Source organism: Dendropsophus ebraccatus, chromosome 7 (assembly GCF_027789765.1).
Source record: "Dendropsophus ebraccatus isolate aDenEbr1 chromosome 7, aDenEbr1.pat, whole genome shotgun sequence".
Lineage (NCBI taxonomy): Eukaryota > Metazoa > Chordata > Amphibia > Anura > Hylidae > Dendropsophus > Dendropsophus ebraccatus.
In genome coordinates this window covers 93,129,027-93,616,613 of record NC_091460.1, presented here as the reverse complement: position 1 = coordinate 93,616,613, position 487,587 = coordinate 93,129,027, and the positions used below count along the sequence as shown (strand labels likewise).

The 487,587-nt window shown below is 46.0% G+C and overlaps 1 protein-coding gene across 4 annotated transcripts; it reads left to right on the top strand.

Moving 5' to 3' along the window:
• Positions 1-477: 477 nt before the first annotated feature.
• On the top strand, positions 478-310,877 carry MKNK2 (MAPK interacting serine/threonine kinase 2). 4 transcript variants are annotated; one of them, XM_069977912.1, is made up of 14 exons: positions 480-743; positions 42,374-42,559; positions 124,345-124,429; positions 154,188-154,289; positions 193,625-193,722; positions 194,510-194,589; positions 194,681-194,754; positions 238,786-238,890; positions 260,453-260,508; positions 263,000-263,095; positions 295,353-295,547; positions 295,636-295,800; positions 308,580-308,623; positions 309,221-310,874. In XM_069977912.1, exons 2-14 carry the CDS (start codon positions 42,509-42,511, stop codon positions 309,489-309,491), a joined length of 1,422 nt encoding a protein of 473 aa, XP_069834013.1. In that variant the 5' UTR covers positions 480-743; positions 42,374-42,508; the 3' UTR covers positions 309,492-310,874. The 4 variants fall into 4 exon arrangements, with proteins under 4 accessions (XP_069834014.1, XP_069834013.1, XP_069834015.1 ...); XM_069977913.1 differs by lacking the exon at positions 238,786-238,890 and having other exon boundaries at positions 478-743; positions 309,221-310,875; XM_069977914.1 differs by lacking the exons at positions 480-743; positions 42,374-42,559 and adding an exon at positions 127,817-127,920 and having other exon boundaries at positions 124,343-124,429; positions 309,221-310,875.
• Positions 310,878-487,587: the final 176,710 nt, after the last annotated feature.

Genomic DNA, 487,587 nt, shown 5'->3' with positions numbered 1-487,587 from the left:
ATCGCTTTATAAGACCTGGACCTATTTTAATCGTTGCTCGTTCGCAAAACATTCGCAAATCGTTCGCATTGAATAAGACATTGTTCGGTCGTTTGCAATAGATACGAACGCAATAGCGAATAAATAGCAAAGAAAAAACTATCGCAATTACAATCATGAGTAACGATTATCGTTCCATGGAAATAAGTGAACGTTTTCAGGTCTTTCGCAATAGGGGTCGCTTGAGATTGTTAATCGGTAACGATTATGCGAACAATAATCGTGCGGTGGAATAGGCTCTAATGTAAACCTGTGGGTCCAGAAATCCGGACAGATTTTCCGGACGTGTGAAGGGGGCGGCTCCCTTCAGAGTGCAGACGGTCACATGGTTTGTTTTCCTGACTGGACATGCAGGTAGGCGCGTGTCCCAGGATCTGTTTGATGTAAATATTTTCATCTCTGAGAGGGAGGAGTCTGAAGCACTGGGGCGGTTGGAACTGGTCTGGGTGAAGCAAACAGCAGCTGCTGGGAAGAGATCTGTGAATTGCAGCACCTACAGAAAAGGACGGCAGAGGGCATTACGTGAGCGGCGGCTTCAGCCTATAGCCTTCTCGGGCATCCTCTGTCATGTGAGCACCAGCCACACGCCTCCTGGAGGTTATATAAAGGAGGCGAACCTACTTGCACGTCAGCCCTCTCATGTAAACTGCGGTGGAGAGCTCAGAGGCTGTGAGCGGTGTCGCCTCCACTGCAGAGCCCGGCAGGTAGGCTTCCCGGGCGGAGGGTTGTGCGCCCTTTGGTAGCTGGATTCGGTAACCGCTTTGTTTTCTTTGCGTCGCAGATGAGAAGTAAATAGCCCATTGGGTCTGGTGTCTGCCGCATGTACGCAGGCCTAGTGCGATTGCGGAGATGCGGCTTCAGATTGGGTAGTGCGCCCTGCGTGTCGCCATTATTCCCTCCTAGGCTTTTCGGGTCGCAAGCGCACGAGGCAATGGCCCCAAAGCTGCAGAGGTCTCGCAGTCCCTGTGACAACGGTCCTTGCTGAGTATCGCAGTCACCCCCCCCCCCCCCCCCCCAAACTATCAGAGCAGTGAGGAGAGATTGTATATTGAATAAATACTTCTGCATTAAAAGTTATTATATAGTCAGCAGGCTGTGGCCTCGGTCGTCTTATATAGTCACAAGGCTCTCTCCTCTGTTGTCTGGGTATGGATTTGTGGACTGGGTTTGAACCTGTAGCTCTGGTGTAATCTTGGAGAACCTGTTCCATGTGAAGGCATTAGGCCAAAGTGGGAGTTATTTTTTCCAATAAAGCCACTTATTACCTTTCCTTGTTTTGTCCTAATGGAGCATCAGAAACTGCAAATCTCCCAAAATAATCTATTGATGTTGCTTTTTTTCATCACTAAAATGTCACTGTCGTTTTGCCGGCAGCATCCAGTATTCAGAGTACGGTTGAGTTTATTCAAGCAACATACATGGTGGCAATGTTTCGACCTCTGGGGGTCTTTCTCAACTAAATATTACATGTGTACAAACAGAGTATATAGGGGGTATAGCGAATACCAGAAGCTATCAAGGTGCATAAGTGTTACCTTAGGGGCTAAATCGGTTAATGTAAAACTGGCACAGAGAGTGTTAAAGTGACTACCACCAGGCCCAGGCTGAAGCACTGGAGGCGGGCTGACCCACCCTTAGTGGGAGGAAACCCTAGCCCCTCTATGATAGGGTTTCATTGTTTCTAATGGAGTCACATCTTGGAGGGGCTGGGGTTTCTTCCCACTGGGGGTGCGTCGGCCCATCTTCAGTGCTTCAGCCTGGGCCTGGTGGTACAGTGACTTTAGAACGTGTATCAAATAGTGATCAATCCAAAGGGGCAAAGTGCAACTGAATCAGTATGTATATAATCTTTGCATCAAAACCAACAGGCCATGTTTAAAGTGACTGTACCACCAGGCCCAGGCTGAAGCACTGGAGGTGGGCCGACCCACCCCCAGTGGGAAGAAACCCCAGCCACTCCATGACATGAATCCATTAGAATCAATGGAACCCTATCATAGAGGGGCTAGGGTTTCCTCCCACTAAGGGTGGGTCGGCCCGCCTCTAGTGCTTCAGCCTGGGCCTGGTGGTAAAGTCACTTTAAGATGTAACAAAATGTCTATTAAATAAATAATACTAGTAACTTGGATTAAAGGGGTACTCTGGTGTTGATAAAAAAAAATAAAAAAATTAATCAATCATAAACATTTTCCCACTTACCATCCTTCCTGAGTCTCTCCGTTTAAATTTCCCGCTGTTTGCAGGTCTCTGAAGCTCCAATTGGTGTCTTAATTTTTGCTTTGCTTCTTGGATTGGGCTTTCCTTCTTGGATTGGGCTTTCCCATGATTCACTTTGTCTCCCGTGATGTCTGACTCTGTAAAACTGTTAGATGGCTGAGTCATTTGACAGAGGCTGGCCTAACAGGGCTTAGACCCGCCTCCTTTTATGTCATTGTCTCAAAATGGCTTCCACAGAGCAGCCTGGGGTCAACAGTCATTAGGTAAGAATAAGTTAAAGGGGTTATCCAGCGCAACAACAACATGGCCACTTTTCCCCTACTGTTGTCTCCAGTTTGGGTGGGGTTTTGAAACTCAGTTCCATTGAAGTAAATGGAGCTTAATTGCAAACTGCAGTAGGGGGAAAAGTGGCCATGTTTTTGTAGCGCTGGATAACCCCTTTAAAGGGACAGTGTCACATTTTTGGAAATTTTTTAATGAAAAGTAATAAGATCAAATACGTGTGTTGGATTTTTTTTTTTTTTTTTTAACTTAGTGTTAGATTATTTTTAATAAAATTTACTCCTGCACAGGGGGCTGCCATGTTTATAGTTTCTGCGTGTGACGTCATTTCACGGCACACACACAGACGCTATACGGCACCCCCAGATCATTAGAGTGAACCGACGGAGTCCGTCTGGTTCATTTACATTGAGGTTCCGTCGCTGTGTACTGCGCATGCGCATAGACATGTGCAGTACACAGCTGAAGTACATGGGGTGGGTGGAGGCGACATTTGAAGTCATGGCACGGGGACCAGGGAGCAGAGAGAGACAGGAGAACTGTGTGTGCAGTGCTATCTCTACAACCCGCTAACACCCCCCCCCCCCCCCCATAGTGGGAGAAACTGAATAAACTTTTGCTTTGGGTGCTGGGACACTGCTATCACCCAGGAATGTCCCGACACCAGTCACCGCAGCTCTCTCCTTTCCCCAGCAGCAGCTCAGCAGCGTTATGTGGGGGAACGGGCTTGAAGATGCTGCGGGGGGGGGGGGGGGAGATAGAGAGTCAGGCTGATTGCTGGGGGAGCAGGGCACAGCAGTGTCTGCTGCATGCTGTCCCCCCTGCGGCTGCCGGACCCGGGAGCGGCAGCATCACAATGGTGATGGGGTGACAGAAGAGGTGAGGAGATGAGGGGGTGGATTTAACATCGATGGTCTAATCGGTACAGAATACTCCTATTCAGACCTAAGAGGGATCCGGGCAGCTGTCAGAGAACCGGGCCGGCGAGGAGTCTGGGTGCGCACTCCGGGCTGTAACAGGAGTGGAATGCAGACTGGGAGATGGGGCAGCCCCGGCGTCCAGGGCCACCCGGTGGAAACAGCGTCGGCGGCGGCCGATGGATGCCGGGGCTGCCCCATCTTCCAGTTTGCATTCCACTCCTGTTAAAGCCCGGAGCGCGCACCCCGACTCCTCGCCGACCCGGTTCTCTGACAGCTGCCCGACCTCTCAGGTCTGAATAGGATTATTCTGCGCCGATTAGACCCACGATGCTAAATCCACCCCCTCATCTCCTCACCTTCTCTGTCAAACCCCCTCATCACCAGCTCTATCACCCCCATGATCCCCTCACCTCCTCTTATCACCCCCATGATCCCCTCACCTCCTCTGTCACCCCCATGATCCCCTCACCTCCTCTGTCACCCCCATGATCCCCTCACCTCCTCTGTCACCCCCATGATCCCCTCACCTCCTCTGTCACCCCCATGATCCCCTCGCCTCCCCTGTCACCCCCATGATCCCCTCACCTCCCCTGTCACCCCCATGATCTTCTCCTCTCTCCCCTTCACCTCCTCTCACCCCCACCACCTCCTGTAACTGTTCTGGGGGGAACCAGCCTGCCTCTACCGTGCCTTCTCCCTGTGCCCCCCACTTTTCCCAGGGCCCCCCAGTTGCTCCTTCTGCCATATCAGCCTCTCTGCCCCCCCAGCCTCTCTGCCCCCTGTCACCCCAGCCTCTCTGCCCCCTGACACATCTTTCCCCTCTTTGTTCTTTTGTGAAAAGAGGGGGGAGGTGATGATGTCACAGCAGCTGAGCAGGGACAGCCTTTTTTTTTTTTTTTTTTTCCCAGCATCCCTATTTCAGGCTGCTTTTACCTGCAGGTTCCTGCTGGAGCTCCCCCTGGTGGCCATTACTGGGAAATGTGAAAAATTAGATCGTTAATTTACATGTAAAAAAAATGAAAAACACATATAAATTAATAAAAAAATAACAAATTCAGTTTTAACACTTTCAATTTTTTTTTGTTACTTGGCGACACGTTCCCTTTAAGAGCTTTGGTTTAGAAGCTCCCTGTACTGGGTGGGAGGGTGAGTGGGGGAGGGGCAGGGTCTGCATAATGCTCCCTGCAGTCTCTGTCAGCCCTTGTGTATCCCATCCTCTCCATTCCTGCTATAATGTGCCTGCACTCCCACTCAGCTATACACACTACTGCTATATTGCGCCTGCATTCACACTCAGCTATACACACAGCTGATTGCTATATTCTACAGTAATTTATAATGACATATATTCAGCTGTTTTTAAATGTTTTTTTAATTTGTTTCACATGTTCATAATAAAAAAAAATCATTATTTTTGCGGGGAACCGATTTTTCTGCGTTTCAATGATTTATTATGGGAAATTTTGCTTTGATTTAAGAGAAATTTGGATTACAAGCACGGATCTGGAACGAATTATGCTCGTAATCCAAGGCACCACTGTATCTGACATTGTTACATTTTACACATGGCCTGTTGGTTTTGATGTACAGATTACACTGGTATCCATCAGTTTTGCTGACTACAAGATAACTTATGATCTTTATGTATTTTGGGGTGCTGAATCCAAAAATAACATCTGTTTTCTCCAGTCATGTCCAGTTTTTCCGCTAAATGTTGTTTACTAGTAAACTTTTGCAGTTATGACATTATATATTAATTATTTGGAAATGCTGAGTAAGAAAAAAAATAAGTGTGCAGAAAGATATTTAGTAGGTATAACTAAATGATAGAATATTGAATAACTGCTGACGTTGGCATTTCGTGGCTATATATATTTATGGAGCATAGATATCAGGGCAGATGGAACACAAACATGATGGCAGACTACTGCTGGTGTTTACAGTGTGACAACCCTGATCATAACTATTCCAGGGCATCCAAAAAAGAATTGCAGAGGGGAGATCCCTTCATCTTACCCAGCTGTGGCTCAGTGTCGCACTAATGCTTATTTCGGCTTGGCAATCTAGAGCTGGGCTGCAACAGCCCACAGTAATACGGCACTGATCTAATCAATCAGTACTGTTTTATGTATACAGCACTGATCTCTGAGAGATCAGTGCAGTTTTACTAGAAGTCTCCCCGGGGGAATTTAACCCTCTCCAGCCAGGAACAGAGATAACATGTCAGTTATACCATATGGTGTAAACTGAAAACGCCCCTTTTTTTCATTCAATTTTGTGCACAATTTCTTTTCTGATTTTACAGTATATTTTATGGAAAAATTTAGTTTGTCACTGTAAAGTATAATAGGTGTTGCAAAAAATAAGGGGTCATGTGGTTCTGGAGGTGAAAATATGGCCTTTTAAAGGCATAGGGTGACATTTATCATTTGCACCTTTTTTTGCGAATATTTTTAGCACTGTGCACTGGCTTATATGTTTGCAGCCTAGTAAGGTATTTATGAACATTCACATGTTGGTTCATAAATCACCTGCTATAGCTTCCCTGGCGCTGTGCATTTTACTGCAGGTATTCATGAATTGACCCTGGTTAAAAAAAGTTCCGCTACCCTGGGACTGGAGTACAGATGCGAACGAAAATGCGAAAATTTCAAAATTCTCACATGATAAATCCCGGCTGAGAATATTCTTACGGATAACCACGCCCACAAATGTCAAGAAGGCAAAAAACTGGAGTAAGCTGTCATATTCACACATACACCGAGCTACACTGTTTAGTAAATCTGAAGGGCTGTGCACATCACACTTACGCCAAAAAATACTAAGGAGCACAAGGTACACTGCTTGATACATGTCCCCCAAAGTGTTTTTTTTTCTTTCTGTTACATGTAATTATAAAAAATAAGTGGTTTGGTATTTTTTTTTTAAATAATTTTTTGCCTGTGGCATCAATGTTTTAAAACACTGATGCTTGCCACAGGGGGCTGCCATGTTGAATAGTGTCTGTGTATGATGTCTGTGCATGACTCCTACAGACACTGTACGGCACACACAGAGCATTAGAGTCAACGGGACGGTGTCCGTCCTGTTAACTTACATTGTGTTTCATGAGCTGTGTGCCACGCATGTGTAGTACACTGCTGGGGAAGGGTGATGACGCAATTTTAGAGGAGCCTACTCCTGGAAGTACTGTGAGGCTGAAAGTTACCTGAGCTGTTTTCGGCTTGCTTGCTGCTTCTTCTTGATTAGTCCTTGTGTCTATGTGCCGCTGCTGCCTCCCGTCTGTGTGCCGATGCTCCCTCAGTGGGAGTATTATATAGTACAACAAAATTGCTTTATCCATGGATACAGGGTACCTGTGTTATCACCTGAGCTCCTCATGCAGCTGTAGATTGTCAGATACCCAGTGCAGCTATCGCCTGATCAGAACACTCAGTTTGGCCCATGTTCCCTACTTGTACTCATCTTATGTGACTGTGACCCGACCATAACTGGGCAGGTAACTTTGCCAAGCTGAGTGTTCTGATCGGGCAGCTGCTGCACTTGGTCTCTGACAATCTACAGCTACGTGTGGAGCTCAGGTAATAAAACAGATCCCCTGTATCCATGGTAAAGCAATTTGTTGTAGTAATTAATTGTAACTCCTATCATTGGAGCTGATTATTTGTTTGGTGTATTCCCCTATAGCTATATAATCACTGTGAAGGATATTGCATGTGTGTGCTGGGAGTTATTGTCGGGTGCCAGCCAGATAAGCTGACAGTACATACACGCATTATCCTCCACAGTGATTATATAACCGTAGAGGAATACACTAATCAGCTCCAATGATAGCAGTTACTGTTATCCATAACTATTTGCAACGATTTGTTTCACTTTTGTTGCAATTGATACAGCTGTACAGGCAGCAAACATTGTAACCAATCACTGACTGCAGCAAAGGAGTTAGTTACTTATTACAGTCAGCAAATCTTGTCTCGCTGAGGTGGATCGATTTAGCAGAGCAAAGTCGTTTCTCCTACTCTTTTAATTGGTACAATTAGCCCTTATATACACGAGAGAGCAATAGCCTGTACTCTCCTTTAGGGTAAGTTCACACGTACAGACGTAAATCTCGCTGTGAGTCTGTCAGGTCCTTGTAGTTCACTGTCACTACATACTCGCAGCTGTCTGAACGACTGCTGCGAGTATGTAATTCTGCCGGCCCCTTAACCCCTTCTGCTGCCGCCCGGCTCCCGCTCTTTTTACATTACCTCTCCTCACGAACAATAGCCTGTACTCTCCTGTACATCTATCTATCTATCTATCTATCTATCTGTGTAATGTGTGACACTGAGGTGTATTATAAAGGGCTACGGACATGCTTGTTGTAGGTGTACTTCTGTGCAGACAACAACAAAATGGCGCTGCCGAGCAGTGCACATAATATCACCTTTCCCCTCTTTTTTTTTCCCTTTTGAAAAGAGGAGGGAGGTGATCAGTTGAGCAGAGACTACCTTTTTTCAGCAGCCGTATTTCAGGTTACTTTTTACTAGCAGCTTTCCTGCTGGAGCTCCATTTGTCATTTGTGAAAAATTTTACTTATTGCATATTTTTTGCCTTCAAATATGGAAGCACCTTTCATTGGGGTAAAATCAGCAAAAATATTAAAGTTAGTGGATTTTTTTTTTTTAAATGTAGACCAGTGTTATCTGTATACATACTGATCCAGTTGCGCTTTGCACCTTTTGATTGATCACTGTTTGATACATGTTTTGACACTTTCTGTGCCACAGTTTTACATTAACTAGTTTAGCACCTATGGTGACACCCACGGACCATGATAGGTTCTAGTATTAGCTATACCCCTTATATACCCTGTTTGTACACATGTAATATTGGCTTGAGAAAGACTCCTAGAGGTCAAAACGTTGCCACCGTATATGTTGCTTGAATAAACTCCACCGTTTTCTGAATACTAGATGCTGCCGGATCACTACTTTTATGGATATCACATAATCCCCTATTGGGATTGTAGACTCTCTGGGGTGCATCCTACATTTACTGTTGCAAAGACCGTTCTCACACATTTACACAGGTACTGTTGGACTTTTCTATTGATGTGATAAGAGCCCTGTCAAAAATTTTAAACTGTCTGGGTCTGAGTGATCAGACCCGTACTGATTGGGAGATAGAGCCGAGAGGAGAATGCGCTAAGCACGGTCCTCTCCCAGCTCTGTCATTTGATCAGTTGGGATTATAATGGAGCTCTATGGAGCCCAACTGATAATGCTGACACAGAGCGGGGAGAGGATGTGCTGCAGCACGATCAGTATGGTTCTGAACACAGGTACACTTTAAAGGGGTTGGCCACTTTATATTAAAATAGTTTAGTATACAGTATTAGAGTACTCACAGCACTGACTGCAGTGCCCTGTGTACCTCATAGAGCTAAAATCAAACTCCCCTGCTCTGCGGTGACTGTCCATAAGATGGCTGACATGGAGGAGCATGTGACCAGGCCCCCCCCCAGGTGTCCACCACGCCTCTATATGCCTATGGTGGACTGGGGGGCAGGACATGGTCTATGTCGGCCATTTTATGGACGGACACACCACAGAGCAGGACGGCACAGCCTGGAGGAGGGCAGTCTGATTTTAGCTCTGAGGTACACGGGGAGCTGCTAGCAGTAAGTGCAGTGAGTGTACACTTACTAATACTGTACACTGAACGATTTTACTACAAAGTGGCCAACCCCTTTAATCTATAATAGACATCTTGAATATTGTAAATGTCCCTTTGTTTCTGCTGATGATTTTGTTAGGTTTTCTAATATTTGTTGTACACTTTACCCATTTCTGCTCTTCTTGGGTGGTATGGTGTGGTAGCTCACTCATCCAGTTTAGTTTCGGTCCCCCAAGCAAATCGCCACTTACAAAGCCTTTTACATGCCTCGATCGTGCAGCAAGTGTTTATATATAGTTAGTGATCCCTGTGCAGCCCTTGCTGGTAGTCTGGCATATATAGAAAATAATTATTACTTGCCTTTACTTGGTGTCGTCCTGCCTTTTCTCCCCATACCGCAGCTGCTGCTGTCACTTCCTCAACCTGTTTCTGCAGTGACCACCCAATCACTGGCAGATGACAGTGCTGCAGCAAGTGATTGGCAGAGTAGGCTGTCTTTGCACAGGTGGCATTAGGAAGTGTCAGTGACTGCTGTGGGTAACGGGCAGGAGGACACCAGGGAGCCTGGAGAGGCTAGTAGAACTTTTTTTATTTTCTATCTACTTATTAGCGGCCGACCACGTATCACCTATTAAACATATTGATGAGCGGTCAGCGACCAATGATATTTGACCTCTTACACCACTTGGTGTAAGAGCATTTCTTTGGTTTAAGGGCTCCCTCTACTGGGTGGGAGGGCCAGTGGAAAAGGGGCATGGTCTGCATAGCGTCGTCTACAGCCCTGTACTCTGACCAAGGAAGTCTCCCTCACCTTACAAATTATAACAGATCTACTTCAGGCTGGGGCTTGCATCAGGAGACAGGACTATGGGGGTAATCTCCCCATAGCTGTAACCCCTCTCTCCCCAGACAAAGAGTGCTGCTATACTGTACTGTTATGCTCACATATGTCGTCCTCATCCCTTCATGCTCCCTGCACTCTGTCAGCCCTTGTTTCCCATCCTCTCCATTTCTGCTACACTGTGCCTGCACTCACACTCAGCTATTCACACTGCTGCTATAATGTGCCTGCACTCACACTCAGGTATACACACTGCTGTATAGAAAAAAAAATCAGTCTGTCCTGCACAGCTCTGAGATACTCACTTCCTGACTGGTCCATGCTGAACACACACCACTTCCCCTACTATATGTTATACTCCACATGCTGATTGCTATACTGTACAGTAACTTATCATATGACATATCCAGCTTTCTAAATGTTTGTTTTTTACCTAAACAGGTAAAACAAATGAAACAAAGATTATTTTTGGGTTGTTCCCATTGTCTGCATTTCAATGATTCCTTATGGTAAAATTTGCTTTGGCTTAAGGGTGCCTTCACACCTACCGGATCCACAGCGGATCTCACTTCTGCGAATTTGGAGCGAGATCCACTGCAGATCCGCTACCATTAACCCTAATGATAGCACATACCCGCAGCGGGATTGACATCCCGCTGTGAGTATGAGCTTTAACCCCCTAATGCCCGCAGCCCAGCCGCATCCCCACCTCCTGCAGCTCCACCGCTGCCCCCATCAGCCCCAGCGCCTGCATCTCCAATCGCCGCCCGCACGCATCCTCGACCAACGCCCGCATCCCCCTTCATCTCTGCAGCCCGTCCGCATTCCCGATCATCCCCGCAGCTGGCACGCATACCCGATCGCCGCCCGCAGCCCCCCCGCATCATCCCCGCAGCCCGCCGCCGCAGAGAGAATACGTTACCTGCTCCTCGGCGCAGCTGCTGGGATGCGTGATGGCTGCAGGGATGATGGGGGATGCGGGCGGCGATCGGGAATGCGTGATGGCTGCAGGGATGATGGGGGATGCAGGCGCCGGGGCTGATGGGGGCAGCGGTGGAGCTGCAGGAGGCGGGGATGCAGCAGGGCTGCGGCCATCGGGGTTAAAGCTCATACTCACAGCGGGATGTCAATCCCGCTGCGGGTATGTGCTATCATTAGGGTGAATGGTACCGGATCCGCAGTGGATCTCACTCCGAATTCGCAGAAGTGAGATCCGCTGTGGATCCGGTAGGTGTGAAGGCACCCTTAGAGTGATTTGGATTACAAGCTTGGTCCCAGAACAAATTTTGTCCATAATACAAGGCACTACTGTACATTGAATCCCACGAAGAATCCCTTAACCCTTTGAGGACCAGGCCCAAAATGACCCAGTGGACCGCGCAAATTTTGATCTTAGTGTTTTTTCGTTTTTCCCTCCTCCCCTTCTAAGAGCTCTAGCACTTTCAGTTTTCTATCTACAGGCCATGTAAGTGCTTGTTTCTTACAGGAATAGTTGTACTGTGTAATGGCGTCATTCATTTTACCATAACATGTATGATGGAATTCCAAATATATTATTTATGAAGATATAAATAGGTGAAATCGTAAAAAAGAATGCAATATGGTAACTTTTGGGGGGTTCCTGTGTCTACGTAATGCACTATATGGTAACAGCGACATGATACAATTATTCTATAGGTCAGTCCGAACACAACCATATGCAGGTTACACAGATTCTCTAATGTTATATATTTTTTTTTTATGAAATCCTTTTTTTTGGCAATTAAATATTAATAAAATGGGCCTATTGTGACACTCAATAACGGTTTTATTTTTTCACCTACGGGGCTGTATGGGGTGTCATTTTTTCCGCCATGATCTCTAGTTTTTATTAATACCATATTTGTGAAGATCGGACGTTTTGATCACTTTTTATTGATTTTTTTTTTTAAATATATAATGTAACATAAAATCGGTAATCTGCACACTTTTTCCCCTTCTCGTGTACGCCGTTCGCCATTCGCAATGACGCTTGTTATATTTTAATAGAGCGGACAATTATGCACGCTACGGTATATTATATGTTTATCTATTTATTTATTTTTATATGTTTTATTTATATTATGGGAAAGGGGGGTGATTTCAACTTTTATTGGTGGAGGGGTTTTGGGGTAGTGTAATAGTGTTTTGAACTTTTTTTTTTTTACACATTTGAAGTCGCTTTGGGGGACTTCTACATTCACTACTTGGATTTTAACACTGACCATTGCTATGCCATAGGCATAGCATTGATCAGTGTTATCGGCGATCTGCTCATTGAGCCTGACTGTGCAGGCTCAGTGTAGCAGATCGCCGATCGGACCGCACGGGGGCAGGTAAGAGACCTCCGGCGGTCTGTTTCAACGATCGGGACCCCCGCAGTCACTTGCACTTAAACGCTGCGGTCGCGCCGCGATCGCGGCGTTTAAGGGGTCAATGACACGCGGCAGCACGATCACTGCAGCGTGTCATTACCGGTGAGGTCCCGGCTGCTCACTGCAGCCGGCCCCCACCTCCTATGAAGCGCGCTCCGCTCCGGAGCGCGCTTCATAGCGGGAGAAACACCCAGGACGTAGGGTTACGTCCAGGGTCGTCTGGGGACAGACTTCCATGACGTAACCCTACGTCCAGGGTCGTCTAGGGGTTAAGTGTACAATGTAATCCCCTAGTGGGGGTATAAGTGAATGTAGTTAAAAAATATCTTTAATAATAAAAAGCCCCTTCCCATATTATATGTTTGAATCACCCACCTTTTCCCATTAAAAAAAAAAGTTTAGTATTGCCACGTGCATAATCGCCCAAACTATTAAACTATCACATTCCTGATCATGCACGGTAAATGGCGTAAGCGCAAGGAAATTACAAATGGCAAAATTGCAGATTTTTAGTCACATCAAATTCAGAAAATTTGTAATTAAAAGTGATCAAAAAGTGGCATATACACAAGCAAGGTAACTTTAGAAAGTACAGATAATGGCGCAAAATATGACATCTCACACAGCCCCATAGACCAAAAAAATAAAGGCTTTATAAGAATGGTAATTGAGCAATTTTAAGAAACCTTGTCTATTTTTGGGGTCTTTTCTTATTTAAGGTTTTTTTTTTTTATAGCTGTTATATCATGTCACGTAGGCCTTGGGGTGCCAAAATATTTTTGTAAGACAAGTTGATGTTTCCATCCATATCATTCTAGGGGACATGTGACACTCTGATCATAATTTATTCAATTTTTTATGAGGTGGTACGAATAAAACACAATTTAGCAGCTGTTTTTCATTTTTTATACCCTATTTACTATGTCACATATGACATGTTATCTTTATTCATCAGGTCGGTGCGATTACAGTAATATCCATTTTATATAGCTTTTGTTATAGTTTATGGCATTTATGCTATAAATACTTTGTGTCTTACATATAGTAAGACCTGTACTGTTTACACGAAGGGGAAGGGGGGCCAGGGGGAAAATCAGGCAGAGGAGGCAACGTGCCGCAGCCTACTCCCACCACCCGAACAGCAGGAGGCCACAAATCTCCCAATAGACGCTGCGGTCTCATCGACCACAGCGTCTATGGGGTTATTTGTCCAGGGGAGAGCACCACACTCCGGCAGTGGTGGCGGAGGAGGCAATGTGCGGAAGCCTCTTCCCACCGCCCGATCTCACCTAGGGACAGAGGGGGGAAGCAGGGAGAGCATGACGTCCAGTGATTTCATGATGCAGTCTGGCACTGCATTTCATGACGTCCTTAGAAGTCATATTGGGGGAAGGGGTTAATACAAACTAGAGATCATGGCAAAGAAAATGACACCCCAACCAGCCCTGTAGATGGAAAAATAAAAGCGCTATGGCTCTTAGAAGGCGGGGAAGAACATTGCATTAATTTAACCCGGACATCTATGCATCAATGGGCTTGATCTTGAAGGGGTTAAAGTGTCACTGTCATATCTTTAACCTCTTAAGGACGGAGCCAATTTTTGTTTATCTCCTTGTGTTTAAAAGGCCATAGCACTTGCATTTTTTCACCTAGAAACCCACATGAGCCCTTATTTTTTTTGCGTCACTAATTGTACTTTGCAATGGCCAACTTAATTTTTGCATAAAATATGCAGCGAAACCAGAAAAAAATTATATGCGTGGTGAAATTGAAAAAAAGCAATTCTTTTTTTGTTTTTTTTTTGCTTTTTGTTTTTACGCAGTTTGTCCTATGTAAAAACTGACATGTTATACATTTTCCTCAGGTTGGTACGATTAAAACGTTATGCAACTTGCATAACTTTTATAATATTTGATGGCTTTTAAAAAAATAACCTTCCTGAAACCTTAACCGTTCCTTTAAATTGCTCTATTCCCATGCTTATAACGCTATTATCCTTAGGTCTATGGGGCTGATTGAGGTGTCATTTTTTTTTGCACCATGATGTGTTCTTTCTATCTGTACCTTGATTGTGTTTATGCGACTTCTTGATCGCTTTTCATTACAGTGTTTCTGGATTTGATGCACAATTTTTGCACTTTAGCGGGTCTTTGCACGTTTGCGATATCAGGAATGTTATAAATTCATAGTTATAGTTCGCGCGATTAAGCACGCGGCGATACCAAACGTGTTTATTTTATTTTTTTTACTTATACATTGAGTAGAAGTTCCCCTGGGGGACCTCTAATACATTTACACTGATCTCCCATAGAGATCAGTGTAGCTGTATTATACAGCACCGATCCATGAGATCGGTGCTCTATTGCTTTCGTCTGCTGCAGACCATTGCAATAGGATACTGAGCCGGGATCAGCGCCATTCAGACGCTGAGGCCCGGCCTGGTAAGACCAAGGGATCCCCCTCCCCGATCGCATCGCGGGGAGATCCCGCCCCTAGTAACCAATCATTAGATTGCATTTACTGATCTATGCTATGCCATAGCATAGATTAGTGTTATCGGCGATCTATGTATAGAGCCTTCCTGAGAGCAGACTCTACGCATAGATCGACGATCTGACAGGACTGAGGTAAGGAGCTTACCCCCGCCTGTCGGCACGGCTGCGGGGGTCCCTATCACTCAGTAACAATGCTTGATCTGTTACTGAGCACATTAATCACCGCAATCACTGTAGGTCACGGTGTTTAAGGGGGTTAATGAGTCAGCTGCGGGATCGCAGCTGCCTCTCGTCCCCTCCTGCGCTGGACACAGATGAGAGCAGGATCACACTAGCTGCAGCGCTCCTGCTCTCATTACAAAGCACCCATCAGTACAGGAACGTATATATACATTCCTACTGCATGGGGTATGTGTAGTAGGAACGTATATGTACAAATTACTGACGCAAAGGGTTTAAGACAACCTTGCCTATATGTACAGAGGCATCTCTATCTAATGTGTTTGTAGCTCCCTTTATTTAATTGTTTTCTGTGTGTAATTTAATGCTATAATAAAGTTGTATTATTGGCCTCTAGGTGTAGCTGTTTTTGCTCCTGTGCCTTTACATGCCTCAATACATTCTTTGGCTCTTACATGGAGCCAAATCAGGCTAATTCAGCAGATTATCACTCCATTTAAAAAAGACAACAATCAGCCAAAGGGCTGATGACTGTTTAAATTTGTTTAGACATCGTCGGCTGTGCATGGCTATGCTACATCAGTGTAGGAAAATAAGTTTATACTCGCCTATTCGCCCATGTTGTCCTTCAGCCTTTTATCCGTGTTTCCCGCTCATGCTTCTGGCCCAGTCTCTTTAAGTGACAGGCCGCTCAGCCAATTACTGGCTGTGGCACTGTTCCGTCTCGACTAGTGATTGGCTGAGCAGCCTGTCACTGAAGAGACCAGGCCACAAGCATCAGCAGTGAGCCAGGAATGGGGGTTTTACCATAGCAACCTAGACGCTGCTTCATGCATCTGGGCTGCCATAGTATAAGACAATCAGGCACCTGCACTAAGGCAGGGACCTGATCATATGAATGAGCTGTCAGGTTATGACAGCTCATTCATTCTATAATACATTACAGCACTGATCATGTGCTGTAATGTGTTTATAGATCTATCTGTAAAAGTTAAAGCACACACAAATACAATAAAATAAGTAAATAAAATAAATGAATTAATTAAATATATAAATATACACATTCCCCATCCCTCTTTATAAATGATCCCCTATAAATAAGATACATATATTTGGTATCGTTGCGTCCGTAATGACTCCGTCTATTAACCCGTTACATTAATTATCCCGCCTGATTTATTTTCTTAATCCCACCCGCTAAAAAATATAGATAAAAGATATTATAACATCACATGTACCCAAAAGGTGTACCACTTAAAATGTCAGCTTATGCTGCAAAAAAAACCCTCACATAACTCCATTGGAAAAAAAATTCTAATGTATTACTGCCCTTACAATAGGCAAGACACAAACAGTTTTTATAGTATAAATGCCATAAATTATACCAAAAGCTATATAAAATGGATATCACTAGGTCCCATGACCCCGATTAAGGATAACCAATCTTTCACACTGGGTCTTTCCTCACCCTTTTTGGGGGTACCCAAAGACTCCCCTCTTAGCTTTCATAAAGTTCTTAAACAGGGCGCAGTATTGCTTTTATCCGCTCTCCTCAAAGTCCCCTTACACACAGCTAGGCACTCATTTGAATACATGCAGCTACAGCATTTTTTCACCTCTCTATCTCGCACCCACAAATTACATAAGAGCGTAACTGACTTTGAAAGGTTGTGTGGTGCCCACCTGCCCTCCGCATGCCATCTCTCTTTTACCACATCCTTTTATCTATTCGCTCCCAACCTCTGCCTTCCTTCTGCTCTGCATGGGAGGCAGAGCTGGGAAAATGCTTTTCCCAAAAACAATGGTTGAAAGCCACTCTCCACTTCTGTCTAAGGGTGGTATTACACGGGCCAAACAGGGCCGATAATACCTGTAAACGAGCGCTGATCTGCTAGATCGTCGCTCATTTACTGGGCCTATTACACAGCCCGATAATCCTTTAACAAGAGCTGCAAGGACATCGTTACCGATGTCCTTGCAGCCCTTGCTAAACTGGCATAAATTACCCATCCACGTTCCAGGGCTGCTCCTGCTGTCCGCTTCTCCCGGGGTCCCGCTCGCGCTCTAGCTTCACAGCGGCCTATCAGCTGACAGGCCGCTGTGAAGCTAGAGTGCGCGCGGGACCCCGGGAGAAGCTGACGACAGGAGCAGCCCTGGAACGTGGATGGGTAATGTATATCGTTAGTCGCCGCCCGTGCACCGCTATTACACACAGTGGTGCGCGGTCAGCGTCCGACAAAAACAGGTTCTAACCTATATCAACGATCAGCTGATCGTTGTCATCGGCTGTTCGTTGCATTTATTACACGGAGCGATAATCTGCCGAATCGGGCCAATTCGGCCTATTATCGTTCCGTGTGATAGTACCCTTAGTTCCTTAGAAGATCTCGCATACCCTCGTTGGGTCTTCTCTCTCATGTGTGTAGGTTGTGTTAGTCCTTTTCTTTCATGTCTAGTGTAGACTCCATTGTTATATAGGCATTTATCCATCTACTTATGGTTCATTTGACACCTCAGCTTGCTGCAGGTCTCATGTCTTGCTTTTTGTTATTGGTGTCCATCCTGACTTAATTTTATTACTTTCTACTTAGGGTGGGCTGCTCCCACCGCATCACCTATACGAAAACAATAAGGTGTAAGTGCACTATTACTGTTATTCCTCTGCCATACTTGACTTCTGTATTGCTTTGCCTTGGGACTTCACAAAGTCCGAGTTCTATTTTTCTTGTACTTGTATGTTCTTTCTTTCGAAAAATAAAAAATTCAAATTTCAAAAATGGATACCACTGTTATCGTATCGTCTTGACTAATAAAGATAACATGTCATATATAACTAATAGTAAACAGTGTGCAAAAAATGGTGAAAACCAGCTGCTAAATGTTTTTTTTTTCTTAATCATAAAAAAAACCTCATAAAAAATGTACTAAAAAAATTACTAGAATGTCACATGTCCCCCAGAATGGTACAGATGGAAACGTCGGCTTGTCTTACACATTTTGGCACCGCAAGGCCTCTGTGACATAGTATAATGGCTAAAAAAAACCCCCTGAAATAAAGGCCCCAAAATTCACCAGGTCTGTCATGTCTACAGCTTGTGGTTGAGTCAGGTGGTGCACTGCAGCCATGTATGGGGGATATCTTGAAACACTGAAATAAGGGGAATAAATAGTGAGTGGTATTTCTCAGTCAGTATTTGCTGTGTAAGAGGAAAAAATTTATTAAAATAAATTTTAAATTTCCCCTCCAACTTGCTTAAATTTCTGTGAAAGGTTTAATAAACTTATGAAATGTTACTTTGAATACTTTGAGGGGTGTAGTTTTTACAGTGGAGAGATTTTGGGGGTAACTAACATACTGGTCCCTAATCAGAGCTGAAATTTTCATGAAAATTTTTAAAATCGATGCAAAATTTCGAATTCCTCTAACAAGTAAAAAAACGTTCACCAAATGAAGTCAGTGTCGCCATAAATTAGACACGTTGTAGATGTTGCATTAATAATAAGTTCATGTGGCATGACTATCTATCTTAGGAAAAGAGTTTTGAATATAAAGAAATGTAAATTTTTAAAATTTTTGCGCAATTGTGTTTTTTTTTTTTTTAAAAATACCACAAACATAAAGAGGAATATGTCACAAAAAAACTATCTCAGAATAACCGCAATAGTTTAACCCCTTCACGTCAGCCATCTGTATATATACGTTCCTATTAGGGCTGGGCGGTATACCGCAAAAATACCGATACCGTCACTGGCGTCGGTTAACCGACCTCAACCTAGCCAGGACGGTATCTGCGGTAATTTTGTATTTTTAGCTCCCAGAATACCCTCTCCTGTGTCCTCAGAGCGCTCCTGCACACAAACTCGCGGCCCGGCGTGATCGCTGCACGTTATGTGCAGGGATGCCGGTATCAGAGCGGGAGGAGCAGCAGGGTCCCGGTGAGAATGCCCAGGTGCACAGCCCTCCCCCCGCACCCATTAAGTCCAAGCGCCCGCCCTCCCCCCGTCCCGCTGTACTTGTCCCGTCCGGCGTCCCTGCACACACAGGACAACATGTGCAGCGCTCGCCGGCCGGGGGGGGGGGAGCGCTGCACATGTTAATGTCCTGTGTGTGGAGGGACGCCGATGTGCGTGCGGGGGAAATGGATGAGCAGCAGGGTCCAGGGGAGAATATTCTTGAGGGCACAGCCTTCCTCCACACCCGTCCCGTCCGAGCGCCCGCCCTCCCTACCGTCTGGTCCGAGGCCCGTCCCGCCGCACCTGTCCTGTCCAGTGTTCCTGCACACACAGGACATTAACGTGCAACGCGAGCGCTGCACATGTTAATGTCCTGTGTGTGCAGGAAGGGGGCCATGTCACAGCTGAAAGAGGAGCAGCACGTGGGGGCGGCTGGCCTGTAGTCCCCACAGTACAGGACTGTAACATAGGAGGGATAATTGGCTGCAGCAGGCAGGATAATAATTGGCTCCTGCAGCCCATCCATTCCTCCTATGTTACAGTCCTGTACTGTTACTGAGGGAACTACAGGTCCCAGCATGCAGCTTTCTGTATAGTAATACACCCCTGCAGGCCCCCCTATATAGCAATACACCCCTGTCCGCCCCCCCCCCCCCCATATAGTCATACACCCGTCCACCCCCCTGTACACCCATACACCCCTGTCCGCCCCCCTGTACACCCATACACCCCTGTCGCCCCCCTGTACACCCATACACCCCTGTCCGCCCCCCCTGTAGTCATACACCACTATCCACCCCCCCTGTATACTCATACACCCCTGTCCGCCCCCCCTGTATACTCATACACCCCTGTCCGCCCCCCCTGTATACTCATACACCCCTGTCCGCCCCCCCTGTATACTCATACACCCCTCTCCGCCCCCCCTGTATACTCATACACCCCTCTCCGCCCTCCCTGTATATAGTCATACACCCCTCTCCGCCCTCCCTGTATATAGTCATACACCCCTGTCCGCCCCCCCTGTATACTCATACACCCCTGTCCGCTCCCGCTGTATACTCATACACCCATGTCCGCCCCCCCTGTATACTCATACACCCCTGTCTGCCCCCCCCCCTGTATACTCATACGCCCCTGTCCGCCCCCCCCCCCCCCCCGTATACTCATACACCCCTGTCTGCCTCCCCGTATAGTAGGGCAGAGAGAGATAGATAGATTGTACTGTACTGTCACCTGTATATACAATATACCCAGCATATTTTTATTCTGGGTACCTATAGTACATAGCTATATACTTGTATATACACGTCCTGTAGTGTGCACATAGCTGTATGCTGTATACCTGTATATACACGTCCTGTAGTGTGCACATAGCTGTGTGCTGTATACCTGTATATACAGGTCCTGTAGTGTGCACATAGCTGTATGCTGTATACCTGTATATACATGTCTTGTAGTGTGCACATAGCTATTTGCTGTATACCTATATATACACGTCCTGTAGTGTGCACATAGCTGTTTGCTGTATACCTATATATACACGTCCTGTAGTGTGTACATAGCTGTATGCTGTATACCTGTATATACACGTCCTGTAGTGTGCACATAGCTGTTTGCTGTATACCTATATATACACGTCCTGTAGTGTGCACATAGCTGTTTGCTGTATACCTATATATACACGTCCTGTAGTGTGTACATAGCTGTATGCTGTATACCTGTATATACACGTCCTGTAGTGTGCACATAGCTGTATGCTGTTTACCTGTATATACACGTCCTGTAGTGTGTACATAGTTTGGGTTGCTGCTCATTGAGTTACTGTACTTTTTTTTTACTTTGAAACAAACTATTCCCAGTTTGGCACGACCAAGTGGGTGTGGCTTGTAAAAGGGTGTGGCTTACAAAGGGGGCGTGTCATAGTTATCGTCCAATTATCGTTACCGCAGCTACATATGCGATAAACCGCGATATTAATTTAGGCCAATATCGCCCAGCCCTAGTTCCTATTGCACATGCCCCGTGCAGTAGGAATGTACATATACGTTCCTGACTGACAGGGGCTTTGTGATGAGAACGGGATCGCTGCAGGGACAGCGATCCCGCTCTCATCTGTGTACAGCACCGGAGATAATGAGGATCAGCTGCGATTCCGCAGCTGACCCCCATTAACCCCTTAGTGACCGCCGAAACGGCGGTCACTAATGGGCCGGTGCCGCCGCTGTATTTCATCGGTGGGGGGAGATGAAATAAGTAAAAATCAGACCCCAGATCAGCCCCCTAGTGTCCCAGTCACTAACCCCCCCCCCCCCCTCCCGCGGCGGCCATCGGATCCAAGATGGCCGCCGCGATCACTGTGAACAGACTAATGTCTGTTCACAGTGATCAAAAAAGAAAAATGAATGAAAGCCCCATGCTCTCCGCCACCGGAGGTAGCGGAGAGCATGGGGCAGTCATCGGGACCCCCCTGTGGGGTCCCGGTACAAGCGATCAGCGGTATATACTATATACCGCTGATCGCTTGTGCCATGTGCTCCAGGCACTTTTTATCCCCTGTCACCATGAATGATTGGTGACAGGGGATAAAAAGTGATGTCCCCCCACCCCCCCTGTCACCCCCGTCCCCCAGTCACCCTCCCTTCCCCATATACTCACCGGATCCACGGAGCTCCTTCCTCTTCGGTGTCCTGGCTGGTTATGAAGTGCGCATGCGCTCCATAACCAGCCAAGCTCTGAAAATTTAAAGTGACCGAGACCAATTTGGTCTCTGTCACTGAACTATGATTACTGTGATAATCATAGTAATACAGTGAAAATGAATGTATAAAGTACAAAAAGTGACAAACATACAAAAAAATAAAACACACACTTTTTATTATAGTAATAATTACAGTTTACTCCCAAATTACCCCTAACCCCCCCCCCCCCCCCAGATTACCCGTAACCACCGCAGGTTGCCCGTAACCACCGCACGTTGCCCGTAACCACCCCAGGTTCTCCGTAATCACGTCAGATTGCACGTAACCCCCCAGATTACCCGTAACCACCGCACGTTGCCCGTAACCACCGCACGTTGCCAGTGACCCCCTCCAGATTGTCCGTAATCACCCCAGATTGCCTGTAACCACCCCAAATTACATGTAACCACCCCAGATTAGCTATAAGCACTTCACTCTATCCGTAACAATTCTAGATTGTCTGTAACCCCTCCAGGTTGCCCCTAACCACCGCAGGTTGGGCATAACCACCACAGATTGCCCGTAATCATGCCAGATTACATGTAACCCCCCAGATTGCACGCAACCACCGCACGTCGCCTCTGACCACCGCACGTCGCCTCTGACCACCGCACGTCGCCTCTGACCACCGCACGTCGCCTCTGACCACCGCACGTCGCCTCTGACCACCGCACGTCGCCTCTGACCACCTCAGACTGCCCGTAACCACCCCAGACTGCCCGTAACCACCCCACATTAGCTGTAATCTAATTTTTTTTTTATTGTATTTTAGTAACTGCGCTATTCTAATAACTGTTACTAGCTGCGGTTTTGCTCCAGCAAATTGGCGCTCCTTCCCTTCTGAGCCCTGCTGTGTGCCCATACAGTGGTTTATGCCCACATATGGGGTACCGTTGTACTCAGGAGAACCTGAGTTACAGATTTTGGGGTACATTTTTTATCCTGTTCCTTGTGAAATTTAGAAATTTCAAACTAAACCAACATATTTTTGGAAAAATTCAAGTTTTTCATTTTTACTGGCCAATTTTGAATACTTTCCTCTAATACCTGTGGGGCCAAAATGCTCATACTACCCCAAGATGAATTCTTTGAGGGGTGTACTTTCCGAAATGGGGTGACTTTTGGGGGGATTCTATTCTGTAGACACTACAGGGGCACTACAAATGCACCTGGTGCTCAGAAACTTCTTCAGAAAAATCTGCAGAGAAAATGCTAATTGGCGCTCCTTCCCTTCTGAGCCCGGCTGTGTGCCCATACAGTGGTTTATGCCCACATATGGGGTACCGTTCTACTCAGGAGAGCCTGCGTTACAGATTTTGGGGTGAATTTTCTCTCCTGTTCCTCGTGAAATTGAGAAATTTCCAACTAAAGGAACATATTATTGGAAAAATTCGAGTTTTTCATTTTTACTGTCTACTTTTGAATACTTTCCTCTAACACCTGTGGGGTCAAATTGCTCATCCTACCCGAAGATGAATTCTTTGAGGGGTGTACTTTCCAAAATGGGGTGACTTATGGGTTTTTTCTCTCTGCTGACACTACAGGGGCTCTGCAAATGCACCTGGCGCTCGGAAACTTCTTCAGCAAAATCTGCAATGGAAAAGCTAATTGGCGCTCCTTCCCTTCTGAGCCCTGCTGTGTGCCCATGCAGTGGTTTACGCCCACATATGGGGTACCGTAGTACTCAAGAGAACATGTGTTACAAATTTTGGGGTGCTTTTTCTCTCATGTTCCTTTTGAAAATGAGAAACTTTAATCTAAATGTATATATTATTGGAAAATTTTAATTTTTCATTTTTTTACAGCCTAATGGTGAATACTTTCCTCCAGCCCCTGTAGGGTTAAAATGCTCATTATACCCCTAGATTAATTCTTTAAGGTGTCTAGTTTCCAAAATGGGGTCACTTATGGGGGTTTCCAGTATACAAACCTCCTAAATCAACTTAAAATAAGAACTGGTCCCTAAAAAAATCAGTTTTGGAAACTTTCACGAAAATGTGGTAATTTGCTGATACATTTCTAACCCCCGTAACACCCTAAAAAAGTAAAATGTTTATGAAATGAAGCCAGAATAAAGAGGACATATCGGTAATGTGACTTAGTAACTAATTTATGTAATACAACTTTCTTTTTTTAGAAGCAGAGAATTTCAAAGTTCATAAAATGCTAATTTTTTTCAATATTTCATGATATTTTGATGTTTTTCACAAAAAACACACAAAGTAGTGACCAAATTTTGCCACTAATATAAAGTGCCATATGTGACGAAAAAACAATCTCATAATCGCTAGCATACGTTAAAGCATCACTGAGCTATAAGCGCATAAAGTGAGACAGGTCAGATTTTGAAAAATGAGCCTGGTCTCTTAGGTGCAAATAGGCTTGGTCTTGAAGGGGTTAAAGTAGGGCTGGGCGATATGGCCAAAAAAATCTTTTTTTTTTTTTTTTTTTTAGAAATCTGGACTATTCTCGATTTAAATCTGTTTTTTTTTTTTTTGCTAAATAAACAACATTTTTCTCACAGCGTCAGATACTATTGTAATGATGATTGAGACAACAACTGTATTGCTTACCAGTGTAACAGTTCTTCCCTTGCGACTGACGGGGACTGACTGGGGATGTTTGACTGGGACTGGGGATGTTTGACTGGGACTGGGGATGTTTGACTGGGGGGGGACTGGGGCAGCTGGGGATGACTGACTTCGGGGGGGGACCGAGGGGGGGCTGCCCGCCCGCGTACCGCACCGCCCGCAATGATTTTTTGTGAAAATCGAATTTACGATTTTCACAAAAAATCTAATCGATTCAAACACTCTGGGCGAAATCAGATTAATTCTATTAATCGCCCAGCCCTAGTTTAAAGCACCGCAGAGTTATCACTAGGTCAGATCAGGTCAGACAGGTCAGATTTGAAAAATACGCCCTGGGCATTAAGGCCAAAACAGGCTAAGGGTATATTCACACGAACGGGCTCGCAGCGAGATTCTCGCTGCGAGCCCGGCAGGTCCTAGCAGTTCCCATACACTACATACTTGCTGCGGTCTAAACGACCGCAGCGAGTATGTAATTCTGCCGCCCTTAACCCCTTCTGCTCCCGCCCGGCTCCCCCGCTGTAAGCATAATTTACCTGTCCTTGCTGCACGGGGTCCCGGCGTCCTGCTCTCCCGTCCAGCCAATTAGTGTGTTGCCCAGCCGCAGCCACTGATTGGCCGGACGGGAGAGCAGGACGCCGGGACCCCGTGCAGCAAGGACAGGTAAAGTATGCTTACAGCAGGGGAGCCGGGCGGGAGCAGAAGGGGTTAAGGGCGGCAGAATTACATACTCGCTGCGGTCGTTTAGACCGCAGCAAGTATGTAGTGTATGGGAACTGCCAGGACCTGCCGGGCTCGCAGCGAGAATCTCGCTGCGAGCCCGTTCGTGTGAATATACCCTAAAGAGGCAAGGGATTAAAGAGTCACTGTCGTATTTTTTTTTTTGCAGAAATCAATAGTCCAGGCGATTTTAAGAAACTTTGTAATTGGGTTTATTAGCCAAATCTGCCATTATCTGCATGTAAGAAGCCTTTTCCCAGGTCCCCCCCTCCTTCCTCTTTTTCATCCACTCTGAAAAATCTGAAAATTGTGACTTGTTGCAGGAGACCTACCCTGTCTGTTCTAGGGAGAGGGGAGGGGGGAGGAGGAAGGAGGGAGTTAGCCGGCAGCAGAAAGCAGATAACAGAGGATTACAGGCACGGAGCTGGGTGACAGCTGTAATCCTAGCTCAGACAGGTCACTAGTGATGGTCAGAACAGATAACGGGTGAGGGATTTGTAGATTAACTCTTTGTTGTCCTGTTTTGGTCTTCTCTTTAGCTCTCTCCATAGGAGAACAATGAAGACAGGGGGGAGAGCTTCAAACTGCTTTTTCATGATAAAAATGCATTTTTCGGATAATAAACCCAATTACAAAGTTTCTTAAAATCGCCTGGACTATTGATTTCTGCAAAAAAAAATTTCACGACAGTGACACTTTAAAGGAGAAGTCTGGCGAAATTTTCAACTATGTATTGTATTACCCCGACATGTTATACAAATCGGGGTACACGTATTACGGGAAATGCTTATAAAGTGCTTTTTTCCCTGCACTTACTACCGCATCAAGGTTTCACTTCCTGGATAAAATGGTGATGTCACGACCCGACTCCCAGTGCTGTGCAGGCTGGGGCTGCTGGAGAGGATGATGGTAGAGGGACACTGATGTACACAGGGCACTGGAGGGACACTGAGCATGCCCCTGCCATCATCCTCTCTAGCAGCCACAGCCCGCACAGCTCTGAGAGTTGGGTCATGACATCACCATTTTATCCAGGTAGTGAAGCCTTGATGCAGTTTTAAGTGCAGGGAAAAAAGTACTTTATGTGCATTTTCCGTAATATGTGTATATTGGGGATTTGTATAATTTTTGGGGGTCAATACAACACTTTAAAACATTTTTTTGCTGGAGTTGTGCACAGCCCTTGCCGCACAATAATCGAGCCGTGTGATAAGCAGGTTGGCACTCACATGGGTGGCACAGAGGTAATATAATTAGAAATGGCAGTTGGAAGCCTTAGCAACCAATAGGATTACTACTTCATTACTCATTTTCATAGGGAGCTGGAATCTGAATGGTTGCTAGGGAAGCTGCCTCACAACAGCTCCACAGAAATAACTGGTAGACCCCCTACTCAATCTATACAGTACATGTATACAGGGCTCCCTACTCCATCTATACAGTACAGGTATACGGGGCAGTATTACCAGCTGCTGCTGCCCTAAGCACTAAACCTGAGGATGCCCCATCCTCACTCACCAATTAGCATAAGAATTGGTAGGTAATAGCTCCGCATGTCACGTTTAACACCGCCACACCAGGCCTGACCAATACCTCCATACTGTGGCTGGATAACACCGCCATACCAGACCTGACCAATACCGACACACTGTGACTGAATAACACTGCCATACCAGACCTGACCAATACCGCCATACTGTGACTGGATAACACCGCTATACCAGACCTGACCAAAACTGCCATACCCCCCCCCCCCTCGAAAAGACACCAGATTTTCTGGCAAGTCTGAACGGGAGGGTACTACCCTAGGCACCAGACCATGGATGCCTAATGGTAAATACGACCCTGCAGATATACAGGACACTACAGGTATACAGGACCCCAAAACTATACACTACAGGTGCACGGGATCTCCAGCAACTATATACTACAGGTATACAGGACCCCAAACTATACACTACAGGTATACAGGACCCCAAAACTATACACTACAGGTATACAAGAACTCCTCCAATTATATACTAAAGGTATATAGGACCCTAAACTATACACTACAGGTATACAGGAACTCCATCAACTATATACTACAGGTATACAGGACCCCAAACTATACACTGTAGGTATACAGGACCCCAAACTATACACTACAGGTATACAGGACCCAAAACTACACCAAGTATACAGGAACTCCACCAACTTTATACTACAGGACCCCAAACTATACACTACAGGTTTACAGGAACTCAAAACTATACAGTACAGGTATACAGCACCCCCACAAACTCTATACTACAGGTATACAGGACCCCAAACTATACACTACTGGTATACAGGACCTCCCTCAACTATAAACTACAGGTATACAGCCCCCCCAAACTACACACTACATGTATATAGGACCCCCCACAACTATACACTATAGGTATACAGCCCCCCCACCTCGAACTATGCACTACAGATATGCTAGACCCTTAAAAACTATACATTGTAGGTATACAGAACCCCTCCAACTATGCACTACAGGTATACACTAATTCCACTGATTAACTCAGATGAAACAATACCTTTAGATTGGCCTCCTGGGCACCTTAGAACAAATCTAATTAACACACTGATACTTTATACCCGGGCAGGGCCGGGTACATTTTCTAGTGGAACATAAAAAGGAGTTGGGAGTGTACTAAAAGGGAGTAAGTGGTGAGAGGACTATTTAAGGCTCTGCAATGCGGCAAGAGCGGACTTTAAAAAGAAGAGGTTGGAAATAAGATGGCACATTAAAGGGGTTCTGCCACCAATTGACTTTAATATACTTAACAGCATGGGTCTCAAACTCAATTTACCCGGGGGCCGCTTGAGGTAGACTCTGGGTGAGGCTGGGCCGCATCAGGTTTTTCACAAGAAGTGGACTGGGGGGTGACACATGGGACTGGGGGGAGGAGAGGGTGACACAGGGGACTGGGGGGAGCAGGGGGGTGACACAGGGGACTGGGGGTGACACAGGGGACTGGGGTCTCTGAGAGGGGACTGGGGTGACACAGGGGACTGGGGGGAGCAGGGGTGACAGAGGGGAGCTGGGGGGTGACACAGGGGACTGGGGGGAGCAGGGGGGTGACACGGGACTGGGGGGAGCAGGGGGTGACACGGGACTTGGGGTCTCTGAGGGGACTGGGGGTCTCAGGGGACTGGGGGGAGCAGGGGGGTGATAAAGGGGACTGGGGGTCTCTGAGAGGGGACTGGGGGGAGCAGGGGGTCTCTGAGAGGGGACTGGGGGGAGCAGGGGGTCTCTGAGAGGGGACTGGGGGGAGCAGGGGAGCAGGGGGTGACACAGGGGACTGGGGGTCTCTGAGGGGACTGGGGTGACAGGGGACTGGGGGTGACAAAGGGGACTGGGGGGAGCTGGGCACACACCCCTCCCCCTCCTCCAGCCCCAGGACTTGCAGCGACGCGATCACCTTGCAGTCCCCGCGGCCTTCTCCAGAGACCGGGGAGCTGCATGTGCGGCAGGGACGCTAGGGGGCTGCTAGGCGGCTGTAGGCCCCTGCACCGCCCACCTCCCACCACCGCCGCCGCCCACCTCTCTGTCATCTTCGGGAGAGCGGCCGAACAGCTGCAGCCTTCCCTGATGCCGGCCCCCCTCTGCTGCGTCATCAGCTGCTCAGCCGCGATTGGCTGAGCATAAAGTTAAGCTCAGCCAATCGCGGCTGAGTAGCTGATGAGGGCTGCACTTACAGGAAAGCTACCATTGAGGTGGGGGCTGCAAACTAGTGTCCCAAGGGCCGCAGTTGGCCCGCGAGTTTGAGACCCCTGTTTAACAGGAACCTAAACATGTTTGCAATGCACACTTCATTAAAATAATCACCCCCTATAAAGATAATTACCTTCCATAATATGAATGGCACCCTCTGCTGGTTCTAATGAAGGCTCCTCTGTCCGTCCATGTAACAGTTCGAGCATGCGTATATCTACCTCCCCTCTCTGCTTGTGCTGAGTTAAAATCCCTCCACCTGCCGGATTTACAATAATCCCCTGGGGGCCCCTGCCACAGTTACAATATTGAGTCAGGGCAGGAGCGCACTAGAAACTCCCTGCAGCATCTCAGAGTCAGCCTCTACAGCTAATTGCCACTAGCAGAGGCTCACAGAGACTGTGCTGCTGCTGTTTCAGCTCTGTGTGTGCTCCCCTCCCCCTTCCTCCAGCTCCTCTGTGCATATGGCCAGACCTAGTCTTCCTCTTCCTGCTGTGGCAGTCGGGAGGAAGCAGGCTGCTCAGTCAGGACACAGCAGGAGGGGAGAGGGGCCCCTGCAGTAGCCATGACAGGCTGCCTTTAACACAAAGCTTCCTGCTGTGTGATGTGTCTGCATGTGGAGCTCCCTAAAATCATTCCCCTCCCTCAGAGCAGACAGGCCTCCACCTACAGTATCCAGCTCCCTGGTCGGGACAGAGAGGGAGGGCTGCAGGAAATGTCTGCAGACACTGTGCAGCAACCTAATCCCTGCCACATACATCTCCTAGAGACCTGTCCCCCCTGCTCTTCATGAAGGGTGAGTGTGGTTATGTGTGTAAGTATACAAATATGTGTTATGTGAACTTTATGTAGGTATGACATGTATATGTGTAAGGTGTGTGTATATGGTATGTATATAATGGCATGAACACATGTGTGATGTGTGTCTATATATGTGTAGGGGGTGTATATGTGATGCACAAGGATGTGATGCACAAGGATACTGTACAGTGCAAACTACAGGAATGTGGTGTACATGGATAATACAGTACAAGAGTAATTACCATAATTACCATATAGGGGCCATGCTCACCATAATGTCACAGAAGTGAGAAATCACCCAGTGATGTCACAGGACAGAAATAATGCTAAAGCCTCAGTGACAGAATGATAGTTCTCCTGATCAATACACTCAGACCCGGACCGATCAAAATTTTGGAGATGTCTTTATGACATATAAAAAGTTTTTTAAAATGACAGTGACACTTCACAATGTGACCACGCTCAATCTTCCATAGCCCCTTCCATGTCCATCACTAACTGCCGATCACCTCTTTTGTAAAGTTGAATTCTCTAAATTGTGCACCTACTATGGTTGCTACCTTCATAGTTCTGCCATGTAAGCCGTCCCTATCAGGGTGGTGGCCAATCTGTCATTCAGAGGCAACTATAGAGAATGCACAGAATTTGTGACTGTAGCTTTAGCTCTCTACTCTCCTTATCTTACTTCCTGGTATTAAATACCGTTAGTTCACTAGATGTGCTTACAATAATATATATATATATATATATATATATATATATATATATATATATATATATATATATATATATATATATATATATATATATAGGCTCAATTCATACATCAGTAATCCTGTCCATAATCATTGTCAGTATACTGATGCCTGAACGGGGTCTTGGGGTGCCTTCACACGTACCGGATCCGCAGCGGATTTCACGCTGCGAAATCCAGTGTCATTCATTGCTATGAGAGCACATACTCGCAGCGAGATTGACATCTGGCTGTGAGTTAACCCCCTGCAGCCCACCTCTGAGAACATACATTACCTGCTTGGTGCCGCGGCTGCATGTAAGGCTCCCGGCTCCCTTCGGTCCTGCTCAGCCAATCAGTGCACGGCAGCAGTGATTGGCTGAGTGGAGTCTTGAGCCTCACATTCAGCCGCTGCGCTGAGCAGGTAACGTATGCTCTTGGGGGTGGGCTTCGGGGGGGGTTAACTCGCATACAGCGGGATGTCAATCCCGCTGCGAGTATGTGCTCTCAAAGGGATGAATGGCACTGGATCCGCAGCGGATATCGCTGCGAATCCGCAGCGTTAAATCCGCTACGGGCCCGGTGCGTTAGAGTGATTATGCTGCTGCACATGTATTAAAGGGGTATTCAGGAGAACAGAATTCTTAAATCTTGCTGGGGCCGCACTGGTAATAGAATTCCCCATACTTTCCAGGCCTTCTTTGGGCTCCTCCTACAATGTGGTCCCTCACTTAACGCTCTGGCTGCTACTACCAAGCAAGACTGGTCTCTGCAGTTACAGCCGCTCAGCCAATCACACTGAGGAGGGACAGCGCTACGGCTGGTAATTGGCTGTCCCTACCAAGACTATCTAGTCACTAAAGTAACAGCCAGAGTGAAGGCAAGTTTGGGGTATTTTTTTATTTTTTTTATCAGTGCATCTAAAGCAATATTTTATCTGGCATACTCCTTATAAATAAATCAGGATATGTATATAATACCAGCTGGGTATCAGGAAGTTTCACCCATGTGTGAGGCGCTATCCCAGCGGGTGTGCAGCAGTGTCCCTCCATGTCCACTGACAGATTGGGCAGAATAGAGAGCGAGTGCTGCATTACCCTTTGTTGCCATTATAATGATGATCCACTTATATGTGAGAAATCCTTATGATTAACTGGTGTAAGGCTGTGCTTAGACACAGCAGTAAGAGTCTATGGCTAGCACACACTGAAAATTGCAGCCAACATTTGGAGCAGCTTTAAAGGGGTACTCTGGAGACTTAAATATTTTTTGTAGGAACATATAGTTTTTATTTACATAGCCCTTCTGTTGAGTGTCAGCAGTAAGGGGCGACACCGGCCTCTCTGCTGCCCCCAGTGTTTGTGCTGAACGGTGCTATAGTGCCCCCCCCCCCCCCTATACTGCATATTCTTAGGTATAATACCTGGGGGGAAGCTCTCTCCTGCTATAGCACAGCAGCCTCTCCACAGTGAGAGGTGTACAGGGCTTGTGCTCTTGATATTTTGTAACTAACAATGCTCCTGTCAGGCTATGTTGTGATACAATATCTGAGCACTTGGGGCCCCACTTTTAAGTTTTGCTCAGGGCCACACTTGGCCTAAAACCGTCAGGTTCATAGAAGTTACTGCTTCACTTAAAGGGTTATTCTCCCATACTAACATGCAGCAAGCAACAATGAACTGAATTTCTGGAGAAGAGAAAACCCTTAAAAAAAAAAAAAAAAAATTCTAAACATTCTATGCTGTTTGCATATGGTGCCACAAAACAATTGCATATGTGACTGGCAGTGTCCGAGCATCGATCGTTACATATACAGCTTTATGCAAAGTCGCTGGTGAAAGGTTTAGCGCTGGTTATGTCTTTGTATGTAGGATGGGCCCCTAGAATCAGTTTCCTTGGTGGGCCCAGGGTACCCCAGTCCGACACTGTGTGTGTGTGTGTGTGTGTGTGTGTATATGTATATGTGTATATATTAGTGATGTCATGATACCAGAATTTTGAGTTCGATAAGGATACCAGCTTTTTTATTTCGATACTTGATACCAGTTCAATACCTTTTTTTTTTAAATGCTCAAAAATACAAATATGATGTCCCCCGCCCAGACTGCAGCTATGATGCACAAGGGGGTATGCTGGGAATTGTGTTGGGAGGTTGCTGCTGTAGAACTGCAACTCCCATCATACCTCTTTGTGTACTACAACTCCTAACATACTACCTTTTGCACTACAACTCCCAGCATACCTCCTTGTGCACTACAACTCCCTGCACAAGGAGGTATGCTGGGAGTTGTAGTGCAAAAGGTATGTTGGGAGTTTTTGTGTTGGGAGGCTACTGCGGCAGAACTGCAACTCCCAGCATATCTCCTTGTGCACAAGAATGTATGCTGGGAGTTGTTATATTGGAAAGATGCTGCTGCACAACTACAACTCCCAGCATACCTTGTTGTGCACTACAACTGCCAGCACACCTTCTTGCGCACAAGGAGGTATACTGATAGTTGCAGTTGTGGAACCCCCCCCCCCCCAAGTCCCAAACCAGATCCACTGCCACTGTACCAGCGGGTGATGGACTGCTGCACCAGTGGGTGGGGAGGGGGTTGCAATGCAGGACCGTGGCATGGGGGGAGAGCAGATGGAGGACATCAGCGGGTCCCGGGGGGGGGGCACTGGTTAGATGACTGCCGCCCGCTGGACCACTAGCAGTGGGGGCTGCTCCAGATGCAGCACACTCCTGATGTATTTGGAGTGGCTCGGGAGGGGTTAAATGCCGCTGTCAGTTATGACAGAGGTGTCAATCCTGTAAAATAGCCGGCACTAGCTATCGCTGTGTGCCGGCTATCTGAATTTGGCGCCGCAGGGAGTGGAGGGAGGGTGAGCTCAGGAGGTGACCGCAGGGGGCAGGGGGCAAGGAGCGGCACATAGAGGACATGGCTAGCGCTCAGATAGCCGCCGGCCGTGTTCTCTGCTCTATACTTTGTTAAGCTGCGTTATTATGCAGCTTAACATAAAGTATCGATACCAGAAAATCCTGGTACCTAACCGTATTTTTGCCCGAAATATCGATAGTAGTATCGCTATTTCTGTGCATCATGCATCCCTAGTGTATGTGTGTGTGTATATCTATCTATCTCTATGTGATACACTTTGAAGGAGATACAAAGTGGCTTAATGAGCTCAATCTATTCTTAGATAGGGTTTGATCACACACCAGCTCCTCCCACCCCAGCATCCCAGCATCAGTCCCCTCTCCTACACTAACAAAGACCTCACCTCCTGCTGGGAGCTCTCACCTCCAGATCAGTGAATGTAACAGTCAGTCATCTGACTCCAGGCTGATCTTCACAAGTGCCCAGGTGAGAAAGGAACTCAGAAAGATCGAGGTTGAAAAGACTGCAGGGCTAGATGGCATCAGTGCCCGGCTACTTAAGACTTATGGGGACCAGCTCTGTGGTATTATTACACATATGTTTCATATGAGCCTGAAGCTAGAAATGGTACTGTGGAAATCGTGTGGTACCAGTTCCAATGACACCACATCCAAGGAACCTGAACAACTATAGACCTGTAGCACTGACATCCCACTTGATGAAGGTCTTGGAGAGATTGGTTCTCACACATCTCCGCCCTCTAGATAGCCCAGCCATGGACCCTCTCCAGTTTGCTTTATGGCCGGGCATTGGTGTGGATGATACCATCATCCACCTTCTACACAGAGCCCTTTCTCACCTGGAGAAACCGGGGAACACTGAGAATATTGTTCTTCGGTTTCTCCAGTGCTTTTAACACCACACAGCCAAGGCTACTGAGAGAAAAGCTGGCCTGTGTTGGAGTGGATCTCCATCTCCCAAACTGGATCCTAGACTACATTTCAAATTGACCTCAGTATGTGAGAGCCAGGGACTGTGTGTCAGATACTGTCATCTGTAATACGGGGGCACCTCAGGGTACAGTTCTTGCTCCCTTCCTCTTCACACTGTACACTGCAGACTTCAGGTATAATTCACCTACCTGCTACTTAGGGTCCTATTCCACGGGCCGAGGAGGGCCCGATCAACGATGTAAACGAGCGGCGATCTGCTAGATCGCCGCTCGTTTACTGGGCCTATTCCACGGCCCGATGATCGTTGAGCGAGGGCTGCAAGGACATTGTTACCGATGTCCTTGCAGCAGCAGTAATACATTACCTGCAGGTCTTCTCCGCGCTGTCTTCATCCCAGGGTCCCGTACTCTCTATCTATAATGTATGCTGCTGTCAAATCGTCGGTCGCCCGCCACGCACCGCTATTCAACCGTAGCGATGCGCGGTGGGGGAACGATGATTTTAGGTCTGGCCCTAAATGAACGATCAGCTGATAACCGGATCATCGGCTGATCGTTCTCTCTATTTCACCAAACGATAATCGGCCAAATCGGGCCAAGTGGGGCCGATCGGCCGATTATCGTTACTGTGGAATAGGGCCCTTAGGGAGGGAAGGATTTTGTCAGTGGTCAGCTCCATACTGGAGAATGACTCCCATCCTATGCACGAGACCGTGATGGCACTGGGCAGTACTATCAGTGACCGTTTAATTCACCCAAAGAGCGAGAAGGAGCGATATATGAAGTCCTTCCTTCCTGCAGCGGTTAGGCTGTACAACCAACACCGACCTATGCAAAGATCACTCCACAAAAAGAACTAAAATAGTCTAATGTTTTTATTGTATCTTCCTTTTTTTTTTTTTTTCTTTTTTCTTCCCTTTGTCTACTTTAATCGTATTGCCTTTACCTTACCTTTTTAGCTTTTTTAGCTTTTTATGTGTAATATTTATGCTGCTGTAACACACTGAATTTCCCCATGGTGGGACTATTAACCCATTGCCTGTTTTGGCCTTAATCGGGGTTATTCTGGGATTGTTTTTTCTTGATATATTCCTCTATATGTTTGTGGTATACTTTGGTTGATACACTCAGTAGTTTTTTGTAAAAAACACATTTTCGCAAAAATGTGAAAAATTTACAATTCTTTTTATTCAAAATTCTCTTTTTCTGAGAGATAGTCATGCCACACAAACTAATTATTACTGCAACATCTACAGCATGGCTACTTTATGGTGGCGTAATTTGGTGAATGTCCTTTTTTACTTTTTAGGATATTAGAGGGCTTCAAATCCTGCAGCAATTTTTTACAATTTTTAGGAAAATTTCAAATTCAGACTTTTTTAGGGACCAGTTCAATTCTGAAGTGGATTTGTGGGGCCTGTATGTTAGTTACCCCCATAAATCCCTCCACTGTAAAAACTGCACCCCTCAAAGTATTCCAAGTAACATTTCATAAGTTTATTAACCCTTTAGGTAGGGCTTGGCGGTATACCGTGAAAATACCGATAGTCACTGGCGTCGGTTAACTTTGCCAGGACGGTATCTGCGGTATTTTTACTATCTTCCCGTCTGAGCCCTGAACAGGTTGGAGGAGGTCTCCTATGTGCTGTCTGTGCAGCGACGAGCAGACCGCACATAGGAGACTGGCACCGTGTACCTAAGAGCACCTGCCACACTCTATCCCCCGCCTGGCGTGTAAAAACAGTCCCCCCCCCCCCCCCCCACACACACACACACACACACACACACACTCGCCTGGTACGGTATCTCAGAGCGGCTCCCACCCGCCCCCGGCATCTCAGTGGCCCCCACCTACCCAGCGTCTCAAGCCGCCCACCTCCCATCCGGCCTGCCGTCTCAAAGCACCCGCCCCCCCCCCCCCCCCCAACGGTACAATATGGCGTCTCAGAACTGCCCCCCCACCCTCATCCCCCCGGCGTCTCAGAGCGGCCCCCCCACGGCACAATACGCAGTCTCAGGGCGCCCCCCAACCCGTCTGGCGCTGCGTCTGAAAGCATGTGCAGAGGGAAGATCAGTGGTCACTACAGCCAAGTGATTAGTGCCCCTGTATAGTGAGGATAGGGAGAGTGGGGGTCACATGACTGCATACTATGAGGCAGGGAATGGGATTACTGCAGCCATCTATGGCAACCTGTATAGTGGTGACTGATACCAGCCCCCTATAAAGTGCCACCATGTGTCCCCATAAGTGCCAGCTACAGCCCCCTATAATGTGCCATTCATAGTGTCCCCATAACAGTGCCTTTGTACTGTCACCTATATAGAATATACTATATACCCATCATATATACTGTGTCCCTGTAATGTCACCTGTCATATATACTTTGTGCCCGGTAGTACATAGCTGTATACCTGTATAGACATGTCCTGTAGTGTGTACATAGCTGTATACCTGTATATTCACGTCCTGTAGTGTGTACATAGCTGTATATCTATATATACACATCCTGTAGTGTGTACATAGCTGTATACCTGTATATTCATGTCCTGTAGTGTGTACATGGCTGTATACCTGTATATACATGTCCTGTAGTGTGTACATAGCCGTATACCTGTATATACATGTCCTGTAGTGTGTACATAGTATCTGTATATACATGTCCAGTAGTGTGTACATAGCCTGGGTCCCTGCACAGTGAGTTAACTTTTTTTTTAATTTACTTTATTTGAAACAAGATATCGCCAGTTTGGCACGGCCAGGTGGGTGTAAAAAGGGGCGTGTCATAAATATTGTTCAATTATCGTTACCGCGGCTACATGTACGATTAACCGTGATATTGGTTTAGGTCAATATCGCCCAGCCCTACCTTTAGGTGTTTTGCAGAAATGTAAGCACGTTGGAGAGGAAATTTAAAATAATAATAATAATAATAATAATTTGTATAGCGCCAACAGATTCCGCAGCGCTTATTTAAATTTATAAATACATTACAGGTTATATATTAAATTATACAATGAATAAATTAATAACAAATTAGAGACCTGCTCTCAAGAGCGTACAGACTAGGATCACTGGGAGTAACACGAGAGGCAACAAGTGCTTTATTTGTCAATCTTCCAGTCATTGTACATAGAATCTCTAAGTGCCTATAGAGGACTGGGCAAGCCAGTCACAAGCCATTTTCTGAGCTCAGATAACAAGGACAGTGTAACTAGCACAAAAGAAGTTATAGAGAGGATGGAAAAGGGATAGAGGGAGAAGAGATTACAAAATGTTATAACCACACCTGAAGAGATGGGTCTTCAGGGCACGCTTGAAACTGGAGATGTTGGAAATAAGTCTGAGGTCTTTGGGTAGGGAGTTCCAGAGAACTGGTGCTGCACGAGAGAAGTCTTTAAAGCGGGAATGAGAAGTTCTGATTTTAGAAGAGGTTAGTGTAAGGTCATTAGCAGAACGCAGAGCACGGAAAGGATAGTAGGTGGAGATAAGGGAGGAGATGTGTGGAGGGGCAGAGTTGTGGAGAGCTTTATGGGTGAGGGTGAGGAGTTTGAACTGTGTTCTATATTTAATGGGTAAGCAGTGCAGTGACTGGCACAGAGGGGAGACGTCAGTATAGCGGCTGGAGAGGAAGATTAGCCTGGCTGCTGCATTCAGGATAGACTGAAGAGGGGAGAGCTTAGAGAAAGGAAGACCGATTAGTATTTTGGCAGATATTACATTTTAATTCGTTTTTGTCCTCTAACACAGCAAATACTAACTGAGAAATGGAACCTGCCATTTATTCCCCTTATTCCAATGTTTCTAGAAATCCCCCATATATGGCCGCAGTGCGTCACCTGAATCAACCAAAGCCCGCAGACCGGAAAGAGACCTGGGGAATTTTGGGGCCTGTTTTTATTTCAGTTTTTTTTTTAGCCATTATGTCACAGAGGCCTTGTGCTGCCAAAATATTTGTTTAAGACGAGTTGACGTTTCCATCAATACCATTCTGGGGGACATGTGACACCCCGATAATTAATTTTTTTTTTTATGAAGCGGTACGAAGAAAAAACACAATTAAGCAGCTGTTTTTCATCATTTTATTTTATTTATTTTTTTGTACGCCCATTGCTATGTCACATATGGCATGTTCTCATTATTCGTTAGGTCTGTACGATTACAGCGATATCCATTTTATAAAGTTTTTTTTGCGGCTGACATTTTTAGTGGTACACCTTTTGGGTACATTTGACGTTATAGCTTTTTTTCTATATTTTTTTATGGGGCAGGACTAAAAAAAATTTTCATTTTGTTTCGTCTTTAATTTTTTGAATGCCATTAATAGGTCGGCATAATTAATGTAACAGGTTAATAGACGGGGTCATTACGGACGTGGTGATACCTAATATGTGTATCTTATTTATAGGGGATCATTTATAAAGGGGGATGGGGAATGTGTATATTTTCTTTATTGCGATTTTGCACTTTGGGATTTTTTTGCGCTTACGCCGTTTACCGTGCGAGATCAGGAATGTGATTTAATATTTCGGGCGATTACGCATGTGGCGATGTCAAATATGTTTGTTTATTTTATTAATTTATTTTTATTTATAAAATGGGAAAAGGGGAGTGATTTAAACTTTATTTGGGTAGGGTTTTTTATTAAAAAAACTTTTTTTTTTTTTTTCCACATACAGTAATATGAAGCCCACTGGGGGACTACTATATACACAGCACTGATATCCCATTGAGATCAAAGCTGTGTATGTAATAGAATACCGATCCATCAGATCGGTGCTCTATTATAATGGTCTGCTGCAGACCCTCTAAATACATTGCCAAGCCAGGATCAGCATCATTCCGATGCTGAGCCCCGGCCGGCTCAGTACAGCGGAACCCCCCCCCCCCCCCCCCCCCCCCCCCCCCACACACACACACACACACACACACACATGATCGCATCGCGGGGGGAGATCCAGACACAAGGGACAGGGGCATGCAGGACTGTTAGAGGCAGCTGTCATGTTTGACAACTGCATCTAACTGGCCTAATTAGCGGGCGTGGCCGATCGGCGCCACCCGCTAATAGCCGCGGTCCTGTGCTGCCGGTACGTCCTGCGGAGGGAGGGGGTTAATAAAATCTTTTTGCCGGATTTCTCCTTTAACAACTTTACTATATTCATCAGGCATACTTGACATCTTTACGCCTGTATCACATGGGCCGCATACCAGCTTTCAAGTGCCAATCTGAACCAGCTGATTTTTGGCACATGGTATGGGCATGCCCTACTATCTCTCCCTTTTCTTAGGAGGAGGTAACCCAGACCCTTTCCGCCATTCTCACTATCCAGATAAAATCCTATCCTTAAAATCCATCAATATGCCTTTTTGGGCTGCTTGATGAAGAGGCTTGGACGCACCACTCATAAATTTTCCTGAGAGACTCCGACTGAGAGATTCATTGCTCGGAAAACCATTGTGCTCAGATGGATGGATGGATCCATGTCCTCCTACCCTAATTAATTAATAACACTTTGTTTATAAAAAGCAACAGATACCTCCACTCCAAACCTTGGATAACATCGGGCAAGGTCCAAGATAAGTAATAAAAATTGTTATAAAAGTTTATTTATTAAAACACAACGCGTTTCTCAAGGACACTTAAGAAAGAAGTCGCCACAACTTCGAAACGCATTGTGTTTTAATAAATAAACTTTTATAACTATTTTTATTACTTATCTTGGACCTGCGCCCGATGTTATCCAAGGTTTGGAGTGGAGGTATTTGTTGCTTTGAGTAACCAATTTGGTCCCTGGGAGTGGCTGCGGTTCATTTACCTACATACTAATACTTATTGCTGAGAGTTGTGCCTTGCATTTGCACAACTCATTCAGGTGAGAGTCTCCAATTTCTCTCGCAGTAGTTGTAACTGTGGAAATCACACTATGGAGCGCTGTTCACATTTGTATTTACAGTGATCATTTTGTTTATAAGGGTCATAGGAGAATGTTTGGTAGGTAAGGACAGTGACATGTTCCCTATCCTTGGTTTGTGGCTATACACATGTTTTTCAATGAATTAAAAAAAGAGAATGTGACAAGGCAGTGGGGTCATTAACCCCTTCCCCCAATATGACGTCCAGGGACGTCATGAAAAGCAGTGCCATTCTGCAACATGACGTCCCTGGACGTCATGCCTTTTCTGCCTCCCCCCACTGTCCCTATATACGATCGGGAAGCAGGAGGAGGCTGTGTCACACAGCCACCTCCTGCTGCCACTGCACAGAGGGGAGCCGTGCTCCCCCCGGGCACTTAACCCCATAAACGCTGCCCCGTGTCAGCTCCCTCCGTGCTTCCCCCCCCCCCCTCGTGTTCCTCCCGTGCCTGCCCCGTGTCAACTCCCTCCGTGTTTCCCCGTGTTAGCTTCCTCCGTGCTCCCCCCCCCCCCCCCCCCGTGCTCCCCGTTCTCCTCTCCTCCCGATCCCGCTTCCTCTCCCTCCCTTGTCACCCCCCCCCCCCCGGATTCAATACACTCACCCTCCCTTTACTGCTGAACGATCCGGTCCCTGCACTGATCGTTTGAATCAGCTGCAGGGACCTGATCGTTTGAATGAGTGTCAGTGTGCAACACTGACACTCATTCACTCTATAATGCATTACAGCACAGCTTATGTGCTGTAATGCATTATATATGTACCTGCAAAAGTAAAAAAAAAAAACACACACACACACACACACACACACACACACACACACAGATAAATAAATAATTAAAATAAATATACACATTCCCTATCCCCCTTTATTAATGATCCCCTATAAATAAGATACACATATTTGGTATCGTTGTGTCTGTAATGACCCCGCCTATTAACCCGTTACATTAATTATACCACCCGATTAACGCCATTCAAAAAATAAATAAAAAACTAACCAAAATGACGATTTTTGTTAATCCCGCCCCCTATAAAAAATAGAAAAAAGCTATCAAAACATCACATGTACCCAAAAGGTGTACCACTAAGAACGTCTTACACTATGCAAGACACGAACAGTATTTATAGTATAAATGCCATAAACTATAACAAAAGCCATATAAAAAGGATATCGCTGTAATCGTACTGACCTGACGAATGAAGTTAACATGTCATAAGTAATGTATAGTAAAGGGCGTACAGAAAATGGTGAAAAACAGCTGCTAAATTGTTTTTTATTTGTACCACCTCATAAAAAATAAAATAATGATCAGGGTGTAACATGTCCCCCAGAATGGTACCGATGGAAACGTCAACTTGTCTTACACAAATATTTTGGCACCGCAAGGCCTCTGTGACATGATATAATGGCTAAAAAAAACCTGAAATAAAAAAAGGCCACAAAATTCACTAGGTCTTTGTCATGTCTGAGGCCTGTGGTTGAGTCAGGTGACGCACTGCAGCCACATATGGGGGATTTCTTGAAACATTGGAATAAGGGGAATAAATATTGAGTGATATTTCTCAGTTAGTATTTGCTGTGTTAGATGAAAAAATTATTTAAAATGTAATAGCTGCCAAAAAAATGAAAATTTAAAATTTCCCCTCCAACTTGCTTAAATTTCTGCAAAACACCTAAAGGGTTAATAAACTTATGAAATGTCACTTTGAATACTTTGAGGGGTGCAGTTTTTACAGTGGAGAGATTTATGGGGGTAACTAACATACAGGCCCCACAAATCCACTTCAGAACTGGACTGGTCTCTAAAAAAGTCTGAATTTGAAATTTTCCTAAAAATTAGAAAAATTGCTGCAGAATTTTGAAGTCCTCTAACATCCTAACAAGTAAAAAGACGTTTACCAAATTACATCACTATAAAGTAGACATGTCCTAGATGTTACAGTAATAATTAGTTCATGTGGCATGACTATCTTTCTCAGAAAAAGAGAATTTTGAATATAAAGGATTGTAAATTTTTCTAATTTTTGCACAAATGTTGTGATTTTTGCAAAAAACTACTCAGTGTATCAACCAAAGTATACCATAAACATAAAGAGGAATATGTCACGAAAAAACAATCTCAGAATAAACGCGATAGTTAAAAGCACCGCAGAGTTATAACCACGCAAAAAGACACAGGTGAGATTTGCAAAATAGGCCCTGGTCATTATAGGCTAAGGAGGCAAGGGGTTAAAATAATAATAAAAAAAAGCTGTTAAGGTAAAAGTTATCAATATGTCTTTCTATTTCAGTTAATACATTCTTTCTTATTTTCTTTTACAGGGTCTCTTTCCAGCCTTCTGAGGTCTTCAGTTCTTTTTCTGCCTTTACTCCAAACTTTCATCTACATATTCTGACAGTATTTAACTTCTTGAAGTTGTGAAAGATTTTTGTCCATAGATTCCATAAATTGCAAGTATGGTACAGAAGAAAAGTCCTGAAATGAAAGGCTTTCATCGTTCTTTTAAGGCGAGTTCACTTTAATTTTAAATTGCTTTTATTGTGACCCATTATTTTACATCTCATAGATCAAATATTAGATGGGTCCATTGTGCTATATATGCTGCATTGAGCTTTGACTCCATAGTACCTTGGATAGTGTATCTGGCACCTAATCATGTAGGGGTTGTAAAGTGGGACCTCCGTGGATTGCACTTGTACCAGCACATGCCACAAATGCAGGATTAGATTGTGGTGGTTGTGATGTTTAGGAAGAATGTGTGTATGAAAGCAATGTTCGTGAGTGTACAGGATTCAAGGTTTCTCTGAGGAGCATTGCTCATTGCATCATATTGTCTCCTTCGGCTTGCCTTCTTCAAAAACTGCATCCTGGTGCCATGCTTTCCCTTGGTAAGTGACACACAGGCTCAGTTACGATCCAGCTCTGATACTTGCATGTTCTATGTAGTTTCTGTGGGCAGTGGTCTTCAGAGGCTAAGCTACATAAGATGTGATGTTTGACTCCCTTAGCTGGGAGGAGACTGCACTACCGACTGGGGTGCCGCCTAAGGCATACTAAACAAGTAATCACATCCAAGAAAGAAAAATAGTAAGCCTCAAGCAAAACAGGCGCACACCCGAATATATAGAAAATGGGTATATCTTTATTGAACAAACATGATTAGTATTACAAACCAGAAATTGGACTAGAATCCCTATACATGATTAAAAACAATTAAAACCAAAAACAACATGGGAGAACCAGTCAATACAAGAAAAACCCCAGGGTCACAACCCAATTTTACATGTAAATCCTACCTTCCATAATCAATAAACAACTATGTATACAAAAGAAAAAGATCCATAATTATAGTGCTTGAAAAGCACTATATTGTAATCCGTATTCTTCTTCCTTCCTTCTTTCTTCTTCTATCTTCTTCCTTCTTCCCCGAACCGCTTTGCGCACAGACTCTGTTCAAACTGCGTTTAGAAGCCCTCGGCGGTGTGAGTTGTGCTATCAATTTTTCGTTTCGATCAGATTTGTCGTTTTTATGAAATTTACGTTTTAAAGACCCGAAATTTCCCATAGAAAATAATGGCCCATTGGAAATGATGACCGCACTCTAACCGCTGACAGCCAATCACAGCACATATGCAAATAGCTGAAATATAGCAGCCAATAGGAACTCTAAGGTCTTGTCAGGCAATGTATCACACCATCCAAAGTCACATGTCCACTATTGGCCAATAGAAGATGTAATACATGGAAGGTCCTTAACGATTTTGTCTCACTGACATGAGTAAGATTGTCATGGTAACCAAGCAATGATCGTTACCATTACAAGAAGCAGAGTTCAGTCAGTAAAATAGCAGAGCTGAGGCAGGCATGTAGCAGGGACGGTACCCAAGCCGCTCTTAAAGGGACGGTACCCAACTCGCTTTGTAAGGGGAATTACATAAGTCGCTCTTAAAGGGACCCAAGTCGCTCTAAATGGGTCCCTTTAAGAGCGACCTGGGTCCCCTTAAGAGCGAAGGGACCCAGATCGCTCTTAAAGGGACGGGAGCCAAGTTACTCTTAAAGGGATGGCACCCAGGATTAAAGTTTCTCTTAAAAGGAAGTCACTGGTAAAGGGGAGCTCTGGAAGTCACTGGTAAAGGGGCACTCTTTTCAAGCACTATGTATTTCCCTGGAAATGCAAATCTAGTTTAAAGTATAAAGTGCTGTGCCTCAAGGTGCAAAAGTATTTAGTCAATCAATATGATATATTGTGAAAAATAATTTTTAAATACAAAAAAATATGTTGAATAAAGAATTCATATCACCATGTGCACTGGATGGGAGGAGAAACTGGGGTGACCCATGATGCCCTACGCGTTACGTCCACCAGGAACTTTGTCAGAGGTTCGTCTGACGAAGTTCCTGGTGGACGTAACGCGCAGGGCATCATGGGTCATCCCAGTTTCTTCTCCCTTCCCGTGCACATGGTGATATGAATTTTTTATTCAACATATTTTTTTGTATTTATTTACTCTTTTTTTTTTTTTTTTTCACAATATATCATACTAGAAAATGTACCCGGCGCTGCCCAGGTATAAAGTGTCAGTGTGTTAATTAGATTTGTTCTAAGGTGCCCAGGAGGCCAATCTAAAGGTATTGTTTCCTCGGTGGAATTAAAGGGGTAGTGCGGCGTTAAAAAATTATTCACAGAATAACACACATTACAAAGTTATACAACTTTGTAATGTATGTTATGTCTGTGAATCGCCCCCTTCCCCGTGTCCCACCACCCCCACCCGTGTACCCGGCAGTGTTGGTGCATTATACATTACCTGATCCGTGTCGAGGGCCGTCCGCCATTTTGTGCCAAACGTTATCTTCGGATAGACTGCCGAGTCGCTGCCGCCCGTCCCCCCTCTGCCGCGTCACAACTGTGCTCAACCGCGATTGGCTGAGCACAGTTATGCTCAGCCAATCGCGGCTGAGCATCAGGTGACGCTGCATAGGGCGGCCGGCATTCGGAACAGACGGAGCTGTTTGCCGGCCGGCCGAAGAAGTCACTGAATAAAGATCGGAGACTGGTGTCTGCACGTGACAGGTTGTATAGCGCACCACACTTCCGGGTACACGGGTGGGGGTGGTGGGACACGGGGAAGGGGGCCATTCACAGACATAACATACATTACAAAGTTGTATTACTTTGTAATGTGTGTTATTCTGTGAATAATTCTTTACCGCCGCACTACCCCTTTAATGTATACCTGTAGTGCATAGTTGGAGGGGTTCTGTATACCTACAGTGTATAGTTTTTAGGGGTCCCGCATATCTGTAGTGCATAGTTGGGGGGTGGGGGGAGGTGTATACCTATAGTGTATAGTTGGGGGAGTCCTGTATACCTGTAGTGTGTATTTGGGGGGGGGGGTTGTATACCTGTAGTGTATAGTTGAGGGAGGTCCTGTATACCAGTAGTGTAAAGTTGGGGGGGCTGTATACCTGTACTGTATAGTTTGGGAAGTCCTGTATACCTGCAGTGTATAGTTGGTGAAGGTCCTGTATTGTATAGTTCGCGGGTCCTGTATACCTGTAGTAAATAGTTGGTGCTGTATACCTGTAATGTATAGTTGGTGGAGGTTTTGTATACCTGTAGTTTATAGTTTGAGGGTCCTGGATACCTGTAGTGTGTAGTTGGTAAAGGTCTTGTATACCTGTAGTATATAGTTCGGGGGTCCTGTATACCTGTAGTATATAGTTTGAGGGTCCTGTATACCTGTAGTATGTAGTTGGTGGAGGTCCTGCATACCTGTAGTGTAAAGTTTGGGGTCCTGTATACCTGTAGTATAGAGTTGGTAAAGGTGCTGTATACTTGTAGTATAGAGTTGGTGGAGGTCCTGTATACCTGTAGTGTATAGTTTTGGGGTCCTGTATACTTGTAGTGTATAGTTTGGGGTCCTGTATACCTGTAGTATATAGTTGGTGGAGGTCCCATGCACCTGTAGTGTATAGTTTTGGGTCCTGTATACCTGCAGGGTCGTATTTACCATTAGGCACCCATGGTCTGGTGCCTAGGGTAGCAACTTGCAGAGGGGCAGTACCCTCCCGTTCAGAAAATCTGGTGTTTTTTTCCAGTCACAGTATGGCGGTATTGGTCTGGTATGGCAGTGTTATTCAGTCACAGTGTGTCGGTATCTGTCAGGTATGGTATAGTGGTGTTATCCAGTCACAGTATGGCGGCATTGTTCAGGTCTGGTATGGCAGTGTTATCCAGTCACAGTATGGCGGTATTGGTCAGGTGTGGTGTGGCGGTGTTAAATGTGACGTCTGGAGTAGGGATGGTCTGAACCTGCCGAGGTTCGGGTTCGTATGAACCCGAACGCTCGGCAGCAGATTCCCGCTGTCTGACCGCTCCGTGGAGCGGGCGGATACAGCGGGAGGAACGCCTGGTAAACTGGGATGCAGCCTATGGCTATGGCTGTATCCCAGTTTTCCAGGCAGTCCTCCCGCTGGATCCGCCCGCTCCACGGAGTGATTAGACAGCGGGAATCATTACAGAGGGTTCGGGATCGTACGAACCCGAACCGAACTCTGTTCGGACCATCCCTAGTCTGGAGCTATTACCTACCTATCCTGATGCTAATTGGTGAGTGAGGAATGGGGCATCTTCAGGTTTAGTGCTTAGGTCAGCAGCAGCTAGTAATACTGCCCTGTATACCTTTATAGATGGAGTAGGAGGTCCTGTATACATGTACTGTATAGATGGAGTAGGGGGTCTACCAATTATTTCTGTGGATCTGTTGTGAGGCAGCTGGCCCTAGCAACCATTCACATTCCAGCTCCCCGTGAAAGTAGTAATCCTATTGGTTGCTAAGGCTCCCAACTGCTGGGCAGCTGCAGCTAATTATATCACCTGTGTGCAGTGTGGAGATTTTCATTTCATTCATTTCTATGGGGCGCCAATCTTTCCCCTTCCCCTTCTCTCCTGTACATCTGACGGGGACGGGACCTTCGCAATAACCTTCCCGGGCACCCAATGTATCTGTGTGCCAAATTTGGGGTCAAACGGTTCAGGTGTTTGGAAGTCTATTTGGGACAGACAGACAGACTTTCATTTTTAATATATAGATTGATTGACTAAATACTTTTGCACCTTGAGGCACAGCACTTTATACTTTAACCCCTTAAAGTGTCACTGTCGTGAAATTTTTTTTGCAGAAATCAATAGTCCAGGCGATTTTAAGAAACTTTGTAATTGGGTTTATTATCCGAAAAATGCATTTTTATCATGAAAAAGCAGTTTGAAGCTCTCCCCCCTGTCTTCATTGTTCTCCTATGGAGAGAGCTAAAGAAAAGACCAAAACAGGACAACAAAGAGTTAATCTACAAATCCCTCACGGGATATCTCCTGTGACAGTCACCAGTGACCTGTCTGAGCTCGGATTACAGCTGTCACCCAGCTCCGTGCCTGTAATCCTCTGTTATCTGCTTTCTGCTGCCGGCTAACTCCCTCCTTCCTCCTCCCCCCTCCCCTCTCCCTAGAACAGACAGGGTACGTCTCCTGCAACAAGTCACAATTTTCAGATTTTTCAGAGTGGATGAAAAAGAGGAAGGAGGGGGGGACCTGGGAAAAGGCTTTTTACATGCAGATAATGGCAGATTTGGCTAATAAACCCAATTACAAAGTTTCTTAAAATCGCCTGGACTATTGATTTCTGCAAAAAAAAAAAATACGACAGTGACTCTTTAAGGACCGGGCTTAAAATGGCCTTAAGGACCGAGGCATATTTTATGAATATGACCTGTGTCACTTTAGTCATTAATAACTTCGGGATTCTTTTAACTATGCGGCTGATTCTGAGATTGTTTTCTCGTGACATATGGTACTTTACATTTATGGTAAATTGGAGTGGATACGTCTAATGAATCTTTATGAAAAAATCCAAAATAACTTGAAAAATTGTGAAAAAATGCATTTTTCACCTTTGAAACTTTTCTGCTTATACAGAAAATGGTTATGCCACATAAATTATATATTAAATAGCATTAGCAACATGTCTACTTTATGGTGGCAGCTTTTATTAAACTATTTTTAATTTTTTTTAGACAATGGAAAGCTTAAAACATTAGCAGCAAATTTCCAAATTTTCAGTAAAATTTCAAAATCAGATATTTTTAGGGACCTGTTCAGGTTTAAAGTGTATTTGAGGGGACTGTGTGTTAGAAAGCCCCACAAAGCACCCCATTTCAGAAACTGCACCCCTTAAACTCTGCAAAAGCACATCCAGAAAGTTTTTTAACCCTTTAGGGAAGGCACAAAAATAAAAGCTAAGTGTGTAAGAAATTTGAAAATTTTAATTTTCTGTGCAGAGATTTTATTGTAATCCAATATTTTTCATAATGATAAACCTATTAGCAGAGAAATGCACCCCAATATTGATTGCTCCGTTTATGCAGTTTATAGAAATACCCCATATGTGGCCCTAATGCGCTATTTGACGCAACCACAAGCCTCAGATATATAGGAGCGCCTAGTGAATTTCAACGCCTGTGTTTTATTTGGTCATTTTTGACTGTACCACTTCAGGTTGGCAGAGGCTCTGGGGTGCCAAAACCTAAAAAACACCCCTAAAGGGACACCATTTAGAAAACTACACCCCTCATGGAATGTAACAAGCTGTGCGGTTAGCATTTGGACCCCACTGGTGCTTCACAGATTTTCAGAACAATGTGGCGTGAAAAAAGAAAAAATAATTTTTTACACTAAAACGTTGTTCTAGCCTTCAAATTTTCATTTTCTTAAAGGGATAAAAGAAAAAAAAAACACAAAGCGTGTAGTGCAGTTTCTTCCGAGTACGGAAATACCCCACATGTGGACATAAAGTGCCAAGCGGGCGCAGGACGAGCCTCCCAAGGAGATGGAGCGCCAATTGGCTTTTGGAAGCTGAATTTCACTGGAATGGATTTAAAGGGCCATGTTGCATTTACAGAGCCCTCGTGCTGCCAAAACACTGGAAATCCCCCACAAGTGACCCCATTCTGAAAAACTACACCCCTGAAGGAATCTAACAAGGGGTGCAGTGAGCATATGGACCCCACTGGTGACGGGCACAAATGTGGAACAATGTGACGTGAAAGGGAAAATTTTCATTTTTTCACTTTCACGGCACAAATATGCCAATCATCAAGGGGTCCATATCCTCATTGCACCCCTTGTTAGATTCCTTGAATGGGGTCACTTGTGGGGGGTTTCCAGTGCTTTGGCAGCACGAGGGCTCTGTAAATGCGACATGGCGTTCATAATCCATTCTAGCCAAATCCAGCCTCCAAGATACAAATGGCGCTCTTTACCTTCGGAGGCTTGCCCTGCGCCCACATGGCGCTTTATGTCCACATGTGGGGTATTTACGGACTTGGAGGAAATTGCTCTACACATTTTGTGTGTTTTTTTTCTCTTTTAACCCCTTGTGAAAATGAAAAATTCAAGGCTAAACCAACATTATAGTGTGAAAAATTTTACATTTTATTTTCACGCCACATTGTTCCACATTTGTGCCCGTCACCAGTGGGGTCCATATGCTCGCTACACCCCTTGTTACATTCCCTAAGGGGTGTAGTTTCCATAATGGGGTGACTTGTGGGGGGTTGCAACTGTCTTGGCAACACAGAGGCCTTTTAACCCCTTAGTGACCGCCATGCTGCCTTTTCACGGCGGCCACTAATGGGCTTTATTCCGATGCGTACGCCTTTTAACGGTGGGCGCATCGGAATAAATGACCGCCCGGCGGCGGCTGCAGGACGGGTGATCAGCGGTCAGTGTGACCGCTGACACCCTCCTGTAACTGCCCGGAGCGGAGGATTCTCCGCTCCGGGCAGTTTAACCCGGTAAATGCCGCTGTCAAACCATGACAGCGGCATCTAACGGGTCCCGGTGGATCCCAGACGGCGCCGTGGGTCACTTACATGATCGCGATGTCCCGCGGCGCCGTCCGGGGTCCCGATGTCTCCATGGTGATTCCGGGGTCCTAATGAAGGTCCCCGGGGTCTCCATGGAGATGCCTGATGCTGACAGGGGTGGCCGTGGCTCAGGATGAGGTATGATACAATACATTGCAGTACCTGATCAGTGATCAAAGTATTTTACACTAGTGTACAGTAATGTACACTAGTGTAAAAATAAAAAAAAGTGAAAAAAGTGTGCACCAAACACAACACAGACCCCCCAATAATAAAGATGCATTACATTCCCCATACACTATAAAACATTACATAAAAGTGATCAAAAACACAAATCCTATACATATTTGGTATCGTTACGTCCGTAACAACCCAATCTATAAAACTATATCAATAATTATATCGCACGACACACGCTGTAAAAAAAAAAAAAAAAACAGTACTAGAATAGCTGTATTTTATCAATCCACTTTAGAAAATACGTCATAAAAGAGACCAAAAAGTCATGTACATATAAAACTTGGTATCAATAGAAACTACAGATCTTCCCACAAAAAATAAGCCCAAAACCAGCTCTGTCGCGCAAAAGATGAGAACGCTATGGATCTTGCAATGTGGCTACAGTTTTTGTGGGTTTTGGCTAGGAAGATAGTTTCTATTGCGCCAAAGCGGTAATAGTTAAAAAAAACTCACACAAATGTGGTATCGCCGTAACCGTAGCGACCCAGAGAATACATGTATTATGTTATTAGTGACCGCCGATACGGATTTTTACGGCGATCACTAATGGGCTCCATTCTGCTGCCATCAGCTCTTTATGGCGATGGTGCAGAATAGTGCACCGGCGCCGGTAATGCCTGCAGCCCCCTCCTCTCAGCTACCGGAGGTAGCTGAGGGGTTGGGGGAGAGTGTGGGGTCAGTCCCGGCCAGTCCTCTCACCGGTGATCGCCGTTATTATCAGTATAAAGGCGGCTACCGGTAACGGGCATTGCCAGCGCAGCTGAACGCTTTCATCTCTTCTCACCGTGAATCCACAGTGAGAGGAGATGAAAACATGTCCCCCCATCCCCAGAATTAACCCTAGTGACCTGGCCACTGACCCTCCCCTCCCTGGGCGGCCCTCTGATCCAAGATGGCCGCCGTCATCACTGTGAACAGACTCTGTTCACAGTGATGGATTCCTAAAAATGATCCAAGCTTCATTCTCTTCACCACCGGAGGTGGCGGAGAGCATGGGGCAATGATCGGTGACCACCCGGTGTGGTCCTAGTACAAGTGATCAGCGGTATATACTATATACCACTGATCGCTTGTTCCAAATGGTGCCTGCACTTTTTTACGCCTGTCACCAAAGTCAAGTGCCTTGGATTACCCGTAACCACCCTGGATTACTTGTAACCACCCCAGATTACCCATCACCACCCCAGATTGCCCGTAACCACCCCAGATTGCCCGTAACCACCCCAGATTGCCCGTAACCACCCCAGATTGCCCGTAACCACCCCAGATTGCCCGTAACCACCCCAGATTGCCCGTAACCACCCCAGATTGCCCGTAACCACCCCAGATTGCCCGTAACCACCCCAGATTGCCCGTAACCTCCCCAGATTGCCCGTAACCTCCCCAGATTGCCCGTATCCACCCCAGATTGTCCGTATCCACCCCAGATTGTCCGTATCCACCCCAGATTGTCCGTATCCACCCCAGATTGTCCGTATCCACCCCAGATTGCCCGTATCCACCCCAGATTGCCCGTATCCCTCCCAGACAGCCCGTCGCCCTCCCAGACAGCCCGTCGCCCTCCCAGACAGCCCGTCGCCCCCCACATATTGCCTGTAACTAAAATGACACTCCTTCTCTTCTGAGCCCTGCTGTGTGCCCATACAGTGGTTTATGCCCACATATGGGGTACCATTGTACTCAGGAGAACCTCCGTTACAAGTTTTGGGGTGCTTTTTCTCCCTTGTTCCTAGTGAAATTGAGAAATTCAAACTAAACAAACATGTTGCTGAAAAAATTCAAATTTTTTCAATTTTACTGTCTATTTTTGAATACTTTTCTCCAATACCTGTGGGGTCAAAATGCTCACCACACCCCAAGATAAATTCCTTGAGGGGTGTACTTTCCAAAATGGGGTGATTTTGGGGGGGAGGGTTCTATTCTGTAGACATTATAGGGGCACTGCAAACGCACCTGGCGCTCAGAAACTTCTTCAGGAAAATCATGCACTGAAAATGCTTGGCGCTCCCTTCCTTCTGTGGCCCGCTGTGTGCCCACACAGTGGTTTATGCCCACATATGGGGTATCGTTCTACTCAGGAGTACCTGCGTTACATATATTGGGGTGAGTTTTCTCCCCTGTTTCTCGTGAAATTGAGAAATTTCAAACTAAACAAACATGTTATTGGAAAAATTCTATTTTTTCATTTTTACTGTCTTCTTTTGAATACTTTCCTCTAATACCTGTGGGGTCAAAATGGTCACCACACCCCAAGATGTATTCTTTGATGGGTGTACTTTCCAAAATGGGGTGACTTTTGGGGGGGGTTCTATTCTGCTGACACTACAGGGGCTCTGCAAACGCACCTGGCGCTCAGAAATTTCTTCAGCAAAATCTGAACTGGAAATGCTAATTGGCGCTCCTTCCCTTCTGAGCCCCGCTGTGTGCCCACACAGTGGTTTATGCCCACATATGGGGTATCGTTCTACTCAGGAGTACCTGCGTTACATATATTGGGGTGAGTTTTCTCCCCTGTTTCTCGTGAAATTGAGAAATTTCAAACTAAACAAACATGTTATTGGAAAAATTCTATTTTTTCATTTTTACGGTCTTCTTTTGAATACTTTCCTCTAATACCTGTGGGGTCAAAATGGTCACCACACCCCAAGATGTATTCTTTGATGGGTGTACTTTCCAAAATGGGGTGACTTTTGGGGGGGTTCTATTCTGCTGACACTACAGGGGCTCTGCAAACGCACCTGGCGCTCAGAAATTTCTTCAGCAAAATCTGAACTGGAAATGCTAATTGGCGCTCCTTCCCTTCTGAGCCCCGCTGTGTGCCCACACAGTGGTTTATGCCCACATATGGGGTATCGTTCTACTCAGGAGTACCTGCATTACATATATTGGGGTGAGTTTTCTCCCCTGTTCCTCGTGAAATTGATAAATTTCAAACTAAACAAACATATTATTGGAAAAATTCTATTTTTTCATTTTTACTGTCTTCTTTTGAATACTTTCCTCTAATACCTGTGGGGTCAAAATGGTCACCACACCCCAAGATGTATTCTTTGATGGGTGTAATTTCCAAAATGGGGTGACTTTTGGGGGGGTTCTATTCTGCTGACACTACAGGGGCTCTGCAAACGCACCTGGCGCTCAGAAATTTCTTCAGCAAAATCTGAACTGGAAATGCTAATAGGTGCTCCCTTCCTTCTGAGGCTTGCTGTGTGCCCATACAGTGGTTTACGCCCACATGTTGGGTACCGTTCTACTCAGGAGAACCTGCATTACAAAATTTGGGGTGCATTTTCTCTCATGTTTATTATGAAAATGAGATACTTTAATCTTAACAAATATATTGGAAAATTTCTATTTTCCATTTTTTTCCGGCCTAATTGTGAATACTTTCCTCCAGCCCCTGTAGGGTTAAAATGCTCATTATACCCCCTAGATTAATTCTTTAAGGTGTCTAGTTTCCAAAATGGGGTCACTTATGGGAGTTTCCAGTATACAAGCCTCCTAAATCAACTTAAAAAAAGAACTGGTCCCTAAAAAAATCAGTTTTGGAAATTTCATTAAAATTTGATAATTTGCTGATACATTTCTAAGCCCCGTAACACCCTAAAAAAGTGAAATATGTTTACGAAATGAAGCCAGAATAAAGAGGACATATTGATAATGTGACTTACTAACTAATTTTTGTCATGTGCCTTTTTTTTTTAGAAGCAAAGAATTTCAAAGTTCGTAAAGTGCAAAATTTTCAAATTTTTCATTATATTTTGATGTTTTTCACAAAAAACACACAAGACAGTGACCAAATTTTGCCACTAACATAAAGTACCGTATGTTACGAAAAAACAATCTCAGAATCGCTAGCATACGTTAAAGCATCACTGAGCTTTAAGCGCATAAAGTGAGACAGGTCAGATTTTGAAAAATGAGCCTGGTCATTAAGGCCCAAACAGGCTTGGTCCCTAAGGGGTTAAATGCAACATGGCCCTCAATCTATTCCAGCCAAATCCAGCCTCCAAAAACCAAATGGCGCTCCTTCCCTTTGGAGGCTTACCCTGCACCCACATGGCCCTTTATGTCCACATGTGGGGTATTTCCGTACTCAGGGGAAATTGCTCTACACGGTTTTTTTTTTTTTTTTATCTTTTAACCCCTTGTGAAAATGAAAAAATGAAGACAATATCAATGATTTAGTGTAAAAATGTAAAAAAAAATACACTAAATGTTGGTCTAGCCTTGATTTTTTCCATTTCCACAAGGGGTTAAAAAGAAAATTAATGCAAAACGTGTAGAGTAATTTCCCCTGAGTACGAAAATACCCCACGTGTGGACATAATGTGCCATATGGGCACAGGGCAAGCCACCAAGGGGACAGAGCGCCATTTAGAGGCTGGAATGGAGGATGGAGGCCATGTCGCAATTACAAAGCTCCTGTGCGGCCAGGACAGTAGAAACCCCATTCTGGAAACTACACCCCTCAAGAAATCTAACAAGAGGTTCAGTAAACATATGGACCCCACTGGTGATGGGCACATGTGTAGAACATGTGCTGTGAAAATAAAAAAATACTATTTTTTTTTTTTTATCATTTTCACGGTACAAATGTGTCCGTCACCAGGGGGCCATATCCCGGCTGCCCCCCTTGTTAGATTCCTTATGGGGTGTAGTTTCCAGAATGGGAATGGCGGCCATACTTATTTAGCTGGGGAAAAGGGACAATTCTAATTTTTGGGGGGATATTAGGCCAATTATTAGTTTATAAGGTTGAAAATGACAGGAGTCCATCAAATTCAACCTGTGTTGATCCAGAGGAAGGCAAAAAAAACCCTCGTGAGGCAGACTACAGTAGCTTCATCACTGGGAAAAAATTCCTTCCCGATTCCATAATGGCAATCAGAATAATCCCTGGATCAACGTGACCCCTGAAATAGGAATAAGGGACAGAATTTAGAAAATATAGAACTCCGATGACGTGTAGTACGCCTTGAAGCGATCCAGTATGCAGAAGCCGGGGTGATCAGGACAGGTGTCAGACTGGAAAATGGTGTCCTTCCTGATCCCCCTGTTACGCCACACTCTGCACTTCTTCTGGGGTCTCGTGTTTTCCAGTGTGGGGGGCGTCACCTGGAAAATGTTGTCCTGGTGCGATACGGTCCTTCATATCCAGAAGCGCTGGGGCCGCTCCATAGCTGCTAAATATTAGGGCTGGTATTACTGCTTCTGATATTTTTGGATTGTGCTGCAAGCTTCAGTAGCTCGGGCAGCGAGGGACCGGAAGAGGGGGTGCTGGTATAAAAGTTATCCCCGTACAGGTGGTAACCTTTATCCAGCAGTGGGAAGATCAGGTCCCAAACGATCTTCCTACTAACTCTGAGGATGTGGTGGTGGTGGGGGGGGGGTTCATCTGGGGGTGGATTTGGGTGTCCCCTCCTTCATACACTGTAATTGTACATGTACACTGCGGAATGGCGAAGGATAACCCTTTGTGCATTCCGCAGCTGGCACCCACCGGCGGACTGATGCGGGCGCGCGTGTCCGTCCGTGTCACACTCCATTCTATGCACAGGCGGATTCCGCCCTCTGTGCAAAGAATGAACGTGTTCATTCTTTGGACGGACGACGGAATCCGCCCATGCATAGGATGGAGTCTATGACACGGGCGGAGACGCATGCCTGCATCAGTCCGCCGGCGGGTGCCAGCTGCGGAATGCACTAAGGGTTATCCTTCGCCATTTCGCAGTGTGCACGTACCCTAAATCTGTAAGTGTACCCTGAGGTACTCTCAGAGTTTGTAGAATTTAACTCCATGCCGTCATCTCTTAATGGGACGGTACTGGCGGAAAAGACGTGTCTGGGGGGCAGCGTACGCTACACTACCCCCAGACACATCACTGGAGGATGAGGATGAATGGGGGGAAAAAAAGGATCCCCTCCCCATTCATCCTCACTAGCTGTTTCAGTGTCTGAGGCAATAATAACATATGCGTTGGGGATTGGTATATGGGGTATGTAAATGTGTAGTGTTGTAGTGTAAAACTTTATTCCGTGTAGTGTAATGGTGTTTTTTACATGTTTTTTTTTAACATTAAGTATAAAAAAAAACCTACGCCAAGAAAGGAGTTGCCAATAAATGCCACAGACCATGGCTGTCGGATATAGGAAAAAACACCCTACTCCAAAAAGGAGGAGTTGCTGATCGTGCGATGCTGATCAGCACTCAGTGGCGATAAGGTGCGGAAAATGTAAAAAAAAAAAAATTGGAAAAAAAAAAACTTTCTTCAACCCTATAGCTACTGATCTGTGTATTATATACACTTATCAGCCGCTAGGGGGCAGTAGAACGCAAATTCCGGAAAAAGCCAAAGTTTGACGATACTGGAGCCAATGATTGCCGATGGGGACCGCCGGAAAAAGACGAAGACGCCGACGAAGATCGGGACCCGGAGGACGCGATCGGGACGCTGGATCAGGTGTGTATGGGTCAATACCTGCTGTGGACACCTCAGCTACCTAGCTGAGGTGTCCACAGCAGGTATTTAACCCTTTCATGGGGTACTTATATCGCCGTGATCGGCCGGCCGATTACGGCGATCGGGACGTGGCACCGTGGCCACCATTAATTTTAACAGTAATGGCGGTCGGTGCTGTTCTCGGGTCACCGATGACCCGGAAAGCTGCAGATAGCCGCCATTGGCTGATCTGAATTGATCAGCCAATAGCGGCGATCGTCAGTGCGGGAGGGGTTAATCACCCCCCGTGCCGACAAGTAGGGTGGCCTGCTATACATGTAAATGTAAATGTTTGCGTTAAGACACGGGTTTTGGGGGCGTACACTTACGCCCGCGGTCATTAAGGGGTTAAATTATGGATTGTTTTCTTTTGCATACATAGTTGTTTATTGATTATGGAAGGTAGGATTTACATGTAAAATTGGGTTGTGACCCTGGGGTTTTCCTTGTATTGACTGGTTCTCCCATGTTGTTTTTGGTTTTAATTGTTTTTAATCATGTATAGGGATTCTAGTCCAATTGCTGGTTTGTAATACTAATCATGTTTGTTCAATAAAGATATACTTATTAATATATATTTTATATATATTTGGGTGTGCGCCTGTTTTGCTTTAGGCTTACTCTTTTTTTCTTTCTTGGTTGTGATGTGATGTTTGACTGTTCTCTACGTAGTAGTAGGTTTAGGGTTAGAAGTTTCTTGTAGTTGTGTGGACAGCTAATTCTTAGGGTCTTTTTACACATAAAGATATCTTACAGATCTTAGAAGCCAAAGTCAGGAACAGGTTTTAAACAGGTCATAAGCGAAAGACTGAGATTTCTCCTCTTTTCTAATCCATCCCTGGCTTTGGCTTTAAAAATCTTGCAGATATCTTTGTGTTAAAGGTCCCATAGAGACATTCCAGTTGCAATGTTTGTTCACCCTCCCAGCAATTGACTGCAGAATAATGGATTAATGCAGTTCATAAAGTACTGCATTGATCCCTAAAAGCAATCAGTGGTATCGCTCATAGAAGTTCCTTAGGGCTAAAATAAAAGTGTAAAAAAAATAAATAAACGAGGAATAAAATATGATCAAAAAGTGTGGCACAGATCATGGTGCAAAAAAAATGACTCCTCACACAGTCCCATAGATAAAAAAATAAAATAAAAAAAAGTATTTACAATTGCTTTATTTTAACCCTTATAACATTTAAAAAATTTTTTTATTATAATTATATATGTTTTGGAAAGTAGTAAAATAAGTTATATAAATTACCTAGCGTAATCTTACTGACAGAAAGGAAAAGTCCGGGCACAGACTTTTTCAAAACTGCTGTGGTGGGGGTGGCCGAACATAACATTCACTTACCTCCCTGGTTCCAGCACTGGGGTTTGCTCCCCCCCCCCCCCCCCCCCCAAACCTTTTCCTGGTACCCGGCTGCTTCTAGGTCTGAGTGGGGACCTGGGACGTGACTGCTCATCCAGCCAGCCACTGAGGCGGGACCCTGATTTGCTGAGCATTCTTGACATGTCATGTCCCAGGTCCACACTCAGACCAGGAACCGGAGTGGAGGACTGCAGATGCCATCGCTGGAGACGGGGTGGTAAGTGCAGGTTATGCAAACATGCATATTCAGCCACCTTCCCCTTGGCTGTTTTGAAAAATCTGTGCCCGGACTACATTCTTAAAAAGGCACTGTCCAAACATTTTTCTTAATAAATCCGTAGGAGATGTGATTTCAAGTAGATATGAGCAAATTTATACTAATAAGGAAATGATTCCAGTCCTTAGAAACTGGGAGACGTTTCCCAGGCCTTGATACAGCTTTTCCAGGCACCCCGGGAAGGAGCTGCAGTGAGTTATAAGGCAGTGTGCTGATAAGCAGATTGCAGAGATAAAGAAGCACTTTGCTTTATTATTGTAAATGCGCTCATAACTAATTACAATTAACTTTGTAATATACATGTTTAATTTTTTTTTACATTTTTCTTTGGTAAAATTAACCATTTCTGGTACTGCATTCCATCCTCTAACCGTGTCTTTTCTCTTTAACCCTTTGAGGACCAGGCCAATTTCAATTTTTCGTTTTCGTTCTTTCCTCCTTGTGCTTAAAAGGCCATAGCACTTGCATTTATTTCACCTAGAAACCCACACGAGCCCTTATTTTTTGCGCAACTAATTTTACTTTGCAATGACTGGCTGAATTTTTTCATAAAGTATACTGAAAAAGCAGGAAAAAATTCAATGTGTGGTGAAATTGTAAAAAAACTCCCCACATTTCTTTTATTTGGAGGGTATATTTTTTTACACCATTCGTCCTGGGGTAAAACTTACTTGTTATATATGTTCCTCAAGTCGTTACGATTACAACGATATGTAACATGTATCACTTATATTTGTTAACAATAGTTTGAATTTTTTACAAGCCATCAGATAATATAAGTTTACAGGGCTTCCACCTTGACAGCCCACATGAGAGATTGTCTTCTAGGATCTAATAGGAACAGGAACACAGAGAGGTTAAAAGCCCCTCCCCCCTGCACCTTCTCAGTGTTTTCCTGTTCCTACTAGGTCCAGGAGAGAGGTCTCACCTGGGGGCTGTTAGCTCCTAGTCTTTGTTTTACTATAGGGCCGGGACGTTTCTCTGTGGGGGCTCCTTCCTGAACAATGCTGCCCTTAATGTCGCAGGAGCTCTGCTCTCCTGCCTCTATGCTGAGCTGGTCGGCTGCGCTCCGGGGGGGTTAAATGTCGGCTCTGCTTGAGTCTCCGCCCGGAGAGCCTCACTCGCGTGCAGGTGAGCTTCTCACCCGTGCTCCATGCTGTCCCCGTTCCTCCTGCGGCACCACAAGTCCAGGTGAATAAGGAGGAGGACGGAGCGCTCGGGTTAGCGTACGGGAGCCGCGAGGGGCAGGAGTGACGTCATTGTGGCGCCAACATTCGAAAATTGCAGTTCAGCTGCAGCTACTTAAGGTAGGAAATGCAACCTTCTTTCTCCTTGTGGCGTTGCTGGTGTGTTGTGCTGGTGTATGCTGTATCATGGACCCTCAGGTTTCCTCCAGAGATGATTCTATGGAGCAGCCTGTTTCAGCAGCTGCTGTAAGTACATGGACCGCTGGGTCTCTATTTACTTACCTGTATATTTAAAGTGGCCTGACTAGTGATTCCTTCTTTGCCTGCAGGGAGATAAGGAATACGCTCAGAAAGCTAATGCTAAAAAGAAATGTCAAGTCTGCAATCAGAAACTTATAATCAGACTCTTATAAAAAGCTACTTTGCAGGTGCAAGAGGAAAAACCATCCTTATCTGACGAACTTAGAGCAATGATTCGCAAAGCGATAAAATCGTCTTTAGCTGGCTTAAATATTGCTGCTGGTGTTTCTGGGTCTGCTGAGACTCATGTCTCTCACACTCCAGCTGAGGTTACAGCTGCTATACCAGGAGGTTCTAATGATCCGCCTGCTAAAAGATCAAGGCTAATTGAAAGTTCAGACTCAGAAGCTGAAGATGGCGTGTGTATGTCTGATACTGAACAGCTGGTAGAGGAGGAATCTCCTCCTTCCACCTCACAAAATGTTTCCTCCAAATATTTCTTCTCTTCTGAAGACACAGATGTGCTTTTAAAAGCAGTCAGAAGTGTGATGGGCTTAGAAGAGGAGGAAGAGACTAAGTCTGTTCAAGACGCCATGTTTGGTGGTCTCAAGCCCTAACAGAAACGAGTATTCCCAATTCATGAAAATATAAAAAGCCTAATCTTAGATATGTGGAAAGAGCCAGAAAGAAAACTGGTAGTTCCTAAAGAAATTAAAAATAGACTGTGTTTTGATGAAAAAGAGACTGTCATATGGGATGAAATTCCTAAGGTGGATGTGCAAGTGGCGAAAGTTGTGAAAAAAACTTCTCTCCCATTTGTTGATGCATCTCAATTACAGGACTCTATGGACCGCAAAATGGATGGTCTGCTGAGGAAATCTTGGGAAGCATCTGCTGCACTGTTGAAACCTAACATTGCAGCTACATGTGTGGCAAGAGCATTATTTGTGTGGCTCTCTGAGTTGGAGACTCACATAGAAAATAAAGCCCCAAGAGAGCAGCTTCTATCTTCTCTCCCTATGTTAAAGTTAGCCTCAGGATTTTTAGCAGATGTCTCTGCTGAGAGTATTAAAGTGGCGGCTAGATTGGCAGTATTGTCAAATACCGCAAGAAGAGCTCTATGGCTAAAGTCCTGGCAGGGTGATACAACTTCCAAAACAAAACAAAATTATGTGCTTTTCCATTTACAGGAACATCGCTTTTTAGCCCTGTGCTGGATGAAACATTAGAAAAGGCTGCGGACAAAAAGAAGGGGTTTCCAGAAGAAAAAACTAAAAAACCCCAAAAGTTTTTTCGTCCCCAAGGAAGCAAGGGAAGCTTCAGGGGGAAAGGAAAAACCGGTAGGTGGAACTATGCAAAAGGGGGGAAAGGCAGAGATTTTTTCCTTAACCCCAACCAACCTGCCAAAAAGCAATGATACCATTCCGGTGGGAGGAAGACTTACATTTTTTGTTACCCAGTAGCAAAACATTACCTCCAATCCCTGGGTTCTAAGTACCTTATCTCAAGGCTATAGGATCGAATTTGCTTCTTTACCTCCACAAAGATTTTTTATTTCAAATCAACCTTCTCTTTTACAGGAAAGAATGTGGGAGGGAGTTTGCAATCTAGTCCAGTTGGGAGCAGTGGTCCAAGTTCCAGACAGCCAAAAAGAGCGAGGACATTACTCCTCCCTCTTTCTGGTACCAATGCCAAACTAAACATTCAGGGCAATAATAAATTTAAAGTTCCTCAACAAATACATTTTTTACAAGAGGTCAAAATGGAGTCAATAAAATCTGCCATCACCATGATAATTCTGAATGCCCAGATGATAACGATCGATCTCAAGGACGCATATTTTCACGTCCCAATACATCCGAATCATCAAAAATATCTACGATTTGCTGTATCTCACGAGGGTAACATACATCACTACCAATTCGTGGCACTCCCGTTTGGCATTTCTTCAGCTCCTAGGCTGTTCACAAAAATCATGGTGGAAGTGGTCCAACATCTAAGGCTCCAGGGGCTCATAGTAGTCCCTTACCTGGACGACCTGCTTCTAACAGCGGGCTCTCATCACCTGCTCTTACACCATCTATCCCAAACCATCAGCTGCCTGGAAAATTTGGGATGGATAATAAACTTCCAAAAATCTCACCTAATCCCCAGCCGTCAAAAAACCTTCCTGGGCATGCTGTTAGACTCAGCGGATCAAGAGAGGATTCCAGAGAAGGTAAAACTATTTCAAAAGAAGAAACGGGTTTCCATCAGGGAGGCCATGGCACTTCTAGGCACGATGACGTCCTGTATGCCAGCAATACAGTGGTGTCAGTTCCACTCAAGGACATTGCAAACAAAGACTCTGTCAGTCTGGGACAGATCCCAATTGTCCCTCGACAAAAAAATTTTTCTAACTCCCATGGTAAAAGATTCCCTAAACTGGTGGACAAAACAATTCAACCTAAACAAGGGAGTTCATTGGTTCCAGAGTCCGTTGTCAATAGTAACAACGGACGCCAGTGCATGGGGCTGGGGAGCGCATCTACAGAGCAAGTCCTTACAGGGTCAGTGGCCCCCTCATCTGAAAGAAATGTCATCCAATTACAAAGAGCTTCGGGCAGTCTGGGAAGCTCTTCAGGGATCCAGCGAGATAGTGACAAACACTTCAGAGTATACTCAGACAATGTCACAGCAGTAGCCTTCATAAAAAAGCAAGGAGGAACCAGACACAGAGCTCTGCAAGCCCTCTCTGCCAGGATCCTCAGGTGGTCAGAGGAAAACCTCCTGTCAATCTCAGCGGTTCACTTAAAAGGCTCAGAGAACCATCTAGCGGACTATCTAAGTCGCAAAGCGCTGGACCCAGGAGAATGGTGCCTAAACCCCCAAGTGTATCAGAAGATAACATCGGTTTGGGGGATGCCGGAAATCGACCTCTTTGCGACTCGGCTGAACGCAAAGACAAGTCGATTCTTCTCACTCAATCCAAGGAACATGCCGGAGGCAGTAGACGCACTGACACAGTCTTGGCGGTTTCAACTAGCTTACGCCTTCCCTCCACTGCCACTAATAACGAGGGCACTGTTAAAGCTAAGGGAAGAACAAACAAAGGTGATCTTCATAGCTCCAATGTAGCCAAAGAGAAGTTGGTTTTCTCTGCTAAAGTCTCTAGCAATAAAAGACCCTTGGCCTCTACCACATCTAGAGAACCTGCTGTACCAGGGACCAGTGGAACATCAGACTCTACAAAATCTCCTTTTTGCGGCCTGGATGTTGAAGAGTCCGTCATGAAGCAGAAAGGCCTTTGTGATAGGGTCATAGCTACCCTAAAAAGCAGTAGGAAAACTACTACTTCTAACATCTACTTAAAAATCTGGCGGAAGTTTTCTAACTGGTGTGGTGATGACAAGCCGAATCCAGAGGCTCTAAAGATCACACAAGTCCTTGATTTCTTACAGGAAGGACTGGAGAATGGTCTGTTGCAGAGTACCCTAAAGGTACAAGTGGCAGCTTTGGGGGCAGTATCAGACCAGGCTCTGGCAGAACACCGCTGGATCAGACGCTTCTTTAAGGCTGTCGCTAGAATTAAGCCAAAAAATCCAGTCAGGGCCCCTTTGTGGAACTTAAATTGGGTCCTAACAGGTCTCACTAAAAAGTCCTTTGAACCTATTGAGGAGGCGTCACTTAAACATCTCACATTAAAGACTGCCTTTTTAATAGCAATCACCTCTGCCCATAGGGTAGGTGAGATCCAGGGTCCGACTATGAGGGAACCATATATGACGATCACGGAAGATAGAGACCCTATGATTAGACCCTTCTTTTCTTCCGAAGGTGGTCACGGACTTCCACCGTTTTCATGAAGTCATCTTACCAGCTTTTTGCCATAACCCTCGTAATGAACAAGAAAGGCTCTACCACACCTTGGACGTTCGACGTTCCCTTCTCAAATACTTGGAAGCCACTAAGGACTGGAGAAAGGACTCAAATATCCTACTCCAATTTCAAGGTCCCAATAAGCTGGAAAAAAGCTTCAAAAAGCTCAATAGCAAGATGGCCAACTACGACTATTACAGAAGCCTACACTATCCAGGGTCATCCGGTTCCTACAGGTCTAAAAGCCCACTCCACGAGAGCACTTTCAACCTCGTGGGCAGAAAGATCAGCAGCTTCGTTGGATCAAATATGTCGGGCCGCCACTTGGTCGAGCCCGCATACTTTCTTCAAGCATTATAGATTGGATGTAATGGACAATAATGCTGTAGCTTTTGGTAGGAAAGTCCTACAGGCGGTGGTCCCTCCCTAATTTATGTTTATTTGGTATTGCTCTCATGTGGGCTGTCATGGTGGACACCCTGTAAAGGGTGAATTATGCTTACCAATAATTCGGGTTTCTGTAGTCGACCATGATAGCCCGATCAATACCCCACCCTTGTTTTCTGTTGGATTCTATTTTCCAATAAATGGTTTATGCATCTTTTCCTGGTGGCTAGTACTTATTGGTAAATCACTGGGAAGGTGCAGGTAGGAGGGGTTCCTATTAGATCCTAGGAGACAATCTCTCATGTGGGCTGTCAAGGTGGACTACAGAAAACCGAATTATCGGTAAGCATAATTCACCCTTTCCTAAAATCGTTCTATTTCCATGCTTATAGCGCTTTTATCCTTTGGTCTATGGGGCTGCAGGAGGTGTCATTTTTTTTTTGTGCCATGTGTTCTTTCTATCGGTACCTTGATTGCGCATAAGCGACTTTTTAAATGCTTTATATTACCATTCTTCTGGATTTGATGCGACAAAAAATGCACAATTTTGCACACTGAAATTTTTTTGCGCTTGCGCTGTTTACCGTGCAAGATCAGGAATGTGATTAATAATTCAGGCGATTACACACGCGTTTGTTTGTTTTTGTTTATTTTTATTCATAACATGGGAAAAGGGGGATTGATTCGAACTTTTATTAGGGGAGGGGGCTTTTTATTAATAATTACACTTTTTTTTTTTTTAACTTATACTAGACGCTCCCCTGGGGTACTTCTAGTATATGCACTCTGATCTCTCATTGAGATCTATGCTGTATAGATATACAGTATAAATCAATGAGATAGGCACTCGATTGCTTCCAGCTGCTGCAGTCAAAAGCAAACGAGTGCCAAACCGGGATTAGCGCCGTTACAACCCAGACCCTGCCCGAGCGATCCAACTACCCCTACTAGACACCAGGGAATGGCTGCATCAGGTAATCGGATGCAGCTGTCATCTTTGACAGCTGCATCTGATTACCTTATCAGCGAGCACAGCAATCGGACCGTGCCTGCTAATTGCCGTGGTCCCAGGCTACATGCGGCAGCCATTTTTTTCAGGCTACATGCGACAGCCAATTTCTTCATGGCGCCTCGTGAAGCTGAGGAGTTGGCAGCCAGACGTCAGGCCGAGGCCCGCGGACGTGAGGAGGATTGACGACTTGATCACCATGTACTGGTCCCAGTACGATGCCATATCGGGCGGTAACGCTTTGAGTTATTCTGTTTGACGTTCTTACCTTATGTTTCCTGATCGTACCTGCACTACACCTTTCTTTGTTATGGTGTTCCCTTCTGAAGTATCAGCACTGTTACAGGAGCCCTGCGGTCGCCTCCATGTGAGGGGATACACCGTGCTTAGCGCTGACCTTGAGGACACCTCTGCTCCCTACTTGGCATAACTAGGTTGGACAGACTCCTTTACTACTGTTGACCGGGACTTCGTAGTGCCCGGCAAGGTCATCTTTAGTACTGCTATGTTATTGGTCATCTGGACATTTTTTATTTTTTTAGACCCTTAGGTTAGCTTACAGCTGGGCTCAGGACCGGCGGGACTAGAAGCCTATGCACAAATACTCTTGGCATATGGGTTTATATCCACGGGATCCCCCCGTACATAGAAGTGCCACATGTTAGCTGTACAGCTTTTTGTTTGCTTTCATATGTTTGCTGCCGAGAGCAGCATTGTTTGTTGGTTTATTGTTTTTGTTATCAGTTCTATGCATCCAAGATTTCCTAAATGTTAATGCTGCCTGCCTGCCCGCCCTGTTTGTTCTCTTCTTTTAGGTGCCTTGATGTCCATTAAAATTATGTCGTGGAATGTGAGAGGCCTTGGCAGTCCACAGAAAAGGGCTATGGTGTTTGCCCAGATCCGCAAATGCAATCCACACCTGTTGTGCCTACAGGAGACACATATGGTCTCCGAGACAGCACGGTTCTTAAATAAGCCATGGGTGCAAGGTACTGTACACTCCTTCCACACCACACACTCCAGAGGGGTATCTTTGTTGGTACACAAGTCGGTCAAGTGGGAGATGGCGGCCTCCAGAGTGGACACTGAGGGCAGATACGTATTTGTACACGCTTACATTGATAGTCGCCCTTATGTCCTGCTGTGCATTTATAATCCTCCCCCCGGTTCACTACAGATTATACATCAAGCGGCGGTTTTCGCAGCCTCATATCCTGGTGCTGCCCTGCTCTGCATGGGCGATTTATAATATGGTTCTAGGCCTGACCCTAGACAAATTAGCCACTGCCCCCACCACACCCCCCTCCCCCACCCCTCTACACGGTCTGCTCACTGAGTTGGGCTGGACAGATGTCTTTAGACACTACCACCCCACGACCAAAGTATACTCCTGCCACTCTATTGGGCATTCCACCCTTTCACGGATTGATATGGTTGTAGGAAACTCCCTTTTGGTTTCCGCAGCCACCTCAATCACATATCTTCCTAGGTCCGTGTCGGACCACTCGGCTGTGTTGCTCACTCTTGGTCGGCCTCAGTCGGGGGGTTCGGTATGGAGACTCAATCCTTTCTGGCTCTCTCTCTTCGGCGAGACTGACCGTATACCGGATCAGCTCGAATATTTTTTCCACCTGAATTCTCCGCATGAAAATAAACTGTTCCTATGGGAGACCGCCAAGGCTTATTTGCTTGGCTGCCTTCAGTCCTCGATTACAATCATTTTCCAACTCTGTTTCCTCTCTGGCGCTCTCTCTCTCTTGATGTAAGTAAACACCTGGAACAGGCTTATATTCAGGACCCCTCAGACAGCAATCGGGAAGCCTGGTTGGGAACTGGGAGACAATATTTGCACCTCCTACAGGAGAAGGCCAGCCGACGTATTTTCTTTAATAAGCAATCAGCATTTGAACTGGGCAACCAGTCAAGTAAACTGTTAGCATACTTGATCCATCAAAACTCCCGATCGCCCTCTATATTTAAAATTAAAGACCCACAGGGTACGGTGCTGGACTCCAACCAGGCCATAGTAGATAGTTTTGTTCACTTTTACACAGAATTGTACTCCTCCCCACACCCTCCCTCAGTCTGATAGATGCTTATATGTCTGATATAACATTTCCTACCCTGTTGCCTGATAGTTGCACCATGCTGGAGGCCGCCATTACCCTTGAGGAGGTACAACAGGCTATCTCTGATCTGGCCAAAGGGAAGGCGTCAGGCCCAGATGGGCTTCCGATCGAGGTCTACGCAAAGTACCTGAATGAACTGTCTCCTGCTTTGGTGGAGGTCTTCCAGGCTGCTCTTTCGCAGGGTCAACTTCCAGAATCCTTCTATGATGCCACCATTATTGTGCTCTTGAAGCCGGATAAGGACCCGCTTGACTGCGGTTCATACCGCCCGATATCTCTGCTCAATGCAGATTATAAAATTCTAACCAAAGTACTGGCCAATAGGCTTAATAAGGTCATTCTGGAAGTGGTACACTGTGACCAATGTGGTTTCATGCCGGGCCGCTCTACTTCTAACAACATACATAGAGTCCAGGTATTGACACAAGTGGGCATGTCTGAGAGGAGGGACTGGGCCTTGGCCTCACTTGATGCGGCCAAGGCCTTTGACTCTATTGAGTGGACTTTTTCTCTTGTCTGCTCTGGGGCACTTTGGGTTTGGCCCTATTTTTATGAAATGGATGTCCCTACTTTACCACTCCCCTAGAGCCCGCATATCCGTAAATGGCAATCTGTCACCTTATTTTGGCTTGGCCAGGGGAACGCGGCAGGGCTGCCCTATCTCTCCCTTACTTTTTGCCTTAGCCATTGAGCCCTTGGCTCTGCGCCTTCGCCAGAGCCGGGACTACCGAGGTATCATAAATGGCATGAGGGAGGATAGGGTTGGCCTGTACGCTGACGACCTGGTTCTCTTCATGTCGGAGCCCAGGAGGACTCTACAAACCGCAATTCAGTTGATAGAGCAGTTTGGCGTCCACTCAGGCCTACGTATCAACTGGGGGAAATCATACTTTATGCCCTTTCAGCCATCCGGGTGGGGGGAAGAGGCATCTGGCCTCAAAGTCGTGGATAGCTTTAAGTACCTTGGCATAATTATTAACCGCACTTTCGCAAATGATTACCAGACTAATATTTTTCCCCTCTTAGCCTATGTTAGAGATAAACTTAGGGTGTGGGCAGCTCTCCCACTGGCGGTCCCAGGCCGCATCAACCTGCTTAAAATGGTTATACTTCCTAAATGCCTGTACCTATTAGAACACGCCTCCTCTCCAATCCCACTAACATTCTGCAAACAATTAAATAAAATGCTTCCTCCCTTTGTCTGGGGACAGAATAGATCCAAATTAAAACTATCCACGCTTCAGCGATTTAAATCACAGGGTGGTATGTCTCTTCCAGACTTCTATATTTACTATATGGCTGGACAACTGCGATACCTTATGGAGTGGACTCTAGCTGAAGTGTTGTCCAATAAGGAACATCACCTTGCATACTGTTTGGGCCTACAGCACCTCTGGCCGATCCTGGAAGGGAAAGTGGATGGTAGATGGCTTCCATTGCACAGACTGGCTGCTCAGGTGTGGAATGCTGCCAAGCGCCTCTCACAATACACAGACTGTATGTTGGACCGACCTTTATGGCACGACCCCACTCTAACTCACCTCTCTGAGGCCTTGGACCCCGCCTTCTGGTCTCGCCATGGAGTTAGTCGGTTGGGAGATGTTCTTGTTGCCCCACATTTTAGAACGTTTCAGCAACTGCAGGAGGCATATGATCTTCCTCGCCACTCCCACTATAGATACCTCCAGTTGCGCCACGCAGTAACGACACAGTTTGACGTCCCCCATAAAGTATACTCCAAATATCCCCTCATAGGTGTCTTTAAGTCGCAAGGCCCTAGGGGCATCATATCTGCAATTTACACACACCTTATGAACGCTAAAATTCAAGGGTCACCTTTCCCAGTCGAAGTCAAGTGGAAAGAACTAATCCCATCCATGACGGATGAGGACTGGGATGAGGCACTAGCTTCTCACACTTTGGTTTCCCCTGCAATTAATAATAAACTCACCCAACTGTTATCTTTCACCAATGTTATTTGACACCGGTCAGATTGCACAAAATGGGCAAATGCCCCACTACGGAGTGTCATAGATGTAAGCATCCAAGGTCTGATTTCATTTATATAATCTGGAGTTGTCCGCTGATTAACACTTTTTGGTTGCAGGTGTGGGAAGTAATGGATGGGCTCCTTCCAGGGCCTATTGATCGCTCCCCTAAATGTTGCCTATTGGGTATACTAGATGAGACTGCGTAGACTCACCACCAGATGATATTTATAAGGGAAACATTGTTTCTTGCTCGCAAGGCTATTGCACTCAGGTGGATGGACTCTAGATCCCCTTCGCTTGCCGAATGGATGACTCTAGTGAATACGGCCATTTCCTATGAGAACATTGTATTTAAGCATAGGGGCTGTGCTTCTAAATTTCGCAAAAGTTTGGAGTACATGGTGTGACTCACCGGATACTAATTATTCCCCGTCCCAATACTTGAGTCAGCGAGATGCCTTGGGCGCTTGAGGGGTCTAGAGGTGGGAGAGGACGATCTTCTGTGGATGTACAGGGTATAGGCAGCCAGGATTGCTTACTGTATTGGTTAGTTAGGATGCATAGACTGTTCTTTATGGTTGGGCAGGCCCTCGGTTAGGGCATGCACATATTCCCTGTTTTTCACTATGTTGTGCATACTGTTCATTTGTGTGAGAGATCTGCAACACTTTGTCCTTCTGTTCTCCTTTATTGTTATGCACTTGACAATCTTCTGTATGGTATATTATGTACAACCTTCAATAAACGTTAGTTTTAAAAAAAAAACACACTTGAGGACAGGTACGCTTTAAAGAACATCAATATAACTATCATATAACTGTCATAGTGAACGACGTAAAGACAAAAAAGGCCCCCTAAATGGAAGCGCTATGACCTTTTAAATACGAGGAGGAAAAAACTGTGCAAAAAAACAAAAATTCCCTCACTCCTTGGGTATGGGGAATTGGGTGGTTTACAGCATCCAGGGGAGAAGTCTCCATTTCTTTTATCAAAACTGGGAGTGTTATTCTCGGGGCGGAAACAAAAACAAGCTATCCGCATAAGCGGCAACTTTATGGCTAGTGTCTCTCACCCGGATCCCTCCAAGGTCTGCATTGGCCCAAACTTTACGCAGGAAGGGCTCCAATGTGAGCACAAATATCAGAGGAGAAATGGGACAACCCTGTCTGGTCCCATTGTGGATCTTCAAGCTCTCCGAGAGGATGCTATTCACCCAGACCCTGGCAGAAGGATTTGAATTCAAGGCCAGAACCCAGGACAGGAAATTCGGTCGAAGGCCTAGAGCCCTTTAACCTCTTAAGGACCCATGACGTACCGGCACGTCATGGATCACTGTCACTTAAGGACCCATGACGTACCGGTACGTCCGCCCTTTAAACGGGCGCCGCGGCCGGCCGGGTCCCGATCGGGGGAGATAGCCTGCTATAATACATAGCAGGCCATCTCTCCCTGTCGGCATGGAGGGTTGTTAACCCCCCCCATGCCGACGATCGCCGCTATTGGCTGATAAGCCCATAGCGGCGATCGGAACCTTTCCGGGCCATCGGTGGCCCGATGACCCGGAAAAAATGGCGGTCGGTGCTGTCCGAGGACGGCACCGACCGCCATTACTGTAAAAAGTAATGGTGGTCACGGTACCACCGTCCCGACCAGCCGGCCGGCCGTTCACGGCGATCAAAGTCCCCACAAGTAATAAATACCTGCTCCGGACCCCTCAGCTAGGTAGCTGAGGGGTCCAGAGCAGGTATTTGTACATTACTCACCTGTCCCGGGGTCCTGATCGGCGTCTTCCGGGTTCCCGGCGTCCTCTTCATCTTGTCGGGACTTCAGCTTCTTCCGTGAGTCCCGATCGGCTTGTTCCGGCTCCAGCGTCGTCTTTTTTCGTATTTTTCCGGCTCCAGCGTCGTCTATTTTCGGATCTTGCGCTCTGCTGCCCCCTAGCGGCTGATAAGTGTAATACACGTATCAGCCACTACAGGGATGTTCAGAATGTAGTAAAAAAATTTTTTTCCCAATTTTTTTTTTTTCTATTTTCCGCACCCTATCGCCGCTGAGTGTTGATCAGCATCGCACGAAAGTGCGCTGCTAATCAGCAACTCCTCCTTTTTGGCGTAGAGTGTTTTTTTTCTATATTCTACTGCCACGGTCTGCTGATAAGTGCCGAACATAAGTGCGGCATTTATCAGCAACACCATTTTTGGCGTAGGTTTTTTTTGTATACTTACTGTAAAAAACACGTAAAAAAACACTACATTACACCACACTACATTGAATAAAGTTTTACACTACACCACTACATACCCTATATACCAATCCCCATATAAAGATGGCCCCCAGGGTGTTTTCGCTATCGGACGCATACGTTATTATTGCCTCTGACACCGAAACAGCCAGTGAGGATGAATGGGGGGTCCTTTGTTCCTCCATTCACCCTCATCCTCCTCATCATCCAGTGACGTGTCTGGGAGTAGCGTAGCGTACGCTGCCCCCCAGACACGTCTTTTCTGCCAGTACCGTCCCAATAAGAGATCACGGTATGGTGTGAAATTCTACAAACTCTGTGAGAGTACCTCAGGGTGCACTTACAGATTTAGGGTACGTGCACACTGCGGAATGGCGAAGGATAACCCTTCGTGCATTCCGCAGCTGGCACCCGCCGGCAGACTGATGCAGGGGCGCGTCTCCGCCCGTGTCATAGACTCTATCCTATGCATGGGCGGATTCCATCATCCGTCATTCCATCAACACGTTGGACGGAGAGCGGAATCCGCCCGTGCATAGAATGGAGTCTACGACACGGACGGAGACGTGCGCCTGCATCAGTCCGCCGGCGGGTGCCAACTGCGGAATGCACAAAGGGTTATCCTTCGCCATTCCGCAGTGTGCACGTACCCTTGTGCACGTACACTCGAATCCAGCCCCCAGATGCCCACTCCCCCCCATCCTCGGAGTTAGTGGGGAGATCGTCCGGGAACTGATCTTCCCACTGCTGGATAAAGGTTACCACCTGTACGGGGATAACTTTTATACCAGCACCCCCTCTTCTGGTCCCTCGCTGCCCGAGCTACTGTAGCTTGCGGCACGATCCGAACATATCAGAAGTAGTAATAAAGCCCTAATATTTAGCAGCCATGGAGCGGACCCAGTGCTTCTGGATATGAAGGACCCCGTATCGCACCAGGACAACATTTTCCAGGTGACGTCCCCCACACTGGAGAAAGGGAGACCCCAGAAGAAGTGCAGAGTGTGGGGTAACAGGGGGATCAGGAAGGACCACATTTTCCAGTGTGACACCTGTCCTGATCCCCCCGGCCTCTGCATACTGGATCGCTCCAAGGCGTACCACACGTCACTGGGGTTCTACATTATCTAAATTCTGTCCCTTATTCCTATTTCAGGGGTCACGTTGATCCAGGGATTATTCTGATTGCCATTATGGAGTCGGGAAGGAATTTTTCTCCTGTGATGAGGCTACTGTCGTCTGCCTCACGAGGGGTTTTTGCCTTCCTCTGGATCAACACAGGTTGAATTTGATGGACACCTGTCATTTTCAACCTTATAAACTAATAATTGGCCTAATACCCCCAAATAAATTAGAATTGTCCCTTTTCCACAGCTAAGTAGGTATGGCCGCCATTCCCATTAGAGGATGCCATGATGCAATTACAAAGCCTCTGTGCGGCCAGGACAGTAGAAACCCCCCACAAGTGACCCCATTCTGGAAACTACACCCCATAAGGAATCTAACAAGTGGGGCAGCGGGTATATGGCCCCCTGGTGACGGCCACATTTGGGACGTGAAAATGAAAAAAATGGTATTTTTTATTTTCACGGCACATGTTCTACACATGTGCCCATCACTAGTGGGGTCCATATGCTCACTGCACCCCTTGTTAGATTCCTTATGGGGTGTAGTTTCCAGAATTGGGTCACTTGTGGGGGGTTTCTACTGTTCTGGCAGCACAGGAGCTTTGTAATTGCGACATGGCCTCCATCCCCCATTCCAGCCTCTAAATGGCGCTCTGTCCTTTTGGTGACTTGCCCTGTGCCCATATGGCAAATTATGTCCACATGTGGGGTATTTTCGTACTCGGGGGAAACTACCCTACACGTTTTGTGTTCATTTTCTTTTTTAACCCCTTGTGGAAATGGAAAAAAATCAAGGCTAGACCAACATTTAGTGTAATTTTTTTTAAATTTTTACTCTAAATCATTGATCTTGTCTTGATTTTTTCATTTTCACAAGGGGTTAAAAGATAAAAAAAAACCACAATGTGTAAAGCAATTTCCCCTGAGTACGGAAATACCCCACATGTGGACATAAAGCGCCATGCGGGTGCAGGGTAAGCCTCCAAAGGGAAGGTGCGCCATTTGGTTTTTGAAGGCTGGATTTGGATGGAATGGATTTCGAGGGGCCATGTTGCATTCAAAAGGCCCCTGTGTTGCCAAGACAGTTAAACCCCCCACAAGTGACCCTATTATGGAAACTACACCCCTCAAGGAATGTAACAAGGGGTGTAGTCAGCATATGGACCCCACTGGTGACGGGCACAAATGTGGAACAATGTGGCGTGAAAATGAAATATTAAATTTTTTACACTATAATGTTGGTCTAGCCTTGAATTTATCATTTTCACAAGGGGTTAAAAGAGATAAAAAAACACAATGTGTAGAGCAATTTCCCCCGAGTCCGTAAATACCCCACATGTGGACATAAAGCGCCATGTGGGCGCAGGGCAAGCCTCTGAAGGGAAGGAGCGCCATTTGGATTTTAGAGGTTGGATTTGGCTAGAATGGATGATGAACGCCATGTCGCATTTACAGAGCCCTTGTGCTGCCAAAACACTGTAAACCCCCCACAAGTGACCCCATTCTGGAAACTACACCCCTCAAGGAATCTAACAAGGGGTGCAGTGAGGATATGGACCCCTGGATGACGGGCACATTTGTGCCATGAAAGTGAAAAAATGAAAATTTTCACTTTCACGTCACATTTTTCCACATTTGTGCCCGTCACCAGTGGGGTCCATATGCTCACTGCACCCCTTGTTAGATTCCTTGAGGGGTGTAGTTTCCAGAATGGGGTCACTTGTGGGGGGTTTCCAGTGTCTTGGCAGCACGAGGGCTCTGTAAATGCGACATGGCCCTTGAAATCCATTCCAGTGAAATCCAGCTTCCAAAAGCCAATTGGCGCTCCTTCCCTTTGGAGGCTCGTCCTGCGCCCGCTTGGCACTTTATGTCCACATGTGGGGTATTTCCGTACTCTGGAGAAACTGCGCTACATGTTTTGTGTTTTCTTTTTCCTTTTATCCCTTTGTGAAAATGAAAAATTGAAGGCTAGAACAACATTTTAGTGTAAAAAATACTTTAGTCTTTTTTCAAGCCAAATCTGTGAAGCACCTGTGGGGTCCAGATGCTCACCGCACCCCTTGTTACATTCCTTGAGGGGTGTAGTTTTCTAAATGGTGTCCCTTTAGGGGTGTTTTTTAGGTTTTGGCACCCCAGAGCCTCTGCCAACCTGAAGTGGTACAGTCAAAAATGACCAAAAATAACGGAGCCATTGAAATTCACTAGGCGCTCCCTTATATCTGAGGCTTGTGGTTGCGTCAAATAGCGCAATAGGGCCACATATGGGGTATTTCTATAAACTGCAGAAACGGGGCAATCAATATTGGGGTGCATTTCTCTGGTAATAGGTTTATAATTATGAAAAATATTGGATTACAATAAAATCTCTGCACAGAAAATTAAAATTTTCAAATTTCTTACACACTTAGCTTTTATTTCTGTGACTCCCCTAAAGGGTTAAAAACTTTCTGGATGTGCTTTTGCAGAGTTTAGGGGGTGCAGTTTCTGAAATGGGGTGCTTCGTGGGGCTTTCTAACACACAGTCCCCTCAAATACACTTTAAACCTGAACAGTTCCCTAAAAATATCTGATTTTGAAATTTTACTGAAAATTTGGAAATTTGCTGCTAATGTTTTAAGCTTCCTATTGTCTAAAAAAAATGAAATATAGTTTAATAAATGCCGCCAACATAAAGTAGACATGTTGCTAATGCTATTTAATATATAATTTATGTGGTATAACCACTTTCTGTATAAGCAGAAAAGTTTTAAAGTTGGAAAAATGCATTTTTTCACAATTTTTCACGCTATTTTGGGTTTTTTCATAAAGATTCGTTATAAGTATCGACTCCAATTTACAAGAAATGTGAAGTACAATATGTCACGAGAAAACAATCTCAGAATCAGCCGGATAGGTAAAAGCATCCCGAAGTTATTAATGAATAAAGTGACACTGGTCAAATTCATAAAATTTGCTCCGGTCCTTAAGGCCATTTCAGGCCCGGTCCTTAAGGGGTTAACCCTTTAAGGACATGGCCCATTTTCGTTTTTACGTTTTCGGTTTTTCCTCCTTGTGTTTAAAAGGTCATAGCACTTGCATTTTTCCACCTAGAAACCCACATGACCCCTTATTTTTTGCATCACTAATTGTACTTTGCAATTACAGGCTGAATTTTTGCATAAAGTACACTGCGAAACCAGAAAAAAATTCGAAGTGTGGTGAAATTGAAAAAAAAAAACGCATTTCTTTTATTTGGGGGAAATGTGTTTTTACGCCATTCGCCCTATGGTAAAACTGACTTGTTATGCATGTTCCTCAAGTCGTTACGATTAAAACGATATATAACATGTATAACTTATATTGTATCTGATGGCCTGTAAAAAATTCAAACCGTTGTTAACCAATATACGTTCCTTAAAATCGCTCCATTCCCAGGCTTATAGCGCTTTTATCCTTTGGTCTATGGGGCTGTGCGAGGTGTCATTTTTTGCGCCATGATTTGATCTTTCTATCGGTACCTTGATTGCCCATATACGTCTTTTTGATCGCTTTTTATTAAATTTTTTCTGGATTTGATGCGACCAAAAATGCGCAATTTTGCACTTTGGGATTTTTTTGCGCTGACGCCGTTTACCGTACGAGATCAGGAATGTGATTAATAGATCGGGCGATTACGCACGCGGCGATAGCAAACATGTTTATTTATTTATTTATTTGTTTACTCTTATTTAAAACCTGGGAAAAGGGGGGTGATTCAGACTTTTATTAGGGGAGGGGGCTTTTTACTATTAACAACACTTTTTTTTTTTTTTTTTTACACATATACTAGAAGCCCCCCTGGGGGACTTCTAGTATATACACTGTGATCTCTCATTGAGATCTCTGCAGCATAGATATGCTGCAGAGATCCATGAGATCGGCACTCGTTTGCTTTCGGCTGCTGCAGCCGAAACGAACGAGTGCCGAGCCGAGGACGGCGCCATCTTGGACGCGTCCCCGGCCGGCATCAGTAACGGAGATCGCTCCTCCGGGACAAGGTCCCGGAGGAGCGATCTCCCCCACTAGACACCAGGGAAACGTTGCCTCCGGTAATCGGAGGCAGCTGTCAACTTTGACAGCTGCCTCCGATTAGCTAATTAGCGGGCACGGCGATCAGACCGTGCCCGCTAATAGCGGCGGTCCCGGGCTACACGCGGCACCCGGGATCGCGGCACTTCAAAGCGGGGCCGCCGCGCGGCCCCGCTTTGAAGTGCAAGTGAGGACATAGGACGTACCGGTACGTCCTATGTCCTTAAGAGGTTAAAGTGTCACTGTTTAAATTTTTTTTTTTTTTTTTTTTTTTTGCAGAATTCAATAGTACAGACAATTTTAAGAAACTTTGTAATTGGGTTTATTAGCCAAAAAATGCATTTTTATCATGAAAAAGCAGTTTGACTCTCTCCCCCTGTCTTCATGGTTGTCTATGGGTGGAGGGAGATGAGGCACCAAAACAGGACAGCAAAGAGTTAATTTACAGCTAACAGTTATTAGAAGCCCCCTGGGGGACTTCTATATACACAGCACTGATCTCCCATTGCTCTATTATAATGGTCTGCTGCAGACCACATACATGGAATGCAGAGCCGGGATCAGCGTCATACACATGTCTACCGATGACCGCGGGCTGAGGAGAGGGCTCACGCCGGGAGCCCTCTCTCATCACCCTTAACGACCTCATGACTGGTATAGCTGCCATACGTTAAGGGGTTAAAATCTCCTTTTACTATTGATTTCTGCAACAAAAAAAAAGACAGTGACACTTTAACTCCTAGACGACCTAGGATGTACCGGTACGTTCTGGAAGTCTGTGCCCAGACAACCCTGGAAGTACCGGTATGTCCCGATCGTTAAAACGGACCGCAGGTAGTCTCTCACCTGCCTCTGTGCGGTCCGATTGGCACTCTGGTCACTGAGCCTGCACAGGCAGGCTCAATCAGCAGAGCGCTGATAACACTGATCAATGCTGTGCCTATGGCATAGCAATGATCAGTGTAAAAATCAATGTAGTGGATGTATAAGTCCCCCAAAGGGACTTCAAATGTGTAAAAAAAAAAAAAAAAAAAAGTTAAAATCACTAATACACTACCCCAAAGCCCCTCCCCCAATAAAAGTTGAAATCGCCCCCCTTTCCCATTATATAAATGAAACAGATATAAAAATAAACATAGAATTTACCGTAGCGTGCGTAATTGTCCGATCTATTAAAATATAACAAGCGTCATTGCGAACAGCATACATGAAAAGAGGGGAAAAATGTGCGCGAATTACCGATTTTATGTTACATTATATATTTAAATCAATAAAAAATTTTAATCAATAAAAAGTGATCCAAACGTCCGATCTTCACAAATATGGTATTAACCCTTTAAGGACATGGCCCATTTTCGTTTTTTACGTTTTCGGTTTTTCCTCCTTGTGTTTAAAAGGTCATAGCACTTGCATTTTTCCACCTAGAAACCCACATGACCCCTTATTTTTTGCAGTCACTAATTGTACTTTGCAATTACAGGCTGAATTTTTGCATAAAGTACACTGCGAAACCAGAAAAAAATTCGAAGTGTGGTGAAATTGAAAAAAAAAAACGCATTTCTTTTATTTGGGGGAAATGTGTTTTTACGCCATTCACCCTAGGGTAAAACTGACTTGTTATGCATGTTCCTCAAGTCGTTACAATTAAAACGATATATAACATGTATAACTTATATTGTATCTGATGGCCTGTAAAAAATTCAAACCGTTGTTAACCAATATACGTTCCTTAAAATCGCTCCATTCCCAGGCTTATAGCGCTTTTATCCTTTGGTCTATGGGGCTGTGCGAGGGGTCATTTTTTGCGCCATGATGTGATCTTTCTATCGGTACCTTGATTGCGCATATACGTCTTTTTGATCGCTTTTTATTAAATTTTTTCTGGATTTGATGCGACCAAAAATGCGCAATTTTGCACTTTGGGATTTTTTTTGCGCTGACGCCGTTTACCGTACGAGATCAGGAATGTGATTAATAATAGTTCGGGCGATTACGCACGCGGCGATAGCAAACATGTTTATTTATTTATTTATTTGTTTACTCTTATTTAAAACCTGGGAAAAGGGGGGTGATTCAGACTTTTATTAGGGGAGGGGGCTTTTTACTATTAACAACACTTTTTTTTTTTTTTTTTACACATATACTAGAAGCCCCCCTGGGGGACTTCTAGTATATACACTTGGATCTCTCATTGAGATCTCTGCAGCATAGATATGCTGCAGAGATCCATGAGATCGGCACTCGTTTGCTTTCGGCTGCTGCAGCCGGAAGTAAACGAGTGCCGAGCCGAGGACGGCGCCATCTTGGACGCGTCCCCGGCCGGCATCAGTAACGGAGATCGCTCCTCCGGGACAAGGTCCCGGAGGAGCGATCTCCCCCACTAGACACCAGGGAAACGTTGCCTCCGGTAATCGGAGGCAGCTGTCAACTTTGACAGCTGCCTCCGATTAGCTAATTAGCGGGCACGGCGATCAGACCGTGCCCGCTAATAGCGGCGGTCCCGGGCTACACGCGGCACCCGGGATCGCGGCACTTCAAAGCGGGGCCGCCGCGCGGCCCCGCTTTGAAGTGCAAGTGAGGACATAGGACGTACCGGTACGTCCTATGTCCTTAAGAGGTTAATAAAAACTAGAGGTCATGCCAGAAAAGGACACCCCATACAGCCCCATAGGTGTAAAAATAAAAGCGCTATAAGCATCACAATAGGCCCATTTTATTAATAATGAATTGCCCCCCAAAAAAAGATTTCATTATAAAAAAATATATATAACATTAGAAAATCTGTGTAAACCTGCATATGGTTGTGTTCGTACTGACCTATAGAATAATGCTATCATGTTGCCTTTACCATATAGTGCATTACGTAGACACAGGAATCCCCCCCTCCCAAACGTTACCGTATTGCATTCTTTTTTACTATTTCACCAATTTATATCTTCATAAATAATAATTTTGGGGTTCCATCATACATGTTATGGTAAAATGAAAGACTTCATTACAAAGTCCAACTATTCCTGTAAAAAAAAGCCCTTACATGGCATTGTAGATAGAAAACTGAAAGTGCTAGAGCTCTTAGAAGGGGAGCAGGAAAAAATTAAAGCGCAAAGAACAAAATTTGCGTAGTCCCCTCGGTCATTTAGGGCCTGGTCCTCAAAGGGTTAAAGGGAACATGTCACCTCCTGTGCCGGGGTGAAGGCCACCCGACCCCCTGCTAGAGCCCCGGATACTTAACACTAGGGATGCACGATGCATCGAAAAATCTATACTACTATCGATTTTCGGGGCAAAAAAACGGTTCGATACCAGGATTTCCTGGTATCGATACTTTATTTTAAGCTACAAAATAGTGTAGTTTAACATATAGTGCCGAGAACATGACAGGCGGCTACCTGAGCGCCTGTCATGTTCTCTCTGTGCCACCCCTGCGGACACAGACCCGGGACCCTGCGCGCTCACTCGGGCCCAGATCTTCCACCTACCGTGCAGCTGCTGCCGGTAAATTTTACGTCGCCGCTCCTGCCTTTGACATCGCCAGCCCCGGGACACGTGTGTTTCACTGCGGGGTTGGCAGCTGCAGGTCGTATTGGCTAAGATGAGGACCTTCTCCCCCTCCACAGGCACCGAGCATGAGACACAGCTGGGCGGGTGAGTGTCTGACAAGGGCAGAGGGGCAGCACAGGGTCGGCGGCAGGAGAGGGAGGAGAGCGGCTGAGAGCTGCACGGTCCGGGAGAGGAGAAGGCTGGAGGTGGGGGAGGCGAGGAGGAGATCTGACAGGAGGTGGGTGGCTGTGAGGTGAGGGCGGCAGGCAGGACCGTCAGGACACTCCCGGGTTCGGCATCAGCAATGTGGGGGGTGAACAGAAGGTCGGCCTGGCTGCGACTGGGAAAGGGGAGGAGGGCTGTAGTCTGCACATAACTCTGCCGCCCAAATCCAGCTGGAATAGTGCAATTACAACCCCCATCATCCCTCTGACAGCTGAAGTGTATCACATGACTACAGTTCCCATCATCCCCCTGATAGCTGAAGTGTATTACATGACTACAGTTCCCATCATCCCCCTGACAGCTGAAGTGTATCACATGACTACAGTTCCCATCTTTCCCCCCTGATAGCTGAAGTGTATTGCATAACTATAGTTCCCATCATCCCCCTGATAGCTGAAGTGTGTGTTACATGACTACAGTTCCCATCATCCCCCTGATGGCTGAAGTGTATCACATGACTACAGTTCCCATCATCCCCCCTGATAGCTGAAGTGTTATTGTGCATATTTTAAGATTATCACCTTCCTGATGACGCAATGGCAATGACGTAAATGGTGCAAGCGGAGCAAATTCAGTACCACATAAAAACGTGCTACTAAATAAAACTACAGATTGCCCCATAGCCATGTTAGGAATCAGAATAGGGCTATTTTTTTTAAGAACATTTATTTTAAATAATGGAAACTTTATTTATAAAGTAATATGGTTCGTACAGACCTGACAGTCAGGGGTTCTCTATTCTTGTGTTTTTTTTTTTTAAATATAATTTATTAAGTATCGAATTGGTATCGAGCATTGAAAAAAAAAAAGTTGGTATTGGTATCGAACTTGAAATTCTGGTATCGTGACATCACTACTTAACACATCTCGCTAAGTCCCGTTCCTGGAGCCGTTCCCGGGACGGATATATCCTTGTCGGAAGCCCAGCACGTGCTGCAGAGATATGTCCGACACTCATAGAGAATGGCTGCTCCATTCATTCTCTATGGGCATCGGACTCATCTATGCAGCGGGCGCCGGGCTTCCGACAAGGATATATTCGTCCCGGGACTGGGAGTGGGACTTGGCGAGATGGGGTAAGTATCCGGGGTTCGGGCGGCTTTCACCCCGGCACAGGGGGTGACAGGTTCCCTTTAAGCAACGGTGATGAGGTTGTGCAACTGCTTAGGGCTAGACTTCCAAAATGGGGAGTAGAACAGACTTTGAGAACGATACAAATTCAATCTGTACTCAGGGGGGTAGATGTGTCATTCCACCGATATTGCAGCCCTCCCATCGGAGTAGCTATATAATAATTCTGTAGATTTGGCACACAATCCACCTGCCAATCTGTGTTTTACCATTATTTGCATGGCCAGCCTAGGCTCCCTACCTGACCAAATAAACCAGAACATCAACTTGCGAGCCAAAAGGTGCGTTTACACAGACAGATTTATCTGACAGATTTTGGAAGCCAAAGCCAGGAATGGATTTGAAAAGAGGATAGATCCCGGTCTTTCCTTTATGACCTGATCCCTGTTTATAGTCTGTTCCGGGTTTGGGCTTCAAAGATCTGTCAGATAAATCTGTCTGTGTAAACGCACCATTAGGGTCCTATTACACAGAGCGATTGTTAACAATTAACAACTAACGATTACAAATGAGATTGTTTATCGCTAACCTGAAATCTTTCACCATATTACACAGAACGATAATCGTTAGTTACGATCGTTACTATGATCGTTATTGCGATCGTTACTATGATCGTTTACTCCTTCTGATCCCAGCAAAACAATGAACAATGTGCAATTACACTGAACAATGAGTGAAAAAAAGCGGAACTTGAGCGATCGAATGTTCAATTACAGCGAACGATTAACGATAATTTTAGGTTCAGATCTAAATCAACGACATACGAACGATTTTTCAATCATTGCCTGCAATTACACAGAACGATTATTGTTTAAATACTAACGTTTTTTTGCACGATAATCGTCCCATGTAACAGGGCCCTTAGTGAAATAAGAAAATGGAAGAGCTATATTTAGAGTGAAGGTACAAGATTTGGGGAGAGAAAACATTTTAAAATCTGCAATTTCTACCTACCTACCCACAATATTTCCTGTTTGAAGAAACGTTCGCTTCAGTTTTTATGGTATAAAAGCTATTATAAATGGTATGTAGTTAGGCAAATAATTAAGATTAGAGGTTTAGGAGAGATTAATACATAAGGGGTATTCCCCCCCCTCCCTCCCAAGAGCTAAAAAATTAAATGCTCCCAAGCTGGTCTTACTCACCAAGCCCCCCTGAGTATTTGGAGCCATCTCCTGTCTTTCTAGCTGCTGCCATTCCTGAGAAAATGTTTTTTCTAAAAGACGTCTAAATCCAATATGACGCTGGCCAGGAAACTACATTTCCCAGCATGCAGTGCTTCTCGCTGCTTGCTGGGACCTGATATTTCAACAGAAGCTCTGTGACCTGATATTTTGTGATGTGGATGGATAGCGGCTTGCTGGGACATGTAGTTCTAAATCATGTCAGGTCACAGAATTTCTGTAGAGCTACAGGTCCCAGCAAGGTACTATCCGTCCAAATCAAACTGTGTGACCTGATATATTGTGATGTGGATGGTTAGCAGCTAGTTTGTACCTGTTTTACAGAAGTTCTGTGACCTGATGTATTGTGTAGAACTATAGGTCCCAGCAAGCTGCTATCCATCCACATCACAATATATCAGGTCGCAGATGTGGATGGATAGCAGGATACGGGAGGAGGCTGACATGGGAGTTGGGGGTGGTCTTGGTGCAGTGTGGGGCGAATTAATGTGGGCATTCGGGCGCGCAATAATCCCCCCACCCCTAAACCCCCCGGCCGCCTGCGCTGCTGCTGCTCTGCCGCATCTGTCCCCTGGCCCAGGACCGACGGCACAATCATCCGAACCACCATGTCCCAGGGTTGAGGGCACTACCGGATTTGGGGGGGGGGGGGGGCAACAGAGGGATATTGGCCAGCTGTGTGCCTCTCTTCAGGGGGAGACTGTCATCCCTTTCTTCAATGGGCAGGGTTATTATCACTCACCCTGCCCATTGAAGAGATGGAGGAAATGTGATGCCGACACAGGGTGGGAGCCAGGAGCAGGGAGCGGTGACGGACAGGACTGAAATTTGATGATTTTATGCAAACAGATGGAGTGAGTGCACCCAGAAAACAGCAAAACTGTGCATAATCTATACTAAATGTATATTGGAAAGATGAAAAGCTATGGCTGGGCAATTTATTCAAGCAAAAATGATTTTGGGGGGAATACCCCTTTAGGCTATGTTCACACTACGTAAGAGACCGGCCGTTCCGTGACCCTGGCCGGGTCACCGAACGGCCGGTCTCTGGCTGGATCATCTCGGACGGTACTTAAGTACCGGCCGGGTGATCCTTCCGGCCGCGGAGCTCTGATGCGGGAGCATCAGCGCGCGCCCGCATCAGAGCTTCCCATAGCCCACAGTGTGAACGGACAGGTATTTCTGCGTCCGGAATTCACTCAATTCCGGCCGCAGGAAACTGACATGTCAATTGTTTGCGGCGGCGTATGGGATCCCGGCCGGAGCGCACACAATGCTTGTACGCTCTGGCCGGGATCCCATAGAACAACAGGCATTGTTCCACCGCGGTAAAAGTATGGCCGTTGTTGCCATCGGCAACAACGGTCGTACTTTTACGTAGTGTGAACATAGCCTTAAAGTGTAACTGTCAATTTTTTAATTGTCCAGATTAAGTGTTTTTGAATGAAGTACTGTATTATTATACTTTATCACCCATTTTGTCATCTAACCCCATAATCTTGATTTTTATTCTCCCACTCCCCCTTGACGTGTACAATTTATGGCAGTTTTTTTTAGTAAAAGCCATCTTCACTTTCTCTGCCTTTGTGAAGACTGCTTTTCTGTCAGAGCCTGCCTGTGCGTCCCGACTGCCTATACATTAGTTGGCGTCAAACATAAATGACTTAGGGTGCTGGATATGCGTAACATACTGTAGAATGATTTTTTTATTACATTTAACGTATTTCCTATTTCAACTATTTCCCTGCTGTGTCTGATCTTAACTGCCTATCTTAATGTTTTCTATATTACTTAGTTAGAATGGGATGAGGTGTGTCGGAGCCTGCAGTCCTTTGATTGTTCTTCCTTCTATGCTTCCTCCTGGCTGATTTGTGGTGTATTGTGGGTAGTGAGTGAAGGCTGCGTAAGACAGAAAAGGCAGACATCCTCACAGTAGAGTCCTTCCCACCAGCCAAAAATACAGGATAGATAGTGAGGTGCTGGCTGCAACATGAACTGGGGGTGAAAAAGGTACAAAACGAAATGATTTCAAGTGAATTTATGGATGTATGATATAGTTTTTCATAACCTACTGTTCAGCCAGGATGTTTTTTTGGGGCCTGGAAATGGCAGTTACACTTTAAAAAAGCAGGGACAAAACATCCATAACATGCACGTGTTAAAATGTCAGCAGCATACAATGTAATAAGGTGGGATTCCCGACCTATTTGTATACTGGTAACATGCAGGTTTTCACAAAGCAAGTGGGTTAGTGGCTCACTAGACAGGATAAATATTAGTGGGGATAAAGGGCTGCCCTGCCGAGTTCAATCAGTTATCCCAAACTGATCCGATAACGCTCTGTTGATAAAAACCCTGGCAGATGGGGAAAGTATAAAGGGATGAGACAGCTGAGTATATATTACCTGAGAAACCCATCCTCCCAACACCGAGAAGGCATAATTAAAGGGGTATTCCCTGCAAGAGCTTAAAAAATAAAATGTTCCCAAACTGGTCTTACTCAACAAGTCCCCCTGAGTATTTTAAGCCGTCTCCCGTCTTTCTAACTGCTTCCCTTCCGTAGTTACAAGTTTTTTTAAAAAGCCAATCTATATCCAAAATTGCCCCGGCCAGAAAACTACTTTTCCCATCATGCAGTGCTTATGACTGACTGGTCCATGATGTAGCAGATAGTTGCGAGGGCTGGGGGGCGGCCGCGGGTGGGGTGTTTGGCCGACCGCAGGTGAGCTCAGGGGCAGGGGGCACAGAGGTGACCTGGGAAGAGGGAGACTCTAATCACCAGTGGGCAAGATTAAAAGCGATTACCCAGCCCATTGAAGAGACAGAGGACACGTGATCCCAACACGCAGGGTGGGGGCCAGGAGCAGGGAGAGTTTTGGAGTGGACTGAGATTTGATGATTCTATGCGTTTGGTGGGGGTGAATACATCTAGATGACAGCAAAACTGTGCAGAATCCATAATCTATTGATATTGGAAAGATGGAAGGCTATGGGTGGGCAACGTATTAATGCATAAATATTTTTTTTTTTGGGGGGGGGGGAATACCCCTTTAATGCGGCCAATTGCTTTCTTGGTATCTAGGGCAAAGGTCAACACATGAATGTTAAAATGCTTAATGTGGGGAAAAATATTTAACACGCCCCTGGAGTTGTCAAACTACTGTTTACCCTTTAAAAACCCAGGCAGTGATGCATCCGATGGGAATAACTCCCTGAACATGGATTATGACTGTTGAGCAGTGGCGATTACAACCACGATGACTGCCACTTTAAAGAAACTACAAGCAGAAGTCAAACAGCATGGCGGTCGACTAGATGACGCAGAAACCTGTATCATGCACCTAAAAGAAGGTATGGAATCTGTAGTCCTGACATCGAGTCCTGATGGAGAACAATCGCAAACTATGGTACAAGATCCAAAATCTCAACACCCGCTCCCAGTGGAACATCCTTTGGGTTATAAGGGTACCGGAAACTGTGGCCCAACTTTGTTACGCTGTGTGAATCCACCATTCCTTCTCTACTGGTTTTACCATATAAATTTAAAGTGGAACGGGCACACAGGCTAGGCCCTGACTAGGCTTTGCTACAACGTACGCGACAGTGTCCGTTACTTGGACTATTCCGATAAGACGGAAATGCTCAGGGCATTCCGCTAACAACGAGAAGCGATACAGTATGAAAACTCCAAGCTTCTTATCTTCGGATTATTATGCCGAAACCACTAGACAGCGCAAGCTGTTCTTCCCGGTGTGCTCTGCCTTATATAGGAGAAAGATTAGATTTGCCCTCCTGCACCCAGCTGTACTAAGCATCTTTCATCTAGATGGTTCCTTTTTCTACCTACCAATCCCCGGGAAAAGGCCAAAGTGGACTTGCAACTCTCTGATGACCTCCAGCCGGAGGAAAGAAATGGGTCTTTGAGATGTCGCAAATCACTCTTGCCTAGAAACCGCCATGATACTGGGGACCCTGCCTCTCCAGGAGAATCTGAGTGGTTCTGTGCACCTATAGAATATTGTTGCAGAGGATCTTCTCTACCACCCTGATTTACTGGTGACCCGGATGAGTGAAAGAAGCACATGAGCCGCTACTGATGGTGACTGTTTAGTTGTCTGGTTAATCTGTTTTATTCTCACTTTTTTTTTTTTTTTCCCTCTAGAGTTGGGTTATATATATTGTTATATCTGCTGGTGGGCATAGCGGCAGTAGCTGTTAGTTTGGGAGTAACATGAGTAATACAATGCCTTGCAGTGAGGAAAAAAGTGAAGTCCGCAGACTCTACTCTGGCCGATATGTGGGCAGTACAGCCGCCAGAGCAACTGGTGAGATGGTTATTGGTTTTTTTTTTTGTGTGTGTTTGTGTCCCTATATGTTTAAGATCTTTTTTTATCTTGCGACAATGCTACGCCTAATTTCTTGGCATGTGAAGGGGCTTGAATCACCCCAAAAACAAGTAATGATCCTTAGAGATTTTAAAAAATTAAAACCTGATTTGGTCGTACTGCATGAGACCTATTTAGGTAAGGAAGATTTCTTTCGTCTTAAAGTCTGGGTTAAAGATGTTTATGGATCACCTACAGTGGAATGCAAAGGAGGAGTATTAACCCTGATCAGTAGAGCTTTTTAAGGTGAAATTCTGGGCTCTGAGCATAATGCTGTGCGACGTGTTTGTTCTTTACATGTTAGATTATTATTATTATTATTATTATTATTATTATTATTATTATTATTATTATTAGATTCTAACCCACCACAAGACTCAGTGGAATTTACATCATAAGACTGCATCTACAAAATTCATTCAAAAATCCACGAGGTCCCGCGGGCAATAAGTTAGTCTGAGCATGCGCAAGATATCCACCCTATAAATCAGACGGCAAAACACTGCCGCAGGCGCCTGCTATACCACCAGAGCAATGCCGCACAGGAAACCTTTCCATCGGACCCGAACTGGCCTGAAACCAGTGAACGCCCAGAAGGGTGAGAGGTGCACATCGCACCAAACGCTATTTATTAGCAAACATTTTATGTTTTTACTTATAAACAGCGTTCTTTAAAAGTCAGTAAGCGCATTTCTTACTTAGCGCTACACCATCTATTACTAACAGACATTCAGCAAGACTCTATCCTGCATAAAAAGCATCTTATTTACAAAATTAAAGTACTCAGAGTGACATTGTGTTTTAAAAAACGGCACGCAGCTAAGCGCTAACCAGCACTGCTGTCCGCTCACATCACCTCGTTTATTAACTGCATAATTGCATGTGGCATAACTTGAATTGAGTAAAAAGTGTAAGACTGTCCAAATATTACATACGGCTAATGGTGCGTTTACACAGGCAGATTTATCTGACAGATTTTGGAACCCAAAGCCAGGAATGGATTTGAAAAGAGGAGAAATCTCAGTCTTTCCTTTATGATATGTTCCCTGTTTATAGTCTGTTCCTGGTTTTGGCTCCAAAGATCTGTCAGATCTGCCTGTGTAAACGCACCATAAGGGTAGCTTCACACATACCGACTCGCAGCGTTAATAACGCTGCTAGTCGGCTAGGTCCTGACAAATCACTTGAATTACATAAACGCAGCGGTCGTTCAGACCGCTGGGTGTATGTAATGAAAGTGATCTGCCAGGACCTAGCTGACTCGCAGCGTTATTAACGCTGCAAGTCGGTATGAGTGAAGCTACCCTTATAAAGATCAATCAGCGGCTCTTTACCTCCCACATACTAACTACTGGTGATCAATTACAGCTAATTGGATGATTGCAATCTTATGAACTGCTCCCGATCAGATGAATTACTTCTCCCCACCTACGGGAACTCATTGACTGTTTACATCTAATCACGATCTACCCGTAAATCGGGCAGCACCTTGTTAATTTTCTTTTCATTTTTCAGTCTTCATATTTTGACATTTTTATTTCCATTTTTTTATGTTTATGATTCCACGTCTTTCATTTTTTGTTTCCATTTTTTATGATTTTATTTTTCTTGATTTCATTAATCAGATTAGCCTCATATTTATGTATTTATTTTTTCTAATACTAGTCTCTGGTACCAGATTAATGTTTTTATGTTTATATGCTTTTAGCTTATGTATAATTAATAAATCTTTATATTTTTAACTGCTACATTACCGTGGCTATATCTATTTGTAAACATCTAATATCATTCTTATGTTACTGATTTAGAGGACCTTATTTGTTTTTTTCTTTTTGTACACGTTTCCACCCTTGGGGTATAGGGTATCGAGGTTAACCTCGACTGGTTACTGGCAGTAGAAATCACACTACTTTATTGCTTATTATTAGAAGATGTCATGATATACAACGTCTATGGACACACTCCCTTTTTCTCTCCCTCACTCACAACATGACTACTAGCTGATCCTTTACCTAATAAACAAGTAGCAGGAGATTTCAACTAGGTAATGTCTATTGCAGAAGACAGGCCACGAACACGCTTCAATCTAACATTGTTACCTCGGAGAACTTTTCCATTAGAGCTGGTGGTCCAGAACGTGGGACTGTCTTGACACGTGGAGACATCTGTACCCCGACTCGGAATTCACTCTTTACTCTGCCCATCATGATTCTTTGTCTAGAATTAACTATCTTTTCTTCCTAAATTACTATCCATTTCTATTGAGGATATGATCATTTCTGATCATTATCTGTGTTTATTTTCCTAGGGATTATATACATTGTATCTGGTTCACTTGGGACACACAAGTTTGCTGGGTGTTACACAGGTGGATGCTGAGGGGAGTGGTTGCTAATTAGGAGTTGATAAATTACATCTGTGTGAAGCCTCCCAGTCCCTTCCAACACAGGAGTTCTTTTATATTGATATCTGTGAGCGAGTTTTGGAGCGTGCGAGTTGTTGATCTAAAGTGTGTTTTTGTCTCAAGTGTGGGACTTGTTATTATTCAGGGACTTCAGATTCAGGGAGTTTAGAGAAGAACAAATAGTTTTTGTCTGTTTTTGAACAAATTGTTTGTTTGCTTTTGTTGTTTTATTTATATAAACTTTTATCCCCATAAAAATGAGCTCCATGTTTGACAATGCGGTCCAATGTACATCTTGTGCGATGTATGCAATCCTTGATGAACTGATAGAGTGTGCATACCATTGTGGGAGATGTGTGCATGTTGCGGATTTGGAAGCCCAGGTCCTGGATCTAAATGAGCAGCTGCAAAGACTGAGATGCATTGGCAAACTGTAAATGGGTCTGCTGCTCAGTGAGCAAGCGCTCAAAGGGGTAGATGGGGGAGAGGGTGATAGCATGGAGGTGCAGGAGGAAGAGGCAGCTAGTTGGGTCACAGTTAAAAACGGTGTAGAGGCAAGAGTGCAAGGTAGGCTAGTCCTGATCTAGCACACCCCAACAAGTTTGCCAAATTGGCGGATGAGGGGGATGTTGATTCAGGGGTGGCTTTGTTGAAGCAGGACACTGCCTTCGAAAGCCAGGGGGGGATGTCTGCTCCAGTAAGGTGGGAAATAGGAGTGCAGGCCAGGCAGGTACTGGTAGTTGGGGACTCAATTATTAGGGGGGGGGGACACAGTGCAATCTGTCACAAAGACCGGGATCGTCGAACAGTGTGTGTGTGTGTGTGTGTCGAGTTCGTCACATCGCGGATCGGGTTGATAGATTATTGGGAGGGGCTGGCGATGACCAAGCAGTCATGGTGCACATTGGCACCTATGGAAAAGTTAGAGGTAAGTGGAGGGTCCTTAAAAATGATTTCAGGAAGCTTAAGACTAGGACCTCAAAGGTGATATTTTCAGAAATATTACCTGTACCACGAGCCACACCTGAAAGACAGCAGGAAATTAGAGAGGTAAATAAGTGGGTCAAGATAGACCACAAGCTGGTGTCGGATAGAGGGGTTTGGGTTCCTGGAGAACTGGGCCGATTTCTGTCGGTTACAGGCTCTACGGTAGGGACGGGCTGCAGTTTTTGTTTTTTTTTTAAACCATATTTTATTGAAAATTTTCACAAAGAAAATACAGATGCGACAATGAAGTACAAGAAAGATGTTATACAATAAAAATGCTCAAAAGAGTCGCTACAAGTATAACAATACCCACATATGAATAATCATGCTGGTAATACAGTAATATACATTCCAGAGAAGAGACTGGCAGCCTATTCTGCGGGAGGATATGTGTGATGATAATGTGGAGTCTCTTTGGGTAGAATAAGGGGTGGGACGAATAATAATAAAATACTTATAGGAGGGAGTTCTAAATCGCCAAGTATAGTAGAAGAAGCAGAAAATCTCCTTATAAGACAAATAGATACGGCAGCGAAGCAGGGTGAAGTCATTATTATGGTGGACTTTAACTACCCAAATATAGACTGGAAAGCAGAAACCTGCAGCTCCAGCTAAGGAAGCGGGTTTTTGGAAATAGTAAAAAATAATTACCTTTTCCAACTAGTACAGGAACCAACAAGAGGGGGGGGGGGGGGCACTTCTGGACCTGATCTTAACCAATAGGCCAGACAGAATATCAAAAATAGAGGTGGGGGGGGGGGGGGTCACCTAGGTAAGTGACCACAACATAGTAAGTTTTCAATTATCCTTCAATAAAATGATTTGTAGGGGGCTACAAACACATAAAATTTCAGAAAGGCTAATTTCCAAAACCTAAGGGAGGACCTTTAGGACATAGACTGGGACAATGCCTTCAGAATATATAAGTACATAAGAGAAATGGGACATATTTAAGGGCATCCTGGGTAGATCGTGTGAACAACACATACCATATGGGAATAAAATTAGTAAAAAATAGGAGAAAACCAATGTGGTTAACTACAGCAGTTAAGAGTGCAATAAATGATAAGAAACAAGCATTCAGACTACTAAAACAAGAAGGTAGTGGGGAAGCATTGAGCAACAATAGACAGAAGAAAAGAATGTGTAAAAAAAACAAAACAAATAAAAGAAGCAAAAATTGCAACAGAAAGAAAGACTGCCACAGAAAGTAAAACGAATCCCAAAATGTTCTTCACCTATATAAATAACAAAAGACTTAAAGGGGTAGTGCGGCGCTCAGAAATTACAACATACAATACAATATACAACTTTGTAATGTATGTTATGTCTGTGAATTGCCCCGTTCCCAGTGTCCCACCACCCCCACCCGTGTACCCGGAAGTGTGGTGCATTATACATTACCTGATCCGTGTCGAGGGCCGTCCGCCATCTGGTGCCAAACGTCATCTTCGGACGGACGGCCGAGTCGCTGCCGCCCGTCCCCCTCCGCCGCGTCACAACTGTGTTTAGCCGCGATTGGCTGAGCACAGTTATGCTCAGCCAATCGCCGCTGATGACGCGGCCGCATCATCAGCTGCTCAGCCAATCGCGGCTGAGCATCGGATGACGCTGCCGAGGGAGGGCGGCCGGCATTCGGGACAGTCGGAGCTGTTCGCCGTCCGCCCGAAGACGACGTCACTCGCTGAAGATCGGAGACTGGTGTCGGCACGTGACAGGTGAGTATAGCGCACCACACTTCCGGGTACACGGGTGGGGGTGGTGGGACACGGGGAAGGGGGCCATTCACAGACATAACATACATTACAATGTTGTATAAATTTGTAATGTGTGTTAGTCTGTGAATAATTCTTTACCGCCGCACTACCCCTTTAAAACTGAAAATGTTGGTCCCCTCAAAATTCTGGGTGTAATGGTGGAGGGGGAAGAGAAAAAGGCCAATCTACTAAATACTTTCTTCTCTACTGTATTCACAGAGGAGAATTCCATAACAGATGACATGACTGGGGATAATACAAATCCTCCCATAAATCTCACCTGCCTAACACAACAAGAAGTGGGGTGACACCTTAAAAACATTAAAATACATAAATCACTGGGCACAGAAAGTATCCATCTTAGAGTTTTGCAAGAATTAAGTTCTTTGTTAGACAGACCCTTATTCCTAATATTTATAGATTCTATGATGATGGGGATTGTTCCACAGGACTGGCGCGTAGCTAATGTGGTACCAATATTCAAGAAGGAGTCAAAGAGTGATCCTGGAAACTATAGGCCCGTAAGTCTAACATCTATAGTGGGTAAAGTCTATAGTGGGTAAAGTCTTTGAAGGATTTGTAAGAGATGCTATACTGGAGTATCTTAATGAAAATAATCTGATAACACAGCACCAGCATGGATTTATGAGGGATCGATCCTGTCAGACTAATCTGATTGGCTTCTATGAAGAGGTCAGTAATAGACTGGACTTGGGGGAGGCTGTGGACGTTGTGTGTCTGGACTTTTCAAAGGCATTTGATACTGTGCCACATGAAAGGTTGGTCTATAAAATGAGGATGCTGGTACTAGGGGAAAACATATGCAAATGGGTAAGTAACTGGTTGTGTGATAGAAAACAGAGGGTGGTCATTAATGGAACATATTCAGATTGGGTTTGTTACTAGTGGGGTACCACAGGGGTCAGTGTTGGTTCCACTTCATTTTAATATATTTATTAATGACCTTGTAGAGGGGCTACAGAGTAGAATCTCCATTTTTGCAGATGATACTAAACAAGGTAAAGTAATCAGCAAAGTCAGGTAAAGTATGATATCATATTACAGAGGGATTTGGAGTAGCTAGAGGTTTGGGCGGTGAAATGGCAAATAAAGTTTAATGTGAATAAATGTAAAGTTATGCATTTGGGCTGTAGAAATAAGTTCAGTTATGTTGTAAATAATATAACATTGTGTAAAACTACTTACGAAAAGGGGTATTGGTGGACAGTAAACTCAACTTTTAGTGATCAGTGCCATCAGCGGCTGCCTAGGCTAATAAAATAATGGGATGCATCAAAAGAGCCATAGATGCTTAAGATGAGAACACAGTTATGCCTCTATATAAATCACTGGTCAGACCAAATATGGAATATTGTGTAGAGTTTTGGGCACCGGTATATAAGAAGGACACAGCTGAACTGGAGCGGGTGCAGAGGAGGGCAACAAAGGTCATTAAGTAAATGGGTGGGTTACAGTATCAAGACAGATTATCAAGCTTGGGGTTATTTACGCTAGAAAGAGGTTTTAGGGGTTGATCTGATCACAAATATATGAATGGACAGTACAGATGTCTTTTGTAGTGATCTTTTTACTCCTAGGTCTGTAACTATGACAAGGGGGCATCCTCTACGCCTAGAGGAAAGAAGATTTTACCATCAGCATCACCGCAGGTTCTTTACTGTACGAGTGGTAAGACTGTTAAACTCTCTGCCACATGAGGTTGTCATGGCTGATTCATTAAATAAGTTCAAGAGAGGCCTGGATGCTTTTCTTGAACAATATAATATTACTAGTTATGGGCATTAGATTTCCGGTGATACATTGATCCAGGGATTATTCTGATCGCCATTAGAGTCGGGAAGGAATTTTCTCCCTGTAATTGGGCAATTGTCATATACCTCTTAGAGGTTTTTGCCTTTCCCCCTAGATTAACAGAGTTTCCCTAGGTAACCTGATGGACTCTTGTCTTCTTTCAACCTTATTAACTGTGTTACTATGATCATGCTTGTTTGCTCTGCACTTTTACGACTGCTATTCCTAGGGGTAGGGACATATTATGGTGTACAAATAATCCCTCCAGAAAAATCTTACGAACAATATACAGAAATACAGCTCAGCGTATACCCATTTCCTGACAGATCCATTTGAGACTACAAAAAACGGACTATGAGCAGTGGTTGGAAAGAGGCACTTAACAGATCTTTGATGCTCTTCTTTTCAGACATTGAAATAAGGCGGGTCGTATTCTAGCCAGGTTTGCTAAAGGTTCTTTTCCTCCAAAACAGAAGACAGCACTGCTAGACACTGGAGGTATAGTACATAGTCACCCTGGTATAATAGTTCACATTCTTCAAGAATTTTGCTACGCCTACTTCTTTCCCTGACAGCACGGTATCCAGTTGGCTAGGACGAGACTTACCCTCTCTGTCAGAGGAACAAGTGACTTTTCTAAATTCCCCAGTCACTTTAGAGGAAATATCAGAAGTTTATAAAACATCTCAAATCCCACAAGGCCCCAGGCCCAGATGGGTTTTCTGGTAACTTCTATAAAATTCTAAATGAAGAAATATCTCCTACCCTATTACTCTTTTACAAAACTTATCTAGAAGGACCCCAATCCTAGGACCATTTAACACAACATATATCAAGGTTATATTAAAGCCCCGAAATGATGCCAAGTTGCCAGGATCCTACCGCCCTATAGCTTTGCTGAATCTTTACTTATTTCCAAGATTATGGCGGATAGGTTATCCTTGGTAATGCCGGATCTTATCTCCCCAGCCCAAGTGGGTTTTATTAAGGGTAGGGCGGCAGTCATGAACATACTGTATGGTAAGTATTAGCCGTCCTCGACGATGTCAGATTTAGACCCCAGGCTCAGCCATCCCCAGCTCTCCTATCCATTGATGCTGAAAAAGCTTTTGAAAGAGTGAGCTGGGGATGGATGTTGGAGGTGATGGGGCAAATGGGCTTCACTGGTTCTTTTTTATCTTCTATTAAATGTCTGTATTCCAACCTCCTAGCTAGGATTCACATCCCAGGTGTTCTATCTCCATCTTTTCCTCTTTTTCGGGGGATAAACCAGGGGTGCCCATTGTCCCTTTTACTTTTTAACTTTGCTATCGAACTGTTGTCACGGAAATTGCAATTGGCACCAGACATAGCAGGAGTAAAGATAGGTAGAGGGGAAATACGTTGCTGGCGATTTACTTGTTGTCTTAAATGATTAAATGGTGTTGGAATACTTAGAACAATTTGGCCGCCACTCTGGCTTTAACCCCTTGCCGCAAAATGACGTTTGGGAAACGTCCTGTAAAGCAGGTAGTTCCCGTAACATGACGTTCCCTAAACGTCATATTTTCCCTGCCTCCCCCCGCTGTCCCTAATGACGATTGGGCAGCGGGAGGAAGCTGCGTCACACAGCCTCCTCCTGCTGCCACTGCCCGTGGTCGATGCGACCGCAGCGTCTATGGTAAGATTTGTGCTTTCCCGCCAATCGGGCGGCGGGAGGAGGCTGTGGCACGTTGCTTCCTCCCGCCACCACTTACCATCGCCATCGCCGATATTACCGGTACTGGGCATTGTCGGCGCCGCTTTAGTCTTTCATCTCCCCTCACGGCGGTGGAAGATTAAAAACGTATCCCCCAGACCCCAGATCCGCCTCCCTAGTAGGGAATAACTAACCCTCCCCCAGGCGGCCAATATTTCCAAAATGGCCGCTCCCACCACTGTGGACAGACTTTGTCTGTTCACAGTGATGGAAAATAAAAAGTAATCAAAGCCCCATTCCCTCCACCAGGCGATCAGCGGTAAAGACTGTATACTGCTGATCGCCTGTTCCCAATGCAAAGAAGCATTTTTTATCCCCTGTCGCCATAAATCATTGGTGACAGGGGATAAAAAGTGAAATCGCCCCCCAATCGTCACCCCCCCTACCCCTTATACTCACCTGATCCAGGGAGGTCCTTCCTCCTCGACTTCCAGGCTGCTTCTGAAGTGTGCATGCGCTTTAGAAGCCGTCATCTCTGAAAATTTAATGTGACAGTGACCAATTTGGTCCCTGTTCCTGAACTATGATTACTGTGATAGAAATATCACAGTAATCATAGTAATATAGTGGGGGAAAAAGAAGTGGAAATTATAAAAAGTGAAAAACATACTTTTATAGTAATAATTGCGCTTCACTCCCAGATTACCCTTAACCCCCCCACATTACCAGTAACTGCCCCAGGTTGCCAGTAGTCATGCCAGATTGCCTGTAACCACCCCCAGATTGTCCGTAAGCCCCCCAGATTGCACGTAACCACTGCACATTGCCTCTAACCACCCCAAATTGCCAGTGACCCCCTCCCAGATTGTCCGTAACCACCGCACGTTGCCTCTAACCACCGTACGTTGCCTCTAACCACCACACGTTGCCAGTGATTCCCTCCAGATTCCCTATAAGCACTTCAGTTTATCCGTAACTACCCCAGATTGTCCGTAACCACCCCAGATTGTCCGTAACCACCCCACGTTGCTCGTAACCCCCCCACGTTGCCCATAACCACCGCAGATTGTCTGTAACCCCCCACGTTGCTCGTAATCATACCATATTACACGTAACTCCCCCCAAATTGCCCGTAACCTCAACACGTTGCCCGTAACCACCCCCAGATTACCATTATCATCTCAATTTTATATTGTATTTTAGTAAGTGCGCTATTCTAATAACTGTTACTAGCTGCAGTTTTGCTCCAGCAAACTTTTATGGTTTATGCCCACATATGGGGTACCGTTGTACTCCAGAAGAGGATAAGTTTTCTCTCCTGTTCCTCGTAAAATTGAAAAATTTTAAACTAAACGAACATATTAGGCTGGGTTCACACTGCGTTTTTGCAATCGTTTTTTTTAAATCCGTTTTTTGCAAAAAAACGGATGCATTTGTGTGCATCCGTTTTGGTCCGTTTTTCCATTGACTTCCATTGTAAAAAAAAAACGGATCAAAATGGATCCGTTTTTTTTGACGGACACAAAAACATAGCTGACACTACTTTTGTGTCAGTTAAAAAAAAAACATCCGTTTTGATGTTTTTTTTTTTTTTTTTTTACAATGGAAGTCAATGTAAAAACGGATCAAAACGGATGCACACAAATGCATCCGTTTTTTTTTTCCGTTTTTTGCAAAAAGCGGATAGAAAAAACGGATTGCAAAAACGCAGTGTGGCCAATTTTGAATACTTTTCTCTTATATCCGTGGGGTCAAAACGCTCACTGCACCCAAAGATGAATTATTTGAGGGATTTACTTTCCAAAATGGGGTGACTTTTTTTTTTTTTTTCTCCGCTGGCACTATAGGGGCACTGCAAACGCACCTGGCGCACAAACTTCTTCAGCAAAATCTGCACTGCAAATGCTAATTTGCGCTTCTTTCCTTCTGAGCCCTTCTGTGTGCCCATACAGTGGTTTATTACCACATATGAGGTAACGTTGTACTCAGGAGAACCTGCGTTACAAATTGTGGTGTGTATTTTTTCTCAGAAACTTTCTCAGAAACTTCTTCAGCAAAATCTGCATTAAAAAGCTCCTTCCCTTCTGAGCCCCACTGTGTGCCCTTACAGTGGTTTACGCCCACATATGGGGTACCATTGTAGGGTCAAAATGCTCATTATACCCCTAGATAAAAAAGGTGTGTAGTTTCCAAAATGGGGTTACTTCTGGGGGTTTCCAGTATACAAGCCTCCTAAATCCATTTAATAAAAAATTTTATGAATATGACCTGTGTCACTTTAGTCATTAATAACTTCGGGATGCTTTTACCTATCTGGCTGATTCTGAGATTGTTTTCTCGTGACATATTGTACTTTACATTTCTGGTAAATTGGAGTCGATACTCATAACAAATCTTTATGAAAAAAACCCAAATGTGGAAAAAATGCATTTTTCCAACTTTGAAACTTTTTTGCGTATACAGAAAGTGGTTATACCACATAAATTATATATTAAATAGCATTAGCAACATGTCTACTTTATGCTGGCGGCATTTATTAAACTATCTTTCATTTTTTTAGACAATAGGGAGCTTAAAACATTAGCAGCAAATTTCCAAATTTTCAGTAAAATTTTAAAATCAGATATTTTTAGGGACCTGTTCAGGTTTAAAGTGTATTTGAGGGGCCTGTATGTTAGAAAGCCCCACAAAGCACCCCATTTCAGAAACTGCACCCCCCAAACTCTGCAAAAGCATATCCAGAAAGTGTTTTAACCCTTTAAGGGAGTTACAGAAATAAAAGCTAAGTGTGTAAGGAATTTGAAAATTTTAATTTTCTGTGCAGAGATTTTATTGTAATCCAATATTTTTCATAATTATAAACCTATTACCAGAGAAATGCACCCCAATAATTATTGTCCCGTTTCTGCAGTTTATAGAAATAGCGCAATAGGGTCACATATGGGGTATTTGACGCAACCACAAGCCTCAGATATAATCGAGCGCCTAGTGAATTTCAACGCCTCCGTTAAATTTGGTCATTTTTGACTGTACCACTTCAGGTTGGCAGAAGCTCTGGGGTGCCAAAACCTAAAAAACACCCCTAAAGGGACACCATTTAGAAAACTACACCCCTCAAGGAATGTAACAAGGGGTGCGGTGAGCATCTGGACCCCATAGGTGCTTCACAGATTTTCCGAACAATATGGCGTGAAAAAAGAAAAATTTATTTTTTACACTAAAACGTTGTTCTAGTCTTCAATTTTTCATTTTCTTAAAGGGATAAGAGGCAAAAAAAGACACAAAATGTGTAGCGCAGTTTCTCCCGAGTACGGAAATACCCCACATGTGGCGATAAAGTGCCAAGGGGGCGCAGGACGAGCCTCCAAAGGGAAGGAGCGCCAATTGGCTTTTGGAAGCTGAATTTCACTGAAAAGGATTTCAAGCGCCATGTCGCATTTACAGAGCCCTCGTGCTGCCAAGACACTGGAAACCCCCCACAAGTGACCCCATTCTGGAAACTACACCCCTCAAGGAATCTAACAAGGGGGGCAGTGAGCATATGGACCCCACTGGTGACGGGCACAAATGTGGAACAATGTGACGTAAAAGTAAAAAATATTTCATTTTTTCACTTTCATGGCACAAATGTGCCCGTCATCAAGGGGTCCATATCCTCACTGCACCCCTTGTTAGATTCCCTGAGGGCTGCAGTTTCCAGAATGGGGTCACTTGTGGGGGGTTTCCAGTGTTTTGGCAGCACGAGGGCTCTGTAAATGCGACATCGCGTTCATCATCCATTCTAGCCAAATCCAACCTCCAAAATCCAAATGGCGCTCCTTCCCTTGGGAGGCTTGCCCTGCGCCCACATGGCGCTTTATGTCCACATGTGGGGTATTTACGGACTCGGGGGGGAAATTGCTCTACACATTTTGTTTTTTTCCCCTCTTTTAACCCCTTGTGAAAATGATAAATTCAAGGCTAAACCAACATTATAGTGTAAAAAATGTAATATTTCATTTTCACGCCACATTGTTCCACATTTGTGCCCGTCACCAGTGGGGTCCATATGCTCACTACACCCCTTGTTACATTCCCTGAGGGGTGCAGTTTCCATAATGGGGTCACTTGTGGGGGGTTTCAACTGTCTTGGCAACACAGGGGCCTTTTGAATGCAACATGGCCCCTCGAAATCCATTCCATCCAAATCCAGCCTTCAAAAACCAAATGGCGCTCCTTCCCTTCGGAGGCTTACCCTGCACCCGAATGGCGCTTTATGTCCACATGTGGGGTATTTCCGTACTCAGGGGAAATTGCGCTACACATTAAATGTTTTTTTTTTATCTTTTAACCCCTTGTGAAAATGAAAAAATCATGACAAGATTAATGATTTAGAGTAAAAATTTTACAAAAATTACACTGAGGCCCCATTCACACGTCCGTGTCAGTTTTTACTGTCAGGAAATCCTGATCAGGAGGCCTTAAATGTCATCAGGATAGTATCAGGATTTCCTGACAGTAATCCGTTTTTACCATCAGGAAACCATCAGGAAAAACCTTCAGGATTTCCTGATGAGAAAAAAAATAGGACATGTATTTCTGCAAACTGGATGGTCATAGCTTGCAGAATTACAACTCCCATCATGCTTGGCTGACAGGTCATGATGGAAGTTGTACTTCTGCAGTCTGTGGTCACCCAGGTTGCAGTACATGATGGGAGTTGTACCTCTGCAGCCTGTGGCCATCCAGGTTGCAGAAGTACAACTCCCATCATGACCTGTCAGCAGGGGCATGGTGGGAGTTGTACTTCTGCCACCTGGATGGCAACAGGCTGCAGAAGTACAACTCCCATCATGACTTGTCAGCAAGGCATGGTGGGAGTTGTACTTCTGCCACCTGGATGGCCACAGGCTGCAGAAGTACAACTCCCATCATGGCCTGTCAGCAGGCGCGGGGGTGCCGCGAGTGGCCGCTGGGGTGCCACGAGTGGCCGCGGGGGGTGCCGCGAGTGGCCGCTGGGGTGCCGCGAGTGGCCGCTGGGGTGCCGCGAGTGGCCGCGGGGGGTGTGTGGGTGCCGCGAGTGGCTGCCGGGGGTACCTGCGGATGAAGAGGCAGCGAAGAGGCAGCAGGAGCAGAGGCGGAAGGTGAGTGGAACTCCGGACGCTTTCCTGATGTGCATCAGGAAAGCGTCCGGGGCCCGGGCACTCCCATAGACTCCTATGGAGGCGTCCGGGCCGGATTTCCGGACAGAAATAGGACCGGTTCTAAAAAAATCCGGTCCTATTTTCCAGAACGGACAGCCCTCCGGAAAATTCCGGAAGGGTGTCCATCTCCAATGAAAGTCTATGCGTCCGGAAATCCCTGCGGATTTCCTGATAGGAAATCTGGGTGGTTTTTCCGGACGTGTGAAGGGGGCCTAAATGTTGGTCTAGCCTTGATTTTTTTTTTTCATTTCCACAAGGGGTTAAAAAAGAAAATGAACACAAAACGTGTAGGGTAGTTTCCCCTGAGTACGAAAATACCCCACATGTGGGCATAATGTGCCATATGGGCACAGGGCAAGTCACCAAATGGAGGATAGAGGCCATGTCGCAATTACAAAGCTCCTGTGCTGCCAGGACAGTAGAAACCCCCGACAAGTGACTCCATTCTGGGCACTACACCCCATAAGGAATCTAACAAGGGGTGCAGTGAGGATATGGACCCCACTGGTGACGGGCACTTACGTAGAACATGTGCCGAGAAAATAAAAAATACAATTTTTTTCATTTTCACGTCCCAAATGTGGCCGTCACCAGGGGGCCATATCCCCGCTGCCCCCCTTGTTAGATTCCTTATCGGGTGTTGTTTCCAGAATGGGGTCACTTGTGGGGGGTTTCTACTGTCCTGGCCGCACAGAGGCTTTGTAATTGCATCATGGCCTCCTCTAATGGGAATGGCGGCCATACCTATTTAGCTGGGGAAAAGGGACAATTCTAATTCATTTGGGGGTATTAGGCCAATTATTAGTTTATAAGGTTGAAAATGACAGGTGTCCATCAAACTCAACCTGTGTTGATCCAGAGGAAGGCAAAAACCCCTCGTGAGGCAGACGACAGTAGCCTCATCACAGGGGAAAAATTCCTTCCCGACTCCATAATGGCGATCAGAATAATCCCTGGATCAACGTGACCCCTGAAATAGGAATAAGGGACAGAATTTAGACAATGTAGAACCCCCCAATGACGTGTGGTGCGCCTTGAAGCGATCCAGTATGCAGAGGCCGGGGTGATCAGCACAGGTGTCACACTGGAAAATGGTGTCCTTCCTGATCCCCCTGTTACCCCACACTCTGCACTTCTTCTGGGGTCTCCTGTTTTCCAGTGTGGGGGACGTCACCTGGAGAATGTTGTCCTGGTGCAATACGGGGTCCCTCATATCCAGAAGCGCTGGGTCCGCTCCATGGCTGCTAAATATTAGGGCTCTATTACTGCTTCTGATATTTTCGGATCGTGCCGCAAGCTACAGGGCAGCGAGGGACCGGAAGAGGGGGTGCTGGTATAAAAGTTATCCCCGTACAGGTGGTGACCTTTATCCAGCAGTGGGAAGATCAGTTCCCGGACGATCTTCACACTTGTTCAGAGGATGGGGGGGGGGGGAGGGGGCATCTGAGGGCATCTGGGGCTGGATTCGGGTGTCCCTTCCTACATACACTCTAAGGGTACGTGCACACTGCGGAATCGCGACAGATAACCCTTCGTGCATTCCGCAGTTGGCACCCGCCGGCGGACTGATGCAGGCGCACGTCTCCGTCCTTGTCATAGACTCCATTCTATGCACGGGCGGATTCCGCTCTCCGTCCAACGCGTTCATTCTTTGGACGGAGGATGGAATCCGCCCATGGATAACATGGAGTCTATGACACGGGTGGAGACGTGCGCCCGCATCAGTCCGCCGGCGGGTGCCAGCTGCGGAATGCACTAAGGGTTATCCTTTGCCATTCCGCAGTGTGCACGTACCCTAAATCTGTAAGTGTACCCTGAGGTACGCTCACACAGTTTGTAGAATTTCACGCCATACCATGATCTCTTATTGGGACGGTACTGGCGGAAAAGACGTGTCTGGGGGGCAGCGTACGCTACGCTACCCCTAGACACATCACTGGATGATGAGGATGATGAGGATGAATGGAGGAAAGAAGGATCCCCCCCATTCATCCTTACTGGCTGTTTCGGTGTCGGAGGCAATAACGTATGCGTCAGACACCGAAAACACCCTGGGGGCCATCTTTATATGGGGACTAGTATATGGGGTATGTAGTGGTGTAGTGTCAAACTTTATTCAATGTAGTGTGGTGTAATGTAGTGTTTTTTACGTGTTTTTTTACAGTAAGTATAAAAAAAAAAACCTACGCCAACAAAGGAGTTACTGATAAATGCCGCACTTATGTGCTGCACTTATAAGCAGACTGTGGCGGTAGAATATAGAAAAAAAAACACCCTACGCCAAAAAGGAGTTGCTGATTAGCAGCGCACTTTCGTGCGATGCTGATCAACACTCAGCGGCGATAGGGTGCGGAAAATAGAAAAAAAAAAAATGTGAAAAAAAAAAAAAAAACTACATCCCTGTAGCTGCTAAGTGTATTACACATATCAGCCGCTAGAGGGCCGCAGAGCGCAAAATACGGAAAAAGCCGACGCTGGAGCCGAAAATAGCCGAGAGAAGCCGAACGTGACGTCGCGGAGGAAGCCGAAGACCCGAACGAACACGAGGACGCCGCGAACCCGGAAGACGCCGATCAGGAGCCCGGGACAGGTGAGTAATGTACAAATACCTGCTCTGGACCCCTCGGCTACCTAGCTGAGGGGTCCAGGGCAGGTATTTACTATTTTGTGGGACTCTGATCGCCGTGCCACCGTCCCGATCGCCGTAAACGGCCGGCCGTTCACGGCGATCGGGCCGGTGGCACGGTGACCACCATTACTTTTTACAGTAATGGCGGTCGGTGCCGTCCTCGGACTGCACCGACCGCCATCGGGGTGACCCGATGACCCGTAAAGGTTCCGATCGCCGCTATTGGCTGATCTGAATTGATCAGCCTATAGCGGCGATCGTAAGCACGGGGGGTGTTAACCACCCCCCGTGCCGTGAAGCTAAGATGGCCTGCTATGATTTATAGCAGGCCATCTTCCCCGACCGCTGTGTGTGAACACACAGCGATCGGGGAAACATTGGGCGTACCTATACGCCCGTTTGCGTTAAAGCCCACCCTGCGGGGGCGTATAGGTACGCCCGATGTCGTTAAGGGGTTAAAGCATCACTGAGCTATAAGCGCATAAAGTGAGACAGGTCAGATTTAGTAAAATGAGCCTGGTCATTAAGGCCAAAACAGGCTTTAGAGGCAAGGGGTTAAGGTCAATGTGGATAAAAGCTAACTGGCAAAGAACCGACAAACTCCACCTATGGATCTGTCAGTGAAATGCGCCTCTAATCTCCAAATAAGTTATGTGATTAACCCCTTTAAGACCAAGCCTATTTGCACCTAAAAGACCAGGCTCCTTTTTCAAAATCTGACCTGTCTCACTTTATGCTCTTATAGCTCAGTGATGCTTTAACGTATGCTAGCGATTCTGAGATTGTTTTTTCATCACATATGGCACTTTATATTAGTGGCAAAATTTGGTCACTACTTTGTGTGTTTTTTGTGAAAAACATCAAAATATCATGAAAAATTTGAAGAATTAGCATTTTATAAACTTTGAAATTCTCTGCTTCTAAAAAAAGAAAGTCGTATCACATAAATTAGTTACTAAGTCACATTACTGATCTTTTTATTCAGGCTTTATTTCATAAACATATTTTACTTTTTTAGGGTGTTACGGGGCTTAGAAATTTATCAGCAAATTACCACATTTTCGTTAAAAAGTTTCCAAAATTGATTTTTTTTTTTTAGGGACCACTTCTTTTTTAAGTTGATTTAGGAGGTTTGTATACTGGAAACCCCCATAAGTGACCCCATTTTGGAAACTAGACACCTTAAAGAATTAATATATAATAATATATATAATGAGCATTTTAACCCTACAGGGGCTTGAGGAAAGTATTCACCATTAGGCCGTAAAAAATGAAAAATTTTAAATTTTCCAATAATATATACGTTTAGATTAAAGTTTCTCATTTTCAAAAGGAACATGAGAGAAAAAACACCCCAAAATTTGTAACGCAGGTTCTCTTGAGTACTATGGTACCCCATATGTGGGCGTAAACCACTGTATGGGCACACAGCGGGGCTCAGAAGGAAGGGAGCGCCAAATAGCTTTTCCATTGCAGATTTTGCTGAATAAGTTTCCGAGCGCCAGGAGCATTTGCAGAGCTCCTGTAGTGTCAGCAGAGAGAAAAACCCCCATAAGTCACCCAATTTTGGAAAGTACACCCCTCAAAGAATGCATCTTGGGGTAGGATAAGCATTTTGGCCCCACAGGTATTAGAGGAAAGTATTCAAAATTGGCCAGGAAAAATGAAAAACTTGAATTTTTCCAATAATATGTTGGTTTAGTTTGAAACTTCTAAATTTCCCAAGGAACAGTAGATAAAATGTACCCCAAAATCTGTAACGAAGGTTCTCCTGAGTACAACGGTACTCCATATGTGGGCATAAATCACTGTATGGGACTCAGAAGGGAAGGAGCGCCAATTTGCTGGAGCAAAACCGCAGCTAGTAATAATTATTAGAATAGCGCAGTTACTAAAATAAAATAAAAAATTGAGATTACAGGTAACGTCGGGTGGTTACGGACAGTCTGGAGGTGGTTACGGGTAATCTGGGGTGGATACGGTCAACATGGGGTGGTCACGGGCAACCTGTTGTGGTTACGGCAACCTGGGGTGGTTACAGGCAACCTGGGGTGGTTAGAGGCAACGTGGGGTGGATACGGACAACCTGTTGTGGTTACAGACAATCTGGGGTGGTTACAGGCAACCTGCTGTGGTTACAGGCAACCTGCTGTTGTTACAGGCAACCTGCTGTGGTTACGGGCAACGTGGGGGGAATACGGACAACTTGCTTTGGTTACAGACAATCTAGGGTGGTTACAGGCAACCTGCTGTGGTTACGGGCAATCTGGGGTGGTTACAGGCAACCTGCTGTGGTTACGGGCAATGTGGGGTGAATACAGACAACCTGCTGTGGTTACAGACAATCTAGGGTGGTTACAGGCAACCTGCTGTGGTTACGGATAAACTGAAGTGCTAATAGGTAATCTGAGGTGGGTACCTGTAATCTGGCGTGGTTACGGGCAATCTGGAGGGGGTCACTGGCAATTTGGGGTGGTCAGAGGCAAGGTGCGGTGGTCAGACGCAACCTGCGGTGGTTGCGTGCAATCTGGGGGGTTACATGTAATCTGGCATGATTATGGGCAACCTGGGGTGGTTATGCGCAACCTGCGGTGGTTACGGGCAACCTGGAGGGGTTACAGACAATCTAGAATTGTTACGGATAGACTGAAGTGTTTATAGGTAATCTGGGGTGGGTACATGTAATTTAGGGTGGTTACAGGCAATCCGGGGTGATTACGGACAATCTGGAGGGGGTCACTGGCAACGTGCGGTGGTTACGGGCAACGTGCGGTAGTTACGGGTAATCTGTTGGTTACGTGCAATCTGACGTGATTACGGGCAACCTGCGGTGATTACGGGTAATCTGGGGGGGGGGGGGTTAGGGGTAATTTGTGTGTGTTTGTTTGTGTGTTTTATTTTTGTGTGTGTGTTTTATTGTTTTGTACGTTTGTCACTTTTTGTACTTTTATACATTCATTTTCACTATATTACTATGATTACTCTGATATTTTCTATCATAGTTTAGTGACAGAGACCAAATTGGTCTCTGTCACTTTAAATTTTCAGAGCTGGCTGGTTGTGGAGCGCATGCGCACTTCATAACTTGGGGGGTGGGGGCACATCACTTTTTATCCCCTGTCACCAATCATTTATGGTGACCGGGGATAAATATATAGTATATAGTGTGTATATATATAGTATATACCGCTGATCGCTTGTACCGGGACCCCACAGGGGGGTCCCCGATCACTGGCCCATGCTCTCCGCTACCTCCGGTTAACTGTTCACAGTGATGGCGGCGGCCATCTTAGATCTAATGGTCGCCGCGGGGAGGGGGGGGGGGGGTTAGTGATCGGGGCACTAGGGAGGCTGATCTGGGGTCTGATATTACTTATTTCATCTCCCCCCACCGGGGATTCACGGTTGGGGGAGATGAAATACAGCGGCGGCACCGGCCCATTAGTGACCGCCGTTTCGGCGGTCACTAAGGGGTTAATGGGGGTCAGCTGCGGGATCGCAGCTGATTCTCATTATCTCCGGTGCTGTACTCAGATGAGAGCGGGATCGCTAACCCTGCAGCGATTCCGCTCTCATCATAAACCCCGTCAGTAACAGGAACGTATATATACATTCCTACTGCACGGGGCATGTGCAATAGGAACGTATATATACAGATTGCTGACGTGAAGGGGTTAAAGTGACTCTATACCCACTATTTGACCCTACAAACCTCTTGTACCTTCAGGTAGCTGCTTTTAATCTAAGATTTGTCCTGGGGTCTGTTTGGCAAGTGATGCAGTTATTGTCCTAAAAAACAAAAAAGTTTAAACTGGCAGCCCTGTGTCAGAGGCTGTGACCTAGATTGTGTATGCATTAGATTGGCACAACCTCTCTGTCGCTCCTTCCCGCCCTCCTCATCATTAGGAATGTTCCAGGAAGACTTTCTGCTATTCATCACCTGTGTCAGCACGGCACATGGGCTGGATCGTTAAGGCACCACTGCAATGTTCAGACAGGAGACAGGGGCATTCCTAATGATGAAGAGGATGGGTAGGAGGGACGGAGGGGATGTGCAAATTTAGGGCACATATATTTTAGGCCACGACCGTTTGACACAGGGCTGTCAATTTAAAGGTTGTTTTTTTAGGACAATAACTGCATCACCTGCCGTATAGACCCCAGGACAGATCTTGGATTGAAAGCAGCTATCCGAAGGTACAAGTTGTTTGTGGGTACAGAGTCGCTTTAAGGTGGGTAAAAAACCCTAGTTCTCGGTAAACCATGAATTCCCTCCGATTAGGAACATCCATGGGGATCTCCAGAGATGGTGTAACCTGACACTTACCTTGCTAGCATGTGTTTCACTTGAAAATTGAAAATTATGGGTTTCACCAAACATTTTATCCCTGTTACAAACCGTCCCACTGCTTCTAAAACACATAAATGTTAACCTGCTCTGTAAGACATTTAGGGGGACATTTATCAAGGGTTTTGAAAAGTCACATAAACAGGCGCAGGCTTATGTCTGGTCAGTACCAGGTGAATAAAACTGCACATTTTTTATTCATATTTGCGCCTTTTTTTATTAGATACATTTACTATGGCAGTGCTACATGTTAATAAATCAGTCACAATATAGTGTAACAAAATACACACCAATCTCCATTAGAATTGTTGCACACATTAGACTCCTTAGTGAATGTCCCCCTTAGTGCTTTCATATGGGCCTCCAAACGACCACGTATATCAAAGAAAGTTTACTCCATACAAAGACAAGGGTGGTCTCAACTTTCTAGATGTATGCCTCTATAATCTGGCCTGTTTGCTTTGGCATGGGATAGATTGGGTAAGAAGATCTAGTTTTTACTCCAACTATGACCTGGAAACACAATTAGTTGCCCACTGGTCACTGAATAGTCTGCTACAAACTAGATATGGAGCCCTACCCGCTTTAGTTAAACAAAGCTTCCTGTTAAGGGATACAGTGAAGGCTTGGCATCATAGCTAAAAGTTGTTTTAGTTACTGCACATATGGCGACACCTAGAATTCACTCAGGGCATACAAAACTCTATGTTTAGAAACAAGAGATTGGGAGGGGTGAAGACAGCCTCAGACCTAATGAAGATTTCGTAACGCAGGTATCTGATGTTTGCGGAAGTGCTGGAGGCTTTTTTTCTCTTTTCCAGTAATTTTCTGGCCTTTCGGCAGATACATGGGTTCCTCTTCTCCGGGTTACAAAATTTACAGAAAGAATTGATATCTAACCCTATTTCCACCTGTATACAAACTTCTACGTCTACTCACGTCAACGCCAAGCTGCATTGAGAGGGATGGAATCATCCTTGTTTAAGTATTAGGGAGATAAACTACCCCTTTCTGAACTCTCAACACAGATTCTTAAAGGGTGGACCACGAAATTCCATTTCTGAATCATGCACCGTACCACATATTGCTTTACGTTCCCGAGAACCCTGGAACACCCAGAATGTATCGTGGCCTGCCCAACCTCCGGGGAAGCTAGAACTGACCTATATCATGGACTGTTTACTTGTCCCTTGGTCTCCATGTTTTGGGGCAATCTAGTCTCCTTACTGCAGGACAAATTAAATTTCACTGTTCCTCTAGATCCTCACCTGATATTATGCATCCCCCCTGGTGAGAATAAGGTGACTTTGTTAATTCATACTTTTATAATGGTGGCAAAAAGATGTCTATTGTGTCGGTGGTTTGCAAAATTTTTTCATTATTTAGCAAGGAGGTAGGGCAGGAGTTTTTGTGTTGGTTGGTGGATTTACCAGGCTTGGGCAAGGTAATATAAGCCTGGAAAATTTCTGCGGGGAGAGATCCAGTAGACACAATATATTCAAAGAAAGCTGGAAAAAGTGTTATAATGCATGTTAGAAAAGCCATGGGGTCCTGGTGCTTTTTCCGCTGGAAGGGCTTTAATAGCAGAATGAAATTTGTCCAACTTGATGTCCCAGTTCAAGTCCTGATCATCAGATAACCTAGGAAGAGAAATAGAATTGAAAAAATTATTTATAACTTTCTCCGTTACTAGAAACAAAATATAAGACAGCGCTCCATAGCGTAATTCAGACAGGGCTTAAGTGGTGAAAGTAAGCACATAGAACTCTCACTTGCGTAGGTTGTGCTGATGTAAGGCACAACTCTTACTGATAGCATGTGAATGAACCGCAGCCACTCCCACTCCTTGACCAAATAGGCCTTCATTATACCAGGATCCGCAGCGGATTTCGCTGCAAACTCGCATTGTGAAATCCGCTGCGGATCCGGTACGTGTGAAGGCACCTTTTTAGAGCTCCTCGCCTTCAACCAAGAAGCCAACAGTCTTCCAGCTTTGTCTGAAAAGAATATGTAGCTTTAAATTAATTTTTCATAAGAGAAAAGCATTGCCCCTCTTAGTTGCAACCAACAAAACACAGTAATCACTGAACTCAAGGAGAACAGTGAAAAAAATTCCAATGAAGTACTCAATCAAGAGTCTCCACTGATGCCCCCAAAAATTTAAATATGCAAAACAAGAGTCCGTGGAGCCTCAGTTACGAGTCTCAAAACACGGGATAGCCAGATATCTCTAGCCTGTTGCCAACGGGGTGCCTCCAGGATGGGGAGAGCACCACACCACCCTGATAAATAACCCCTTAAGTCCCACTCGGTTGCGAGTATTGGAACATAGACAGGGAAACAACAGGGTGGCCCCTTTTGTCAATGTCTAACTCAAGGTGCGAGTATTGCGATCATGACAAGGGCTTGCTAAGGCAGGCTTCCACCCACAGACAGACGTTTCGGGGTTTTTGCCCCTCGTCAGTGTGGGGTAGGATTCTGGCTAGTTGGGGCAATAAAAATCAACCAACAAAACACAGTAATCACTGAACTCAAGGAGAACAGTGAAAAAAATTCCAATGAAGTACTCAATCAAGAGTCTCCACTGATGCCCCCAAAAATGTAAATATGCAAAACAAGAGTCCGTGGAGCCTCAGTTACGAGTCTCAAAACACGGGATAGCCAGATATCTCTAGCCTGTTGCCAACGGGGTGCCTCCCTCTTAGTTGCAAGCAGAGTGCTCTTAATTCCTTAAACTGCTGTTCTGTGGTATTTTGCTTGTTCACTCATTTACAAATGTTGAATCTGTGCAAGCAAATGAGAAACATGCAAATTGGTCTGCTTTTTAACCCCTTCAAGACCAAGCCTATTTGCACCTAAAAGACCAGGCTCATTTTTCAAAATCTGACCTATCTCACTTTATGCGCTTATAGCTCAGTGATGCTTTAACGTATGCTAGCGATTCTGAGATTGTTTTTTCGTCACATATGGCACTTTATATTATTGGCAAAATTTGGTCACTACTTTGTGTGTTTTTTGTGAAAAACATCAAAATATCATGAAAAATTGAAAAAATTAGCATTTTATGAACTTTGAAATTTTCTGCTTCTAAAAAAAGAAAGTTGTATTACATAAATTAGTTACTAAGTCACATTACCAATATGTCCTCTTTATTCTGGCTTCATTTCATAAACATATTTTACTTTTTTAGGGTGTTACTGGGCTTAGAAATTTATCAGCAAATTACCACATTTTCGTGAAAGTTTCCAAAACTGATTATTTTAGGGACCAGTTCTTATTTTAAGTTGATTTAGGAGATTTGTATACTGGAAACCCCCATAAGTGACCCCATTTTGGAAACTAGACACCTTTAAAGAATTAATCTAGGGGTATAATGAACATTTTAACCCTACAGGGGCTGGAGGAAAGTATTCACCATTAGGCCGTAAAAAAATGAAAAATTAAAATTTTCCAATAATATATACATTTAGATTAAAGTTTCTCATTTTCAAAAGGAACATGAGAGAAAAAGCACCCCAAAATTTGTAACACTGGTTCTCTTGAGTACAACGGTACCCCATATGTGGGCGTAAACCACTGCTTGGGCACACAGCGGGGCTCAGAAGGGAAGGAGCGCCAATTAGCTTTTCCATTGCAGATTTTGCTGAAGAAGTTTCTGAGCGCCAGGTGCATTTGCAGAGCCCCTGTAGTGTCAGCAGAGAGAAAAAAAACCCATAAGTCACCCCATTTTGGAAAGTGCACCCCTCAAAGAATTCATTTTGGGGTGTGGTGAGCATTTTGACCCCACAGGTATTAGAGGAAAGTATTCAAAAGTAGACAGTAAAAATGAAAAACTCGAATTTTTCCAATAATATGTTCCTTTAGTTTGAAATTTCTCAATTTCACGAGGAACAAGAGAAAAAAAGTACCCCAAAAGTTGTAACGCAGGTTCTCCTGAGTAAAAAGGTACCTCCATATGTCGGTATAAACCACTGTATGGGCACACATCAGGGCTCAGAAGGGAAGGAGCGCCAATTAGCTTTTTCAATGCAGATTTTGCTGAAGAAGTTTCTGAGCGCCAGGTGGGTTTGCAGAGCCCCTGTAGTGCCAGCGGAGTAAAATCTCGCCATAAGTCACCCTATTTTGGAAAGTGCACCCCTCAAAGAATTCATCTTGGTGTGTGGTGAGCATTTTGACCCCACAGGTATTAGAGGAAAGTATTCAAAAGTAGACAGTAAAAATGAAAAACTCGAATTTTTCCAATAATATGTTCCTTTAGTTTGAAATTTCTCAATTTCACGAGGAACAGGAGAGAAAATTCACCCCAAAATCTGTAACGCAGGTTCTCCTGAGTAGAACGGTACCCCATATGTGGGCATAAACCACTGTATGGGCACACAGCGGGGCTCAGAAGGGAAGGAGCGGCAATTAGCATTTTCTCAGCAGATTTTTCTGAAGAAGTTTCTGAGCACCAGGTGCGTTTGCAGAGCCCCTGTAATGTCTACAGAATAGAATCCCCCCATAAGTCACCCCATTTTGGAAAGTACACCCCTCAAAGAATTCATCTTGGGGTAGGATGAGCATTTTGGCCCCACAGGTATTAGAGGAAAGTATTCAAAATTGGCCAGTAATTTATCATTCATGGTGACAGGGGATAAAAAGTGCCGGCGGCACATGGCACAAGCAATCAGCTGTATATAGTATATACCGCTGATCGCTTGTACCGGGACCCCATAGGGGGGGTCCCGATGACTGCCCCATGCTCTCCGGTGGCGGAGAGCATGGGGCTTTCATTCATTTTTCTTTTTTGATCACTGTGAACAGACATTAGTCTGTTCACAGTGATCGCGGCGGCCATCTTGGATCCGATGGCCGCCGCGGGAGGGGGGGGGTTAGTGACTGGGGCACTAGGGGGCTGATCTGGGGTCTGATTTTTACTTATTTCATCTCCCCCCACCGTGGATTCACGGTGGGGGAGATGAAATACAGCGGCGGCACCGGCCCATTAGTGACCGCCGTTTCGGCGGTCACTAAGGGGTTAATGGGGGTGAGCTGTGGAATCGCAGCTGATCCTCATTATCTCCGGTGCTGTACACAGATGAGAGCGGGATCGCTGTCCCTGCAGCGATCCCGTTCTCATCACAAAGCCCCTGTCAGTCAGGAACGTATATGTACATTCCTACTGCACGGGGCATGTGCAATAGGAACGTATATATACAGATGGCTGACGTGAAGGGGTTAAGAATAGACCCACAATTAAAGGGGCACTACGGTGAAAATCTTTTTTTCAAATCAGCTGGTTTCACAAAGTTTTTATAGATTTGTAATTTTACTTCTATTTAAAAATCCCAAGTCTTTTTATTTCTTATCAGCAGCTGTATGTCCTGCCTGTGTTTTCAGTCCAACAGTGCTCTCTCCTGACATCTCTGACAGAAACTGTCCAGAGCAGGCGAGGTTTTCCTGTCTTGAACATAGATGTCAGCAGAGAGCACTGTCAGACAGAAAAGAATGCACCACTTCCAGCAGGACATAAAGCAGCTGATAAATACTGGAAGACTTGATATTTTCAAATAGATGTAAATTACAAATATATATAACTTTCTGAAACCAGTTGATTTAAAAGAAACACCTTTTAATAAAAATGCCTCTAATTTAGGCTTTGTGGGAGTTCCCCAACATTGATGGATCTGCAACTGAATCCTTATTGAAAACTAAGAACTCTTGCAAGTCTACAGCTATACAAGATTTATGTTGTGGGGCATAATATAGGGTTTGGAACGCCAAATATTTTGGCTTAAAATAGTCCTATCCACCTTTAACCCCTTGCCTCCGCAGCCTGTTTTGTCCTTTAATGACCAGGCTCATTTTTCAAAATCTGACCTGTCTCACTTTATGCTCTTATAGCTCAGTGATGTTTTAATGTATGCTAGCGATTCTGAGATTGTTTTTTCGTCATATATGGCACTTTATATTAGTGGGGGGAGGCAACGTTCTGCAGCCGATTGGCGGGAGGACACGGAATCTCTCCATAGACGCTGCGGTCGCATTGTCCGCAGAGTTTATGGGGTTAACTGCCCGGGGGGAGCGCGGTTCCCCTCCGGGCAGAGGCAGCAGGGGGTGGCTGTGTCACACAGCCTTCTCTTGCTGCTCGTTCTTAGATAGAGACAGAGGGGGGAGGCAGGGAAACCATGACGTCCAGGGACGTCATGATGCGTTCTGCCACTGCTTTTCATGACGTCCCTGGATGTTATATTGGGGGAAGGGGTTAAAGTTTTGATAGTAGACTCCACTGCACATGTCAGAACAGCCTTATCCCCAGTAAATGTGTCATTGCGGGAATAGCATCCCTTGGAATCAGAAAAGAGTAATTGCCGCCAAACGTCGCATAGGTCTTCAGACCATAGTAAAGATCACAACGTTGGGGGCCGATGCCTCACCGTAGCAGAGAAGTCCACTTCAAAATTAGCAGTGATATTAAAGTCACCCGCTATGATAATTTTACCTTGTGCTTTAGATTTATCCTTGATAAATGCTTTACGAATGAATGTCAACAGATGTTTGTTAGGCGCATAAAGCGTCAAAAAGTATATGCGTTATTTATGCAACATACCACTATTAGGTCTCTACCATTGGGGTCAGCTATGTGTTCAATAAGCAAAAAAGCTAAAGATTGCTTAAAGGCTATAAATATGCCTTTTTCCTTAGTGCTATGAGTGGCATGTATAATATGGGGAAAGGTTTCATATTTAATTCTAAAAGTATCACCTTCCAGTAAGTGAGATTCCGGCTCACACAATATTACACAAGTCCTTCCTTCTAGGGCTGGGCGATATGAACGATATGCAAAAATATCGTCATCAATTCGGATGACGATATAGATTTTCGGCATATCGTCATATCGCGATACATGCCCACGGAGCGGTAGTGAATAAGCTTCTCACTTACCGCTCCGTGGTACCGCGCTGCAGGGCCTTCCGTTCACGCATCGTCAGCGCTCTAGCTGACGATGCGTGTGACGTCAGGTCTCTCCCAGTGCATGCTGGGAAGAAGATGCGGCACGTCTCGCCTCGTGGACTCCATCAGCCAGCCCTGCAGGAAAGGTAAGTAGCAGAGGGGTCGGGGGGTGTAGATGGCTATGGCATGGGGCTGATGATGGCCCTGGCTGGGGGGACATGATGTGGCAATGGCATGGGGCTTGGCTAGCACATAGGGAAAGCTGATGATTGCATAGGGGAGGGGGAGATCATTGGCACCAGGGGGGGGGGCTGATGACTGGCAACGGGGGGCTGATAACTGGCAAGAAGGGGGCTGATAACTGGCACAGGGGAGGACTGATAACTGGCACAGGGGAAGGCTGATGACTGGCAAGGGGGGGTGATGACTGGCAAGGGGGGCTGATGAGTGGCAAGGGGGGGGTGATAGCTGGCACAAGGGGGGGCTGATGGCACAGGGGAGGGCTGATGACTGGCACAGGGTGGGCTGATGGCACAGGGGAAGGCTGATAACTGGCACAAGGAGGGGCTGATAACTGGCACAAGGAGGGGCTGATGGCACAGGGAAAGGCTGATGACTGGCACAAGGGGGGCTGATAACTGGCACTTTCTTTTAAACAATTTTGTGTTTTACTAACACTTAAAGGACCCCCCCCCCCAAAAAAAAACACACACAGACACCATACTCACCATCCCTCCGGTGACGATCGTCACTCCATTCGCCCGCCGTCCGCCTCACCGTCACTGCCGTCCGCCGTCCAGCGATGTCTCTGATTTCCGGGTCCTGGGGATGGAAAAGGCTGCCAGTGCGCTTGCGCACCGGCAGCCTTTTCATTGGCTGGGGCGCATCACATGGCTTCCAGCAACCTCAGCCAATCAGGGCTGACGAAGCTGGAAGCCATGTGATGCGCTCCAGCCAATGAAAAGGCTGCTGGTGCGCATGTGCACCAGCAGCCTTTTCCGTCCCATTCACTCTCTATGAAGACGCCGAGGAGGAAGAAGACCCGGACTGCCCCCCGGCTCTGACGTCGTCGTCACCAGATGCCGCCCGGGAGAAGAGGATCGTACTAGGTAATGTATATATTCTTTAACTTCCGGGCGGGGGGGTCGGGGGTCCGAAAGTGGGGGAAGGGGGCCAGACCGGGTATTTAACCACATTACAAAGTTATATAACTTTGTAATGTGTGTTAAATAAGCTAAAAAAAAAATTCGTGGGAGTTGTCCTTTAATCTTTACATTGTTTGGAAAAAGATATGTTATACAATACACATCTTAAAAAATTCTTAAAGTGTTGTAATTTGTATACACACACAAAAAAATTTATATATCGTGATATATCGTTATATCGTGCATGCATCAAATTATATCGTGATATAAATTTTAGGCCATATCGCCCAGTCCTACTTCCTTCCACAGGTAATAGGGCTTGTTTGTGCTGTTAAGATCCTAAACGTTTTGATATAATGCGTTACAACTCCATCCAGTGTCCCGAATAAGGAAAAGTTAGAGATTCCAGCACATGTGTACAATGGCAACAAAAGAACACTCAACATAACTAGAGTAAAAAATAGTTACTAAGAAACCAACGCACAGCAGATGTGTGAACAGCAACTATGGTATGAATATATTGCCACAACATAAGGGTGGGAAAATAATTCAGACTGAAGCCTAACATAACACGAACAAACACCATCCTATGAGCCTGCAGACAGCAAATTCATCACTATAGAGGGTGTACAGCTACTAATGCCGCAGAACTGTTAAATTCCCTGGTAAAGGTGTCTCTGAAGAGAGTGATGTTTTTTTTTGCCTAGAAACTTTGTAGTAGCTTGTGGCCTTCCATGCTCTTTTCTATGTGCAGGACATTATATTTGCGTATGAGCAGGTGGACAGGAAATCCCCAGCGGTATAAAATTTTATTTCTGCGTAAAGCTGACGTTATCAGGGTAAGTTGTTTTAATTGCAAAGTCACTGCGGAGAGATCGGTATAAAGTGAAACTTTGTGATACGGAGCAGGGAAACCGCCTTGTTTGCACACCACCCCCATTAATTTCTCCTTCACCTTGTAAAAAATTGACTTCTAATTCCTGTTCTGTACAGTCGGGTAATACTGCTTTGATCAAATACTGCTTTGATCAAAGAGCGAACATACATGGGATTGTCAGCAGGGGTTACAGCTTCTGGCACATCACAAATCTGAACGTTATTGCACCTACCGCAATTCTCCATATTCGTCATCTTGTTTTTAAGCACTGTGACTTCCTACTCTATTTTGTAATGCAGATCAAAAAGATTGTTGCGCGAATTGGCAAAAGAGCCTTTTTTATCTTCCATGTGAGTCACCCCGTTGCCCAGCTCTTGTACAGTAGATCTAAATAAAGCAAACATCTTGGTGAAGTCAACCAGTAAGGAAAGCCGTAGAGCCAGTAACATGTCTTTACACATCATCCACATCAGATTGAGGATGTCACCTTTGACCTAACAGAGAATGGCGCGATGACGTCTCCTATGCAACTGGAAGTCAGTGGTCACTGCACGGTGCTTTGTCGACAAATTCAAACTCCTTAGCCTGCTGGTAAGCTTGTGTACTGCCCTGTACTAAATCGGTAGTGTGGAGAGCATGGTGGCGGCGCTTTGGTGCAAATTTGGAAACCTCCCAGCCTGCTTTGCTAACCGGAAGTTTTGGCGCCAAGTTCAAATCACAGCCAGTGCAGCACTCCTATTAAAGGCCGGTAAGATATTTCATGCTTTCTCGTCTACTACTGTGGATCCCGCCGGTGGTTCTGGAGAGGCTGCTGGCTCTGTAAGTTTGGTCCTTGGGGTTCACGTACTTTTATTTTATTCTGTGGAAGGCAATCTCTCTGTATGATTCTCTTCCTTATGTGACTTTGGGTTTCTTCTCTCTCCTAGAGAGAAAGAGAGACTCAAAAAATGTGGACACAATGTTTGGGGGCCTTAAGCCTGAGAAAAAAAAAGGGGTTCCCTATACACGAAAACATAAAAGATCTTATAATGGAGTGGAAGGAACCTGAAAAAAGGTTGGTTGTTTCCAAAGAGTTTATCATCAAAAAGCATTCTGGATTTAAAGACACTGAAGCATGGTCTGATGTTCCGTATGCGACTGGAGGCCGATAATCATTCCGTGTAATAGGGCTTTTATAATAAACCTTTTCCCATAAGGATATATATCAATCCGCTCAGCTCCTTCTGCTCTATAACATGCTGACAGTAGCTTGGGTAACATTGTCATGGTGACGGGTTCCCTTTAAGACTTGGATAGGAATATGCAGGGTTCCTTAACCCTGTGCCTGAAATGGCCTTAAGGACCGGGCCAATTGTTTTGCATTTTCGTTTTCCCATAACACTTTCATTTTTCCACCTACAGGGCCATGTGAGGTCTTGTTTTTTTCAGGAACAAGTGTACTTTGTAATGGCATCTTTCAATCTGCCATAAAAGGAATGACTGAACCCCCAAAATATCATTTATGGAGTGAATTTGGGTCAAAAAATGCAATTCCGCAAATTTTGGGGGACTTCTATGTTGATGTAATGTACTTTACGGTAAAACTGATGTTTTTTTTTTCTTTATAGGTCAGTATGAACACAGCGATATGCATGTTTACTAGGTTTTCTAACATTTAACTATTTTTATTAGCAGTTTTTTTTTTTTGCAAATAGGTATGTTTAAATCGCCCTATTGTCACTCTTATAGCGCGTTTATTTTTTTTACCTATGGGGACATATGGGACATCATTTTTTGCGCCATGATCTCTAGTTTTTATTAGTAACATATTTTTCTAGATCAAACCTATTGATCGATTTTTATTAAAAATATTTTATATATAAAATATTTGTTTACACAGTTCACCCTGCTGGAATAATAATTTTAATAGATCGGACGATTGCGCATGCTACAGTATATTATATGTTAATTAACTTTATTATATTTATGTAGGACGTACATTTACGTCCACCTGAGCCAAGGCCCAGGCTGCAAGGGCGTAAATGTATGTATTATGATAATAAGGAAGACCTATTTACCAATCCCTGTGCCTCCACAATGCAATGTGCTTCCAATCTTGTGATGAGAATGCTCACTAAAACAGCCAGTGGGAGAGGATGACAGAAAATCAGTTCATCCTAAACCTTTTGAACAGTGGGAATGTAATAGACTTCTCCAGCCTTCTTGTGTTACCCACTTCAATTCAAATCTCCTGATGAGTCATCTGAGGAAGGGAGTACAGGATCTTCTGGATTTAAATGACATAATCCCTATACCACAAGTGGAATTCTGTCTTAGTCACTACTCTACTCTTCCTCGTTTCTAAACCCAACAGAACTTACAGGACTATCATCAATCTCAAGTTCTTGAGTCAGTTCATCGGGTACTAAAAATTCAAAATGAAAATAACAAAGACAGCCATTAATCCATCAGGGTGCATACTTGGCAGCAATAGAGTTGAAGAATGCATATTTCCGCATACCATATTCCACATCCATCCAACCCACCAAATGTTCCTTTAGGTTAGCTGTGCAATTAGAACATGAGATTCTGCATTACCAGTTTAAAGCCCTGCCATTTGGGATATCATCAGCCCCATGGCTATTCACAAAAGTCATGTTAGAGTTGGGGGCGCATCTGAGGAAGCGGGGAATTACCATCATTCCATACTTGGACGACCTTCTCCTGGTAGCACCAGCTCTGTCTCTTCTATCTGACCATGTTCAATTAACCTTCTCTACCTTGCAGGAACTAGGTTTAATCGTGAACCTGGAAAAATTGAACCTGATTCCATCATTCAAGAAAACATTTCTGGGTATGATTCTGGATTCAGACACAACAGAAGACAGCCATGCCCCAAGACAAAGAGAATGCCCTAACTCTGAGTATTTCTTCTTTCAGGAAAAAGTCATCCACTACAATCAGGAAGGCCATGTATCTCTTAGGGTCTATGACCTTCTCCATTCCTGAGGCTCCATTTGTTTTGAAGGTCTTGGTTCTGTGTTTCCTGGTTAAAGGGGTATTCCCCCCAAGAGTTAAAAAAATGAAATGCCCCTACACCTAGCTGGTCTTACTCACCAAGTCCCCCTGATTATTTTGAGCAGTCTTCCGCCTTTCTAGCTGCTGCTGTTTCCGAGAGAGTTTTTTTTCTAAAAGCCGACTATATCCAATATAGCGCCGGCCAGGAAACTACATTTCCCAGCATGCAGTGCTTCTCATTGCTTGCTGGAACCTGTAACCACATCACTATATATCAGGTCACAGAACTTCTGTAGAACTACAGGCCCCAGCAAGCTGCTATCCGTCCAAATCAGAAACTCTGTGACCTGATATATTGTGATGTGGACAGATAGCAGCTTGCTGGGACCTGAAGTTCTACAGAAGTTCTGAGACCTGATATATTGTGTAGAACTACAGGTCCCAGCAAGCTGCTATCCATCCACATCACAATATATCAGGTTACAGATGTTGACGGATAGCGGCATCATGGGATTCGGCCGGGAAGAGGCAGCGGGGTTGGGGGGGGGGGTCTCAGTTGCGATCGATGGCAAAGTATATTTATGCCCCAGGGGTGGGGAACTGGTACGACGGCACAGGACCAGCTAGCAGGTGGCTGGGGGAGTGCAGTATATGTATGCCCTGGGACGCGGAACTAGTGCGGGTGAGCGGCAACGGCGTTGTACGTCACAGGAGCAGCCAAGACAGGGCTGACAGCGGGATTAGGGGGTGCAGGAGCGATCACCGGGAGTGAATTATTGGGTTGGGGATGGATGCATCGGGTGAGTTGCGGGGGGTCGTGAGGGGGTGAGCTGCGGGGGGGGGGGGGCCTCCTTTCAGAGAGGGAGACATTGAACAGCAGCAGCTGCTGTCATTGTCTGTGTCCTCCCTTACTTTAGTGTGCTGTGTTAGAAGCACTAACCCGACCCATTGAAGAGACGAGCGGACCGTTGGACTTTTGGTCTGACTGCATCGGTGCTCTCTCATCATGCCTTTGATCCCGGCCGCTTACTTGTGCTCCTGCGAATTTGCGGCCAGGATATTCCAGGGAATTCAATAGGGATTCCCTGGAATATCCTGGCCGCATATTCCTGTGAGCGCAAGAATGCGGCCGGGATCAAAGGCATGATGAGAGAGCGTACTGCTTTCGGACCAAAAGTCCGAGCAGTTGGCTCATCTCTAGAGGACACGTGATGCCAACATTGAGGGTGGGGGCCAGGAGCAGGGAGTGGTGTTGGGTTGGACTGAGGTTTGATGTTTCTATGCGTTTGGTGGGGGTGAAGGCAGCAAAACTGTGCAGAATTCATAATAACTTTATATTGGAAAGATGAAAAGCTATGGGTGGGTAACGTATTAATGCAAAAATAATTTTTGGGGGAATACCCCTTTAAGTGATTGCTCAGTACTATAATTCCTAGAATGTGTGTCTTTTCTCAGCTGTTCATCCTCGCCCTCCCTACTCTCCTCCCACCCTCCCTACTCTCCTCCCACAGCACTCCTAACAGTTCTCTGCACAAAACTGTTGCAGAAAATCTTTTTACTGCAGACTACTGCAAAATGAGGTTGCAGCACCTGCTGCATTAACTCCCTATGCTCTGTATCATAGTTCGCCACAAGGCAGCATGCTGTAAACACACCTTGGTCACATATAGTGATGCCTCAACAATATTAAGTTCTGGAAGGACCATTGTGTGTTGAAACTATTGTACCTTTAGGCCATAGCTCTATGGAAATCTAGTAATTGGTTCTGAAGCCCTCAGGATGTCAAACTGGATTGATTGATGGATGGATGCTGGAATAGTGTGGCAGAAAATGTTGTGAGGTCTGCTGACCTGTGCTGCTGCTGGGATATAATGTGTCTGTACAGCTATTACATGTGCTCCCAGCTTGCTTGTGAAAGCCACCAGCTTCCTGATTGTGACAGAAGTCAGTAATACTTTCCTGGGGTGGCTGTAGAGAGCAGTCTAATGTAGGGCTGGGAAATATATTGTTTAAATACGGACACCGTCCCTGGGGTAGGTTAACCGACCTAATCTTTGCCAGGACTGTATTTGCTGTATTTCTCCTCCCCTCACCTGGCGGCCGCATCCTCCACCCCTTCATCACAGCTCCCTTACATGGCCTCTGGTACCCTGCCTGGCCTGGGTTAAACTATTCTGCCCCCTGGGGGTTGAGAGTTGATCATCCTGATCACCCCCAGATCCCAGCCAAGGGCGCTTAGACTGGTGCAGGGGGTTGGGAGATCCCCTTCCTCCATAGTATGACAGCTCACAGTAGCACATCACCTCCCCCCATCCCGGACAGTCACTGCCCAGCCCCATATACCCTGCACTGAGCACACATGCTTTTCTCCCGACCGCTTACTCGTGGAGGTCCTCTGTCTGTGGAGGAGGCCGCAGGGATGATATTGGGGGTGCTGGAGCTGTATAGCAGGGTGTAGGATCTGCACTAAATCCTGTCATGGTGTCTGTACTTTCTGCGCACACCACTTCATAGCCACATATCAAAAATGGAATAAAAGTTTTTAGTTGCGTTTTTGTCCAAATTGGTGTCCGTACAATTGCTCTATGACCATGCTTATAACCATCAGGATTGGTAAGTAATTAATCTACTTATCCGTCCGTGACGCCCCCTGCAGGGCCCCATTGCCTGCTGTTGCGCTCTGCACTGTAACTATGAGAGCTTTTACTGAGCACTCATAGTTACACGCAGCAGCACTGACAGAGCGGATGCCATTGGCTTACTCAGTCAGTCACTCTTGTGGCAGCAGGCAGTGTTGTGCCTACGGACACAGGAGTCCGCTCTCTCCTTGCGGTCCCTGCGCTAGAGTCACGTCACCGAGTGCCGGGACTGCAAGGAGAGAGCGACGTCTTGTGACCACAGGCAACAAGGGTGGAGAAAAGAGGAGATGCACAGGACCTAGGTGATAATAAATTTTTTTTTGTTATATGCTATATACAAGTGTGGGAGCCTATATACAACTGGGGGCAGCACACTAGGGGTATATACTACTGGGGGCAGTACATAGCGGTCTATTCTACATTAGGGCTGCACAGAGGGGCCTGATACTTTATGGGGACTGCACAGAGGGGCATATATTATTTAGGGACCTTACTACTATACTGGGGCACAGAGCATACCTACATAAGTGGAGGCAAAGGGACACCTTAAAACTATGGGGGCACAGAGGGGTGTAACTGCTATATAGGTGTACAAGGGACCTAACTACTTTATGTGAAGGGAGCCTAAAATGTTTCTCTGGAAGATTCTGGAGAGAGGATTAAAGGGGTTGTCCAGCGAAAAACTTTTTTTTCAAATAAACTGGTATCAGAAAGTTATATACATTTGTAATTTACTTCTATTAGAAAGTCTTCCCATACTTATTAGCTGCTGTATGTCATGCAAGAAATGTTATTTTATTTTCAGTCTGACACATTGCTCTCTGCTGACATCTGTGGTTAAGATATGAACTGTCCAAAGCAGGAGAGGTTTTCTATGGGGATTTATAGAAAACCGAGACAGAGTTCCTGGCTCGGACAGAGATGTCCGCAGAGAGCACTGTGTTAGACTGAAAATAAAACATTTCCTGCATGACATATTGGAGCTAATAAGTATGGAAAGACTTGAGATTTTTTAATGGAAGTAAATTACAAATGTAAATAACTTTCTGATACCATTTGAATTGAAAGAAAAAGATTTTTGCTGGACAACCCCTTTAATACAATGTGTGGGCACTTTTACTATTTGTGGAGCTCCTATTCTGATGGTACTGTGGGGGGGGGGGGGCACTCTTGAGGGCTTTGCAACGGGCCCACCAGTGTATTGAAACAGCCCTGCAGGAATCTGCTTCTGATAAATATCCAGAAAAACTGATCACACACACAATGGACAGGACTAAGTGATCCATTATCCTGCTCTGCTTTTGTCACTAGAGGGGAGATTTATCAAAGGGTCTAAAATTTAGACTGGTGCAAACTGGCCACAGCAACCAATCAGAGCTCAGCCTCCAGCTCTGGTGAAAGAAAAGAGGACCTGTGATTAGAGATGAGCGAACCTCGAGCATGCTCGAGTCGATCCGAACCCGGACTTTCGGCATTTGATTAGCGGTGACTGCTGAACTTGGATAAAGCCCTAAGGCTATGTGGAAAACATGGATATAGTCATTGGCTGTATCCATGTTTTCCAGACAACCTTAGAACTTTATCCAAGTTCAGCAGCCACCACTAATCAAATGCCGAACGATCGGGTTCGGATCGATTCAAACCCGAACCCGGTTCGCTCATCTCTACCCGTGATTGGTTGCTGTGGCCAGTTTGCACCAGTCTAAATTTTACACCCTTTGATAAATCTTCTCCTAGGTCTTTTTAATCTGTGTTGAGATTACTAAAAATGTACTAATCATTCTTTACATTTATCATTGCTAACAGGATATTTAAATATTATGTATAGAATACATAGATGCTGTGTTTAATTTTTTCAGGAACCTAGTAAAGAAAATGGATGATGACTTATAGCTTTTCTGTCTATTTTAGGGTCAAAATCCATTTGAATTACATTATGAAGATGAGTCCAGGAATGTCGAATCTGTGTTCAACTTTGACTGCACCTCCCGCCCTGGTAAATAAGTTAATAGTGTAATCTGTCTGCCTTATACAGTCATGGCCGACAGCGTTAGCACCCCTGTTTTTTTCCCCAGAAAATGAAGTATTCCTCCCCGAAATTTTTTGTGATTACACATGTTTGGTTACGCACATGTTTATTTCCTTTGTGTGTGATGGAACAACACAATAAAAATTGAGGGGAAAAAGGCTAATTTGACATAATTTCACACACAACTCCAAATATGGTCCGGACAAAATAATTGGCTTATTGCCCACCCTTTTAAAAAAAATAATTGAAATCAATCGCTTCCTATAACCTTCAACAGAGTGGTGGGGTGTAGAGTCCCCACAGGTGGCAGCGATGGATATAGATGAAACCTTGACAGGCGCTGACCGACAGTAGATATAGGACTAAGTCCAAAGCAAGGAACTAGATGTGGACGGAGGAGAGAAATTGATAAAAGGTTGCAACGCAGGATAGTCCAGATTGTGGATAAGCAGCCCCAATCAAGTTCCAAAGAAATTCAAGCTGTCCTGCAGGCGCATCAGTGTCCGGTTGAACTATCCGTCGACATTTGAATGAAATGAAACGCTATGACAGGAGACTCAGGAGGACCCCACTGCTGACACAGACATAAAAAAAGCTTAACTGCAGTTTGCCAAAATGTATGTAAGCAAGCCACAATCCTTCTGGGAAAACATCCTGTATAATGGGGTCACTCAGCTTCCCTAGCATCCTGTATAATGGGGTCACTCCGCTTCCCTAGCGTCCTGTATAATGGTGTCACTCAGCTTTCCTGGCATCCTGTATAATGGAGTCCCTCAGCTTCCCTGGCATCCTGTTTAATGGGGTCACTCAGCTTCCCTGGCACCCGTGTAATGGGGGACACTCAGCTTTTCTGGCACCCGTGTAATGGGGGACACTCGGCTTCCCTGGGCTGCCCTGATTGTCAGTCTGTGGGCCGCCGGGCTGAAAATTTAATTTGGCACTATTAACAGTGTGTGACAGTTTAGTGTCCGGCAGCGGCCCGGACTCCAGCAGCGTCCCGAAGCAATGCTGCTGCTTAATAAGCTGCTTCAGGCCGTTGCCGGACACTAAACTGTCACACACTTATCATTGCACATTGTGCATTTATGCAGGAGGAGGAGAAACCTACTGTCAAGTGGGTGGCGCTGTGTGCTGGGCCTCCGTGTGGTGCTGTGCCTGCAGCCTCGCTCGGGGAATACACACAGGGCCCCCTGGGAGCTGTGCTGAGAGAGAAGTAGCTCCCGGCACAGGCTAGTGACGTCATGCACCGGCGTGTCTTTCAGCCGGAGGAGAGCCACAGCCTGGGAGCCATGTCCCCTCTCCATAGTTGTCAATAGCCCCGGGTATGTCCCGGTAAGCCCCGCCCCCTTCGTGACAAGCCCCACCCCCCACCGCAAGGTTAACTAACCAGCAAAGTACACAGGGCCAGCGGAGGAGAGAAACCATGGACAACTGGAGGGATGGTAAGTATATTGGGGTCAGTCAGCCTCCCTGGCATCCTGTATAATGGGGTCACCTAGCTTTCCCAACATCCTGTATAATGGGGTCACCCAGCTTTCCCAACATCCTGTATAATGGGGTCACCCAGCTTTCCCAACATCCTGTATAATGGGGTTACTCAGCTTCCCTGGCATCCGGTATAATGGGGTCACTCAGCTTCCCCGGCATCCTGTATAATGGGGTCACTCAGCATCGCTGTATCCTGTATAATGGGGTCACCCAGCTTTCCCAGCATCCTGTATAATGGGGTCACCCAGCTTTCCCAGGCATCCTGTATAATGGGGTCACTCAGCCTCCCCGGCATCCTGTATAATGGGGTCACTCAGCCTCCCTGGCATCCCGTATAATGGGGGTCACTCAGCCTCCCTGGCATCCTGTTTAATGGGGTCACTCAGCTTCCCTGGCATCCTGTTTAATGGGAGTCACTCAGCCTCCCTGGCATCCTGTATAATGGGGGTCACTCAGCTTCCCTGGCATCCTTTATAATGGGGTCACTCAGCTTCCCTGTATCCTGTATAATGGGGTCACCCAGCTTTCCCAGCATCCTGTATAATGGGGTCACCCAGCTTTCCCAGGCATCCTGTATAATGGGGTCACTCAGCCTCCCCGGCATCCTGTATAATGGGGTCACTTAGCCTCCCTGGCATCCTGTTTAATGGGGTCACTCAGCTTCCCTGGCATCCTGTTTAATGGGGGTCACTCAGCCTCCCTGGCATCCTGTATAATGGGGGTCACTCAGCTTCCCTGGCATCCTGTATAATGGGGTCACTCAGCTTCCCTGGCATCCTGTATAATGGGGTCACTCAGCCTCCCTGGCATCCTGTATAATGGGGTCTCTCAGCCTCCCTGGCATCCTGTGTAATGGGGTCACTCAGTTTCCTTGGCATCCTGTATAATGGGGGTCACTCCGCTTCCCTATCATCCTGTATAATGGGGTCACCCGGCTTCCCTGGCATCCTATATAATGGGGTCACTCAGCTTTCCCAGCCATCCTGTATAATGGGGTCACTCAGCTTCCCTGGCATCCTGTATAATGGGGTCACTCAGCTTTCCCAGGAATCTTGTATAATGGGGTCACTCAGCTTCCCTGGCATTCTGTATAATGGGGTCACTCAGCTTCCCTCGCATCCTGTATAATGGGGTCACTCAGCTTCCCTGGCATCCTGTATAATGGGGTCACTCAGCCTCCCTGGCATCCTGTATAATGGGGTCACTCAGCTTCTCTGGCATCCTGTATAATGTGGTCACTCAGCTTCCCTGGCATCCTGTATAATGGGGGTCATTCAGCTTTCCCAGCATCCTGTATAATGGGGTCTCTCAGCTTTCCCAGCATCCTGTATAATGGAAATATTATAAGAGTCCCAGTTGGAATTAAAGGAAAACTGCTTTAATTGAAGCTGCTGATAGCTCCTGGTAGCCCCTTACCTCCTCCATTAAAGGGAACCTGTCACCCCCCTAGCCGGGGTGACAGGCTCCCGACCCCCCGCTACAGCCCCCTATACTCACCTGATCCCGCCGAGTCCCGCCTCTGGATCCGGTCGGGTCACTGAGATCTCAGCCGCTGCAGCCCGACGTGCACGCTTAGAGAGTCCAACACTCATAGAGAATGACGGGCTGCAGCGGCTGAGATCTCCGTGACCCGACCGGATCCAGAGGCGGGACCCAGCGGGATCAGGTGAGTATAGGGGGCTGTAGCGGGGGGTCGGGAGCCTGTCACCCCGGCACGGGGGGTGACAGGTTCCCTTTAAGGTTGATTTAATACTGCATGGACTACAGAAGGGGGCGTTATGACCATTTGGGGCACTATGGATGGGCAGCTTGTATAGAGGTGGGCAGGTGGTGTTATGAACAGAGCCTAAGATGTGTGTCTGACAGATTCGGTGGAGATGAGTGGTGACCATAAGACATCATCATGACAGCCTGGGCCAAGTGGGGAAAATAACGAAAGAGGAAGACGCCAATCAGAGAAGATGTCACATGTGAGTCACTGAGTGTACTGTAACTGTGCTGTAATATGCTGACTGTACAGAGGTATAAATGGTCTGCACATAGTGTATTGTATACAGTATCATGGTATTAGTCATTAGGTGGTGGTAATATGTGGTCATAGTATGGCGGTGTTATTTGTTCCCCCCTATCCTTTATAGTGCATCACATCCTCAGGTAGGGAGTCGATGCACTATGAAGAATAGGGTTTAGAGGTGTTAAGCTGGGTAGTTATTGTGTTTGGGGTATGTTAACATGGTGGTCTGAATTTTCATGAGTATTAAGTTTTTACGGGTCTGGGGTCATTCCTTAGTGATCTGGGATAGAAGAGTTACTGGGATCAGAGAAGACGTCACCTGCGAGTCCCCGGCCGTCACTATCCGCTCTCCTGACATCTCTTATAGGGAATATCTGTGCCCCCCATGAGGTAACAATTCTGGAGAATCCTACATTAGAGCTTTGTGTTGTTCTCTCAGGCCAGGTCTACATGGAGAGTGACACAAGAATAGAACATTTTAGAACACTCTATGTATTCCAGGCCTGACTGACATCTGGTTGTTACCAATCCTCTGCTTAATAAGATGTGTCCCCACAGTCTGATACTGTCAGTGATGATTGGATGGGTCAGTGTATTAGGGACCAGGGGAACCATTTCCAGGAAGAATAACAGGGGAATTGCTCAATACAAAGGTAGGGAGGAAAGCGCCCCTAAATTATTTCAGTAGTGTAACTTTAGGCCATGTTCACGCATGGTATAACACCGGCCATTCTGTGATCTGGGCGGGTCACAGAACGGCAGGTGTTACTGATGATCTTCATTTCTTGTGAATTCAGACGCGGGGGCACCCATGTACGCCCAATTCACCGCTGCACACAATGGAGCGTACAGCCAGAGCCACATGCTCCATTATGTGAACTGACATGTTTGTGCGGCCACTATTCAATGTGTGTATACGCTCCAGCCGGCATTCCATTATTTCCAATACAACGTATGTTTTTGCATAAATCACGGCTGTGATTTATGCTAAACATACGTTGTGTGAACATGGCCATAAGATGAAACTCTCCTGGGGCTCTGCTTTTCCTAAAGAATAGTTTACAGGGCAGAATACGTTTACCTTTATTAGTATGAATCATGTGACAGATCACAGGAGAGCAAACAGATAGTCTATAATTGCTCAGTATTTTGTTTCTGATCACATCTGTATTCTCTTATATAGTCTGCAGGGTGATAATACTTTTCAGCACCTGCGTACACCTGGTATCTGATCATATCTGAAATTTTTTCTGCGTGGCACAGTTGGCGCAATAGGTGCAGGGAGACTTGAATGTGGGCTGGTGGGGTGTGTGTGGCAGGGCTGCTTTTCACTCCCAGTCCGGCCCTTGTCCTCCCCCTGTATCCACCCGCTGCACGGAGCGGCCAGACAGCGGGAATCTGATGCAGAGCGTTCGGGTTCATACGAACCCGAACCTCGACAGGTTTGGACCATCCTTACAACCAACCTCTGATCTCTAAATTGTTAGCAGCCGGCCCCATCACTATCAGACCTCGCTCCCAGTAGGCGAACACCCGAGGTGGGGCATGGGGGCAGAAATGAAGGAAAAGAGGAGACGCCGTTATAACACTAAGAATACAAACAACCCAAAAGAAAGTCCTGCCTAAACAACATACAGTGCAACAAAACCATATAGAAACCGAAAAAATTGCACAATTATTTATAAGTATAACAAAGTCCTTTATTTACATGTACAAAAAATTGATAAAAACTAGGGAATTTCATGGGAAAAGACACAGATAACAGAAGGCCAGAGGGGGAGAAAGATCTCAGTGTGGTAAATCAATATAAAATTAGAAATTATAAGTGCTGCAATATTATGTATACCAATTGCAACACTACCATCTAGTGGTCACTGAAATTATAGCAATGACAAGTGTTTAACCTGCAATGCAGTGACAGCATGGATGTAGTGTAGTATGATATAGTATAATGGAGGAGAGACTGTTTGTAACCCCTCAGCGGCCAGGCAGGTAATGAATAGAGCACCACAAGTAAGGCCCTACAGATTCCAATTCCTATGCGACCACACAAGTGAAAAACAAACCAACACTGAGATCTTACCCCCGTCCAGCCCACCAGCCCGACGCACGTTTCGCTCACTTCATCAGGAGCTAATGAGCGAAACGTGCGTCGGGCTGGTGGGCTGGACGGGGGTAAGATCTCAGTGTTGGTTTGTTTTTCACTTGTGTGGTCGCATAGGAATTGGAATCTGTAGGGCCTTACTTGTGGTGCTCTATTCATTACCTGGCTGGCCGCTGAGGGGTTACAAACAGTCTCTCCTCCATTATACTATATCATATTACACTACATCCATGCTGTCGCTGCATTGCAGGTTAAACACTTGTCATTGCATTGTCATTGTTTCAGTGACCACTAGATGGTAGTGTTGCAATTGGTATACATAATATTGCAGCACTTATAATTATAGTGCTTGAAAAGCACTATATTGTAATCCGTATTCTTCTTCTTCTTCCGTTTCTTCTTCCAGCCATTTTTCTGCGCGTAATACAGCCCGAACCGCTTTGCGCACAGACTCAGTTCAAACTGCGTTTCGAAGCCCTCGGCGGTGTGTGGTGTGCTATCTATTTTTCGTTTAGATCGGATTTGTCGTTTTTAAGAAATTTACGTTTAAAGACCCCAAATTTCCCATAGAAAATAATGGCCCATTGCAAATAATGGCCACACTCTAACCGCTGACAGCCAATCACAGCACATATGCAAATAGCTGAAATATAGCAGCCAATAGGAACTGTAAGGTCTCGTCATGCATTGTATCACACCATCCACAGTCACATGTCCACTATTGACCAATAGAAGATGTAATATATGGAAGGTCCTTAACCATTTTGTCTCCCTGACATGAGTAAGATTGTCATGGTAACCGAGCAATGGTCTTTACCATTATAAGTAGCAGAGATCAGTCAGTAAAATAGCAGAGCTGAGGCAGACAGGTAGCAGGTACGGGATCCAAGCTGCTCTTAAAGGGACGGTACCCACGCCGCTCTTAAAGGGACCCAAGCCGCTCTAAATGAGTCCCTTTAAGAGCGAACTAAGTACCTGTAAGAGCGACCCGGGTCCCTTTAAGAGCAACCTGGGTCCCTTGAGGGGGTAAATGGGTCCCTTTAAGAGCGACCTTGGTCCCTTTAAGAGCGAAATATGTCCCTTTAAGAGCAAAATGGGTCCCTTTAAGAGCGAAATGTGTCCCTTTAAGAGCGAAATGGGTCCCTTTAAGAGCGAAATGGGTCCCTTTAAGAGCGAAATGGGTCCCTTTAAGAGCGAAATATGTCCCTTTTAGAGCGAAATATGTCCCTTTTAGAGCGAAATATGTCCCTTTAAGGGCAAAATGGGTCCCTTTCTCCCGAGTACAGAAATACCCCACATGTGGACATAAAGTGCCAAGCGGGCGCAGGACGAGCCTCCAAAGGGAGGGAGCGCCAATTGGCTTTTGGAAGCTGGATTTCACTGGAATGGATTTCAAGGGCCATGTCGCATTTACAGAGCCCTCGTGCTGCCAAGACACTGGAAACCCCCCACAAGTGACCCCATTCTGGAAACTACACCCCTCAAGGAATCTAACAAGGGGTGCAGTGAGCATATGGACCCCACTGGTGACTGGCACAAATGTGGAAAAATGTGATGTGAAAGTGAAAATTTTCATTTTTTCACTTTCACGACACAAATGTGCCCGTCATCAAGGGGTCCATATCCTCTTTGCACCCCTTGTTAGATTCCTTGAGGGGTGCAGTTTACAGAATGGGGTCACTTGTGGGGGGTTTCCAGTGTTTTGGCAGCAGGAGGGCTCTGTAAATGCGACATGGCGTTCATCATCCATTCTAGCCAAATCCAACCTCCAAAATCCAAATGGCGCTCCTTCCCTTCGGAGGCTTGCCCTGCGCCCACATGGCGCTTTATGTCCACATGTGGGGTATTTACGGACTCGGGGGAAATTGCTCTACACATTTTGTTTTTTTTTCTCTTTTAACCCCTTGTGAAAATGATAAATTCAAGGCTAGACCAATATTATAGTGTAAAAAATGTAATATTTCATTTTCACGCCACATTGTTCCACATTTGTGCCCGTCACCAGTGGGGTCCATATGCTCACTACACCCCTTGTTACATTCCTTGAGGGGTGTAGTTTCCATAATAGGGTCACTTGTGGGGGGTTTTAACTGTCTTGGCAACACAGGGGCCTTTTGAATGCAACATGGCCCCTCGAAATCCATTCCATCCAAATCCAGCCTTCAAAAACCAAATGGCGCACCTTCCCTTTGGAGGCTTACCCTGCACCCGCATGGCGCTTTATGTCCACATGTGGGGTATTTCTGTACTCAGGGGAAATTGCTCTACACATTGTGTTTTTTTTTTTATCTTTTAGCCCCTTGTGAAAATGAAAAAATCAAGACAAGATCAATGATTTAGAGTAAAAATTAAAAAAAAATTACACTAAATATTGGTCTAGCCTTGATTTTTTTTTCCATTTCCACAAGGGGTTAAAAAAGAAAGTGAACACAAAACGTGTAGGGTAATTTCCCCTGAGTACGAAAATGGGCCATATGGGCACAGGGCAAGCCACCAAAGGGACAGAGCGCCATTTAGAGGCTGGAATGGAGGATGGAGGCCATGTCGCAATTACAAAGCTCCTGTGCTGCCAGGACAGTAGAAACCCCCACAAGTAACCCCATTCTAGAAACTACACCCCATAAGGAATCTAACAAGGGGTGCAGTGAGCATATGGACCCCACTGGTGATGGGCACATGTGTAGAACATGTGCCGTGAAAAAAAAAAAAACCATTTTCTTTAATTTTCACATCCCAAATGTGGCCGTCACTAGGGGGCCATATACCCGCTGCCCCACTTGTTAGATTCCTTATGGGGTGTAGTTTCCAGAATGGGGTCACTTGTGGGGGGTTTCTACTGTCCTGGCCGCACAGAGGCTTTGTAATTGCATCGTGGCATCCTCTAATTGGAATGGCGGCCATACCTATTTAGCTGGGGAAAAGTGACAATTCTAATTTATTTGGGGGTATTAGGCCAATTATTAGTTTATAAGGTTGAAAATAACAGGTGTCCATCAAACTCAACCTGTGTTGATCCAGAGAAAGGCAAAAAAAACCCTCGTAAGGCAGACGACAATAGCCTCATCACAGGGAAAAAAATTCCTTCCCTACTCCATAATGGTGATCAGAATAATCCCTGGATCAACGTGACCCCTGAAATAGAAATAAGGGACAGCATTTAGATAATGTAGAACCCCAATGACGTGTGGTACGCCTTGAAGCGATCCAGTATGCAGAGGCCGGGGTGATCAGGACAGGTGTCACACTGGAAAATGGTGTCCTTCCTGATCCCCCTGTTACGCCACACTCTGCACTTCTTCTGGGGTCTCCTGTTTTCCAGTGTGGGGAACGTCACCTGGAAAATGTTGCCCTGGTGCGATACGGGGTCCTTCATATCCAGAAGCGCTGGGTCCGCTCCATGGCTGCTAAATATTAGGGCTCTATTACTACTTCTGATATGTTCGGATCGTTCCGCAAGCTACAGTAGCTTAGGCAGCGAGGAACCGGAAGAGGGGGTGCTGGTATAAAAGTTATCCCCGTACAGGTGGTGACCTTTATCCAGCAGTGGGAAGATCAGTTCCCCAACGATCTCCCCACTAATTCCGAGGATGGGGGGGGGGGCATCTGGGGGCTTGATTTTGGTGTCCCTTCCATCATACACTCAAGGGTACGTGCACACTGCGGATAACCCTTCACGCATTCCGCAGCTGGCACCCGCCGGCGGACTGATGGAGGCGCGTCTCCATCCGTGTCATAGACTCCATTCTATGCACGGGCGGATTCCGCTCTCTGTCCAACGTGTTCATTCTTTGGACGGACGATGGAATCCGCCTGTGCATAACATGGAGTGTATGACACGGACGGAGACGCGCGCCTGCATCAGTCCGCCAGCGGGTGCCAGCTGCGGAATGCACGAAGGGTTATCCTTTGCCATTCCGCAGTGTGCACGTACCCTAAATCTGTAAGTGTACCCTGAGGTACTCTCACAGAGTTTGTAGAATTTCACGCCATACCGTCATCTCTTATTGGGACGGTACTGGCGGAAAAGACGTGTCTGGGGGGCAGCGTACGCTACGCTACCCCCAGACACGTCACTGGATGATGAGGATGAATGGAGGAACGAAGGATCCCCCCATTCATCCTCACTGGCTGTTTCAGTGTCAGAGGCAATAATAACGTATGCGTCCGACACCGAAAACACGCCGGGGGCCACTTTTATATAGGGATTGGTATATGGGGTATGTAGTGGTGTAGTGTAAAACTTTATTCAATGTAGTGTAGTGTGGTGTAATGTAGTGTTTTTTTACGTGTTTTTTTACAGTAAGTATAAAAAACCTATGCCAAAAATGGTGTTGCTGATAAATGCCGCACTTATGTGCGGCACTTATCAGCAGACCGTGGCAGTAGGATATAGAAAAAAAACCACCCTACGCCAAAAAGGAGGAGTTGCTGATTAGCAGCGCACTTTCGTGCGATGCTGATCAACACTCAGCGGCGATAGGGTGCAGAAAATAGAAAAAAAAAATTGGAAAAAAAAACTTTTACTACATTCTGAACATCCCTATAGTGGCTGATACGTGTATTACACTTATCAGCCGCTAGGGGGCAGCAGAGCGCAAGATCCGAAAAAAGACGACGCTGGAGCCGGAAAAATACGAAAAAAGACGATGCTGGAGCCGTAAAAAGCCGATCGGGATGTCACGGAAGAAGCCGAAGACCCAACAAGAAGAAGAGGACGCCGGGAACCCGGAAGACGCCGATCAGGACCCCGGGACAGGTGAGTAATGTACAAATACCTGCTCTGGACCCCTCAGCTACCTAGCTGAGGGGTCCGGAGCAGGTATTTATTACTTGTGGGGACTGTGATCGCCGTTCACGGCGATCGGGACGGTGGTACCGTGACCAGCATTACTTTTTACAGTAATGGCGGTCGGTGCCTTCCTCGGACAGCACCGACCGCCATTTTTTTCCCGGTCATCGGGCCACCGATGGCCCGGAAAGGTTCCGATCGCCGCTATGGGCTGATCAGCCAATAGCGGCGATCGTCGGCATGGGGGGGGTTAACAACCCTCCATGCCGACAGGGAGAGATGGCCTGCTATCTATTATAGCAGGCTATCTCCCCCGATCGGGACCCGGACGGCCGCGGCGCCCTCTTAAAGGACCCGCGTACCGGTACGTCATGGGTCCTTAAGTGACAGTGATCCATGACGTACCGGTACGACATGGGTCCTTAAGAGGTTAAGAGCGACCTTGGTCCCTTTAAGAGCGAAATATGTCCCTTTAAGAGCGAAATATGTCCCTTTAAGAGCGAAATATGTCCCTTTAAGAGCTAAATGTGTCCCTTTAAGAGCGAAATATGTCCCTTTAAGAGCAAAATGGGTTCATTTAGGAGTGACCTGGGCCCCTATAAGAGTTACCTGGGCCCCTTTAAGAGCGAAATATGTCCCTTTAAGAGCGACCTTGGTCCCTTTAAGAGCGAAATATGTCCCTTTAAGAGCTAAATGTGTCCCTTTAAGAGCAAAATGGGTCCCTTTAAGAGCGACCTGGGTCCCTTTAAGAGCGACCTGGGTCCCTTTAAGAGCGAAATATGTCCCTTTAAGAGCAAAATCGGTCCCTTTAAGAGCGACCTTGGTCCCTTTAAGAGCGAAATATGTCCCTTTAAGGGCAAAATGGGTCCCTTTAAGAGCGACCTGGGTCCCTTTAAGAGCGACCTGGGTCCCTTTAAGAGCGAAATATGTCCCTTTAAGGGCAAAATGGGTCCCTTTAAGAGCGACCTGGGTCCCTTTAAGAGCAAAATGGGTCCCTTTAAGAGCGAAATATGTCCCTTTTAGAGCAAAATATGTCCCTTTAAGAGCGACCTGGGTCCCTTTAAGAGCGAAATATGTCCCTTTAAGAGCAAAATATGTCCCTTTAAGAGCGACCTTGGTCCCTTTAAGAGCGAAATATGTCCCTTTTAGGGCAAAATGGGTCCCTTTAAGAGCGACCTGGGTCCCTTTAAGAGCGACCTGGGTCCCTTTAAGAGCGAAACATGTCCCTTTAAGAGCAAAATCGGTCCCTTTAAGAGCGAACTTGGTCCATTTGAGAGCGAAATAAGTCCCTTTATGGGCAAAATGGGTCCCTTTAAGAGCGACCAGGGTCCCTTTAAGAGCAAAATGGGTCCCTTTAAGAGCGAAATATGTCCCTTTTAGAGCAAAATATGTCCCTTTTAGAGCGACCTGGGTCCCTTTAAGAGCGAAATATGTCCCTTTAAGGGCAAAATGGGTCCCTTTAAGAGCGACCTGGGTCCCTTTAAGAGCAAAATGGGTCCCTTTAAGAACGAAATATGTACCTTTTAGAGCAAAATATGTCCCTTTAAGAGCGACCTGGGTCCCTTTAAGAGCGAAATATGTCCCTTTAAGAGCGACCTGGGTCCCTTTAAGAGCGAAATATGTCCCTTTAAGAGCAAAATGGGTCCCTTTAAGAGTGAAATATGTCCCTATTAGAGCCTCCATGCCGACAGGGAGAGATGGCCTGCTATCTATTATAGCAGGCTATCTCCCCCGATCGGGACCCGGCCGGCCGCGGCGCCCTCTTAAAGGACCCGCGTACCGCTACGTCATGGGTCCTTAAGTGACAGTGATCCATGACGTACCGGTACGACATGGGTCCTTAAGAGGTTAAGAGCGACCTTGGTCCCTTCAAGAGCGAAATATGTCCCTTTAAGATCTAAGTGTGTCCCTTTAAGAGCTAAATGTGTCCCTTTAAGAGCGAAATATGTCCCTTTAAGAGATAAATCGGTCGCTTTAAGAGCAACTTGGTCCCTTTAAGAGCGAAATATGTCCCTTTAAGAGCGAAATATGTCCCTTTAAGAGCAAAATGGCTCCCTTTTACAGTGACCTGGGCCCCTTTAAGAGCGAAATGGGTCCATTTAGGAGTGACCTGGGCCCCTATAAGAGTTACCTGGGCCCCTTTAAGAGCAAAATGGGTCCCTTTAAGAGTGAAATATGTCCCTTTTAGAGCGAAATATGTCCCTTTAAGAGCGAAATATGTTCCTTTAAGGGCGTAAAATGGGTCCCTTTAAGAGCGACCTGGGTCCCTTTAAGAGCGAAATATGTCCCTTTAAGAGCGAAATATGTCCCTTTAAGAGCAAAATCGGTCCCTTTAAGAGCGACCTTGGTCCCTTTAAGAGCGAAATATGTCCCTTTAAGGGCAAAATGGGTCCCTTTAAGAGCAACCTGGGTCCCTTTAAGAGCGACCTGGGTCCCTTTAAGAGCGACCTGGGTCACTTTAAGAGCGAAATATGTCCCTTTAAGAGCAAAATGGGTCCCTTTTAAGAGCAACGTGGGTCCCTTTAAGAGCAAAATATGTCCCTTTAAGAGTGACCTGGGTCCCTTTAAGAGCGAAATATGTCCCTTTAAGAGCAAAATGGGTCCCTTTAAGAGCAAAATGGGTCCCTTTAAGAGCGAAATATGTCCCTTTAAGAGCAAAATAGGTCCCTTTAAGAGCAAAATGGGTCCGTTTAAGAGCGAAATTTGTCCCTTTTAGAGCGAAATATGTCCCTTTAAGAGCAAAATCGGTCCCTTTAAGAGCGACCTTGGTCCCTTTAAGAGCGAACCTGGGTCCCTTTAAGAGCGAAATATGTACCTTTAAGAGCGACCTGGGTCCCTTTAAGAGCAAAATGGGTCCCTTTAAGTCAAAATGGGTCCCTTTAAGAGCAACCTGGGTCCCTTTAAGAGCGACCTTGGTCCCTTTAAGAGCAAAATATGTCCCTTTAAGAGCAACCTGGATCCCTTTAAGAGCAAAATGGGTCCCTTTAAGAGCGACCTGGGTCCATTTAAGAGCGAAATATGTCCCTTTAACAGCGAAATATGTCCCTTTAAGGGCAAAATGGGTCCCTTTAAGAGCAACCTGGGTCCCTTTAAGAGCGACCTTGGTCCCTTTAAGAGCGAAATATGTCCCTTTAAGAGCAAAATGGGTCCCTTTAAGAGCAAAATATGTCCCTTTAAGAGCAACCTGGATCCCTTTAAGAGCAGAATCGGTCCCTTTAAGAGCGACCTTGGTCCCTTTAAGAGCGAAATATGTCCTTTTAAGAGCAAAATGGGTCCCTTTAAGAGCGACCTGTGTCCCTTTAAGAGCGAACCTGGGTCCCTTTAAGAGCGAAATATGTCCCTTTAAGAGCGACCTGGGTCCCTTTAAGAGCAAAATGGGTCCCTTTAAGGGCAAAATGGGTCCCTTTAAGAGCAACCTTGGTCCCTTTAAGAGCGAAATATGTCCCTTTAAGAGCAAAATATGTCCCTTTAAAAGCAACCTGGATCCCTTTAAGAGCAAAATGGGTCCATTTAAGAGCGAAATATGTCCCTTTAAGAGCAGAATCGGTCCCTTTAAGAGCGACCTTGGTCCCTTTAAGAGCGAAATATGTCCCTTTAACAGCGAAATATGTCCCTTTAACAGCGAAATATGTCCCTTTAAGAGCAAAATGGGTGCCTTTAATAGCGACCTGGGCCCCTTTAAGAGCTAAATGGGCCCCTTTAAGAGCGAACTGGGTCCCTTTAAGAGCGAAATAGGTCCCTTTAAGAGCTAAATGGGTCCCTTTAAGAGCTAAATGGGTCCCTTTAATAGCGACCTGGGTCCCTTTAAGAGCGACTTGGGTCCCTTTATGAGCGAAATGATTCCCTTTAAAGAGCGACCTGGGTCCCTTTAAGAGCGACCTGGGTCCATTTAAGGGACCCAGGTCGCTCTTAAAGGGATCCAAGTCGCTCTTAAAGGGATCCATGTATCTCTTAAAGGGATCCATGTAGCTCTTAAAGGGACGGGACCCAAGTCACTCTTAAAGGGACCCAAGTCGCTCTTAAAGGTATGGGACCCAAGTCACTCTTATAGGGACGGGAGCCATGTCGCTCTTAAAGGAATGGGATCCAAGTTTCTCTTAAAGGGAAGTCACTGGTAAAGGGGCGCTCTTTTCAAGCACTATGTATTTTCCTGGAAATGGAAATCTAGTTTCTAATTTTATATTGATTTACCACACTGAGATCTTTCTCCCCCTCTGGCCTTGTGTTATCTGTGTCTTTTCCCATGAAATTCCCTAGTTTTTATCAATTTTTTGTACATGTAAATAAAGGACTTTGTTATACTTATAAATAATTGTGCAATTTTTTCCGTTTACTAATAATACAAGTAACAGTGATCGCACGCCTACAGATGTGGACGCGCCACAAGAGGACACAACAAAGACCAGACAAAGGAAAGAAAACAAGTACATGCACCTACTAATCATCTCCGTCTGAGGAAATTGTTGATATTTTTAAAGAATTTTGGTTGTCAAGTCCTCAGACAGTTATCTTCTTTCTGTTCTCCATGCTTAGGGTGTTATTACACAGGCCGATGGGGGCCCGATAATAACTGTAAACTAGCGCAGATCTGCTAGATCGGCGCTCGTTTACTGGGTTTATTACATGGCCCGATTATCGTTTAACAAGAGCTGCATGGACATTGTTACCAATGTCCTTGTCCTTGCAGCCCCTGCTCAACTTTATACATTACCTGTGTACAGGCTGCAGGGCTCCTCTTGCGGTCTTCTTCTTCTTCCGGGCCCCACGCGCTCCAGCTTCAGAGCAGCCTGTCTGAGCTGACAGGCCGCTCAGCCAATTACTGGCCGCGGCGGTCTCGCCCAGTGATTAGCTGAGCGGCCTGTCAGCTCAGATAGGCCGCTCTATTACACGTAGCACGTAGCGATGCGCAGTCTGAGCCTGACAATTATAGGTTCAAACCTATATCAACGATCAGCCGATTGTCGTTGTCATTGGCTGATCGTTGCATTTATTACACGGATCGATAATCGTTTTGACCCGATTCGGTTGATTATTATTCTGTGTAATAATACCCTTAGTGTGGCACACACACTCACAATGCAAAGATTGAGTCAACTTCTCAAGTTTTTATCTGGTTTCAGATGTGATTTTTAAATTGCCCACACCTGTTGCTTATCACAGGTGAGTTTGAGCAACACATGCTTGAAACAAAGTTCAGTAAAGAAAATGGTGGCTCCCAGCTCGTAAAAAATGTGTATAACTTTATTAGACGTGCATCTTAAAAAAAACAAACAAGCTAATAAAAACATCTGCGCCGACACGTTGCGAGGTTTCCCCTCTTAATCATGGCAGTTAAATCAATGTAATAATAACTTTTATAGGCAAGATGCAAATCTCCATATCTCGGACCGCCTCTCGGGCGTCACCTGTCCGAAATGAAGGTCACATGACTTACAGAGGTAAGAGGAAAAACATAAACTGGATCATGTCAAATCAATAAATTTAATATATATATATATAGTATAAATCAGATTTCAAATTTAAACCTTTAGGGTAACGAGTATCTAAGTACAAAATCCAGTAGGCCTCCCTTTTTCTTAAAATCTGCACCCAATCACCTCCTCGTGATGGTTTGTTAACCCTTTCCAGGGCACAGATAGAGGCCCGTTGTATCCCTGTATCTCTGTAACATTCACTAAAATGTCTGGACAGTCCTGAAACAGATTTGTTGGTGTTTGACGCACTGTGTGCACGAATGTCCGCTATGTGTTCACTAAAACGTGTCTTTAACATCCTCTTAGTTGACCCAACATATTGTAGCTTACACAGTGTGCATTCTGCCACATAGATGATGTAAGTGGTGGCACAATTGATAAAGGATTTTATGCTTAATGAATGTCCAGTACTATATGATGAAATTGAGAGTTGTTTTTTAGTTGTAAATTTGCAGAGGGGACATCTTTGTCCTCGGCATTTGTGGAATCTTATTGTTGTGAGCCAGTTCGTGTTATTTCTGGGAACATTAGTGATATTAAAGGGGTAGTGCGGCGGTAAAGAATTATTGACAGAATAACACACTTCACAAAGTTATACAACTTTGTAATGTATGTTATGTCTGTGAATGGCCCCCTTCCCCGTGTCCCACCCCCCCCACCCGTGTACCCGTAAGTGTGGTGCGCTATACATACCTGTCACGTGCCGACTCGTCTCCGATCTTCAGTCTGCGATGTCGTCTTCGGACGGCCCGGCCGAATCCCTCCGAGCTTCCTGAGTGCCGGCCGCCCTCTTCAGCGTCATCGGCTGCTCAGCCGCGATTGGATGAGCATAACTGTGCTCAGCCAATCGCGGCTGAGCATCTGATGACGCTGACTACCATTAGATAATCACATAAGGTTCTGTCATAATTGCTATATTTATATAAGTGATATTTAGGGGCCACTATAGCAATTTCATGTGGTATGCTCGGGTAAAGAGCGACCACATCACATGAAAGCCATGCCCCTCCCTCCACACGTAGTAGATGTTCAGTCGCTGCCAACAGGCTTTTACTATCTCTAATAAAACCTATGGTCCTTTTAGCTAGTGGTTGAAGGTATTCATCTGCCCATTTACAAAGGCGCTCTAAGAGAGATCCGAAGCCCGCCGCAATAGGGCGGAATGGAGGGGGGAAAACTTACAAACATAGAAAAACTGAGAAACTTACAAACATAGTGGATACAGCAGTTGAACTAAATATTCTAAATCCCAAACAGCAACGTTATCTCATCCCTCAGTACCCTGTCTTAGCCATTTTCCATGCACTTCCGAAGACGCACAAGGGGGTTTTCCCCCCTCCATTCCGCCCTATTGCGGCGGGCATCGGATCTCTCTTAGAGCACCTTTGTAAATGGGCAGATGAATTCCTTCAACCACTAGCTAAAAGGACCATAGGTTTTATTAGAGATAGTAAAAGCCTGTTGGTAGCAATTGAACATCTACCACGTATGGAGGGGCATGGCATTCATGTGATGTGGTCTATCTTTACCCGAGCATACCACATGAAATTGCTATAGTGGCCCTTAACCCCTTTGTGCTGCAGCTAGTTTGGACCTTAATGACCAGGCTAATCTTTCAAAATCTCACTTTATGCGCTTATAGCTCAGTGATGCTTTAATGTATGCTAGCGATTCTGAGATTGTTTTTTCGTCACATATGGTACTTTATGTAAGTGGCAAAATTTGGTCACTACTTCGTGCGTTTTTTTGTGAAAAACATCAAAATATCATGAAAAATTTAAAAAATTAGCATTTTATGAACTTTGAAATTCTCTGCTTCTAAATAAAGAAAGCCGTAGCACATAAATTAGTTACTAAGTCACATTACCAATATGTCTTCTTTAATCTGGCATAATTTGGTAAACATAGTTTACTTTTTTAGGGTGTTAGGGGGGTTAGAAATTTATCATCAAATTATCACATTTTCGTGAAAGTTTCCAAAACTGATTTTTTTTAGGGTCAAGTTCTTTTTTTTAAATGGATTTAGAAGTCTGGTATCCTGAAAACCCCCATAAGTGACCCCATTTTGGAAACTAGACACCTTAAAGAATTAATCTAGGGGTATAATGAGCATTTTGACCCTACAGGGGCTTGAGGAAAGTATTCACAATTAGGCCGTAAAAAATTGGAAAACTTAAATTTTCCAATAATATATACGTTTAGATTAAAGTTTCTCATTTTCAAAAGGAACATGAGAGAAAAAGCACCCCAAAATCTGTAACGCAGGTTCTCTTGAGTACTACGGTACCCCATATGAGTGCTTAAACCAATGTAAACCAATGGCTCAGAATGAAGGGAGCGCCAATTAGCTTTTTCAATGCAGATTTTGCTGAAGAAGTTTCTGAGCGCCAGGTGCATTTGCAGTGTCTCTGTAATGTCAGCAGAGAGAAAAAAACCCCATAAGTCACCCCATTTTGAAAAGTACACCCCTCAAAGAATTCATTTTGGTGTGTCGTGACCATTTTGACCCCACAGGTGTTAGAGGAAAGTATTCAATATTAGACAGTAAAAATGAAAAACTCAAATTCTTCCAATAATATGTTCTTTTAGCTTGAAATTTCTCAATTTCACGAGGAACAGGAGAGAAAGTTCACCCCTAAATCTTTAACGCAGGTTCTCCTGACTAGAACGGTACCCCATATGTTGGCATAATCCACTGTATGGGCACACAGTGGGGCTCAGAAGGGAAGGAGCGCCAATAAGCATTTTCAGAGCAGATTTTGCTGAAGAAGTTTCTGAGCGCCAGGTGCGTTTGCAGAGCCCCTGTAGTGTCAGCAGAATAGAATCCCCCCAAAAGTCACCCCATTTTGGAAAGTACGCCACTCAAAGAATTCATCTTGGGGTGTGGTGACCATTTTGACCCCACAGGTATTAGAGGAAAGTATTAAAAATTGGCCAGTAAAAGTGAAAAACTCGAATTTTTCCAATAATATGATGGTTTAGTTAAAAATTTCTCAATTTTACGAGGAATGGGAGAGAAAACGTACCCCAAAATCTGTAACACAGGTTCTCCTGAGTATATGTGGGCATAAACCACTGTATGGGCACACAGCAGGGCTCAGAAGGGAAGGAGTGCCAATTTACTGGAGCAAAACCGCAGCTAGTAATAACTATTAGAATAGCGCAGTTACTAAAATAAAATTTAAAAAATTAGATTACAGGTAATCTGGAGGTGGTTACGGACAGTCTGGGGGTGGTTACAGGTAATCTGGGTTGGATACGGACAACATGGGGTGGTTACGGGCAACCTGCTGTGGTTACGGGCAACATGGGGTTGTTACGGGCAATGTGGGGTGGTACGGATAAACTGAAGTGCTTATAGGTAATCTGGGGTGGGTACCTGTAATCTGGCGTGGTTACCGCAATCTGGAGGGGGTCATTGGCAATTTGCGGTGGTCAGAGGCGACGTGGCGTGGTCAGAGGCAACGTGGCGTGGTCAGAGGCAACGTGGCGTGGTTACGGGCAAACTGGGGGGCTTATGTGCAACCTGGGGGGGGGATACTGGCAATCTGGGATTGTTACAGATAAAATGAAGTGCTTTTAGGTAATCTGGGGTGGGTGCATGTAATTTGGGGTGGTTACGGGCAATCTGGGGTGATTATGGACAATCTGGAGGGGGTCACTGGCAATTTGGGGTGGTTATGGGCAACGTGCGGTGGTTACGGGCAACGTGCTTAGGTTACGGGTGATTTGGGAGTAAACTGCAATCATTACTATAACAAAAAGTGTGGACGGAGACTAACACTTTATCCCCTGTCACCAATCATTTATGGTGACAGGGGATAAAAAGTGCTGATCAGCACATGGCACAAGCGATCAGCGGTATATAGTATATACTGCTGATCGCTTGTACCGGGACCCCACAGGGGGGTCCCCGATCACTGCCCCATGCTCTCCGCTACCTCCGGTGGCGGAGAGCATGGGACTTTGATTCATTTTTATTTTCTAGACATAGTCTGTTCACAGCGATGGCGGCGGCCATCTTGGATCTGATCGGCCATCTTGGGTCTGATCTGGGGTCTGATGAAAGGCGGCGGCGGCACCGGTAAACCCCGTTACCGACCTATAACGTTAATAGCGGTGATCGTTGGTACCGGGGGGGGGGGGTTGGGAGGGGGGGTACCTCCGGTAGCTGGGGGGATGGGGCCGCTATCTTATTCTCTGCCATCGCCGTAAAAGCTGATGGCAGCAGAATAAGGCCCCTTAGTGACCGCCGTAAAAAGCCGTATCGGTGGTAACTAAGGGGTTAAATAACACTTATATAAATATAGCAATTATGACAAAACCTTATGTGATTATCTAATAATGGTAATTGAATTTTTGCATACCAATAATTTTTTTTCTTTTGGAGATTGCTTCTTTCTACAAACCAATGATTACCCGATGGGTGCATGCTTCTCGCCTTCACTAGCTAACATATTCATGGCTTATTGGGAGGAGGTCGTCCTGTTCAGTACCTGTAATCTGTACAGAGAATTTATTCTCTGTTACGGCAGGTTTATAGATGACCTCCTCCTGGTCCTGGTCCTGGTCTGGCGTGGGGGCGAGAAGCATGCTTTGGAATTTGTAAAATACATTAATGGTAACACTCTAAATTTTTAAAATTCACTCACCAATTTGATCCGGTGTCCATTGTATTTTTGGATCTTAAATTATGTCTGAACAATGGACAGATTACTACTTGCCTGTATAGGAAACCCTCATCGGGTAATGAATGGTGTATTACAGGCAAGCAGTAGTCACCCTAACCATGTCACTAGAAACCTGCCGGTGGGTGAGTTCATTAGAACTCGCAGAAACTGCTCCACAGATGCCTACTATGAGGAAGCGGCCAAGGAACTCACCGCCAGGCGTAAGGTGAGGGGTTATAGCACTCCAATCATTGAAAGAGCACGACGGGTGGCAGAGTCACATGATAGATCATACCATCTAGAAGATAGAGGGGCACGTAGGACTTATACAAATAATGACAACCAGAATGTGAGTGGTGTCCACAAGTCTAGGGATAACCAGCTAACATTCATAACAACATATAGTCCTCAATTTAGAGAAATAAGTAATATTGTAAAGAAATACATCCCCATGTTATTTCAGGATCATAAATGTAACTTGGTTTGCATTTCCAGGGAAATACATAGTGCTTGAAGAGAGCGCCCCTTTACCAGTGACTTCCAGAGCGCCTCTTTACCAGTGACTTCCTTTTAAGAGAAACTTTAATCCTGGGTGCCGTCTCTTTAAGAGCGACTTGGGTCGCATCCCTTTAAGAACGACATGGGTCCCTTTAAGTCCGACCTGTGTCCCTTCGCTTTTAAAGGGACCCAGGTCGCTCTTTAAGGGACTCAGGTCGCTCTTAAAGGGACCCAGGTCGCTCTTAAAGGGACCCAGGTCGCTCTTAAAGGGACCCAGGTCGCTCTTAAAGGGACCCAGGTCGCTCTTAAAAGGACCCAGGTCGCTCTTAAAGGGACCCAGGTCGCTCTTAAAGGGACCCAGGTCGCTCTTAAAATGTCCCAGGTCGCTCTTAAAGGGACCCATTTCGCTCTTAAAGGGACCCAGGTCGCTTAACCCCTTAACGACATCGGGCGTTAATTCACGCCCTCGCAGCCTGGTACTTAATGCACCAGGGCGTAAATTTACGCCCGATGTTTCCCCGCTCGCTGTGTGTTCGCACACAGCGATCGGGGAAGATGGCCTGCTATAATGTATAGCAAGCCATCTCTGCTCGTCGGCACGGGGGGTGATTAACACCCCCCCCCCCCCCCCCCCGGCCCATCATGGCGATCTAACAGTTAAATAGTGTCCGGCCGGGTTCTGCACCCCTCAGCTAGGTAGCTGAGGGGTGCAGAACAGGTGTGTGTGGTGCAGGTGTACCATGCTCACCTGATCCTGGCCTCCGGAACGAAGATTCGCGGTCCCGCGCGTCCTCTTCTCCTCGTTGCCGCCACTTCCGGGTTCGTTCGGTCTTCGTCGGGAATCTTCGGCTCTTCGGGCTTTTCCGTTGCCCCCATCTTCGGCCATCTCCGCCAGCTCCATTCTACTGCCCCCTAGCGGCTGATCAGTGTATATTATACACTGATCATTTGCTTTGGTGTAAAAAGTTTTTTTTTTTTTTCAAATTTTTTTCTTTTCTTTTTATTTGCCCTAACGCCGCTGAGTGCTGATCAGCATTGCACATAAGTGCGCCGCTGATCAGCAACTCCTCCTTTTTGGCGTAGGGGCGTTTTTCCCCCCTATATCATACCGCCACTGTCTGCTGATAAGTGCCGCACATAAGTGCGGCATTTATCAGCAGCTTCTTTTTTGTGTAGGTATATTATTTCTTACTGTCAAAAAAAAAACGTAAAAAAACACTACACTACACCACACTACACAAAATAAAGTTTTACACTACACCAGAACACATTTACATACCCCATATACCAATCCCTGTATAAAGATTGCCCCCAGGGTGTTTTCGGCGTCGGACGCATACGTTATTATTGCCTCCGACACCGAAACAGCCAGTGAGGATGAATGGGTGGATCCTTCTTTCCTCCATTCATCCTCATCCTCCTCATCATCCAGTGACGTGTCTGGGGGGTAGCGTAGCGTACGCTGCCCCCCAGACACGTCTTTTCCGCCAGTACCGTCCCAATAAGAGATGACGGTATGGCGTTAAATTCTACAGTACCTCAGGGTACACTTACAGATTTAGTGTACGTGCACACTGCGGAATGGCGAAGGATAACCCTTTGTGCATTCCACAGCTGTCACCCACCGGCGGACTGATGCAGGCGAGTGTCTCCACCCATGTCATAGACTTCATTCTATGCACTGGCGGATTCCATCGTCCATCCAAAGAATGAACACATTGGGCGGAGAGCGGAATCCGCCCGTGCATAGAATGAAGTCCATGGCACGGACGGAGACGCACGCCTGCATCAGTCTGCCAATGGGTGCCAGCTGCGGAATGCGTGAAGGGATATCTGTTGCGATTCCGCAGTGTGCACGTACCCTTAGAGTGTATGAAGGAAGGGACACCCGAATCCTGCATACCCCCCCCCCCATCCTCGGAGTTAGTGGGAAGATCGTTTGGGAACTGATCTTCCCACTGCTGGATAAAGGTTACCACCTGTACGGGGATAACTTTTATACCAGCACCCCCTCTTCTGGTCCCTCGCTGCCCGAGCTACTGTAGCTTGCCGCACAATCTGAAAATATCAGAGGCAGTAATAGAGCCCTAATATTTAGCAGCCATGGAGCGGACCCAGCGCTTCTGGATATGAAGGACCCCGTATCGCACCAGGAAAACATTTTCCAGGTGACGTCCCCCACACTGAAAAACAGCAGACCCCAGAAGAAGTGCAGAGTGTGGTGTAACAGGGGGATCAGGAAGGACACCATTTTCCAGTGTGACGCCTGTCCTGATCACCCCGGCCTCTGCATACTGGATCGCTTCAAGGCATACTACACGTCACTGGGGTTCACATTATCTAAATTCTGTCCCTTATTCCTATTTCAGGGGTCACGTTGATCCGGGAATTATTCTGATCGCCATTATTTTTTCCCAGTGATGAGGCTACTGTTGTCTACCTCACAAGGGTTTTTTGCCTTCCTCTGGATCAATACAGGTTGAATTTGATGGACACCTGTCGTTTTCAACCTTATAAACTAATAATTGGCCTAATACCCCCAAATAAATTAGAATTGTCCCTTTTCCCCAGCTAAATAGGTATGGCCGCCATTCCCATTAGAGGATGCTATGATGCAATTACAAAGCCTCTGTGCAGCCAGGACAGTAGAAACCCCCCACAAGTGACCCCATTCTGGAAACTACACCCCATAAGGAATCTAACAAGGGGGGCAGCAGGGATATGGGACATTTGGGACGTGAAAATGAAAAAAATATATATTTTTTATTTTCCTGGCACATGTTCGACAAATTTGCCCGTCACTAGTGGGGTCCATATGCTCACTGCACCCCTTTTTAGATTCCTTATGGGGTGTAGTTTCCATAATGGGGTCACTTGTGGGGGGTTTCTACTGTTCTGGCAGCACAGGTGCTTTGTAATTGCGACATGGCCTCCATCCTCCATTCCAGCCTCTAAATGGCGCTCTGTCCCTTTGGTGGCTTGCCCTGTGCCCATATGGCACATTATGCCCACATGTGGGGAATTTTCGTACTCAGAGGAAATTACTCTACACGTTTTGTGTTCATTTTCTTTTTTAACCTCTTGTGGAAATGGGAAAACTCAAGGGGCTAGACCAACATTTAGAGTAAAAAATGCTTAATTTTTACACTAAATCATTGATCTTGTCTTGATTTTTTCATTTTTACAAGGGGTTAAAAGATAAAAAAAAACACAAAATGTGTAGAGCAATTTCCCCTGAGTACGAAAATACCCCACATGTGGACATAAAGCGCCATGCGGGTGCAGGGTAAGCCTCCAAAGGGAAGGAGCACCATTTGGTTTTTGGAGGCTGGATTTGGAATGGAATGGATTTCGGGGGCCATGTTGCATTTAAATGGCCCCTGTGTTGCCAAGACCATTAAAACCCCCCACAAGTGACCCCATTATGGAAACTACACCCCTTAGGGAATGTAACAAGGGGTGTAGTGAGCATATGGACCCCACTGGTGACGGGCACAAATGTGGAACAATGTGGCGTGAAAATGAAATATTACATTTTTTATACTATAATGTTGGTTTAGCCTTGAATTTTTCATTTTCACAAGGGGTTAAAAGAGAAAAAAACACACAAAATGTGTAGAGCAATTTCCCCCGAGTCTGTAAATACCCTACATGTGGACATAAAGCGCCATGTGGGCGCAGGGCAAGCCCTGGATTTTGGAGGCTGGATTCGGCCAGAATGGATGATGAACGCCATGTCGCATTTACAGAGCCCTCGTGCTGCCAAAACAATGGAAACCCCCCACAAGTGACCCCATTCTGGAAACTACACCCCTCAAGGAATCTAACAAGCGTTGCAGTGAGGATATGGACCCCTTGATGACGGGCACATTTGTGCCGTGAAAGTGAAAAAATGAAAAATTTCCCTTTCACGTAACATTGTTCCACATTTGTGCCCGTCACGAGTGGGGTCCATATGCTCACTGCACCCCTTGTTAGATTCCTTAAGGGGTGTAGTTTCCAGAATGGGGTCACTTGTGGGGGGTTTCAAGTGTCTTGGCAGCACGAGGGCTCTGTAAATGCGACATGGCCCTTGAAATCCATTCCAGTAAAATCCAGCTTGCAAAGGCCAATTGGCGCTTCTTCCCTTTGGAGGCTCGTCCTGTGCCCGCTTGGCACTTTATGTCCACATGTGGGGTATTCCTGTACTCGGGAGAAACTGCGCTACACGCTTTGTGTTTTTTTTTTTCTTTTTATCCCATTGTGAAAATGAAAAATTGAAGGCTAGAACAACGTTATAGTGTAAAAAATAAATTTTTCTTTTTTCACGCCATATTGTTCGGAAAATCTGTGAAGCACCTGTGGGGTCCAGATGCTCACCGCACCCCTTGTTACATTCCTTGAGGGGTCTAGTTTTCTAAATGGTGTCCCTTTAGGGGTGTTTATGTTTTGGCACCCCAGAGCCTCTGCCAACCTTAAGTGGTACAGTCAGAAATGACCAAATATAACTGAGCCATTGAAATTCACTAGGCGCTCCTTTGTATCTGAGGCTTGTGGTTCCGTCAAACAATGCATTAGGGCCACATATGAGGTATTTCTATAAACTGCAGAAACGGGGCAATCGATATTGGGGTGAATTTCTCTGGTAATAAGTTTATAAATATGAAAAATATTGGATTACAATAAAATCTCTGCACAGAAAATTAAAATTTTCAAATTTCTTACACACTTAGCTTTTATTTCTGTGACTCTCCAAAAGGGTTAAAACACTTTCTGGATGTTCTTTTGCAGAGTTTGGGGGGTGCAGTTTCTGAAATGGGGTGCTTTGTGGGGCTTTCTAACATACAGGCCCCTCAAATACACTTTAACAGGTCCCTAAAAATATCTGATTTTGAAATTTTACTGAACATTTGGAAATTTGGAACATTTGGAAATTTTGCTCTTAAAGAGACCCAGGTCTCTTTTAAAGGGACATATTTCGCTCTTAAAGGGACCCAGGTCGCTCTTAAAGGGACCCAGGTCGCTCTTAAAAGGACCCATTTTGCTCTTAACAGGAACATATTTCGCTCTTAAAGGGACCCATTTTGCTCTTAAAGGGACCCAGGTCGCTTTTAAAGGGACATTTCACTCTTGAAGGGACATATTTCGCTCTTAAAGGGACCCAGGCCGCTCTTAAAGGGACCCAGGTCGCTCTTAAAGAGACCCAGGTCCCTCTAGCGACATGGGTCTCTTTAAGAGCGACATGGGTCCCATACCTTTTGGAGTGACTTGGGTCCCTTTAAGAGCAACATGCGTCCCGTCCCTTTAAGAGCGACTTGGATCCCTTTAAGAGCTACATGGGACCATTTAAGAGCGACTTGGGTCCCTTCCTTTTAAGAGCGACTTGGGTCCCTTCCTTTTAAGAGCGACTTGGGTCCCGCCCCTTTAAGAGCGACTTGGGTCCCTTTAAGAACGACTTGTGTCCCTTTTAAGAGTGATCTGGGTACTTATAATGGTAAAGTTCATTGCTCGGTTACCATGACAATCTTACTCATGTCAGTGAGACAAAATCGTTAAGGACCTTCCATATATTACATCTTCTATTGGCCAATAGTGGACATGTGACTGTGGATGTTGTGCTACATGCCTGACGAGACCTTAGAGTTCCTATTGGCTGCTATATTTCAGCTATTTGCATATGTGCTGTGATTGGCTGTTAGCGGTTAGAGTGTGGCCATTATTTGCAATGGGCCATTATTTTGTATGGGAAATTCGGGGTCTTTAAACGTAAATTTTTTTAAAAACGACAAATCCGATCGAAACGGAAAATAGATAGTACATAACACACCGCCGAGGGCTTTGAAACGCAGTTTGAACGGAGTGTCTGCGCAAAGCGGTTCGGTCTGTATTACGCGCAGAAAAATAGCTGGAAGAAGAAGAAACGGAAGAAGAATACGGATTACAATATAGTGCTTTTCAAGCACTATACAAAAATACTTTCATCAGGAGTGAGATGTGTTGCCAAAAGGGGGAAAACCCTAGGCAACATGTTGTCCCCAAGTAACCTTAATATCACTAATATTCCCAGAAATAACACGAACTGGCTCACAACAATAGGATTCCACAAATGCGGAGGACAAAGCTGTCCCCTCTGCAAATTTACAACTAAAAAAACAACTCAATTACATCATATAGTACTGGACATTCATTTAGCATAAAATCCTTTATCAATTGTGCCACCACTTACGTCATCTATGTGGCAGAATGCACACTGTGTAAGCTACAACTAAGAGGATGTTAAAGACAAGTTTTAGTGAACACATAGCGGACATTCGTGCACACAGTGCGTCAAACACCAACAAGTCTTTCAGGACTGTCCAGACATTTTAGTGAATGTCATGGAGGAGATACAACGGGCCTCTCTATCTGTGCCCTGGAAAGGGTTAACAAACGATCACGAGGAGGTGATTGGGTGCAGATTTTAAGAAAAAGGGAGGCCTACTGGATTTTGTACTTAGATACTCGTTACCCTAAAGGTTTAAATTTGAAATCTGATTTATACGATATATATTAAATGTATTGATTTGACATGATCCAGTTTATGTTTTTCCTCTTACCTCTGTAAGTAAGTCATGTGACAGGTGACGCCCGAGAGGCGTTCCGAGATATGGAGATTTGCATCTTACCTATTAGGCTGCGTTCACACTATGTATTTTTCAGTCAGTATATTTCAGTCAGTATTGCAACCAAAACCAGGAGTGGATTAAAAACACAGAAAGACTCTGTCCACACAATGTTGAAATTGAGTGGATGGCCGCCATATAACAGTAAATGACTGCCATTATTTCAATATAACAGCCGTTGTTCTAAAATAACAGCAAATATTTGCCATTAAATGGCAGCCATCCTCTCAATTTCATCATTGTTTGAACAGATCCTTTCTGTGTTTTTAATCCACTCCTCGTTTTGGTTGCAATATGAGGACCACAATACTGACTGAAATATATGTAGTGTGAACCCAGCCTTCAAGTGTATTACATTGATTTAACTGCCATGATTAAGAGGGGAAACCTCGCAACGCATCGGCGCTGATGTTTTTATTAGCTTGTTTGTTATTTTAAGATGCACATCTAATAAAGGTATACACATTTTTTACGGAGCTGGGAGCCACCATTTTCTTTACTGAAGTCTACATACGGGAAACGGCCCGCAATACTGCTCTACGTGCTCCAGGCCTGGGGAATTACAGCGGCACACATATACTGCATTTGGTGAGCTGACTCTCTTCTTTTGCTCATTTGAAACAAAGTTATTTACCCTAATTTTTGAAAAGGTGGCAATAATTTTTGCGTTTCGTGTGACATTATGTCAAATTTGCCTTTTTCCTCTTTTTTTTTTTTTGTGTTCCGATACACACAAAGGAAATACTAACTTACTAACTTCCTCCCAACTACCCCCCCCCCTCTCTGTATCACAATAAAGAAAGAAAATCAAAATATTGTCTACCCCCTGACCCCACTATTTTTCAGGGTATGGGTGCCTTTTACATATGATATGCTACTTTAAAGTGACTCTGTTACCATAATCTGACCCCCCCCCCCCCAAACTGCTCGTACCTTCAGATAGCTACTTTTAATCCAAGATCTGTCCTGGGGATCCGTTTGGCAGGTGATGCAGTTATTGTCCTAAAAAACAACTTTTGCACTTGCAGCCCTGAATCAAACGCCCGTGGCCTAGATCTTGTATGCATTAGGCTGGCACAACCTCTGTCCCTCCTCCCCGCCCTCCTCATCATTAGGAATGCTCCAGGCAGATTTTCTACTATTCATCACCTGTGTCAGCAGGGCACATGGGCTGTATCGTTAAGGCACCTGTGCAATGTTCAGACAGGAGAAAATTTTCTAGGGGTATTCCTAATGCTGAAGAGTGTGGGGAGTAGGGACGGATGGGATGTGCAAAATTAGGGCACAGATACTTCAAGCCACAGCCGTTTGACACAGGGCTGCCAGTTTAAAGGTTGTTTTTTAGGACAATAACTGCATCACCTGCCGAACGGACCCCAGGACAGATCTTGGATTAAAAGCAGCTATCTGAAGATACAAGTGGTTTGGCGGGGACAGATTGTGGGTACAGGGTCACTTTAAAGTCCTTCTGCATCAAGCCATGCCGCTGTATCGGATAAACTCCGCGGAATTCCATCTGCTGTTCGCGTGCAAGGCCGCGCGCCTTTCAGCCGGCTCCATAGACTCCATTCTATGGGCCGGCGTATTCCGCTATCCGCCGAAAGAAGTGAAATGAGTAGGAAGTAATCTGCCTGGAGCATTCCTAATGATGAGGAGGGTGGGGAGGAAGGATAGAGAGGGTGTGCCAGCCTAATGCATATACAAATGTAAGCCCCGGCCGTTAGACGCAGCGCTGAAGGATTAAAAGTTGTTTTTATGACAATAACTGCATCCCCTGCCGAACAGAAGGACAGATCTTGGATTAAAAGCAGCTATCTGAAGGTACAAGTGGTTTGGGGGGGGTCAGATTGTGGGTACAGAGTCGCTTTAACTATCATAGTCCTGAGAGGGGAACCCGGTGGAAGCAATTTCAATGGATGTGGATTTACGCCTGGTTGTTAAGGGGTTAATTGACTACTGGCTTTTTCTTCGCATGTTCACATTTTTTATTCAAAAGCATGATGGTTTAGATAGGGCAGCCTAACTTGTTTTATTTTTTCCCTTAAAGACATGCCTTCGAGTGCCCCCATTGATATACCGGATGCTAAGAAAAGAACAAAAAAGAAAAAACGTTGCAGGGCGACTGATAGCTTCACTGGAAGGTTTGAAGGTTTGTTTCTCATGTTTACCTTCCCCAGCGCTGTTGAAGGACTATTGAGTTCTGTCAAACACATAAATTTACCTTCAGCTGATATATATATAGCCCCTATATATTAAAATTCTGAGGATATATATCTAGACAAATTCACACATACATATTAAACTGCTAAATCATACAAAGTGATGGCTGTGTTCGCAAGACCTTACAATCTTACAGTGCTTATTTAAATGCCTTTACTGTGGGGTAATTGTTATAATAGCGGGAACTAGGGCACAGGGTCTCATCTCTCAACCTGACGAACTTTTGACACTACGCATATCTTAGTCCCGCAACTTGCTGGCAGCCTCAGAATGGAGGTTGCAGGAGCTGATGAGGCACATTTCCTATGTTCGGTTCTTAAACCCTATCTGCTCCTGTGCTGATAACCTCCGACCTCCATTCTGAGGCTGCTGGCAAGTTGTGGGACTCTGGTGTGTGTCCATGGTTTGTCAGTGCAGGAAGATAGTAAGGTAGAATGTTGTGTTCTGGTCTTTAAAGGGATACTCCGGCAAAAATCTTTTTCCCAGTGATTGAAACACATTACAGAGTTATATAACTTTGTAATATGCTTCAATCACCTATCTGCCCCCCTTCCCTATTTTCCCCCCTCAACCTCCTACCTGGAAGGGAAGTAAACTCATTTTTACCTAATGACTGTTGACCCCAGGTTTTTCTGTGGCAGCCATTTTGTGACAATGACATCATCAAGAGGGAAACTTGTTTAAGCCCTGTTAGGCCAGCCTCCCTTTGTTAAATTAGTCAGGTTGCTTAGCTCTAATTGGCTGAGCAAGCTGTAAGCCATCTAACAGTTCTACAGAGTCAGTTAGACATCACAGGAGGCTAAGTGCATCATGGGAAAGCCCAAACCAGGAAGTGAAGAAAAAAATGAAGTCACCAACTGAAGCTTCAGTTCAGTTGTTTTTTTTCTCTCCTCACCTTCACGACGGCACCACAGGAGTTAACTCTAGCCCTAGGGACAGGAAAAGCACAGCACGAGAGGTTAAAAGCCCCTCCCCTTCCCACTAACACCAGTGCTTTTCCTGTCCCTGTAAGGGCAGGCACGAAAGGTGGGGGATCCGCCGTGAAGGTGAGGAAGACCCACAAGCAAGAAGATTTTTCATACTCCCCAGTCTGGATCGATCGGAGTTCAGCACCCTTCCTCCCTCCCCGGTCGGCTGGTGGATCCTTGGAGGTCCTGGGGTGGAGGATGGCCTGGAGTCCATGCCATCCTCGGAGTGACCGGATGCGCAGGGGACCTGGTTCGGCCAGCTCCCGGGGCAGGCGCGCGTTCCGGAGGACCCTGGCAGGCTTGCGGCCTAGTATCGGGGCTGCAGGGCCAACCTCCGGCTTGATCCGGCATACCGGAAGTGATGCCGGGGTCCGCGTCAATGGCGTGCGTAGTGACGTAGAACGCCCTGACTTCACTCAACGGAAGGTGGGCCTTCCGACTCACAGCAGCTGCGGCGGCAGAATTGAAAAGGAGCCCGCGCTGCGGGTTGCCGTCTGATGTCTGCGTCTGAGAACCAGTATGGAGTCTGGTGCATCCTCTGCCTCCGCTGCCACAGTGAAGCCTCAAAATCCGGGGGTAAGTGTGCCGAGGTTATTACTTCCAGCCACACTAGGAGTAGCTATAATAAGCCACTTAGTACCATGATTCTGGGTAGCCTGACAGGTATCATGTTCATGTCTATTTTAGGGGAAGGAAGACCCACAAAAGGAGAAAGAGAAAGCTAAGGCTCCTCCTCCAGTCAGAAAATGTGGAAACTGTTCAGCGCGGCTCTCTTCCACGTGTAAAAAGAATATCTGCCTGGGGTGTATAGCCGAACTAATGAAGGATGAAAGATCATCTTTTATGACCGAAATCAGACAGATGATGCGAGATGAGATCAAAGCCACTCTGCTGCGGGCCGTGTCTCTGCACCTATAGTCCCTACTACAGAGGCTCCAGTCACCTCTTAAAGCCTCTGAGACAGCAGCTCCTATAGTAATCCCCAGCTTATACCTGTTACTGCTCCTCCACCGCCAGCTTCGGTCATTTCCACTGTACCTACTGTAGCAGATCCTCTACCAGATCTAAGAGACGTAGAACCATGTTATCAGGGTCTGAATATGAATCTGGCGAACTATCCGAGCCTATAGCCATAAGTTCAGACGAAGCTGAAGTAAAAGAGGAAATTAGGAAATAATTTTTTCAATCAGACCGTACCAATACATTGTTACACACAGTAAAGGCCCTATTCCACCAACAGAGAACAGGTCATAAAGGACAGACTGGATTTCTCCTCTTTTTTTCAAATCCACTCCTGAGTTTTGCTTCAAATATTTGGCAGAGAATCTTTCGTCAGATCTGTGGAATAGGGCCTTAAGACACACCTTAGGTGTAGAGGAAGTACAGGAAGAGGTGTCTGCTAAAGATAAATTGTTTGCTGGCTTAAAAACTAAAGATAAACTTGTGTTTCCTATCCATGAGACATAACAGGACCTTATACTAAAAGAATGGAAGGATCCTGAGAAAAGGCTTGTGATTTCTGGGGAGATCAGATGACGTCTACCCTTCAAGGAGGACGACATGGAATCATGGAATGAAATACCTATGATTAATGCCCATTTAGCAAAGGTAACAAAGAAAACTATTCTATCCTTTGAGGACTCTGCCCAGCTGAAAGATCCTATGGATCGTAAGGCGGAGGTGCTACTTAGAAAATCTTGGGAGACTGTGTCCTTTTCATTAAAAGACAATATAGCGGCTACATGTGTAGCCAGGGCTATGCATGTGTGGATTGAGCAGGTAGAAACCCACGTCAGAGAAAATACGTCCAGGGAAAAAAATCATAGACTCTCTCCCTATACTTAAAGATGCAGCAGCCTTCTTAGCAGATGCTTCTGTAGAGAATATTAAAGCTGCAGCAAAAGGAGGTGCATTGACAAATTTGGCCCGTATAGCCCTTTGGCTTAAAAATTGGACTGGCGACAATATGTCTAAGACTAAACTCTGTAGTATTCCCTTTGAGGGAAAATGTGTTTGGTGGGACCCTAGAGAAAATCTGCGAGAAATCTTCAGACAGAAAGAAAGCTATTCCAGAAGATAAGACCCCTAAAAAAGAGCCATAGAAAAGACCCTGGACTCAGGAACAACCCAGAGGCAAAGGGAAAGGGGGGCGTTGGAGTTGCCCCAAGGGAGGCCGTAGTAAGAATATTTTTTACAACGCCAAGGCCTCACAACATAAGCCATGACATAGTTCCGGTCGGGGGGAGACTGGCCGACCATCTAGAAGCTTGGGAGAATTTTACACAGATCTCCTGGTTCCTAAATATTATCAGAGAAGGATACAAGATAGAGTTTACCCAGCCTCCTCCCAGAAAATTTCATATCTCAGCTTCTTCAAACAAAACTAACAAAAAGTGTAAGAAAACTAATTTCTGCCTAAGTAGTGGCCCCTGTACCAGTGACAGAACTTGGGAAAGGACACTACTCAAATCTCTTTTTGGTGAAGAAACCAAACGGGTCCTTCAGATTGATAATAAATCTGAAACCCTTGAGCAGATTCATAAAGTACAGGCGTTTCAAGATGGAGTCTGTGAAGTCAACAACTCCACTTAAAAATAAAGACGCAATGATGGCATCAATTGACCGATGCATACTATCACGTACCGATCCATGCCTCATCCCAGAAGTTCCTGAGGTTCGCAATTCGATTGTGCAGTAAAGTTCAACATTTCCAATTTAGAGCACTTCCCTTTGGGATCTCATCTGCTCCCCGTGTTTTCTCATGTGTAATGGGAGAGGTAATATCCTTTCTCCACTTACAGGGAATTAGTATTGGGGCATATCTGGATGATCTTCTTTTGATTGCAGACACATCAGACAGACTCCTCCAGGACTTGGAGATGACTGCAAAGCTCCTTCAGTCTCTAGGATGATTAATCAACAGCCAGAAGTCGGACCTTACTCCAGACTTCCAGAAGGTATTTCTGGTATTTTTTATTGTTAAATTCAAACAGGCATATGTCTTTTCTTCCCACAGATAAGAGATCGGCTCTAATAGAAAAGATTAGACTCTTTCGGGAAAAGTAAACCTGTCGGATTCGTGAAGCAATGTCCATCCTGGGATCTATGACAGCTTGTATCCCGGCAGTACCTTGGAGCCAGGCCCGCTTGAGAATTTTACAATCTCAGATTCTCTCTACTTGGAATCATCAAGAATCAGGTTTGAACCAAAAAGTTAATTTATCTTCTCAGGTACAACAGTCACTGAACTGGTGGTTAGACGAGAAGAATCTGACGGAGGGTGTCGTTTGGAATCCTTCTCCCAAGATCATAACAACAGACGCAAGTCAGGTCGGTTGGGGAGCACAGCTGGACTCGACGCTAGTACAGGGCCGATGGAGTTCAGACATAGCAAGCAGATCATCCAACTACAGAGAACTGATGGAAGTATGGATGACTCTACAACACATGGAGGACCTCCTGAGCGGCAGTCATGTCCACATTCTATCCGACAATATTACCACGGTAGCCCATCTCCAACAGCAGGGAAGCTCAAAGTGGAAATCCTACCAGGGAATGTCTCAAAAGATATTTCTCTGGGCAGAGCAGAAGATTCTCTCTCTCACAGCCACCCACCTCAAGGGTTCCGAGAACACTCAGGCGGACTACCTCAGCAGGCACTCAGTACTCCCAGGAGAATGGTGTCTGAAGGACGAGGTCTTCAACATACTAACCCGTCGGTGGGGTTACCAGCAAGTAGACCTCTTCGCAACAAGGAAAAACAGGAAAGTAGATCTCTTTTTCTCCTTGAATCCAAAGGACAGTCCTCTGGGAGTGGATGCACTGGTACAACCATGGGAATACAATCTAGTGTATGCATTCCCTCCAATACCACTTATTCCCAGAACACTTCAGAAGATTCTCTCAGAAGAAGCAAAGGTTATCCTCCTGGTACCATATTGGCCAAGAAGAGGCTGGTTCGGTCTGCTAAAACACCTAGCATTAGAACCTCCAGTTCTTCTCCCATTAGATCAGGATCTGCTTCACCAGGGCCCTCTACACCATCCGGATCTCCTAAACCTGAAGTTGTCAGCCTGGATCCTGAGAGGACGATGCTCCGAAGCCGGGGCCTGTCAGAGAAGGTAATTTCCATCATACAAGGAAGCAGGAAGCCAGTTACCAACAAGATTTACCTGAAGGTCTGGAAGGTATTCTTGGCCTGGTGTCCTAATCCACCAGATTTTGTGAGTGAACCTAATATTGCTTCTATCTTGGATTTTCTTCAAGCTGGACTCGACAATGGTCTTAAACCCGCTACCCTAAAAGTACAGGTGGCAGCTCTATCAGCGATATACGACCACAATATTTCAGAACACAGATGGATCAGGAAGTTAATGAGAAGTGCGGCCAGACAAAAACCCACAATCAGGAATATTCATCCTCCTTGGGACCTCAACATTGTCCTAGAGGGTTTAACTTGCTCTCCCTTCGAACCCATTGCGGAGGCCGCTATCAAGTTCTTGTCCTTCAAAGCAGCATTTTTAGTTGCTATCGTTTCAGCTAGGAGAGTTGGGGAAATACAGAGAAATTCCACACCCTTGATGTCAGACGTACAATATTACAATATCTGGAAACTTGCGCTTCCTGGAGGAAAGATCAAGCTTTATTTATCCAATTCCAGGAGAAAAAGGGAAAAAAGTGTCTAAGAAAGTTCTAGCTGGATTAGAAACACTATCGAAGAGACTTACAGATTACAGAACTGACCTTCTCCTATCCAGTTAAAGGCTCATTCAACTAGAGCTATATCCACCACATGGGCGGAGAGAGCCAGCGCCTCAATTGAACAGATATGCCGAGCAGCAACTTGGTCTTCTCCGAAAACGTTCATGAGGCACTATCGACTGCAGCTGCAGAGGAACAAAGACCTAGCCTTCGGCAGGAAGGTTTTTCAGGCTGTAGTCCCACCCTAAGGTAAATAGTTGGTATTTCTCCTGTGGTGCTGTCGTGAAGGTGAGGAGAGAAAATGGTATTAGTCTTACCGGTAAGACTGTTTCTCCGAACCTTCACGACGGCACCAACACCCCACCCTATACTGTGTATGGAATATATATATATATTTATATAACACAACAATCACTGAACTCAGAGAGAACAGTGAAAAATTCCAATGGAGTACTCATTTATGAGTCTCCATTGATTGTCCCATACAAAATTTGAATATGCAAAAAAGGGGTCCGTGGAGCCTCAGTTACGAGTCTCAAAACACGGGAATAGCCAGATATCCCTCTCTCCAGAGAAGGAAGCCCATTGCCAAGGGGTGCCTCCTAGTGGGGAGAGCACCAAACCACCCTGATACGTAGTCTCTCAGGTCCTCACTCTGTAGCGAGCTTTGGGACCTAAATAGGGAAACACCATGGTGGCCCCTGTGAGTCAAAGTCTAACTCTGTGGCGAGTATAACGACATAAGACAAGGGTTACCAAGGCTAGGCATCCATCCACAGACTGCAGTTTCGGGGTATTTGCCCCTCGTCAGTGTGGAGCAGGATTCTGGCTACTGGGGCAATGATAAATAGACCAACAAAACACAACAATCACTGAACTCAGGGAGAACAGTGAAAAATTCCAATGGAATTTTTTTGCCTATTCAAATTTTGTATGGGACAATCAATGGAGACTCGTAAATGAGTACTCCATTGGAATTTTTCACTGTTCTCCCTGAGTTAGTGTTAGTGGGAAGGGGAGGGGCTTTTAACCTCTGGTGTTATGCTTTTCCTGTCCCTAGGGCTAGAGTTAACTCCTGTGGTGCCGTCGTGAAGGTTCGGAGAAACAGTCTTACCGGTAAGACTAATACCATTTTTTCTTATCAGCGCCGGCAGCAAGTGAAAATGTATCTACCTACAAGGGGACATGTACCTGACTATGGTAGAAAGGGGCATATAGCTTTAAGGGGACATGTATATGGCTACAAAGGGGAGGAGTATATAATTATAAATCATAATCATATTATTATCATCCACAGCACTTTACAATTCTGGGGTTACATACATAGACTTAAAGAAACATAACAGACACATGTAATTATCGAGCCATACATGAGGAGGGAGGGCCCTGCTCACAAGAGCTTAAAGACTATAAGAAGGGGCTTGAAGACAAAGGCAGAGGGCAAAAGTGCTTCTTAGTTACTATGGGTAGGCCATCTTTATAAATAGAACAGAGCAGGTAAGGGTCCCCAACCAATGCCTGCATGCTACAGGTCTAAGTGCTTTCCGTATGTGTATGTGGTGGGGTTAACAATCTAGGGAACCTAATAAGCCTGATGGAGTTTTGAGTGCACATTTGAAGCTTTTGGTATTGGTGGTGAGTCTGACCTCCTTACGCAAATGCGTTCCATAGAACTGGTGCAGCTCAGTTATAGTCCTGAAGACAGGAGTGAGAGGTGCTGATTAAGTAGGATGTTAGGTGAAGGTCATTAGAAGAGCCTAAATCATGGGTAGGATGGTAGACAGTTAAGAGGGAGGAGATATAGGGAAGTTTAGCATTGTGGAGAGCTTTGTGGGTAAGCAGGAGTAGTTTGAGTTGTATCCTTTGCTTAAAGGGTTTTCCGGGATATTGTAATAAACTTGTATTGCATTGACCTCTGTGGATGCTGTATATTCTACATACACTTCTATTTTTTATTTAGAGTATTTACTGTGTTCTCAGGCTCAGTCACATGACCACTCTGCCTGTGTTTTCTTTACTTCCTGTGATGTCACGTTCCCTTTCTGTTTCCTGTTCCTGCCAGTGAGGGAACAGTAAGTCATCAGGTGGGTGGAGTTATGCATCTGAGCCCAGAAGAAACTGCAGCAGTAAGGACAGCACGACAGACTACAATCTCTGTACAGCACTGCTGCATAGGTTGGAGCTATAAACAGTAAATAAAGGAACTATGGGGGTGATTTATTAAAACTTGTGCAGAGAAACAAGGAAGCAGTTGCCTATAGCAACCAGTCAGATTCTAGGTTTCATTTTTCAAGGCCTTTTTAAAAAAAATAAAAGAAGCAATGTGATTGGTTGCTATGGGTAACCACTCCCCTCTGCACAGGCTTTGCTAAATCTCCCCCTATATTGTTACTATTGTAGTGTAAAGCTGTAAAGTGTTAGGGCAGCACTGCTGCTGTCTGTAATATGGTGAGGAAAGAGGAGACATCACCTCATGTCAGTCACCATTCTATCTATTTCTTGCTGAGGTAAACATGTAACAGAATCCTGGCTCATAGAAATCCCACCCACCTGTAGGATGGCTACTGTAGTATATATGTAATCCAGGACTACAACTCCTAACATGTACATGTGTGCTGGGGTTTGTAGTCCTACAACAGATAAGAGTGAAAAAACTCGTTTATTTGATAACATAAGTAATTGGCGGACACTGAGCCACCATGCTCACAATCCCCTTGTAGTAATACAGACATTTCTCTGCCTATGGGTAGAGTGGGTGGAGCTAGATTCAAAGAGGGGGTGGAGCTATAGGCTTGCAGAGCTGTGATGTCACTGCTGACCCCTGTGACCTGGAAGTTCTGGAAGTAAACCAACACAATCCAAAAAGCAGCAACCGAGGAGGAGGCCCAAGAACACAGATGTGAAAAAAGGTTAGAGAAAACCTCTAAGGGAAAGGGACAGATTACTAATTCACATTTCCAGTAAGAAAAAAATGTTGGACAACCTCTTAAATAGGGAGCCAATGTAGTAGTGGGGGTGGGGGGGAGGCAGCATCAGTATAGCGGTTGGACAGGGAGATCAGCCTGGCTGCTGCATTAAGAGAAGACTGGAGTAATCTTTCGTATTATAAAATATTCTCCTTCCTTGTGATCATTTTTGTCAGCATTCAGTTCTATTTCTTCTGGTTCTTCCAAAGCCCTTCCGACCATGCTTCTCTATACACTGACGCAGAGAAGGCCTTTGACTGAGTCAGCTGGCCTTTCCTCTTTGCCACACTCCAGCATCTCGGCCTTGGTCCTAACATGCTGGCATGGATGCCTGTATTTATATCCCTTGGCACAGGTCTCTGTCAATGGTCTTCGTTGTCCTTCCCTATCTCAAACGGTACACCTCAGGGCTGTTTCCTTTCCCCTCTTATCTTCATCCTGACTCTCAAACCCTTCCTTCGCCACGTGAAACAGAACCAAGATATTTCTCCTCTGTTTTCTCACTCAGCTGTCTGTCTCCATTCCTTATCTCCTTTTTAAATTGTCAAAGTACCAAGTACTGTCCAATTATAAAATTAAGTTGGAAGCGCTCAACCCTTCTCTTCCTCTATACGTTGCCTCTATTCTGAATTAGTCTTTTCGCTGGTCACGCTCCTCCTTGACTTATCTAGGGGTTCAACTTAACCCTACCACCTCTGACTTATTTAGGGCAAACTTCCGCTCATGCTTAGGACTATTGAGGCTGACTTGCTCACATGCACCTTTACCTGGTTTGGTCGCTGTTCCATTTTTAAAATGAACATACTTCTGAGGCGACTGTATCTCTTCCGAACCCTCCTGGTCACTGTTTCTTGTACTATTTCCGGCAACTTTCCTCGCTTCTCACTAAGTTTATTTAGCGAAGTTGGTTTTATATTGTCCCAAGCTGCGTTAAGGTTTAGGCCTTCCCAATCTACACCACTACTATGCTGCCACTCACCTTTCCAGGAAGCTTGATTGGCATCGCCATGCAGCCACAAATTTGTTGGGTAGTTTGGAAATGGCGCTCTTTCCCCTCTCGCTACTCACAGCCCTGTTTCCTTGCCCCCAATCCCTTTCCTTTATTCCCTGTCCTTGGCAACCCTTCCTTTCCCGCTGGGAATGATGATCCAGTTTTCTGTGCCTGGTTTCTAGCAGGTTGCTTCTGGGTAAAAACCTTTCTCCGAGGTTCTGCATGGTTATCCCTCTCTGACCTCAAGGACCTCCCCGATCCTTCCCCTCTAGGGTTCTGGAGAGCTTTACAGCTCCACCATTTTCCTCTCTCTCTCTCTTCTTAGCTCTACCTCTTTCTCCCCATCACTCACTCAGTTTGAAACTTTGTTTCGGCTCTGGCACTCTCTGCCCCCCCTTCCTTGCCGATTAGGAGGAGGACCTTGATTCTCTCTACAGCACAATTGGAGCAGGAGTATTCCTACATGCATTCCTCCTCTATCTCTTCTCGTCTCTAGAAAGCAGGATACAAAGCTCTCTCTTGCCAGTACCAGGGCCCAACTCCACCGGATTTTCCCGCAGGTATCTACGCTGTGTTGAGGAAGTGCAGTGAAGAAGTTTCTCTTCATATGTTTTGGAGTTGTCCTAAACTGGTCCCCTTTTTGGAAGGTGTGGTTTATTGCATTGACCTCCCCCTATCATCAACTTCCCTTCTCTCCTGGACTCTTCCTTCTGTACATATTGGATATCACTCTCAGGAGTTACCGCCATTCTGTTCTCTGACATCTAATTAATGCTGCCCCAGCCTGTATTCCTGCTCTTAGGCGACAAACTGACCTGCCTAGTATTTCCATGTGGATTCCGAAAGTCGAGGATCTCAAACGTATGGAGGATCTCACGGTGCAATTACATGACCGCGCCTCCCGTTTCTTTCGGGCCTGGTTTTATTGGGATCAATTTGCCGACACGGATGAATATAAATCTAACTCGATAAGGAGCCCCGTCCCTCACTCCCCCTCTCTTCCCTCTGCTCCTTCCTTCCTCCCCCTTTTTTTTTTTTTTTTTCTTTCCTTCTTTCTCTTTCTCCTTTCTTCTTTCTCTCTCTTTCTCAGTCTTTGTTTTATTTTCTTCCTGGTTTAATGCTCTTTTGAGAGTTAACTAACCCCTTACTCTCATTGGCGCCACAACTACCATGATCTGGGAAATCATGAGTTGTTAACATTAGGTCCTTTCTACTGAGTTGTGATGTGATGAGGTTACTACATGTTCCTTTCTGTTAATTGATACTAGATGGCCAATGTATCACACCTACTTGGTACTTGTTGTAATGTCTTTTTTTATTTTTTGTATAATTTGTACAATGAATAAAATTTAATAAGGAATTGCAGTAGTCTAGACTGAAATGAATCAGAGCCACAATAAAAGTTTTAGCTAACTTAAAGGGAACCTGTCACCCCCCGTGGCAGCGGCTGAGATCTTCATCACCCGACCATCTCCAGAAGCGGGACCTGGCGGGATTAGGTGAGTATAGGGGGATCTAACGGGGGTCGGGAGCCTGTCACCCCGGCATGGGGGGTGACAGGTTCCCTTTAAAGCGACTCTGTACCCATAATCTGACCCCCTCCCCCCCCAAACCACTTGTACCTTCAGATAGCTGCTTTTAATCCAAGATCTGTCCTGGGGTCCATTCGGCAGGTGATAAAAAACAACTTTTAAACTTGTAGCCTTGTGCCCAACGGCCAGGGCTTAGAATATCTGTGCCCTAACTTTGTACCACCCCTCCGTTCCTCCTCCCCACCCTCTTCATTATTAGTAATGCCACTGGAACATTTTCTCCTGTCTGAACATTGCACAGGTGCCTTAACGATCCAGCCCATGTTCAGTATTCACACAGCTCACAGCTGATGAATAGGAGACAATTTGCCTGGAGCATTCCTAATGATGAGGTTGTGGCAGCCTAATGCATAGACATTCTAAGCCCTGGCTGTTGGGCACAGGGCTGCAAGTTTAAAAGTTGTTTTTTAGGACAATAACTGCATCACCTGCCGAACGGATCTCAGGAGAGATCTTAGATTAAAAGCAGCTATCCGAAGATACAAGTGGTTTGGGGGAGTCAGTTTGTGGGTACAAAGTCGCTTTAACCCCTTGCCTCTAAAGCCTGTTTTGGCCTTAATGACCAAGCTAATTTTTCAAAATCTGACCTGTCTCACTTTATGCACTTATAGCTCAGTGATGCTTTAACGTATGCTAGTGATTCTGAGATTGTTTTTTCGGAACATATGGCACTTTATGTTAGTGGCAAAATTTGGTCACTACTTTGTGTGTTTTTTTGTGAAAAACATCAAAATATCATGAAAAATTTGAAATTTTTTTTATGAACTTCTAAAAAAGGAAGTCGTAGCACATAAATTAGTTACTAAATTACATTATCAATATATCTTTTTTTCTGGCATAACTTGGTAAACACATTTTACTTTTTTAGGGTGTTATGGGGCTTAGAAATTTATAAGCAAATAATCACATTTTTGTGAAAGTTTCCAAAACTGATTTTTTTTATTTTTAGGGACCAGTTATTTTTTTTAAATGGATTTAGAAGGCTTGTATCCTGAAAACCCCCATAAGTGACCCCATTTTGGAAACTACACACCTTAAAGAATTAATCTAGAGGTATAATGAACATTTTGAGCCTACAGGGGCTTGAGGAAAGTATTCAAAATTAGACCGTAAAAAAATCGAAAATTAAAATTTTCCAATAATATATACGTTTAGATTAGAGTTTCTCATTTTCAAAAGGAACTTAAGAAAAATATCATGCCAAAATTTGTAACGCAGGTTCTCTTGAATACAACGGTACCCCATATGTGGGCATAAACCACTGTATGGGCACACAGCAGGGATCAGAAGGAAGGGAGCGCCAATTAGCTTTTTTTAATGCAGATTTTGCTGAAGAAGTTTCTGAGCGCCAGGTGCGTTTGCAGTGCCCCTGTAGTGCCAGCGGAATAGAACCTCCCCATAAGTCACCCCATTTTAGAAAGTACACCCCTCAAAGAATTTATCTTGGGGTAGGATGAGCATTTTGACCCCACAGGTATTAGAGGAAAGTATTCAAAATTAGACAGTAAAAATGAAAAACCTGAATTTTTCCAATAATATGTTCGTTTAGTTTGAAATTTCTCAATTTCACGAGGAACAAGAGAAAAAAAAGTACCCCAAAATTTGTAACGCAGGTTCTCCTGAATACAACGGTACCCCATATGTGGGCATAAACCACATATTTAAAAATTCTCAATTTCACGAGGAATGGGAGAGAAAACGTACCCCAAAATCCGTAACACAGCTTCTTCTGAGTAAAACGGTACCCCATATATGGGCATAAACCACTGTATGGGCACACAGCGGGGCTCAGAAGGAAAGGAGTGCCGTTTTGCTGGAGCAAAACCGCAGCTAGTAACAGTTATTAGAATAGCGCAGTTACTAAAATGCAATAAACAAAGGAGATTCCGGGTAATTTGAAGATGGATACGGGCAACCTGCAGTGCTTACAGACAATCTGGGGTGGTTACGGGCAACGTGGGGTGGTTATGGTCAACCTGCGGTGCTTACAGAGAATCTGGGGTGGTTACGGACAATCTGGGGTGGTTACGGACATCGTGGGGAGGTTACGGATAAACTAAAGTGCTTATAGGTAATCTGAAATAGGTACATGTAATTTGAGGTGGTTACAGCAATCTGGCGTGGTTACGGCCAATCTGGAGAGGGTCACTGGCAATTTGGGGTGGTGAGAGGCAGTGTGCAGTGGTGAGAGGCAACGCGCGGTGGTGAGAGGCAACACGCAGTGGTGAGAGGCAACGCGCGGTGGTTATGTGCAATCTGGAGGGGGTCACTGGCAATTTGGGGTGGTTATGGGCAACGTGCGGTGGTTACATGTAATCTGGCGTGATTACGGGCAACCTGCGGTGGTTACAGGTAATCTGGGAGTAAACCGCAATTATTACTATAATAAAAAGTGTGTTTTATTTTATTTGTATGTTCTTCACTTTTTCACATTTACACTTTTTCACTTGTGCTTTTACTCATTCATTTTCACTATATTACTATGATTACTGTGATATTTTCTATTACAGTAATCATAGTTTAGTGACAGAGACCAAATTGGTCTCTGTCACTTTAAATTTTCAGAGCTGACTGCTTCTGACGCGCATGCGCAAATCAGAAGCAGTCAGGACGTCGAGGAGGAAGGACCTCCCTGGATTAGGTAAAGTATATGGGGAAGCGGGGGTGACTGGGGGAGTGGGGGGCAACTAGGGGGGAGGGCACTTATTATCCTTTCACCGATCATTTATGGTGACGGGATAAAAACTGCTTCCCTGCACTGGGAACAGGCGATCAGCGGTATATAGTATATTGTCCCCGATCACTGCCCCATGCTCTCCGCTACCTCCGGTGGCAAAGAGCATGGGGCTTTGATCATTTTTTTATTTCAATCGCTGTGAACAGACATAGTCTGTTCACAGCGATGGGGGCGGCCATCTTGGATCTGATGGCCACCCGGGGAGGGGGGTTAGTGATCGGCCACTAGGGGGGCTCATGTGGGGTCTGATTGACACTTATATCATCTCCCCCCACCGTGGATTCACGGTGGGGGGAGATGAAAGGCAGCGGCGGCGCTGGTAATGGCCGGTACCGGCAGATTGGCGCTATAACGGTAATAGCGGCGATCGCTGGTACAGGAGGGGGTGACGGAACGGCCAGGGGGAGGATCAGCAATGGCGGCGCCACCATCCGAGCCACAAATCTCCCCATAGACACTGTGGTCGCATCGACCGCGGCGTCTATGGGGTTAACTGCCCGGAGGGAGAGCAGCTCCCCTCCGGGCAGAGGCAGCAGGAGGATGCTGTGTGACATAGCCTCCTCCTGCTGCCCGATCTTCGATAGGGACAGAGGGGGGGAGGCAGGGAAACCATGACATTTGGGAAACGTCATGTTGCAGGAACTACCTGCTTAACATGACGTTTCCCAAACGTCATTTTGCGGCAAGGGGTTAATAGTAAGTAAGGGGCGGATTTTAGTATGAAACATATCAAGTTTATTTATTTTCAGATCGCATCATACAAAGCCCAATAGCCTATATTCAGCCGGTAAAGAAGAGAAATACAAAAACATGGTATCAGAACGCAGTCTGACTGAACAAACAACTAATGTAATAGTAGTATATCTGCCCACACTATTGGTTGCAATTAGAACATCAATCCAATATACTATAATATTAATTGCACACCACAAAACAGTTATCTTGCTTTTTCTTGTTATTCTTGTTTTATTCAAATATGTATATACATAGTGAAAATGACTCCGAGATTAGGCACATGCATTTCTTTGTATCACAATTTATCCATACATCATATACCATAACGGACGCGGCTACTACATCTAAGATACATGGCATTTTCTTCTCTCTACCACCAACCAATGTATACCAGTTGAAAAAGGTCGTTTAGACCGAAACGTCCGTTATGGTATACGATGTATGGATAAATTGTGATACAAAGAATGCATGTGCTTAATCGTGGAGCCATTTTCACTATGTATATACACAGGGCCGTTTTAATACATTGGTGGGCCCAGTGCACAGCCCTCAAGAGTGGGCCCCCCCCTTCCCTTTCGGCACATTGTATAATGTACTGAATTTGCCCCCACACTGTATCAAGAGCCCCAATACATACAGTAGTTACCTTATAACACTCCTACCACCATACAGTGATTACATATTACATAAAAACTGCACTGAACAAAACAGAAAGATATCACCAATGATACCATTACATAATACCGCCACATCATGACCCCTAACACTACAACCCTATAACAGAGTGCAGTTACATCCAGTGACTCACCGGGGGCGTCTTCTCTGATCAGAGTCTGTCACCTTTTCTTTTTCTCTCCATCCAGCCTGGGCCACCTTGAAGTCTTCTCCTGGCTGTGAATCTTCTCTCCAGAATCTGCCAGACAAATATTTTAGGCTCCAACACATACAGTAGTTAGGTCCCTTGTACCCCTATACAGTAGTTACACCCCTCTGTACCCCTACATAGTTACACCCCTGTGCTCTCCCACAATAGTATATAGCCCCCCTGTGCTCTCCCACAATAGTATATAGCCCCCCTGTGCTCTCCCCCAATAGTATAAAGCCCCCCTGTGCTCTCCAATAGTATATAGACCCCTATGCTCTCCCACAATAGTATATAGCCCCCCTGTGCTCTCCCCCAATAGTATATAGCCCCCCTGTGCTCCCCCCAATAGTATATAGCCCCCTGTGCTCTCCCCAATAGTATATAGCCCCCCTGTGCTCTCCATAATATATAGCCCCCCTGTGCTCTCCCCCATAGTATATAGACCCCTGTGCTCTCCCACAATAGTATATAGCCCCCCTGTGCTCTCCCACAATAGTATATAGCCCCCCTGTGCTCTCCACCAATAGTATATAGCCCCCCTGTGCTCTCCAATAGTATATAGACCCCTATGCTCCCCCCAAATAGTATATAGCCCCCTGTGCTCTCCCCAATAGTATATAGCCCCCCTGTGCTCTCCATAATATATAGCCCCCCTGTGCTCTCCCCCATAGTATATAGACCCCTGTGCTCCTCAATAGTATATAGCTCCCTGTGCTCCCCAATAGTATATAGCTCCCCTGTGCTCCCCAATAGTATATAGCCCCCTGTGCTCCCCAATAGTATATAGCTCCCCTGTGCTCCCCCATAGTATATAGCCCCTGTGCTCCCCCATAGTATTTAGCCCCCTGTGCTCCCCCATAGTATATAGCCCCCTGTGCTCCCCAGTAGTATATAGCCCCCTGTGCTCCCCCATTGTATATAGCTCCCTGTGCTCCCCAGTAGTATATAGCTCCCCTGTGCTCCCCCATAGTATATAGCTCCCCTGTGCTCCCCCATAGTATATAGCCCCCTGTGCTTCCCCATAGTATATAGCTCCCTGTGCTCCACAGTAGTATATAGCTCCCTGTGCTCCCCAGTAATATATAGCCCCCTGTGCTCCCCCATAGTATATAGCCCCCTGTGCTCCCCCATAGTATATAGCCCCCTGTGCCCCCCCATAGTATATAGCTCCCTGTGCCCCCCATAGTATATAGCCCCCTGTGCTCCCCCATAGTATATAGCCCCCTGTGCTCCCCCATAGTATATAGCCCCCTGTGCTCCACAGTAGTATATAGCCCCCTGTGCTCCCCAGTAGTATATAGCCCCCTGTGCTCCCCCATAGTATATAGCCCCCTGTGCTCCCCCATAGTATATAGCCCCCTGTGCTCCCCCATAGTATATAGCTCCCCTGTGCTCCCCCATAGTATATAGCCCCCTGTTCTCCCCCATAGTATATAGCTCCCCTGTGCTCCCCCATAGTATATAGCCCCCTGTGCTCCCCCATAGTATATAGCCCCCTGTCCTCCCCCATAGTATATAGCCCCCTGTCCTCCCCCATAGTATATAGCCCCCTGTGCCCCCCCCCCCATAGTATATAGCTCCCCTGTGCTCCCCCATAGTATATAGCCCCCCCTCCCATATAACATTGAAAAAAACAAACACTGTTACTCACCTAGGTCCACGCGTTCCTCTTCTCTTCTCTCTTGTGGCCGCACTTCCTGCGGTCACAAGAGGCTGCACTCCCCTTACCCTCGCGCCGACGCTCCAGTGACGTCGGGCGCTAGAGGGAGAGTGCGGCCTCTTGTGACCGCAGGAAGTGCGGCCACAAGAGTGACTGACAGGGAGGGAGCCAATGGCTCTCTCTCTGTCAGTGTCGCTGCTGCTGCAGCGCTGAAGCGCCGCAGCAGCAGCGGGCGGGGCCAGCGGCGGACGGGGGGGGGCCCTGCAGGGGACGCCATGGAGGGGTAAGTAGATTACCCATCCATGGCGCTCCCCCCTGACAGGCTGGTGGCCGCAGCCCTGTGCGACCGCATTGGTCGCACATAGCAACGGCCGGCCTGCTCGGGGGGGCCCCTTTAACCAGTGGGCCCGGTGCACGTGCACCATGTGCCCTCTGGTTAAAGCGGCCCTGTATATACATATTTGAATAAAACAAGAATAACAAGAAAAAGCAAGATAACTGTTTTGTGGTGAGCAAACAACTAGGCTCCGTTCACACGGAGCAAAACAGGCAGAAGCCCGCCAGCCCACCATCATGACATGTCCATTCTTCAGCGCGGAGAGAGGAGGTGCGCAAACCTCCCATAGACAGTCGTTATGACAGGGAGGCTGGTGGGCTTCTCCGCCGCGGAATTCCGCCAGTTTTGCTCCAACGAATCCCTATAGTGCAGGGCTCCAGATGGCGACCAAAATGGTCGCCAATGCGACCGACATTTTGCAAATGGCGCCCAGATTTATTAATCTGGGCGCCATTTGCGACTGGCCCCGGCGGCGGCGCGCTGTCTCTTTAAGATGCGCGGCTGATGCGCGGCTGCCGGGGGTGTCCCATCCTATCCCCGGCAGCGCGGCGCATCAGTGAGCTGCCTGGGGCCCTGACTTCCGGCACAGGAAGCGCACGTCAGAGACGCTTCCTGTGTCAGAAGTCACAGCCCCGGCGTACAGAGAGCTCACTGACGCGCCGCGCTGCCGGGGATAGGACGGGACACCCCCGGCAGCCGCGCATCAGCCGGGGACAGCGTCCGAAGAAGAAGAGGATCGCCGGGGGAGCGGGTTGTCAGGTGAGTTTGTGTGTTTGTTTTTTTTTAAATATTGCTTAGCATAGAGGAAGGGGGGGGGGGGCATCTATAATGGGGGGAGAAGAGAGGGCATCTATAAGGGAAGGGGGGGAGAAGAGGGGGCATCTATAAGGGAAGGGGGGGAGAAGAGGGGGCATCTATAATGGGGGGGGAGAAGAGGGGGCATCTATAATGGGGGGGGAGAAGAGGGGGGCATCTATAATGGGGGGGAGAAGAGGGGGCATCTATAAGGGAAGGGGGGGAAAGGGGGCATCTATAATGGGGGGAGAAGAGGGGGCATCTATAAGGGAAGGGGGGGAGAAGAGGGGGCATCTATAATGGGGGGGAAAGGGGGCATCTATAATGGGGGGGAGAAGAGGGGGCATCTATAATGGGGGGGGGAGAAGAGGGGGCATCTATAATGGGGGGGGGAGAAGAGGGGGCATCTATAATGGGGGGGGAGAGGGGGCATCTATAATGGGGGGGAGAAGAGGGGGCATCTATAATGGGGGGGGGAGAAGAGGGGGCATCTATAATGGGGGGGGAGAGGGGGCATCTATAATGGGGGGGGGGAGGGGGCATCTATAATGGGGGGGAGAAGAGGGGGCATCTATAATGGGGGGGGGGAGGGGGCATCTATAATGGGGGGGGGAGGGGGCATCTATAATGGGGGGGAGGAGGGGGCATCTATAATTCGGGGGAGGAGGGGGCATCTATAATGGGGGGGGAGAGGGGGCATCTATAATGGGGGGGAGGAGGGGGCATCTATAATGGGGGGGGAGAGGGGGCATCTATAATGGGGGGGAGGAGGGGGCATCTATAATGGGGGTAGAGGGGGTCATCTATAAGGGGAGGGGGCCATCTATAAGTGTAGGGCAAACTGGCTGCAGACACTGGGAGATAGATATATGCACAATTATTATTATTATCAGGGCCCCTCAGGTGTCTGTATTGTAGGGGGTCACTTGCATTAGTCACTAGGTGAGAGATATATCTATCTATATACACATCTTGTGGGGGTCACTATGGCTGCAGTCATAAGTCTAGCTCAGTATGTATAGACTGTTGCAAGCTTTTAAAGGGAACCTGTCACCCCTGGTGACGGGGTGACAGGCTCCCAACCCCCCATTAGAACCCCCTATACTCACCTCATCGCGCCGGGTCCCGCTTCTGAAGATGGTCGGGTCACGGAGATCTCAGCCGCTGCAGCCCGGCGTGCGCTGAGAGATGAGTCCAACGCTCATAGAGAATGACGGGAGAGTCCAGCGCTCCGTCATTCTCTATGAGGGTTGGACTCATCTCTCAGTGTGCGCGTCAGGCTGCAGCGGCTGAGATCTCCGGGACCCGACCATCTTCAGAAGCGGGACCCGGCGCGATGAGGTGAGTATAGGGGGCTCTAATGGGGGGTTGGGAGCCTGTCACCCCGGCACGGGGGTCGACAGGTTCCCTTTAAGTTCAAGTTCAGAAGAGTAAGCCTCATTAATAGGCTAGCCAAGTGAAGCTGAAGTACTGAGTCAGACTGGATATGGTTGTCAGACTGGATATGGTTGTCAGACTGGATATGGTTGTCAAGTTGCAAGTTTCCATGTTGAACGTTTTCAAACTAAGAAAAGAGAGAATCTAAAGGAGGAGGAGGAGGAGGCTGCTGCGGCCTCTGCACACAGTAAGGGAGGAGGAGGCTGCCGCGGCCTCTGCACACAGTAAAGGAGGAGGAGGCTGCTGCCGCGGCCTCTGCACACAGTAAGTCCCATTTACCATAACATTAATTTTACATGGTTTCAAATGTTGGCGACCAAATATTCTATTTGGCGCCTAAATTTTTCAGGTTAGGAGCCAATGGCTCCTAGGTAAATTTTTTAGTCTGGAGCCCTGTAGTGCAAAATACCCAACAAAAATAAAAAACAAATTGACATATTAGGACGTAATGTAATAAGACAAGTCCTCTGCATGGGTGGAGTTATATCATGGAGACCAGACCTTTTCAAAGGTTGCTACTGTGTCTTCCCTCATGGCAGAGATCTTTTCAATAAGATACTATTAATGAAGGGACGGATTTTAGAGAGGTTTTTTCAGACCGTCCAGTCATGACAGCACCACCTGGAGATTGAATGCCATTAGCCCTAATAGGAACAGGAAGCACAGGAGTTCTTACCTCCTTCTGGTCCTGGGGCTGACGGCGGGATCAGTGTTGGATGTAGCAGTCAGGCAAGCGAGGGCATCTTGCAAAGTCTCCAGCTCTCCTCTGAGGCCTGCACCTGGTCGCGTGGAAGGTGCCTCCTGGTCCCACATTTCCCTGCTGCCGCGCTCCCGGAGTTGAAGCAGCGGGGAAGGAGCGCTGCGGCTCCAATAGCTAGGCCGCGGGACCACGTGTGTGCTCTCCCCTGGTCACTTCCGGTCCCGGAGTGCGTGTGGCGTCTGACGTCACACGCAGGAATGCGGAGCATTCTGGGACCTGAAGCTCCGCCCCCAAGATGGCGCCGGCCACCGGAAGATCGCTAGGCCGGCGTGGGGTTTCCGGAGGGCGTGTGTGCGCCGGTGGCGCCAATTATAAGCTGGTCTGAGCTCTGAAATCATATATAAGGTAAGACATATGCTCACTCGGTCTCTCGTGCCTCCGTGCTGCTATGGACACCCTACGCTCTGAATCTGTGGAGCAGGCCGCCTCTGCCAGCAGTGTGAGTAGCTGACCTCAAGGGGGGATTCACTTACTTTACTATGTACTTTTGGTAATGGCTTTCCTTTTCTCCTTAGGGAGACAAGGAGCCACATATGGGGAAATGCGTAATCTGCAAGGACAAGTTGTCTGAAGGATACAATAAGCCCCTTTGCTCAAGATGTACTGCTAATATTGTGAGACAGGAGTCTCCATCCCTGGTGGAGGAACTCCGGAAAGTAATTAATCAGGAGGTGAAAGCCACAGTCTCTGCTGCCCTGGCCAAAGACAGGTCTCTGCTGCCCTGGCCACCTTCTAAAAAACATAGACGTATTATTTCTGATTCCGATTCTGAGGAACAGCCTCTGTCCCCTGGTGACAAATCCGGTGAGGATCAAACCGAAGTTGTCCCTGAAGCATTAGAGGAGCCTAAAAGATACTACTTTTCGGCTGAGGATACGGATATCCTATTGAATGCTATCAGAAATACTATGGATATCAAGGAAATTCAGGAGTCCCTAAATAAACAAGACGAAATGTTTGCGGGCCTTAAGCCTAAGAAAAAACATGTTTTTCCTATTCATAGTAACATCATGAATAACATCAAGACATGATTCTAGATGAGTGGCGTGACCCCGAAAAAAGGTTACAGATTCGCAAGGAATTTAGAGCAAGATTCCCCTTTGGTGAATCGGATATCAACCTCTGGTCAGAATCCCCAAAGTTTGATATCCAGGTAGCCAAGGTGGTAAAGGAAACCTCCCTTCCTTTCGAGGACGCCTCGCAGCTCAAGGACCACATATATAGGAAAATGGATAGTTTGCTGCGCAAAGCATGCGATTCTGCCGCTGCAGCTCAAAATCCTAATATAGCCGCTACCAGCGCTGCACGGTCTCTCTTTGTATGGTTGGAGGAATTAGAGAATCATCTCCGTAATAAGTCCTCTAGAGAAGATTTGTTGTAATCTGTACCTATGCTAAAACTGGCCACAGCCTTTCTGGTGGACGTTTCAGCAGAGTCTGTCCGTTTCGCAGGTAATTCTGTAGCCCTTACCAACTCGGCTAGAAGGGCGCTCTGGTTAAAGAGCTGGGAGGGTGATAACCTCTCTAAGACTAAACTATGTGCTATTCCCTTTGAAGGGTCTTTAGTGTTTGGATCTGTACTTGATTCCATCCTGGAAAAGGCTGCGGACAGGAAGAAGGATTTTCCGAAAAAGAAAAATCATCTAAAAAGGTAAACAAAATTTTCGTCCCTATAGGCAGTACACCTCCACTTCATACAGAGGAAAAGGGAAATCGTGGCGATCCCGATCCCGGTAGGAGGGAGGCTCTCCCAATTTTTCCATCAGTGGGAGAATATAACATCAAATGCTTTTATACTGACAATTATAGAAAAGGGTTACAAGATAGTTCTCAGACCTTCCTCCTCCAAAATTTTGTACCACCAATCTCAACTCAGACTTACTAAACGACCGTCTGTGGCAAGGCATATCAGAACTTCTCTTGTTGGAGGCTGTTCCAGTTCCTCTCTCCCAACAGGGTCTAGGCCATTACTCTCGGTTGTTTCTGGTTCAGAAACCAAATGGAGCTTTCAGGATAATCATAAACCTCAAGCCTCTAAACCGAGTAATAGCCTACAAGAGGTTCAAAATGGAAACTAAAAACAGCGATTCCACTAATAACCAAGGGAGCATGGCTAGCCACAATAGACTTAAAAGATGCCTATTTTCATATTCCTATCGACGAAAGTCACCAGAAATACCTAAGATTTGCTCTGATACACAACAGTACCACTCATCACTTCCAGTTCAGGGCACTCCCATTCGGGATAGCCTCTGCACTTCGGATATTCACAAAGGTGATGGTAGAAGTGATAGCTTATCTCAGGTTAAAAGGTGTGACGATAGTCCCTTACTTACCTGCTTATTGTTGCACAATCCAAAGAGCAGCTGAATGTACACATTGCCTTGACCATTTCCTCTCTTCAGGACTTAGGCTGGATCGTGAACGCCAAAAAATCAGATCTAACACCATCCCACAAAAAGAAATTTCTAGGCATGATGTTAGACACAGAGAAACAGACGACCTTTCTTCCCCAGGACAAAGTCCAAACTCTCCTGGACAAATTCAAGAAGTTTTCCAGAAAGAAGACAACAACAATTTGGGAAGCAATGTCCGTCCTCGGTTCCATAACATCATGCATGCCGGCAGTGCCGTGGTGCCAGAGCCACTCACGCGTCCTACAAGCCCAAATCCTAAAGATCTGGGATCGCCGCCAATCTCATCTGGACGCAGAGATGTCAGTGTCAAAACAGATAAAGTTGTCAATGAAGTGGTGGGTAAGCGAAAGAAACCTTACAAAAGGTCTCCTCTGGTTTCCTCCACAGCTAGTAACCCTGACGACCGACGCCAGTCAATGGGGTTGGGGAGCACATATACAAGATCTATTTCTCCAGGGACAGTGGTCAGAAAGGACAAGCAGATGCTCCTCCAATCTAAGAGAACTGAAGGCGGTATACAAAGCGCTAAAAGGTGCAGAACATCTCCTACACAAAAAAGACGTCAAGGTATACTCAGACAATGCGACTACAGTGGCGTTCATAAATCACCAAGGCGGGACACGTCACTCACTTCTACAAAAAATGGCAGCAGAGATCTTCAGCTGGGCGGAAGTACATCTTCAGTCACTGTCATCAGTCCATGTAAAAGGGACAGACAACACAAAAGCAGACTACCTAAGCCGAGAAAAGATCTTACCAGGGGAATGGAGTCTAAACCAACAGGTATTCCAGAGTCTAACAGAAAAATGGGGAACTCCGGAGGTGGACCTATTTGCCGCAAAGAAAAACAGGAAAGTGGAAAGGTTCTACTCCTTAAACCTAAAGGACAATCCGGAGGCGGTGGACGCTCTTATTCAGCCGTGGAATTTCCAGCTAGCTTATGCGTTCCCTCCGTTTCCTCTGTTGGGAACAGCTCTGCAGAAAATCCTAGCTGCTCACACGCAGGTAATTTTCATAGCGCCAGTCTGGCCAAAAAGAAGTTGGTTTTGTCTCCTGAAAAAACTGGCAATAGAAGGTCCTCTCCTACTACCACAAAGGGAAGATCTTCTCGTCCAGGGTCCTCTAAATCATCAAGGGATTCAGCAACTTCACCTGGCGGCTTGGTTACTGAGAAGTCCGTCTTAGCTCGCAAGGGACTTTCACCAAGAGTTATTGACACCATGCTGGGTAGCAAAAAAGATGTTACCTCCACCATTTACTTAAAATACTGGAAAAAATTCTGCTCATGGTGTGGCGAGACTCCTCCTGACCCCTGTAAACCGGACATTCCACAAATATTTGATTTCCTGCAACAAGGACTAGACAAAGGGCTTTCCCTCAGCACACTCAAAGTCCAGGTGTCTGCTCTGGGTTGTTTCTTCGATTCACCAATTGCTGAGCATAGATGGATTAAAAGACTTTTCAGGGCAGTGTCGAGATTAAAACCTAAAATCTCAAACCTTACTCCTCCCTGGGACTTAAACCTAGTCCTTCAGGCCCTAACTCAAAAACCCTTTGAGCCTTTGCAGGAACTATCCACTAGATTTTTGACAGTAAAAAACGTTTTTTTTTAGTCTCCATAACATCTGCGAAAAAGAGTCTGTGAAATTCAAGCACTCTCCACAGAAGAACCGTTCCTTACAATCCTAGACGATAGAATTGTACTCAAACTAAACCAGTCTTTTCTTCCTAAGGTGGTCTCAAATTTTCACAGGTCACAAGATATCATCCTGCCTTCTTTCTGTGATCCTCCTAAAAACGACAAGGAAATTCGTTTTCATACCTTAGATGTTCGCAGGGCAGTTCTTGCGTATCTCCAAAATACCAAAGACTGGAGAACAGACGCTAATCTGTTTCTCCAATTCCAAGGCCCCAATAGAGGCAAGAAAGCTTCAAAGGCATCCATAGCAAGATGGATGAAGTCGGCAATCTCAGAGGCATATAAGGCCTCAAACAAAAGTACCAAAAGCTCTAAAAGCTCACTATACCCGAGCTATGTCTGTCTCCTGGGCAGAGAAATCTGCGGCCTCACTCGAGCAAGCGGCTACATGTTCATCCCCTCATACCTTCTACCGGCACTACAAGCTGAATGTGGCCACGTCCCAGGACCTAGCGTTCGGACGGAAAGTGCTACAGACTGTGGTCCCCCCCTAATTCTATTATCTGGTATGTCTCCAGGTGGTGCTGTCATGACTGGACGGTTTGAAAAGCTGGAATTATTACTCACCGATAATTCGTTTTTCATGAGTCCATCATGACAGCACCCGTTTATTACCCACCCTTGTTATGTTTAGTACGATACTTGTGTTTGAATATGCTATGCTGATAGTAATTGATAAACACTGAGGGTGAAGTGGGGAGGGGCCCTTTTTAACCTCTCGTGCTTCCTGTTCCTATTAGGGCTAATGGCATTTAATCTCCAGGTGGTGCTGTCATGATGGACTCATGAAAAACGAATTATCGGTGAGTAATAATTCCAGCTTTTAGATGCAGGTGACAAAAATGTGGAAGAGATTGAATATGGGGAGTAAAAGAGAGATCATAGTCTAACATGAGTGTATGGTTGCACCACAGACAGAGATAGAAATGTGAGGTGGGGGTCAATTAGCAGAGGGAGAAAATACAAGAAACTTAGTTTTAGTTAGATTAAGCTGAAGGAAGTGAAAATTATTATGTTAATTTGTTTTCCCTGAGACCCATTGGCATCACAACATATGGGGTATTATCGCCGCTGCGAGCCCCTGGGACGAAGGAATATTTTAATGAAATGATAAAAGTAAACTTTTATTCCCCTCCTCCAGGAAGTATAAATAAGCCCCACCTCCCCACACACCTCAGTCAATTATAACGAACATAAACAGGGAGGGTGACTTGTGATGCCAATGGGTCTCAGGGAAAACAAATTAACATAATAATTTTCGCTTCCCTATCGTCCCATTGGCATCACAACATATGGGGAATTAGCACGAATGCTCCTCATTGGGTGGGTTTTCAATTACAGCTGCAGATAGCACAGATCTTGCAAAAGCTGTTCTGGTTGACAGTATAGATTCCAATCTGTAATGCTTTACAAAGGTTGAAAGAGATGACCAGGTTGCCGCCTGGCATATGTCCTCTAATGGTACAGAGGCACGCTCGGCCCAACTGGAAGCTACGGCCCTAGTCGAATTGGCCTTAGTGAACTCCGGAGGAGTTAGGTCGGCAGAAGAATAACATACAGCGATGGTATCGCAGATCCATCGGCATATGGTTGGTTTGGAAGCCGCCTTCCCCAAGTTCTGACCTGAGAAGAGAACAAAAAAGTTTTCCTGCTTGCGGAAGGAGGCCACTCTGTTCAGATAAATTCTGATAGATCTTGACACGTCCAGGCGGGAAAGATCCAATTTGTTCCCTGGTCTGCTCCGGCAGGAGAAAAAACAGGTATTATGATAGGCTGATTAATGTTAGCAAAGGTTGCCACTTTTGGAAGGAACCCTGGAGGAAACCGTAAAATGACCCTATCTTGTGAAAAAATGACATAAGGGCGGGAGGATCCCAATGCCTGAAGCTTTCCCACCTTCTTGGCAGATGTAATTGATAACAAAAAAGCAACCTTCAAAGAACGGTATTTGTAATCTGTTTCTTCCAGAGGTTGAAACGGAGGGAGGCATAGGCGTCTCAACACCAAAGACAGGTCCCAAGTATCTACTTGTGTAACCAAGTTGGGTCTCAACCTGGTTACTGCTTTAACAAAATTCTTGATTTCTATAATCTGAAAAAGGCGCCAATTCAGGTGAGCCGAAAGGGCAGCTATCTGCACCTATTCCAGGTTTGAGACCTCTATCAAACCCTTCCTGAAGAAAATCCAGGATCTGTGGAGTAGACTGTTAAGATGGATTAATTTGGAGGAACCCCAAGCCTGAAAAATCTTCCATATTCTCAAATATGATTTATTTGTGGCAAAACTGCGTGCATGGGAAAGAGTTTGTAATACTTTCTCTGACAGTCCAGATTCTAATTTGGGCCTTCCAGTCTCCAAGCTGTCAGGCTGAGACTGGCTAAGTCCCTGCAAAGATGTTGGGCCTGGGATATTAGATCCACATCCTGAGGAAGCTTCCAAAGGTTCCCCCTGCTCATATTCATAAGCAGGGCAAACCATGACCTCTTGGGCCAGAATGGCGTTATCATGATTACTGAAGATTGATCCATCCGGATCTTCGTCAGAACTCTGGGAATCATGGCGATTGGTGGAAAAATGTAAGCTAGTTGAAAATTCCACTGAATGGTCATAGCGTCCACCACCGTCGGGTTGTCCTACGTATACAGGGAGCAAAACTGCTTCAGTTTGGCATTGCTTGCTGACGCCATGAGATCTATTTGAGGAAGTCCCCGCCTGTGTGTTATCTGAGTGAACACTCTCATTGAGAGTGACCATTCTCCCGGGACTGTAAGACCTCGACTCAATCGATCCGCCAAAGTGTTGTGTATATCTCTGATATGAATTGCAGATAACCTGGAAACCCTGGTTTCTGCCCATCTGAATATTTTCTCGACCTCCTTGAGAAGTAAAGGAGATCTGGTACCTCCCTGCTTGTTCAGGTAGGCTACACATGCTATATTGTCTGTCCTGATTCTCACCGCTCTGTGGATTACAACAGGGGTGAAATGTAGCTAGATATAGCTAGATATATTGCTCTGAGCTCTCGGAGATTTGTAGGAAGGAGAGATTCTTGTGGACTCCAAACTTCTGACACTGTATTGTCTAAAAGGTGAGCCCCCCATCCTGTACCTGAGGCGTCTGTCGTAATGGTCACCCATTGCGGTTCTGAGATTGATGTTCCATGATTTACTTGTCTCCACCACATTAGGGACTGTCTTGTTTGTGTGGACAGGACATGTGTCGCATGTAGATCTTCTAATCTCCGATTCCAGGCTGCCAAAACTTCCGTCTGGAGGAATCTCATGTGCCAGAGTGCCCATGGAACGGCTTCTGCTATTGAGTTAAGAAGGCCCAGGAATCTCATCAAAGTTCTTATTGTGTCCTGTCGAAGAGGAATAAGGAATTGTGCTCCTGCCTAGATACGTTCCACTCTGGGGGACGACAGAAACAGTTTCATTTGGGTGGAGTCTATGAGAAACCCTAGAAAAACCTTGGTCCTGGAAGGAACCAGGTCCGACTTCTCGTGGTTGATGAGCCATCCCAGCTGTTGAAGTATGTCCTGGACATAATTCAACTGCAAACTCAGAAGACTCTTGAGTCTGAGCCATAATCAACCAGTCGTCCAGGTACGGGATGATTTTTATTCCCTGTAAACGGAATAACACCATCATGGAAGACACTATCTTCGTGAAGATAAAGGGAGCAGAGGTTACTCCGAACGGGAGGACCTTGAATTGTAAGTGTCTTACTCTCCCTTGGAGGTGTATAGCGATCCTTAGGTATTTTCTGTGACCTTGTGGGATCGGAACATGGAGATATGCATCCTTCAAATCTATGGATGCCATGAAATCCTTCTCTTGAAGGACAGACCTTACCGATCTTATGTTCTCCATGCGAAACTTTGTCTTTATTATAAATCTGTTTAGATATCGCAGATCTATAATAAGTCTCCACTTTCCTGACTGCTTGGGCACGAGAAATACTGGAGAGTACACTCCCAGTCCAATTTCTGCCAGAGGAACATCCTCCAGTGCCTCTATGGATAGAAGGTGAAGAATTTCCCTTTCTAGAATGATTTGCTTTTCTGGTTTTAAACCTCTTGATAGAAGAAACCTTGGAGGAGGAAGAAGAGAAAAATGAAGCGCATAACCCTGGCGAATAATATTTACAATCCAGAGATCTTTTATTAGATTTTCCCAGGCTGGAAGAAACAGACTTAGTCTCCCCCCCACTGGGATACGTCTGGCGTCAAAAGTCAGTTTTTTTTGTATCCTTATTCTGCTTGCCGGATGTTCTTCTATTATAACCTCTTCCTTTCCCTCTATATTGGTATCTGCCTCTACCGCGCTGAGGTGATCTGGCCCTCCGAAAGGGCTCATGTGACTTATGTGAAAGTGGCAAGGATTTTCCTTTTTTGTCAGATAATTCTTCCATTAATTTGTCTAATTCCAGTCCGAACAGCCTCCCAGGTTGGAACTCCATATTGCATAACTGAAATTTTGAGTTTGCGTCCCCAAACCAAGGCTTCAGCCACAAAGCCCTTCTACCAGCGGTGGAAAGGGCCATAGTTTTGGACGCCAATCTAATTCCCTGGGATGCTGCATCACAAAGGAAATCAATTGCCATATTCACCTTCTTAAAGGAGCGAAGGACCTTGTCCCTGCTCACTCCAGATTCCAGATTTTCCTGGACTTTGGCCAGCCATCTTCGGAAACCTCGAATGAGGAGATCGAAACTGCCCCCTGGGCAGCGCCCGCAGTATATGCTCTTTTAAGGGCAACCTCGACTCTCCTGTCCATAGGGTCCTTAAGGTTTGACCCATCCTCAGCAGGTAAAACCGTGCGCTTGGACAACTTGACTATGGCCGTGTCCACTTTAGGAGGTTCTATCCAATCCTTACATTGTTCTTCATTAAGAACATATAAGGTCTTGAACCTCTTACTAAACACCGGAGCCTTCTCCGGTTTCTTCCATTCTGTATGCAACATTTCCATGGAAGTCTCTCCAACATAAAAAGCCCTAGGCTTTTTTTGCAGAGGAAGTACCCTCTTCTAAGTCCTCCGGATGAATCTCCGCTTGTACCGCTTTACGGAGTTTGTAAATCCTGTCCTGAGTGAAATATCCCTTAAATAACTCTTTTTCATCTTCCGAGGTGGAAGATGACTCAGAGGAGGATGATGAAGACTTTCTTCCACCGACTATCTTCAATTCCGACCCCTAGGGTTTAATATGAATAATAATACATCATCCACTGACTTATAGTGCATTCTCGACTATAAGAACTCTACTTACAGGCTGAGAAGTAGAAGGAGAAATACTCCGTTTACACTTTTTCTTGCTAATATGGCGGCTTTCCTTTTCAGCAAGGGTTTTTTGGACATAGTCCTTCACCCAAATCACTACGTTCTGTACGTCAGGCTCCTCGTTGGGTTTAGGGCGACATGAAACGCATCACACTGTAACACATATTTACACATAAATATGTAAAAAAAAAAGGAAAATTCAGTTATCTGATTCAGAAGCTCCACGTACGATATTCATATCTGGAAGAGGAGTCTCAGTGCAGGTGAAGTGTTTCCTCTTTGTAGACTTTTTGCTAGCAGGGCTAGTATCCATTTCAGACATTGAAATAAAATTTTCCATTAATCCAAATAGACCTAGTCTATAGGAATACAGTATGTTAATTCTGCCACTAGATGGCAGCAGAGTTCCACTTACTTTAGTAATGCTCAAACAGGTCTGTGCACAATACAGGATTTTCAGCTTAGCTAAACTAATGCTTTGCAGGATTCCACAGCTTAAACAGCAGGCAGCAATCAAAGATCTCACCAGATGGGAGACCTACATGCTGGCACCACAGCAGACACTTTATACTGCTGGAGGCAAGCGTGTGCCTAAACACCCCGCCGAAAACACAGAAGAACTCTGTGGAACGCAAACTGCGTTCCACAGCGCGTCACATCCGCCCAAAGGGCCGCGACCGGAAGTGTCGTCAAGCCTAGTGGAACGCATCTGTGTTCCACCTCCCGGCCGAGCCGGGATGCACTCTTTATAGCTAAATGGACGTGGAACAGCGCTCCATGTCCTGCAAGAACCTGAGGCACAAGGTAATGCCTCAGAATACTGGCCTGAAAAAGATTCAGCGTCCAACTCAGGCACCCATCTGCTACATAAGGAGGAGGGACAGGGTCCCATAGGGCTGCAACAGAAACAAAGAAACAAAAGACTGAGGTGTGTGGGGAGGTAGGGCTTATTTATACTTCCTGGAGGAGGGGAATAAAAGTTTACTTTTATTATTTCATTAAAATATTCCTTCGTCCCAGGGGCTCGCAGGAGCGATAATACCCCATATGTTGTGATGCCAATGGGACGATAGGGAATAGAAGAAATAATGTTAGAGATAGCAGTGTTTGTATGAACAGAAACTCTAGAAACAGAAACTCTAGAACAGAAAGTCTAGAATAGACCAGGTCCAGGGTGTTTCTGCCCTTATAGAGTGGGGGGGAATAAACTTGCTGCAAAGAGGGACATGTATCTGGCTAAAAGGGGAGTGGGAGGTATATGGATGCAAGGGGACATGTATTTGGCTACAAGGGGGAGGTAGATGGCGGCTAATAGACTTGTATCTGGCTAAAGGGGGCTCCTGTTGCTGAGGGCATATTTGACTTTAGGGGCATACCTGGCGAGGAACATATCTGGCTGCAGGAGGGAGCATATCTGTCTACATGGGGCATATGTGATTTGCAGGGAAATACCTGGCAATAAGAGGCACATCTGACTGCAGTATGCATACTTAGTTGCATGTGTCATACCTGGCTGCAAGGGGCATACCTGGCTGCAAGAACCATACCTAGCTACTGGAGGCATACCTAACTACATGGGGCCTTTCTGTCTAAAGGGAGTATATCTGGCTACAGGAAGCATTGCAGCTAGCTACAGGGTGGACATTATTACTAGCCCCATAGGCTGGTATTATTGGGAAGGGGGCATTATTACGGACTATAGGGGGAGCAATTATTTGTCATTACTTCATTATTATTACTACTACAGGTATTACTCATTACTGTCATTACTAACAATTACTCATAATTGCCATTACTACAGCATTATTAATACAGGTCAGTCATATTGTTATGGGGGAATCTGATCCTGGAATCAATTGCTGACAAAAACTTTATTCAGAGCCTATGGTGGAAGTGTAATCTCGACCTTATTAAAGGGACAGTGTCACTTTTTTTTTTATTTATTAACAAAATGTAATTATAAAAGTTAAGTGGTTTAGTTATTTTAGTTTTTTTATTTACATCTGTCATCAGTGTTTTAAAACACTGTGATGCTTGCACAGGGGGCTGCCATATTGAACAGCATCTGTGTATGACGTCATTTCACGACACTTACACAGATGCTGTACGGCACACACATAACATTGAAGTGAACGGACGGAGTCCGTCCCGTTCACTTACATTGTGTTTCAGAAGCTGTGTACTGACATGCGCAGTACACAGTTGTGGGAGGGAGGGGGCGCCATGTTACAGAAGTCCACTACTTACAGAAAGTCCTGTGTGTGCGGCCGGCCGTCCTGAAGTGCAGGGGAGGGGGACATCAGTGCCGGTGATCGTTATGTGCAGCCAGACAGCGGGAGCAGGCAGAAGGGGAGAGTGATGGACGGGCTCCCCCTCACAGTGTAAGGAGTGCTGGAGCCTCTTATCATAGGTGCCCCCTGCCCCGGGTCCCTGCTGCTGCTCTGCCTAACCTAACCTGTGTGTCAGTAGCCGGGCAGAGAGTCTCCTTCCTCTCTGGAGCCGGCCTCCTCTTCTCACATGGATCAGCTTGGGGGATGGGAGAGACCGGCAGGGACGGGAGTGTTGCTACGGAGCTCTGTGCAGCCTGGTAAGCAAAAGCTCCTGCCTGAGATCTGTGACCAGAGCTGCAGTGTTGTCTGTCAGGTCAGAAGGTGAAATAAACACACACACACAGGTCCTGGTTGTATATAACCCCCTGTCCTGGCTGTATATACCCCTCCCTGTCCTGGCTGTATATACCCCCCCCCCTGTCCTGGCTGTATATACCCCTGTCCTGTCCTGGCTGTATATACCCCCCCCCCTGTCCTGGCTGTATATACCCCTGTCCTGTCCTGGCTGTATATACCCCCCCCCCCTGTCCTGGCTGTATATACCCCCCCCCCCTGTCCTGGCTTTATATACCCCCCCCCCCCCTGTCCTGGCTGTATATACCCCCCCCTGTCCTGGCCGTATATACCCCCCCCCTGTCCTGGCCGTATATACCCCCCCCCCCCTGTCCTGGCCGTATATACCCCCCCCCCCCCCCCCCTGTCCTGGCTGTATATACCCCCCCCCCTGTCCTGGCTGTATATACCCCCCCCCTGTCCTGGCTGTATATACCCCCCCCTGTCCTGGCTGTATATACCCCCCCACCTGTCCTGGCTGTATATACCCCCCCCCCCCCGTCCTGGCTGTATATACCACCCCCCCCTGTCCTGGCTGTATATACCCCCCCCCTGTCCTGGCTGTATATACCCCTCCCCCTGTCCTGGCTGTATATACCCCCCCTGTCCTGGCTGTATATACTACCCCCCCCCTGTCCTGGCTGTATATACTACCCCCCCCCCTGTCCTGGCTGTATATACTACCCCCCCCCCTGTCCTGGTTGTATATAACACCCCCTGTCCTGGCTGTATATAACCCCCACTGTCCTGGCTGTATATAATAGCCTGTACATATATATATACACACAAACACACACACAGTATTTTCCGGCGTATGGTCGCCCCATACGGTGTGGGGCTCAAAAATTGCCCCATCCCCACTGTATGGGGCGACCACTATAAAAAAAAAAATAAAAAAAAATAAATTGACTCTCCTAGGGCCCGTTCTTTGCCTCCGGTACTGTTCCCGGCGCAGGCAGTGTGACGTACACTAGAGGCTCGGAGACGCTCAGCTGCCGGAAGAGCTTCGGGAGAATTAGAGAGGCATCGGAAGTTCCCGAAGCCTCTCTCATTCTTCCAAAGCTCTCCCGGCGGCTGAGCGTCTCGATGACGCTCGGCTGCCGGGGAGAGGTTCGACTATCTCAGTCTCCGGTGCAGGTAGTGTACGTCACACTGCCTGTGCCGGGAACGGGCCCTAGGTGAGTTAAATGTTTTGTTTTTCAATTTAGCTGCAGTTAACCCCTGCAGGGCTGCGGTCAGGCAGGGGTTAACATTTTCCGTCATATAAGGCGAACCCCTGACAATCTGCTTAAAAGTCAGGGGTCGTTTTATATGCCCAATCGCCTTAACGCCGGAAAATAGGGTATACCGCTCCGACCTGTGTAATGTGTGACACGGCTGACACCAGAGAGCAATAGCCTGTACTCTCCTGTATGTATGTATGTATGTATGTGTGTGTGTGTGTGTGTGTGTGTGTGTGTGTGTGTGTGTATATATATATATATATATATATATATATATATATATATATATATATATATATATATCCTACCTGTGTAATGTGTGACACTGCTGACACCAGAGAGCAATAGCCTATACTCTTGTGTGTATGTATGTGTGTATATATATATATATATATATATATATATATATATATATATATATATATATAGATATATATATAGTGATACTTTGGTATAAGAGTAACTTGGATTAAGAGTAGATTAGTTAGTAGTGGACTAATAGTGACTTGGTGTAAGAGCATTGCTTTGGTGTAAGAGCTCCCTGTATTGGGTGGGAGGGCGGGTGGAGGAGGGACATGGTCTGCATAGCGGGGTCTACAGCCCTGTACTCTGACTCAGGAAGTCTCCATCACCTTCCAAATCATAGCAGATCCACTTCAGGCTGGGGCTTACATCAGGGGACAGGACTGTGGAGGTAATCTCTCCATAGCTGTAACCCCTCTCTCCCCGGACAGAGAGTGCTGCATGTATGTGCCCACATCTGTCCTGCTCATTCCTTCATGCTCCCTGCAGTCTCTGTCAGCCATTGTGTTTCCCATCCTCTCTATTACTGTACAGTAACTTATAATATCACATATCCAGCTGCTGTTTCTGAATGTTTGTTTCATCTGTTTTACATGTTATTCAGAATAATAAATCACTATTTTTGGGGTGTCTGAATTGTCTGAATTTCTATGATTTCTTATGGGAAAATTTGCTTTGGTTTAATAGTGGATTTGGATTACAAGCGCCGTCCCGGAACGAATTATGCTCGTAATCCAAGGCACCACTGTGTATATATACATATATATCTTCCCTACCTGTGTAATGTGTGACACTGCTGACACCAGAGAGCAATACCCTGTACTCTCCTGTATTATGAGCAGTGAGGAAGGTGAGTGTGGGCAGGCGAACTGTATTTGGTTCTGCAGCAGGTTGAGCAGAGGTGTATTATGAGGTTCTGCAGCAGCTGAGGTGTATTATGAAAAGCTAGGGACACACTTGTACTTCTGTGCAGACAACAACAAAATGGTGCTGCCCAGCAGTACACATATCACCTTCCCCCTCTTTGTTCTCCTGTGAAAAGAGGAGGGAGGTGATGATGTCAGAGCAAATGAGCAGAGACAGCCTCTTTTTTCAGCACAGCCGTATATCAGGTTACTTTTACCAGCAGTTTTCCTCCTGGAGCTCCCCCTGGTGGCCATCACTGGGAAATATGGAAAATTAGATAGTTAATTTTTCATATTTCCTTACATGTAAAAAATAAAAAAATGCACATATAAATTAGCAAAAAAATAACACATTCAATTTTAAGACTTTCATGTTTTTTTTTAACTTTGTGACACATTCCCTTTAAGGCAATGTTTCTCATCAATCACATCAGTTGGGGTATTTGGCTGGAGCATCTCATCAAATGGGAGGTTTTAACTTGAAACGGTTAAGAAAAACTGGACTAAGGGTCCTACTACACGGAGCGATGCGCTTCAGAAGCAGTCAACTCTAAAAAATTTAAAGTGATACTGTCACTGAACTATGATAACTGTGATAGAAAATATCATAGTAATATAGTAAAAATGAATGTGTAAAATTACAAAAAGTGAAAAACATACAAAAAATAAAACACACTTTTTATTATAGTAGTAATTGCAGTTTACTCCCAGATTACCCCTAACCCCCCCAGATTACCCCTAACCACCGCAGGTTGCCCATAACCACGTCAGATTACACGTAACCACCGCACATTGCCTATAACCACCGCATGTTACCCATAACCACCCCAAATTGCCAGTGACCCCCTCCAGATTGTCTGTAATCACCCCAGATTGCCCATAACCACCCCAAATTACATGTACCCACCCTAGATTACCTATAAGCACTTCAGTTTATCCGTAACAATCCCAGATTGTCTGTAACCCCCCCAGGTTGCCCATAACCACCTCAGGTTGCCCATAATCACACCAGATTACATGTAATCCCCCCAGATTGCCCGTAACCACCACACTTTGCCTCTGACCACCGCACGTAGCCAATGACCCCCTCCAGATTGCCCGTAACCACGCCAGATTGCTGTACCCACCCCACATTACAGGTACCCACCCCACATTACAGGTACCCACCCCACATTACCTATAAGCACTTCAGTTTAACCGTGACCACCCCAGATTGTCCGTAACCTCCCCACATTGCCACTAACCTCCCCACATTGCCTGTAACATCCCCAAATTGCCGCAACCACAGCAGGTTGCCCGTAATTACGCCAGATTACACATAACCCCCAGATTGCACATAACCACCACATGTTGCCTGTAACCACCCTAAATTGCCAGTGACCCTCTCCAGATTGCCACTACCACCCCAAATTACATGTACCCATCCCAGATTACCTATAAGCACTTCAGTTTATCCGTAACCACCCCACATTACCTGTAATCTCAATTTTTTTTTAATTTTATCTTAATAACTGCGCTATTCTAATTATTACTAGCTGCAGTTTTGCTCCAGCAAATTGACGCTCCCTTCCTTTTTAGCCCTGCTCTGTGCTCAGAAGAACCTGCGTTACAGATTTTGGGGTACATTTTTTTTTTTCCTGTTCCTCATGAAATTTAGAAATTTAAAACTAAACTAACATATTATTGGAAAAATTCGGGTTTTTCATTTTTACTGGCCAACTTTAAATACTTTCCTCTAATACCTGTGGGGTCAAAATGCTCACCACACCCCAAGATGAATTCTTTGAAGGTTTTACTTTCTAAAATGGGGTGACTTGTGGGTTTTTTCTACTCTACTTGCGTTATAGGGGCGCTGCAAATGCACCTGGCGCTCAGAAATTTCTTCAGCAAAATCTACACTGAAAAAGCTAATTGGCGCTCCTTCCCTTCTGAGCCCTGCTGTGTGCCCAAACAGTGGTTTATGCCCACATATGGGGTACAGTCTTACTTAGGAGAACCTCAGTACAGATTTTGGGGTGAATTTTCTCTCCTGTTCCTCGTGAAATTGAGAAATTTTAAGCTAAATGAACATATTGGAAAAATTCGAGTTTTGAATTTTTACAAATTTTAAATACTTTCCTCTAATACCTGTGAGTACAAAATGCTCACCACACCCCAAGATGAATTCTTTAGGGGTTTACTTTCTAAAATGGAGTGACTTATGGGGAGGTTCTATTCTGCTGACACTACAGGGGCACTACAAACACACCTGGCGCTCAGAAACTTCTTCAGCAAAATCTGCACTGAAAATGCTAATTGGCGCTCCTTCCCTTCTGAGCCCTGCTGTGTGCCCATACAGTGGTTTATGCCCACATATGGGGTACCGTTGCATTCAGAAGAGCCTGCGTTACAAATTTTGGGGTACTTTTCTTCTCCTGTTCCTTGTGAAATGGAGAAATTTCAAACTAAACAAACATATTATTGGAAAAATTCAGTTTTTTTAATTGTTACTATCTAATTTTGAATACTTTCCTCTAATACCTATGGGGTCAAAATGCTCATCCTACCCCAAGATGAATTTTTTGTGGGGTGTTATTCTTTCGAAAATGGTGTGACTTATGGGGGGGATTTTACTCCGCTGGCACTATAGGGGCACTGCAAATGCACCTGGCGCTTAGAAACTTCTTCAGCAAAATCTTCATTATAAAAGCGAATCGGCGCTCCTTCCCTTCTGAGCCCTGCTGTGTGCCCATACAGTGGCTTATACCCACATATGGCTTACCATTGTACTCAGGAGAACCTGCGTTACTAATTTTGGGGTGCTTTTTTTCTCATGTTCCTTTTGAAAATGAGAAACTTTAATCTAAACGTATATATTATTGGAAAATTTAAATTTTCGATTTTTTTACGACCTAATTGTGAATACTTTCCTCAAGCCCCTGTAGGGTCAAAATGCTCATTATACCCCAAGATTAATTCATTAAGGTGTGTAGTTTCCAAAATGAGGGTTTCCAGTATACAAGCCTCCTAAATCCATTTAAAAAAGAACTGGTCCCTAAAAAAATCAGTTTTGGAAACTTTTACGAAAATGTGATAATTTGCTAATAAATTTCTAAGCCCCATAACACCCTAAAAAAAGTAAAATATGTTTACCAAATTATACCATAATAAAGAAGACATATTGGTAATGTGATTTAGTAACTAATTTATGTGATACAACTTCCTTTTTTTAGAAGCAGAGAATTTCAAAGTTCGTAAAATGCTAATTTTTCTTGATATTTTGATGTTTTCACAAAAACAAACAAAGTAGTTACCAAATTTTGCCACTAACATAAAGTGCCACATGTGACGAAAAAACATTCTCAGAATCTTTAGCATACATTAAAGCATCACTGAGCTATAAGCGCATAAAGTGAGACAGGTCAGATTTTAAAACATTAGCTTGGTCATTAAAGGGGTAGTGCGGCGGTAAAGAATTATTGACAGAATAACACACATTACAAAGTTATACAACTTTGTAATGTATGTTATGTCTGTGAATGGCCCCCTTCCCCGTGTCCCACCACCCCCACCCGTGTCCCCGGAAGTGTGGTGCGCTATACATACCTGTCACGTGCCGACTCGTCTGCGATGTAGTCTTCGGACGGCCGGGCCGAATCCCTCCGAGCGTCCTGAGTGCCGGCCGCCCTCTTCAGAGTCATCTCAGCTGAGGATTAGATACTTAGGCTAGGTTCACATTGCGTTTTTGCAATCCGTTTTTTTCATCAATTTTTTGCAAAAAACAGATGAAAAAAAGAATGCTTTTGTGTGCATCCATTTTGATCCGTTTTTCCATTGACTTCCATTATAATAATAAAAAAAAAATTTTTACGGACACAAAAGTAGTGTTGAGGTGTTTTTTTTTTTTATAATGGAAGTCAATGGAAAAACGGATCAAAACGGATGCACACAATTGCATCCGTTTTTTTTTTTCATGTGTTTTTTACAAAACGGCTGAAGAAAAACGGATTGCAAAAACGCAGTGTGAACCTAGCCTAACTATGATGCATGTGTATTATGGCATTAAGAGGAACAGTTTTTGTTCTAAAACTTTCAAAAGCTAAAATGTGAACATTTCCTTTAAAGTGCTGATAGATGAATATAGAAGCTGATCATTATGGTCTGAATGTCGTTTATGTGGTAATGATCACGTGCTTTCATTTCACTAAAGCATTTTGCCTAAAATGTATGAAATTTTTTTTTGTGTATAGACATGTATCAGCTTCAGGATGAGGTGCTTGGTGAGGGAGCGTATGCCAAGGTCCGAAGTTGCATTAACTTAATCACCAATAAAGAGTATGCAGTGAAGGTGAGTGCTTTGCATTTTTGAACCTTATTTTTCAGTGGTCTGACAACTATCTTGGCACTTCACCTATGCTATGAAGGCATCATTTGTATCCAACTAATTGGGCCGCAAAACAGAGTAGTGAACAAGCTCAGACCCTGAGGGATTGCGAGAATGAGCAGGAGACTACTGCACGGACCGCACCCCACTCTCTGTGAGAAAAGATGGCCTCAGACTTTCATTGAGCCTGCCTTATGTGACACAGCTGAGAGAGGACTGCAGACTTCCAATTCATTGTCAGGGTCTGAACGTTCAGATGGGGATCGATTAAAACTTTTGATATGTCTGTAACTTTAGCTTTTCTAAATGACAGTGACACTTTAAACAAAGTAAATAGAGTTTTTCTTAATGTTGAGTGCCAGTAGAAAGGGGCAACACTGCTGCCATCAATGGATTATATTAAGAACTGCAGGGCTACACAAGCCCTTGTTCCAGCACAATTGCATACAGATGCTGAGCCTCCCCTTATGCCTATTAGCATTAGAATAGGCTTTACACTTGGGAAAACTGTCCATGTCAGCGGCGCTGCGGCACAGTGTAACAGAGTGGCTGTCACTGACACAGCTTCCCTAAGTGTAACATCTACTGTTAACAGTCTAACAACTTAGTGGTGTCTGCAAGATTGGGAAGAAAAGCTTTTTATTAGTAGTTTTTAAAGCAGAACACTTGTTTTTTTCTTGATTACTTTGTTTTTTCTGTGTATAACATGAATTGTGGCTATAACCATCACTCACTGTTTCTCAATCTACAGATTATCGAGAAAAGACCTGGTCACAGTCGAAGTAGAGTGTTCAGAGAAGTAGAAATGTTATATCAATGTCAGGGCCATAGGTGAGTGTATCCATTGCAGCAGAAACTGTGAGATGACGATGTGTGGACTCTACTTTGTGTCATTAAAAGTTGTTGCTTTTGTGTGTCACAGTAACGTCCTGGAACTTATAGAGTTTTTTGAAGAGGATGAGAACTTTTACCTGGTATTTGAGAAGATGTGTGGTGGTGAGTAAATGTGATAGAGATGTTGGTTAAAGATTAATTTCATGTTATGCAAAAACAGAATCTGAAAGTTTTTGCTGCTGTATCTGAATGCAGCATAAACTAGTGACAGAAATGCTAAACAAACCAGTGTGTTATGTACCTTGTTCTGTTCAACTGTTCTCCTGATATGCAGGAGCAATCTGCTACATGCTGCACCACTTCCCCTACTGTGGGCAGAGGAAGCTAGTACTCATAAATATCTTGGACTACTGAGCATACACAAATGGAGAAGGACTAGTGTGTGCAATGCTAAGTCCTTGGTGCTCAGAAGTAGATATCTGAATCAGCTGTACAGAACAATGTAAGTAACACATCATTCTGTTCAGGTTCTGTCACTAGTTTGTTACTCTTAAGGGAGCATAAACCTGCTGGCAGTCTGTTATAAAGAGGACCTGTCACCCCCCGTGTCGGGGTGACAGGTTTCCGACCCCCCGTTACAGCCCCCTATACTCACCTGATCCTGCCGGGTCCTGCTTCCTGATCCAGTCGGGTCACGGAGATATGAGCGCCCGGAGCGCAAGCTCACAGGAGAGTCCGATGCCCATAGAGAATGACGGAGCATCGGACTCCCCATTCATTCTCTATGAGCAGCGGACTCTCCTGTGAGCGCGTGCGCCGGGCTTCGGGCGCTCATATCTCCGTGACCCGACCGGATCAGGAAGCGGGACCCGGCAGGATCAGGTGAGTATAGGGGGCTGTAACGGTGGGTCAGGAGCCTGTCACCCCGGCACGGGGGGTGAAAGGTCTCCTTTAAGCAAATGTAAAAATAACATTAATGAATATGTTGTGACAATTCTTTGCAATGGTGCATATTGGAACATATACGTAGCAATGTTGCAAAACTTAAATTTGAGTAGGCTGATAGTTGTTAGCTTTTCGACCTGACCAATTTTTTTTCATATTCTCCTGTTTTCTTTCTCCATATCTTCATAAGATTTTTTTATTTTTGCAAGATCAGTTGAAATCTGTGATACAGCATTATATTTAGAGTTCACTTTGAGAGAACTAGTGTGTATTGTGTATTTTTCAGGTCAGCGCGATTATGATGACCAGTTTGTCGCAACTGATTATCAAAATAACAAAATATATTTTTTTTAAAGAAATTGTTATATTCTGATATTCTGACATATTTAAAGGACAACTCCCACAAAATTTTTTTTAGCTTATTTAACACACATTACAAAGTTCTATAACTTTGTAATGTGGTTAAATACCCGGTCTGGCCCCCTTCCCCCACTTTCGGACCCCCGCCCGGAAGTTAAAGAATATATACATTACCTATTACGATCGTCACGGTCCTCTTCTCCCGGGCGGCATCTGGTGACGACGACGTCAGAGCCGGGGGGCGGTCCGGGTCTTCTTCCTCCTCGGCGTCTTCATAGAGAGTGAATGGGACGGAAAAGGCTGCTGGTGCACATGCGCACCAGCAGCCTTTTCATTGGCTGGTGCGCATCACATGGCTTCCAGCTTCGTCAGCCCTGATTGGCTGAGGTTGCTGGAAGCCATGTGATGCGCTCCAGCCAATGAAAAGGCTGCCGGTGCGCAAGCGCACTGGCAGCCTTTTCCATCCCCAGGACCCGGAAATCAGAGACATCGCTGGACGGCGGTGACGGTGAGGCGGACGGCGGGCGAATGGATTGGCGATCGTCACCGGAGGGATGGTGAGTATGGTGTCTGTGTGTGTCTGTGTTTTTTTTTTGGGGGGGTCCCGCGGGAGTTGTCCTTTAACTAATTTTATTGCCCCCTCCTTAATTCCACATGTGAAAAAAACAATTTTTTTTTACCTGTCACCCCCATTTTGCATTCTGACTTCTCTACACAGGTGTGATGGGTAAATTTAGCAGTTTTTATACCGTATTTTATATCATACGTCATGGTGCTTGTTCAAGTAAAAAGTGATCTTTCATCAACTGCAGATTGTGCTAAGTGGGCGCGGCTAAGTGGTGCTTTTGCCGTGAAGCCGTTGGCCCGCCCCTCCATGATGTCATAGGTACATAGGCCCCACCTCCTCGCCGACCATTGGAACAGGCTGGCCTAAAGGTCTAGGCCCTATCCCCTCTAGGTTGGCCCATACCAATGGGCGTTGAGGGGGCGGGGCCTATGTACCGATGATGTCACGAAGGGGCGGGCCAATAGTGGCACTGTGGGCAGGGCTAAGTGGTGCTAAGGTATGAAAACTGCTAAATTTACCTTTTACACCTGTGTAGAGAAGTCAGAATGCAAAAAGGCGGTGACAGTGTCACTTTAAGCCTTTACATGCTGCATCAGTGTTATTGAAGCATCTAAGGTCTCATCCACACAGCCATGGGCGAAACCTCAAAGCGACTCTGTACCCACAATCTGACCCCCCCTCCCAAACCACTTGTACCTTCAGATAGCTGCTTTTAATCCAAGATCTGTCCTGGGGTCCGTTCGGCAGGTGATGCAGTTATTGTCATAAAAATAACTTTTAGTCCAGCAGCGCTGTGTCTAACGGCCAGGGCTTACATTTGTATATGCATTAGGCTGGCAAACCCTCTCTGTCCTTCCTTTCCACCCTCCTCAACATTTACTGCTGTTTGAGCTTTGCACAGGTGTTTTAACGATCCAGCCCATGTTCATTATACAAACAGGTGGGGAATAGGGAGCAATCTGCCTGGAGCATTCCTAATGCTGAGGAGGGTGGGGAGGAGGGACAGAGAGGGTGTGCCAGCTTAATGCATATACAAATGTAAGCCCCGGCTGTTAGACACAGCGCTGCAGGATTAAAAGTTATTTTTATGACAAAAACTGCATCCCCTGCTGAACGGACTCCAGGACAGATCTTGGATTAAAAGCAGCTATCTGAAGAGACAAGTGGTTTGGGGGGGGGTCAGATTGTGGATACAAAGTCACTTTAATGCACGGTCTGTGGTTGTTAGTGGCACATCTGTGGGAAGCCTGCAATCAGACTGCACTTCTGAAGTGTATTAAAGTCTGTCACACAGATCCATTTTTAAAACTGATGTGTTGACAGTCTTAAGAAAATCAATGGGTCCTTTTTCTGTCCATATATCAGAATCCTGATTAACAAACAGAAAAAAAGACGTGTGGATGAGGCCCAACAGGTTGACAGAAAAAGAAATCACCCTCTAGTCTGCAGTCTACAGAAGTCAGGCAGGCTCTTACCTATAGGCATTATAATCTGCTATACCTGTCAGTAGGACTGGGTAGTTAATTGAATTAGATTTATTTACCTAGTCACTGACATATGATTGAAATTTTTCCCAAAATCCAATTTGGGGTATTCCGGAGAGACAGGTAAAAAAGTTTCAAAAGTGGCAGATACCTCTGTTCCTGCTTCATCCTCTTCATGACCTTCTCCTGTCCTGTTCTATTAACATCTTAGCGACCCATGACGTACCTGGTATGTCATAGTGCCGCGGGAGGTGTTCAGAGCTGGGTCCCGCCGGGACCCCGCTCTGAACGGCACCACTGCCGGCTGCAGCAGGGCAGTGCCTCTATTAGCCGGCGCGGGTCTTGTTGCCGCGCCGGCTAATTAAGCACTTCAATGCAGCTGTCAATCCTGACAGCTGCATTGAAGTGCTTTATGCACAACATCTCTGGTGTCTAGTGTGACGAATCTCCATCCCCCCCCCCCCATCCCGCGATGCGATCGTGGGGGGAGATCCTTTCTTCTGGCCGGCCCGGGCCTCAGCGTCTCACTGATGCTGATCCCAGCTCGGCAATAGATAGCTGTGGCCTGCAGAAGGCCATAGCAATCTATCACCGATATGATGGATCATTGCTGTGTATATACACAGCATTGATCTCTATGAGAGATCAGTGCTGTGTATATACAAGTCCCCCAGGGGGGCTTCTAGTTTATGTAAAAAAAAAGTGTTTTTATTAATAAAAAATCCCCTCCCCTAATAAAAGTCCAAATCACCCCCCTTTTCCCATTTTATAAATATAAATTAATAAATAAATAAATAAATAAACATATTAGGTATCGCCGCGCACGTAATCACCCGAACTATTAATTAATCACATTCCTGATCTCGTACGGGACACTGCGTCAGCGCCCAAAAATTCCAAAGTGCAAAATTGCGCATTTTTGGTCGCATCAAATCAATCAAAAAAATGTAATAAAAAGTGATCAAAAAGTCGTATATGTGCAATCAAGGTACCGATAGAAAGTAAACATCATGGCACAAAAAAATGACACCTGACACAGCCCCATAGACCAAAGGATAAAAGCATTATAAGCCTGGGAATAGAGCGATTTTAAGGAACATATATTTGTTAACAATGGTTTGAATTTTTTAAAAGTCATCACATAATATAAAAGTTATACATGTTACATATCATTGTAATCGTAACAACTTGAGGAACATGCATAACAAGTCAGTTTTACCATAGGGTGAACGTTTTTTTATTTTTCCAATTGACAGCGCAAATGGTTTCGCAGCATATTTTATGGAAACATAATGCCTGTCATTGCAAAGTACAATTTGTTTCGCAAAAAATAAGCGCTCAAATAAGTCTCTAGGTGAAAAAATGCAAGCGCTATGGACTTTTAAGCATAAAATGGAAAAAGCAAAAGCGCAATAACGAAAATTGGCTTTGACCTTTAGGGGTTAATAACAGTTCCTTAGTGAAGGGACAGCTCCTAAACTTCGCTCCTCACCATGCTCTGGGTTTAGCGAGGGGCACGCCATCCCTTCACTTAATCAGGCCCAAATCTGAGACTAAGGTCATGTGACCTCACCTGGGGTGGTGAGCAGTGTGAATGGAACCGAAAATGAATTGGAATGCTCTCCCAGCAATTATATATAATATATTAAAATTAGCGATGTCCATGCAGCCCTTGCTGTATATAGTAAATATATATACTACCTCATCACATTCCCCGGTGTCCTCATGCCTTGTCTGTTGGATTCCCTGGTCGCTGCAGCTCTCACTTCTGGTCCTGTCTCTAAAGTGATAAGCCACTCAGGCACTATCATGTGACAGCACCGCAGCCAGTGATTGGCTGAGAAGCCTGTCACTTCAGAGATTGGACCAGGAGTTAGCTAAAGCTGTGGAGACCAGGGAACGTGATCAGGTAAGTAATAGCTTTATTATTTTATACACACAATCATCAGCCAATGATTTTTAAACTTGGTTACAGGTAGAGAATACAGTGTGCTGTGTGGGTGGGACAACAATGAAATGATAAAGTACTGCAAATAATTCAGTAAAACAATGAAATTGAAATGTGTGAACACAGGCTAGATGTTCTGCAACAGCTTTGGGTGGGGAATGGGCAGGGTGGGGGACTGTGATAAACAGCTGAAGGAAAGCATTGCATTCTGGAACCTGTAGTACTGTGTACAACTTCTCAACCAGGAAGTGCAGAAACACAAAACATTACAACCCCCCCCCCCCAGCCCAAACAAATGGATTTTTGGTAGTTTCAAAACTGGAATAGATAGGTAAGTAACGCAATATGCTTCTGCAGAAGTTTCATTTTTTGTAACCTCTACCTGGAGTTCCCCTTTAAGGGTGCACACACGGGGACCACAGAGTCCTGCAGATGCTGTGTGATGCCATGGTAGTAGCAATTATCTGTAGCCAGGGCTCACTCCCAGATGCTTCAGGACGGTGCTAGTGCGCTCCTGCCCCTAACACTTTACTGTAACTGCTGTATTAAGCCCCCGGGTGATGGGGGGGGGGGGGGCCTGGGCAATTGCCCAGTTTGCCCCCCCCCCCCTCCCAAAGCCGGCCCTGGATGCCGCAAACTTTAATAAACAATTCCTTCTGAGTATGGCAGCTTACACATGTGGAAATGATTCATCAATCAAAGAACATAGCGTTAAGTGGACCCCAAAGCATGTTAATCAATTTCTAAGTACAAAAAATATGACATAGAGAGAATACTAATACTAGAACAAAAAATACTTTGTATGTGACCATGATTTGTGGTTTTTATACATAGACTGGCTCAGAAGGGAAGGCGCAACATTTTTATTGGTCAGATATGGCTGGAATGGCTTTCAGGATGCTATGTACGTTTGTAGTGCCTCTACAGTATGAATAGAAGCCCACGAGAAATGACCTGATTTGGGGGGAAGTTATCCATGGGTGAAGTGAGCATCTAAACCTTACAGACGTTTAAGTAAAGTGTTTTTCCCCTTTGACATGACCGCATCACAGAGAGGGACTCCGGACAGGAACAGGGACAGGAAACCTGAAGAAATAAAATGTTTCCTGTACCCGAAGGAAGGTTGGAGCAGAGCCCAGTGGATTCTATACATCTTGCAGGTTTAAGTCCCCCTAGTCCTAGCCTGCTGTGATATTAATGAGCCAGGGTGAACTCAGTTATCCATTGTTTTTTGGTCTAAGTCCGGCTCTCAGGTTCCTTGTCCCCCCCCCCCCCCCCTTTTTTACCTTAGATGCTGGGAGGATGAATTGAAGGCAGAAAGCTTGTGTGGCTCAAGTCTGTAGGTACAGATTGGAGAAGCCAGAGGGACATTGGCAGAAGGCTCATGTGGCTTAAGTCAGTAGTTACAGATTGGAGAAGCCAGAAGGATGTCAGCAGGAGGTGATTGCAGTGCAAGGTGTGCAAAGGTGACGTCACATGCCATGGTCTTGTTGAGCTGACAAGAATCCCGATATTTTTTTACTCTCCCTCTACTGGGAACTGGCAAGCATTCCTTATACAGGACTACCAGCCCTAACGTGAGTTCCAGTGCTGAACCCAGCAAGATGGAACCGATGGGACCTTCCGCTCCATACATAATACTTTAACTGATTAATTCTTCTCCCCTTCTCAGGGGTGGTGAGTTGCATGCTTTTTTTCTGCATATTGTTCTTGTTAACTAAGACCACTAGAAAAGCACCAACAAGATTTTTTGTCAAAAATCCTATCCTCCTGCATATTAGGAGAACGGCTAAACAGAATAATGTAAGCAATCCACCGATCTGTTCAGCATTTCTGTCACTAGTTTATACTGTCCTCACTTAAGGCAGCATAAATCTATTGACAGATTTCCTTAAAGAGTTTTTTGGTGCTTTTTTATTTCTTCCTTTTTTTTTTTTCTTTCTGTATTGTTATCTAGAAATCTTGCAGTTTTTAGACTCACAACTAGGTCTTGTAAATGGAGTTCCTGTTCTGTATGTAGTGATAAGAGGAGTAATCTGTTCCGTGACACCAGTAGATAGCTCCAGTGTAAGACAATAACAGCTCCCTGTAGAGTGCCATCTTTGACAGTGTCAGAGCCAGGTGATGTTTCACATTAGTCTTAGGGGTACAGATCCAATCTATGGTCTATCTCCATGGGACTTGCGGTAGAGCATGTCAATTAATGTTGTTAAAAATTGCTTAGGTAATATGGCAGCTCCCATGACAAGAGGAAAAAATAGTACCTTAGTTTTTAGTACCTAGCTCTAATCCATGCGTCTTCAAACTGCGGCCCTCCAGCTGTTGCAATACTACATTTCCATCATGCCTGGACAGCCAAACCAGAAGCTTTTACAAAATATAATGGTAGTGTGCCTAATCGCATTGTGTGATAATGGTCCTGGACCAAGCTGCTTTACTTGGATACCGTAACAAGAAAAAAAGAAAAAGTATGTCATAAAAGCATGGGTGGCACATCCAAAAATAAACAACTGTATTCTTACAAATAAATGCAATAATTCTTTATTGATTTATGATAACTTCAAGTGCAAGACAAACATATTAAAATCATTTAAAAACAAAAAAACTTAAGTTTTTTCTGTGTTTTTAAATGATTTCAATATGCTACCAAATTTCTTTCCTTCTTTTGCCTCTTTTCTGCATTTCTCTTTTTACCATTTGTCCGTATTGCAGATTTATGTTCATTAATTCTGATTCTTATCTTGTGTTGTCTGTCCTACATATGCCCTCCCAAACAGGCATTTTTTTTTTTGGTAAATCTAGTTTTATTGAAAGACCAGCATCATAAAAGGTCAAACAGATAGAACATCATCAGGATAGCCAGAAAAGCATGTCACACCATATCACGAAGATGACAATAATCACTTTAAAGAAATAGGAGACCTGAGTAAGCAACACAGAACCACTCTGTATGCTCAACAATATCACGGTAGATTAAGCAGCCTTTATAACAAGAGGCAGTAGTTAACAGAATTTAACATAAAGTTGGGCCACATCAAACTAGGAACATGAGGTAAAGAGGGGAAAGGGAAGGGGGGGGAGGGGGGGAGAGGACAAACAGTAGGAATAGGGGAAGGGAAGAACAGAGAAAAGAAAAAGGGGATGAAAAGAAAGAGGGAGCACTACCAAGCAACAGATAAAGTGGAGAGACCGTTTCTGAGAGAAATCGAACGCCAATGGTGCGAGATCCAGGTTACAACGTCACCTGAATCACTGAACACGTCCCAACAGAACCATGTCTTAGTAAAAAGGGTTTTATCACGTTCAGAATGGGCTGAAAGATCCTCCATACGCTTAATATCCAGGAGACAGTCTAAGAAATCCCCAGAGGTAGGGGGAACAGTTGATTTCCACTTACGTGGAATCGCCTGTCTGGCAGCATGCAGGAAGTGGCAGAGAAGGCCCTTTCGGAAGGACTTTATGGAGTCCACCAGGGAGGACAACAGGGCCAATCCCATAGAGGGGGAAACGGTATCAGAGCTTACCTTATTATATAGGGCAAAGACTGAGGTCCAGAAATTGGAAATCTCCGGGCAGGACCACCAAACATGTTCGAGGCTTCCCTCTCCGACACCACACCGCCAACACTCAGGAGCCACAGAGGGAAACAGTCTATGAAGTCTTTCAGGGTAATAATACCAGTGAGACAGAATCTTAAAATTCTTTTCCTGGGCATAACTGGAAAGGGATGACTTGTGAACCAGACTAAAAATCGAGTTCCATTCACCTTCTGTGAGCTGCTTCCCAAGTCCTCTTTCCCATTTGGCAACATACGCAGGCGTGTAAATACCATCTTTGACATCCAGAAGCAGAGCATACAGTAGAGATACTGCGTGCCCTGGATGAGCAGTTCCAGCACACAATTTCTCAAAACTGGTCAATTCACCCATGACACCCCAACTATCTTTAATGGTGAGAAACAATTCCCTTAACTGATCATAAGCCAACCATTCCGTGGGTTGCAGAACAGCCGCCTCAACCAGCTCAGCAAAGGGGCGCACCCCCCTGCTGGGGCACAGGTGGCGAAACTGTAAATCTAAAGCCTTTTCGCCCAGACGACGAAATCTGGTCTCTAAGTCAGGAGAAAGGGCACTGTACTCCAGCAAGGGGGTCAGGGGGCCCGGTCTAGACCACAACTTAAGTGTCTTAACCACATTATCGCCAAAGGACAACAGGACCCTAATAAGAGCCGGGAGGTTGCCTAGAGCAGGTCTAGTCCCGGGCTCCTTCCAGAGAAGAGCAAGAGGGGGGCATACAGACAAGTCCTCAAGCAAAGATACCCATTGTTTAGAGGCTTTAGAGTGGATCAGATCAAGTATGCATGAACCCAGCACAGCTTGATGATAAACTCTAAAGTCAGGCAGACCTGTGCCTCCTCTCAATTTGGGCCTGGCAAGCAATCTATAGGGTAGGCGGGCTCTTTTAGCACCCCAGATAAATTTGTTTAACAGCGATTTCAGCTTTCGTAGGAATGGGCCTATAGGCACCATCGGTAAGGTCTGAAAGAAATAAAGGACCCTGGGCAAAACATCCATTTTGACTGCTGCCAGGCGGCCAAACCAAGAGAGGTTAAGGCGCTGCCACTCCTCCTGATCCCTTTCCAGAGTTTTTAGTAACGGGGCAAAGTTCATCGCATATAGAGAGCCTATGTCTGGGGTTAGGTGTACCCCTAAGTACTTGAGGGAGGAGAGCTGCCATTTAAAAGGGAAATTTGATCTCAAGTGGGACACGGCGGGGCTAGACAAGGAAACATTAAGAATCTCAGACTTTGCGGTGTTAATTTTAAAGTTGCTGACTTCTCCATAGCGATGAATTTCATCCATGATGTTTGGGAGACTAGTCAGTGGCTGAGAAATATATAGGAGAACATCGCCCGCGTACATAGCAATTTTCTGGGACCAACCTCCCACCACGGGGCCTTTGATAGAGTCATTGTTCCTAATAGCTTCAGCCAGGAATTCCATAACTATTATATACAACAGGGGAGAAAGGGGACATCCCTGCCGTGTCCCATTCGAGATCGGGAAGGGGTCAGAAAGTATTCCATTAACCCTAACCTGGGCCGAGGGGCCCCTATACAAAGCCATAATGCCTCCTCGCATTGCTTGTCCCAGACCAATATGTTCTAGAGCAGCCTCTAAGAACCCCCAATGCACCCTGTCAAACGCTTTTTCTGCGTCGAGTGACAGGATGCACAGGGGGGCCCCCGCCACCCTGGCCCGTTCCATAAGAGTCAGTGTCCTGATAGTATTGTCCCTTGCTTCTCTCTGCTTCATGAAACCAACTTAGTCTTTATCTATGATGTGGTACAGGTGAGGACTCAATCTAGACGCCAAAATCTTTGAGTAGAACTTGATATCTAGATTGATTAAGGATATTGGCCTATATTTGCCACATAACTCCGAAGATTTCCCAGGCTTGGGGATCACAGATATGTGAGCCAGAAGTGCCGAAGAGGGAAAGGACCCACCTTGCCATACCTCATTAAAAGCAGAGAGAAGCACGGGAGAAAGTTCACCCTCAAGAAGTTTATAGAACCTCGCGGAATAACCGTCCGGTCCAGGGCATTTACCATGTTTTGCCTCTTTAATGACCGAAGCCAGTTCAACAGGGGAAATATCAGCCTCCAGAACATCTGTGATCTCTGCTGGGAAGCGAGGGATAGGAGATCTGGACATATAAGACCGAATCCGACGTTGCACCTCCTCAGGTGGCAAGTTTGCCAAGCGACCTTTCAGCGAGTACAGGGACGCATAAAAGTCGCGAAACTGTACTAGGATATCTTTAGTAGCATACGCCTTGCCTCCCTGGGGACGCGCAATTGAAGGAATAAAGGTATTATGTACTCTGGGATGCAGGGCTCTGGACAAGAGACGCCCACTCTTATGTCCGAATTCATAGTACCGGGCCCGTAGCTTGGCTCGGAGGCATGCGGAGCGCTGATCTAAGATCTCTCGTAATTTATTCCGTGCCAGTAACAACTCAGCATAAGTATCAGGGGCCAAGGAGTTTTTATGGGTCACCTCTAAAGAAGCAATGCGGTCTGCCAGTTTACGTACAGTGGCACCCCTCTCCTTCTTTAGCCGCGAGCCATGGGCAATGAGGACTCCCCTCAAGACCGCCTTTAAGGCCTCCCATTTCATAGGGGCAGCAGTTGCGTCCGTATCATGGGCCTCCTTAAAGGTGACAATAGCTTTCCGAAGGTCTGCCATGCACGCCACATCCTCCAGCAAATTTTCATTAAGGCGCCAGGAAAAGGGGCGTTTAGAGTGAGATTGTCAACAGAGGGAACCGTGGACCGGGGCATGGTCCGACCATAAGATCTTATCTACATGGGCCTTAGGGGAGGCATCCAGCAGACCATGAGAAATTAAAAGGACATCAATTCTACTGTAGGTGGAGTGAACCGGGGAATAGAAGCTATAATCTTTCTCATTCGGATGTAAGGTGCGCCATAAATCCACTAGGTGGAGACGTTGCAATAGGACCTGAACCTTGCGTGTTGCCAAACGGGAAAGAGCGGACTTACCAGAGGAGGAGTCCAGATGCGGATCTAAGATGCAGTTAAGGTCACCCCCTAGGATGATGGGGAGGGATTCAGCAAACCTTTCCAGCTTACCCAGGACCATTCGGGCAAACGAGTCTTGGCCCTGATTGGGGAAGTACACATTAGCCAACACATATTGGCGGTCCTGCCAGGAGATTCGAAGGAATAGAAATCTACCGTCAGTATCTATAAGAGAAGAAAGAACAGTGGGGTTGAAATATTTATGAAATTCTACAGAGACACCCTTAGACTTCCCCAGTGGATTAGAACTATGGTACCATGTCGGATAGAAAAACGAGGCACAGCTGGGAACATGTTCCGTTTTGAAATGCGTCTCCTGGAAAAAAGCTACAGACACCCGCTGCTTATGAAGTGAGTACGCAATTTGGCGTCTACGTTCAGGGACATTTAGGCCTTTCACGTTAAAAGTACAAAACTTAAACGTCTCCATCACTCAGAAAGGGAAGAGAAGTAGAAGCCCAAAGGGGCGTAGCGCTCCAAAGAAAGACAAGAGGGAAAGGAAAAAGAAACAGAGTGAAGTAGAGGAAAGGGAAGCTGGGAGAAGGAGAGGTAAGAGGGAAGGGGGAGGGGGGGGGGGGGGGGGGAGGGAAGGAAGGAACATGAGGAAGAGACAAACAGGCCCAAAACAACAAAAAAGGAACCAGTAGGTGAAACATATGGAAGACACATAGAACCAACAACCATACAGTCACGTGGCTAAATTTTGTACGGTGAAGAGCACCGCGCTCAACACCACACTCGTCAGAGTGACGAGTAAGCCCTTGGGTTTGTGGAAACCAAAACGGAAAGAAAACCAACAAAACTCCCCCAGGCCCTCCCACCAACTCCCCCCCACCCCCAATCTAAAACACCATATATATAATACCATAACATTACAATTGAACGGGTACTTAGGAAATGACTGGAAGAGAAGCAAAAGAATAAGGCCACTGATAAAAAAATAAAAAGGAAAAAGGGAAAAAACCACAGTGGGCTACATAAGTAAAGGACAAAAGAAACAAGTGTGACCAAGGCAAGAAAAATCTACAGGACCAGGAAATGGTCCGATATCCAACATGGCATGTCCAACAGTCACAGAGTCGGCACAAACTAGTGCCAACCTAGAGGGCACTGGAGACAGTCTCAGAGTTCCTCAAGTGTCACCGGAATCAGCTAGGGTTTCCATCCCTCTCTTCGGTCTCTTCCTAGTTGCTACTGGAGACCACTCCTGCGCCTCGTCGGAACTAGGATCCAGCAGCAATGGGGGTGTCGGCCAGTCCAGGAGACGAACCGTAGGGAGCTCAAAAGTCCCCAAGAACTTAGGGAGGTCGCCCAGCTGGCGAAAGATCCCAGTAACTCCATCCTTATGTGCTCGCAGGTGAAAGGGGAAACCCCAGCGATAGGAGATCCCATTAGTGCGGAGCAACTCCAGCAAAGGCTTTAGAGCACGGCGTAATTGTAAAGTGCGGCTAGAGAGATCTTGCAGCAGCATAACGGATGAGCCATCATAGTCTATTTCCCCTTTCTCTCTTGCCGCCGCCATGATAGCATCTTTAAAGGACAACTCCGGCGGGACCCCCCCAAAAAAAAAAAAACACAGACACACACAGACACCATACTCACCATCCCTCCGGTGACGATCGCCACTCCATTCGGTCGCCGTCCGCCTCACCGTCACCTGCGTCCGCCGTCCAGCGATGTCTCCTTCTTCTGGGTCCATGAGAGAGAAAAGGCTGCCAGCGCGCTTGCGCACCGGCAGCCTTTTCATTGGCTGGAGCGCATCACATGGCTTCCAGCAAGCTCAGCCAATCAGGGCTGAGCAAGCTGGAAGCCATGTGATGCGCTCCAGCCAATGAAAAGGCTGCTGGTGCGCATGTGCACCAGCAGCCTTTTCTCTCCCATTCACTCTCAATGAAGACGCCGAGGAGGAAGAAGACCCGGACCGCCCCCAGCTCTGACATCACCCGACACCAGAGAAGAGGACCGTGACGACCGTAATAGGTAATGTATATATTCTTTAACTTCCGGGGTGGGGGGTCGGGGGTCGGAAAGTGGGGGAAGGGGGCCAGACCGGGTATTTAACCACATTACAAAGTTATATAACTTTGTAATGTGTGTTAAATAAGCCAAAAAAATTTTTCGCCGGAGTTGTCCTTTAACTTTAAAGAAGTGCACCCGGCATATGATGTCGCGTGGTCTGCCATTTTGTGGCGGTTTAGGCCCTAAGGCCCTATGAATCCTGTCCTGCTCCACTGGGCCTGGATGGTCAGGCGGCAATAGTTGCGCAAAAATGGTTTGTGCTGCGGCCTCCAGGTCGGATACTGATTCCGCCAGGCCCCGTAGCCTAACATTATTTCTCCGGTTGCGGTTTTCCGCATCCTCCTGACGCACCAACAGTTCCTCTATTTTCATAGAATGGTATTGGATCACTGTGAGCTGAGCGGCCAAATGCGAGTGAAATCCCTCATGGATCTTGTCAATGTCGTCAAAGCGTATACCAATATCTTTTTTCAGAGTGCGTAACTCTTTTTTTATAAGTCTCCTCAATTCTATGCACACAATGCTCAAAGTCTTGCTTAGTTGGTAACGACTTAATGTACTTGCCCAAATCTCTCAGGCACCAGTCTTCATCTTCTGACTCTGGTAATGTTTCCCTGCTGTCAGCGTCTTTACTCAGTGCAGGAGAGATGGAGCGCTGGCTAGCTGTGGTGTGAGGAGAGGTAGCGCGTGTCGCTCTCGGCGCCATCTTGGATTCTCTCCGGGTGCTGGTTCCTTGCTGCGTAGCAGCGAAAAACTGCTGAATCCCGGGGGGATCAGTCTCGGGGGGCCCCCTGTTCTTGCCTTTCTTCCCCATGGTATGTTTAGTCGGCTTTAGTACCCGTTAGCTGCGGTCAGGGAGGGAGGAAGTGAAGTCGGGCCCAGGAGCTCAGCCGCCGTGCTGCTCACTCCGCCATAGGCAAGCCACGCCCCCCCTCCCAAACAGGCATTTTAACATGTACACAACATTGTTTGTCCTGCATGTGTACATTCCTTTTATCTTAATACTATTTTCATTTAGGGGATGGTTCACACTATCTCCTTTGATATTACAATTACAATTCTGACAGGAAAGACATGCAAATGTCCCTTTACGGCATGTTCTCAACTTTATTCGTCTGAATTTTGTGGGTCCTGCTATATCTGATTTAATTACCATATTTGCTATGGACTGGCCTTTTCTATATACAAATCTAGGATCTTTAAAAAGTTTACCATATTTATCATCATGTTTTAACATGGTCCAATATTTTAAGATCGTCCTACTTACCACCTGAGAGTGTCTGTCAAATTTAGATTGAAACATTATCTGTCCTTCTTTCTCACTTATATCTTTTTAATAGATTTTCTTTCGGGATTTGTTTCACATCTTCCCATGCTTTATTCACCTAATGTTTATTATAACATAACCTTTTGCACAGAACTTCCCAACCTTTTTTTTCACTTTGTACTTCACAGATTTCTTCATTTTTACATATGTGTTTTACTCACATCAATTGGCTTTTGGGAATTCCTTTAACCTCTTAAGGACGGAGCCAATTTTCATTTTTTGCGGTTTCGTTTTTTCCTCCTTGTGTTTAAAAAATCATAGCAATTGCATTTTTCACCTAGAAACCCACATGAGCCCTTTTTTTGTTACTAATTGTACTTTACAATGGCAGACTTAATTTTTGCGTAAAATATGCTGCGAAACCAGAAAAAAATTATATGCGCGATGAAATTAAAAAAAAAAAAAAACACACAAAAAACATACAATTCTTTTTCTTGTGGGGTTTTCGTTTTTACGCCGTTTGTTCCTCAGGTCAGTACGATTAAAACGATATGCAACTTGCATGTTATTTAATGGCTTTTAAAAAAATAAAGGCTTCTACAGCAAAAAAAAATTCCTATAATTGCTCTATTACAATGCTTATAGCGCTTTTATCCTTTGGTCTATAGGGCTGATTGAGGTGTCATTTTTTGCGCCATGATGTGTTCTTTCTATCGGTGCCTTGATTGCATATATGCAACTTTTTTATCGCTTTTCATTACAATGTTTATTGATTTGATGTGACCAAAAATGCAAAATTTTTGCTCTTTGGCGGGTCTGTGCGCTCACTCGGTTTACTGTGCGAGATCAGGAATGTTATAGGAATGTGATATCAGGATGTTTGCGTAATTATGCACGCGGCGATACCAAATATGTTTGTTTATTTATTTTTATTTATAAAATGGGAAAAGGGGGGTGATTCAGACTTTTATTAACCCTTTGAGGACCAGGCCCAAAATGACCCAGTGGACCGCGCAAATTTTGATCTTAGTGTTTCCATTTTTCCCTCCTCCCTCCTAGAGCTCTAGCACTTTCAGTTTTTTATCTACAAGCCATGTAAGTGCTTATTTGTTACAGGAATAGTTGTACTTTGTAATGGCGTCATTCATTTTACCATAACATGTGTGATGGAATTCCAAATATATTATTTATGAAGATATAAATTGGTGAAATCGCAAAAAAGAATGCAATATGGTAACGTTTGGGGGGTTCCTGTGTCTACATAATGCACTATATGGTAAAAGCGACATAATACAATTATTCTATAGGTCAGCCTGAACAGAACCATATGCAGGTTTACACAGATTCTCTAATGTTATATATTTTTTTTAAATGATATCCTTTTTTTTAGCAATTAATTATAAATAAAATGGGACTATTGTGACGCTTATAACGGTTTTATTTTTTCACCTACGGGGCTGTATGGGGTGTCATTTTTTCCGCCATGATCTCTTGTTTTTATGAATACCATATTTGTGAAGATCGGACGTTTTGATCACTTTTTATTAATTTTTTTTTATATATAATGTAACATAAAATCGGTAATCTGCGCACTTTTTTCCCTCTTTTTGTGTACGCGGTTTACCGTTCGCAATGACGCTTGTTATATTTTAATAGATCGGACAATTACGCACGCTACGGTATATTATATGTTTATTTGTTTATTTACTTTTATATGTTTTATTTATATGATAGGATAGGGGGGGGTGATTTCAACTTTTATTGGGGGAGGGGTTTTGGGGTTGTGTGTTAGTGTTTTTAACTTGTTTTTTTTTTACACATTTGAAGTCCCTTTGGGGGACTTGTACATACAGTACTTGAATTTTTACACTGATCATTGCTATGCCATAGGCACAGCATTGATCAGTGTTATCGGCGATCTACTCATTGAGCCTGCCTGTGCAGGCTCAGTGCAGCAGATCGCCGATCGGACCGCACGGAGGCAGGTGAGAGACCTCCGGCGGTCAGTTTCAACGATCGGGACCCCCGCAGTCACACTGCAGGGATCCTGATCGGTAAGTGACAGGGGACTCCCCCTGTCACTTACACTTAAACGCCGCGGTCGCGGCATTTAAGGAGTTAATGGCACGCGGCAGCGTGATTGCTGCAGCGTGTCATTACCGGTGAGGTCCCGGCTGCTGATTGCAGCCGGCCCTCACCTGCTATGAAGCGTAGCACGCTGCATAGCCGGAGAAACACCCAGGGCGTACAGTTACGCCCTAGGTCGTCTGGGGACAGACTTCCACGGCGTAATTATACGCCCTGGGTCGTCTAAGGGTTAAGGGGGTTTTGTATTTATAAAAACACTTTTTTTTTCTTTTCACTTTCACAGTAGTTTGAAGTCCCCCTGGGGGACTTTTAATACAGCCACACTAATCCCTCATAGAGGTTAGTGTAGTTGTATGACACAGCACCGATCCATGAGATCGGTGCTCTGTTGCTTTGATCTGCTGCAGACCATTGCAGTAGAATACCGAGCTAGGATTAGCGTCATTCCGACACTGAGGCCCGGCTCGGTAAGACCAAGGAATCCCCCCTCTGTAATCGCATCACAGGGGGGGATCCCGCCACTAGACACCAGGGATGGGCTGCAAATAACACAGTTAGATGCAGCTGTATCTAACGGTGTTAATTAGCAGGAGCAGCGATCAGACCGCTCCCGCTAATAGCAACGGTCCCGTGCTGCAGATAGCAGTCGGGATTGCGGCAGTTCAGAGCAGGGTCACAGCGCAGCCTGCCTCTGAACTCCTCTTGCGGGCATATGCCGTACGGGTACGGCATATACCCTAAGAGGTTAAACGTAGTAGGAGCATGGTGGCTTGTTCTGTGCAATAGGTTATTTCTGTCCATTTCATTAGAGAATGCAGGAAAGAGAGGAGAAAGAAGGAAAGAAATTTGGGGAAACATCGGTAGCAAGACATTTCCATGAATATGGTCATAAAGTACATGGCTTGCAGTGCTTACTGCTCCATGAAATCCATGGGAGTATTGAAAGTGAAATAAAAAGAAAACTGCTGCAGAAAGAAACTTTCTGGATTTATTTGCTAGAGTGTAGATCTGAAGGGGTTAAATGAAATGTGTAACTTCTTAGTGTTTTTGTGAAAGAAAGAGGACTATTAGCATTGTTTAAATTATATTTACAAATCGCCATCATGACAGCACTACCGGTTAAAAAGCCCCTCCCCCAGATCCACCTCAGTGTTTTCCTGTTCCCTTGCAGGATCAAAGCACAGAGTTCTCTCCGGTCCTTGCTGTCAGGGGGATCAGGTGAGTGTGAGAAATGTTTTACCTGACAGGCAGATGTGGTCCGGTTCTGCAGAGGTCCCCTCGAAGGTCTGCTGCTACTGCTGGTCGTTTCCTGCAGGATCACCTCCAGCGTGTTCGCCTTCCCTGCTGTGGTCCCAGTGGCTTGAGGCAGGGAAGGCTGGTGCAATCGGCACTGTTCCGGTCTATTTGCGGATCTTTGTTGAGAGGATCGGGGGATGCGGGGTTTTCCAGCTGGCGTCTGTGGCAGTATTCCTTCCGGGTGTCTGCATCCGACAGGGAGGCTCGGCGTCACATGGATCCAGCGTCCCTAGGACCACGGGCGTCTGCTGCATGTTACTGGGCACGCTTGCGCGTGAGTATCTGTTCCAGAGATGGGTCACTTACTTAGGCTTCATTATACCTCGGGATATGTTATTTGTTCTCTCTCTCGCTCCTTTTTCTTCAGGGAGAGAAAGTGCCTGCCCAGAAGGAGAAAGAAAGAGAAAAAGAAAAGGGGAAAAAAAGAGAGGTCACGTTCTAAAAAATTTGCTGTCTGCTTCAAATCACTGGCAGATTCGTGTAAGAAATTGCTGTGTGGTTCCTGCATCTCTAGGGTGCTGGATCAGGAAAAAGCTGAAGCTCCTGACAAATCAGACAAGTCTGCTAGCCTACCTCCTTCTCCCCCGCCGGCCCCTGCATCTGCTCCTGTTCCTGCTCCTCCACCTCCACCTGCTTCCCCCGATTGTGCAGGAAGAAATGCGGGCTATAATTAGGCAAGAAATTCAAGCAGCCATGTCCTCGCTTTCATCTAGCCCGTCCGTTTCCCGGGCTAAAAGACCTTGTATTACTATGTCTGAGTCCGGCTCGGAAGGAATCCCGGAGGAATTTGACTCTTTGGAGGAAGGAAAACTTTCGGCGGGTGAGCAGGAAGAAGAAAGAGATACTAGATTCTATTTCTCCAATGATCAGACGGATGCCATGTTAAGGCCAGTGCGTGGCACTATGGATATTGAGGACCCGGTGGAACCCAAAACCATTCAGGAAGAAATGTTCGGGGGATTAAAACGAAAGAAAAGGCGTTGCTTCCCAATCTATGAGAATATTAAGTCTCTAATTCTAGACGAATGGAAGTATCCTGAAAGACGACTTCAAGTGTCAAATTAATTTAGAGCAAGGCTTCCCTTTGAAGAAAAAGATTCTGCCCTTTGGGAAGAAATTCCCAAGGTGGATGTACAAGTGTCAAAGGTGGTCAAGAAGACTGCCTTACCGAAGATGCCTCTGAACTTAAAGAGCCAATGGACCGCAAGATGGACGGCCTATTGCGGAGGACCTGGGAAGCTTCGGCCTTTATTCTCAAACCAAATATTGCGGCTACCAGTGTGGCCCGGGTTATGTATGTTTGGCTGGACCAACTTGAAAAACATCTGGAATCTAATACCTCTTGGGAGAAGATTCTGGCATCAGTTCCTATGTTGAAGACATTGGCGGGATTTTTGGCAGATGCCTCTATAGAATCCGTCAGGATGGCGGCCAAGTCAGGTGCCTTATCCAAATCAGCCCGTAGAGCTCTTTGGTTGAGGCATTGGCAGGGCGATGCTGCCTCTAAAAGCAAGCTTTGCTCCATTCCTTTTGAAGGGAAACTGTTATTTGGTCCAGTATTGGATAAGATTCTTGAACATGCCTCTAGTAAAAAGAAAGGGTTTCCATAAGAAAAGGCCCAGAAAAAGAGAATTTTTTCGTCCCTCAAGTTCCAGAGGCAGGGGCTATAGAGGAAAAGGAAAAAGTGGAAGATGGAGCTACGCCAAAGGAGGTAAGGGAAAGGATTTTCTCCTCAACCCCAACTCCTCAGAACAAAAGCAGTGACTGCTTGCCCGTGGAAGGCAGGTTAGCCCATTTTTATCTTTCCTGGGCAAGTATAACCTCAAGTCAGTGGGTCCTAAAGATTGTAAAAAAAGGTTACAAAATCTAATTCTCCTCGCTGCCTCCCTGAATACTTCGTATCACAGACCCCCTTTCTCATTTCATTAAAAAATTCTGGATGGAATAAGCGAATTGCTACAATTAGGAGCAGTTTGTCTGGTTCCCCCTTCCGAGGAAGGAAGGGGTCATTATTCCACTCTGTTTTTGGTACCAAAGCCAAAGAGTACCTCAAGAATGATTATAAACTTGAAAGCTCTAAACCACTTTGTCACGTACAAACGCTTCAAAATGGAAACCCTGAAGACTACAATGACGTTAATCAGAAGGAACTATTTTCTAGCCACCATTGACCTGAAGGACGCCTGTTTTCACGTGCCAATACACAAGGACAGTCATAAACTCCTGAGGTTTGCGGTAGCGAAAGGGAAGAACATCCTTCATTTTCAGTTTTTTGCTCTTCCTTTCGGTCTGGCTTCAGCATCTCGGATATTCACAAAAATCATGGTGGAGATGGTGGCTTGGTTAAGAGTGTCCAAGATCCTTCTGGTGCCATACCTGGACGATCTTCCGATTATTGCAGAATCCAGAACTCTCTTACAGCAGCAAGTAAATATTGCTATTGAGAACTTGCAGAGGCTGGGATGGATCATAAATCTCCAAAAGTCCGACCTGTCTCCATCCCAGAAGAAAAAAATTCTTGGGAATGATTCTGGATTCCTCTTCTCTAATGACTTTTCTTCCTACAGAGAAACTATCATCAATCAGACTGAAAATGCTAAACTTCAAGAAGAAATCAGTCTGAACCATCCGAGAAGCTATGTCCATTGTGGGGACCATGACATCATGCATCCTGGCGGTTCCATGGAGCCATTTCCATTCAAGTCCTCTTCAGGACAAAGTGTTGGCGGTCTAGGACAAGAGCCCGCTACATCTGGACAAAAAGATGAATCTTCCTATCGAGGTGAAATCATCCCTAAAGTGGTGGTTGAACACAAAAAACCTCGCAAAAGGTTCCTCCTTGATCCTAGATCCTAGTTGTTGCCCTGTTTGGATACCAGTGCTTGTGGCTGGGGACCCGAGATCTTAGATCAGCATCTGCAAGGTCAATGGCCACTGTACCTGAGGTTCCATTAATCAAACTTCAAGGAACTTTGAGCAGTCTGGGAGGCTCTAAAGAGGTCTACGCCGCTAGTGAGGAACCATCACCTCAAAATCTACTCAGACAATGTAACCACGGTGGCATTCCTGAACCATCAAGGAGGCATGAAGCATGGGCCCCTTCAGGATCTGGCGAAGATTTTTTTTCCTGGGGAGAAAAATTGACCCTGTCAATCTCAGCAGTTCATCTCAAGGGAAAACTGAATACTGTAGCAGACTTCCTGAGTCGTCAGGAACTGGATCCAGGGGAATGGTCCTTGAACCAGCAAATCTTTCAATCCCTAGTGGAAAGGTGGAGCCAGCCTCTCATAGATCTTTTTTTCCTCAAGGAAAAACAAGAAAGTTTCTTCCTTTTGCTCCCTGAATCCAAATGACTGTCCGTTAGCAGTCGATGCTCTGTCCATTTAATGGAATTTCCATCTGGCTTATGAATTTCCTCCACTTCCTCTCATTTCGGGAGTACTGCAGACGATTCGCAGAGAAGGACAAAAGTAATTCTTGTTGCTCATTATTGGCCGAAGAGGAGCTGGTTCAGCCTTCTACATCTTCTAGCAGAGGAGGAACCGTATCTCCTTCCCATGAGGAAGGACCTGTTGTCTCAGGGGCCCATTCTGTATTCAGATCTAAAGACGCTTCATCTGGTAGCTTGGATGTTGAAAAGTCCAGACTTTGAGTCAGGGTTAGTGATGAGCGAGTACTAAAATGCTCAGGTGCTCGTTACTCGAAAACGAATATCTCCCGATACTCGAGTGCTCCTTTTAAGTAACGAACCCCATTGAAGTCAATGGGAGACTCGAGCATTTTTGCAGGGGACCCAAGTTCGGTAGAGGGAAGGTCGTGTGAAAACCTGTCAACCTCAGAAATTGATTGAAGCACAAAGGAAATGGACAGGAAACAGCAGGGGCAGCATGTATGCATGCCTCTGAGGCTGCCTAATGGCACCATTATGCCAAATTCTGTGCAACAGCCTGGTTAAAACAGAGGTAGGCATAGGGACCACCAAAAAACTCAGCCTGACACAGCATGGCAGTGTGAACACAGGGAACCATTAAAACAGAGGTAGCATATCATAAACCAGCCAAAAATTCAGCCTGACACAGCATAGCGGTGAGGACAGATTGAACAAGGTAGAAGCGGTAGCCAGTCAGCCTTCCAAAAATTATACCAGACCTGTACCAGACCAGCATGGCAGTGAGCACACAGAGAACCATTAAAAGTGAGTGAGGAAGAAAGTGAGCCTCCCTAAAATTAGGACAGACCCTGCATGGCATTGAGCACACAGAGAACTCCCGGGAGCAGCTGTAGCCAACATGGAGGCCAAGTGGGAGCAACAGTAACCAACATGGAGGCCAGGCAGGAGCAACAGTAACCATCATGGAGGCCAGGCAGGAGCAACAGTAGTTAACATGGAGGCCAGGCAGGATCAGCAGTAGCCAACATGGAGGCAAGGGCAGGCACACCAGTAGTCAGCAGTAGTCAACATGGATGCCAGTTAAGGCCCAGCAGTAGCCAACATGGAGGCAAGTGCAGGCACAGCAGTAGTCAACATGGATGCCAGTAAAGGCCCAGCAGTAGTCAACATGGATGACAGTTAAGGCCAAGCAGTAGCCAACATGGAGGCAAGGGCAGGCACACCAGTAGTCAGCAGTAGTCAACATGGATGCCAGTCAAGGCCCAGCAGTAGCCAACATGGAGGCAATGGCAGGCACAGCAGTAGTCAAAATGGATGCCAGTTAAGGCCAATCAGTTGTCCAACATGGAGGCAAGGGCAGGCACACCAGTAGTCAACATGGATGTCCATTACTGCTTTGGTCAATTCTGCCTTAAAAACTGCTACAACATCGAAAAAAGGTCGAAGGTAATGGTGAAAGAATGGCATAGGACACCCGTTAGATAAGATGACATCCACAGATATTATGGCTCGAAATGGACAAGACAAGGTAAATTGAATTTGACTATGAATTTGACTGTAGCAGTTGGGGCAACATTCCCTGCATCATGTGACTCCCCACTTCTCCCCCCACCGTTGTTTTGATTTTGAATTTGACTTTGAATTTGACTGTAGCAGTTGGGGTCAGTTTAACTGGTTGACTTGCGGAAATGTGCACAGATGCGGTGCACCTTGTTGAGCAAGGCAGCAACATTGGGGTAAGTTAACGAACCGCAGCAACATTAGGTTGAAGACGTGGGCCAAACATGGTACATGTGTGAGGCTGCCAAGTTGAAGAGCCGCCACCAGGTTCCTCCCCTTGTCACACGCAACCAAGCTCACTGCTAATTAAACACAAACCCGGGTACTGACAGCTAACTGGTTAGGCCAGCTGTCAGTCACCATCAGGGGTACACCTGATGCCTATTGACCAGGGGTAGTAAGGCCCCGGCCACGGCTAGACCCAAAAAAATAAAATAAAACAGCTGGCTGGTTGGCGAGGGCGTTATCGGCGGGCCCCCCGGCAACGAGTCCCGCTCCTCCGCAGACGTAGTGTGACGTGAGAGCATGGCAGTGAGGAGAAGTATTAAAAGTAAGTGAGGAAGCAAGTGAGCTTCCCAAAAATTAGGCCAGACACAGCATGGCATTGAGCACACAGAGAACCATTACAATTGAGTGAGGAAGCTAGTGAGCCTCCCAAAAATTAAGCCAGACATAGCATGGCAGTGAGCACACAGAGAACCATTAAAAGTGAATGAGGAAGCTAATGAGCCTCCCAAAAAATTGGAGTGAGGCCAGGGGCTGGGATTTATAGTGGACACGAACCTAGGTGCTGACAGCTAACTGGCTAGGTCAGCTGTCAGTCACCATCAAGGGCACACTTGATCCCTCTCGACCGGGGGTGGTGAGGCCACGGCTAGACCAAATAAATAAAATAAGACAGCTGGCTGGTTGGCAGGGACGCGATCGGGGGGCCCCCGGCAACCAGTCCTGCTCCTCCACAGACGTAGTGTGACGTCAGAGCATGGCAGTGAGGACACAGAGAACAATACAGTATTCTTAAGAGGCCACGGAATTTGAACGAATACACTTTCAATCCTTTAAAGAGTCTCTAAGAGAGGGCTAGTGCGGTAGCCTGTGTATTATAAAGACCTGGTCAATCCTTCCTTTAAAAAGGCTACAACATCCAAGGAAGGTAGACGGTACTGGTGAAAGGCCTGGTGAATCCTGCCTTCAAAAAGGCTACTACAACATCCAAGGGAGGAAAGAAGCTACTGGTAAAAGGCCTGGTCAATCCTGCCTTCAAAACGGCTAAAACATTCAAGGAAGGTAGTAGGTGCTGTTCAGCAGTTTGAGCACCGCCTGTTGGCGCTTACCCACGGCAGTTATGCTGCTCCTAAAACTAAAATAGCCGGATTATGGCTAGATTTAGCCTCACACCCTCATGCAGTTGTGCGTGAGAGGCATCTCTTTGGAGGTAGGGACGAAGAATAAAAATAGTCTTCTTAAGAGGCCCCGAGCTAAAAAAATGAAAGGACGGCAGAGAACACCCGCATGTTGACATCCACAGATTGTCTGTTACGAAATGGACAACACAAGAATGCTAAATTAGGATCCACCATTACCACTGTCTGTTCCTTTGAACAGTGGCGTGTATCTTGGAGATACAATAGATGACCAGACAGCCCTGCAAAATTGCACTTGAATTGAAGTCGATTTGATTTTAAAATTTAAATTGAAGGTTAGAAAATAAAAAAACATAAAGTGGCCATTATCGGCCTTTAGCTGAGGCAGGCGTGGAACCTCACAAAAATTAGGCCTGACACAGTAGAGTAAAAAAATAAAATAAAAATAAAACAGCTGTCTGGTTGGCGGGGGCGCGATCGGCGGGCCCCCGGCAACCAGTCCCCCTCCCCCACAGACGTAGTGTAACGTCAGAGCATGGCAGTGAGGAGACAGAGAACCATTAAAAGTGAGGTAGCAAGTGAGCCTCCCAAAAATCAGGTCTGACACAGCATGGTGGTGAAGAGACAGAGTTTCATTAAAGTAGAGTTAGCATTTGAACCAACCCAAAATTTAGCCTGACACAGCATGGCGGTGAGAACACATGGAACCATTGAAACATCGGTAGCATATGGACCACCCAAAAAAGCCTGACACCACAGACCCAAACCAAGATGGACAATACAATTATGGCTAGATTTAGCCTCACACCCACATGCAGTTGTGCGTGAGAGGCATATCTTTGGAGGTAAGGACGAAGAATAACAACACAGTCTTCTTAAGAGGCCCCGGAATTTGATTTGAACGAATGAATACACTTTCAATCCTTTAAAGAGTCTCTAAGAGAAGGCAAGTGTCTATTAAAAAGACCTGGTCAATCCTGCCTTCAAAATGGCTACAACATCGAAAAAAGGTAGAATGTACTGGTGAAAGGATGGCAGAGGTCACCCCTAAGATAAGATGACATCCACAGATAATATGGTTCAAAATGGACAAGACAAGGGAGGTAAATTGAATTTGACTATGAAATTGACTCTAGCAGTTGGGGTAACATTAACTGCATCATGTGACTCCCCACTTCTCCCCCCACCGTTGTTTTGAGTTTGAATTTGACTGTAGCAGTTGGGGTTAGTTTAACTGGTTGACTTGCGGAAATGCGCACAGATGCGGTGCACCTTGGTGAGCAAGTCAGCCACATTGGGGTAAGTTTTAAGGAACCACAGCAACACTAGGTTGAAGACGTGAGCCAGGCATGGTACATGTGTGAGGCTGCCGAGTTGCAGAGCCGCGACCAGGTTCCGCACCTTGTCACACGCAACCAAGCTCACTGCTAATTACACAAGAACCCGGGATGCCAGTTAAGGCCCAGCAGTAGCCAACATGGATGCAAGGGCAGGCACACCAGTAGTCAACATGCATGTCCATTACTGCTGTGGTCAATCCTGCCTTAAAAACGGCTATAACATTTAAAAAAGGTAGAAGTTACTGGTGAAAGAATGGCATAGGACACCCGTAAGATAAGATGACATCCACACAGGGCCGGAATAAGGTTGGTGGAGGCCCTGGGCAAAAATTTTGTTGGGGGCCCCCCCATTTTTTTTTCAAATATAACCCATACAGTGCTCTATTTAGGTGGCTTCTTACTGTAGCACCTACCCCTCCTCACTCCTGGCTGTATGGCTCAGCATCCTCCTCTGTTCTGCATATGATGGTCACTAGAGGCTGCAGTCCAGAGGAAGATGCCAGGCCCTAGAGACTGGACGGGGAGGGGTGTATTCCCACTCGGGGTGTGTTCCCACTTTGTGTTTATGTTAATAATGCATAATGCGAGAACACAGCACTTAAGTACTTTCTGTGCTCTCTTGCCCACTGTGTTAGCCCCCACAGCAGCATATGGAGTTGTGAATCACAGGCAGATCCTAGACTTGCAAGTCTAAGTCCCATCTTCAGTTCCCAACCATATACACTAGCTGAAGCAGTAAGGAGCACCCAGAAAGTATTTAAAGGCTGTGTAGAATATATAGCGGATATGTTACATGTGAACGTACCCTAAGGATTAAAATACACAGCTGTGTGCAGCCCATGATATGGAATATACAGTATAGCCTGTGTGCAGCATATGACATATATAGGCTATATATCATATGCAGCACACAGGCTATATCTCATACACTGCTCTCAGGCTATATATCATATGCTGCACACAGGCTCTATATCATACACTGCTCTCAGGCTATATATCATATGCTGCACACACGCTATATATCATACACTGCTCTCAGGCTATATATCATATGCTGCACACAGGCTATATCTCATACACTGCTCTCAGGCTATATATCATATACTGCACACAGGCTCTATCATACACTGCTCTCAGGCTATATATCATATGCTGCACACAGACTATATATCATACACTGCACACAGACTATATATCATACACTGCACACAGACTATATACAGTACATACCATATGCTGCACACAGACTATATACAGTACATACCATATGCTGGACACAGACTATATACAGTATATACCATATGCTGCACACAGGCTATATATCATACACTGCTCTCAGGCTATATCTCACACACTGCACACAGGCTATATACAGTACATACCATATGCTGCGCACAGACTATATACAATACATACCATATGCTGCACACAGGCTGTATACAATATATACCATATACTGCACACAGCCTATATATCATATGCTGCACACAGGCTATATACAGTATATACCATATGCTGCACACAGGCTATATACCATATGCTGCACACAGACTATATACAGTATATACCATATGCTGCACACAGGCTATATACAGTATATACCATATGCTGCACACAGACTATATACAGTACATACCATATGCTGCACACAGACTATATACAGTACATACCATATGCTGGACACAGACTATATACAGTATATACCATATGCTGCACACAGGCTATATATCATACACTGCTCTCAGGCTATATCTCACACACTGCACACAGGCTATATACAGTACATACCATATGCTGCGCACAGACTATATACAATACATACCATATGCTGCACACAGGCTGTATACAATATATACCATATGCTGCACACAGGCTATATACAGTATATACCATATGCTGCACACAGGCTATATATCATATGCTGCACACAGACTATATACAGTATATACCATATGCTGCACACAGGCTATATACAGTATATACCATATGCTGCACACAGGCTATATACAGTATATACCATATGCTACACACAGGCTATATACCATATGCTGCACACAGACTATATACAGTATATACCATAAGCGGCACACAGGCTATATGTCGGGCTATGTATCATATGCTGCACACAGGCTATATACCATATGCTGCACACAGACTATATACAGTATATACCATATGCTGCGCACAGACTATATACAGTACATACCATATGCTGCACACAGACCATATACAGTATATACCATATGCTGCACACAGACTATATACAGTATAAAGCATATGCGGCACACAGGCTATATACTGTATATACCTCTGCTGTAATGTCCCCCATAGTATTTACCCCTGCTGTAATGTCCCCCATAGTATATACCCCTGCTGTAATGTCCCCCATAGTATATACCCCTGCTGTAATGTCCCCCATAGTATATACCCCTGCTGTAATGTGCCCCCATAGTATATGCCCCTGCTGTAATGTCCCCCATAGTATATACCCCTGCTGTAATGTCCTCCATAGTACATATATCCCTGCTGTAATGTCCCCTATAGTATATATACCCCTGCTATAATGTCCCCCATAGTATATATACCCCTGCTGTAATGTCCCCCATAGTATATATACCCCTGCTGTAATGTCCCCTATAGTATATATACCCCTGCTGTAATGTCCCCTATAGTATATATACCCCTGCTGTAATGTCCCCCATAGTATATATACCCCTGCTGTTATGTCCCCCATAGTATATACCCCTGCTGTAATGTCCCCCATAGTATATACCCCTGCTGTAATTTCCCCCATAGTATATACCCCTGCTATAATGTCCCCCATAGTATATATACCCCTGCTGTAATGTCCCCCATAGTATATATACCCCTGCTGTAATGTCCCCCATAGTATATATACCCCTGCTGTAATGTCCCCCATAGTATATATACCCCTGCTGTAATGTCCCCCATAGTATATATACCCCTGCTGTAATGTCCCCCATAGTATATACCCCTGCTGTAATGTCCCCCATAGTATATACCCCTGCTGTAATGTCCCCCATAGTATATACCCCTGCTATAATGTCCCCCATAGTATATACCCCTGCTATAATGTCCCCCATAGTATATATACACCCCTGCTGTAATGTCCCCCATAGTATATATACCCCTGCTGTAATGTCCCCCATAGTATATATACCCCTGCTGTAATGTCCCCCATAGTATATACCCCTGCTGTAATATCCTCCATAGTATATACCCCTGTTGTAATGTCCTCCATAGTATATACTCCTGCTGTAATGTCCTCCATAGTATATACACCTGCTGTAATGTCCTCCATAGTATATACTCCTGCTGTTATGTCCTCCATAGTATATACTCCTGCTGTTATGTCCTCCATAGTATATACACCTGCTGTAATGTCTTCCATAGTATATACCCCTGCTGTAATGTCCTCCATAGTATATACCCCTGCTGTAATGTCCTCCATAGTATGTACCCTTGCTCTGATGTGCCCCAACACAAAACAAAACCTCCTACTCACCTGATCTGGGCGGGGGATGGCTCTTTTCTCTCCTGGCTCTTTTCTCTCCTGGCTCTTTTCTCTCCTGGCTCTTCTCTCTCCTGGCTCTGTACTGTATCTTCAGCCAGGCAGCTGCTGTGACAGATCCTCCAGCAGCCTCCATGATGTCACCACCTCCTGCTGCTGGAGATATCAGGTTTCACTGCACAGGTCCGTGCTGTCCTCTCCTCAGTGAGGCGGGGGAGGGGGAGCGAGGTCATCGGCAGGAGACAGACATCCTGACAGGAAGAATCCACTCAGGGCCTGCCAGGGGGGAGTCTGAGTTTGCCGGCAGAAGATATTTACACAAGATTAACCCTACACCTCCCTCCTTCCCTGGACAGCAGGTAGTTTGTCCAGTGCTGTGTCCAGGTACTGTTTTCACTCTCCAGGTACTGTTTTCACACACTTCCGGGTTCCTGCTGGTGGGGGCCCCCCTAGTAGAGGAGGCCCGTGGGCAGGTGCCCCTGTTGCCCCCTCTTTAATCCGGCCATGCATCCACAGATAATATGGTTTGAAATGGACTAGACAAGGAAGGTAAGGGCAGGTACAGCAGTACTCAACATGGATGCCAGTGAAGGCCCAGCAGTAGCCAACATGGAGGCAAGGTACAGTTGCTGCAGGGACAGTTGAACGCTGCACTTGGACACCTTGCTGGAGGGTGTGGAGCATAGTGGAGGTGAAGGGGTGCGTGTAGGGCGGGAGGCCCTCGTGCCTGGGGCCTGGGCGGGGGGACTGGCAGAGCCAGCCCATGACACAGGGGAAGGAGCAGGTGTGCGACTTGCAGTCACTGAACGGCCTTCGTTCCACTGAGTGGGGTGTTTAGCACTCATATGCCTGCGCATGCTATTAGTGGTTAGGCTGGTAGTGGTGGCTCCCCTGCTGATCCTGGCGTGGCACACGTTGCACACTACAGTTCGTCGGTCATCCGCAATTTCTTTATGAAACCTCCAGACTTGGGAACATCTAGCCCTGGCCACAGGAGTTTGACTCCGTGAAACAGTTGCTGATCTACTCGCTCTGCCCCTGCTTCTCCCTCTGTCCACCCCTCTTCCTCTTCCAACCGGTCCTGCGGTTGAACTTGCCTGCCCTCAGAAGCACGCTTTTCACTAGGCTTATCCACCCAGCTTGGGTCAGTCACCTTGTCCTCATCCACCAGCTCTTTCTCATTTCTCATTTCCTCACTCTCCTCCTCACTTTGAGTTACATCCATGACAACAACCTCACTGTCTGACAACCGGGTCTCATCGTCATCATCAGACACCTCTTTCAACCCCGCTTGCAAGTCCCCACTCTCATCACCCACTGACTGCGTGACCTGCATAGTTTGGGCATCGGGACAGATCGACTGCTCCAGTTGCTCTGACTCAGGGAAGGGTCCAGAAAAGAGTTCCTGGGAGCATGGTGGTAGTGGATCTGATTCCCTTGTTTCCCTGGAGGGGCTAGGCTGTGGGGAAGAAGGCTGAGCTAATGGAGAAAGGGTTTCACTCCCTTGGGTAGCGTGGGTGGACTGCGTGGAAGACTGAGTGGTGGATAAGTTACTGGACACATTATCCGCTATCCACGTGATCACCTGTTCACACTGCTGCGGTTTCAATATCTGTCTACCATGAGACCCCGTAAGTTGGTCAAAGAAGCTAGGGAGTGGACGTCTGCGGTGTGCCACTGCTACCTCCTCAACAGGTGCTGCTGTGTCACCCTGCCCTGAACCACGGCCTCCGGCAACGGCATCACTTGGAACCCCACGCCCTCGTCCTCTACCCTTACCCCTGGGGTTCACCATTTTATGGACACTGCACAGTATGGAACTTAGATAGGCCTTGCGTATGAAATACAGAAATCAGGAAAAATACTTGTGCTCCCACAAGTTTTGGGGGCCTGTACGGTACAATCTGGTACTGGCTGGACCTAGATACACGCTGTGATACCCCCTCACAATGAGCAGTGAAGTTCTATGCAGGATGTACTACAAATCCCAGCAATACAGTGTCGTCCCCACGAGTTTGGGGGGGCTGTATGGTACAATCTGTTATTGGCCGGAACTACACACACACACTCTTTGACACCCCCTTACAATGAGCAGTGAAGTTCTGTGCAGGATGTACTACAAATCCCAGCAATACAGTGTAGTACAGCAGGACCAGCAGCCCCCAAATAAAAAAAGAGTACACTGAGCACTTCTTAGGGGTCTGTATGCAACACCTAATCTCCCCTTTCTGCTAGCAGCCAATCACCACCGTGTGCTGGTGAAATTGTGGTAGCAGCACTGCAAGTCCCAGCCAGCAGTCTGTAATAATACTATTAAAAAACACTTTTAAGCCCTGAAAAGGGCTGTTTGTTTGTATTGCTAGTATTCCCTCACTACTGGAATGCTAAATCCTACACTGACGCTCTCCCTGACTACCAGCAGCTCTGTCTCTAATCTGTCCCTGATCTCTCCCAGCACACGTCTGAAGCGAGCACTACCGGCGCCAAGTTTTATATGGCAGGGTCATCTGATCTGGCCAACCAATCGCTGCTATCGACATGTATGGGTCCCACGTGATCGCAGGATACACCAGAGAGTCTGGAAACAGGAAACAGATGAAGATGATGACGAGTATTGCGAGATGCTCGTCCGAGTAACGAGTACTATTAAGTACCCGAATACTTGATCGAGTACCAAGCTTGGACAAGCATGCTCGCTCATCACTAGTCAGGGTTTATCAGACAGAGTGGTTCAGACTCTCCTGTCAAGCCGTAAAACTTCCACAGCGAAGATTTATCTCAAACAATGGAATACGTTTTTTACCTGGTGTGGCCCTTCAGAAGATCTCTCCTCCCGTAACTTTCCAAAAATTCTGGAATTTTTACAGAATGGATTGGATAAAGGTTTTTCTCCCAGTACTCTTAAGGTCCAGATGGCGGCCTTAGGTTGTATGTATGATTACCCGGTTGGTGATCATAAATGGATTAAAAGATTTTTTAAAGCTGTTGCCAGATTGAAACCAAAACTTACCAAGAGGGCTCCTCCTTGGAATCTCAACCTGTTTTTATTGGCTCTCACGCAACCCCCTTTTGAGCCGTTGGAGGAAGCACCTTTAAAGACACCTTGAAGACGGTATTTTTGATAGCTATCACCACAGCCCGTCGGGTCAGTGAACTCCAGGATTTTTCTATTGAGGAACCTTATTTTTCAGTACTAGAGGACAGAATAGTCCTCATGCTCAATCCTGAATTTCTTCCCAAAGTCGTTTCGGACTTCCACCGTTCTCAGGACATCATTCTACCTTCTTTTTGCCAAAATCCAGCCAGGGAGAAGGAAACATTATTACACACCTTGGACGTAAAGAGAACAGTCCTGCGTTATTTAGAAGTTTCCTCACATTTCCGGAAATCCAATTCTTTCTTTCTCCAATTTCAAGGTCCTAATAAAGTTTGTAAAGCCAGTGAAGCCTCCATCGCTCATTGGCTGAGATGTTCTATCCAGGAGTCTTACAAAGTAATGAAGGAAGAAGTTCCTACAGGGCTAAAGGCTCATTCAATTCGGGCTATGGCCTCCTCCTGGGCTGAAACTTCCATTGAGCAGATCTGCAGGGTGGCTACTTGGACTACCCCCCATACTTTCTTCAGACACTATAAGCTTGATTTATTGTCTTCTCAGGACCTGGCCTTTGGACATAGAGTGTTCCAGGCTGTTGTCCCTCCCTAATTTATAGCTGGTATGTCTCCGGTGTTGCTCTCATGATGGCGATTTTGTAAATTTAGAATTATGACTTACCAATAATTCGTTTTTCATGAGCCATCATGACGGCACCCTTAAATTTCCCTCCCTCTTTGGTGGTATACTTCTGTGGTCTATCTGTTTGATTGTTTGTAATCACTGAGGTGGATCTGGGGGAGGGGCTTTTTAACCTCTTTGTGTTCCTGTTCCCATGCAGGGTCAAGGGCAATCTCTCCGGTGGTGCTGTCATGATGACTGCAGCCGAAAACAAAGGAGTGCTGAGCCGGGGACGGCGCCATTTTGGAGCGGTCCCCGGACGGCAGCAGTAACTGAGATCGCTCCTCCGGGACAACGTCCTGTACGAGAGATCTCCGCCACTAGACACCAGGGAAGTGCTGCATCCGGTAATCGGATGCAGCTGTCATCTTTGACAGCTGCATCTGATTACCTTAGTAGTGGGCACGGCGATCGGACCGTGCCTGCTAATAGCTGCAGCCCCGGGCTACATGAGGCACCCGGGACCGCGGCTGTTCAGAGCGGGGTTGCCGTGCTGCTCCGCTCTGAACGTCCGCACCCGCGCGAGGACTTACAGTTACGTCCTCGTGCGGCAAAGGGTTAAGTCATACATTCTTTATAAAGGATGCTTACATCCATTCACCTGTTCAGGGTTTTTTTTTTTCAGCCTGTTCTGGCTCTGTAATAATCATGGAATCTAGCCTATGCCTTCCTGCCACTTAAAGGAGAAGTCTGATGAAAATTTTTATTAAAGTATTGTATTGCCCCCCAAAAGTTATAAAAGTCACCAATATACACTTATTACGGGAAATGCTTATAAAGTGCTTTTTCTCCTGCACTTACTACTGCATCAAGGCTTCACTTCCTGGATAACATGGTGATGTCACGACCCCACTCCCAGAGCTGTGCGGGCTGTGGCTGCTGGAGAGGATGATTGCCAGAGGGCACTGGAGGAACACTGAGCATCCCCCTGCCATAATACTCTCCAACAGCCACAGAGTCGGGTCGTGACATAACCATTTTATCCAGGAAGTGAAGCCTTGATGCAGTAGTAAGTGCAAGGAAAAAAGCACTTTATAAGCATTTCCCGTAACAAGTGTTTATTGGTTATTTGTATAACTTTTGGGAGGCAATACAATACTTTAATAAACATTTTCGCTGGACTTCTCCTTTAATCTAATGTCCTAAAGAAATAAGAATGAGGGTGATTATGACTCCCTTTCGGCCAGGTAGCAGGGTTCTCATGCTGCAGATCCCTGTCTCTAAACCGTGGGTTCTTCAATGGCTGCTGGACTTAACTTGCAGTCCAATCTTGCATTTGGGAGTCAAGCAGTTGCAGCTGACTGCCAGGCTTTTAAGTTTCCAAAGAGGAAGGGTTTCTCAAAAGCTGTCAAGAGACTTGATATATGCCTTCCCTTCCCCTGCTCTAATATCAAAGGTAGGGAAAAAGACAAGGCATGAGAAACATAGAAGATTGTCAGCAGTAAAAGAACCCCTGGTACATGCAGTCTGCCCTTTTAGTATTTCTTTATTATCTTAGAATACAAATGTTTATCCCAGGCATGTTTACATTCAGTTTTTGCAGATTTACCTATCACATCTGCTGAAAGTTTGCTCCAAGCAACTACTACTTTCAGTACAGAAACATTTTGTCATGTTGCTTTTGGTCTTTTTTCCAACTAACCTCTCACTGTGTCCTCTTGTTCTTGAGTTCAGTTTGTAATAAAAACACTTCTCCTAATAGCCCCATCAATGGCCTCAGAGTATAGTTCTCCTGCCTAAGGGCCATGGGTCCTCCTGGCTTCCTCAACTATAACAGTTGTACCTCACTGTCTGGCTCTTGAAAGGATAATCCTAAAAGGGAAAAGGCTTTCGAACACAGTCCTGTCAACCCTACAGAAAAGTCTAAAAAAGCCTATAACATCTAAAATTTACTTTAGGATCTGGTAAATTTACTTTAATTTTATAGGTCAGGCTTCTAATGATTTTTAAAAGCCCAATTAGTAAACTTTCTAAAGGGTTGAGAAAGGGTCTGAATTCAGCCACACTTTAGGTGCAGGTGTAATCTTTAGGGGCGCTTACAATCAGCCTTTAGCCTGACATCCTGGGTAGTTAGGTTCCTTATAGCAATGACAAGACTCTTCCTAGGATTTCCAACCCAGTTTCTCCTTGGAATTTCAATGTAGTGTTGAAGGCCTTAACTGGAGCCTATTTCTAAAACCTCTATTAGACTCCTATGTCTTAAAACAGCTTTATTGGTAAAAATTACTTCGGGTAGGAGAGTTAGGGTCCTATTCCCGATCAATAATGTAAACACTCGCTTACTGGGCCTATTACACGGCCTGATAATTGTTCAGCGAGGGCTGCAGGGACATAGTTACCGATGTCCTTGCAGCCCTTGTTTAAACACCATACTTTACCTAAGCATGTTGCAGGTCTTCTCCTGCCCTCCTTCTGTCTCCTGGTCCTGCGCGCAGCAGCAGCTTCGGCGCGGCCTGTCTGAGCTGAGAGACCGCTCAACCAATCACTGGCCGCGGCGGTCCTGGCCAGTGATTGGCTGAGAGGTCTGTCAGCTAAGAGAGGCTGCACCAAAGCTGCTGCTGTGCATGGGAACGGAAGGAAGAAGGAGCGAAGGAGAAGACCTGCAACATGCTTAGGTAAAGCATGGTGCTTCTGAAATTGTTGGTCGCCCACCACGCATCGCTATTTCACGCAGCGATGCGTGGTCGGTGCCCGATTTTAGGTTTGAGCCTAAATAGATGATTAGCAGCTTGATCGTTGTCTCTATTCCACGGAGCCGAATCGGGCCGATTTGGCCAATTAGTACTCCGTGGAATAGGACCCTCAGTCCAGTGCAGTAAAGATGGACTAAGATTTAGATTAAAACTAAGATCAAGACTATCCCTAAGATTCTGTCAGGATCATTTTCAAGCGAGATTAAACCCAGGATATCCAGGATATTGTACATCTTTCATTTTGTGAAAATCCTAGGAATGATAAAAGAAGAGTTCCGTTCACTGGAAGTTAAGAGGGCAATGCTGCAGTATTTTGAAGCTACTAGAGCTACCAGAAAATCTAGGACTATTTGTGGAATTTGCAAAGCCAAATAAAAGTAGCAGAATAGCTTAAGGTACAAGCCTGGAGGACAGAATAGCTTTAGGTATCTTAACCTGATGAATCATGCAGGCTACCTGTTTGTTACTCTACCTCTGGTCGGTCACCTTTAAAATCTCTTAGAGCCCACTCATCTCATGTTGTGGTGGACTTTTGGACCGACAGGTGTGATGCCTCTTTAGGCAAAATCTGTAAGGGCCTTATTACTTGGGATGATTATTGTGTGAAAAATTGTTATATCGTTTGAATTTAAACAATAATAGTTCTGTATAATTGCAGGCAACCGTAGAAAAATTGTTCGTATGTCGTTGATCGTTGATTTAGATCTGATCCTAAAATTATTAATATTAGTTTGCTCTAATTCCACATTCCTTCGCTCAAGTTCCGCATTTTTTCACTAATCGTTCAGTGTAATTGCACATTGTTCATTGTTTTGCTGAGATCAGAAGGAATAAACGATCATACTAACGATCGCAATAACGATCGTATCTAACTATTATCGTTCTGTGTAATATGGTGAACGATTTCAGGTTAACGATAAACAATCTCGTTTGTGATAGTTCATCTGTAGTCATTAATTATTAAGAATCACTCAGTGGAATAGGACCCTAGGGCTGCTGTCTGGTCTCTGCACATTTTATTCCATTACCCGTTGGATCTACCGCTTCTTGTAGTGTTTCCTTTGGCCGTAAAGTTCTTCAGGTTGTGGTCCCTCCCTTTTTCCATCGCTGGTATTCTCTCTGGTGGTGCTGTCATGTTGAAGGGGAAAACAGTAGTTGCTCACCGTTAATGGGGATTCCCAGAGCACATGACAGCACTATTACATTCCCACCCTTCTTATTTCTATTAATTGCATTGGTGGAGAGCACTTGGGTGTGCATATTAACCCCTTAACGACATCGGGCGTAAACTTACGCCCTCGCGCCCTGGTACTTGGCGCATCAGGGCTTAAATTTACGCCCGATGTTTCCCCGATCGCTGCGTGTTCGCACACAGCGATCGGGGAAGATGGCCTGCTATAAATCATAGCAGGCCATCTTAGCTTCTCGGCACGGGGGGTGGTTAACACCCCCCGTGCTTACGATCGCCGCTATAGGCTGATCAATTCAGATCAGCCAATAGCGGCGATCGGAACCTTTTCGGGTCATTGGTGACCCGATGACCCAGAAAAAATGGCGGTCGGTACTGTCCGAAGACGGCACCGACCGCCATTACTGTAAAAAGTAATGGTGGTCACCGTGCCACCGGCCCGATCGCCGTGAACGGCCGGCCATTCACGGCGATCGGGCCGGTGGCACGGCGATCAGAGTCCCACAAAATAATAAATACCTGCCCTGGACCCCTCAGCTAGGTAGCCGAGGGGTCCAGAGCAGGTATTTGTACATTACTCACCTGTCCCGGGGTCCTGATCGGCGTCTTCCGGGTTCGCGGCGTCCTCCGTCTTTCCGGCGCGTCTTCGGATCTTTCCGGCGGTCCCCGTTGTCTTCTTTCGGCTCCAGCCTTGTAATTTTCCCGATTTTGCGCTCTGCTGCCCTCTAGCGGCTGATATGTGTAATACACGTATCAGCCACTATAGGGATGTTCAGAATGTAGAAAAAGTTTTCGTTTTTTTTTTACCAAATTTTTTTTTTTTCTATTTTCCGCACCCTATCGCCGCTGAGTGTTGATCAGCATCGCACGAAAGTGCGCTGCTAATCAGCAACTCCTCCTTTTTGGCGTAGGGTGTTTTTTTTCTATATTCTACTGCCACGGTCTGCTGATAAGTGCCGCGCATAAGTGCGGCATTTATCAGCAACTCCTTTGTTGGCGTAGGTTTTTTTTTTTATACTTACTGTAAAAAAAACACGTAAAAAACACTACATTACACCACACTACATTGAATAAAGTTTGACACTACACCACTACGTACCCCATATACCAATCCCCGTATAAAGATGGCCCCCAGGGTGTTTGCGGCGTCAGAGGGATACGTTATTGCCTCCGACAACGAAACAGCCAGTAAGGATGAATGGGGGGGATCCTTCTTTCCCCCATTCATCCTCATCATCATCATCATCCTGTGACGTGTCTGGGGGTAGCGTAGCGTACGCTGCCCCCCAGACACGTCTTTTCCGCCAGTACCGTCCCAATAAGAGATCACGGTATGGTGTGAAATTCTCCAAACTCTGTGAGAGTACCTCAGGGTACACTTACAGATTTAGGGTACGTGCACACTGCGGAATGGCGAAGAATAACCCTTCGTGCATTCCGCAGCTGGCACCCGCCGGCGGACTGATGCGGGCGCATGTCTCTACCCATGTCATAGACTCCATTCTATGCACGGGCGGATTCCGTCGTCCATCCAAAGAATGAATGCGTTGGACGGAGAGCGGAATCCGCCCGTGCATGGAATGGAGTCTATGACACGGATGGAGACGTGCGCCTGCATCAGTCAGCCGGCGGGTGCCAACTGCGGAATGCTCGAAGGGTTATCTGTCGCGATTCCGCAGTGTGCACGTACCCTTAGAGTGTATGTAGGAAGGGACACCCGAATCCAGCCCCCAGATGCCCCCTCCCCCCCCCATCCTCGGAACAAGTGGAAAGATCGTTCGGGAACTGATCTTCCCACTGCTGGATAAAGGTTACCACCTGTACGGGGATAACTTTTATACCAGCACCCCCTCTTCCGGGCCCTCGCTGCCCGAGCTACTGTAGCTTGCGGCACGATCCGAAAATATCAGAAGTAGTAATAGAGCCCTAATATTTAGCAGCCATGGAGCGGACCCAGTGCTTCTGGATATGAAGGACCCCTATCGCACCAGGACAACATTTTCCAGGTGACGTCCCCCACACTGGAAAACAGGAGACCCCAGAAGAAGTGCAGAGTGTGGCGTAACAGGGGGATCAGGAAGGACACCATTTTCCAGTGTGACACCTGTCCTGATCGCGCCGGCCTCTGCATACTGGATCGCTTCAAGGCGTACCACACGTCATTGGGGTTCTACATTATCTAAATTCTGTCCCTTATTCCTATTTCAGGGATCACGTTGGTCCAGGGATTATTCTGATCGCCATTATGAAGTCGGGAAGGAATTTTTCCCCTGTGATGAGGCTACTGTCGTCTGCCTCACGAGGGTTTTTTGCCTTCCTCTGGATCAACACAGATTGAATTTGATGGACACCTGTCATTTCCAACTTTATAAACTAATAATTGGCCTAATACCCCCAAAATAAATTAGAATTGTCCCTTTTTCCCAGCTAAGTAGGTATGGCTGCCATTCCCATTAGAGGATGCCATGATGCAATTACAAAGCCTCTGTGTGGCCAGGACAGTAGAAACCCCCCACAAGTGACCCCATTCTGGAAACTACACCCCATAAGGAATCTAACAAGGGGGGCAGCGGGGATATGGCCCCCTGGTGACGGCCACATTTGGGACGTGAAAATGAAAAAAATTGTATTTTTTTATTTTCTCGGCACATGTTCTACGTAAGTGACTGTCACCAGTGGGGTCCATATCCTCACTGCACCCCTTGTTAGATTCCTTATGGGGTGTAGTTTCCAGAATGGGGTCACTTGTCGGGGGTTTCTACTGACCTGGCAGCACAGGAGCTTTGTAATTGCGACATGGCCTCCATCCTCCATTCCAGCCTCTAAATGGCGCTCTGTCCCTTTGGTGGCTTGCCCTGTGCCCATATGGCACATTATGCCCACATATTGGGTATTTTCGTACTCAGGGGAAACTACCCTACACGTTTTGTGTTCATTTTCTTTTTTAACCCCTTGTGGAAATGGAAAAAATCAAGGCTAGACCAACATTTAGTGTAAATCATTAATCTTGTCATGATTTTTTCATTTTCACAAGGGGCTAAAAGATAAAAAAAAACAATAAATGTGTAGAGCAATTTCCCCTGAGTACGGAAATACCCCACATGTGGACATAAAGCGCCATGCGGGTGCAGGGTAAGCCTCCGAAGGGAAGGAGCGCCATTTCGTTTTTGAAGGCTTGATTTGGATGGAATGGATTTCGGGGGGCCATGTTGCATTCAAAAGGCCTCTGTGTTGCCAAGACAGTTGAAACCCCCCACAAGTGACCCCATTATGGAAACTACACCCCTCAAGGAATGTAACAAGGGGTGTAGTGAGCATATGGACCCAACTGGTGACGGGCACAAATGTGGAACAATGTGGCGTGAAAATGAAATATTACATTTTTTACACTGTAATGTTGGTTTAGCCTTGAATTTATCATTTTCACAAGGGGTAAAAAGAGAAAAAAACACACAATATGTGTAGAGCAATTTCCCCCGAGTCCGTAAATACCCCACATGTGGACATAAAGCGCCATGTGGGCGCAGGGCAAGCCTCCAAAGGGAAGGAGCGCCATTTGGATTTTGGAGGTTGGATTTGGCTAGAATGGATGATGAACGCCATGTCGCATTTACAGAGCCCTCGTGCTGCCAAAACACTGGAAACCCCCCACAAGTGACCCCATTCTGGAAACTGCACCCCTCAAGGAATCTGACAAGGGGTGCAGTGAGGATATGGACCCCTTGATGACGGGCACATTTGTGCCATGAAAGTGAAAAAATGAAATTTTTTACTTTTACGTCACATTGTTCCACATTTGTGCCCGTCACCAGTGGGGTCCATATGCTCACTGTGCCCCTTGTTAGATTCCTTGAGGGGTGTAGTTTCCAGAATGGGGTCACTTGTGGGGGGTTTCCAGTGTCTTGGCAGCACGAGGGCTCTGTAAATGCGACATGGCCCTTGAAATCCTTTCCAGTGAAATTCAGCTTCCAAAAACCAATTGGCGCTCCTTCCCTTTGGAGGCTCGTCCTGCGCCCCCTTGGCACTTTATCGCCACATGTGGGGTATTTCCGTACTCGGGAGAAACTGCGCTACACATTTTGTGTCTTTTTTTTTCCTCTTATCCCTTTAAGAAAATGAAAAATTGAAGGCTAGAACAACGTTTTAGTGTAAAAAATAAATTTTTCTTTTTTCACGCCATATTGTTCGGAAAATCTGTGAAGCACCTGTGGGGTCCAAATGCTCACTGCACCCCTTGTTACATTCCTTGAGGGGTGTAGTTTTCTAAATGGTGTCCCTTTAGGGGTGTTTTTTAGGTTTTGGCACCCCAGAGCCTCTGCCAACCTGAAGTGGTACAGTCAGAAATGACCAAATATAACGGAGGCGTTGAAATTCACTAGGCGCTCCTTTGTATCTGAGGCTTGTGGTTGCGTCTAATAGCGCAATAGGGCCACATATGGGGTATTTCTATAAACTGCAGAAACGGGGCAATAATTATTGCGGTGCATTTCTCTGGTAATAGGTTTATAATTATGAAAAATATTGGATTACAATAAAATCTCTGCACAGAAAATTAAAATTTTCAAATTTCTTACACACTTAGCTTTTATTTCTGTGACTCCCCTAAAGGGTTAAAACACTTTCTGGATATGCTTTTGCAGAGTGTGGGGGGTGCAGTTTCTGAAATGGGGTGCTTTGTGGGGCTTTCTAACATACAGGCCCCTCAAATACACTTTAAACCTGAACAGGTCCCTAAAAATATCTGATTTTGAAATTTTACTGAAAATTTGGAAATTTGCTGCTAATGTTTTAAGCTTCCTATTGTCTAAAAAAAATGAAAGATCGTTTCATAAATGCCGCCAACATAAAGTAGACATGTTGCTAATGCTATTTAATATATAATTTATGTGGTATAGCCAATTTCTGTATACGCAAAAAAGTTTCAAAGTTGGAAAAAATTTTTCACATTATTTGGGGTTTTTTCATAAAGATTCGTTATGAGTATCGACTCCAATTTACCAGAAATGTAAAGTACAATATGTCACGAGAAAACAATCTCAGAATCAGCCGGATAGGTAAAAGCATCCCGAAGTTATTAATGAATAAAGTGACACTGGTCATATTCATAAAATGTGTCTCTGTCATTAAGGCCATTTCAGGCTCTGTCCTTAAGGGGTTAAAATAATAATGTGTTCTGTGTTCTTGATGGTATTTCTTTTCTGACTGTAAAACCCATGTTCTAATAAGGTGGGCCTAGGAGGGGGGCCTGCCCTTTTATTTCTCCAGGTTTCTTGCCCCTGGAAGTTGAGTCGCGCTTTCTGGTGGTGCTGTCATGTACTCAGGGAAACAGCATTACCAGTGAGTACCTACTGTTTTTTTGGCATAAGGCCGCAAAGTGATTTTTTTTTTTTCTTTTTAGATATTTACATTTTTAAAAGAAATTGGTTTATGCAGCTTAAAATTTGGTAAGCACCTTCTTACCTTACAATGTTTGGGCACACACGGTGTTGCTTATACAGTCCCTGAGGCACCAGTTACAGTGGTAACCCCTAACAGCAGGTGTCCCTTATTTTGTAATCTACACCCCTCAAGGAGTTTATTTAGGGGTATAATAAGCATTTTGACTCCACACCTGCTGATGTTTCTCAGATGTGCAGCTGCAATTTTTCCACAAATGCAATTGCAGTTCTTGGGGCAGTACTAGAGATGAGTGACTCCACAGTAGGAACTAAGCAAATCGATTAGTCCCGTTTGCTTTCTGCTTGTCAGGCTGCAGGCTTTGAAGTTTGCTCCGCTCCATGCTGCTCCTTCCTTCCTAGGTGCTGGGAAAAGTTGAATCCAGTCCTGGGAAACGTCTCCAATTTTCCTAGGACTGGATCCATCTTTTCCCAGCACCTGGGAAGGACTGCCACACAGTGGAGCAGACTTTAAAGTCTGACAGGCAGAATGCAGATAGGAACAAAGCAATTTGTTTTGTTTCTACTGTAGATTCGTTCATCTCTAGCTGCTTGGGCAAACTTGGAACTAAAATCATAGATCTTTGGCCGGATTTTTCCACCTTTGTTGGTCTTCTAGATGTGGTGTTTTTATTAGTTTTGTTTTATTATATTCGTTTGGCAACCATACCTTTTTTTTTTTGTTTTATTTTTACTTATGGGAGTTTCTGTTTTTTGGCATCATTCATTTAGCCATTTTAAGGAATTATCTGAACACTTCCCCTGTTTAGACATGAGATGCATGTGTTTAAACAGATTTTCAATGATAGTGATTTAACAAAGCGTATAAAAGATTCAATCAGCCGACAAACAAGCTAATGTTTTACACTGGCTGATTATCACGAATGTGCGGCTAATAACAATGCATTTAAATCGCCCAACAGATTGTTCTGTGTAAAGTCACTACTATCCTTTGCTCTAGTGGGTCTCTTGAAGGGAATCTGTGGATTGTGTTTCCATATATAATCAAATGCGAGAGAGCATGTATGTAGTGTACCTAAGCATTATGAATTTAGATTTCTCCCAGAAAGACATTTGTTTTGCTGTTGGTAAATAAAAAAGGGGAGATCACAAGGAACATAAAGCTATATAAACTTCTAATAAATGAAACTTCAATCGTCTTTATAGCAAGGGACAGTATTTTTTAGGAATCTGCAATGACAATTTTTTTTTTCCGTCCAAGGCCAAATGTAGATCCAGCAGGATGGGAACGTAGAAGTCTGTTCTTTTATCTTTATTTCTATTGTTATTGTTATATGGTGATTTATATTACAGCATCTGTTTTTTATTTCCTAGGCTCGATACTAAACCACATTCATCGGCGGAAGTATTTCAATGAGAGAGAAGCTAGTTTTGTAGTGAGGGATATTGCTGGTGCTCTAAACTACTTGCACAATAAAGGTGGGTAAATAAAATTAAAGGGAACCTGTCACCGTAGACGCGGACACAGAGCCCGCCCGACCCTCGGTGCAGCCCCTGGATACTTACCCTTTCCGGCGAGTCCCACTCCTGGAGCCGGAGCTGATCCCGCGACGAAGATATCAGTCCAATGCCCATAGAGAAGGACTGCTTCATTCATTCTCTATGGGCATCGAACTCATCTCAGGTAATTTGCATACAGCGCGCGCACGGCTTCGGGCGCTGATATCTTCGTCCCGGGACCGGCTCCAGGAGTGGGAATCGCCGGAAAGGGTAAATATCTGGGGGCTTTTCCGGGTGGTCGGGCGGGCTCTGTGCCCGCGTCCCCAGTGACAGGTTCCTTTTAAAGGAACATTGGAGCAGATCCTACAGTGTGTTTGTCTGTGTTTATAAAAAGTTAGGTTGCCTTTTCACTCTACTTTGTAAAGACCCTTTTACCGATTATCTGCACGGAGCTTTGGTAAAAATGCCCCTTCGGGCTGGTAATCGGCCCATGTAAAAGTGTCTGCAGTCTTACAGAGAGCGGCCTTTGTGCAGCTTCAAAATTTATTGCTGCTGGCCGCACATCTTGCTGTGCAAACAGGGTGTGTGCCGATAACACATTTAAATGGTTGCATGAACGTTAGTGATTATGCAGCCTGGCCGCATGATTTATCGTACCTTTTTAAAGGCACTGCACTTGAACAGCTACATATTTGTAAATACAGTGGTGCCTAGGATTACAAGCATAATTTGTTCCAAGACCATGCTTGTAATCCAAATCCACTCTTTAAAAATGAAGACAATTGGTTCCACACTCCAAAAATAATATATTTTTTTTATTCTGAATAAATGTAGAACAGATGATACAAACAATGAGAAACAGCTGAATATGTCATATTATAGGTTACTGTACAGAATAACAATCAGCGTGTGGAGTATAATGTATAGTAAGTGCATTAACCCGAAAAAACTGCAGTTTGTAAATACAGGCTAGGTGCAGATCCCCATAATACATTAGTGTAATAAAACAGGCTAGCATAGAGAAACAGGTCTTGTCAGAGGTCTGTGTGGTCAAATGACAGCAATGGGGAAGGGGTGTGTGTGTTCAGCATGGACCAATTAGGAATTAATAATCAAAGAGCTGTGCAGGAGAACAGTGACAGAAACTTTTCTATACAGCAGTGGGAAGGGCTGAGTGTAAGTGCAGGCACATTATAGCAGCAGTGTGTATATAGCGGAGTGTAAGTGCAGACACATTATAGCAGGAATAAAGAGGATAGGAAACACAAGGACTGACAAAAACTCCAGGGAGTATGTAGGAATAAGCAGTGCAGATGTGGGCACATACATGCAGCACACTCTGTCCGGGGAGAGAGGGATTACAGCTATTATGAGATTACCCTCACAGTCCTGTCCCCTGATGTAAGCCCCAGCCTGAGATTGATCTGTTATGATTTGGAAGGAAGACTTTCTGAGTAAGAATACAGTGCTGTAGACCATGCTATTCAGACCATGACTCTCACCCACTCCCCCTCCCACCCAGTACAAGGAGCTTTAAAACAAAGTTACAATTTTGAAAAACTGTAAGCTCTTCTTGCAAGTTGCTCTTAATCCAAGTTACTCTTAAACCAAGGTGCCACTGTACTTGTAAAAGGACCCAAAGTTTTTGACCATCTCTTGTATTGTAACCAAGATTACAGCAAACCAGAATGTGATTAGCCAAGTGTCCAAATAATTGCTAAAAGTATGCTAAAAGTTTCAATGTGACAGAGGCAGATGCCATTTGCCCTATCACAGGGAAAAAATATCCTTTCCAACTATGGCAATCAGGATGTTGGTCCAGGGATATATTCTATCACATGCAATCTAGTGTCAGTAATATTTATAGAGAAAAGCATGCCTTGTACTTATATAATGATTCAGCCATGACAGCATCATGTGGCGGAAAGAGTTCCATAGTCTGTGCTGGTGGTAAAACCTTCTTTCCTCTAGATGTAGCAGGTGCCCCCTTGTAATGGATACAGGCTTAGAGTAAGGAAAGATCTCTGTGCAGTCCATTCAAACATTGCTCATAAAATAGCGGGAACACTCAACACATCTTAGATCTGAATGAATGAAATATTCTCATTGAATACTCTGTTCTGTACAAAGTTGAATGTGTTGACAACAAAATCGCACAAAAATAATCAATGGAAATCAAATGTATTAACCAATGGAGGCTGATCCAATTTTGATGTAATGTCCTTAAACAGGATGTACCACCAGGTACGGCCTCTTTAACCTGACACAGGGATAGAATGGTGCCGTGATGGGGAAGCCGGTGCCGCGGTCTGTTTTTCGAACCCTGGCCCGGTTCCCCCGTACGGCGCCGTTCTTTCCACGGTTACCGGCCGGTGCTCAAGCACTGGAGGTAGGTTGGCCCGCCCCCATTGGGAGGGAATTTCCTTCCCTTCTGAGACGTGGCTCCGTTAGAATCAAAGGAGCCGCGTCATAGAGGGGAGGGAATTCCCTTCCATTGGGGGCGGGCCGGCCTACATCCAGTGCTTGAGCACCGGCCGGTAACCGTGGAAAGAATGGCGCCGTACTGGGGAACGGGCATCGGCTTCCCTGTCACGGCGCCGTTCTATCCCCGTGTCAGGTTAATGAGGACGTACCTGGTGGTACATCTTTAAAACAAGTCAAAATAAGGCTCCCTACAACGCCTGGGCATGCTCCTGATGAGGTGGCGTATGGTCTTCTGCGGGATCTCCTCCCAGACCTGGACTAAAGCATCCCCCAACACCTTGATAGTCTGTAATGTGTTGTGAGTCGATGGAGCGATGTTCTCAATCTGATTCGGGTCTGGGGAATGGGCACGGCCCTCCAAAGAAATGCCACCCCACGCCATTACTGACCCATTGCCAAACCAGTCATGTTGAAGGACGTTGCAGGTAGCAGATTGCTCTTCATGGCGCCTCCAGACTCTGTCATGTAAAACTGCTCTCATCTGTGAAGAACACAGGCGCCAATGTTGAATCTGCCAATCTTGGCAGACATATGGATTAGTTGCCTGCTGGACGTCATTTTAGAGGGCTCTGGCGCTTCTCCTCCTTGCACAAAGGAGGAGGTAGCAGTCTTCCCACAGCCCCCTTCATGTCTTCTGGTGTACTGGCCTGACTGACACTGTCAGCACAGTGTCCACAACATGGAGCAGACATAGCTAACCACTTTGCCACAGCTTGCATTGATCTACCATCCTGGATGAGCTGCACTACCTGAGCACCTTCTGTGGCTTGTAGACACCACCTCATGCTATCTCTATGGATGAGAGCAATGACAAAATGCAAAAGTGAACAAAAGAAAACAGCCAAAAGGAATGAGAACAGAGAAATGATCTGTGGTCACCACCTGCAGAATCACTCCTTTATAGGGGTTGTCCTGCTATTTGTTTGTCATTTCAACCTATTAATTGTTCCAGTTCCTGTTGCTTCATAACGGGACATGGTGATTTCATAAAGATGCGATTGACTTGGAGTTCATTTTGTTTAAAGTTTTTTGAGCAGTGTATGTTTGTACGTTGTGATCACCCCCTAAGGCTATATTTCTAAACTTTTTATTTTTCTTTCAAATCAACTGGTTTTTAAAAGTTATAGTTATTTTGTAATTTGCATCTATTTAAAAATTTCTAGTATTCTAGTACTTATCAGCTGCTGTATGTCCTGCAGGAAGTTTTGTACTCTTTCCAGTTTAAGGATGTGTGCACACTACGGAATGGCAACGGAAGACGTGTCACGGATTCCGCAGCTCGCACACACTCACGGACTGTTGCGGGCATGCGCGTCTCCCCACCTGTCATGGACTCTATTCTATGCACAGGCGGATTCCGTCGTCCGTCCAAAGAATGAACCTATGACACAGGCGGAGACGCACGCCCACCCACCAACGGATTTTCCGTCACTATTCCGTAGTGTGCACGCACCCTAAGACACTGCTCTCTGCTTCTATCGCAGTCTGAGACGGTCACTGTTCAGAGCAGCAGCAAATCTTACTTAATTTCCCCATGGTGGGACTAGTAAAGGATTATCTAAAACCTTTCCTTCTCTGGACAGTTCTTGTCTCGGACAGAGATGTCAGCAGAGAGCACTGTGTCAGATTGAGAAGAAAACACCACTTCCTGCTGGACATACAGCAGCTGATAAGTATGGGAAGATTTTTAAATAAAAGTATAAAAACACTATAACTTTCTGGAACTATTTGATTTAAAATTGCCAGAGTACCCCTTTAATGACCTACAGGTGCCTGTTAAGCTGTGGTGTTCTTATATACAGGTGCCTGGTGCTGTATACAGTAGGTACCATGTATGGTCTGACCAGTGACTTATAAAGAAGCAAAACTACGTTTTGATGCATCCCATGATTTTAGCCTTGGCAGCTGCTGCCTGGCACTGATCACTTTGAGTTTACTGTCTCCACCAATATCCCCAGGTTCTTTTCAGAAACCGTTTTCCTCAGTGTTTTATTAATCGCTGTCATATCAACAAACTTTGCATAAATCAGTATTACAAGTGAATTGAATCGGTACTTTGAAAAACACTTTTTCAAATCAAATTTGTAAATTACTACTTTTTAAAAATCTCCAGTCTTCCAGTACTTTATTAGCTGCTGTATGCCCTCAGGAATCTATAGATTGGCATTCCATTGTTTTTGAATGGTGGGTTGGCACGTGACCCTTGGCTTCATTCATTCTCTATGTAGCGTCTGCAGAAAACAGAGTATCGCACTCGGCTATCTCCATTGGCTCCATAGAGAGCCAATGGAGATCCAAAGAAGTGTAGAGGAGACTGCACATCCAAAAAAATCTTCACATTAATCGCACCAGTGCAACGTTTCGGCTATAGGAGTAGCCTTTTTCAACAGTTGAGAAAGGCTTCTCCTATAGCCGAAACGTTGCACTGGTGTGATTAAAGTGAAGATTTTTTTTTTTTATGTGCAGACTCCTCTACACTTCTTTGGATTTCTACATGGACTTAGGTCCGGTCCGGTGAGACACGCACCCAAGAGCATATATTGCCTAACTGGTGCTGCTTAGACTTTTTTCTTGGATTTTTTTTTTTTTTTTAATGGAGTGAAGATCCATACAAAGAAGCTGGGGCATCACTCTAGAGATCGCCGGGGGTCAGATGTCGGATCTGTGGATAAGTCAGTACTAGGACAAATAGTAACTAGATTTGCATTTCCAGGGAAATACATAGTGCTTGAAAAGAGCGCCCCTTTACCAGTGACTTCCATTTAACTTTAATCCTGGGTGCCGTCCCTTTAAGAGCGACTTGGGTCCCATCCCTTTAAGAGCAACTTGGCTCCCGTCCCTTTAAGAGCGGCGTGGGTCCCTTCGCTCTTGAAGGGACCCAGGTCACTCTTAACGGAACCCAGGTCGCTCTTAAAGGTACCTAGGTCACTCTTAAAGGGACCCAGGTCTCTCTTAATGGAACCCATTTCGCTCTTAAAGGGACCCAGATCACTCTTAAAGGGACCAATTTTTACTCTAAAAGGGCCCCAGGTCGCTCTTAAAGGGCCCCCGTTGCACTTAAAGGGACCCAAATGGCTTTTAAAGGGACCCAGGTTGCTCTTAAAGGGACCCATTTCGCTCTTAAAGGGACCCATTTCGCTCTTAACCCCTTAAGGACAGAGCCTGAAATGGCCTTAAGGACCGGAGCAAATTTTATGAATTTGACCAGTGTCACTTTATTCATTAATAACTTCGGGATGCTTTTACCTATCCGGCTGATTCTGAGATTGTTTTCTCGTGACATATTGTACTTCACATTTCTTGTAAATTGGAGTCGATACTTATAACGAATCTTTATGAAAAAACCCAAAATAGCGTGAAAAATTGTGAAAAAATGCATTTTTCCAACTTTAAAACTTTTCTGCTTATACAGAAAATGGTTATACCACATAAATTATATATTAAATAGCATTAGCAACATGTCTACTTTATGTTGGCGGCATTTATTAAACTATATTTCATTTTTTTTAGACAATAGGAAGCTTAAAACATTAGCAGCAAATTTCCAAATTTTCAGTAAAATTTCAAAATCAGATATTTTTAGGGAACTGTTCAGGTTTAAAGTGTATTTGAGGGGACTGTGTGTTAGAAAGCCTCACGAAGCACCCCATTTCAGAAACTGCACCCCCTAAACTCTGCAAAAGCACATCCAGAAAGTTTTTTTAACCCTTTAGGGGAGTCACAGAAATAAAAGCTAAGTGTGTAAGAAATTTGAAAATTTTAATTTTCTGTGCAGAGATTTTATTGTAATCCAATATTTTTCATAATTATAAACCTATTACCAGAGAAATGCACCCCAATATTGATTGCCCCATTTCTGCAGTTTATAGAAATACCCCATATGTGGCCCTATTGCGCTATTTGACGCAACCACAAGCCTCAGATATAAGGGAGCGCCTAGTGAATTTCAATGGCTCCGTTATTTTTGGTCATTTTTGACTGTACCACTTCAGGTTGGCAGAGGCTCTGGGGTGCCAAAACCTAAAAAACACCCCTAAAGGGACACCATTTAGAAAACTACACCCCTCAAGGAATGTAACAAGGGGTGCGGTGAGCATCTGGACCCCACAGGTGCTTCACAGATTTTCCAAACAATATGGCTTGAAAAAAGACTAAAGTATTTTTTACACTAAAATGTTGTTCTAGCCTTCAATTTTTCATTTTCACAAAGGGATAAAAGGAAAAAAAAAAACACAAAACATGTAGCACAGTTTCTCCCGAGTACGGAAATACCCCACATGTGGACATAAAGTGCCAAGCGGGCGCAGGACGAGCCTCCAAAGGGAAGGAGCGCCAATTGGCTTTTGGAAGCTGGATTTCACTGGAATGGATTTCAAGGGCCATGTCGCATTTACAGAGCCCTCGTGCTGCCAAGACACTGGAAACCCCCCACAAGTGACCCCATTCTGGAAACTACACCCCTCAAGGAATCTAACAAGGGGTGCAGTGAGCATATGGACCCCACTGGTGACGGGCACAAATGTGGAAAAATGTGACGTGAAAGTGAAAATTTTCATTTTTTCACTTTCATGGCACAAATGTGCCCGTCATCCAGGGGTCCATATCCTCACTGCACCCCTTGTTAGATTCCTTGAGGGGTGTAGTTTCCAGAATGGGGTCACTTGTGGGGGGTTTACAGTGTTTTGGCAGCACAAGGGCTCTGTAAATGCGACATGGCGTTCATCATCCATTCTAGCCAAATCCAACCTCTAAAATCCAAATGGCGCTCCTTCCCTTCGGAGGCTTGCCCTGCACCCACATGGCGCTTTATGTCCACATGTGGGGTATTTACGGACTCGGGGGAAATTGCTCTACACATTTTGTGTGTTTTTTTCTCTTTTAACCCCTTGTGAAAATGATAAATTCAAGGCTAGACCAACATTATAGTGTAAAAAATTTAATATTTCATTTTCACGCCACATTGTTCCACATTTGTGCCCGTCACCAGTGGGGTCCATATGCTGACTACACCCCTTGTTACATTCCTTGAGGGGTGTAGTTTCCATAATAGGGTCACTTGTGGGGGGTTTAACTGTCTTGGCAACACAGGGGCCTTTTGAATGCAACATGGCCCCTCGAAATCCATTCCATCCAAATCCAGCCTTCAAAAACCAAATGGCGCACCTTCCCTTTGGAGGCTTACCCTGCACCCGCATGGCGCTTTATGTCCACATGTGGGGTATTTCCGTACTCAGGGGAAATTGCTCTACACATTGTGTTTTTTTTTATCTTTTAACCCCTTGTGAAAATGAAAAAATCAAGACAAGATCAATGATTTAGAGTAAAAATTTTAAAAAAATTACACTAAATGTTGGTCTAGCCTTGATTTTTTTCCATTTCCACAAGGGGTTAAAAAAGAAAATGAACACAAAACGTGTAGGGTAGTTTCCCCTGAGTACGAAAATACCCCACATGTGGACATAATTTGCCATATGGGCACAGGGCAAGTCACCAAAAGGACAGAGCGCCATTTAGAGGCTGGAATGGGGGATGGAGGCCATGTCGCAATTACAAAGCTCCTGTGCTGCCAGAACAGTAGAAACCCCCGACAAGTGACCCCATTCTGGAAACTACACCCCATAAGGAATCTAACAAGGGGTGCAGTGAGCATATGGACCCCACTAGTGATGGGCACATGTGTAGGACATGTGCCGTGAAAATAAAAAATACCATTTTTTTCATTTTCACGTCCCAAATGTGGCCGTCACCAGGGGGCCATATACCCGCTGCCCCACTTGTTAGATTCCTTATGGGGTGTAGTTTCCAGAATGGGGTCACTTGTGGGGGGTTTCTACTGTCCTGGCCGCACAGAGGCTTTGTAATTGCATCATGGCCTCCTCTAATGGGAATGGCAGCCATACCTATTTAGCTGGGGAAAAGGGACAATTCTAATTTATTTGGGGGTATTAGGCCAATTATTAGTTTATAAGGTTGGAAAATGACAGGTGTCCATCAAATTCAACCTGTGTTGATCCAGAGGAAGGCAAAAACCCCTCGTGAGGCAGACGACAGTAGCCTCATCACAGGGGAAAAATTCCTTCCTGACTCCATAATGGCGATCAGAATAATCCCTGGATCAACGTGACCCCTGAAATAGGAATAAGGGACAGAATTTAGATAATGTAGAACACCAATGACGTGTGGTGCGCCTTGGAGCGATCCAGTATGCAGAGGTCGGGGCGATCAGGACAGGTGTCACACGGGAAAATGGTGTCCTTCCTGATCCCCCTGTTACACCACACTCTGCATTTCTTCTGGGGTCTCCCTTTCTCCAGTGTGGGGGACGTCACCTGGAAAATGTTCTCCTGGTGCGATACGGGGTCCTTCATATCCAGAAGCGCTGGGTCCGCTCCATGGCTGCTAAATATTAGGGCGCTATTACTACTTCTGATATGTTCGGATGGTGCCGCAAGCTACAGTAGCTCGGGCAGCGAGAGACCAGAGGAGGGGGCGCTGGTATAAAAGTTATCCCCGTACAGGTGGTGACCTTTATCCAGCAGTGGGAAGATCAGTTCCCGGACGATCTCCCCACTAACTCCGAGGATGGGGGGGGGGGCATCTGGCGGCTGGATTCGAGTGTCCCTTCCTTCATACACTCTAAGGGTACGTGCACACTGCGGAATCGCGAAGGATAACCCTTTGTGCATTCCGCAGTTGGCACCCGCCGGCGGACTGATGCAGGCGCACGTCTCCGTCCGTGTCGTAGACTCCATTCTATGCACGGGCGCATTCCGCTCTGCGTCCAACGTGTTGATGGAATGACGGATAATGGAATCCGCCCATGCATAGGATAGAGTCTATGACACAGGCGGAGACGCGCCCCTGCATCAGTCCGCCGGCGGGTGCCAGCTGCGGAATGCACGAAGGGTTATCCTTCGCCATTCCGCAGTGTGCACGTACCCTAAATCTGTAAGTGTACCCTGAGGTACGCTCACAGAGTTTGTAGAATTTCACGCCATACCGTCATCTCTTATTGGGACGGTACTGGCGGAAAAGACGTGTCTGGGGGGCAGCGTACGCTACGCTACTCCCAGACACATCACTGGATGATGAGGAGGATGAGGATGAATGGAGGAAAGAAGGATCCCCCCAATTCATCCTCACTGGCTGTTTCGGTGTCGGAGGCAATAATAATGTATGCGTCCGACACCGAAAACACCCTGGGGGCCATCTTTATATGGGGATTGGTATATGGGGTATGTAGTGGTGTAGTGTAAAACTTTATTCAATGTAGTGTGGTGTAATGTAGTGTTTTTTTACGTGTTTTTTACAGTAAGTATACAAAAAAAACCTACGCCAAAAATGGTGTTGCTGATGAATGCCGCACTTATGTTCGGCACTTATAAGCAGACCGTGGCAGTAGGATATAAAAAAAAAACACCCTACGCCAAAAAGGAGGAGTTGCTGATTAGCAGCGCACTTTCGTGCGATGCTGATCAACACTCAGCGGCGATAGGGTGCGGAAAATAGAAAAAAAAAAAATTGGGAAAAAAATTTTTTTTTTTTACTACATTCTGAACATCCCTGTAGTGGCTGATACGTGTATTACACTTATCAGCCGCTAGGGGGCAGCAGAGCGCAAGATCCGAAAATAGACGACGCTGGAGCCGGAAAAATACGAAAATAGACGACGCTGGAGCCGGAAAGAGACGATCGGGACTCACGGAAGAAGCCGAAGTCCCAACAAGAGGAAGTGGACGCCGGGAACCCGGAAGACGCCGATCAGGACCCCGGGACAGGTGAGTAATGTACAAATACCTGCTCCGGACCCCTCAGCTACCTAGCTGAGGGGTCCGGAGCAGGTATTTATTACTTGTGGGGACTTTGATCGCCGTGAACGGCCGGCCGGCTGGCCGGCCGTTCACGGCGATCGGGACGGTGGTACCGTGACCACCATTACTTTTTACAGTAATGGCGGTCGGTGCCGTCCTCGGACAGCACCGACCGCCATTTTTTTTCCGGGTCATCGGGCCACCGATGGCCCGGATAGGTTCCGATCGCCGCTATGGGCTTATCAGCCAATAGCGGCGATCGTCGGCATGGGGGGGGTTAACAACCCTCCATGCCGACAGGGAGAGATGGCCTGCTATGTATTATAGCAGGCTATCTCCCCCGATCGGGACCCGGCCGGCCGCGGCGCCCGTTTAAAGGGATGACGTACCGGCACGTCATGGGTCCTTAAGTGACAGTGATCCATGACGTGCCGGTACGTCATGGGTCCTTAAGAGGTTAAAGGGACCAAGATCGCTCTTAAAGGGACTAATTTCACGCTTAAAGGGACCTATTTCACTCTTAAAGGGACCCAGTTCGCTCTTAAAAGGACCCATTTTGCTCTTAAAGGGACATATTTCGCTCTAAAAGGGACATATTTCGCTCTTAAAGGGACCCAGGTCGTTCTCAAAAAGACCCATTTTGCTCTTAAAGCGACATATTTCGCTCTTAAAGGGACCCAGGTTGCTCTTAAAGGGACATATTTCGCTCTTAAAGGGAAATATTTCGCTCTTAAAGGGACCCAGGTCGCTCTTAAATGGACCAATTTCACTCTTAAAGGGACCAATTTTGCTCTTAAAGGGACCAATTTTGCTCTTAAAGGGACCCAGGTCGCTCTTAAATGGACCAATTTCACTCTTAAAGGGACCAATTTTGCTCTTAAAGGGACATATTTCGCTCTTAAAGGGACCCAGGTCGCTCTTAAAGGGACCAATTTCCCTCTTAAAGGGACCAATTTCACGCATAAAGGGACCAATTTCACGCTTAAAGGGACCAATTTCGCTCTTAAAGGGACCCAGGTCGCTCTTAAAGGGACCCATTTTGCTCTTAAAGGGACATATTTCGCTTTTAAAGGGACATATTTTGCTCTTAAAGGGACCCATTTCGCTCTTAAAGGGACCCATTTCGCTCTTAAAGGGACCCATTTCGCTCTTAAAGGGACCCAGATCGCTCTTAAAGGGACCCAGATCGCTCTTAAAGGGACCCAGATTGCTCTTAAAGGGACCCAGGTCGCTCTTAAAGTGACCAATTTCACTCTTAAAGGGACCAATTTCACGCTTAAAGGGACCAATTTCACTCTTAAAGGGACCCAGGTCGCTCTTAAATGGACCCATTTTGCTCTTAAAGGGACATATTTCCCTTTTAAAGGGACATATTTTGCTCTTAAAGGGACCCAGGTCGCTCTTAAAGGGACCCATTTCGCTCTTAAAGGGACCCATTTCGCTCTTAAAGGGACCCAGATTGCTCTTAAAGGGACCCAGGTCGCTCTTAAAGTGACCAATTTCACTCTTAAAGGGACCAATTTCACGCTTAAAGGGACCAATTTCACTCTTAAAGGGACCCAGGTCGCTCTTAAAGGGACCCATTTTGCTCTTAAAGGGACATATTTTGCTCTTAAAGGGACATATTTCGCTCTTAAAGGGACCCATTTCGCTCTTAAAGGGACCCATTTTGCTCTTAAAGGGACCCATTTCGCTCTTACAGGGACCCATTTTGCTCTTAAAGGGACCCAGATTGCTCTTAAAGGGACCCAGATTGCTCTTAAAGGGACCCAGATTGCTATTAAAGGGACCCAGATTGCTATTAAAGGGACCCAGGTCGCTCTTAAAGGGACCCAGGTCGCTCTTAATGGGACCCATTTTGTTCTTAAAGGGACATATTTCGCTCTTAAAGGGACATATTTTGCTCTTAAAGGGACATATTTTGCTCTTAAAGGGACATATTTTGCTCTTAAAGGGACCCAGGTCACTCTTAAAGGGACTCATCTTGCTCTTAAAGGGACCCATTTCGCTCTTAAAGGGACCCAGATCGCTCTTAAAGGGACCCAGATTGCTATTAAAGGGACCCAGGTCGCTCTTAAAGGGACCCAGGTCGCTCTTAAAGGGACCCATTTTGCTCTTAAAGTGACTCAGGTCGCTCTTAAAGGGACATATTTCGCTCTTAAAGGGACATATTTCGCTCTTAAAGGGACCCAGGTCGCTCTTAAAGGGACCCAGGTCGCTCTTAAAGGGACCCATTTCGCTCTTAAAGGGACCCATTTCGCTCTTAAAGGGACCCATTTCGCTCTTAAAGGGACCCATTTCGCGCTTAAAGGGACCCATTTCACTCTTAAAGGGACCAAGGTCGCTCTTAAAAGGACCCATTTTGCTCTTAAAAGGACATATTTCGCTCTTAAAGTGACCCAGGTCACTCTTAAAGGGACCCAGGTTGCTCTTAAAGGGACCAATTTCACGCTTAAAGGGACCAATTTTGCTCTTAAAGGGACCCAGGTCACTCTTAAAAGGACCCATTTTGCTCTTAAAGGGACATATTTTGCTCTTAAAGGGACATATTTTGCTCTTAAAGGGACATATTTCGCTCTTAAAGGGACATATTTTGCTCTTAAAGGGACCCAGGTCACTCTTAAAGGGACCCATTTTGCTCTTAAAGGGACCCATTTCGCTCTTAAAGGGACCCAGATCGCTCTTACAGGGACCCATTTTGCTCTTAAAGGGACCCATTTTGCTCTTAAAGGGACCCAGATTGCTCTTAAAGGGACCCAGAGTGCTCTTAAAGGGACCCAGATTGCTATTAAAGGGACCCAGGTCGCTCTTAAAGGGACCCAGGTCGCTCTTAAAGGGACCCATTTCGCTCTTAAAGGGACCCAGGTCGCTCTTAAAGGGACCCAGGTCGCTCTTAAAGGGACTCAGGTCGCTCTTAAAGGGACCCAGGTCGCTCTTAAAGGGACATATTTCACTTCCGGTTCCGGCGCCACCATGTGAGGACCTGTGAAGAGGGAGCTCCGCAGCATCACCCCGCAATCCGGCAGCATCTCCCCCTTCAACGACAATCCTCACAGGCACAAGCACCGGGACCATACCCTGAGCCGCAGGGGCAACCTTTTGGCACCTATATCGACGGTACCGAGCTCGGAGGTAGCCGTCAGAACACGCGCGGCCCTCCGGCGGTACCACGACGCCATCACTGGCCGCGGTGAGTTCCGGAAGACCCGCACGTTAGCCCCCGCACTACCCTCTCCGGTGAGATCACTGACCTGGGACGGGGCGAGACCGCGAGAACAGCAGGCCGTGGCGTGGAGGGGACGGATGAGGACAGGCCGGGAAGCCTCCGGGGGGGTCCGCCATCTTGGACACGAGCACTCGGAAGTTAGGCCGCGCCATCTTGTCGGGCTGGCTCCCTAAGTCACTCCGGTAGCCAGACTCCACGCCGGGACGCAAGTAGTATACTGCACGGACCTACCGGGAGGCATCACAGAGGCGGACATCTGCTCTGCAGGTACTGGGGGTGCAGGGGATTCCCCTCTCCAGCTGCCGCTCTGGGGAGGACAGAGGCTGCCTATAAACCCTGCTGACCCGATCTTCTGTAGGGGGAGAGAGCCACTGGCCATAATAGTCTGCCAGCTTTTCACACTCAGTGCACTACACCACCTTGCTGTACACCAGCCTACACTGCCACATCCCTGAACTGGTGCTGAGACGTCTCGCTGTGCAACAAATTGTATTGCCATATCTCTGAACTTACACTAAAACGTCTTGCTATGCAACAGCCTGCATTGCCATACCTCTGAACTCGCACTAGAACACCTTGTTGTGCAACAGCCTGCATTGCCATATCTCTGAACTTGCGCTGAGACGCCTTGCTGTGCAACAACCCGCATTGCCCTGGCTCCGAACTTACAACACCTGTTGTGCGGCAGCCTACATTGTCATATCTCTGCATTTGCACTAAAACAACTTGTTGTGCAACGGCCTGCATTGCCATATTTTTGAACTTGCACTACAGCACCTCGCTGAGCACCAGCCTGCATTGCCATATCTCTGAACTTGATGGACCAATACCTGGTCAAAATGGTCACTAAATCTAAAGGAAAGGTGACCAAGGCGTCCAAGCAGGCGCCTCCGCTACTTGACCCTACTCGGGATGACTCTGCCTCCAACTCTAGCCTCCATGAGACTCTGAGCACCGCACATCCTGTTGAGCCCCATACTGATGATGCCCTATCACAGGACTCTTCCTTGGATTACAAACGCCTGGCTGAGGAAGTGGCTAAGCGCCTGGCCCCCGATATTCAGGAAACCTTAGCCAATACGGTGGCACGCTCATTCCAACAGCTGCAAAATACAGTGGCACAGCACAGTGAGCATATAGCGGATTTGGATCAGAGATTGCTCTCCATAGAACATGACATGGATTCTTCCTTTGCGGGTCTCCAGGAGCTCCAGCAGGAAAACAAAAAATTGTGGGACAGAGTGGAGGACCTGGAGAACAGGTCTCGCAGGAATAACCTGCGCATAGTGGGGGTCCCGGAGGCTGTAGCCCAGAAAGACCTACGCGGTTTCTGTGAATCTGATATCCCAGCTCTATTGGGCATCATGGAATTGTGTAAAGCTGAAAGGGCCCACCGTGTTGGACCTGACCTGCGCCCGTCTGGTGAGGCTTCTCCCGCCCGCAATATTGCCACCCCTCGCCCACGTCAGGTGATAGTGAGATACTTGGATTATACGGATAAAGCTGCCATCCTAAGGGCCTTCAAGCAACTGAACCGACCCCTACAATATAGAGGACACAAGCTTCTAATCTTTGCAGACTATTCAGCTGAAGTCTCCAGGAAAAGAAAGACATTTTCCCCACTGTGCTCCCTGCTGCATGGCAAACAACTGAAATTTGCCCTAGTGTACCCGGCAACGTTGAAGGTCTTCCATCCGGATGGTATCACCATGACTTTTCAAGATCCTCAGGTGGCCGCGAGGACTTTAGGCTTTGGTCCTCCTTCTCCCGCTCGAGAGGGTGCGTCTTCTCCACATCGGGGAGATACGCGGCACGGAAGCCCGTCTCAGGGACAGCGGGACTCTTCCCCCCATGCAGATCCTCTATACACGGCTGATCCTACTGAGCAACCACGCAGAAAGCCGAGAGGGGTGGACTCGCCTGTTAAGCGGTCTACGGAGGCGGGATAGCGAGGCAACTCATTGCCATTAGCCACCGAGGGACCCGGGCTTTGATGCCTACCTGCAACTGCCTTCTTGGTGTGCTTGGTGACAGGGGCGGGAAGCCCTGAATGTTCCAGTCTATCTTTTTGGGGAGGCACTGAGATGCCCTACTACCATAGCTGCTTCGGCGGCCCCTGTCGCCATAGCACACCGGGAGGGACCTACTGGGGGATGACCCTATTTAAGCGCAACCCAATTGACTGACACTATGATATTGTGCTGCCGTAACCCTTTCTTACCTTGCAGTGAGACTCTTCATTGGGGTGCTGTATGTTGTTCCTCTTGCATTTCTTCCTTTTGTTCATCTTTTTTTTTCTTTTTTTTGGTTGGAGCATATCTGGGTCTGGCTGACCGGATGTGGCCTCTGGCATATATGTTGAGTTACCTTCATGGGCTCTATGTGGGATCTTTGCCCACCATGGTGGAAAAAAGGAAGTCACTTACAAAATGTTTGCTTTCAAGTTTGAGTTTAAGCTTGGGCTTGGGTTTGTTTTGTTGTGTTGGAATACAGTTAGAGGGGGGGTGGGAGGGCAGGGTGGGTATCCACAGATGCAGGAATTCGGATGAGCTAGAGAAATACTTAGCTTTATGCGTGTTACAACTTGGAATGTTAAGGGGTTGAAATCCCCGCAAAAACGCTTAATGATATTGAGACACCTGAAACGCCTAAATACTGACATTGCTTTATTGCAGGAAACGCATCTCGAGGAAGCAGACTTCATCCGCATGCAACGCCTATGGGTTGGCAAGGTGGTGGGCTCCCCGGCGCTCCGAGGTAAAGCTGGCACGCTCATACTCATTCATAGGCGCTTGGCCACACAGGTCGCTACCATTTCTCAGGATAATGGGGGTAGGTGGGTCCATATAACATTACGAGGCCAATCCTCCCCAATCAGTATTTATAGTGCCTATGCCCCAAATAGCGGACAAAAAGAATTTCTTGAAGAGTTGAGAGATATTATCCTGTCTGATACCGCCCCGTTAAAAATAGTGGGGGGAGACCTGAATGTAGTGGGGAACCCGGCTGAGGACAGGAGATCCCAGGCGGGTGCTCCTCCTCCCACAGGTGGGAGATCAACGCCTCTGCCTATCTTTTTGGCGGCGACGGGCCTCTCCGACCTGTGGAGGGACCGGCACCCGGAAGGTAGAGATTTCACCCACTTTTCCTGGGCTCACCAATCTTGGTCGCGGATAGATTTCCTTTTAGTGTCCCAGCCTCTGCTGTCTCGCATAACATCCGTTGACATCGGTGACTTGGTCATATCGGACCACGCGCCGGTGTTGATGGAGGTGAAAGATACCCAATTGAAGGGTTCGGACTTCCTCTGGCGCTTCCCAACACAGCTGGCATTAGATGAAACTTTCCAGGAACTCGTGAGAGGTTGGTGGCTTGAATATAGAGCCAACAATCAGGCACACGTAGACAATGCCCAGCTGTTTTGGAGTGCGGCGAAGGCGGTCCTTAGAGGCCAGATCATTTCCTACATGGCTAAAAAGAAAAGGGAAATCAACTCCCAATTGGAGACAAGGAGCCAGGCCTTGAGGCGGGCCTATACCACATTTCAAACCGTACCCTCAGCTGCACATAAACAGGAATGGCGGCAGGCCAAGACTGAATATGAGTTCTGGGTTGAGAGCCGAGAAAAACTTTTTTTGTCCAGACAAGAAGCAAGACTGTTTCGCTTCGGAAACAAGTCAGGCAAATTATTGGCGAATTTAGCGAAGGGGCAAAGGCCCATTACTACCATAACCCAACTCCGTGACCCCGCTGGGTCCCTGAAGTCCCATCCTGCCCAAATAAACAGCATCCTGTGTGACTTCTACGCACAACTATACGCTAAAAAGGATGATGAGCGGTCTGCCGAGCTGTTTCCCTGGCATTTGATTAGGCTTCCCCGCTTATCATCGGAAGACAGGTCACTGCTTAACTCCCCTTTCACTGAACAGGAAGTCGCTGCGGCCATAAAAAATTTGCCGAATGGGAAAGCCCCGGGCCCTGATGGCTACTCTGGCGAATTTTTTAAGCTGCTCAGAGAGAAAATCACTCCTCACCTAACAATATTGTTTAATGGATATCTAACGGGGGAGGGGGCAATCCCAACCGAGGCCAACACAGCTCATATCAAAGTACTTCCAAAGCAGGGGAAGGACCCAGCTTCACCAGCGGCATACCGTCCGATCTCCCTTATCAACGTCGACCTAAAACTGGTATCTAAGCTAATGGCGGACAGGCTATCTTCCTTCCTGCCCAAGCTCATAACTCCCCTCCAGGTTGGCTTTGTTCAGGGGAGATCGGCGGTGGCCAACATTAGGCGGGTGGTGGCGGTACTGGACGCTGTGAGGCGTCACCCGGGATCCCACCCATCCCCAGCCCTCCTCTCACTTGACGCAGAGAAAGCTTTTGACAGCGTGGGCTGGGGATGGTTGGGAGCGGTGCTAGACCACATGAAATTTGAGGGAGCCTTCAGGACGTTCTTGGCGGGGCTTTATGCTGAGCCACGAGCGCGGATTCATACCGCGGGGTTTCTATCGGCTCCCTTCCATCTCCGGAGAGGCACTAGACAAGGGTGCCCCTTATCACCCCTGTTGTTTAACATTGCGCTGGAGCCCTTCCTGAGATGGTTGCTGGGTAGTGCAATACGGGGAATAAAAGTGGGTCAGGGGAAACTAAAGGTAACGGCGTTTGCCGACGACATTATGCTGTTCTTGTCCTCCCCAAAACAGGACCTGCCGGTCATTTACCAGATGTTGGAGACGTTTGGCTCTATCTCTGGGTTTAAAATTAACCTGACTAAGAGTGAACTGATGGATCTGTCTGGCCCCCAATCCCTGCGTACCCAGCTGCCTCACGACACGCCGATCAAAGTCACCTCTAAACCAATAAAATATCTAGGGATTTTCATTGGGCGCACCCCGGAGTCGCTTTACCTCTTAAATTATCCCCCACTGTTCACGAAACTCATTAATGAGCTTAGGGCATGGGAGAGGCTCCCGCTCTCCTTTCTGGGAAAATGCCATTTAATCAGAATGCTCAGTTTCTCCAAACTTCTATACCACCTCCAAACGATACCCTTACTGCTACGTCACCAGGACGTTGTGAGGATTCAGTCTGCTTTCTCGAGATACATATGGTCAGGTAAGCGCCCCCGGATTGCTTTAGCTAAGTTACAGCTTCCAAGAGCGAGAGGGGGTATAAACTTCCCAGATCTACGGAAATATAACCTTGCCTGTCTGTTGCGACACTGTATAGATTGGTTGCAAGGTTCTAATTTTTACTCCAATGTACCCTTGGAAGCGGAGTTGGCTGCCCCCTGGTCTCTGGCGGCGCTGCTACACACTAAATACCCGGCTCTTCCACCAGATGTCAAACACTCTCTACTATTGAAGGATACAATAGCAACTTGGAAGATTGTGCGCAAACTATATGGTCTGCCGCAACTGTTATCTAGGTATCTTACACTATGGAGGCACCCCGAGTTTACCCAAGGAAGGATGAACCCAATGTTTGAGCTCTGGAGGAAAGCGGGTATTGTGTCGCTAAGCCAGATGTTTCATCTCCAGGTTAACAGATTTCTCACATTCCCCAAACTGTGTGCACGTTACTCATTGCCTCCATCCCACTTTTTGGCATACTCCCAGGTAATGGGGTTCCTAACCTCACGACTGAGGGATTTATCGTCTTTAACTAAACTCACGGAGATGGACGCAATGATTAACGATCCCCCCACTAATCCCTCTTTATCCTACTTGTATTATAAACTGGGATCTCGATCGAACGACTCCATTAACTCCTCACTGTTCTCTAAATGGGCCATCACAATCGGAGACGAAGATCTGCCCAAAAAAATACTAGACGGCTGGGCGGTAGTACGCAAGGCGGTCCCCAGCGAGCGATGGCGTGAAACACAGTTCAAGCTCATGCACAGGGCGATCTACGGCTTTAATATACCCCCTCATCCCCTGGCACCGGATCGCATATTGGCATGTCCAAAATGCCAACTGCCCTCCACTGATTTCCTGCATGGCATTTGGACACTGATTTCCTGCATGGCATTTGGACGTGCCAATACACCCAACGATTCTGGGCACGGGTTCTGGCGCTCCTCCAGACGAGATGGCAGGTGAGGCTGCCTTTATCGGCACAACTGCTCTTGTTCCACTCTGCTCCAGAGTCAGTGAAGGTGTCCTTGGCTTTGCATGCTTTCATTTTGGCTGCCAAGAGATGTATATTACAACAATGGCTGCAACCCTCCCTCCCTACGGTATCGGAAGTGGTGGCCCAGATGAAACACTTCCTATTCCTGGAGAGAATAGAATGCGAGAGGGTAAAAGAAACAAACGCCAAACGCTTTTTTAAGAAGTGGAAGACTTTCATTGTGAAATTTCTCTCTAACCAAGAGATCAGGGAGTTAATGCAGCCGTTCACCGGCACAAAATGGTACCTTACAGCCGAATTGGCTGGAACGTTGGGTCGGCTAAGGATTACAGGCAACCAGGTGTAACATGTACATTGTATTACATACCAGCGATTAGTTTCACTAGCTGCATCTGTGGAAGGGGTGGGGGAGGGTAAGGGGGGCTTTCTTACGTTGAACTTGTTTGGGAAATTGTACTACATGTCTGACTATGTTTGGAACGGTAGTTTGGGCACAAGATGTAAATGTGCCCGAACACCACTGTGTATCATTTTATTTGAAATAAAAAAAAAAAATAAAAAAAAAGGGACATATTTCGCTCTTAAAGGGACATATTTTGCTCTTAAAGGGACCCAGGTTGCTCTTGAAGGGACCCATTTCGCTCTTAAAGGGACCCATTTTGCTCTTAAAGCAACATATTTAGCTCTTAAAGGGACCCAGGTCGCTCTTAAAGGAACATATTTTGCTCTTAAAGGGACCCAGGTCGCTCTAGAAGGGACCCAGGTTGCTCTTAAAGGGATCAATTTCGCTCTTAAAGGGACCTTGGTCGCTCTTGAAGGGACATATTTCGCTCTTAAAAGGACCCAGGTCGCTCTTAAAAGGGACCCGGGCCGCTCTTAAAGGGACCCAAGTCGCTCTAGCGACATGGGTCTCTTTAAGAGCGACATGGGTCCCATAACTTTTGGAGTGTCCCGTCCGTTTAAGAGCAATTTGGGTCCCGTCCCTTTAAGAGCGACTTGGATCCCTTTAAGAGCTACATGGGACCCTTTAAGAGCGACTTGGGTCCCGTCCCTTTAAGAGCGACTTGGGTCCCGCCACTTTAAGAGCGACTTGGGTACCTTTAAGAATGACTTGGGTACCTTTAAGAACGACTTGGGTCCCTTTAAGAGCGACATGGCTCCCGTCCCTTTAAGAGCAACTTGGGTCCCTTTAAGAGCGACATGGCTCCCGTCCCTTTAAGAGAGACTTGGGTCCCTTTAAGAGCGACTTGCGTTCCTTTAAGGGTGACCTGGGTCCCTTTAAGAGCGATCTGAGTACTTATAATGGTAAAGATCATTGCTCGGTTACCATGACAATCTTACTCATGTCGGGAAGACAAAATCGTTAAGGACCTTCCATATATTACATCTTCTATTGGCCAATAGTGGACATGTGACTGTGGATGGTGTGATACATTGCATGACGAGACCTTAGAGTTCCTATTGGCTGCTATATTTGAGCTATTTGCATATGTGCTGTGATTGGCTGTCAGCGGTTAGAGTGTGGCCATTATTTGCAATGGGCCATTATTTTCTATGGGAAATTTGGGGTCGTTTAACGTAAATTTCTTAAAAACGACAAATCCGATCGAAACGAAAAATAGATAGCACACCACACACCGCCGAGGGCTTCGAAACCCAGTTTGAACAGAGTGTGTGCACAAAGCGGTTTGGGCTGTATTACGCGCAGAAAAATGGCTGGAAGAAGAAGAAGAAGAATACGGATTACAATATAGTGCTTTTCAAGCACTATAATTAAGCAGTAGTAAGAAAACCCTTTATGAATTAATTACATTGGCTGACAGTAAAAAGGTTAAATTAATAATAATTTTGCTAAGAATGAAATTATTCAATATTTCCACAGGTATAGCGCACCGGGATTTAAAGCCTGAAAACATCCTTTGTGAAAGTCCACATCAGGTAAGAAAATAGGAGAAATTGCATTTGCGAAAGTTAACAGTGATGAGTCCTCTATTTCAGTGTTTCTCAACCTTTTCAAGCCAAGTGCCCCCTTTGATGAGATGCTCCAGCCACTTACCCCTAAAGATTGGATTGATTGAACGTTGCCTTAATAAGGCTGATTTCACACTGCGGCCATAGGCTCTATATAAAGCTTCTGTCTGCAATTAATTCCCAGGTCAGATCCCTCCCATAACAATGTGACTGATCTGTAGGACCCAGTAATCATGCAAGTAGTAATGTCTAATATTGCCCCCCATAGTCTGTAATAATGCCCCCTTCCCCAATAATAAATCCTTTCAGCAGAATATGCCCTCTGCAGCCAGATTTGCTTCTTTCTGCTAGTTATGGCCCCTGCAGTCAGATATGTCTCTTGATAATAGGTACAGTATGGCCCCTTCGGCCAGCTATTCTGTTAGCAAAGTATGCCCCCTGCAACAGGATGTGCTAGTAGCCAGGTATGCCCTCTGCAGTTGAACATGCCCCTATCCAGGCTTTCTATCTATCTATATATATATAATATTATGCCCACACACATGACTGGCTCCAGGTCTTTTGTGGTCCCTTGGGCGACAGATCTTTAGCGGGCCCCTAATCTATGCACTATGCACAATCACTTGAGACACCACTAACATACACAAACACACATGATTGACACACATTGACTGACTGACTCTGACACACTCAGACACTGACACACGGCACTTACAGCACAGTCGTCTCCGTCTTCCTCTTTGTCAGCCTGCTCTCCACTCTGTAAGGCTGAGCTGGACATTACAGCACCAGACGCCTTTCCCTCTCTGGGCCCCTAGAGGCACTGTGGACCCTGGCACTTTGCCCAGGTAAGCCCTGTGCTGACGCCGGCCCTGTACATATACATAGTTGCCAACCTGTCCCGGATTTGACAGGCCAGTCCTGGCTAAGAAAGGTCTTTGGTTTGTCCTGGTAAGCTCCACCCCATGTGATGTCACGCCCTGCCCCCGTAACGGCCCCCAATGCATTGAAGCCTAAGCATAGGCTTTTTGGGTGGAGGCTGTATATTCTGCCTCCAGCCACCAGAGGCTGCTCTCTCCTCCCAGCTACAGGGCCCGCCAGTGAGGTCACTCACTCCTGCCTCTGGGATAGAAGAGCAAGATGTCCGTTTGCTGCAGGGAGCCAGGTAATAAGGTAACCACATGGGGGGATTATGCTGAAGGACTGGTATACAGTGTATACCAGTCACTGCTATACACTGTATACCAGTGACAGCTCTGATTTACCAGTCTTCCAGTATACTAGCCTCTCACACCAATGTATAGTTTATAGTTTACAGTGATATGGTATAGCACAGGAGGGGGATTATGCTGAAGGTAATAAATCTCCAGTCTGCCCCAGCCACCCCCCAGTCTTCCCCAACCACCCCCCAGTCTGCCCCAGCCACCCCTCAGTCTGCCCAAGTCACCCTCAGTCTGCCCCAGTCACCCTCAGACTAGATCAACCCAAAGACCAGGACTTAAAGTGTAACTATAAAATATTTTGACAATTTAGTTTTAGTTCGCTTAGCCAATAATAAGAATTTTTTCAATATAGAGTAATAATTTAAACTGAACAGCATTTAGCTCAAAAGCCCCTCGGCCCTGTCTCTTGCTTGCCCCGCCCACTGGAAATCTGTGCTTTGGCTGAGCTTGGTACAGATTCTCAGACAGTGAAGTAGCTAGTACAGTGTAGACAGACCAGGCAGACAACCTCCCCCCAGCAAAGTGTGGTCAGCCTCCATGCTACTAGCTAGGGCCCTCCTCCTCCCACTGACAACCTCTGCCACAGACACTGCATACAGAGCAGAGCAGCTCTGGATGCAGCCAGGGTTCATCCAACGCACCTCATGCCTGTGGGTTGGATACACCCTGGCCGCGTCGTGCCTTTCACAATCTGTATGTTTCCTATCCTGTTCCTATACCTGCACCAGCCATCTGAAGCCAAACTAAGGGGGCAAACCCTGCTCCCTTCTCCCCACCGCCCATCTGTGACCTGTACCCTCCCCACTGCCCGTACCCCCCTTGCCTGGTCTGGTGTAGACTAGGAGCAGGATTGGGTATTGGAGCCCCTCGGAACCAGGGGCTCCAACACTTTACCACTTTTAGTGCCACAGGCTGCCTGCAGGAGGTGGCCTGGTAGACAGAAAAGGAAGGGCTGTCTCATCAATCCTGCGAAATGGGAGAGAGCCTGCCACTTTTGCAGTTTTTCTTTAATTCCAGGTTTTAAAACTGAGCCTAACAGTGTACAGTGTAGGGTCCATCACTCCAAGGTCACCTTAACGGGATGGTACACACTATTTTGTCAAATGGTAAAGCTAAGCGCCTCTTTTGTCTTGGCATTTGCAGGAGCTGTTGCAGTGTGTTTGTATCTTAGCCATGCTGGCTGAACTCCTGTTCTTATACTTTTCATTAATTTAGTTCTGTCTGCGTTGTGTTAGGTGTCCCCGGTGAAGATCTGTGATTTCGACCTTGGCAGTGGGATCAAGTTGAATAGTGATTGTTCACCGATATCCACCCCTGAACTTTTAACACCGGTAACAGTATTTGTTTTAAAGATTAACTGTTAAATTATTTTGAATGAAAACTGTATGTACAGTATAACAGATTGGTCATGTCATATCTGTATTCATGTCTGTCTTTTTTGTTTTTGGTGGTGGGGGGTTGAGTCTTGTTCTATGGAAACCTTTCCTAAAATCTCTTCTACACAAGCATATTTACCAAGGCCGGACTGGCCATCTGGCAATTCTGGCAAATGCCAGAGGGGCTGGTCCCCTGCGTGGGCCTGTCCCGACTACTACCTCCTCCAACATGAGGACTGCACGGCCACTCAATTGGCTGTGCAGCACAATGAATAACTTAGCAGGCTTCCGCTCTGTATACTATGACCAGCACCATGAATAACTCAGTGGACCTTACACTCTGTATACCGGCCCACCTACTATTCAGGTGACGTGTAGCTGCTCTTTTCAGGTCACCCAGACCCGGGCATGTAGTATGTAGAGGGAGATAAAACACCTCTGCTCCACCTCTCTCTTTTCCCTGTTATTAGGAGGCAGCTTCTGCAGCTAGAGGCCGCTCTGTTATCTGGCCTCTCAGCTGCCACACTGAGGATGGATGACCTCTGACCCCCTATCCCTCTCCTGCCTGGTCATCAGTGTAAGTATATGCAGCACGCTATCACTGATTAAGTGGATGGTGGGGTACACTGGTGGCTGCTTAGACACAACTGCTGCCAACAGCATAAGGAGGTGGTTTAATCCTACAGGAGCTGTGATAATGTCTACAACTCCCATTCTGGTCTGGCTGCTGGTTGTCCTCCTCTCCCACCAAGAACTAAAGTTGAAGGGGACAAAGGCTGCATAGATAGACCACACTGGGAGTTGTAGTCTCACAGTCTATGTACAAAGTTAACTTGTGTTCAGCAACTGTAGGACTGATATATGATATGAATTGCCCCATATTACCGGATCCAATCATATAAAACATTGATTAAAAACAGACCAGTAACTTTCATCTACGCCAAAATGGTATTAGGAAAACTGGCATACAGTCACAGTATGGCAGTATTCAGGTCAGGTATGGCACTGTTACACAATCACAGTATGGTGATATCAGGTCAGGTATGAGTCTGTTATACAGTCGCAGTATGGCGGTATTGTTCTGGTCTGACGTGTTAAATATGCATTGTCTGAAGCTATTACCTACCAATCATGTGGGATTTGCCTTAGACAATATGCAGACTGCTCTAGTCATTGATTTAGTATGCAAATTTGTTTGTATTTTAAGCAGTTAAAAACCATGAAAAACTTTGATTCTGACAATGCTCCCCCATGTAGAGAAGGGCATGTGGCCAAAATCACACGTCCATTTTTTCACCAATATTTGTGTGATGTTGCCAGGATTGGCAGTGTGACTTTTGGTTATCACATGGGGTTTGGTTTCGTCTACATGTGGTGGCGCAAATGTAGGAACATGGCTTAAGGCCTTATTCCCCCGTTCTGCTGCACACCTGTGTATATGGTGGGTGCACAGAAGATTTAAACACTGTAAAGATTTTAACACTTTCGGCTCTCTCATCATAATAATGATGCCAGGAGTTCAGATCTGTTCTGTTGCACACCGTCCGTATATACGGTGGGTGCACGGAAAGTGGGAATAAAAAAACTCAAAACCATTTTTAAACAAATATATGCTCCTTAAAATCACTCTATTACAATGCTTATAGAGCTTTTATCCTTTGGTTTATGGGGCTGTAATTTTTTGTGCCATGTGTCCTTTCTAACGGTACCTTGATTGCGCATATGCGACTTTTTGATCGCTTTTTATTGAAATTTTTCTGGATTGATGTGACCAAAAATCTTCAACTTTGCACTTTGGCGGGTTTTTATGCTTACGCCATTTACTGTGCAAGATCAGGAATGTAATATTTTAATAGTTCAGGCAATTACGCACACGGCGATACCAAATACAGTGCTGCCTTGGATTACGAGCATAATTCATTCTGGGACCGTGCTTGTAATCCAAATGCACTCTTAAACCAAAGCAGATTTTCCCATAAGAAATCACTGATATGCAGACAATTGGTTCCACACCCCAAAAATAATGATTTATTATTCTGAATAACATGTAAAACAGACGAAACAAACATTCAGAAACAGCAGAATATGTGATATTATATTACTGTACAGTAATGGAGAGGATGGGAAACACAAGGACTGACAGACTGCAGGGAGCAGGAAGGAATGAGCAGGACATATGTGGGCACATACATGCAGCACTCTCTGTCCGGGGAGAGAGGGGTTACAGCTATGGAGAGATTACCTCCACAGTCATGTCCCCTGATGTAAGCCCCAGCCAGAAGTGGATCTGCAATGATTTGGAAGGTAAGGGAGACTTCCTGGGTCAGAGTACAGTGCTGTAGACCCCGCTATGCAGACCATGCCCCTTCCCCACTCGCGCTCCCACCTAGTACAGGGAGCTCTTAAACCAAAACAATGCTCTTAAACCAAGTCACAATTTTGAAGAAACTGTGAGCTCTTAAACCAAAACGCTCCTAAAGCAAGTTACTCTTAAACCAAGGTACCACTGTATGTATATTTGTTTATTTCATTTTTATTTATAAAATATGAAAAGGAGGGTGATTCAGACTTTTATTAGGGGAGGGGATTTCTTTTTTTTTTTGTTATTCAAATGCTTTATTAGAAAACATCATCGGGTACAAACCTAAGTGTACATTGGCAAGGCACGTAAACAGTACATATAGAACGACGTTATGCGGCTATGAATCAGGTAGTTACATAAATAACTCTGTGTTGAATAGTAGTACGGAGTCCCCAATATAGGGGTCATGATGCATAGGACCCAGCGGGTGAAACAGCGATAGTATCTTTTAGTACACAACGTCGTAAATCGACTAGCTATATACCCAATACAAAAGAACTAAAACACAGCAAAACTGAAGTTAGGTGTAAAGTACAGTAGAAAGAAGAAAAGGTAGGAGATACCAGCACAGTCCCCGGGAGGGGTAGAGAAGGAGAGAGGGCCCGGTCCAAGTAGAATCCACTAAGAGAGCGACCATACATGTTTGGAGTACAGCAGTTCTAGGTGCCAGCCGGAGGCGACCCGTATGAGCGGTATTGGGGGGTGTCCATGAATGCCATCCATAGCGCCCACATGGCCGTAGTGGTTGGGGGCGCGCCCATATGTTCCGCCCTAAGCTCCTCCATACGATGGAGGTGCTGAATTTCTGCAAACCAGTCAGAGGGTGGGGTCTCCGACTTCCATTTCCTAGGGATCACGGTCCTAGCTGCCAAGAGTAAGAAGCGGGTGATGCCCTTTCTACACTGCGAGAGAGTGCCCGGAATCATTGAAAGTAAATAAGTGGAGGGATGATTTGGGAGGGACACTCCAGCTATCTCACGAATCAATTCTGCAACTGCCCCCCAAAAGCTTGTTAACTTCGAGCATCCCCACCAGATATGGCTCATTGTACCCGGGCTGTGCCCGCATCGCCAGCACAGCTCCGACACTGATGGATAGTAGGAGTGCAGTAAGGTCGGCACCCTGTACCATCGCGCCATCACCTTAAAATTAGTCTCCTGGGCCTTACAAGCCACCGATGCCTTATGGCAGAGAAAAAAGGCTTTCTCCCATTCGATTTTCGAAAAGGTCTGATTCAATTCCAATTCCCAGCCCACCTGGTACGGTAACTTGACATCCGGAGAAGGCTGCGTCAAGAGGGTATAAACCAGCGAGACTACATGGGTAGGCGCTTCCGTCAATGCACAAAGCTCCTCAAAAGGCAGCAGGTCTCTATGTAGTCGCAGCAAGCGAATTGAAGTGTTATAAAAATGTTGTAGCTGCAAATACTGCCAGTCATAGCGCTGTGAGCGAACAGGTTCAGGAATCAGCGCCTCCAGGGGCAGCAGAGCTGAAGCTGTAGTTACCTGGCGAAATAGGAACCTGCTGTCCAATGAGCGCAATAGAAAGTCCGCGCCAAGTGAGCCGGGAGGGAAATCAGGGTTGTTGAGAATCGGGGTGAAGGGACCATCGGGGGTAAAAAGCAGTGTCTGAGCCTGCTTCCCACGAAAGAGAGTAATCAGGGGTATGCGTCTCAGCGTCGCAGTACACCAAGCAGCCGGACGTACCCATAGAGCGGAGGGGAGGGCAAATCTGGAGAGGGATTGTTCCAGTTGTACCCAGAGTTTGGTCGAGGAGTGGTGGAAAGCATCCAATGTCCGAGCTGCAGCTGCCGCTAAGTAATACTTATAAGGGTCAGGAAGTGCTAAACCACCATGCATCTTTGCCAAGGTCAGGGTACTTCTCGCTATTCTAGGACGGGACCTCATCCAAACAAATCGTGAAAACATTCTGGAGACTGCTAAGAAGAAGGCCCTAGGAAGGACGATAGGTATCGTCTGAAACAAATATAGTAGGCGTGGGAGTAGGTTCATTTTAATAATATTTATCCGCCCCAACCAGGAAAAATCTTTACGGTCCCATTTAGTGAGGTCACCTTTCAAATTAGCCAGGAGTGGGGCGAAATTTAAGTCATGTAATCGGGATAAGTCTGCTGGGACATGGATGCCCAGATATTTAAAAGAAGTGTCGGACCATACAAAAGGGAAGCGGCGGCGCAGCGCAGAAATTTCATCTCGCGGGAGAGTTACCCCCAAGGCCACACATTTGGTGAGGTTTATTTTATGATTGCACACGATACCAAATTCGTGCAGGGCAGACATGAGGGCTGGCAGGGAGGTACTAGGATGCGTGACATACAGCAAGAGATCGTCTGCAAATGCAGAGCACTTAAAATGCAGGTCCCCCACCCGTATCCCTGTGATGTTAGCATCCTGGCGGATGGCCTGTAGGAGATGTTCCATTGCCAGAACATACAGTGTCGGGGACAAGGGGCATCCCTGCCTGGTGCCGTTTCGTATAAGAAACGGCTCCGATAAGGCTCCATTCACTCTAAGCTGTGCCGAGGGGTTACTATATAGGGCTAAGATCCGATGGATCATCATTGGCCCCAGACCCATGTTGCGCAACACACCCTCCAGGAACGGCCAACCCACCCGGTCGAAAGCCTTCTCTGCATCCAGTGAGAGCATCATGCAGGATAGCTTGGTGAGACGAGCGTGATGAAGCAGAGAGAAAGTTTTCAACGTTTTCTCTCAAGCTTCCCGAAGAGGGATAAATCCCACTTGATCCGGGTGGATTGTACATCCCAGGAGGGGCGCCAATCTGTTGGCCAATAATTTTGCATAAATTTTTGCGTCCGTGTTGATTAGGGAGATGGGCCTGTAGCTAGGACAGAGGTTGGGATCCTTTCCATCTTTTGGGATAACCACTATATGCGCCCATATAAATGACCGGGGCAGGGGGGATGTGGGTGATATGTTATTGAGGGCCGCTAGGAGGCATGGCGCAAGTGTCTCTTTCAGGGTTTTAAAAAATTTTGCCGTGTAGCCATCAGGGCCCGGACTTTTGCCCGCCGGCATCGCCTTAAGGACGCCCGTCAATTCCTCAATAGTAAAAGGGTCTTCCAGGGTTGCTATGCAATCGGGACCTAAGTCAGGTAATTTAGTGCGAAGAATATACTCCTGCAACTTGACTGGCGTGGCTTCAGGATGGGGAGTTAAATTATACAGAGACTCATAGTAGGCTCTGAAGGAGGCCAGAATGTCAGTTGTGTAACGCTGTATTGCACCGTCCCTGCCCTTGATAGACTGAATATATAGGGCTGCTCTTTTATCTCTTAGGGCCCTGGCCAACATTCTACCAGCCTTGTTTCCCTCGGCATAGAACCTGCTCATGCAAACCTGTCGGAACCTCTGTTGCTTCTTATTTAACAGGGATGTGAGTTTGTGTCTAATCCGCAATAGGTCTCTATATGTCTCCTCCCTCAATGTGGCCTTGTGTGCAGTCTCCAGGTCGTGTAACTCAGTCAGCAAGCGCTTCAATTTGGCCGCCGCCTCCCTTTTAAGACGCGCGCCATGCCTAATAAGTACCCCTCTTAGGACGCATTTTAAGGCGTCCCATTGCATCTGAGGGGAAGTAGAGTCATTTACATGGTCCACTTAGAAATTTTCTATCGCAGTGCGCAAATCAACCAAGCACCCCGGGTCCCGCAATAAAGACTCATTCAACCTCCAGTTGTACGCTCCGCGAGGCAGGTCTGGCATAGCAAGACTACACAGTATTGGAGCATGATCCGAATGAAGGATGCTGCCAATGGAGGTGGAGGAGACTCTAGGCAGGAGGTAGTGGTGCACAAAGATATAATCAATCCTACTGTATCTGTCATGTGGAGCGGAGTAGAAAGAGTAATCTCTTTCAGTAGAATGCTGCAACCGCCACACATCACAGAGCTGCAGGTTGTGAAGGGCCTTTCGGATCCTATTCAGCTTATTATGGGATAAGGAGGAGTGTCCTGAGGAAGCATCCAACCGTGGTTCAATAACCACATTAAAATCCCCACACAGGATAATGTTCCCCTGAGCGTAAACGGTGAGGTCGTCCAGGACCTTAACTAAAAAGCTTTGTTGATTTGTATTAGGGGCATAGACGTTAGCTACCGTATAGGGCTGGTCGGCTATCAGGCATCTGATAAATATGTACCGAGCTTCGGGGTCCACCTTAGTGTCGAGAATTTGGCAGGCTAGGGACTTATGAAAAAAGACCGCCACCCCCTTGGTCTTACTATTAGGGCTGCTGCTGTGGTGCCATACAGGGAAATAACGTGATGAAATGGTAGGCATACTGGCCTGACTAAGATGCGTCTCTTGAAGGCATAAGATCTGCGCTCTCTGCTTGTGCATAGCGTATAGGACCTTGGCTCTCTTCTCCGGAACATTAAGCCCCTGAACATTCAGGGACACAATATTCATCAGCGCCATGGCCATGGGTGGTAGCAGATGACGGGGCGCCCAGGAGGCGAGAGGGGACTGTGCTGGTGGAAAGAAGGGGAAAAGTTAGAGAGACATAACATCAAACATACAGAAAAGCACCTTAAGAGAGGTTGCAAGGGAACTAACCATATCGGCAACAAGGCTGCCATTAACAGGCGGTGGGAACCCGCCGCTGTACCTATTGGGGGTGGGTACATATTGGCTAGCTAAATAAAACAATCTAACTGGGCAGAATCTACGTCGGGCTGACGTTAGTAAAATAACAGAAGTACAACTCAATGAAATTAGGGGTAAGCAAATCGAGAAGTATCGTGGGGCTAAATCCTACACTATGGAGGACTATAATACTATCATCATTATAACTGGTCAAGAAATGACATGCAAGAGGGGAACCGGATTGCCAGTTCGGGTGACAGGGTCCCATTATCAAGCCTCAGAGTCCGATCTGGAGGCACTGCGTCGTCTGCGGCGTGTCCGCTGCGGTCGAGGCGAAAACTGTAGTGACCTTCTTCTGGACGTGGAGGGGCCTGCCTGCCAGGCAGCGACACTAGGGTCCTGCAGAACCCGCTCCCAATCGGAGAGGGGACACCTCGGGAAGATCAAAGGCAGTCAGAAAGGCCCCCCAAGTCCTCCGGGGTACGCAGCGTGGCTGTGGTCTCACCCAGACGTGCAGTGAGGGCAAACGGGAAGCCCCATCTGTAGGGGATGTTCCGAGATTGCAAATGGGCAAGAAGTGGCTTTAGGGCCCCCCGCAGCCGCAGCGTACGTCGTGACAAATCCGGATAAAATTGCAGTTTGGCGCCATCAAAGTCTATTTCCGACTGTAAGCGAGCCCTCCGCATGATCTCCTCTTTCTCTGCATAAAAATGCACTCTGCATATCACATCACGGGGCCTGCCGGGGTCAGCGCTTTGTGGCCGTAGCGCCCTATGAGCCCGATCGATTTCCAATGGAGCAGTAGGCGAGTTTCCCAGTAGCATGTTAAATATAACAGTGAGCGTAGAAAGAAGATCAGGAGGTCGAGTGGCTTCCGGCAGACCTTTGATCCGAATATTGTTCCTTCTATTACGATTTTCCAGATCGTCTAGTTGGGAATAGAGGTACTGTTGCTGGGAGGCCTGAGAAGATACCTTCTCTTGCAGGTCAGAGAGGGAGTGCTGTACAGAGGCTTTAAACGACTCCAAGTCCTGTACTTTTGCTTGTAACGAGGATATGTCCGCCTGTACAACGCCTAGGTCTTTCCTCCAAGCACATTTCAAGTCAGAAGCCATTGACTCTAGGTCTGCTTTAGATGGCAATAGAGTTAACAGAGCCTGCAGTTCTGGGTGCGCCCTCAAGGTGGCGGCAGCTTCCATGTGTTTCATGTTGAAGATAGGAGCAGGTGGTTGCTCAGGGAGAGATATGGAGGGGCCTGGTAGGTGTCCCACAGGGCTGTCAGTCATAGCCAATGGTGACCCTAGATTGCGGCTCTGCAGAGGATGGGGACCCCCAACTGGCAGGGTGATCAGGGGAGATGCCGGTGTGTCTGCCTCTGAGACCGCCGCAGGGATGCTGGCTGTGCAGAGCTTATGGGGCAGGGATTGCTCTGCTGCAGGTTCTGTGGCAGGTGCCCGCGTTGTTAGGGCAGGGGCAGCTGCAAGGCCCAGCGATGGAGGGGATTGCTCCTCTGCACTGACCCCCGCTACAGTCCGGTGCGCCCTCGCGCTTGCTTGGGTCTCCCCCCTGTGAGCCCGTACCTCCACACCCTCCGCACTGTCCGTCTCACCCTCCGCAACCACTTCCGGCCGCACAGGGAGCAATGGCGCCGGTCCGCCGCGCACTTCCGGTTCGGGCAGCTGTGCCGCCAAGCTCCGGTCCTGGCCGCCCCCAAGTCCCCGGCACCTGCTTCCGGGTGTAGCCGCCGCCTCTGCCACCAGCAAGCTCCTCCGGGCGCCGTCGGTCCGGCTGCGAAGTGCGCGCTGACTCGCCGGCGTCTCCCCAGGCCAAGATGGCGCCCGACTCTCCTCCTCGCGCTCCGGGTCCTCCGGTAAGCTGGCCAGGGGGGAGAAATAGTTGGAAATCAGGGTGGGGGGTAGCTCTTTCGTCCCCGATGTTTTCCTGGCCGCTCGGTGCTTTTTCAGCCCCATATAGTCGCAGTATGACCCCAATCTGTGTCAGCCCTAGCAGGAGCTCCTAGCCCATGCGACCAGTCTCCTCCATGCCAGGCTCCGCCCCCCCAGGGGAGGGGATTTCTTATTGATGCAAACCCTTTTTTTTTTTTTTTTAATACAACTGTAAGTTTTAGTCCCTGGGGGACTTTTATTATTACTGCAGTGATCTCTCATAGAGATCACTGCAGTGTACTTACAATACACTGAGCTATGAGATCAGTGTTAGATTGCTTAGAGCTGCTGCAGCCAGACGCAATCTATTGCCGAGCTGGGATCAGCATCATACAGACGCTGAGGCCCGGCCGTGTAGGAAGAAGGGATCGCCCCTCCACGATCGCATGGCGTGTGGCGAACTCCCCAACTAGACACCAGGGATGGGGCTGTAACGTTAGTTAGATGGAGCTGTCAGCTTTGACAGCTGCATCTAACTAGCTAATTAGCCAGCCGCGGCGGCTAATGCGTGCGGTCCCTGGCTGTACAAAACAGCCGGGTGCTGCTCCCTGCAGAGAGGAGCTGTTTGGAATTGTAGTTATTTCTACAAAATTCATATTATTAACATGCTTGGATGGGTTTACACAGCGTTACACAGCACAGTATGCTTTAAGAAAGTAAGTGTTTTACTACACAGTCTATGGTGCTTCCGGCAGGAATCTTTCAAGGTATCCTGCTGCACCAACCAAATGATAGGCGTTTTCCAGCCAAAATGAGCTATCCACAGGATAGCACATTGGTCAACAATCAGCAAGGTCCGACACCCAGCTGTCCGGCACCCATGCTACACTTTGAAGCAGTGATGATGTCACGGTTTAACTGCAGTTTTAAGTGAACGAGAGCTTAGCTGCAGTTTTAGGCTCCTTTGACTCATCCACTCATTCTGCCTCCATTTGCCATTTATTTATATAGCCCCATAGACACACCCATACATGTTACAGGTCTGTGTTTGGGCCAGGATCCGCCATAATACGGCTCACATTAGGGACACAAATTCTGTATAGCCAATGAAGGGATCTGCCCCATTGTGGACTGCTGTGGGTGCACATCTGGTTGGTGTTTTTTTTTTCCCCTTTTTTAATTATTTTTGTTTGTAAAATAGAAATAGGGGGTGATTTCAGCTTTTACTGGGGAGGGGCTTTGTAATATTTTTGAAAAATTTACTTTTCACCCTACAGTAAGTGGGCCTGTGTGCTTTGAAATGCTAGGGCTGATTTTGAGTCCAAGTCCAGCCCTGATATTTACTGTATATTTACAAACTATGACAAAGTACGTGAGCTCTGCCCATAAAGCAAAATTTCTGAACATGTACAGTGCACAAAGGGCACAAGCCAGGGAACTCTAGCACTTGGCCGCATGCAGATTTTTTGAGGCCATCATCTGCAGCCTGCAGGGTGCCGAAACTCCCAACAACCGCAACCATTACACTTAGGCAGTGTTAACACAGTCCAGCAAACTGCTTATGATGTGTATTTTATTCAATACGTTTCGCTCTCTTTATAAATTTGAGCTTTCATTAGACGTATTATTGATTAGTTGGCGCTCTGCTGGCAGCTGACTGTCAATCAAGCAGGTTAAGGGATGAGAGGGGGAGTTAGGAGGCTTTCCAGATTGCAGTAGATCAGGAACTTGGGAGCACTGGCGAATAAAAGCATCTTACTCAACTTTTGATCAGATGAAATGCCAGTATATACTTTTTGCATGATTGTCATTATTTTACAGCACATGTACATGCAGTGTGTTTATCTATGGGTGGATTATACAGCGACTCATGACTGGATAACTAGTATGGTCACCATAAACATTTAAAGAAGTCCTGCGAAAATAAAAAATCACCTGCAAGCAGGAGGGTGTGAAAGTATAATAATCTATAGTTACCTTTCTCAGCACTCTCGGGCAGCTGTCAGATGTAATTTTCTACTGGCTCCCTGGTATGTCTCGGCTCCTGCCGCAACGTCATGACATGGCTAATGGATTGCCCGCTCAGCCAGTCAGTGACTGCAGAGGTGTCCTGCCCCAGTCACTGATCCATCAGCTGGGTATGTGATGATGCAGCTGCAGGAAGCTGGTGGCTGGCAGACATCGGTAAGGCAGCGTTGCGAGCAGGGCCGGCCTTTGGGGTGTGTGACCTGTGTGCTTGCACAGGGCGCATCACTCCCGGCCAACTGAGGGGCGCATAGGCAAAGCGCTCCCCTAGCTGGCCGCCCGGCGCCCTCCTCCTGTGGCTGTTCCTCCCGGGCTCCCCCCTGCCTCATCTCCCCATAAGCGCCGCTTACTGTCCTATCAATTTTGTGACCGCTGCATGCGGTCACAAGATTGATAGGACAGTATGCCCACGGCTGATTCGCGGTCCCTGGGGATTCCCCAGCAGAGCATGCATCAGTGACCTCAGCGCCAGCCGGTGGCCTTGTACTTCCGGCACAGGGAGGCCCTGGCGCACTGAGGTCACTGATGTGTGCGGTGCCGGGGACATACCCAGAGAGCGCGTGCATCGGCCAGGGGCGAAACTGCAGAAGACGAGAGCCACGGCGGGGAAGCGAGGTGTTAGGTGAGTTATGTATTTGTCTTTTTTCAATCTGCACATAGGGAGGCCAATCTATAAGGGGACAGACAACATAAGGGGGCAATCTATAAGGGGGGACAACATAAGGGGACTATCTATATGGGGGGACAACATAAGGGGGCCATCTATAAGGGAATGGATAACATTGGGGCCATATATAAGAGGGGCAGAGGGAACAACATGGGGGGGCCATCTGTAAGGGGGACTACAAAGAGGTGGCATCTATAAGGTAGGGCTACAGAGAGGGGGGCCATATACTATAGGGGGGACTACATAGAGGGAGGTTCTCAAGGAGATGCACATGGGGCCCTATATAGGGAAGACTTAAAAAGGGGCCATCTATAAGGCGGCTACACAGAGGGGGGCACATACTATAAGGGGGTCACGTAAAGTCAGCCTACTCACTAAATGAGGATGTAAAGATGTGCAGTGTGTATAGAGATGAGGATGGTGCCAGATTGAGGAGTCTAATAAGTCTGTCTAGCTGATTCTGTGGATACGTGGCTCGGAGAAGTTCTCATAATGGCCCAGGGCAGAAGAAGAAAGAAGAAAATGAAAAGGGAACAACTCTGATCATAGAAGACGTCCCCTGTGAGTCACTTGATATAACTGCACTGTAATGTATATGGTTTACAGAACCTGTGTAAGGCTGACTCTACCTCTATATGACTGGATGAGGTGATAGTGATCTGTGTACAGTGGATTATTCAGTAGCAGCGGCGGTGTTAGTCAGTATGTGGCGGCGTTAGTCAGTATGTGGTGGTAATATTTGTTACTTGTTATCTGGTTCTGTGTTTTATTGGATTTAGTATACTGGATTTGGTTGTTAACAATATGATGGTAGTGGTGGTAATATTTCCCCCCTTATATACTGGTATTATTGGTAATACTGGTGTGTGTGTGTGTGTGTGTTTATGTATGTATATATATCAAATCTATATATCCCTTTAATAGCGTTGGTCGGTCGAGGAAGGGGCCCAGTCATCAGCTGCTGCATTATCCACAACCAGCTGCCAGCTAGATGTATGTAAGTGCAAGTATATGTATATAGAATGTACATAGTGTGTGTACTGTTATATAATGTATAGTAAATGTGTAGGTGTGCATGTGTGTGTACTGGAGGTTTATATATGCATAATGTGTGTTTAAATATTTGTGTGTACTATATAATGTGTGTGTGTGTGGGGGGGGGGGTGCTGTTATATAATGTGTTTGTAGTGTGTGTTCTGTTATATAATGTATATTCAATGTGTAGGTGTGCATGTGTGTGTACTGGATACTACTCCACCCTCCAGCCATACACACAACTACTACATGGCTGGGGGAGGTAGTAGTTGGCTGGAGGGGGAAGTAGTAGTTGTGTGTATGGCTGGTGGGGGTAGTAGTTGTGTGTATGGCTGGGAGGGTCAGGTGATGGATGTTGGATGTCGTCAGGAGGAGTGGGAGGCTGTAGGAGCTTTGTCACCTGGAGGGGGATGTCAAGGTGGTAAAGTGGTAATGTAGTAGTACCAAAAGTTTGCCACTAGATGTCGTTATCACAAGTATGTTTACCTAGATATTGCACAGCTGTAGAAGTTAAAGGTTATTGTTTTGTTTGTATGTCACATGGATCTGTACACCAAGATTTCTTTCTTGATTCCTATCACCTTTCTCTTTACTTCTTTACATGCACTCCTCACCCACTCTCAGCACACCTTACATGCGCTGTAGGAGGGAAGTCACATGGGTAGAGGAAGTGTAGGGTCTTTTGCCTTTAGACTCTGTAGAGGAAGGATGCTCCCTACAGTTTCTTCTCAAGCAACACTACTAGACACTATGCATTGTTAAGTTGCTACTAGAGAGGACACGTCAGGGACCACCCCAACCCACGCGGTGGACCAGAGGATTGTCTCCCTTTTCTGTGGGTGGCAGTGCCAATAGTCCGGGTGGGTCACTATTCCACTCGAGACCAGCGTGATAATTGCCCAAAGGACCCCAAACAAGCCGACAAGTAACTGTTCACTGAGAAAAAGGTATAGCCAGCCCACTAAAATAAAAGCAGGTTTGCCAGTATATTTGTGTGCCCATCCAGCACTGGCACCACGACAGATTACCCCTGGGCAAGGCTATATCTCGGCCAACCACCACAGAACTGGCGTCACACCTAACCATCTGGCAAGTGACCAGCCGCTCCTCCACACCGGAGTTCACCACACATAGCTGCACCATGCGTGTGTCAGCTCTGCTTACATCATCAGCTAGTATGGAATAGATCAGTGATGGCTACCCTTGACACTCCAGCTGTTGTCAAACTACAATTCCCATCATGCCTGGCCAGCCACGATATGCCTTTAGGGCGTTGCTCGAGGCCGGAGAGCATTGCCGCATATATAAGATATATATGTGGTGAGCCCCAGATAATGATGTAGCGGTGGGATGGCCGGTCACTTGCTAGATGGAAGTAGGACGCCACTCCAGTGGTGAATGGCCGAGATACAGCTGGACCTTAAGGGTTTGTCATGTGACGCCAGTGCCAGGTGGGCACACAGGTGTGATGGCACGCCTGCTTTAAAGGTGTAAGGACTGTTGTACCTTTTTCCCCTTTCAGGTTGCTACTGGGTCCTAAGGGTGCATTCCCACGTACAGGTTCTGCTGCAGATTTGATGGGGCAGATTTGAATCTGCAGCAGATTTGATGGCCCAGAGTTTGCATTGAATCTGCAACTTCAAATCTACGCCATCAAATCTGCTGCAGATCCTGTACATGTGAACGCACCCTTAGGGATCTAACAGGATCTGCAGCAGATTTGGATCTGCAGCAGATTTGATGGCGCAGATTTGAAGCTGCAGATTCAAAGCAAATCAATTCTGGGCCATCAAATCTGCTGCAGATCCTGTACGTGTGAACAGACCCTTAAGCGGAAAAAAAAAAAGGGAAGGGTGTGATCAGACACTGTAACTCAAAATATGGTGGTTAGGCAAACAACTTCCTGGGGTAACAGGGCAAACAGAATATATATGACTCTTTAACAAAATTCCTACCTGTGGGAAATCTGTTGGGTGGAATGATTTCAGAAGCAGTGGGATAGTATGGTTACATCAATTATATCTGCAAAGGACACTGAAGTAATTTCAACAATTAAAGTGACTCTGTACCCACAATCTGACCCCCCCCCCAAAACCGCTTGTACCTTCGCATAGCTGATTTTAATCCAAGATCTGTCCTGGGGTCAATTCGGCAGGTGATGCAGTTATTGTCCTATAAAGCACCTTGTAAACTTGCAGCCCTGTGTCAAATTGGCTTGGCCTACAATGTCTGTGCCCTAGGTTTTCACCGCCTCTCTGTCCCTCCTCCTTGCCCTCCTCATCCTGGGCAGGATTTTTCCTATTTATCACCTGTGTGAACACTGCACATGAGCTGGATCGTTAAGGCCCATGTGCAAGCCTGTGTGCAAGTGATGAATAGGAATAATACTCCCCAGGGCATTCCAAATGATGAGTAGGGTGGGGAGGAGGGATGGAGAGGTGGTACAAGGCTTAGGTACACATACTCTAGGCCACGCCATTTTGATACAGGGCTGCAAGCTTAAAAGTTGATTTTTAGGACTGCTTCACAAGGTAGAGAAATTGGCCTAGCTATAGTCTCTTCGGGCCTTAAGAATTGTATAAAAAAAGGGAAAGGTCAGCAAAAAATGCAGACATCACACAAATCCATGCATTTCTCTCTAAAGGTTGTTATTCAGAGATGTAAGAATGGTATGCACAATTGACAAAATACATAAATTTAACAAAAAATCAAGGGAACGAGCTAACAACGTGTTATTAAACCAAACTATTTGTGAACGTTTAATGATGGAAAAAGGTCCAGGTTCTATAAAACGATCAATGATTTCTCGTTGGTCGCTTAATAGTTGCCTGCTATTACTTGAAACAAGAACGATAATCGTCCCGTGTAATACCACCCTAAAGTATTACTAGTCCCCAAAATAAAGACAGTATTTCAGTATTGTCGGGTGAAAGAAGGCCAGCCAAAATTACAATCAAAATTGTAATTAGGCCCGTAATGTATTGATATTGAACAGCTTTATTATAAGATATCCTTCAAAAAAGGGAAAAAAAAGGTATTCCCGTATTAGAATACAGTATTAGGCTGGGTTCACACACTGTATACTTCAGGCAGTATTTGGTCCTCATGTCAGGTCCTCATAGCAACCAAAACCAGGAGTGGATTGAAAACACAGAAAGGCTCTGTTCACACAATGTTGAAATTGAGTGGATGGCCGTCATATAACGGTAAATAACTGCCATTATTTCAATATAACAGCCGTTGTTTTAAAATAACAGCAAAAATTTGCCATTAAATGACGGCCATCCACTCAATTACAACATTATGTGAACATAGCCTTTCTGTGTTTTCAATCCACTCCTGGTTTTTGTTGCTATACAGCCTCACAAATACAGCCTCAAATATACATAGTGTGAACCCAGCCTTAGGGTAGCGTCACACGTACCGATTTGCAGCGTTAATAACGCTGCGAGTCGGCTAGGTCCTGGCAGATCACAGGTAATGTATACAGAGCGGGAGCCGGGCGGCAGCTGAAGGGGTTAAGCGGCTGGCAGAATTACATACACGCAGCGGTCGTTCAGACCGCTGTGTGTATGTAGTGAAAGTGATCTGCCAGGACCTAGCCGACTCGCAGCGTTATTAACGCTGCGAGTCGTTACGTGTGAAGCTACCCTTAGAAATGGAAATACCAGACTTTGGTGGGTGGACATAGTCATAAGAACAGTTGAAAGATGATCAAAAATGCTACTTTTGCAAAGCAATGTTGCCTTTAATTGTAAAATTTTAAATATGCACAGTTGGCTGTGCCATCAAAAAAGTGCACTGACATTAGTGGTGTAAGAATTACGGAATTATTCCTTTTTAATAGCATGATCAATAGTTTCATTTATGTAGGCAATCATAGCCTGGGTCACTTTTTAGGGGTCCCTGTGAGCTATTACTGAAGTACATGGCACAGAGAGTGGGATCAGATCACTGATGACAGTAAAAGGATTGTGTGGACAGCCCTTGTAGTCTAGTAAAAGTGGACAGATTTTTTTTTTTATTTAAAATTAATAAATACCATTTGGACAAAAAATATAATACAGAAGTGATAAAGAAATTGATTCCCTGAATAGTACCCTCCCTCCCAACCATCTTAGTGCTTTTCGTAACAGAAATTATAAAGAAATTTATTCCCTACAAAGAATCACCCTCACTCACCCTTTTTGGCGTTTTTGAAATAAATCTAATAGTTGGCCACAGTGTGATAGATTTCAAAACAGGGGTAAGTACAGAGGCCTGGCTGGGATGGACTCATGGGGCAATAAAAGCGGGAATCGCTCCTACTTCTATGCTTGGCACAAACTCTGCACCTTTTTTAGGAATACCTTTGGGTGGCAGGGCCAGGGTGTGGCGCTCTGTAACTCTGTGCACATCCTGAGATTCAAAGGACTGCTGAGGGCCAGGGGAATCAAAAAGTAGACGCTCAATCAACTCCTCCTGAAGTTGCAAAAATGTGAGCCCCCCTGTGATTTCTGGTATACAACAAAGGCTTTGTAGGTTGCACTCTGTATAAGGTAGACTGCCAATATAATTATACAGCTCAGTACGCACTTGTAAAGTCCCACATACAGTGATACTCCGCACCATAAGACTCCACAAAGTCTAGTATTTAGACACTTATAAACTTGATAAGTATGGAGACAAAAATTGGTTTATCACCACTCCACTAACATCGTATCGATAGTTAGCTTTTAGCTCGCATCTATCCATTTTGGACAATGACTGCTCGCAGTGTGCAGACAGTGTATGGATGTTTTTTTAACTTCTCCAATTAGAAGGGTCCTGAAAATTTTTTGCATCTCACGCACTGTCCGTCTCACTCCCTGAAGTGCTCGAGCACAGCATCGCCCATGCCTACTCAGCTCTGAAGTGTCTGCTGGACATTTTTAGTATTTAAAAATACTGTTACCAGCACGGACAGGTGTGTAAAAGTGTAAATGCGGCAATACAACTTAACAATTTTATGTGCAATGTACACACGTGTTACACACATACGGAAAAAAGAAATATATGTAAAGTGGGGGTTCTTCACATACAAGGAGGGATCAGACAGTGATGACGGACAGGGGCTACGCTAGATAAGTGTTTTGTGCTTTATGTGTGACTAGTCATAGCACAAGACTTGTACCATCTCTCTCTCTTCTCTCCCAGATAAACTACAGGGAGAGAATAGAGAGAAACACAGTAAAAGTTCTGTGCTGTGTTTACTAAATGCTGTGTAAATGATGTGATAGGTATATCACAGTCATTATTGGGTGAGGGACCAATCAGACAAACACAGAGGAAACAAGTCGGGAGTGCATATACTGAAGGGGAAACAATACACAAGAAAAGTTATTACTGGTACATTCAGGTGCAAATCTCAGTGCAAACAGAATACAACTACTAGAAATGAATGTTCATATCGTCAGGTGAAACTCAAAGCCATAGCAAACTGAGTTCCAAGGAACACCAACCAGAACTAATCAACATGGAACTAAAAAGGTAAGTCAGAAAATTGGTAGAAGGCAATATAAACATAAACAGCAGGCAAAGACCTGCAAGTCAAGAAGAATGGAAGAAGACCGAGAAGGTCAGCGATCAGCAAGACACAGAACAGATCAGGGGGTGAACACAACCAGGAGATCAACACTGGACACAACATCACGGGCTAGCAGTTCTGTAAGTGTCAGAGGCCCGAAAGAACAGCCAGGAGCTCCAGGTCGCAGTGTATTTTTTCACTGTAGCAGAGGTGTCAGCAATCAGATCCTCCATGTGATGAATTTGAATGACTTCCGCATACTCGTCCAAAGTGGGAGGGTCTGTCGATTTCCATTTTCGAGCCACAATGGATTTTGCAGCCTGCAGCAAATGGCGTGCTAAGGATTTTTTTAAACGGATTGGGCCGCGGGGAACATGAAAAGAAGTGCTGCTTCAGGTGTATGGGGAATAGAGATATCCGTAATTTTGCGAATAAGTTGCAGGATCGTTCGCCAGAGAGGCACCAATTTCGGACAACTCCACCAGATATGTGTCATAGTTCCTCCCGCTGCTCCACAACGCCAACACACATCCGGTACCAAAGGGTACCATTTGTGAAGGACAGCCGGCACACGGTACCAGCGGGATAAGATCTTGTAACTCGTTTACTGTGCTTTACAGGCCAAAGCAGCCTTGTAGGACAGGAAAAAAAGCCTTAGACCACTGCTGTGGCGTAAATCGTTTGTCTAGTTCATCCTCCCATGCCGCACAATAGGGAGGGAGTGTGCTAGAGCCAAGGGAGAGATACATTCGGTAGATGATGGATATGACTAGGGGAGGGCAGGAGGGAGCCACGCACAAGTTCTTAAAGTCTGTGAGGGGCCTGTTTAATTTATGAGAGCGTGAGGAGGTGGAAAAAAAATGTTGCAACTGGGCATTTTCAAAAGAGTGCTTAGTAGTGATGAGCGAGTACTAAAATGCTTGGGTGCTCGTAACTCGAGACGAATATCTCCCGATACTCAAATGCTTGTTTTGAGTAACGAACCCCATTGAAGTCAATAGGAAACTCGAGCATTTTTGCAGGGGACCCAAGTGCGGTTGAGGGAAGGTCGTGTGAAAACCTGTCAACCTCAGAAAATGATGGAAACACAACGGAAATGCACAGGAAACAGCAGGAGCAGCCTGTATGGATGCCTCTGAGTCTGCCTAATCGCACCATTATGCCAAATTCTGGGCAACAGCCTGGTTAAAACAGAGGTAGGCATATGAACCACCCAAAAACTCAGCCTGGCAGAGCATGGCAATGAGAACACAGGGAACCATTAAAACAGAGGTAGCATATGATGAACCACCCAAAAACTTTGCCTGACATAGCATGGCGGTGAGGACACAGAGAACCATTAAAAACAGAGGTAGCATATGAACCAGAGCAAAATTTGCCTGACACAGCATGGGGGTGAGGACAGAGTGACCAAGGTAGAAGCGGTAGCCACTGAGCCTTCCAAAACTTAGGCCAGAAACAGCATGGCAGTGAGCACACAGAGAACCATTAAAAGTGAGTGAGGAAGCAAGTGAGCCTCCCAAAAAATTGTAGTGAGGCCAGGGGTTGGAATTTATAGTGGACGAACCTAGGTGCTGACAGCTAACTGGCTAAGCTAGCTGTCAGTCACCATCAAGGGTACACCTGATGCCGATCGACCGGGGGTGGTGAGGCCCTGGCCGCGGCTACACAAAAAAAAGATAATACAGCTGGCTGGTTGCCGGGGACGCGATCGACGGGACCCTGGCAACCAGTCCCGCTCCTCCGCAGACGTAGTGACGTTAGAGCATGGCAGTCAGGACACAGAGAACCAATAAAAGTGAGTGAGGTAGCAAGTGAGCCTCCCAAAAATTAGGCCAGACACAGCATGGCGAAAGAAGACTTGGCTGTTGGTTTAGAATTGAAGGAGGAGAGGAGATACAGATGTAGCCACCTTTAACATGATCCCTAACGCGTCGATATTATGATTTAATGCGTCAGGATGTTTCTAACGAAAGGTGGCTAAGTGCAGTTCCAGACATGGCCAGTAGGTGGCAGTATAATAGTTGAAATGAATTACGGGAAGATTTTGGCCATGACCACACTAAGAAACTGTGCCACGATCTGCTGGCTCAACCCTCTCTCCCCTGAAGATGTCAAAAACTCTCCTAAACTTGTGGCATATTTAAATCCCTTACTGTAATAACAAAACCTGGTCCAGTCATTTTAATAGAAGCATTATATGGGCTTCTTATTGCAATGACAAAACTGATTGGGTTCTGTCATTACAGTAAATGAAATGAATATGCCCCGACTCAGAAGAGTTTTTAACATCTGAAGGGTGCCCCCACCTGTGCCACCTGGTTGCTGCCACTGGGGTTAATCTGACTGGTGGCCAGAGTAGTCTGCTGGCTTCTCCCGCAGTACAGTGTACTGTATGATAGGAATTGTCCTAGGATTAGGATCATTTGGAGCTATATTTAATTTTCTTTCTGGTTGCATTTTTTGTATATTTCGTTCCATTAGAGGGTGTTTGAATGACATATACAAACATTAGACCGAAAAAATGCCAGAGCTTTCTGCAAGACACATTACTAATAAAACCGGATTGTCATTGCAGAATCCGCCTGATTAGTAATGTGTTTTGCATTTTATACATTCTAATGATTGTATATTTCTGTCAAATATCCCCTAATGGAACGAAATATACAAAAAGTGACAGCCAGCTCCTCCTCCTGGTGTTAGCAGTCCCCGACATTCTCCCTGCAGCCATTGCTCCCTGTATACTGTATACTCCAACCCTGGACACACTGACTTTAGAACATTTAGAACATCAGACAAGTCAGTGACCTGATCCCCCCTGCTGGGAAGCCGACCACACCATCATCCCCAAGATCGTACAGCTGCTGGAAGTGAGAGCAGCCAAGAATGTATTGGGCATCAGCAGCCTCTTTAGAACATTGTAAAGATGGGTGCACACTACCAGTATACAGAACCAATGTATACAATAATAACAAAAGAAGAGCAAATACGCTACATAAGCAAACTGGCACACCAAAATTATACAATAAAAGTTCTTTTTATATATCTATTAAAGCACCTACAATGACACTACTATGTAAAAAGTCAATACAGTAAATATGGCAGTTTGTCTATTTAGTATATTTGCATTTCTTTTGTTATAGATGGAGGTCAGAGAAGTCAGATGAGGCAGAGGAGTCAGATGAGGCAGAGGAGGGAGAGGAGGCAAATGAGGCAGAGGAGGCTGTATTGATCAACATGGGGCTGTACTGAAGTAGCTTTAACATTAATGGACAAGCACCTCTGTTAGTGACTAGGATGGCTGGTACAGAGGTAAGGAGACTGTCTTTGGTGCACAGGGTCATGAGTTCGAAACTCTGCTGTGTCTATTTATTTCTTATCTTCCAATTGTACATTGACTGTCAATCATCATTAACATGTAACAAGATCGTTCTGTAAATGAATTAAAGCTTATTAAGTCAATTGGTAATTACAAGAAACATGAATGAACCAATAAAAAGTTGTATGAAACAAACAATTCTGAGATGATTCAATGAGAATGAGCTTATGGGTGGCCCCGTCCTATCCACTCACAGAGCTGCTTGTCTACTAATGTTAAAGCTTTTTCAGTACAGTCCAATGTTAATCAATACAACTTATACTGATATCACACATCTAGCTAATGGGATCAAGAACACATATGTTATTAGCTTTATTCTAGTATGTTATGATTATGTAGTTTCTACTTTTACTTGGGGGGATCAGATCTGCACCTTGGGAGTGGGTGCTGGGGGGTGGGGGGTTATATAGTGGAGGGGGTGGAGTGGGTGCTAGGGGGGAGTTCCTTAAGCTCTGGGAAGGGGTGAGGGTTATGAGGGGGAGTTTCTGAGGTGCTGGGAAGGAGACAGGAAAGCAGCTCCCTGCTGCTCCAATGAAGCAAGAAGCCGAGACCAGCCTCCTCTGCCTCATTTGCCTCTTCTCCCTCCTCTGCCTCATTTGCCTCCTCTGACTCCTCTGCCTCATCTGACTTCTCTGACCTCCATCTATAACAAAAGAAATGCAAATATACTAAATAGACAAACTGCCATATTTACTGTATTGACTTTTTACCTAGTAGTGTCATTGTAGGTGCTTTAATAGATATATAATAAGAACTTTTATTGTATAATTTTGGTGTGCCAGTTTGCTTATGTAGCGTATTTGCTCTTCTTTTGTTATTATTGTATACATTGGTTCTGTATACTGGTAGTGTGCACCCATCTTTACAATGTTCTAAAGAGGCTGCTGATGCCCAATACATTCTTGGCTGCTCTCACTTCCAGCAGCTGTACGATCTTGGGGATGATGGTGTGGTCGGCTTCCCAGCAGGGGGGGATCAGGTCACTGACTTGTCTGATGTTCTAAATGTTCTAAAGTCAGTGTGTCCAGGGTTGGAGTATACAGTATACAGGGAGCAATGGCTGCAGGGAGAATGTTGGGGACTGCTAACACCAGGAGGAGGAGCTGGCTGTCACTTTTTGTATATTTCGTTCCATTAGGGGATATTTGACAGAAATATACAATCATTAGAATGTATAAAATGCAAAACACATTACTAATCAGGCGGATTCTGCAATGACAATCCGGTTTTATTAGTAATGTGTCTTGCAGAAAGCTCTGGCATTTTTTCAGTCAAATGTTTGTATATATTATTCAAACACCCTCTAATGGAACGAAATATACAAAAAATGCAACCAGAAAGAAAATTAAATATAGCTCCAAATGAGCCTAATCCTAGGACAATTCCTACAGTATCATACAGTACACATCACTGCATCATCCTGCTCCCTATGCGCTTCAGAGGCAGAGGAGGCTCCTGGAGGTTACTGGTCTCAGCTTCTTGCTTCATTGGTGCAGGAGGGAGCTGCTTGTTCTATCTCCTTCCCAGCACTGCAGGCTAGACATGGTGGAGTAACACATCAACTCCTTATATTGTATATAACAGCTTGTATATGCTCCCCCACCACAGCAGCATTAGTTTATAGAAGCCACCAAATTTGGTATTATCCACACATGCGTTTTATGGCACCTACATCATGCCCATCTGTAGGCACAAAGACCAGTGCAGGTATCCACAGTTTCCCTGATCTCTCCCCCAAATACCATTGCACAAAACGGAAACTTTTCCCAACTTATTCTGGGCCATTTTGATTTTTTCATTCCATATTTCATTCAAACATTCCTTCAAGGGAATTTAAAATGATTTTCTTTTATAGTTTTATGCTAAACACATACATATGAGGTTGGGAATGGGGAAAGCCGGCAATTGCAGGTATTGCCTTTCTCATACTGTATGTATGTGTTTTGCATAAAGTTCTTACACTTTCTTGTTCACATTTTTGTATATTGCACTAAAGCATTATATAAAGGAACGAAATATACAAAAAAATAAATAAATAGTTTTGTCAGGAGCTACAGAACTATATATATATATATATATATATATATATATATATATATATATATATATAAATATATATAAGGTTTCCTGTACTCAAGTGATCAAAGGCACTCCCCAGTATCTATTGCTTTGTCGTATAATGTTTAGGGATGAGGGAGTTGTCTGTTAAGCAATTCTCTATGTATAGATTGGTACCCTTGCAGACACTTTATGAACACCACTAAATTCCCTGTTAGTTTATTGTTACTTTCTTCCCTCATTGTCTAAACCAGTGGAGGTACAGTGCTATCAGCACACATTTATTTGTAATAACACTCTATCAGTTAGTGGAGCAGCCGAGGTACTAATGTAGGTAGTATGATGGACAATAATTGTTTCAAAATCGGCATGCCAAATCATAGTGAGACAGAAATGACCTGATGAATCCCTGTCACTCACTGTCCAATATTTATATGAAACTGCTATAGCAAATATCTCTAACTCTTACAGTAAATAGACCACACGGCTCACCCTGGGCACTTACGGTAGCTGCTAGTGCTGAGGGTGATTGATATGGTCACTGTAAGAGTTAGTAATATTGGCCATAGCAGTTTCATATAAATATTGGACAGTGAGTGACAGGGATCCAGCAGGTCACTTCTGTCTCACTAAGACTTAGCCATGCCGATAGAGTACAGGGGCAGCCACTGCTGTAAGACAGCGCGCTTAGTAGTTTACTACTATTCCATGCGCCATCTGGTGGTGACATGTGGAAACTACACAGTAAAAACCTAGTATTTCTTTTAACGCGTTAGCATATCTTTAACACAGAAGAGTTACTGTGACGGGCTAATGCGTTAACCCGATCATGGTGACGATGGCTACATCTGTACCAAGAATCTTCATGTTGAGCTGCTTTTCCCAGGTGGACAGTTGAATTCAGGTGAAATACAGGCTTTGTTCATTTTTATAAACGTCAGCCTATCAGCGCTGTCATTTGACAGGCGGGTGCGCTTATCAGTGATGATGGCACCAACTGCACTGAAGACCCGCTCTGACGACACGCTAGCGGCAGGGCAGCCCAGCACCTCCAAGACGTAAATCGCCAGTTCGGGCCACGTATCCAGTTTTGCAACCCAATAGTTGTATGTAGTAGAGTGATCGGGAAGGACGTTGGTGTGGTCAGCAAGGTACTCCCTCACCATCTTTCTGAAGGCCTCCCCCTACTCTGTCTAGACTGGGGACGGTTGACATAGTCTTGCTGGGGTGCAATGAAACTGTCAAAAGGCCTTGGAGAGTGTTCCCCTGCCCCTTGACAAGCTGTCTGCTCCACCCCTCCTCTCCCCGCTCTTTGGACCACAGAACTACATCCTCTGGTGCTAGTGGTGTCAGATGGGAAGTACATTTTCAGCTTCTGCACCAGGGCCTGTTGATATTGATTCACTCTCATACTGTGTTCCTCAGCAAAGTTCTGTTTGTACCGAGGGTCCAGGAGGATGAACACCCAGTAATCGGTGTTGTCAAAAAAAAAAATTTTTTAACCCGAGGATCATGGGAAAGGCAGCCTAACATAAAGTCAGCCATGTGCGCCAGGGTACCAACACGAAATAACTCCCTCTCCTCAATAGGCTCAATTTCCTCCTCCTCCACCAATTCCACCTCTTCAGGCCATACACGCTCAACAACTAAGGATTGAGCATGGGTACCCTCTTCAGTCGCGACATCAGTCTGCTCCTCTTCTTCATCCTCCTCATCCTCTGCTCCGTGGGGAGAAACTGACGTCAGGGTGGTCTGGCTATCTAGCGGCGGATGTTCTTTATCTGACTCCTGAGACAAAGGCAAAGTCTCAGACTTCGGGCTAAGCAGGGAGGTTTGAAGCAGACACAGCAGCGAGAATGTGAGGCTGATGATGGCGGCATCGCCGCTGACCATCTGTGTTGACTCCTCAAAGGAGCCCAGTACCTGTCAGATAGCAGACATCCACGTCCACTCCTCATTGTAGATTTGAGGTAGCTGCCTGACCTGACTACCGCTTCTTAACAAGGTTGACATCTGGCATTCCACAATGGCTCTGCGTTGCTGTTAAACCTTGGCTATCATCTGGAAGGTAGAATTCCATCGCGTGGGCACTTCGCACAGCAGTCTGTGAGACAGCAGTTGCAAGCTCCTTTGCACTGCCCTAAGGGTGGCAGCATCTGTGGTTGACTTGCGGAAATGCGCACAGATGCGCCACACCTTGGTGAGCAAGTGAGCCAAATTGGGGTAGGTCTTAAGGAACCGCTGCACCACTAGGTTGAACATGTGGGCTAGACATGGTACATGTGTGAGGCTGCCGAGTTGCAGAGCTGCCACCAGGTTTCACTTATTGTTACACACAACCATTCCTGGTTTGAGGCTCTGTGGCGTGAGCCAAAGATCTGTCTGCGCTGTGATGCCCTTCAACAGCTCCTGGGCAACAGTTTCAACACCGCTTGTTGGCGCTTATCCACCGCAGTGCTGATGCAGCTAGCGCTACGAAATGAAGGCGACATGCTCGTGGAGGGTAATAGAGAGGAGGAGGAAGAAGAGGAGGAGAAAGAGGTATACAAATCATGAGAGACTGCGATCGAGGTAGGCCCCCCAATCCTCAGAGTGGGCAGCACATAAGCGGAACCAGGGTCAGACTCTGTCCCAGCCTACAGTTGACCCAATGTGCCATCAGGTAGATATAGTGTCCCTGCCCGCCAGCACTTGTCCAGATGTCCGTGGTTAGGTGGACCTTGTCACTGATTGCGTTAGTCAAGGCACGGATGATGTTTTCCGACACGGGCTGGTGTGGCGCTGAGACGGCACACCGTGAAAAGTAGTGGCGGTTGGGGACAGAGTACAGAGGGACAGCCACCGCCATGAGGTTCCTAAAAGCCTCTGTCTCTACCAGCTGATAGGGCAGCATCTCCAAGTTTAGCAGTTTGCCTATGTGCACATTTAGGGCTTGTACATGCGGGTGAGTGGCAGTGTATTTGTGTTTCCGTTCGAAGGTCTGCTGCAGGGACAGTTGAACGCTGCGCTTGGACACTGTGCTTGGAGGATGTGGAACATAGTGGAGGGGAAGGGGTGCGTGTAGGGCGGGAGGCGCTCGTGCCTAGGGCCTGGGCGGGGGGACTGACAGAGCCAGCATGTGACATAGGGGAAGGAGCAGGGGTGCGACTTGCACTCACTGAACGGCCTTGGTTCCACTGAGTGGGGTGTTTATCACTCATATGCCTGCGCATGCTGGTAGTGGTGGCTCCCCTGCTGATCCTGGTGTGGCACACGTTGCACACTACAGTCCGTCGGTCATCCGCACTTTCTTTTAAAAACCTCCAGACTTGGGAACAGCTAGGCCTGGCCAAGAGAGGTTGACTCCTAGAAACAGTTGCTGATCTACTCACTCTGCCCTTGCTTCTCCCTCTGCCCACCACTCTTCCTCTTCCAACCGGTCCTGCGGGTGAACTTGCCTCCCCCTCAGAAGCACTGTCTTTACTAGCCTTATCCACCCAGCCCGGGTCAGTCACCTCGTCCTCATCCACCAGCTCTTTCTCCAATTCCTCACTCTGCTCCCCACTTTGAGTTACATCCATGACTACAACCTCACTGTCTGACAACCGGGTCTCATCGTCATCATCAGACATCACTTCCAACCCCACAATGCTAATTCCCTCCCTAATGCTCTCCCTGATCAGCAGCAGCTCTGTCCCTGATCTCTTCCAGCATACATGTGAGCCGAGCCTTGCCGGCTGCGCTTTTTTTATGGCAGGGTCATCTGATTTATGGGTCCCACGTGATTGCAGGATGTACCGAAGAGTCTCCTGCATGTTTATTGGCTGAGAAATAGCGCCCAAACTTACAGGAAACGGATGATGAGATTTTCTCGAGTATCGCAAGATGCTCGTCTGAGTAACGAGTACCATAGAGTACCCTAATGCTCGAACGAGTACCAAGCTTGGATGAGCATGCTAGCTCATCACTAGTGCTTAGTGGTAGCATTAGGGAGGAGGTCTGACAGAGGTAGCAGGGCACCCTGTTTAGTCACATTATGGAAACGAAGAGAGGCACCTCTGGAGACTCCAAGAAAGGTTAGGGATAGCCCCGGCGTGAAAGTCGACTTATCAGTGATGAACGTGATGAAGGTCCAATTCGATCCAATAGGGCTCAAGGCCATCCAGCTACTGGCAAGGAGGCAAGAGTGTGAGTGGTGTAGGACAAAGGGGTATGGTCATGTAAGGAGGAAGACCAGGTCAAACGGAGTGTAGACAAAAGGCGCGGACATTGAGCTTGTGCGAGCTGTTCCCATAGCTTTGAAGTGGAGTGGTGAAATAGATCCAAGACCCGAGCATGCACGCACGCTAAGTAATAAAAGCGGCAATCAGGTAGGCGCCCCCCCATCTTGTTAGATTGGGAAAGGACCTCCCACCTTATCCTAGGGTGGCCATAAGACCAAACAAAGGACGTGAAACAGCGGTGTATTTTCTTCCAAAAAGAAACCGGGATGTGGACTGGGATGGTCTGTAACAAATAAAGTAACCTAGGGAAAAGAGTAATTTTGAAGATATTGATTCTCCCGAACCAGCCTGTAAGAAGGGGAAGAAAGTTTGTGTCAAAGAGTTGTGACAAGGTCTGCGGGATGTGTATGCCCAAGTATGTGATACCAGTTTTAGGCCATTGGAATGGGAGGTTATCTTTAAATGAGTTGACAGAGTCGTTATCCAGGGACACATTTAAAGCCTCAGACTTAGAAAGATTAATTTTAAAATTAGACCACGCACCAAATAGTTTTAACCGAGCCATCAGGGAAGGAAGAGATACATGCGTATTGGTGATATAGACAAGCAGATCACCCGCAAATGCATAGCATTTATATTCATGAGCCCCAGTGCGAATACCTCTGATGTCTGGGTCAGAACGTATGGCGGTCAGCAAATTCTCCATTATGAGGACATAAAGGAGGGGGGACAAGGGGCATCCTTGTCTAGTTCCATTGAAGATAGAAAAAGATAGCGTACTATTGACCTTTAGATGGGCCGAGGGGTTCTGGTAAAGGGCTACAATTTTTGATGTAAGGGAAGGACCAAGATCTATTTGTTGCAAGGTTTGTACCAGGGAGGGCCAGGATATCCTATCGAAAGCCTTTTCGGCATCTAAGGAGCAGATCATGAGAGGTATCCGGCAAGACTGTGCATAATGAATCACATCCAGCGTCTTAAAAGTGTTGTCCCAACCTTCCCTCCCCGGTACAAACCCCACCTGGTCAGAGTGGATGAGAGTAAATGGGGATTTAAGCAGTTGGCAAGCATTTTGGCATTCAATTTCAGGTCCACATTTAGAAGAGCAATGGGGCGGTATCTTCCACAAACCTGGGTATCCTTACCATGTTTGTGAATTAGGGCAACATGAGCAGTGGTAGAATGTTGTGGAAAGGGAGTGAAATCTGAAATGGAATTAAAAGCCATAAGCATCACTGGAACTAAGGAGCCCTGAAGTTTTTTTTATAAAATTGAGCTGTAAGGCCATCTGGTCCCGGGCTCTTCCCTCCAGGGAGTTGCGCTATGGCATAAAGAAGTTCATGTGTTGCAAAAGGCTTTTCAAAATCCTCTAGCTGAATAGGGTCCTGGATCAGGTAGTTCTGATCAGGTTATGGTCAGGAGCCACTGCTGTGGAAGCCGATGAGCTTGGCCTGCTGGGGGCTTCTATGTCGGAACAGTCTTGGGGGGAGATCCTGGACAGCAGATTCAGAAGATCTAGGCGATAGGGTCCTGTTGGCATTCCTGATAAAAGAAAGAAGGGTAGGCCATTCCGGGAGGGATAACTTGGGTATGTGAACTGTGGGACATCTTCCGGTGCTCGCAATGTCAGGGTGTGACCATTAAGGCGAACATTGAGGGAGAAGGGAAATCCCCAACGGAAGGGAATGTTGCGGTCCTTCAGAATGTCCAAGAGTGGGCGAAGCATTGCCCGCTGGGCCTGGGTGTGTCGGGACAGGTCTGGTAAGATGAGCAGACGAGCACCCCTGTATGTAACATCCCGGCGTTGGCGTGCGCGCAGGAGGATTTCTTCTTTCGTGGAGTAGAAATGTATTCTGCAAATGTCTCTAGGTGGCTGATCATCCCTGCTGGGTGGGCTCAGCGCCCTATGCACTCGATCAATTTCAATGTGTGTATTGGGTGGTTGTTCCAAAAGATCATTGAAGATATTGGAGAAGATAGCAGACAAATCTGAAGAAGCCAAATTTTCAGGGAGACCCCGGATCCTGAGATTGTTGCGGCGGTTGCGGTTTTCAATATCGTCCATGTGTTGTTGGAGGACAAACAGTTGGTCGGAATGTGACTACACAGTAGATTGTAAAGTAGATAGGGTAGTGGTGGTGGTCACCTGAGCAGATTCCAGGACATCAACTTTAGTGGAAACAGTGGCAAGGTCCATGGAAACAGTGGCAAGGTCTGCTCGGAACTGTGCGAATTCCTGTTTGCATTTGTCCACGAATTGTTTAGCTAGAGTGGAAATGTCACTCCTGGTCGGTAGGGATTGAATGAGTAGCCTGAGATCTGCCAGGGATGCTGGTCTATTATCCATTACAGAAGCATAACTGGATGTGAGGGGTAAGGGTAACCTTTGAGTAGTGACAATGGTCGGTGGAGACTGCTGTCTGAAAATGGTAGGTGTCCCTTCCAGGGAGGGGGAGATATTAGGTATACCCACACGGGTTATGGAGAGTCCCTTGAGGGATGTGGAGCCCGCCGATGGTGCATGAATCAGGGCTACTGTATGGCCTGTGTTATCTTGTACATGTGGGGGGGAACTTCCCCAGGAGGAGCTCGACGACCAGGTGGTTAAAGGGTTACAAGCAATGCTTGCCGGTAGCGATTTTCAGAGAGGGGTCTGCCCCCTGTAAGGGCGGGGTGGAGAACCATGCCGGGTCTGTGGGGGTCCCAAGTCCATGACACTGCATAAAGATTTAGGGCATGTGTAGCAGCTTGTGAACTCACTGCCCTGTAGGGGTTGTAGGCCAGGGGCCTGAGGTGGGTTCCGCTGTGGCTGGGATGAGGACCGGGGGGGGGGGGGGACGGGTGGCGGGGTACAACTGACCAGTGTCCGTGGCTGGGAACAGTCCTGTCCTACCTCCACTGCACCCTGCTGCAGTGTGGAGACCTCCTGGTAGCGGTTCCCTCCTTGTGCATAGGAGCAAGATGCCCGCCGGAGTGAAGGACGGGGGACAGCCAGCCGGATCCGGGTCCTCGCGCTGCCGCTGGAGACGAGTGAGTGTCCTCTGGTCAGTGTCCGGACGGGCGGCGGGGACCGCATAAAGTGTGCTTCCGGTGTGGGTCACCAGGGAGGATTCTGAGGCTGGTGTCTCATGACGATGATGGCGGCCATCTTGTGCCTCTTGCTGCTCCTTTATCAATGGAGCTGCTGGCGCCTCCGGGCGCACAAAATACTGATCAATATCGCCTTGAGGCGATGCAGAGTGGGTAATAGATCGACCCCTGAGTCTTCTGGACGTCTTTCCCATGGCTAGGAGAGTGGATGCCCGTTGATTCACTGCTGGGTCTAGAGGAGCTCTGCAGGATGCGTCCTCACACGTTCATGGCTAGACAGCCCCCCAACCCCACCCCCGCCATTTTCTTTTTCTTTGGAACTCAGGGGAGGGGAGCCATGACAGGAGCACAAGTGAGGGGACCTGGCCACAGCATTTTTTATTGCCTATCACCACTATCCGAAAATGATCGGTCAGTGGCTGTAAAAATGCTGTCTGCCACAACCGCCATTCATTCCAATGCGTTTGCCGTTATTTCGTGAATAGCTGAGAAGAGGGAGATTTTAACCCCCGTGGTGCTGCAACTTTATTCCGATGCGCCGCCGTTAAAATGCTTATGTATGAGAATAAAGCCCATTAGTGACCGCCATTAAAATACATATAGGCGGTCACTAAGGGGTTAAGAGCAACCATTTACTCAAAGTATAAACAATGCAGAACAATACCCTGACCCTGAAACTACCCTGCAATTCCATATGATTCGGCTAGTACATACCGCAGTGTTTCCAGTAAATGCATTTTTGCACAATATAGTAAAGGATACTCTTTAGTTGGCCTTTTCTTTAGTGCTCTATGACGTGAATTAAATTGTTAAATCTTTCGCGTTTTATCTATAATATTCTGGTGTAAAAGCGTCAATGATTGAAGAATGAAAAAGTCCTTTGTATGCCATTGATTATATTTTTAAATGGACATCAAAATCATTGTTTATTGCTCAAGTGTTTTAGTGTGAACACTTGCCATTCGCAGGGATCAGTTTACATCAGGGATCATGTTAGAATTGTAATTAATCATATGAGTGTTTTAATAACTTTTTGGAATTTATCTTTTCTTCTAAATGCCTATCATTTAAAAGATAAAAATTATTGCTGGTCCAGTAAGCACTTAAGCAATTTATCTGTACGTGTATGACGTCCCTTACTCCATTATGTCGTCTAGATCATTATAATTTTTCTCTGTCTTTTTGCTCCCTCTTACTTGTCTTGGCAGGCACCCAGTGTCTTGTGTTCAGTGTCAGCTTCAGTATCTGAACCTTTTGAAAAGATTAGATCTGTCCATAGCGGTTAGGTATGAGAATCATACATGACCCAACTATAAACCTGGATATTTGTATCTACAGTGCGGATCTGCAGAATATATGGCTCCGGAAGTTGTTGAGGCGTTTAATGAAGAAGCATCTATATACGACAAGCGCTGTGATTTATGGAGCCTCGGCGTCATCTTGTACATCATGCTGAGTGGCTATCCACCATTTGTTGGGCACTGTGGAAGTGATTGTGGTTGGGATAGAGGAGAGGCTTGCCCAGCATGTCAGGTATTATGGATAACAGTTTCAATCTGGGCTCATCTTCTGTTCTTGTCATTTTAACACTCTGATGTTGCTCTTTCTATTACCTAAACAGACTATGCTGTTTGTGAGTATTCAAGAAGGAAAATATGAGTTTCCAGATAAAGACTGGGCTCACATATCATCTGGAGCCAAAGATCTGATCTCAAAGCTGCTGCTACGAGATGCCAAAAAGAGACTAAGTGCAGCACAGGTTTTACAGCATCCATGGGTGCAAGGGGTAAGTTCCAAATTAAAAATTGAAAATGTAGCTTTAGCTTTTTCCTCCATCAAGAGGACCTGTTACCAATGTTAAAAAAAAAAACATGTTAAGTAGCTTAGGATGACCTAATCACACACACTTACTTTTTTAGTATTCTTACTGTCAATATGATGTAAGGTTTATCGTTAGTCTGATTATTCAGTTTCCAAAGAAATGTCTCCTCACACTATTACTGCTAAACTGCTCATGCTTGAGAAAGTTTCAGCAGAACATGGCTCCATGGCTTCTCCAGACTGTCACATCTGTCACATGTTCTCTGTGTGTCAATTTGCTCTTATCCGTGAAGGGGAAGAATGCCACTTTCCAGTCTGCCAATCTTGGTGTTCTCTGGCAAATGCCAATGGCCCTGTAAGGTGGATGTCAGACTGTCACATGCAGACTCCACACAGCTGAGCAGAAATATGGATTTTAGTGGCTGCTGGAGGTCATTTTAAGAGATATATATATATATATATATATATATATATATATATATATATACACACACACACACACACACACACACACACACACACACACACACACACACATGAAAGGATTGTATGCAGGGCCGTTTCTAGTACCGGGCGGGCCGGGTCCACAGCTAGGGGGCGCCAGGCGGCACCCTACAGCGCCGGCCCCTGTGCACTCATGTCATCTGTGCCCGGCCCGCCCCCAGCCCCCCCAGGGGGTGGTGGAAAGGACTGCGGACCCCAGGGAGCTTTGGGATGTGGGCACCTCTCCCTCTAGCCCTCGCTGGTGTCCTCGGCGCCGCCCCTCTCCTCCTCCCTCTAGCCCTTACTGGTGTCCTCGGCGCCGCCCCTCTCCCCCTCCCTCTAGTCCTCACTGGTGTCCTCGGCGCTGCCCTCTCCCTCTTTCCCCGGATCTCATCCCAAGCCCCATCTCTTCAGCTGACACCGGATCCACAAGCAGGTGCAGGGATGACGTCCTTGCGCTGGGGGATCCCTCCGGCGTCTAATAAGCAGAGACGACGAGAGAACAGAAGAGGACCGGCTCCATGCCAGTATAAGGTGAGTATAATGGGTTTTTTTTGTTTTTTTTATTTGAGGGGGATGCAGAGAGACAATATTGCTATTTGGGGGTAAGGCAGGGGGACATTTCTAATATATGGGGACAATACAGGGGGATATTATTGGTATATGGGGCAATGCTGGGGAACATTAATATATGGGGACAATACAGGGGGATATTATTGGTATATGGGGACAATACAGGGGGAAATTATAGGTATATGGGGCAATGCTGGGGGACATTACTAATATATGGGACAATGCTGGGGGACATTACTACTATATGGGGCAATGCAATGGGACATTACTACTATATGGGGACAATGCAGGGGCACATTAATACTATATGGGGCCAATGCAGAGGGACATTACTATTATATGGGGACAATGCAGGGGGACATTACTACTATATAGGGGACTATGCAGGGGGCATTACTACTATATGGGGCAATGCAGGGGGACATTACTAATATATGGGGACAATACAGGGGGATATTATTGGTATATGGGAAAATACAGGGGTTTTTTTATTGGTAAATTGGGCAATGCAGGGGGACATTACTACTATATGGGGCAATGCAGGGGGGGCATTACTATTATATGGGGCAATGTAGGGGGGGCATTACTACTATAGGGACATTGCAAGGGGACATTACTACTATATGGGGACAATGCAAGGGGACATTACTACTATATGGGACAATGCTGGGGGACATTACTACTATATGGGGCAATGCAATGGGACATTACTACTATATGGGGGACAATGCAGGGGGACATTACTACTATATGGGGACAATGCAAGGGCACATTAATACTATATGGGGCCAATGCAGAGGGACATAAATACTATATGGGGACAATGCAGGGGGACATTACTACTATATAGGGGACTATGCAGGGGGCATTACTACTATATGGGGCAATGCAGGGGGACATTACTACTATATGTGGCAATGCAGGGGGACATTACTACTATATGGGGGACTATGCAGGGGGACATTACTACTATATGGGGACAATGCAGGGGGACATTACTACTATATGGGGGACTAAGCAGGGGGACATTACTACTATATGGGGGACTAAGCAGGGGGACATTACTACTATATGGGGCAATGCTGGGGGACATCACTACTATATGGAGCATTGCAGGGGGAAATTACTACTATATGGGGCAATGCAGAGGACATTACTACTATATGGGGACAATGAAGGGAGACACAATTACTATATGGGGACAATGCAGGGGGACATTTCTAATATATGGGGACAATACAGGGGGATATTATTGGTATATGGGGACAATACAGGGGGATATTATTGGTATATGGGGCAATGCTGGGGAACATTAATATATGGGGACAATACAGGGGGATATTATTGGTATATGGGGACAATACAGGGGGAAATTATAGGTATATGGGGCAATGCTGGGGGACATTACTAATATATGGGGACAATACAGGGGGATATTATTGGTATATGGGAAAATACAGGGGTTTTTTATTGGTAAATTGGGCAATGCAGGGGGACATTACTACTATATGGGGCAATGCAGGGGGGGCATTACTACTATATGGGGCAATGTAGGGGGGGCATTACTACTAAAGGGACATTGCAAGGGGACATTACTACTATATGGGGACAATGCAAGGGGACATTACTACTATATGGGACAATGCTGGGGGACATTACTACTATATGGGGCAATGCAATGGGACATTACTACTATATGGGGGACAATGCAGGGGGACATTACTACTATATGGGGACAATGCAGGGGCACATTAATACTATATGGGGACAATGCAGAGGGACATTACTACTATATGGGGACAATGCAGGGGGACATTACTACTATATAGGGGACTATGCAGGGGGCATTACTACTATATGGGGCAATGCAGGGGGACATTACTAATATATGGGGACAATACAGGGGGATATTATTGGTATATGGGAAAATACAGGGGTTTTTTATTGGTAAATTGGGCAATGCAGGGGGACATTACTACTATATGGGGCAATGCAGGGGGGGCATTACTACTATATGGGGCAATGTAGGGGGGGCATTACTACTATAGGGACATTGCAAGGGGACATTACTACTATATGGGGACAATGCAAGGGGACATTACTACTATATGGGACAATGCTGGGGGACATTACTACTATATGGGGCAATGCAATGGGACATTACTACTATATGGGGGACAATGCAGGGGGACATTACTACTATATGGGGACAATGCAGGGGCACATTAATACTATATGGGGCCAATGCAGAGGGACATTACTACTATATGGGGACAATGCAGGGGGACATTACTACTATATAGGGGACTATGCAGGGGGCATTACTACTATATGGGGCAATGCAGGGGGACATTACTACTATATGTGGCAATGCAGGGGGACATTACTACTATATGGGGGACTATGCAGGGGGACATTACTACTATATGGGGACAATGCAGGGGGACATTACTATATGGGGGACTAAGCAGGGGGACATTACTACTATATGGGGGACTAAGCAGGGGGACATTACTACTATATGGGGCAATGCTGGGGGACATCACTACTATATGGAGCATTGCAGGGGGAAATTACTACTATATGGGGCAATGCAGAGGACATTACTACTATATGGGGACAATGAAGGGAGACACAATTACTATATGGGGACAATGCAGGGGGACATTTCTAATATATGGGGACAATACAGGGGGATATTATTGGTATATGGGGACAATACAGGGGGATATTATTGGTATATGGGGCAATGCTGGGGAACATTAATATATGGGGACAATACAGGGGGATATTATTGGTATATGGGGACAATACAGGGGGAAATTATAGGTATATGGGGCAATGCTGGGGGACATTACTAATATATGGGGACAATACAGGGGGATATTATTGGTATATGGGAAAATACAGGGGTTTTTTATTGGTAAATTGGGCAATGCAGGGGGACATTACTACTATATGGGGCAATGCAGGGGGGGCATTACTACTATATGGGGCAATGTAGGGGGGGCATTACTACTATAGGGACATTGCAAGGGGACATTACTACTATATGGGGACAATGCAAGGGGACATTACTACTATATGGGACAATGCTGGGGGACATTACTACTATATGGGGCAATGCAATGGGACATTACTACTATATGGGGGACAATGCAGGGGGACATTACTACTATATGGGGACAATGCAGGGGCACATTAATACTATATGGGGACAATGCAGAGGGACATTACTACTATATGGGGACAATGCAGGGGGACATTACTACTATATAGGGGACTATGCAGGGGGCATTACTACTATATGGGGCAATGCAGGGGGACATTACTAATATATGGGGACAATACAGGGGGATATTATTGGTATATGGGAAAATACAGGGGTTTTTTATTGGTAAATTGGGCAATGCAGGGGGACATTACTACTATATGGGGCAATGCAGGGGGGGCATTACTATTATATGGGGCAATGTAGGGGGGGCATTACTACTATAGGGACATTGCAAGGGGACATTACTACTATATGGGGACAATGCAAGGGGACATTACTACTATATGGGACAATGCTGGGGGACATTACTACTATATGGGGCAATGCAATGGGACATTACTACTATATGGGGGACAATGCAGGGGGACATTACTACTATATGGGGACAATGCAGGGGCACATTAATACTATATGGGGCCAATGCAGAGGGACATTACTACTATATGGGGACAATGCAGGGGGACATTACTACTATATAGGGGACTATGCAGGGGGCATTACTACTATATGGGGCAATGCAGGGGGACATTACTACTATATGTGGCAATGCAGGGGGACATTACTACTATATGGGGGACTATGCAGGGGGACATTACTACTATATGGGGACAATGCAGGGGGACATTACTACTATATGGGGGACTAAGCAGGGGGACATTACTACTATATGGGGCAATGCTGGGGGACATCACTACTATATGGAGCATTGCAGGGGGAAATTACTACTATATGGGGCAATGCAGAGGACATTACTACTATATGGGGACAATGAAGGGAGACACAATTACTATATGGGGACAATGCAGGGGGACATTATAAGTATATAGGGACAATGCAGCGGACATTATAACTATATGAGGACAATGCAAGGAACATTATTAGTATATGGGACAATGCAAGGGACATTATTATAAGTATATGGGGGACAATGCAGGGGGACATTATTACTGAATGTGGGGCAATGCAGGTGGACATTATAAGTATATGTGGGGCAATGCAGGTGGCACAGAAGGGGATCCTACATACAGGGGGCAACCCACATACCCACTGTCTTTAATGCACCAAACAGCAAAATTACCACAGTTAGGATTCCTATAGGAGGGGAAAAGGGGAAGTTGCTAGAAATGTGTGGAGCCTAAAATGTTTGTCTGGCAGGTTCTGAAGAGATGAATTATAGCTGGTCTTCCCGGTGGCCTGGGCCGGATGGAGAGGAAAAGGAAAGTGACACCTCAGATCAAAGAAGACGTCACCTGTGAGTCGCTGTATAATGATTTTGTATTCAGTTGAACATTATCTGTCAGGGGTGCAACACAGCTCTATGCCGCAATACACACACTGCTTCTTCCTAGTAACACAAATCTTGATAAAAAGCCCCCCTACCTTCCCCAGGGCTTTATCAAGATTCGCCCTGTTGCCAAAATGCCCCAGAAACTGCCCTGATTGTATGTATATGGGATATGAAGGATTGGAGGTTGTGTATGCCATATACATTGTTCGAAAAATAAAGGGAACACTTAAAAAAATTTTTTTTTTAAAGAGCAGTGTCACTAACATGTCAGATGTTAAAAGCTTTGATCGGTCCGGGTTCGATTGCTGCTTTTCCTGACTGTCAGTGAAAACTCCATAGACATAGGCTCCATAGACTTGCAATTATGAGTTTGACTTATCACGTGCCTCAGAGTCGAGAGAGAAATGCACTGCTCTGTCGTCTTCTGGCTGACCCTATGGGTGTAAACACTCAGACCTGGACTAATCAAAACTTTTTACATTTCTCTCTGACATGTTTAACTATGTACACTAAGTTATGAAGCAACACTGATTGTGAATCTGTTTCTCCTGCTGTTGTGCAAATGGAACAGACAATAGGTAGAAATTATTGGCAATAAGCAAGACTGTATAAAGGAATGGTTCTGCAGTCAGCTGGTCATAAATTTAGTGAAAACACTGATAAAATGATGTGTGTGTGTGTATATAATATATATATATATATGTGTGTGTGTATAGATATATGTGTGTGTATATATATGTGTGTGTGTGTGTGTGTATGTATATATATATATATATATATATATGTGTGTGTGTGTGTGTGTATTTATATAGTTTGTGTGTGTGTGTACTTACCGAGCGTGTTGCTGTGTTCTGAGTGCCATGGTCCTATATTCTCATTCCTGTGACATACCTTGTGGCTGTAATGGTCTGCTCAGCCAATCACAGTGCTGACTGAGCCGTAATGAGATAAGTTAGGACCACAGCAGAAACGGGAGCTAGCAGGCCAAGTAAGTTATACTGCTTTGCTGTTTTTCTCTTCTCGCTCTGACAGCACCCCTTAAGGGGACCACCTCCTGCTCCCATTGGACAGAAAACAGGAACACTGGATCTTTTAAAGAAGCAAAAGTGCCCCACCAGGACCAGTTTCCTGTCCCATGAGAGCAGGATTGTGAAATTGATTCTTTCATAAGTCTTCCTCTGTTGGAGCCACGGGGTAGCCTGATTTTTGCCCCCGCACCTCCTGGAGAAGGTCCCTGTGTGCCCTTTTGACTCCGGTTCTCTGGCTCCCCACTTGTTCCAGCGGCATGCACGTGCCGGTGGGGTGCACGGTTCCATGTGAAGGAAAATTGTTATACAAATACGCACTTGATAACATTTTGGAGAATATCTCAGATAAAAAAAGAGTTTCCCTCTTCTCCAGCAGCCCAGCCACTCAGAGGTTGGCTGAGGTTGGAAGACCAGAGTGGGTGGATCAGGGGGAATGTAGGACTGGAGACCCCCCCAAGAAAACAAAGGGCTTCCTATTTTCAAGCCATGAGGGTATAAAGAAACTGTTGCAATGAAGCAATGAGTGGTGCAAAATCTTCAATAGCTCTTTTGTTTGTGACATAATAAAGAAAGATCTTGGTTACTGATTTTTCCTTAGATCCTGAGAAGCATACAGCCCTTATTGCAGAAGTGAGGTCCTTGTTAGGACCAGAGGGGAGTAGGGTTCTGCTCCACCCTGTTTCTTGTCAGGAAACCAAATGGTTCATTTAGAACCATTATCAACCTCAAGCCACTGAATAAGGTTCTCTCATACGAGAAATTTTGAATAAAACTCGTTTCCTCCGCTATTCTGAATTTATCGGAGAATTGCTTCATGGCTGCCATAAACCTGAGGGATGCTTACTACTACATCCCTATCCATCCTGATACTCAGAGGTTTTTAAGGGTAGCTATCAGGTTGGATGGCTCTGTTAAACATTTTCAGTATGCTGCAGTACCCTTTGGTATTTTCCAGACTCCTAGGGTGTTTACTAAAGTAATGGCAGAGGTTTTGGCTCACATTAGGGAGAAGGAAGTCGTCATTCCCTATCTGGATGATTTTCTTCTTGTGGGCAGTTCTGTCTCTTCCCTTCTATAACAAATCCTAATAGTTGAGGAGATTTGGTCTGGACTGGGGTAGGAGATCAATGAGGAGAAATCCTATAAGATCCCCTCTCAAAACTGTAAATTTTGGGGAACCAGGAGGTCTGTCTTCAGATTTGCCAACTGTGGGACACTCTGACCCTGAATCTTTTTGCTTCACAGTCGAACAGGAAGCTTCAGAACTTCTATTCCCTCTGCCAGACAGACCTCTAGCCCTGGACGCCCAAGCTCAGCCGTGGGACAGAGGTCTCCTTTACACCTTCCTGCCTATCAGACGGCTACCCCAGGTGATCTGGAAGATCAAGAAAGACAATGCTCACGTTATCCTTATTGCACCATTCTGGCCGAGAATGGTATGATTTTTTTGGCTAAAGGCCCTATTCCACGGGCCGACTGACAGGAGCAAACGAGTGCTATTAGAGCTTGTTTGCTCCTCGTTCCTCGCTTCTGATGGATAGGGGGTTGTCCCTAGAAGTTATAACTACTTTACTGGCCAGTCAAGAGTCTACCTTGTACCCCAGGAACCGGAAAATCTTTTGTCGTTTTATAAACCATCCTATAATTGTTCTAGCACCAGGGTCTTCCAGTTTAGTCATCCATTTTGTCCTGTGTACAGGAAGCTGGATATAAAGTTTTGTCCAGGTGGTACCAGGTCTCTACACGAATCCATAGGATTTTTCCAAAAGTCTCGCCAATGTGCTGGAGGAATTGCGGAGGGCATTCTTTTTTCACATATTTTGCCCTTAGTTGCCCTAAACTGTTACCCTTCTGGAAAGAGGTGTGGTGCTTAGCCTCTACCTTTACAGACTACCCAGTACTTTTCACTCCGGCGTTCTTCCTCTTGCATATTTCTGACATCCCCCTCAAGACCTATTGTCATTCTATGCTCCACCACCTGGTCAAGGCAGCAAGAGCTTGTATACTCACCCTTTGGCGCTGTCCTAACCCTCCTTGCATCAAGGTGCAGATATCGGCCCTCAGTGCTCTGTATGATTTTAAGTTAGCTGACCTCCTTTGGATCAGAAGGTTTGTCAGAGCCTCTCTTAGACTGTGCCTTACCTTAAAGTGACACTGTCACCCCCATTTTGCATTATGACTGCTCTACACAGGTGTAATATGTAAATGTAGCAGTTTTCATACCTTTATTTTATATCATGTCATGATGCTTGTTCCAGTAAAGAGTGACCTTTTATCATCTGGGATTGGGATTCCTGGGCAGGGCTTCGCGGCTGAAGCGCCACTTAGCCACGCCCCTTCAGTGACCATTGGTGTGGGCCAATCTAGTGGGGGTGATGGCGCCATTGAGGGGGCATGGCTAAGTGGTGCTGGGGGCGTGGCTAAGTGGCGCTTCAGCCGCAAAGCCTCACCCAGGTATCCTGATCCCAGAGGATAAAAGATCACTTTTTACTGAAACAAGCATCATGACGTATGATATAAAATAAGGTATGAAAATTGCTAAATTTACCCTTTACACCTGTGTAGAGCAGTCATAATGCAAAAAGGGGGTGACAGTGTCACTTTAAAGAAGCAGTTCACAAAATTTTTTATTGCTTTCCACTAGGTGCTGGCGCGTATACTCACGGCAGGTGATCGGTGTCCCGCAGCTCTGCTTTGTTCCGGTCCTGCGGCATCCAAATCCGGCGTGCACTCACGTCATCTGCTGTGTGACCCCTGTTGTGTCTCCTGTGATTGAACGCCGGAAGTCACGCTTACCAATGCATTCTTTATAGGAAAGCGAGACTTTGGCGTTCAATCACAGGAGACAGAACAAGGGTCACATCAGCGGATTACGTGAGCGTGTATTTAAATGGCGCTGTGGGACTGGAACTAAGCCGCTCCACAGGACACTGATCACCTGCCGTGAGTATACGCGCCATCTCCTAGCGGGGGGCCAATCATTTTTTTTGTGATTTGCTTCTTTAAAGTCTAGACTCCCTCTTGGGATTTAAACTACTTATTCTCAGGGTTAACTGCAGCACCCTTTCAGCATTACTCTAAATCACACATTAAAGGACACCATACTCACCATCCCTCCGGTGACGATCGCCACTCCATTCGCCCGCCGTCCGCCTCACCGCCACCGCTGTCCAGCGATGTCTCCGACTTCTGGGTCCTGGGGATGGAAAAGGCTGCCAGTGTGCTTGCGCACCGGCAGCCTTTTCATTGGCTGGAACGCATCACATGGCTTCCAGCAACCTCAGCCAATCAGGGCTGAGCAAGCTGGAAGCCATGTGATGCGCTCCAGCCAATGAAAAGGCTGCTGGTGCGCATGTGCACCAGCAGCCTTTTCCGTCCCATTCACTCTCCATGAAGACGCCGAGGAGGAAGAAGACCCGGACCCCCCCCCCTGGCTCTGACGTCGTCGTCACCAGATGCCGCCCGGGAGAAGAGGACCGTGACGACCGTAATAGGTAATGTATACATTCTTTAACTTCCGGGCGGGGGGGTCGGGGGTACGAAAGTGGGGGAAGGGGGCCAGACTGGGTATTTAACCACATTACAAAGTTATATAACTTTGTAATGTGTGTTAAATAAGCTAAAAAAAAATTCCGCCGGAGTTGTCCTTTAAGTTACTTTCCTGGAAGTTGGCGTTTTTGCTTGCTGTTACTTCAGCCAGAAGAGTTGGGGAGATTAGAGCCTTTTCCATTATCCCTCCATACATGACTATTAGGGATAATTGGATTATATTCTTTCTAAAGTAGAATCAGATTTTCACAGTTCCCAGTAAGTAAATCTCTCATCCATCTGTGATCAACCTGTTAATGACTGCAAGATGTTAGACAAGCCATCCAACACTATTTAAATCTCACTAGATTCTCTCAGGGAAGGAATAGAGGTAAGACAGCTACAGTAAATCACAGACTTTTGCTAGATGGATTCAGCAAGTTATAGAAGAGTGTTACAGGGTCAGCGGTTAGGAGATTCCTGTAGGGTTTGGGACTCATTCCACCAGAGCTGTAGCCACCTCATGGGCCTAAAGAACATTTGTGTCAATTGATCTGATATGTATAACAGCTACATGGGGCACCCCTCATAATTTCTTTCGCCATTACAGAGTACAGCTTTCCTCTACAGAGGATCTCTCGTTTGGCTGTAGAGTGATGCAGGTGGTAGTCCCCCCACCACCACCCCAGGTGGTATATTCCTAGTCTAGTCTCCAGGACTGCCCTCATATGGCGAGATAAGAAAACATAAATTACTAACCAGTAATTTCTTTTCTTTGAGCCCATGACAGCACCCCGCCTAAAACCCACCCTTATTATGTTATAAATATGTATGATACTCAATTATTTTTTTTGTATAAGCGAGAAAAAAAGCTTTCGATTCTTTGTATGTTGCATATCCTTTATAGGGGTACTTAAGTATGAGAAAATTGTATTTAAATACAGCTATCACCCAAAGCTATATAACTTTCTAATATAACGTTATTACCAATAGTCCTCGCTTAAGTGGCTTCTTTGGCTTTTCACCAGTGACAGGAAATGGAAGGAAATGGAAACTAGTATGCACTCCACAGCTTCTCTCTCCTGTGTCAACGCATCATCTCTGATGTCACAGGAGGCTTGGCTGGATCTCCCACCCCCTGAGTGTTTCATTATCTCTGACCAGCCCTGCAAAACTACACCTAGGCAGATAAGGAGTGAAAGTAGCAGCAGCTGCAACTTCTGCAACTTGATGATGTCAGAACAGAGGTTCAGACCTGAAACTGCCAATCCCACCCACACAAAATACGAGGCATAAACAGTATATTCAGTGTAAGATAATATCCGATAAAGTTCCTATTGTGGGGCTCAACTTCAAAGACAAAAGATGCTTGATCATATAACATGCGTGGAGATGAGGAGAAAAAAAGGCACAAATTAAATACAAAGTTTTTTTCCAATATCTATGTTACAGAATACAACGCGCTGTGTGGATATTGTTACAGGTAGAGAATGCAGCCTGATGTGTGTGTGGGGCTGGGGGGGGGGGGGGGAGTCACAATAAAATGATGCAGGACTACAATGAAATATTTTGGTAGTTTTAGAACTGGGTCAGACAGGTAAGCAGTGCTATATGCATCTGCAGCAGTGTTTTTTTTTTTTTTTTTACAGCTAGCTGGAGTACCCCTTTAAGCTTTGCTCCTAGGTACTTGCTGAGAACTGATGCTGCTGGGGCATTTCGCTTTTTTAAGGATTCATTGATCCGGTTTCCTGTCCAATAAGAGTAGGAAGGGGGTCCTCTCCAGGGGTGTTGTCATGAGTTTAAAGAAAGTAATTTATGTTTTCCTACAACCCAACCCTCCCTGCTTTACAACCAGTGTAACTTAAGCCCCTATTACTCGGGCGATTGAGAGGAGCATGGGGGCTGCCCGGGTGACCATTGGATCATCCGGGCAGCCCATAGGAGATAGCAGCGGTCTGCTGCCGCCACTCCTGTTCCACAGGGCAATAGCAGCAGATCGCTGCTATCTAGGTCGATTGCCTTTCAACATGTTGAAAGACAATGTCTGACAATGATCAGCCGACATCATTCTTGTCGGCTGATCGTTGTCTTCTATTACACGAGACTAGTATCAGCTATAGAGGTCCCCTAAAGGAGAAGTTCCATGACATAAAGCAGAGAGATAGGAGGGTGCACATGCTGTACCCAAATTTCAGCCGAAAATGACAGGCAGTGGCGCTATGGAGACACGAGGACCAGGGCCGATTCTGGGGTCTTTGCCGCCTCCTCACTGACACCCGCATGCGCCTCCTGCCAGAAGCAGCCCTGATCAGGACCGTTAAGTTTACATGAAGTTCCCGCACTGCATGCCAGCCTTGCGTTTTTCTTTTTATGGGAATTCTGCGAATTTATGGGAAGTCATAACATTCTGGAATAAGTCTCCTTTTTGAGTTGTGTGGTAAAATGACATTGTTGCCGTTACTTTATGCTCATGAAAACAAAATGTAATCTTTGTTCAGTGTGTGTTATCCAATTGATGTTTTCCCGTTTTTTCCAATTGATGTTTTCCCGTTTTTTCCTTTTTCTATTAGTGTGCTCCAGAAAATACACTCCCAACCCCAATTATTCTTCAGAGGTGAGTTCACTTGATGATGAATGGTGTGTGTTCTTTTGTGTATTGTTTTTATGTTGTGAGAAGTGCATTCCGATAGACTGTTGGTGATTCATCTTATGGTGGGTTCACACTACGGAACCTGAGCAGAGAATTTCCTGCTGGATTCTGTAGCTCGTACCCGTTAACGGCCGTGCTATAGACACCATTCTATGCAGGGGTGGATTCTGCCGAAAGAATTGACATTGAATGCTGAATCCGCCCGTGCACAGAATGGTGTCTATGGCACAGGCGGAGAGGCGCGCAGCTGTGAACGGGTACGAGCGGAAAATTCTCTGCTCTGGTTCCGTAGTGTGAACCCAGCCTTACAGGGAATTGTTAGTAGATAAAATGTAAGGCCATCTGTAAACTGACCCACTGAGGCCACCTTATCGTTGTTGGGATGGTTTACACTATTTGCAATGGTAACCAAGAGCCTCATTATTTTTATGGAGATTTTTTTTTTTTTTTTTTTTTTTTTTTTAGCAATTGGAGGGGGGGGGGGGCTGTTTTTAATGATTTTCATATCTGTATTGGGTCTGTTTCTTGCCATTGCAGTGAGATGTTGCATTTCTCTTTTAGGAACAGTAGTGCCAAAGATCTTACATCCTTTGCTGCTGAAGCTATAGCAATGAACCGCCAGCTGATGGAGCAAGAGAAGGAAGAGCATGGAGCAGACTCTTCATCCCCCATCAGGATTAAAGCTACCTCTTGCTTCATGCAACTGTCTCCTACATCTGAATCAAAGTTAGCCAAGAGGAGACAACAGGGAAGCAAAGGGGGCATCTCCCCTCCCAACCTAGCATCCCTTTTTATTGTAAATGACAATGAATGTCTGACCGTGTATGACTAAGCAACTGACACGCAAAAAATAAAAAAAAAAATCTGATTTGCTTTTAAAAAAAAACCTCCTGGCTGGGATGTTGCTATGCAATAAGATATGGTGAACATATGTTTTACGAGGAGAGATTTGTAAGTGAATGCTCTAGTCTCTAATATGTTATCTCCAAATTTCGCTGTCTTGTGGTGGAAGGTCCTCGGCTTGGAACGTTTATGCTGACAGATTCTTGGCAAATGAAAATAAGATGTTTAAAACTTGAAGCATTCAGTTTTGTAAGGTTAATGGTGTTCAATGATAAAAGCTACTCCGCTTACTGGTAACGGTGAATTAACTACCATTCTGGGCTTGTGATTGTGCTAGTTATTCATCCAAGTTTACAGTCAAGGGCCCAGATTTATCAAAGTGTGAGATAACGGAGAAAGCTAGTGGTTTTTATAGGTAGCTGAAATCAGCATCTCTTTTACACACTTTGGTACATCTAGACCCACAAAGTTTATTGGGTTGACGAATAGGACCTGCACTGGGCAGAAAAACTAAGAAGGCCATTGCCAGGTCCATGACATGACTGACAGAACGGATGTCTGGCCTTTTTCAATGTCCATGACACTTCTGGCATATTTTACAGAGTCTTTGGCAAACTGTACTCTTCTTCCATGCAGAGTTTTAAGTCTGGCCTCAGGTTCAGCTTTATTTACCGTTCTGTTCTATTAATGGGGATTTGCTGCAATACCTGAGTGGCAATCTCTCCATTGCTATAATGTGTGGTCCTGGATGTGTGGGCTGCTTGTATTAGGATTACATATGTTGCGTACTTCTTTCTTGACTGTAATACAGGGAAAGAATCCTATTACTTCATATAGTTCTTTTTATATTTTTTATTTAGCCCAGATTTATTAATCGGTCTACAGATAAAAACTGACGGATCGGCTCTTAATCAATCACAGCTCCGCTTTAATGTCTCAAATTTCTCTGGTAAAAATGAAAGTTAAGCTGTGATTGGTTGCTATTTGCACACCGTTTTTGTCAATTTAAATTGCATTCACATTCGGCTTCTGTGAAACTGTGAATTATGTGAGTGACTGGAGGAGACATCGACAGCAATAGCTTTAATAGTTCCTTTTCCTGTTGGGTAGCTCCAATACTGTTGGCGGAGATTTTATCATTACATAAAAAAAAGCCCAAAATGTATTGTTTTGTTTCATTGCTAAGTATGTTAATGGACTAAATAAGGTTCAGGACGGAAGTGTTTTTAGTAAAAACTGAACTTGAGAACAAGAGGACACAGATATTAACCTCTTAAGGACTCATGACGTACCGCTACGTCAGGGATCACTGTCACTTAAGGACCCATGACGTACCGTTACCGGGTCCTTTAAGAGGGCGCCGCGGACTGGCCGCATGCGATCGGGAGAGATGGCCTGCAGAAATACACTGCAGGCCATCTCTCCCTGTCGGCATGGGGGGTTGTTAACCCCCCCCCCATGCCGACGATCGCTGCTATTGGCTTATCAGTTCAGACCAGCCAATAGCGGCGATCGGAACCTTTCCGGGCCATCGGTGACCCGATGACCCGGAAAATAATGGCGGCCGCTGCTGTCCGACACAGCACCGACCGCCATTACTGTTAAAAGTATTGGTGGCCACGGTGCCACGTCCCGATCGACGTGACCGGCGTAATAAATACCTGCTCTGGACCCCTCAGCTAGGTAGCTGAGGGGTCCAGAGCAGGTATTTGGCCATACTCACCGGATCCCGGGGTCCCGATCGGTGTCTTCCGGGTTCCGTGACTTCATCTTCTTCCGTTCAGGTCTTCGGCCAGTTACGTCGGCCCCTCGGATGTCCTCGACTTTTTTTCCGGTGCTCTGCTGCCCTCTCGCACGTAAGTGCGCTGCTAATCAGCAACTCCTCCTTTTTGGCGTAGGCTGTTTTTTTTTCTATATCCTACTGCCACGGTCTGCTGATAAGTGCCACACATCAGTGCGGCATTTGTCAGCAACACCATTTTTGGCGTAGGTTTTTCTTTTATACTGAATGTAAAAAAAAAAACGTAAAAAACACTACATTAAACTACACTACATTGAATAAAGTTTTACACTACACCAGTACATACCCTATATACCAATCCCTATATAAAAATGGCCCCCAGGGCGTTTTCGGGGTCGGACGCATACGCTATTATTGCCTCAGACACCGAAACAGCCAGTGAGGATGAATGGGGGGGATCCTTCTTTCCTCCATTCATCCTCATCCTTATCATCCAGACATGTGTCTGGGGGTAGCGTAGCATACGTCTTTTTTTCCTTGTGGAAATGGAAAAAAATCAAGGCTAGACCAACATTTAGTGTAATTTTTTTTTTCAATTTTTTGTAATTTTTTTTTGTCTTGATTTTTTCATTTTCACAAGGGACTAAAAGATTAAAAAAAACACAAAATGTGTAGAGCAATTTCCCCTGAGTACGGAAATACCCCACATGTGGACATAAAGCACCATGCGGGTGCAGGGTAAGCCTCCAAAGGGAAGGAGCGCCATTTGTTTTTTTGAGGCTGGATTGGATTTCAAGGGGCCATGTTGCATTTAAAAGGCCCCTGTGTTGCCAAGACAGTTGAAACCCCCCACAAGTGACCCCATTATGGAAACTACACCCCTCAAGGAATGTAACAAGGGGTATAGTGAGCATATGGACCCCGCTGGTGACGGGCAAAAATGTGGAACAATGTGGTGTGAAAATTATTATTATTATTTATTTATAAAGCGCCCTTAATTCCAGAGCGCTATACAATAGAAAGGCAACAGGCAGGAACAATACAAGATCAGAAAACATTAAGTGACGGCAAAAGACAGACTGGTACATGGGGGAAGAGGACCCTGCCCGCAAGGGCTTACAATCTATAGGGTATAGGGAGAGAAATAGGAGGTAAAGTGCAGCCATTCAAGTGTGATGCAGAGTTATTGTATATTGTAGCCTAGTTTGAAGAGATTGGTTTTTAGGTTACTTTTGAAGGACATGATGGTGGATGAGAGAAGGATGTGTCGGGGTAGCGAGTTCCAGAGTATGGGGGAGGCTCGAGCAAAGTCTTGGAGGCGGTTGTGCGAGGTACGAACAAGGGGGGAGCGCAGACGGAGGTCATTGGAGGATCGAAGGTTGCGTGAGGGACGGTAGCGGGATATCAGGTCAGAGATGTACGGAGGGGACAGGTTGTGGATGGCCTTGTATGTCATGGTCAACAGTTTAAAGTGAATACGTTGGGCAATGAGGAGCCAGTGGAGGGATTGGCAGAGGGGAGAGGCTGAGGCAAAGCGAGGGGAAAGTTGGATTAGTCGGGCAGCAGTGTTAAGGATAGACTGGAGGGGATCAAGGAAGTTAGCTGGAAGGCCAGAGAGGAGGATGTTACAGTAGTCCAAGTGGGAGATAATGAGAGCATGTACCAATAGTTTGGTGGAGTCAGGGGTGAGGAAAGAGCGGATTCTGGAAATGTTTTTGAGGTGCAGGAGGTGATCAGGGCCTGAATGTGGTTTAAAGGACAGGGGAGAGTCAAAGGTGACCCCAAGGCAGCGGACTTGGGGGACAGGGGACAGAGTGCAGCCATTGATAGTGATTGACAGATTAGAAGGCGGGGTGAAGCGAGATGGGGGAAAGATGATAAGTTCTGTTTTGTCCATGTTGAGTTTTAGAAAGTGGGAGGAGAAGAAGGAGGATATGGCCGATAGACACTCTGGAATCCTGGATAGCAAAGAGGTGACATCCGGACCAGAGAGGTAGATCTGAGTGTCATCGGCGTAGAGGTGGTAGCTGAAGCTGTGGGACTCTATGATATGTCCCAGGCCAGAGGTGTAGATGGAGAAGAGAAGAGGCCCAAGTACAGATCCTTGGGGAACACCAGCTGTGAGGGGCCGAGGAGAGGAGGTGGTGTGAGAATGGGAGACACTAAAAGTGCGGTTGGAGAGGTAAGAGGAGATCCAGGAGAGGGCTAGGCTAGTGACACCAAGGGATGAGAGGATTTGTAAGAGGAGAAAATGGTCAACTGTGTCGAAGGCAGAAGATAGGTCAAGGAGAAGGAGCACAGAATATTGGCGCGAGGTTTTGGCAGTCAGCAGGTCATTAGCCACTTTGGTGAGGGCGGTTTCTGTGGAGTGGTGGGGGCGGAAGCCGGATTGCAGGGAGTCAAAAAGCGAGTTGGATGAAAAATGGGAGGAAAGTTCATGGTAGACATGTTGTTCCAGGAGTTTTGAGGCAAAGGGGAGAAGAGAGATGGGGCGGTAGCTGGATAAGGAGGTAGGATCAAGGGATGGCTTTTTGAGGATGGGTGTGATGGTTGCATGTTTGTATAGAGATGGGAAGACGCCAGAAGTTAGTGATAGATTGAAGAGATGTGCTGAGGAGAGGTTGGGGATAACTTGGGATGGAATTTGGTCAAGTGCGCAGGTGGTGAGATGTGATGTGGAGAGTAGTTTGGAGAGATGTTCTTCTGTGATGGTGGAAAGGTGAGTTAGTGGGGACGGGCAGTAGACAGGCATGAGGGGGGGCTGAGGGGATTGTGAGGTGAAGCTTACCCTGATGTCATCGATTTTCTGCTTGAAGAATGTGGCGAAGTCCTCAGAAGAGATGAGGGATGTGGGGGTGGCAGTGGGGGGCGGAGAAGAGAGTTGAAGGTGTTAAACAGTTGCCTAGGGTTGTGAGATAAGTAAGATATGAGGGAAGAAAAGTAGTCCTGTTTAGCAGAGGTGAGGGCAGATTTGAACTCAAGGAGTGCTCTCCTGTATGTTTGGAAGTGTTCCTCAGAGTCTGTCTATTACATTTTTTACACTATAATGTTGGTCTAGCCTTGAATTTATCATTTTCACAAGGGGTTAAAAGAGAAAAAAAAACATAATGTGTAGAGCAATTCCCATTGAGTCCGTAAATACCCCACATGTGGACATAAAGCGACATGTGGGTGCAGGGCAAGCCTCCAAAGGTATGGAGCGCCATTTGGATTTTGGAGGTTGGATTTGGCTAGAATGGATGATGAACGCCATGTCGCATTTACAGAGCCATCGTGCTGCCAAGACAGTGGAAACCCCCCACAAGTGACTCCATTCTGGAAACTACACCCCTCAAGGAATCTAACAAGGAGTACAATGAGGTTATGGACCCCTTGATGATGGGCACATTTGTGCCGTGAAAGTGAAAAAATGAAAATTTTCACTTTCACGTCTCATTTTTCCACATTTGTGCCCATCACCAGTGGGGTCCATATGCTTACTGCACCCCTTGTTAGATTCCTTAAGGGATGTAGTTTCCAGAATGGGGTCACTTGTGGGGGGTTTCCAGTGTTTTGGCAGCACGAGGGCTCTGTAAATGCCACGTGGCCCTTGAAATCCATTCCAGTCTAATCCAGCTTCCAAAAGCCAATTGGCGATCCTTCCCTTTGGACACTCGTCCTGCACCCGCTTGGCACTTTATATCCACATGTGGGGTATTTCCGTACTCGGGAGAAACTGCGCTACATGTTTTGTGTTTTTTTTTCCTTTTATCCCTTTGTGAAAATGAAAAATTGAAGGCTAGAACAACGTTTTAGTGTAAAAAATACTTTTGTCTTTTTCACACCATATTGTTCGGAAAATCTGTGAAGCACCTGTGGGGTCCAGATGCTCACCGCACCCCTTGTTACATTCCTTGAGGGGTGTAGTTTTCTAAATGGTGTTCCTTTAGGGGTGTATTTTAGGTTTTGGCACCCCAGAGCCTCTGCCAACCTGAAGTGGTACAGTCAGAAATGACCAAATATAACGGAGCCATTGAAATTCACTAGGCGCTCCTATGTATCTGAGGCTTGTGGTTCCGTCAAACAATGCATTAGGGCCACATATGGGGTATTTCTATAAAGTGCTGAAACGGGCCAATAAATATTGGGGTGCATTTCTCTGGTAATAGGTTTATAATTATGAAAAATATTGGATTACAATAAAATCTCTGCACAGAAAATTAAAATTTTCAAATTTCTTACACACTTAGCTTTTATTTCTGTGACTTCCCTAAAGGGTTAAAAAACTTCCTGGATGTGCTTTTGCAGAGTTTTGGGGGTGCAGTTTCTGAAATGGGGTGTTTTGTGGGGCTTTCTAACATACAGTCCCCTCAAATACACTTAAAGGGGTAGTGCACAAAAAAAAATTTTCTTTCAAACCAACTGCTGCCATGAAGTGCCAGAGATTTGTAATTTACTTCTATTAAAAAATCTCAAGCCTTCCAGTACTTATCAGCTGCTGTATGCCCAGCAGGAAGTGGTATTATTTCCAGTCTGGAGAGCAGGAGAGGTTTTCTATGGGGATTTGCTCCTTCTCTGGACAGTTCCTGACATGGACAGAGGAGGCAACAGAGAGCACTGTGTCAGACAGGAAAGAAAACACCACTTCCTGCTGGACACACAGCAGCTGATAAGTACTGGAAGGCTTGAGATTTTTTAATAGAAGTAAATTACAAATCTCTGGCACTTCATGGCAGCAGTTGATTTGAAAGAAATTTTTTTTTGGTGCACTACCCCTTTAAGGCTGGGTTCACACTATGTATATTTGAGGCTGTATTTGGTCCTCATGTCAGGTCTTCATAGCAACCAAAACCAGGAGTGGATTGAAAACACAAAAAGGCTCTGTTCACATAATGTTGTAATTGAGTGGATGGCCGTCATTTAATGGCAAATATGTCCTGTTATTTTAAAACAACTGCTGTTGTATTGAAATAATGGAAGTTATTTACGGTTGTATGGCGGCCATCCACTCAATTACAACATTATGTGAACAGAGCCTTTCTGTGTTTTCAATCCACTCCTGGTTTTGGTTGCTATGAGGACCAAATACAGCCTCAAATATACATAGTGTGAATCCAGCCTTAACCTGAACAGGTCCCTAAAAATATCTTTGAATTTTGAAATTTTACAGAAAATTTGGAAATTTGCTGCTGTTTTACGCTTTCTATTGTCTAAAAAAAATGAAATATAGTTTAATAAATGCCGCTAACATAAAGTAGACCTGTTGCTAATGCTATTTAATATATAATTTATGTGGTATAACCATTTTCTGTATAAGCAGAAAAGTTTTAAAGTTGGAAAAATGCAATTTTTCACGTTATTTTGGTTTTTTTCATAAAGATTCGTTATAAGTATCGACTCCAATTTACAAGAAATGTGAAGTACAATATGTCACGAGAAAACAATCTCAGAATCAGCGGGATAGGTAAAAGCATCCCGAAGTTATTAATGAATAAAGTGACACAGGTCATATTCATAAAATTTGCTCCGGTCCTTAAGGGGTTAATGTGTCACTGTTGTGAATTTTTTTTTTCAGAAATCAATAGTACAGGCGATTTTAAGAAACTTTGTAATTAGGTTTATTAGCGGAAAAATGCATTTTTATCATGAAAAAGCAGTTTAAAGCTCTCCCTCCTGTCTTCATTGTTCTCCTATGGAGAGAGCTAAATAAACACCAAAACAGGACAACAAAGAGTTAATCTACAAATACATCACCCTTTATCTCCTCTGACAGTCACCACTGACCTCTCTGAGCTCTGATTACAGAGTTTACCCAGCTCAGTGCCTGTAATCCCTTTGTTCTCAGCTTTCTGCTGTCGGCTAACTCCCTCCTCCCCACCTCTTCTCTCCCTAGAACAGACTGGGTACGTCTGATGCAACAAGTCACAATTTCCTGATTTTTTGCAATGGATGGAAAAGAGGAGGGAGGGGGGGACCTGGGAAAAGGCTTTTTAAATGCAGATAATGGCATATTTGGCTAATAAACACAATTACAAAGTTTCTTAAAATCGCCTGGACTATTGATTTCTGCAAAAAAAATAAATAAAATAAGACAGTGACTCTTTAAGGCCCTATTCCATGGAACGATTATCGTTAATAAACTTGCTCCAACGACCGCTCGTTAACCATCACTATACGATTTTTTTTAGCGACCGATAACACGTAACGTGACCGATATATGTAGTGTAACGATTATTTTGCAGTCGTTGCATGGTCATTTAAAACGTTCAACGGGGGATCATGACCATACAACACACCTACTTTTTTTAAACCTTTTTACGAACGACTGAAAGATAATTCGCTAATCGGTTTGTAAAATTAGAAATCTTTCAAATACCAATAATTATTTTTCGACATGCTGAAAAACCATTTTAAACGACAATATAACGATTTTGCCTTTGTCGTTCACTAGTTTACACCAATTCCACGAAGTGATTATTGTTAATGAGCGGTCGTTGGAGCGAGTTTATGTTGGGGGAAAGATCAAAAGCAACATGAGAAAATATTACTTTACTGAAAGAGTAGTAGATGCTTGGAACAAACTTCCAGCAGATGTGGTTGGTAAATCTACAGAATTTAAACCTGCCTGGGATAAACATATATCTATCCTAAGATAATAAGGGAAATACTAGATCAGACTAGATGGACCTTTGGTCTTTTTCTGTCGACAGTCTTCTGTGTTTGTATGTTTTATTTGATATGTCAAAAAAAGAAAGAAAAAGAAGAAGAAAAAAATATATATATGAATGAAAAATTGTAGATTCACAACTGAAACAACTGAAAATTTCTTATTCTAGGTTCTTCAAAGTAGCCACCTTTTGCTTTGATTACTACTTTGCACACTCTTGGCATTCTCTTGAAGAACTTCAAGAAGTAGTCACCGGAAATGGTTTTCACTTCACAGATATGCCCTGTCAGGTTTAATAAGTGGGATTTCTTGCCTTATAAATGGGGTTGGAACCATCAGTTGGGTTGTGCAGAAGTCAGGTGGATACACAGCTGATAGTCCTACTAAATAGACTGTTAGCTGCTTTTTTTCTTGCCATCATACAAATTGTAATTAAAGAAAAACAAGTGGCCATCATTACTTTAAGAAATTAAGGTCAGTCAGTCAGAAAAATTCGGAAAACTTTGAAAGTGTCCCCAAGTGCAGTTTTAAAAACCATCAAGTGCTTCAAAGAAACTGGCTCACATGAGGACTGCCCCAGGAAAGGAAGAGTCACCTCTGCTGAGGAGGAGAAGTTCATCCGAGTCACCAGCCTCAGAAATCGAAGGTTAACAGCAGCTCAGATTAGATACCGGGTGAATGCCACACAGAGTTCTAGCAGCAGACACATCTCTACAAAAACTGGTAAGAGGAAACTTTGTGCAGCAGGCCTTCATGGTAAAATAGCTGCTAGGAAACCACTGCTAAGGACAGGAAACAAGCATAAGAGACTTGTTTGAGCTAAAGAACACAAGGAATGGACATTAGACCAGTGGAAATCTGTGCTTTTGTCTGATGAGTCCAAATTTGAGATCTTTGCCACTGTGAAGCATGGAGGAGGAGGTGTGAAGGTGTGGCGGTGCTTTGCTGATGACACTCTTGGGGATTTATTCAAAGTTGAAGGCATATCGAACCAGAATGGCTACCACAGCATCTTGCAGCGGCATGCTATTCCATCCGGTTTGCGTTTAGTTGGACCTCCTGGCTGTCTAAGGGCTATTTGACCAAGAAGGAGAGTGATGGGGTGCTACGAGATGGTTTGGGGTGAGCTGGACCGCAGAGTGAAGGCATAAGGGCCAACAAGTGCTAAACATCTCTGGGAACTCCTTCAAGACTGTTGGAAGACCATTTAAGGCGATTACTGCTTGAAGCTCATCAAGAGAATTCCAAGAGTGTGCAAAGCAGTAATCAAAGCAAAAGGCAGCTACTTTAAAGAACCTAGAATATAAGACATATTTTCAGTTGTTTTTTGTTAAGTATATAATTCCATACGTGTTCATAGTTTTGATGCCTTCAATGTGAATCTACGATTTTCATAGTCATAAAAATACAGAAAACTCTTTGAATGAGAAGGTGTGTCCAAACTTTTGGTCTGTACTGGGTGTGTGGATGGATAGATAGATAGATAGATAACACACGAAAATCCAAAGCACTCCAGCATAAGGTGAAAAAAGGTGGTTTATTACAAAAATATGCAAAAACACAGGATGCAACGTTTCAGCTCTCTCACAGAACCATTTTCAAGCATAGTAAATAGGTCACTGACACAGGTTTAAATAGTTATCTCATTAGTAAGACCAACCCCCTGGGCGGTGATCCACAGAGGGAATATGATTATATATAATCACAATGTTCATATTCACATATTCCCTCGGTGGATCACCGCCCAGGGGGTTGGTCTTACTAATGAGATAACTATTTAAACCTGTGTCAGTGACCTGTGTCAGATTCATTATGCTTGAAAATGGTTCTGTGAGAACTGAAACGTTACATCCTGTGTTTTTGCTCTTTTTTGTAATAAACCACCACCTTTTTTCACCTTATGCTGGAGTGCTTTGGATTTTCGTGTGATACTTGGGGATCCCCCTTGCCAAGGGATTTGCATCTAACTGCACCCACTACACCTGTGAAGAAGTGCGGCTCCTTTCTCCTCCCTAGATAGATAGATCAAGATTATATATATGTTAGTTTATTTTTATTTTTTTGAGACATTTGGGCCGTGTCTATCTATAATCTATATATACATACAGTGTAAGTTAGCAGTTAGAGATTAGGGAATCTACAGTATTAATGAAGCTAAATAGATATATAAAAAAATGTATTAATGGTTCTCAAGGTGCCTGAAATAAACTATTAGTTGGACACTTACAAAGCGTACGCCAGGGAGAGAGTGCACATTCACCCATTCTCCCTGGCGTACGCCTCCCATATGGCCCGGGCTGGGGGGGTGACAAGGCGGGGAGGAGGCGTTGCCCCCTCTCACACCTTATTTATCATGATTTACGCCTGAATCCTTCCGGGAAAAAGGGGCGGGGCCTAATATAAGACCGGCGTAATAAAAGACAGTCTTCATAAATCCTCCCCACTTTAGTGTATATAGGATGTAGAAGATGTTATGAAGTATCGAACAAAAGAAAATAGCATTTATGAAACTTTTTTAGCTTCAGTTCTTTTGTATACAGTTCTTTAAAGCGAGACTGTACCCACAATCGGACCACCCCCCAAACCACTTGTAACTTCGGATAGCTGCTTTTAATCCAAGATATGTCCTGCGGTGCGTTTGACAGGTGATGCAGTTATTGTGCAAAAAAACAACTTTTAAACTGTCAGCCCCGTAACCTACGGGAGTGGCCTACATTGTGTATGCATTAGGTTGGCACACCCTCTCTGTCCCTCCTCCCCGCCCTCATCATTAGGAATGCTCCAGGCAGATTGCCTCCTATTTGTCAGCTGTGAGAGGATGGCACATGGGCTGAATCGTTAAGACACCTGTGCAAATGTTCAGCATAGAGAAAATGTTCAAGTGGCATTCCTAATGATGGGTGGGGAGGAGGGACGGACGGGAGGGTGCAAAGTTAGGGCACAGATCCTCCCGTAGGGCACGTGGCTGCCAGTTTTAAAGTTGTTTTAGGACAATAAATGCATCACCTGCCGAACGGACCCCAGGACAGATCTTGAATTAAAAGCAGCTATCCGAAGGGGGGGGGGGCAGATTGTGGGTACAGAGTCGCTTTAAAGTGTCAAGGCAATCTGTTCCACCAGGACTTTTTTTTTTTTTTAGAGATTTTATCATTGTTATTTTATGAAGTACTGTATATATCTTTTATGTATGATTACACATATGATCGTTTTATATGTATTTTTTTTAACATATTTATTTTTTCCTTTTACAAAGCAAAAAGTACATATATCAACCATAACATACTATATAATTCACAGTATTAGAAGTAACGTCACAGGAGTCACATTCCAGTATGCTATCCTAATTCGGTAAAAAAAAATCTCCCCATAGCCCCCCTACCTACCCCCCTCCCTCATAACCCACAACCCCTCCAACCCCCTCCCCCCGATCGGCTGGACTGACTTCCGATAAAACAGGGAAAGAAGAGGGGGGAGAAAAAAAAAATCATTAAATGACAATTAATCCATTTTCCAGTAACCCCATATCTTTTTATATTTTTTCATACCATTAGGACTATTAGCAAAATATATTTTCTCATAATTTTGCACTTTAATTGCCAGTTGTTCCCAGTTCCCAAATGGAGGGGGATTTACATTTATCCAGTTGCCAAAAATCACTACTTTAGCCAAAAGCAGTAATCTACTCACGATGGATGCATATTTTCCAAAATCCAGTGTACACCCCAATATTACATATAGTGCATTATATGGCAAACATAAATTTAATCTCTCAGACATTGTCCTCAAGACCAGAACTCTTGCAAATGTTTACACTGTTTTATATGTATAAATGTATATTTGATCAATACTTCATAACATCCTATACATCCAATATACACTACTAGTTTATTTCAGGCACCTTAAGAACCATCACTAAATCCTTTTATATATCTATTTTTGTGTGATGGGTACACACAGGGATATGATCTTTTCTGATTTTACTCCCGGTTGAGACCGAAAATTTGCTTTTACAGTATTAACTAAGTGATTTGTTACGCTTGGCCATCCCTTTGTCAGCCTGCTGCCTTTAAATGCCGCCTGAAAAAGCTGGATGCAGTCCTAGGAAACTTCCCCACTTCTTTCAGATTTTCCAGGCACGTGGAGCCTAGTTTAACCTGCTTGCCTTTTCTCGGCGGTCACTTTATTCCGCTACATATGCCAGAAAAAAAGCATATGTATCGGAAGGCTCTGCTGTGCACGAGTGTCGGCATCGCAGGAGATCAGCTTGTCAGATGATCTCCCTCTGTAACTACCCGGAGTGTATAATCCTCTGCTACAGGTAGTGTAACCTGTTAACCTCTTAAGGACCCATGACGTACCGGCACGTCATGGATCACTGTCACTTAAGGACCCATGACGTACCGGTACGTCCGCCCTTTAAACGGGCGCCGCGGCCGGCCGGGTCCCGATCGGGGGAGATAGCCTGCTATAATACATAGCAGGCCATCTCTCCCTGTCGGCATGGAGGGTTGTTAACCCCCCCCATGCCGACGATCGCCGCTATTGGCTGATAAGCCCATAGCGGCGATCGGAACCTTTCCGGGCCATCGGTGGCCCGATGACCCGGAAAAAAATGGCGGTCGGTGCTGTCCGAGGACGGCACCGACCACCATTACTGTAAAAAGTAATGGTGGTCACGGTACCACCGTCCCGATCGCCGTGAACAGCCGGCCGGCCGTTCACGGCGATCAAAGTCCCCACAAGTAATAAATACCTGCTCCGGACCCCTCAGCTACCTAGCTGAGGGGTCCAGAGCAGGTATTTGTACATTACTCACCTGTCCCGGGGTCCTGATCGGCGTCTTCCGGGTTCCCGGCGTCCTCTTCATCTTGTCGGGACTTTGGCTTCTTCCGTGAGTCCCGATCGGCTTGTTCCGACTCCAGCGTCGTCTTTTTTCGTATTTTTCCGGCTCCAGCGTCGTCTATTTTCGGATCTTGCGCTCTGCTGCCCCCTAGCGGCTGATAAGTGTAATACACGTATCAGCCACTACAGGGATGTTCAGAATGTAGTAAAAATAAAAAAATTTTTCCCAATTTTTTTTTTTTCTATTTTCCGCACCCTATCGCCGCTGAGTGTTGATCAGCATCGCACGAAAGTGCGCTGCTAATCAGCAACTCCTCCTTTTTGGCGTAGGGTGTTTTTTTTCTATATTCTACTGCCACGGTCTGCTGATAAGTGCCGAACATAAGTGCGGCATTTATCAGCAACACCATTTTTGGCGTAGGTTTTTTTTGTATACTTACTGTAAAAAACACGTAAAAAAACACTACATTACACCACACTACATTGAATAAAGTTTTACACTACACCACTACATACCCTATATACCAATCCCCATATAAAGATGGCCCCCAGGGTGTTTTCGGTATCGGACGCATACGTTATTATTGCCTCCGACACCGAAACAGCCAGTGAGGATGAATGGGGGGTCCTTTGTTCCTCCATTCACCCTCATCCTCCTCATCATCCAGTGACGTGTCTGGGGGGTAGCGTAGCGTACGCTGCCCCCCAGACACGTCTTTTCTGCCAGTACCGTCCCAATAAGAGATGACGGTATGGCGTGAAATTCTACAAACTCTGTGACAGTACCTCAGGGTACACTTACAGATTTAGGGTACGTGCACACTGCGGAATGGCGAAGGATAACCCTTCGTGCATTCCGCAGCTGGCACCCGCCGGCGGACTAATGCAGGGGCGCGTCTCCGCCCGTGTCATAGACTCTATCCTATGCATGGGCGGATTCCATCATCCGTCATTCCATCAACACGTTGGACGCAGAGCGGAATCCGCCCGTGCATAGAATGGAGTCTACGACACGGACGGAGACGTGCGCCTGCATCAGTCCGCCGGCGGGTGCCAACTGCGGAATGCACAAAGGGTTATCCTTCGCCATTCCGCAGTGTGCACGTACCCTTAGAGTGTATGAAGGAAGGGACACTCGAATGCAGCCCCCAGATGCCCCCTCCCCCCCCATCCTCGGAGTTAGTGGGGACATCGTCCGGGAACTGATCTTCCCACTGCTGGATAAAGGTTACCCCCTGTATGGGGATAACTTTTATACCAGCACCCCCTCCTCTGGTCTCTCGCTGCCTGAGCTACTGTAGCTTGCGGCACGATCCGAACATATCAGAAGTAGTAATAGCGCCCTAATATTTAGCAGCCATGGAGCGGACCCAGCGCTTCTGGATATGAAGGACCCCGTATCGCACCAGGACAACATTCTCCAGGTGACGTCCCCCACACTGGAGAAAGGGAGACCCCAGAAGAAGTGCAGAGTGTGGGGTAACAGGGGGATCAGGAAGGACAACATTTTCCAGTGTGACGCCTGTCCTGATCCCCCCGGCCTCTGCATACAGGATCGCTTCAAGGCGTACCACACGTCACTGGGGTTCTACATTATCTAAATTCTGTCCCTTATTCCTATTTCAGGGGTCACGTTGATCCAGGGATTATTCTGATCGCCATTATGGAGTCGGGAAGGAATTTTTCCCCTGTGATGAGGCTACTGTCGTCTGCCTCACGAGGGGTTTTTGCCTTCCTCTGGATCAACACAGGTTGAATTTGATGGACACCTGTCATTTTCAACCTTATAAACTAATAATTGCCCTAATACCCCCAAATAAATTAGAATTGTCCCTTTTCCACAGCTAAGTAGGTATGGCCGCCATTCCCATTAGAGGATGCCATGATGCAATTACAAAGCCTCTGTGCGGCCAGGACAGTAGAAACCCCCCACAAGTGACCCCATTCTGGAAACTACACCCCATAAGGAATCTAACAAGTGGGGCAGCGGGTATATGGCCCCCTGGTGACGGCCACATTTGGGACGTGAAAATGAAAAAAATGGTATTTTTTATTTTCACGGCACATGTTCTACACATGTGCCCATCACTAGTGGGGTCCATATGCTCACTGTACCCCTTGTTAGATTCCTTATGGGGTGTAGTTTCCAGAATTGGGTCACTTGTGGGGGGTTTCTACTGTTCTGGCAGCACAGGAGCTTTGTAATTGCGACATGGCCTCCATCCCCCATTCCAGCCTCTAAATGGCGCTCTGTCCTTTTGGTGACTTGCCCTGTGCCCATATGGCAAATTATGTCCACATGTGGGGTATTTTCGTACTCAGGGGAAACTACCCTACACGTTTTGTGTTCATTTTCTTTTTTAACCCCTTGTGGAAATGGAAAAAAATCAAGGCTAGACCAACATTTAGTGTAATTTTTTTAAAATTTTTACTCTAAATCATTGATCTTGTCTTGATTTTTTCATTTTCACAAGGGGTTAAAAGATAAAAAAAAAACACAATGTGTAGAGCAATTTCCCCTGAGTACGGAAATACCCCACATGTGGACATAAAGCGCCATGCGGGATGCAGGGTAAGCCTCCAAAGGGAAGGTGCGCCATTTGGTTTTTGAAGGCTGGATTTGGATGGAATGGATTTCGAGGGGCCATGTTGCATTCAAAAGGCCCCTGTGTTGCCAAGACAGTTAAACCCCCCACAAGTGACCCTATTATGGAAACTACACCCCTCAAGGAATGTAACAAGGGGTGTAGTCAGCATATGGACCCCACTGGTGACGGCACAAATGTGGAACAATGTGGCGTGAAAATGAAATATTAAATTTTTTACACTATAATGTTGGTCTAGCCTTGAATTTATCATTTTCACAAGGGGTTAAAAGAGAAAAAAAAACACAAAATGTGTAGAGCAATTTCCCCCGAGTCCGTAAATACCCCACATGTGGACATAAAGCGCCATGTGGGCACAGGGCAAGCCTCCGAAGGGAAGGAGCGCCATTTGGATTTTAGAGGTTGGATTTGGCTAGAATGGATGATGAACGCCATGTCGCATTTACAGAGCCCTTGTGCTGCCAAAACATTGTAAACCCCCCACAAGTGACCCCATTCTGGAAACTACACCCCTCAAGGAATCTAACAAGGGGTGCAGTGAGGATATGGACCCCTGGATGACGGGCACATTTGTGCCATGAAAGTGAAAAAATGAAAATTTTCACTTTCACGTCACATTTTTCCACATTTGTGCCCGTCACCAGTGGGGTCCATATGCTCACTGCACCCCTTGTTAGATTCCTTGAGGGGTGTAGTTTCCAGAATGGGGTCACTTGTGGGGGGTTTCCAGTGTCTTGGCAGCACGAGGGCTCTGTAAATGCGACATGGCCCTTGAAATCCATTCCAGTGAAATCCAGCTTCCAAAAGCCAATTGGCGCTCCTTCCCTTTGGAGGCTCGTCCTGCGCCCGCTTGGCACTTTATGTCCACATGTGGGGTATTTCCGTACTCGGGAGAAACTGCGCTATATGTTTTGTGTTTTTTTTTTCCTTTTATCCCTTTGTGAAAATGAAAAATTGAAGGCTAGAACAACATTTTAGTGTAAAAAATACTTTAGTCTTTTTTCAAGCCATATTGTTTGGAAAATCTGTGAAGCACCTGTGGGGTCCAGATGCTCACCGCACCCCTTGTTACATTCCTTGAGGGGTGTAGTTTTCTAAATGGTGTCCCTTTAGGGGTGTTTTTTAGGTTTTGGCACCCCAGAGCCTCTGCCAACCTGAAGTGGTACAGTCAAAAATGACCAAAAATAACGGAGCCATTGAAATTCACTAGGCGCTCCCTTATATCTGAGGCTTGTGGTTGCGTCAAATAGCGCAATAGGGCCACATATGGGGTATTTCTATAAACTGCAGAAACGGGGCAATCAATATTGGGGTGCATTTCTCTGGTAATAGGTTTATAATTATGAAAAATATTGGATTACAATAAAATCTCTGCACAGAAAATTAAAATTTTCAAATTTCTTACACACTTAGCTTTTATTTCTGTGACTCCCCTAAAGGGTTAAAATACTTTCTGGATGTGCTTTTGCAGAGTTTAGGGGGTGCAGTTTCTGAAATGGGGTGCTTCGTGGGGCTTTCTAACACACAGTCCCCTCAAATACACTTTAAACCTGAACAGTTCCCTAAAAATATCTGATTTTGAAATTTTACAGAAAATTTGGAAATTTGCTGCTAATGTTTTAAGCTTCCTATTGTCTAAAAAAAATGAAATATAGTTTAATAAATGCCGCCAACATAAAGTAGACATGTTGCTAATGCTATTTAATATATAATTTATGTGGTATAACCACTTTCTGTATAAGCAGAAAAGTTTTAAAGTTGGAAAAATGCATTTTTTCAAAATTTTTCACGCTATTTTGGGTTTTTTCATAAAGATTCATTATAAGTATCGACTCCAATTTACAAGAAATGTGAAGTACAATATGTCACGAGAAAACAATCTCAGAATCAGCCGGATAGGTAAAAGCATCCCGAAGTTATTAATGAATAAAGTGACACTGGTCAAATTCATAAAATTTGCTCCGGTCCTTAAGGCCATTTCAGGCCCGGTCCTTAAGGGGTTAAAGAGTCACAACGCTGTCTGTTCTATAGAGAGGGAGGGGGGAGAAGGGAGTTAGCCGGCAGCTGAGAGCTGAGAACAAAGGATTACACAAACAGAGCTGGGTGACAGAGGTCAGAGAGGTCAGTGCTGACTGTCAGAAGATAGGGGGTGATGTTGCTGTAGATTAACTCTTTGTTGTCCTGTTTTGGTGTTTTATTTCCGTCTCTCCATAGGAGAACAATGAAGACTGGGGGGAGAGCTTCAAACTGCTTTTTCATGATAAAAATAAATTTTTTGGCTAATAAACCCAATAACAAAGTTTCTTAAAATCGCCTGGACTATTGATTTCTGCAAAAAAAATATTCAGGACAGTGACACTTTAAATGCCACTGTCAAATCATGACAGCATCATGTAACAGGTTTCAGTGACTGAGCGGGTATACTCACATGATCGGAAGTTCTGCGGCAAGGTCTTGGCCTCCGATCACCTCTATTGCCATGTATATGCATATAGATTTCCTGTCGGCTCAGTGCTGACATAGGCTATGTTCACACAGTGTTTTTTCAGCTCCTTTTAAAATGCCGTCCGTTATTTTAGGGCTAAAGTAACAGACGTCATTTAGCTGTCTGTCCTCTCCTTAGTGCAATGACTGCTGTTGGTACATTATTCTAGTTTAGGGTTACTAGTTGGCCTCTGGGTGTGGCTTAACTGAAAAGTCCATTAATGTAATATTAAAAACGCAGAAACAACGGTGGCAAAAGACGTCCAAAAATAATGATCATTTTCATTATTTTGACATCCGCGGTAAAAACATCTCTTATTCAATACTTTGTGCACCTTAGACGTCTTTCTATTTACTTCAATCCATTGCAGTCAGTTAAATCGCGGCAATAACAGACGTTTTTTTGAAAATCAAAATCGTTCGCCTTTTCTCTATTTCTGTTATGTGAACATAGCCATAGACAATACACTGCACTACAGAAGTAGTGCGGTGTATTGTATAAGTGATTAGCAGTACACGTACACTAGTGTAAAAGTTTTTAAAAAGAGTGTAAAATAAGAAACTTCATAAAAGAGATCAAAGTCACATATATATGTAAAACTTGGTATCAATGAAAACGAATATATCTTTCTGCATAAAATTAGCCCACAACCAGCTCTGTCATGTGAAAGATAGGAAAGCTGTGGATCTTGCAAACTGGCAACAGTTTCTGTTTTTTTTTTTTGTTTGTTTGTTTGTTTTTCAGTTAGATGATAATCATTTAAAAAAAAACAAAAAACTTGGGATCACTGTAACCGTAGTGAACCAGAGAAAACATTTATTATGTTACTTTTACTGCATGCTGAGTAGCATAAGTTTATTTTAAAAAATAAAAAAATGACATTTTTTTCTTTTCCTCAAAAAAAGTTAATAAAAATTAATCAATGTTTAATGGACCTGAAAATGATGGCAATAAAAAGTATAAGTTGTCCTGCAAAAAACAAGACCTCATATGCATACGTGGGCAAAAATAAAACAAGAGGGCGACTTTTAGAAGGGGGTAATGAAAAATATATGAAAATGGCTTGATCATTAATGGGAAAGTCTGGGCAAAATAATTTTAAGATATGTTATTGCCCTACAAAAGGTATGAAAATTACTAATAGACACTTGTTATGGGAAACGCACTTATAGTGTATTTTCCCTGCACTTACTACAGCATGGCCTGTTTATTTCTCTGTAAAGTTGGTGATGTCACGAACTTTACAGAGAAACGAACCGGCCATGCTATAGGAAATGTAGGGAAAATGCACTGTAGGTGCGTTTCCCATAATAAGTGTTTATTAGTAATTTTCATAACTTTTGTTGGGCAATAACATATCTTAAAATTATTTTGCCCGGACTTCCCCTTTAAGGCCCAAAATAGTCTGGTCACTAATGTGTTAAAGGCAGCTAGCTGACAAAGCACTTGGCTTTAATACTGAATATTCGCTCATCTCTATTAGCAGGATATAACGTTTAGGGATAATTCATGCAAATCATGAGGCGTCGTATACATACACACCCTGTAATATTAACGCCCAATAACATCAGTAAATAAATATATATGCACCGTGTCGTGCTTTATTGGGATCTGCTCTATGTATTATTATTTTCACATGGTATACATAGTAACACCAGTAATCATTAATAATAATGATCAGTAATCATTAATATTACAGGATGTCTTTATGGTTAACTATATGGCTATGTTCACACACCGTAAAATAAACGGAAAATATGTATGTAATTTTAGGGTAAAAATACGCCTGTATTTAAATATATTGCTCTTCATTTGAAGTCCTTGATTACGACCATCTATATAATGAACATGCCCGTTATTTATCATCTGCTTTTGCACAATACTGACTTTTTTTTTTTTTATTGTCATTCACAATTACCACCATACTTTGATATCTTTTACTGTGCTCAAACATAGCCTGAATGTGACATCTCATGCATTATTACTTAAACCCCTCCCTTTATTTCCTGCTAACATTGGGGCTTTGCCCCGGTATTCTAATTTCCTGGAAATAATCATTCAGAATTGAAACTGTGCTTGGTATCCGAACATTTTTGTGAGCATGGACCATACGCAGGGACGTAGCGAATGTCTCTTGGGCCCTGGTGTAAGAGGTCAACTTCCTCGACCAAGCGATAGATATACTGTATATCTCTCTCTATCTCAAGACTGATATTACCAATAATACCAGTATACAATGGGGAAATATTACCACCACAACCATCACCACCATATTGTTACTGACCAAATCCAGTATACTAAATCCAATAAAACACAGTACAAGATTACAAGTAACAAAGAATACCACCACTGTCACCTCATAGAGGAAGACCCAGCTCTACACAAGTTCTGTACACCATATAAATTACAGTGCAGTTATATCAAGTTACTCACAGGGGACGTCTTCTCTGATCAGAGTTCTTCCCGTTTCATTTTCTTCTTCTGCCCTAGGCCATTATGAGAACTTCTCCGAGCTACGAATCCATAAGATTTGCCAGGCAAATATATATTAGACGCCTCACTCCTTACCATTTTCATCTCTCTACAAACTGCCCTTTGTGCCCTCATTTAGTGGATAGGCTGACTCTATGTGATTCCCCCCTCTGTGTAGCCTCCTTAAAGATGGCACCTTGTTCAATATTCCATATAGATGGCCCCAAGTGAATCTCCTAGAGAGCCCCCCTCTGTGCATCCCCTATAGTATATGGCTCTCCTCTCTGTAGTCCCCCACCTTTACAGATGACCCCCTTATAGATGGCCCCTGTTTTGTCCCCCTTATAGATGCCCCCCTGTGTCATCCTCCCTATAGATGGCCCCTCTGTATTATCCCCCTTATAGATGCCCATCCCCTGTGTTGTCTACCCCTTGTAGATGCCCCCCTTTGTTGTCCCCTGTATATATGGACTCTCCTTACAACTGTCTCCCCCGTCGGGGCTGTCTACTCTTCTTCCCCGGCTGACGTACCGCCTCTTGGGGGTGTCCCGGGGTGTGACCACAAGCAAAACACTGCTTGCGTTCACAGGATTGCCTGATACGATGAAAGGGGGGGGGGGGGAGAGCCAGGGGTCGCAATCACTACGCCACTGACCTACGTGGTCAGTTTAGCACTGAATTGTGCTGTTCTTAAATTATTTTCTATGGGAAGACACTGCTTGACTCTCAAACTGCCTTACTGAACCAATTAAGTTCGAGAACAGAGGTATTACTGTATTCTTAATGCACATCAAACTAAAATCGGGTTTTTATTAAAGTAAATCATTTCGATTAGTTTGGTAGGGATATTTTATAATTTCCTGCATCAGTAAAAAGTGCGCAACCCCCCACCCCACACAATTTTATTTGAACTTTGCTGCTCTGCATTGGTGCAGAAATTGATTAGTCCCTGAGGTGTTTGTGCTGTTGTACATATGCTTGGGCAGAATGGCAAAACTAGTATTTCTGACTGCCAACACTTTCTAGTCCTTCACAGCGCTCGTACCACACAGCCGTATTTTTAGCACATGTGCATACCGTTACAGTTGAATGAGCAGACAATATAAATGTGATGGTACCATGCAGTACAAAGCTGTGTAAGCAAGGAATTTGCTGCAGAGTTTGCACCAAAATCTTGTCCTCTTCAGCCAGTAACCAGGGCTGCTGAAAACAGATTCCTACCAATCTGATGGTAATAGACTGTCCTAAGAATTAACCGTCAATTTGCAATAACCAGAGAGCCACTTTAATGTGTTAGTCCTTTGGTTAGTTACACTTTTGCTAGAAATAAAAAAAATTGTCAGTTGAAATACTACTTAAATTCTTCTCTGTTTCGCTATGCTTGCATCTATGTGGAGGTGTTATTCTCTCAGTATGTCCACCAGAATGTGTCCACTGTTGATGAGCACATAACCACAAGCTCAGTCCCACCACCCAGAGCCACTCAGAGGGCAGAATCATTTCTGTTGTGCTGGGGGCACTTGAAGAGGTATTTGTTCAGCAGCTCTGGATACATAAGACTTCTGTTCAGAGGGAATCACAAGAGGAAGGTACCATATAGTTTGTATTAGCCAAAGGGCTGATGATTCATAGAAAAGCAGTTTAGTTGGGAAATATAGACATTTAATATGATATATATTTAGGTTACAAACCCACTTGGCGGGTCTGCAGCGAGTCTCCATGCTGCGTTTTTGCAGCGAGACTCGCTGCAGATCCCGGCCCTATACTTTTAATGGCAGACAAACACGCAGCAGGGATCTACATCCCTGCTGCGAGTTTGTCTGCAGCCCGCCCCATTAACCCCCCGGCCGCCGGAGCTGATACTTCAGCCATCGGGCGGCCGGGGCTGCGGGGGGGCCATCGGGCGGCCGGGGCTGCGGGCGGCTGGCTGGAGCATATACCTCACCTGGTCCCCGCTCCGGCTTGCTGAAGACATCGGGAACCGCCGGAGCCGGGATCAGGTGAAGTATCAGCTTCGGCGGCCGGGGGGTTAATGGGGTGGGCTGCAGACAAACTCGCAGCAGGGATGTACATCCCTGCTGCGTGTTTGTCTGCCATTAAAAGCATAGGGCCGGGATCTGCAGCGAGTCTCGCTGCAAAAACGCAGCATGGAGACTCGCTGCAGACCCGCCAAGTGGGTTTGCAACCTAAATGTTTCATTTGTGTTTTTTCAAATTAGACAGTTTATATGCTGCAAAGTGTTACATAAAAAGCAGTTTTGCCACTTTGCATGAATTAGCTATAATGACAAAATATTTCACCTTATCATTAAAGCTTGTGTTCCTCAACTGATATCAGAAAGTTATATAGATTTGTAATTTACTTTTAATAAAAAATCTCCAGTCTTCCCATACTTATTAGCATCTGTATATCTTGCAGGAAATGCTGTTTTATTTTCAGTCTGACACAGTGCTCTCTGTTAACATCTCTGGCCGAGACAGGAACTGTGCTGAGCAGGAGAGGTTTTCTATGGGGATTCATAGAAAACCAAGACAGAGTTTCTGTCTTGGCCAGAGATGTCAGCAGAGAGCACTGTGTCAGAGTGAAAATAAAACATTTCCTGCATGTAATATAGTAGCTAATAAGTATGGGAAGACTTGAGATTTTTTTTATATATAAATAAATTACAAATCTAACATAACTTTCTGATGTCAGTTGATTTAAAAGAAAAAGATTTCCCCTGGATAACCCCTTTAAAGGGTAGCTGTAAAGTTTTGCTGGCGGCAGGATACTCTGTGAAAAACCCTGCTGCACTGCTCCTGCCATGCTCCTGATGCAGGTATGCGCCAGGTTCATATTTCTTCCAACAGTGCTTTTGATTGCATTGCAATCACTTAAAGCAAATCTGTACCCACAATCTGACCCCCCAAACTACTTGTACCTTTTGGATAGCTGCTTTTAATCCAAAATCTGTCCTGGGGTCCGTTCAGCAGGTGATGCAGTTACTGTCCTAAAAAACAACTTTTAAACTTGTAGCCCTGTGTCAAACGGCTGTGGCTTAGAGTATCTGTGCCCTAACTTTGCACCATGCCTCCGTCGCTCCTCCCCACCCTCTTCATCATTTGGAATACCACTGGAACATTTTCTCCATGCTGAACATTGCCCATGTTCAGTATTCACACAGCTGATGAATAGGAGACAATCTGCCTGCAGCATTCCTAATGATGAAGAGGGTGGGGAGGAGGGACAGAGGGGTGGTGCAAAGTTAGGGCACAGATACTCCCGCTTGCCACGGGCTGCAAGTTTAAAAGTTGGTTTTTTGGAACAATAACTGCATCACCTGCCGAACGGACCTCAGGACAGATCTTGAATTAAAAGCAGCTATCTGAAGGTACAAGTGGTTTGGGGGGGGGGGTCAGATTGTGGGTACAGAGTCGCTTTAAACCAATAGGATTTATTGCAAATGGGTTCCTCCTTTTTAAGATAAAAGTAGCAAACCATGCGAATAGAGCTGGGTCTTTCATAATGATGGCAGCAGAATGTGTTGTACCTACATAAGGTTGACACCATTGCAGGATTCTTTTTTGGTTATATCTGGATAGGACATTGGGGGAGATTTATCAAACTGGTATAAAGTAGAATTGTCTCAGTTGCCCCTAGCAACCAATCTGATTCCACTTTTCATTCCTCACAGATGCTTTGAAAAATGAAAGGTGGAATCTGATTGGTTGCTAAGGGCAACTGAGCCAATTTTACTTTACCCCAGTTTGATAAATCTCACCCATTGTGTTAACTTTATTCGCTGAGGTGAGATATATGATAGTATTTTTGGTTTTGTGGCCCACGTTCCTTTTTGCTGGTGAGATGAACACTGTAATTGAGCTAGTAATTGTCTGGCTTTCTCATAGCAATCAATCAGCATTTGTTAGGATCTGAAAGCAGAATTGAGGTTGTTTTATTATTAATAATAATAATATTATTATTATTATATTTTTTGTAATATAGCCCCAGTGTTTCCCAGAAAAATGCCACAATTTTTTGCCCCCTTTACCACAGTAATGCTGTAAACTTGCTGTAAGTAGGAAATCAAAATAGATTTTTTTCCCCTCACTTATTCCCAGCACAATATTTAATATGGGCCCATGGGAAATGTGTGTTCAACGTGGAATGTTTACACTCTTTGACTATTTTTATGCTTCTATTTTAGAGCCACAGTATGCATTGTACATGCATAGGAACTGAAGATATAAAATAGAAGCATAAAAAAGCTAATTGCAAATCTAAAATTAATAACAAACCTACTTTACAGTCTGTCCTTATATTGCTAAATGCATTTATAATTTGCCTATTGTATAGCCCAAATATAATGTGAGCGGAGACTTTTTTTGTCATCTTATATAACTAATAATGTCTGAGCTCAAGGAGGAAGGATGTTCAGCTGACCACACCTGCATGTATATCCCCTCCTGCTGGTGCACGGAGGTGCGAGCAATCACCAAGGAACAGGCAGCAAGGATATTTCCAGCAACTCAGTCATCCAAATCCAATTCCTTTATTGTAGCATAGCAAAAAAAAACAACAAACAATAAAATCCTGACAATCACTGACATGTTTTGGTCTATTCAGATGTGTTATGACTAAGGTCTAAATAGACCAAAACATGTCAGCGATTGTCAGGATTTTATTCTTTGTAGTTTTTTTTGCTATGCTCCAATAAAGGAATTGGATTTGGACGACTGAGTTCTGGAACTATCCTTGCTAATAATGTTTAAAGTTTCTAATTTAGAGCATCTTTGAGCTGTGAAGAATACTTATGTAAACTTTTGGATTTGAGCTTATACATGTGAGGGTGTTTCTAGATTCTGTCAGACTAATATCTGTTCAGTTAGTTTAAATGATAGTTAGTTAGTTTAAGTGAATTGATCTGGTTGAAATCTGGAAAATTTCTCTGTCTGAGTTTTCAGACAGATAATACTATGGCTCATTTTACATGGTTAGATGCCAGAAACTAGCACTGATAGACTATGTACAAGTATATTGGCGCTCAATAAAAGGAACCCCCAATTGTGAGTGAAGGGACACACAAACTATTTTGTGGATGTTCACATCCATAATTGTCAGCAGCACATCCTCTGTTCACACATTGTGTTACTTCTGAACAATTTATAGGGCCACACAATCCAAGCAATCGCCCACCAAATGACTGTTGGTTTATCCACTGATTGCTGTCCCTTTAACATGTGGTAGAAATTGGCTTGTTTAGCTGACTGTCACACAGTGTAAAAGTTCTTTATGCCATGTGTATAACAGCATCTCATATATACCTGAAAGACAACTCTACAGAGAACAGAAAGTTAACTCTTTTTGGATGATCCAGAACAGATATGAAAGCTGGAAATTGATTTCTATCTAGGAATCTTCTTAGGACTTTTCTTACGAATGCCTACCAAGACCAGTTGCATCTGACTTTACAATTTGTCTAAATTAGGGATGCACGATGCACTGTCTAGCTGTCTAACTACTGAGTGATTTAGTATACGCTCTAATTGTGGCTGGCTATCTTTCAATCTTAGTCCTCTCTCCACAGTTCAAAATCGCAACATTGTATCAAGGATGTAGCTATTAAAATTGACATGACTCAATGTGCTGAAATGTTTCATCAGACAATGCTGACTTTCTCAAAGGTGGTATTGGCGGGCAGATGCTAATTGGGGATTTTTGTATGCTTGGGAAGAGGGACGCCAACCCCGGCTGTTCAGATAAGCCTATCAGGCAAAGAGTGGTTTTAAATAGCAATTTCTTTTATCCATGGTGTTGTGATTGGACACATCGGCTGACCAATAGTGATCCGGTTAGAAAAGGATGCCATGTTGTGAGTACTTGCCCCTTTTCCGTTGTTTTAGTACATGCTTATGAACTTTGGTTTCTGCACAGTATCATGCCTCTCTAAAGCACATGTTTTCAGACTTAGTACAGAAAGTGTATGGGAAGGTCCTAGCTGCACATGATTGGGGACTTGGGGATGCAGAATGGATCTTAGGTTGGGTTTGCAGTGCGCATGTCAAGGAACTTCATCTTGTTGCTTGTGTGATAATTAGAAGTACGCATGACCATGGTTTTTCTAGATAGCGTGTGTATGAGATTTTGTGCATATGCAAGGACTTAGTCTCGAGACTGAGAACTATTTGACCTTGTGTGTATATATTTTTTTTTGGGGGGGGAGGTAGTTGTATTTATTTACATTAGGATTTACTTGCACTGAAAACAAGGGTGAATACCAGTTCATTTTAATGTATACCTAATAAAAGTTACATTTCAACCTGTGGAAAAACAAGGTATCTATTCTGGGGCTACGACCTCAGAGCGGGTCAAATAGCCGGCACACAGCGATCACTTGTGCCGGCTATTTAACTGTGTAGATGCTGCTGTCACTACTGACAGTGACATTTGACCCCTCCTGTGCCATTCCAGAAGCAGTGGGGGATGGCTACTATGTGTAGAAAACCCCAGCTGCTAATGACTGCCCATCACTAGACCTCAGCCTCCTGTTGTTCCTTGAATGCAGCCAGTGTGAGAAGCTGCGTCTAGAGGAACTGACCTCTGTGGCAGATCAACACTTTCCTGTCTGTCTCAACCTGACAGCCGCCTTTAGCTCCCACCAGTGTGTAGGGATCTCTGCTGTGGGAGTTGTAGTCTGTACCTTGTGGTTGCTGTATGTGCATATTTTTTGGCTCCGGTATAGGTCTGCAAGTTTTGGGGTGACCTCCTGTATTCCTGGCCAGTACTTCCTTATAAACAGGCCACTTTATTAGCAGTCTAGCTGTCATTGTCTTGCTGTGGGTTGTCATACCTTGAGGACTGTTGAGTCACTGTACACATCTAGCTGGGAATCTGTCAGATGCAATTCAGGTTTATAGAAAAATGCTTCAATGGGCTGAACATTGTCAGCTAATAATTAGGTCATTTCCCATATGTACACTTTTGAGTCCAAGTCACACATGTATATTTGTGGAAAACAACCTTAATATAGTCACTACCCCCAGCTGAAATATTAGAAGACTACAACCCCCAGTATACCCTGCTAGCTGAATTGTTAATGCCCAAATTATATAAGGATCACATTCCTAATCTCACACAGTAAACAATGTTGATTTTGGTCACTTCTTATGCCCCCCAAAAATTCATAAGTGATCAAAAGATCACTTATATACAAACGTGATACCTAATAAAACTACAGATCGCAGTGCAAAAAATAATCCCTCACATCACCTACAGTAGTCAGAGCAGGGCAGTTTTAAGCACCTTTTATTTTAAACATTTTAAACTTTAATCTTAAGTAGTAAAATAAAATAAAAAATCCATAAACTGGTATCTTTGTAATAGTGCAGACCTGAAGACCTTAACCCCTAGACGACCCTGGATGTACAGTTACGCCATGGAAGTTTGTCACCAGATGACCCTGGGCGTAACTGTACGTCCAGGGTGTTTCTCCTGCTATGAAGCGCGTTCCGGAGTGAAACGCACTTCATAGGAGGTGGGGGCGTCCCCTGTCACTTACCGATCGGGACCCCCACAGTGTGACTGGGGGGGTCCCGATCTTTGAAACGGACTGCCGAAGGTCTCTCACCTTCCTCTGTGCGGTCCGATCGGTGATCTGCTGACTGAGCCTGCACAGGCAGGCTTAATGAGCAGATTGCCTATCACACTGATCAATGCTATGCCTATGGCATAGCAATGATCAGTGTAGAAATCAAACTAATGTATGTAAAAGTCCCTCAAAGGGACTTAAAATGTGTAAAAAAAAAAAAGTTAAAATCACTAATAGACTACCCCAAAGCTCCTCCCCCAATAAAAGTTTAAATCGCCCCCCCTTTCCCATTATATAAATAAACCTATAATATACCGTAGCGTGTGTAATTGTCCGATCTATTAAAATAAAATTAAAATAACAAGCATCATTGCAAATGGCAAACGGCGTACACGAAAAGAGGGGAAAAAAGTGCCAGGATTACAGATTTGATGTTACATATATTATATATATAAAAATAATTAATAAAAAGTGATCAAAACGTCCGATCTTCACAAATATGGTATTGATAAAACTAAAGATCATGGCGGAAAAAATGACACTACATACAGCCCTGTAGGTGAAAAAATAAAACCATTATAAGCGTCACAATAGGCCCATTTCATTAATAATTAATTGCAAAAAAAAAGGATTTCATTAAAAAAAAATATATATAAGATTAGAATATATGTGTAAACCTGCATATGGTTGTGTTTGGACTGACCTATAGAATAATGGTATCATGTCGTTTTTACCATATAGGGCATTACGTAGACACAGGAATCCCCCATAGTTACCATATTGCATTCATTTTTACAATTTCACCAATTTATAAAAAATAATTTGGGGATTCAGTCATACATGTTATGGTAAAATCAAAGACGCCATTACAAAGTACAACTATTTCTGTAAAAAACTTCCCCTTACATGGCCCTGTAGATAGAAACTGAAAGTGCTAGAGCTCTTAGAAGGGGAGGAGGAAAAAACAAAAACACTTTTAAGTTCAAAATCCTTAAAGGGTTAAAGGAGAAGAAGGCAAAATTTTTTATTAAAGTATGGTATTGCCCCCCAAAAGTTATACAAATTACCAATATACACTTATTACGGAAAAGGCTTATAAAGTGCTTTTTTCCCCTGCACTTACTACTACACCAAGGCTTCACTTCCTGGATAAAATGGTGATGACGACCCGACTCCCAGAGCTGTGCGGGCTGTGGCTGCTGGAGAGGATGATGGCAGAGGGATGCTCAGTGTCCCTTATTTCCCGTAATAAGTGTATATTGGGAATTTGTATAACTTTTGGGGGGCAATAAGATACTTTAATAAAAATTTTCGCTGGACTTCTAGCTGGGGGATGGGGTTAATATATTCGCTGTCTAGGGGGCATTATATTTCTATCGTTGTAGCTTTTCTTATACTTTAAGTATCGAATTGGTATTGAGTATCGAAATTAAAAATCTGGTATCTGTAATGAACTCAAAATTCAGCGTCCGTTCTTTACTGCAGGGGCGGCATTGCATTGAAGTCAATGCAATGCTGCTCGCTGTGTTCTCACATCATTATTCTGTAGACTGGGGTTATAATAATGTGCCTGTCAATAATTTCCGGGCGCTGTTCACTGAACAGCGTCCGGAAACATCAGCTTTTCACACAACGCAATGTGCAGCGCGGCTGCACATTGCTTGGAGTGAATGGCTATTTGATTTGTGGGCACAGCCGCCGATGCCCGCAAATCAATTGTGAAAAAAGAACGTGCCTGCAACGGACGCTGTTAAACGTTGTGTAAACATAGCCTTATAGTGATTTTGAGTATTGGAATTGTTCTATTTGCATCAATGTCATTGCAATTTCTCTATGTTATATGTGGGCTTTGCTGTGCTTCCATGCAACATAAAATCCACTGTACCTAGAAACTAAATTTGCAGGTGCACAGTTCGACTAAATCTAATACAATGCTAGTCTTTCTGATTACCTTGTCTTATATTAAGAACATTTGAATGCACTTTTTAAGAAACTGCTCTTTACATATATACATTATATAAATATATTTTTATCATCAAATTTCAGGGATTATATGACAATTTTTTTTTGTTCATGAGGATTTTTACCAGCACGTAAGTGGATTTACAAATACACATTGATGGGAAAGGCAGCCTACTTCAACGGAGCCAGACAAATATCTAATATATATGGTTGGGATGGCGGCTTCCTGTTTGGTTCCTGTTATAGGTCCTGGGGCAGAGAGATTAGGCATTTGGTTTCCAACATTCCTAATCCTCATCATGCAACTACATGTTCTCTCTCTTCGCTCTCTCATGGAGGCAGAGGGTTAAGGAGGAAAAGCTGTTAGCTGAAAGGTTTATCTTATGTGGATGTGTGTGGATGGCTTTACAAATTAGTTGCATAGTAACGTCAATAGGGCAGCACAGTTATACAATCAAAAGTATTTTAAAAGGAATCTGTCAGCCACAATTCACATTCCAAACTGCAGGCACTGTTAGATGCTGTTGGGACAGCTTTATTAACTGTTTAGATTTCAAGGCATTCTGGTACAGATCTGGCTGAGTCAAAGGAAGGTTATGCCAGCTGGAGGTACAACCGTGCAGAAAGATCCGGGACTTTTAGTGGAGCTGACAGCATCAGATAAACATCACTCCTTCAATGATGGGAGTAGTAGTACTTGATGTAAAATCAAAGCTTGATGTAAAATTAAAGTTTTATTGCAGGAATTACGCGTTTCAAGGCACAGCCTCTTCATCAGATTCGTATGGTAATGGGATGTACACGCTGGACATTTATGCATTAAAAATACGGGAAAACACTGTTTGAATTGCCCGGGAATCACTCTCATAGGTCATTTGCATAAACACTTAAAACATGAATTCCAATGTAGGAAATAATAAAATTATTAGATTACAACATCATTGAGTCTGTGTCATGATTAAAAAGTAATAAATAGTAATGATAATGTGTGTGATTAAAAAGAACGGCATTAAAACACAATGTCGGCATAGATGTGAGATAGGGACTTCATGTAGTAGAGCAGGGCTGAATTTATGAATGGCTCTGTGGAGTAATGGTATCGTACCATCCTGCCGTACACAGGGTCCTGAGGTCAATTACACTGAATTGATGTGTTTACAATTCAATAAAAAAGCATAAAGCAGTTTCTTAAAATGTGGGATACAATTAATTAGGTGATATATTTACGGCTGAATTGGAAAATTGACATTAATTATGATGGAAAGCATGAGACTCTGTAGTATAGGAGTAAGCATAACATTAAGTTCCAGCATAGCTACTACAGCAAAGGTGGCTGTGGTACAGTGGAAAGTCTATTGCCCTCTAGCCAAAAAACGTTTTTTAATAGTTATTGTTTGTTCTTGAAATTTACTGTTTGTGGTGAAGTTTTTCCGGATCCGCCGGAACTGTGCGAATTTCAATTTCACACCACCAACCATGAGAGCATCATACATCAAGAAAAAGGTGTATATAAATGTAATGGAAAGAGAGGTCTATGCTGTCAATCATTGAAAACAGGGATGACTAATTTCACCAATAATCAAGGGAAAAACTTTAAAATCAAACATAGACTGATATGTGCATCCAAATACGTAATATACGTCATAGAATGCCCATGCAAGCTTAAATACGTGGGGAGAACAACACAAGCACTTCACCTACAGTTAAATAATCATCGCACAAACTTAAAGCGTAACTGTCATTTCAGGGTCATTTTTCTGAAAACATTAAATCTCAACAGTACAAGCGATTTTAAGAAACTCTGTAATAGGTTTTATGTACTAAAAGAGTTTCCTTCTGTACTGAAAAAGCAATCTCCCAGCCTCCCCCCTCACATCAGATGAAGCAGGATTTCTGTCTCCATTATGTGTCTATGGAGAGGGGAGGGGCTGTTAGGAGTGACTGAGCACGGAGGATTTCTGCAAAGCACAACACCCTGCAATCTTCTCTCAGTAAGTTCATAGATAAGCACTGACCTTTCTGACACCTGAATTTAGTGTTTTAGGTTCCTAGAGTCTACAAACAGCTGACCTTCATGTCACCTCTTCCTGCTCCCTCATCTCCCTCGGCCCCTCCCCCCTCCATAAGGATAGAATGGAGAGAGCAGAGCCCGTCTTCACTGGCTTCTCTGTAATGAAGACGTGTTTGCCTGATAATGCACAGATAAGAAGTCAGGGGGGGGGAGGCTGGGAGATTGCTTCTTGAGTACAGAAGGAGGCTTTTTGGCTGATGAAACCTATTACAGAGCTTCTTAAAATCGCTTCTACTACTGATTTCTGCAATAAAAAAAAACATGACAGTTACTCTTTAAGAAGAGGATTTTTAAGGCATAGCCTATCAAAGCATAGCCTATCCAAGCACTTCCTGGAAAAACATGATTGTGATCCTAAAGTACTCCAGATTTACTCTATTGATCATGTCCCTGAAAATACAGTGAACCGCTTTGGCAATTTGATCCGCAAGGAAATGTTCTGGATCTACTGTTTAGATACCCTACAACCTAATAGCCTGAATGAAGCAACTGAGATGATCATCTGATAAACCATTACTATATTCACATACATCGAAAAGTAATCGACTGAAACCTTCCAATCCTTGTTCTTCCCCCCTTCGCCTGTTTAAAAAGCCACTACCATAAGATATAATTAAATATATATAACCTAACATTGTTTCAGCACAAAAGGGGTTAAATATTTATAATCTCACCTGTTGCAGTGATAAAAAGGTTAAAAATGCTTTTTTTGATATTTAAAATCTTTTCTGTACATCTATGAAAAACATACTCTATTATACTACTACACCTAATTAATTGTATCCCACATTTTAGGAAACTCCTTTATGCTTTTTTATTGAATTGCAAACACATAAATTCAGTGTAATTGACCTCAGGACCCTGTGTACGGCAGGCTGGTACGATACCATTACTCCACAGAGCCATTCATAAATTCAACCCTGCTCTACTACATGAAGTCCCTATCTCACATCTATGCCGACGCTGGATTTTAATACCTTTCTTTTTAATCACACACATTATCATTACTATTTATTACTTTTTAATCATGACACAGACTCAATGATGTTGTAATCTAATAGTTTTATTATTTCTTACATTGGAATTCATGTTTTAAGTGTTTATGCAAGAGACCTATGAGAGTGATTCCCGGGCAATTCAAACTGTGTACATCCCATTACCATGATCTGATGAAGAGGCTGTGCCTTGGAACGCGTAATTCCTGCAATAAAACTTTAATTTTACATCAAGCTTTGATTTTACATCAAGTACTACTACTCCCATCATTGAAGGAGTGATGTTTATCTGATGCTGTCAGCGCCACTAAAAGTCCTGGATCTTCCTGCACGGTTGTACCTCCAGCTGGCATAACCTTCCTTTGAGTCTCCCCCGGGATCTCCCAGCCCGCGGACTGGCTGCAAGAGGCTCGTTATTTGATTATGCAATCGGCGGTGTCGGTCTCGTAGCACGACCGCCATAGGTGAGCGGCTCCAAAGCTACCATTTCTATTCAAATGTCCAGTTTGCAGTAACACCCTATGTGCGTCCCCGGTGTTTTTTAATCTCTCCAGATCTGTACCACAGATGCAAAACTTTCATGCATGCACCTTTTTTCAAAGGATACTCTGGAGAAAATGTTTCTTCAAATTGACTGGTGTCTGGAAATTTTTATATAGAATTTACTCTGCTGCCACTTCTGTCCATGTTGAGAACTGTCCAGAGCAGTAGCAAACCTGCATTGAAAAGCTCTCCGGCTCTGGACAGTTCCTGACATGGGCAGAGGTGGCAACAGAGAGCTCTGTGTCTGACTGAAAAAAATACACCACTTCCTGCAGGATATACAGGAGCTGAAGTACTGGAAGACTGGAGATTTTTATATAAATCTGTATAACTTTATGTCGCCAATTAATTTGAAAAAAACATTTTCTCTGAAGTACCCCTATAAGAAATGATGATGATCTTTATTTTTCTAACATTTTATATTCCAGCTAATGTAACGTAGGGTTCCAGTTGCATATTGGAGTCAATCTGGCTCCCTAAAACAACTATAAAAATTGAGTCTTTTAAAACATTTAATGATGGAGTTTTCACAGTAACATTTTTTTTATGTCTGGCCAAATGTTTAAGCACATTTGTCATAAAGCACTGTGGAAATAAAACGATCTTAAATTAAAAGGGAATATTGAGAAGAAATGTCTATGATGCAGGGCAATGTAATCAGTTATGAAAGGAAAACATTCTAGGGGGGGAAAAAAAGCACTTTACTGTATTTAACTGATTTCTTGTGCAGCTAAATTGAGGTTTTTATTATTTAAAGGTTAATTTGAAGTTTTGTATCTTTTGTAAGACTAAATGAATAAATAAATACAATCTGGACTGTATTTGTGGTAATTAAATATACTTTGTAATGTAATTTTTGGGCTTTGCTCACATATCGGAAAATACGGCTGTGTTTTCAATGTAATAATGTGCTCTATTGAAGGGAAATGCTAAAAAGCATAAATAAGTATGAACATTATTTCCAATGGAGACAGATTTAAAATAAGGTTTAATTAGTTTTATGAGTTTCATAGACCTGGAATGAACAGGATATATTTTTTAAGGTATAGTGAAATGACTGTATAGTCCATAGAAACTGTTGTGTACAGGGGCGTAGCTAATGTCTCTTGATCCCTGGTGCAAGAGGTCAACTTGGGCCCCCCCTTCCTCGACCAAGCGATGCTATTGGTGTGTGTGTGTGTATATATATATATATATTGTAGGGATCTTCCCGGGGGATGGTGTGTTTGGACACAGTTCACATCAGGCTTGGACTTTTAAAAGATCAACTTGGCGTTTACTTGCAGCATAAACAGTCCAGTAAACAGAAATACAGCAACACTGTGCTTTTAAGAACAAAACAAACAAAGATGTCTTGCCCGTCTGGGCACTTACTAACGGGTTTCTTCACCTATCTGTCACTATAACACAGCGTCTTTCACCTGGATACCGCAGGGTATGTATAAGCTCCAGCAATGGCTGCATTCACAGCTTCCACCAAACACATAGGCTGATCACTCCTGGCTGAGAGCAACCATCTGCACACTGTGTGAGCTTTTGCCTTCTCAGGCTGATTAGGGTCAGAGCTCACCGGATCCCAACACCTGAACTGGATCGAGGAGAGGGAATGGCAAGTCCCACTACCAAAACCTACCTGCCATTCCATGTAAATCCAGGCCCGGCAACAGTAAATAATAGCTCAGCAGCATAACACTGCTGAGCAACAGATCCCTCCTGGACTCACCATCTCACACTAAGCAGTAACCTAGGTGAGATGTACACCCCCTCGAACACTTCTCCCGTGACATGTCCACAATATATATATATATTCAAGACTGATATTACCAATTATTTTATGATTTTATCCCCCTTATAGATGCCCCCCCCCCCATGTTATCTCCCTTATAGATGGCCCCCTGGCTCCCTGGCTCTGTCCCGTTCCTTGGCAGCACATGCACCATGGTGTTCAGTGTGCGCCATGGATGTTACTTCCGGAACAGGGGTTCTTGTTATAGACGCTCCCTGTGCCGGAAGTACCATCCCCGGCGCACACTGATCTCACTGATGCCTGTTCTGCCAGGATGAGGCAGAGCCAGGGAGCCGCGCATCAGCGGGGGGCCCGTCCCAGCCTCCCTCTTGTGATCACAAGCTGGTGAGGACCGGCTGTTATCTGCAGCCAGGCCCGCACCGTCAATGGCAGGCTGCCGCGATTGCGTGTCCTCCCGCCATTAACCCCTTAAAAGCTGCAGCGTTTAAGTGTAGATGACAGGAGCATCCCCTGTCACTTACCAGTCCTGATCGTATGGCCTGTCTGCCAGAGGTATACTCCTTACCTCCGTGCAGTCTAATCTTCTGATAGTCTGCCACAGGACAGATAACACTGATCCCTGCTATGCTATGGCTATGCTTTTTATAAATGTTTTTTAATACATAAAAAGTAATTAAAAAAAAACCAATCTATACGTTTGATCTAGAAAAAAATGTTACTAATAAGAACTAGAGATCATGGCACAAAAAATTATGCCCCATATGACCCCGCAGGGCCGCCGATAGGGCAGTACAAGTGGTACTGCCCTATGGGGCCCGGACCCTAAGAGACATGGGGGGGGGCCGCCGCCCCCCGTCCGCTACGCTACCTGTTTTTGAGCATCCGGAGAAGCTGCAGCCGCGCAGCTTCTCGGGATGCACAGATCGCTTTGATGTTCCGCCCGCACATTGAGCGGGCGGAACATTAAAGCGATCAGAATACAGGAGAAGGACCTGGCAGCGTCCTCCTCCTGTATTCCCTCCCATAGGCTGCCGGCACTTCATACCAGCAGCCTATGGGAGGCCGGGCCGTGACCTCTCCGGCAGGCGTGATGATGTGACGTCATCACGCCTGCCGGAAGTCCCGTCCCTGCGGCTCGCAAGATGGAGCCCGAAGAGGAGGAGGAGAGCTGCTGCCTGCACAGCGCGGATTAGGTGAGTAGGATGTTTGTTTTTTTAGGGGCACCTCTGGGGGCATTATTAGCTCATGGGGGGCACCTCTGGGGGCATTATTAGTGTATGGGGGCACCTCTGGGGGCATTATTAGTATATGGGGGCACCTCTGGGGGCATTATTAGCTCATGGGGGGCACCTCTGGGGGCATTATTAGTGAATGGGGGCACCTCTGGGGGCATTATTAGTATATGGGGGCACCTCTAGGGGCATTATTAGCTCATGGGGGGCACCTCTGGGGGCATTATTAGTGTATGGGGGCACCTCTGGGGGCATTATTAGTGTATGGGGGCACCTCTGGGGGCATATTAGTATATGGGGACACCTTTGGGGGCAATATTAGTGTATGGGGGCACCTCTGGGGGCATTATTAGTGTATGGGGGCACCTCTGGGGGCCTTATTAGTGTATGGGGGCACCTCTGGGGGCATTATTAGTGTATGGGGGCACCTCTGGGGGCATTATTAGTATATGGGGGCACCTCTGGGGGCATTATTAGCTCATGGGGGGCACCTCTGGTGGCATTATTAGCATATGGGGGCATTATTAGTATATGGGGGCATCTCTGGGGGCATTATTAGTGTATGGGGGCACCTCTGGGGGCATTATTAGTGTATGGGGGCACCTCTGGGGGCATTATTAGTATATGGGGGCACCTCTGGGGGCATTATTAGTATATGGGGGCATCTCTGGGGGCATTATTAGTGTATGGGGGCACCTCTGGGGGCATTATTAGTGTATGGGGGCATCTCTGGGGGCATTATTAGTGTATGGGGGCACCTCTGGGGGCATTATTAGTATATGGGGGCACCTCTGGGGGCATTATTAGTGTATGGGGGCACCTCTGGGGGCATTATTAGTGTATGGGGGCACCTCTGGGGGCATTATTAGTGTATGGGGGCACCTCTGGGGGTATTATTAGTTCATGAGGGCATTATTAGTTCATGGGGGCACCTCCGGGGGCATTATTAGTATATGGGGGCACCTCTGGGGGCATTATTAGCTCATGGGGGCACAGCAGGGAATCCTACATACAGGGGGCACAGCAGGGAATCCTACATACAGGGGGCACAGCAGGGGATCCTACATACAGGGGGCATCCTACATTCCTACTCGCTTTACTGCACATAACACCACACAGCGCAGTTACTATGGGAGCCGACAGGGGGGAGAAAGGAAAGGAAGCTGCTAGAAATGTACGGAGCCTAAATTGTTTGTCTCGCAGGTTCTGAAAAGATGAAACGTATCTGGAAGGAATCATCATGGAGGACTGGGGAGGAAAAGGGAAAGTGACGCCTCAGATCAAAGAAGACTTCACCTGTGAGTCACTGTATGACACTTTTCTTATTTTGTAGAACATCATTTAGTAGGGGCGCCCCGAGGTGACAGCTACTACATTATCTGTACTCAGAGATATCACGGTGTTATCTGTGGTGTTACATAGGACTGTAGGTGACATCTGCTACATTACCTGTACTCAGAGATATCACTGTGTTACCTGTGCTGTTACATAGGACTGCAGGTGACATCTACATTATCTGTACTCAGAGATATCACTGTGTTATATGTTGTGTTACATAGGACTGCAGGTGACTACTACATTATCTGTACTCAGAGATATCGCTGTGTTATCTGTGGTGTTACATAGGACTGCAGGTGACAGCTACTACATTATCTGTACTCAGAGATATCGCTGTGTTATCTGTGGTGTTACATAGGACTGCAGGTGACATCTACATTATCTGTACTCAGAGATATCACTCTGTTATCTGTGCTGTTACATAGGACTGCAGGTGACCACTACATTATCTGTACTCAGAGGAATATCACTGTGTTATCTGTGCTGTTACATAGGACTGCAGGTGACATCTACTACATAATCTATACTCAGAGATATCACTGTGTTATCTGTGCTGTTACATAGGACTGCAGGTGAAATCTACTACATTAGCTGTACTCAGAGATACCACTGTGTTATGTGGTGTTACATAGGACTGCAGGTGATATCAGGTGATTTCTCCAGGTTGCAAAAGTTCAAACTTCATCGTGCCCTGGTGTGCTGGTGTCTGTATACATGTGTGCTGGTGTCTGTATGTGTGTATACATGTGTGCTGGTGTCTGTATACATGTGTGCTGGTGTCTGTGTGTGAGATCAATTCTAGAGAACTGGCTCATATATTCCATTTTCCCCAGTGGCTTAAAATGTAACCTCTGTTATACAGTTATAAAATTGTAGAACCTAAATGTGAACAAGGTGCAATTCAAATAGACACTTACTTGTATAGCTGTCTCTTGTGCTCTGTATGCAGTGCATTATATTCACCCCTGCAACGTACAATTTATAGCGTGTCTACAAGCCCAGCGGGGCTCATTATGATGGAGACTAAAACTTATACAAGAGTGGGGTAGGGGTTCCCCTGTATTCAGAATGCTGTTGAGTGCTAGGCAATGCCCCGTCTGGGATTATTGAATTTCGAGGGTCTATGCAGAGCAGGATAAAGACACCTCTGCTGCACAAACAGGATCTCCTAGAAAGCGTTTTCACCGCCATGTATTCGCTATCACTGTCTTGGGTGAGCTAAACTAGTCTGCCTGGGGGGGGGGGGGGGATTTGTATATGCTCACCAACATGGAACAGCCTCATTATATTAGCCTTATCAACATATTCTATGTTAGTGAGCATACGGGGGGGGGGGGATATTGGTGAACATATACAAATCAAACAGCCCCCCCAGACCCTCGAAACTTAACAGCATTCTGAATACAGGGGAACCCCTACCCCACTCTTGTATAACTTTTAGTCTCCATCATAATGAGCCCCGCTGGGCTTGTAGACACGCTATAAATTGTACGTTGCAAGGGTGAATATAATGCACTGCATACAGAGCACAAGAGGCAGCTATACAAGTAAGTGTCTGTATGGTGACATTTAAATTGCACCTTGTTCACATTTAGTTTCTACAATTTTATAACTGTATAACAGAGGTTACATTTTAAGCCACTGGGGAAAATGGGGTATATGAGGCAGTTCTCTACAATTGATCTGAACCAAATTATACCTCCCAGGAAGGCGTGGGTCGAACACACAATTTTTTTTTTTTATTAATGTGGGGGGCCCAGACACTTTGGTTGTATGGGGCCCCGAAATTCCTGATGGCGGCCCTTTGACCCCGTAAATGAAAAAATAAAAGCGCTATAAGAGTCACATTAGGGCTATTTTAAAAATACCTATTTGCTAAAAAAAAAAAACTTTTTATTGCAAATAAAAATAGTAAAAAGTTAGAAAACCAATAAACATGCATATTGCTGTGTTCAGACTGACCTATAGAATAAATAAAAAATGTGAGTTTTACCATAAAGTGTATTACATAAACATGGAAGCCCCCCAAAACTTGCGGAATTGCATTTTTTGACCCTAATTATCCCCATAAATGATATTTTGGGGGTTCCGTCATTCATTTCATGGCAGATTGAAAGATGCTATTACAAAGTACACCTGAAAAAAACAAGCTCTCACAGGAAAAATGAAAGAGTTATGGGTCTTAGAAGGCGAGGAGGAAAAACTAAAACGCAAGTGACAATTGGCCTGGTCCTTAAGGGGTTGAATGAAAAATTAAACCATTTATGATTGCTTTTTTGCACAGTACTAGAATTTGTGCTGTCAGCTTTTATTCTTGCTTTATATATCAGCATTGGAGGATATCCCCTTTCTTCTAACATGGATGTAAGCTGTTGGCTTTGCCATAAGGCAATGATCTTTTTACATGCTCAGGGTGAAAGCTCAATAGTGTAAGAGGGAATGTTTTTTGCTTTGGATTTTTTATAACCCTGTGTACTCAAATGTCCATTTTCATCATTTACCACCAAATGTCCATTTTCACCATTTACACCTTCACATCTAGGAATTCTAAGATATCTCCTCCCATCTTAAGGGTAAAAAACATCCCCATCATGGGCGTAAATAGAAATGGCTGGGCCCCAAACTTTTGATTAGGCCTCTCCCCAGAGGCGAAACTAGAAATGGCTGGACCCCATAGCAAACTTTTGATGGGGCCCCCCTTCCCGACTGACCACTAAGGGTACTATTACACGGAACGATAATTGGCCGATTCGGCCATGTAATAAATACAGCGATCAACTGATGACAACGATCATCGGCTGATCGTTGATATAGGTTTGGACCTATTTTCGTCGGGCGCCGCTATTACGCGTAGCTGTGCGTGGCCGGCGACTGACAATATACATTACCTATCCATGTTCCAGGGCTGCTGCTGCGGTCTTCTTCTCCCTGGGTCCTACGCGCTCTAGCTTCAGAGTGGCCTGGCAGCTGACAGGCCGCCCGGCCAATCACAGGCCGCGGCGGTCCCGGCCTGTGATTGGATGAGTGGCCTGTAAGCTGACAGGCCACACTGAAGTTAGAGCGCGCATGACCCGGGGAGAAGAAGACCGCAGCAGCAGCCCTGGAACGTGGATAGGTAATATATGTAGTTTAAACAAGGGCTGCAAGGACATCGGTAACAATGTCCCTGCAGCCCTTGTTTAACGATTATCGGGACGTGTAATAGGTCCAGTAAACGAGCTGCAGATCGCTGCTTGTTTACAGGTATTATCGGGCCCCCATCAGCCCATGTAATACCACCCTAAGCCTTCAAGTCTAGTCATATCTGCAATAGGTTGTCAGGATTGCTTGTAGTTAAAGGGATATTTGGAGAACCAGGTAGGCGCGCTTGGACACCTGGTGCTGCAAATGATGACAGCTCAGGGACAATGGGCACCCTGAAGGCCACCGGGTACTGCAAATTATGACTTTTCAGCGGGCCCAGTGTATTGCAAGAGTGGACCACTGGGCCCCCTTATGCGGCGGGCCCCATAGCAGTCGTATGGCTGCTATGGTGGTAGTTACGCCCCTGATCCCCATGCTGTTGGCATTTAGGTACTTCAAAAATTCATATAAGACTTCTTCTGACCCTGACCAGACGCTAAACACATCATCGACATAACAATGGTAAGTTTTTAAGCAACTAGTTTACAGATTATTTATGGTAAAAATATATTGTTCCTCAAAGTATGCCAAAAATAGATTAGCATATGTGCATTAGGCAGCAAGAGGAAGCATGTATCCTGGAGACAGTGAACGTTCCAGGACCATACTTGTAATCCAAATCCACTATTAAACCAAAGCAAATTTTCCCATAAGAAAACATTGAAATGTAGACAATTGGTTCCACACCCCCAAATTTTTTTTTATTCTGAAAAACATGTAAAACTAATGAAACAAAACATTTAGAAAGCTGAATGTCATAGTATACTGTACATAATAGCAAACAGTATGTGGAGTATAATGTATAGTAAGTGCATAAACCCGAAAAAACTGCAGTTTAAAGTTACAGGATGGCATTGCATATCCCCATAATGCAGTAGGCAAGAATAGAGAAGCAGGGCTGCAGCCAGAGGTTTGTGTGGTCACAGGACAGCAGTGGGGATGGGGCATTTGTTCAGCATGAACCGATCAAAAAGTGAGAATCACAGAGCTGTGCAGAAGGACAGTGACAGAAACCGCTCTATACAGCTGTGTGAATGGCTGAGTGTGAGTGCAGGCACATTATAGCACAAATGGAGAGGATGGGTAACACAAGGACTGACAGAGACTGCAGGGAGCAAGAAAGAATGAGCAGGACATATGTGGGCACATACATGCAGCACTCTGTCTGGGGAAAGAGGGGCTACAGCCAGGGCTGCTTTAACCATTGGGCAAATGGTGCACATGCACGGGGCCCACTGGTTAAAGGGGCCCGCCCTGAGCAGGGCCAGCCTTTGCTCTGTGCGACCAGTGCGGTTGCACAGGGCTCCGGCCGACAGCCTATCAGGGGGTGCCATCCGGATGAGTAACGAGCGCCCATAATTACAGGAAGCAGCAGCACTGACAGGGCGGGAACCATTGGCTCCCTCCCTGTCAGTCACTCATGGCTGCAGACAGTGTTTTGCCTGCGGTCACAAAAGGCCATTCTCCCATTGTGGTGTCGGCGCTTGAGTGACGCGAGGGGGGAGAGCGGCCTCTTGTGACTGCAGGCAAAGTTTGTTTTTTTTGTTATATGCTATATTGGAGGGGGAGCACATAGTGGGGTTATATATACTACTAAGAGGGCGCACAGGGGGATATATATAACTGGGGGGGCGCACAGGGGGGTATATATAACAGGGGAGCACACAGGGGCTATATACTAACGGGAGGTATATATAACTGGGGGAGCATACAGGGGGCTATATACTACTGGGGGGTGCACAGGGGGTCTATATATAACTGAGGGAGTGCACAGAGGAGTATATATAACTGGGGGAGCACAGAGGGGGCTATATACTACTGAGGGGGCGCACAGGAGGTCTATATATAACCGGGAGAGTGCACAAAGGGGTCTATATACTCCTGGGGGCAGCACAATGGGGTCTATATACTGCTGGGAGCAGTGCACAAGGGGTCTATATACCAGCGGGGGCAGCACAATGGGGTCTGTATACTACTCGGGGCAGCACCTAGTGGTCTATATAGTAATGTGGCAGCACACAGGGGTATATCAACCAAAGAAGAAATTGCAGAACTAATAAATGAATAAAGCATATATTTCATTATATCAACTAGATTTGCATTTCCAGGGAAATACATAGTGCTTGAAAAGAGCGCCCCTTTACCAGTGACTTCCATTTAACTTTAATCCTGGGTGCCGTCCCTTTAAGAGCGACTTGGGTCCCATCCCTTTAAGAGCAACTTGGCTCCCGTCCCTTTAAGAGCGACATGGGTCCCTTTAGGAGCGACCTGGGTCGCTTTAAGAGCAACGTGGGTCCCTTCGCTCTTAAAGGGACCCAGGTCACTCTTAACGGAACCCAGGTCGCTCTTAAAGGGACCCAGGTTGCTCTTAAAGGTACCTAGGTCGCTCTTAAAGGGACCTAGGTCGCTCTTAAAGGGACCCAGGTCGCTCTTAAAGGTACCCAGGTCGCTCTTAAAGGGACCCAGGTCGCTCTTAATGAGACCCATTTCACTCTAAAAGGGACCCAGGTCGCTCTTAAAGGGCCCCCGTTGCACTTAAAGGGACCCAAGTGGCTCTTAAAGGGAACCAGGTGGCTCTTAACGGGACCCAGGTCGCACTTAAAGGGACCCATTTTGCTCTTAAAGGTACATATTTCGCTCTTAAAGGTACATATTTCGCTCTTAAAGAGCCCCAGGTCGCTCTAAGAGGACCCAGGTCACTCTTAAAGGGACATATTTCGCTCTTAAAGGGCCCCAGGTCGCTCTTAGAGGGACCCAGGTCACTCTTAAAGGGCCCCAGGTCACTCTTAAAGGGACCTATTTAGCTCTTAAAGGGACCTATTTTGCTCTTAAAGGGACCCATTTCGCTCTTAAAGGGACCCTGGACGCTCTTAAAGGGACCCTGGACGCTCTTAAAGGGACCCATTTCGCTTTTAAAGGGACCCATTTCGCTCTTAAAGGGACCTATTTCGCTCTTAAAGGGACCAAGGTCACTCTTAAAGGGACCCATTTCGCTCTTAAAGGGACCCATTTCGCTCTTAAAGGGACCCAGGTTGCTCTTAAAGGGACCAATTTCACTCTTGAAAGGACCAATTTCACGTTTAAAGGGACCCATTTCACTCTTAAAGGGACCCAGGTCGCTCTTAAAAGGACCCATTTTGCTCTTAAAGGGACATATTTCACTCTTAAAGGGACATATTTTGCTCTTAAAGGGACCCAGGTCGCTCTTAAAGGGACATATTTCGCTCTTGAAGGGACATATTTCGCTCTTAAAGGGACCCAGGTCGCTCTTAAAGGGACCAATTTCGTTCTTAAAGGGACCCATTTCGCTCTTAAAGGGACCCAGATCGCTCTTAAAAGGACCCATTTTGCTCTTAAAGGGACCCAGGTCGCTCTTAAAGGGACCCAGGTCGCTCTTAAAGGGACCAATTTCACTCTTAAAAGGACCAATTTCGCTCTTAAAGGGACCCATTTCGCTCTTAAAGGGACCCAGGTCGCTCTTAAAGGGACCAATTTCACTCTTAAAGGGACCCAGGTCGCTCTTAAAGGGACCCATTTTGCTCTTAAAGGGACATATTTTGCTCTTAAAGGGACATATTTCGCTCTTAAAAGGGACCCAGGTCGCTCTTGAAGGGACATATTTCACTCTTAAAGGGACCAATTTCACTCTTAAAGGGACCAATTTCACGCTTAACCTCTTAAGGACCCATGACGTACCGGCACGTCATGGATCACTGTCACTTAAGGACCCATGACGTACCGGTACGCGGGTCCTTTAAGAGGGCGCCGCGGACCGGCCGCATGCGATCGGGAGAGATGGCCTGCAGAAATACACTGCAGGCCATCTCTCCCTGTCGGCATGGGGGGTTGTTAACCCCCCCCCCATGCCGACGATCGCCGCTATTGGCTTATCAGTTCAGATCAGCCAATAGCGGCGATCGGAACATTTCCGGGTCATCGGTAACCCGATGACCCGGAAAAAATGGCGGTCGGTGCTGTCCGAGGACGGCACCGACCGCCATTACTGTAAAAAGTAATGGTGGCCAGGTGCCACCGGCCCGATCGCCGTGAACGGCCGGCCGCTATCGGCCGGCCGTTCACGGCGATCAAAGTCCCCAAAAGTTATAAATACCTGCTCTGGACCCCTCAGCTAGGTAGCTGAGGGGTCCAGAGCAGGTATTCGTACATTACTCACCTGTCCCGGGGTCCTGATCGGCGTCTTTCGGATTCGCGGCGTCCTCGTGTTGTCGTTCGGGTCTTCGGCTTCTTCCGTGACGTCACGTTCGGCTATTTTCGGCTCCAGCGTCGGGTTTTGGGGATTTTCCGCTCTGCTGCCCTCTAGCGGCTGATATGTGTAATACACTTATCAGCAGCTACAGGGATGTTCAGTATGTAATAAAAGTTTTTTTTTTTTTTTTCAATTTTTTTTCTTTCTATTTTCCGCACCCTATCGCCGCTGAGTGTTGATCAGCTTTGCACGAAAGTGCGCTGCTAATCAGCAACTCCTCCTTTTTGGCGTAGGGTCTGCTGATAAGTGCCGCACATAAGTGTGGCATTTATCAGCAACACCATTTTTGGCGTAGTTTTTTTTTTTATACTTACTGTAAAAAAACACGTAAAAAACACTACATTACACCACACTACACTACATTGAATAAAGTTTGACACTACACCACTACATACCCCATATACCAATCCCTATATAAAAGTGGCCCCCAGGGTGTTTTCGGCGTCAGAGGGATACGTTATTATTGCCTCCGACACCGAAACAGCCAGTGAGGATGAATGGGGAGATCCTTCGTTTCTCCATTCATCCTCATCATCCTCATCCTCCAATGACGTATCTGGGGGTAGCGTAGCGTACGCTGCCCCCCAGACACGTCTTTTCTGCCAGTACCGTCCCAATAAGAGATGACGGTATGGCGTAAAATTCTACTAACTCTGTGAGAGTACCTCAGGGTACACTTACAGATTGGGGGTACGTGCATAATGCGGAATGGCGAAGGATAACCCTTTGTGCATTCCGCAGTTGGCACCCACCGGCGGACTGATGCAGGCGCGTGTCTCCGCCCGTGTCATAGACTCCATGTTATGCACGGGCGGACTCCGTCGTCCATCCAAAGAATGAATACGTTGGACAGAGAGCGGAATCCGCCCGTGCATAGAATGGAGTCTATGACACGGACGGAGACGCGCGCCCGCATCAGTCCGCCGGTGGGTGCCAACTGCGGAATGCACGAAGGGTTATCCTTCGCCATTCCGCAGTGTGCACGTACCCTTAGAGTGTATGAAGGAAGGGACACCCGAATCCAGCCCCCAGATGCCCCCTCCCCCCCAATCCTCCGAGTTAGTGGGAAGGTCGTCCGGGAACTGATCTTCCCACTGCTGGATAAAGGTTACCACCTGTACGGGGATAACTTTTATACCAGCACCCCCTCTTTTGGTCCCTCGCTGCCCTGTAGCTTGCGGCATGATCCGAAAATATCAGAAGCAGTAATAGCGCCCTAATATTTAGCAGCCATGGAGCGGACCCAGCGCTTCTGGATATGAAGGACCCCGTATCGTACAGGGACAACATTTTCCAGGTGACGTCCCCCACACTGGAGAACAGGAGACCCCAGAAGTGCAGAGTGTGGCGTAACAGGGGGATCAGGAAGGACACCATTTACCAGTGTGACACTTGTCCTGATCCCCCCGGCATCTGCATACTGGATCGCTCCAAGGCGCACCACACATCACTGGGGTTCCACATTATCTAAATTCTGTCCCTTATTCCTATTTCAGGGGTCACGTTGATCCAGGGATTATTCTGATCGCCATTATGGAGTCGGGAAGGAATTTTTCCCCTGTGATGAGGCTACTGTCCAATTAAAGCACAAATACGCTGCACATGGGTCTCTCACACTGGTGTGCAAAATAGAGGGCCTGTGAACCTCCAATAGTACTCCAAAATAGAAAAATAGCACACACCATAAATTCTTATGAACTTTTCTTTATCCACAATATTTTAGGATAAACATGCACAAAGGTATATCACCCAACACTCGTGCTCATCGTCTTCAGATGCTGTGTGAGAGACAAACAAAGTCCTTTAAGGCTCCATCAGAGCTCTGTCATCCTCATGGAAGTGATCGGCGTTGCGGAGGCAGACGCCGGATTCTGCGACGTTTCGTGGAATGGATCCACTTTGTCAAGCATCACGTGATCAGCCCACCACCAATATAAAAAGGCTAGGAAGTATCGCGAGACTTCCTAGACTACGGACACAAAAAGATACAATAAGATATAATTAGATACATCATCTGAACATGAATATTATGTATATACCAAGTTAAATGGTCACAAGGTGATCCCCCTAAATGAAGTATCCAAGTGTCCGCTAAGCTAGTGAAGCTGCAAGAGACGCACTGCAGCCGCATGTTTCAGTGCAAAAACGCTACAAAAACGCACTGAATCCGCATACTTCATTCAGACCTCCCGGATTCAGCGTACCAAGACGCTGAATCCAGAATGTCTCTTTCTGCAGTAATTTTTTCTTAATCTGCATCTCATTCTCACCCTCTATCTCTTCCAACACCATCCAACGTAAATCGCTAACCTGGTGTCGACATGTGACGAAATGGCGGGCTACGCCAGTTTCTCCAAATTCATTTTCTGGTATGGTACCTTTATTTAATATACATCGTCTAATCGCTGATTTGTGTTCACCCAATCTGATCTTGACCATTCTGGATGTTTGGCCAACGTAAGCAAGCCCACATGGGCACTTGAGAAGGTATATAACCTGTTTGGAATTACAAGAGAACCATCCTTTGACATCAATAAGATGTCCTTTGGAAGGATGGTTCACTGTATTACCCCTAATGATAGAATTACAGTGCTGACACTTATGGCAGGGAAAAGTACCTTTTTTAGCAGCTCTGATAAAAGTTTGTCTGCTAGGTTTTTTCTTCCCTATATCGGCCCTAACCAGCTGGTTGGCCAGGGTTTTACCCTTCTTATACACAAACCTTGGGGCATGCTGGAAAAGCCGGCCAAATTTAGGCTCAAGACGCAACATGTCCCAATGTTTGGTGATGGTTTTTTGCACCAATTTAGCATGGTTGTCGTAGGTGGAAATAAACAGAAGTCGGTCATCCTTAGTCTTGTTCTGTCTTTTCATGACATCCTCTCTAGATAATTTTTTCACTTCTTCTTCTGCTTTCACTAATTCTTCCCTTTTGTAACCCCTTTGTTGAAATTTAGCCACTATCTTATCTTTATTTTTGTTGTACTCATCTTCTGTACTACAAATTCTCTTAGCCCGTATGGGGTAATACAGTGAACCATCCTTCCAAAGGACATCTTATTGATGTCAAAGGATGGTTCTCTTGTAATTCCAAACAGGTTATATACCTTCTCAAGTGCCCATGTGGGCTTGCTTACGTTGGCCAAACATCCAGAATGGTCAAGATCAGATTGGGTGAACACAAATCAGCGATTAGACGATGTATATTAAATAAAGGTACCATACCAGAAAATGAATTTGGAGAAACTGGCGTAGCCCGCCATTTCGTCACATGTCGACACCAGGTTAGCGATTTACGTTGGATGGTGTTGGAAGAGATAGAGGGTGAGAATGAGATGCAGATTAAGAAAAAATTACTGCAGAAAGAGACATTCTGGATTCAGCGTCTTGGTACGCTGAATCCGGGAGGTCTGAATGAAGTATGCGGATTCAGTGCGTTTTTGTAGCGTTTTTGCACTGAAACATGCGGCTGCAGTGCGTCTCTTGCAGCTTCACTAGCTTAGCGGACACTTGGATACTTCATTTAGGGGGATCACCTTGTGACCATTTAACTTGGTATATACATAATATTCATGTTCAGATGATGTATCTAATTATATCTTATTGTATCTTTTTGTGTCCGTAGTCTAGGAAGTCTCGCGATACTTCCTAGCCTTTTTATATTGGTGGTGGGCTGATCACGTGATGCTTGACAAAGTGGATCCATTCCACGAAACGTCGCAGAATCCGGCGTCTGCCTCTGCAACGCCGATCACTTCCATGAGGATGACAGAGCTCTGATGGAGCCTTAAAGGACTTTGTTTGTCTCTCACACAGCATCTGAAGACGATGAGCACGAGTGTTGGGTGATATACCTTTGTGCATGTTTATCCTAAAATATTGTGGATAAAGAAAAGTTCATAAGAATTTATGGTGTGTGCTATTTTTCTATTTTGGAGTACTATTGGAGGTTCACAGGCCCTCTATTTTGCACACCAGTGTGAGAGACCCATGTGCAGCGTATTTGTGCTTTAATTGGACTTGTTTTGCTTGTGCACGCTGCTGTGACTATAAGTCAGTTGAAAGACATCCATATCAAGTGCGAACTGTGCCATAAGTGATGTCGTTTTCCGAAATTGCTAAAGTTACTGAAAATGTTGCCGTAACGCTGTCACTCACGGAAAGTGAAAGGAACAGTATTCTAAGCAATGCTGAAGCTGCAGGATTCGTACTGCAAAATATCCAGTCTGGTATTAAATCGGACATTGTGAAAAAGCTACAAAAATTAAAAAAAAGAGAAACCAGCTTGATTTTACACGCCTCAACGTTAACCGAATATATTAAATCGCAAAGAATTCCGAGAGGACTTCGTGTTCCTATTAACCCTGTTTTGCTTCCTGATGATTTGGAATATAAAAAGAACTGGTATGCCTTGTGTAATCGCCATTCGTTGGATCTTATGCTGCTGACCGTAAAACATCTACAGGTAGCAATTAAAAATATACAAGATGAAATTTCTATCATACAAGATGACCTAAAAAAATGCAAAACAGTGGAAGAAGTTACCAAGATTAATGAAGAATTAATTATTAATATCGACAAGTTGCGCACAACAATTTTGCAAAATAAATTACATAAGTTTGAAAGGGATACACGCGATTATCAATTGGACAGAGTTTACACTTGGGCAGAAGAAAGGAGAGACAACAGAAAAAAATACCGCCCATCACGTAAATCCTCCGATTACACTTCTACAGAAAGTGAAACCGAGAAACGTTCCGGGAACTTAAAAAATCAACAAAAAGGTTTTTTAGGAACCAACACAAGAGAAACTTCAGACAGTGGAGAAGCCGCAGGTCCTTCGATATCCGTGAACACAAGGAAGGAAAAAAAGAAAACAGTGAAGGTGAGCTGTTGATTAACATCTCTTCCAAAACGCTCACAGCTGAACAGTCCTCCTTGCTGAATAAAGGCTTAGGCTTTGTTCCTACCACTAACATTGACAGTTTTGATTTCATGGTGGATTTTTATAAATTTTGTAGGAACATTCGGTTAAAAATGCATTTTTATGATGTGAATCGCGCTAAGAAAAATATTGCATGTGATTTACCTGTTGCATTAAGGAGAAAAAGCAAATATGATCCTATTGTGGTTAGCCCGCTCTTCGAAAGCTTTCAGCAGGTCGTCACTGCTGAGGTCTTGGAAAAGTGGGATACGTGTAACAAAAATAACAAAAATAAAAGGTGGAACTTGTCTAAGGAAGAAAATCATGCTATTAGACAGCTTAGGGAAGATAGCCAAATAATAGTGAAAAAAGCTGACAAGGGAGGTGGAATAGTGGTTCAGGATCGTGAACAATATGTTAAAGAAGCTATGTCGCAACTTGGGGATGTTACTGTATATAAAAAATTGACGGGAGACCCCACAAGTATTTATAAAAGAGAGCTTGACGCATTGATCGAGGATGCATATGATGTGGGCATCATCGACCAAGACGTCAAAAGTGCTCTCATTCATGATTATCCACGCACCCCCCTTTTGTATTTACTTCCCAAGGTGCACAAGTGTCTCGAAACACCTCCGGGACGTCCTATCGTGTCGGGTGTTGATTCCATCTTCCACCCGGCAGCGGTATATGTAGACAGTTTTTTACAGAAGAAAGTCAAAAACCTCCCCAATTGCTTAAAAGACACTACTCAATTTTTGGAGATCATCAAAGATGTTGATGTTGAGGATGTTCAATGGTTTTGTACCATGGACATAAAAAGCTTATACACCAACATCCCATGCGGCGAGGCGATGACAGTTGTGAGAGAACTGCTGTCCCTTGACGCCGATCTCAGTAATGAAAAAATTGGGTTTATCATGTCCTTATTGGACGTGATACTCACCAAGAATTACTTCAGATTTGGAGATGACTACTACTTGCAGCTGCAGGGGACTTCGATGGGGTCCCCTGTGGCTCCAAGTGTAGCAAACATCTTCATGTCCCATTTTGAGACCACCTTCATGCACCGTCATCCACATAGCCAATTTGTCCATGTGTGGCTTAGATATGTGGATGACGTGTGTATGTTATGGCGTGGTAACAAGGAAACACTTGAGGAGTTTGTCGCCTACCTCAATTCATGCCATCCTCTCATTGAATTCTCCCTGGAAAGCCACGAAAGTTGTGTTCACTATCTGGATGTAGAACTACACCGTAATGAACAAAATAAAATTACTACTACTCTGTTCTCCAAACCCACTGATAAAAACAACATGTTGCTTAGAAGTAGCTGCCATGCCCCTCAGACATTTAATGGTATCCCCAAGGGACAACTCATACGGGCTAAGAGAATTTGTAGTACAGAAGATGAGTACAACAAAAATAAAGATAAGATAGTGGCTAAATTTCAACAAAGGGGTTACAAAAGGGAAGAATTAGTGAAAGCAGAAGAAGAAGTGAAAAAATTATCTAGAGAGGATGTCATGAAAAGACAGAACAAGACTAAGGATGACCGACTTCTGTTTATTTCCACCTACGACAACCATGCTAAATTGGTGCAAAAAACCATCACCAAACATTGGGACATGTTGCGTCTTGAGCCTAAATTTGGCCGGCTTTTCCAGCATGCCCCAAGGTTTGTGTATAAGAAGGGTAAAACCCTGGCCAACCAGCTGGTTAGGGCCGATATAGGGAAGAAAAAACCTAGCAGACAAACTTTTATCAGAGCTGCTAAAAAAGGTACTTTTCCCTGCCATAAGTGTCAGCACTGTAATTCTATCATTAGGGGTAATACAGTGAACCATCCTTCCAAAGGACATCTTATTGATGTCAAAGGATGGTTCTCTTGTAATTCCAAACAGGTTATATACCTTCTCAAGTGCCCATGTGGGCTTGCTTACGTTGGCCAAACATCCAGAATGGTCAAGATCAGATTGGGTGAACACAAATCAGCGATTAGACGATGTATATTAAATAAAGGTACCATACCAGAAAATGAATTTGGAGAAACTGGCGTAGCCCGCCATTTCGTCACATGTCGACACCAGGTTAGCGATTTACGTTGGATGGTGTTGGAAGAGATAGAGGGTGAGAATGAGATGCAGATTAAGAAAAAATTACTGCAGAAAGAGACATTCTGGATTCAGCGTCTTGGTACGCTGAATCCGGGAGGTCTGAATGAAGTATGCGGATTCAGTGCGTTTTTGTAGCGTTTTTGCACTGAAACATGCGGCTGCAGTGCGTCTCTTGCAGCTTCACTAGCTTAGCGGACACTTGGATACTTCATTTAGGGGGATCACCTTGTGACCATTTAACTTGGTATATACATAATATTCATGTTCAGATGATGTATCTAATTATATCTTATTGTATCTTTTTGTGTCCGTAGTCTAGGAAGTCTCGCGATACTTCCTAGCCTTTTTATATTGGTGGTGGGCTGATCACGTGATGCTTGACAAAGTGGATCCATTCCACGAAACGTCGCAGAATCCGGCGTCTGCCTCCGCAACGCCGATCACTTCCATGAGGATGACAGAGCTCTGATGGAGCCTTAAAGGACTTTGTTTGTCTCTCACACAGCATCTGAAGACGATGAGCACGAGTGTTGGGTGATATACCTTTGTGCATGTTTATCCTAAAATATTGTGGATAAAGAAAAGTTCATAAGAATTTATGGTGTGTGCTATTTTTCTATTATGAGGCTACTGTCGTCTGCCTTACGAGGGTTTTTTGCCTTCCTCTGGATCAACACAGGTTGAATTTGATGGACACCTGTCATTTTCAACCTTATAAACTAATAATTGGCCTAATACCCCCAAATAAATTAGAATTGTCCCTTTTCCCCAGCTAAATACGTATGGCCGCCATTCCCATTAGAGGATGCCATGATGCAATTACAAAGCCTCTGTGCGGCCAGGGCAGTAGAAACCCCCCACAAGTGACCACATTCTGGAAACTACACCCCATAAGGAATCTAACAAGGGGGGCAGCGGGGATATGGCCCCCTGGTGACGGCCATATTTGGGACGTGAAAATGAAAAAAATGGTATTTTTTATTTTCACGGCACATGTTCTACAATGTGCCCGTCACCAGTGGGGTCCATATGCTCACTGCCCCCCTTGTTAGATTCCTTATGGGGTGTAATTTCCAGAATGGGGTCACTTGTCGGGGGTTTCTACTGTCCTGGCAGCACAGGAGCTTTGTAATTGCGACATGGCCTCCATCCTCCATTCCAGCCTCTAAATGGCGCTCTGTCCCTTTGGTGGCTTGCCCTGTGCCCATAAGGCACATTATGTCCACATGTGGGGTATTTTCGTACTCAGGGGAAATTACCCTACACGTTTTGCGTTTATTTTCTTTTTTATCCCCTTGTGGAAATGGAAAAAAATCAAGGCTAGACCAACATTTAGTGTAATTTTTTTTAAATTTTTACTCTAAATCATTAATCTTGTCATGATTTTTTCATTTTCACAAGGGGCTAAAAGGTAAAAAAAAACACTAAATGTGTAGCGCAATTTCTCCTGAGTACGGAAATACCCCACATGTGGACATAAAGCGCCATGCGGGCGCAGGGTAAGCCTCCAAAGGGAAGGAGCGCCATTTGGTTTTTTTAAGCTGGATTTGGCTGGATTGGATTTCGAGGGGCCATGTTGCATTTAAAAGACCCCTGTGTTGCCAAGACAGTTGAAACCCCCCACAAGTGACCCCATTATGGAAACTACACCCTTCAAGGAATGTAACAAGGGGTGTAGTGAGCATATGTACCCCACTGGTGACGGGCACAAATGTGGAACAATGTGGCGTGAAAATGAAATATTACATTTTTTACACTATAATATTGGTTTAGCCTTGAATTTATCATTTTCACAAGGGGTTAAAAGAGAAAAAAAAACACAAAATGTGTAGAGCAATTTCCCCCGAGTCCGTAAATACCCCACTTGTGGACATAAAGCGCCATGTGGGCGCAGGGCAAGCCTCCGAAGGGAAGGAGCGCCATTTGGATTTTGGAGGTTGGATTTGGCTAGAATGGATTATGAACGCCATGTCGCATTTACAGAGCCCTCGTGCTGCCAAGACAGTGGAAACTTCCCACAAGTGACCCCATTATGGAAACTGCACCCCTCAGGGAATCTAACAAGGGGTGCAGTGAGGATATGGACCCCTTGATGACGGGCACATTTGTGCCGTGAAAGTGAAAAAATGAAATTTTTCATTTTCACGTCACATTGTTCCACATTTGTGCCCGTCACCAGTGGGGTCCATATGCTCACTGCACCCCTTGTTAGATTCCTTGAGGGGTGTAGTTTCCAGAATGGGGTCACTTGTGGGGGGTTTCCAGTGTTTTGGCAGCACGAGGGCTCTGTAAATGCGACGTGGCCCTTGAAATCCATTCCAGTGAAATCCAGCTTCCAAACGCTCCTTCCCTTTGGAGGCTCGTCCTGCGCCCGCTTGGCACTTTATGTCCACATGTGGGGTATTTCCGTAGTCGGGAGAAGCTGCGCTACACATTTTGTGTCTTTTTTTTCCTTTTATCCCTTTGTGAAAATGAAAAATTGAAGGCTAGAACAACGTTTTAGTGTAAAAAATACTTTTGTCTTTTTTCACGCCACATTGTTTGGAAAATCTGTGAAGCACCTGTGGGGTCCAGATGCTCACCGCACCCCTTGTTACATTCCTTGAGGGGTGTAGTTTTCTAAATGGTGTCCCTTTAGGGGTGTTTTTTAGGTTTTGGCACCACAGAGCCTCTGCAAACCTGAAGTGGTACAGTCAGAAATGACCAAATATAACAGAGCCATTGAAATGCACTAGGCGCTCCCTTATATCTGAGGCTTGTGGTTGCGTCAAATAGCGCAATACGGCCACATATGGGGTATTTCTATAAACTGCAGAAACGGGGCAATAATTATTGGGGTGCATTTCTCTGGTAATAGGTTCATAATTATGAAAAATATTGGATTACAATAAAATCTCTGCACAGAAAATTAAAATTTTCACATTTCTTACACACTTAGCTTTTATTTCTGTGACTCCCCTAAAGGGTTAAAACACTTTCTGGATATGCTTTTGCAGAGTTTGGGGGGTGCAGTTTCTGAAATGGGGTGCTTTGTGGGGCTTTCTAACATACAGGCCCCTCAAATACACTTTTAACCTGAACAGGTCCCTGATTTTGAAATTTTACTGAAAATTTGGAAATTTACTGCTAATGTTTTACGCTTTCTATTGTTTAAAAAAAATGAAAGATAGTTTAATAAATGCCGGAAGCATAAAGTAGACATGTTGCTAATGCTATTTAATATATAATTTATGTGATATAACCACTTTCTGTATACGCAAAAAAGTTTTAAAGTTGGAAAAATGCATTTTTTCACAATTTTTCACGCTATTTTGTTTTTTTTCATTAAGATTTGTTATAAGTATCGACTCCAATTTACTAGAAATGGGAAGTACAATATGTCACGAGAAAACAATCTCAGAATCAGCCGGATAGGTAAAAGCATCCTGAAGTTATTAATGAATAAAGTGACACTGGTCATATTCATAAAATTTACTCCGGTCCTTAAGGCCATTTCAGGCCCGGTCCTTAAGGGGTTAAAGGGACCCATTTTGCTCTTAAAGGGACCCAGGTCGCTCTTAAAGGGACACATTTTGCTCTTAAAGGGACCCATTTCGCTCTTAAAGGGACATATTTTGCTCTTAAAGGGACCCAGGTCGCTCTAAAAGGGACCCATTTCGCTCTTAAAGGGACCCATTTCGCTCTTAAAGGGACCCAGGTCGCTCTTAAAGGGACCCAGGTCGCTCCTAAAGGGACCCATTTCGCTCTTAAAGGGACCCAGGTTGCTCTTAAAGGGACACAGGTTGCTCTTGAAAGGACCCATTTTGCTCTTAAAGGGACATATTTCGCTCTTAAAGGGACCAAGGTCGCTCTTAAAGGGACATATTTCGCTCTTAAATGGACCCAGGTCGCTCTTAAAGGGACCAATTTCACTCTTAAAGTGACCAATTTCACTCTTAAAGGGACCAATTTTGCTCTTGAAAGGACCAATTTCACGTTTAAAGGGACCCATTTCACTCTTAAAGGGACCCAGGTCGCTCTTAAAAGGACCCATTTTGCTCTTAAAGGGACATATTTCGCTCTTAAAGGGACATATTTTGCTCCTAAAGGGACATATTTCACTCTTAAAGGGACATATTTTGCTCTTAAAGGGACCCAGGTCGCTCTTAAAGGGACCAATTTCGCTCTTAAAGGGACCCAAGTCGCTCTTAAAGGTACATATTTTGCTCTTAAAGGGACCCAGGTCGCTCTAAAAGGGACCCATTTCGCTCCTAAAGGGACCCATTTCGCTCTTAAAGGGACCCAGGTCGCTCTTAAAGGGACCCAGGTCGCTCTTAAAGGGACCAATTTCGCTCTTAAAGGGAACCATTTCGCTCTTAATGGGACCCAGGTTGCTCTTAAAGGGACACAGGTTGCTCTTGAAAGGACCCATTTTGCTCTTAAAGGGACATATTTCGCTCTTAAAGGGACCAAGGTCGCTCTTAAAGGGACATATTTCGCTCTAAGGGACATATTTCGCTCTTAAATGGACCCAGGTCGCTCTTAAAGGGACTAATTTTGCTCTTAAAGGGACATATTTCCCTCTTAAAGGGACCCAGGTCGCTCTTAAAGGGACATATTTTGCTCTTGGAGGGACTTTTTTGCTCTTAAAAGGACCCAGGTCGCTCTTAAAAGGGACCCAGGACGCTCTTAAAGGGACCCGGGCCGCTCTTAAAGGGACCCAGATCGCCCTAGCAACATGGGTCCCTTTTAAGAGCAACATGCGTCCCGTCCGTTTAAGAGCAACTTGGGTCCCGTTTCTTTAAGAGCGACTTGGATCCAGTCCCTTTAAGAGCGACTTGGGTCCCGCCACTTTAAGAGCGACTTGGGTACCTTTAAGAATGACTTGGGTCCCTTTAAGAGCGACATGGCTCCTGTCCCTTTAAGAGAGACTTGGGTCCCTTTAAGAGCGATCTGAGTACTTATAATGGTAAAGATCATTGCTCGGTTACTATGACAATCTTACTCATGTCAGTGAGACAAAATCGTTAAGGACCTTCCATATATTACATCTTCTATTGGCCAATAGTGGACATGTGACTGTGGATGGTGTGATACATTGCATGACGAGACCTTAGAGTTCCTATTGGCTGCTATATTTCAGCTATTAGCATATGTGCTGTGATTGGCTGTCAGCGGTTAGAGTGTGGCCATTATTTGCAATGGGAAATTCGGGGTCTTTAAACGTAAATTTCTTAAAAACGACAAATCCGATCTAAACGAAAAATAGATAACACACCACACACCGCCGAGGGCTTTGAAACGCAGTTTGAATGGAGTGTGTGCACAAAGCGGTTCGGGCTGTATTACACGCAGAAAAATGGCTGGAAGAAGAAGAAGAAGAAACGGAAGAAGAATACGGATTACAATATAGTGCTTTTCAAGCACTATAATAATAAACTAGATTTGCATTTCCAGGGAAATACATAGTGCTTGAAAAGAGCGCCCCTTTACCAGTGAATTCCATTTAACTTTAATCCTGGGTGCCGTCCCTTTAAGAGCGACTTGGGTCCCATCCCTTTAAAAGCAACTTGGCTCCCGTCCCTTTAAGAGCAACATGGGTCCCTTTAGGAGCGACCTGGGTCACTTTAAGAGCGACGTGGGTCCCTTCGCTCTTGAAGGGACCCAGGTCACTCTTAACGGAACCCAGGTCGCTCTTAAAGGGACCCAGGTCGCTCTTAAAGGTACCTAGGTCACTCTTAAAGGGTCCCAGGTCGCTCTTAAAGGTACCCAGGTCGCTTTTAAAGGGACCCAGGTCTCTCTTAATGGAACCCATTTCGCTCTTAAAGGGACCCAGATCACTCTTAAAGCTGACCAATTTCACTCTAAAAGGGCCCCAGGTCGCTCTTAAAGGGCCCCCGTTGCACTTAAAGGGACCCAAATGGCTTTTAAAGGGACCCAGGTCGCTCTTAAAGGGACCCATTTCGCTCTTAAAGGGACCCATTTCGCTCTTAAAGGGACCCAGATCGCTCTTAAAGGGACCAATTTCACGCTTAAAGGAACCCATTTCACTCTTAAAGGGACCCAGTTCGCTCTTAAAAGGACCCATTTTGCTCTTAAAGGGACATATTTAGCTCTAAAAGGGACATATTTCGCTCTTAAAGGGACCCAGGTCGCTCTTAAAGGGACCCAGGTCGCTCTTAAAGGGACATATTTCGCTCTTAAAGGGACCCAGGTCGCTCTTAAATGGACCAATTTCACTCTTAAAGGGACCAATTTCGCTCTTAAAGGGACCAATTTTTCTCGTAAAGGGACCCAGGTCGCTCTTAAAAGGACCCATTTTGCTCTTAAAGGGACATATTTCGCTCTTTAAGGGACCCAGATCGCTCTTAAAGGGACCCAGGTCGCTCTTAAAGAGACCCAGGTCGCTCTTAAAAGAACCCATTTTGCTCTTAAAGCGACATATTTCGCTCTTAAAGGGACCCAGGTTGCTCTTAAAGGCACATATGTCGCTCTTAAAGGGAAATATTTAGCTCTTAAAGGGACCCAGGTCGCTCTTAAATGGACCAATTTCGCTCTTAAAGGGACCAATTTCGCTCTTAAAGGGACCCAGGTCACTCTTAAAAGGACATATTTTGCTCTTAAAGGCACATATGTCGCTCTTAAAGGGAAATATTTAGCTCTTAAAGGGACCCAGGTCGCTCTTAAAGGGACCCAGGTCGCTCTTAAAGGGACCCATTTTGCTCTTAAAGGGACCCAGGTCGCTCTTAAAGGGACCAATTTTACTCTTAAAGGCACCCAGGTCGCTCTTAAAGGGACCCATTTTGCTCTTAAAGGGACATATTTTGCTCTTAAAGGGACATATTTAGCTCTTAAAGGAACATATTTTGCTCTTAAAGGGACCCATTTAGCTCTTAAAGGGACCCATTTCGTGCTTAAAGGGACCCATTTCACTCTTAAAGGGACCCAGGTCGCTCTTAAAAGGACCCATTTTGCTCTTAAAGGGACATATTTCGCTCTTAAAGTGACCCAGATCGCTCTTAAAGGGACCCAGGTTGCTCTTAAAGGGACCAATTTCACTCTTAAAGGGACCAATTTCGCTCTTAAAGGGACCCAGGTCGCTCTTAAAAGAACCCATTTTGCTCTTAAAGGGACATATTTCGCTCTTAAAGGGACATATTTTGCTCTTAAAGGGACATATTTTGCTCTTAAAGGGACCCAGGTCACTCTTAAAGGGACCCATTTTGCTCTTAAAGGGACCCATTTCGCTCTTAAAGGGACCCAGATCGCTCTTACAGGGACCCATTTTGCTCTTAAAGGGACCCATTTTGCTCTTAAAGGGACCCAGATTGCTATTAAAGGGACCCAGGTCGCTCTTAAAGGCACCCAGGTCGCTCTTAAAGGGACCCATTTTGCTCTTAAAGGGACCCAGGTCGCTCTTAAAGGAACCAATTTCACTCTTAAAGGGACCAATTTCACGCTTAAAGGGACCAATTTCGCTCTTAAAGGGACCCAGGTCGCTCTTAAAGGGACCCATTTTGCTCTTAAAGGGACATATTTTGCTCTTAAAGGGACATATTTCGCTCTTAAAGGGACATATTTTGCTCTTAAAGGGACCCAGGTCGCTCTTAAAGGGACCCATTTCGCTCTTAAAGGGACCCATTTCGCACTTAAAGGGACCCATTTCACTCTTAAAGGAACCCAGGTCGCTCTTAAAAGGACCCATTTTGCTCTTAAAGGGACATATTTCACTCTTAAAGGGACATATTTTGCTCTTATAGGGACATATTTCGCTCTTAAAGGGACATATTTTGCTCTTAAAGGGACCCATTTCGCTCGGGACCCAGATTGCTCTTAAAGGGACCCATTTCGCTCTTAAAGGGACCCATTTCGCTCTTAAAGGGACCCATTTCGCTCTTAAAGGGACCCAGATCGCTCTTAAAGGGACCCATTTTGCTCTTAAAGGGACCCAGGTCACTCTTAAAGGGACCCATTTTGCTCTTAAAGGGACCCAGGTCGCTCTTAAAGGGACCAATTTTGCTCTTAAAGGGACATATTTTGCTCTTAAAGGGACATATTTCGCTCTTAAAGGGACATATTTTGCTCTTAAAGGGACCCAGGTCGCTCTTGAAGGGACCCATTTCGTTCTTAAAGGGACCCATTTCGCTTTTAAAGGGACCCATTTTGCTCTTAAAGGGAGCCAGATCGCTCTTAAAGGGACCCATTTTGCTCTTAAAGGGACCCATTTCACTCTTAAAGGGACCCAGGTTGCTCTTAAAAGGACCCATTTTGCTCTTAAAGCGACATATTTCGCTCTTAAAGGGACCCAGGTCGCTCTTAAAGGGACATATTTCGCTCTTAAAGGGACCCAGGTCGCTCTTAAAGGAACATATTTTGCTCTTAAAGGGACCCAGGTCGCTCTTAAAGGGACATATTTTGCTCTAGAAGGGACCCAGGTTGCTCTTAAAGGGACCCATTTCGCGCTTAAAGGGTCCCATTTCACTCTTAAAGGAACCCAGGTCGCTCTTAAAAGGACCCATATAATTACATAATTACCACCATGAGATAAAAAGATACACAGAAGTACAAAACTGGAGAGGGGAATGGATGTCAGTGGGGTATATGTGACTAAGGACAAATAATATAAGTAAACAATCTAAAGGGGAACACCCTGTGTAAGGCAGAGATAGATAGGAGATAGATAGATAATAGATAGATAGATAGATAGATAGATAGATAGATAGGAGATAGATAGATAGATAGATAGATAGATAGATAGATAGATAGATAGGAGATAGATAGATAGATAGATAGATAGATAGATAGATAGATAGATAGATAGGAGATAGATAGATTAGATGACCTCCTGTATGTGCAGGGCAGAAAAAAAACAACAAAGTTTAATGATGTCCATTGATCTAGAGGACACTTATATGCACTTATACATCCATCCCACCAGAAATACCTAAGTGTGGCAGTATGTTTAGATTGTCACCTATAGTAGAGAGCCTTACCCTTTGGGATCTCCCAATGGTATTCATAAAGACTGTCTCAGAAATGGCATCCATTATCAAGAGGAAGGATATCCTTTTAATACCTTACCTAGACGACTTTTTGTTGGTAGGTAACTCGGACAGACTTCTACATCAACATCTATCAGAGGTTTCCTCAGTCATCAAGTCACTAGGTTGGAATATAAACATCCAAAAGTCCAACCTGATTCAATCTCAACAATGTGTCTTCCTGGGAGTCGTCCTTGACTCGCAGCTGCAAACCTCCTTCCTCTCCTTGGTAAAACAGGTTTCTCTCAGATGCCGGACTCAAGACTTGTTTCTAAACAGACCCACCATCAGAGAAGCAATGTCTGTCTTAGGGCTACTAACTTCTTGTATCCCTTTTGTTCAGTGGGCTCAGTTCCATTTAAGACTACTACAGAGGGGCGTACTCCAGAAATAGGTTGGAAGGCAGAGTTCCCTCAATACCAGTGGCATACCTAAACAAACAAGGGGGTACCAGATCTCAGGCCTTTCCTCTCTGATCTTCATCCTTGCAGAACAGAACATTCTCTGTCAGCAGTGCATCTCAAACGCTCACTCAACCAGACAGCAGACTACTAAAGCAGAACTCAATTCTGTCAGTCAGAATAGGCATTAAACAAACAAGTGTCCAGCCTTGTAAGAATTTGTAATTTTTTTGTGATCTATTGGCGACCAGAAAAAAACAAAAAGCTATCCAGGTTCTTTTCCCCGAGTCCCCGGAATTATCCGAAAGCAGTAGATTTGCCCAGCACTAAGGGAACAAGAGGGGCTACGCCTTTCTCCATTCAACTTGATTCCCAGGGTGATAAGGAAATTAGTAGAAGACAGGGAAGCCTTAATTCTAATAGCTTCCTTTTGGCCAGAAAGACCATGGTTCACCCTTCTCAGACAACTATTGCCCAGCTTACCAGGAATTCTCCCAGAAACAGAAGATCTACTTTACCAGGGACCAGTCAAGCATTCAGGTGCTCCCCATCTGCACTTGACAGTCTGGATGCTAAAAGGGTAATCTTGAGAGATAGGGGTCCCTCTGATGATATGATCAATACCCTTTTGCTTTCTCCTATTTGCAAATCCATTCCTGCCTTTGGCTGCCAAAATCTGCCAGATAAATCTCTCTTTGTAAACAAACCATTAATCTATAGACAGTTTTTTATAAGAACCTCAGACCAAGCTAGCAGAGAACAAACTGATCAAAAGATTTATTACAGCAGCAGTTAGATAAAAAAAGAATGACTGCTCCTCCTTGTGATCTCAGTCTAGTATTATATACTCTCACAGGTCCACCATTTGAGCCTCTGGAAACTTGCCTTCTTTCTGGCCATTATCAATGCTCATAGAGTAGGAGAAAACAGCACCACTCCTAGGGTCCAACAGATTATCTGACAATTTTTTTTAAAGCCAAAGCCAGGAATGGATTTGAAAAGAGAAGAAATCTCAGTCTTTCCTTTATTACCTGTTCTCTGTTTATCGTCCATTCCTGGCTTTGGATAAAAAAAAATCCGTCAGATAATCTGTTAATAGGTCCCTTAGTTTGGGTGTGGTTTTGAGGCTGTCTTCCATTGAGGAGAATTGTAATAGCAACATATCTGTCCTTAAGCTAAAGACAATTAGCTCTCTCCTTTACTACTCCGGCACTGATAACCTCTGTTCTCTGAGGTCCTGCGGAGGTCAGGGGTTATCAAAGCAGTGAGGCAGAGAGCTAATTGTCTTTAGCTTATTAACCCTTTTTTATGTTGCAGCATGTAAGAGAACACTGGGTCACTTACACACTGCAGTACATGAGAGGTTAAGCAAAAGGACACAGAAGGCTCTTATCTTCCCTGTGCATCGGACCCCCTCCCCCCCAGGGGCCCCATAGCAACTGCCTTCCCTGCCTCTATGGTAGCTACGTCACTGCTTACATATTGGAGGTGTCTTTAGCAAATACAATAGGCGTCATTGGGTCAAACAAACATGTTGAAAGACAACGATCAGCCGACATTGTGTATGTCGGCTGATCGTTGTCTTCTATTACACTAAGCGATTATCAGCTGATATTGGCCCAATACAGCCTATAATCGCTTCGTGTAGTAGGGCCTTTAATACTGTCTGTATCAGAGAGCAGAAAATGTAGCAATAAATGTATCATGTATTGTAGCAATGTCTCTCCAGTCCCACAAACAGCAGTGTTTACAATAGATGGTAAATAGCAGTGCACATGTAAGGGTTACACACACAATATGCTGGATGAGTTCATATGCGATGCCCTGGCCCCTGGGGGCCACTTCCGCAGTGCTGGTGTTATGAGCGGGCAATGACCGGGGCAGCCGCAGGGGTTATACTTGTCACGGTATAGGCCTGAGGGCGGCACAGGTGTAGGGCCGGTCTGTGGAATCTGCGGGTGATGATGGGCATGCGATTCTTCGCTGCACTTAGTCAGGGCACCAGTTAGTGGACACCAATGCCAGGGTTCAGTAACAGCGGTTTTATTATAGATGAGGTAACTAGTAGCAACAGTTCTGTCCGGATGCAACCGGGTATATAGCAGGCTTTGACAAATAAAGCAGGAGTGATGCTGCATAGGCTGTGAGAACACGTGCCGGATGATGGGAGTAGGAGTATGAGAGAAATAGCGGTGCTGGGTGGATTAGCTTGAGAATAATACTTGCTGTGAATCCTTGCAGCGATGAGGAGAAATAACGGAATGACACCCAGATGAGAGAAAAGAATCCGGTCACTTGAGCAGGCAGAAACAGCCGAAGACTGGAATATAGCAGCAGACTTAGTCACTCTCCTGTGGGAGAGGATAGAACCACACAACCTCCTTGCTTGGAAGCCGGGGCTCAACTCCCTTGTCAGCCGGAAGTGGGAGGTCACATGGTTGCTCCTGGCCAGAGCTAGTCGGCCATTGGAGGAACCATGGTTACAGGTCACGTGATCAACAGCCTTGCATACCACTGTACACTGTAATACACAGGAACACATGAGAATACACATGAAAATGCACAATACCAGAGAATACTAGGGGAAAACCAGCAGCAGTTGCAGTGCAAACACTTACCAGAACAGGCATTGACACAGAAATAGAAATGGGCATAATAGGAGTAGTAGTCTGCATGTTCTGGGACACTGCATATATAGCACAGACTATGTAATGTTGCTGCACTTGTAGTACTTAGTAGATCTTCACAAGGAGAGATGCAGTATCAAGTTCAGAAAGAATATTGGTGTATAGACACCTTTCTCTACTCCTGTAGCTGTCAGCTGTTCTCCTACTCCTGGCTCGCCTCCCAGTCCTAAGCCTGGTAGATCAGAGAGAAGCTGTGATGCCTCAGTATGAGTCTTGAGGGCTGGTGACGTCACTCAGTGCAGTGGGGCAGTGATCAGATATGCTGGATGATTTGGAGACGTCTTAGAGGGTATTATTGGACAAAACAAGCTGGATCCATTGCACTCAGCGTCCTAAGCTGTGCCCCATAGGCTGATGAGGCACATTGCAGGACCTATAGCTGATCTGGCCTAGTTGCCTTGATCAAAAAATGCTGCATGCAATGCTTTATCATCCATATACTGAACATATATAAACCTGGCCTAAGAGATAGTGGAACCCCCTATAGTGGCATTTTATTACAGACTCATAGACACGCTGTGTGCCACCAGAAAGCAAAATACTCTGCCTTGTATTTTACATGTTTACCCAGAGATCTATAAATGAATTATATTGGTGCTGTATTGTGAGTTCATACTAGAACCATATGCAAATATGCACACACACCAGCATACATAAATCAGTGCATATTCACATGCGTACACATGCATATACATATCAGAAAACACACACATGCACACACACAAATATATACACACATCAGCACATATGCATGCACAAATGTACACACATCAGCACACCAGGCCTGTATTTGTAGTTTATGCTGCCCTAGGCACTTTGAGTGTTGACGCCACCCACTTTTTGTAGGTGTGGTTTGTCACCAGTGTGGGGGGATCAGAATTTTCCCTATATTGTTCTCATTGTAGGGACCCTACAATTAAGACAATACAGAGGGAGCATTACAGACTCCAGTATCAGGCCCCCAGCATATTATAGACCCCAGTATTCGGCCCCAGCATATTACCCTTGTATCAGTAAGTGTTATCCAGCATTCCCAGGTTCCTAACTATGCCTGCTTTTCAGCTCCCCAACCAGTACAGGAGGCTAGGAAAGCTGGGTGACCTTCATTATACTGAGTACAAGATGCTGGGAAAGCTGGGTGACCCCACTATACTGACTACTATACGAGATGCTGGGAGGGGGGCGTGGCTTAGCCGGCAATGTGAGCAGATGTGTCTCAGTAAGCTCCCTCAGCTAATCCTTCGATTATCCCGGGCATCCTGCCACTAACCACCCTATTTCTGCCAAATATTGTGTGGTATATTGGTCGGCTCTCTGCTGGGTTCGGAATAAGCCATAAAACTAAGAATACTAACAAGGAAAAGACGAAAAAGGGTGGAGGAGTGCAGAGGCCTGCTGCCCCGGCGCCATCTTCACAGACAGACTCGACCGTGGACATCACAGGCTTAAGAAATACGCCCGAATACAAGGGGAGGCTACCTCTGCTGACGACTGGGGAGATCTCGGGCCTGCACAAGCCGAGTGGCTAACACCTGAAACGGCAAGCTCTGGGACAGCAGCGGCGGAGGCCTCCGGTCACAAGATGGCGGATGAGGTGAGCACGGGAAAGTCCGGGGAGGAAGAAGCTAGAGCTTCTGACCAGACTGCAAATGCCCCTACCTTGCAGGACGTGCTTACAGCCATAGCCAGAGGTAACAAAGACCTTACGTTACTGATGGGGAACATGCGAGAGGACATTAACCTACTCCGGCATGACTTGCGAAAAGTTTCTGAAAGGATGGGAGCGGTGGAGGAGAGAGTGGGGGACATAGAGGACCAAGTACAGTAACTCCCATGAAAAGGGATGTGAAAAGAGTGGTGACTGGACTATCTGCGTTAGCTGCCAAAGCTGACGATATAGAAAACCGCCTGAGGTGGAATAATGTGCGTCTCATAGGAGTACGGGAAAGTGTGGAGGGGAGAAATCCGGGAGAGTTCTTTGAAACATGGCTGCTAAAGACATTTGGCAAAGAGGTCTTGACGCCCCTATTCGCTGTTAAGCGAGCACATAGAGTACCATCCTCCCCGTTACCGCCGGTGTCTCCCCCTAGAGCAGTCCTGATTAGGATCCTGCATTACAAAGACCGGGACATTATCCTGCGCAAGGTACGAGAGTTGGAGTGCATTACCCTGGATGGTCATAATATCTCTGTGTTTCCTGATTTCTCAGCAGAAGTACAGAAAAGAAGAGCCAAGTATATAGACATTAAAAAGAGACTGCGAGCCTTAGAGGTCCCGTACTCGATGCTTTATCCTGCCCGTCTACGCGTGGCTGCACTGGGCAGCACACATATCTTTGAGGAACCCGCAGCAGCTCTCTCCTGGCTAGATGAAAATGAGAACAGACTCCGGGGGTCCAATAGGCGCAGGCAGGACAGTGACTAAAGTGGCGGCCGACAATCACTGGGACAGTGTTACAGTCTGCGGTTGATCTGAAAGTTACCCCTTACATGGGAGTGGATGGGGGGACATGACAGATCACTGCTACTAGTGCAGCCGGTTCTTATGCACAGTTGAGGATGTTTTACAGGATATGCAACTGTTAAGGTGAATTTTACCTTTTCATCCACCTTATTCCCAAGTGACTATCCCTGTCCAAATTGAATAAAGCTGAGTGCTAGCGACGAGGAGAAAACACCAGACACAAATAGTCGGTATTGCCTTCTCTCTCAGCTGAGATAGAAGTATACTCTATTCTTTGTTTAGTTTCACATTGGTTATATGTTCCTTCATTATAGGCGGAGTTTCAAGTCACAAAGAGTATACATGTAATACTGTGATTGGTTATTCCATAAATGGTTAGCTATTTCCTGTTCGGCGCAGTGAGCTGGTTAGTGGTTATTTATTAGACATCATCTTCTTCTTTTGTGAGTTCAGGGTGGTGTCCTCTCGGGGGCGCTGCCAACATTCCAACATGTCTCGTAGACCAGTCTTGTCCAGCCTAGAAGCGGTTCCAAAGCTGAAGGCATTTCAAGGAATACAATGTTTTTCCAAAAGTATTAACCCTTCATGGTCACCTTCACACAACAGTCACCTAAGCTAATGTGCAGGAGGAGATATAGGTGGTGAAGTTCACGGTCTCCTGTTGGAGTGAAAGATTACCATACTATACCTTTATCTTATGTCTTTTCGGCTATCCCTGTCTCCCCGCTTCCCCTTGTGCTGTGTTAACATTTCTCTTATTCAGCTCAATGTAGCCGTGGATAGGAATTACTGTATAAAAGTTTAGGATGTCCTATAGGTTATGTAATGGCTATTTAAACAGACATGCAAGAGGGGATATATGTTAGGACGTCCACTGTCTTCTGTGGGAGGGGTAGGACAAAATACTTTATCTCTTTTTTGTATTTTCACAGCTATCCCCGACTCCCCTTGTATTGTGTCTACTTTTCTACTTGTTAGATGGCTGATCCATTGGAATAGAGATAATATGTAAAGACTAGAGATGAGTGAACGTGCTCGTCCAAGCTTGGTACTCGATCGAGTATTAGGGTACTCAATAGTACTCGTAACTCGGACGAGCATCTTGCGATACTCGAGGAAATCTCATCATCCTTTTTCTGTAAGTTTGCGTGCTTTTTCGCAGCCAATAAACATGCAGGAGACTCTTTGGTACATCCTGCAATGACGTAGGACCCATACAGTACATGTCGATAGCAGCGATTGGTTGGCCAGATCAGATGACCCTGCAATATAAAACTTGGCTCCAGTAGTAATCGCTTCAGACGCATGCTGTGAGAGATCAGGGACAAAGCTGCTGCTGATCAGGGAGAGTGTCAGTGTAGGATTTAGCGTTCCAGTAGGCAGGGTATATACTAGCAATATAAACAAACAGACCTTTTTAGGGCTTAAAAGCTTTTATTAATACTATTAATACTGACTGCTGGCTGGGAGTTGCAGTGCTGCTACTGCAATTTAACCAGCACACTGTGGTGACCGGCTGTTGGCAGAAAGGGGACATTAGGTGTTGCATACACACCCCTAAGAAGTGCTCAGTGTACTCCTTTTTGATTTTGGGGCTGGTTTTCCTGGTGTACTGCACTGTATAGCTGGGAGTTGTAGTGCATCTCGCATAGAACTTCACTGCTCATATTGTATTGGGGTGACAAAGCGTGTGTACAGTTGTTGCCCATACCAGATAGCACCACCTAAACTAGTGTGTACTGCACTGTATAGCTGGGAGTTGTAGTGCATCCCGCATAGAACTTACTTCACTGTTCATTGTATTGGGGTGACAAAATGTGTACAGTTGTTGCCCATACCAGATAGCACCGTCATGCCCCCCCTAAACTAGTGTGTACTGCACTGTATAGCTGGGATATGTAGTGCATCCTGCATAGAACTTCACTGCTCATTGTAAGGGAGTGTCACAGCATGTGTGTATAGTTCCGGCCAATACCAGATTGTACCGTACAGCCCCCCTAAACTAGTGGGTACTACACTGTATTGCTGGGATTTGTAGTACACCTGCATAAAACTTCACTGCTCATTGTAAGGGGGTATCCCAGTGTGTGTCTAGGTCTAGCCACTACCAGATTGTACCGTACAGCCCCCCCTAAACTAGTGGGTACTACACTGTATTGCTGGGATTTGTAGTACACTACCCCTCAAGTGATGATCCCTTTGCATGAGACAATTGCCAGATCCTCAAGGATGAAAGTCAAATTCAAGATCAAAACAGCGGTGGGGGGAGAGGTTGTGAGTCACATTATGCAGGGAATGCAGTCAAATTGAAAATCGAAAGGGTAGTGGCGGGGGTAGAAGTCAGCAGTTACATTATGCAGGGAATGTTACCCCAACTGCTGCAGTCAAATTGAAAATCGAAAGGGTGGTGGCGGGGGGAGAAGTCAGTAGTTACATTACGCAGGGAATGTTACCCCAACTGCTACAGTTAAATTGAAAATCGAAAGGGTGCTGGGGGTTGTTGGCTACTTGTTGGCTACTGCTGGGCCTTAACTGGCACCCATGTAGCCTACTGGGGTGCCTGCCCTTGCCTCGTTGTTGCTGGGCCTTAACTGGCACCCATGTAGACTACTGGTGTGCCTGCCCTTGCCTTGTTGTTGCTGGGCCTTAACTGGCACCCATGTAGCCTACTGGTGTGCCTGCCCTTGCCTCGTTGTTGCTGGGCCTTAACTGGCATCCATGTAGACTACTGGTGTGCCTGCCCTTGCCTCGTTGTTGCTGGGCCTTAACTGGCACCCATGTAGACTACTGGTGTGCCTGCCCTTGCCGGTAATGGCCACTTAACTTTTTTATTTTCTAACCTTCAATTTAAATTTTTAAATCAACTCGACTTCAATTAAAGTGCAATTTTCACTGTTCAAAGGAACAGACAGTGATAATGGTGGATCCTAATTTAGCATCCTTGTGTTATCCATTTCAAACCATATGACCTGTGGATTTGAACTTGCGGGGATTCTCTGCTGTCCTTTCATTTTTTAGCTCTGGGCCTCTTAAGAAGACTGTATTGTTATTCTTCGTCCCTACCTCCAAAGAGATGCCTATCACGCACAAATGCATAAGGGTGTGAGGCTAAATCTAGCCATAATACGGTTATTTTACTTTTAGACGCAGCAGCACCGCTGTGGGTAAGCGCCAACAGGCGGTGCTCAAACTGCTGAACAGCACCTTCTACCTTCCTTGGATGTTTTAGCCGTTTTGAAGGCAGGATTGACCAGGCCTTTTACCAGTAGCTTATTTTCTTTCTTAGATGTTGTAGTAGCCTTTTTGAAGGCAGTATTGACCAGGTCTTTTTAATACACAGGCTACCGCACTTGCCGTCTCTTAGAGACTCTTTAAAGGATTGACAGTGTATTTGATCAAATTCCGTGGCCTCTTAAGCAGACTGTATTGTTCTCTGCGTCCTCACTGCCATGCTCTGACGTCACACTACATCTGCGGAGGAGCGGGACTGGTTGACGGGGGCCCGTCGATGGCGCCCCCGCCAACCAGCCTACTGTTTTATTTTAATTTTTTTGTCTAGCCGTGGCCGGGGCCTCACCACCCCCAGTCGAGAGGCATCCGGTGTACCCTTGATGGTGAGTGCTGACTGACAACTGGCCTAGCCAGTTAGCTGTCAGCACCCGGGTTCATGTCCACTACATATCCCAGCCCCTGGACTCACTCCATTTTTTGGGAGGCTCACTTGCTTCCTCACTGACTTGTAATGGTTCTCTGGGTGCTCAATGCCATGCTGCTTCTGGCCTAATTTTTGGGAGGCTCACTTGCTGCCTCACTTACTTGTAATGGTTATCTGTGTGTTCAAGGCCCTGCTGTGTCTGGCCTTATTTTTGGGAGGCTCACTTGCTTCCTCACTGACTTGTAATGGTTATCTGTGTGCTCAATGCCGTGCTAGGTCTGGTATAATGTTTGGAAGGCTAACTGGCTACCGCTTCTACCTTGTTCGCTCTGTTCTCACCGCCATGTTGTGTCAGGCTGAATTTTTGGGTGGTTCATGATATGCTACCTCTGTTTTAATGGTTCCCCGTGTTCTCAAATTCCAGGGCCTCTAAAAAAGACTGTATTGTTCTATGTGTCCTCACTGCCTGACATCACACTACATCTGCAGAGGAGCGGGACTGGTTGCTGGGGGCCCGCCGATCGCGCCCCCGCCAACCAGCCAGCTGTTTTATTTTATTTTTTTTTTGGTCTAGCCGTGGCCGGAGCCTCACCACCCCCGGTCGAGAGGCATCAAGTGTACCCTTGATGGTGAGTGCTGACTGACAACTGGCTTAGCCAGTTAGCTGTCAGCACCTGGGTTCATGTCCACTACATATCCCAGCCCCTGGGCTCACTCCAATTTTTGGGTGGACTCACTTGTAATGGCTCTCTTTGTCTGGCCTAAATTTTGGGAGGCTCACTAGCTTCCTCACTCACTTGTAATGGTTCTCTGTGTGTTCAAGGCCCTGCACTGTCTAACCTAGTTTTGGGGAGCCTCACTAGCTTCCTCACTAACTTGTAATGGCTCTCTGTGTGCTGAATGCCATGCTGTGTCTGGTCTAGTTTTGGGGAGCCTCATTAACTTCCTCACTCACTTGAAATGGCTCTCTGTGTGTTCAAGGCCCTGCAGTGTCTGGCCTAGTTTTAGGGAGCCTCACTAGGTGTGCCTGCCCTTGCCTCCTTTTTGCTGGCCCTTAACTGGCATCCATGTTGACTATTGCTGGGCCTTTACTGGCATCCATGTTGACTACATATATACGATAATACTGGTGCACAGTAATCAATTGCAAGGAATCTTGTGACTTCTCATATATCCAAAAGAAGAAAGTGTTTGACTCACGTTTAGTCGTTCATTTCTTTGTTTTATTCTTTGAAATATTCACATTCTGTTTCACAATGGTAGCGTGGGCTCTCTCAGGTGTGCATTGTCCGGAGTGGGCGTGCCTTACAGCCCACGCTACCATTGTGAAACAGAATGTGAATATTTCAAAGAATAAAACAAAGAAATGAACGACTAAACGTGAGTCAAACACTTTCTTCTTTTGGATATATGAGAAGTCACAAGATTCCTTGCAATTGATTACTGTGCACCAGTATTATCGTATACATGCAGACAAGCAGGCATGTGGCAGCCTGATTAACTGGGAGCACATTGGACCATAGATATATCAGTGAGAGAGATATATATGGGACATTAAACACTGTTCACACAGACACTTTTCTTCTTGATCCATGTTGACTACTGCTGGGCCTTCACTGGAATCCATGTTGACTACTGCTGGGCCTTTACTCGCATCCATGTTGACTACTGCTGGGCCTGCCCTTGCCTCCTTTTTGCTGGGCCTTAACTGGCATCCATGTTGACTACTGCTGGGCCTTAACTGGCATCCATGTTGGCTACTGCTCTGCCTGCCCTTGTTTTTTTTTTTATTATTTGTATAGTGCACACAGATTCCTGCTTCACCTCTCTGTATGTTTTTGGGTGTGCGAGGAAACCGGAGTACCCGGGGGAAACCCACGCAAACATGGAGAGAACATACAAACTTTTTGCAGATGTTGTCCTTGGTAGTCTTTGAACCCTGGACTCCAGCGCTGCAATGCTACAGTGCTAACCACTGAGACACTGTGCTGCCCTTGCCTCCATGTAGACTACTGCTGGGCCTTTACTGGCATCCATGTTGACTACTGCTGAATACTGTGGTGCCTGCCCTTTCCTCCATGTTGGCTACTGCTGGGCCTTAACTGGCATCCATGTTGACTACTGCTGACTACTGGTGTGCCTGCCCTTGCCTCCATGTTGGCTACTGCTGATCCTGCCTGGCCTCCACGTTAACTACTGTTGCTCCTGCCTGGCCTCCATGTTGGTTACTGTTGCTCCTGCCTGGCCTCCATGTTGGTTACTGTTGCTCCTGCCTGGCCTCCATGTTGGCTACTGCTGATCCCGGCAGTTCTCTGTGCTCAATGCCATGCAGTGTTTGGCCTAATTTTGGGGAGGCTCACTTTCTTCATCACTCACTTTTAATGGTTCTCTGTGAGCTCACTGCCATGCTAGGTCTGGTATAATTTTTGGAAGGCTGACTAGCTACCGCTTCTACCTTGTTCACTCTGTCCTCACCGCTATGCTGTGTCAGGCTGAATTTTTGGGTGGTTCATGATAAGCTACTTCTGTTTTAATGGTTCCCTGTGTTCTCAATGCCATCGGGAAATACTCGGCTTGAGTAACGAGCTCCCGAGCATTTTAGTACTCGGTCATCACTAGTAAAGACGCAACTGGTTTATAGGTTATGTAACTGCTCTACTAGCTGCTATACAGGAGGAGACGTATGTTGTGGCGCCCACTGTCTCCTGCTGGAGAGAGCAAGTCCAAATATTCTACCTCTTTTCTATGTTATCACGGCTATCCCTGTCTCCCTGATCCCCCTTGTCTTGTGGTTATCTTTCTCTTCTTCATGTAATGGCAGGGCCCATGTTTGATAAGGAGCTCAGCAAAAGTTGGAATACGCACATGATGTGGTTACCTAAAATGGTTCATGTACTGTTCTATTGTCGGGTTTTATGTTTTACCCCCACTTCCCGCAAGTTTCGCATATGTTTACAGCCCTTTGTTGTGATTGGCAGGTGGGGGGCCTCATGTGTGAGTGTGTGGAATGAATGTTTGGTTTTTTTTTTTTTTTTTAAACCAAATTTTATTGGCACGAGTTTGCAGAGAAAGAGAACATAGCAATACAAGATGAACAATGATACATATAACATACCAAAAAGTTCCGCACTATTCGAGTTGTTCACCCTATATAGTCCAGGTTGCATAGTCCTCGTATTTTCCATTTTTCGTGGCGTTCACCACTCTAGCGTCGTCACATCTGCACAATGTGGTGCCATAAACCATACATAGGTCTATATAACCGTTAACAAACATAACCAGCCGTTAACATAAACATACAAAAACACCCAAAAACATAAAAACATAAAGGCCAAGGAGATCCCCCTTCCACCCTTTTCCTTGTCAGGTAATTTTTAGTGGACCCAGTGTGTCCTTCAAATCTTCAGTATAATACCATTCAGTATGTCTAAAGGGACTCATAAGGTGTTTGATCTCTTCCCTCGAGAAGGTGTGGATTATAAAGGTTCTCCATTTTGCAAAGAAAGTTTTTGTGGACTGTTCCTTGTTGAGAAGTGTATGTATCTTATCCATGTTAACCAAGTGTTTTAGAGTATCACTAATGTCCTGTATCGATGGGACCTTGTCTATCAGCCAGTTCCGCAATAAACACTTAACCACAACCAGTAATACATTGTGAATGGCTTTATTAGCTACGAGAGGTGGTTCGGGATCATCCGACCGTTCACAGGTATAATGAAGCAAGCAGCTAACCGGGTCAATCTTAACAGACTTTTGCCATATTCGCTTAATAAAATTTCCGACTTCATTCCATAGCGGGGTCACTTGTGAGCATGCCCATAGGGCGTGGAATAAATCCGCCTTGGGGGTTTTGCACTTTGGACAGTGACGTAGATAGTGTGTAGGAGCCTCTTTGTAAGTGAGATTGAAGGCATAAATGGCCCTGTGAATAAGCCGTATGTGCATCTCTCTCCACCTCTCGCTTACAATGGATTGGCGAACAAGCCTTATACCCTGGCAAATTTTGGTATGTAAGTCAGCGTCCTCTATATGCGTCGACCAGGCTGTAAATAGAGTGCGACCTAACCTGTCCAAGGTGTGTGAGGCCAGATGTTTATAGGAATCAGATAAGGACAGCTTAGTACCTGCGGTCCCCATCAGCTGATCAAACCTGTTGGTTCGCTCAGCTTTAGCAAAATCTAACACTAAGCTCTTACAGTGACTCATAAGCTGTAGATATTGGAGTCTGTGATGTTGCGGAAGGTCAAATTTTGCGGACACATGTTCCCAAGAGTGGAGAGTACCCCTCTCGACATCTATCAGATCGTTCACAGATAGAACCCCCTTTGATCTCCAAGTGCAGAATAATTTATTTTGATTCCCTAACGGGAAGGAAGGTGAGTTCCAGAAAGACATGTACTTGGAGATACAATAAGGTGTCGAGTACAGTTTCCTGATTGCTTTCCACGCGGCTATGGTATCGGTCATTAGCAGACTAGTCCTGATGGGGCGAGGTAAGTCTGCACGTTTGGTATGTAAGAGCGCTCCAAGGTTCCATGGATGTGCAAAGCTGCGTTCTAAGGGTAGATTGGAGTACCATGATGTGCCCCAGATCCAATCCCGTACGTGTCTAGACAGTGATGCCAAGTTATACAGTCGGATGTCAGGGAGCTGCAGACCACCGCTACTTTTAGGTAGGCAGAGTTTCCTGTATGCTATGCGTGGACGTTTACCTTGCCACAGAAATGCAATAAAAGCAGATTGCAGCTGCCTGACATCCAAGTGGCGTAACAGGAGAGGTAATGTTTGCAAGGGGAATAGAAGTCTTGCAAAGCTCACCATTTTAAGTAAGTGCGCTCTGCCCGTGAGAGACAATGGCAGGGTTCGCCACCGCTCTAATTCCCTAACAATTTTAGTGATTAGTGGGGCGTAATTGAGTCTATAGAGGGATTGGGGATACTTGCCTATTTTTATCCCCAAGTATGTGAGGTATGTGGATACCACCTCTACTCCCTGTGGGGGTGTAGGAGACGAGGTGCGAGTATCCAGATACATCAGCTGACACTTTGTGGGATTTACCTTATATCCTGAAAAGGATTCATATCGGGTGAAAGCAGTGAACACTTGATGAAGGTGTTTGGAGGGGGACTTTAAAAAGAGCAAAAGATCGTCGGCAAAACAGGTAAGACGGACCTCCCTTTCTCCTACCCGGATCCCCTCATATACTGAGGAGGAGAGGAGGTGGCGTGCTAACGGTTCCAATGCGAGATCGAACAAGAGTGGAGACAGCGGGCAGCCCTGACGGGTGCCTTTCTGCAGGTGGATCACATCCGATAAGAAGCCCGTTGTATAGACTCTGGCTTTGGGTGTTCTGTACAAGGCGTTAACATAGGATCTTAACATGCCAGAAACCCCAAAGCGGTCTAGTACTAGTTGTATCCAACTCCAGTTGATGTTATCGAATGCCTTCTCGGCGTCAATCCCTAACAAGGCAGGGGGTTCCCCGCTGTCTCCACTCCTCGCCACCGCATCCTGTACTGCCAAGACCGTCCTTATATTAGCAACTGCCGCCCGCCCCGATACAAAGCCCACCTGGTGAGGACCTACAAGAGAGGGGAGGACGGCGGCTAGCCTATCCGCCATTATTTTTGACAATATTTTGACATCTTGATTTATCAATGATATCGGGCGGTAGGCAGTAGGGTCGGAAAGATCTTTTCCTTGCTTCGGCAGCACCTTAATATACGCCATATCCCCGGTAGGCAGGTTTTCTTCCCTAGCTAATATATGATTATATACTGACAGCAAAGTGGGTGTGATGTCTTGTCTGAGGGACTTATAAAATTCACTAGTGAAGCCGTCAGGCCCTGGCGCTTTGTGATTCGGTAAGTGTTGAATAGTGTGTTCGATTTCTTGTATTGTCAGTGGTGCATTTAAAATATCTAATTGCTCCGGGGTAACTGACGGGAGATCTAACAGGTCAAGAAACGCTTTACCCTCTGAGATGTTTTGTGTGCCTTGGGTGTACAGCGTTTTATAATATTGCTGGAATCGGGAATTAATAGTTTTGGGATCATGTTGGGGGGTGCCATGTTCGTCTCTAATGTATGATATATTTGTTGTCCGTCTTTGGCCTGACGCAAGATTTGCCAGCAGTCTACCGGCCTTGTCTCCAAATCTGAAGAACTCAGCCTGTTTTTGATCTCTAATGAAACTTTCCAGCATATCTTGCGCCAGATCAAACTCCTTTTTGGCGGCAACCCACTTCTCTTTATTATCAGTAGTGTGGATTTGTAGGTAATTAGTGTAAGCCGCTCTTAGGGTTTGTGTGGAGGAGTTGAAGTTTAGGACTGCAGCCTTCTTTTTCGCAGAGTAGTGAGAAATAATTCTCCCTCTCAACACAGCTTTTGCTGTTTCCCACATCAGAAAAGGATTATCTGTATGTTCCCTATTGTCTGCACAATATTCAGCCCACCACCCTTTCAAAAACAGGAGAAAATCTGCGTCTTTGGCCAAAGTCGTGGGGTACCGCCACAAGATGTCTGTGCCTTTGGGATAGTCCGGGCGGATGGTGATGCTGATCGGAGCGTGATCTGAAATAGCTAAGTCATGGATTTCCGCTGCTAATATTTTGGGTAGTAAGTGTGGTGACAGGAGCAAGTAGTCTATACGGGACCACATGTCGTGTGCGTAAGAATAGTGGGTGTATTCCCTGTCATCGGGGTGAAGGTGGCGCCAGGCATCAACTAGGTGAGTGGATGTGAGGAGGGTTTGAAGGAGTTGGTCCCTGCTAGTCATGGATGTGTTGGGGGTACATGTGCGTTTTCTATCTTCCAGATTATGTAATACCACATTAAAATCCCCTCCCACTATTAAACTGCTCCCTTTGTTTTGCAGTACCTCAGACTCTAGATGTTGTAAAAAGGTCTTACTATGATCATTTGGGCCATAGATATTAAAAATGTGCAATTTACCTGAAGGTGAGTCAAGTATCACCTGTGACATCCTGCCTTGATCATCCGCTTCCGAGTGCAGAATAGTGTATGATAGCTTCCTGCTTAACAATATCATTACTCCTGCCTTCCCTCTCACCGCCGAGGATCCCAGGACATCACCCACCCACAGCTTCTTCATTCGAAAAAATTCCGACTCGGTTAGGTGAGTTTCCTGGAGCAACGCTATATCCGTTTTTAACCGTTTTAGATGTCTAAGCACGCTCATCCGCTTGTTAGGGGAATGTAGTCCCTTAACATTCCATGATGTTATGTGCGTGAATGGTTACCTCTGGGGGGGTGATGTCACTGGATCCAAAACAGCCAGACGTCAGCAGGTGGGGTGAATCTCCTTGGCAACAGAAAAAAACAATATAACCATAAGTACATACAATTTGTACAACATGAAAACGCCACAGAATCGTGACAAAATAGCAGATAATAGTAATGACATAAGTCAAATAAATCAAAGCACGAGTGAAAGTAGTCGTGGACTTCACTTCTTTCGCTTCCCTGGAGGAGCCTCGTGAACTCCCCATAATAACCTAAGTTATCTGAAATAACAAGTATGGCGTCCCAGCCCGCCCCGGGCCCTAATGGTTACCCCATAATATCAGGGAGATATGAAATCAACTAGGCCCCATTAGGAACTAAACAAAGAGTAAGAGAATAAAGGAGTAGAGAGCTAAACCATAACTATACTATTATAAGCCGTAGCACAGCTGAACCCGCATAGGTGCTTCCAAGCACTACAATACTTATCACATGTCCTGGATCAGTCCATTGCTTCTGGGGCTGAACGCGGACTTTGTGTACGTCTCCTCTTGATCGTATCAGACGGCACTGCAGAGTCCACCTCTTTCTTCAGCGAATCCACAAAAGAGGACGCAGCCAACGGTGATCGTAAGGTTTCCATGGATCCATCTTGATGGAAGATCCTAAGGACTGCCGGGTACTGTAAAGCAAACTTGACCTGATGTTTCACCAGTAGCGTGCAGATGGGTGCGAATGCCTTCCTCTGTTTGGTCACCTCGGCCGAGTAGTCGTTGAATAGTAGTACCTTCGCACCACGTATGGCGATATCCGCTCTTGTCTTCTTGTACGCTTGTATAATCATTTCTTTATCAGCAAAGTTGAGAAATTTCATGATCACCTGACGCGGCCTGTTCCCCAGGCGTTTGGTCACTGCGTCTGTCACTGATGGAGGGGGGGGCCCCATACGGTGGGCTCGTTCTACTGGGCAGGAACCGGTGAGGCCCAGAGCAGCCTGTAGTTCGGCGGAGCATATCTGTAGTAGTTGTGACACTGGCACCGACTCGGGCAGTCCCACCATCCGCAGGTTGCTCCTACGGGAGCGATTTTCAAGGTCCTCTGTTTTCACCCTGAGGTATTCGCATTCTCTGACTACATTGATCAGGCAATTTTTAGTCTCTATCAGCTCCCCCTCCGTTCTCTGCATCCTCCCTTCCAGCTCTGAAATCTGATTAGCATGCGTTGTCAGTGTGTTTTGCATTTGCGCCAAAGATGTGGCCACTGTAGATTCCAGAGAGGCAACCAGGTCAGGCACCAGTATCTTAGCTACCTCTATCGCCATCTGTTTGCAGGTTACCTGTAGCCCTGGAAGAAGGTCCTCTCCCCCTGGGGTGAAGAGATCTTGTGAGGTCGGGAGCTGAGTATCAAGCTGACTAGGCACATGGTGTATCTGCGCCACAGTTTCTGTCAGCGGTGCTGCGGGCGCCATCTTGCCTCTCTCCGCCTCCCTCTGGGGCCGTGGATCGGCGGCTGCAGCCGGCTCCCCGCCGCGGGTAATAAACTTCTCCATCCGATTACCGGAGCAAGGATGGAGTGATGTGCGGGTTTGGAGACCCTGGCGAGCGATGTGAGTGGCGGGGCAGCCCTCGGCAGTCGGGTCCGGGGACGGAGCTCTGGCGCGCACGTCCTCACATCAGCGAGCCGGAACCGGAAGTGAATGTTTGGGTTTGAGTGGATGGCACTTCCCTTTTTATGCAGTGACTTCTAGGTTACAGAATACAATCTTTTGCTACCTTCACAATGGCGGTTGAATTGAATGTCGTGGCATGGAATGTGAGACGATTGGGAGCTCCTGTTAAACTGTTGGCGGTGATTGACTCTCTCAAGCACCTTCAACCTGCCATTATCTGTCTCTCTGAGATGCACCTTACTAAAGAGACTCAGAGTGTATTGGATAAATGGTGGGTGGGTAAAGCTCATCATGCAACATTCTCTACGCATGCGCGGGGAGTGAGTGTGCTTAAACATAAGAATGTAATGTGTACAGAACTCAAGTCCCTGATAGACCCGGAGGGAAGGTATGTTTGCCTTCACTGTGAGCAGGGGCGTAACTAGAAATGGCTGGGCCCCATAGCAAACTTTTGATTGCCCCCCCCCCCCCGACTGACCACTAAACGGTCAAGTGAAGTCATAACTACATAACTGCTATCTCTGGTCAGGAGTGCTTGCAGTTAAAGGGACATTTGCAAAACCCAGGAGACCAGCAGGGCCACCCGGTGCTGCAAATGATGACGGCTCAGGGGGCCCAGTGTATTGCAGGAGCAGGCCATGGGGCCCCCTGATGCGGCGGGCCCCATAGCAGCCGCTATGGCTGCTATAGTGGTAGTTACGCCCCTGACTGTGAGGTTTACCATCTCAGATGTATCATAGTGGCGATATATGTCCCCCCGCCATATGCGCATGGTGTACTATATAAGATACTCTCCTTTCTCTCTTCCTGCCCTGACCTGCCCACGTTAATTGTAGGAGACTTTAATAAGACCAGGGATACACACCTAGATAGATTTGTACAAGGAGCTGCGGCCTTTACTGCTGCCCCAACAGGGATGTGTAAATTGCTGAGTGAGGCCAACCTTTTTGATTTGTGGAGGTTGCACAACCCGACAATGCCCAATTCTCCTGCTATTTGGCTTCCCATGGTACCCTGTCCTGAATAGACCTGGCGATAGGAAATAGCCTTATGCGCTTTATAGTGGTGGAGGTGGAATACTTGCATAAACGGCTATCTGACCATTCCCCGATGAGGGTCACACTGTGTTGCGGGAGTCTCCCTGGCTCCCTACGAGCGCCCTGGCGTCTCAACCCGTTCTGGCTCCAGCTGATTCAGCCTGTCCCTCCCACCCCTGCTGAGGTTGCCTTCTTTATGGAGGTCAATACTGGTACTGCCACTAAAACAGTAATTTGGGACTCCCTCAAAGCGTATCTGCGAGGGGTTCTGATTAAAGCAATAAGTAAGCGTAAGTCCAAAACAAGAGAAATTCATAATATGTTACAGCATAGATTAGAACTGTCAGGATGGTATCTTTGCAGAGCGTTATGCGTCCCTCTGCTCGTGCTGTGCGGCCGAGAAGGCGCTGATATTCTCTTATTCTGTTCTGTGTTTTGTTTTGCTTTGTCTGAACACTGGTTTATTTGCTCTCTTTGGGAGACACACCCGACTTCACCTGCTGAGTTCTGTCTGGCCATGTCAGGGTTAATCTGTGTTCTGGTTCTGCTGTGACTGACAGGTCTTCCTGCCAGTGGATCTGTCTTGTTCTCAGGTGTCTGTGCTTGGAGATCAGGGGGATGGTCCAATTACGTTCTGGACCAGAGCCCTGGTCTCCTATATAACTAACCTCAGTCTGTGCACTTATTGCTGGTTATTGACTTCTGCCTGCTTGTAGATTCTGTTTCTTTGCATCTCCTGACTACTGCTTTGTACCTCTGACCTCCCTTGCTTGCTGCCTGCCCCTAATCATATTGCCTGTTTTCTGATTACGCCTTTGGATCCTGATTTTGTACTTTTGCTGCCCGACTGTTGTGACCCGGCTTGTAGACTATTCTTCATTGTGTTTGTCTGTCTGTTTTGTATTTGTGTTTCACCTAGCCAGTGCAGGGACTGCCGCCCAGTTGCTCGCCGCCATCTTAGGGCGGATAGTGGCAAGTAGGTAGAGGACAGTGGGCGGGGCTGAGCTTAGGGCTCACTGTCTTGTCTTGTCCTGTCCTGCTGTCCGGTTCCTAACAAGAACATACTGAACAGGGATATGTGGAACATTAGTCTGAGGAGTCCAAAAAACAGTGGTTAGATGCTTAGGATATGTATAATGATCATTTAGAACATACTGCGGATGATAAGCGGTTTTTCCAACAGCTTCGGTACTTTGAGAGTGGGGAGAGTACTGGGAGGTTGCTGGCGAGAGTTGCATCGGCCCAGAAAGGACCTTCATTTATAGCACGGCTACAAACGGCTACTAGCCAGATAGTGACAGCGGATGAGGACATCTTGGCGGAAATGGTCACTTTTTATAAAGACATGTATGCATCTAAACTTGACTGTGGGGAGGATGAGCTAACTACCTATGTTTCCTCTATTCAGCTTCGTAGGCTAACAGAGGCACAAAGAGAGGAGTTGGATCGGCCCCTGGCAGTGGAGGAGCTGGAGGAGGCGCTAAAAGATTTCCCAAATAAAAAATCTCCTGGTATCGATGGGCTCCCGGCTGAGTTCTTTAAACAGTATGGTGAGAGCTTGTTGCCGGCACTTTTGTCCACATTTACTGCGGCATGGGACGAGGGCAGATTACTGGGGTCCATGGCAGAGGCTGGTCCTTATTCCTAAACCAGGGCAGGATATCACGCAAAGGGGTTTGTATAGGCCCATTTCTTTGTTATGTACTGATATCAAACTGATAGCTAAGGTGCTTGCGAATAGGCTTCTCACGATCATTTCCCATTTAATTCACCCTAACCAAACTGGGTTTATGCCTGGAAAATCTACAGCTGATAACATTAGAAGATTATATCTTAACTTGCAGACTCCCAGGGAAGGGGGGGAGGGGGCTAGGGCTATTCTCTCATTTGACGCTGCCAAGGCTTTTGACGGCGTTGAATGGAGATACTTGTGGTGTGTGCTCTCACAGAATACCTGGGGTGGATTCGTCTTCTATATACCATGCCTACGTCCCGACTCCGGGTTAATGGCCTTCTTTCTGAAGCTTTCCCGCTGGCCAGGGGTACCAGACAGGGCTGCCCCCTGTCACCTTTTTTGTTTGCCCTGGCCATTGAGCCATTGGCCGTGATGGTTAGGGCCTGCCCTACTATAGTAGGATTTTCACACGGGTCTTAGAGGACTGTATTGCATTATATGCGGACGACATGCTATTATTTGTCGGTAATATAGCAACATCCCTGCCAGTTATAATGGATATGCTTGGAGGCTTTGGGAAATATTCTGGGCTCCTCATTAACTGGAATAAATCGGTGCTCTTGCCATTGGACCCCCTTTCTGATCTGCCTTTGTTACAGACGCATTGTATACCGGTAGTGCAGCAATTTAAATATCTAGGTATCCAAATACATCCCAACCTTTCTAAGTATTTGGCGCTGAATCTAGCTCCTCTGCTGGCCAGGGCACAGGCGAAGGTAAAGGTATGGACAAAATTGCCTCTATCATTGGTGGGCAGGGCAAACCTTGCTAAAATGATTCTCATGCCACAATTCCTGTATATCCTCCATAATGCACCTACAGTATATGGGTACCCAAAATATATTTTAAGAAAATCCAATCGCTCTTTAGAGAGCTAATTTGGGATGGTTGGAATGCAAGGATTAGGCTAGATACACTGCAGAGGGGTAAGGAGGATGGAGGATTGGCAGTCCCGAACCCATATCTATATTATTTGGATATATTGGGGCCTAATGGGAGATTACTCCAATGCATATCACGGGGAGTGTTGCCCATTCATCTTCTAGAAATTGCAGCACAGACTAGGCCACCAGATGTTCCAGTTATTACTCCAATGCTGTGTAAAGTATGGGAAAAGACCAAAATGCTTCTTGGGTGTGTAGGTTACACTGAATATATACCTCTGTGGAAGAATCCAGACTTGTGGCACTTGGTGTTGCTGGAGGGAGGTGGTGAATGGGAAAGCAGAGGTGTATGCAGGGTATTGCAGTTGTATAAGGAAGGTATTTTTAAATCTTTTGCTACAAGAAGAGTTTCAGATACCACAAGTAATGTTCTATAGATATTTACAGTTGGGGCATGCAGCTGAGGCTCAATTTGTCACACCACCATTGATTGCGGAATGTGCTACTGTGCTCTTGTCACTGCTGGGAGTGATGAAAGATGCTGCTGAAGTACCCCTACCCCCACAGAAGGCACAACAATAGTGAAAAATAAGAAAAAACAATGTTTCACAATCAAACACCATCTGACCTGTGCTTCCAGCCATGTCATTTATGTAATCGAATGCCCCTGCAATTTGAAATATGTCGGCCGCACTACACGTCCACTCCATCTTCGTCTCAATGGTAACAGACAGAACATCAAGAGGGGATTCCTCAAACATCGTCTCTCAAGGCACTTTTTGGAGAAACATGAAGGCACTTTCAATGAACTCCGGATATATCCTATTGACCATATACCAATATCAGCCAACAATCGCCTTGGAAACCTCATACTCAAGGAGATGTATTGGATATATAACCTGGACACCCTGCAACCTAACAGAAATGATCCCTGACTGACTAGCCTAACATGCACTTAGCCCCACAATCATCTTAATGTAAAGATTCCGCACACTTTTATACTGACTCTTATTTTCGTCCCCTTAGACCTACTGGATATGTATGACCCGCATGATTCCAGCTAAGTTCGGTGTGACAGTCTCCCCCATTAACTAATAAAAACCTTATTCCTTCTATAACCATCATATTTACTCTGCATATAGCACTTTAGTCTATCTGTACATTATATCTTTTTGTACACTCCTTGTACCCCAAATGATTCTCTTTGTCTCTCACCCTATTTTTAACTCCACATGAGTTCCTATATCCCTAAGTATTCCTTGTCATATTTAATCCATCCTTTTCCATTGTTTTTACATTTTTAATAAAAATAAATGTATACATTACAGACCATTCATTCACATGTGCCCCAAGTGGGTTCGAACCCATGACCATCTGCCCCATAGATATGTTACTTACCTCTAAACCACTCCATCTCTCCTTGTATCTTTAAAAATGGAATTTACAATAGTTTGCAAAGTGGTTTTAGTTAATTTTAAAGGATTTAACTGATTTTAATGTCTGTTTGCCACAATGTTTCCCTTTGGTAACACATGTTTTTAAACTGGACTCTAATTACTCTAATTGCGGACAGCTGCCCAATCACTGACTGGCTTCAGTGATTCCCAGTCTTTTTCCAGTATTTGTGCACTATATATGTAACCCATGTATCTTCATGTATCAGGACTTGAGAAAGAGGTTTAACCTAGAAACTACCTACTACTACTCCTATCATTTGCTCTGCATCAGTACTACTACAGCTTGCTGTACCAGCGCCTATACACCCGAATCCTTGCTACTTGTGGACCTCCACTGGTATTACCTGCTTTATCCCTACCCCCACAATGGTGGACTGCTATAGCTGGGTAAGGGGATGCCTTTAATATGGGGATAATACCTGTTGCAATGGCTACCTATTGGGGGTGAGGGAGGAGCAGCATGGGATTACCCTACTGGGCATATCTACTAAATAGAGCATTAGATTAAGAGGATGCCATGGGGGATACTACTTATTGGGGTAACTATAAGGAAGAATTGCATGGGGATTACAGAGTTGCCTAACTTCTATATGGATGCACAGAAGGGCATGGCTACTTTAAGGGGGGGGGGCATAGAAGCATCTGATTATTTTACAGGATCACAGAGGGGCTTGATTACTATATAGATAAACAGAGGAGTACCATACTACTATATGGATGCTCAAAAGGGCACCTAACTACTATATGGGTAGTTTCCCACGTACTGTATCGCTGCGTTTCTAACGCTGCGTTTTTATCGCAGCGTTTTTAACGCTGTGTTTTTGGTGCAATTTTTAAATGCGCGTTTTGATTTTCACATGATTTTGATGTGAAAATCAAAACGCGCATTTAAAAATCGCACCAAAAACACAGCGTTAAAAACGCAGCAATACGGTACGTGTGAAGGCACCCTATGGATGCACAGCGGGGAATCTAACCACTCTATGGTGGCACTGAGAGGCACCTAACTACTATATAGATGCGTTAGATGTGTACTTTTTCCTATTTTTTGTATCTGCCTTTCTGTCGATTTTAATGGAATAAGAAAATAAAGACAAAGCTTTTATTGGATGTGCTGACCTACGTTTTTCATTCCTATGTATCCTATGTAGCTTTTTTGGTCGTGCACTAGCTGGGTGAGCTGAACTATATAATTGCTTGATTCTCTACAATTATATAACTTTTTATTACTTCAACAGAAATACCGACCGACTTTGAATTGGAGGCAGAATGCCTGCGCACGTCCACCTGCCTTTATGCAGCTAGTCTCCTGCTCCAGAGTTAATTTTATTTCTTTTCTTAAAAATTCTTTTTTAAAAAGTTATTTATGTATGCAGTGTTTGTCTTTATTTTTTCCATTCCTTTTTATCATCTACCTTGCTGCATATTTTTCTCACATGCCCCAAATCATCCAAGCACATGTTAATAACTATTTAATCCTACAGTACCAGTTGGAGGGCTGTAGGTGTGGAGGAGTGCTGTCTAATAATGCACAGTTCACAGTTGAGCTTATAGGAATAGAGCTGTAATAACTAAACAAGTGCACATACACAAATGAGATGTACCTTTTTTTTTTAACTGTTTATTTTTCAGATTTTAAAATTTTAAGTTTTACAACATCCAAAGAAAAACAAGAACACACATAGTACACAGAGTTCCGAGATCAAGCATGTCAGAGATATGATACAAAACAAGAGTCCGTGGAGCCTCAGTTACGAGTCTCAAAACACGGGATAGCCAGATATCTCTAGCCTGTTGCCAACGGGGTGCCTCCATGATGGGGAGAGCACCACACCACCCTGATAAATAACCCCTTAAGTCCCACTCGGTTGCGAGTATTGGAACATAGACAGGGAAACAACAGGGTGGCCCCTTTTGTCAACGTCTAACTCAAGGTGCGAGTATTGCGATCATGACAAGGGCTTGCAAGGGCAGGCTTCCACCCACAGACAGCCGTTTCGGGGTTTTTGCCCCTCGTCAGTGTGGGGTGGGATTCTGGCTAGTTGGGGCAATGAAAAATCAACCAACAAAACACAGTAATCACTGAACTCAAGGAGAACAGCGAAAAAAATTCCAATGAAGTACTCAATCAAGAGTCTCCACTGATGCCCCCAAAAATTTAAATATGCAAAACAAGAGTCCGTGGAGCCTCAGTTACGAGTCTCAAAACACGGGATAGCCAGATATCTCTAGCCTGTTGCCAACGGGGTGCCTCCATGATGGGGAGAGCACCACACCACCCTGATAAATAACCCCTTAAGTCCCACTCGGTTGCGAGTATTGCAACATAGACAGGGAAACAACAGGGTGGCCCCTTTTGTCAACGTCTAACTCAAGGTGCGAGTATTGCGATCATGACAAGGGCTTGCAAGGGCAGGCTTCCACCCACAGACCCCGAAACGGCTTGAGTACTTCATTGGAATTTTTTTCGCTGTTCTCCTTGAGTTCAGTGATTACTGTGTTTTGTTGGTAGAGATATGATACAGTCAAAAGTCTCAGACAACAATACAGCAGTGTATCCGCACATAATAATCAAAAATGCAGGTTTCCGTGTCCCCCAATATAAACGAGTGAGAGACATGCAAACCAACTCCATGGCATCAGTCCCACTATGTGAAGGCAGGATTATAGGGGGGATCCTGATAGAAAATCACAATGCCTATAAATATCCCGGACTCAAAAGTATACACTAACCTAAGTATTAAGCAACTTGAAACTAGGAAGAAAACCAGTAGTTCACATACAAAAATACATAAAACAGTGGACACAACAACTTCAAACATAGGGAAGACACAATAGGTAAGAAAAAAAACTGGGGGAGAAAGAGGGAGGGAGGAGGAAAGTCTCATTCCAGTGACTCCTATGTGTTGTGGGTCAAGTCCCATGGGCTCCAAATTAGGTTGAATTTATCTATAGCCGAGTTGTTGAGGGCTGAAAGATATTCCATGCCTCGGACATCCGCTATGCGATTCAGCAGCTGCTCTCTAGATGGGGGGGGAGGGGGTTAAGGACTTCCAATTTGTCGCTATCAAGCATTTAGCTGCGGTAAGTATATGCAATAACAACTTAGGTGAGTTTTTTCTCACAGTTTTTGGGGGTAGGTTAAGCAGGTAGACGCCAGCCTCAATTGGAATATCCACTGAGAGGATCGAGCGTATAAGGTCCCTCACCATTCTCCAGTAGCCCCTTAATAGGGGACAATCCCAGAATATATGAAATAGGTTCCCCCCAGCACGAGAGCAGCGCCAGCACACATCTGGGACCTGCGGGAATATACGATGTAATAAACTCGGTGTGTGGTACCAGAAGAGTAAAATTTTGTATTGGTTTTCTTTAAATGACACACAGGACGAGGATTTTGCTGCTTTGGACCAAATGATTTGCAAAGTCTCAATGGGAAGGGTTCTACCTAGATAGGCTTCCCATTTAGTCATATATCCATGTCGGGCAACTGGGGAATCAAGAGAGGGAGCCAGAAGACAATAGATATCGGATATCAGTCCTCTGGTGGACACTGCACACTTACAAAGCCACTCAAAAGGTGTGGGCTTAGAAGCCGGTTCTGGACCGTATAAGGTTTCTATCCAGTTAGTAAGGACTTCATAAAAAGGACGGGCTTGAGATGGTAGTTTGTACCTTTCTTGTAATTTATGAAAGGGCAAGAGTTTCCTCTGAAACACATCCACTACGTCCGCTAAGTGAAATAGTTTCGCCATTTGCCATGGCCGTATCATGGGGCCAATCATACTCTCCGGTATGGCTGGATTATAGAGGATGGGAATCAGAGAAGTACGAAACGATTGCAAAGGATATAGCTTGGTAGCAGTAAACCAGATGTCCTTAGTTAGTTTCATAGGGCCTAACAATGAAATACTACCACGCATCCCTTGTGGGAACCAAATCAGGACCCCCGGGTGAATTGGAGCTATCCACAATTTTTCTATTTCAAACCATCTAGAGAAAACCTGGAGAGCCGTCTACGACAGTATTCTGCGAAGGTGGGAAGCTAAATAATAGTGGTACAAATCAGGTACTCCCATACCACCCCTAGAGGTCCTGGCCATCATAACCGAAGCCGGTATTCTATGCCTCCCTTTATTCCATATGAACCTAAAAAATTTAGATTGGAGGTCCTTGAAAGCCGATTTGGGGATAGGTATTGGGAGAGTTTCTAATAGATATAAAATCTTGGGTAGGATAGACATTTTTATTGCCGTAATCCGGCCAATGAGTGAAAGAGGGAGAGTAGCCCATCTAGTGAGTAAGGAGGAGATCTCAGTAAACAGCGGGAGGAAATTATGTTTATATAAGGTTGTGAATGATGAAGTAATATTAGTACCTACATACCTGAGGGACGTAGTCTTCCACGTATAGGGGTATGAAGCTTTAAGGTTGTCTACCTCAGTTGTTAAGAGATTAATAGGAAGGGCCTCCGTTTTCGTCTGATTAATTTTATATCCAGAAAGCCGCCCATACTCATCAAGCAGTTTATGGAGATTGGGGAGGGATGTACATGGGTTCCGCAGTGACAGTAATATGTCATCTGCAAATAGTGACAGTTTAAATTCCCTATCCTGAACCCTTATCCCTTGGACGTCCGGGCAAAGATGGATCTGGGCCGCTAAAGGCTCTATACACAAAACAAACAGTAAGGGTGAGAGGGGACACCCCTGCCGAGTGCCGTTACTAATCGGAAGTCTAGAGGAGGTGGCATGTGGGAGACGCACCATTGCTCCTGGGTTGGAGCCTGTATGGCTGTCAAAAATGGACCACAGACTCCAAAAACTTCCAGGGTGGCCTGAAGGAATGGCCAACTTAGCCTATCGAAGGCCTTTTCTGCATCCAACCCGAGGAGCAGGCTGGAAGCATTAGTTTTGTGAATAACTTCAATAAGGTCAATGGTGCGCCTGGTATTGTCGCCTGCTTGGCGTAACGCCACAAATCCCACCTGATCCTTATGTATAAGACTCGGCAGGAGGGCCCCCAATCTGGTAGCCAATATTTTAGTAAAAATTTTGAGATCGGCATTCAGCAACGATATTGGTCGGTAGCTACCGCACTCAGATGGGTCCTTGCCCGGTTTAGGTATGACCGTAATAAAAGAGTCTAACATAGTTTGTGGGATCGGTGACCCAGACAAAAAAGAATTATACAAGGGCAGCAAGTGGGGAGACAAGTCATTGATAAAAGATTTGTAATAGAGATATGTTAACCCGTCGGGGCCAGGGGCTTTACCATTAGGAAGTTCCTTCAGTACCTCTAGTACTTCCTCTGAGGAGATGGGGGCGTTAAGTGTGTCCCTATCAGTCTCCGAGAGGGTCGGCAACAGACACGAGTGCAAATACTCCTGAAGGCAGGCAGCACGGGTCGATGGGTCCGAGGGCAACTCAGGTGGGAGGGAGTACAATTTGAAATAATAGTCTGCAAATAGAGAAGCTATACGATCTGGCGCGTATTGAAGGCATCCAGTCGGATCTTTAATCGCTTGTGGAGAGGCCTGAGCCTTATCATCCCGCAAATGAGAGGCGAGCAGGGAGTGAGCTTTGTTGGCTCGTTCGTAGTATTTATGTTTGGTATAGACCAGCATTTTGTCAATTTGAAGGACCATTAGGTCCACAAGTCGTCTCAATGTAGAAATACTGGGGTAGCCGCCAATTTACTTTCCAGGGAGTGCATCCTGGCCAGCAATTGCCGTTTTAGGAGATCAGTGTTTCTTTTTAACCTGGAGGATAGGGAGATACAATGTCCCTGTACTACTGATTTGTGTGCTTCCCAGAGCACGGATAAAGAGGAAACACTGCCAGTATTTTCCAGAAAGTATTGATGTATACATTGCGCCAGAGATTCCCGATGCTCCAGTACTTTAACCAGGAATTCATTCAATCGCCAGTGGCATCTTTTTCTTTTTCTTCAAGTAACCAGTGATTTAAAGTCTAGGAGCACAGGGGAATGACTTGACCATGTGATGCCTGTGATATCAGAGGTATCTAGTAGTCTCAGGCCTATAATGTTACTAAAAAAATAATCTATGCGTGAGTGAGTGGAGTGAGGGTGGGAGTAAAACGAGAATGCCTTTTCAGAAGGATGGGCAATCCTCCATAGGTCAAACAGTTGGAATTTGCGTATGAGTTGCCGGAACCTCTGGGAAAGTTGGGTTAAGGGGGCCGGTATAGGTCCCGACCTCAAGGATAATCTATCAGAGCTCGGGGAAAAGGGCATATTAAAGTCCCCTCCAATGAGGAGTATCGGAGAGGTAAGGGGTCGCAAGGTATCAGAAATGAGTGAAAATAACTTAGATAGAAAACGTATCTGGCCTGTATTGGGACAGTATACATTGCATAAGAGTATAGTTGTGTTCTGTAAGCTCCCCACCACTATGATGTAGCGACCTGAGGGATCAGCAATCGAGTGGGTGACTAAGAGTGGACAGTGTTTAGAGACTAGAATGGCTACTCCCCCTCGTTTATGGTCTAAGAAGGCCGAATAGGCCGTGGGGAAGTAATGCTTAGCAAAGTTAAAAGTGCTGGAGCTGTCATGATGCGTCTCCTGAATAAAGGCCATGTCCGCTCGGGAGGACCTCAATTCTTTCAGAAGAAGCCGTCGTTTGCGGTTAGAATTCAGGCCCTTAGCATTGATCGTCAGGAAACGCACCATGACTGCAATTTAAAAGAGTCACAACCCTGCATCGCCTTCTCAATACCTTTTACCTCTAAGCAGAGAGACCACCAAGGACCCATTGTGCACGGGCCAGCCCTTTGTGACTGGATCCAATAGGGAACGAGATCCGGATGTGCAGTACAGTGTCCACCAGAAACTGGAAGAGAAGCAGAATTAGTAAGGAAGAAAGAAAGGGAAACAGCAAGGGAGGGAAGAGAGGGAGACCAGACACACAAGACAAAGACAAAAACACAACAATATAAGGTCATCCAGCTGTGAAAGAAATACTCCATAACTAGAAACGGAGAACCCCTGATACAGCTCCTGCTAGGGAGTAAGATAATTGCACAGTCAGTCTAAAGGTGATAAAACAGAATAAAAAAAAAAAACCTCTTCAGTACTGAAGAGAAATGGGTAACCCTTAGCAGCTACAGGGGGAGTAAGACCAATATCAGGTAAGACAACTAAGGTATAACAAGGTAATGTGGCGCCGGGGGAACGCCTGCTGAACTGTCTAGCATATGATAAAGTGCAAAATAACAGGGGAATATAAAAACATGGAACCAGAAAGCGTATCAGGCCCTCAATAAACTGTAAACATTTTATACTAAACCCAGCGGGGAGAGGCCTCCACAAAGCATAAACAAAGGATTAGCAAGGTAGTCTGATTAAGTCGTAGGTCATCATTCACAGTGGTTTAACCCTTAGGGGACACAGCCAGTTTTCATTTTTGCGTTTTCGTTTTTCCCTCCTCGTGTATATAAGGCCATATCGCCTGCATTTTTCCACCTAGAGACCCAAATGAGCCCTTATTTTTTGCGCAACTAATTGTACTTTGCTATGGCAGATGTAATTTTTGCCTAAAATGTGCCGGGAAACCATAAAAAAATTATATGTGTGGTGAAATTGAAAAAAATTTTTTTTATTTTTTTTTTAATTTGGGGGGGGGGGGGTTGTTTTTTACTCCGTTCGCCCTGGGGTAAAACTGACTCGTTGTATATGTTCCTTAAGTTGTTATGATTACAACGATATGTAACATGTATAACTTTTATTTGATTTGATGGCTTGTAAAAAATTAAAACCTTTTAAAGAAAATATATGTTCCTTAAAATTGCTCCATTCCCAGGCTTATAGCGCTTTTATCCTTTGGTCTATGGGTCTGTGTGAGGTGTCATTTTTTGCGCCATGATGTGATCTTTCTATCGGTACCTTGATTGCGCATATATGACTTTTTGATCGCTTTTTATTACAATTATTCTGGATTTGATGCGACCAAAAATGCGCAATTTTGCACTTTGGGATTTTTTTGCGCTGACGCCGTTTACTGTGTGAGATTAGGAATGTGATTAATTAATAGTTCGGGCGATTACGCATGCGGCGATAGCAAACATGTTTGTTTATTCATTTATTTATTTATTTTTATTTATAAAATGGGGAGGGGATTTTGTGTTATTAAAAATACATTTTTCTTTTACTTTACACATATACTAGAAGCCCCCCTGGGGGACTTCTAGTATATGCACTCTGATCTCTCATAGAGATCCATGCAGTATAGTTATACTGCATGAATCCATGAGATCGGTGTTCTATTGCTTTTGGCTGCTGCAGCCAAAAGCAATAGAATGCCGAGCCGGGATCAGCGCCATTACGGCGCAGACCCCGGCCCGGAATGGATGCGGGGATCGCCCCCCCGCAATCGCGCCGCAGGGGGGCGATCCCCCCACTAGACCACCAGGGATGGATATGAGCAAGTATTTAGAAGCAGCTGTCAACTTTGACAGCTGCTTCTAAGTACTTAATTAGCGGGCACGGCGATCGGACCGTGCCCACTAATAGCCGCGATCCCGGGCTACATGCGGCACCCGGGATCGCGGCAGTTCAGAGGGGGGTCGCCGCGCGACCCCCCTCTGAACTCCCATAGCGGCACGAGGACGTTCAGTAACGTCTTGGTGCAGCTATGGGTTAAGGTTTCCGATTTTTGGAGGACCTCTGGGACTTCTGTGGCGAGTCACGTAGCGGGGTATGTTTCCTCCTATTGCGTTTCTTGGTCCAGACCGGGGGCGGTGGCGGTGGAATTGGCACCATTTCCCAAGGGGGCAAGCTTGGTGGATCCAGGCCTAGCTCCTCACAGAAATCTCTGAGATCCGCAGCAGTACGCATAGTCACTGATCGGCCATCTTTTCGGGCCGTCAAACTGAAGGGGTAACCCCAACGATAAGGAATGTTGGAGTCCTTCAGCAATTGGAGGAGTGGTCGAAGTAGGCGCCTCTTCTGGAGAGTGACCCATGAGAGGTCCGGCATCAACTGTATCTGGGAACCATTGAACTCAATTTCCCTTAGGTTTCTCGCTTTAGTCATTATAATCTCTTTGAGCATGTAATCTGTCACGCAGCATATAATGTCTCTCGGCTGAGAGGATCTATCTTTAGGACGCAATGCTCTATGTGCTCGGTCCAATTATACTGTGTGGTCAGAGGGAGCAGAAATGATCATATTAAACAGTGAATTAAGAGTGGTTCGCAAGTCCTCCTCCCCATCCACCTCAGGAAGACCCCTAATTCGTATATTATGTCGTCTGCCTCGATTGTCAAGGTCTTCAAGATGACGCTGATAATCACATAGTGCTTCATGTTGGTCTGCTACAGCAGCTTGGAGATCAGCAACATATGCCCTAGTAGAGTCATGTTCTTCCTCAATATTATCAACCCTCTGGGCAATCTGGTGTAGATCTTGTCTGACTGTGGCTATCTCAGCCCTACACGCCTTACGCACTTCATTGATAAGGGCTTTGAAGTCCTCTCTTGTAGGAATATTTTGGAGACATTGCCGCCACTGGTCAGCAAATGGAAGAGGTAAAGCTGAGTCCTCCTGGTCAGAGGCTGAGGATCGATTAGACCACCACGAGTCAGTTTGGGCAGTGGTGAGGTGCGTATGCTTAGTCATATGGGGACCCCCTCCAGTATCAGTAATAAACCAGTCAGGCAATGGGGAGAGGGGTCTGGCAGGGTGGATCACCGGTGTACTCTTGGAAGGGCCGGGCGGCCTCTGCGGTAGGGGTGCCTTGCCAGTGGGTGCCGCTTTTCCCGTTTCAGACGGGGATGGGGTCGCACGGGGAGTCACTGGGGCCTGTCCGACATTTTGTGAGGCAGGGGCTGTCACATCCGCCATATTAGCGCGGACTGCAGCCGAGTATGTGCCTCCGGTTGTAGCAGGAGGAGACCCCGTGGCCAGTCCCTCGGTCATAATGTCTCCCTGTCCCTCTGACCTGTATGCTGGTGAGCTGCTGCTGGAGTGCGCCGGAGAGGAGGAGGGCGTCCCATCAGAGCGGAGCTGCACATGGTGTGTAGCCGGCGCCATCTTGGATTTTGTCATCGCTCCGTCACTTGCCAAAAAGGCGTCTATCAGGCCCGTGTGTGGCGGTCCCGCGGAGTTGGATCGGGTCCGGGACTTCCGAGGTCCTCTCCCAGACATCGCTGGAGCAGATCAGAAGGGCTCTGTGGTACGTTATCCCCTCGTGGCAGCCGTTCCCCCCTGCGGAGCTCCAGAGCACACGTCTGCTCACTCCAACATCCGGTGATGAGATGTATCTTTAATTACTGTAGAACAGATGTCAAGTATTTCGTATTTTTGGTGACGGACAGAGGACATTTTTCAGCTTATAGAAAGAGCTGTAATCACTAAATAAATGCATGTACACAAATGAGATGTATGTTTAATCACTGTATAACAGATGTGAGCAGACCAAAATACACTTTTGGGCACTATGTAAAAATTGACAAATCCAATATGAAGCCTGAAATCCCAAAGCTAGGTATTTCTGTGACGGCAATGCTGTCTATGGACAGGAAAAAGCTTGTTGCAAATATGCTAGCCTAACCTTGATAAACAACCCACTAATCTCTCTAATCTCAATACCTATCTCACTAATCTCACTACCTATCTGTGAGATAGGAAGTCTGTAGAGCACAGTGAGTGAGGAGACAATGGCGTCCAGAACGTAGCACAGTGACTAATCAAAATGGCAGCATGCAGGGAGACAATGAGATAGCCGTGTGTACAGCACAGTGAATGAGGAGAAAAGGCGTCTAGAACGCAGCACAGTGACTTTTATATGAGATGGTCATGTGATTTTAGCAGCCAATGAGACCCCTACACCTTAGCAATAACGTTTCTGACACTTCTATGTGCTCTGCACGGATTGGCTGGCAAAAAGCCTTGAACGCTAACTCAAACAAGCAGTAAAATGTTCGGTTCAGTTCGAGTTTGAGAAAATTGAGATGTTCGACTCGAACCTAACTTTTCTCAAACAGTTCGATAAACACTAGTAGTGGTAATACAGCGAACCATAATTGCAGGAACAAACAGAATATTTGTAAAAAATAAAGATACCATGTGCAGGGGAACGCAGCATCTCCAAACATGTATTAGCGCCATCTTGTTGATACAGCGCATGCACAAACATATTCAGGCACTAGAGGTAGTCATGTTGTCCACAAAAAGAAGGCGTGCACCATACATATATATTAAAAATAACAGCAAATAGCAAACAGCAATAGCGCAACACAGCGTCTCCAATTGCGAACCAGCGCATCATTTTAATACGGCGCATGTGCAATAATCTTCAAACACTAGAGATAATCGTGTGAGCTTCAGGAAAATGGTGCACGTATTTGGGATAGATTATGATGAAGACCACATACATAGAAGATCAGCGCTACCCTTGCACATCCCCATAGAAGTACTGTATACATATTGGGCTACAAGAACATGGCGCATATTGAATCACCATATATCATATGTTAAAGGACCTTGGAGTCCCAGGTTACAAGAACATGGCACTCACTGCGCTGCAAAAATATCATTATATTGCATATCAATCTAAATCCAGAAAGGTAGGACACATATCCCTGGTGATGAGAAAGGTACCATCCACTTGGTCTAGACATCAGAGATATGATATTTGTCCTGATGTTAGAAGAGTGCCATCCACTTGATTTACACATAGGATATGCCAGATATAAATGTCCACTCAGCAATCTTGGTACCTTGGTTTAAGAGTAACATGGATTAAGAGCGTTTTACAAGAAGATCTCACAGTTTTTCACAATTGTAACTTTGTTTAAGAGCATTGCTTTGGTTTAAGAGCTCCCTGTACTGGGTGGGAGGGCGAGTGAGGGAGGGGAGTGACAACCCAAAGAAAAGTCATAAATCAAAATTATAGTGCAACAAAAACCTTTATTTTAATATACATCATACGTAAAAATTTGTAAAAAAAACATAGAAATGTAATGGGAAAAGACATAGAAATCACAAAACCAGAGGGGGAGGAGGATCTCAGTTTGGTACTTGAACTGCACTGTAAAAAAGTTGTTTTTAGGACAATAACTGCATCACCTGCCGAACAGACCCCAGGACAGATCTTGGATTAAAAGCAGCTTTTATTAGTACAGGCGATTTTAAGAAACTTTGTAATTGGGTTTATTAGCCGAAAAATTCTTTTTTATCATGAAAAAGCAGTTTGAAGCTCTTCCCCCTGTCTTCATTGTTCTCTATGAACAGGGGAGGGGTGTAGGGAGATGAGGCACCAAAACAGGACAACAAAGAGTTAATTTACAGCTACATGACCAGGCTCTCTCCTCTGACATCAGCACTGACCTCTGAATAGGGTCTTTCAGAGCTCCCTGCTGTGTAATCGTTAGCTGCCGACTAATCTCCCTCCTCCCCCCTCCCCTCTCCATAGAACAGACAGGATCCGACTGATTTAAAACAGTCGAAATTTCCTGATAATGAGCAGTGGATGACAGAAAGGAAAGGAGGGGGGGACCTGGGCAGGCCGGACTGACAATCTGCAGACTGGGCAAATGCCCCCTGGGCTGCCCAGATTGTCAGCATGTGACAGTTTAGTGTCTGGCAGCGGCCCGAAGCAGCTGATTAAAGCCACCGCAGTGCTGCTGCTTGATAAGCTTCTTCGGGTCGTTGCTGGAGTCTGGGCCACTGCCAGACACTAAACTATCACACTTTTCACTGCACACTGTGCATTGATGCAGGAGGAGAACCCTGCGTGCAGTGGGTGGCGCTGTCTGCTGGGCCCAACCTCGCTCTGGGAAAACATGCAAGGCCCCCTGGGAGCTGTGGTGAGAGAAAAGTAGCATCCCGGCACAGGCAAGTGACATCATGCACGGGTGCATCCTTTAGCCGGGAGCCATGTCCCCTCTCCGTAGTTGGCAACAGTCCCGGGTAGGTCCTGGTAAGCCCCGCCCCCATTGCGGTAAGCCGTGCCCCCATGCCCACTGCAGGGCTAACTAAGCAGCACAGAGCTAGAGGAGGAGAGACGCCATGGACAACTGGAAGGATGGCAAGTATAATGGGGTCAGTCAGCCTCCCTGGCATCCTGTATAATGGGGTCAGTCAGCCTCCCTGGCATCCTGTATAATGGGGTCAATCAGCCTCCCTGGCATCCTGTATAATGGGGTCAGTCAGCCTCCCTGGCATCCTGTATAATGGGGTCAGTCAGCCTCCCTGGCATCCTGTATAATGGGGTCAATCAGCCTCCCTGGCATCCTGTATAATGGGGTCAGTCAACCTCCCTGGCATCCTGTATAATGGGGTCAGTCAGCCTCCCTGGCATCCTGTATAATGGAGTCAGTCAGCCTCCCTGTCATCCTGTATAATGGGGTAAGTCAGCCTCCCTGGCATCCTGTATAATGGGGTCAGTCAGCCTCCCTGGCATCCTGTATAATGAGGTCAGTCAGCCTCCCTAGCATCCTGTATATTGGGGTCAGTCAGCCTCCCTGGCATCCTGTATAATGGGGTCAGTCAGCCTCCTCGGCATCCTGTATAATGAGGTCACTCAGCTTTCCCAGCATCCTGTATAATGGGGTCACTCAGCCTCCCTGGCATCCTGTATAATGGGGTCACTCATCTTTCCCAGCATCCTGTATAATGGGGTCACTCAGCCCCCCTGGCATCCTGTGTAATGGGGTCACTGAGCTTTCCCAGCATCCTGTAAAGTGGGGTCCCTCAGCTTTCCCTAGCATCCTGTATAATGGGGTCACTCAGCTTCCCTGGCATCCTGTATAATGGGGTCACTCAGCTTCCCTGGCATCCTGTATAATGGGGTCACTCAGCTTCCCTGGCATCCTGTATAATGGGGTCAGTCAGCCTCCCTGGCATCCTGTATAATGGGGTCACCCAGCTTTTCTGGTATCCTGTATAATGAAGATCAGCCAGCTTCCCTGGCATCCTGTATAATGGGGTCACTCAGCATTCCCAGCATCCTGTATAGTAGGGTCACTCAGCTTTCCCAACATCCTGTATAATGGGGTCACCCAGCTTCCCTGGCATCCTGTGTAATGGGGTCATTCAACTTTCCCAGCATCCTGTATAATGGGGTCACTCAGCCTCCCTGGCATCCTGTATAATGGGGTAACTGAGCTTTCCCAGCATCCTGTATAATGGGGTCACTCAGCTTTCCTGGCATGCTGTATAATGGGGTCACTCAGCTTTCCCTAGCATCCTGTATAATGGGATCAATCAGCTTCCCTGGCATCCTGTATAATGAGGTCACTCAACCTCCCTGGCATCCTGTATAATGGGGTCACTCAGCTTTCCTGGCATGCTGTATAATGGGGTCACTCAGCTTTCCCTAGCATCCTGTATAGTGTGGTCACTCGCTTCCCTGACATCCTGTATAATGGGGTCACACAGCTTCCCTGGCATCCTGTATAATGGAGATCAGCCATCTTCCCTGGCATCCTGTATAATGGGGTCACTCAGCTTTCCCAGCATCCTGTATAGTGGGGTCACTCAGCTTTCCCAGCATCCTGTATAGTGGGGTCACTCAGCTTTCCCAACATCCCGTATAATGGGGTCACACAGCTTCCCTGGCATCCTGTGTAATGGGGTCACTCAGCTTTCCCAGCATCCTGTATAATGGGGTCACTCAGCCTCCCTGGCATCCTGTATAATGGGGTCACTGAGCTTTCCTTGCATCCTGTAAAGTGGGGTCACTAAGCTTTCCCTAGCATCCTGTATAATGGGGTCACTCAGCTTCCCTGGCATCCTGTGTAATGGGGTCACTTAGCTTCCCTGGTATCCTGTATAATGGGGTCACTCAGCTTCCCTGGCATCCTGTATAATGGGGACACTCAGCTTCACTGTCATCCTGTATAATGGGGTCACTCAGCTTCCCTGGCATCCTGTATATTGGGGTCACCCAGCTTCCCTGGTATCCTGTATAATGGAGATCAGCCAGCTTCCCTGGCATCCTGTATAATGGGGTCACTCAGCATTCCCAGCATCCTGTGTAATGGGGTCACTTAGCTTCCCTGGCATCCTGTATAATGGGGTCACTCAGCTTCCCTGGCATCCTGTATAATGGGGACACTCAGCTTCCCTGTCATCCTGTATATTGGGGTCACCCAGCTTCCCTGGTATCCTGTATAATGGAGATCAGCCAGCTTCCCTGGCATCCTGTATAATGGGGTCACTCAGCTTCCCTGGCATCCTGTGTAATGGGGTCACTTAGCTTCCCTGGCATCCTGTATAATGGGGTCACTCAGCTTCCCTGGCATCCTGTATAATGGGGACACTCAGCTTCCCTGTCATCCTGTATAATGGGGTCACTCAGCTTCCCTGGCATCCTGTATATTGGGGTCACCCAGCTTCCCTGGTATCCTGTATAATGGAGATCAGCCAGCTTCCCTGGCATCCTGTATAATGGGGTCACTCAGCATTCCCAGCATCCTGTATAGTAGGGTCACTCAGCTTTCCCAACATCCTGTATAATTGGGTCACCCAGCTTCCCTGGCATTCTGTGTAATGGGGTCACTTAGCTTCCCTGGTATCCTGTATAATGGGGTCACTCAGCTTCCCTGGCATCCTGTATAATGGGGTCACTCAGCTTCCCTGGCATCCTGTATATTGGGGTCACCCAGCTTCCCTGGTGTCCTGTATAATGGAAATCAGCCAGCTTCCCTGGCATCCTGTATAATGGGGTCACTCAGCATTCCCAGCATCCTGTATAGTAGGGTCACTCAGCTTTCCCAACATCCTGTATAATGGGGTCACCCAGCTTCCCTGGCATCCTGTGTAATGGGGTCACTCAGCTTTCCCAGCATCCTGTATAATGGGGTCACTCAGCCTCCCTGGCATCCTGTATAATAGGGTAACTGAGCTTTCCCAGCATCCTGTATAATGGGGTCACTCAGCTTTCCTGGCATGCTGTATAATGGGGTCACTCAGCTTTGCCTAGCATCCTGTATAATGGGGTCACTCAGCTTCCCTGGTATCCTGTATAATGAGGTCACTCAACCTCCCTGGCATCCTGTATAATGGGGTCACTCAGCTTTCCTGGCATGCTGTATAATGGGGTCACTCAGCTTTCCCTAGCACCCTGTATAATGGGGTCACTCAGCTTCCCTGGCATCCTGTGTAATGGGGTCCCTTAGCTTCCCTGGCATCCTGTGTAATGAGGTCACTCAGCTTCCTTGGCATCCTGTATAATGGGGTCACTCAGCTTCCCTGGTATCCTGTATAATGGGGTCACCAGCTTCCCCGGCATCCTGTATAATGGGGTCACTCGGCTTCCCCGGCATCCTGTATAATGGGGTCACTCAGCTTCCCCAACATCCTGTATAATGGGGTCACTCAGCTTCCCTGGCATCCTGTATAATGGGGTCACTCAGCTTCCCCGACATCCTGTATAATGGGGTCACTCAGCTTCCCTGGCATCCTGTATAATGGGGTCACTCAGCTTTCCTGGCATCCTGTATAATAGGGTCATTTAGCTTCCCTGGCATCCTGTATAATGGGGTCACTCAGCTTCCCTAGCATCCTGTATAATGGGGTCACTCAGCTTTCCTAGCATCCTGTATAGTAGTCGGTATAATGAGCGCCCCCCGGACTAAAATCGGTCCCCATGAAATCCTAGTTACGCCCCTTTCAGAGAGGATGGGAGGAGGTTACTTACTACTATAGGGGCACTATTGGGGGAAGTAAATAATATATCTGGCAGTACAAGGAGGAGTTACGTACTATATGGGAGGAAATATTTTAAGAGGCCCAGTTGATATTAAAGGAAAACTGCTTTAATTGAACCTGCTGATAGCTCCTGGTAGCCCCTTATCTCCTCTTCCCAGCGTCGCTACTCCGATGCTTGTAAATCACAATGTTTTTTTTTTAACTTTAATCCTAAAAAAGTAGGCATGAATGTAGGAGGCAACATGCAGTGGCAAATGGTGCAGTGGGGGGCTAGGAACACCCACAGTGCTCCTAACATATTAATGTATAGATTTCTTTAGCAATGTGATGTACAAGCATCAGAGGAGCTACGCTGGGAAGATCGGCAAGGGGCTTTAACTAGTATATGGGAGGGTTTACCTACTATACTACTATGGGGCACTATTGGGGGATAAACTATTTGGGACACTATTATAGTAGCGCTCTGGAATTAAGGGCGATTTAAAAATAAATAATAACAACAATTTTAGGATCACCTACTGCATTTGGGTAGTAATGGGGTAACTACTGTGTAGGTATAGCCACTGTATGGGGCACTATTATTGGGTAACTTTGTGTTATTTGCTCCCCCCATCCTTAATAGTGCATCACATCCTCAGGTAGGGAGTCGGTGCACTATAAAGAATAGGGTTTAGAGGTGTTAAGCTGTGTAGTTATTGTGTTTGGGGTATGTTAACATGGTGGTCTGAATTTTCATGAGTATTAATTTTTTTAGGGGTCTGGGGTCATTCCCTAGTGATCTGGGATAGGAGAATGACTCGGATCAGAGAAGACGTCACCCGTGAGTCCCCGGTAGATACAGTCACTATCCGCTCTCCTGACATCTTTTATAGGGAATATGTGTGCCCCCCATGAGACAACAATTCTGGAGAATCCTACATTAGAGCTTTGTGCTGTTCTCTCAGGCCGGGTCTACATGGAAAGTGCCACAAGAATATAACATTCTATAACACTCTATGTATCCCAGGCCTGACTGACATCTGGTTGTTACCAATCCTCTGCTTAATAAGATGTGTCCCCACAGTCTGATACTGTCAGTGATGATTGGATGGGGCAGTGTGTAGGGACCAGGGAAACCATTTCCAGGAAAAATAACAGGGGAACTGCACAATACAAAGTTAGGGAGGAAAGATGCCCCTGAATTATTTCAGTAGTGTAACTTTAGGCCATGTTCAGACATGGTATAACACCGGCCATTCTGTGACCTGGGTGGGTCACAGAACGGCTAGTGTTACCGTTGATCTTCATTTCTGGTGAATTCGAATGCGGGCGCACCCGTGTGCGCCCACATCCCAATTCACTGCTGCACACAATGGAGCGTATGGCCAGAGCCGCACACTCCATTGTGTCTGTGCGGCCACTATTCAGTGTGTGTATACGCTCCAGCTGGCATTCCATTCATTCCAATACAATGTATGTTTTTTGCATAAATCATGGCCGTTGTTGCAAATTGCAACAATGGCCGTGATTTAAACATACGTTGTGTGAACATGGCCATAGGATGAAACTCTCCTGGGGCTCTGCTTTTCCTGGAGAATAGTTTACAGGACAGAATACTTTTACCTTTATTAGTATGAATGATATGACAGATGACAGGAGAGCAAACAGATAATCTATAATTGTTCAGTATTTTGTGTCTGATCACAGCTGTATACTCTTATATAGTCTGCAGGTTGATAAAACTTTTCAGCATCTGCGTACACCTGGTATCTGATCATTTTTCTGCGTGGCACAGTTGGCGCAGTGGGTGCAGGGAGACTTGTATGTGGGCTGGTGGGGTGTGTTTGCCAGGGCTGCTTTTCAGTCCCAGTCCGGTCCTGACCCGGGGAAAGTCTTTTTTAATGGCATATTTGCCTAATAAACCTAATTACAAAGTTTCTTAAAATCGCCTGGACTATTGATTTCTGCAAAAAAAATTTTTAACGACAGTGGCACTTTAACCTCTTAAGGACCCATGACGTACCGGCACGTCATGGATCACTGTCACTTAAGGACCCATGACGTACCGGTACGTCGGCCCTTTAAACGGGCGCCGCGGCCGGCCGGGTCCCGATCGGGGGAGATAGCCTGCTATAATACATAGCAGGCCATCTCTCCCTGTCGGCATGGAGGGTTGTTAACCCCCCCCATGCCGACGATCGCCGCTATTGGCTGATAAGCCCATAGCGGCGATCGGAACCTTTCCGGGCCATCGGTGGCCCGATGACCCGGAAAAAAATGGCGGTCGGTGCTGTCCGAGGACGGCACCGACCGCCATTACTGTAAAAAGTAATGGTGGTCACGGTACCACCGTCCCGATCGCCGTGAACGGCCGGCCAGCCGGCCGGCCGTTCACGGCGATCAAAGTCCCCACAAGTAATAAATACCTGCTCCGGACCCCTCAGCTAGGTAGCTGAGGGGTCCAGAGCAGGTATTTGTACATTACTCACCTGTCCCGGGGTCCTGATCGGCGTCTTCCGGGTTCCCGGCGTCCTCTTCATCTTGTCGGGACTTCGGCTTCTTCCGTGAGTCCCGATCGGCTTTTTCCGGCTCCAGCGTCGTCTTTTTTCGTATTTTTCCGGCTCCAGCGTCGTCTATTTTCGGATCTTGCGCTCTGCTGCCCCCTAGCGGCTGATAAGTGTAATACACGTATCAGCCACTACAGGGATGTTCAGAATGTAGTAAAAAAAAAATTTTTTTTTCACAATTTTTTTTTTTTCTATTTTCCGCACCCTATCGCCGCTGAGTGTTGATCAGCATCGCACGAAAGTGCGCTGCTAATCAGCAACTCCTCCTTTTTGGCGTAGGGTGGTTTTTTTTTTATATCCTACTGCCACGGTCTGCTGATAAGTGCCGAACATAAGTGCGGCATTTATCAGCAACACCATTTTTGGCGTAGGTTTTTTTTGTATACTTACTGTAAAAAACACGTAAAAAAACACTACATTACACCACACTACATTGAATAAAGTTTTACACTACACCACTACATACCCCATATACCAATCCCCATATAAAGATGGCCCCCAGGGTGTTTTCGGTATCGGACGCATACGTTATTATTGCCTCCGACACCGAAACAGCCAGTGAGGATGAATGGGGGGTCCTTTGTTCCTCCATTCATCCTCATCCTCCTCATCATCCAATGACGTGTCTGGGAGTAGCGTAGCGTACGCTGCCCCCCAGACACGTCTTTTCTGCCAGTACCGTCCCAATAAGAGATCACGGTATGGCGTAAAATTCTCCAAACTCTGTGAGAGTACCTCAGGGTACACTTACAGATTTAGGGTACGTGCACACTGCGGAATGGCGAAGGATAACCCTTCGTGCATTCCGCAGCTGGCACCCGCCGGCGGACTGATGCAGGGGCGCGTCTCCGCCCGTGTCATAGACTCTATCCTATGCACGGGCGGATTCCATCATCCGTCATTCCATCAACACGTTGGACGCAGAGCGGAAATCGCCCGTGCATAGAATGGAGTCTACGACACGGACGGAGACGTGCGCCTGCATCAGTCCGCCGGCGGGTGCCAACTGCGGAATGCACAAAGGGTTATCCTTCGCGATTCCTCAGTGTGCACGTACCCTTAGAGTGTATGAAGGAAGGGACACTCGAATCCAGCCCCCAGATGCCCACTCCCCCCCCCCATCCTCGGAGTTAGTGGGGACATCGTCCGGGAACTGATCTTCCCACTGCTGGATAAAGGTTACCACCTGTACGGGGATAACTTTTATACCAGCACCCCCTCTTCCGGTCCCTCGCTGCCTGAGCTACTGTAGCTTGCGGCACGATCCGAACATATCAGAAGTAGTAATAGAGCCCTAATATTTAGCAGCCATGAAGCGGACCCAGCGCTTCTGGATATGAAGGACCCCGTATCGCACCAGGACAACATTTTCCAGGTGACGTCCCCCACACTGGAGAAAGGGAGACCCCCAGAAGAAGTGCAGAGTGTGGGGTAACAGGGGGATCAGGAAGGACAACATTTTCCAGTGTGACACCTGCCCTGATCCCCCCGGCCTCTGCATACTGGATCGCTCCAAGGCGCACCACACGTCACTGGGGTTCTACATTATCTAAATTCTGTCCCTTATTCCTATTTCAGGGGTCACGTTGATCCAGGGTTATTCTGATCGCCATTATGGAGTCGGGAAGGAATTTTTCCCCTGTGATGAGGCTACTGTCGTCTGCCTCATGAGGGTTTTTTGCCTTCCTCTGGATCAACACAGGTTGAATTTGATGGACACCTGTCATTTTCAACCTTATAAACTAATAATTGGCCTAATACCCCCAAATAAATTAGAATTGTCCCTTTTCCCCAGCTAAATAGGTATGGCCGCCATTCCCATTAGAGGATGCCATGATGCAATTACAAAGCCTCTGTGCGGCCAGGACAGTAGAAACCCCCCACAAGTGACCCCATTCTGGAAACTACACCCCATAAGGAATCTAACAAGTGGGGTAGCGGGTATATGGCCCCCTGGTGACGGCCACATTTGGGACGTGAAAATGAAAAAAATGGTATTTTTTATTTTCACGGCACATGTTCTACACATGTGCCCATCACTAGTGGGGTCCATATGCTCACTGCACCCCTTGTTAGATTCCTTATGGGGTGTAGTTTCCAGAATTGGGTCACTTGTGGGGGGTTTCTACTGTTCTGGCAGCACAGGAGCTTTGTAATTGCGACATGGCCTCCATCCCCCATTCCAGCCTCTAAATGGCGCTCTGTCCTTTTGGTGACTTGCCCTGTGCCCATATGGCAAATTATGTCCACATGTGGGGTATTTTCGTACTCAGGGGAAACTACCCTACACGTTTTGTGTTCATTTTCTTTTTTAACCTCTTGTGGAAATGGAAAAAAATCAAGGCTAGACCAACATTTAGTGTAATTTTTTTTTAATTTTTACTCTAAATCATTGATCTTGTCTTGATTTTTTCATTTTCACAAGGGGTTAAAAGATAAAAAAAAACACAATGTGTAGAGCAATTTCCCCTGAGTACGGAAATACCCCACATGTGGACATAAAGCGCCATGCGGGTGCAGGGTAAGCCTCCAAAGGGAAGGTGCGCCATTTGGTTTTTGAAGGCTGGATTTGGATGGAATGGATTTCGAGGGGCCATGTTGCATTCAAAAGGCCCCTGTGTTGCCAAGACAGTTAAACCCCCCACAAGTGACCCTATTATGGAAACTACACCCCTCAAGGAATGTAACAAGGGGTGTAGTCAGCATATGGACCCCACTGGTGACGGGCACAAATGTGGAACAATGTGGCGTGAAAATGAAATATTAAATTTTTTACACTATAATGTTGGTCTAGCCTTGAATTTATCATTTTCACAAGGGGTTAAAAGAGAAAAAAAAACACAAAATGTGTAGAGCAATTTCCCCCCGAGTCTGTTAATACCCCACATGTGGACATAAAGCGCCATGTGGGTGCAGGGCAAGCCTCCAAAGGGAAGGAGCGCCATTTGGATTTTAGAGGTTGGATTTGGCTAGAATGGATGATGAACGCCATGTCGCATTTACAGAGCCCTTGTGCTGCCAAAACACTGTAAACCCCCCACAAGTGACCCCATTCTGGAAACTACACCCCTCAAGGAATCTAACAAGGGGTGCAGTGAGGATATGGACCCCTGGATGACGGGCACATTTGTGCCATGAAAGTGAAAAAATGAAAATTTTCACTTTCACGTCACATTTTTCCACATTTGTGCCCGTCACCAGTGGGGTCCATATGCTCACTGCACCCCTTGTTAGATTCCTTGAGGGGTGTAGTTACCAGAATGGGGTCACTTGTGGGGGGTTTCCAGTGTCTTGGCAGCACGAGGGCTCTGTAAATGCGACATGGCCCTTGAAATCCATTCCAGTGAAATCCAGCTTCCAAAAGCCAATTGGCGCTCCTTCCCTTTGGAGGCTCGTCCTGCGCCCGCTTGGCACTTTATGTCCACATGTGGGGTATTTCCGTACTCGGGAGAAACTGCGCTACATGTTTTGTGTTTTTTTTTTCCTTTTATCCCTTTGTGAAAATGAAAAATTGAAGGCTAGAACAACATTTTAGTGTAAAAAATACTTTAGTCTTTTTTCAAGCCATATTGTTTGGAAAATCTGTGAAGCACCTGTGGGGTCCAGATGCTCACCGCACCCCTTGTTACATTCCTTGAGGGGTGTAGTTTTCTAAATGGTGTCCCTTTAGGGGTGTTTTTTAGGTTTTGGCACCCCAGAGCCTCTGCCAACCTGAAGTGGTACAGTCAAAAATGACCAAAAATAACGGAGCCATTGAAATTCACTAGGCGCTCCCTTATATCTGAGGCTTGTGGTTGCGTCAAATAGCGCAATAGGGCCACATATGGGGTATTTCTATAAACTGCAGAAACGGGGCAATCAATTTTGGGGTGCATTTCTCTGGTAATAGGTTTATAATTATGAAAAATATTGGATTACAATAAAATCTCTGCACAGAAAATTAAAATTTTCAAATTTCTTACACACTTAGCTTTTATTTCTGTGACTCCCCTAAAGGGTTAAAAAACTTTCTGGATGTGCTTTTGCAGAGTTTAGGGGGTACAGTTTCTGAAATGGGGTGCTTCGTGGGGCTTTCTAACACACAGTCCCCTCAAATACACTTTAAACCTGAACAGTTCCCTAAAAATATCTGATTTTGAAATTTTACTGAAAATTTGGAAATTTGCTGCTAATGTTTTAAGCTTCCTATTGTCTAAAAAAAATGAAATATAGTTTAATAAATGCCGCCAACATAAAGTAGACATGTTGCTAATGCTATTTAATATATAATTTATGTGGTATTACCACTTTCTGTATAAGCAGAAAAGTTTTAAAGTTGGAAAAATGAATTTTTTCACAATTTTTCACGCTATTTTGGGTTTTTTCATAAAAATTCGTTATAAGTATCGACTCCAATTTACAAGAAATGTGAAGTACAATATGTCACGAGAAAACAATCTCAGAATCAGCCGGATAGGTAAAAGCATCCCGAAGTTATTAATGAATAAAGTGACACTGGTCAAATTCATAAAATTTGCTCCGGTCCTTAAGGCCATTTCAGGCCCGGTCCTTAAGGGGTTAACCCCTAGACGACCCTGGACGTAGGGTTACGTCATGGAAGTCTGTCCCCAGACGACCCATGACGTAACCTTACGTCATGGGTGTTATTCCCTCTATGAAGCGCGCTCTGGAGCGGAGCGCGCTTCATAGGAGGTGGGGGCCGGCTGCAGTGAGCAGCAGGGACCTCACCGGTAATGACACGCTGCAGCGATCGCGCTGCCGCGTGACATTAACCCCTTAAGTGCCGCGATCGCGGCGCGACCGCGGCGTTTAAGTGTAAGTGACAGGGGGAGTCCCCTGTCACTTACCGATCGGGACCCCCGCAGTGTGACTGCGGGGGTCCCGATCATTGAAACGGACTGCCGGAGGTCTCTCACCTGCCTCCGTGCGGTCCGATCGGCGATCTGCTACACTAAGCCTGCACAGGCAGGCTTAATGAGCAGAGCGCCTATAACACTGATCAATGCTATGCCTATGGCATAGCATTCATCAGTGTATAAATCAAAGTAATGTATGTAGAAGTCCCCCAAAGGGACTTCAAAAGTGTAAAAAAAAAAAAGTTCAAAACACTAACACACTACCCCGAAACCCCTCCCCCAATAAAAGTCTAAATCACCCCCCTTTCCCATTATATAAATAAAACATATAAAAATAAATAAATAGATAAACATATAATATACCGTAGCGTGCGTAATTGTCCGATCTATTAAAATATAACAAGCGTCATTGCGACCGGTAAACGGCGTACACGAAAAGAGGGGAAAAAGTGCGCAGATTACCGATTTTATGTTACATTATATATTAAAAAAAAATCAATAAAAAGTGATCAAAACGTCCAATCTTCACAAATATGGTAATAATAAAAACTAGAGATCATGGCGGAAAAAATGACACCCCATACAGCCCCATAGGTGAAAAAATAAAACCGTTATAAGCGTCACAATAGGCCCATTTTATTAATATTTAATTGCCAAAAAAAAGGATTTCATAAAAAAATACATATATAACATTAGAGAATCTGTGTAACCTGCATATGGTTGTGTTCGGACTGACCTATAGAATAATAGTGTCATGTCGCTGTTACCATATAGTGCATTACGTAGACACAGGAACCCCCCAAACGTTACCATATTGCATTCTTTCTTACGATTTCACCTATTTATATCTTCATAAATAATATATTTGGAATTCCATCATACATGTTATGGTAAAATGAATGACGCCATTACAAAGTACAACTATTCCTGTAAAAAACAAGCACTTACATGGCTTGTAGATAGAAAACTGAAAGTGCTGGAGCTCTTAGAACGGGAGGAGGGAAAAACGAAAGCACTAAGATCAAAATTTGCGTGGTCCTCAAAGGGTTAAGTAATCATCATACATGTACTGTATATATATATATATATATATATATATATACACATACACATGTACTGTATATATATATATATATATACACACATACACACATTATACACTCCACACTCTATACAAACTCCATTATACACCTATTAGGTAATTGCTACTTGCAATGGCAGAGTTTGGGGAGATCAAGAATGGCGTACCAAGATGGCGAACGCGGCCAGAAGGAGAATATTGACCTCATATTATCCAATTAAATATAGGGGGAAAAGGAACATGTGACCCGAGTATGTGTAATCAGCACACGCTCTCTCCATTACACTGCTCAAGGTCACACAACCACCATCAGCGTCAAAATGGCAGAATGGCATTCACATGCACAAAGGGGATCGCCATAACAGCATCGCATCAGCGGCATCATCACAATGGGACCCCGGCTCGTACGTCAACATGCACGCACTCAATATCATAAATTACATGCTATTTGCTAGTAATGGACCCGTCCACACCAACATTCAGCGTGATGACATCATCACGCCACATTCATTAATATCCTCCCTAGCCATGAGACTGTATGGACATGTAATACCTAAAGCCGCCACACGATGTCACCATAACACCACAGCATTTAGACTGAATGGGCATGTAATACCTAAAGCCGCCACACGATGCCACTATATGACCACAAATGCTAATGCATACCCGTGCTTTGCAGTACAAATTCATTTGATGCATGCTAATAACCCTATAAGCGATCAAGTTACTTAATTATATTCCATAGTCCACTGATCAATGAATACAAAAGCATAATAATAATAATAATAATAATAATAATAATAATATACAACGTGAAGGAGAATAATCAAGGCACTGACCGGTATGCACCTCCTAAGTTACTCCCGCACCTCCACCATCAAACCCCCCCCCCCCCCCCCCGTGATGTCAAGTTGAATAAAGCTGCTATAAGAAGTTGCATACCCGTGAGTGCCTTGATTATTCTCCTCCACGTTGTATACTGTATTCTCTCTTTTCATCGGGGCACCCCGGCAGACTCTGCATATTGCAGTCCGTTTACTCCATTGAACTCCATAGAGCGGCATAGTAGTGGTCGCACTGCATTGCTAGGTAGTGCCGGCTCCTTTACCTACTCTACTGACATAATAATAATACTGATGTGGATAATATTTCATATGATACCAATTCTGGTGAATAAATGTAAAGTGTAAAAGTGCCTGTGCATGTACATACACACACCCATACATCTATACAATGTATTACTGTATCTGTGCGGTTCTGCCACACTGGTAGCTGATAGAAATCCAGGAAGTGAAAAAAATGGCCCCTGTATCAATTCACATTGTCTCCTTCTTCTTCTGCTATCCCCCCTTAGGAGACAAATCTTCCATGCCTCTGTATCACATTGTGTGTGTTTGCTGAGATCAGACTGATGATGCAGACAGGGGGCAGGGTGTGATGTCCCAGGAGGCTTGGCTGGATCCCCCAATCCCGAGTGATTCACCATCTCTGAATGGCCAGAAGCAGGTGCCGCACTAATTTTACCGATTGAGATGGGTGGGGGCTGTGATGGTCAGCTGAGGGAAAGCATTGCATTCTGGGAACTGCTGAACCAGGAAGGACAGAAACACAAAACAGAACAACAACCCCCCCCCCCCCCCCAACAAATGGATTTTTGGTGGTTTAAAAACTGGGATAGACAAGTAAGTAATGCTATATGCTTCTGCAGAAGTTTCCTTTTTTTTAACCTCTACCTGGAGTTCCCCTTTAACTAATGGGTTTATAATGGAGGATTTATGTGTGTATATATATACATGTATAATGATTACTTAAGTCCATTAGCTCCCGATGAAGTGAGCAAAACGTACGTCGGGGTATTGTGTCAGACGGTGGGTAAGATCTTAGTGTTGGTTTGTGGTGTCTATCTGTACTTTTTATATGGTCCCATAGGAATTCATGATTCTTATAGGGGAACTCCGGGTAGAGGTTAAAAAAAAATTAAACTTCTCTACTTGTCTATCCCAGTTTTTAAACTACCAAAAATCCATTTGTTGGATTTGTGTTTCTGTCCTTCCTGGTTCAGCAGTTCCCAGAATGCAATGCTTTCCCTCAGCTGACCATCACAGCCCCCACCCATCTCAATCAGTAAAATTAGTACTGCACCTGCCTCTGGCCATTCAGAGATGGTGGGATCCAGCCAAGCCTCCTGGGACATCAAACCCTGCCCCCTGTCTGCATCATCAGTCTGATCTTAACAAACACATACAATGTGATACAGAAGCCTGGAAGATTTGTCTCCTAGAGGGGGATAGCAGAAGGAACAGGAGACAATGTGAATTAGCACAGAGGCCATTTTTTTCACTTCCTGGATTTCTATCAGCTACCAGTGTGGCAGAACCGCACAGTTATGGTAATAGGCTGGGTTCACACTACGTATATTTCAGTCAGTATTGTGGTCCTCATATTGCAACCAAAACCAGGAGTGGATTAAAAACGCAGAAAGGATCTGTTCACAGAATGTTGAAATTAAGTGGATGGCCGCCATATAACAGTAAATAACTGCCATTATTTCAATATAACAGCCGTTGTTTTAAAATAACAGCAAATATTTGCCATTAAATGGCGGCCATCCACTCAACTTCAACATTGTGTGAACAGATCTTTTCTGTGTTTTTAATCTACTCCTGGTTTTGGTTGCAATATGAGGACCACAATACTGACTGAAATATACGTAGTGTGAACCCAGCCTAACATTGTATAGGCACATCTATATAACTTTTAATAGACAACAAGTTTTTCTTATCCAGAGTTCCCCTTTAATATAGGGCCTTATTTGTGTGGCGGTTTAGTAACCACCCAGCCAGTCATTGTGGGGAAACATACACCCTCTGTTCTACTATATTACATCATATTTTCTTATTGCATTATTGTTGGTTATTTTATGCATATGTGATATGCAATATTATTAATTACAATAAATTTTGTGACCACCAGATGGAAGTGTTGCAATTAGCACAAACCAAGTTATAGCACCTTAAAGCGACTCTGTACCCACAATCTGATCCCCCCCAATCTGCTTATACCTTCGGATAGCTGCTTTTAATCCAAGGTCTGTCCTGGGGTCCGTTCGGTAGGTGATGCAGTTATTGTCCTAAAAAACAACTTTTTAACTTGCAGCCTTGTGCCAAATGGCCGTGGCCTAGAATGTCTGTGTATTAGGCTGGCACAACCTCCCTGTCCCTCCTCTCCACCCTCCTCATCATTAGGAATGCCCCAGGCAGATTTTCTCCTGTTGATCAGCTGTGTAACCATGGCACATGGGCTGGATCGTTAAGGCACCTGTGCAATGTTCAGACAGGAGAAAATGTTCTTAATTCCTAATGATGAAGAGGGTGGGGAGGAGGCACCTGTGCAGGTTAAGGCACCTGTGCAATGTTCAGACAGGAGAAAATGTTCTTAATTCCTAATGATGAAGAAGGTGGGGAGGAGGGAAGGAGGGGTGGTGCAAAGTTAGGGCACAGATACTCTAAGCCACGGCTGTTCGACACAGGGCTACAAGTTTAAAAGTAGTTTTTTAGGACAATAACTGCATCACCTGCTGAACGGACCCGAGGGCAGATCTTGGATTCCGAAGGTACAAGTGGTTTTGGGGGGGGGGGGGGGGGGTGTCAGATTGTGGCTACAGAGTCGCTTTAATGCTTTGAGTACAAGTACCACACTGAGATCCTCCTTCCCCTCTGGCTTTGTGATTTCTGTGTCTTTTCCCATGAAATATTCAGTTTTTTTTTTTACAAATTTCTATGTATTATGTAGATTAAAATAAAGGATTTTATTATATTTCTATATATTGGGGGAGGGGAATGGCCTGCATAGCGGGGTCTACAGCACAGTACTCTAATAGTATTAATCGAACTGTTCGAGAAAAGTTAGGTTTGAGTTGAACAGCTCGAATTTCTCGAACTCTAACTGAGCATTTTACTGAGTTAGAGTTCAGGCGCCTTTTTGCCAGCCAATCAGTGCAGAGCACATAGAGTGTCAGAAACGTCATTGCTGAAGTGTAGGGGTCTCATTGGCTGCTAAAATCACATGACCATCTCATATAAACTTCACTGTGCTGCGTTCTGAGCGCCATTTTCACCTCACTTAGTGTGCTGGATAGAGTGCTCTCTCGGTGTATCATGGTCTCCCTGCATGCTAGCATTTCGATTAGTCACTGTGCTGCGTTCTAGACGCCATTTTCACCTCACTCAGTGTGCTGGATAGAGTGCTCTCTGAGTGTATCATCATCTTCCTGAATGCTGGCAGTTCGATTAGACAGATAGGTAGTGAGATTAGTGATATTACTGAGATAGGTATTGAGATTAGTGGGGTGTTTAGCAAGGTTAGGCTAGCATATTTGCAACAAGCATTTTCCTGTCCATAGCTTTGGGATTGCAGGCTGCATATTGGATTTGCCAATTCATACATAGTGCCCAAAAGTGTATTTTGGTCTGCTCACATCTGTTATACAGTAATTAAACGTACATCTCTTATACAGTAATTAAATGTACATCTCATTTGTGTACGTGCACTTGTTTAGTGATTACAAGTGTATTCCTGTAAGCTGAAAAACGTCCTTTGTCCGTCACCAAAAATACGTAATACTTGACATCTCTTATACAATAATTAAACGTAAATCTCATTTGGGTACGTGCATTTGTTCAGTGATTACAGGTGTATTTCTGTCACCTGAAAAAGGTCCTCTGTCCATTGTCAAGTATTCCGTATTTTTTGCTGTCTGTTATACCCAGTAATTAATCGTACATCTGATTTGTGTACGTGGATTTGTCGAGAGTGGGTAGATCTGTTGATTTTTTTTTTGTATCTTCTATCTAAGATTTCATATCTATCTTGTAAACATGGTGAGAACCAGAGGTGGTAGGCGAGCAATATCAGGTTCACACAACGTATATTTTCATAAAACCAGGGCCGTTATTATTATGAGAAAATACATTACCTTGTCGTGTATGGGATCCCAGCCAGAGCGTATACACATAGTATACGCTCCGGCAAGGATCCCCAGCGGTGCCGCAAACAACTGACATGTCAGTTTTCTGCGACCTCAGAAAACAATGTCAGTGCACACTATGGAGTGAGCGGCTCCGGCTGCTCGCTGCATAGTGTGCTGTGGGGAGTTCTGATGCAGGCACGCATCGATGCACCCGCATCAGAACTTTGTGGCTGCAAAGATCATCCCAGACGGATGATCTTTTCAGAGACTGTCGGTCTCTTAGGGTCCATTTACACAGGAAGATTATCTGACAGATTATCTGCCAAAGATTTGAAGCCAAAGCCAGAAACAGACTATAAACAGGGAACAGGTCATAAAGGAAAGCCTGAGATTGCTCCTCTTTTCAAATCCATTTCTGGCTTTGGCTTCAAATCTTTGTCAGATAATCTGTCAGATAATCTTTCTGTGTAAATGGGCCCTTACACAGGGTGCACATAGTCTAATAATTGTCGGGAAAAGGGGGGTATAAACACAACAAGACAGTTGGCCCTAGGTCTGAACCTGCCTACTGTCCCTACCTACTTGTCTCAGTCGGCCCTATAGATGGCCACGGACAACCACGAAGGTGTTCTCTACGCTGTATATGTGACACACGAAACAAGACAGACAGACAAACACAATAGAGAATGGTAAACAAGCCAAGTCAAAACCACACAGGCAACGCAGTACAAAATCAGCAATACAATCGGATAGTCACAGGTCAGGCGGGAGGTCAGAAAACAAGTCGAGCAGTCAGAGGGATTAGGAAGGGATATGCAGGCGCAGGGCTGTAGCTGGGGGGGGCAAGGGGGGCAGCTGCCCCGGGCGCCGAGACCAGGGGGGGGGTGCCATCACAGGGAGCAGAGAGAGGATGGCAGTGGATGAGGCAGCCTGGAAGCGTCCTGCCCTCTGTCAGTGTGAGGAGGCAGGGGACGATTTTTACTTCTTCAAAAGAGGTATTTCCCATACTGTACTGTCTCCTGTGTCTCCTGGCTGCTGTTTAGCTATAATTTGCGCAAAATCGCATTTTTACCGTGATTTAGTGCAAATCAGGGCTAAACAGCAGCCAGGAGACAGTACAGGAAAGAGATTGTGAAGGACCTTGACATGTGACTGTGATGTCACCGCAGGTCCTGTATGTACACTGCACTATGGAGGAGGAAAAAGATACAGGTGTGTGGGAAGGGTAGAGCCTAGAATGTATCCTCTCCTTTGAGTTTCTCACTGTAGGGGATACATTCTAGCATCTTCAGTAGTGAAAATGCTAGAATGTATCCTCTCCTTTGAGGCTCTCACTGTAGGGGATACATTCTAGCATCTTCAGTACTGAAATGGCTAGAATGTATCCTCTCCTCTGAGTGTATCCTCTCCTCTGAGTGTCTCACTGTAGGGGATACATTCTAGCATCTTCAGTACTGAAATGGCTAGAATGTATCCTCTCCTCTGAATATATCCTCTCCTTTGAGTTTCTGCAGGGGATACATTCTATCATGTTTAGCATTGAAATGTCTAAAATATATACCCTCTCAGAGGAGAGGATACATTCTAGGCACTATAATGAATCCCCTATAGTGAGACACTCAGAGAAGAGGATACATTCTAGCCATTTTAGTACTGAACATGCTAGAATGTTTCCCCTACAGTGAGAGCCTCAAAGGAGAGGATATACTCAGAGGAGAGGATACATTCTAGCCATTTTAGTACTGAACATGCTAGAATGTTTCCCCTACAGTGAGAGCCTCAAAGGAGAGGATATACTCAGAGGAGAGGATACATTCTAGCCATTTCAGTACTGAAGATGCTAGAATGTATCCCCTACAGTGAGAGCCTCAAAGGAGAGGATATACTCAGAGGAGAGGATACATTCTAGCCATTTTAGTACTGAACATGCTAGAATGTTTCCCCTACAGTGAGAGCCTCAAAGGAGAGGATACATTCTAGCATGTTCAGTAGTGAAAATGCTAGAATGTATCCCCTACAGTGAGAAACTCAGAGGAGAGGATATACTCAGAGGAGAGGATACATTCTAGGCATTTCAGTACTGAACATGCTAAATGTATCCCCTGCAGTGAGAAACTCAGAAAAGAGGATACACTCAGAGGAGAGGATACATTCTAGCATGTTCAGTACTGAAGTGTCTAGAATGTATCCTCTCCTCTGAGTTTCTCACTGCAGGGTATGCATCCTAGCATGTTTAGGGCTATGTTCACACATAGTATTTCGGTCATTCTTTCTTCGACCAAAACCGAGTGCTGTGTTTTATGTGTGAACATAGCCTAGTAATGTAAAGTCCATCGAGTATCCTCTCCTCTGAGAGGGCATACAATTCTAGAATGTTTAGTACTGACATGTCTGGAGTGTATCCTCTCCTCTGAGAGGGCATCTACACAAGGTGTACCCTCTCCTCTGAGAGGGCATCTCCACCAGGTGTATCCTCTCCTCTGAGAGGGCATCTCCACCAGGTGTACCCTCTCCTCTGAGAGGGCATCTCCACTAGGTGTATCCTCTCCTCTGAGAGGGCATACATTCTAGCAAGTGCAGTTTTGAAAGGTCTAGACCACAGGTGTCAGACTTCATCCCTCGGCTGTTACAGACTACATTTCCCATCATGCCTTACTTGTCCAGACATGGTGGGAATTGTAGTTCTGCAACTGCTGGAGGGCCTGAGTTTGACATCTCTGGTCTAGAATGTTCTCTTTTCTAACTGCAGGGTATACAGTCTAGTATGTATCCTCTCCTCTGAGCGTATCCTCTCTTCTGAGCTTCTCCCTGAGCGGGTCATATTACACAGCATGATTAAGAGGTGAAAACGAGCGGCGATGTTTTAGGTCAGTGCTCGCTTCCCCTTTGTTCCCTGCACATTTTCTGTGTTATTACACACACAGACAGTGACTGGGGGAACTGCGGGCAGCTGCGGGAGGGGCAGCCCAAAAAATCCTTAGATTGTTCAAGCTGCCCATTGTAGACAGCAGCACTATCGTGATCTGGATTACTCGACCAGTTTGAAGACCACAATCAGCTGATAACATGGATTATTACACCAAATGATTATCAGACGTAACGGCCAGGAAACCTTTGGTGTAATACACCATTGTCTGTACAAGGAACAGGACTGGTGTGTGGGGTCTGTATACAGGGGAGAGGACTGGTGTGTGTGGGGTCTGTATACAGGGGAGAGGACTGGTGTGTGTGGGGTCTGTATACAGGGGAGAGGACTGGTGTGTGTGGTCTGTCTACAGGGGGAGAAGACTGGTGTGTGTGGTCTGTATACAGGGGGAGAGGACTGGTGTGTGGGGTCTGTATACAGGGAGGAGAGGACCGGTGTGTGGGGTCTGTATACAGGACTGGTGTGGGGGGGGGGCTGTATACAGGGGGAGAGGACTGGTGTGTGTGGTCTGTATACAGGGGGAGAGGACTGGTGTGTGGGGTCTTTATACAGGGGGAGAGGACTGGTGTGTGGGGTCTGTATACAGGGGGAGAGGACTGGTGTGTGTGTGTTCTGTATACAGGGGGAGAGGACTGGTGTGTGGGGTCTGCATACAGGGGGAGAGGACTGGTGTGTGGGGTCTGTCTACAGGGGGAGAAGACTGGTGTGTGTGGTCTGTCTACAGGGGGAGAGGACTGGTGTGTGGGGTCTGTATACAGGGAGGAGAGGACCGGTGTGTGGGGTCTGTATACAGGACTGGTGTGGGGGGGGGCTGCATACAGGGGGAGAGGACTGGTGTGTGGTCTGTATACAGGGGAGAGGACTGGTGTGTGGTCTGTATACAGGGGAGAGGACTGGTGTGTGGGGTCTGTATACAGGGGAGAGGACTGGTGTGTGGGGTCTGTATACAGGGGAGAGGACTGGTGTGTGGGGTCTGTATACAGGGGGAGAGGACTGGTGTGTGGGGGGTCTGTATAGAGGGGGAGAGGACTGTTGTGTGTGGGGTCTTTATACAGGGGAGAGGACTGGTGTGTGGGGTCTGTATACAGGGGAGAGGACTGGTGTGGGGGGGTCTGTATACAGGGGAGAGGACTGGTGTGGGGGGGGGGGGGGTATACAGGGTGAGAGGACTGGTGTGGGGGGGGGGGGGGTCTGTATACAGGGGAGAGGACTGGTGTGTGAGGTCTGTATACAGGGGGAGAGGACTGGTGTGTGTGGGGTCTGTATACAGGGGAGAGGACTGGTGTGTGTGGGGTCTGTATACAGGAAAGAGGACTGGTGTGTGTGTGGGGGGGTCTGTATACGGGGGAGAGGACTGGTGTGAGTCTGTATACAGGGGGAGAGGACTGGTGTGTGTGTGGGGGGGTCTGTATACAGGGGGAGAGGGGACCAGTGTGGGGTGTCTGTGTACAGGGGTTCTCTCCCCCTGTATACAGACCCCACATACCAGTCCTCTCCCCTGTATACAAACCCCACATACCAGTCCTCTCCCCCTGTATACAGACCCCCCCCCTACACCAGTCCTCTCCCCCTGTATACAGACCCCACACACACGCCTGTACTCTCCCCTATATACAGACCCCACACACCAGTCCTCTCCCACTGTATATAGACCCCACACACCTGTCCTCTCCCCCTGTATACAGACCCCCCACACCAGTCCTCTCCCCCTGTATACAGACCCCCCCCACACCAGTCCTCTCCCCCTGTATACAGACCTCACACACCAGTCCTCTCCCCCTGTATACAGACCCCACACACCAGTCCTCTCCCCCTGTATACAGACCCCCCACACCAGTCCTCTCCCCCTGTATACAGACCCCCCACACCAGTGCTCCCCCCCTGTATACAGACCCCACACACACCAGTGCTCCCCCCCTGTATACAGACCCCACACACACCAGTCCTCTCCCCTGTATACAGACCCCACACACACCAGTCCTCTCCCCTGTATACAGACCCCACACACACCAGTCCTCTCCCCCTGTATACAGACCCCCCACACCAGTGCTCCCCCCCTGTATACAGACCCCCCACACACCAGTCCTCTCCTCCTGTATACAGACCCCCCACACACCAGTCCTCTCCCCCTATATACAGACCCCACACCAGTCCTCTCCCCCTGTATACAGACCATACACCAGTCCTCTCCCCCTGTATACAGACCCCCCCACACACACTAGTCCTCTCCCCTGTATACAGACCCCCCACACACCAGTCCTCTTCCCTGTATACAGACCCCACACACACCAGTCCTCTCCCCCTGTATACAGACCCCCCACACCAGTGCTCCCCCCCTGTATACAGACCCCCCACACACCAGTCCTCTCCTCCTGTATACAGACCCCCCACACACCAGTCCTCTCCCCCTATATACAGACCCCACACCAGTCCTCTCCCCCTGTATACAGACCATACACCAGTCCTCTCCCCCTGTATACAGACCCCACACACACCAGTCCTCTTCCCTGTATACAGACCCCACACACCAGTCCTCTCCCCTGTATACAGACTACACACACCAGTCCTTTCCCCCTGTATATAGACCCCCCACACACCAGTCCTCTCCCCCTGTATATAGATCCCCCACACACCAGTCTTCTCCCCTGTATACAGACCCCACACACCAGTCCTCTCCCCCTGTATACAGACCCCACACACCAGTCCTCTCCCCCTGTATACAGACCCCACACACCAGTCCTCTCCCCCTGTATACAGACCCCACACACCAGTCCTCTCCCCCTGTATACAGACCCCACACACCAGTCCTCTCCCCCTGTATACAGACTCCACACACACCAGTCCTCTCCCCCCTGTATACAGACCCCACACACCAGTCCTCTCCCCCTGTATACAGACCACACACACCAGTCCTCTCCCCCCTGTATACAGACCCCACACACCAGTCCTCTCCCCCCTGTATACAGACCCCACACACCAGTCCTCTCCCCTGTATACAGACCCCACACACCGGTCCTCTCCCCCCTGTATACAGACCCCATACACCAGTCCTCTCCCCCTGTATACAGACCCCACACACACCAGTCCTCTCCCCCCTGTATACAGACCCCACACACACCAGTCCTCTCCCCCCTGTATACACCCCCCACACACACTAGTCCTCTCCCCTGTATACAGACCCCACACACACCAGTCCTCTCCCCCTGTATACAGACCCCACACACACCAGTCCTCTCCCCTGTATACAGACCCCACACACCAGTCCTCTCCCCCTGTATACAAACCCCCCACACACCAGTCCTCTCCCCTGTATACAGACCCCACACACCAGTCCTCTCCCCTGTATACAGACCCCACACACACCAGTCCTCTCTCCCCCTGTATACAGACCCCACACACCAGTCCTCTCCCCCTGTATACAGACCCCACACACCAGTCCTCTCCCCCTTTATACAGACCCCGCACACCAGTCCTCTCCCCCCTGTATACAGACCCCACACACCAGTCCTCTCCCCTGTATACAGACCCCACACACCAGTCCTCTCCCCCCTGTATACAGACCCCACACACACCAGTCCTCTCCCCCCTGTATACAGACCCCACACACACTAGTCCTCTCCCCTGTATACAGACCACACACCAGTCCTCTCCCCCTGTATACAGACCCCACACACACCAGTCCTCTCCCCCTGTATACAGACCCCACACACCAGTCCTCTCCCCCTGTATACAAACCCCCCACACACCAGTCCTCTCCCCTGTATACAGACCCCATACACACCAGGCCTCTCCCCCTGTATACAGACCCCCCACACACCAGTCCTCTCCCCCTGTATACAGATCCCACACACCAGTCCTCTCCCTGTATACAGACCCCACACACCAGTCCTCTCCCCCTGTATACAGACCCCACACACCGGTCCTCTCCCCCCTGTATACAGACCCCATACACCAGTCCTCTCCCCCTGTATACAGACCACACACACCAGTCCTCTCCCCTGTATACAGACCCCACACACACCAGTCCTCTCCCCCTGTATACAGAACACACACACCAGTCCTCTCCCCTGTATACCCCTCCATGCTACTATGGATATTGCAGCTTCCTTCACTCTGTTTCTGCACAGTGAATGGTGCAGCAGCTCACTACTTCCTACTTCCGGTCGAGGCCCCGCCCCTCCTGGTGACATCACACCTCAAAGGAGAGGATACACTCTAGCATCTACCGTGTGGGAAGGGAAGGACAATCAGGGGTGCACAGTGTGGGGAGGGGGTTGAAGGTTGCCCAGTGTGGGGAGGAGGGGGGTACAGGGTGACACCAGTCTGGAATGGGGGGAGACACATAAGAGAGTTGGCGACTCCCCGTCGCCCGTGCCGCTCCTCACACTATCCGGCCGGCCAACGCTCTCTGCTCCTGCAGGCTGGCCGCGTCAGCCCTCACCCACACCGGCCGGGAGCACGGTGCTTCTGGTGCTTCCTGGTGTCCCAGGCCGGTGTGGGTGAGGGCTGACGCGGCCGGCCTGCAGGAGCAGAGAACGGTGGCCGGCCGGATAGTTTGAGGAGCGGCACGGGCAGGCATCGGGGAGTCAGCGGGGCCATAGTGTTTCGAGGAGGAGGGGGAGCGGAGGAGGAGGGGCACCTCTGTGAGCGGCTGCGGCGGAGCGTGCGGCACTTATGTGAGCCGGGGCCTAGCGGGCGGCACTTTTATGAGCGGCGGCGGCGCGGGCGGCGATAAGATAGCACAGGTACTACTCCCCCATTATCTGCAGATAATGCGGGAGTAGTACTTTGTATATGTTCCCAGCACCGAGCAAGGAGGGGGGAGGTAGATGGCACCTCTCTCCCTCCCTGCTCGGTGCCCAGCAAATGTATTTATTGATTACATTTATGGGATACTTTGGGGAGCAAGGACACTTGCTCCCCAAAGTATTCCATAAATGTATTCAATCGCAAAGTACAGTACATTACATTACATACACACATCCATTGTAATTCCAATGGAGTGTCCAGCAGGGGCCCACTATATATAGAAGTCAATGGTACTCATTGACTTCTATATAGAGAGCGCCCCCTGCTGGACACTCCATAGGAATTACACCCTTCGTCGTGACGTCACTGGTTCTGAGAGAATTCTAACACTTCCTGATACACTAAATTAAGGGAAATAGCAGTATATGAGCATTTCCCATAATTAATGTACATTAGAGAACTTTCCATAAGTAATAACATATAAAAAATAAATTTTCGCCAGACTTTAATAATTTGCCTCTCCAAATATATATCACATTTATATAAACCTTACCTACTATCTGTAGGGGTAGGGAACCTTGGCTCTCCAGCTGTTGCAGAACTACAACTCCCATCATGTCTGGACAGCCAAAGTTTTAGCTTATAGTGAAAAAAATAAAATAAAAAACAGGGTACTTCTTACTTAGCGCTGCCCAAGGAAGACATCCAAGAGTTGCCAGATAGAATAAAGATGCAATTTATTCATAAAAAGCACAGAAATTGACGCGTTTCGGGAACAAGCAGGTCCCCTTTCTCAAAATAAGGTGCATGCTTTGTAGCTTTGTAGTTTTGCAACAGCTGGAGAGCCAAGGTTCCCTACGCCAATCTATAAAGCACCTGTGTTAGGGCTGGGCGATTAATCAAATTAATTTGATTAATTCGCCCAGAAAGTCAAAATCAATTAAATTTTTTGTGAAAATCGTAAATTCGATTTTCACAGAAAATCACTTTGAGAGAGGTGCAGGGCGGCTCGGTAAGGTGCAGTGCAGGCCGGGCGCGCGGTGAGGTGAGGTGCTGGCCGGGCGGCGTGGTCTGGATAAGGTGCAGGGCTGCGCGGTCTGGATAAGGTGCAGGGCTGCGCGGTCTGGATAAGGTGCAGGACTGCGCTGTGAGGTGCAGGCCGGCGCGGCTCGCAGAGATGCGGCGCCGGTGGCCTCCAGCCTCTTAACAGAGCTGCGGCTCACCTGCGTCCCTCTACCCTCCCGGCCACACATGCAGGCCCCCTGTTTGTGGAGGAGGCCGCCGGGACTGCAGAATAAGGAGTTAACGTCGCTGCGGGTCCTGGAGCTGTACAGCGGGATCCTGCAAACCCCCAATCCCGCTATACAGCTCCAGGAACCGCAGCAACGTTATCTCCTTATTCTGCAGTCCCGGCGGCCTCCTCCACAGACAGGGGACATGCATGTCCCCTTATCCAGCCTGTCTGCATGAGCACCTTTATCACGCACAGCGCCTTTTCCTCGCAGACATCACCGGCAGCACTAGTAGTAGGGGAAATTCCCAAGCAGAGAAAGTGGGTGAACCGCAGCGGCAGAAGAGCGGCAGCGGAGCCCGGGAGAAGTTGGCAGAGCACAAGCAAGCAGGAGAGCCGCAAGGTAACTGCAGCAGCAGGGGGAGGACCATGTTCTCCCTGTCCTGCTGTATACACTGCCCATGCCCAGATATAGTGAGAGGAGTAGGGCTATGTGTCCCTCCCAGTCCCCCCAGCTGCCCCACTCACCCCTTAGTCACCCGCAGCTGCCCCTGTCTCCCTCTGTCCCCCCCAGTCACTCTCAGACCTCCTCAGCTGCCCCACTCACCCCCAGACCACCTCAGCTGCCCTATTCACCCCTCAGTCCCCCCCAGCTGACCAATGCACCCCTCAGTTACCCCCAGCTGCCCCAGTCCCCCTTAGTCACCCCCAGTCCCACTCAGCTGCCCCAGTCACCCCTCATCTTTACCTGTACTACTACTACACCCCTCATCTTTACCTGTACTACTACTACACCCCTCATCTTTATCTGTACTACTACTACACCCCTCATCTTTACCTGTACTACTACACCCCAAATCCACTATACCTCTACTGCTACATCCTACTTATATGGAGGCACAAATAAGATCTCTTAGACTATATGGGGGCACAGAGTGGCACATATTTGGAAAAACTACTTATATAGAGAACACAATGGGCTTGTATACTCAGAGCCACCATCAGGGCAGCTGTCAGGGGCCCCAGCTCAAACAAGGATCCAGGGGGGCCCGGCCATCCAGCCTCCCTGCATACAGGCTCCTGACAGCTGTACCGCACAGGCAGGAAGCAGTAGAGACACAGGGCCCCCTCCCCCGCCCCTTACTATCTCCTCTTCCTGCTTTAACTTGTGCTGGGATGTCGGAGAAGGAGGGGGAGGGGCGGGGAGCCGCTGTGTGTGGAGAGGGACTGCAGCATGTGGGACCTGGAGCTTCCCTGGTCATAGTAAGTGTGTGTCTGTGTGTTTATATATACATGTGTGCTGGTGTCTGTATGTGTGTATACATGTGTGCTGGTGTCTGTATACATGTGTGCTGGTGTCTGTATGTGTGTATACATGTGTGCTGATGTCTGTATACATGTGTGCTGGTGTCTGTATGTGTGTATACATGTGTGCTGGTGTCTGTATACATGTGTGCTGGTGTCTGTATACATGTGTGCTGGTGTCTGTATGTGTGTATACATGTGTGCTGGTGTCTGTATACATGTGTGCTGGTGTCTGTATGTGTGTATACATGTGTGCTGGTGTCTGTATACATGTGTGCTGGTGTCTGTATGTGTGTATACATGTGTGCTGGTGTCTGTATACATGTGTGCTGGTGTCTGTATGTGTGTATACATGTGTGCTGGTGTCTGTATACATGTGTGCTGGTGTCTGTATGTGTGTATACATGTGTGCTGGTGTCTGTATACATGTGTGCTGGTGTCTGTATACATGTGTGCTGGTGTCTGTATGTGTGTATACATGTGTGCTGGTGTCTGTATACATGTGTGCTGGTGTCTGTATGTGTGTATACATGTGTGCTGGTGTCTGTATACATGTGTGCTGGTGTCTGTATACATGTGTGCTGGTGTCTGTATGTGTGCATACATGTGTTCTGGTGTCTGTATGTGTGTATACATGTGTTCTGGTGTCTGTATACATGTGTGCTGGTGTCTGTATACATGTGTGCTGATGTCTGTGTGTATACATGTGTGCTGGTGTCTGTATACATGTGTGCTGGTGTCTGTATGTGTGTATACATGTGTGCTGGTGTCTGTATGTGTGTATACATGTGTGCTGATGTCAGTGTGTGAGATCAATTCTAGAGAACTGGCTCATATACCCCATTTTCCCCAGTGGCTTAAAATGTAACCTCTGTTATACAGTTATAAAATCGTAGAACCTAAATGTGAACAAGGTGCAATTCAAATAGACACTTACTTGTATAGCTGTCTCTTGTGCTCTGTATGCGGTGCATTATATTCACCCTTGCAACGTACAATTTATAGCGTGTCTACAAGCCCAGTGGGGCTCATTATGATGGAGACTAAAACTTATACAAGAGTGGGGTAGGGGTTCCCCTGTATTCAGAATGCTGTTGAGTACTAGGCAATGCCCCGTCTGGGGTTATTGAATTTCGAGAGTCTATGCAGAGCAGGATAAAGACACCTTTGCTGCACAAACAGGATCTCCTAGAAAGCGTTCTCACCGCCATGTGTTTGCTATCACTGTCTTGGGTGAGCTATACTAGTCTGCCTGGGGGGTTGTGTGATTTGTATATTCTCACTAACATGGAACAGCCTCATTATATTAGCCTTATCAACATATTCTATGTTAGTGAGCACACTGGGAGGGGGGGGGATATTGGTGAACATATACAAATCACACAGCCCCCCAGACCCTCGAAATTCAATAACCCCAAACGGGGCATTGCCTAGTACGCAAGAGCATTCTGAATACAGGGGAACCCCTACCCCACTCTTGTATAAGTTTTAGTCTCCATCATAATGAGCCCCGCTGGGCTTGTAGACACGCTATAAATTGTACATTGCAAGGGTGAATATAATGCACTGCATACAGAGCACAAGAGACAGCTATACAAGTAAGTGTCTGTATGGTGACATTTAAATTGCACCTTGTTCACATTTAGTTTCTACAATTTTATAACTGTATAGCAGAGGTTACATTTTAAGCCGCTGGGGAAAATGGGGTATATGAGCCAGTTCTCTAGAATTGATCTGAACCAAATTATACCTCCCAGCAAGGCGTGGGTCAAACACACAATTTTTATTTTATTAATGTGGGGGGCCCAGACACTTTGTTTTTTTAATAATTGTCTTTTTATTAAAGTTTTTCAATATAAGACAACACAACAGAGTTAAGTAAATTGAAAAAGCTGACATAGTCATGGGCAGCAAGAATGACCAGGAAGTCCATGGGGAGATTAGGGAAATATGACTAGCAAGCAATATAACAAAACAATTTGCAAACATAAACCAAGCAGTTGCCCGGAGAAGGGCCCGTAGAGGGCACAACCCAGGCTGATAGGCACTGAGAGAGTGCATGACCTGGTGGGCCGGTTTGGTGTGCGTCAGGGGTGACCCAGTGATTGATAGCAGGGCATAAGGAACACCTTAGGCCCCTCAGGCAATGCAGTGTGAGGACAGACCCGATTCCGGGGTAGGACTCGGATTAGAAGAGGAGAGAAAGAGAGGAGGCAGAGTGAGAGAGGGGCTAGTAGGAGGATCAGAGGGAAGGTGGGAGAGAGAAGGGTAAGAGGGGAGGGTTATCTCGGACGTCTGTCCCAGAACGTATCCTACGGCGCCCAGACCTCGTTGAATTTGTCTACTGTGTTATTCAAGATGGCCGTAAGGGATTCCATACTGCGGACATCTCTAATCCTCGTCAGTAGATCCAGCGAGGACGGGGGGAAGGTACTCTTCCAATGAAGGGAAATAAGGCACTTCGCCGCCGAAAGAATATGGAGGAGCATCTTGGCAGTGCATGTCCCAATAGACCTCAGGGGGATATTAAAGAGGAAGTGTAGGGGGGTCAGTGGGACCTGTATCTCGAGGACCTCTCGTGTAGTGTTTTGCACCATCGCCCAATAAGGGGTGATCAGGGGGCAGTCCCAGAATATGTGGAGTAGTGTCCCAGGGGCGGACAAGCACCGCCAGCAAGTGGGAAAAGCGGGGTTAAATTTATGGAGGAGGTGAGGGGTGTGGTACCATCGCATGAGTAGTTTGTACTGAGCCTCCTTGTATTGTGTGCATAAGGAAGAAGTGGCCGCTTTACGCCACACTATCTGCCACGTAGATGGCGTGATCGTAAGGCCCAGGTCCCGCTCCCATTTGCGCATGTAGCCATGTCCCGAGGGGTCTGCCAGAAAGAGCAGACAGTAAAGGTCTGAAATCAGCCCCTTGGAGGATGCACCTCTCAAACAACAGAGCTCAAATTGGTTAGGACGAGGGCAGGTCAATGAGCCCAAACGGGAGCGGAAGAAGTCACGGATCTGTAAGTAAGAGAAGTAAGCACGCTGTGTTAAACCGTATTTCTCTTGCAAGGCTGAGAAGTCCGGGAATGTCCGGGTGACCGGGTTGACTAGGTCATAAAACCTAAACAGGCCCGCAGCGGACCAGGGTTGGGTCATGGAGGAGGTGACACTGACTGGGAAGTCGGGGGTGAAGAGGAAGGGTTCGAGCGGGGAAGAATGGGCAGAGAGATCATATTTAGAACGACACTGGGACCAAATTGATATAAGAAAGGCCATGGTGGCTAGAAGCGCCGAGTCTGGCAAGACACGGCGTGGTGCCCAGAGGAGGGCGCAAGGATGAATAGGGGCTATCCAGAGCTTCTCAATTTCCACAAATCTCTTGTAGGAACGGAGGGACGCCCAGGCGGGGATAGTGCGCAAATGTGCGGCCAGATAGTAGCGAGATATATCAGGTAGCGACAGCCCGCCCCTATGAGGTGGCGAGGTGAGGACCGAGAGATGGATTCTGTGGCGTCCCTCCTTCCAGAGAAACCTGAGGAAAAGAGCCTGGATACGTCGGAGGGCGGGGCGGGGTACCATAACAGGGAGGGTCTCAAAGAGATACAGGAATTTGGGTAAGATCATCATTTTTATCGTGTTAATGCGGCCTATGAGGGAGATAGGTAAATGCGTCCACGAGTTTAGTAGCCGGGAGACCTCAGTGATTAAGGGAGTGAAATTGGCCTGAAAGAGGAGAGAGTATGAGGGAGTTAGCTTGACCCCGAGGTACGAGAGGGAAGAGGATTGCCAAGTGTATGGGAAGGACTGTTGGAGGGAGGTCAGGAGAGGACTAGGGATATTAATGGGGAGGGCATCGGTCTTGGAGGTGTTAATTTTATAGCCGGACAGCTTGCCAAAGGAGGAGATAAGGGTGTGCAGGGAGGGCAGTGAAATCAATGGTTGAGTGATGGTGAGGAGGACGTCATCTGTATAGAGGGCGATTTTAAATTCCCTGTCGTGTAAGCGGACCCCATGGATGTCCGGATGAGCTCGGATAGCAGCCGCAAGGGGCTCTATACATAGAGCGAAGATCAATGGGGACAACGGACATCCCTGGCGTGTGCCGTTGCGCACAGGGAAGGAGGAGGATGTGGCGTGGGGGAGTCGGACTGCAGACATCGGGGTGGAATATAGGCCATGAAGGGCAGTGATAAACTCGCCTCGGAAGCCCAGGTGATCCAAGGTGGTAAAAAGGAACGGCCACAAAAGGCGATCGAAGGCCTTTTCGGCGTCGAGACTCAGGTGGAGCATGGGGGAGTGCTGTCTATCGGCTACATCAATCAGGTCAATCGTCCGGCGGGTGTTGTCTCCCGCTTGGCGGCAAGGGACAAAGCCCACTTGATCATGATGAATGAGCTGGGGAAGCCAGACATTGAGGCGATTGGCCAGTATTTTAGCAAAAATTTTTAAATCAGAATTGAGAAGAGTGATGGGCCGATAGCTAGCACATGCTGTGCCGTCCTTTCCCGGTTTAGGGATAACAACAATGTGCGAGTAGAGCATAGTGTCTGGGATGGGGTCCCCTTGAAGAAACGAAGCAAACAGTTTCAGGAGGTGTGGGTTGAGGACCTCTCCGAACGTTTTGTAGTACAGGTAAGGGAACCCATCCGCACCGGGAGATTTGCCGTTGGGCAGAGCTTTAATAACCTCCTCCAGCTCCTCCGAGTCAATGGCTGAATTCAGGTGGTCCCTGGCCTCTGAGGGGAGACTAGGGAGGGGGAGAGTAGAAAGGAACGAGGAGATAAGAGACTGACACTCAAGGGGGTCGTCGGGTAGGGCGGAGGGGAGAGAGTAGAGGGAGGTATAGTAGTCGCGGAAGAGGTCCGCTATCCCATCCAGGTCGTAAACATGGGTGCCAGACGGGGAGCGGATACTAAAAGGAGTAGTCTGCGCCTGGCGGTCCCTAAGCTGTTTTGCAAGGAGTGTATGGGCCTTATTACCCCTCTCGTAGTAGAGGCGTCTAGAATAGTGCATGAGCTTTTCGACCAAGTCCTTAAGCTTTGCCCGAATTTCTACAATCTTTCGCAGGACCGGGACCGTGGGGCGCAGAAGCATTCGAGTCTCCAAGGACTGAAGGGGAGCCCGCCAGTGGGCCACCTGTTCTATCCTATTCTTCCTGAGATGGGACGCCAGGGAGATGCAGTGACCCCTCATGACCGCCTTGTGCGCCTCCCATAATGAGGCAATGGAGGAGACAGGGTGATCATTGAGGGAGAAATAGGCAGACAAGTGTTGTTTCAGAACGTCTCTGTGCTCCGGAACCTTAAGAAGCCTCTCATTTAGTCGCCAGTGGCATCTACGCGAGGCTTGGTGGGAGACAGCTAGGTTCAGGAGCACAGGTGCGTGGTCTGACCAGGTGATAGGTTCGATGTGGGAAGAGGTGAGGGTGCGCAGGGCGAGTACGTTACCAAAGAAGTGGTCCAGCCTGGTGTGCGTCTTGTGAGGTAGCGAGTAGAAGGAGTATTGGCGGGCAGAGGTCGAAAAGCTGAAAGGCGCGAACGGCTTGACGGAAGCTTCGCGACTGCTGGGAGACCCGAGGGGGGAGGAGCGGGGAAAAAGGAGCGTGTCTGTCTGCAGTGGGAGAAAAAACAAGGTTGAAATCACCACCAATTATTAACATAGTGTCACGAAAAGGTTCAAGGAGTTTACACACCCTGCGGAAAAAAGCTACTTGTTTGACATTAGGAGCATACAGGTTACAGAGAGTAAGCTTAGTCCCGAAAAGTGAGCCGTGCAAGGTAACGTACCGACCCTGCGGATCGGTGATGTCTTTAAGGACTTGAAAAGGGCAAGAAGTCCCCAGCAATATGGCAACACCCGCCCTTTTTGTAGAAAGGTAGGCATGATAGGCGCGGGGGTACCAGCGCTTAGCGAAGGCAAAAGAGGAGCTAGCCTCAAAGTGCGTTTCTTGCAGGAAAGCGATGTCGGCTTTAAGGCGGCGCAATTCCTGAAGGGCGAGTCTGCGTTTAGCCAGGGAGTTCAGGCCCTTAACATTGTGGGTGACTAGCTTAACCATTGTCAAAGGGGCGAAGGAGTGGGGTCGTGCATGGGTGAGGTGGTCCCAGAGGGGGGGGGGTGGAATGAGTGAGGGCCCACGGGTGCCAGAGAGCCCCCCATAGTGAAAGTGACCAGTGGAGCGAGGAGAGACAGCGTCCAAGAGGGAGGTAGAGAAATAGAGTGTGGGGAAAAGGAAAGGAGGAGGAAGCATGGAAAGAAGAAAAATATAGAAAACAATTAAGTAACCATACGCCAAGCCAGGCTTTAGATACCAGACCATGGCTGAAAAATGTCAATCAGCTATGAACACAATCCACAATAGTGGAGAATAAGTGATGAGAATAAACAGAGTGGTCCACTTGTATCCAGTGGGGAACGTGGGAGAATCCGGGGAGCTCAACAACAGGTCAAGCCCCGGGCCACCCATTAGAGCATGCAAGATTATAAGGAGGGGAAGCCACGGCGCCCAGCACCAAATGACGGGGCGTCATGGGTACCCCTCAAGGCAAGGGTAAGAGTAACCTGCAGCACCGCTATAATAGTAAAATGAAAAAGAACAGTGCAATGTAAAAAACAAACCCCCAAAGAGTGATCCCAAAAGGGGCAGGGTAGAAGGGGAGAGGTGGGTAGGGTAGGGAGGGGGGATGGAGGCGGGGAGGGGGGGACTGGGTAGGATTCAGCATAAGAACTGACCATGATGCAGGAGGAGGGGGGATGGGGTTGGGAGGAAGGGAGGGAGGAGGGAATAGGGTAAGGCACAAACTAAAGAAGAGGGAACAACATAGGACAACACAAGCAGCCCAGTAGGCAACCACAAATAATGCAACAGGAATAAGTAACAGTCATGGACCCAAATAATTGGACCCTGAGAAAAAAGGTGGAAGCTCCTAAGGAGTCGCCTCACTGCAGTTCCATTTAAGGTCTCCCATCAGTCAAGCTGGATCGAGGCGGGAGGGGGCAGAGCTGCGGGTCTTCTCCCCCCCTTCCCCCCCCCGGAGTCCAGACACGTGGCAGCGGGGGGGGGGGGGGTGGGGCGTAGTGAGCTGGTCCCAATCTGGGAGCGATGGGGGTGAGATCTGGAGGGCATCGCAGAATTTAGGGAGGTCCTCAGGAGAGGAGAGGGTTGCAGAGCGACCGTCCTTTCTGGCCGTGAGGGAGAAAGGGAAACCCCAGCGATATAGGATCCCGTTGTTTCTCAGGGTGTCCAGAAGGGGGTGCAGTAGGCGCCGTTGCAAAAGAGTAATGCGGGAGAGGTCCGGGTAGAGCTGAACTTCACATCCCTCAAAGACAATAATGCGCGACAGTCGCGCTTTGTGCATAATGTCCTCCTTTGTCATGAAATCCGTAACACAGCAGATAATATCACGGGGAGTGGCAGAGCTTCCATTTGGGCGCAGGGCCCTATGTGCACGATCCAGTTTCAGGGGGGAATCTGCTGGGAGACCCAGGATTTGGTTAAACAACTTTTGGAGGGTAACATGTAGGTCCTCGGTTCCAGGCGCCTCGGGGTAACCCCGCACCCTGATGTTGTGGCGGCGGCCACGGTTATCAAGGTCCTCCAACTGTCGGCGCATTTCTCTAATAGCTTGTGTCTGAGCCTCAGAGGTGTTGCGGAGGTTAGATGTTAGTGCTCTGGTTTGCTCGTGATCAGTTTCAAGCAATACCACACGGTCAGCAATGGCCTTTATATCATTCCTCACAGCAGCAATTTCTGCCCTACATGCAGAGCTGACCTCAGATATCAGAGCCTGGAAGTCCTTTTTAGTGGGCAGATTTTTCAGATATTGTGCCCAAGGGGCAGAGGCATCATGCGGGAGGGCAGGGTAATCTTCCATGGAGGAGTGAGAGGAGGGGGAGGACCAGGGGCCACCTGGGGTCTGCAAGATGGCGGGCGTCAGTGTAAAGTCAGCAGGGGACAGATGAGGTGAGGATGCAGGGGCGACAGGTGGAGGGCCCGGCTGGTGCTGAGCTGTGGCACTTTGTATGGCAGCCCTCTCCTTGGATGCCTGCCTGCGGGTAAAAGGCCGTTGCTCCAGCAGCGGGTACTGCGCCTCAAAGTCAGAGCACGTGGGGCCGGGGGAGAAGGAAATGATGGACTCACCCCTGATGTCTTGCAGGCTGTCATCCTGCCGCCCGCGGCAAGTGGAGGTGGCGGGAGCAGTGCGGTCCCGAGGATTTGCGGGGTCTTGTAGTGGCTGCTGGCCGGCGGGAGCATCCGCATCAGACCTCGCTGGTGTCACAGGCGGGTCAGGCGCCATGTTGGGACGCGGCGCGCCAGGTGAAGACTCCGGAGCCAGGAACCGGAGGAGCGTTGGTTGCGCCGAACGGCTTGCCCGGGAGTTAGGGAGGGTCTTGGGGGGCTTCTGGTGTCGCCTGTTCCCCATAGGAGAGTGGGGACCAGGGTGCTGCAGGCGTGTGAAGTCAGGCGGCCCGGGAGCTCAGAGGAGACGCGTCTTCACTCCATGAGCTTCAGGCCACTCCCCGCCCAGACACTTTGGTTGTATGGGGCCCCCGAAATTCCTGATGGCGGCCCTGTGTATACTACATAGGGGCACAGGGGGAGCACTGTTACACTGGGAAGCAATACAGTTGTCTCAAACATCCTTAAAATAGTATCTGACGCTGCAAGGGGAAAACTGTTCTGTTTATTTAGCAAAAAGAAAAAAAATCGAGATTTAAATCGAGAATCGTCCAAAAATTTAAAAAAAATCGAGATTTTATTTTTTGGCCATATCGCCCAGCCCTAACCTGTACCTGTATATACAGTGACCGTGATACAAGAGTCATTTTTCTAAATTATTTCTATTTTGAATTTGGTGATGGAATACCTTATTGGAGGTATTACTGCTGTTGTCTCCGCTGCTGAGTGGAGTCGGTGGAATCTTGGGAAATACTAGGTTCTATAGAACTTATAGACATTCATGAACCTGCCGCATTTGATTGCTTATGCCTTCCCGGTCCGTGCGGAGGGAGGAGAGTGCTCGGGGACTGCCTGAAATTCCAGGATTCAGCCTAGGTAATAGGATTTCCCGAAGTTTGGTCGACTCTACTGCTGAGTGTACCTGTGCAATAGGAGACGGCACCATAAAATCACATTACACTGGGGGTCACACTGGAGATAGATCAGGAAGCTTAGTCTCCTAATTCACAGATACAGACAGCAGGGAGCGGAGACAACAGCGCCTCCATTAAGGTACTTAGGGACCAAATTTTTAATGGGAAAAATGGAATTACTTTAAAAAATGCTGATTGAGCCCAGAGCTGCCTGATAATCATTCTTCATAAAAACATTCCAGGTACGCAGTAAATATGACATTATGTATGCCATAATATGAACACCACACTAGTGCTGCCGGGAAAGATGAGTGAATCGCTCATCTAAACTTCATAAAAAAAAAAAAATATACATGTTATATACCAGCAGTGAAAGGATGACATGGGCCCCCCTGTGCTTACTGCGCACACAAGGGGTGGGGGAGGCGCAAAATTGAATCTTTGCCCCGGGTGCAGGAGAGCCTAGCTACACCTCTGCACAGGAGTAGACACGGGGGAGCTGGGATCAGGAGTTAACCAAATAGTCAGCAGAGAAGTTAGCAGCTAGCTGTTATTTATCCAGGACCAGAGGCTAGGTCCAGCGGCTAATTGGACCAGCCCTGATCCCAGCACCAAGTTCAGCTGAAGCATAAAAATCCAGCAGAGCTCAGGTTAACTCCTGCATTGCTGGATTAAAAGCAATCGGGTGTGTCACAACAAACCAGGCTCAGGTCACACCAGGCTACTGCACATTCCTGACAATAATGCAAAAGAAATTCAAATAAAACACTTAAATTAGTTAAAAATCCAGACTTTAATAGGCCCGGTCAAAAATGACCTGAGCAATATATGTGTATAGTAGAACCAAACAGAACAGCAGGGTTAAGGACCGCTGTACCCTTGCTGAGAAACTTGGTGGCAACACTGTCATCTCCGTGGAAGGAGTACCTGTGTGAAGACCTCATTGCCTCCACTCCCAGTGCTTGTGCCAATTTTTAAAGGGGTTTCCATGTTATCCCCTCCCAACAGTGTCTCCTCTGTTACCCTAAAACCTACACCCCCTCTCGATCAGTAAGTCATTCATCCTACAGGCAGGCTTCAAGCCGTTCCCCCAGCAGGCATAAATGTCCCGTAGTATGTTTGTTTTTCCAACAGAGGCTGCTTTCCCATTCTAATTATGAACTTGTCCCCCTTGCCCCTTTATTGTTCACTTGCAAATGCAACCTGGCATCCTACCTAACATCCTACCTACCTAACATCTAGATTAAAGGATTCTCGTCTACAGAGCCCCGTTCTGGAGCTATTGAGCAGTAAGGAGAATTCCTTACTGCTCAATAGCTCCAGAACGGGGCTCTGTAGACGAGAATTCTTTAATCTAGATGTTAATTATGATGATAGCATTGTTGCAACGGCATCTAGGCCTCCCCGTCAACCGTCTCATCTGTGATGTGGCAACACGCTGGAATTCCACACTCCACATGCTCCAGCGGTTGTGGCAGCAGCGTAATGCCCTTATGCAGTACGAAATGTTGCATGGCCTGACTAGCAGTGGTGTGGACCACGGGGTGTTCAATCATAGAGGGTGGAGACAGGTGAAAGATCTGTGCACCATCCTTGCCAGTTTTGAAGAGGCCACCAAAATGGTCAGTCGAGACAATGCCCTTATCAGCATCACTGTTCTGGTGATATTTTTACTGGAAGAAGCGTTAGGCACTCTGCAGCAGCAGGTCTCAGCAGTGATGGAGGAGGGGGGAGGAGGAGGAAGAGGAGAAGGCAGACACGGAACCTTACTCACCGGAGGATCTAGAGGACACAACCGATTCACAGGTGTATAAGTCTCCTTTAGGCACTGGTTCTAGGTCGAGGGCGGGTGCAGGCTGGCAGTACAGCTCCCAAGGTAGAGTGCATGAGGCTAGCCAGGCCTCTGGTGACGGTCAGGAGGAAGAAGTGGAGGAGGATGAGGAGGCAGGGGTGGACACCACTGGTACTGATTCCCCTTCACTGGTAAGAGGTTGGCACAGATTACAGGGGGAGGAGGAGGAGGAAGAGGAGGAAGATCCTGTTAGTGCCCCTCAACCCCGAGGCTTGGGAGATCCCGGTAGCATCTCACACATGAGTGCTTGGATGCTACATTACTTCCAACATGATCCACGCATCAATAAAAATAAACAACGATCACTGGGTGAGCAATTTTCTTCCACCTAGAGAAATTGATAGAATGCAGGATTTTGAGACAGTGCTCATTGACCAACTTGAGACATCTTTTGGGTCTTCATATTCTAATGTCACGGCAACGCGGCAGCAGTAGAATCACAAGTAGCTGCAGCAGCAGCAGGCAGTGTGGCAGAACCTAACTGGGTGACACTTGGCAATCAATTTTTACCACCTCGCCAACCCCGGCAAGACAGGGCAGCATTATGACACACAGAGACCGCCTAAAGGCCATGGTCAGCAGGCAGGATCTATCAGGTCGGTAGAGGCGAGTAATGGGTGGTTTTTCCATTTAATTCAATTTAAATTTGCCTTCTCTAAGATACTCACATTCAAATTATAGGGTCTCTTACATGGTTTCTATGACAACCACACCACTGTAGAATGTGTCTGACCAAATAGCACACACAATGACAGTTACCAGTGGGTGCTGTTTGCAGGGGGAGCATGCCTGGAAGCATCTAACACTAGTGATGAACGTAAAGTAGAAGCATACGTTTTGGTCTAGCATGAATAGTGTACTATTCGATCGAATACTATTCGCTCATCACTAAATGAAGTATTTTTTTTTAGTTTTTTTCCTGTCATTCCTAGAGCCAAATTTTCTTCACTAAGTTGTTCCATGTATCCAGTTTCCTCTTCTGGATGGTAATTCCAGCTTCCCCTCGCCTGTATAGGTATAAAAATTAACCAGAACATCTCCCATTGACTTTAATGGGGGCTCGAGTTTGAGTCGAACTTCGAACCAAACTTCACTTCTGTTCGAGGTTCGACTTGAACTCACTAGTCCTGAGGAGTCTGGTTCTGATTTTGAGGGTCCGAATCATTTAGGGGTTAAACGCAACAACAGACGCCATAAGACGACTAACAAAAGGGACACATCAATACCTCCAGTACAAAGTATAGCTAAACCACCCCAAAACCACCCAATCGTACCACCACATTAACAATATCATGGAATCCAGTAGTTCATGGTGCTTCCTCTTTGGCGAACAATGGTTCTGCTTCCTCTTCAGTGTCCTCAGCATGCAATATGGTCCCCAGAGTGGTATTCCCACACAACAACTTCAGTCCCAATTTGCCACACAGGCTATGAACATGAACACGACCAATGCCAATACTACTTGTCAGGGTCCCAATCTTGTGTCTTTTCCTTTTCCATCTATAGTTTATAATCTTTCATCTATGATTCTGACAGAGCAACAGCTTAATCTCCTGAGTAGGGGCCTCTCTTTCACCCCCATCCCAAGAAGGGACACCTTTAATTGGGTGAAAGATATTAATTTGTTTATTCGTAAGTTAGCTCTGCATAAATGGCACCTCCAGCGCCAGAGATGGGAGAGCTCAATTACAAACTGAACGAGAGGCAAACTGAACTTTGTGTCAACTCCTTATGGGAAATTAGACACCCTCTGGGGTGGTTTCACAAACATCTCTGAAGCCACACTCTACATTTACTCCCAATATGAATTTGTATCCTAACTTGGAGACATTACTAACAATGGTTCCTGATAATCTTAACAAATTACCCCCTAAAAGAGAGAGGATATATAGCAACTTTTCCCCAGATTGCTCTTGATGAGCTTAAAAATAACCCGGAATTGATTTTGAAACCCTCTGATAAGGCGGGTAATATTGTTGCTAGTGATTATGTGAAAATTTTTAGGACTTTACTTGATGATACTAGCATCTTACCAAATGACCCGACTGACTGATTCCCGAATCAATTTAAAATAATCTTGGATGAAGCTAAAACCCGCAAGTTAAAGTGACTCTGTAACCACAATCTGACCCCCCCAAACCACTTGTACCTTCAGATAGCTGCTTTTAATGTAAGATCTGTCCTGTGGTCCGTTCGGCAGGTGATGCAGTTATTGTCGTAAAAAAAAACAACAACTTTTAAACTGGCAGCCCCGTGCCCAACGGGAGTGGCTTGGATTGTGTATGCATTAGGCTGGCACAACCTCTCTGGCCCTCTTACCCACCCTCCTCACCATTAGGAATGCTCCAGGCAGATTGTCTCCTATTTATCACCTGTGTGAATACTGAACATGGGCTGGATCGTTAAAGGGGTTATCCAGTGCTACAAAAACATGGCCACTTTCTTTCAGAGACAACAAGACTCTTGTATCCAGTTCAGGTGCGATTTGTAATAAAGCTCCATTCACTTCAATGGAAATGAGCAGCAAAACCCCACCTAAGCTGAAGACAAGAGTGGGGCTGTCTCTGGAAGAAAGTGGCCATGTTTTTGTAGACTGGATAACCCCTTTAAAGCATCTGTGCAATGTTCAGCGTGGAGAAAATGTTCTAGTGGCATTCCTAGTGATGAAGAGGGGGGGGAGGGACGGAGGGGTGGTGCAAAGTTAGGGCACACATACTCTAATCCCCGGACGTTGGGCACGGGGCTGAAAGTTTAAATGTTGTTTTTTAGGACAATAACTGCATCACCTGCCGAACGGACCCCAGCACAGATCTTGGATTAAAAGCAACTAAAAGCAACAAAGGTACAAGCATTTTGGGGGAAAGAATTGTGGGTACAGAGTCACTTTAATATCTAATGATGAATATAGGCTCATCTACAATTCTCACTCGACCATTTCAACGTTCTATGCACTTCCTAAACTGCATAAGAATGTGACTCCAATTTGAGGCAATGTTTACAGAGTCCTCCTTCAGTTTGTCACAGCCCTCCCATATTATTTCTGTGACATTAAGGACACAGTTTAACCCCTTGCCGCAAAATGACGTTTGGGAAACGTCATGTAAAGCAGGTAGTTCCCGCAACATGACGTTTCCCAAACGTCATGGTTTCCCTGCCTCCCCCCGCTGTCCCTGACGGTGATCGGGCAGCAGGAGGAGGCTGTGTCACACAGCATCCTCCTGCTGCCACTGCCCGGAGGGGAACCGAGCTCCCCCCGGGCAGTTAACCCCATAAACGCCGCTGTCAATGCGACCGCAGCGTCTATGGGGAGATTCAGTGTCCCCCGCCGATCGGGCAGCGGGGGGAGGCTGCAGGACGCTGCCTCCCCCCACCGCCACTCAATATGTGTCCCCGGCCCCCTCCCCTCGTCCCCCGATACCGGTGGATCGCTGCTACTACTGTTTTAGCGGCAAACCACCGGTACCGGGCATTACCGGCGCCGCCGATAGCTTTCATATCCCCCCACCGTGAATCCACCGTGAAATGTCCCCTCAGACCCCAGATCAGCCCCCGATCAGACCCCAGATCACCCTACCCGGGCGGCCATCAGATCCAAGATGGCCGTCCCCTTCCCTGCGAACAAACGATGTTTGTTCGCAGGGATGGAAATTAATTAGTGATCAAAGCCCCATGCTCTCCACCACCGGAGGTAGCGATCGGGCAGTGATCGGGGACCCCCCCTTGTGTGGTCCCGGAGCAGGCGATCGGCGGTATATACTATATACCGCCAATCGCCTGTTCCCAGTGCTGATCAGCACTTTTTATCCCCTGTCACCATAAATCATTGGTGACAGGGGATAAAAAGTGTCACCATGCCCCCCCCAAGTCGCCCCCCCACCCCCCCAGTCACCCCCGTCCCCCAGTCACCCGTCCTACCCCACATACATTACCTGATCCAGGGAGGTCCGTCCTCCTCGACGTCCAGGCTGATTCTGAAGTGCGCATGCGCTCCAGAATCAGTTATCTCGGAAAATTTTAAGTGACAGAGACCGATTTGGTCTCTGTCACTGAACTATGATTACTGTGATAGAAAATATCACAGTAATCATAGTAATACAGTGAAAATTAATGTATAAAGTACAAAAAGTGAAAAACATACAAAAAAATAAAACACACACTTTTTATTATAGTAATAATTGCAGTTTACTCCCAGATTACCCCTAACCCCCCCCAAATTACCCGTAACCATTGCAGGTTGCCCATATCCACCCCAGGTTGCCCGTAACCACCGCAGGTTGCCCATAACCACCGCACGTTGCCCATAACCACCGCACGTTGCCACTAACCACCGCACGTTGCCACTAAGCACCGCACGTTGCCCATAACCACCGCACGCTGCCCATAACCACTGCACGTTGCCACTAACCACCGCACGTTGCCCATAACCACCGCACGTTGCCACTAACCACCGCACGTTGCCACTAACCACCGCACGTTGCCCATAACCACCGCACGTTGCCTCTAACCACCTCACATTGCCTATAACCACCGCACATTGCCCATAACCACCGCACGTTGCCCATAACCACCGCACTTTGCCCATAACCACCGCACGTTGCCTGTAACCACCCCAAATTGCCAGTGACCCCCTCCAGATGGTCCGTAATCAGCCCCGATTGCCCGTAACCCCCCATATTGCACGTAACCACCGCACGTTGCCTCTAACCACTGCACGTTGCCTCTAACTCACACACGTTGCCAGTGACCCCCTCCAGATTGCCCCTAACCACACCAGATTGCCGTAACCATCCAAAATTACATGTACCCACCCCTGATTACCTATAAGCACTTCAGTTTATCTGTAATCACCCCAGATTGTCTGTAACCACCCCATGTTGCCCGTAACCACCGTAGATTGTCTGTAACCACCCCATGTTGCCCATAACCACCGCAGATTGTCTGTAACCCCCCCAGGTTGCCCCTAATCACATGTAATTCCCCCAAGATTGCCTCTGACCACCGCACGTTGCCTCTGACCACTGCACATTGCCTCTGACCACCGCACGTTGCCCCTGACCACCGCACGTTGCCCCCGACTACCGCACGTTGCCCCCGACCACCCCAAATTGCCAGTGACCCTCTCCAGATTGCCCGTAACCAAGCCAGATTGCCTGTAACCACCCCAAATTACAGGTACCCATCCCAGATTACCTATAAGCACTTCAGCTTATCCATAACCACCCCACGTTGCCCGTTACCACCCTACGTTGCCCGTTACCACCCTACGTTGCCCGTTACCACCGCACATTGCCCATAACCACCGCACGTTGCCCATAACCACCGCACGTTGCCTATAACCACCACACATTGCCCATAACCACCGCACGTTGCCCATAACCACCGCAGATTGTCTGTAACCCCCCCAGGTTGCCCCTAATCACATGTAATTCCCCCCAGATTGCCTCTGACCAACGCATGTTGCCCCCGACCACCGCACGTTGCCCCCGACCACCCCAAATTGCCAGTGACCCTCTCCAGATTGCCCGTAACCACCCCAAATTACAGGTACCCATCCCAGATTACCTATAAGCACTTCAGTTTATCCGTAACCACCCCACGTTGCCCGTTACCAACCCATGTTGCCCGTTACCACCCCACGTTGCCCATAACCACCACAGGTTGCCCGTCACCACCGCAGGTTGCCCATAACCACCCCAGATTACCCGTAACCACCCCACATTACCTGTAATCTCATTTTTTATTGTATTTTAGTAACTGCGCTATTCTAATAACCATTACTAGCTGCGGTTTTGCTCCAGCAAATTGGCGCTCCCTTCCTTCTGAGCCCTGCTGTGTGCCCATACAGTGGTTTATGCCCACATATGGGGTACCGTTCTACTCAGAAGAAGCTGCGTTACAGATTTTGGGGTACGTTTTTTCTCCCATTCCTCGTGAAATTGAGAAATTTTAAACTAAATGAACATATATTGGAAAAATTCGAGTTTTTCATTTTTACTGTCTTATTTTGAATACTTTCATCTAATACCTGTGGGGTCAAACCGCTCACTGCACCCCAAGATGAATTCTTTGAAGGGTGAACTTTCCTAAATGGGGTGACTTTTGGGGGGGTTCTCTTCTGCTGACACTACAGGGGCTCTGCAAACGCACCTGGCGCTCAGAAACTTCTTCGGAAAAATCTGCACTGAAAATGCTAATTGGCGCTCCTTCCCTTCTGAGCCCGGCTGTGTGCCCATATAGTGGTTTATGCCCACATATGCGGTACCGTTCTACTCAGGAGAACCTGCGTTACAGATTTTGGCATGCAGCTTATCTCCTGTTCCTCGTGAAATTGAGAAATTTCAAACTAAACGAACATATTATTGGAAAAATTCTAGTTTTTCAATTTTACTGTCTTATTTTGAATACTTTCCTCTAATACCTGTGGGGTCAAAATGGTCACCACACCCCAAGATGAATTCTTTGAGGGGTGCACTTTCCAAAATGGGTTGACTTTTGGGGGGTTTCTTTTCTGCGGACACTACAGGGGCACTGCAAACGCACCTGGTGCTCAAAAACTTCTTCAGCAAAATCTGAACTGAAAATGCTAATTGGCGCTCCCTTCCTTCTGAGCCCTCTTGTGTGCCCATACAGTGGTTTATGCCCCCATATGGGGTACTGTTGTACTCAGGAGAACCTGCGTTACAAATTTTGGGGTGCGGATTCTCTCATGTTCCTTGTGAAATTGAGAAATTTTAAACTAAACGAACATATTATTGGAAAAATTCGAGTTTTTCATTTTTACTGTCTAATTTTAAATACTTTCCTCTAATACCTGTGGGGTCAAAATGGTCACCACACCCCAAGATGAATTCTTTGTGGGGTGTACTTTCCAAAATGGGGTGACTTTTGGGGGGTTCTCTTCTACGGACACTACAGGGGCTCTGCAAACGCACCTGGTGCTCAGAAACTTCTTCAGCAAAATCTGAACTGAAAATGCTAATTGGCGCTCCTTCCCTTCTGAGCCCTCCTGTGTGGCCATACAGTGGTTTATGCCCACATATGGGGTACCATTGTACTCAGGAGAACCTGCGTTACAATTTTTGGGGTGCAGATTCTCTCATGTTCCTTTTGAAAAGGAGAAACTTTAATCTAAACATATATATTATTGGAAAATTAAAATTTTCGGTTTTTTTTTACGGCCTAATTGTGAATACTTTCCTCCAGCCCCTGTAGGGTTAAAATGCTCATTATACCTCTAGATTAATTCTTTAAGGTGTCTAGTTTCCAATATGTGGTCACTTATGGGGGTTTACAGCATACAAGCCTCCTAAATCAACTTAAAAAAAGATCTGGTCCCTAAAAAAAAATCAGTTTTGGAAACTTTCACAAAATATGATAATTTGCTAATAAATTTCTAAGCCCCATAACAGCCTAAAAAAGTAAAATATGTATCCCAAATTATGCCAGAATAAAGAGGACATATTGGTAATGTGATTTAGTAACTAATTTATGTGCTATGACTTCCTTTTTTAGAAGCAGAGAATTCATAAAATGCAAAATTTTCAAATTTTTCATGATATTTTGATGTTTTTCACAAAAAACACACAAAGTAGTGACCACATTTTGCCACTAATATAAAGTGCCATATGTGACGAAAAAACAATCTCAGAATCGCTAGCATACGTTAAAGCATCACTGAGCTATAAGCGCATAAAGTGAGACAGGTCAGATTTTGAAAAATGAGCCTGGTCATTAAGGCCAAAACAGGCTTTAGAGGCAAGGGGTTAAAAGATTACTAATCTCACATTCACAGACACCATTAAGCAAGCTTAGACGTCAAATCACTTTATACTAATGTCCAACACCACTTAGGCTTGGAGGCGGTCACTCATTTTTTGAACACAAGAAGTTGGCACTTAGCTGAAAACAACACTTTTGTTCGCACACTTCTTAACCCCTTAACGACAAAGGGCGTATGTTTACGCCCTATTGCCGGTAAGGGAGTTCAGAGCGGGGCCCCGCGGCGGTCCCGGGTGCCGCTTGTAGCCCGGATCCGCCGGTATTAGCGAGCACGGTCCGATAGCCGTGCCGGCTAATACAGTAATCAGATGCAGCTGTCAAACATGACAGCTGCATCCGATTACCGGATTCAGCTTATCCCTGGTGTCTAGTGGAGGAGATCGCTCCTCCGAGATGTTATCCCGGAGGAGCGATCTCCGTTTCTGAAGCCGGCCGGGGACTGCTCTAAGATGACGCCGTCCCAGGCTCGGCACTCATTTACTTCCGGCTGCAGCAGCCGGAAGTAAACGAGTGCCTATCTCATGGATCTCTGCAGCATATCTATGCTGCAGAGATCTCTATGAGAGATCAAAGCACTTATACTAGAAGTCCCCCAGGGGGCTTCTAGTATAAGTGTAAAAGTTAAAAAAAAAGTGTCATTATTAATAAAGATCCCCCTCCCCTAATAAAAGTCAGAATCACCTCCCTTTTCCCAGGTTATTGCGTCAGCGCAAAAAAATCCCAAAGTGCAAAATTGTGCATTTTTGGTCGCATCAAATCCGGAAAAATTGTAATAAAAAGCGATCAAAAAGTCGTATATGCGCAATCAAGGTACCGATAGAAAGAACACATCATGGCGCAAAAAATGACACCTCACACCCCCTAATAAAAGTTTGAATCACCCCCCTTTTCCCAGGTTATAAATAAAAGTAAATAAATAAATAAATAAACATGTTTGCTATCGCCGCGTGCGTAATCGCCCGAACTATTAAGTAATCACATTCCTGATCTCGCACGGTAAATGGCGTAAGCGCCAAAAAATCCCAAAGTGCGAAATTGCGCATTTTTGGTCGCATCAAATCCAGAAAAATTGTAATAAAAAGCGATCAAAAAGTCGTATATGCGCAATCAAGGTACCGATAGAAAGAACACATCATGGCGCAAAAATGACACCTGAAACAGCCCCATAGACCAAAGGATAAAAGTGCTATAAGCCTGGGAATGGAGCGGTTTTAAGTGACGTATATTTGTTGACAATGGTTTAAATTTTTTACAGGCCATCCGATACAATATAAGTTATACATGTTACATATCGTTTTAATCGTAACGACTTGAGGAACGTGCATAACAAGTCCGTTTTACCCCAGGGCGAATGGCGTAAAAACACATTTCCCTCAAATAAACAAAATGCGGGTTTTTTTTCACCACACTTTTAATTTTTTTCTGGTTTCGCAGTGTACTTTATGCAAAAATTCAGCCTGTCATTGCAAAGTACAATTAGTGACGCAAAAAATAAGGGCTCATGTGGGTTTCTAGGTGGAAAAATGCAAGTGCTATGGCCTTTGATGCACAAGGAGGAAAAAACGAAAACGCAAAAATCGAAATTGGCTCTGTCCTTAAGGGGTTAAAGACAGCCAATTTCGATTTTTGCGTTTTCGTTTTTTCCTCCTTGTGCTTAAAAGCCCCCTAGGGGACTTCTAGTATATACACTCTGATCTCTCATTGAGATCTCTGCAGCATAGATATGCTGCAGAGATCCATGAGATCGGCACTCGTTTGCTTTCGGCTGCTGCAGCCGGAAACAAACGAGTGCCGAGCCGGGGACGGCGCCATCTTGGAGCGGTCCCCGGCCGGCTTCAGAAACGAAGATCGCTCCTCCGGGATAACATCCCGGAGGAGCGATCTCCGCTACTAGACACCAGGGAGACGCTGGATCCGGTAATCGGATGCAGCTGTCATGTTTGACAGCTGCATCTGATTACTGTATTAGCGGGCACGGCGATCGGACCGTGCCCGCTAATACCTACGGTCCCGGGCTACACGCGGCACCCGGGACCGCCGCGGTTCAGAGCGGGGCCGCCGCGTGGCCCCGCTCTGAACTCCCTTACCGGCAATAGGGCGTACCTATACGCCCTTTGTCGTTAAGGGGTTAAGGGGTTAAATTTGTGTTGACACATAATTTCTTAATTTTTTATGACACCTTTTATTTTCAAATAAAAGGGACCACAATGGGTAGCACATGTGCACCTACATGCACTAACTTATTTTTGGGGTGGTGGGAGTTTTTTCAAGTTTTTAGCCCCTTAAAGTGTCACTGTCGTGATTTTTTTTTTTTGCAGAAATCAATAGTCCAGGCGATTTTAAGAAACTTTGTAATTGGGTTTATTATCCGAAAAATGCATTTTTATCATGAAAAAGCAGTTTGAAGCTCTCCCCCCTGTCTTCATTGTTCTCCTATGGAGAGAGCTAAAGAAAAGACCAAAACAGGACAACAAAGAGTTAATCTACAAATCCCTCACGGGATATCTCCTGTGACAGTCACCAGTGACCTGTCTGAGCTCGGATTACAGCTGTCACCCAGCTCCCTGCCTGTAATCCTCTGTTATCTGCTTTCTGCTGCCGGCTAACTCCCTCCTTCCTCCTCCCCCCTCCCCTCTCCCTAGAGCAGACAGGGTACGACTCCTGCAACAAGTCACAATTTTCAGATTTTTCAGAGTGGATGAAAAAGAGGAAGGAGGGGGGGGACCTGGGAAAAGGCTTTTTACATACAAATAATGGCAGATTTGGCTAATAAACCCAATTACAAAGTTTCTTAAAATCGCCTGGACTATTGATTTCTGCAAAAAAAAAAAAATATGACAGTGACACTTTAAGGACAGAGCCAATTTCGATTTTTGCATTTTCGTTTTTTCCTTCTTGTGCTTAAAAGGCCATAGCACTTGCAATTTTTCACCTAGAAACCCACATGAGCCCTTATTTTTTGCACCACTAATTATACTTTGCAATGACAGGCTGAATTTTTTCATAAAGTACACTGCAAAAGCAGAAAAAAAATAAATGTGTGGTGAAATTGAAAAAAAAAAAAAGCATTTTGTTTGTTTGGGGGGTATTTGTTTTTACGCCATTCGCCCTGGGGTAAAACTGACTTGTTATACATGTTCCTCAAGTCGTTTACGAATTAAATGATATGTAACATGTATAACTTTTATATTATGAGATGGCTTGTAAAAAATTCTAACCTTTGTTAACAACTATATGTTCCTTAAAGTTGCTCCATTCCCAGGCTTATAGCGCTTTTATCCTTTGGTCTATGGGGCTGTGTGAGGTGTTATTTTTTGCGCCATGATGTGTTCTTCCTATCGGTACCTTGATTGCACATATATGTCTTTTTGATCGCTTTTTATTACAAATTTTCTGGATTTGATGTGACCAAAAAAGCACAATTTCGCACTTTGGGATTTTTTTGCGCTTACGCCGTTTACCGTGCGAGATCAGGAATGTGATAAATTAATAGTTTGGGCAATTTCACATGCGGTGATACAAAACATGTTTATTTATTTATTTATTTTTATTTATAACAAGGGAAAAGGGGGGGTGATTCAAACTTTTATTAGGGGAGGGGGCTTTTTACTAATAACAACACTTTTTTTTTTACACTTATACTAGAAGCCCCCCTGGGGCTTGGGGGGATATATCTTTTTGGCCATTATATGATTTTTTTGTAAACCCACCTTTTAATAGTTTATTGCAATGGACATCCTGTGCCATCCTGGCATCCTGAGCCATTTTAAAAGAGGATGTGATAACCTTTACGAGTGGTTTACATCACGTGGTTACCCGGAAAAAAACATCTTAAGAGAGTGTATAATAGACCCCAAAAGGCTGATCAGAAAATCCTACTCAGTGATACAGTACCCATATCTGATGACATGAAAGACTGTGAGGCGGCTGAGATCAAAAGTATTTTACAACTACACTGGAGAATACTCCTTATGGATGATTACCTGAGGGAGGGGGTGGGACCAAGACCTAACATTACATATCAAAGGGGCAAAAATCTTTGGGACCTACTGGTACATAGTCATCTTTCTGGCACTACGACTTGCACTCCAGCCTCATTGGCCTGTTCTCTTTTTTTTTTTTTATTCTTTATCAGATTTTATCATAAGAACAATAGTCAGGCAGTTACAGACTGCAGATATGCAGAAAAATGTTGAACATCAACACTAAAGATAAGCAAAATTTTCAAAAGTTCGTTCCGACCGGACTTCCGGATTTTTTTGAAAAGTTTGGTTCGACCGAATTTCGGATTTCTTCGGATTTCATAGTTTAAAGCATCTATATGATACGGGGGTAGTGTATTTGGTTGAATTTAGGGCTCTACATGTCAGTAACATCGTTATCTTTTTAATATCTCAAAGTCATTTATTTTTTTATTTTTTTTAGACTTCAATATTCACCATTACAGGGTGTATGCAGGAAATTCACCATTACAGGGTCTATGCAGGACAAAGGTCAACAATTCAGTGAAGGAGCAGCAGTAGTCATTGGAGGCCAGTGGAGGTCCAGCAATAGTCATTTAAGGCCAGTACAGGAGTATCAGTAGTCAACATGGAGGCCAGGCAGGAGCAACAGTAGACAACATGGAGGCCAGGCAGGAGTAACAGTAGTCAACATGGAGGCCAGGCAGGAGCAGCAGTAGCCAACATGGAGGCAGGCAGGATCAGCACTAGCCAACATGGAGGGCAGGCAGGATCAGCAGTAGCCAACATGAAGGCCAGGCAGGAGCAGCAGTAGTCAACATGGAGGGCAGGCAGGATCAGCAGTAGCCAACATGGAGGCCAGGCAGGAGCAGCAGTAGCCAACATAGAGGCCAGGCAGAATCAGCAGTAGCCAACATGTAGGGCAGGCAGGATCAGCAGTAGCCAACATGGAGGCCAGGCAGGAGCAGCAGGAGCCAACATGGAGGGCAGGCAGGATCAGCAGTAGTCAAAATGGAGGGCATGCAGGATTAGAAGTAGCCAACATGGAGGCCAGGCAGGAGCAGCAGTAGCCAACATGGAGGACAGGCAGGAGCAGCAGTAGCCAACATGGAGGCCAAGCAGGATCAGCAGTAGCCAACATGGAGGCCAGGCAGGAGCAGCAGTAGCCAACATGGAGGCCAGGCAGGAGCAGCAGTAGCCAACATGGAGGGCAGGTAGGATGAGCAGTAGCCAACATGGAGGCCAGGCAGGATCAGTAGTAGCCAACATGGAGGCCAGACAGGAGCAGCAGGAGCCAACATGAACGGCAGGCAGGATCAGCAGTAGCCAACATGGAGGCCAGGCAGGAGCAACAGTAGTCAACATGGAGGACAGGCAGGATCAGCAGTAGCCAACGTGGAGCCCAGGCAGGAGCAGCAGTAGCCAACATGGAGGCTAGGCAGGATCAGAACTAGCCAACATGGAGGCCAGGCAGGAGCAGCAGTAGCCAACATGAAGGCCAGGCAGGAGCAGCAGTAGTCAACATGGAGGCCAGGCAGGATCAGCACTAGCCAACATGGAGGGCAGGCAGGATCAGCAGTAGCCAACATGGAGGCCAGGCAGGAGCAGCAGTAGCCAACATAGAGGCCAGGTAGGAGAAGCAGTAGTCAACATGGAGGGCAGGCAGGATCAGCAGTAGCCAACATGGAGGCCAGGCAAGAGCAGCAGGAGCCAACATGGAGGGCAGGCAGGATCAGCAGTAGTCAAAATGGAGGGCAATCAGGATCAGCAGTAGCCAACATGGAGGCCAGGCAGGAGCAGCAGTAGCCAACATGGAGGCCAGGCAGGAGCAGCAGTAGCCAACATGGAGGGCAGGCAGGATCAGCAGTAGCCAACATGGAGGCCAGGTAGGAGCAGCAGTAGCCAACATGGAGGGCAAGCAGGATCAGCAGTAGCCAACATGGAGGCCAGGCAGGAGCAGCAGTAGCCAACATGGAGGCCAGGCAGGAGCAGCAGTAGCCAACATGGAGGGCAGGCAGGATCAGCAGTAGCCAACATGGAGGCCAGGTAGGAGCAGCAGTAGCCAACATGGAGGGCAAGCAGGATCAGCAGTAGCCAACATGGAGGCCAGGCAGGAGCAGCAGTAGCCAACATGGAGGCCAGGCAGGAGCAGCAGTAGCCAACATGGAGGGCAGGTAGGATGAGCAGTAGCCAACATGGAGGCCAGGCAGGATCAGTAGTAGCCAACATGGAGGCCAGACAGGAGCAGCAGGAGCCAACATGGACGGCAGGCAGGATCAGCAGTAGCCAACATGGAGGCCAGGCAGGAGCAACAGTAGTCAACATGGAGGACAGGCAGGATCAGCAGTAGCCAACGTGGAGCCCAGGCAGGAGCAGCAGTAGCCAACATGGAGGCCAGGCAGGAGCAGCAGTAGCCAACATGGAGGGCAGGTAGGATGAGCAGTAGCCAACATGGAGGCCAGGCAGGATCAGTAGTAGCCAACATGGAGGCGAGGCAGGAGCAGCAGGAGCCAACATGGACGGCAGGCAGGATCAGCAGTAGCCAACATGGAGGCCAGGCAGGGGCAACAGTAGTCCACATGGAGGACAGGCAGGATCAGCAGTAGCCAACGTGGAGCCCAGGCAGGAGCAGCAGTAGCCAACATGGAGGCTAGACAGGATGAGAACTAGCCAACATGGAGGGCAGGCAGGATCAGCAGTAGTCAAAATGGAGGGCATTCAGGATCAGCAGTAGCCAACATGGAGGCCAGGCAGGATCAGCAGTAGCCAACATGAAGGCCAGGCAGGAGCAGCAGTAGTCAACATGGAGGGCAGGCAGGATCAGCAGTAGCCAACATGGAGGCCAGGCAGGAGCAGCACTAGCCAACATGGAGGGCAGGCAGGATCAGCAGTAGCCAACATGGAGGCCAGGCAGGAGCAGCAGTAGCCAACATAGAGGCCAGGCAGAATCAGCAGTTGCCAACATTGAGGGCAGGCAGGATCAGCAGTAGCCAACATGGAGGCCAGGCAGGAGCAGCAGGAGCCAACATGGAGGCTAGGCAGGAGCAGCAGTAGCCAACATGGAGGCTAGGCAGGATCAGAACTAGCCAACATGGCGGCCATGCAGGAGCAGCAGTAGCCAACATGAAGGCCAGGCAGGAGCAGCAGTAGTCAACATGGAGGGCAGGCAGGATCAGCAGTAGCAAACATGGAGGCCAGGCAGGATCAGCACTAGCCAACATGGAGGGCAGGCAGGATCAGCAGTAGCCAACGTGGAGCCCAGGCAGGAGCAGCAGTAGCCAACATGGAGGCCAGGCAGGAGCAGCAGTAGCCAACATGGAGGGCAGGTAGGATGAGCAGTAGCCAACATGGAGGCCAGGCAGGATCAGTAGTAGCCAACATGGAGGCCAGAAAGGAGCAGCAGGAGCCAACATGGACGGCAGGCAGGATCAGCAGTAGCCAACATGGAGGCCAGGCAGGAGCAACAGTAGTCAACATGGAGGACAGGCAGGATCAGCAGTAGACAACGTGGAGCCCAGGCAGGAGCAGCAGTAGCCAACATGGAGGCTAGGCAGGATCGGCACTAGCCAACATGGAGGCCAGGCAGGAGCAGCAGTAGCCAACATGAAGGCCAGGCAGGAGCAGCAGTAGTCAACATGGAGGGCAGGCAGGATCAGCAGTAGCCAACATGGAGGCCAGGCAGGATCAGCAGTAGCCAACATGAAGGCCAGGCAGGAGCAGCAGTAGTTAACATGGAGGGCAGGCAGGAACAGCAGTAGCCAGCATGGAGGCCATGCAGGAGCAGCAGTAGCCAACATGGAGGCCAGGCAGGATCAGCAGTAGCCAACATGGAGGGCAGGCAGGATCAGCAGTAGCCAACATGGTCTCCAGGCAGGATCAGCAGTAGCCAACATGGAGGCCAGGCAGAAGCAGCAGTAGCCAACATGGTCTCCAGGCTGGAGCAGCAGTAGCCAACTTGGAGGCCAGGCAGAAGCAGCAGTAGCCAACATGGAGGTGAGGCAGGAGCAGCAGTAGCCAACATGGAGGCCAGGCAGGAACCGCAGTAGCCAACATGGAGGCAAGGGCAGGCACAGCAGTAGTTAACATGGATGCCAGTTAAGGCCCAGCAGTAGTCAACATGGATGCCAGTTAAGGCCCAGCAGTAGCCAACATTGAGACAAGGGCAGGCACAGCAGTAGTCAACATGGATGCCAGTTAAGGCCCAGCAGTAGCCAACATGGAGGCAAGGGCAGGCACAGCAGAAGTCAACCTGGATGCCAGTTAAGGCCCAGTAGTAGTCAACATGGATGCCAGTGAAGGCCCAGCAGTAGCCAACATGGATGCCAGTTAGGGCCCAGCAGTAGTCAACATGGATGCCAGTTAAGGCCCAGCAGTAGCCAACATGGAGGCAAGGGCAGGAACAGCAGTAGTCAACATGGAGGCAAGGGCAGGTGCGGCAGTAGCCAACATGGAGGCCAGGGCAGGAGTAGCAGTTGTATTGGGGTGACATGAGCAGCGGAAGCAGAATAACGAGGTCCATGGACAGGCGAGAGGTAGCAAGGCAGCAGCAGCAGGAATGGTGGAATGAGCAGTAAGGTCTAAATCACATGAAGGCCAGGCAGGAGCAGCAGTAGTCAACATGGAGGGCAGGCAGGATCAGCAGTAGCCAACATGGAGGCCAGGCAGGATCAGCACTAGCCAACATGGAGGGCAGGCAGGATCAGCAGTAGCCAACATGGAGGCCAGGCAGGAGCAGCAGTAGCCAACATAGAGGCCAGGCAGAATCAGCAGTAGCCAACATGGAGGGCAGGCAGGATCAGCAGTAGCCAACATGGAGGCCAGGCAGGAGCAGCAGGAGCCAACATGGAGGGCAGGCAGGATCACCAGTAGTCAAAATGGAGGGCATTCAGGATCAGCAGTAGCCAACATGGAGGCCAGGCAGGAGCAGCAGTAGCCAACATGGAGGCCAGGCAGGAGCAGCAGTAGCCAACATGGAGGGCAGGCAGGATCAGCAGTAGCCAACATGGAGGCCAGGCAGGAGCAGCAGTAGCCAACATGGAGGCCAGGCAGGAGCAGCAGTAGCCAACATGGAGGGCAGGTAGGATGAGCAGTAGCCAACATGGAGGCCAGGCACAATCAGTAGTAGCCAACATGGAGGCCAGACAGGAGCAGCAGGAGCCAACATGGACGGCAGGCAGGATCAGCAGTAGCCAACATGGAGGCCAGGCAGGAGCAACAGTAGTCAACATGGAGGACAGGCAGGATCAGCAGTAGACAACGTGGAGCCCAGGCAGGAGCAGCAGTAGCCAACATGGAGGCTAGGCAGGATCAGCAGTAGCCAACATGGAGGCCAGGCAGGAGCAGCAGTAGCCAACATGAAGGCCAGGCAGGAGCAGCAGTAGTCAACATGGAGGGCAGGCAGGATCAGCAGTAGCCAACATGGAGGCCAGGCAGGAGCAGCAGTAGCCAACATGAAGGCCAGGCAGGAGCAGCAGTAGTTAACATGGAGGGCAGGCAGGAACAGCAGTAGCCAGCATGGAGGCCATGCAGGAGCAGCAGTAGCCAACATGGAGGCCAGGCAGGAGCAGCAGTAGCCAACATGGAGGGCAGGCAGGATCAGCAGTAGCCAACATGGTCTCCAGGCAGGATCAGCAGTAGCCAACATGGAGGGCAGGCTGGAGCAGCAGTAGCCAACTTGGAGGCCAGGCAGAAGCAGCAGTAGCCAACATGGAGGTGAGGCAGGAGCAGCAGTAGCCAACATGGAGGCCAGGCAGGATCCGCAGTAGCCAACATGGAGGCAAGGGCAGGCACAGCAGTAGTTAACATGGATGCCAGTTAAGGCCCAGCAGTAGTCAACATGGATGCCAGTTAAGGCCCAGCAGTAGCCAACATTGAGACAAGGGCAGGCACAGCAGTAGTCAACATGGATGCCAGTTAAGGCCCAGCAGTAGCCAACATGGAGGCAAGGGCAGGCACAGCAGAAGTCAACCTGGATGCCAGTTAAGGCCCAGTAGTAGTCAACATGGATGCCAGTGAAGGCCCAGCAGTAGCCAACATGGATGCCAGTTAGGGCCCAGCAGTAGTCAACATGGATGCCAGTTAAGGCCCAGCAGTAGCCAACATGGAGGCAAGGGCAGGAACAGCAGTAGTCAACATGGAGGCAAGGGCAGGTGCGGCAGTAGCCAACATGGAGGCCAGGGCAGGAGTAGCAGTTGTATTGGGGTGACATGAGCAGCGGAAGCAGAATAACGAGGTCCATGGACAGGCGAGAGGTAGCAAGGCAGCAGCAGCAGGAATGGTGGAATGAGCAGTAAGGTCTAAATCACATATAGGCCATAATAGAAGCAGAAAAGGTCCTACATCTTGGTGACAACAGGACCAAATCCTACTCTGTGGTATCAGGAGCAGGTGTCACAAAGTCCTTAACTATCCATGTGGCGTTCATTTTGATGAAAGTCCGATGCTCCACACTATCACAGGACAATCTGGTTCTCCTGGGACTGACAATATGACCTGATGCACTGAAAACTCGCTCGGATGACACACTGCTGGCCGGACAGGAGAGTATGACCAAAGCAAATTCAGCGAGTTGTGGCCATATGACCTAATTTTCCCACCCAGTAGTCCAGGGGTTCCGGCACGTTAGATGGCAACATAGAGTCCAAAAACACCTGAACTTGCTGTTTGAGGTTTGCCGCCATGTCCTGCTGCTGTGCGGGTGCTCCTGTTACCCCGGCCTGTGGCTGCATGAAAGCGTGCATCATGGACATCAGGCTCCGCTGCTCATGCCACCCAAGCTGCTTAAGGAGGATGGAGGCAGCGCTGCTGGTGTGGCCCTGGTGGGAATGGCATAAATGAGAACGCCGTGTTCCAAATGCTGCCACTCCCCGCAGCATAGACGTCCCCGCCTCCGTCTCCACAGCATACTGCTAATGGGTACTGCCTCCATCCTCCTCATCCTCCTCATAAACCTGCATATCCTCCTCTGGCCCCCCTCTGGTCTGGCAGGAAAGCTCTTCTCCTTCTCCTCCACCCGTCTCCCCTAAGTTCCTGTGCATACAGGTCCTCCTCAACTTCCTCTGCCTCCTCCGCCAAGCCTTCCTCCAGTGACCCAGGCTGCGACAGTGGCAAGACCAAGTTCCCCCTCGCCACTGAGTCGCATCAGCATCAGCTCCAGTACATGAAGCATGGGTATGATGGCGCTCAGTCCTGTGTCTTGCCCACTGACCAGAAAGGTGGCCTCCTCAAAGGGTCGTAGCAAGCGGCAGGTGTCACGCATGAGCTGCCACTGCCCGAGCTTCAGGTTACACAGGGGGGTCGCCGTGTCCGCCTGCATCAAGAGGAAATCAGTCAAGGCCTTCCTCTGTTCATAGAGCCACTCCACTGCAGGTCAAGGAGGATGTGGTGAGAGCGACTTGAATGGCTGAAATGGTTACACAGCTTTCGAGCCATTGACAGCACAGTCTGTAAATCGGATGAAGACTTTAGAAAGTGTGTAACTATTAGGTTTAAAACATGTGCCATACACGGGGCGTGCCTCATAACTCCTCGACGCAGCGCAGAGAGAATGTTGCTCCCATTGTCACTCACCACCGTCCCAACTATGAGATGTCGTGGAGTGAGCCACGAGAGGATTTCTGTCTCGAGCAGGCGGTGCAGCTGTTCCCCTGTATGTCTCCTTTCCCCCAGGCAGGCTAGGTGCAGCACAGCGTGACACCTCCGTGCTACAGCCAAGTGGTACAAGGTACGACCAGTGGCGGTTGAGGAGGCTTTTGACCTACTGGAGGAGGTGGAGGAGGACCGCGACAAAAGAACCCTGCTGTGACAACAGGGTGGTGTCATCGCCCTTCCCTGGCCAAGTTGCTGGGGGTCCGCCGGCCATATTACATTCGCCCACTGAGCAGTAACAAACATATACTGCCCTTGCCCGTAATTACAGCTCCAGATGTCTGTGGTTAAATGTACATGTCTGCTCACTGAATGGCTCAGCGAGTCAGCAACCTTTTCGCGAACATAGCTATACATAGCCGGTATAGCTGTGTTGGAAAAGTAGTGTCGAGTCAACAACTTTAAACGGCAGAGCCTGGAGCACCAGCAACTTGGCCAGGTGGGGGTTCAGCTTGACTGCTGAGGGATTGCTGGGTGCATATGTCTGCCTGTGGTATAGGGACTCCATGATGCCAGGCTGCCTACTGCTAGCAACACAGACTACTGCTGCTACCTGCTGCTGTTGACCGCAGGTCTGCCTGGGCCTGCTGTGACCCATTATCACCCCGTTTCTCCTAGGCGGAAAGGTGGTGGCGCTTTATATGGGCAGCCATGGCGCTGGTTCCAGGATGGCAACTCTTGCCTCTTTTAATTCGCCACACAGGCAACAGATCACCACATAGGTATCCTCTTGGCGCTTTTTTATAAACTGCCATACAGGCGAGGTGTACAGTCTAGTACCGACAGGCTTGCGAGCAGGTGGCGGACAGGACTCGGGAACAATGGGAAGGCAGCGGGCAGGGACTAGGGACAAGGACTGCGGACAGGAACAAGGAACAAGAAACAAGGACTAAGGTCAGGAACAACAGGGAGCTGGGCCAAACGCTATGGGAAGCATGCAGAGGCTCCAACACCTGTAGTGGGGCAGGGCTGGAATTTATAGGGAGTGATTAGTGCAACTTCTAATTACGGGCGGACTGGCCCTTTAAATCTGAGACAGCCGACGCACGTGCGTCGGGAACGTGCCCGCTGGCCGGCACAGACGGAGACAGGAGCGGGGCGAGGTAAGGTGCCCTCCGGGGCCGAACAGGTAGCAGCGCCGGGTCCCTACACAAGGACCCCGGCGGCTGCATGGGGTAGAGAGAGGTCGCGGCGGCGGCCCGGAGCACGGGACGCCGCCAGGGCCATGACAGTACCCCCCCCTTTGGCCTCCCCCTCTTTCTTGCCTGCAGGAACCTCTTGATGACATCTTGGTCCAGGATGTTAGCCTCGGGTTCCCAGGACCTCTACTCAGGACTAAATCCTCTCCAGTCCACTAGGAAGAACTGTCTTCCTCTGACAGTTTTCATGGCCAGAATGTCTTTAACAATGTAGACGTTGTCAGAGACGGCTTGTGGAGCAGTGAACGAAGACTTATTGGAGAACCGATTGAGGACCACTGGCTTTAAGAGGGAAACATGGAAGGCATTCGGAATCCGCATAGTAGGGGGTAGGCAGAGTTTGTAGGTGACAGGGTTGATGCGTTTTAGCACCAAGAAAGGACCGAGGAATCGAGGACCCAACTTGTAGCTGGGAATCTTGAGTCGGACATATTTGGCCGAGAGCCAGACTTTGTCACCTGGGAGAAAATTCGTGGCAGGTCTTCTTCTCTTATCCGCCTGGTCCTTCATGCGGTCAGATGCCTTGAGCAAAGATTGTCGAGTCTGTTCCCAGATCGACTGCAGGTCAGATAACAATTCCTCCATGGCTGGGACCTCAGAGGATGGAGAGAGAGGCAGAGGAGGACGAGGGTGATGCCCATAGACCACATAGAAGGGTGACTTGCCTGTGGAACTCGAGTCCAGATGGTTGTAGGAGAACTCCGCCCATGGGAGCAGACTGGACCAGTTGTCCTGGCGAGCGGAGACGAAGTGTCGAAGATAATTGCCAAGGACCTGATTGACCCTTTCCACTTGCCCATTGGTCTGGGGATGATAGGCCGATGAGAAGTCCAGCTTCACTTGGAGTTGAGAGCAGAGAGCACGCCAGAATCTGGAGACGAATTGTGAGCCTCTGTCAGACACTATATGAAGAGGAAGACCATGTAGGCGGAAGATATGCTGAAAGAACAGCTGGGCCAGGCTCCTCGCCTGGCCCAGCTGTTCTTTCAGCATATCTTCCATTGTCCAGGATGGTAGTCCAGGAAGAGCCACGAAGTGGGACATCTTGGAGAAGCGGTCAGTAACAACCCAAATGACAGTGTTACCCGCAGATGGAGGCAAGTCTGTGACAAATTCTATGCCTATATGGCACCAGGGGCGGTCTGGAACTAGCAAGGGCTGAAGTAGGCCGGCAGGTTTTTGACGGGAGGACTTCTTTCTGGCACAGATGGTACAGGAAGCCACAAAGTCCTTGACATATTGGAGTAGGCTAGGCCACCAGTAGTGGCGGGAGATCAGTTGCCCGGTCTTTAGAACTCCCGGATGCCCGGCCACCATAGAGGAATGACCCCATTTCAAGATCCGTCTTCAAAGAGCAGGGCACACATAGGTCTTACCAGGAGGCAATCTTTGAAGAGTGGATGTGGTGACTCGCCAAGAGTTCTCGGTCGCCAATAGTATAGTTCCTCTCGGGGAGAGGAGAAAGTCTTTGAGAAGAACCCACAGGTTTGGGTTTTGCCTGTGGCGTCCCTCTGCGAGAGGACGGCTCCAGCACCTACTGAAGATGCGTTGACCTCAAGTGAAAACGGCTTGGTGGCATCCGGGCGAACTAGCGCAGGAGCAGAAGCAAAGGCTGACTTTAGGCTAGTGAAGGCTTGCTCGGCCTCAGGTGGCCAGTGCCTGGGATCCGCCTTCTTCTTAGTGAGAGCCACGATGGGTGCGACCAGGGTAGAGAAGTGTGGGATGAACTGCCAATAGTAGTTGGCAAATCCTAGGAGGCGTTGGATAGCTCTGAGTCCCACAGGACGTGGCCACTGGAGAACAGCTGAGAGCTTGGCCGGATCCATTTGTAGACCCTGGTCGGAGACAATATACCCAAGAAACGGAAGACTGCGCTGATGGAAATGCACTTCTCTAGGTTGGCGTACAAATGATTGGCCCGTAGTCTTCGTAGGACCTGACGTACTTGTGTCACGTGAGTCTGCTGGTCAGGGGAGAAGACCAAAATGTCGTCAAGATAGACAATGACGCAGACATAGAGGAGGTCTCGGAAGATGTTGTTAACGAATTCCTGGAAAACCGCTGGGGCATTGCATAGGCCGAATGGCATGACCAGGTATTCGTAGTGCCCATCTCTGGTGTTAAAAGCGGTTTTTCATTCGTCTCCTTCACAAATACGGATTAAATTGTACGCTCCCCTGAGGTCCAGCTTAGAGAAGATCTTGGCTCCACGGAGACGGTAAAATAGTTCAGGGATAAGTGGAAGAGGATAACGGTTCTTGACTGTCACCTTATTTAGGCCCCTGTAGTCTATGCATGGGCGAAGAGAACCGTCCTTCTTCTGCACAAAGAAGAATCCTGCGCCAGCAGGGGACGTGGATTTGCGAATGAAACCCTTCTGTAGGTTCTCCCGGATGTAGGAAGACATAGCCTCAGTCTCGGGCACGGAGAGAGGGTACACCGGACCTCGTGGAGGAGAAGTTCCAGGAAGGAGGTCTATGGGACAATCATATGTCCGGTGAGGGGGCAGATAGTCCGCCTCTTTGGCAGAAAAAACGCCAGCCAAGTCTTGGTATTCTGCCGATAGGCCGGGTAGAGGCTTGACGGAGTCAGGTGACGTCATAGAGCACTTGGGCTGAGGAAGCTTCAGACACCGGTTAGGACAGTCCAGACCCCAACTGAGAATCTCCCCGGTTCTCCAGTCTAGCTTAGGGGTATGTAATTGCAGCCAAGGTAGACCCAGCAGGATGTCGGAAGAGGAATGGCGCAAGACGTAGAAGGAGATCTTCTCCTGATGTAAAGCGCCCACCTGGAGGACTAGAGGTGCAGTCTGGTAGAGCACAGCTTCAGCAAGAGTCTCTCCCGTGACCGAGGAGATAGACAGGGATCGGGCTAGCTGGATCACGGGTAGCCACCATCTTTGGACCAAGGTAGCTGCAATGAAACTGCTCGCATCGGAGTCGATGAAGGCAGTAGTCTGGTGAATTTGTCCTGAGGGTGTCTGGATGGAAACTGGCATAGACAATCTTGGAGAGGTGGCATTCACACCTAGGGAGGCCTCTCCTACCGGACCTAGGTGCGAGCGTTTCCCGGACACTGAGGACGTTGGGGACATCTCTGCCGGAAGTGATCAGAGCCACCGCAATAGAGACAGAGATTCAGCTCTAGCCGGCGAGCCCTCTCATGAGGAGTCAGGCGAACTTGTTCTACTTGCATGGGAACCTCAGAAGTCGACTGGGGTACAGGAGCAACAGGATTCTGGAAAACCGGTGCCAGGCGGTGATGGCGACGGGGCAGGCTTAGTCGCCGTTCTTGCCGGACCTCCTCCTCTCTCTCAGAAAATCGGTTGTCGACTCTGGTAGCCAGTAGGATTAGATCGTTTAGAGATGTAGGGAGGTCGCGGGCGGAGAGCACGTCTTTCACCCGACTGGATAGGCCCTTCTTGAAGGTGGCTATTAGAGCGGCCTCATTCCAGTCTAATTCAGCTGCCAGGGTGCGGAACTGGATGGCGTAGTCACCAACAGAGGAGCTCCCTTGAGAGAGGTTGAGGAGAGCAGTCTCAGCTGAAGAAGCACGGGCAGGTTCCTCAAAGACGGAGCGAAACTCGGCCAGGAAGGTTCGGAGATTGGCAGCAACAGGATCATCTCGGTCCCACAGCAGCGTGGCCCAGGCCAGAGCTCTACCCTCCAATAGGCTGATGATGAAAGTCGAAGTCTCGAAGAGGCTACAGGAGGTGGTGAGCGCTGAGCTGTAGTATGCTGCTGTAAGGCAGCAGTCAGTTGCTGGATCTGCTGCGACTGTTGCTGGATTTGTTGAGCCTGTCTAGCGACCACTCTGGCTACGTCACGGAGATCAGGCACCTCGCCGGGATCCATGGTTGGAGCCTACTGTAACGCCTGGAGTCGTGGATCCACTAAACCGTCACTAGCGATGGCACTAACCTCACCAGGGAGCGGAGTCTAAGGGGCCGGTGGTTCTCACCAGAGCCCGCCGCAAGGCGGGATGGACTTGCTGCGGCAGGCGACCCCCAGGTCGCTACCCCTGGCTTGGTTGGTAGTGACGGCAGGCGAGGCGTGGCAGGAGCAGTAGGCAGGAGATAGTGCAGGCAGAGGTCTGTAGGCGTAATCGCAGGTGGCGGACAGGACTCGGGAACAATTGGAAGCGGGGCGAGGTAAGGCGCCCCCCGGGGCCGAACAGGTAGCAGCGCCGGGTCCCTGCACAAGGACCCCGGCGGCTGCATGGGGCAGAGAGAGGTCGCGGCGGTGGCCCGGAGCACAGGCCGCCACCGCGGCCGTGACAATTGTCTATCTGTATAGCGCTTTTTTTTTTTATTGTTTTATGCTACACACATGCACCAGCTATATTTGTCTCTCAGGATAACACGTATGTGATAGACACTATCACAAGGGTCCAACTATAGGAATTGTCTATCTTTATAGCACTTTTTTTTTATTGTTTTATGCTACACACATGCACCAGGTATATTTGTCTCTCATGATAACACGTATGTGATAGACACTATCACAAGGATCCAACTATAGGACTTGTCTATTTGTAGAGCACATTTTTGTTCCGTGCACCCTTTGCTCTCCTATGCATAATCTATCTATCTTTCGCCGTCTCTATATTTCTCTTTCAATCACTATATGTTTCTCCTCTCTGCTTTCCTAATCTTTTGGTCTTTGCTTTTCTACAATATCTTCTCAGTAGTCAGTAGTACAGCAGCACCAGCACCCTTTTGACAATGACGAGCTCTGTGCACTGCAAGTCTCCTTCCTCTCTCTCTCCCTCTGCAGACTGCATTGTGCGGTCATGTGACCGCTCCTATTAAAGCAATACCGACGTCACACAGGAGGGGGGCTACTGCAAGATCCCTGCTGATTGGATGTGTTCCGGGCATCATGGGAAAGCGCTTTTCCCGTCTGGAACACTTCCTGCTTTCTAAAATGGTGGCTGCCATTTTAGAAAGCAAGAAAAAAAATCGGAGCGGACTTCCAAAAACCCAGATCCGATTGGACTCGGACTTTTGGAAAAATCACAATAGATATATGAAAAAAAATGTGGAAGTATAGTGCTTGTTTATAGTCAGATCCTGGTCACGTGCTAGGGAAGGGTCTGGACATGACACTTTGTTTTAGGGCTTTATTTGTTTTTAGAAATACTGCATTTTCGCAGCTTAAAGTGACTTGTACAGTACCTTCGGATAGCTGTTTTTAATCCAAGATCTGTGTTGGGGTCCGTTCGGCAGGTGATGCAGTTATTGTCCTAAAAAACAACTTTTAAACTTGCAGCCCTGTGCCCAACGGGAATATCTGTGCCCTAACTTTGCACCACCCTTCCGTCCCTCCTCCCCACCCTCTTCATCATTAGGAATGCCACTGAAACATTTCCTCCATGCTGAAGATTGCACAGGTGTCTTAACAATCCAGCCTATGTGCCGTACTGACACATGTGGGGAATAGGAGACAATCTGCCTGGAGCATTCCTAATGATGAGGAGGACAGAGAGGTTGTGCCAGCCTAATGCATATACAATGTAGCCCACGCCCGTAGGGCACGGGGCTGCCAGTTTAAAAGTTGTTTTTTAGGACAATAACGGCATCATCTGCCGAACGCACCGCAGGACATATCTTGGATTAAAAGCAGCTATCCGAAGGTACAATCGGTTTTGGGGGGGTCAGATTGTGGGTACAGAGTCGCTTTAAGATATAAAAAATTGCATTCCTTGCTGGATCTAACTGTAACATAACTTTTCATACTTTTTAAAAAAAAAAAACAAGAAAGGTTTGGGATAGTAATGGGTAAAACAATAAAATAAACAGGGCTTTAATATATCCTTGTACCACCAGATGTCACTCTATTCTGTGCCCACTTACAAGCTATACACACTAAAGACACTATGGGCATAGTTCATGAAAAATAGTGTTTCTTTTATTCACATGATTTACTTAAAAGCATGATGCAGATAAAATTTAGTATACTATTTAAAAATTGTTGGATCATATTGCTAGAAGAAAGGAGCATGCTGGAGGCACAGGCGTGCCAAAGATCTGGGACTTTAAGGCGCCGAACCGCAGTACTTTAATTGTACAGATAACGCAATTCGAGGCGTGGCCTCTTCATCAGATCAGTATCTGGTCTGATGAAGAGGCCACGACTGTGCCTCCAGCGTGCTCCTTTTTTCTGATTTCCCCACCGGGATCCCCAGGTTCCGTGGACAGGCTGCAAGATGCATCAGTTGAATACATGCTTGGCAGTGCCCCGCTCGCAGCATGACCGTCCCAAGTGAGCGGCTCAAGAGCCAAGTCCTACGTTGGATATGATGATTTGTTGGAGTGGGCTGGAATTGGCTATTAACACATAAAGGGTATTTTGCAAGTGATGTCAACAAAAATTATGTTTTTGGGATTTTTTTTTTGTCCATGTTCACACATTTTTTATTATGCATTTTTTATTATGTATTGTGTGTAATATGATTAAGAGTTTATTTATTTTAATTTACTATTTACTTTTTTGCAGTGTTATTTCTAGCACTTGTCACTTTAACATAGATTTTTGGAACGTTATTTATTTCTAATGTGTGTAAATATTGGCACTCTATTTTGACATGTTTATAATCTATTTGCTTTCTTGTACATAATTGTTTTATTGGATTGTTATATATTTTCACAGATTATACGTATTTTTTTTATGAGAATGACCAGCAGGCTCTCTACATGGACAAGCTTATGGTCCTTTCTAGGACCCCAGGCTAACTGCGTTGCGTACAGTTGGGTCAATGGAAAACCTGGTGACCAATGAGAGCAAGGAGTAGCTTTTAATTAAGCCACGGTGCACTACAATTAAAAGGCTTAAAGGGACAGTGTCACATTTTTGAAAATTTTTTAATAAAAAGTAACAAGAAAAAATAGGTGTGTTGTATTTTTTTTTTTTTTTTTAACATAGGTCTTGAGTGTCTTTTATTCAAACTAATGTATGCACAGGGGGCTGCCATTTTAATAGTGTCTGTGTGTGACGTCATTTCACGACATACACACAGACACTATACGGCACCTCTATAACATTGAAGTGAACCGACGGAGTCCGTCTGGTTCACTCAAACTGGAGGCTCCGTCACTGTGTACTGCGCATGTGCATAGACATGCGCAGTACACAGCTTACCTGGGGAGGGGTGGCCATTTTTTTGAAGTCCCTGCAGGAGGAAGGAGAACAGGGGAGGAGAGAGACCGCACCGTGAGTGGGCAGGAGAATTCTGTGCAGCTCTCCCCCCCCCCCCCCCCAGCGTCGGACTAGGCGTCCGCCCCCACTAACCTTGCAGCAGACCGCAGACCAGCCAGGACGGTCCCCCCCAGTATAGTTACAGGGCCGGAGTGAGCTTCGGGCACGGAAAGGCTGTAATACACCGTCCCGGAAGCTCACAGCTGCAGCCCCTCGGTGCCTGCATTCTCTCCTGCTCGGCGGCCATGTGACATTGCGCTGCAGAGCAGGAGAGAATCCAGGCACCGAGGGGCTGCAGCTGTGAGCTTCCGGGACGGTGTATTACAGCCTTTCCGTGCCCGAAGCTCACTCCGGCCCTGTAACTATACTGGGGGGGACCGTCCTGGCTGGTCTGCGGTCTGCTGCAAGGTTAGTGGGGGCGGACGCCCAGCTCACTCCGGCCCCGTAACGGGGGACCAGCCTGCCTCTACCGCGCTTCTCCCTGTGCCCCACATCAGCTTCCCCCCCCCATCACCCCAGCCTCTCTCCCCCCTGTCACCCCAGCCTCTCTCCCCCCTGTCACCCCAGCATCTCCCCCCTGTCACCCCAGCCTCTCTCCCCCCTGTCACCCCAGCCTCTCTCCCCGGTCACCCTAGCATCTCTCCCCCCTGTCACCCTAGCATCTCTCCCCCGTCACCCCAGCATCTCTCCCCCCTGTCACCCCAGCCTCTCCCTACTGTCACCCCAGCATCTCTCCCCCCTGTCACCCCAGCATCTCTCACCCCCGTCACCCCAGCCTCTCCCCACTGTCATCCCAGCCTCTCCCCCCGTCACCCCAGCATCTCTCCCACTGTCACCCCAGCATCTCTCCCCACTGTCACCCCAGCATCTCTCCCCACTGTCACCCCAGCATCTCTCCCCACTGTCACCCCAGCATCTCTCCCCACTGTCACCCCAGCATCTCTCCCCACTGTCACCCCAGCATCTCTCCCCACTGTCACCCCAGCATCTCTCCCTACTGTCACCCCAGCATCTCTCCCCACTGTCACCCCAGCCTCTCCCCACTGTCACCCCAGCATCTCTCCCCCCTGTCACCCCAGCCTCTCCCTACTGTCACCCCAGCATCTCTCTCCCCTGTCACCCCAGCATCTCTCCCCCCTGTCACCCCAGCATCTCTCACCCCCGTCACCCCAGCCTCTCCCCACTGTCATCCCAGCCTCTCCCCCCGTCACCCCAGCATCTCTCCCACTGTCACCCCAGCATCTCTCCCCACTGTCACCCCAGCATCTCTCCCCACTGTCACCCCAGCATCTCTCCCCACTGTCACCCCAGCATCTCTCCCCACTGTCACCCCAGCATCTCTCCCCACTGTCACCCCAGCATCTCTCCCTACTGTCACCCCAGCATCTCTCCCCACTGTCACCCCAGCCTCTCCCCACTGTCACCCCAGCATCTCTCCCCCCTGTCACCCCAGCCTCTCCCTACTGTCACCCCAGCATCTCTCTCCCCTGTCACCCCAGCATCTCTCCCCCCTGTCACCCCAGCATCTCTCACCCCCGTCACCCCAGCCTCTCCCCACTGTCATCCCAGCCTCTCCCCCCGTCACCCCAGCATCTCTCCCACTGTCACCCCAGCATCTCTCCCCACTGTCACCCCAGCATCTCTCCCCACTGTCACCCCAGCATCTCTCCCCACTGTCACCCCAGCATCTCTCCCCACTGTCACCCCAGCATCTCTCCCCACTGTCACCCCAGCATCTCTCCCCACTGTCACCCCAGCATCTCTCCCCACTGTCACCCCAGCATCTCTCCCCACTGTCACCCCAGCATCTCTCCCTACTGTCACCCCAGCATCTCTCCCCACTGTCACCCCAGCCTCTCCCCACTGTCACCCCAGCATCTCTCCCCACTGTCACCCCAGCCTCCCTCCCCCCTGCCACATCAGCTTCTCCCTGTCACCCCAGTGTGCCTACCCCCCCCCCCCCTACCCCCAGCTTCTTCGCTGCCCTACCTGTGTAATGTCTGACATCAGAGAGCAATAGCCTGTACTCTCCTCTGTGTGTGTGTGTGTGTGTGTGTGTGTGTATATATATATATACTGTATATATATGATAGTACAGGATATTGCTCGCTGGTATCCGCAGTGTCACACATTACACAGGTAGAGGAGGTGTATGTATATGTATATATATATATATATATATATATATATATATATATATATATATAGATAGATAGATAGATATATATAGATAGATATAGAAAGGTAGAAAACTGCAGCACTCCGGATAAATTCAAAAGAATGTGGTTTTTATTTTCACCCAAAAACTTGCGACGTTCCGCTGAGAGCTTTATTAAGCAGTGTGTCAGCGAGAGAGAAACGTCGCAAGTTTTTGGGTGAAAATAAAAACCACATTCTTTTGAATTTATCCGGAGTGCTGCGGTTTTCTACCTTTCGATAAGTTTGGCACGACTGGTCCCTTGTGCTTACCGCTCGACATCAACCTGTATTACATTTGTGGAGTGCTGCAGGACTTTGCCCACTTATATATATGTATATATATATATATATATATACACACACCTCCTCTACCTGTGTAACGTGTGACACTGCTGATACCAGAGAACAATAGCCTGTACTCTCCTGTATATATATATATATATATATTCAGTGGTACCTTGGTTTAAGAATAACTTGGATTAAGAGTGTTTTGGTTTAAGAGCTCAGTTTTTCAAAATTGTGACTTGGTGTAAGAGCATTGCTTTGGTGTAAGAGCTCCCTGTACTGGGTGGGAGCGCGAGTGGAGGAGGGGCATGGTCTGCATAGCGGGGTCTACAGCCCTGTACTCTGACCCAGGAAGTCTCCCTCACCTTCCAAATCATAGCAGATCCACTTCAGGCTGGGGCTTACATCAGGGGACAGGACTGTGGAGGTAATCTCTCCATAGCTGTAACCCCTCCCTCCCCGGACAGAGAGCGCTGCATGTATGTGTCCCCATCTGTCCTGCTCATTCCTTCATGCTCCCTGCAGTCTCTGTCCGTCCTTGTGTTTCCCATCCTCTCCATTACTGTACAGTAACGTATAATATCACAGATTCTGCTGTTTCTGAATGTTTGTTTAATCTGTTTTACATGTTATTCAGAATAATAAATATTTATTTTTGGGGTGTGGAACCAATTGTCTGCATTTCTATGATTTCTTATGGGAAAATTTGCTTTGGTTTAAGAGTGGATTGGGATTACAAGCGCCGTCCCGGAACAAATTATGCTCCTAATCCAAGGCACCACTGTATGTATATATATATATATATATATATATATATATATATATACACACACACACACACACACACCACCTCTACCTGTGTAATGTGTGACACTACTGACGCCAGAGAGCATTAGCCTGTACATACATACGTATATATAAATATATATATATATATATATATATATATATATATATACATATACACACACATACACACACCTCCTCTACCTATGTGCATGCGGATGATGGGTAGTGAGAAGTGAGTGAGGTGAGTGTGGGCGAGCTGTGTGCAGGTTTAGGTGTATTAGGAGGTTCTGCAGCAGCTGAGGTGCATTATGAAAGGCTAGGGACATGCTTCTTCTATGTGTACTGCTGTGCAGACAACAACAAAATGGCGCTGCCCAGCAGTACACATAGTATCACCTTTCCCCTCTTTGTTCTCCTGTGAAAAGAGGAGGGAGGTGATGATGTCACAGCAGTTGAACAGGGACTGCCTCTTCTTTTCAGCATCCAGCTTTCAGGCTGCTTTTACCAGCAGTTTCCTGGTGGAGCTCCCCCTGGTGGCCATCACTGGGAAATAGGAAAAATTAGATTGTTAATTTTTCATATTTCCTTACATGTAAAAAAAAAGAAAAACATCTAAATTAACAAAAAAACAAAAAACAAATTCAGTTTTAACACTTTCAAATTTTTTTTTTACTTTGCGGCACATTCCCTTTAAAGGGCATGTATCACTGTGGTTTTCTTTAACTGATTAGGTCAAGGTACTTAGATAAATGTGAAACATTACTGAGCATCATCTGTGAGCTGTGAAGAAGTCATTCCACAGGGTGCTGCTATTGTCTCCATCTACTGGTGTCACTTTGCTGCAATGCTGCACAGATCACTTCACAGAAGCCTCCTCTTATCACCACAGGAAGTCTCAGCTTAGTTATAGACCTAGTGGTGATAATCAAAACTACAAGATATCAGGATGATTTTATAATATAGATAATAAAGTGGAAAATTAGAAAATAATTCTTAAAAAAATGTTTAACATAAAAACTTGAGGAGGAGGCAGAGCTAGCAACATGGCAGGCTAGCTGCACACGCTCTGCTCTCCTGCTGCGATGAGCCCGATCTGTGATATGTGTGAGCCTGGTTTGCCCGAGCCGATGCTGGAACTTTCGGCTGTGGAGAGGAGGATCACTGGGGAACGCTGCCTGGTTAATCCGAAGCTCTGTGTGGTTCTCCGCTGGCGCAGGGTGGCGGATGACTGTGGACCACGGCCTCTGTGTCGGGCTGCTGGAACTCACCGTATGCAGGCTGTGTGCAGGCGGTGAATGGACGGCTCATGTCCAGGGGTCCTGCAGCCTAGGATGGAAAGTGGTACGGAGAGGCTTATTAACTGGGGAGGAAGCGCTGGATGATACCCCCTGTCCCCTCTGGACCTGTTACATGCAGACAGGGACAGGCCATAAAAGGAGGGCGGGCATGGACCTCAGTCACTTGTAGGAGAACAAAGAACCACGCGAGGGGACATGGAACTTGTATCACCGGGACTGGCTATAAAACTATGCCACGACAGCCCTGAAGACAAGATATGCCTGACGGGGGTTCTCTGTCAGCAGCCAGTCCTGTCTTGTTATACTGTGCACGGAGCTGTAATTGCCTAAGGGTGAATGACCCTCTAGCTGATGCTAGAACTGCAATAATGTTGAATGTCCTCAAAAGCTGTTTCCTTATGTTAATATTGATGCCTAGTTCTTTCTCTCTTCCAGTTGCTGCTCCCTAAAGGGGCTAGGGAGTATATAGTAAGAGTGAGAGACACTACAACACACTATTTATCTTCAGAGTTGTGGCTGGACAGGGGGAGTCTTCACAGTGCATCAAGGCAGGGTTATTAATTGGTGGAGCCTCAAAGGCTGGTATCAATTTCCCTGGGTTTTGCCTGGAGAAGGAAAGCTCTGGTGTTTTCCTAGCAAGAACTGTTAAAGCCAGGGTTTAGCCAGAGCCGACTGTATGGAGTCGGTTTGGTGTGTGGATTAATTAATCCTTGACAGCTGCTTATGTAGACAGAAAACTGAATTTACTATGGGCTGAGCTGCAGTGTATAAATACTTTTAAATTTAATGAAATGGGTAACTTCGTTGACATGGAAATGAGTTAATATAAATAGTGACTGTAGCCTATGATCTCCCTTTTTCCTCTAGGCTATGAAAACAGGAATTCAAAATTCCTGACTTCACCAATTAACAGTGTGATTAGGAATCAGCGTATCCACCACTGTAATCTGCTACCCCAGAGAAGTCGAGACAAGAGAGAAGCCCTCACTGGATGCTTGAACATCTACTGTGGCTGGTTATCCATTCCGTTGCCCCATTGCTTTTTTTTCTGCATGTGAATGTGTCAAGTGACTACAGTATGTTAAGGGTATGTTCACACTATGTATCTGTGCGGCTGTATTGCGGGCTGTAAATAATCGGCCGTATTTTTCTGGTTCATGCGTACGCTGGAAAGTATACGATATACGGCTGCACAGTGCACACTATGTATGAGCCTACGGCCCGATCATAAACGGACCCGTAAAAAATGAACAGGACCATTGTTTGCGGCCGGAACTGTGCAAATTCACGGCCGTGGATTGACAGGCGGTCCGTACGGAGTACTTAAAAAATAGTCGGGAATAATGCCGAATGCCGATGCCTCTAATAGTTATTATATTAAATTGATAAAACACATTTTCTTTGTAATAAAGTCCCTTTCGTTGTTCAATAATTTAATTCTAACAAATCCATCATTGTGCAATTAAATATACTGTTAAAATAAATATATATATATATATAAATAAATGTATATTTATATATATATTTATTTTTGACAGTATATTTAATTGCATAATGATGGATTTGTTAGAATTAAATTATTGAACAACGAAACTGATTTTATTACAACAAAAATGTGTTTTATTAATTAAATATTAATTAGTACAGGAAGCTCCATTAAGCCGTTAATTCATATTGCCGGCAATAGAGCATTCTGTACTAATCATCACTTTACTTTAATTAAAACATCTAATGTTTCTTCTAATTATGTTATCACAATAGCATTATTAGAAGAAACATTTAGAATTATATGTGCGCTCAGCTGATTGGCTGATCGGCTCAGCGCACATATAAAGAGCCGGTCCGCAGCACAGTGACTTCATTGTGCTGCGGACCAGCGAAGAGGACACATCGGGACATCGGATGGTGAGTATGTAGCTCTCCCCACCCACTCCCCAGCACTGCACCCATCCCAGTAAGGAAGGGGGGTCACTTAACCCCTTCCTTGCTGGGATGGGTGCAGTCTGACATCAGTCTGGCCCCCAAGGGGTTAAGGGGGATGCATTGCATCCTCCCTTAACCCCTTGGGGGCCAGACTGTAAGCAGCGATCTGTAAAGATGCTGCATACTGTAAGGTGCACAACACCGCTCACAATGATGGGTGTTGTGCTCCTGTTTGTGTGTTTTTTGTGTGGATTACGTCGGATTCGATGGACTACGACGATGACCAGCGGTTGTTTGGTGTTTTTTTTAATAAAATGGTCAATGAGGGGTGTGGGGGTGTTTTTATTTGAATAAAAAAAATTTTTTCACTTGTCTTGTCTTTATTTCTTTACTTTACAGACTTAGTAGTGGAAGCCGTCTAATAGACGGAATCCATTACTAAGTCGGGGCCTAGTGTTAGCCGGTATAAAATGGCTAACACTAAACCCCCCCCCCCCCCCCCCCATTATTACCCCAGTACCCAATGCCACCAGGGGTACTGGGAAGAGCCGGGTGCCAGTGGTCCCGCAGCGTCAAAATTGGCGCTCCTGGACTGGGGCGGACTGTTACCAGGCTGCTGTCGCTTGGTTTTTAACCCGGCCGGTTATAAAAATAGGGGGGACCCTATGCGTTTTTTTTTTATTATTTATTTATTTTAAAAAAAACGCATAGGGTCCCCCCTATTTTTATAACCAGCCGCACATTTCCAGCCCCGTAAAAACTACGGCCGGAAATATACATAGTGTGAACATAGCCTAAAACTGTAAGAGTATGTTCCCAATGTGAGTAATGGGTTAAGAGCAATCTGATATTATGGTGTGTAGTATTGAAATGCCGATCTAAGCATATTTCTAAAGGTGGAGATGTCATATCAGTGAATTGTTATAGGAGTATAGGAGATATAGGAGCTAATTTATCGATTATTTGTATAATCTGCACTCTCCCGATATGAGAGATATGCTAAGTGAATACTATTATATGTATAATGTGCCGTTTCTCTTAAAGAATTTAAAGGGAATGTACCATCAGACCCAGGCTGAAGCACTGGAGGAGGGCCAACCCACCCCCAGTGGGAGGAAACCCCGCCCCTCTATGACGCAGCTCCATTAGAATCAATGGAGCCGTATCATAGAGGGGCCGGGGTTTCCTCCCACTGGGGGTGGGTCGGCCCACCTCCAGTGCTTCAGCCCGGGCCTGATGGTACATTCATTTTAATAAAATTGATGTATTGCCCTGTTTGTGATAACCCCTTCCCTAGTGGTGCTTTTGTGTGTCAAGTAAGTACAGTTTAAGAGTAATTTATAAAGTATCAGGCTTAATCTACGTGAGTGTGATAAAGTAATTCAGAGACCTATAAAATAGTTTTTTTTACATAGTATCCGCATTCCCTGGGGTAATCTGTCGTTCATCTTATTATAATACCACATAAGTCCCAGAAGCCAGGATGGGTTGGGAATGCCTCTGCCTCCAATATAGAAAAATTCTTGAAAACCCCATTCCCTACCAAAGTGTGGACCCCAAAGGGGACATCCACGTACGGGAATACGCTTACTGGATCTAGGTTTTCTGTTTGGAGGAGGAGAAGGAATGTGAAGGGACAGCTAATTCAAATTCTAACACAGATGATGAACCACAGCCAACAGGGTTGGATAAAATTATAAAGTGCCACAACTCCATCTCTGACCTAACCCCCCAGATAGCTGTTGTATGATCTGACATTATGTTCATAAGGCAGGCAGGACGGCAGGGAAATGAGATTTTTCTCTCTGGAAAAAAATATACCTGATATTGCGAGTAGAACTCAATACATCAAGGACATCAAGGATAAGACACTCCGCTGTAATTTCCAGATCATAGGCCTGCCAGAGGGAGCAGAAGGTGAGAATACAGTAAAATTTTGTCATGACTGGTTGGTAGAAATTATGGGTAAGCAGTGCCTATCTCCCGTTCTGCACTTGAGAGGGGGCATCAGGTAACAGACAAAAAACCTCTCCGGATGAGGCCCCAAGAACAGTGATAATTAAAATACTTTGCTCTAATGATCATGGTTACATTCTGAAGCATGCTCACAAGTAAGGAGAAATTAAATTTAACTTTGTTCCTGGACTATTTGAGGGCAATACAAATAAAACATAGCTCATTCAGGAAAGTTAAGAATCGTTTGTCTAAAACCTCTATTACACGGCCCAATCTTTACAGCAAGCAAGCGCCAACCTGTCAGATCAGTGCTCAGTTGCTCCTCGCTCCACCGCCCACTACCTGTGCTATTACACGTGTCGATGCACTGGATGAAGGGGGGAACTGCCTGAGCGATCGGTAGATCGTCGAGGCAGGCCATAGAAGATAACGGTGGTCTCATGGAGCAAGGCCAGCAGATTGTTGCTATTGTGGCCATTGGTCTTTCAAAATGTTTAAAGGCAACAATCAGCCAACATTGTGCATGTCGGCTAATCATTGCCTTTGATTACACAAAGCAATTGCAATGGCCGACAATCTGCCAAATACAGCTGATAATCGCTTTGTATAATAGGGCCTTAAGGGCCCTAATAGACAAAGCCATTTTTACCAATTAACGATCGCAAACTAGGTTGTTTATCATTAACCTGAAATTGTTCACCATATTAGGGTCCATTTACACAGAAAGATTATCTGACATATTATATGCCAAAGATTTGAACTCCATACCAGAAACAGACTATAAACAGAGATCAGGTCATAAAGGAAAGCCAGAGATTTTTCCTCTTTTCAAATCCATTCCTGTTTTTGGCTTCAAATCTTTGGCAGATAATCTGTCAGATAATCTTTCTGTGTAAATGGACCCATACACAGAATGATAGATGTTAGTTACGATTGTTACAACGTTCATTAGTGGTGCGTTTACACAAAGAGATTTATCTGACAGATTTTTTAAGCCAAAGCCAGGAATGGACTTGAAAAGGGGAGAAACCTTAGTTTTTCCTTTATGACTTGCACCTTATTTATAGTCTGTTCCTGGCTTTGGCTTCAAAGATCTGTCAGATAAATCTCTCTGTGTAAACGCACCATAACACCATCTGATCACAGCAAAAGAAGGAACGATGTGGAATTACATTAAACAATTAGTGAAAGAATGCGGAATTACAGCGAATGATAAGCAAATGATTAACAATGATTTTAGGTTCACATCTAAACCAATGACACACAAATGATTTTTTGATTATTGCCTGCTATCATGGTGCATTTACATGGACAGATTTATCTGAAAGATTTTTTAAACCAAAGCCAGGAACAGAATATAAACAGAGAACAGGTCATAGGAAAGACTGAGATTCCTCCCCCTTGTTAAATCCATTCCTGGCTTTGGCTTTAAAAATCTGTCAGATAAATCTGTAAACACACCATTACACAGGACGATTATCGTTTAAATAATGATAATGATTTTCTGCACGATAATAGCCCCATGTAATAGGGCCCTTAGAGACCTCTTCTTCATTCTCAATGATTTACCCACTGAGAAGGACTTGATAGTTGGTTCAGCAAGTTGAGTCCTGACACGAGAAGGTTCTTAAGAATCTGAAAATGGAGATTGGTTCCTTGTGACTTCATCTGTCCTCTTAGGAAACTCACTCAGGCTCTATGGATCAGCGCATCTTTTAAATTGAAGACACCTTAAAAGGTGCAATGCTTCATTAATTGTACTCCTTTACTCCAAGTGGACTACCAAGAAAACAGGGGATACAGCAAGAGCCCACAGAGTCATGGGCACGTGGGTCCCGGGTCTCCTTGACCCCAAAGATGTATTGTGCAGAGTCCATTTTTTTAAGGATAGGAGGGCAATCCTACAAAAAGCATGGCAGGTGGGCCGGCTGCCCCTCCAAAACACCCGTATTCATTTGCTTACTGACGTCTCAAGGAGACTACTGAAAACCATTGCTGTAGGCAGGATCCTCGTACAGATAGGGATACCACTTTCATGCGATTGTTGGGCAACAAAATTCTTCCTTTTACCTACCCTCTCCAGACCAGGCAGATGATCTGGTTTTGTTTCGGGGACAACCCTTTTTAACGCTACAGGATTGGCTGGACTACCTCTTGCCATTAATAACTACAGAATAAAAGTCGTTTTGCAGGAGAAGACATAGTGAATCCTCCAAATGTTTCTAGAGCAGAGAGCTGAAGGACTCCCTTTAGCCATCGTGAAATGTTGGAGCTGCTGATGCACAGTCTAAACCCATGAAGATAACTCTATACAAGTTTGCAAAAGACAGTTCTCAGACTGTTTCAGACTATATTAGTCTCTCAACCTGTCCCTCTAAGGAGGAATCAGCCGCGAGTTTAAGACCAATCAGGTCCCCAAAGTAGTTTAAGGGTACTATTCCACAAGCCAATAGGGGCCCGATCAATAATGTAAACGAGCGCCAATCTGCTACATCGGCACCCGTTTACTGGACCTATTACACGGCCCGATAATCGTTTAGCGAGGGCTGCAGGCACATTGTTACCGATGTCCTTGCAGCCCTTGTTTAAACACCATACTGTACCTAAGCATGTTGCCGGACTTCTCCTGCGCTCCTTCTTCCTCCCAGTCCCGTGCGCAGCAGCAGCTTTGGTCTTAGCTGACAGACCGCTCAGCCAATCACTGGCCGCTGCAGTCCTGGCCAGTGATTGGCTGAGTGGTCTGTCGGGTAAGACAGGCCACACCGAAGCTGCTGCTGCGCGCGGTATCGGGAGGAAGAAGGAGTTGCAGGAGAAGACCTGCAACATGTTTAGGTAAAGCATGGTGCTTGTGAAATCGTTGACACAATTATCGGCTGATCGTTGTCTCTATTCCACGGGCCGATTATCGCTCCGTGGAATAGGACCCTAAGTTTAAGAGTGTGTGTCTATGTAGAAAACTCTGTTAATTCAGATTCTCTCAGGGGGGTCTCAAATAAGTCTGTTAAAGAAATAAGCAGTCTATATGGTTATATTTAGCGGTTTCTACTAATATTTATATTGTGTGACCAGCTTACTTGATTGCTTTCAATTACATGTAAAGGGTATGTTCACACTGAGCTTAAGTGTCGGAATTATGAACGGAAACCCCGCCAAAGACTCTGCTCAGAATGTCGCCTGCCTAAGTGTGTCAATGCGATGCCTTGCAAACCTCTGCTCAAAGAGTTGGTCTAGTTGTCCTTATTCCCCGCCCCCCCCCCCCCCCCCCTTTCTCCTCAGGATGCCCAGACCGGATTTGCTGTTCTTCTCGACCCTGAATGTAAATGGCCTTAATACGCTTGAGAAAAGGTCTTCCTTGTTCTGTCTGATATGCAGCAGGAGAATTCAGATTGCGTCCATCCAGGAAACTCATTTCCGTGTGGATGCCATCCCCTCCTACAGGTCTCCAAGGTATCCAGACTTATACTACAGTTGCTATACACGCTTTAAATCTAGGAGGTCAGCATATTCATCTCCAGATCATTTGCCTTAGAGTTGTGAAGAGACTACAAGATGACTCGGGAAGATTTATTTTGTCCAGGGGAAATTGGCGGGTAGACTTTACACCTTTAGGCTGGGTTCACACTATGTATATTTGAGGCTGTATTTGTGAGGCTGTATAGCAACCAAAACCAGGAGTGGATTGAAAACACAGAAAGGCTATGTTCACATAATGTTGTAATTGAGTGGATGGCCGTCATTTAATGGCAAATTTTTGCTGTTATTTTAAAACAACGGCTGTTATATTGAAATAATGGCAGTTATTTACCGTTATATGACGGCCATCCACTCAATTTCAACATTGTGTGAACAGAACCTTTCTGTGTTTTCAATCCACTCCTGGTTTTGGTTGCTATGAGGACCTGACTTGAGGACCAAATACTGCCTGAAGTATACAGTGTGTGAACCCAGCCCAAGTAACATAGTAAATAAGGTTAAAAGAAGACAAAAGTCCATCAGGTTTAACCTAGGGAACCCTACTGTGTTAATCCAGGGGAAGGCAAAAACCCCTATGAGGCAGACGACAATTGCCACATCACAGGGAGAAAATTCCTTCCCAACTCCAATGGTAATGAGAATAATCCCTGGATCAATGTATCACTGGAAATCTAATGCCCATAACTTGTAATATTATATTTTTCAAGAAAAGCATCCAGGCCTCCCTTGAACCTATTTAATGAATCATCCATGACAACATCATGTGGTAGAGAGTTCCACAATCTTACTACTCGTACAGTAAAGAACATGCGTTGATGCTAATGGTGAAATCTCTCCTCTAGGCGTAGAGGATGCCCCTTGTCATGGTTACAGACCTAGGAGTAAAAAGATCACTACAAAGACCTCTGTACTGTCCATTCATATATTTGTGATCAGATCAACCCCTAAAACGTCTTTTTTCTAGCGTAAATAACCCCAAGCTTGATAACCTGTCTTGATACTGTAACCCGCCCGTTTACTTAATGACCTTTGTTGCCCTCCTCTGCACCCGCTCCAGTTCAGCTGTGTCCTTCTTATATACCGGTGCCCAAAACTGTACACAGTATTCCATATGTGGTCTGACTAGTGATTTATAAAGAGGCAAAACTATGTTCTAATCTTTAGCACCTATGTCTCTTTTGATGCATCCCATTATTTTATTAGGCTTGGCAGCTGCTGCCTGGCACTGATCACTAAAGTTGAGTTTACTGTCCACCAATACCCCCAGGTCCTTTTCAGAAGCAGTTTTACCCAGTGTTTTATTATTTAGCACATAACTGTACTTATTATTTCTACGGCCCAAATGCATAACCTTACATTTATCCACATTAAACTTCATTTTCTATTTCACCGCCCAAGCCTCTAGCTTCTCCAAATCCCTCTGTAATATGATATTATCCTCCTCTGTACTGATTACTTTACCCAGTTTAGTATCATCTGCAAAAATGGAGATTCTACTCTGTAGCCTCTCTACAAGATCATTAATAAAAATATTAAAAAGAAGTGGACCCAACACTGACCCCTGTGGTACCCCACTAGTAACTAAAACCCAGTCTGAATATGTTTCATCAATGACCACCCTCTGTTTTCTATCACACAACCAGTTACTTTCCCATTTGCATACGTTTTCCCCTAGTCCCAGCATCCTCATTTTATAGACCAACCTTTCATGTGGCACAGTATCAAATGCCTTTGAAAAGTCCAGATACACAACATCCACAGCCTCCCCTAGGTCCAGTCTATAACTGACCTCTTCATAGAAGCCGATCAGATTAGTCTGACAGGACCGATCCCTCATAAATCCATGCTGGTGCTGTGTTATTAGATTATTTTCATTAAGATACTCCAGTATAGCATCTCTTACAAACCCCTCAAATACTTTACCCACTATAGATGTTAGACTTACGGGCCTATAGTTTCCAGGATCACTCTTTGACCCCTTCTTGAATATTGGTACCACATTAGCTATGCGCCAGTCCTGTGGAACAATCCCTGTCGTTATAAAATCTTTAAATATTAGGAATAAGGGTCTGTCTAACACAGTACTTAATTCTTGCAAAACTCTAGGATGGATACC

What these genes read in the sequence shown, in the direction of transcription:
- MKNK2 (XM_069977912.1), top strand. Translation starts at nt 42,509, where the DNA reads ATGGTACAGAAGAAAAGTCCTGAAATGAAAGGCTTTCATCGTTCTTTT. An exon ending in CTTCACTGGAAGGTTTGAAG is followed by an intron (nt 154,290 to 193,624) that starts GTTTGTTTCTCA and finishes TTTTGTGTATAG; the next exon opens with ACATGTATCAGCTTCAGGAT. An exon ending in TATCAATGTCAGGGCCATAG is followed by an intron (nt 194,590 to 194,680) that starts GTGAGTGTATCC and finishes TGTGTGTCACAG; the next exon opens with TAACGTCCTGGAACTTATAG.